At 38.7% G+C, this 576,716-nt stretch overlaps 3 protein-coding genes and 1 long non-coding RNA gene across 5 annotated transcripts; 1 reads left to right on the top strand and 3 right to left on the bottom strand.

The window, feature by feature from the left end:
• Positions 1-51,513: 51,513 nt before the first annotated feature.
• LOC110678113 (phenylalanine--tRNA ligase alpha subunit-like) lies at positions 51,514-54,909 on the top strand. The gene is given in 3 exon segments (XM_021850718.1): positions 51,514-51,635; positions 53,596-54,102; positions 54,104-54,909. Coding segments are annotated over 3 exon segments (1,185 nt in total). The 3' UTR covers positions 54,660-54,909.
• Positions 54,910-57,326: 2,417 nt separating this feature from the next.
• Positions 57,327-69,063, bottom strand: LOC110679096. The gene is made up of 5 exons (XM_021853049.1): positions 68,888-69,063; positions 68,586-68,823; positions 68,394-68,528; positions 68,124-68,291; positions 57,327-59,119 (listed from the first exon to the last, which is right to left on the bottom strand). Exons 2-5 carry the CDS (start codon positions 68,821-68,823, stop codon positions 58,428-58,430), a joined length of 1,233 nt encoding a protein of 410 aa, XP_021708741.1. The 5' UTR covers positions 68,888-69,063; the 3' UTR covers positions 57,327-58,427.
• Positions 69,064-138,874: 69,811 nt separating this feature from the next.
• On the bottom strand, positions 138,875-514,615 carry LOC5569282 (dendritic arbor reduction protein 1). Of its 2 annotated transcripts, none has more exons than XM_021854296.1 (6): positions 514,012-514,615; positions 498,875-499,941; positions 490,937-491,305; positions 440,947-441,063; positions 152,065-152,706; positions 138,875-141,044 (listed from the first exon to the last, which is right to left on the bottom strand). In XM_021854296.1, the coding sequence occupies exons 2-6, from the start codon at positions 499,323-499,325 to the stop codon at positions 139,471-139,473; spliced, it is 3,153 nt and encodes a 1,050-aa protein (XP_021709988.1). In that variant the 5' UTR covers positions 499,326-499,941; positions 514,012-514,615; the 3' UTR covers positions 138,875-139,470. The 2 variants fall into 2 exon arrangements, with proteins under 2 accessions (XP_021709988.1, XP_021709989.1); XM_021854297.1 differs by having other exon boundaries at positions 514,088-514,615.
• LOC110679502 lies at positions 341,775-342,110 on the bottom strand. Its single transcript, XR_002502534.1, has 2 exons — positions 342,026-342,110; positions 341,775-341,968 (listed from the first exon to the last, which is right to left on the bottom strand). It is a non-coding gene; the product is annotated as an uncharacterized LOC110679502 (long non-coding RNA).
• Positions 514,616-576,716: the final 62,101 nt, after the last annotated feature.

The following is a 576,716-nucleotide window of genomic DNA, read 5'->3' as shown; positions in this document are numbered from 1 at the left end:
CATATTCGTAGAAAAAATGAAATTAAAGTTAAAAACCAATAATCAGTGATATGGCAATAATTATGCACATAGAAACTGATAAAAACATGAGTATTTCAGTGGCGCTGCAGCATAGATGATGCATCGAACCGCAGGTAGAAAATGCAGGTAAAAAACATCAAATTACTTCCAAAGTTGTGCTTTTATAGTACATGATCTAGCAAGTGCAAGTACTGTGTTCGCAAAAAAGTCAATTTCTATTAATTACAAAGTTTATTCAAATGAGTTTCATATACAAATACTCAATTCAATTGAATCTGTCCGGATTTTGATTCATAAGTGTCCGGCTTATCTATTCATGTGTCCGAGTTTAAGAACACGACATGCTTCATTATATCCACGATTTACCGTGATGCATCAATACCCGGACGCTTAAGCAGTGCCAAATGTTCTGATACTAATTTCAATCAATATTCTTTGAAATTTTTGAATGTACCACCATTTCACAAATCATTTCGACATTAATTTTCATGGAAATAGCAAGTATTCATGTTAAAATCAATAATTTAATACAAAAATAACGAAATCAGTTGCACTAGTCTTGTTTCTAAATCCGGACACATGAATCAAAAAGCCGGACACTTTTGAATCAAATTCCGGACACCCGTATTTAAGCTCGCTAAATTTATTTAGAGTTTAAAAAAAATGCATTCAAATGCGGCTATTTGACTTCAAATTCATTACATCGAAATACAAAATAATGCCTTTAAGTATGACCTGGTAACAATATTCATGTTTTGTTTACTTACTTTCTGTGGAGGTAGTTAGACTCAGGATTACCTGTAATAACCAAGATTGTTGGAGAAATGTTCAGAAATAATCTCATTTTTCAACCGTTCATACACTTTTTCCTATTCCTTATGTTTCCACCGCCTTTTTCTTCACGAATAGATATCTTATCCAGCAAAATATAACTTGAACGCGAGGCGTCCGGATTTTAAAACCTTGGTTAACAGAGCCGGACACTCACTAATCGCTCGAAAATCTATCCTTTTATACTATGTTCGTCACTAAGATATGTTTAAATTGTTCATTACTAAGTTTATTACACACCAATGTTCACAACAATTCACAAACAATGTATTTTTAACGAATTATCGTTCAATCAAATTGCACTTTGTTTGCAGGCAAGCTTGAACCACAAAAATTGCATTAGTGACAAACAGTGTCAGACTGGGGTTACAATTATATTTTTGTTTTTATTAATTTTCTGCCAATAATTACTAGATGATCAATCGTACTGAAGTAATAATTGATGTTACAAGACTCAGATGCGAATAATTAAAAATACATTATTATTCAAATTCATACCTTAATTAGTGAATTTTATTGGAGTGTCCGGCTATTGGTACCGTCCGGATTTTGATTCACCACGGTACATGCTCTTTTTGACATTTTTGTTAAAATTTTCATCGTTTTCATGAAGATTAGAGCCTAAACTAATTGTATGAAAACCACACTATAATTAGATGAGACAATGAAGTGTCGAAAATTAAGTTGCAATATTTGATGCCTCTTAAGCGTCCGGATATTGATGCAGCACGGTATTCAGTTCAATCTGCATAGACATATTCTTACAAAAATGTTTAGCGAAATAGCTAATAGAAAACTCACGGTGCATTGGAAAATCTTTGAAGTCGGACTAGAACATAAATACTTAGCGGAATTCGCGCCTCACATTCAACAGATACTGGCGTTGGTGACTTTTGTTCCGACTCCACCAGTATCTTTCTAGTCCACGGTATCCAAAGATATATTTTCCTACGCCAGTTAAAGTCCCATCCCTACTGTTGATTGTTTATTCAACATTTGCTTATGCTCAGCAAAATCAATAAGCCAAGGGAGCCTACCGTTTTCCAATATACTCTTCATTCAGTCGCATAGAAGATATATCGGCATCGGTAAGTAGGTATAGCGCATATAGCGACATTGATCTTCCAGTTTCAAGTGGTTGACGCACGATGGATGGAGCCTAGCTGTCTATCAGAGATGGTATACGATCTGAAGGTTCATGTTTATCAGCTCGGCCGAAGTTGTTCTTTTCGTGATTCATTGGAATTTCGAGGGGGGTTAGCGGTCGGGGCCAAATAATAGGCCAGCCGGCTTAAAAGATGAATCAATCTGGAAGTTGATAGGTATACATATTTGAATGATTGGCAAGGAAAGTGGATAAATGGTAGAGGAGAAAAAAAAAATCAAAGTAGGAAGTTATACCTACTTGTTGTGATTGTACAATTTTGATGAAAACAGTTTGTTGGTGGCACGGTTGGAGCGCAAAGTTTGTACAGAAGCCAGCTTTGTTAGTGCATGGGGAACCAGAGAGAAATTTCGAGTGTTTTCTGTACAAACATCACGAGCTTCCATTCTGGAGGTACAGGAACTGCTGATGGGTGGCAATAGCAGTTACCTTAGGGGGAAGTAAAAGATGTTCGTGGTTTACTATACCCAATGCTTATAGCAGAGTTATTTTAGAGCGAGTATCAATGCATTTCAAGATGCCTCCAACAATGCAATACCGCACACGAATTGCTACAAATAAAACTCATTTTATTATGGAGCATATGTATGCCGATCTCCAACAACAAAGTATTATTTTATCGTGGATGATTCAATTTAGATTTTTCAGACAACTGTTTAAAACTGAAAATTTAATCTAAATGAAAAAACAAAATAATCGATTGGTCACCAGCATGTGACAAATCGATCAAATTTACAGCGGCTGTCTGTCATCCAGTTTCGGACAGTTTGTTTTTTCTTGTGATATTTTTGTAATTTTTGCACCAGTGTCTCAGAATACATTCATTTTTCATAGATTTCGCCGATCATGGTATGAAAAATGCAATAAAAATAGGAAGAATAAAATTTCAGAACAATTACGATGTTGTGTTATTTTTCATTATATATGAAAAACGGTGTTGATGGACATCTTGAAAACTAAATATAAATCAAATTGTTCTTTTAAATATTGCAAACGCAAAAAATGGCTATGATATTCTATTCCTGGAGTAAAAAATTCAATGATGTACAAATTTACAGAAATCAAGCTCATTGTGTCCGGTATTGGGACCCACATTTTATGATTGATCAATATGGTACTAGAATACTTTATCAAAATGTAATGTATAAATTAAATATTTTCAAATCTACTTTCGTACACTACAAAAATGATAATATTTCTTATTAATGTGTAATAGGATCATCTAAAACCAATATTTTTTTAATTATCAATTTAGAGGCTTATGTGTCCGGTGCTGGGGGATCTCCCCCGACGCCAATGTAAGTTTTCCTAAAACTAGGATATCAAGCATAAGTGACGAAATCCTAAAACTCAAGTAGTGTATCATTAGGGTGGGGCTTATTTCCAAAAATCTTCCGTAGTCAAGATTTACAAAGTGGAAAATGATCAATGGTCTCAAAATAACATCCTGTGAAAAAATGAGAATTTTTGGTGAAGGTTTAGAGGTGGCGCAAAGGGCGTATGTGCAGTTTTCCCATTTTAGTGAACTTTGAAATATTATGGTATGCTTTTCAGCTTATTTTGGTGATTTTAGGACCCTTAAGGGCAAAAAATCACCTCAAAATTGCGATATCTCCACTCCTTTAGATGATATTTGACGAAATATATTTTATGCATGCGATTTTTGGCCCTTGAATAGGATACGCTGGCTGATTACTATGAACCCGAATAAGCATATGAATAGCTGGGGAGAATTCCTATGCTAGTAGAATGGAACAAAGAGCAAAGAAGAATGAGAGAAAGAACAAAGAACACAGAAGAATGTAAGGTGGGGTGGGTTAAACAGGTGGGAGGGTGAAACTAGTGATATCTTGAGTGTTACTGAGCAATCTTTAAAAATCTCGATTTTACGCAATGGAGAAAAGTTCCAGTAGAAAACGATGATTATATTGACTTCTATTTAATATTACCGTTTGTCGGTTTTTGTATGGCGATGAGGTTGAAATGTTTCGCTGATATATATCATCAAATTACCAGAAGATGGCAGTCAATTACAATTCAATTTATCCATCTTCCAATTTATGTTATATCTCGGGAGTAGTGATGATTCTCTAGTTCGAGACCAGTAAAAGAAGCTCATAAAAATGTATTTGCGAAATTATTCATTTGAATACGATTTATTCGTCCTGTTCGGAATATGAGACAGAATGAACACAGTGTTCGGCATTTGAATCAAAATGTTGTTCCATTCTTTTACGTAAAACGAATACTAAACAAATTTATATAAATATTTTTATCGGTACACCCAACAGCTAACAGTAAGACATTGAGAAGAAACAAAAAAAAATAATTAATATCAGCTAATTTGTGCCCACCAGGTGCATTTGAATTCACTGTTGGCCTTAAGTGTTCAGAATATGAGTCAAAACGGTATCTAGTTCAGAAATATTTTGAACAATTTTTCAAGTAGAGGAAGAACACCAATTTTTGAACCATCTTTAGTTTGCGACCCATGCATACGATTTTAGATTACTATTTATGGAAAAATTGCAGTAACGGCTAAAATGTCCTCAACTCCATGCGAAGTTTCGTCATTATTCTCCTGGTAGATATAGATCAATGCATGTCCACTTTACTGTTTTAGTTCAATAATCGTTTGGTTGTGTTTTTTTCCTGAATGATGATGGCAATTGAACCCGAAAGGTAACGTTGCAAAATATACATCCTGGAAATTCAGCTTCACGCAGTATCTATTGAGTTCATAATTAATTTTTATAATTATTTATAAATACATAGGACATCCTGTGAAAATTCCTTCATGTAGCTCTGTCGCAATTCCTAAAAAAAATATGTTTTAGAACTGCGAAAACTTAATTTTGTTTTTATTCGAGAGGTTTGCAACTTGAAGTGCTTTATCTCTTGCACCCTATAGAAGTTCGTGCACTAATTTGAATTTTGACTACCGATTTTTTTCCTTCTGCTGTTGTATATATACATCGATTTCAAATACAGATGCAGAACGATGTATTGAACTTCAACTGCATTTTCGTTCGTCCGAAGTTGTGTTGAAGGTGTTGTGGCGAAAGTGAAGTATTGGAAGCCCAAACGCAATTAATTGCTGAAATGGCATCCTAATCCAGATATTCCTGTGGAAATTCTAAGAGGAAGTGTTATTGCTAGAAAGCAGAAATCGTTTATGGATTTACCTAATAAGGATATACTGCGCGGGATCAAATTCCGAACACCTAAGAAATGAATCTAAACTCTTCCACTTCATAAAAAACTACTTCTATTTGTATAAAGTGTACGGATTTTAAGCCTGTATGGACTACGGCCCCCCTCTGTTATTTCTTTCAGATTATAAAAGCAATTGCTGGAGTTATATCAAACGGACATTCTAAAATACTAAATTATTGTTAAACTTGCATATAATCACATCTCATACATCCAACCAAGATATTTTCACGGTTCCGTAGTTGATTTTAATATAATATCATCAGTTACACTCTTCCACCTGTTTAACCCAGCCCACCTTACATTCTTCTGTGTTCTTTGTTCCATTCTACTAGCATAGGAATTCTCCCCAGCTATTCATGTGCTTATTCGGGTTCATAGTAATCAGTCAGCGTATCCTATTTAAGGGCCAAAAATCGCAAGCATAAAATATATTTCGTCAAATATCATCTAAAGGAGTGGAGATATCGCAATTTTGAGGTGATTTTTTGCCCTTAAGGGTCCTAAAATCACCAAAATAAGCTGAAAAGCATACCATAATTTTTCAGAGTTCACTAAAATGGGAAAACTGCACATACGCCCTTTGCGCCACCTCTAAACCTTCACCAAAAATTCTCATTTTTTCACAGGATGTTATTTTGGGACCGATGATCATTTTCCACTTTGTAAATCTTGACTACGGAAGATTTTTGGAAATAAGCCCCACCCTAGTGTATCATTCAAGTAGTGATTGTAGATTAGATTGTTTGTATGCGTTTCTAAAATGATAAAATACGCAGTCGTTCTTGCCACATGATGTACACATGCATAAATCTGGACAAACATTTGAAAAGGGCCCAAGAGGTCTTGAGCCTTTTTTCTGAAACGTTGCTGTTGAGCCCTTTTTAGCCCGCCCACGCAAACTAACACCACTATCAGAAAGATTAGTGTTAGCTCTTCCTGATAGTGGTATTGGTGAGCGTGATCGAGTTGAATTGGGCTCAACAGCGGCTTGCAAAGCCAATGTTTACCAATGTCGATGTGCCCTTTTGAAATGTTTGTCCAGAAATGGTCATTTGGCAAAGGAAGACCCAAGTTAATAACTATGGAAGCGGCCAAGAAAACACTAAGCTGAGAAGTAGGCTCTATTTCAGTTGAGACGTTATTCCAAAAAGAAAAAGAAGATAACACGGTTTATACCAAAATCATTCATAAAACATACTCATTGATGGATCTCGGAATCCATTTGTAAACGGAAAGACGGCTCACGATCTGGAGATTATTTGCTTCGTCACACGCGCAGAAAGCACCCAGTCCAAAAGCTTCACTCTTTATTCCTCACTAAGCTCGGCTCGGCACTAAATGTGACATTTCCTGTCCGCCGAAAGACGGTGTCAATTAATTACAAACGCTCTCAGGTAGATTGATTTCATTTTTCGATAAGCTCGTTTGTCCACCTTTCTTCTACAATTCATTCAGGGCAATGAAAAACAGGTTGAGAATCGGATATTTGTCATCAGTATAATGGTTATATTCGGTTGAAATTGATATACGCTAGCTTCTTACAGGATTGGTGACCTGCCAACTGAGCAGTTTTGTCCAACAGACGAAACAATTAAGATTGACCGAACTAAACGTTGGACTTCGCGAAACAGTATTGAATTTCAATTCCTGTTTAAATTCCAATGCGATGGTTTTCCAAGTTGGTCGCGCTCCTGAAGCGCCTCGCCGTAGCTAAGGGCATCTCTATCTTGGCTTTAATTAACCATATGCGCAACGGTGAGATAACGAAAACAGCCATACAATTTAATAACCGGCGAGCGCGATCGTGAAGCAACAGTCCCCGGGGCCCAAAGCACCGATGCCTTTACCCCATTACAGAATTAAATAGATTTTCCCCGTAGAAGGGAACGGCTTATTAACAATCACATTTATCTTGCGCTTGTCTTCTCCTCGGGATGTGTGATGATGGTAGCGCACTGAAAACAAACTCCAGCCGGCCGGCGTTGGTCTTTAGCCGGGCCAGTTGTGAGAGTAAATAGGAAAGAGAACATTTTCACGATAATAAACAATTCAATTTCCAGTCAAGTCCGGATCGCTTTTGGCAACATTTCTCGGTAAGTCCGATTTAACCTAGGGCGATACGGGAATGTGCGAGCTGGAGCAACGGTGTTACGTTCAGTAGATTTAATTAGAAAACTGAATCTAGTTGTAGAAACTGGTTTTGTATGTTGCGGTATGTCATTATTTTGCTTTGATTTTTGCTTTGATTTTTTCTTTACTTTTTTCTCTACTTCTCACTATGATTTTTGCTTTTCTCTTCTTTATGCTTTGCTTGGTTCTGTATGCTACGACATTTATTGGACCTAGTTTGCTTCGCTTTTTCTTGCTGTTTATTTTGCTTTTACTTTGATACTTGTTTTGTCTTTGCTATTTGTTTTGATATTTCCTACGATTGTTGCTTTGTTTTTCGCCTCAATTTTTGATGTGCTGTTTGCTTTGCCAACTAGCTTGTACCTTGTTAACTACAAAGTAGGGTCACGCCATTGCCGAGCGTATTGTAGAGCTCCACCTTTGTCGTCTTAGGTGATACTTTTCCAGTTGCCCCGAACGTTTACAGTTGCCAGGTCCTCTTACACTGCGTACAGCCAGCGTATTCGTGGTCTTCCACGAAGTCGCCTTCCTTTACCTGTTTTCTTTCTGAATTCTCAATTATTTCTTCCGACATTTACACTAAGTTCATTTTCTAGTTTTCCATCAGCAGCCTTGCAGTTCTTCAGCTCGCTGACAACTTTTTTAACCTGTCCTATCGGTGGGCCCACAACCCAACCCTCATCATCAATGATCAAAGATTGCTGAAAGTGCTTCTTCCACATGGCAGTCATGCCGTCTTATCGGTCAGTAAAATCCCATCTCGATCATTGTACATAGCGTGTACGGTACTATGCCACGCGCCATTTACCGATTGTATAAAATCTCCGAATATGGTTCCGGTTCATGCTATCTTAAGCTTCAGCTACCACACTTTCTTTGTACTGCCTTTTTGTTTCTGCGATGGATTCGATTTTCTTCGGATTTCTCTGCCCTGTATCGCTCTTTGTTCTGTCGAGTACCGACTACAAGCTTACGGCTTCTGGTGACATTCTTCCCATCTGTCACTCTCTGACGCTCTTCATCGAACCAATCGTATCGTCTTCGTCGTTGACCAGTGTCAATCACTTCCCGCGCCATTGTAGTCACAGCTTTGTGAATAGCTTCGTTCTATTGATATCACTTTAACCTGATTGCCGGAGGTAGGTCATTCGTGACTGCACTATTTGGGTAACACACCGACATTAGATAGACGATTAAGGCGCGGTGATCTGGCCGATGACGAGATATACCGACGCCCCCACCCATCATCTCCTCTTTACTTCTTGTACCATTTAAACCTCTTGTACCTTTTTAATCCTCTTGATCCTTTTAATACTCTATTTCTATACCTTATGCATGGACTGGAAATTTGATATTAAATAAATGATATCAATAATCACCATTTGAAAAATAGGACCTTTTCAATAATTACGCTCTCGGCTGCGTTCGGTTGGGCATCACTTTAGATAAAGGCTTCAGTGGGAGAGTCGTTTAAATCTGTGTAGACATTGGGATGGAAGAAGCCGTCTCTCTCACTCGGTGAAGAACAGAACGAGAGAGTGTTGCGCGAGAAATACAGAGCCGATCGAAAGCCTGACTATACAACGATCACCGGAAAAAAATGGAGTCAGTCAATCGGCTATAGTTAAGAGAACGACGTCCGGTAGAGGATGCTTAACATCCTCTACAGGATACGACAGACCTCTTCATTGGAGCACCATCTCCAAATAGCTATTGCCGTGTAACTACTTTGTCGAGTATGGCATCTCGCGTGCCATAACATTGCCCTCGTTATTGGACCACCACCTCCACAATTAAGTATTGAATCTCACAATACTTAATCGAGCACAAAATCTAATCGTACCGCTAGAGCTAATCTCCAAGCAAGCTGCTACCACCTAACACATCATGTGGAGTACGGCATCTCGCGTGCCGTAGCATCGATCCTCTTCAACGAACCGCCCTTAAACAGCGTCGTAGTATCCCATAGCTCTGACGAGCTTAAGAACACGCCGCATTCTGCGCTCAATTGAGACCGGGCCGAGCACAGTCCTCTCGGTTGTTAAACCACTCGCCGCTTCGAGACATTTGGTTTACCTAGCGGGTAACGTCACAGTATGGCACGGTAGGTACCTCCTGTTGAGCAAGACGACCTTGCTCAGTTTATCAGCAGTCTCATTGCCTGGGATACCCGCGTGGACCGGTACCCAGACGAAGGTTATGTTCGTGAACCGTTGTACATCTATCAACCACGAATGACCAATCCGCTCATGCTTAATGGCGGAGAGACAGCTTGAGGAATCAGAGGCGACGTCGAACTGAATCCCGTTAGCGAGCGTAAGAGTCTGCAACATGGCGTAGGCCTAAGCTGAGAATATAAAAACATTGGCCGGTAGCCAGCGCAATGGATTACGGCACCTCCAGACATATCATAAACGACCTCGTCGAAAACCAACGAGCCATCAGTGAAGAAGAAGGGTCTTCCGCTAAATAGCTATAGTATATACTGAGCTGCAACTTCACCACATGCAGCCATGCCTACATTAGGATTGGCTTTGGCACCGCTCAAGCTCCAGTCGACCTTCTGTGCCGACTTATGCCGTGGCCTTGTGCACAAAGTGGGTAAGCCAGTATCCGTTAGCCTGTGCCACCAGGAAGAGGCCCTTTGAACTGAGGGCCCTCCGTCAGGAGAGTTACCGCTCTCGAGGGGACCCGTAAGGTCTTGGCCGCCAGGTCCTCAGTCACCACGTAGAACAACGACAACTTGCCGCACTCCACCAACACTGAAACCACCGGCGAAGATTTAAACGCGCCTGAGCAAATCCTGTACGCCTCACTGTACTGAGGGTTTAGGATTTTGGGAACTGACGAGTCCCCTCTGCTCTAGAGTTCCGAACCCTATAGCATGCTTGGGAAAATCAATGCCTTAGCAACCTTAGTCAAAGTACAGCGGGAGGCCGCGGATAAAAAACCACTAAGAGTCCGGAGAATGTTCAACTTGGCGTTGACAGACTCCTCAACTAACTCGCTTAGCGTATTTACCAAACACGACCAGGGTAATATCATCGGCGTACACAATGATGTACACTTTGGATATGCGTTCAAAGACGCTGTCCATTGCAATAAGGAACAGCGTCACCGAGATGATAGATGCTTGCGGGATGCCATCCTCTTGCATCTTCGTAGATGAAGTCGCGCCTCCGAAAGTTTTCCACGTAGTTGAACATACGCCCCTAGAAGTTCCATTTCTTAAGTGTATATAAGATCGGAAGCCTCCATGTCATATCGTAGGTGACAAATCGAGGGAGACTACATCTACATGCAAACCGTCCGACGAGGCCTTGTCCAATAAACGATTGAACTCTGAGAAGAACGTCTCAGACCCGTAACCGCACTGAAATTGATGTGGGTCGATCTGTTCATGCCTCTCTAACTCAGTTGACAAGCGTCGATTAACCATACGTTCGAGTGTCTTACCCATGCAACTATGCAACGTGATTGGTCTATATTCCTTTGTTAGCGTCTTATGCTTCCCTGTTTGAGGATAGGAATAACTAACCCTTCCTTCCACTCCACAAGAGTGACACTGGAGTGCCATACCTGGTTCATAGTATCGGAAAGAGTCAACCGACCGATAATAAGTATCTACCTTCCTCAGGATAGGATAACCTATATCCTCATGACCCGCAGCCTTTCTGGTGCCGCGACTGAGGGCTTATTTGAGCCCGTTAAAATCGGAATCTCTGTTACAGTCCAATTCAAGACTTTCATCAGAGTAGCTAAACTTCGCTTCGGCTATCGATATAGCCCGCAGGAAGGTATCACTGAAATTGCTGTTCGCTGACACCTTGGCGAATTGGTCAACAGAGGCCTCAGCACACTTATCCGCATTGTTGGTGAAGCTTCCCTCTACCCTGATCACTTTTTGCATATGCCTACTCTTACCACTAATGGCTTTCACCTTTTTCCAAAGCTCGCTAAAGCTAGTAGTCTCGGATATATCTGCCGTAAATTCGGTCCATGTGTCCTTTTGTGCATCTTTGATTACACTGCGGAACACGTTTTTGTCTCCAGCATCAAAATACCTCTATTTACTTAATTAAGGGTTGCTGAATCCATTGCCGTTTACAAAATTATCATAGCACGTCTAGTTTTTGAGATATTGGTTGTTGAAAATGCAAAAATTGACTATTTCAGCCAACTTGCATGCAAGTTTGCCAGCTTGTAAGGCAATTTATTTGCTTAATTTGCCACAGAATTCAAACTTTATGTGTAACAATACTTATCATCAAAGTTTATAATACTTTTCATGCGGAAAAGTTATTTTTTGATGGTTTAGAAAAGTATTGTATTTTGCCATATAAGAGAAACGAAGAATTTTGTATGGAGACTGCAAGCATGTTAAAAAAATAGGTTTAATATAAATTTAATCGTGAAATTCCAACGAATACATATCTAAAACGAAAGTTTAAGTCCTTTTTTGCATGCTTGGTGGATAAGATTACAAAAAAGTTTGATAAAATATACTTCAAATTTTAGGTAAACATCAATAAAAACAATGTTTTATACAACTTTGGCGACCTGTAGCTGGAAATTGTGCTGGAAAATTTCTGAAAGCGGCATCAGATTAAGCAACCCCAAATCTACTAGAGACACATCATTTGATTCTTGAGACACGCAAAAATGTAATTTTTGTTGCGCTGTGTTACCTTTCTGGACTTGGCACGAGCACGCTGAAACTCTTCGCTCACTAACCTTCCAGAGTCAGTCTACGTATCCCTCTTAGCGACTTACGTCGACTTTTGATAACATTGTAGACATCGGTACTCTACCAAGGAACGCCTGTCTTTGGGATGTTACGATGTGCGGCCTCACGTATCAGTGCGCATCATCCGATGGGGGTAAGCACCTTGTGATCGTCAGGGTGTTGGCCACAGATATTTTTTGCAGAAGCCGTCCCAGTTTGCCTTCTCAATACTCAACCTAAGCCTCGTCGCAGTAGTCAAGGGGCCTACGGCCTGCGACATTAAGATAGGAAAGTGGTCACTACCGTGTAAATCATCGTCTACCTTTCAGATAAACTAATTAGTGGCATCCCGCAAGGCTATAAAAGGATTGACCACTGATTTAACTCCAATGGTGGAGGATCGATCCTAGTTGGTCTTCTATCATTGAGTACCAATCACCCTAGTATGTCGAGTAACTGAATAGGCTGTTGATATCTCCAGAAACGTTAATATTCTTCCTAATTGCTCGTCTAGCTGCTGGCGAATGTTGAAACTAAGCGTTCTGTTACCTCTGGAACTCGTGATGCTGGATAACCATACCCGAATTTTAGGAACAACGAGTTAATTATCCGGTTCCATATTAGGGCCTTGGAAGGTCTTGACATCTATGACAACTGGAAAATGTCACCCATAAATTAGCACGTGGTCTACTTGAGTGCAGGCATCGCCACTCAGGGTTAACTTTTTGCCTTGTTATTTGTTTTGCAATAGGTTTTTTTTTGCTATTTGCATTGAGTTGTTCTCTTTTTCACTATTTGTTTTGCTTTTTGTTGTGCTTTTTGCCTTACTTTTATTTCAGCGTTTTTAAATGTTTATTTTGCCTTACAACTATTTGTTTTGGTTTTTGTTTTGCTATTTGTTATACTTATTTGCTATTTGTTATACTATTTTTGCTCTGTATTTTGTGTTGTTATAAGCTTTGCTTTTTAATTAGATTTTTGCTTTGCTTTCTGTTTTGCCATAAGCTATGCTTATTGCTTTGTTTTTTTTTTGCTTTTCGCTTTGCTGTTTTTTAGTTTTTGGTCTGATTTTTGCAAATTGCAAATGACACATTGCTTTGCTCTGCTTTTCCATTGTTTATGTCCATTGGTTACAGCAATGAAAATTTACATTACACTGAACAAATACGATGCATTTTTATCATGAAAAGTTTTACTTCAAACACAACGTGCAGAAATTCCGAAACGGTTGAGGACACCACTTAGATAGGGTGCGTGTGCCCAACACTGAACCAGAGCTAATCTATACTGAAGTTACCCTCTGCAGGGGGAACTATGTATCTCCATCGTAAACCAGGGTAGGACGTTCCCGTTGAGTCCAAAATCCAACTCCACTTTTGCACCGAGGTAAAGTAAAGCCATTTCAACGCGCGTGCATGCAGATGTAATGTAAATAAAACATGAATTTAATCGTTTACCACTGCTGTGACCTGACAGGGGTCTCCAGTCAACCAGAAGGAGCGGAAGAATCAACTGTGTTCTTGCTTTTCTCGGGGAAGGCCCTACTCCCCCACCCGGCATTGTGGAGTTCGTCTAGATCTTTGGAACCGGTTCTAACTGCTCTACTTGAGTCAAAAACTTTCGATGATAACATTCACTGACTCATGCCTCGGTGGTACCGTTGCCTGGACGATAACCACACTACCTTGTTGGTTGGCCGTGGTGGTTCGGATCCCGGTCCAATCCCGCAGGAGAGAAGGCTAGATTGTTGTTAAGCATATTTCATGTATATTATCACAGTTAGGCATGCAATTACTTTAAGCGCTTTGTGCATGCGGCTACGTTTGGACCTTTTGCCGACAACGATTGATGCACCAAACGCATATCAGAAGTAAGCGCAGTGCTAGCGCCACACAGTGGTACCACCCATAGGCAAAACAAAACGAAAAATAACTTATCTTGGTTTTTATTCCCTTACTTTTTCATGGATTAATTGCTGAAGAGTTCAATGGAATCCGATGGATGGGATAAGAGATATTTATGAATTTGTTTGCTGTTAATTAGCTCCATCTGGGATTATAGTCCTGCAAAAGTCATAAACAAAATTAGCTTAGAAACGATTTGACTCTTCAGTAACTTTCTTTTTCAAAATTTGAAGAATGAGTTTTCACTATGGGATGATAATGTTGTACTTATATTGAAGTATTAACGCATTTAAAAAAAAAAATCTCCATAGTCCAGGGCCACCTTTGAATAACTACCCTAAAAGCTAAAAATTTCGCCTTATACTATTTTCCATCATAAAGGTGGTAAGAGATGAGAGCATGAATTTTCAAACATTTTTTTTTCTTTTTTTCTATCTTTATTAACGAGATTTTTAGCCCTGGGCTAGTTCATCTCGGGTAATTTTTTTTTTGAAACGCCTTAGTCTACATGTTTACCACATCTACACTACATGAAGTATGTTTTGAATATGTTTTAATCAAATATGATCAAACGTCAGCCACCAATATACCACTTTCGAGTAAATGAATTATTTATTTGCATATAAGTATACGTCGTGACTTCAAAGTTGTTTGTTTTAAAGAGGCTGTGATAAAACAAATCATTGAAATGAATGCATACTAATATTATGCAACTCTTTAGAATAAATGTTCAAAGTAATGATGTCTTCATTAGAAATTTTTCAATTAAATTTAATTACACTTGCAACATTGTATATTATTTCAACAAATATTTTTAGTAAGAGTACGACAACAAAATAAAAAAAATAAAAAATAATAATTTTTTTATAAATATGACACAATTTTCCAATGTGTAGCTGGATTCTACATTCTATAATGACTTCATATCAGCATATTTCAAGTCATATCCATGACAATTACCTCGAGGGTGGTTTTTAAAGATACATGATTTAGAAATTACATTTAGTATTTTACATCAGATACTCTGTATGATGATTTATACCCGCTTAGCAGAACGAATGGAACCACTGTGCGCCGGGCTTACGAATCCCCCCAGCTGCGACTGGTGGCGCGTTGCCTGGACAAGCGACCCGGAAAGTAAATTATGCGCTCCCAAAGCCAAAGCCTTGTTCGGGCATCTTCGCTTGCCTTTCTCAATCCTTTTTACTGGATGCCGATATCGGTTATGTTTATTAATTTTAATATCTTCTTATCATGCTGACCTTGCCCTGGAACTGGTGGAGCCGAACGGAGATCGTATATTTCCGATGCAATGTGATATTTATCTGCGGTAAGGAATCATTGATTTAAAAAATAAAATGTTACCCTAGACGTTATGAACTCAAAACCCTAAATTTAAATCATGAAGAATTTGAAGGTAAATTTTGACATAATACGAAACATTGAGTGCCACAAATCCTATATGAAAAGATCAAATGAAAAACAACAAATTTTCTGTAATAGCAGCTATTCAGTGTTGTTTGGAAGGGTGGATTTTAATCCTGTCGTATATCCAGCAACAATGATGACAAGATGGGGGTCCAGATCCATTACCGGATGGATATTACCGGATGGATATTACCGGATGGAGAATCAAATTCGACAAGCAAGACGGCAAGACAAGTTTATTGCTAAGTATTGCAAATAATGTATGAAATTTAATTATAAAATGAAATGTAGTTTTTTTTTTATTCTGACAGGAATGCACCTGTTTGCTGTAGTGTCCTTAATAAAACAAACAAACACACAAACAATCATGTTGGCCAAACAATTTCAGGATGGAATTTTTCTCGACTTTCCAGGGAATATGATAATTTTGTGCTGCAGGTGCTGACGACGGATTCCAGTGAAATCTGAGATAACATAGAAGACAAAAGAAATCCGGAGAATTTCCAATACAGCCCAATTTTTAGGGATATCGAGCAGGTTCTTGGGGATACCTAACGGAATTTTTGAAATTACTGGACGGTTCCTTAAATTATCAAATGGGTCCTTGAAAAATAAGGCGCAACCTGTGAAATCTCGCAACATTAGCTGTTGAAACCTTGAGAATTTGTAACAAAATCTGAGAATTTTCGATCACTTTAAATAAGAACAGATTAAACCATTGTTTTTTTATTTACAAAATAATAGGAAATTGCTGTTTCAAATTAACAACATTGATTCGTGTCAAATCACTTAAGACTATAACTTTCAATAGCTATGCATACTAACTTTTCTTGATAAATAAATAAATGAAATTTATTAACTTATATTATTTTTCAACATAATTTCGGCCCATGGAACAATTTCGTGAAATACACATGGAACAATTTCGTGAAATACACACTTTAACAGTATAAATGCAAATGTGTATTTCACGAAATTGTTCCATGGGCCGAAATTATAGTTGTTGAGAGCCGCTTAAGGTCCATGGACCGTAGAAACTGTGTCTTATTGAACTTTACATTAGCTTGACCAAAAAACCATTTGGAAATATATGTAGATAACGATGATTTTTTGGAATGTTGTTATCGAGAAAAATATTTGTACAAACAAAGACTAAGGAAAACAATATCTAAGCACCATCGTTGGGGGTGAGATTGGGCCAAAAATGCGTAAGTCTGGATTTATTTTTAAACAATTTTTGCAATGTGACTTGAAATGTTTTCCTAATATGAGAATATGTTCATGGGTATTTACAACTGCTGAACAAATAATTGAAATTCGTTCGAAGCCTGTCAAAATTGGCCCAATCTCACCCCTTTGAGGGAGTGACAGTGGGTAAAACAAACTTGAATTGATACGCAATAAAAACAAACCGAGAGAATCGTCTTCCGTCAAAGTTTTCTAGAGTTTTTCAATTACAATTTCATGATGGACATGATCCACCTTAAAGTGAGATTTTGTATGAAACTTTGAAGTGACAGATTAAAAAGGCATAATTTTCGAGCTTTTTCAAAGCTACAGGAATGTTTTTCATCTTCTTCTTCTTTCTGGCGTTACGTCCCCACTGGGACAGAGCCTGCTTCTCAGATTAGTGTTCTTATGAGCACTTCCACAGTTATTAACTGAGAGCTTTCTTTGCCGATTGACCATTTTTGCATGTGTATATCGTGTGGCAGGTACGAAGATACTCTATGCCCTGGGAATCGAGAAAATTTCCTTTACGAAAAGATCCTCGACCAGCGGGATTCGAACCCACGACCCTCAGCATGGTCTTGCTGAATAGCTGTGCGTTTACCGCTACGGCTATCTGGGCCCCAATGTTTTTCATGGTAGCTGTAAATAACTGCCTGGAATAATTTTATATTAATATTCCCAATACTTCCTGAGATATTTCAGATTATTCTTTGGCCTAATGTCACTCCCGACGACGGTATTTCAAATGAAGATCTTGACACAAGTATAGTTTAATTGTTTTCACTTCAACTTCAAACTTCTTCTTTTTTGCTTGGCATTACGTTCTCACTGAGGGGTCCAGATAGCCGTAGCGGTAAACGCGCAGCAAGACCAAGCTGAGGGTCGTGGGTTCAAATCTTACCGGTCGAGAATCTTTTCGGATTGGAAATTTTCTCGACTTCCCAGGGCATAGCGTATCTTCGTACCTGCCACACGATATACGCATGCAAAAAAATGGTCATTGGCATAGTAAGCTCTCAGTTAATAACTGTGGAAGTGCTCATAAGAACACTAATCTGAGAAGCAGGCTCTGTTCCAGTGGGGACGTAAGGCCAGAAAGAGAAGAAAACGTCCTCACTGGGGCAAAGACTGTGCTTCTCAGATTAGTGTTCTTATGAGCACTTCCACAGTTATTAACTTAGAGTGTGACAGGTACGATGATAGATCTTGGACCGATCGGGATTCGAACCCAGCCACCTTCAGCATGACTTTGTTTTGTAGCCGTGGACTCTAACCACTCGACTAAGGAAGACACCCCAACTTCAATCTTATTTTGTTGAATTTTTAATAAAAAATAAACTTTTCTTGGTACCACATCCCAACCGGGACAATCCTTGGCCTTGCTTCTCAGTTTTGTGTTCTAGAAGTATATAAATAGTCATTAACGTAGAACCATAGTTTTCAATTAAAAAACATCAACTGTTTATGTGAACATAACATTCAAAATAACATAAAAATAATTTATTGAAGTTCATGAAGAAGTATACATTATTGTGATGTATTCAAACTCATGACAGTGTCATGAAATGGGTGAAATATGACATAGCTAACTTATACACATGCGAAAATTGTCCGTTGGCAATTGAAGCTTTAAGTTAACAATTGTGAAGTGCTCATGGAACATAAATTTGAAAAGCCGAGAAGAAGAAGCAATGGGACCTTCCTTAGCCGAGTGGTTAGAGTTCGCGGCTTCAAAGCAAAGCCATGCTGAAAGTCGGTCCAGGATCTTTTCGTAAAGGAAATTTTGAGATTTGAGATAGAGTATCATAGAGTATCATCGTACCTGCCACATGATATACGAATGCGAAAATGGCAACTTTGGCAAAGAAAGCTCTCAGTTAATAACTGTGGAAGTGCTCATAAGAACACTAAGCAGAGAAGCAGGTTTTGTGAGGACGTAATGCCAAGAAGAAGTAGAAGCAGAGAATAAAAAGAGAGAAGAGAAGAAGAAGGCGAAGCCTAGTTTGATCTGGTTATGGAAATATATTCCTTATAGTATGTATCACAATTGACTTTCAAAAAAAAAAAAAGAAAAAAAATACAGCATATAATCACAAGTTATGAATGGTAGTACTTGTTTTGAAAATGTAAAACTTGCAATATTTGCACTTTCAAATGAAATATTTAAGAAATATCCAAAAAACTTATCAATGTTACCCCGGATTACGATAATTTTAAATAAAGCTTATACCGTAGTTTCTCGATTTTATCACTGCTCGTTTTAATATCGCTTCAACATATTACTCTCGATTTTAGCACGGTTTTCTGTTCAATTTTATCGCATTTGTATAATGTGAGGCAGGTACGATTATACTCTATGCCCAGGGATGTCAAGGAAATTTACATTTCGAAAAGATTCTAGACCGATCGGGAATCGAACCCAGATACCTTCAGCATGGCCGCGGACTCTAACCACTTGGCTAAGGAAGGCCTCTTTCTGTCCTATACACTACTAAAAACTAATATTATAATGACCTAAATTTCATTTTAAGCAAAATACCCGATGTATAAAATAAAATAAAGCAAATTTGATATGGGGTACCAGGATCGAAAATCTTTTCGTAGAGGAATTTTTGTCGACTTTCCTGTGCATACTTATCACACGATAACACATGCAATATTGGTCGATTGACAAAGGAAACTGCCAGTTAATAACTGTGGAAGTGCTCATGAGAAGCTTAGAAGCAGGCTTCTGTAACATCAGACAGAAGAAGAAGAAGAAGAAATTTGATGGTAATTATTTGCACTCAAAATTGCGTCATTCTTGTTAATTGTGGTGATCCGAATAATATAAAGTTCATTGTGATGGAATTGAGTTCATTTTGATGGTAATCAATTCAATGTGATGGAATCGCGTCATTTTGAACTTGAGTTTACATAATTTTACTTGCTCCAATTTGTCGGGCACATATGATGTAAATTTACATGAATTTTTAGATATGTTGCTTACGAAGACTGAATTTTTTGACATTTCCATTCAAATTCTTGGAATAACATGAATGATTCCAGTTATTGAAAATTGTTCAGCTCCATGTTACCAACTTTTACAAAAACATCGTTTAAGTATCGTTTTAAGGAGGACTGTGTGATTTCAAATGTGATAGTCTATGTGTTGAATACAGGTAAAGTAAGTGAATGAGGTTGGAGGGGGTCTTCAAAAAAAAAATGTTGTGGAAACAGAAAGGACAAGATCCAAATTCAATGAATTTATTCGCTGGGGGGGATAAATTATAAAATTCCTAAAAATATAGCTTCACAAATATCTAGTTACTAACGTGTATAGAATTAGTCTTACTTTTATTGATCTTTCCTCGCCTTAAGCTTCTCGCAATGGTGTTTCGTCTCGAATGGTTGTGCAACCCCTGTACACGATAGTTGATGTAATAAATCCTATGTACCATCTATTGTTATATTAGCAACTGCGGATTTTACCTTATGAGCGTACCACTCCTTATGCAGCCATTCCATGAAAAACCGGTCTAGTGGGTCTCCGAATCCCGTGCAAATTTGCTATTTTGTTCCTTATCCGAAATAAGGATACACGTAATTTTGGCTTTTTTGATTAGGGTGACCATTTCCGAAATAGGGTGACCAAAAAAATCGCGATTTTGCAAAATTATTATTTTTAAAAAAATTATAACTTTTGAACCGTTTGACCGATTTTTAATCTTTTTGGACGAAATGAAGGCTAAATATTTTGACTTTTCGGGAAAAATATAAAATTTCATAAAAATTGTGTTTTTTACATGTGTTTTGAAGGCCTTGAGACCAGAGGGGCTATTGCTGCTCTCATTTTTTCTTAAAAGTTCAGAAAATTTTACGTAAACTGTCAAATTTTCAGCGATGTATATTTTTTAGTTTTTGAGATATATTTTTTTAAAAATAAAAAATCAGTCATTTTTCATCGGCACACACTGTAGATCTCAGCGCATTAGATTTGAAATGTTTAAAAAAAATCATAACTTTTAAACAGCTCAACCGATTTCCAATCTTTTTTTTATGGAATAAATGCTTAAGGTCTCAACTTTACAGAATAAAAAATACAAAACTACGAAAAAAAAATTTTTTTATCACGTTTAAACATATTTTTATCAGATTTTTCAATTTTGTCTGAACAGTTGAAATTTTAAGCTTTCATTCCATACAAAAAGATTGGAAATCGGTTAAGCTGTTCAAAAGTTATAATTTTTTTAAACATTACAAATCTAATGCGCTGAGACCTACAGTATGTGCCGATAAAAAATAGCTAATTTTTTATTTTCAAAAATATATATCTCAAAAACTAAAAAACATACATCGCTGAAAATTTGACAGTATACGTAAAATTTTCTGAACTTTCAAGAAAAAATTAGAACAGCGATAGCCCCTTTGGTCCCGAGGCCTTCAAAACACGAAAAAACGAAACTAAAACTAAAAAAAAATCCAAAAATACGTGTATCCTTATTTCGGATAAGGAACAAAATAGCAAATTTTCACGGAATTCGGAGACCCACTAGATCGGTTTTTCATGGAATGGCTGTATGTCTAGATATGATGAGCTGCTCAATGTAACCGGTTGAATTCTACACCGTCTATCGCCTAATTACAAATTAGAGTTATGTTGTAGCATATGCTTATATACTGCATTCCACGCTTACCAAATTTGCAATTATGTAGCACTGTTCTTAATATCGGCAAGTATTATATACCGGCAAGTGTATATATGGGAATGGTAATTCAATAATTAAACTATAAACTATAATGTTCTAATTCAGCATTTTTTTCCGTAATATTACTTGTTACTATGGCGGTTTTGTTGATATACGGCATTATCTCTCTTCTTTACGTATCTGCTTTGCTCACGATGCCAGAGTCAGCATTGGTTGCTGCAAGCAGTGACGTAGAGTTAAGTAGGGCCCCTTCGCCTGAGTAATCGACGGGGCGTAGTCAACAAAAATTAACTTAATTTTTCGAGTCTAGTACACGTCTTTGATTACGGCCTTTTAGTGAAGGCCAAATTACTCGTATCTGTCAGAGGATACAAACTCTAGTGGAATTAAATGGTACAGTACTTAACAACTTGAAGGTTTATTATTAATTTTCAATTTTGATTTTTATCCTATAAATTTAAAAAAAAAAATCCCATACAATTTTTGGGGATATAAAACGCGGAGGGTTTGAGGATTCTTCTCATATATGACCCGATGACTATTCTACCAATTTGAAGTAAAACATACCAACGCTCATTATTTTAATGTTTAGCTAAGTTTCAAGCTAATATTTAAGCTCAAGAATTATTGAAACTATTTTAACGAATCTTCTTGAATAGCTGAAAAATTCAAAGTCTTAATCTCTGGTTTTAAAATTTGTTGGGTGTTCTTGTATTATTTTTTTATTTATTTGTCATCAACCAAACTTAGACCAACTACAGATACAATGTGTACTTTACCTTATCTTAAATGTTTGGACCTTTCTCACTAATATATATTGTGAAGCTTGTGTGTTGAAGCTAGATTTTAAGCACTGTCGATTTAGGTTTTAATAACGATTTCAGTTGTTCTACACGTATTCTGACTTCAAAAGATCAGTTTGAGATTTATTATAAAAAACGTTCGTGTTAGGATCACAAAAAAAATGTTTATCATGCCTTCCTTCAATATTTGATAAATAAAACGGACTCGATTATCCGGAGTATCGATTTTTATTTCACTCCGGATAATTGAATCCTCCGGATAATCGAATCACTAAGAAAAAAATTGAAATCTTCGATAAAAGAACTAAAATATTAACTTTTTTTTGCTGTTTTATTTATATGATGCAGTGGCGTAGCCGGAAATTATTTCTAGGAACAGTAGGGGACTTTACAAGAAAAAAAAATATTTTGACCAGCATACACAAAAAAACACTTTTTCAAACCCCCTTTTTCTTAAATACGTTCAAAACTGCAAAACCATTGATATTGTATATTGCAATACCAAATTATCTCAAATTTATGCATAAAACTTGAAAAAATAGAACATCAAAAAACAAATTCCGGATAATCGAGTCTAAAATTCCGGATAATTGAATCCCGGATAATCGAGTCACCGGATAATCGAGTCTGTAACAGTAATTGCCGATAAACTAAATTTTTAAGCACAATGTCATTGAATCATAGGCTTGGATTGCAATTGGAAATTGCTACCAACTCCTGGGAATGATTTACGCATAATCCTAAACACTATTATAAGAAATCAGACAGGGTTTTCACAAATCTTTGAGAACTCTCGAAATAGTTTCATGGGCAAGATTGTTATAGAATTTCCAACAAGTTTTCATAGAGTTCTAGGATTTTTATTGAATTCTGTACGTCATTTTGTCAAATTCTATGCAAGATTACTATATAACCCTAGGTAAGATGTTGGCAGAATCTTAAGAAAGTTGGCACCATTCTTGAAGATTCATACACAAATATTGGGTAAATTTCTGAAGGCATCCTAGGTACAATTCTTGAAACCTTGAACAGAATTTTATCTGAATTCTGAGCAAGATTGATCAGGGTTTTGACACAATCCGACTCATGATTATTACAAAATCCTATGCAAGATTTTGACAGAATTCCGAGTATGATTCTTATAAAATCCTTGGCATTAATCTCACAGTGGTAAAAAGTCCATAATAGATTCTTCAAAATATCCTGCAAAAGATTATTGCACGATGTCGTTATTGTGTTATTGTGTTTCGATTTCAAAAATCCTTTATTTACTGACGCTTGCTAGGCTTGGCCAGCGGTTCAAAAAGGCTGGGCAGACCTGATTAACAAACATAGCAAAACCAAGACGGTTTGATTCAGACAATTAGGGTAACGGTCGTATTTTGTACCCCCTAAGGAAGTGATTTTAGTTTTTTGTTCCAATTAATTAATTGCACAGCGTAACCAAGTCAAAAACATGCCAAAATGTAGAGAAAAACTTCCTCTACAAGATAAAAATGCCCATACGGTTATGTAGGATCCATAAACCGTCGAAAATGATTGAATTGTGAAGCACTGTTTTTCATTATTTTGGACACACCAATACCAGAGTCTATGAATGGAGAGTTGCGCGAAGAGGCTTCTTTGAATGGTTGTTCTTCTTCGTCTTCGAAAATAGCCCCTATCTGTTTTGCTGGTCTGCTCGGTAGGTAGACGGTTTGACAGTTCGATAGGTAGATTTGGTTTCACTCTTCGCGCAACTCTCCATTCATAGACTCTGACCAATACATTTTGGACCCTCAAAGTATACAGTGCTGTTCTGAATAATAGCAGCGCATGTCGATTTTCATACAAAATGCTCAACTTTGACATGCTGTAGTTTTGTTCCCTTTCAAGCAATCGAGTTGAAATTTTCTCCACAGAACTACAAATATGCCCAATTTTGTAAACACAAAATTTCAAAATTTTCTAAGCCCCTGCCGGAAAGTGAGATACTAGGTGAAATTGTTCGAAAAAATAGCAGTTTTAAAAATTTGAATTTCGGCTTGACATTATAGTTTTAAATTGTATATCACTTACCATTGGAACAATCTCCTTCTACTTATCAAACCTTCACCTAAACCGAAAATGTTTAAAATATTTGTAGAAGAAAAATTTTTAAATGTAAAACTGCTATTTTTTCGAAAAATTTCACCTAGTGTCTCACTTTTCGGCAGGGACTCAGAAAAAACTGAAATTTTGTAGTTACAAAATTGATCATATTTGTAGTTCTGTGGAGAAAATTTCAGCTCGATTGCTTGAAAGGGAACAAAACTACAGCATGTCAAAGTTGAGCATTTTGTATGAAAATCGACATGCGCTGCTATTATTCAGAACAGCTCTGTATATTTTGGACCCCCGGTATTTTTTATCGTTTGGCAACAAAGTCCACGACACTGTTTGTATAATATGCTTGCCCATAGTCTAATCAATCGATTGACAATGGTAAATCGAAGAAATTCTACGCTTTTAGTTCAGAAATTTGAAAACCGTTTTTGTTTACATTTGAAAAATTTCTGACGGCTTCAATTTCTGGATGAAACGTGTTGTAACGGTTGCATAGATGAACTGATTAAATTAAATTAATTTCAGATAAAATAAACACATTTTCTATGTACAAACGGTTGATGCAATTGCGGAGTAGTCCTATTTTTCCAAATGTCATGCAAATTGAGTTGGTCTTTCGATTTAAACTGGGAAATTTGCAGGAAAATGGCTCAGGGGGTCCAAAATATATAGGGGTCCAATATATATTGGTTACCTTAGTTTTCAAGTTATTCACACATGTATGCTTGCCCATTTTTTATATGACGTAGACAAGTTCTTGAATTATCGCGTTAAACGTCATCGTCACCTAATTCTTTGAATCTCAGAGAGGATTTGTCTCTCGTACATTGTTTCCGTCCATATCCAGCTTTTCAAAAGCGCTAATGGCTGCAGCAAACGGCCTCGCTTTCTGGTAGGGATAAGTCGATTTGAAATTTGGCTTGGGTCGTTTTATATTGAACGGATCCAAGCCAAACGTCATATCGACTGATCCCTACCAGAAAGCGAACCTATTTGCGGCAGCCATTAGCGCTCGTAAAAAGCTGGATATGGTCGGCGTTAAGTCAGAGGGGACCAAGTACAAAACCTGCGAAAATTGGATTATTCTCTCATTAGATGCGAAATTATCTTACTTCCGTTTCACTTTGATCAGATTTGATGAATGCTGTAAACTGCGAGAGATTTGTAATAAATTTATTTTGGATGATCAATCAAAATCGATAAAAGTATGCAGTCAGAGTGGACCAAGTGCTTATTACCATAACAGCTAAAAAGATCAGCGCGCTGAGGAATGCAACGAAATGAAAAACATTTAAAGAGATTTGTCAGATTTTTCAACATCGAATGATGTTTCTACTTATCCATCAATAGAAAGTTATAAATACCGTCAGACGGGGCTACTTTGAACACTCGCGTTCTGGATTTATTTGCAGCATAAATATTAACCTGAGCCATTTTGTGTCTTCAGTACTTTTATTAACCAATATATTCTCTACAACCAGGCATGAACATTTTTTGGAACAACATCAACAATAACAGGATAAACAAGAAAATATGTGAAAAAAGTCCGCACAAAATTTCGCAAGGTACAAAACATTTGCTATGTAAACTTTGTTGTAATTTTTCGCATATCGTGCAAAGTTGTTGGGAGCATCACAAAACTATCAAATGTTCATGTTTCAAAGATAATTTCGATAATTTAATGTTAAAAATTGTTGGTTTATAAAAATAATCGACCAAAGGTCTTAATTTTACGACCTTCATTTTAGTTTATAGTATTGGTTTGTATATTTAACAACTCAAATCAAATTAGGCAAAGGATTCAGAAAAGTGAATAACCATAAATCATATACGTTTAAATACTTAAAACAGTAAACTTACAACTTTTTCATGCAAATCAGTCATATTTAACATGAATCCTCAGTACAAAGCAATAGCATACTTCATCTGCTACAAATGAACTACTCTTATGTTATCTCAACACTATCGAGAACCAAAATGATTGTTAGATAAGCAAAATGTTTATTGTTTACGATCCTGCAAAACATTATTCTCATACTTAATGGATTGCACTTTAAATAAAAATTATTTCGTAATTACAGGAATTGATGAGATCATTCTACATATATTTATATAACAATAAAAATCAGAATGCTTTGTACAAAACTTATTAATCGTTGCAGTAATTGGTAGTTACATCATTCGTGTATATGAACTTCAAAAGTCAAGAATTTGTAACTGACACTTCCATTTAAAAGAAGGTGTGTTTGAAGTTACAATCTAAAAATTGAAAGGAGCATGTTTCGCAAAAAAAGTGTTATATATGTGTAATTTATAAGAGCTTTATAATTTTCTAAATTAAGTATATCGATGAAAAAACGTTCAAAAACATCATAATGGACGATAATCTATAGAATCAGTTCAAAATTTATGAGAACAAATCATATTATTACCAAATTGTATTGATTTCTAAAAATGTCCAAAGTAGCCCCTTTTTTGTTTTGAATGACACATTTTTTTCGCTATTCAAGCAATATTTTTATTTCTTGATAGATTTGTCTCATATTTTGCACATTTGTTACGCACATATACTACTTAGATATATGCAACAATTATCGAAATCTATCCATAATTCTAAGAGCCACAAATCCTCAAAGTCGAAGAGTGTGGAAATTATGTCAAAAGAAGCCCCGTTTGACGGTATTACTTGATTCGATGCTTTTGATTTTTATTTTGGACCATTTACCATATTTGCATGGGTGGTCAGAAATTGCAACAATTTCTGTGCTGACAAAGCGGACCAAGTGTTGAAAAGTAATAAACTGATTCATTATTGCATTTTTTGGATCAATTTCAGAGTCCGATAGAAGTTTATGGTAGTTCTATAGTGTATGTATGGAATCTCCTAGAACCCGCTTATAGGACCAGTTTATTTTGGTCGCTATTCAAGATTTTCACTTGATCCACTCTGACTCTGCATATTTGAATATTTCTGGTTTTCAATGCCCTGACCCTGCAATATCTTAATTTTCATGCTATCGTTATGCCACTGACTTCGGTATTGATGATATGGATTATTGAAGAATTTACGATACTGGTATCGAAGGGTTTTGATAATCTGTTTATCTTGAAAATTTGCACCCAGTTTGACCATGCAAGCATTAAATGATTGTTATTATCCTAGAAATTGTTCAGTCAGAGCGAACCAACTCATTAAACGGTGGTCTTTAGTTCAGTCAGAGTGAACCAAGTACACATATTCAAAAAATCGTTCTATCAGAAGTTTGGATTATGATTTTTCATGATTGTCATTTCACATTATATTGTTTGAAAGTAACTCAAGGATGTGTAGAAATATTGTACCAAAATTTAAACGAGTTCAAAAATTGCAGAGCGTTAGACTTTAAACCCATTTTTCTCAAAATATGAAAAATGTCACTTGGTCCACTCTGACTTAACGCCGACCATATGGTCGCTGTTCAGACAGACCGGACTACCTGATATTTTGGCCTTGTAAAGATCATGTGAGAACTCCAATGCAATTGTATTAATTTTTCCAATGCAATTTAGATGCAGATGTTTCTTCAAATATATAAGTTCCAACATTACAGCAAATAACGCAAACATTTTGTCATTCGGAATGCTTGGAGTATTTTCCGAAGTTAATAAAAAGCACTTGGTGCAGTCTGACTAAACACCGACCATATAAACAAAAAATCATTTAAATTAAAGTATATTATATTATAACTGCTTTGGGATCTGAATTTGATCCTTAAAAGTTCATGGATTGATAGAATAGCCAAAATAAAGAAAGTTTTGTTCTACGAGATGATGAAGCCTGGTAAGCTCAATCCAGAATAGCATAAATAAAATCAGAGTGAGCTATAGAAAGTGTGATAGGACGTATAAAACGAGATGATTTTTAGGATTTAATTTAACATTTTCTGATTTTGCTGCTTAAGGGATACTTTGAGCCTGGTTAGCTTAATCCAGAATAGCATAAATAAAATCAGAGTGCGCTATAGAAAGTGTAATAGGACATGTAAAATGAGATGATTTTTAGGATGTATTTGAACATTTTCTGATTTTGCTGCTTAAGGGATACTTCGAGCCTGGTAAGCTCAATCCACAATAGCATAAATAAAATCAGAGTGAGCTATAGAAAGTGTGATAGGACGTATAAAACGAGATGATTTTTAGGATTCAATTTAACATTTTCTGATTTTGGTGCTTAAGGGATACTTCGAGCCTGGTTAGCTCAATCCAGAATAGCATAAATAAAATCAGAGTGAGCTATAGAAAGTGTGATAGGACATTTAAAATGAGATGATTTTAGGATATTGTTGAAAATGTTTTAATTTTGCTGCTAAAGGGATACTTCGAGCCTGGTAAGCTCAATCCAGAATAGCATAAATAAAATCAGAGTGAGCTATAGAAAGTGTGATAGGACATGTAAAACGAGATGATTTTTAGGATTTATTTTAACATTTTCTGATTTTGCTGCTTAAGGAATACTTCGAGCCTGGTTAGCTCAATCCAGAATAGCATGAATAAAATCAGAGTGAGCTATAGAAAGTTTGATAGGACATGTAAAATGAGATGATTTATAGGATATATTTGAACATTTTCTGATTTTGCTGCGTAAGGGATACTTCGAGCCTGGTAAGCTCAATCCAGAGTAGCATAAATAAAATCAGAGTGAGCAATAGAAAGTGTGATAGGACATGTAAAATGAGATGATTTTTAGGATATATTTGAACAGTTTCTGATTTTGCTGCTTAAGGAATACTTCGAGCCTGGTAAGCTCAATCCACAATAGCATAAATAAAATCAGAGTGAGCTATAGAAAGTGTGATAGGACGTATAAAACGAGATGATTTTTAGGATTTAATTTAACATTTTCTGATTTTGCTGCTTAAGGGATACTTCGAGCCTGGTTAGCTCAATCCAGAATAGCATAAATAAAATCAGAGTGAGCTATAGAAAGTGTGATAGGACATTTAAAATGAGATGATTTTAGGATTTTGTTGAAAATGTTTTGATTTTGCTGCTAAAGGGATACTTCGAGCCTGGTAAGCTCAATCCAGAATAGCATGAATAAAATCAGAGTGAGCTATAGAAAGTGTGATAGGACATGTAAAACGAGATGATTTTTAGGATTTATTTGAACATTTTCTGATTTTGCTGCGTAAGGGATACTTCGAGCCTGGTAAGCTCAATCCAGAATAGCATAAATAAAATCAGAGTGAGCTATAGAAAGTGTGATAGGACATGTAAAATGAGATGATTTTTAGGATATATTTGAACATTTTCTGATTTTGCTGCTTAAGGGATACTTCGAGCCTGGTAAGCTCAATCCAGAATAGCATAAATAAAATCAGAGTGAGCAATAGAAAGTGTGATAGGACATGTAAAATGAGATGATTTTTAGGATATATTTGAATATATTTTGATGTTGCTGCTTGAGGGATACTTCGAGCCTGGTAAGCTCAATCCAGAATAGCATAAATAAAATCAGAGTGAGCTATAGAAAGTGTGATAGGACATGTAAAATGAGATGATTTTTAGGATATATTTGAACATTTTCTGATTTTGCTGCTAAAGGGATACTTCGAGCCTGGTAAGCTCAATCCAGAATAGCATAAATAAAATCAGAGTGAGCTATAGAAAGTGTGATAGGACGTATAAAACGAGATGATTTTTAGGATTTAATTTAACATTTTCTGATTTTGCTGCTTAAGGGATACTTCGAGCCTGGTTAGCTCAATCCAGAATAGCATAAATAAAATCAGAGTGAGCTATAGAAAGTGTGATAGGACATGTAAAATGAGATGATTTTTAGGATATATTTGAACATTTTCTGATTTTGCTGCTTAAGGGATACTTCGAGCCTGGTAAGCTCAATCCAGAATAGCATAAACAAAATCAGAGTGAGCTGTTTGTAGTGTGATAGAATATGTAAAATGTGATGATTTTAGGATATTGCTGAAATTTTTTTGATTTTGCTGCTAATGGGATACTTCGAGCCTGGTAAGCTCAATCCAGAATAGCATGAATAAAATCAGAGTGAGCTATACGAAGTGTGATAGAACATGTAAAATGAGATGATTTTAGGATATTGTTGATTTTTTTTATTTTGCTGCTAAAGAGATACTTCGAGCCTGGTAAGCTCAATCCAGAATAGCATGAATAAAATCAGAGTGAGCTATAGAAAGTGTGATAGGACATGTAAAATGAGATGATTTTCAGGATATATTTGAACATTTTCTGATTTTGCTGCTTAAGGGATACTTCGAGCCTGGTAAGCTCAATCCAGAATAGCATAAACAAAATCAGAGTGAGCTGTTTGTAGTGTGATGGAATATGTAAAATGAGATGATTTTAGGATATTGCTGAAATTTTTTTGATTTTGCTGCTAATGGGATACTTCGAGCCTGGTAAGCTCAATCCAGAATAGCATAAATAAAATCAGAGTGAGCTGTTTGTAGTGTGATAGAACATGTAAAATGAGATGATTTTAGGATATTGTTGATTTTTTTTTATTTTGCTGCTCAAGAGATACTTCGAGCCTGGTAAGCTCAATCCAGAATAGCATAAATAAAATCAGAGTGAGCTATAGAAAGTGTGATAGGACATGTAAAATTAGATGATTTTTAGGATATATTACTAAAGGGATACTTCCTGCCTGGTAAGCTCAATCCAGAATAACATAACTAAAATCAGAGTGAGCTATAGGAAGTGTGTTAGAACACGTAAAATGAGATGATTGTTGAACATTTTATGATTTTGCTGCTAACGGGATACTTCGAGCCGGGTAAGCTCAATAGCAGAATAGCATGAATAAAATCAGAGTGAGCTATAGAAAGTGTGATAGGACATGTATAATGAGATGATTTTTAGGATATATTTGAACATTTTCTGATTTTGCTGCTAAAGGGATACTTCGAGCCTGGTAAGCTCCATCCAGAATAGCATAAATAAAATCAGAGTGAGCTCTAGAAAGTGTGATAGGACATGTAAAATGAGATGAGTTTAGGATATTATTCAAAATGTTCTTATTTTGAAACTAAAGGGATATTTTGAGTCTGGTAAGCTCAACCCAGATTGACATAACTAAATCAGAGATGTTTGTAGAGTGTTATCAATCATATTGTCAATGAGAGTAGAGGAGAAGGTGAATGTAGGGAATAGATGTAATAGTATACAAAAATAAGATTGTTTCTATTTGAATGAAAAGAAAAAAAAAGTAAATTGTGAAGTGTAAAAAAGTAACTTATTTCAAATATTGGGTGTTTGTAAACCAGAGTGTAGAAAAAGGACTTTTGGGATCGCAAGGGTTTAAATGCGCGCAAGGCCCGTAGAGGGTTGGAATGCGAACGAATTTCGTAAATAATTCAGTTTTGAAACGGATTTATGCGACATCGGACGTGAAATTACGACATTTATGAGGCGAATTTTGAATTAATAACTCAAACATGGTCCGTCACGAAAGGCATAGTAATTAAACGATGTTCAGAAAACCGATTACGATTTCATTAAAATTGAAAATATATAATTAAAACGAAGCATTCGCTTTATGATATGAAAAGTACACATTTATTACGAAAAGATCTTAGACCGTCCGGGAATTGAACCCAGACACCTGCTGCATGACTTTGCTTTGTAACCGTGGACATTACACGCTCAAAACTAACAACGAGCGACTTGCTCACATGTTCTTTCATCGGAGAATCAGAACAAAACATATGTAAAAAGAACGTAATCGCTAGATGAGTGAAGTTTGTTCGCAGCCGTTCTTTTCCCGTTCATTATCTTTTTTGTAAATATCTGGGTATATCAAGAAAATTGATCGGTAGGTAGTATTAACACAAAAAATAAACAATTCCGGTAGCATTTTTTTGTAACGCATGAACAGATTTCCACCACTGGTTGAGGGGTTTGTCATGTCAACAGTGTGGCGTTTCGGATAACTCGAATAAACCATCTATTGTTGACTGTTGCGGGAACAGAGAGGCACTTCGGGACTGAAATCATCTGAGCAGCTCGCAAACTCGAGCGTGTTGATGCGAATCAGTTTGATTCATATTCCAATAGTAGTTTTTACCTCAATGTTCATATAATGTAAGTTTTACAATTGTGATAATCTGTGATACGTTTAGATTTAGTTCACGTAGATTTCATTTTGTTCGATATTGTTAGGTTAGATTAATTCAACACTCAGTTAGTTATTTCACTCGTTAGTATAACCTGATAACGAACTAGCCGAGTCATTTTTCTTGTCTTCCTATGGATGACATTTTTCAACCTTTTTCTGGACACTGTCATCCTAGACATTCCTGGACATCTCACTTTGAAATCAGAGTCGAAAAAACTTACTTGGCCGTCGGTCAATGCCGGCGAATCTTTGGTAAAACTTAGGAACAAAGCTCAAGTATATCGAAAATGGCAAATCCAATCAAATTTGGGTTATCTTCAAAGGCGATATTAAGAGCGTTTTCTACTACTTCGTCGGCATGAACTCTCAGACCTACTAAGGGCTTCAAAAGAAACTATGATCAAAAAAGATTTACATGCACCGAATGTACTAATGAAAAACTCTCATCTTCTTTTTCTTCTTTATGTCGCTACGTCCCAACTTTAATGATATTTTTTTAACAATTTCCACAGATATTAACTAAGGCTTCCGTTGCAAATTGACCATTTTTGCATGTGACAAACACAAAGACACTCTATGTCCTAGGAAGTATTTATAGGATTAGTTATAGGATTTCGTAGCAAAAGACTCAATTATCTAAACCCTTTTTGAGCAATAATGTAACTAGGCTTGGATTTCTTTACTTTGTAATGCAACCTACTATATTTTTATGTCATTGAATATTTTTATGACATATGAATTGTATTTTAGTGCATCATTCGTATTAAAACATATAGCATTCATAATACTGATAACTTTGATACTGATTCTAGAACAACTAATTACTTACAAGAAATAACAACTTATTCATGATAGCTACCCAAACGTTTCACACCACATTAATGCGAATTCCAATCATATTAGACAAACCATTATCGAACCTAATGACACAATTTTAGGCAAATGTCAAAACCCTAATGGTCCAAATCAATCCCCCGTCGATTCGGATTTACACTAATTCGACATGAGAAAATCGAAAACACAATAAGAAATGGAGAAAAATTCGGCATAAAATAAGCCAATAAAATTGATCGGCCCGCGCGGGAAGCGACTCGGACTTGACCCGCGAAACGAACATGCAACATAGGCTTGCCCAGCCAGTATTATTCGGTCGTTTAATGTAGAACGCGATGATGCGATGATGCTTTGGAGGAAAGAAGCAAGATTGAAGGCTCAGTCAAACTGGCGCGATGCGACGAGATGGGCGAGTCCATATCGAGAGTTCCAAGTTTGAAAGTTAATGGCCGGCCACGCCCAATACGGTCATCGGGAAAGGGAAGGAATGTTAGTTAGACAAGCGTTGTTACTAGAGACCGAATATACCTCTGCGTCTCCACAGTTGTCATGGAAAGGATATTGGGTTAGTGGGATAAGGTGGTGATGATGGTGATGCGATCCATGATATAATCGCGCCTTTCCGGATTCCCGATATTACTCAAATACGCATTGCATGCCAAACGAAGTGTATGGCTGTAAATATAGGGTAATTCTTCTAGAATTCTAGAATTCTAGATCTGTAAAAAAAAAATCGTCAACAGTTGCGTCACTTCGCGGCAGTTTGACGAAACCCTTCAATCGAAAAGATCAATGGGCGAGAAAGAATTCGTTTCCCACCTTATGGTGATTGCGAACGATGGAGAGAGGGTGGAATAAGAGCGAATCGAAAAAAAAAAAATCCACATCTATCCACAACCGTGTCAGTTTAGCATGATCGAGCTCGACCCTGCATCTCTTCACCGGATCCAACCAATCCGTGTCTTTCTGGCCAATGGCCGGGGAGGCTGCAGCAGAATCGGACACCCGGCGTCCGAGGCTTGTTTTCACATACTTTATATCGATGTTAATTAATTGAGTGTCGTATGGTTTTCCAGCGCGAGGCGTCTCCGAAGTTTGCTCTTCTCCGGTTGATTTGATTTGCATTTTACATTATTTTGTTAATGAAATTGAAAATTAACAAGACATTTTATATCGTATCGAAAACTGTTTTACGACCGGGCGTCGCGTCCAGCGAGCTTTTCTTGTCAGCGCGTTGCACCACAGATCGTTATTATGAGAAAAAATGATCTTCAAATATGTGCTGGCCACTCGCTATATGTTTAGACATTTTTTTTTTAAATCGTAGGGTCCGTTTTGAAGTTAGCTCCTTTTGATGTTATAAATCCATAATTTCAGGAGAGTATTATGCTCACGTGTTCATTTCAAATTATATCTTTTCCGTTTACCGAAACAAGTCCCTTAAACAACTCCCTCCCGTATCAAAACTACCAGTGTTTTCTTATAGAAGTGCAGAGAACTTCTCGGCCTTCAAAAAGAAAGCAACACATCAATATTTTCCTTCCATCCCAAAATGACCTGCATTCGGCGCCGTTGTTGTTTGTTATGATAATGAGAGCGCCAGTACTTACACATTGATGATGCTACTAATCCTGAGTTGCGTCTGTCTTTTCCTTGTGTCAATACAGTTGTTCTTGCAACATCGTTGTGCATAATTTCGAAAGAAATCAGAGATAACGTTTTTTTTTTTAAATTACTAAGATTTCAAATTAAAGTATCAAGCTCTGCAAGTGTTATGATTTTGAATTCAACTAAACTAAATAACGAAGGATATTATTCATTTTTCATTCTTTCATGTATTTATGTATTATTTTCATCAAATTTTCGAATTTAAACGCCTTACACTGAATTAAAATGATTTCATTTGTACTGTTTATCAGAGTTAGTTACACTCGAACAATAGTAGGCAAAACTTTTGTACGTATGCTTTGAAGAAAAGGAGAATTAAGAACATTTTCAATTTGTCTAGTTGTATAGATTATTCTGCTATCAAAATGGTGTTATGGATAATAATATAAAATTGGGTCCATAATACCATACAGCGCTGGAGCCTTTAAAATAATGAGTTAACTTTGAACAACTTTTGCGGCGCGTAATTTGTCATCAAAAGGGCGTAACTTCAAAACTGGCGTAAATTTTCTGACAATAACGATCTGTAGAGCACCTTGCGTCATGCTTCCTTCCTCTTGGGGCGTTTCTTTGTTGTTGGCTGTTTGTACGACCTAGAGGCTGCTTGTTTGTCCAATCGATTTGCGCAATGGCTCTGGCGCCCTTCAGAGGTTTGTCTTGGTTGGGTTTCCCTGGAGGCTGTTGTAGCCATCAACACTCGTCTCGATGGAGTCCTGGTTTGCATTAATGAGCTTCGGGATGAAATGTTGCCTTCTAGAGTGGTAATTATAAGGTAATGTTTTGCTTTTCAAAATTTAATGCCGTACTAATACCGGTATATGGACATTTGATAGGTTTCAGATGCAAATGTTTGCGAAATATTATCGTTTACGGAAATAATTCACTAATGAAGCATTGTGAAATTCTTAGTGTTATTTATTATTGTTTACACCAAATAATGCAACACGTTTGATAGTAAATTAACATACCTATATGCTTAAACTAAAAACACCGGGGCTTAGGTTTGGTGTGTTGTTTAGCTTAGGTTGGTGTGAATAAATTCAATGTATTGCTGCAGCATTGCCCATTGCACGATCACATCATCGAAAAATAACTCACATGCTCTCTTTTGGAAATATTGGCCGCATATTTCCTCGGTTCTGCCGGTTCTTCTTGTACCAACCGGATTTGGAGCGAGCACCATCATTGCAGGGTTGTTGTCCGGCATTCTTGCAACATGCCCTGTCCATCATATCCTTCCAGCTTTGGAAATTTTCTTGATACTGGGTTCGCCGTAGAGTTGGGCGAGCTCGTGGTTCATCCTTCGCCGCCACACACCGTTTTCCTGCACACCGCCGAAGATCGTCCTAAGGACCCGGCGTTCGAAGACTCCAAGTGCTTGCAAGCCCTACTCGAGAATTGCCCATGTTTAATGCCCGTAGAAGACTACCGATCTTACAAGTGTTTTGTACATACTTAGTGCATTTGGTGCAGGTGTGAATCTTTTTTGACAGCAGCTTCTTGTGGAGGCCATAGTAGGCCAGACTTCCACTGATGAAGGCAGACGAACTCGTCCCCCCTCGGCTCCATCTACTAGCATGTTCTTTGACTTCGACGCATTAACCACCAGTCCAACTTTTACTGCCTTACGTTTCAGGCAATGTCCATATCATTCGCAAAGCAAACATATTGACTGGATCTCGTGAAAATCACCGGCTGTTAAGCCCGGCTCTCCGCCTAACATCTTCTGGGGAGATATTGAACAACATCTCTCGAATAACGCGCTTAACGCTCAAATGCAAACATTTTTCTAGTTATAGGGTAGGTGTACCAGTTATGGACATGGTGGTTCCCTATTTCGCCATACGTGATAACTTTATTGTCTTCAAATTTTGGAAATGTTTGTGTATTGTAGTAGATAGATTTAAGATCTATCTTGATGGTAAAACATCCAAAAAGCTTTAAAATGTGAAACTTGTCAAAATTTCACATATGGCCAAATAGGGAACCACTATAGCTGTAACTGGTACACTTACCCTACATCTCACAAAAATAGTATATTTTTACAAAATGCGTTTGGGCTCTTTATATTAAACATATTTTTAGAAACTAATGGTTGTTGAAAACACTAACACTCCCAGAAGTTGGATTGATATTGGTACTCTATTTGAAAATAAAAAATTTGGGGTGGGTAATGTTTATTACATTACCGCGGGGTTGACGTAGAACTACGATGATTAATAATTTGATATGTCATGTGTATGAATTTGTAAGTGTACTAGTTTTGTGTTGTTATTGATCGGATAAAGTTTTCAGTAGTTAACTCTTTTTGGACTCATTTTGGTAGTCCTGAAAAGAACCATTTGTCGTTTTGTGGTTCCGAGAACCAGTGTTTGGTGTTCCAGGAATAATGCCAGATGATTGAATTTGTTTGTTTGGTCGTTGCTTTCTTGTGTTGCTTAGTTGGGTGATCGGTTTCTCGCTCCAGCTGTAGTTTGCCAAATTCCTCCAGTAGATTAGATGTTTGATAGCTCGGGTGCTTCGATCGTGAGAATCGATAGAATCGGTCCAGTGCTTTGGTCTGTAGCAATATCCATTGCATGAGCATTTAGGCTCTGTACATTGATACTCATCAATATGCAGGCTTGGCCGCTATGATCCAGTATTTCACGCAGTTCGTCTCAAAGCGTCACTAATCGATGATTGCCTAAGCGCTGCAGCTCATTCCTCAAGTCAACCCTCTTGGGAGAATTGCTGCCTTTGGCGTGATGGAACTTAAAAAAATTGGAAGAGTTTGTCAAAAATAGTCCTTGCAGTGAAGTAACCCGCGACAAACCAACATATACCAATTGCTGATCCTGGCTTTTGTCATAGTCGTACACGACCTCGGGGAAAGTTCCACCTTGCGACTTATGAACAGTAAAAGCACAGGCACTAACCATCGGGAACTGAATGCGTTTGCATTTGATTATGCCGCACAGTGTGAAAGTAAAATAAAAATTCTCTATACAGGAGTGAAATTGGAATTTCAAAACCAAGAGCCTTACGTTGACATGAAATATATTAAACTCTTATAACTGTTTGCTGGTTTAACGAAATTCCTTGAATGGCACCTCAATTGAAAGACAAGACATCAGAGGGTCATGTCGTTTACTTACTGAATCCCACATACCTGTCCAAATAGTTACATAACTGTTTTAAAAGAGAACGTTGATTTCAAGCAAATTTATAAATAGGGGTGCTAGAGAAAATTTGACGTCATTTGCTTTCCATTCTCCGCTTGGATCGCATCTCAGCAGGCGACATATCGTCTTGCTCTGACCGGGCGTGCTTCTCAGGCACAGACATCGATAGCGAAGGATCTCCCCGTTTGTCTTGCTTCGCTCAAATCAAACTGTCGAGCAAGCGAGAGAAGATGCCGTCCGAAGCCAAAGTCATCACCACTGCCGCCGCCAAGAAGAAGAAGAAGAAGAAGAGGAAGCAGTCCACAGGAAAATTTGCGGTCGGACTGTGAACACGGTCGGGCAAGTCATTCTCGCTTTGTGTTTCACCGCTTGTTTGCGTTCACCTAGCCAACGTCATCGCCGCCATCATCAGATTTCGACTTAAGCCCACTACCTGTTACTGTTGTGCACCATCCACGCCACGAAACTTTCGGTTCGTCGTATAAGCAAATAACTTGCTCAAATTTATACATTTGAGTTGAGGATTCCCCGTTTGACCATGGCAATCAACCGATAACATCCCGCAGTGTTATTTATCTGCAAGAGCATCAAAGCTAACAAAGCCATCGGCCCTTTTCAGGGCCATCAAATTAGTGGAAAAGAGTTAAAAGAGAAATATTTCCGACTTTATATATGACTTCTTATATTCCTAAATCAATTCCACAGCTACATACAAAATTTCATTTGTCATGAATAATTTATGACTAAACATTTTGAGACTGTAATCGCGAACGCTGCTGCAGTGCCGTCGGGGTGAGTGCTCAACATTCCACAACAATTGTTAAATAGAGTGGCATTTCCAACAGCGTCTTTGATGTTCCATATTTTATGGGAACACTTTGATTAGCAAAATTATCACATGTAACAAAATTGCGACATATTAAGAATGCTTTTGAAAAGACATTCTTATTGAACAATTGTTATAATTTTGGCACCCATGAATCAGAAATTTACCGTCATAATAAAGAAAACTATTGATTATCAATAGCTCGTATTGAATATTTAGTTAATGTCAACCCTTCCAGCAATTCATGTTCGACCAATTTCTCACGCATTAGCATTCTCCGCAATTTTCAAGTAATTCTAAGCCCAACACATTATTGGCACATACCCATTTCCCAGATTGGTCGATCAGAAAGCGAAGAGCACAAAAGGGAGGAGCATCATCTGCTTTTCTGAGGTTATAAAACATACTTCCTTCGTCGGATTCAGTTTCATTCCAATTCCACTTTCGAGCTGGTAAGAGCTCCTCCGAACTTGCTCAGCGAGAAGTACCTCGCTGCTAGAAATCTGCTGAGCTGTTAATCTTCAAGCTGCCAATCCAGCATCTGGTTTGTGAAATCGCTCAAGATTTCTAGGTTGACCGATCCGCGCTTCTAGATTTCGACTCGTGGTCACAGCATCCAAGTTCAATCGGCCCTTTTCAGGGCCAACATACGTCCATAAAACGGTTTATTGGATGGTATTTACTGATTTATCTATAATGATCTAAATATCGCGGTATACTATAATTTGGTTCACATAATTACATGAATTTGAGAATTTACTAATGCAGCGCCGTCGGACTTTAATAACATCATACTACTCAGCGTTGTATGGTATTTCTAACAGCATCGTTGATTTATCATATAATGGGGTAACACTTCCTAAATTCTCGAGTCCATACTGGAAAATTTTTTAAAATTGCGACAGATTTTAAATACTATCTAATAAATTGTTTCCTGACCAATTGTAATGAGAAACTATTGGTCTGAAATTTTTCTACATGTAAGTCTATTGCAAATGTCATAGTATATAAATCAGAATGCATTGAACATTGATCAGAAATATTTAAAATTTGCACGAAAGCAAAACATGCGTGATTTTAATTTATTGTAAGCTAAAATAATGTTGATATTTTTACTGTCCATACGAACGCGCATGTGAATTTTCTAAGATATGTAAATCCCTAACCAAGACATCAACTTCATGTGCCTTATCCTAGATTGGTCAATCAGAAGAAGGCGAAGAATACGAAAGGGAGGAGCATCGTCTGCAATTCAAATTATGAAATTATGTAAAACATACTATCTTCGACAGATTCGGTTCATTTAAGGGACAAAATTTGACCTTCAGATCAAAATCCCTCTGTAACAACAACAGGATTCGGTTCATTTCATTTACACTTTCGAGCTAGTAAGAACTTCTCGTGATAAACACAGTATAGCTTAATGTGCTTGCCACATACTTGCTATAATAATTTAATTCATCTCGTAGCATCATACAATATCTGATTTATCACGAATAATCGACAATACGACAATTTGAGGATGTTCCGAGAACGCTGTTGCAGTGCCGTCGGGATGCAATAACAGCATAATACTCATCTTGTACATCCCTTGCCAAGACCTCAATTTCATATAGCCTATTTCTCAGATTAACGCAATAGACAACATGTAGAAAAATCAATTCAGATCAATAGTTGCTCATTACAATTGGTCAAGAAACAGTTTATTACATTTTCCAATTTCCGTACTCGAGAATTTTGGAAGCGGGGGCCATGATGCTCAAGATGGATTGTCCTCCATGACTGGTCCTGGCTGGAAATATTCGTGGGGAGAAACTCGACCCTTTGCTGCAGGAATTTCATTAACAACTCTTTGGTAAAGCAGAAATTTTCCGAGGAAAATTCTGCTAAATGTGAACTTTTTCAAAACAACTCTTATTGATTGGAATATTTATCAACAACTCTTTGTTATGTAAAATCATCCTAAACAACTCTTTGCTCCATCGCCAAGCCAAACCATTTCATTGAATTCATCTAGTACAAGAATATGAATGGTAAGGAGAGGCAGATGGTGTATATTTCACTGGCGTTAGTTTCCAACAGGTCGCCGGTTGGCGCTGACTACTAATCCGTCCACTGAATGATTTTCAGTTGTTGCTTTCGCTTCGTTGATCTCTGGTTCCGTTCGCTACTCGCACACTGCTGTGGCTTTCACGCGCTCTTCTTTGCTGCTCCGCCGCTTGATCCGTTCGTTGTGCCGTTCGATTTGTGAATGAGCTGGGAGCAGAACAACTAGTACCTAGTTTTATTTGCTCGAGCTCCGTTCACCGATGGCGAGTGGTGGGGTTCTCGCTTGGTTGTTTCGTCACTCCGTTCGCTACTCGCACGCGATTGGTTATTGCTTTCGCGCTATTTTCGTTGATGGTGTGATTCTTCGCTGAGAAAAAAAACTGCAACTCTTTTGATTTTTCATGCAAAATGACCAACTTTGATAAACTATATCTCAGTTATTTATGGATCGATTTGAATGAAATTTTCACAGAATATCAGACATAACTTTAATTTTAACATATATTTTTGAGTGACTTTTCCAATCACACGTTGAAAAGCAGTAACGGTTTGACTGAAGTGAATTTTTTGACGATATTTTATAATTGACATAACTAAACATATTGAAGGAATAGCTTCATGGTATCTTCAGCAAAGTTGTAGATTTTGACGAGATGAATAAGTTTGCTGAAGACAGTTTTTATGTAAGGCTATCAGATTTTAAGATAAAACGTTTTGATTTTTTCGTCGAAAATTACAGTTAAGTCAAACCGTTATTACTTATAAACTTGTGATTGGAAAAATTATTCAAAAATATATGTTAAAATCCAAATAACATCTGATGTTCTGTGAAAGTTTCATTCGAAAATATTTCCATAAATAACTGAGATCTAACATACCAAAGTTGGTCATTTTGTATGGAAAATCGAAAAAGTTGCAAATGCATGCAAATAAGTTGGGGCCTTCCTTAGCCGAGTGGTTAGAGTCCGCGGCTACAAAGCAAAGCCATGCTGAAGGTGTCTGGGTTCGATTCCCGGTCGGTCCAGGATCTTTTCGTAATGGAAATTTTCTTGACTTCCCTGGACATAGAGTATAATCGTACCTGGCACACGATATACGAATGCAAAAATAGAAACTTTGGCAAAGAAAGCTCTCAGTTAATAACTGTGGAAGTGTCATAAGAACACTAAGCTGAGAAGCAGGCTCTGTCCCAGTGAGGACGTTAATGCCAAGAAGAAGAATAAGAAGAATCGAATAAGTTCTTTGTTTATTCGACAAACCAGCTGAATATTTCATGGGTGCACAACAGCAACAGGGTAGCGGATCACAGGGATTTAGTTGAAATCTGGAAACGTAGCTCAATCTTGAAATCTTGAGCGATTTCACAAACCAGATTCTGGATTAACAGCTCAGCAGGCTTCTAGCAGCGAGGTAGGGGAACTTACGTATTCTCGGCAGTCTAAGCCGATGTTACGCTTCTTTTTAAATTTTCTCGGACATCAGCAGACAGATTCCGTGTTTGCCTGTTTACATTTATGCGTTGCTCGATTCTCTATCGATTCACACCGACTGACTTGTCAAAATGCTTTTGGAAACGTTTTTACAACGCTGCGAACATTCTTTGTCAGTGTGACTATTGTCGGCAGCCTCATTCTGTTCGGCAACTTTCCCATAAGAACTGCTGGTGAACCTCTTCGGCAGCTCCAAATCAATCGCATTTTGAGGCGTGTTCATTTGAATTGATGACATCTCTAGCGATATTGTTTGTTCAGTCTCGAAAATCTCGCCAGCGGGAAGCGGGCAGGACAAAGAATCATCTGAATATTTTCATTGATGTGTTTTGATAGAAAAATTATGTGTATTTGGCGTTTGAAATTTGGTTGCCGATAATAGTCGAATGGTGCCGAAGCCGTAAGTCTCCCTACTTCTCGCTAAGCAAGTTCGGAGGAGCTCTTACCAGCTCGAAAGCGGAAATGGAATGAAAGTGAATCCGACAAAGGCAGCATGTTTTATTATCTTAGAATAGCAGATGATGCTCCTCCCTTTTGTGCTCTTCGCTTTCTGATCGACCAATCTGGGAAATGGGTATGTGCCAATAATGTGTTGGGCTTGGAATTACTTGAAAATTTCGGAGAATATTAATACGTGAGAAATTGGTCGAACATGAATTGTTGGAATGATTGGCATTCCCTAAATATTCAATACGAGCTATTGATAATCAATAGTTTTCTTTATTATGACAATTGTTATGAATTATTACAATTGTTCAATGAGAATATCTTTTCAAAAGCTTTCTAAATATGTCGCAATTTTGTTACATGGGATATTCCCATAAAATATGGAACATAAAAGGCGCTGTTGGAAAAGCCACTCTATTTTACAATCGTTGTAAAATGTTGAGCACTCACCCCGACGGCACTGCAGCAGCGTCCGCGATTACAATCTCAAATGGTTGAGTCATAAATTCTTCATGACAAATTAAATATTGTATGAAGCCGTGAAATTGATTTAGGAATATTAGAAGTTATAAATAAAGTCGGAAATATTTCTCTTTTAACTCTTTTCCACAAATTTGATGGCTCTGAAAAGAACCGATGGCTTTGTTAGCTTCGATGTTGTTACGGATAAATAACACTGCTCGGACCAGCAAAACTCAGGGGGCTTCTGGTATTTGTTCTAAACGGGATTTCTTCTTGACCACCACGGAATGCTGATTTCATCACGAGTCGAAATTTTGAAGCGCGGGTCAACAGCTCCTCGGCCAACGCAAACAAGCGGTGAACCACAAAGCGAAAATGACTCGCCCGACCGTGTTCACAGTTAGACCGCAAATTCACCTGTGGACTGCTTCCTCTTCTTCTTCTAGGCGGCGGCAGCGGTGATGGCTTTAGCTTCGGACGGCATCTTCTCTCGCTCGCTCGACAGTTTGATTTGAGCGAAGCAAGACAAACGGGGGTGTCCTTCGCTATCGATGTCTGTGCCTGAGAAGCACGCCCGGTCAGAGCAAGCCGATCTGTCGCCTGCTGAGATGCGAGCCAATCGGAGAGTGAAAAGCAAATGACGTCAAATTTTCTCTAGCCACCCCTATTTATAGGTTTGCTTGAAATCAACGTTCTCTTTTAAAACAGTTATTAAACTATTTGGGCAGGTATGTGGGATTCAGTAAGTAAACGAAATGAAGCTTTGATGTCTTATCTTTCGATTGAGGTGCTAATCAAGAAATTTCGTTAAGCCAGAGAAAAGTTATAAACGTTTAAAATATTTCATGCCAACGTAACGCTCTTGGTTTTGAAATTCCAATTTCACTCCTGTATAGAGAAGAAAGACGTACTTCTACGTCAAAAAAATAGTTGCATATGGAGAGGGTGTACAATGGGGTGCCAAATTAATTTACTCGATTTCACGGTACTAAACTTTGGAGAAATTTAAAAGACTGGCCGTTATCTGTGAAGTTGTTCACTTGAATATGATATGAATAAGACTCAAAAAACTTGGTTATGAAATGCGCCTGTCCTATAGGGTGTCCCTGAATATGCATGACTTTCAAAACAAGAATCACAATATTATTTGAAACAAATAAATATGTTATATTTTTGAATTTTTCCTTGGGGCATTTTCAATGTTTTGAGTGTTTGATAATATAACCTTTTACATTGAATTTTTTGAATTTGGGAAATCAATTCTTATCTAACCAGCACAGACAGTACTTTTGTGTGATGTTGCAACTTGACTGGAGATGATTGTTTTTATCAAAATCCTTCGATGTGGTGGGTTCAAGTACATTGTGTCTAAGATGCTTCACAAGAATTTTTGTTTAAAAATTGGTTTGGCTTTGCTAGAAAACATTTGACAAAAGGGTAGGATTCTGATCTGAATGATGTATTGTTTTTTCTCCAAATACGATAACTTCACGAAATCATAGCTTTTCAGGTATTTTAATTATAAATAAAAAAATTTCATTTCAAATCTACTTATATTAAACATTCATACTTTCTGATAGGCAACAACAATTTCAGATTTTTATGTGTTTCAACGTATATATAAGGACTTGGTTTTGACACTTTTAAAAATTGACCACAACTGGAATCGGATTTTTCGTTTCTTTTTGAATTTCATATACTTAAGTTTATAATTTTCATTTAAATACATGATAGTCTGATCATTTATCGTATTAATAATGATATTTTTTCCACATTTTTTTTGTATGCGCTTTATGAGCATAAATTTTGTACAACAAAGTTAGATATAACGCGATTTGTGCAAAACTGATAAGAGGTACTTCTAGAAATGAAACCCCATCAACAAACAGGTTGCGAAAAAAATGAAAATCAGATTTCTGTACTAATATCAAAACGGCAGTATGGTAAAATCATGCCCATACTATCTGGGACACCCTATAAGCAGAGCTTGAATGATTTGTGTTTGAAATTGTGATCAATTCGCTAAAACGAAGTTAGATCTTTTTACATGGGGTTTATCGTTAATCATCATATATTCGGTGGTAGATCATTTGGCATAAAGTCGTTTGGCATAATAGTCGTTTGATATAATTAGTCTGAAACCAAGAATTTCTCGTTTTCGCGTTGAATCTTTCTAATGAATCTTTCTGATGACATAAGGTTTGTTTTGGAGTCAATATACACAAAATGACACTTTATACAACAGTCATATGCTCTTGAATAAACTAAATCATATTAGGAAAGTTATAGTATTTTATAAGTTATCCAGATATTACCCTTCTTTCAAATATTAATTCTTCTTTTGAGTTTCACTATTGGAATAAATTTTTGCACTGAAGATTTTGATATGTTTAGCACAAATTTACCTTCTTTCAAACGTTCTATGTTTATTTTCGAAATTTGATGTAACCATGATTATAGGTATAAAAACTGGTTTTAATTTAAATAAATTTCACCTTCTTTTATACATAGGCTGATCTTTGGAGCTATATTTTTAAAATATTTTATTGTTTCTAACTGACAAAGGGTGGCATTGACCTGGGAGGGAGGCACAGATACACCACACGAAATATACAACAACGTTTGTTTGAACTGCAAGATAACTCCAGCTTGCCAACAACAATCAAGGCAGGCTTGGAGAAAATCACTAGTTTTCTTTTGTTGTGTACTTTCAATCCTTCCTAACAAACATGGAAAAAGGGCCACAGTTTTCTATGCACTAAATATTCATTTTCATTGGAAAAAGTAAAACGATGCGTTTTTCAATGCTTTATATTCAATCAGATTTAAATGTGCTCACGTGACATTACTTGCATTATGTGCATCACTCGACTTTTGTCACTTTTGATGAAATGCGAAAATGTGTTTTAATCATTTACGCGCTTTCTCCATGTTAGTCCAATGTTCGAGATCTGGGCTCACAGTGACAGTTCGTGACAGCGGAATCTCGGCTCACTATGACGTACAGAAGTTTTGTATTGGTTTCTCCCTCACAGGCATTGACCTGCTCAAGTGATCAGCGAAAAAAGAAATCGATTACTGCAGTTACTTCGATGGGTTGTGCTACTTTTCCCCGAATGCCAGTTCCCCTAATATCCCGTTTCCTCGAAGAGCCCATTTCTTCGAAAAGTTTTTAGCACTCACAATTTTCGTAACATTATTTATTTTAGGGTGGTGAACGAACTGGCCATCTAATATGCACCCTTTTTTATTAAATTTGCGGTTCATTCGAGTTTTACCGTCCTCAGCATTTTTGCTAACATGTGTATAGCCGAGAATGACAGAATACCGCCTTCTTTTAACTGCTTATCGTTCGTTATCGTTCACTATCCAGCCACTGAAGACTATTATATCACCTATTTAAACTACACCATATTTTGGGGAATCCGGAATCATTCGGGGAAATGGCATTCGGGGAAAAAGGTCATTTGAGGAACTGCCATTCGGGGAACCAACATTCGGAGGAACGACATTCGGGGAAATGTAGCACAATCACTTCAATGATTCTGAACGCAATTGTTAAGGTGAAGATGAATCGAAGCCAAACCTCAAACTTTCAAAAGCACGAAGTTGAAGCACCAAGCATCCATTTGAGCTGAAAACCTTATCGATTGGTTACTCGCTGGTGGTGACTAATCGATTAAGTTTTCAACTTAATTGGATGCTCGGTTCTCCAGATTTGTGCTCTTGAAAATTTGAGATTTGGCTTCGATGCATCTTCACCTTAATGCCTTTTCGTTATAATTTAATTGGCAACATATTATAAGTATTGAAGGAAATGTCGACACCGAAGTAGCCAAATTTTTCAATTATTCAACAAATAATATATAAAACTGTGCAAACAAGAAGAAGAAGACGTATACAAAATAACAAAATACCGGTGTGGTTTAGCCCCCAACTGAAAATCCTGAAGAGCAAGAAACAGAAAGCGCATAAATTATACAAAAAAGAAAATACTGTCACAAACCTACAAAGTTATCATGACATAAGTAACCAACTCTAGAAAGATTCGCGAATCAGGCGAAACTGACAAAATGTACACAATTTAAGAAAATATAGCGTTGAAATTGTAGCTCGATTGTCTATTCACTGCACTTGAACTTTTCCCCTATCGATAATTTAACTATTCAAAAAACGCAAATTTGTAGAAGACGAAACTTCACCTCATGCCAAACCACACACTTTATTGATTACGCCTGTGTTTTTGTTTAACAAAGTGATGGGCGCATCTGAAATCGAAATCAAAACACGGCGAGAGTAAACGGCGACACTGCAAACAAAAAATAAACAAGGCGTACATGGTGGGCTTACTTGGAACCAGAAGGTAAACACGGCGCAAAAGTAATGGGCGACACTGAAAATAATATCGATTACAGGCTCATAACATTGGGCGATACTGGAATTCTCGAGTACGTTTTAGGCGAAACCTTTAAAGATATTTTGAGTACGAAATAGCTAGGGGAATTGTAGGAGATGTGTGTGGTATTAATGAGGATTTTAAAACTAGGTTTATGAAATGTGTATTAAAGTGAAAAGGTTAAAGTTTGAGTATATTTTATCCAATTGGGATTTGAAATTGCACATGAGAATTTCATTGATCATTTTCTCATTGTTATTGATTTGTCAGATAGGCCCTTATCGCGAATCCCTCTCGAACTCAACTCAGCCATTACCTCCGCACATGAAGAATATAATCGTAAGGTCGAATCCGAAGTCAAATCATGTCCTAAAAACTTTTTTAATTATGTAAACAGGAGGTTTTAGAGGAGAAGAATGCAGCGCGGACTGCAATGCTGCAGCATGGTACGAGACAAAACGTGGAACGATACAGACTGAAGCGGAAACAGCATACCCGCCTATTCCGGGACAAAAAGCGCCGCCTGGAAGAGGTGGAATGCCAAGAGATGGAGTTTATTTGTTTATTTGTTTATTTGTATATCCAACTGACTATCTCAAGTCTTATTGAATATCTTAACCTATTTAAAACAATTCATTAAATAACCAACACATACAAACTTCAATAACATTATTAAAAAATTCCATATCTATCTACACAACAAAACAATAACTTTACATAATAAGACAGGAAAAATCAAGAACAGCAACATATTTAACATTATTGAATCACATATCTTTACATTAAAGCAGCGAATAAAGCTCATATCGGTTTCCATGTATTGTTATTCTTCTTGACGAACTCTCTAAATCTAACATTATTTGGCCATATAGAGGAATCCAGTGCACGAGATTTCCACTTTTTGACTAACATCACCTTAAATGACACATAATCCAACGCTCTATGAGTGTTCCAATTCGATCCTAATTTAATTACATCAATGCGCTCGGGTTCAGGAGCACCAAGAGAACGGACAACTAATGCATGAACGTCTCGCTCTGTGACACTCACGTCGATGTTAGATAAAAACAATGAGAAGTCATCATCCGTAGTACACATCTGTTGTCGAAGATTCCCGCCGCTGCTCACATTTGTTGCATTCATAACATTTGCGCTCGTACCGTTTGAGAGTGGATGTGGAGAGATCGGAGTAGAGTGATGCGGTGTTCGGCAATTCAAAGCGGGATCAGGTACCATTTGAGATAAAGTTTGTAGAATATCTGCCACAGTACTTTTCAGTTCCATTACTTCAGCTTCGATCGGTTTTGTTCCAATTATTTCTTCATGACTGGTCGATCTGGTATTGTCCCTTATTATTTGAAATTTGCGTATACACGCATCGCACATCCAAAGCACATTCCCCGATAAGATTTGCAATACATCTTCGCTTATGTTCACACAGTTTGCATGAAAAAAACAGGCGCACTCTCCTTCGCACACAGTGAAGAGATCAGTATAAACATCGATTCCTCGAGAGCATTTCTTGCAGATTTGCTGTACCGTTCTCAAGAAACGCGGAAGTTCTATCAGAAGCTCAACACATCCCGCAAAGGCTTCGTGCCGCGAGCTGAAATGTGCCGGGATAAGGATGGGAGCATCTTGACGGACGGACGCGATGTGATCGAAAGGTGGAAGCAGCACAACGATGGACATCTGAATGGCGCAGAGAACACAGGCACAGAAGGTCAGGACAGCGAAGGCGATGGCTTCGTCAGCACAGTGGACAGTGGAAACCAACCAGCTCCCACGATGGGGGAAGTTAAGGATGCCATTCAACAGCTCAAGAATAACAAGGCCGCTGGCAAGGATGGTATCGGACCGCTTGTCTGCATCGGCTGATAGTCAGAATCTGGGAAATGGAACAGCTACCGGAGGAGTGGAAGCAAGGCGTTATATGCCCTATCTACAAAAAGGGCGATAAACTGGAGTGTGAAAATTATCGTGCAATCACCATCCTAAACGCCGCCTACAAAGTGCTATCCCAGATTCTCTTCCGTCATCTATTACCTATAGCAAACGAGTTCGTGGGAAGTTATTAAGCAGGTTTCATCGACGGCCGCTCGACAAAGGACCAGATATTTTCCGTGCGGCAAATCCTCCAGAAATGCCGTGAGTACCAGGTCCCTACGCACCATTTGTTCATCGATTTCAAGGTGGCATACGATAGTATCGACCGCGTGGAGCTATAGAAAATCATGGACGAGAACAGCTTTCCCGGGTAGCTCACAAGATTGATAAGAGCAACGATGGACGGTGTGCAAAACTGCGTGTAGATCTCGAGCGAACACTCCAGTTTGTTCGAGTCTCGGCGGGGACTACGACAGGACGACGGACTTTCGTGCCTGTTGTTCAATATTGCGCTTGATGGTGTCATGCGGAGAGCCGGACTTAACAGTCGAGGCACGTTTTTCATCCGGACAATTTGTTTGCTTCGCGGACGACATGGAAATTATTGGGAGAAAATTTGAAACGGTAGCAGATTTGTTCACCCGCCTAAAACGCGAAGCAACAAGAGTCGGGTTAATGGTGAATGCGTCGAAAACAAAGCATGTACTTTGTTGGTTGGCGGACCTGAGCGCGACAGGACCCGCAGGAAGCAGTGTTACGATGGACGGGGATATCTTCGAGGTGACGGCTGACAACAATGTTAGTCGGGAAATACGAAGGCGCATCATCAGTGGAAGTCGTGCCTACTATGGGCTTCAGAAGAAACTGCGGTCAAGAAAGATTCACCCCCGCACCTAATGAACGATGTACAAAACGCTCATAAGTCCGGTAGTCCTCTATGGGCATGAGACGTGGACTATGCTCCAAGAGGACTTGCAAGCTCTTGGGGTTTTCAAACGCCGAGTGCTAAGGACGATCTTCGGCGGCGTGCAGGAGAACGGCGTGTGGCGGCAAAGGATGAACCACGAGTTCGCTCAACTCTACGGCGAACTAAAACTGGAAGGATACGCTGGGCATGTTGCAAGAATGCCGGACAACAACCCTGTAAAGATGGTGTTCGCTACGAATCCGGTCGGAATAAGAAGGCGTGGGGCGCAGCGAGCTAGGTGGATTGACCAGGTGCATCAGGACCCGGAGAGCGTGGGTCACAGTTGAGGATGGAGAGAAGCGGCCATGAACCGAGTGAATTGGCGAAATATTGTTGGCGAGGCTTTATCAAGATAATTGATGTAAAGCCAAATAAGTAAGTGAGTGAGTAAGTAAGAATAATAATCGAAAACTTAAAATAATAACTAAAAAAATGTTCAATTTGCGACTGTACGGGAAAATTCTGCTGAACCACACTGGGCAAAATAACTATCTATCTAGACCCTTGAAGGACTCCCAAACGAACCGATACTTTTGGCGTTGTGTAAACTAACGAGCTAACGTATTATCTAACGGTGTATTAAACAACTTTCATCAAAACCGATGCAAATGCAAATTATGCATTTTTACACGCAATAAACCCAAACGACAAATAGCCTCGACCCTGCACGCTCGTCATGTCTCCACAATCAGCTTGACGAGCCTTGTTGTGCCTGATTGATACAAACCGTAGGGAGCCCACTAATTCCGCCAGTAAAACATCCGTCCAATTGTATAATGGCACCCATTACTGTGTGCCACATAGTGTGCTATCGATTTTTAATTAATCTTCCCTCAAAACTGGCGACGGGTTCGATCAGCCCGACAGCAAGCAAAAAAAAAACTCTTCCCTGCATCGATCCGTCGTAAACATGATCACGATCGCTCTGATTACTTATCACCGCCAAAGATCTATGAAAAATGGAAATCAACCCGTCGCTCTCCGAATGCTTCGGTGTCACCGTTGAGTCGATTCGATCGCCGTCGGAACAGGTTGAACCAAGCTTGCACAATCAGCCCGAAAAGCATCGACCGATGTCACAGTGGCTGGACGTCTAACAAAATTTCAAAAATTAATATCAAAATCAGAGTTGCTCAATATCAGTCATATCAGCTGATGGTTTATGTACTAAAACTATCCATATCACTTGCGAGCTATCAATATCACTTTGATAAGACAATCGACAACAATGATGCGACATCGCACTTTAGATCATAATCACTGCAGAATGAGTTATCACGTGGTAATGATCCAAGCTATTAATGTTTTTCAGTTACCAACACATAACATAGTTAAATTTTGTCGTTTGACGTTCCCAATTTCATTCAAGAATCTAGTTGTTAACTATTGTGCTCTGCAAGATAAATCCACGTAATGCGATTATCTGAAAATGTCGATATACCGTCGCAGTGATAATGAAAATCACCAAATGTTTCGAATTTAGCAAATTTGAAACATTTGCGTCCTTGAAGAACGAAAAAATCCAAGCCTACTTGAATTTTGACGTTGCGTTTGAATTGCGCGCATATCTTCTGCGCGTTACCGCCGCCGCTGGATGTGGATTTAATATAAGCGCCGCAATATACGGTGTTATTACATTTACCAATATAAAGTCAAATCAACTATATTTGTATCTCCGGAACAACCTTTAAATATTGTTGATTTGAACGAAAAATAAACAATTACATGGAGTAAAAGTTCGTTTTAGATAATCAAATGGATAAATATTTTGACATGATTGAATTTTGACAAATATGCTTGTTCTGCAAAATTTTAACCAAAATGTTGAAAGTCCTCTGTGTTTTACTTTTTCTTTTCAACTGGTGTAGTTTTTTTTTTGAAAGTATTGTTTACTTCACTAAGGTTGAAATTTCGAAGCCCCACCTTACTTTATGACTAACAATACGCTCGACTTATTAAATTTAACGCCAAAAATAGAATCAGCATACCAAAACTAGCTAAAAATGTTAAAAATTGCATATATTTTGGTCCATTCTAGAGATTTTGACCGATTTTTGTATGAAATCTCGCCACTGTGAGATGGTCTGACCGCGTGGCCGCCACTGCCATTCGGTTCGCCTAAAGTGTTGGAGTGATGAGAGCTCCCGCCAATCAAAAATGCGCGCACCCAACGGCAAGAGGGTTTCCGAAACGACCTCAAAATTCATTAAACACTCCAGGGGCCCCGATGTCCCGAAGCAAGAGCGAACTTGCGCGATCCGAAGATATTTCCTCACTGATAAGCGGATTAAATTTGTCCGCAAGAGAAGTGTCAAGTTGGCTACCAGTTTTCTGGCTGCCGGGTTGTGTTTCCTGCTTTTCACAACATCGGGATCGTTTAATCCACTTTTGGGCCTCAAGTCGAGTGCTCGCACTACCCAAGGCAGTTGGGCTAGAATCGGGGAAGGAGGCCCCAAGAAACCCCTCCCAAATGCCTCAGCATGACAATCAATTAAAGAAATGCCCGAAAAAAGGTGTAAAGATAAAGAGTGGATCATTTTTTGTCTCTCCTGTCTGTTCTTTGTTTCTTTTTTTTTTTTTTTATTTTGATTAATTTTAGCGATAAACACATAAACTTCAGAAAGAGTGGCGGGTGAATAAGGGGAACCAGTTTTCAAGTTAGGTAGCTTTGCGGCAAGATAAAGATTTGATGAAATGACGTTACTTCGATGCGTGTAACATTGCATAAAAGTTTTAAGTATGTGATGTGTCTGACATCATATAAAATATATTAGATTATAACGTAGCATCCATAAATGACGGAGAACTTTTAGACCATTTTTAGCGTGACGAAATAATGGCCACACATTTATAGGCACACTCGGATCATTTTGATGAAAATTTGAGCTTGACAGCAGACTGGCTGCTTGTTGATATCCAATTCGCAGCCTCCAGGTACTAACCCTAGCCCAGCAGGGCAAACTGGCACAAGGCGGGTCCACTGTATACTCAGGTGACATGCTCACTTTATGCGAAAAACCAGAGCGGGTGTGGTGAGGAAGGGCTGGCCGTTTTGTTTACAAACATTGGTGCCGTGTTGGCTCAGCTGTCAATTTGTTGTGCTTCGCGAAAGTTAGTAAATTTAATTACGCAAATTCGACTAGTTTGATGAAGCTGGAAACCGATTTAACGGTGGAGATGTTGGCCAGCGGTATCTGGAAGGATCTCATGTTCAAGCCGTACAATTTCGATGCCCTGGGCGTGCCTCCGGAGCGTGGACAACTGCATCCCCTGATGAAGGTTCGTTCCGAATTCCGATCGATTTTCCTGGAGATGGGATTCTCCGAAATGCCAACGAACAACTTTGTGGAGTCGAGCTTCTGGAACTTTGATGCCTTGTATGTGCCTCAACAACATCCGGCCCGCGATCAACAGGCTACTTTCCTCGTTTCGCATCCCAAACTGAGCAATAAGTTCCCAATGCAACTGCTGGACGAAGTTAGAGATTCACACGAAATCGGAACGGATGGTTCCATTGGATATCGGTACAACTGGAAACTTGAGGAGGCGGAAAAACGTTCTCCGAACGCATACGACCCGAGTCAGTGCTCGCATGCTGTACAAAGTGGTCCGTCAGGAGGGTGGTTTCAAACCAGTCAAATACTTCAGCATCGATAAGGTTTTCCGAAACAAAACTTTGGATGCAACGCATTTGGCGGAGTTCTATCAGGTGGAAGGTGTAGTTGCGGATTACGGACTGACGCTGGGCGATCTTATCGGAACGTTCAATGCTTTCTTCAACAAGCTTGGCATCACGGAGCTGGAGTATAAACCGACGATCAATCGGTGTACGGAACCGTCGATGGAAATTTTCTGCTTTCATCCGGGTCTGCAGCGGTGGATCGAGGTAGGAAACTCCGGTGTCTTCCATCCGGAAATGTTACGTCCGCTGGGCGTCCCGGAGGGCGTCAACGTCATCGCCTGGGGTCTATCGCTGGAGCGGCCAACGATGATCAAGTATGTCATCAACAACATTCGGGATTTGATTGGAGCCAAGGTCGACCTGAAGATGGTGCAGGATGGACCGATCTGCCGGATGAACCGCAGAAAGGTGAGATGTTTTTGATTTTATTCTATCCGTAATCTATTACCGTTTGAAACGTAAATAATATCAAATTCTTAGCGACACCCTGGATTCGCGGGCACCGTTCAAACAGAAATAAAAATTTTATTATTTAATAATGATAAAATACAAATTTTACATCTATTTCAAGAGTTTAATGCAAATGGTGAGGGTATATCTGTTGAATAAAAATAAGCCTATGTACCGTGAAGGCCCCATACTCAGCGCACTTAAGGCTTTTCAAATTTCAAACAGCTGTAATTAATTGAAAACAAAACACAAAACTCTGAAATTTTTGGAGGAAATACTTATTGATCTTATGTATAAGGAAAAAATATAAAAGCTTCACTAATTAATGATTTTTATTGCAAATTTTTAATTTTTCTCAAGGGTGTCCGTTAGACTGATGCAAATTTTGAAGTTTTTGCTCCCCTATGCTTAAACGATGTCAATTATAATAAAAATCATTCTCCCAAAATTTGAAGTGATTCGGAAGAAATTTTTTTTGTGCACACGCCATTTGAAGTTTATATGGAAATTACTAGGGGAACTGGGGGTAAAATGAACACCTTAAGCAATTTTCATGTTTTCTTGCTTATGAAGCTTTCAGATTCTTTTTCAATTTCTTAGAATTAGAGAAGGATGTTTATGCAATGTAACAAGTTGAAAAATTGTGATGGAATTAGAATTTTATCAACATTATTATAATTTTGAAAATTTCTTTCCACAGAGTCAATGTTCCAAACATGTGGGTAAAATGAACATGTAACGGGGGTAATATGAACATATAATGGGGGTAATATGAACATATACTGGGGGTAAAATGAACATGTAGTGGGGGTAAAATGAACACCTTTGAAATTGAACGAGGTGCGGCAAGATGCTTGGCATTTGGTGCATGTTCAATGCATATCTCACGGACAATCGAATCGATGGAACGTTTAGCCGCGACCATTTGGATGGCTGTCCATGTATGTCTTTGTATTTCCAGTACAAAATCCAGTAGTATTCACCCTGCAATGGTGTTCATATTACCCCCATCTCGAGTGGTTCATTTTACCCCCAAAGAATCAACATCTTCAAATCATTTGTTCTACGAAATTAGGACATAATAATACTTTCAATTTCCGTCTACTTATCATAAATACTTTAAAGATATGATGTGCTACGTAGTCAAATAGATTTTTGATGGTTTTTACATAAAAAATTTTACATAAAAACTTTAAATTCCAGGAGTGAAAATTTACATCACATGAGAAAACGGAGAGGCGTACTCTGTTTTTGTTTACTTTTCCTGCTGGTGACAGTTCTAGATCGCGCTAGAGTTGTCGAAATAGTTCCTTAGTCTAAGGATTCAGGATGGTGCAATGTTTTGCATAGATATATAGCATAATTACCGTAAAACACAAACCTGTTCATTTTACCCCCCCTGTTCATTTTACCCACAGCTCCCTATGGGAAAGGCGAACCTTTTGTGTTCAGTCCTCTAACTGCTCGTCATAATAATCAATGGAAAAGTGAACATACTCTTCTCATGTGAAATCTTCCCAGCTACAACTTTGCCGAAGACCACATTTTGATTGGACGTAAGGATAATTTGTCATCATTGATAACAAATTCTAAATCATGCTGAGATGATCATTCACTTATTTTCAGAGCAACACTGCTTTTTTGCTGTAGAACATAGTAGCCTGGATTACTTTGATCAATTCTTCCCGCCAGGAACACCACTGTTGCCTGCCGAGCAGTTGGTTAAGCATGCAAAATACAAACCCACTTTATGATTATGAATAGCAATTTATCCTGACGTCCAATCAAAATGTGGTCTTCGGCAAAGTTGTAGCTGAAAGCATTTCACATGAGTAGAGTTTGTTCACTTTTCCATAAAATATTATGACGACGAGATAGAGGGTTGAACACAAAAGGTTGGCGTTTTCCATAGTAATCTCCATATAAACTTCAAATGGCGTGTGCACAAACAAATTTCTTCCGAATCACTTCAAACTTTGGGAGGATGCTTACCATAAGAGAAATCGTTTAAGCATAGGGGAACTAAAATTTCAAAATTTGCATCACTCTAGTGTCCGTGTTTCTAACTCTGCGCACTCATTTTTGCAATGATCCTTATTCTGCGCATTTAGGTTCCTAACTCTGTGCACTCGATAAATTATTTAAAACAGTTAAAGTATTTCACTAAAAGCTTTACTAGCAGTTAAACTCTGAATTAATCTTCATTTTCTTGCTTCATACGACTTTAAGTCCCTAGTGGAGCGTGAAATGTCTCTAACATAGAAGTTTACTAAGGCGGCATCCATTTATTACGTAACGCTAACATTTGAAATTTTTGACAAGGGTACATCCATTCTTAATGTATTGTTCATCACTCAATCGAGTGCATGCATGCATTAGATACTGTAAAAATCGCGAAAGGATTGAGGGCACGGAGTGTAGAAATCCTTAAAACATGATGGACCTCATTTTTTAATCTTCCCTTACTATGATGGTCTCCTCAAACAATTTTCCAAAGCATTTCTATTCCATATCACGATGGTCGATGGTTCCCTTCTATATCGACCTCTGGAGGGTTGATTGTACGTTGAAAATAACGTTTTATAACTGCTGCGCATAGTAAGGAACATAGTTGAAAAATGGTTCCTTACTATGCGCACTTAAGAAGAATAAGAAAATGAAGAAAACAAAAGTTGCACTTTACCAGTGATGATTGCTCGACAAATAAACTAGTACCTACGTACTAAAAATCTGAAATATATTCTTTTTAATTTGCTTCTAATGACTTAAGTGATGAGGTACTCCCTTAGCATTTTTGCTAACGGGCAGTAAATTTGGACGTTTTTCAATATTGTTAAAGCTATTTTATTTTTTATTAAAGTAATAAACGTTAATTTGTCAAGAGAATTCTTCGCGTACTTTTTATTACTATTGTAGCAATTTATGAAAAAAAAAATGGAAACAAAAATTCAAGTATTTTACCAGATTTTGGTGGATTTTGGTAAAAGTGCGCAGAGTTAGGGGCCTTCACGGTATCACGTACATTTGTGTGACATTTATGAAATTGTTTATATGTAAATTTATAAAGATAATTATGAAATAAACCATTACAAGATATAAACAATCGATATTTATTTTGATAATTTTTATTCGTTTGCGTCTTAAAATCTGAAAAGGTGACACATGCTGAAAAGAACCCTTAATAATTAATAAAAGAAGCAGGGCACTGTCAAATACGGCCACACAAATCGTAAAGCACCGTGAGATTGTTAATGGCAAAATAATCCCTAATGATTGCATGATGGCATGATCACTCTATTATGTAATCTTTTAAACGAGCACAGTGTTTTGGTTTAAAAAATAAAAAAATAAATATGACTTTCCAACCCGAACCAACCTAACTAAATACAACGTATTGTAAGGAAAATGAAACTGTTTTATTTAAAGTGTATTCTAAGAAAGGCGTTTGAAAATTTTTAGGTTTAGTTTTTCGTGGTTGGAACTTAAACAGACAATCAATTAGCGTACGCACAACCATAAGGCATGTCAACTATTGAACTATTCTAACTCTATTGAAATATATGTGCATTTGCATTAGTATTAGTTTCATTCCAGTTCCATCTGATTCAAATAAACACTTAACTTTAAATTATAGCAAATAAAGGAAGAAGGGTTAAGAATTGTCTTTCTGTGGGAAATACAAGATGAATAAACTAATTTTTTCTTAATTTTATTTAGAAATCTTTACCGTTCGGTAATAAATCATCGTGAACTCATTTTTTTTTGTTTTTTTGCATTTTTACTATGTTTGTCACTGTTTGATTTATAGCTGCGTTTTGTTGGCATATGTCTTCCATAAAGCGTCTTATTGTAAATGTCCACGTTGGCTTCCAGTTTGCCCTCCATGTATAGGTTTATATGTCGTACTCTTATAATAGTGCGGATCTTAAAGTATCGTTGAGCAACCGTAGCATCACAACCGGGAAATAGTCGTGAAGCTTCATCGACAGTTTTCTGTACTACATTTGTTTTGCTTTCAAATCCGGCTCTTCCGTTTGTGGAAATAAAAACCTGCTCCAGTTGGTATCCCATTTCGATGAACTCGTTAGTGGGCGAAGTTAATCCACCATAGGATAAGTTCGCTAGGTATAGTGGCAGATGCTGTGGATTACATTTACTCGTCGGTGAACCAAGCTCCGGGTGCGTTGTTTTCAACTTATGCGCTACCCATCCGAGGAGGTACACAAAACCATCGTATTCCTGGTCAGACAATAAAATATCAGTCGGCAGCGATTTTTGCGCAACTTGTACTGCATCTGCTTCACGAATCACATAGCCTTCAAATTGTTGCTCCAATTGCAAAATATCAGAGGGCTGGGCAGGTAAGTCTACACAAACCTGATTCACTACGTGATCATAAGGGTCATCGTTGATACCGCCGATCGATGCTGATTCTGATAAAATAAAGTAGAATAAACTTATTAGTGTTGAGAAACATTAATAGTAAAACTGTAAAATAATTCTACGTCATTAACATTTTTTGCGCTATTGATGAATACATGATCTAACGGTAATCGGACACGTGACATTCTGGCTAATGTCATAGAATCCTATTTTCTAGGGTAGAGGAGAATGGCAAATAAATAATAAAATTTACCATTAAAATAGAATGTTTGAATGTCAAATTTTTGTATTTGTTTGTTTGAAATAGGAGCTACAATAACAAAAATAATAACTAAATTTGTATGGCAAAAAACAAAACAATATCATATTTTGCGATTGTGATAACAAAATAATAACGAAAATGTAGGCAAAAGTAAACCACAAAATATGTTATTATTTAAATATAATAACTTAATAAGCTATTCGCGTGTAGATCAAAATAATGGCAAATTTAGTGTTTTACCTTTAGAGTAAGGTGGGGCAAAAGTTCGACCTTAGTGATATAATCAAAGTTTCCAGGAAAATAATAGCAGTTAAAACAAAACAAATACCATACAGCGAACCTTCAACATATTGGCTATGATTTTGCTGAACAAACTTGTGTCAAAATATTTACCCATTTTTAGTTATAACAGTTTCAAAATTGATTGTCTTATTCGAACTTTTGCCCCACCGGTGGGGCAAGAGTTCGAATCTAGTGTGGGGCAAAAGTTCGCTGGCTAAAACACAAAATATCGATCCTTTTATGATAGGCATGCCTTACACCAGCCGTAAACTTAAGTTAAACGAAAAATACACAGTAAATTTTCATCAAAAAATTGCCCAAAACCGAGTTAATTGTAATATACTCAAAAATAGGAGTTTTTCGCAAAACTAAGTGGAAATGTAAAATTTTAGTGGCAATTTTCACACGATTAGACAAATTTAACTAAATTTGAAGATAATATGTGGATTTTAGGCAATTTGCAAATTTTTCCGTGATTTTATACATGGGTCGAACTTTTGCCCCGCTGATTCGAACTTTTGCCCCACTATGGGCCAAAAATTGTTTTCAAGCATTTATGCAAAAACTAATACACCTCAAAGCAACCTTATGATAGGCCTAGAAACGCCCTTACATAAAATATTGAAAAAGATTTTATCTTCATTTGGTTCCATGCAACGAAAGTTTGACCAAAAATTACAATATTCACGTCGAAAAACAACAAATAGCCATAACTTTTCCAAATCTCAATCGATTTGTATGATATTTGGAGTGAAAGTCTCTTACTTGAATAGCATTCGAACCACCATGACATTTATAAGATTTGTTTTGAATTGAGCTAGAAATCTTAAAAAGAAACTCTTACCCCACTCGAACTTTTGCCCCACTTTACTCTAGTATTTAAATTTGAAAAATAAACTTTTTGCCTTCCTGCAAGAAAAATCTTTGCTTTTTAAATCTTTAATGAATATCATACGAATAGTAAAATGAGCTCGACCAAATCTAGCAAAAAATACTGATTTCAGCGAAAAAATGTTGGTGTGCAAATACCTTCTGTCGTATGTTGGGTGAGGCTCGCTGTAACCACATCATCATCGAGACATTCCGGAAGAGTTGGATCCACCTCAGCTGTCCTGAACATCTTTGTGGTTAAATACTCCTCATGCCCATCATAGTCGTCCGTGCAATTGGTATTTCGCTGTGTAATACTAGCAGTCTTACCCAGAATGATCATTCTTACACGGTAAATGACATCCATAGGCGTTGGTCTGTCATTTAATCCGCCATTTGTTCTTATTTGCGAAAAAAGGTTTTCTACAACATCTTGATTAAGCTGTAAAATTATATGATTGAGCATATAATAAATCATTCTTATTCTGCGAGTCCAATGAGGTGACAATTGTCGCATTTCTACTACTTACTTTATACGTTAAAATGTACCGAATCCCGTATTTCGATTCCATTGCCTTAAATAGCCCCTTCAGTGATGTTATTGATATGATGATTGACTGCTGAAACAATGCTAAATCGTTGAGCAAGCGTCCTCCTTTATTAATCCCTCTACACTCGAGCATTAGTCTGCACATATCATCCAGGGCGCCATTCTGTTGTTGTGAACCTCGATAGGCCCGCTTCTTGTCAGAGGAGGCTTGGGACGTGTAGGTATTGAAAACATCGTACCAACTATTGACAATACTGATAAAATTGCTCAACAGGTTTGCCTCTGATCGGTATTCCGTGTTTGAGAAACGCTGTTTTAAAGAAGTAGCTGTTGTATGCGAAAGAAGTTTTGCCGCCTTGCCGACATTTTGCTTTTCGAAAGAGTTGAGCTCAACATGTGATATGTTGAGCCCGAACAGAGGCGTCAATTCGCAAAATGATCTCTCTTCTATCAGCTTTCGGATGAGCTCAGCGTTGATTTTTTGGTCATTCAGCATGAACCCATTTGCAATCAACCAGTTGCGTATTAATTTCAAATTATGGGGTGCATCGCCGAAAACGAAGACGGGTTCTTCTGATATGGGATGAAGGAATGATGTTTTTGCCGTATTAATACCAAGGTTTTGTCTCAAAGTTACGTTTTCAGGGCCATTATCGGAATTAATTGCCACTACGTTGTAACCCGCTTCGTACAACGCAGTGATTGCGGAAAACAGTATTTCCGTCGTCATCGGTTGGTCAAATGCTAAGTAAATAATTTGCTTCCAAGCTGAAAATAATCCTCTAGCCATAATAACTTGTACATGGGTGTGAGGTCCAACTATTTCATCCGCTGGAACATCGTACTCAACCAATTTTCTTACACTCATTTCATCGAATGTCAAAACGCACGCTCGACCCATGTCGGTTTTATCTCCAGCTGTTGTCTTCATGCAGCGCAACACGTCTTGCAGCAAACCATTTTTCAGGTTTAAGCGGCTAGCGTAGGATGAAAGCGTAGATAATCCTGGTAGAGGATATCCCAGGTCCTTGCGCAAATAGCTGTAACAGCGTTTGCTGAGATATCTGATGGTAAAAGCTTTCGAAATTTCCTCCGATGTCCAGTGAGGCTTGCTCTTTCGTCCTATCATCACATTTAACTGATTTTCCGACAGGACTCCTTTCAACAATTTATGCGTGTAGTCTATCAGCTTTTCTTTAGGCACATGCTCAGCTTCACAAGAGCGTAGCTTTTTTTCTAGCTTGTAAATGTAACGTCTTAGCTTTTTCAACTCATCGTTATTTTGTTTGACCAGCCTTTCATTTGATGCTTTGAGTGTTGCAATTTGACGATTCTTCTGCTCCAATTCGGTGATGAGCTTCGCATTATCCGCAAGCGTTTTTTGAAAAAACTGTTTTAGATTAGCGAAGGACTCTGAGTTTTCCAATTTGAACGATGAACCATTGCCCAGGTCGGCCGAATCTTCAAAACTTGGTGATTTTAAATCTAAAATGAAGCAAATAATCAGAGTTGCTCTGAGGTAAAGAATAAAGGTAAGGGATCATGCACAAATTATGTAACGCTCCAAGGGGGGAGGGGGTCTTAAGATAGGTGACTAGTCTTACAAAATTATCAGAAGACCCATTTATAAATCAAGACAACGGAGGGGAGGGAGTCGAAAATGTGCAAATTTAGCGTGACATAATGTGTATATTAGACTGGCCCTTAAACAAACAAGTAGTAAATCTCAACAGGGCACCCCTTCGATATGTGCCTTCGGATACACACTCCGAAAAAATCATGTGATTTTACGTCTTTTGGATGCACATAAAAGAACACATTTTCACGTCATTTCATCACTTACATCATGTATCATTCAGTCATAATGTGAATTGCGTCCGCAGTGATTTTCATTATTTTTAACAGTGTAAGAAAAAAGTACTCTTAAAATTTCAGCTTGAGTGGTTACTCCACTAGCTGGCGCATTCAGTTCGAAGTTTGTACGGGATATTGAAAATTGACCGTATGTCACTGTTTCGTTCCAAACAGTAGATAAAGTGTTGATTCCCATATGTTAGAGCTGAAAATCCCATATTAATTTCAATTCAAATGTGCCAGCTCATAGAACGACCAACTGAGCTGAAATTTCCGGGAAATCTTTTTCTTCCATACTGAGCTGGGCCAGTCTAATGCATATCATGCCTAAGACCACGTAGGACAATCGTCATATTACATACCAATGGAACCAAGTTGGGATTGCACTTGATAATTCTTCATCAATTCGGCGTATGCCACGGACAAGGCATTGGAACGTGGGTGCTGTTGGATTTGGACAACGGAATTCTGTTGATTTTGATATTTGTTCGTAGCCGCCGTAACACATTCAGGTACGTCTTGCGGAAATAACACGGTGAATGCTGCTGCTGAGGTGGTAGGATTCTGAATGGAATCAGGAACTGAAGCAGTACAGGTGCTTTCATCGTCTATTCCGATAGCTGAATCGTTTCCTACATTTGTAGCGTCTTCAAAACCAGATCTATTGAGATCTAAAAAATAGCATAATTAGTACGTTAGTATTATACAGTATTTCTGCATATGAAAGTTTAATTATTAGATTAACAAACGGTGTGTAGGGAGGAGCTATTGTAAAAGCATATAGTATTTTTTGTATCTTAGCTGTTAATCTAGCAGGAAAAATATATCACCGTTGAAAACCGTAAAACCAATTTGCCCACCCAAAAGCTAAGGGTTCAAACGATCGCTTTAAATTAAATGTTTACTTTTCAATCAAAAAGAAACCTTAAAATGCATCTTGTATATTAGCTGTTAATCTAGCAGGAAAAAGATATCACCGTTGAAAACCGTAAAACCAATTTGCCCACCCAAAAGCTAAGGGTTCAAACGATCGCTTTAAATTAAATGTTTACTTTTCAATCAAAAAGAAACCTTAAAATGCATCTTGTATATTAGCTGTTAATCTAGCAGGAAAAAGATATCACCGTTGAAAACCGTAAAACCAATTTGCCCACCCAAAAGCTAAGGGTTCAAACGATCGCTTTAAATTAAATGTTTACTTTTCAATCAAAAAGAAACCTTAAAATGCATCTTGTATCTTAGCTGTTAATCTAGCAGGAAAAATATATCACCGTTGAAAACCGTAGAACCAATTTGCCCACCTAAAAGCTAAGGGTTCAAACGTTTAAATTAAATTTTTACTTTTCAATCAAAAAGAAACCTTCAAATGCATCTTGTATCTTAGCTGTTAATCTAGCAGGAAAAATATATCACCGTTGAAAACCGTAGAACCAATTTGCCCACCCAAAAGCTAAGGGTTCAAACGATCGCTTTAAATTAAATGTTTACTTTTCAATCAAAAAGAAACCTTAAAATGCATCTTGTATATTAGCTGTTAATCTAGCAGGAAAAAGATATCACCGTTGAAAACCGTAAAACCAATTTGCCCACCCAAAAGCTAAGGGTTCAAACGATCGCTTTAAATTAAATGTTTACTTTTCAATCAAAAAGAAACCTTAAAATGCATCTTGTATCTTAGCTGTTAATCTAGCAGGAAAAATATATCACCGTTGAAAACCGTAAAACCAATTTGCCCACCTAAAAGCTAAGGGTTCAAACGATCGCTTAAAATTAAATATTTATTTTTCAATCAAAAAGAAACCTCAAAATGCATCTTGTATCTTAGCTGTTAATCTAGCAGGAAAAATATATCACCGTTGAAAACCGTAGAACCAATTTGCTCACCAAAAAGCTAAGGGTTCAAACGATCACTTTAAATTAAATTTTTACTTTTCAATCAAAAAGAAACCTTAAAATGCATCTTGTATCTCAGCTGTTAATCTAGCAGGAAAAATATATCACCGTTGAAAACCGTAGAACCAATTTGCCCACCCAAAAGCTAAGGGTTCAAACGATCGCTTTAAATTAAATGTTTACTTTTCAATCAAAAAGAAACCTTAAAATGCATCTTGTATCTTAGCTGTTAATCTAGCAGGAAAAATATATCACCGTTGAAAACCGTAGAACCAATTTGCCCACCCAAAAGCTAAGGGTTCAAACGATCGCCTAAAATTAAACTTTTATTTTTCAATCAAAAAGAAACCTCAAAATGCATCTTTTATCTTAGCTGTTAATCTAGCAGGAAAAATATATCCACGTTGATAACCGTAGAACCAATTTGCCCACCCTAAAGCTAAGGGCTTAAACGATCGCTTTAAATTAAATGTTTACTTTTCAAAATCTTAGCTGTTAATCTAGCAGGAAAAATATATCACCGTTGAAAACCGTAGAACCAATTTGCCCACCCAAAAGCTAAGGGTTCAAACGATCGCCTAAAATTAAACTTTTATTTTTCAATCAAAAAGAAACCTCAAAATGCATCTTTTATCTTAGCTGTTAATCTAGCAGGAAAAATATATCCACGTTGATAACCGTAGAACCAATTTGCCCACCTAAAAGCTAAGGGTTCAAACGATCGCTTAAAATTAAATTTTTATTTTTCAATCAAAAAGAAACCTTAAAATGCATCTTGTATCTTAGCTGTTAATCTAGCAGGAAAAATATATCACCGTTGAAAACCGTAGAACCAATTTGCCCACCTAAAAGCTAAGGGTTCAAACGATCGCTTAAAATTAAATTTTTATTTTTCAATCAAAAAGAAACCTCAAAATGCATCTTGTATATTAGCTGTTAATCTAGCAGGAAAAATATATCACCGTTGAAAACCGTAAAACCAATTTGCCCACCCAAAAGCTAAGGGTTCAAACGATCGCTTTAAATTAAATGTTTACTTTTCAATCAAAAAGAAACCTTAAAATGCATCTTGTATATTAGCTGTTAATCTAGCAGGAAAAATATATCACCGTTGAAAACCGTAAAACCAATTTGCCCACCCAAAAGCTAAGGGTTCAAACGATCGCTTTAAATTAAATGTTTACTTTTCAATCAAAAAGAAACCTTAAAATGCATCTTGTATCTTAGCTGTTAATCTAGCAGGAAAAATATATCACCGTTGAAAACCGTAGAACCAATTTGCCCACCTAAAAGCTAAGGGTTCAAACGATCGCTTAAAATTAAATTTTTATTTTTCAATCAAAAAGAAACCTCAAAATGCATCTTGTATATTAGCTGTTAATCTAGCAGGAAAAATATATCACCGTTGAAAACCGTAAAACCAATTTGCCCACCCAAAAGCTAAGGGTTCAAACGATCGCTTTAAATTAAATGTTTACTTTTCAATCAAAAAGAAACCTTAAAATGCATCTTGTATCTTAGCTGTTAATCTAGCAGGAAAAATATATCACCGTTGAAAACCGTAGAACCAATTTGCCCACCTAAAAGCTAAGGGTTCAAACGATCGCTTAAAATTAAATTTTTATTTTTCAATCAAAAAGAAACCTCAAAATGCATCTTGTATATTAGCTGTTAATCTAGCAGGAAAAATATATCACCGTTGAAAACCGTAAAACCAATTTGCCCACCCAAAAGCTAAGGGTTCAAACGATCGCTTTAAATTAAATGTTTACTTTTCAATCAAAAAGAAACCTTAAAATGCATCTTGTATCTTAGCTGTTAATCTAGCAGGAAAAATATATCACCGTTGAAAACCGTAGAACCAATTTGCCCACCTAAAAGCTAAGGGTTCAAACGATCGCTTTAAATTAATTTTTTACTTTTCAATCAAAAAGAAACCTTCAAATGCATCTTGTATCTTAGCTGTTAATCTAGCAGGAAAAATATATCACCGTTGAAAACCGTAGAACCAATTTGCCCACCTAAAAGCTAAGGGTTCAAACGATCGCTTAAAATTAAATTTTTATTTTTCAATCAAAAAGAAACCTCAAAATGCATCTTGTATATTAGCTGTTAATCTAGCAGGAAAAATATATCACCGTTGAAAACCGTAAAACCAATTTGCCCACCTAAAAGCTAAGGGTTCAAACGATCGCTTAAAATTAAATATTTATTTTTCAATCAAAAAGAAACCTCAAAATGCATCTTGTATCTTAGCTGTTAATCTAGCAGGAAAAATATATCACCGTTGAAAACCGTAGAACCAATTTGCTCACCAAAAAGCTAAGGGTTCAAACGATCACTTTAAATTAAATTTTTACTTTTCAATCAAAAAGAAACCTTAAAATGCATCTTGTATCTCAGCTGTTAATCTAGCAGGAAAAATATATCACCGTTGAAAACCGTAGAACCAATTTGCCCACCCAAAAGCTAAGGGTTCAAACGATCGCTTTAAATTAAATGTTTAGTTTTCAATCAAAAAGAAACCTTAAAATGCATCTTGTATCTTAGCTGTTAATCTAGCAGGAAAAATATATCACCGTTGAAAACCGTAGAACCAATTTGCCCACCCAAAAGCTAAGGGTTCAAACGATCGCCTAAAATTAAACTTTTATTTTTCAATCAAAAAGAAACCTCAAAATGCATCTTTTATCTTAGCTGTTAATCTAGCAGGAAAAATATATCCACGTTGATAACCGTAGAACCAATTTGCCCACCCTAAAGCTAAGGGCTTAAACGATCGTTCAACGTTATTTTTTTGTTTAACAATAAAAAAAATCACAAATGCATCTTATATCTTAGCTGTTAAGCCAGAGGGAAGCGTATATCCACGTTGAAAATTGTAGAACAAATTTGTCCAGTCTAAAGCTAAGGATTTTAACGATCGCCTCAAATTAAATGTTTATTTTACAATAAAAAATTAATCAAAAAAATGCAATTCATATCTTAGCTGTTATGCCAGAAGGAAAAATATATACAAAACCAAAGGCGACTGTGTGTCATTTTCATATGAGGAATACAGCTAAAGCATTATTGTTTTTACAAGTAGAAAATGTGGAAAGTATAATTATCAGTGCGCAATTCTTGAATACATACATACTGCTTGCCTGACAACATTGTTTATGTCATCAAAAATGTATATTGCGTTCAAAAACGGCACTAGCCTGTTGCCCTGTGTTACCCTAACCTTTTCTATTTATCAAAAATAGATAAGAATTAAAAAAAAACTTTCAGGATCTGAAATTCTGAAACTTTTATACAATAAGCCACCACCAACAGAAATCCATATGGATCAAATACGTACCACAAACGGTCACCGATGAAGTGGGGTAATTGTGGTCGGATTCTACAGACGAATTCACTGGATCTGAGGCCACCGGATAACAAATAAGCGACGTCTCCAAGCTATTTTCGGAACCGAGAGCTGAGTCGTCGGCAACATTCGTTTCGTCCAAAAATCTAAGATTTTCATCTAAAATAGATAAATATGTTTGTAAATTTAAATATATTCTACTCGATTACTGGAGTGCCAGTTCTAATGCAAGTTTAGGAGAAATGTTTGTAAATTACATACCAAAAGAAGGAATTTCGCTCAGGATCTGGAAGTTATCCATAAACATGTGTCCTTTTGAAATCATATGCTGTGAAACTGAACTGTGCTGATGCTGTTGTTGACCGAGATCGGATCGTGGATTAAGCTCTGGAATCGCTGTATAAAGAATGCGTTACTTTAAAACTACAATTTTAGGCAACATGGAGTAAATACCGTTTGAAATGAGCTGCCGACGATGTTTCACGTTCGAATCGTAACTAGTTCCATGAAAGTGCCTGGAACAAATTCCTTGACTAGGTACAGGGGTCCACGTTTCCCCACGTCCGCAAAAACTCACCCATTTCGCTCTTCTTGCTTCATCCGCTGGAAATCTGTGGTATGTGATGCCAGGATTTTCCTTGGTCGATGATTTTTTATTTGTACATCCGCTGACCGCACAGTACCAACGCATCTGGAAAAGAATGTTTTAATAAAAACAACTAACTAATTGGTGATAATGTGTTTAAATAACTCACTATGTATTTGGATTTCTTCTCACTGCACTTTTACCTGGTTGCGGACGAAATTTATTTTGCTTTTTTCTGCTGCACGGTAATGTTTGTAAACAAAACGGCCAGCAAAAGAAAGATGGCTTCCAACCCACTCTCGCCAAGTCAGTACACCTTACTCTGGATACAGAGTAAAATACACACACCTTGAACTGGCACAACTCGCCAACGAGGCGCATTGTAAGAAACTCGAGATCCTAGGACTGAGCGAAATCCGTTGGTCAAACTTTCGAGAACACAGGATATTATCGGGATAGATTCTGCTACACGCAAACAAAACGTTCTTGAATATGGGAACATCCAGGCACGAAATCCAGAACAAGCAATTTTTTGCTTTACAAATATACACCATGAATAAAAATCACGGGATCTGGAACTATAGAGGTCCCCAAGCAAACTGCCACGAACACCAACGCACAATTAATCTTACACAAGTCGATTTCCTCAGAATGAAAACGTATCGATGTTTGTTTGACGTCATTGAGCTTTCGGTCAACGGCAGGCCAACAAGGAAGTGGTTGTTTTGCAGCAATTCTGTTTATATTTGGATTCTCACAGCAAACAAAAGCAATGTTGTGACAGTTCTCACAGCAAACAAAGAAAATTTCGTCAACATTGCACTACTACGCAGGCAACTGGATTGGTCTATATTCCACAAATTATTCGTAACGCCTGCGTAACGAAAGCGAGGCATGGATCCGTGATTTTTATTCTGGTTATCGTGAATACCGTTCATGGAAACTGGAATACTGTCCTGGTGGTGTTCTGGAAACTCTGAACCGCACTCACAAATGAAAAAAAATCTCTTAATATGACTTGCTTTCTGCAGATAATAGATAGATATTTCGTTTCAATTATACATAAACTGTAGCGATGAATCTCATAGCAGCTAACTGAACTGTATGTCCTCAAATTGCACAATCCGGAAATGGCAAGGGAGCTACACGCAACTGCGCTCTCGGGGGGATATTATGTATCCGGTAGAAATCAAGACCAACATTTATTTATAATTATTGTTTTCTCGGGCCCCGTGCGTCGCAGCTAATATGTGAATAGTGCGCTGTGTTCATAAAAATCGTAAGAATGCAGCGCCACACTACAAAACCGATTTCAAAATCGCGCGAGTTGAGGCGCGTCGCGAGTCTCACTGGCGCGATCCGGTTTGGTGGCGGTGCGACAATATTAAATTTTCAGCGCCAAATCATGCAGCTCCTAAGTGGCAGACAGAATTTTTGCAGTAACAGCAACAGAAATAACGAATGAATTTCTGATCCACGTAAAAAATATCTCACTTTCCAATTGATAAATCTCTAGAAAGCAAAAATTGAATTGCTGACTTCCATTCAGAACTGTTCTGTTGATTAACTATATATTTGTTTTTTATGCGCATGCGTTACTACTTTTGACAGCGCGCATAAACAGAGTTCTCGTTAACGGGAATCATACATGGAGGATAGATAAGAACTGTGTTCCTGGATCAGTGATTACTTTCATGAAAACGAGATGCAATGAAGCATGGTTTTCGGAACTGAATCACGAAATAGAACAAGTGATGCGTTCCGTTTTCCATGACTTTTTGTTCACGCAAAAGGGAACGGATTTTTTTGCGTGTATATTCTGGCCTGCGAGCCTCGGCACCGTGGAATTGGCTTTCTGCTCAGCGCATAAGCTTACGCCGCGCTTATGAAGTGGGAGCCTATTAATGAAAGCATAATCGTAGCCAGATTTAGAACAAGGGTTCGGAACCTTACCTTAGCCGAGTGGTTAGAATCTGTGGCTACAAATCAAAGCCATGCTGAAGGTGTCTGGGTTCGATTCCCGGTCGGTGACGGATCTTTTCATAATGGAAATTTCCTTGACCTCCCTGGGCATAGAGTATCATCGTACCTGCCACACGATATACGAATGCCAAAATGGCAACTTTGGCAAAAAAGCTCTCAGTTAATAACTGTGGAAGTGCTTATTGAACACTAAGCTGAGAAGCAGGTTTTGTCCTAAAGGGAGGTAATGCCAAGAAAAAAAGAAAAAAAAAACCTTACCATAGTCCAATGTAATGCGCCAACCAAAGCTGCTGAATTGCAGGACAAAGAGAACTTTTACAGTGAACTCAATACTGTCGTGGATAAGATTCCAAAGGGTGATATCTAAATCTAGATCTACATGGGCGACTTCAATGCGAGGATCGGATCCGACAACTCGAGCCATCAGCCCGTCATGGGACGCCATGGTCTCAGAGAAATGAGCGAAAACGGAGAGCTGTTGGTAGAGTTTTGTGGCAACAACGACATGGTGATCGAGGGACCGGTCTTCCCCCATCTTCCGGTTCACAAGGTCACGTGGGTGTCCCGTGACGGCTTCACTGAAAATCAAATCGACCACATCTGTATCAGCTGAAAGTGGAAACGGAGTCTTCTTGATGTATGGAATAAACCTAGCGCTGACATCACATCCGTTCATCACCTTCCCATCGGCAAGGTGCGCGGATTCGTCGACAGGAGGAAAGAGACGGACGCCGATTTAACACACGCCCGACTGGAAGATGGTACAGTGAAAACGTCCTTCAACGAAGAGATCTGGAGACTCGTGCTGCAAATATTTCAATAGGTGGCTATGTAGAAGAGCCATGGACCGCCATGAAGAATGCCTTCATCACTACCAGCGTAGATAATCTGGGTGAGCTACGCACTCGGAGATAACAGTGGATCACCGATGAAACCTGGATAGAGGAAGAAAGAGGAGCGGAGAGAAGCCAAAGCCGCGATAGAGCGGGCGAAAGCTAGAGGAGCCAAGGCACTTTCCCATCAACGATACTCGGCTCTAGAAATAGGGAAATTAAGCACTCTTGTAGGCGGAACAAACGAGCGTGGGTGGACTATCTTGCTGACGAAGGTGATAAAGCTGCAGCAACCGATGGCATTCGTCTCCTCTACGATATCTCACGATGCCTAAGCGGGGCAAAGATGAATACGATGATGCCCGTGAAAGCACAACTGGACAGCTGGTAAACGACCCCACTGACCAGCTAGAACGCTGGTTTGAGCACTTCGAACAACTTTTTCAAGTAACATCCTTGCCATCAACAACTCAGCAAGATCCGCCAAGGGTTCGATGTATTAGTCGGGTTAACACCGAAGGTCCATCACTGCAGAAGATGGAAACAGCCATTCAAAGTATGAAATCTAACAAAGCCCCTGGGGTCGATCGCATATCAGCCGAGATGCTCAAAGCAGACCCGCAATACCCGCTCAACTGTTGCATCAACTACATTTTCCCGCCGACTGGATGCAAGGCGTGTTAGTGATGGTACCCAAAAAGGGTAACCTCACTGTATGCGATAATTGGCGGGGTATCATGTTTCTATGTATTGTTCTCAAATTTCTATGCAAAGTGATCATCGGCCTCATCGAAGCGCAGAGTATTGCACATTGGGGTCTTGCCTGAACCCTATACTATCACTGCTACTGTTCCTGATCGTAATTGACGAGATCCTGGTACACGCTCAAAAAAGAGTTCTGGAAAACGTCAAAAATACACCGTGAACTACCATCATCGTTCTCGGAACTAGGCAACGCGTTCACATAAACATGATCTAGTTCACGGTATATTTTTGATTTTTGACGAGTTCACGTCTGCTGTTCGCGGATGCAAGAACGGATTTTTTTTTCTGTGTAAGCGTAATTCATCGTGAACAAAACCGTGGGCTGCTGTAGCAGCCTATTATTATGGAGCACTTAAAGGACCTCGCATTGGCTGATGATATTGCTATCCTAGCTCAACGGCGTTCTGATATACAGAGTAAGCTCGACGATCTTGCCGAACGCTCCTCAGCGGCAGGTCTCACCATCAACGTCAACAAGACCAAATCGTTGGATATAAACACGGCCAGCCTTCCAGCTTTACAGTTGACGGGCAAACAGTGGAGAACGACGAAAACTTCTAATATCTTGGTAGCCAATTAGCGGTACCAAGATCGACATAGGTGCACGTATCAAGAAGGCGAGGGCTGCTTTTGCGAGTTTAAGAAATATCTGGAAGAACAGTCAGATTAGTCAACCCATCAAAACTCGAATAATCAACTCCAATGTGAAATCTGTGCTGCTATACGCCTGTGAAACGTGGTGTGTATTGTGGAGATTTAGTATTTAACCGGAGAAGGAATTACCTTTCACGTGATGCTCACACAAATTACCCAGACAAGTGACAGAAAGAATATAGTTAATGCACCAGACCGCTTGCTGCGATCAATTATATTGCCACTTCCCAACACTGTGCAATATATGCCTCACATTCTCCCTCTGCTCCAAAGAAATTAAAGTTAGTTTTCAATTAATGATAAACAAACAAAAAAAAAAAATGTTTCAAACAATGACAATCTGCTTTTTAGAACTGGTTATCCCTAATCACTGTACACTATGTAAACTTGTCTAGCGTTGCACATTTTTGGCAAGCTGTAGCTCAATAACTCCCGTAACTCGTAAATGCCCTAATTTTTTTTTTCATAGGCAATTATGTTTAATTGTTATTTTGTTCTGCAATTTTCTTCTTAGATTTTTTTTATATATTTATTTATTTTTTAAACATCGAAATTTTACTTCACTAATGATGTGACACAATATTTTAAAATGATACATGCACTTATTGAAAGCTTTCCTCAGCCGTGTGGTTAGAGTCCTCGGCTGCAAAGCAAAGCCATGCTGAAGGTGTTTTGGGTTCGATTCCCGGTCGGTCCAGGATCTTTTTGTAATGGAAATTTCCTTGACTTACCTGGGCATAGAGTATCATCGTACGTGTCACACGATATACGAATGCGAAAATGGCAACTTAGGCAAAGAAAGCTCTCAGTTAATAACTGTAGAAGTGCTCATAAGAACACTTAGCTGAGAAGCAGGCTTTGTCCCAGTGAGGACGTAATGTCAAAAAGAAGAAGTGTATCTAACAGAACACCTAGACATAAGTAATGAATGTAACGATTCAAATGATATTAAGGATGGAATCAATAAATTAATTATAATTTGGTGCTTTAGTAAAAATGTCTTAAATATTAGTTCTTTCCCATCGTTTCCAATACCACTAGTGCATGACGGCTCACCATAGTAGCATGTCCGAAAGAACTTGAAACTATTGAGAACCAGAGCTACAGGTCCAAAGCCTTGATAAAGGTGGATGGTTGTGATGGCTATGACCGTGGTCATCATGTAAAGAACAAACGGACAATGCTGTATCGTTACAGCACCGAGGAGGCAGCCCCTCTAGCACGATATAGGTAGCGCAGCCCTGGTTAGGTGGCCTATCGAAGACACTTCACCAACCAGGAAAGGCAAAAGCAGAGCAAACGGATTGATTTTACGACAACAGATCCTGCAACGAATAAAGGACAACGATTGGAAAGTTTGATCTTGAAACGTGAGAACTTTGAAAGAACCCACGCGTGTTGGGCTCCTGGCTTGTGAACTGCGGAATGTCGGCGTGAACGTGGCTGCTATCCAGGGAATACGTTGGCCGAGAACCGGAGAATGCGAATTCCGAGCGGTGGATCCCATTGCCTACATTTCATTCAAGTACCACATCTACTAGGGTAGAAGTACCAATTATGGCTATAGTACCAATTATGGCAATAGTGGGAACAAAAAGAGATTTCTCTTATTGTTTCACTAGACTATAATGGCTTATATTCACAGGAATGATTAAACTATTTGTTTTTGATGGTAACTAAACCTTGAAAAGAACATTCGTGCAATAAACTTCGAAAAATGAACATTTGAAAATTTTGCCTCACATATATGTCACCTTCTTAGCAGTTGGCTAAGGGACTTCCGTTACGAAATGTATGTTTTCATCCTGATAAACTGTTTCACCCGATGAATGTATGTTGCCTAGTGAGAACAAATGAATAAATTTAGCTGGTATGCAATCAATTCTACTGTTTAAAGTTGGAAATCGTGTTATTTCCACTATGTCGATAACTGGTACAAAAAGTGTATGAGAGCCCAATTATGGCAATACTCTGGAGGCGGTTTGTTTACATTTTTTGATCAGTGAAATAAAAGAAGTAAAGCTATTTTACGGGTGACTTCCACGACGGGACGGTTCGGTAAGGCATTATCTTCATGTTTTGTACTCAATTACTAAGATTTTTCAATCACACGTTCGAAAACGTTCGCAAGCGAAAGATGCTAATTTCATGGTAGAGATTGGTTTTCAGCGACACTCAATTTTTGAATTTTCCCTCTTTATTCGTTAAAAATTGGCACTGGAAAGGTAATGTGAGATCATTAATGCTGTTTTGTATCATAATTTGCATTTACACTACATTTTAACTTCATTTTCGAAAATTAATTTTCTCCCATGAACCCATTGCAAAAAATTGATTTATCATCTATTTAACACAAAATTTTTGGAAAATTTTATGGACGATATCTTCATTACATATTAGTGTTACATTATCATTCGCTCTTCATGGCGTTTGAGTTCATTTCGTGCAAATATTCGATAGTCCATAATTGGTACACTTTTATGTCGAAAGCTAGGAACGCTATTGCCATAATTGGTACGCTTTTTAAAATCCATTTTTAGAAGCTTAAAGTCAATTTAGTACTAAAACTGTTTAATTCAACAGATTCGCAAGGCTTTAAACTAGTAATTGACACCAACAAGTCATGCTTGCGTTTTAGAAACGCGGTTACAACTTGATTTTTATCACTATTGTTGACATATTGCATCCATAATTGGTACACCTACCCTACATCGGTGGCGACATAACGTGGAGTTGGCTTCATAGTGATTAGGAAGCAGATGAAGCGAATTATTCGGCGGAAAGCGGTAAGCGACCGAATCTGTGTGTTGAGAATTAAGGGCAAGTTCTTCAACTACAGCCTTATCAGCATATATGCGCCAACGAACGATAAACCCGATGACATGAAGGATGAGTTCTATGAGAGCTTGGATAAGGCCTACGGAGAGTGCCCAAAACAAGACGTCAAGATAGTCATCGGCGACGCAAATGCGCAGATCGGGAAAGAAGATTTCTTCCGACCCGTCATTGGTACGGAAAGCCTTCATTCCGTTACCAATGAGAATGGCCTGCGGCTAGTAACCTGCGCTGCTGCTAGAGGGATGGCAATCAGCAGTACTTACTTCGCCTCACATGTATCAGCGGAAAACACTCAACGGCTACAGATGTTCATCGACAGAGGCATACGGTATATTATTCGGGCATGGTAGCCACACAACTGAATCTCTAATGCTGAGCTCCATCGTCGATGCCACCAGCAACTGATACAAACCGGAATTCAACAACGAAAGTGGTGGTGGGTCGGCCACACTTTACATCGGGGCGAAAACTAAATCTGCAAACAAACGCTGGATTAGAATCCAGCAGAGACAGACCCAGATATAAAAGAAGTCGACGACAATTTGATCTGGCCGCAGGTTAAGGCGATAGCTGGCAATTGCCTAGGATGGAAATCTTTCACGTCTGTCCTTTGTACCACCCAGACAACTAGAAGTCGCATAACAGTATACGAACAAAGTCGTTTATTTGTACAAACTGCATCACTCCCGCACTACATGGTGGATGAAATCGTTTGATCGATGAGTTTCCTCTCATGAAACGCTATTTTATGAGTTCATATGTACATTCCATTTCGTCCCGTATACTCCCGTACAAAGTAAGTCGGATCAATTCGTAGTAGCTGTCAAATAAACTTTGTTATCATAAATTAAGTCGCATAAGAGTACAGACTAATTCGCAAGAAAATCTACACACTCGCATTACATGTTACGTTTTATCATATAAAATATGCACGTATATCGCCTCCATTTTTGTACGTATAAGGCCTTTTCGCGACATCTTATACGTGAAACCTTGAACATATATGCATCGCACAACGCAAAAGGTGATTTGGTTATACGTACATTCTGGTTGTCTGGGCAGAATGGGTGCCCAGGACCTATAATTAAGTGAATAAGTAAGCATATAACTCCTTCCACCCCTCCGGTTGCTGTTCCCAGGTTCTACTGGTAGTCTCCCAGATCAGCCGATGCAGACAAGTGGCCAACCTGTCCAGGCTCGTCTTGATGAGTTCGACTACAATACCATCCTTGCCAGCGGCATTGCTGTTCTTGAGCTGTTGAATACCATCCTTAACCTGACGTAGCCATCAGCTTCGCTGTTCTGACTTTCTGAACCTGTTCAGGTGTTCATCGTAGTGCTTCTTCCACCTTTCGCATCCGTCCATCAAGGTTCTCCCATCCTTATCCCTGCAAATTTGAGTTCGCGGCATGAAGCCGTTGCGGGATGCATTGAGCTTTTGATAGAAAACTTCCGTGGTTTTTTGTGAGATCGGTACAGCAATTCCATCTCTTGGCATTCCACCTCCAGGAGGCGCTTTTTGTCCCTGACTAGGTGTACCCTGGGAGGGAGGTACCGATACTACACACGAAATATGACACAACACTTTTCCAAATTGCAAGATAACTCCCGCTCACCAACGACAATCAAGGCTGGCTTGGGGAAGCTCGCTAGTTTTCTTTTATTGTGTACCTTCAATCTTTCTGGACAAACTTGGAAAAAGAGCCATAGTTTTATGTGCATTCAATTTTAATGATGATTGGAAAACAGTAAAAAGATGCGTGTTTCATTACTTTATATTCGATCAAATTAAAAAGTACTATCGTGGCATTGCTTTTGGTTGTTGCAGGAATTGATTTTTAACCGACTGTTGTCAACTTTGTTGGAATGCAAAAATTTGTTTTGATAAATTACGTGCTTTTATCAAGTTTGTCCATTTTTCATGATCTGGGCTCACAGTGACAGTTCGTGACAGCAGAATCTCGGCTCACTATGACGTACATAAATTTTGTATCGGTTTCACCCTCCCAGGATGTACCATGCTGCAACATTACAGACAGCCAACATTCTTCTCCTTAAAAACCTCCGGTCACTCCTCGTCGAATCAATCGTTTCTTGAATAGGTTTGTGATTCTGTCTGCTGAGGCGATCTCCAGGTGTACCGATACGGGAGGCTGTGCTGGAAATAGGTTCTATGGATGGCCCATATTATTGGAGGTGGCAAAATCTATCAGTCGTAGGGCGTTCTCGTTCGTCAGCCGGTGGGCACTGAACTGTCCAATCGTTGGTCTGAACTCTCCCTCCTGGCCCATCTAAGCGTTGGCCGGAGGAGTGGGCTATGCACGTTGATTATGCTAAAGTTAGACAATCGACCTTTTTTCTCAACTTGCACCTTCACCCGATCATGCGCCTCTGCATATCGCCCATCACTATAAAAGCTGTTCCCAGCTCACATGTGTTGCCGCAGCTTTCGTAGATGGTATGGCTACCTCTGAACGTTCGCACCTTTGATCCTGTCCAGCACACCTCCTGCAGCGCTACAATTCCTATATTTCGGACTTTGAGTACATCGGAGAGTATCCGACGAAGTTGAGAGGTTTGCAGTTCTACGTACCGACTTTCCAATCGCAAGTCCATTTCCGTCGCTGTGATCTTTGCCGATTGTTCTTGTCCGTATTCTCTCGTTGACGTTTCTGTGCTGATGTATTCTTACGGTTGACTTGCAGGTCCTGGCACCAACCCCCTAGATTTCCGGAGGACAATTCCCGCTAAATGTTCGGAGAGCCATAGTGCACAGTTTAGCTTAGAGTCCTTCTATGGCACTTAGACGGTGATCAGCCACCCCTGACATGGGGAACAGACGCTGTTGTGAGCCGGAGGCGCACCTTCCCTATCAGCATATGACCAAAGTTCCCACCGGGGTTGGCTACCCGATCATCTCTAAGGTTGCTAAATGTTCGGAGAGCCATAGTGCACAGTTTAGCTTAGAGTCCTTCTATGGCACTTAGACGGTGATCAGCCACCCCTGACATGGGGAACAGACGCTGTTGTGAGCCGGAGGCGCACCTTCCCTATCAGCATATGACCAAAGTTCCCACCGGGGTTGGCTACCCGATCATCTCTAAGGTTGCTCGTGACAATCTTTCTCTTGCACTCCTCCTCAAAACTATCAAACAGCAAGACCAGTACCTAAAATAAAACAGTGTGTAGCATTGTTTTGGTTATTTTTTAGATTCAATCCTGTATGTTCTTAAATAAATTTAGTACGCAACAAAATGTCGAAGAAGCAATAATTTCAACTCAACCGTGATTAATGTACGAAGCAGGTATACCATAACGAACTGTGTGATCCGAAACGCTTCATTAGTATCCATATAGTATTTATTGCTACGAAGAAACTGAACCAACTATCTAATTGCAGCCGTGCCGCAAAACGCTATTGCAAATGGTTTTCAAATTAATATTCATCGTAAACGACAATTGAATAAGCCAAGGATTGTTCAGTCCTGATGAAGATGAAGATAAAGTTCCTACCAGTTGTGTTGCAGAAGCGGTACTAAACTACAGCTCTACTGGCCTGCCTAGGCTATGGCAAGGGATTTACGTTGTGCAACGCAGCGCAGTTTACGTTTTGCACACACAGTTCGAATAAGTGTTACTTCTAATGCAAATGTGGACACGCCAGAGCCTTTGACGGCGATTAACCGCAGATTAAGACGATTTGCGCGCAATTTCACGCGTGTCAGCGCCGGACATTGTGTCACGGAGGCCATCTTCAACGCCAGACCCGGTGGCGAGTTTCGGTTTTAATGGCGATAGCCACCGATAATCAGTCTGACTCGCATTGATCATGGTAGTCGCATTGTACAGTGGTCCAGGGCTCTGAAATGAAATTTTTGACAAAACTGTCGTCTAAAAATTTGTTTGTAAACGCTAGACCCTTCGTTAAGTGTTATTTAAAATTAGGGTGATCCATATTAAAAAAAGCAGTCCACTCTCTGTATGCATCAATGGGATTATTCAATGTTAAATCATTTCACCAAAAAAAAAAAAAATATATATATCTAGTTAGAGTTTTTTTCGTATGCTGACTAAGGGTGATCCATATGGAAAGCTGGTTGTCTGGCTCCAACGATTTCAACTCTAATATCTCATCAATTACACAACTTTATTAAAAAAATGGACTTAGAAAAAATTGTGATAAAACTATGCTTTCATTGTGTGTTTTTTACTACTTGCAATTTGTGCATGAAACTAATACTTTAGTTAAAAACTGTCCTCTATAAAATTGTTCCTGAAAATGTAGATTTTAATTTTGTATGTTTTATAACTCAATTTCTAATATTAAGGTGAGTATAAATTAAAGCCAAACCTGAAGTGCGCATCCGATTTTTACGACAGTCGTCGTAATTATCCACTTCGGCATGCCTAATAGTAATAGTAGTTTACGGATCAAGATGCAGAATGATGATTTTTACTGCACGGGTCTTACATTCAAATTTGTGTTAAGATTCATTACGCAACTCAAAACAGTTGCGTAATGCAGCCCACAGACACTCAGACGGTTTGACCAACATTGACACCGCCCCCAGGTTGATGCTCATGTTGACCGTGTGTGATGCTGTTTGACTAATCAATTTGACAGTTTGTGAAACTGATTTGACGATTGACGAATCGTTCGGCCAAAATGAAACGAGTTTGATTTTGCTCAAACCAAATGGGACGAACTGATCGTACTGTCTGTTTCACGAACATCGACGTCACCATGTCAAATTGAAACTTTGACGTCCCATGAATTGACGAAGCAGATGGGTGGCAAGTCAAAATGCGTGAATTTACGCAGCGTTGCGCTCTTGGATTGTATTATTCTGCTAGCGATGTCCCACAATCTTTAACCTATTTCTTTAGAAAATCCACCAGCAGTTCTGTCTGTGATTCCATCAAAAGTTCAATAAGGAATTTCACCAGGGATGGTACCAGGAATTCCTACAATGAATCTATCAGGAATTCCTCCAGGCAAAGCTGCAGAAATTTCTTTACGAATTCACCAAATTTCTTCTAGGGATTCCATTAGGAGTTCCTCCGATGATTCTGTCTCTTCCAGATATTCCACCTGGAATTCCTCCAAGGATTCAATTAGGAGTTCGTCCAGAGATTATATCAGGAATTCTTCGAGAAATTCCATCAGTATTTCTTCTACGGATATCCCCTAGGGATTCTATCAGGATTTCCATCAGGAATTTTATCAGGAATTCCTCTGGGGATTTAATCAGGAATTTATCTAGGGATTCCATTAGGAATTCTCAAAGGGATTTCATAATGAGTTGTGCCAATGATTTCATCTATAGTTCTTTCTAGTATTTCTTTAGGATTTTTTTACAAGGATTTCATCAGGAGTTCCTCGGGATTCCATCAGAAGTTTCTCTAAGGATTCTATCAGAAGTAGCTTCAGGGCTTCCATCAGAGTTCTCCTGGGGATTTCATCAGCAGTTTCTCCAATGATTCCATCAGGAGTTCCTTCAAGAATATCTTTAGGATTTCTTCCAAGGATTTCATCAGGAGTTCCTCCAGGGATTCCATCAAGAGTTCCTTCTGAGATTTGACCTGGAATTCCTCAAAGGATTCTATCAGAAGTTTCTCTAGAAATTCCATTTGGATTCTTTTTATGGATATCAAAAGGAATTCCACTAGGGATTCTATCAGGAATTCTTCCGACGATTTCATCAGAAGTTCCTATAGGGATTCCATCTGGAGTTCTTCAAGGGATTTCATGAGCAGTTCTCCCAATCATTTCATCTTCAAGAACGTATTAAGGGGTACATACAAGGATTCTATCAGGAGTTCCTCAAGATTCCATCAGAAGTTTCTAAAGAGCTTCTTTCAGGAGTACCTTTAGGACATCCATCAGAGTACTTCTGAAGATTTCATCAGGATTTCCTCCAATGTTTCCATCAGGAGTTCCTTCAAGAATATCTTTAGAAATTCCTCCAAGGATTCCATCCGGAGTTCCTCCAGGGATTCCATCAGGAGTACCTATAGGACTTTTATCAGAGTTCTTGTAGGGATTTCAGAAATTCCTCCAGAGATTCCATTAAGAGTTGCTTCTGAAATTTCACCCTGGAATTCCTCAAGGAATTCTATCACGAGTTCCTCTAGAAATATAAGGAGTTATTCAAAGAACTCCATCAGGTTTCTTCTAGGTACATCATAAGAAGTTTATGTAGGGGTTCTATCAGGAGTGTCATCAGAAATCTTATTCTTTCAGGGATTTCATCAGGAGTTCTTCCAATGATTCCATCAGGAGTTCCTTCAAGAATATCTTCAGGGGTTTCTCCAAAGATTCAATCAGGAGTTCCTCTAGGGATTCCATCAGGAGTTCTTATAGGGATTCAATCAGGAATTCTTTAAGACTTTCATTAGAGTTCTTCTGAGGATTTTGTCAGGAGTTCCTCCGGGGATTCCATCAAGAGTTCCTTCTAAAGATGTCACCTGGAATTCCCCAAGAGATTCTGTCAGGAGTTCCTCTAGAGATTATATCAGGAGTTCCACGAAGAATTCCATCAATATTTCTTCTAGGAACTCTAGGAATTCTATCAGAGTTCCATCAGGAATCTTATCAGAAATTCCTCCAGGGACTCATTAGGAGTTCATCTAGAAACTTCCAGTTCAGGAATAGCTTTAGGAATTCCTCCAAAGATTACATCAGAAATTCCTGAAGGGATTCCATCAGGAGTTCCTATAGGGATTCTATCAGGAGTACCTTGAGGGCTTCCAACAAAACTCTTCGGGGGATTTCCTCAAGAGCCAACCCGGCATTCTTCCAGAGATTCTATCAGGAGTTTCTCCAGAGATTATATTAAGAGATGCTCTAGGAATTCCATCCGGATTTCTTCTAGAGATATCATTAGGAGTTCCTCTAGAGATTCTATCAGGACTTCCATCAGGAATTTAATCAACAGTTCCTATAGGAATTCCATCAGGAGTTCCTCTAAAGCTTTCATCAGAAATTCTTCCTGGAATTCCTCCAAAGATGATATCATGGGTTCCTCTAGGAAATGTATCAGGGTTTCTTTTAGGGATTGCATAAAGAGTTCCTCCAGGGATCCCATCAGGAATTCCATCAGGAATCCAATCAGTATTTTCTTCAGAAATTTCAACAGTCGTTCCTATAGGGACTCCAACAGGAGTTCCTCTAAAGATTACATCAGAAGTGGAACTCCTCCAGGGATTACACTAGGAGTTCTTTTAGGAATTCTATTAGGAGTTCTTCTGGGGATCCCGTCCCGGAGTTCTTCTATAGGTTTTATGAGAAGTTCTCCAGGGTTTCCATTTGGAGTACTTTCTGAGGTTCTACCTGGAATCCCTACAGAAATTCTATCAAAGATTTTTGTAATGATTCCAACATGAGTTCCTCCAGGAATTATATCAGTGTTGTCTCCTTCCCGTCCGTTACCAAAGTCAGATATTTGGGACTTTATAAAAAAGAATTTATTAAAAATTCCATAGAAGAATACCTGGGGATGACCTGGGGGAACCTCTCAAAAAATTGCAAGCGGAATCTCAAAAGGAATTCTTGGTAATATCTCGTGTTAAAAGTTTTAATGAATTCTTTGGCAGTATTTCTCGGGGAATCCCTGAAGGCTTCCTGGTGGAATTCTTGGTGGAATCCCTGGATGAACTACTTGAGGGTTATCAGGAGAAATTCTGGGTAGAATCATTGTAAATCTCTGCATGTATTTCTGTAGGAATTTTTGAAGGAATTTCTAGCGAAAATCGGTGAAGGATTTTCTGGAAGAATTTCTAGGGAAATCGCTAGGAGGATCACTGGAAGATTTTTAATAGGAGCAATTCCTGGTCAAAATTCTTGGTGGAAGTTTTGATGGAATTCCTGTATTGATTTCTTGAAAAGAATTTCTTCAGCAATCCCTTTGAGAATATCTAGAGGAATTCCTGGTGGAATCGCAGGGAAAACCTGATAGAATTTAGAGAATCAGAGAAACAAAAAATGTAGATTAGAGTACCTTGTACCTTTTAATTCCGCCCTAATTGCTTATTTTTGACAGATACGCGTGTTTCGACTACAACTTGCAGTCTTCTTCAGTGTCAGTTACTCGTATCCACTTATACAATCTGTTTAGAAATTCCTGAAGTTTCGCTGGAGGAATTCTTGAAAACCAAATCTTTAGAGGATTTTTTGAAGATTGCATGAATCATTTGATTTCTTAAAGTTATTGTATAAATACCTGAAAGAATCTGTAGAAAAATTACTAGAAGAATCGCTGAACAGTTTTCTGGTGGAAGTTCTGAAACAACTCCTTATAGAATTTAAGGAGGAACCCTTGGTGGAAGCCCTAAAAAAAGTCCTGGTGAAATTTTTGGGGGAACTACTTATGATGAATATCTTGAGGAATCCCTTGAGAAGTATCTGAAAGAATTCGTGATGAGATTCCTGAGTAATGTATGATGAAATCCTTGGAATAATTGTCTAGAAGGAATCTTTGAAGAAATTTACCTAGCAATTTCTGGAGTAATTATTAGAGACAGCAGTGGAGGAAGCCCTGAAGCATTACTGAAGAAATAACTTGATTTTTTTGCATTGATCTTTGAAGGAATCAGTGAAGAAAATTCTGAATAATTTGTAGAGGAACCTTTGAAGAAATCTCTGGAAGAATGCTCTCTCAAGGTATGCCTGAAGGATATTTTCCCGGAGGAATTTATGGTTGAATCGGAAAAAAATCCCATAGCCATTCCCATACCAATGACTGCTCAGAATAATCCCCCGATAGAGAACATTCATAATTATAGAGTTCATGCGAATTATAACTGTAATTCCTCATTCATAACCATTTTTTCCGGTACTTAAATTTTAAAAGTTCTGCTCTTCCTTACTACAATCATTGTCCAAAAGTCGTAGATATTATTCCCTCAATCTCAGAATGCGAAAAAATGAAAATCACATATACACTATAAACTTGCCGAGATAATTTTAAACATGCGAGGAAAAAATAGTGTTGCTGCAACAAACTTTGACAGTCAGTCAAACGGTTGCAGCAACATAAATCGGTTTGACTAACTTGACTAATCCAACTGTCTGAGCGTCTGTAGGCTGCATAATAAAAAAACGTTGCATGCTGGTTATTACGCAACTCAATTCAGTTATGCAATGACTTTTACTACACTGCATAAATCAGTGCAGGAAAGTGGGCCGTTTCATGACAGATTGGCCTGATAAAAAACAGCCTATTACTACGATATGAAATTTTCTATTTCTAAATCTCTAAAAGTGGTACACTACTTTGATGAGATATTTGAAATAAAATAAGCTGCCAGAAATTAAGTTTACAAACAACTTTGTAGAGAACAGTTAGATCTGAAATTTCATTCCAAAGCAGGGACGAAAAAAATCATGTTCACTATACTCAATTCACTGAATTTATGCCACCATCAAAGTAACCGCACCACCACCAATATGATTGTACCAATGAAGATGGCACAAAAGTAGATGGGCAAAACAAACAACGATGCCCGTATGTCGTTGGTGTTTTTGATTCTCAGAAGCAGAAGATTATCAATTTTAGAAAATTGATTATCAATGAGGATCAAATTATTTAAAAAATATGCTGCTATACGGATAATGAAGGATCCGATGCACGGAATGGATTATATTGACGCGTCTTTAATGTGCCTCGTGCAAAAATTACAACTTCCCGAAGCGGAATGTAAAAAAGTCAAGCTGGTTAGAATGAATATCATTTTTTGTTTCTGATTATCAAAAAGCGGTTGAGTAGCAGCAGGTTAAAAGGAAACTGACAATCTTGCGCAAGCGCTTTGCCAATCTGTGTTGTGTTGTCAAGGTGAGGATAAAAACAAATAAAAATCAACGAAGATTCTATCCAGCAAGTATCAATGTAGGCGAGGGTAGATTGAGTATTTTCGTCCCTGTTCCAAAGCTCCTTATGCATCTTTCCGCGTAAATCTGCTATCTGGACCACTGTGCACTGCAAGTGCACGTTTCAAACCATTTTTATTGCGAAAACAGAAAAGCCTCCTCTTATCGTGCTGTAAGCATCATGTTCTCACACTTGAAAGCGTGAAACATTCAAAATTTAATTATCACATCCACGAGCGGTAGGAATGGGTAGTAAAGATTCACTTTAATTCCCTTTGCCAGTTAGTTGATCCCGTGGGGCACCATCACTGACTGCCGTCTCCGTTTTGGCTGATTGAAAGTCGCAATGTGCCACCAGATCGCGCAGGTCGCACGATAAAAAGATCGTTCCAGGGCACGATCAATCGATGCCAGATATGAACGCTACACAACTCTCTCGGCCTCGTCTGGCTGCGACTTGAGATTGAGGTGGGGCAATGCGATATTTCTTGCGCCTCAGTCTCCGGACGACGAATCGCAATGGTACACAGATTGGGAACAAAAAAAAAATTGGTAGAAATCTACCTCTCCATTGAGGGAGGATAAAAATGTAACGAGTGCACGAACATCGAAAAAAAGAGAGAAAACAATCAAGAGTGTCTTAATTGATAATCTTATGATATGTTATTTCCCGTATTTATGCTTTAATCGTGACATCTTAAAAAGAGTATCGTTTAATTTAATCCGCACATCGGCCCATATCGCCGAGAGGGAGTTTCTTCAACTCTGTCATGCTTCGAGGCAGGATTTGTTCGAGTGGTGTCGTTTTGAAGTGCCCGGATTATTGACTGCGCTCATCGTCTCAGGTTCAGTTTTAAGTGACGCTGAGGGTGAATAAAAGTAAAGAGTCTGCCTTGGACGAAAGATTGTGGAAGAGATGGGCTAGAAAGGAATGTTAGTAAAATTTTATAGTTTCAATTGTTTTATGTCTTTTAGAATAAGTTTAAATTATTTTTCTTTAGTCGGATCCTTGTGTTCGTTAGTTTTAGTTATAGTAGTAAGAAGCTCCAGGCAGAGTTTCCGTCAATGGTTTTCTTTTCATACTCTCCACAGTCGATACTATCGTATGTTACCTTGAGATCGATGAAAAAGTGATACTTTAGAACATGTGAACTTAAGTGATACTTAACGACATTTTTAAAGGATTTGCCGTTTAGTGAAGATTTGGTCTGTTGCCGAGCGATCGACTTAATAACTCATAACGAGCACGTCTACAAATCTCGCGGTACGATGCCAAAACGGAATGCTTTGAGTTTCTGGAAGACCTTCCGGGTTTCTTGGGATCGGCAAAGTTCCATCTGCGTTGCACATTGCCTCCTTCAGGAAGCGTTTTTCTCCCCTGTTTCCGTTTCCGTCTATAAAGTTCCACGTTATGACAGATCCCTTGCTGCAGCATGACCGCTCGCGCCGTATGCTTCTCCTCCAGAATATGTCTACACTTCTCGTCAAACGACTCCGCCTCAATGACTCCGCCAACGTATCCGACGTTACTCTCAGATGCATTACACAGCGTAACAAAAATGACATTTTTGCGTGTCTCAAGGATCAAATTATGTGTCTCTAGTAGATTTGGAGTTGCAGAATCTGATGCCATTCTCAGAAATGTTCCAGCACGTCACAATTTTTAGCTACAGGTCGCCAAAGTTGTATAAAACACTGGTTTAATTGATGTTTACATGAAATTTTAAGTACAATTTATCTAAGTTTTTTGTAATCTAATCCACCCAACATGCAAAACAGAACTTGAACTTTCATTTCAGATATAATTTGATTGGAATTGCACGATTAAATTTCAATCAAACCGATTTTTTCAACATGCTTGCAGTCTCCATAGAAAATTCTTCGTTTCTCTTATATGGCAATATACAATAATATTCTAAACCATCAAAAAATAACTTTTCCGCATCGAAAGTATAATAAGCTTTGATGAAAAGTATTGTTATACACATAAATTTTGAATTCTATGGCAAATTAAGCCAATAAATTTCCGTACAAGCTGGCAAACTTGCATGCAAGTTGGCTGAAATAGTCAATTTTTGCATTTTAAACAGTCAATATCTCAAAAACTAGACGTGCTATGATATTTCTGAAAACGGCAATGGATTCAGCAACCCTTAATTAAGTGAATAGCGGTATTTTGGTGCTGGAGACAAAAACGTGTTCCGCAGTGTTATTGATGACTGCTTTCGCTGTAATACATTAGTCCTTAAAAGGGTTTTCATCAAACTTCCTTTTCCGGTATCGCAGCTTTAAGGTGCTGTGCGTATGCAGGTCTGACATTCGGTTATTTTAGCCAGCTCTAGATCATGCCAAGAAGGGTGTCGGCACCGAACATTTATTATGACAGATAGATTTGGGTACAGTTTATCCATCACCAGATAGTGATCAGAGTCGCCACGATAACATCGGAAAAGTGGCACCCTTCAATCGATACAGAAGGCTGTGCTAGAGGTAGGTGTTGCGAATCACCATTTGTTGTAATCAATCAATGGCAAGCCTTTTTCGTTCGTCATCCAGTGGACTTTCTAATAGACGATCTTAACTCCTCCTTCTGGCCAACCTTAGCGTTTAGATCTCCTTCTTCTATGATGGTTTTGACATCGTGGCTATAGGGAAGTTCAGCGCTCACCAGCTTTTTGAACGACTCTTTGGCGGAGTATGTGAGAACAGCGTATGGAGAAGATGAACGAACCACGAGCTTGCGCAACTCTACGGTGATCCCAGGATCCAGAAAGTCGCCAAAGCTGGAAGGGTACGATGGGTGTGCCACGTTGTGAGAATGCCGGACAACAATCTCGAAAAAAAAAAGTGTTCACCTCGAATCCGGCCGGCACAAGGCGACAAGAAGCGCAACGGTGGTTTGACCTAGTGGAGCAGGATCATGGAAGTGTGCGGCGATCGAGGAACTGGAAACTAGCAGCCATAGACCGAGTTTATTGGCGTTACATCGTGGCGCAGGTCATGTCTTGAAGCAGTCTTCAAGGATCATCATTGCTGCACAGATTTTTTGAAAAGCATGCTTTGAAAATATCAATGCTTCGCGTAGGATTCGCGCCTTTTCAATTGAATTGCTCCTGTGCTCACTTGATCAAAAATAATGCATCATTGATTCAAATCATTTCAAAGCAAACTGCATACTCTAGACAGACCATAGCTAGCATAGAAAAAATTGTTGTGTAGAATAACGGTTTTCAGCTGAAGGTGGCTGGGTTCAAACATCCTGTCGATTTCCTTGACGTCCCTGGGCATAGAATATCTTCCATAGATTATTACCCTTATTCTTGTTTACGGCGTATTGAATCTTATTTGTTAGAATCCATGTCCCATCTGATTTTTCTGGTGTAAACGGGAATGCAAATCGATTTTCGATCAAAAGTATACCTGGGTGAAAACTAATAATTTCTTTGAGTACCAGAAATCGTTTAAATATATGCTATATCTACGAAAACAAAGTTTTGTTCAAAATGTTTTACATTCATATGTTAAAAACGTTAATGGTCAAACTTGACCATCCGGGCATAATGGAATTTGTTTGTCGGGTTAAATGGACTTAAAAAGGGGAACTTTTGATACGTTTTTTCAATTGAGTGTGAGAATAGAGGCGCGTATTATATGTAAAAACAATTTTTTCCATGATATTTTCATTTGGTAGATCTTTTTCAGGCATCCCAAGAACATTTTTATTGCCACAAAACATAGGATAAAATATTGTGAAGTAATGCATAACAGAGTGTTGAAGATCAGGGTCCATATAATATAGCCCTGTTCTGAACGGTGCAATAATAGTTGGGCTCCGTGAAATGATCCATGCCTCCCACAGCGCTACAGTGGTTGTGTTCCTGTTCGATCATGCACCAATGCCATAAGCATGCATATTTGATAAAATATCATGCCATTTTCGTAGGAAAAGACTAAGAAAACTGATTGTGGCTGTAATAAAAAGATTACAGTCATCTCTCCCTTACTCGATATTGAAGGGACCATCGAGTTAGGGAGGTATCGAGTTACAGAACACAAAAGCAGTGGAACTGCGTTCCAAGGGACCATCGAGTTAGCCATGAAAACCAACTTTTGCTATGGTTCTCTAACTCGATATCGAGATACGGAATATCGAGTAAGGGAGAGTTAACTGTACATTAACTTTTATATAGAATACATGAGCAAATTCAACTGATACTCAATAACAAGTATAGTAGTGCGTAGAGCAACAACCATAGATGACTTGAATTCTGAATAACTCTGTACACACATCATCGTGTACCATTTTGATAAATATTATCACTTGTTAACCATTGACGCGCACTTCGTGAATTCGCGATGAAAAGAAAACAATGTGCGTTGCTAGGCCTACCAGCAATGCTTGTTATCCCTCTGCAGCTTAGTCTACCTTGTTGAATGAGTCACAAATGATTCAGAAAAATGATGCAGTATTTTCACCGAAATAATAGGATCAAATCAAAGCCTTGTTGGATTGAAAAATAAGGATCGTGCATTCTCTTTCTCGTTGTTTTATGAATCAAATCAACGCAAAGCAAAGGCAAATTTGAAGACTGTCTTGAAGGACGTAGTGCCATTAAAAGCAAATTAAAAGTAACTAAACAAATTCTCGCATAATCTGAGATAACGCCCTAAAAGCCATTGGTAACTACGTGTGTAGCTCGTTGTTTCTGGACAAATGAATAAATAAGCAACCAAACCAACACCACTAGCAGATCGAGAATGATCCTTTCTTCAGTATAACGTTGTTAAATAATGTGAAAATCCATTCAAATGCTCGAAAACACCGAGCTACACACGTGGTTACCAATGGCTTTTAGGGCGAGATCATAAGTTATGCGAGAATTAAAGAAATAGCTTCATGTTGTCTTCAGCAAAGTTGTAGATTTTGACAAGATGATCAAATTTGCTGAGAACATTAATGTTGTGTAGAACATTTAGATTATAAGATACATAGTTTTGAAATTTTCGACGAAAATTTCACTTAAGTGGAATCGTTATTACTTTGAAACCCGTTAGGAAAAATCACTCAAAAATAAATGTTAAAATTCAAGTTATGTCTGATGTGCTATGAAAATTTCATTCAAAACGTTCCATAAATAACTGAGATCCAGTTTACCATAAAGATCATTTTGTATAAAATCTGTTTTTGAGATATTGTTCAATCACAAACTTCCGGGTTGACGCCATATTACAATCCTTGCTTAGAACTAGGAGCTTATGGAGTATGTTAATTCCACTTCGATCAAGGTTCTGAAATTGGACATTGTTTTCATAGAAATAAACATGCTTTAACACAAAAAAGATTATAACACATACTTCAACAATATTTAAGACAAACAACGTCCATTCACTACAGGTTACATTGATAAAAGAGCTCTATCCATAAGAAATAAAATGATCAATTTCACCTGGATTTACGAGACTTACACTTTGAACATAGCAGCAAATAGTTGATAAATTTTTTCAATCATTTAGTGTTGGGGTCATCAATTAATTATTCACTATTTTAGAGAAGTTTATTAAATGAAAAAAGTGGACTATGTTGTGAGAATTTCAAAATTGCCTCATGAAGCATTTATTTTAGGTGGTGACAAAACTTTTTAAAGAAAAATGGAAAGAAATTACAGAATTTTGCACTTCTTGTAATTTGTATGTGAACTTAAGAACGATCCAGTTTTCTATTACATATTATTTTCCGTTGGGTTGAAAAACAAACCAACGTTGGAAACTTTGAGATTGCTCAGTACACTCAACTCAAAATAAACGAAAATATCACTTGCACCCCTTAGCTTTTGAACCCATCATTTGTGTATACTCCTATATGATCTAGTACCTTGTATATGCTTCTTCCCATGTAACATTAGAAGGTGAACAACAGTTTGTTCAGCTGAAGTATGCTTAAGCGTGATTTGTTCAACTCTTATTCCACTAAAATATTTGTTGGGTTCTTCTTATGGCATTACGCCGCCACCGGAACAGATGCTTCTCAGCTTAGAGTATGAGCATTTCCACAGTTATCAACTGAGAGCTTCATATCTGGTAAACTTCAAACCCACTTCCTTCACTGACTTTTGATTTAAAAGTAATCGATGACCCAATTAGTGTAGAACAGGCCTGCCCAACCTTTTTGGCTTCTTTTTGACATAAATGGTTGATACGTTCTCAATAGTAATCCGATCTGAGAGATTTATACTTCAAATGAAAGCTTAGCATTATATCTGATAGATCCATGTATAAAAATTTGACTTTATATCAATTTCTCCGCTACAAATAAAGCTAAGTCGAAAAATTGGTGCGGCCCGCGGGCGATTGATTTTTGCCTTTGCATGCATCGCGCAGAGTTCAATGTAAATTTAATTTTTTGAACATTGGTTAATCAGATATAATGCCAAGCTTTCATTTAAGGTACAAATCTCTCAGATCGAACTACTATTGCGAACGCGACAACCATTTATGTCAAAAAAGAGCCAAAAAGGTTGTGCAGCCCTGGTGTAGCATAATGGAAAATATTTTACAAATGAATTGTTCAAAATGTTTCTGAAATCACCTCGATAGTCATTCAGCAATTTGATCAAACAGGACGACTACAGTAAAGAGTAAGCTTTCAACAGAATACGTGCTCTCGTTCCTAGAGATCGTGTGGTTCATGATCAACACGTTATATGTACGTGCAATGCTCAACTACGGCAGCAACAAACAAGACCATGTGAGAGCAAGTTTAAATGAACAAACTACATCTGCACGTTGCGCTCCATCAGAAGGTAGAACGATACCAACGGCCGTCTTTTGGGATCCTCACACTCTACCGACCGATCGCTGTTACTCTTAGCTTCTGTTGACGTACCCGGTGTGGCAGTCGGGGGAAGGCCTCAGCTCCCGAGAGTAAATAATGAATAAAGTTGTTGGGGGAAAATGTCGATACTTATCAGCTTCTGTATTCTCATTTTATAAATTATTCAAATTCAAATAAATAATGAGCCTTCCTCAATTGGGCTCCAACGGCTGAAGTGGACGACCGACCACTTGTCAAAGGCGAGAAGCTGAAGATACAGGAGTCGGTCGGAACGTGATGCATCCGGCGGGATACATATGGGGCCGTGATTGGAACGACTGGGTTGGAGTAAAAACAGTGGCAAGTGTTGCTATTTCTTTTATTTTTTTGTATGGTGAATAATTCAATTGTATTTTGTATTCTATTGAGAATAATAATATTCCGACTTTTATCAAGAATTCTATCAGATATCTTTTTCAATTTGATTTAAATGCTTCTTGAGAAATATCTCAAACTTTTCAACTATTATTTTAATTTTTAACGTTTTTTTTTACTTTTTTGACATTTCATTTGGATACTTCCTGCCATTCTTTCGACAAAACATTTGTAAACTCAAAATGATTGTAAGCCTAAAACTTAAATTTAAAAAATAAATAAATAACAGAAATTTCGACAAGAAGAAAACAAATTCAATCACTTCAAAATTCTCAGGAATTTGATGCATAGAATTAATAGCAGAAAATCATCAAGGTGTTCCACTCCGGGAGTACAAATTAAAGCTAAGATCTGGCGATGAACCTAGAAAGTCCTACCACTAATCCACCAGTTCAGAAATTTTAAAAAAAGGAGTTCATGGTTTAGCAAAACCATAAGCTTACTCTCCTTAAAGATTGGCACAAGAATTTATGGCGAAATTTTGGGAGAAAGTCTGGAAATAATGGGTGGCGCTGTTCTAAGAATAAAAACTAAAAGAGACAGTACCCGATAATTATTTTAAAAGAATTCCGTGTAAGATAAACGATAGTGGTATTTAAAAGCTTAAAAAGTTATCATTGTGTAATTTTATTGATTTTTTCGAAATAACTCATCCGAATCGCGTGATTTTTTTTAGAGGTGCATTGTCGGACCATAATTTTAGTTTTTAATAAATTGGCTACAAACAAAATGGTGGTCGAAGATATGATGTATGGGGATGGGGAATATCGGAAAATCGCCACAACTTTGTGGTGAACGATCAAAATCGACGCAAATTCTAAAAAAGAAGATTTGTGAAAAAAATATGCAAAATTATCGAAAACAAAAATTAATTGTATTTTTAATTTGTTTTAGTTGATGCGCCACAAAACTATGCTTGGGAAATCTTTTTTCAGAAATTCAATTACCGTATTTTTTTTTTGAAAAGAAGTTAGTAAATTGAGTTGTAATGTATTGAATTATTGAAGGAATTAAAATTAAAACAGATAAATTTTATGAGAAAATGTTCGCGGACAATTAAGGTTATCAGAGAATTTCTCGAAATAAAGATTTTAAATTTTCGAGCATAGTTTGATGACCCATGACGCCCATACCATTAAATACAATACTCTGTCCGCTCGTTTTTTTCCCTATTTATTTTTTTCAAATTTGTGCACTTAGGCACAGTTAGGCTCTGTGATTCTCACTCAACGGTCTATTACGGATGCACGTTTCGACTGTGGTACAGAGAAAAAGGCCGTTATTTGGCTTGGGCTACAAGTCCAATTCTCCCTGGAACTACTTCATGGTAAAGGGCGAACACGAAATTATTGCGACAACGAAAATGTCATGCCAATTTTCTCAATATGTTTAGAATCAAACCAAAATTTTGGGGTAGTTTTATACATATATTTACTTCAAAAATCAAAAGAGTGTAAAATTGAAGGCATTTTCGCTTGATGCCCTCCATCAAAGTCTTTACAGTGTCATCCGGTACCAGTTTTTCAGTTTTTTTTTCCATTTTCACAACATGTTCTTCTCGTCTTCGACTGTCTTCGTGCTCTTCCGAAGTTCCCGATTCATTATTGCCCAGCACTACTCCACCGGGCGCAGCTCCGGATAGTTTGGCGGATTCATGTCCTTTGGAACAAAATGGACAGAATTGGCTTCACACCACTCCAGGACACTTTTAGAATAGCGGCATGATGCCAAATCAGGCCAAAATAGCGGAGCTTCGTCGTGCTGCTGCAAGAACGGCAAAAGGCGCTTCTCGCCATTTACTGCGCTCTTTGTCACGAAAGGCTCACTCCTCAGTCCGCAAGAGGTATTGGAGGCGAACTTCGACATTTTCTTCTTCTTAAATTTGTCGTCCACATCGAACTTGCGCTTGCCGGTGAAAAACTTTAACGTCGGAATTTGCTTAAAATCGGCTTTTATATACGTTTCGTCGTCCATCACACAGCAGCCATATTTTGTCAGCATCTTCTCGTAGAGCTTCCGTGCCCGAGTTTTAGCCGTCGATTGTTGCTGCTCATCGCGGTTTGGGAAGTTCTGTACCTTGTATGTATGTAGTCCAGCACACTTCTTTGCATTTTAGACGTAGCTCTGCGACATGCCGATTTTTTAGCCAAATCACGGCTTGAGACGTTGGGATTTGCTTTAATCAACGTCAACCGCTCCTGGAACCGATCAGCATGGTTTCTTGACTGGCCGATCCACGGCTACTAACCTCTTATGCCTAACATCGTATATCACGAACAGCATGTCTGAACGTGCGCAAACAGACGTTATTTATACGGATTTGACAGCTGCTTTCGACAAATTAAATCACCGCATAGCCATTGCAAAGCTAGATAGGCTGGGAATCAACGGCAGCCTCTTACAATGGCTTCAATCGTACCTGACCGGTCGTCATCTGTTCGTCGATTTGGGAGACTGCCAGTCACCTACTTTTGCTGTCTCATCTGGAATCCCTCAGGGAAGTCACCTGGGGCCTCTGTTATTCCTGATTTACTTCAACGATGTCAACCTGGTGATCAAAGGACCACGGCTTTCTTACGCAGATGACTTGAAGCTCTTTCTTCGAATTCGCTCAACTGATGACTGCAGATTTCTTCAACTTCAGCTGAACGCTTTTGCTGACTGGTGCCATTTAAACCAGATGGATGTTAACCCTTTAAAATGCTCGGTGATATCGTTCTCACGCAAAAAAGAGACAATTGTCCATAAGTATGCCTTATTTGGTCAAGACATAGAGCGCGTTAACCAAATTAAGGACCTGGGAGTTATCTTGGATATCCAACTCTCCTTTAAGCAGCACATCTCGTTCGTCGTTGACAAAGCTTCCAAAATTCTAGGACTTATCTTTAGAATTTCTAAACATTTCTCGGATATCTACTGGCTTAAATCGCTCTATTGCTTCCTGTCTCGTTCCGTCTTAGAGTACTGCTCGGTAGTTTGGACGCCTCACTACAACAATGGAGTTGAGAGAGTTGAATCCGTTCAAAGGAGATTTTTGAGATTTGCACTACGAAGACTTCCGTGGTCTGATCCCTATCGGCTGCCGACCTATGAAAGCCGTTGCCAACTTATTCGTCTGCAACCCCTGTCCGTCCGCAGAGATACAGCTAGAGTTTTGTTTATTGCCGATATTCTGCAAGGACACATAGATTGCCCTGCCCTGTTGGAGAAAGTCAACATAAATGTGCAGCCCCGAGCCCTTCGGAATAACGTGACGCTGAGATTACCTGTTCAACGAACTAATTATAGCATGTTTGGCGCTATTTACGGTCTGCAAAGGCTTTTTAATAGAGTTGCGGCTCTCTTTGATTTCAACTTGTCTCGCCAACTACTTCGACGAAGATTCAGTTTGTTTTTTGATAGATCGTAAGAATGACAATTTTTAATATGTTTAGTTTTAAGATGACATCATTGGGGCTTTGAAGCCTGTTGGTGGTACTAATAAATAAATAAATAAATAAATAAACAGTAGAGTAACGCCATTTTGTAACCTCTGGCTCTTTTCGCTCTGGCTGCGATTTGTCTCTGCTCCGTCACTTACAATTTGTGGCCGGCCACACACCTGAGCCATGGGAGCCTTTTTACGGTAGATGCTCCTATGCTTGTACGTTCTCTGGATTTTTTTTTACCGAGGACGGTCTTGCGATTCCGGTTGAGGAAAAGTTCCGGTTTACTGGCGCCCCAACAAGTTGCTGGTGTAACTATGCGATCTATTCAGTTAGTCCCCGACAGTCCAGACCTCACAGGCACCCGACGACTATTTGCCGGTGCTGTTTCGTGATCTTCTCAGCTAGTCCTCGGCGGAGGATCTAGTCAACTCGGTATTGTGCCAAAGTCAGCCCTGCGATTCCAGTGGGAGAAGGCTTCCGGTTCGCAGGTGTCCCGACTACCCATCACCGATACTACGTGACGCTCGAACTACTCGGCCTAGTCCCCGACGAAGGATCCAGCCTACTCCGATGGCTGCCCGATGCCCTCTGGTCTTCTCGATATGATATTCGTTATCGCTCTGTTCATCGCGTGCCACGTTCTTACTTGTTGACACGATTTCTGCACGATGTTGTCGGTGTTTAAATTTCCGTCGTTGCTTCCGAGCATTTCGTTCCGCGTATCTTGGGCAGTCAAAAACTACATGTTGCGGTGTCTCCTCGATCCTTGGGATGTATACATGCCCGAAGCTATGGAGATTATTTCTGAGATATCCATGACCTAATAGAAACTGTGTCACATCTCCATGTTTCCTATTCATCCACGTCGACAGGTTTAGGATCAACCGGTCGGTCCATCTTCTGCTGCTACCTTGCCATAGATCCGACTACCTTGCCATCTTCCGTACGTTTCTGACGTATCTTTGTTGGTAGCACTCGATATCCTTCGCCAAAGTGATGCAGATGGGGATCACACTGACTATAACGCATACAGCATCTGACGATATCGTACTATACGAACTCGCGACTCGCACTGTCATCCGCCGAAACTCTGTTAGCTAGCCTGATGCCTCGTACTGCTGCATGGACCGCCTAAGCTTGGCATGATCGTCCATATTGCGGTCGTTGTTTTCTGGGACTTTTCCCATGCGTAATCTACGTGGCCGTTAAAATTCCGCCAATCGTCGATCATTTCTCCCAGGTGCTTCAACACGTGCTTCGGTGCAATCACATACCATCCGACGTTGACCTTCACAGCCAATTCAGATTACCGACCCCAGTAAAATTTTACTGGGTTTTGGAACTACGGTTTTTTCGGTAATTTTTACGATTACCGAAAAAACCCAGTAATCCAAAATCTGTTTTGATTGATGGAAATAACTGACTTAGTCAGTAAAATTGTTGAGCGTTTTTACTGGCTTTCCAGTTTCCCATGCTTCATGCTTTGCTTCTCCGGATACTGTTTTTTTCAGAAATCACCTACCTTGATACCTTGATGGCTACAGCGTAGCATCACGCCATTGCCGGGCGTATTGTAGAGCTCCATCTTCGTCGGTCTTGGGCGAAACTTCTCCAGTTGCCCCGAACGTTTAGGGTCGCCAGGTCCTCTTCCACTGCGTACAGCCAGCGTATTCGTGGTCTTTCCCGAAGCCGCCGACCTCTACCTGGTTCCCTGCTGAATATTATTTTCGCAATTCTTTCTTCCGACATTCGCACTAAGTGACCAGCCCACTGAAGTCTGCCGTATTTTACACGATTGATAATATTCGCATCTTTGTACACTTGATACAACTCGTGATTCATGCGTCTGCGCCACACACCATTTTCGAGTTTCCCACCGAGTATTGTCCGCAGCACTTTACGCTCGAAAACACCGAGAGCTTTCCGGTCTGACTCTTTTAACGTCCACGCTTCGTGCCCGTAGAGAGCCACCGGAAGAATCAATGTTTTATACAGGGCGAATTTTGTTTCGGTTTGCAAGCTGCGGGACCTAAGCTGGTTACGTAGTCCGTAAAAGGCCCTATTCGCAGCCGCAACACGTCTTTTCACTTCACGGGAAACGTCGTTGTCACATGTCACAAGTGTTCCAAGGTAAACAAATTCTTCAACAACTTCAAACACATCCTCATCAAACACTACTTCAGCACTTACACCACCATGCCTGACTCTATCTCTACCTGCAACCATGTACTTCGTCTTGGTAGAATTGATGGTCAGGCCTATCCTCGCTGTCTCCCTCTTCAGAGGCACGAAGGCCTCTTCCACTGACCTGCGATCGATTCCAATCAGGTCTATATCGTCCGCAAAGCCAAGGAGCATGTGCGACCTTGTGATAATAGTGCCATTTCTCTGCACGCCAGATCTCCTAATAGCACCCTCGAGTGCAATGTTGAACAGTAAATTCGAAAGTGCGTCTCCCTGCTTCAATCCGTCTAACGTCACGAACGAGGTTGACACCTCGTCTGCGATCCGAACACTTGATTTCGAACCATCCAGCGTAGCACGTATCAGCCTAATTAGTTTCGCCGGAAAACCATTTTCAGACATTATCTGCCAAAGCTCATTTCTTTTCACTGAGTCGTACGCCGCCTTGAAATCAATAAACAGATGGTGAGTCTGCAAGTTATACTCCCGGAATTTGTCTAGGATCATTCGCAAGCTAAACATCTGGTCCGTTGTCGAACGGCCCTCACGAAAACCAGCTTGGTATTCGCCGACGAAGGACTCCTCGAGCGGTCTCAGTCTGTTAAACAGGATGCGCGACAGAATTTTGTACGCCGAATTCAGCAGGATAATTCCTCTGTAATTGGCACACTCCAGTCTGTGCCCTTTCTTGTAGATAGGGCGGATGAGGCCATCCAACCAGTCGGTGGGCAATTCTTCGTCCTCCCATACCTTCAGAAGTACTCGGTGGATCGACTGGTAAAGCTGCTCGCTTCCGTGCTTGAGAAGCTCGACCGGGATCTCGTCCTTCCCAGCAGCCTTACAGTTCTTCAGCTCGCTGATAGCCTTTTTAACCTCTCCTATGGTCGGTGGGTCCACAGCTTGATCGTCATCATCTATGTTCATCCTGTTCCTCGCTACATTTCCATTCTCACCGTTCAACAATTGCTGAAAGTGCTCCTTCCACCTGGCAGCCACCGCCGTTTTATCGGTCAGCAAATTCCCTTCTCGGTGATTGCACATGGCGGGCACTGGTACGGTATTGTGCCGCGCACCATTGACCGTTGCATAAAATCTCCGCATATCATTCCGGTTCATGCTTTCTTGTGCGTCAGCTACCACACTTTCTTCGTGCTGCCTTTTCTTTCTGCGGTGGGGCAGGATCAAACATGTCGCGCGTCGGTCGAGTGAAAGTGAAAAAGTGGCGTGATCGTTTAGTTGTGTTTGATCCTTCAACCTTGACGCTTGCTCCTACGGGGGCCGGCGATGAGGGCAGGATCAAACATGTCGCGCGTCGGTCGAGTGAAAGTGAAAAAGTGGCGTGATCGTTTAGTTGTGTTTGATACTTCAACCTTGACGCTTGCTCCTACGGGGGCCGGCGATGAGGGCAGGATCAAACATGTCGCGCGTCGGTCGAGTGAAAGTGAAAAAGTGGCGTGATCGACCTTGATGCTTGCTCCTACGGGGGCCGGCGATGAGGGCAGGATCAAACATGTCGCGCGTCGGTCGAGTGAAAGTGAAAAAGTGGCGTGATCGACCTTGATGCTTGCTCCTACGGGGGCCGGCGATGAGGGCAGGAACAAACATGTCGCGCATCGGTCGAGTAAAGTGAAAAAGTGCCGCGTTCGATTAGTTCTTTTTGATCTTTCGACGTTGACGCTTGCTCCGGGGCAGTGCGTCAAGAAAGCCCGAGCAGTCGTCAGTTGTTTTCCCTCTCGGGTGGCGCGCCTATTTTCTCTGAGTGCTTTTATATAGCCGATCAAATGAGTGAAGCTGAAAGTGGATTGTTGCTGCTCAAGGATGACGGATCAATTGGTAAGCTCGTTTCATGCTACTATTTCTAATCTATAAAATATGTATGACTGCACCTTTAATCGTTACAACGGTGAGACGTAAATATAATTTTTCAACAAACTATGAAAGGTTCGTCACTGTGAGTGTCGACATAAACTCTGATTCATAAATTATTAATGTCTAATTTTTTTTTTTTCAAAACACCTTTTTCCTTTAACCTTTATTTTTGTAATTAAAAAAAAACTTTGAATGGTTCGACACTACGAGTGTAGACTTGCGAAGGGTTCACTTTATTTAACAAACTTTGAAAGGTTCGTCACGTCAAGTGTCGGCATAATTTTTCTCTACATAGATATTGTTCATATCAAATGAAAAAATAATATTTACATATAAGCATGTTTATATCTCACCAATAATTATTTATCATGGTCTAATCGCTTATCAAAGTGAATCCTGTGACCCAACGATCCTCCCCATTAACAAACATCCCTCCCAGTAACCTTTGTGGAGATGCAGAGGCAAACACGGTCTCCAAATAGCAAAGGTTACACACTAACATTCCTTCCCCCAATCCCACCTGACTGCAAGGACGTGGCCGGCGCCGTTATTGACCCTGTATAAATAGAGGCACTGAATTATGCACACTGAAGAAGATTATGGCCAATCCCAGCCGATCTTCTAGTTGATTCTTTGTGCATTTTCACTGACTCCGGTCAATCACGGAATAGCAACCATTGATATGTGTAGTCAGTCTAAGCTAAGCTAAGCTAAGCTAAGCTAAGCTAAGCTAAGCTAAGCTAAGCTAAGCTAAGCTAAGCTGCCTTTTCTTTCTGCGGTGGATTCGCTTTTCTTCGGCTCTCGCTGCCCTGTACCGCTCTCTGTTCTGTCGGGTATCGGCCACAAGCATACGGCTTCTGGCGACATTCTTCATGTCTGTCACCCTCTGGCACTCTTCATCGAACCAGTCGTTTCGTCTTCGTCGTTGACCAGTGCCGATCACTTCCCGCGCCGTTGTTGTCACAGCTTCGTGGATAGGGTTCCACAGGCTGTCGACGTCTCCAGCAACGTTGACTCTTCCCAACTGCTCGTCTAGTTGCTGACGGTACTGCGCAGCTACTCCATCAGTCGACAAGCGTTGTATATTGAAGCGTAGCGTTCTGTGTGTTGCGGAACTCGTGACGCTGGATAACCGCGCCCGAATTTTAGCTACAACGAGATAATGATCCGAGTCGATATTAGGGCCTCGGAAGGTCCTGACATCAATGACATCTGAGAAATGTCGCCCATCAACCAGCATGTGGCCTATTTGGGAGCAGGCATCGCCACTCGGGTGTCGCCAGGTGTGTTTGCGGATATTCTTTCGTGCGAAGTAGGTACTGCTGATTGCCATCCCTCTAGCAGCAGCGAAGGTTACTAGCCGCAGGCCATTATCATTGGTAACGGAATGAAGGCTTTCCGTTCCAATGACGGGTCGGAAGATATCTTCTTTCCCGATCTGCGCATTTGCGTCGCCGATAACTATCTTGACGTCTTGTTTTGGGCACTCTCCGTAGGCCTTATCCAGGCTTTCATAGAACTCATCCTTCATGTCTTTTCAGAAATCAATACAAATTAAAACCCAATCGACATGAACATGAACATTGACATGCATTTTTCGTACGAATAAACATCTACGGTATGCTTATATCTCAGTGGAAGTAATCGAAAAATGTGTGACAAAATCATTATTTTGTTGGTTTGCATACAAGAGGCAAACTCAATGATGTAGATAAATGTACCTCCTGTATGGAAACCAACTGAATTTTCCAACGTAAGCAGTTAAAATCGTGCTAAGCCTTTTGGCTGCTTAAAATGGTTGATTTTCTCACTAAATTTCGACTACTTACCGCGAGAAAGTGCAAAATAGGTGCAGGAAAAGTTTGGTTGTAATAGCCGTGTCTTCCGGCGCCGGTCGATTCTACAGCAGGAGATTCTCATTTGACACTTTCCCGCATGCGCGTCAGTTTGTTTTGATTTGATTTTGACGACAAGTCAGTAAAAAAACATCAACTACTGAATAGTCGTTAATTGTTTTTACTGACTTTTCGGCCTGTTCGGTAATGTTGCAAAATTGGGTCTGACAGCTACCGTAGTTCAGTAAAAAGTAAAAATTATTACTGCACCTCAGAAGTTTTCAGTCAAAAAGCTGAAAGTTCGGTATTTTTTATGATTTACAATTCGTACCCAGTATAAAAAATTACCGAACAAGCAAATCGTGATTGAGTGTGTAGTCCAGAAATCAGTTTTACGAGGAAAGATGCGTTTTGAACTTTAGAATGAAACATTAGACGAAAACGGTCTTCTACAAAGTTGCTACTTAAGCCCTTTATTTTGTGTTATTGAAAATTAGGGTGGTCCACATTTTCATAGAATTGATAAAACTAACTTTGTTATTTTAGAATTTTCTAGTATAAATGCTTCAGCAAAGTTGTAGACCATTTAATTTCAAGCAACTTTGCCAAAAACTGTTTGTTTGTATCTCTTAAATTGACCGATTTAGAGCGGTTTAGGGTGGTTCAAACGAAACTTGTTTTCTGGCTCTAAAGATTTCAATTCAAATAGGGTAGATGTACCAATAGTGGAGGTACTAAGCACGATTGAACTTCATTTAACCGCCTACATTCAAAAAGCGCCATTATTGTATATGTTAATGTTGTAACGGGAAGCAACGACCATTGACCTAATGGAAAAATGATTTTATCGCAGTAAACCACGGCATGTCAGTGAAAAATAATACCTCCACTATTAGTACACTGTTCCTTTAGTTGCGGTATATTTTTAATTTGTATTCCTATAGTTGTGGTATCCATTGTTTTCTTATGGGATCCTCCACTATAGGAACACTTTACCGCAACTATTGGTACAAGTAAGAAAAGTTTTAGCAGTTTTAGTGATATTTCATCAGTTTTAAAGCAATTTGAACACTCTACATCGACTGGCAGTGTCGGTTTTGTGGCTAATGTAATCAAATCAGTGAAAACGGCACTACCGCAACTATAGGAACACTCACAACTAAGGGAACACTTACCCTATCTCATTAAAGTAGTCTATGAAACACTTTTAGAGCTTTGAAAAATGCGTAATTTGGTGAGTGAAGAAACTCGCTATCTCCATCGGTACAAATCAATACTCCGTGTAATTATATGAATAGTTTACTATTGTTTAACCATAATTATTAGTCTTAGGGGCATGATCGAAGAGAACTCTGTGATGGATGTTATCTACCACATTTACGCTACGCATCATCAAAAAGTGTTTTATTAGTGTTATCGGCAACACTGAACAGAAGCTCAGCACGGGCTGTACTCCATGTCACCAGCTTCTGGATACCTTCCCATGTACCAGCGCACACACACGATACCCAACACCGTATGAGCGAGCTTCGAGACTTTGATTGGAACTCAAGATGATCCCCACCGTGGAGAAAATTAATTGTCCGCGATGCGATGCTGCGGGTGATAACAAGAAGCTCTCTTCTACTCTGTAGTGCAGAAGACCGGGACCACGGTCGGGAAACCTTCAGAACACGGTTGAGATGCAATTATGTTTCATTTCAGAGATTGATTTTGTTCGTTTTGCTGGACGTTCTCGTTTGTCTCAATCCGTTTGCTGCTGCCGTTGCCAACTAACTATGTATTCAAATTCACTTCTTTTCACTTATACAAAGTTATCCGGATTTATCTTAGGAAAGATCAACAACTGCGCGCCTCAAAGGAGACCGGAATTGCGTCCTCAAGTCGCTCAAAAATTGTAACACCGCGTGAGTAAAATGCAAACAGTGATATTATTTACCTAACGCCGCAGTTGATCATTCGCTGGATGGAAGGCTGTCAACAGTAGCTGGAAGTACCCAAAACAAGTAAGCCATACGTGAACCTTAAAAGGCAAGGCCGCCACGCCGCACAGTGGCAACAAAACCGGACAAAATCTGAAGAATTGAATTCAAGTTTTCTAATTTGAAATATCATGCATGTGTTTCGAATATTTCAACTAAGAAAAAGCCAAATTTTCAACTCAATTGAGTAGCCGGGAATTTTTTTTAATACTAAATTCGGTTTTTCATCTACTTACTAAAAATTTGTTGACCCCGAATGGAAAATTAAGCCTGTTTGAAACAAAAAAAAGGTTTGAGCTGATATATCCAATAACTGCTGGAAGTCTATTTTTTATCAATTTTTTGACCTCTTGGCGAGTTAGAGGCTCACTTACATATTTATGCCAACCAAACTATTTCTAATCTGTTGCAAGAACATTCAAATGATTGGTCATCAAAAATGGACTTTTGTTTGTCTTTAACGGCATGGTTTTCGATACATGTACTCATAAATAGGTGGAGTGTTCTACAACGACTCGAAAATAATCCTTGGGCATAAGAAGGCCGTTGAGGGCAGAAAATAGTTTGGCCATGATTGACCCAAAATGACTCCTGTGTGCGCCGGTGCGAAAGCAAATTGGGCAAATTTTCTGCGTGTCGTTCAAAGGGGCCAAGCGCTGCACATCGTTGTCGAGTGCTCATGATTGGCATGAATAAGTACCATCGCAGTTGCTCGACACCGGGCCGTTTGTTGGAGTGGAGTTTGGCTTTATGTGGGTCCATGCGCCTGGCGCTGAAATAAACACGGTGCGCATGCTGCCGTTATCGTGAACCGGTGATCTGCACGGAGATCGTGGCGCAATAACAAAGAGTCCCATCCATCATTACTGTGAGTAGAGCTGAGTTGAAAATCGGCTTCCGTTCGCTAAGTGAGAAATGTTTCCTCTGATTGACGAAATCAGTGATAAACATGAAGGCTTAGAAGCCTGGGAATCACATAGAAAATATTAAAGGGAATTAGGGAGAAGTGAGAACTATTATTTAAAAAATCAAAAAATGTGAAAGTCTCTGTCGTAGATGCGATGTTAACAAATGTTTTCAGTTGACATATTTTTCTGACAAATAGAAAAATGCCAAGGTTAAACCGAGCAAAAATTCTGCTGAAGCTTCTAGCTATCGTGCAACCAGCTTGCTTTCCTCCATCAGTAAACTTGTTGAAAAGGTCATTTTGAACTAAATGATGGTCCACATCAACGAAAATTCAATTTTTTGCCAATGAACAGTTCGGATTCCAACATCTATAAATTTACGTACTGTTTTGCCTAAAATTACGAACAGACTCATATTCCTAACACCCGGTTTTTGTATGGCGATTTGGTTGAAATTTTTCGCTGAAATATGTCACCAAATTATCAGTCTTCAAATCTATTTTATACCTCTGGAGTAGTGATGATTCTCTAGTTCAAAGTCAGAAAAACTGGCTCAATTGAATATATTTGCGAAATTATTCATTTGAATACGTTTTATTCATGCTGTTCGGAATTTGAATCAAGGTGTTCGGAATATGAGACAGAATCAACACAGTGTTCGGAATTTGGATCAAAATGTTGTTCCAAACTTTCATGTAAAAACAATACTAAACAAGTTTAAACAAACAATTTTAACGGCATAATCGACAGCTAACAATTAGACTTTGTGAAGAAATTAAAATTCACACGAATATCAGCTAATTTATGCCTATCAGATGCATTTGAAGTCACTGCTGGCTTTGTGTTCGAAATATGAGTTAAAACGGTACAACAAATTTGATTCGTTCCAACAAATCTGTTTGACTTGAAGGCTTGATTGTGAAATTAAAAACTCTAATTTTGCAACATCCATTGTTAGGGCTTTAGGACAGCCCCTCTAGCACGATGTAGGTAGCGCAACCCTGGTTAGGTGGCCTATCGAAGACTCTTCACCAACCAAGAAAGGCAAAAGTAGAGCAAACGGATTGATTTTACGGCAACAGATCCAGCAACGTATAAAGGGAGTAGTGTTTGATCCTTTGGTCGCGTCACTTGCTCCTGCGGGGGCGGGTGATGTGAGCAGGATCAATCGTGTTGCGTGTCGCTCGCGTGGCATGATTAATTAGTGGCGCGGATCACGAAGCAGGTTAGTAGTGTTTGATCCTTTGCTCGCGTCAAATTATTTATCATGGTCTAATCGCTTATCAAAGTGAATCCTGTGACCCAACGATCCTCCCAATTAAGAAACATTCCTCCCAGTAACCTTTGTGGAGATGCAGAGGCAAACACGGTCTCCAAATAGCAAAGGTTACACACTAACATTCCTTCCCCCAATCCCACCTGACTGCAAGGACGTGGTCGGCGCCGTTATTGATAATGTATAAATAGAGGCACTGAATTATGCACACTGAAGAAGATTATGGCCAATCCCAGCCGAACTTCGAGTTGATTCTTTGTGCATTTTCACTGACTTCGGTCAATCACGGAATAGCAAACATTGATATGTGTAGTCAGTCTAAGCTAAGCTAAGCTAACAGACCCAGCAACGTATAAAGGACAACGATTGGAAAGTTGGATCTTCGAACGTGAGAATTTTGAATGAACCCGCGCGTATTGGGTTCATGAACTACGGAATGTCGGCGTGAACGTAGCAGTTATGCAGGAAATACGCTGGCCGAGAACCGGATAACGTGAATTCCGAGCGGAGAACCCCATCGCCAACACTTCATTCAAGTATCACATCTACCACAGCGGTGGCGACAGAGCAGAATGTGGTGTTGGCTTCATAGTGATTGGGAAGCATATGAAGCGAATTATTCGGTGGAAACCGGTAAGCGACCGAATCTGTGTGTTGAGAATGAAGGGGAAGCTCTTCAACTACAGCCTGATCAGCATATATGCGCCAACGAACGATAAGCCCGATGACATGAAGGATGAGTTCTATGAGAGCCTGGATAAGGCCTACGGAGTGTGCCCAAAATAAGATGTCAAGATAGTCATCGGCGACGCAAATGCGCAGATCGGGAAAGAAGATTTCTTCCGACCGGTCATTGGAACGGAAAGCCTTCATTCCGTTACTAATGATAATGGCCTGCGACTAGTAACCTTCGCTGCTGCTAGAGGGATGGCAATCAGCAGTACCTACTTTGCAGAGTGACAGACATGAAGAATGTCGCCAGAAGCCGAAGAAAAGCGAATCCACCGCAGAAAGAAAACGCAGCACGAAGAAAGTGTGATAGCTGAAGCTCAAGAAAGCATGAACCGGAATGATATGCGGAGATTCTATGCCACGGTCAATGGTACGCGGCACAATACCGTACCAGTGCCCGCCAGGTGCAATGATCGAGAAGGGAATTTGCTAACCGATAAAACGACGGTGGCTGCCAGGTGGAAGGAGCACTTTCAGCAATTGTTGAACGGTGAAAATGGAAATGTAGCGAGGAACAGGATGAACATAGATGATGACGATCAAGCTGTGGACCCACCGACCATAGGAGAGGTTAAAAAGGCTATCAGCGAGCTGAAGAACTGTAAGGCTGCTGGGAAGGACGAGATCCCGGTCGAGCTTCTCAAGCATGGAAGTGAGCAGCTTTACCAGGTATGGTAGGACGAAGAATTGCCCACCGGCTGGTTGGATGGCCTCATCCGCCATATCTACAAGAAAGGGCACAGACTGGAGTGTGCTAATTACAGAGGAATTATCCTGCTGAATTCGACGTACAAAATTCTTTCGCGCATCCTGTTTAACAGACTGCGACCGCTCGAGGAGTCCTTCGTCGGCGAATACCAAGCTGGTTTTCGTGAGGGCCGCTCGACAACGGACCAGATGTTTAGCTTGCGAATGATCCTAGATAAATTACGGGAGTATAACTTGCAGACTCACCATCTGTTTATTGATTTCAAGGCGGCGTACGACTAAGTGAAAAGAAATAAGCTTCGGCAGATAATGTCTGAAAATGGTTTTCCGGCGAAACTAATTAGGCTGATACGCGCGGATCGCAGACGAGGTGTCAACCTCGTTCGTGATGTTAGACGGGTTGAAGCAGGGAGACGCACTTTCGAATTTACTGTTCAACATTGCACTTGAGGGTGCTATTAGGAGATCTGGCGTGCAGAGAAATGGCACTATTATCACAAGGTCGCACATGCTCCTTGGCTTTGCGGACGATATAGACCTAATTGGAATCGATCGCAGGTCAGTGGAAGAGGCCTTCGTGCCTCTGAAGAGGGAGACAGCGAGGATAGGCCTGACCATCAATTCTACCAAGACGAAGTACATGGTTGCAGGTAGAGATAGTATCAAGCTTGGTGGTATAGGTGCTGAGGTAGTGTTTGATGGGGGTGTGTTTGAAGTTGTTGAAGAATTTGTTTACCTAGGAACACTTGTGACATGTGACAACGACGTTTCCCGAGAAGTGAATAGACGTGTTGCGGCGGCGAATAGGGCCTTTTACGGACTACGTTACCAGCTTAGGTTCCGCAGCTTGCAAACGGAAACAAACTTCGCCCTGTATAAAACATTGATTCTTCCGATGGCACTCTACGGGCACGAAGCGTGGACGCTGAAAGAGTCAGACCGGAAAGCTCTCGGTGTTTTTGAGCGTAAAGTGTTGCGGACAATATTTGGTTGGTAACTCGAAAATGGTGTATGGCGCAGACGCATGAATCACGAGTTGTATCAAGTGTACTATCAAGCGTGTAAAATACGGCAGACTTCAGTGGGCTGGTCACTTAGTGCGAATGTCGGAAGAAAAAATTGCAAAAATAATATTCAGCAGGGGACCAGGTAGAGGTCGCCTGCTTCGGGGAAGACCATGAATACGCTGGCTGTACGCAGTGGACCCTAAACGTTCGGGGCAACTGGAGAAGTTTCGTTCAAGACCGACGAAGATGGAGCTCTACAATACGCCCGGCAATAGCGTGACGCTATGCTGTAGCCATCAAGGTAGGTACTTGTTGGGGATCGTCACCAGGACAGGTATAACGCCTTTTAGCAGCTTGTCTGTAGCGCAGCTAAATGCTGGAAGTTTATTGTTTTCGATTAGCAACATAGTATGATTATATAGTTAGGCATTTCTTACATTTCAGTACGCTTTCCTTGCTCGGTAGATTTTATGATGAAAATTCAAATCTATAATCATGTACATTATATGCAATAATTCAGGATGTTTTTCAATTCCCAACTTACGATTAATCTATAATTTCCTCAGATCCAGATAACCTAATCTTCGGCAACTCGGCAGTCGAAAGCGATCAACCCTGAATGAACAATACATCATTGAATTTAACAAATTTTACGCAATATATAGTATCAAACTTCGTCTAATGGTCATCAGTAGATTTTCAATAATGAATCTCCAAGTAATAGTTCAATGAAGTTTGTGAATCTATTTGCCATTCGACAGTTCGACTACACGTTGTTATAGCTTTATGCTCCTTTTTGACAAATGACTTTATCTTTCGTGGGATGGTGAACGTTGGACAAACCGATCTCGACACTCACACTATCGTTATCAGTTGTCACACAGTGGGTCGGCAACAATACTTTTCATTAAAAATCAATGGCGAATCTATCTACATGATATTTATTACCTTCGCTTTACAACGTTAATATATGTGCTATTGTCTATGTGGGAGAATTTATTCTTAAAAATGTTCTTATTTATTATCCATTTTTGAATTGGAAGACGGGACGTTTCATTTTACCCAAATTTGCAGAAGTTTATAAATAATTAGGTCTGTTCATTGTTCAACGTTGGGAACATAATTCAGTTGAAACTATTATTCTTTAAAAGTATCTTCATTCTTCGGAAAAATCTCTTCCTAAATATTTTCGTCGCTCAGTTATTGGAATATTGGAATATTGAATATTGTTGAATTTATTATTCTTTCAAAATATCCTCGTCCTTTATGTATATCTGTTGATCTCAATCCATTGACAGCTTCCAGTGAGAGTGCTCGCCACTTTTTTTACCTATCAAGTTTTACAGCGTGACCGTGGGTGAGAATTTGGAATGCGAGGCCCAGATCTGATTCAGTTGGCCATACAACAATTATGCTGACAGGCTTCTGCAAACCTGGAGCGTCAGTACTCCATGTAGGGAGCGGCTTACAACAGCGTCTGTTCCCCATGTCAGGGGTGGCTAATCATCGTCATAGTGCTAGAGAAGGACTTTAAGCTAAACTGCGCACATTTATGGTCCTCCGGAAATCTAGGGGGTTGATGTCAGGTCCTGCAAGCCAGCCGTAAACAAATCAAGCAACGAATAATGAACGAGAGAATACGAACCGGGACAATCGGCGAAGACCACAGCGATGTAAAGGGACTAGCGATTGTAAGCTCGGTACACGTAACTGTAAATCTCTCAACTTTATCGGGAGCACACGCATACTCGCCGACGTTCAGAAGGACCGCGGATTCGGCATCGTAGCGTTGCAGGAAGTGTGTTGGAAGGTATCAATGGCAATGTCATATAAAACAGGTCCGGCTCTTAGTATGTGTTTGATTGTATTAGTCACGAATAAGATGTAAACAGAACGATCAGCTGATGGTGACGCCAAGGCCGCGAAAAATTTTTTTCGCAGCTTCCTAAACGTGACGTCATCTTCGGCTACTTCGTGAACTTTCGGCTCGCCGAAGTTGGCATTGCACAACTACCACTTCAAAACTGATGTTATCACAAATACTAATTTATTGTTCGCCCGCACCTCTAAATACCCCACATCGGATCAATGGTGCGTACGTTTAGAGGTAACCATACCATCTACCAGAGCTGCGGAAACACACGTGAGCTGGGAACAGCTTTCATAGTTATGAGTGATACGCAAAGGCGCATGATCGGGTGGTGGCCGATCAATGAACGACTGTGCAAGTTAAGAATCAAAGGCCGATTCTTCAGCTTCAGCATCATAAAAGTGAAGTGCATAGCCCTCACTCCGGAAGCACTGATGATGACAAGGACGCATTTTACGCGCAACTCGAATGCGAGTACGACCGCTGCCCAAGCCACGACGTCAAGATCATCATAGGAGATCTAAGCGCTCAGGTTGGCCAGAAGTCTGAATTCCTCAGACCGACTATTGGAAAGTTCAGCGCCCGCCGGCTGATGAACGAAAACTGCTTACGACTAATTGGTTTCGCCGCCTTCAAGAATGTGGCCATTCGTAGCACCTACTTCCAGCACAGCCTTCCATACCGATACACCTGGAGATCACCACAGCAGACAGAATCACAAATTAACCACGTTCCACGTGAGGTGATCGAAAGGTGGAAGCAGCACTTCGACGGACACCTGAATGGCGCTGACAGTATAGGCATAACGAATAACGGAGGGAATGCCTGCGTCAGACTGCGGACGTTGGAAACCAACCAGCCCCCACTTCGAGGGAGGTTAAGGATGTCAGATGCCAGGAAGATCACGAATACGCTAGAAATAGTAATCTATGTACAATACGCCCGGCAATTACATGACGCTACGTTATAGCCATCAATGTAGGATACAAAATTGTTAGCATTTTTTTCACCTCAAAACTCTCAGATTCTATATGGAAGATGAATCTCAAGAAAATTAATAAATATTGGATTTCCTAAAATATAAAATATTGCACATCGGATATCAGCATGAAAAGAAAAAAAAACCATCTTGGATTTGTCCCCATCATTCTCGCGAAAAATATCGAAAAAATAAACTGGCTTTGTGTCGTACTATCTTCATTTTAATGATCACTTTTGGGACGAGGTGTAGATGAGGAGAACTAAAAATAAGGCAGCCAGAACAAACAATCGGATCCATGGGGATAGATGGAGACAAGGGGCAAAAGGCCGTCGACAACCAAACGGACAACACCGGAGATTGAATGGAAAAAAGTGGTACCTACCGACCAATGAAAAGTAACCGCTCTTAAGATGACGACGACGGCGCAGTGACGACGGTCAAGTAGGTATAAAGAGGTAGACGGGGCAAAATGAGCACTCCAAAGATGAGCTTGTTTTAAGTCTACTTATTCTTATTTTGGTAATTAATCACATATTTGACATCATAACTCTAATCTCCCTATGGCGCTCCAGCTTTCCCAATAAACGAGATAAGTAATAAAAGCAGTTACAGTACGCTAGTCAATTCAATAGAGCTTTATAATTTAACACCTTCTCTTAAATTTTAACAGAGTTGCCCTACTGGCGCCAACTTATTGATATACACAAAACAATGAAATATTTCTCAATGAAAATAAGGCTTCAAATTGTCTACAGAAGATTCTTCTAAAACTATACGGACAAAAAATAGCAACAAAAATATTACTTGAAAACGTAAAGGTATGGACTGCCATGTTCTTTTGATAACATTTACGTATTTACTAATGTTGATTTTCTATCATCATCGCCTAAAAGCCATTGGTAAACGAGTGTGGAGCTCGTTGTTTTTAAGCAAATGAATGGATAAAGATAAAAATTATCGCTAATTATAGGGCTAAGGCCAATAAATTAAGGCTGATTTGTTGAAAAACTTTGCTAAGAGCATCACAAACAAAGAGTGCTCACCTTGCCCTAGGTGACAATCTTGTCCCGCCTACCCCTACAGAGATACCTACTCTCGATCACGGGAGCAGCAGCCGCGGAACGAGATTGACATTGTCGTTTTGTTAAATATTTTCGCAGCAGTCACACATCAGCACATTTTATTCCCTTCATCTGGATGCATCAGCAAAAAGCATCCTAACCGAACACCTAGCAGCAGCAGAAGTCAGCCATCATTCTTGGGACTCTGGAAGGCAGTCGGTAGCACCGAACATCAGTCGTGGCGGTCTGGTTCGGTTCTTAGGGTGGTCTGGCAGGGTTTGCGAAAAGCTGCGAAGTTGTCGCTCTGAACCACTTGTCAAAAAGAGGGACACGCTGCTGATGGAGAGTGAATTAAAACATGGCCACTTGGTGCATTCGTAAGAAGATCGGATCCAGAAATCTCCCGGGACAGGTTTAAGTGCTTCTCGCCGAGATGTGACAAACCTGTGCTGCAGTGCATGGGCGTAGACAGGTTTTACTTTGTTGGGCAAGCGACCTTAAAAGTGCTTTCACGAACTTCATTCAAAAACACTCATTATACACAATCTAGAAACGTAAACTAATTGTGACATCTTAAAAAATTTTGAACTATATGCATACCCATACAGCCTCATGAAAATATATTCTGCCTAGTTTTGATTAAAACTATCAAAATCTTCGAACTGTTTAGTGGAATACCTATGAATCATCTGTTAGGTCGTCTTCAGTGTCGTGTATTATACTCGACTTGAAGAATTCCATCGTATGCTCACATTATATATTTAAACTAGTTATAGTCATAAACATATTTTTTTAATGTGAAAGATTTCATAGATTTATATGAAAATTTCTTCATGCCTTTCTTAAGAAAATCATTAAACACTGTTGGAAATAATTCGTCAATTATTTCAAGCATTATTTAAAAATAATCCGTCAGCATCTTATATAGATTTTTTTTTCCAATCGCGTTTCAAAAATTATTCTCAAAGTTTCTTTCAAAAATTACATTAAAAAATCCATGAAATCTTTCAGAAACATCCACAAGAGCTCTTGAAAATTTCCTGTGAAATTTTTAAAGGAACTTTTTGCGGAGTCATTAACCCCTCTGCCGGCAGCTTCATTTTTTACCACAGTAAAAATATTTAAACCATTTGTTTCTCGATATTTTTGCAACATTTTTTCACAAGGTATCAAAAAACTCTTCGAAACTTGTTATAACAATCAATGCTTTAAGGATGACCTATCCTATCTGGAATATCGCAGCTTTTTGATCCTTGGGGATCGTTTCGTCAGTTGTCAACCGTGCAAAGATTCCCAGGGCAACATAGCCGTCCACCTACTTGTATCAAAATCACGAGTTTCTCCACTAAAACGCATAAGTCTCCCTCGACTAGAATTGTGTGCAGCCGATCTCGCGAAGAAATCAGCGATGTTTCTGCTTCCTACTTTTGGTGTGACTCCACCGTGACACTCCAATGGATTCGAGCTCCGCCCAACACCTGGAAGACTTTTGTGGCCAATCGTGTTTCAGCTATTCAATCAGCTAGTTACGGAGCGTACTGGAACCACGTCCAGGATCTTTTCGTAAAGGAAATATCCTTGACTTCCCTGAGCATAGGGTATCATTGTACCTGCCACACGAAGAAAGCTCTCAGATAATAAATGTAGAGGTGCTCATAAGAACACTACGCTGAGAAGCAGGCTCTGTCTCAGTGAGGACGTAAATGCCAAGGAGAAGAAGAAGAATATGAATGCTGAAAACAACCTTTGAAAAATTCAAACAAAATATAATTCTTAGTAAATAACCATGTTTTTCTTTGTCTTCAAGGGGGACAACAGCCTTTGCTACGCCCATGCTGTAGTGCATGTGGTGGATCTGGTTCAAGAAGGGGAAGCGAGACGTCTTGAATCAAGCGATGGAAAATGCTACTACCACTTGTTCCAACAAGCTATCAATGTCACGGCGGAGCAAATTATAGCATATAAACAAATAATAAACGCGCCAAACGAGATCCAAGCGTGGAAGTGGAGCTGAATTCTGAAAACTGTGGAACTAGATGTAGCGATAGATCGTTGTCCTGAAGAAGATCCGTGCTGTGTAACGAATCCATCCGAAGGCTGCACGCAGTCGTAAATGGAAGGCAATAAATTTTCAAATTTAATTGAAGTGGGCTAGGACTTTATTGCGATACCTAATTAGATGCATCCATAAAGTATGGAAAGGTCTATCTCTCCTTTCTAGGATAGTGGAGGATCTAGACCGATAATGTGCGAGATGTTCTTTGCAGCATTTGATGTCGGTCGTCATGGGATTAAGTCTGACGATAATTCCGTTTTCGGTAATAAATTGCGAATTTTCATGGTGATCATCATAACAAATTAAATGATCATAACTTTTTACGACATTCGCCTGCGACTCCATCAAGGTGTTCTGCACTCTACCAGATGAGAAAAATAATCGATCGTTTATCAAATGATTCGTGATTTTGCTGATCTGAACAGTAATTAACTAATGCAATTAGCATGCAATTAAAAAATAGTCAAGTATAAATCAGCTTCCAACGAATTGCAACAATCTAGATAAATACCACTCAAACATCGAACCGAGCTCATAAACATGAATGAAAACGAAACCTTGTGAGAACATCTTACTCAAACCCTAAAAAAATGTTCATCAGCATAAAAGAATGAGGCATACACCTATAATTTATGGTTATTAGCGTTTTTATTTCGCTACTTCCTGTTCACACCTCTACAACTCAATCTACACTGTCAAGCCAGGAGGTTCTCTTGTTTCTTTCTCCACAAATCAAAGTTTTTCTGCCTCGGCCCTCGAATCTTCTAAATTGCTTTCACACGACATTATGCGCATTCCATGGCAGTTGTTATCTTCAAATCAGCGTAATTCGACACTCCCGCGATTTTGAAAGAAGCCTGCCATGTCCAACCATGGGACAGAATAAAGGAAAACCAATTTTGGGTCGAACATAGAGACTCTCATGTTGCACCATCAGATCGCACCTGTTCTGATGGGACGGTGGATGATCTCGGACGTCATTTCAATATCGTTTGTATTTAGATAGTTCAAAGGAATAGGAAGGTTTCGTGTTCATATTGGAAATGTTTTGTGACATTGCAAACCTATATGGTTACAGCGTGATACTGCCGTTAACCTCTACAACAGGCAGGGATGAATCTTAACTAGGAACTGAATTTTGAATAAGCAAGCAAACCTAATCATAAGAAAAAAAAAAACACTTACAAAGACCGCACTTTTCATTGAACTAATGTCAAATCCATCGGTTTTTGATGGATTACATGAATTTCTTACTTTTTCCATTGTGCCTGTTTATTGTCAAGTTTTTAAGATAGGATGGTTTTTGAAGCGAGTAAATTATTATTTGTGGATGGGGAGACTTCAGAATGTACATTTAACAAATTTCAATAGGATAGAAGCACCGGTTTTGATCAGCCTAAGAGATAAAATTTTTCATCAAACATATTGGAAAATATATGCACTGCAAAAACATCGAATGATAGCTTTCAATTGTGTATAAAAAAATCATAACAGATAAAACATCTCTTTACGCAATTATAATCACGTTGGTCAATATAGGCTGGGCCGGATGTACAATTGTGGGGGCTCCACATTTTTGTGGAGAACATGAACTAAAACACATTTTTGATGCTAGGTACAAAATGAACTTAATAGTAATTTACTTTACTTTTTTTAAGGTAATGTTCTGAGTAAGGTTACTCAAAAACACTCACTTAGTCAAATTATCTGCGAAAGTGAAAATTGACGAAGAGAAATCGAATTCTTCCAAGAGTTCCTTCAGGAATTCCTCCAGGAGTTCCTTCAGGGATTCCATTAAAAATTTCTTCGGGTATTTGTTTACGAATTACTTCAAGAATTCTTCCGGAAAATCCTGGAGGAATCCATGAAGAAACTCTCGTAAGAATTCTTAAAGGATTCCTTCCAGAAACTCAAACAGGTATAGATCAAGACATTCAGCTATTACACAGGGAACTCCCCTAGGAATTCCTCCAATTAGTTTTTCGGGAAATCTTCCAGATAACTCCTTCGATACTCCTGTATAATATCCTAGAGGATTCTCTGATGGTATGTGTGAAGAAAATCCTGAAGGAATCCCTGAAGAACAATCTGAGGAATCTCTGAAGAAATTAGGGGAAAAATTCCCAGACAAATTACTGAGAAACCTATAAAGGAATGGTTGGAGAATATCATGAAAGAATCCTTAAAAGAATTCATCAAAACATGCCTAGAAGAAATTAAAAAAATCCTGAAAACATTTTTGGGAAAATCTAGGAAGGAATTCGTAGATGAATGCTTTGAGGAATCCCTTTGGCAATCCTGGAGTATCCTGGAGGAATCTCTGGATAAGAAAACTCTGGAAAATATGCCGTACGAGTTCCACTAGGTATTCGATCGTAACCTCTTAAAGATTCCTTTCAAGGATTCTTCTGGAAAACCTGGAGGAATCCCAAATGAAACTTTCGTAGCAATCTTTGTAGCTTTGGAAGAATCCTTCCCACGACACAGAGAGGCATACCGCAGGTTATTTATCCAAGTAATTCTACGAAAAATCCTCCAGATATTTCTTTAGTAATTTCTTCAAGGTATCCTGGAGTATTTCCTGACGTAATCCTAGGAAGAAATCCCTTTAGGACTCCCTTAACAAAACCTTGTATTCTTTGAAGAAAATCAGGAGGAATTCCTTGAGAAATTTCCGATAAAATTCCTGGAGAAACAATTGGAGGAATCCCTGAAGGAATCAGGAATAATTCAATCAATTGGTTGCTGCTTCCACAAACAGAAAACCTATTAAGTATTGTTACGACGACGGTCACTCTTTACAGCAAACTCAATCACGGTGTGTTTCGTAGAGCAATTTCAAAACAAAAAATTCGGCATGTCTGAAATTTTGACACAATAAAGCCATGATTCTCCTCTTTCATATGCAACTAAAACGAAAATAATCGGTCGGGGGCCTAGAACAATTTTTTTTCAATTTTTTACGCTGTTTGGGATATAGCTTAACCTTAGTAAGGACCTTGGGTCGTTTTCGACCCATTTCAAAATTAAAATCATTGTAACTTTTGATTAAAATAACCTAGCAATTTGACGTTTTCTGACAATTGGGTATTTTATGTGGGAACATTTATTTTTGCGGAAACAAAAGTTTTGAATGGCCTCTTAGGGAGCTTCCATAAAATAAAAGTTACAAATTGTGACTTAGGGTCGTTTTCGACCCGAAAATTAAAACAGCTCGAAAAAATCAGTGTGTTGACCGAAATTAGTACTGGTGGGTTGAAATGAAAGGCACACATGTCGATTTTCGGAAACCCATCCGCAGATCCGGAATTGCGTCACTGTGGCCACCGGGAACCTGCTACATCTGAAAAAAGTCCCTTTAGAGACCCTTACTTCGACAACCTGTAGTTTCGCAACTAAACAAGTAGTTTGAAGCGTCCTCATATTGTTGAATAGATATTTACGTGGACTGTAAATAGAGATTCTCAAATCATTTTGTTATTTATACCCGGTTCCGGAAACCCGGAACATCCGAAAAGTAAGTTTCCATCGCAGTTTTGTGTATGTAATTCTCATTGGTACTATTCGGTTGATGGATATTTTGTCATAAAATTTATCAATAATAAGGAACCAATTACTGGTGCACATCCCTTGAAAAACTCGGTTCAGTATGGTCCATGCGGAATCGGTTCCTGGAGACCCGGAAGGTAGCCAATCTGGACAATTCGATGAAATTACTCGGATTGATGCTTAAAAACCAAATGAATTGTGTCCAACTCATAACGATTTACTATGTTTGAATGTATTTTGCCATAAGAATGAATTGATGGTTATTCTGGTTCTTTTGGAGCACCGAAATGACCACCGGAAAACCCGTAATATGGGACCACTAAGTTTTAGCACCAAAACTAGGCATGCGACGGCTAAAACTCCATGATTTTGACTTTTCTAATTCAATTATAGTGCCAACTCGAACGTCTTTTGATGGAAGATTAGCATCAAGTCGATCGAGCTGGCGCTTTTATAAGTTTTGAACACAACAAAGCTATACGAAACATAGTACTTGAGATCTGCTGCATATAAATAGCAAACAAGTCTGTATGCAATAAACCCGAGCAAAGTCTAATAACAACCGCATAATATAGTGATAACAAGATAAACATCATGAATTCATTTTGTTATATTTTGTTACCAATACACAATGGTCGGAAAAAACGAAGTTTGGCCAAAACTAGTTTTATCGCTTTAATCGATGAAATATGTAATCTGAATATGTTATTTGGCGTTTTTATTGTTTTAGAAGGGGTTATTCACATATTACGTAACTTTTTTTAAAAGCTATTTTTTATTAGAAATGCAATCAAATTCGGCTGAAAGCACAAATTTTGTTTGTATTTCAACGAGTTTGATCAAAATATGTATGAAGATTGGTAAAATATATTTTATATCAACTTTGAATGAAAAATATCGTCAAAATGTATGAAAATATTGAATTATTCAAAAAGCTCTAACTTGCAAATCAGCAAATTTCTGCAAAAAATTTAAACGTTTTTTGTAAGATCTAAGGATGCATTTTAAACTGCAATATTCGAAATGGCGGCGACATAACACGACAAGAGTTGTTTTTCATGTTCAAAATCATCAAAATTACCAAAGTGTAATATTGAACGGTATAAAAACTTCAACCAAATATTTTTTTCCATTCTCATGCTCGATAAAAGTGTTGAACCATAAGCTTTCAGATAGTGTGTAACTTTGGGAAAATATTGCATTCCTTAAATATGAACTTTGTACTTAATTTTATTGTAACATTTTTCGATTTTTTGACTTCAGTCAGTTTGACGTCATAAAAGTCAAAGAAATTTTAATTTTAGTTCAATTTTAATTAAAAATCATAATAATATAATACATGAGGTATATTTTAAAATGATAAAAATCATAAAAATCTCAAAAAAGTGTTTTGGTAGTTTTGGCCGCTCCTTTATATGGAGCCCGACCATTGTGCAATAGGAAGACTCTTGTTATCAACGAATTTCGAGCTGTCAGAACAACTAATTGATAACAAAATGAGTTATCAATGAGGGAAATTGGCCGTATAACAAAACTTGTTATCAATCTGGTTCAAATGATAACACAATTAGATATTTATATGATACTTTTAGTATAAACTTTTGTTATCACGTTTGTTATGTTGCCTGCTTATTCAACCAAAACGAAAACAAACTAAGTTATCAAGTGCTTGTTATCGGACAACTCAAGTTGTTGTCGTTTTGTTACCCAACTTTGCTCGGGAAGATCGCCGTTTTTGGCTCCTATTTTGGTGTAATCGGAGAATTTTATGATTCACTTGATATTTTTGTTAAAGCTTCGTATGATTCCGTTGTTAAGCTATAAAAATCGTAAAGTTACTGAGTAACATTTTTAAGCTGATTAAATGTATTTGTTTTATGAATTAGTATAGAATTCCGTACAACTCTAATAAAACTATGGTAAAACTGAACATTCCAGCACTTATTGAGATCGCTGAGCTAAATGTTACGATCACACGATCAATCTCTCACAGGTAGATTTGTAATGAATGAAACCTTTCGATGTTTGTATGGATTAATTTTCACTTTTTCTATTATCAGTTTAAAAAGAAAGTGTATATTCGTCAGCATCATTGTTAATATTCTTATCTTCATTTACGAGATTTTCAGCCCTAGACCGGCTGCTAATCTCAGAATATTTTTCAGCAATTCTGTTTGTTTTACCATCGCAAACAAAAGCAATGTACTGTCAATCCTCACAACAAAAACATGAACAGTAGTGTCAACATTGCATTGCTATTGCAATTGGGTTGGAATATTGGATTTATGAAATGTTATATTGCATCTATCATTGGCACAAATGTGAACTTGTCAATTTCCTAGAATCTACGACATAAGGTCGAAAGGGCAAAAGATCGAATAAAGAGCGGATAAAAGGTCAAAAATCTTCTTTCAAAAATGATTTAATTTCCCATGATGCAAATCACTTTCATTCTTTGGTCCTTTTGACCTTTTGCATTTTCGACCATTTGTCTTGACTTCCTTTTGTCTTTCGACTTATTGTCCTTTCGACCTTTTGTCTTTCGATCGTTTGTTCCTAAACCAAGTCAGAAAGATGAATATTGCTCTTGAGTAACAAATAAAAATTGAAAAGAGGTGGTTTGACATACTAAGTTTTAAAAGCAATGCAAATTTCAACAGCAAAAGAGAGGCAACTCGAAAATTTCAATTTCTGCCTCGGCCTGTAAATTTTTAGGATGTCTAGAATATAATCTACAGATATTGAGACTAGATTTTTGCAACATTTTCATCTAAATCCGTTTGAACAGTTCACCTCACCAAAATTTATTAATTTACGGTGCATTTTAAATTATATTACGAACAACAAAATTTCAAAAAAAAAAAATTGCACTAGACCCCCCGATGGATTTTTTTCATTTTAGCAGCACATGAAAGAGGAAGGTCTTGTCTTTCATTGGTTGAGACATGCCGATTTTTTTGTTATAAAGTTACATGAAAAAGACACCGTGCAATGTGTTAGTTGAGTAGGCTTTAAGCTGCAATTTAGTTTAATTTAGTTTCATGTCGCATGTTTTAATTTATGTTACTTACATTTGTTGTCTTCTTCGTTAACTGTCCGTCTACTTGTAACAAATGTGTAGTTGTTCTGTATGTCCCTTTATGAGTTAAGTTTTACAATTAGGATCAGATTCATTTTAATAGATAAAGCTATACTTACTAATTACTTTAGGAACAAATTCTAGATTAACAACTTTAGAATAACAAATTTTAGGATAACAAATCAGGATATTTAATTAAGGTGAGATGAATCGAAGCCAAATCTCAAATTTTCAAGAGCACAAATCTGGAGAACCAAAAATCCATTTGAGCTGAAAACTTAATCGATTGGTCACCACCAGCTAGCGACAAATCGATTAAGTTTTCAGCTTAAACGGATGTTTGGTTTCTCTAGATTTGTGCTCTTGAAAATTTGAGATTTGGCTTCGATTCATCCTCACCTTAAGCTCAAAGAGTCTGCGTGTAGATGTCTGTTATTCGTTTTTAACAATAGATGATCTCAATTTTCCCCAATCGTTCCCCATTACGTTTCGTGCTGCAGTTGTCAGTTGATTGTCGGATCGGTTGAATTTATATCGGTAGCCGATAACGAGGGGTCTTGTACCGTTGCGCACATACCCCGCTCCGTATTGCTTGAAGTTCTGCCTTCAGCCATACTAGGTTGATCGAGGGCGGTCTTGGAAGTGCTTGGACGAGTTTGGTTACCGGCCGAAGAAGCACACCTCCTTTGGTCCTATCATCTGCGTTGCGGATACGGCAATCCTTACCAGGATGAACTTCAAGGATAACGCCACGCTCTCAACTATTTCGTCTTGCCTCGTCCACCACAATAACCAAATCTTCAACTCGTACTGGTTTACCTGCCGAGTGATGACCGGTAGGTATTCTATTACCCATCTGGTCCACAAACGGTCCAACGCCACTTGCACGTGACACCAGTTTGCAAGAAGTGCCGACTTGGCATTTACAGGACTTACTGCTGGCTGGCACACACCATTCGAGCTAAGAAGCAAACAATGGTTTGGCGTGAGTGCTTTGCTCTCAGCTGAGTCCAGTGGTAGGTAGGTGAGTGGACGTGTATTCACGATGGATTCAGCTTCTGTCAATGCGGTTGAGAAGGTCTCTTTGTCTGGGTTTCTGTAGGTCTCCATGGCGGCCAATGCATTTTTGACAGACCGCACTAATCTTTCCCATACATCGACCATATGGGAGGCATACGGTGGATTCAGCTTCCATTCTGTCGCTGCGTTTGTGAAGGTAGCTCCTTCCGCGCCCCTTGGAAGTTAAGCTCTTGATCGGAGTATATCTCCAGAGGCGCACCACGACGGGCGATGAATCGTCGCACAGCTAGTTTGAACGACTCCGTAGTCAGAGTAGAGGCCACCTCTAGGTGCACCACCCTAGAAGTGAGGCACGTGAATAATGCCGCCCAGCGTTTCACATTTTTGCGCCCAATCCGCACATTTACGGGTCTGAAGTAGTCTGGACCGGTGAACGTGAATGCCCTGATGTATAGAGTCAAGCGCGCTTCAGGAAGTGGACCCATACGAGGTGGTTGAGGAGTCGCTCTACGCACCTTACAGTAGCCGCAGTTTCCCGCTACTTTCCTTACAGCAACTTTCAGCTTCGGTATGTGAAACCGTTATCTGAGCTCATTCCCAATCGTCCCGTTGTTGGCGTGCGCAAATCTCCGATGGTATTCATTGATGATCAGTCCGGTGACGTAGTGCTCCTTCGGGAGTATCACTGGAAACTTTGCATCTTCCGAAACGGTAACAGCTGCACCAATTCGGCTATCTTTGCGAATCAGTTCATCGTCTTTTATGCAGGGATTCATCTTGTAGATTCGGCTGGTTTTCTCAACTTGTCTCCGCGGATGTGAAGGCCCTCCTTTTTTTTTCTTTTTTTTTTCCTTCTTAGCAATGGGGGGATAATCTGCTCAACAGACTCCGGACCGAGGTCCGGGAGTGTGGGGTTGGGGACCATTTACTACATACAAGCAGTAAACAGGACTACACCCCCGACCCACTAAACCATTTCCATTGCCGCATAACCCTTCGTCTCTCCGGGACCACCAAGAAGGCATTGCTTCGGAGAGGGGCTATTGCACATCGCATCCTCCAGGTTAGCTGCGTAGCCATGCAGCAACGAACAACGATGACATGCTTAGGGGGGTCCACCAAGGTAGCATGCTGGCGTATTGCCAGCTTCCCGGGTGGTCCTCACCTCCCGTTGTCCGCTGAAAGCGGGCAGGGTCGACCACTAAGCCCGCGCCCAGCTGCACCGCAGGTATGAAGAACTGATACTGCGGGCTTCGCAATTGGACCTACTGAAGGCTCAGGCCCTATCAGCTAGCACCAGCTGGGATTGCTGACGAAGGGGCCTCCACCTGCCCCGAACAACCAGAGGCTCGTATCCACCCAGTAGGCCGGCGCCACGACAGCAGCGCTACCAGGATGTTCTTTCTCCCCGCGGCCACTTAATCGCTGTAAGGGTCGATTTCGACCGTAGGGCACCGGTATGACCTACGTAGCCGACTGCGAACTCTTGGACCACCTGTTGATTAGCGTCTGCACTAGTCACTCCTTGAGTCCACACGCCACCTCCTTTGGAGTTCCGAGACGATGTGGGTGATAGCCGATGAAACGGCATTCCAGCCAAACTCGTCTGCACACATCCTCTGGACCAAATTGTCCGGAGTCGTGTCCCGACCGCATGTGGCAAACATGCGGTCACGCATTGTGCGGAAACGCGAGCACACGAATAAAACGTGTTCCGCCGTTTCCTCTAAACCTGCACAAACTGGACATTCGGGAGAACCCGCATGACCGAAACGGTGTAGATACTGTCTAAAGCATCCATGGCCCGAAAGGACCTGTGTTAGGTGGAATGTTAGTTCCCCATGGCGCCTATTGACCCAGATATCTAACCTCGGAATCAACCTGTGAGTCCACACTCCCTTGGTGGAACTGTCCCACGCGCGCTGCCATTTGACCATGGAGGCCAGTCTGGCAGTCCTGCGTATGCCTCTTGTGCCGCGCCTTTCGAAGCACTCTATGTCTTCCATGATAAGGATACCAATAGGCATCATACCGGTGATGACACAGAGTGCATCGTGTTACACGGTACGGTACGCGCTCGCAACCCTCAGGCACATTAGCCTATAAGTACTCTCTAGCTTGCTACGGTAGCTATCGGTACTCAAAGCCGTGCCCCAAGCCGGGCCACCATACCTCAGTATGGACGAGGCGACACTGGCCAGAAGCTTACGCTTGCTCGCGTACACCGCAGAGCTATTGGACATCATCCGGGACAGTGCCACAATAGCTGTGGAGGCTCACTTGCAGGCATAATCGACATGGCTACCGAAGGTAAGCTTGTCGTCGATCATCACCCCCAAGTGTTTGACGGAGCGCTTCGAAGTGATTGTGCAGTCGCCTACACTGATCACCGCTTGCTGCACCGACTTTCGGTTGTTGACAACAACCGCCTCAGTTTTGTGGTGAGCCAATTCCAGTTTCCTGGAGCTTATCCACTCCTCCACAATTGCGATCGAGTGGGCTGCAGTCAATTCCACTTCTTCGATCGATTCACCGTAGACCCCCAGCGTAATATCGTCGGCAAAGCCAACGATGACCACACCCGCCGGGAATTTTAATCTCAACACCTCGTCGTACATGACATTCCATAACACCGGACGCAGGATGGAACCTTGCGGGACTCCTGAGGTTATGTGAAAGCACTTCCGACCCACCTCTGTGTCAAAGACTAATACCCGATTCTGGAAGTAACTTCCGAGAAGTACAGCTTGTACAGGTACTCGGGTATCCCCAGACGCAGGAGCGCATCAGCAATAGCCGCCCAACTGGCACTATTAAATGCGTTCCTTACATCCAGAGTCACTACTGCGCAGTAGCGAATACCCCTCCTCTTACGCTGGAGTGCTATCTCAGCGGTGTTCTTAACCGTCATAATAGCGTCTACGGTGGACCTCCCTTTCCGGAAGCCGAACTGGTTGCTTGAGAGACCATTTACACCTTCGGTGTACCTCGACAGTCTGTTGAGGATGATTTTCTCGAGCACTTTCCCCACCGTGTCAATCAAGCATATTGGTCTATACGCCGACGGGTCACCGGGTGGTTTCCCGCCTTTGGCAATAGTACCAGGCTCTGCCTCTTCCACGCATCTGGAAAGACTCCCTCGTCCAGGCATATCTGCATAGCAGATCTGAACATACCGGGAGCCTCCAAGATTGCGACTTTGAGGGCCAGGTTTGGAACTCCGTCCGGACCTGGTGCCTTCCCCATGCTTAGGGATTTTGCAATCCCTACAAGTTCCTCATCGGTTACTCTATCCTCATCGCCAGCCCCAATCCCCGGCTGTCCTACAAAAGGAGGCCATGGGCTAGGGTTGTGGCGCGGAAAGAGCCCCTTGATGATCTCCTCCAGCATCTGTGAAGCATCTGCACCTCTTGTCTTCGCCATAACGATCCTGTAAGCATCACCCCACGGGTTCGCGTTGGCACTCTGACAGAGTCTCTCGAAGCAAGCCTTTTTGCTTGCCCTTATCTCGGACTTCAGCGCGACTTTGGCAGCGGTGAACACCGCCCGTCATTCTTCACGCTCCTGCTCGGTACGTGCTCGTTGCATCCGTCTCCTGGCCCGTAGGCAGGCACGGCGCAGGTTCGCAATAGCTTGAGTCCACCAGTACGTCGGTGGTCTCCCATTCCTAGGGTGGACTTTCCTAGGCATGGTCGCATCGCATGCACGCGTAAGCACCGCCAGTTTGTCCCCGCTTAGGCCGAGTAGGTTACGCTCACGGCGGAGCGCCTCCCTAAGTACTTCATCATTGAAGTACGATGTCTTCCACCTACGAGGGCTTGGCCTTGACCTAGCCGCTTCCTCAACCCGCTGCCTGCTGTTGTTGTAGTCGATACTGTAGCGAACCGCCAGGTGGTCGCTGTGAGTGTAGGCATTGTCTACCTTCCAGTTCAAACTACTCGTTAGGCCAGGACTACAAAAAGTAACGTCGATAATCGACTCCACTCCGTTACGGCTGAAGGTACTTTTGGTACCAACATTAGCCAGATCGACATCTAGCACGGCCAGTGCCTCTAGCAGGATTTGACCTCGCTGGTTCGTGTTACGGCTTCCCCATTCCACGGCCCAGGCATTGAAGTCACCCGCTATTACTACTGGCCTTCGCCCTGTCAGCGCGGTCGTCATACAGTCCAGCATCTGCGTGAACCGCTCGGTCGACCAACTCGGAGGCGCATAGCAGCTACAGAAGAGGACCCCGTTTACCTTGGCGATCACGAAGCCCTCGTAGGTAGTAGACACCAACTGCTGGACAGGGTATTTACCCGTTGTCCATATCGCCGCCATTTTTCCGGATCCATCCATGACCTAGTTGCCGTTGCCGCCGGGTACTCGGTATGGGTCCGATATGATGGCGATGTCCGTCCCCCACTCAGCAACTGACTGATACAGCATTTGCTGAGCTGCGTCACAGTGGTTCAGGTTCAGCTGCGTTACCTGCACTGTGACTTTTCGAATATGGCTCGTTTGAAGGTCGGGCACCTTGAGCCTCCCGTTGGATGATTGTTGTTCACGGACTTGCCGGAACAAATCAAGCATTTGGGAGGGTTCTTGCAGCCTAGTGCCTTATGACCTTCCTCACCACAACGCCTGCACAACTTGGTCCTATCAGGGCCTTTACAGCCCCAGGACTTGTGTCCAGGTTCCCTACACCTAAAGCAGATCACCGGTTGCTCATGTATGTTCAGTGAGCATACTGACCAACCAACCTTGATCTTACCTACCTTAGCGGACTTATTTGCGTCCGCCACAGGTAGGTGTACTAAGGCCACCTGAGTACCTGCCGGACCTTTCCGTAGCTGAACGGCGGCGGTGGGCACCTGAACTTCGCACTGTTGGCTCTCCTTGCGTCGACTTCAACGTAGCGTACTCTTGAGGGAATGCTTCAAGCTGACCCAGCTTCAACACCGTTTGTTCTGCCAACTGCAACTCCTTGCTGGTGAGATGTACTGTTTCCGGATACGGCAAGGTAGTTACTCTGGAACTGCCACACATATCCGACGGCTAGCACAAGTCGCTCCCATCTTGAAAATCGCTCAAACTGTACAATCCTACTGACGTTGATACGATGAACGGCTACTGCGACCCGCGTCTCTTCATTAGTACTGCATTCTTCTACCTGCGTTGGCCATTCAGATTCATCTTGGTAGAGAAATTCGTCCTCCTTCGGCAACCATATCATCCCTAGCACACGTTCAGCACCGCTGAACATCAGTATTATTGGACAACCAGTGCCGTAGTTCAAACCCAGCGCGTTCGTGCAGTGTCTTCACCTCCGTTGCAAGTTCTACCGCTTCATCGACTGTGTCAACGCTATCCAGTAGTCGTCGACGTAGTGGTTTTCCAGAACTGCGGTTGAAGCCTTCGGAAACTCCCGGAAAAATTCCTGGGCGTTCCGATTTTTCGCAAACTGCGCAGAACTCGGTGAACATGTGGATCCAAATATGGCTACACCCATCACGAACACTTCCACCGGTAGCGATGGATTGTTCCGCCTCAGAAATCGCTGAGCCTGGCGATTTTCCGGTCTAATGAGAACTTGGTGGAACATATCATTGATGTATGCGTTAATTATCACATTCATATAATCAGCAAACGTTCGTAAAGCTGCCACTGCTACGGACTGTTTGTGCATAACCCATCCCAGTTTCACGTTGGCCTGAAGCTTATCCACCAGCTCATGAAGAAGAATCGGGTTGGCCAAATGCATCTCTTTGAATGCGAACACTAGATGTGCACAAAGGTTGCGTACCACCAATCCAAGGTTCACCATGGTTTCCAATTTTTCCGGTTTGGGTGTGGGACTGTTTCTGACATCGTTTAGCAAGGTGTTGATGATGGCCTCCGGACGCCCATACAGCGTGCGTAAGGTGTACATAATGTCGTCTACGTTTGACGGATGCATCAGGAAACTATTCACCGCGTTTCTAGCTTCGCCCTTCAAGTAGCGTTGCAGCCGAAAATTTTCAGCTTCCGTATAACCACAAGTAATGTGGCTACTCCAGAATAATGGCCACTCCGAAGGATTCCCATCAAAAATTGAAAGCTCTCTTGGTACCACATGACGAGCTGCAGAGTGTTTGGTGCGTAATCCAATGGAGCCGAAGGAAATCCTCTGATATTCGGCTCGGGTAACGTAGGAACAATTGACCCCACACCGTGAACTGAAGCCATTTGGGGACCCCCGGGAACAGGTTGAGACGAAGGGACTGGGTTTTGATTTAATACTATACCCTGATAGCCTGACTGACTTGTGCTCTCCCCCAAATGTAATGCTGACCTAGCTACTCTTGATACATTTTCTTGCTATGGCAATATTTTCAATGGAGCATTGTTTGCTACCGTGAACCAATAATTTGATAAATAATTTTGGTACGAGCTTTGCATGCCATGTAACCCATATGTATTACTTACCACTGCCGTAGGTAGTGCATACTGACCTACAGAGCTAGCATCCTCACCAAGACCAGGATGCATACTGATTCGACTGACCGGGACTGATGCCGAGTTGTGCTGATCTCCCTGAGAACGAACTGGCTGTGTGTTGTACAGATATTGCGACAACGGACCAAAACTTTATGTTGCGCCAGATCCTCCAAAACTTTCGCGAATATCAAGTTCTTATGCATCACCTATTCATCGATTTCAAAGCGGCCTAAGCTGTGTGAAGATATTGGGGGCGTTATCGGACCCGGTTGGAACACGAAAAGGATCCTCAATTAATCCAGCTACTTCATCTGTTTCGCTGACGACTTGGACATTGTAGGAAGAACGTACCAGGTCGTTGCTGAACAGAATAGCAGGCTGATACGTGAAGCAAAGCGGGTTCGATTGAAGGTAAATACGTCGAAAACGAAATAACTGCTCTGACTGGACGAACCGAGCGCGATAGAGTTCGCATTGGCAGACGCGTGATGATCGATGGTGATGAGTTTGAGGTGGTGGACGAATTTGTCTACCTCGGTTCATTGGTAACGTCGGATAACAACTGCAGCAAAGAAATTCGAAGACGTATCATTTCCGGAAATCGTGCTGTTTTGATTCATATTACGGACACTTAAGGCCTCAGTGAACTATAATCTACAAAAAAGCATGTAAAATAAATCACTCTGTATAATTTCTCCGCGTTATCGAACCTTCAAACCCCTTAACTTTCGAATGGTGAGTAAAGATTTCGATTTTGAAACACGAATAATTTTAAATGAATAGAAATGTGTGGACTTTATATGATTCTTATTCCGGACGCTTCCTTACTTTTGCCTCATATTCCGGACACTTCGATTCGAATTCCGGACAGGTCAAACAAATAATAAATAGAAAAGTCAAATCATAAAATGAAATCGTTAAACCACTAGAGAGACGCCTAAGGAAGTTGAGCATTGTAAAATTTCATAGATATCTATAGACAATGCTTATTAAAATGAGCCTTGAAAGTGAGAACTTTTGAACGGCAAAAATTGAAACATTTCGTGTGAAATGTTTCCCCTACAAAGTAGAGTGTCCGGAATTTGAAGCTGTCCGTAATATGAATCAAAACGGTACTACGGACTCCACAAGACCTTGCGGTGTGGTAAACTTCACCTCCATACAAAATATACCGGTTACACGACGCTGATAAGATTGGTAGTCATGCCCGTAGACATGAGACGTCCACAATGCTCGAAGAGGACCTGGAAGTGCTAGGAGCTTTTGAACGGCTTATGGTTGAGAAGAATGAATCACGAGCTTGCGCAAATCTATGGTGAACCCTGTATCCAGAAAGTTGCCAAAGCTTGAAGCGTGCGATGGGCGTGGCCCGTTGTGAGATTACCAGACAACCATCCCGCAAAAATGGTGTTCACCTCGAATCCGGTCGATACAAGACGGAGAGGAGCGCAACGAGCTCGGTGGTTTGACCAAGTGGAGCAGGATCTTGATAGTGTGGGGCGGTCGAGAAACTGGAGGCCAGCCATGGACCGAGTGACATCTAGGACAACTCCTCAGTATAAAATAAAAACAAATCAGTTTTCTTTTTCATTTTTTCCAACAATATTTTTATTTGCATGTCACAGTATAGTCAGGGGATCCACTACAAAGATGATTTCGTGTCCCCCCGCACAGGAAAACAATCAAAAGACGAACACAACTCATAAACGATCATCGAGTTATTTTTGTTGGACTTCTATCAGTTTTGCAGTAGCGTTTCGTGTACTTATTTTTTCTAGGTAAGAGGGGGATAGTGTTTTACAACCAGATGTTTGCAATCGTTCGCTTAATACTAATGATTAGAATGGTTGACCGCGGGATGAGTCGTCCACTACGCAAGATGCGATTTTCGGTTTTACTCAACGGGATTGCACATTAATGAATTTCTATGCTTGTATTTCATTGACAGTCAGTAGTGTTGATTTCGTGTTTTACGAAAACTGATGATAGCTCACATTCAATGGATACATCTAATTGTTTTTGCTCAACGATTGATAATATCAAAATTACAAACAATTTACAAAAATAAATGACATTCTTTCTAATGTAGCTCAAAAGTGGAATATCCTTTTTCTAAGTTGTGCTAAATGCGGCCTGGTTGGAAAATGTTCTGCAATTTTTTTAACGCTTGTTTTTTTGTACTGCTTTTGTTTTTCGTGATGATCGTGAATGGGTTTACGCTTTGTTAGTCATGCTGTTACATTGAAAAATAATTACACTTATGCATAAAAATGTGATTGAAAATATCGTCTAATCTCGCAATCAGTTACAGATTCGTAACAAACATCTAAGAATGTATGTAATAGATCGGCTTGTGACTCATTTTTCGCCGATCCGCCTCTCGCTTTCTAATTAGTTTGGTATAATTTATTGTTTCCGAATTTTCGTCACCAATTGAATGAATCGTAAATTGAATCTATCTAGTACAATGAATAGTACATCTCTTAGTATAACAGTACATAAGTATTTAAAATATATTTATGTATCTTGTAGTCTATGCTCTGGCTTACGCTCTAAGGAATAGTTACGCCAGTATCTCTAGATTGACCTTCGAGAAATTTCGGTTTTATAGCATTTGAGTAACATCCAAAAAATGATTTAGCTGTCCACAAATCAGTAATTAGGGTGAGGTGGTACTCACCTTTCTCAATGCGTGAGCATTTGATGCATAAGGTCTATCGTTTCGAAATTTTGTGTGTGTTTTGATCAACGGTAATGGTAAATTGACACGATTCTTCGCTGTTCGTTGGCTGTGCCAATAGGTAGCGCTTACCGTGTTCCTTTATGCATGAAGCACTCACCTGTCGCTTGTCACTATTAAATATATATACTCATCTTTGAAATCCTACAAACAACTTTGATTTGTATTTCTAAGAAGTGATTTTTGTATACCTTGATCTTCATATAACTTCAGCTTTTTTTTCTGTATTTTTATGGTTTTTCTATAGGCCGATTTTAAGAGCAATATTTCTGTTGGGAGCTCTGGCCATCGCTCAAGAGCTCAGAGCCACTTATGCTTGTTATTTGTGTGTTAGTTTTTTTTTTTGGCAGATGATTCTCACCTAGTGTCGCTGATAATGTTAGACGTTTAAGGCCATTTAAACCTGTAAATTTACCTCTTCGCTACACTCACTTGTTCTCACACTTCGAACACACAATTCGTCCTAAATATGTCCTAGCTAGTAAAGTTGCAACCGCCACGCCTCAAAAACTGATCACCCGTCGAAAATACAATAGTGATTCTCGGGGTTTCTGCACTCTTATTCTCGCTTTTCACGTTGAAATCCTTGCGTTTCTCACTACATACTTACTACAAAAAAGAAAATGTCAGGTCCTGGTTTACTGGTTTCGTATGATGAATGCACCGTTTGGTTTCTACTTTGTAGCATATATCTTTGCACCTTGGATTTCCGGATGAGCCAAACTGGCAACACGGTCTGCGCGTTGTATTTAGTTTTGAATAATGTCACATAGTGTAAAACGAGTTTCATGTTTTGTTTCTGTCATCTGTTTGCTGTCACCAATCCAATGTTTGACTTGGTGAAACTCTGGATTGGTGACATAACGTGTTCTGAAAGGTGCATTGAGTGAACAAAAAATAATAATTACCAGACACAAAAAAATCAAAAGGAAAATAAAAGAAAACAACTCAAAAATTTTTGTGGAATGTATGCTTTATTCTCTTTTTATTGAAAAATCGTTCCTTATAGGTATGAAGTTATGCACTACTATTAAGAGTTAAAAAATAAATACAGCATCGAAAAAAATCTGAAAATTTGGAAGAGCTCAGGGCGAGAGAGGATAAAACAATTCGGAACAAAAAGATATTCAATAAAAAATAACAAAAAATTTCGTGTTATTTGGTAAAACCATAAATTTTTAATAACTCTTTTCATTTCTGTCGAAACTTTCAACATTTGCTTAACAACTATTGTTAATTAATTAAAGCCTTTTCGTTCCTTAATGTGTTATTATTTTTTCGAAAATTAGTTGTGAAAAGTTCGTTTCCTAAAATAAAATTTCCTTTTCTCGCTTGTAGTGACTTTCTGCTTCGTAATTGTGGGCTATTGTGGCTCTGTTGTTTCCAAAAGTGTGGCTATCGTAGCGATTCTGACCGATGATGGATGACTTATAACCTAAAAGCACTCGGACTAGCACAGAATCTTAATGTTTGCACCCCCTAAACCTGAGAGAGGAGGGGGCTCGCGTCCTAACGAATCGGTGGAATCTCATTTCTGTAATATATGGCAAGCTAATCAAATAAAAAATAACTTTAAAATTTACTCGTACAAATAATACAATCCTTTCAATTGCGGGAGAATTTGCTAATGGCACTGGCAGAACTTGGGGGAGCTCTATCCTCGTTTGTGAAATGTACATGTTCGCGTTACTATGCTTCATTTAAATAAAATTAATAATGCACCCGGTCGGCAAACGAAATGCTTCCCGTTGTTTACAATTGCGGCTAGCAAACGAATCGTTATTCGAATATCTTAGTATGGCAGCGCATTCATGTGTGTATATGTGTGTGTGGGCGCAATTTGCTCAGCTCAGTTTTTTGTACACGACGAAAATAAAATACTTAAAACAAAAGCTTCTAGGAAACTGGCGAAACGAATCGAGGCCAAAAGGACAACCATTTTGTATGTGTTTTTCTTCTCTCTGTCGATTGTCACCTTTGTATTGCGCGATTTCTCGCGTTTGTATGTGTGTTTATGCTCAATGTTATGGGTGTCAGTAAAATATTTGAAATATTTTTATTTGTTTTAGAAAAATCCACTAACTACTTCATTATCGTTCTATAATATTCCGTTTTAGTACAGTTTTAGTACAATTTGTTTTCTTTATAAGAAGTTTCCTACTTTCTCTTCTCTGTCCTTTTTTCTGTGTGAGTGATACGTAGCAGCAACTTTTTTGTTTGCGGTTACACTTGTGAATTTTACAGGGAGAGAAATCACAAAATCATTTTCACTTAATTTAAGTTCAATTTTCTTGTATTTTTGTCACTTGTCATCGCAATTAGTACGGACAGTTTGTTTTTTGCGCTTCTTGCGTTATTTTTACTGTGTCGAAAAGCCGCTGTGGCTTCACCTCGCTCGATTATAAATAGAAGTTTTTCGTGCGCTTTCCTTCTAACCGTTTTAAATTCATCGTTTTTTGTCTCATTTTTACAGTACTAATAATTTCCCTTATTAAAAGTCTATTTTTCGTTCTCTTTTACATATAAATTGAGATCACAGTGTTTAGAGATAAAATTGTAGTAAAGAACAATTTTTATTTTATTTTTTTTATGAAAATCGTTTTGTTTTGACTCTCGAGAGATGTGCGGGGGATTGATTGTGCCCGTACGGAAATACATCGACGGATGTTTGTAGGTGTGTGCGTTTCGGAGGTGCTAGTGAAGCTAAATCAAAGGACTACACATACAATGGCCAATCGGAAATTGGTGCATTTTGGAACATGGAACACCTAAAGGTTCGGGTTGGTTTGCGTCAAGGCATCGTAGGACAGATATTGTGAATGCATTAATAAGTTTTTGTAATTTAAAGGACATTCAACATTCAAATATGTTCGATTGAATTGATATCTTTATGTTTAATCTTATTGAAGAATGATTGATGCATAGTAGAAAATCTGCAAACCCATAACTGATTTGCAGCGCAGCACATTATTTGGAAATTTTCTGCTTTTTTCATGGCAAACACACGACTGTTGTTTAGGAATGATTTTTTTTTAAAGAATCCAATAAATTATTTATATAACACTCATTTATAATTTCTGAATAAAAATTGTATAATTCAATAAAACACGAAGTTGAAACAATTAATGCTGGGGAAATCAAGCATGAAGTCAACTTATACTACAATCTCTCAGCAATTAGAAAAAAAGTATCCATATATACAGTCGACTCTCCACATCTCGATGTTCTACATCTCGATATCTCTCCCTATGTCGATGATTTCATAAGTCCCTTCAGTCTGCATACATTTTCACTCTCCATATCTCGATATCCTCCTTATCTCGATATCTCCATGTCTCGATGTGTTTCTGTTGATTTTTCGTTCTCGATTTTCTCTCCATATGTCGATATGATCAATATCGAAGGTTACTAGACCAAAATTTTGGGATTCTAAACAAATCGGGAGCGCAAAATGACGTTTGTTTGTGTATTACTTTCTTGGTAACAGAGTGTTTTTCAATCAAGTATTCATCAAAAATTTGTTCTTTGTCTCGATCTCTCCCTATCTCGATGGTCCCTTCGATATCGAGATGTGGAGAGGCGACTGTAGTAGTTTTTGACCATAACAGATAAGAATTCTTGACAGAGATCGCAGCAAGCCGCGCGTGCTAGTGGACGTGTCACGCGCGCGCAAGTGCACCTGTCACGATTTTTATGGCTAGTGGAAGTGGATATCGAAATTTGCATTCCGAATCAAAGTTCTAGAAAAAAGCGGTGAAAAGTTCCTTTTATTGTTGAAAACAACAAAACATAATTGCCGTTCAAAAGGCATATGGCAATGGTAAGTGATAAAAAGAAAGTCACCATTGTATTCGTTGGATAGCCAGATCGATTTGAGGAATTTGGTGAGTTCCGATAAACTCTTCGAATTTGTGTTTTTTTTTTCAATCAAGACCAGAAGTCGATTGATTTTCTATTATTCAACTTCATCTCTTTCCAGAGAGCGAGGGAAGGCGCTTTAGCCAAGGCTTTTGAACCAGGGCACATGGAAGAAATACCTGTATCCCAGCAGAAGCAATTCATGGAGTGCGCATTAACGATCTTAGCAAAGCAACTCCCAACGATTTTATCTCCCTAAAATGAAAGGGTATGTAGGATTGGCCCCGTTTCTACCATTAAATATTAAAATATTTGCGTTTATCATATTATTCACACGTAGATAAACTGATCGCCGTACTTTTTTTTGAATTATCTTCAAACCAAGGTCTGCACAGTGGGCCTAGCCATTTTAATATTTGTGAGATATAACCGTTTAATTTAAATGCTGACAAGAAAATACTGCAAGAAATTCCGATATTTCTAGGATCCTTTTCAATATTGTTTCAATACCGTTTGTACGAATTTGAGCTCAATGTATTGGCAACAATTTTTTGAATGATTGAATGTAGCAATAATGTGTTTTATGCAATGTTGCTGAACAACGATCGGAAACGCGAGGCACGATGAATTTTCGTAGGCATCAAAACAGAATCTGCGAATATACACAAACAACCGTTCGGGCGCTTCATTCGTTCGTGTTTCATTTTCGGATCGCTGTTTCTCCCGACGCTATCATCGGGTGATTTTCCATCGCTTGGTAATGTGAACGGTACGATCCACGCCGCCTGCTCTTCGCGAAGAACAAAAAAATATTCATTTCGATCATCTTCATGTGGGCTTGCAACAATCACGCTAAACTTGCTCCGCTCAAAAATGAGTGCCGAGCGCACAAAATTGGCCTCTTTTCGTGCAGCACAGATTCTGTGCAAAGGGGCTGTACACAGTTTTGTGCAAACGGTGGTAAACAAATCTGAATGAGTGAATTGCGCACAGAGGAGGAACGCTTGGAATGCGGAATTCGTTTCCATTTTTGTTTTGCTTCTTAAAACATTAAAAAAAAAACTTTCCAATTTTGAAGATTTTCAGAGATTTTTTCATTTGAATAGCCGAAGCGGAAGCAAATGGGGAAAAAACTTTCGCATTTGCGACCACCTTCCGGCTTTTCGCTAGAAAACATCTCAGAAAACTCCCCATCTTACCAACGGCCAACTGTTTGCTGCCACGCGGGATATCATTGACAGTTCCCTTTTCATCGATCTCGGACAGCCGAAGGCGAAAAGTCGGCAACTCACAGAATTAGTGCGACCTACTCAGAATTTTCACTCAGTCAGCCAGTTCTGCATTGGTTGCTTCATTCTGTGTAGTTTTAACACATGCGCTGCGTGGAGCTGGCTTAGCGTAGAGTGTTTGCTTGACTTTACGAGAAGAAGCAACCTTGCAATAAATCACGAGAATGAACAGCACGTGGATAAATGAATCCTATGAGGGGAGAGGCTTCGCGAACCACTTATCGGTGTGTTCATTTTGCTTCTTCGACGTTGCATCCGTTCGCTTTTTGCGATGCTCTTCGTGACGCAAAAATGAAAAATGAATTTTGGCGAATGTTGGATCGCGAAGATGCGTCGATCATTGTTCACGAAGAAGATCCATCACAACCCTGGTTTTATGTACTCAGAATTTTGTGTAAAGATAACACCAACATAATTTGTCTTCTAACGTCAATTGAGTTTCAAATTTTTGTCCAATTTGCGATATAGTGTGTTGAACTTCATAGTTAAAAATGACAATATGCATGCCTAAAAATGGAACTAAAATCGACAATTGGGTCCTGAAATTTGAAATGAATGCTTGTTTTTGTTTGATAATACGAAAGAGCATGTTCTTGCAACTACTTTAGCAATTTTTCCATCTCAAATAACGGCAATAACATATTTAAACTTTAATTTTAAAAATGGTTCCAAATATGAACCTTGACACTTTTGATCATGTTTGACGTTCGCTTAGTCGAGAAAAACACCACAGGGGTTTTAGTTTTAGCACTGGGGTTGTTCCTATCTGACATTTCGGAACGGACACGGAAAACAAAATACACCCAAAACATGAGTTTAAGCCAAGGGGTGTGACGAAATCTAAAAAAACATAAAAAAAGTTTTTTGGACTAAAGCAATCCAAAAATTGAGTAAAAATATGTGTTTTTTTTCCAAAACTTCAACGTTTGGCACTAAAATTGGGACAGGGCTTTAGGATCCAATTCACATTCCTAATTGTTGTAAATGATTGTAAAACTGATATGAATAAAAGTTGTTGTAAATTCTGTAAAAGATTACATAAGAATACTTCTGAGAATTATTCTCAAAAATTGTGCTCAGAAGTTTGTCAGAATCTTCTTAAAATTGTGTCCTGAACTGAATGTTCAGAGTTTTATAAGAACCTTGCTCATAAATTATAGAATTCAGCCAGAATTCACCTAGTTTCATTAGAGCTATAGAAAACCTTGTCCAGAATTCTCTGTATATCATTACTTAGATTCTGTTCAAGTCTCTCCTATAATTTCATTAGAATACTGCCCAAGATTTGATGGAAATTCATGCAAGATTGAGAAAATGTGCCTGAGATTCCATCATAGTCCCGCCCGAGTTCTTAAATCCTGCCATTAAACTTGTGAAAATTAGGTCCAGGATTTTGAAAAACTTTAATATTCCATCAAAAATCTGCCGGCGGTTCCATTAGAATATCACATAGGATGTGGAAATCCATTCCAGTATTTTATGATACTTGTATCCGGGATTTAATGAAGACGCTGTTTGGAATTGGATGGAATCTTATTAGGCATCCTGAAACACTCCTGCTCATCTTTACCATGAAAATCATGTCCACTTGATGATAAACTTGGTTAAGATTTTTGAGAAGTTTGTTTTTTATAATCTTTACAATGATTAATACATTCGAGATGATCTAGGGGCCTTCCTTAGCCGAGTAGATAGAGTCAGCGGCTACAAAGCAAGGCCATGCTGAAGGTGCAGAAGGCGCTAGCGTGAAACTTCAAACGCGAAGGAAAACGATGCGCGCGCCTCTGGTTGTGAGCTGTGGAACATATAAAATTGGAGATGACCGTTTAAAACGTGATCGGTGGTTCAAGTATTTTATCTCATTACAGCATACTCAAACAGTTCTTCAGTTTTTTCGCTCAGAAAAGTAGTCCACTCATTGAGCTCAAATTTTATAAGAAAGTCATGAGGCATAAACTCAACGAAACTATTTGTCAACCTTGAATATCAATGAAAACCCAGAAAAGTTCCGATCACCAGAAACAAGTTCGTGTGTTTGCCTGCCTTTTTGTTGATGTTGTATGTATGCTTGCCTTGATTTCGGTTTCACTATTGGCACTACACTCTCGTCGAGTGACATTTTGCGCATTGATTAATGATGATTACTGCTTGCACGTGCCTTCTGACGATCTGTGACCGTTTTCTGTGCGGGTGTGTGTGTTCGGTTTACATTGATCGGTACTGACGTTACTGGGAACTATTTTGGCACCTTTTGTGGAGGGCGGTGGACGCGGAAATAGTACTAAACGATAAAGTTATACCGACTACACCCGTCCCTACTTACTCGACCAAGAGAACAATCACTATCGACTGATCGGCGGCTGCTGCGGCTGTGGTGGTGGTGGTGGATGTGGTGCTAGTCGCGGTGGCGCCATCTGATGCGGGCACCGGTGCATGTCGACTGCATTCGTCGCCAACGTCGACGTCTTCGTCGACATCGTCGTCCTCTGCGGGGGGAGTGTCGTCGCCGTCGGCAATCGAATCCAGGGGAGCACGACGGCGTATGGAGGTCGCCGTGCCGGCGTCAGTCTGCGCCGGAGTCGACTCGATGTAACCCATGAATGGATCGTCGTGAACTAGCTCTATCTGGGGATCATTCAAACGCATAACGTCTATCGACGAAAGTTCGGTCTACAAGCTGGTCGCACTGGAGGAGGACACGATGGGAATACCGTTGATGTCTTCGTGCAGAAGATGGTGCGGGTGAAGACTGGCCGGGTGATGGTGGTGGTGGTGTTGCTGCTGAACAGCCGACAGGTGATGATGCTGCTGCTGCTGTTGCTGCTGTTGATGCTGATGATGACTACTGCTACTGCTATTGTTATTTGCACTACTGCTACTGCTGCTGCCGTGGCTGTTCTTCTCCTTCTTTATCCGCTGCTTCAGGTGAACCTTGGCGTGACGTTTCTTCTCGTCTGACCGGGCAAACTTGCGGCCGCAGATGTCGCAGGAGAAGGGTTTCTCGCCGGTATGTGTCCGGATGTGCGTTGTTAGGTGATCCGATCGGCTGAAGGAACGCATACAGATGCGGCACTGGAACGGTTTCTGGCCGGTGTGTATTCTGATATGTCTGGTGAGTTCGTCCGACCGAGAGAACCGTCGATCACAGTTTTCCACCGGGCAGGCGTATGGACGCTCGTGAACGGGGGTTTTGCTGGGGCGGTTGGGGTATTTTCGGGGTTTTACGGGGACTAGCTTCAATGGCATGGGACACTGCTGGTACACTTGGTTGAGAATTTCGTGACCTTTGCTGGTGGACGGGTTGTACTCGGCCAGTTGCACTGCGTACTGAGCTTGCTGTTGAGGCGTTAGTTGACTGAGCTGACTTACGTCCGGCAGCTGGGATGAGCTGAATGGTTCCTGCTTGGGGATAATGCCGGTTGAGGAAGACGATGAAGGCCCGGGGATGACTACGTTGTGTTGGGGACTGCCGTATTCTACGGGCGAGTCTAGCCATTGGTATTTGGGTGTTTGTCCCATACCGAGTGCTTGGCTGCGGGAGTACTGATGCATCTCTTGGGCTTGCTGCTGTTGCTGTTGCATATCCAGTGAAGAAACGCAACTGGCATAGCTGGGTGGTTGCTTAAGAATGATACTGGGACAGTCCATATTGAGGCCTAGGAGCTCTACCGATTGGTGACTTCGTTCGTCTGTGCTGTAGTGATGGGAGGGATGTTGATGATGTCCGGCTGGGGATGGAGTTTGAGCAGCGGATTGTTGCGCTACGGCAAAGTGAGCTTGAGCTGAGCTTTGTGGGCCAGGTCCTAGAAGACCGAACATGGGTGGCTGAAAGAGGCTCTTGTCTGGACTTGGGAGGCCCCATCCGCTCAGGCCAGATGTTGGAGACATTTGACCGGACATGATGGAGAGTTGCGATCCAGTTGCCGTTTGAAGTCCCATGCCGGGGCCAGCCGTCGTTGTGAAGATGCCCCGATAGGAGATCTTGCTGTCTTCGTGCTCGGTTGATTGATCGTGATGCATCTCTTGGCTGGCGCTGTTGCTGTGATGTGACGAGGACTGGGTCACCGCGGGGTGATGTGACGCAGACGAGGGATACATTGCGTTACTGCTGGTGTTGCTAGCCTCTTCTTCGATGACCACAGATTGCGGTGTGCTGCGTTCCTGCTTTGTGGGGCTGCACAAGCTTGCACACGGGCTGGACACGGTTTGCGGTTCCAGCGAGAGATCGTCCGACTCGATCGATCCTGTGCGGAAGAAAAAGAAAACGAAAGTTTGAATCATACGGGTTGCATACATCGGGGTTCTAACCTCCAAGCGTATTTAAATTTATAATTAAGACAAAGTGCCACCTATAAATTCCAATCGTAGCGATGCAAAAGCTCCCTCGGAAGAGAGGGAATGGGGAGAGCGGGGGTCATTTTTAATTTGACAGCATTCGAATTTCTGTTTCCGTTTTGGTGCATAAAATTAAAATAAATTTGAATCTCACTCGGTGCATGATTTTTACGCCTTGTCTTTGGTTGGTTTTATTGATTTGGTTCGATTTTTTCGCTTCGTGATCCTGCTCGACGACTCGCTGAATCTGTTCTGGCGACGTTGCGCGCTCTTGTTAGCATAACAGGGCCATAAAATCACTTCAACGCAGTCGTGGATTTCTAGATAGCAGCACAAGACAATCTGCCAACAGGCGCGTAAATGACGGTGCAACTCTTCAATTAGTCGCATGTTAAGAATTAATTGATTGTGTACTTTGTACTTTTCGGTGGCGAAAGTATGTTGTAGAAACCGAGTGGATGGCCGTCCGCTCGCTAAACAGTCACTTCCTTCGTTTCAATTTAGAGAACTTAGGCGAGCTCAAACAAGCCAAAAGTGCTTATTCACACTTCATGATAAGAGACCGTTTGACGGAGGGGACCGAAGACTGGAAGCAAGTTATGAACGATGCTCTTCAAGACGAGAGTTTTGCCTCTGTTTTTATCATCATCAGCATCATCATCGTTGTGTACGAGCTTCTGTAGAGGGTAGTCGGTCTACGGGCAGTAGCAGCGTCGTCAAACAGCTGGGAGTCAAAGCGATACGCGATCTTGGTGTCGATGCTTCTGGCTGCCTCGCTTCACAAGTGTAAAAAATAAAACGGGATGAGTGTTGTAGCAGAAATTCTACAAAGAAAACGACGACGATGATGATGATCATGGGGAGGCGGCAGAAAATTGCTGCTACCGGGCTGAGCCTGTGCGGGCAATAATAAGAATAAATCAGTCGAAGCGGTAATTAAAAAACGCAGGGTTCTAATTAGGGCCCATCCAGTGGCTGAAGAGAGGGACTGAGGTGCAGTGATTTTCATCGTTCGAGAAAGAAAACCGTTGAAGTTTGATGGGAACTTCAATGGGATGATGATCGTGTTTTCGGTTCCTAATAGGGTGCTTTTGAGGCATGATGAGATGTGCAGGAGGTCGTTGTTTTTGAGGAGAGAAATGACAAATTAGCCATACAACAACCAAACGAAGTCGTAGAAGTATCTCTGGTGTTCAAGAAGCTTTCTCAGGAAATTCGTACAGTAAGAATTGTAAGACTGTTCTCCAATATTTCACAGAATTCCTCTGGAAAATCGTGAATTATGAGGGTTATTAATAATGTTTGTTCTCTTGAACATATGGTAAAATACATGAGGCTGAAAATATCATGTTTTCCTAGTTTGAAGCTGTCTTGATTAGGGTTCCTAATCTCGTAACGCAATTCTAAAAGATGTCCAACGCGCGTCAAGGGTCAACTATAATTATTACTAGGGAGGTAGTTTTGAAGATCTTCACAAACTTTTCACAAAGTTAGATAGGGTAGGTGTACCAGTTATGGACATAGTGAGTCCCTATTTCGCCATACGTGATTACTTTAATGTCTTCAAATTTTGAAAATGTTTATGTGTTGTAGTAGTTAGATTTAACATATATCTTGATGTAAAAACATTCAAAAAGATTTAAAATGTGATAGTTATTAAAATTTTACATATGGCCATAGCTGGTACACTTTCCCTAATTAAAAACTAAAACAATCTGAAACAGAACTTTCAAACTAAATCCATTCAAATACTTCGCCAAAGTTCCACATTTATTGCTAACGATCGTGTCACGTCGTCGCCGATCGTCTCCACTCGCGATAGTGTACGTTTGCGAGTCGATCCCTCGCACATACACTCAAAAACGCCCGAAGAGCCCCATTCGCCGCCTCTTGGGGCTTTTAATTTATGCTGATAGTGTAATTTATGTTTTCGATATTTCCCCGCACAAACCCGTGCATCCTCGCAAAGCTGGGAGTGCCGTCTTTCTCCGCGCCACGATCCCTTTTCCTGTGCGGGCAATGTTTTGATGATGATGTCGATTTAAATCGAAACCTCGCGCGCGATTATTGGATTCGCCTAGGGGTCTTTTGATGGGGACGCCTCGATCCGACCGGAAATGCCCATCAGCATCGGGAGGACCGCGAGCTCGTGCTCGATCTCGAGGAGGGATCGACACCTCACACACAGACGTATTTATTTGGGGGCAAATTGGAAATCTGACGGCTTGATGGTTGTCCATCATCCAGTGGTCTCGGGTCGAAAACTTGCTTTGCTTTGGAGAGGGGGTGTTGGGAATTAGTGTCATAATTATGTCGGGTAAAGACTAATTTAAAATCTGTCCATCACCGGGCGGGACTGGATTTTGGAAGCTTACCTGCTGGTGGTGGATCTCGCACTAGGGTGGGTCAAATAATGAAAAGTATGAGAATACCACCTCCCTTATCATTCTTATACTTTTTATGGTAAAAACGAAGTTCTGTCAAATTTTCAACCATTTTTATGAATATTTAAAGGTGATACAAATGCGTTGAAACAATGTACAAGACAAAAAATTAAAATTACGTTTGCAACACCGGTTAAACTATTACACAGCGTACCAAAAGTTACAGATCTGCGTGTCTCAAGGATCAAATTATGTGTCTCTAGTAGATTTGGGATTGCTGTATCTGATTCTTCTTCTTCTTTCTGGCGTTACGTCCCAACTGAAACAAAGCCTGCTTCTCAGATTGTGTTCTTATGAGCACTTCCACAGTTATTAACTGAGATCTTTCTTTGCCGATTGACCATTTTTGCATGTGTATATCGTGTGGCAGGTACAAAGATATTCTATGCCCAGGGAATCGAGAAAATTTCCATTACGAAAAGATCCTCGACCAGCGGGATTCAAACCCAAGACCCTCAGCATGGTCATGCTGAATAGCTGCGCGTTTACCGCTACGGCTATCTGGGCCCCTAATCTGATGTCATTCTCAAAAAAGTTCCAGCACGTCAAAATTTTTAGCTATAGGTCACCAAAGTTGTATAAAACATAGTTATCATTGATGTTTACGTGAAATTTAAGGTACGATTCGTCAAACCTGTTTGTAGTCTAATCAACCAAACATTCAGAATAGGACTTTAACTTTATTTCGGATATAATTTGTTTGAAATTGCACGATTAAATCATTTTTTAACGTGCTCACAGTCTTCATACAAATTCTTCGTTTCTCTTATATGGCAAAGAAAAATATTTTTCAAAACCATCAAAAAATAACTTTTGAGCTTGGAAATTTCTATGAACTTTGTTCGTAAGTATTGTTAAACGCATGAAGTTTGTATTCTGTGGCAAATTAGGTAAATAAATTGCCATACAAGCTGGCAAACTTGCATGCAAGTTGACTGATATAGTCAAATATAACTGTCCGATATTATCTGATATAGTCGAATGTATTTATCCGTTTATTTTATCATACATTACCAAGCAGTGTTATTGAACAACTACCAAAATACTAAATATTACGTACTTTGCAATTGAAAGTTGCGAAAAAGTTTCACATCTTTTTGGTGAAAATCGAACTCACGAGTCCCAACTCACTAGATAGGGCGCGTTACCGCTACGCCACGAGAGGACCCTTGAAAGCAGAAGATAAACCGAATCCGATTCATGGCTTAGTGGTAACGCGCCTTATCTAACGAATTGGGAGTCGTGAGTTTGATTCTCATAGAGAAGATGTGTTATTGGAAAGTTGTCATATTTTTTAATTCGTGCTATGGCGTGTTCAATGATAATCTATGCTCATAGAAGTTTTGTTACGGAAAGGTCCTGAATAAACCAAGAATCGAGCCCAGACACCTACAGCATCTTTGTTTTGTTATCGCTGATGTTTCTACAACAATAAGGAAGGCAATACAAAAACTTCCACTAAATTGTATAATAAATTAAACAGCTTCATTATTTTCAATATATTGAACGCTTATGATGTAGCTTGAAATTTTTTTTTGACTATTCGCTGTTAAAGCTGATTTAGAGGTCTACAAGCAAAGTAACATGAATACCAACGTACGATCAATCTTACACAAGTTAATTTCCTCAAAATAAAAACGTATTGATGTTTGTTTGACGACATTTGAGTTTTAGGTCAACGTCAGATCAATAAGGAAGCGAATGCTCGGCAGCAATTCTGTTTATGGTTAACTTTATCACAGCAAATACAATCAATGTTGTTACAGTTATCACAGCAAACAAAAATAAAATATCAACATTGCACTACTACGTAGTTTAGGTAAAACTTATTGGAAAACATGATAAAATGTTATATTTATCAGCATACCGAAAGATAACTGATTGATTTTTCAAAGTCGAAAAAAATGTTTCAAAATATTTCAGCTTCCTTCTTCTTCTTTCTGGCATTACGGCCTCACTAGGACAGAGCCTGCTTCTCAGCTTAGTGTTCTTATGAGCACTTCCACAGTTATTAACTGAGAGCTTACTGTGCCAATGACCATTTTTGCATGCGTATATCGTGTGGCAGGTACGAAGACACTCTATGCCCTGGGAAGTCGAGAAAATTTCCAACCCGAAAAGATCCTCGACTGGTGGGATTCGAACCCACGACCCTCAGCTTGCTGAATAGCTGCGCGTTTACCGCTACGGCTATCTGGGCCCCAAAAAATTTCAGCTTACTCATGCTTATTTTATATATTTGAAGTCGTTGTAAGTCTTAAGTATTCGTAATATGTATTAAAACGGTACTTTCTATTTAAACTAGACCTTTCAACATGAAATTGACAACCATTCGGATTTGGAACATTTGCAAGCACTTAAATTTTGTCAGATGGTCATATTTTTTTGAGAAGGAGAACCGTTTTGTCTCAAATTCCGGAAAGACTTATATTCTGAACATTCGGTTTTTGTATGGCGATTTGGTTGAAATGTCTCGCTGAAATATGTCATCAAATTACCTGAAAATGGCAGTCGATTGCAATTCAATTTTACGTTTTCCATTTTATTTTGTACCGTAATTCGAGGTATCTTTGATCAGCGGGGTAACATTGATCGGAATGACTCATCTCGTAAAAAAATCGTATCATCATTTATTGATCAAACATTTCCAAATCACGAATGGTGCTTATCTTTCGTGTATTCATGAGCTAAAAAAGTGAAGATTTATGCGTTTACCTCATGCGTAAATTTGTCTTTTCAAAACAATGATTTCAATGGTTAAGGATGACACTACCGAAGATTCATGTCTTACATAAATTCTGCAAACGACATGAGCAAGGAAATGCGATTCTTACTAAAAATGGCATCGCCGAAGACGATTCCGTTGTCAAAACTTTTATAAGTATGCTCAATTAGGCAACATCAACGAATTACTGTTAAGCATGCAGAATTCCCTTAGGAAATTGCCTACCTTTAGGCGTATTGCATGATTCGAGGTGTTTTTAATTTTAAAATAACTCAAAAAATAAGCGACTTGCAAGAGTTTGGTGTTCATATTCGGCTTGAGAGACCACGATTTAAGTAAGTAAAAACATTTTCAGTATTGCCGAACGTTGTTTACATAGGTGATCAATGTTACCCCATTTCAACTAAATCAAAAAATCGCTTAAATCATTTTTGAAAATATGGTTAAATCTTTCAAAAAACAAAATACAGTATATAGTTACGAGCTATGGGTGGCAGTACTTGTTTTAAAAATACCAAATTTGCTACATTTGCATTTTTAAACGAAATATTCAAGAAAAAATTAAAAAAATATCAATGTTACCCCGGATTACGGTACCTCGGAAGTAGTGTAGATTCTCTTATACGAAGTCAGTAAAACTAGCTCAGAAAAATTTGTTGCGAAATTATTCATTTGCATACGATTTGTTCGTCGTGTTCGGAATTTGAATCAAGGTATTCGGAATATCAGACAAAATGAACACAGTGCTCGGCATTTAAGTCAAAATGGTGTTCCATACTTTTACGTAAAAAAATAAGGAAAAAGTTGAATTTAACAATTATATCTGCAGGCTCAACAACTAACAATTAGACTTTACGAATAAAATAAACTTTTCACATATATAAGCTAATTTATGACTATTAGATGCGTTTTAATTCACAGTTAGCCTTAAGTTTTCAAATATGAGTCAAAACGGTATATGTTGTCTTCGTACCACCTTAAAAACTTCCCCAAAAACGGCTGAAATTTACTTTTAACTTGAAGTTTGTGAAAAAGATAACAAGATAGATTTTCAAACTTTTTTTGTAGTTTGAATTGCTCTAATCTCAGACCACAACCCTTTGGTCGAAAGACGTTTGTTTTGAACCGATAATCGGTGATCTAGGAGTCTTATTTTTTGGAAGGCCGAGATGTTCTGTGCGAGGTCGTCCCGTTCCAATTATCGCGCGGTCCCGAGGGCTTGTTGTAGGATAGGAAGGAATGTCCACGCCGCGTGCGGATTGTGACATTTCTTCGTTGTTTTGTTCGGATGTCGAGCTACAGAGAGAGCGGGTTTGAAAAATGGATTGAAGTCGGAAAGGTGTGGGGATTCCGAGATGAGTTATGGTTATGAAACGAAAGTCTATTAATAGGTCTCCCTGTAGGTGCGGATGGTGGGGCGGGTCGAGAGTGCGTGCGTGTGTGACAGAGAATTATGTGCCAAAGCGGGGCCCTCTTGCGATGCGATGCTGCGCGCTCGGAACTGGAGTGTGTCTAGAGAATTAATTCATAAATTATGCTGATGAACGAGGTAAGATTCGGACCGGGAATGGTTGGCTGACTGGTTAAGTGTGTGTGTATATTTGGACCGGGCATGCCAGGGATCATTCTCTTCAAGCGACGATGACTAGCGCGACACGTTTGGCTGCTGAGCTGCGGCTGTGGCGAAGGTGCGACAGCCAAGTCTCTTCTTAGTTCTTACGCTCTTTATCGCCGAGCATTCTTTTGTAGCTCTTAAGAGGTTCTTCTTTCCTCCCGGGGTGGTGTATTTTTAATATTTTGTTCCCTTTTTCTTGTTCTTGTTCCCCGATGGGGTTTGCACCATGTCGAGCGGGGCGCGCGAGCTCTGCAGATGATGGCTCTGTAGGGTGTGGAACGAAGTCTTGGCCTTCGCTGGTTCTGCTCTTGGGTGATACGGCAAACAGGTTTTTCGGTGGGCTTTTGCCTGATTGTTCGTAGCAGAGATTGAGGAAGGACGGCCGGGGGAGAATCACTTATTGTGTCTGGACTCCTCGACGAGATCTCTATGAACTTGAAGGAGGAGGAAGATCATCACGACTCGGAACGCACCTCTTCCGCTGTTGTGAGTAGAAGTCGAATAATGAAAAGTGCATTCGCATAATCATCGTCATCATCTACTCCCGGAACGGTGATACCGGTGCTGACAACACCGGGATGGATCGTCATGGTTGTACACTCGGGTTCATCGCTTGAGTCTGATGCCTTCACAGCAAACGCTAATCACAAACCGCGCTCAAATTTCGCACCCCACTGTACGGGGATTCTAATTTATTCCGCTTTTAATATGCTGTCACTTTAAGAACGTATTCAATCATTTCTGATGACCGCGAAAAGGGGAGGAAGGGAGCGCACAACAAGCATCTCAATCGCGATGAACCTTTGCGGGCCGCACCAGAGCACTGATAGATGGCTGATGAGTCAGGATTTGACATTGTGTCACACGCGGGGAGCAGTCAGTCGCGCAATCACCATCAGTCAGTCAGTCAGTCTCAGGAGCGACCCGCGCAGGTAGGTAACCTCGGTGTGACCGATCGACCACACCCGGGTTACACGCGGATGACTGACGGACGACAACAGCGACGATGTTTTGATTGGCGGTGAGGTCACTCCACTTGTAGTATTCGCGATCCACAGAATCCACTGATGTCAAAATGTATCAACAATTTCTACATCCCATTAGGTATAAGTAAATTTAGTGGGATTAGTTGGATTATTTCATTGATGTTGGTTCGTGTTTGGCATATTCTTGACTAGAATATTGATGGATTACTGATTACATCATTGACGGATTCTCTTCAGGAACATTAGCGGATTTCAAACCAAATTTGTTAATTCGGCTTATCATTAATTCCGACTGATTATTTAATTCTGAGGTTCTTGGTGGTCTATTAAGAGAAATATTACAATCATCCTTGATGATGCATTTGGTATGCATAACTTCTAAAATTTTCTGCGGATTACTTCCAAAGTCCATGCTAAATTCCCATGGAGTCTTTGACAGAAGGATTCCAAATGATACGTCCTAAGAGATGGTGTGCAATCAGTGCATGTTCAAAAGTTATATTCTAAAACATCACAATTTAATACTGTAGAATTTCGAAATTACAGATGTTAGATAAGGAAATGTAAGCGTATATCGTTAATTTGTACATTTACAATGATACTAAATGAAGAATAGTCCTCAATCACGTCTGCTCACTGCGCATGAAACATCTGCACCAGAAAAACCGGCCAACCACCCTCACCATAAGGGACCGTTCGTTGCCCGATGTCCCGGTTCAAAGAACGCATCTTTCTCTCCGGTCGTGTCGCCCTGGCCAACAACTATTTCAGTTTTTGATCACGAGCCGCGTTCGAGCGCAAATTTGGCATTTACTCAAAGCTTGGGAATGCGTTCCCATTTGCGGCGCACCATACTGGCAATTTTCAGATCTGACACGGACTTTATTGCCCTGGTGTCCATTAACTAAAACTACGAGTTACAGTCATGTACAGTATCGGACATGTGAATTGCATCAAAGCTGTTTTTACATTACAAAAGGATCAACTTCGGAGAGCTATATCTGCGCCGTCTCAACTCATTATCATCATTTTTCTGTAACAAACCTTGAATTAGCACATTTTTTGATAAGTATTTAATAAAAGTTCGATGTAGCAGAAAACTGTGCGTCAAATCATCTTGGTGTGTTCAGAGAATTTGTTCATTAAGAGGTAATGAATAAATGTAACATTCGATGCATAGTTTTTCTGCTACATCATATTCTTTTGCCTTAGTGTATGTTTTTTTTTTCAATGTTGTTTTGAATCAATAGTTTACATTGAACTTTTTCAGTAGTTATCGAAAGTTGAGTCAATTTAAATTTCGTCTCAGAAAAATAAAAAGAGCTGTAGATCTCTGAAGTTGACCATTTTGAATGGGAAATCGACTTCGATGAATTTTATATGTCCGCTACTATACATAGTGATTATAGTTGGTAGCCCAAGCGTGCTCTGGAATCTCGCACTTTTCCGACCAATTTACAGTTGCGCCAGCTCGGCGGCTCCGAATGGGTGCGGCGAGGTTGAGGACGACGACGACGAACAACGTCGGTGGCGAGGGTGCGGAATTTATTCGCCGCGGCGACTTTCTTTTTCGGTTTGTTGTCTTCAAACAAGTCATATTTAATAAATAAACCAGTTGCTCCGAGACTCGTAGGGCAACGGACGGTCGCAACTAATTTGGTAAATTTATTGGCACGCAAGGATCCTAGTAGTCGGGAGGGAGGCATATGTACTTACTCATCTTTACAGTTACAATGTTGGCGCCGCTTTTCAGGACATATTCCAGATTTATGTGCTGGAAGCGAAGAGGAGTGATTTGGGTCAATTATGGCTATAATGATTTGCTGTTCTTAATGGTCTTTTTATGCCCTAATATTGACTTACACAGCGTAGCTAAAATGGCATTTTGTTGTGTCTCAAGATACAAACTATGTATCTATAGTAGTTTTTGAGTTGCTGAATTTGATGCCGTTCTCAGAAATGTTCCAGCACGTCACACTTTCAAGCTATAGGTCGCCAAAATTGTATAAAGCACTGGTTTAAATAAAAAGAATGAAGTATGATTTATCAAACTTGTTGGTGATCTAATCCATCAAGCACGCAAAATGGGAATTTAACTTCAATTTTAGATATAATCTGGTTGAAATTGCACGATACAATTCAGATTTCGTCGATTTTTTTTAAATTATTCGTTTTTCTTATGTGGCAAAATACAATACTTTTCTCAACAATCAAAAAATAAATTTTGAGCATCGAAAGCATTATGAACTTTGATGATAAGCATTGTTATTCACATGAAGTTTGAATTCTGTGACGAGTTAAGGAAATAAATTGCCATACAAGCTAGCAAACTTTCATGCAAGCTGGCTCAATTTTTTCATATCTTAACTGTTCAAATCTAAAATTGAGGGGGTTATAAACAATGGGTGTAAGTGACAAAATTCTGCTTTCGAGAACTACGTGTTTGTATTTCTTTTTTTTAAACAATTTTTCATACCATACAAATAGTATAGGATCCAAGTAATAAGTCAATCTTCTACGAATTGTGTTTTTTTCTCTTTCGATGGAAAAATACCGTTGAAAAGCTAAGAAACAGTAGAAATTTTCAGCACACCTAACTGACAACTGACCAAAATGTCACTAACACTCCTTTGCGTTTGGGCTCCTCAATTATTACCACGGATTTATCCTAGTTACTCCCCAGTGCCTCATTTCTTTGCGGTAGCTCAAGACGCCAGGGCATTTATTATTTATTAGCTTTTGGCATTATCTCGGAATGCTCCCGCGTGTTTGCGTTCACGCGCGCGCTCAGTTCACTCCTCGACCTGGAGGAGGAGATCAGTCACGAATCCGCGACCCATCGCATCGGGAAGAAGCGACGCAGCTCTGAAGTAGCAGCGAGCGTGATTGTCGGATTAGCGCCTCTATCGCGGGCGAGCACTCAATGGTTCTGTGCTACTCACTATCCACCGTTGCACACACGCATCCATTGCATACACCAGAAGGGTGCAGACAGGACCCGGTAGCCGCCGTAGCTGGGGCTTATGTTGATTAATCTTTCCCGGGGAGGTGGACTCCGTTAATTGATAGGGGGTGGCACTTTGTCATTAATCGGACGCGCGTAAAGATAATGGCGTGCGCACGGTGCGGAGAAATGGGCCCGAGTGGGGCCGCACTTACCTGTGATGGGTGGTGGTTCGACGACGGTCGAAGGTCCGAAAAAGGACGGGATGTCGCCGGAGGTTGTGACGGGGGTGTTGAGATCGCCGGTTTGGGTGTCACCTTGCGATTGAGACTGGTCCTCCGAGGACTGGTGCAGGGTCGAGTCCGATGAGTGGTGACCGGTGGTGGAGGTGGTACTCAGGAGGCTCAGATGTGGGTGATGGGAATTGCTGGGATTTGTGATTGACGAGGTGGAGGTGGTATGGGTGGTGATTGAGGACGAGGAGGAGGAAGTTGAGGAGGATGCTGTCGAAGTCGCGCTGGAGGCGGTGGACGTTTGAGCCGATGATGAGTGGTGGAGGCTGTGATGATGAGTGGCCGTCTGTGAGTGATGAGTGGCGGCCGTGTGAGTCTGGTGATGATATGGGTGGTACAGATGGTGGTGATTGTTGTTGGGCGTCGTCGAATTGTTGTTGTTGAGGCCCAACGAGGTCGTCGTGGCCGCTGTCTTGAACAGCCCACAGGTGTCGAAGCTGAGCACGTTGAAGTGCGCCGCAGCCGCTGATTCGGTCAGGAGGAATGTGTGATGCGGTGGCGCAACCAAGGTTTCAAGCCCTTCCATGATCATGGCAGCTGCTGGTGGTCCAGGGGCAACGCCACCTGTTGGAGAGAACAGAAACAGAACGAAGAGAAAATCTCCATGAGAAACGATTATCGAAGCTCGGCTCGGAACTGTACGGGGAAATTAATTAATTAAATGTTATTAAACAATTGACACTTGACATGGCAGTAATTTAGAGCAATTCCCGGCCGGAGAGCCGTGAAAGTGAACGACTAGCGTCGCGTCTGTCTAATATGGTCACTGTGTCAGCGTGTTACGGCCGGGCGGTTTGTAAACATTGCTTAGATAGACGTGTGTACGTTGAGAAGAGTGTTCGATGTGGCCTTAAATAGTGCGCTATTTGTTTTCATTAGATGGTGAGGGAGAAAGACTGAAACTGAGAGTGTCAGAGGTAATTGCCGGGTTTTTTTCTTCCATTTTCGGAAGTATTGTTTGCGCCATTGTCGCGGCTCGTTACCTATTCTGTGATGTGGAATTGACGTTTATCGCTTGTTCTTATATGAAAGTAGTAATGAGGTCAACAATTATTAGCTGTAAAGACGTTACGATCAACTGGTGAAATATACATTCTGTACTTGCTCCATAAGGATCATTTACTAGGACATGATTAGATATCCCGCTGACATGTGAATGTCATTCAAAAAATTCGATCACCACGCTCCAGACAATCCAGAGCATAAGGCACACGAATCGCATCCATTGCCATTATGGTCGCGGCCGATTGTCCGCCCGATCGATCGATCGATTAACCAGATTCCGATCTAATCTTTCCTTGGGGACAACGCGCCCCGCGAAGAACAGAGAACAGAGAACTCCTCGTATGTAACTGTCACTGCCTGGAGCAAAGCAATCGTTAAGCGAAGATATTCAGATTGGCCTCTTGTCGCGGGGTTCCTTTCACAAGAGGAAGAGGTGAAGCGGATGGAAAGTGATCAACAATAAAATTTATAGAAGATAAAGAAAATGTTTATATAATAAAAATAAAATATCGACATAGAAGGAGGGCGACACTGTGTGTGTCGAGAAGTGGCGAGGCGCGGAACGACAAGCGGAGCGCGTGAAAAAGAGAAGCGATGGCAGTTCGCTTCAGCTCGGGCCACTCTTGACACCAGAATAAAAGTGTCAAAATAAACGTATTAAATTTATAGATTTTATTCTGCGTGCGTTCATCAATGTGTGTGTGTGAATATGTGAGCACACGACGATGTCCACCGGCGGGTTGTCCCTTAACAATAATTTCCGACATGTCATCTGGGCTCTGGAATGAGGCGAGTGCTTGTTAGATGACTCGAGTTTGGCGGCGGCGACAGAGGCGACAGGCCACCGAAGACCTATTCTGTCTTTCTCCAGTGCCAAATGAAATCATCAGAAGGTGCCGGAGTTTACGTGTGCCCGCGCGACTTTTTTTTGTCCATTCTTTGATACGACGCGATCATGTTAGCTGTCTCTCCTGACTCAGAGGGAGATTTCGGGAAGAGCAGCAGCTAGGGGTATGCGGTACAAAGCTAAACGATAGACGGCATTTCTCGCATAACTTATGATCTCGCCCTAAAAGCCATTGCTAACCGAGTGTGTAGCTCGATATTTTTATGCAAATGAATGGACCAGGATAGAATCTGTTAGCACTGGGAGATAGAGGAGGATCTTCTCTTCATCGTAGCTTTGCCAAAAAAACGTGTAAGTAAATTCAGTTGCTCAATAACTACAAGCTACACACTTGGTTACCAATGGCTTTTAGGGCGAGATCATAAATTATGCGAGATTTGTAGATTTCAAAGTTAACAGAGGTTTTCAAATGGTTTCCAAAGCGGACCCAACAAGGTTTCAGAGCTTTCCCTAAGGGTATCTAAATAGTTTTTGGGGCTTCAAAAGGATTACCATTGATGCACTGTTCTTAAGAACTCCAAAAGGATTACAGGGATTTCCAAGGTTACCCAATAGGATATTAGCTGTTCTCAGGAAAGCCTGAGGGCTTCTGACGCGCCTCCTACAAAACCTCTGGAATCAAATGAAAAATAACTCCTTCCGAGAGGAAAACTCTCCGTAATCTTATTGATATCACTAGGATTTTTGGAAACTTCGCTAGAAGCCTCTACTACACCCTGAAACCCTTTTAAGAATTCTTTAAAACCTATTGCAATCCACTGAAAACCTTCAGAAACCTCTATCGAATCACTGACGAACCTCCTGGAAATGCTCTGGGAAGCCACAAGGAACTCTGAGAAGTTCTCCTGGGAATTTCTAAATCGTGGGAAACTAAATAGACATTTTTATGATTTTTAGGAGTGCCTTCGAGAGAACCTTGAGAACCTCTGGAAGGTAAATCACGTAGAGCTGTCTGGAAATGCTCCTCCCAGAACTGATAAATGGGAAAAAATGCTCTCTCTCGAACAGAGAAAGGGCAAAAAACCATCTCTTTCTCTTTGGAGCACTGAGGTTGTCAAAACAAACTCTTCACAACTGTGGGAATGAAAATAAGCAAACGCAAACGTGTAAAATCTTCATCCCGCAGAGTACGGACGCTCAGTTTGTGTGGGTGGGTAAATCGCTTCTCTTTTGTAGTTGATCATTGAAACGGGGAGAAAGAGGTAAATCATGAGCAGCCTGGTTTTAGATTAAGGACCTCTGATGTTACAAACTAGACATGTTATTTACCAATATATAACAATTTGAAGAAAAAAGAACAAGAAAATGACAGCAGTAGGTGACAAAAGGAGGGGTAATATCCATGAAAAAATAAAAAAGGTGGGGAAAAACAGAGTGACGGTCCAAAAAAAGAGGGGGGAAACCCAGTTAACGGTCCACTCGATATTGAAGAGACCATCAATCTAGAGAAATATCAAGCACAGAATTGAATACAGAATCAATGCAACCGCAGTTCAGGGGACCATGGAGCCATGAAAACCAAGTTTTATCATGGCTCTGTAACTCGTTACCGAGATATGAGATATCGAGTTATGGAGGTTTACTGTTACAGTAGTTTCTGGATTTTATCACAGCTCAGTTTTATCGTGCTTCATTTTGTCACGCTCGATTTAAGCACGGTTTTCTTTTCGATTATATCACGCTATGATAATCATATATGCAAAGGTTTAGTCAGATTTTAGTGAAAATTATACGACAAAAAACACTGTTTTATTATACAGTGAGGACCCGATTTTGTCAGTCCCTCAATGAATTTTGGGCTGACAAAATGGGGAACCTGACAAAATCGGGTCATTTCATAACCTAGAACATATCTCGTTTAATATAAGCCGAGATTCAGCATACTAAACTAGGTTTTTATGGAAGAATTCTAAGAAGTATCCCCAAAAACACTTTAAATTTGTTTTCTGGAATTAGATGTACTCCCAGGAACGATTTATGGAATAATTGGAGAAACACGTTTAAAAAATATTTAGAGGAATATAAATGAAATCCCGAGAGGAATTCCTGACGAAAAACAAGGAGCTTTTTCTAATTACTTTAAGGTGAAGATAAATCGAAGCCAAACCTCAACTTTTCAAGAACACAAATCTGGAGAACCAGACAGCGGTTTGAGCTGAAAACCTAATCGATTGGTCACACGCTGGAATTTCGAATACCAAGCTCCTTCAGCACTCGAATTTACAACTTGAAAAAAATCATAACTCACGTGAATCTAAAGCAATTTTTTTGGAATTTTAGGACTACACCAGGAGTTTACACCAAATGATATTTATGTGAAATCTATCAATTTTTTGGATACGCCAGGAAATGGCGATCGATTACATCTCAATTTTAATGCCTTTAAAACAATTCTAGACACTGATAGTCGCAATGGTTCATTAGTTCGAGGTCAGTTAAACCAGGTTAGTCATATTTGTTTGCGAAATTATTCATTTGAATGCAATTATTGAGTTTGCAGTGGGAGTTGAAAAGCACGGGCAAGCATGAGTTTTTTCGTTGCGTCGCCGGATTTTTTTTTTCGGTTTCACGTTTGCCGGGCAGAGCGAGTTTAAGAGCACGGGCAAGCATGAGTTTTTTTTTTCGTTGCGTCGCTGGTTTTTGGTTCTTTTTTTCGGTTTTCACGTTTGCCGGGCAGTGCGAGTTGAAGAGCACGGGCAAGCATGATTTTTTTTTCGTTGCGTCGCTGGTTTTGGTTCTTTTTTTCGGTTTTCACGTTTGCCGGGTAGTGCAAGTTGAAGAGCCCGGGCAAGCATGAGTTTTTTTCGTTGCGTCGCAGGGTTTTTGGTTCTTTTTTTTCGGTTTTCATGTTTGCCGGGCAGTGCGAGTTGAAGAGCACGGGAAAGTATGAGTTTTTTCGTTGCGTCGCCGGAATTTTGTTCTTCTTTCGGTTTTCAAGGTTCTAGGTGTGAGGCATAGTCGAATGGTTTGAATATCTGTGTATTAACTCAATTTCTCAATTGGACCCCGGCTTTTAATCCTTTTGTAAATTATCTAAAATTTTGAAAAAAAAACTCAGGAGCCAATACCGGCATTTAAAGAGGAACACTAATTATTACTAACATACTGCGAATAACGCATAATTTTAATTAAGGACTTACTAGTCCAATAGAAAAAATAGTTACTCAGGACTTCAAAATTATTCTAAATCAAAAGAACGTTTTCGAAAATTCCTGGGAGATTGATTTGGAAGAAGTGAGAACTATTATTAACAATATCAAAAATATGGAAGCCCCTGGCAATGATGGAAGTTTCTATATCCTTATCAAGAAAATTCCAGAAAGTAGCTTGTCATTCTTGATATATTGATTCGTTGATGTATTTAACAAATGTTTTCATTTGGCATATTTTCCTGACTAATGGGAAAATGCCAAGGTTGTACTAATATAAAAACCAGACAAAAATCCTACAGAAGCTTCTAGCTATCATCCAATCAGCTTGCTTCCAACGAAAATTCAATTTTTGCCAATGAACAGTTCGGATTCCGCCGTGGACATTCGACCACTCAAAAACTTTTACGTGTAACACATTTTATTCTTTCCAACCAATCTGAAGGCTATTCTACTGGTCTTGCTCTTCTAGACAAAGAAAAGTGTTTGGCATGAAGGTTTGATTGTAAATTTAAAAAAAACTTCAATTTTCCAACTTACATTGTTAGAATAATCGAAACTTATTCGTCAAGTCGTACACTGCAGGTTAATTATCAGAATTATCAATTATCAAGTCTGATAGACTTCCTGTAAGAGCTGGTGTTTTTCAAGGCAGCATTTTGGGGCCAATATTGTACAATATTTTCGCAACTGACTTACCTGAGTTACCTCAGCGATGTCAAAAATCTGTGTTTGCCATCCGCCTCTCCACCAAACTTTTTCTTCATTTTCTTCTTTCCTGCTTGCAAGAATGGAAAATTTCTCCTTCATTTGAAACCCTCAGGTAGACATGTTGTCACAATGAGAGGGGTTCCAATAAATTGGTCAGATGACGTTAAGTATCTAGGGCTCATGCTAGATAAAAATTTAACTTTCGAAAATCACATTAAATAAATAATATTGAAGTTATCATTAGAAGTATCGCATACCCTTAGTCAGCACCCAAGAATCCGGGAGAACGGGGAGAACCCGAAAGTACCGATGGACGCGAGCCTTAATCTACGAGCAAGGTTACATATGAGAATGTTGCCATCAGATTAAGATAAGATTTAAGAACGTAGGTAATTGACAGTTCTTGGATGTTGTGCGTCGTCGTGTCTTTTCACACCGTCGTCACGTTGTTGTCGTCAACCGTCTACTGCTGGATCAGTACCTACTCCGGATTGAGGAGGTGCGAAGAAGAGATTGAATCTGAAGCCCGAAGATTCGGCGATCCCCGATAGGGATCTTGAGTGAAAAGGAATGTCACTGTCAGCGCTGGAGGGTTTTTCGTCGGAATACACTCTAGTCAACTCTTGTCAACTTGGTGAGAGTCGCGAGATGCTTTGTGTGACATCCCTGAATAGAAAGCCATCACAACAGACGGACGGCCGTGGCTAATTGAAGTCACGGTAGCAATTGACGGGAGAGAAGAACTTCACAAATTCGGCGTTCGGCTCTGAAGCCTCAATTAGTTGAATAAACACTCACTGTGGTCAGTAGACTGCGCACGCAGAAAACTGGCTGAAGTACGTTATGGGAACTATTCAAACACCTATTAGCGCCTTTGGAACTATTGTTAATGATCATTAGCGCCCTAATTAGCACTTTGGGCTGTGGCCGAAATTGAGTGGCTCAGCCCCAAAACAAAGACTACGGTAATGAACTTCGCAGCAAACGATGATCATCCGTCGAATATGCTCCGCGACCTTCTGGTTATGGGTAACAAATAACAGTTATTTAGAGTTACTCTATTTTCCAATCGCAAACGACGACGACGACGTCTGCAAAAGCGATCAATTTCGGTTTTGGGAAACCACTTGTTGCGCCCGCCGCGGATCGAAAACGATCCTGCGACTTAGATTAGAATAACACACATTCTGGGAGGGGTAGAGTTTTGCGGCGAAGACAGAAAGACGGCTGAGGAAGCGTCATGTTGTAAAAATAAATATTCCGACAGTGCTCCCCATCGCGGCGGCTTAGCTTCTGCGATCGTTTTCTATAGGACTCATATTCTGCCTATAAAAGCATAACTGTCCCATATGGAAAAGTAGTCATTGAAAAAATAGCGCCCAAAGTTTGAAGTTTGTCTTCTCATACATATGTTAATATATTTAAACGTGAATGTCTCATTGAGAAGAGGTGTTGGCTTGAAAATCCATATGAGACAATTGTGCTTTTATAGGCAGTATACCTATGACGAGTGACTGAATCAGGCATCTTCTTCGCCGTCGTCATCTTAGTCAAAAGATTGTTTATTTTGGAGGAAAACTCGCCCATTTTCAGCCGTGCTTCACAAACACACTTGTTACCCGCGTTGGAAGCGGTGTTATTTATGACGAATTGCGTGTTCGTTTCGCTGCGGTAAGCAAACAGTTGGTTTGCGTTCCAAGCGAAATGATCGTTCTGTGTGTTATGGAAAATATGGGTTGATTTGAGTTGATTTTTTCCCGTGATTTTGAAGAATTGCAAGGCGTTGCCGTGAAATCATAAACTATTGGACCAGTATTAAGAAGGTTGACATGAATTGAACCCAAATTGTCGCGTGGTTTAGAACCGTCGGATCGACCACGCTGATGGTGTACTAGCTTGATTTTTCCAACAGTGTTGTACAAAGAACATTGTCGCGATTACTGAAGTGTTAATACCGATTCTACTCAGAATCCTGCCTATTGTGCCTAACTTGAACTTTAAGTTGAATTTAAACACAGTTTGAAAAGAAAACAGCTAATATTGTCAACCAATCTAGAAAGAACTGGTTTTTGTTAAAAGTTATTTATAGATGGTTTTACTCAAGCGTTGTTCAAGGCTTCAGCATAGGGTAATATTTATATTAAAACCAAAAAATCCGTACTCATTACCGTGATAAAACCTAAACTGTTACTGAGGAAGTAGTTTAGCCTAATGTACTTTAATAGGAAAGGCATCTTCTGTCCTTAGTTATCTCAGCACCTGTTTGAACTATACCACTTTTTTGTTATATGAAATAAAAAGATTTTGTATTTTGGCTCCAACAGTCTAAGTTGGTAGCAAATGGATGTTTCGCTTTAAAATATCTCCATGTTACAGGGTTGGTAGCTGATCACTTTTTTTACCTTAAATGTCACTTTTTGCAACAAAAAGTCACCGAAGTAAAGTTTTTCCAGAAAAAGGTCAGTAAAGTCACTATTTTCATGAGCTGTTGATTATGAAATTTAAGGCTGGATCAGCATTTCAAACACAAACAGCAAGCATTAGAAGTTTGTTATTATGAAAATAAATATAGTGTGATTTGGAAATCAAAGTGTGAAAAATATGAATCCCAATATTTTTCACACTTTGATTTCCAAATCTGAAAACCTTCTGAAAAAAATCAGGTCAATTTTCCGCAGACATTTCCAACGAAAAATGTGGAAAAATGTCTGGCGAAGGTTTTGGAAGAGATTATAGCAAAACTTTAGGTAGCGACTTTGGTTTGAATTTTCTGGCCGAAATATTTGAATGAGTTTTGGCGGCAACCAGGACAAATATCTGACAGATTGGTGAATAAATTACGAATAGACTTTATGTCTGGACTTTAGAAGGATCACCTGCGTTCTGAAAAACCCTCACCAAAACTCCTCCGGAAGATAAACCAGAGATGGTTAGCAATGGCAACAAAACAGATTCAAAGTGTTTGCCGAGATTCGTTTGGGACTTCAAAAGCGAGTTTTTTTTCTAGAAATCATTCCAGAAATTACATTAGAGATTCCTATAAATAAGTTATAATGGAAAAATATTGAATAACCCCTAATGGGGTGGCCCATTTCGTATAACGTTTCGCATAAGGACGTTTCGCATAAAGCGATTTTATCCAGGAACAGGTAGCATTTTAAAGAAGGCATATAATTCTCATTATGCCAAACGTCCTTATGCGAAGCATCGTAATGCAAAACGTCGTTATGCGAAATGTCTCACCCCCAACCCTTGATACTGTTGTTTTCCCATGACTTTGGTCAACTATCTCTATGCAAACAATCTATGATAAAGGATTGAACACTGTTGGACAATAATAATTAATCACTAGTGATATCAGTTTCGGTTCCCCAACATCAAATCCACCTGTGCATGAATTTCAGCAATAAATAAGCATCTAATAAATAAAGATTTTTTTTTCAAAAAAAAAAAACGATTTATATCAACTACTGTTGGCTTTATAATAAAAAAAAAAATGCAAAATTATTCATTTTCATAGTCGCAGAACATATAAAATTGGAATTTTGAGCAGTAGGTACATTCCTTTTAAACAGTGATTTCGCTAAAAATTCGATCACGAGTTTGTTTTCCGGAGTTTATGTTTTTAATAAACTACGAGTTTTCTTACAACTGAAATTAGAAACTTAAAATAGTAAACTATACCAAGATAATATCAGACACATAAAACAAATGAAAAGCGAAAGCGCCTATTTTAAAAACATTTATGGCAATCAAATGATAACCCGGACAGCAAAACTGTTAAGTCATATTTAAAATTACTGCAATTCTTTACATTCTAAATTTTCGTATTGTGTGGGTTGCTTAATATCCACATCTACTTCATTTTTTGTCATTTTCATTACTAATATTTGTAGTTTTGAAGTCACTTCAAGGTCATTTTTGGAATTGGACAGTCTTGAGGTGGGCCACTATATTTAAGAATTAGATTAATGTTCTGAGAACAACCTGGATTAGGATAAGACCTATGCAAAATGGATAAGTTTACATTCTGTTGACAGATATTTAATGAATAAATCGCATTGCCTTACTTAGCACTAACATGTGACATTGATGAAGAAGACATTATAATACAAATATATGCTAAAAAAAATTCTGATAACATTTCGACGTATTCCCAAAATGTAGACCCTGAACCATAATTATATATGTGGGGACTCGGGGCCATTGTCTTGATGGCTTCCCCTGAAAAGCATTTGGATACTTTAGAATAATTCTTTGTAAGGTTTTCATTATCCGAAGTCAAACTATTTTTGAACGTTCAAAATGGTTTAAATCCCTTATAAACGTGAACCAATTTTAAATTTTAGTTATTGTAACTAATGTTTCCTTTAATGTTTTATATATCTTGTTCTTTTTGGGGATTATTCGACAACAACCAAATTTAATTGATAATTGCCTTCTAATTGGTACCGAAATTCAAACCACGCTTATTCTGTTCATGTTTTAATTTCAAGTTGTTTAATTTACTGAATTGTTTTGATTTGAAGAAATTGGTGTTGGGCTTGTAACAGGTCCTTTTCTAAAGACATCGTCTCTATTTTAATGCATGACTTCAAAAAGCTTCTTGTTTTAATGAAAGATCTCTAATGACTCTATTTTAATTGATGTGACCTCTAAAGTCTCTTTTTTTCCTTATTCTGATTGCAGTGAGTCCTGTATACTACAGGCTCCAGAGAAAAAAAAATCAAAGACCATAACGCGTCTCACATGTCTAGAGGAAAAATTTAGGAAATTTTCTATTAATTCTAGTCCAAAGTTTTCGTCTGGATTCTCTACCAATTCTCTAAGAAATTCTTCCAGCGATGTTTCAAAGGATGCTTAGAGGAGTTTCTCCAGAAAATCCATCAGCACTCCAACAATACCAGCTCTAGTAATTTCCTCAGGGATTATCCCGATTATTTTCCAATGATTATATTAGGAGCTACTCCGAATATTTTTTCACTAATCCTTTAACCGAATTTTCCTGTCGTTACTCTAGGAGATCTTGCAAAACTTTTTTGAGGATGTTCTAAACGTAAATTTTGAAGAGTAAAATCCTGGAGAGCTTTAGACTTCTTTGAAAAATATCTAAAAGATTATTTGAAGAAAATCCTGATGGAATTTCTTATTGCATTAATGAATGTTTGTCCTTAACTGGCATACACCAGATTTGATGGTATGTCTGAAACATACTTTTGGGAACTTGTCATCAGAAGACACAGTGTGTTTGTTTGATAAATTGAGACATAAATTTGCGAAAAATACGCATTCTAGTGGGACTTTAACTCACGACTCCGTGTACGCTAGACCGGCGCTTTAACCAACTAAGCTACAGAACACCTTTTGATTCTGCGGAATAGCTTCATTGCTTTTAGTCGACAGTGGCACAAGTTGTGTCCTCATAGCTGATTATTTTTATCTAGAACTAGTGGTCCCGGCAAACTTCGTCTTGCCATCAAGTAGGCTGTTAAAAAACGTGATGAATCGTCCCATACAAAATGACAGTTCCTTTCATGCTCGTTTTTCCGACTTTCCCGGTGAATATCCTGGGATTTTTACACTCACAAACACGTCGGAACACTTGACGAACAAAACGGAAATATAATCATTTAAATCCGTTGACCCGTTCGGAAGCCATTTCGTGACATACAAACACCATTCCATTTTTATTTATAAAGATTTCATCTCCTGATGGCCCCTTATACTGAATCGACCCCTTTGAAATTTACAACTTGATGTCTGGGGTCGGAAAGCAAAATATATGCACAAACATGTGTAAGCACAAATTAATCAAGTCCTGAGTTTGCCTTCATTCGGGCTACTTGCCCGCCACATACCATGTGCTTTCTTGGAGTATTTAGTTTTTATGCAGGTAAGGTAAGGTTCTAGTCATTTGGCGAAGGGACTTTTACACATTATTTACTGAATTAAGAGGAAAATGACCATCATCGTTTTGAAAATTTCAAAACCAATTTTTTTGCTCGAAATCGAAGCAATATTCATGAAAATCTATCATTGAATTGCACTTGCAATCTCTATTGCGGTGATAGATTTTCATGAAGATGTCTTTAAATTTGAAAGAAAAATCTGTTTTTAAATTATTGATGATTGCTGATGATTGAATGATGATTTCTTGAGTCGCAATTGAACAAACATATAACAATTAACATTTTTTGAAACAAAAAAAAAACTGTAACAATGTCTTGGCTGATTCCATGATTGGTTCTAATCATTCATAAATGTTTAACTATAAATATGTTCGTCGAGATTTGTGGGGGCCTCTAAAATGTGGGGGTTCTAGGGCCATGGTTCCCTCGGCCCCTCCGTAAATGCGGCCCTGTAATCCCAAACACGATAGAAATAGAATGATTTGAAAGACATGAAGGTAATTTCAAGGGCTGTTCATATCGTATTTCATTTTGAAATGAGGTTGATTTAAAGCTTCTGTTTAGGAAACAAATTATGCGTTATACATCAATTAACAATCAATAAACAATCCTGAGAAGTAAGCTGGTAGTAAAAAATATAAATAAGAAAAATCTTTTTTTTTTGCGATAGAGTGAAATTTGTCAAAGACTAACAGTTAGTCAAACTTCGAATTACCCCGGAACAAAAGTTCTCGTTTTTGTAAATGTCTTGCAAATTTGAGGATGTTCAATATTCAAGTTCTCCATATGTTTACAAAATTGAGGCAAAACTTCAAGCTTTGTTCTTCAAGTCTGTTTTCTGCAAATTTTCTCTGAATTCTTAAGTAAAATTCTTACAAAATTATAAAAATGATTGGGGTTTAGAGCAAAATTTGAAATATATGGTTTTCTAGTGGCATGGAAATTTTCAATTTGAATTTACAATTCTGGACAGAATGATGCATTCACAATTTTTCAAGCAATATAGTAAATTTTTGAGCCCTAGATCCTAGTGTTATGATCGATCATATTTTGCCTATCACTAGTTTTTAACTTTTACCCAACCGATACCGATTGTTTAAGCTTATCAATTCTCGTACGATTTATGATAACATATTAAAACCCATTTCTTTCCGCTACACACTCGTTGTTTCGAAGGAAACAAATAAATAAATAATCCAATGGGATATACGGTAGATTGCAAATTATTGAACACCACCAAATTATTGCACACTTGCCAATATTCAGGGAATATTGCACTAATGACAATGAATTGAAACCCTTATATTAACGCTAAATACTAATGAATACTGCATTCCAGCTTTGGTTCTCATTAGAAAGTTCAAAATCATGCACTTGCAGCGCTATTCAAGTAGCAATGAAATAGCTGCTACCGAAGTCAAATCTAAAAGGATTTCAATTGTTTCTCAACGAAAATGGAGATTTATGTTATGGTTTCATAATGCGAGATGAACTCATTAGAACAACTTAGTTTTTCTTTGTAAATATTAAAGCGTTCAATAAATGGCGCACCGCCAGCAGCTGTAGCCTAACTTGGCTATGGAGTGCACGCCGCGACATACGCAATGCCCATTGTTACAAAATATAAACAAAACTGACAGAACAAAATGCAATTTTGCACTCCTACTGGCTTTGTCTTTGATAAAATCATTAGGGGTATTCACTTAAAGTTGCGTAAACTGAGATAACAGTAAAGAAATATTTCAAATGAAATATTCCTATTCTGTCTTTAGGGGATGAAAAGTAAGAAACAATAATCTAGTAACCTACCCAACAAAAATGTCACGCTACTCAAAAGTTATTCACAATGTTTTATACGATTTGTGACAGTCGGCACAGTGGCATTCAGTTTAGTAACGAGGACCAATGATTTCTTCACGGCTCCCGAAATCTTTTCCAGATCGTTACCAAAGAGCAACAATCTGGTCTTCTACCTTAGTTATATTAATTGGTTTGATCTGTCTGTCGTTTTGATTGCTTTGGACATTTTGATTGTTGAGACCGTGTCTGGATCTTGGTTCAGATAGTTTTCCACGATTATAAAAGTGATCCCAGTGTTTTGCAATGGAATAAAAAATCATATGGTCTTAAAAATTAAATAGTCAAATCAAATGCCTCTACTGCCTGAAGCCTAATTTGATGACAAATGATAAGAATCGATGCGCGTTGCGTTTAAATTGGCTTAAACACACTACATTATGCTATCAAATGGTAATTTCTTGTTGTAACAAAATCTTATTTGAATAGGACTTTTGACTCGTTCTACCACCTTCATCAGTCGCGTAAATAACATCCCTCCAATCGTTTTCTTCAAAGCTATCTCAAATCAACGGTCAATCGTTTTCCTGTTGTGTCTGAGCACTGGACTTTCATGCAAAATCAGTACCTATTTGTTTTCGAATCGATTTTATTCGCAAGTATTTCGTTCAACTCGTTTCGAAAATTAATGTTATGTTTGTTTATAAATAATAAATTTGATGATCGTTGTTATAGCGACCGACGCATTCTTGGATTGATCGACTGTGGAATCTCCACACATTGAAATATTTCTTACACAGTTTATACAAATTTGTGAAATATTTAAGATACACAGTTTATCACCATATACGCGAAAATTTACGCCAATAAGTGAATACCCCTATTATTTCATCGAATTATCATGCAAACTCGACGTAATTTGTTAAATGTATTGTTTGGAATGTTACATCACGCCGTCTTCAATTACACTAGCAAGTCAACTTTACGCAAAAATAAAAATAAAAGTTGTTTGCAATAATTGGGCTCAAAGTGTGCAATAATGCGGACGGATATTCACAAATTTCATAACGCTGAAGGGGATGGGTAGGTGTCTTCATGACGTTATAGTTCATATGAAATTAGTAGAATATTCTTACAAAAAGCGTTACGAAGGGGTGGGTGGGTGTCAAAAATTTTTAATTTAAGCGTTATGAAATTTGTGAACAAACCCTTTTAGTAGTGTTCAATAATTGGGTTTTGGCAAGGGTTCATGAATGTGGAAAAATGTCAATCAAATCAATTGAAAAGCATAAAAATCGATAGAAAATCTGATAGCCGAATATATTTGCTGGTTTTGAACAAAATTCAGTTCAAGTTTAAGGGATTCTGATATATTTAACAGCCAAATTACTGACTCTGCTTCCTTAACCGTGAAATAATTGGCAATTTACCCTAGTGTATGATCTTCTTTTCATCTTAATGTAATTCTATTCAAATGTTGAATTAAAATTGAAATTGGTTTTCGGAGCGTTATCATTAATTATGCGAGAATTGTAATAGGTAATCGATGGAACAGCAACGTTATATTTATTTAAATAAATCTATCCCATACTATAAATGTCATTATCAAAATTTAATATTTGTGGAAAACAATCAGTATCAATTTGCACTAAAAAAAAACCACGACCCAGTACACGATGGTCCGCTGAGGAACCTGTTGGATGACGCGCGTCTACCGATAAACCAACCATCCCACCCCAACTCCCAAAAGCGTGCTACCAGTCATTTGTTTGGAATCTATTTTTAGGGCTAATTTTTTGCATAAACATAGAGTTCCAACCACACGTTTTTGCGCCGGGAATAAAACCGTTCCGTAAGTATAGTTGCGTGTTGTTCTATTTTTGCGACCATTTTGCGCCACCACGCGAGAAAGAGAAGCAAGTGAAAAACACACATTTCCGCACGGTGGAATCACATTTGCCCTCCGTCGGCACATTAGATTCTTCTATGGTGGCGCGACGCTGGCTGGCTGGTGGCGGAGCACCAATGCAAGGGGGTTGCGAAGCTCACCTCACTCCCAGCAGTGACGTCAGAGGACGCTGCTTCGGGAGTCGTGCGAAAAAATATGCTTGCTTTTATGAATGAAACCACTTGCCATCGATCGGTTGTTGCGCCACCGAAGATTTGGAAACTTTGCGCTTCTTTGAACGGGCGCGTTGCTTTGAGGAAAAATCGATAGAGGCTGTTATCGCGTGCGCGCACTCATACACCGAAAAATCTTTTATCGGTAGAGCCGTTACAGTGCTCGAATGTGTCCACATAATGTACACAGAGATCCTTATGTGCTATATCGCACACGACGAGCAGTACAGTGATTGCGCGCAGAACAGTGACCTTGGAAACCCGGGTAAGGCCGAGGAGTTCGGGCTGCCGCCGCCGCCGGCCGATCGTCATCGTTCGGGGTTTTTCATTCATGAGCAGAAATTCCATTCATAAAATCGGCACCGCGATGCGAAATAGCGTTGCCATGGACTTGACTTCCAGCCGATCAGCCTGCCACCTACGACCACCGCATGAAGCGACGGCTGAGGGCCTGGTCAGCGTGGGTGGGCACCGTCACATAAAACCCCTTTACAAAATCGATAAATTTTCATTCGCAAAACTTCACATCCACACCAAGTTAGGTCACCTAAACTTGAAATCTTTCCAATTACCTGGAAACTTTGCGACGTGTAGGAAATCCGAAACGGCCTCTTCCGGCACCGGAGATTGGGGCTTGACTTTTCTCAAAACTGTTCAGGCTTAAATCACTAACACGCCCCAAAAAGTACTACTGGTTGCATCATAAGTTTTGCAAATCGCTTTTTTTTCTTCGCTAATGAGGGGTTGACCCGTGGGGGTTAATCGTTATTGGTATATTTCACAACCTTCTTCAGGTTGGGAGCACTTCACTTCTTTAACCAAACGGGGGGCTCACATCTGCACGGTTGATTTCTCGAACGCCTACTCGCCCACTGTATTGTTGTGATGTCAATTTTTATTTGGCTGACACTTTTTCTTGCTGCTTTCCATTCATCACACACTTCTTTGTCAATGATTTTTGCACTTTTTGTTTGCAGATTTGCGCTTTTCGCTTTGCTTGCTTCACACTGCGGTGTGGCTACTGTTGAGTAACACCGCCCACTTTTTGATTTCCTTCTTTCATTCAACTGCAAATAGTGTCACTGAACAAACTTGTTTATCTTCCGCTGTTTCCAATCGTTTAATTTTCCGATTTAACGCGAAAAACTGTTTTTCCACTTTTCCTATAGTTTAATTTCACGAGGGAGGCAATTTTCCTTGAGATTTCCCTTTCTCTCACTCAATAAGACACCGTCGTCGCTGACCGCTGCGAAGTGGCATGTGAACGTCAAGAATAACCGAATACTACTGAAACGCGCCGCGATGCTACATTCAGTTTTATGAATGAAATGAATGAAATGGAAGCAAGAGTCACGATCTTGTGACGCTTTCCCATTAATGGCAAACCGAACGCAAGTGGAGCTCTTCTGCTGCTCCAAGCTCCAACGGCTCTCTCTCGCGCGTCGCGTGTTTCGTCACGTACGCCATACTCTCTCTTCGTTTCGCCCATTCCTCATTTTCTCTCCCTATCGCCCCCCCATACGCTCTTCCACTGCTAAACCAATCTCGTTCGACCAATCAGCGAGCAGCATTTCTCCACTTCTATCCGTCAAGCCAATGGGAGGCTACCAAGGGGTTGCACTGAATGAATGAACTCGTATCCCCACCACCCGAATTCAAGCTCAAATACCAACGCACGGTTCCGCTCTGTGCTCACTTGTTCCCTTTTTCTCTCATTCGCTCCCTCTCGCGTGAACCTTCTGCTGCTCGCGCTCGCGAAAACACCTACGCAAGAAGCAACCACCGAGCGACGCGACGACGGACGACGCGACGTTCGACTGCTCGGTGTGCCGTTAGAGGCAAGCGACGGCGAGCGGAGGAACCGCGCCTCTCCACTCTAGTGGCAACGATCTCCTTGGCTGTAGCTGGTCTCTGTGGTCTTCTACTCCGCTCTTCCACAGCACAGCACCATCGGGTTCGGAGCATCATAGTCAAGAAGTAATGACGTTTGGCACGCGTCTCTTTTGGTTTAAATTTTTCGCTTTTTCCGCCTGCTTCCACGGCTTGCACCGGTGGTTGCTCGCGTGGATTCTCTTACCCATCAGGGCATTGGGTACCGCGACGGAACGGTCGATGATGATGGCGATACGGATGGGTTTGCCTTTTGTTTAGGTCTCCTACTTGTTTGGCTGTTGGTTTGGTGCGAGCTGTTTCGATTTGGATGTGATTTTTTTTTATCTACGGGAATTGTTTCATGCGAGCTTTAGATATTAGTCAAGGAATATCACCATAACTTTGATCAGAGATGATTTAAGGATCTGTTTCTACTGATATTTCTCTAAAGGTTTCTCTTGAATTTGTATCGGGATTCTTCCAAAAATTTCAACAGAAATTTATTTTTATAAAAACGAATCTACCAGAGATTTCTCATGGAATACACCTAGGGATATCTCAAAGAAATTCTTTTTGGTATTCCTAGAAGGATTGCTACAGAAGTTCCTCCAATATTTTTTTGCAAAAAATTATAACCTCAGAATTGTTAACAATCGACTGGGGATTGGTCCCAAAATTTCAATTAGTATCCGTCCTGAATATTTTCTAAGAAATTTCTTCAGGAATTCCTCTTTAATTATCAAAAGGATGCACATTTTCCATGAATTTCTTACAGATATTTTATGTATTCATCCGAGCAATCATTCCAGATTACTTTTCAAGGAATTTCGCTTAGGTTTTACCTAGGGCTTTGCTATTAATATTCCTACTAAGACTCTTTCAGTTTTCCTGCACTCCAGAAATTATTTTTTTGGAATTTCTCAGAACGTTCTTCCAACAATTTACCAAATTTCTTTTTTCCTGATTCCTCAAGAGACGCAAGACATAATTTTCATACATTCCTTCAGAGAATTCGGCAGGAAATTTTGTTTAAAATTTTTCTGAAGACATTTCATCAATTATCTTGCAAGTATTCTTATAGAGGTTACTTCCATAAATTCCTTGAAGAGCAGGCCTGGATTTGGGAGGGGGCCAAGGGGGCAAATGCCCTGGGCACCCGATCAAGAGGGCCCATGAAGATTGGAAAAAATAAATAAAAATAATTTAATTAATTATATTGTTACATATCCAATTCCGATACGATTCTCAATTGAGATATAATACCAGGAGAATAATAATGCATAATTTGTATTTAGTAGTAATTCAAATTTGATTGTAAGTTGAATCTTTCAGTTTTAATCAAAATCCTGCAGTACATTAACGATTGATTAAATAAAAAAAAATAAAACTCTTTCCGTTTTACTATATAGCAAACTGTTAAAGTTTTCTGGGAAGATGCTGCCAAATTAGAGTGCTCTGTGATTACATCTATACACTATACACTATGAGCAATTCTCGTTAGAATTCTAATGTTTTGTCATTGATCGCTTGTTGTTGATAAAACATAAGGGTGGTCCTTTCGGTTTTCTCAAATTGCTGGACACCTCGTACGCCAGCTGGCTCATATTTCCCTTGGAACACATAGCAAACTTAGTGGCATCGTGTAGAAAACCGATATAGCTTTCATTTGAATACAAAAAAAAAATAGATATAGCTTTCATTTGAAGTTAAAACAATTTTGGCGACCATTTTAAATTTGGCCGCCATCTTGAATTTTGTAAGAAAAATCCATTTTTCACCATTAGCGCACCGCTCGTTTTGAATTCTGAGATCACCATCAGAAAGCTGAGGAAAATTTGCGCAAGACAGGCTACACAAACTAGATGAACAATGGTATTTACCGTATGAAATGAACGATTTTCTAAATCATGTTCAACGATTTTGAGTATTTTGACGTATATGGCTAGTGCAATCAATGCAAACATTTTTTTTGTACAACAAAGAAACAAGTTTAGTTTTCGATTCAGATGAAGAATGGGAGTATTATTTTGAGGGAAAAAATCTGGCGGCCGTCTTGGATTTTGACGCCATCTTGGTTTTAAGTTGTTGAATGAGTTTTCACCTTGTGTTTGGCGTTAGTAAAAACAATACTATGTGGCTCAGAAAATCAAGAATTTTTTTTTCTCAAAGACTTAAGATTTACATTCTGAATCAGTGCACTTTTGGCAATGTTTTACGTTAAAACCACAGATATTACCACAAGACTTATTAATGCCCTAACACGCAATTTATAAACTTCATTCAATGAAAAATAATGCATATTGTAAAAAAGTTCGTTTATTTCAATCAATGTTTATGAAAGGTTTTCATATATTGAATTTGTTTAATCATTATTCCTGAATTTAGAGATATGTCGATGAATTATTCTGTTATCAAAAATTGCATTATAAAGGAAAGTTCCTTTTTTATAACTTATATTTATAACTAATAAAGCTGAGTATCAGACTTGATTCCGGTAGGGACGTTACGTTAGGAAAATGAAGAATAATAAGAAGACGAGTATACGTAACCTTGTTTTTCATGGTAGCCTCTAATTTCGACATGTTGAGTGCTATCGAGGTGAAAAGTTCATTCTTCTACTTAAAATCAAGATGACGTCAAAATCTCCAAGATGGCCGCCAGATTTTAACACTCAAAATAATACTCTTATTCTTCACTCGACTCGAGTAAAACAACAACGATTGAAAACTTGTTTCTTTGTCGTACAAAAAAAATGTTTGCATTGATTGCATTCACCATATACGTCAACAAAATTGTAGAACATGATTTAGAAAATCGTTCATTTTATAGGGTAAATAACATTGCTCACCTGGTTTTTGTAGCCTATCTCACGCAATTTTTCCTCAGCTTTCTTAAGGTGATCTCAGAATTCAAAACGAACGGTGAATGGTTAGTGGTGGAAAATCAATTTTTCTAACAAAATTCAAAATGGCCGCCAAATTTTTTTTAACTTCTAATGAAAGCTATATCTTTTCTCTATACGATGCCACTATGTTTTCTGTGTGTTCCAAGGGAAATATGAGACATATTACGTGAAGAAATGTCCAAGATTTATAAAAAATAGGCTTTTTCGCATACTGTTTAGCTAGCTGGCGTACGAGGTGTCCAGCAATTTGAGAAAACCGAAAGGACCACCCTTAAATTTTATCGACAACTAGCGATCAATGACAAAAAAATTGTAATTCTAACGATGGGTGGAATTCTAACGATGGACCCCCACCAATTTGAGAAAACCCAAAGGATCACACTTAAATTTTATCGAAAACTAGCGACCAATGACATAAAATTGGAATTATAACGATGGGTTGCCGATGGCGGCATGGTTTCAGCGAGAATTGCTCCTATAATTTATACGCTCTTGAAAGAAAAAAAAACGGTGAAATTTGACGAAGGTCGGATTTTTATAATTTAATATTGATAGTTTTATGGTTTAGCAACACGAAAACTGGGTTCTATCCCGTTAGGCTGAATGCCGTTAGGCCGAATGCCGTTAGGCTGAAAGGGTCATTAGGCCGAAAATGGCCGAATGTTCTAATGAACCGTATGGTCGAATGGGTAACTAACAGGGATAGGTCAGGACAATTTGCATTATCTAGAAGCCGTGAAATGAATTTTCAGGTTGAATGGATGACAATCCTGTCATTGTTAGATCAGGATAACTTGCATTACTTAGAAGCCCACAATATACTCTGTGATATATAAATAGTAGGGACAATGGAAATTCGCGGCAAAATTCTTGAAATTTCGTGAGTGACTCAGGCGATAAATTAAAAATTTCGCGGCTTTGTCGCGGCCCCGTATTTTTGACCATACTTTACACAAAAATACACATTTTCAGTAAAAGAAAAAGCCTTTGTATGTGTTAATTTCATGGAATTTCAATCAATTGTTTTTCTTTTACAAATTTATACGGTTTTAGGTTCTTTCGGCCTTTGCAGTCTTAGACGGCAGAAAAACGGTTTTGCCTTAATGTCCGACGGTTTCGGTTTATATTAAACCTTCTTTAGGGACCGTCGGACATTAAGGCAAAACCGTTTTTCTGCCGTCTAAGACTGCAAAGGCCGAAAGAACCTAAAACCGTATGACCATACGTTTTCAGTCGATAGGTAACGTCAATTTACAAATTTAGATTATATGTTTGAAATAAGGGTGGTTTTCGCAAAATTTAAAACGAAAATAACTAGCAGAACAACGTCGAAGTTAAAACTAAACAGTTATAATTTTTTTTATGGAACTTCGACTCCAAGATGAATAAACCATTTTCAGAAGCAATAAACTGGAATTTACCTTGATTATCATACAAATTCTTCAAATTTAACTATTTTCGCGGCATTTTGTGGGATTTCCTGAATTTCTCGGCGAAGCCCAAACAGTCCTTAATTAAAAGAAGGAAAAAACACTAATAAATGTGTTAGCCCTTTGAAGTAGCAAATAATCAAATGCTATTTTGGTCTAACGATCCTTTCGGCCTGACAGCATTTGGCCTGACGACCAGCACCCGTGCAATGATTGTCACCAATTTCAACAATTCGATCAAAATCAAGGTTGTAGGTACACAGTTTTGCGATTTTAACTGAAAACTTAGAATTCATCATAATTATGACTCGAACCACAGAGACTTTAGCATCATTTGCAAGTTGTCTAAACGTGCATTGTTATTCCGAACAATTGTCAATATCTTCTACATAAAAATGATAAAGCAAGAGACTGAAATATGAGCATTGGGATAAGCCCATGAAGCTATTTCTGGAACTTGTCAGTTGACCGAAGGTGAAGCTCGTGTGTTTCTCTGACAACAAATTATTCAATATTATAGGTAGTTAAATGTTGTGCAGGTTTTTTACAATATTTCTATGAAAGCTGAATCGAAATAGTTCTGAATATCTAATAAAGTGAATAGAATCTTGTTTATTGTTGCTTAAGAGCGCAGTGAATCATCTAGTCATTTGTCATTCTAGTCATTATATGGTGCATTTTCCCTTTAAGATTTTATTGAGAAAGATTAAGCTCAAACTCAAATTCATAAACTATTATGTGAGTCTATTCAAGTATGTGATACAGATAATTCATTTGCGCAATATTCACAACGTGATCTTTCGGGTAATGTCTATTTCAATTTACTGAATTTTTGAGAGATGCTATTTTAACAAAACTGAATATTCCTATGCTTGGCGTTTTCGGCTCATTTTGTACTTAGGGTTCCCTTCAAGAGATCTGACACGGGCCCCCGAGGCCCAGATCTGCCACTGTTATCAGGTACACACTTACATTTTTAAATCGTCCTCAGCAAAACGGATTGTCAAACATCCAGCAGCTGAGAACTTGAATTCAAATAGCTGTTATGAAATAGGAGTACCCGTTTTGCCTCACGAGTTGATTAAAGTTTAAGTCCTTCAATACACTGTTTAAGGATAAATTCAACTTTTTTTTCGCATGGAATACAAACTTTGGAAGTGCACAAGGTGATTCTCGGTGATAGTTACAAAAGTTTTGTTGTTTATCGACCTGAAAAATGAGCTAGAAAATAACACAAAATTACAACGAAAACAGCGAAAAACGTTTTTTCGAGTTTTCACGATTTTTTGCCAGGAAAACGCTAAAAAAATATAAATAGAGACGCATTTCAGTAAATTTTCTATTATCTCGGAAGAAAAAGAAAGTTTGAAAAGGAGGTGTTTGTTGAGGCGCTCTCAGCAGGGAAGTCAGGCTCAGCAAGAAAGCCTGTCTGGAGGAACTCTGTCACAACGCCAATTCAAACCCGTAGGGTGACGCCTACAGAGTTGCAATGGTGAAGTTAAGAGGCCCAGTTGTACCACCCGATAGGTGTCCGGAGAAAAAAAACCATCATTGAAGCGCTAGTCCCGCGACACGACCCGACGAGCTGGCCGTCCACACCTTACGGAGCTCAGGATGAGCATGAAGAAGAAGCCCAGGTAACAAACGATGAGCTGATCGCGGTGGCGAAGGCCTTAAAAAGGAAGGCCCGTGGACCAGACGGTTTCCCCCAACGTAGCTCTGAAAGCAGCATTCCAATAAAACCCGGATATGATCAGGATCGTGCTGCAAATATGTATGGAAGGAGTAACTTCCCTGACATTTGGAAGCGACAAAAGTTGGTGCTACTGCCGAAACCAGGTCTGCTTCCTGGAGATCCTTCTGTATATTGACCGATATGTCTGCTGGACAGTAGTTAGACTTTCGAAAAGGTAGATCCACCGTTGATGCCATCCAAACGGTCGTGGAAGCTATGGAGACGGTGCGGAAGCAAAAAAGGAGAGATAATCGGTGCGGAGTTGTCACTCTGGACGTAAAAAATGCCTTCAACAGTGCCAGTTAAGCTACGATCGCCGAGTTCGCCGCACAGATTGGAGATCTCCGAGTATCTTTGTAAGATTTTGAGGAGCTACTTCCAAAATCGTACACTGATCTACAAAATGGACGGTTGGAAAATGTGCACAACAATCATAGCGGGCGTCCAGCAGGGTTCTATTCTTGGCCGGACTCTTTGGAACGCGATGTATGACGGAGTGTTGAAACTGAGCTTCCCCCGGGGTGTGAAGATCGTCGGCTTCGCGGATGACGTGGTGCTCGTTGTCATCGGCGAATCACTAGAGGAAATAGAGATACTTGCAGTAGACGCAGTGGAAGAATGAATGCGAGGGAAGAAGCTTGTGTTAGCTTATCACAAAACCGAAGCAGTGATGATAACCAACCGAATGGGAGTGCAGCAGGCGAGAATCGCGGTTGGACAGTGTACCATCGACTCAAAGCGGGAAGTCAGACTGGGAGTGAGTGATCGACTGAGCTTCAACAGCCATGTCGATTATGCATGTGAACGGCGCACGAAGGTGATATCAGCTCTATCCTGGATCATGCCCATCAATTCAGCAGCAGCAAGAAGCGACTGGCGGGCGTGTCTATATCGATACTTAGATACGCTGGCCCCGTGTGAGTGACAGCATTGCAGACGAAGATAAACCGCTCCCGGCTGAACAGTAAGTTCAGACTGATGGCCATGCGTGTGTCGAGTGCGTATCGTACGATATCATTGGAGGCAGTCTATGTGATTGCAGGATTGATCCCTATAAGCCTTCAACTCGAAAAGGACAGCGAGTGCTGCAGGGACCGAGGTACGCGAGGAATTCGGAAAAGAGCCAGAGATGAAACCATGAAGAAATGGCAACAGAAGTGGGATAGCGCTGAGAACGGTAGATGGACCCACCTACTAATTCCGTGCCTGTCGATGGGGGTGAGCAGAAAACACGGAGAAGTGAATTTCCCCTTGACGTAGTTTTTGTCTGGGCATGGCTGCTTCAAGAAATACCTGAATAGATTTGGACACGTAAGCTCGCCGTTATGCACCAGGTATGGCAATATTGAGGAAACCGCTGATCACGTGGTCTTCGAATGTTCGCGCTTCGAGCATGAGCGAGCTGAGATGAGATCCGTCGTCGACAATGACGTTAATGTGCACAATATTGTCCAAAAAATGTGTGCTGATGAAGGGAAAAGGGAGGCGGTAAGCAGGACAATCGTCCAGCTGATGTCTCTGTTACAATGAAGATGGCGAGAGGAGCAGCGACACTTAACGCAGTGGACAGCAGTGTCTGCATATTTCAATATACAGTCAACAACGCCGATCCTCATTAGGCACTGTCATCGTTGAAATCTTCTTTGTGTGAATGTTTGTTTGACAATACATGCACGAATCTGGTAGAACATGCATTCAGTTTTTCAATTACTTTTGCTACACTAATTCTCATCCACTACTGACATTCAAATTCAATTTCACTAGTGAAAAAAATCATTTACGTCAGAATACCCCACAAAACATCCGCAAATTGCAAAAGTTGTATTTTTTATTAAAAGACAATCATGATTCATCAACTGGAGGCATCACATTGCCGTTTTCTTACACCAGTAATATAAAATTCATTTGTAATTTTTTATATTCAATTTTCAATTTCAGTGCCTCTAGGTGAAACTGAATTTTGAAATGACACCAACAGTGGGTGAAACTGAATGTGTGCGTGTGTTGCACCCACTCTCTTTCTCGTCGCATTCGCACTCGAAGTCAGATTGGCTTCTTGCTAGCGGAGTTTGTTTTTGTTCGTTTTCGCACTGATCGGGTATCATTCGGCTGAATTTTTACGACACTGGTGGACAGCACATGGCTCTGAGTCTTTGGGGCAGCTGGAATCTTCGAACCGACCTTGGCACTCGACAAGTCAGTCTGTTGAAGCGAGCACATAAAGGAGACCAACGGACGCAACCGGAGTAGGCTAGATCCTCCGCCAGGGACTAGACAGAGTAGAGCGGGCGTAGGTAATAATTCATCGATGCGCCTGCAAACCGGAAGTCATCCTCCAACCGGAATCGCTGGATCGGCTTGGGCACTTCAGCAGCAGTAAAACGGGGTTACGTTAACGATTTCGAAAGGTGTTCCTACGTCGGGAATCCTCCGCTGAAGTAGGCTGGCTCACCGTCGGGGCTTATGCCGAGTAGCATCGATCGTGACAAACCACCAGTTTTGGGTCGACGGGGCGCGGAATCATCCCTCCAACCGGAATCGCTGGACCGACCTCGGCATCCAACTAGTCAAACCTAGAGAGCTCGGGAATCAGTGGATTAGCAGCAGGCGCAGAAGTTGCGTAGGGCTCTAGCGAGATGCCAGCCCAAAACGCGGCGCAGCAGAGCAACGAAGTGCAGCAATGACAGAAGCGACTGTAGAGACATGGGCTTGGCGTGACGCCAGCCTCAAATACAGTATGAAAAGAGCAAGGGAAGTACAGGAGCATAAGATGCACGTGAGACACACGCAGAAAGTGAAGCAAGAAGCAGTATTGGTTAGCACAATATCCTCCCCCATGAAGTAATGCCAAGAGGTAGTTCCGGGGGGAATGGCTCGTGGGCGAAGGTAGATTTAGTCGGTAGTGGAAGTTCTGAGACCAACACTCGGCGCACAATGGACGAATTCGATATGACTAGCCTACATATCGAACGTGATCGCTGGGTTAGTTCGTAAATAACAATTAACGTATGCCATCTCACAGAATTATTGAAATTCGATCATCCCAACACAATACCCATACATCATACATACACATATTCACAGCTATTCGCCCATATACACAGAAATATGCAAACAATAGTTATTTATGCAACAAGTTGTATATTTTTCCAACAAGTGCTCAAAAAATCGAGTTTTGCCACGAGTTGAATACAATAATGAAAATTCTGTTTTAGCACGATTTTTTTAAAGCACGAACAAATATGGGCATACATCCATGTGTAGTATCCATTCAGTATTTGGCAACCGCAAATTGCAATTACTTCACGAAAGTTTTGTATCAGTTTTCTAACTATAAACTTTTAACGGCCTTTACATTTCGCCTTGAACCGGAAACCCAATCCGGCTCGTAAGATTTATGACCGCATTCTGTTGCCCAAATAAAATCCACACGACTGCGATAGTCCCTAAAGTGGAAACAACTATGTTAGGCCACAATCCATTCGTCGCCGAAGGCGTGTGAGATATGCCATTTTCCAAAATCTGTATCTCTCTCTCCCCAAATTAACTTTTCTGGGTTAATTTACACACGAAAATATAGAAACCACTTTACGACCCTTCAGCTGCACACTTTGCACCATATCGCGAAGCGTGACACCGTCATAAAGATCTCTCCGGACGCTGCTGTCTTCAAACTGAGAAGTTCAGTCACCAATCCTAGACCAAAGCTAATCTTGAGCCAGGCCAAGCCGGTAGTCTCCGAAATCCAGCTTCAATAAGTCTGAGTTCAGGATTTAAATCGGTGCCATTCATAGCGTTCGCTTTTCGGATGGTTCGTAATTAAATGTAACCCTATACATTTGATATATTGGAAAATGATGACCATAAACGCGATAAATAAAAAAGAATGCAACGGTCACGCAGTGACGTGATGACGCGTTTTTTTTTTTTTAAACCGATGTAAGGACTAGAGTGTGGCGGAATCTCAAAGACTGTATGTTGACAGGGTGGATCTTCTTATATGGGTAACACGAATTGCACCAAGAGCTTTGCTTTCCTAAAAAGTGGTTTGTCTGAATCAAATTCGGATGCTTGAAAAATTATATTAAAACTAGCGTAGGATACCCTTAAATGAAATTCATGCTGTCTGAAAGTAATTGTCTAGATTGAAACCTATATTTACCCAACTCATATTCACGTAATATTGCGTAGCTACGAGAACTACGCGGCTGTTCGTAACTTACGAGACTACCCAGCATTCGATTGGCACATGTTTATGAATGTTTGTAAGTTTGGAATATTTAAGCTTGTAGTAAATTAAGAGGATAACTTGATGGTAACTATATCCTTCGTGATGATCTAAGACATGTCCTCTATTTGCCTTTATTAGGATCTCCAAAAATTTCACTTTATCAAAAAACTTGGTAGCTCAACCTCCAATTGGTAGCTAGGAATATTACGATCAAACTTTTGTATGGGGACTCTGAGAAATGACGTTTAAAGGTAGCCCCATCGAAATTTTTGAAAAGTCCGATTTTGTGAGTAATATCAAACTAATTGTGAGTAATAATCAAACAAAAGTGGAATTCAAACTTGACACTTACATTATTTTACAGAAAGATGGGAGATTTTGTGAGGAAAAACTTTGTTGAATACATTATACCTCAAATTTCAGCTATTCGGAAGAATTCGAGATTTATTGCAGGCAGAAGTGCGATTGTTTGTATTTTTGCAGAATATCATATAAATATGATCCAATTTACAATATGGCAACATATGTTTGCCATGAACCGAAGGAAATTTAGTGGCGCACAATATTTCACATACAATTTTGTACGATATGGAATTCGAGGTAATGGCATTCGGGGTAATGGGGTAGAATCCTACCTACAAATATAAATTGAAATAAACATAAAAACATCGCTTGTAAATCATCGATCAAACGTTACATCACAACACAATTGTACAAAGTATGAATGCACATGAAACATACAAAGTAGGACCCCGTTTAGCAAATATGATTGAACCCACAGGGCGCCGTTATCTTTGGTTATCGTCCGGTACAATTTACATGTTCGGTTCAACGGCTCTTCCCGTAGATATGGGGCTCAAGGGTGGAGCTTTCCACATTTGAAACACATATGAACGGGTTTTTAAGGTTCCCGGTCCTGTTGAATCCAAGCGGCAAAAAGGTTTCAACCGTACAAAGCGGAAATATTTCAATATCGTTCGCTGGTGCCGCTCCCGGCTTCCTCTTCTCCAGGTTGGGGCATTATTTTTCCTTAATTTCATTTCATCCACTGCTCCCAAGCCGCAACAACGGTGCATCTCAACAACTGCATATCGCTCTTTGCTGAACAGCACGAGCCTTATCCCCGGCAGCAAACTGCACATCTCTTCCTCCTCCCGCCGTCAGTGCTCAGCCGTTCATTCATTTGGCACAGTCAGTCACCACAGCACTATGGGCCGGAATTTGAAATTTCGCGACCAAAATTCCAAGTAAACAAAATTAACCCGTATAGGCCTGGATGAAAGCAAAAAATGTAAATCCCTCACCGCTCAGCGGATTCGTAATGGATTCAAATGATTTTTGTCAGTATACTGGCACACATATCTAGTTTCTATAGGTGGACAGAGGAACGCGGAAATATTTTTGTGGTCGGAGTTATTCCGATGGATCACTGGGTCAGGTCGGGTGAGAAAGGTACTGTGAGCAGTGCTGGGAATGGTAATAGTAGTAGGGCTGAATTTTCGCGAAAATCACGTGGCTCTCCCAGTACAGTAGTTCAAAAACGCGAATCTCATCATGTAGCCTATGTTGGGTGCACGAATTTTCTAAATCATGAGTGTCATTGAAGGCTCTAAATGCGGGAAATAGAACATTTTTCTACAGTAATTTTGGGTTGCCCTTAGCAACGGGTGTTTTGTAATTTTCAAGGCATTTTGCCTACAGCAGCGATGGGTGTGAGTTTCACTGGCTTCGCTGACTGTGACTGGCTTTGTTTGGCTACTGTAGAGTGAGTTTCAGATTTTTTTCCAACCCTGACTGTGAGTTTGTGCCCCTGGATGTAGGCAAATTTCAAGACACAGAATTTTAATTTCCAGAATCGGTTATAATGTGGCCACTACACGACGGAATTTTAAGAATATTGCATCAGTGTAAACTTTTTGAGAAACGATTGAATTGAATAACTAAGAGTTTTGCATTTGATCAATTCTACAAATTACCATTTTTGGGTCCCGGGACGCCTCATACTTACGATAAAGTGGCCAATTTGTATCTGAACATCTGTGCTAAGCTTATGGGAACGCATTTTAGTGCACAATTACGTTTGATTTCTACTTTTCGAGCATTGAAACGGTTTAGTATCCAACAAATCTATAGCCAGTTCTTTCGAGTATTACGTCCGAATGGCCACATCCGCTGTATTTTAAACAGTGCAAAACTCTTCATTTATAATGTTGAATATCAGATCTTAATGTTTTATGTAAATAAAAATGATTGTCATTACAAATAGATAAATGTTGCTTGACATGTCCCAAAAAATAGTCCTTTTTTACCCGATTTGACCCAGCGACCCAGCGACCCAGCGACCCATCGTAATAACTCCGGGCACATAAATATTTCCGAGTTCCTCTGGCCACTTTTAGAAACTAGATATGTGGGCCAGTGAACTGACAAAAAACATTTGAATCAGTTAAGAATTCTATGAGCGGTGAGGGTTTCAGTATTTTTGCTTTCACTCAGGTTAATCACTTCATATACGACACTTGTCTGTGTTTGGGTTCAACATGACCCCAGAGCACTTTGACAGGGTTGTAGCTTTTTTTGTTAGTGAACCGATATGGGAAATTTTTTCACACGTTTGTGAGTTTCTGCGAGTTTTTTTTTATATGCGAAAAGATTTTTTTCAAATTATCGTGAAAAAAAAAAATTAAGAGTATTTTTTGTGAAAATAGTACGTTGTCTGTGCTTTTGACCCCAAATTAAAATCGCTGTAACTTCGAGATATACAAATGGATATTCGATTTTTTTTAAGTTTTAGAAAGTGAATTTAATTGAATTTTACTGAAAAATATGAGACCATTCAAAAGGGTTCATTAGAAAGATTTTTTGTGTTGTAATTGAAGATATATCTTTATGTATAAACATTCAAAATGATTTAAAATGTGAAAGTTATCGAAATTTCCCGTATGGCCAAAAAGGGAACCACTATGGCCATAACCGGATCACTTTCCCCATATAAAATTCACTTTTTTCGGAGCAGATTTATGCCAGGGAGAGGACCAACATAGTATACATTGATTAGTATGGAATTTTGCCGTTTGATGGCGCTAGCTTGTAAAATGTTACATTGTTCAACATGCCCTGCTCAACGTATCCTTCCAGCTTTGGCCACTTTCTGGATACTGGGTGCGCCGTAGAGTTGTGGTTCATCTTTGGCCGCCACACACCGTTTTCCAGCACACCACCACCCAAGCAACACAGTTTGTTTCAACTCAAGAATAAACATATCTCATGAAACTAATCTGAGTTGAAAATCGTTGAAAATATGACATACAATTGCACTGAATAGCAACGCAAAAAGCGCAAGAGGCGGAGCCTGTTTGCAACATATTTATGTTATAGAGAAAATGCATATTTGTTGCAAAATACTAAAGAGGAAAAAAATGAAAACAAAAATACAAACGAGAATCGAATTCTCGACTTCTAGATCATTAATCTTCTCCGCTACTCACTACTCCACCAGCTCATCGAAAAACTGCCTCACCAATGCACTACATAAGCGACCACATTGCTTTGTTGCTTAAAACTTTACTGCACCCTTCGGAATACAAGTTCGTTACTGGCAAAATATGAACACACACCACAGAGCTAAAGTTTTTGCAAAAAACTTTCGCGCAACATATGAGAAACACTATGAAAACAAACAAACTGTCGCTAGAACATGTTTTCTTTGTTACATGATACGTAAGGTGCAACTCAACTATACTGCAACTTGATTGAAACAAACAAATTTTTAGCTGTCAAACACGTAGTCTACTGCAACTTTCACGCAACTGGGATGAATCTTCTTAACTTGTGGGTATCCAAACGAAGCTTGCATGCAATAAAGTTATGTTGCGGATGCTCTGAATGAAAGTATATAACATTAAAACTGGCATTTTTGGAGAAGTTGCAAGAGTTTATTTTAAAAGTTACAGAACACATCTGGATAAACTAGGCTTCATTGATGCTTGCAGAGGACATTTGCCACAAATCTCGCCGTTTCAATAATGTTAGACGTCAAACACGAGGTGATGTTCAAGTTCATTGGAACGGCAATGCAATCTTATGAGCTTTTGATCAATATGCAACGGAACTAGAACTAGGTAAGTTACAGATACTTTTATTGATGCATCTTTGAAACCATTTTTGGGAAGCATTTCTTCGAAAGATGTTTCGCGTGCTACTTGGGCAAAGATCTCCTAAGCACCCTACATTCGAAGACTCAAAGTGCTTGCAAGTCCTCCTCGAGCATCGCCCACGTATCATGCCCGTAGAGGACTACCGGCCTTATGAGCGTTTTGTACATGGTACATTTGGTGCGGGTGTGAATCTTTTTTGACCGCAGCTTCTTATGGAGGCCATAGTAGGCCCGACTTCCACTGATGATGCACCACCGTATTTCACGGCTAACGTTATTGTCAGCCGTCAGCAAGGATTCAAGGTAGACGAACTCGTCGACCACCTCGAACGTATCCCCGTCTATCGTAACACTGCTACCTAGGCGAGCCCTGTCGCGGTCGGCCCCACCAACTAGCATGTATTTTGTCTTGGTCGCATTCACCACCAGTCCAACTTTTGCAGCTTCGCACTACAGGCGGGTGTACAGATCTGCCACCTTTTCAAATGTTCGGCCGATGATGTCCATATCATCCGCGAAGCAAACAAATTGACTGGATCTCGTAAAAATCGTACCCCGGCTGTTAAGCCCGGCTCTCCGCATAACACCTGCTAGCGCCATATTGAACAACAGGCACGAAAGCCCATCACCTTGTCGTAGTCCCCGGTGGAATCCAAACGAACTGCAGTGTTCGCCTGAAACCTTCACACAATTTTGCACACCTTCCATAGTCGCTCTTATCAGTCTCGTGAGCTTCCCGGGAAAGCTGTTATCGTCCATAATTTTTCATAGCTCTACGCGGTCGATACTGTCGTACGCCGCCTTGAAATCGATGAAAAGGTGATGCGTTGGGACCTGGTATTCACGACATTTTTGGAGGATTTGCCGTACAGTAAAGATCTGGTCCGTTGTCGAAGATGATCTGGGATAATACTTTGTAGGACGCATTTAGAATGGTGATCGCTCGAAGGTTCTTACAATCTAACTTGTCGCCTTTCTTGTAGATGGGGCATATTACCCCTTCCTTCCACTCCTCCGGTAGCTGTTCTGTTTCCTAGTTTGTGCCTATCATCCGGTGCAGACAAATGGCCAGCCTCTCCGAAACCATCTTTATGAGTTCAGCTCCGATACCATCCTTACCAGCAGCTTTATTGTTCTTGAGCTGAAAGTGAATGGCATCCTTAACCTCCCTCAAAGTGGGGGCTGGTTGGTTTCCATCCTCCGCAGTACTGACGAAGGCATTTCCTCTGTTGTCCTGACCTTTATTGCCTATGCTCTCAGCGCCATTCAGGTGCTCGTCGAAGTGTTGCTTCCACCTTTCGATCATCTCACGCTCGTCCGTCAAAATGTTCCCATTTTTATCCCTGCACATCTCGGCTCACGGCATGAAGCCGTTGTGGGATGCGTTGAACTTCTGATAGAACTTATGCGTTTCTCGAGACCGGCACAGCTGTTCCATCTCCTCGCACTCCGTCTCCTCCAGGCGGCGTTTTTTCTCCCGAAAGAGGCGGGTCTGCTGTTGCCATTTCCGTCTATAGCGTTCCACGTTCTGCCGGGTCCCTTGCTGCAGCATGACCGCCCGCGCTGCATTTTTCTCCTCCAAAACCTCCTGGCACTCCTCGTCGAACCAATCGTTCCGTCGACTCCGTCCCATGTACCCGACATTGCTCTCAGCTGCATCGTTGATGGCTGCTTTCACTGTTCTCCAGCAGTCCTCAAGAGGGGCTTCATCCAGTTCACCCTCTTCCGGTAATGCAGCCTCGAGGTGCTGCGCGTATGCCGATGTGACATCCGGTTGCTCTAGGTCATACCGGGGCGGCCGTCGGTACCGTACTTTATTAACGACAGAGAGGTGTGGGCGCAGTTTGACCATCACCAGATAGTGGTCAGAGTCGATGTTAGCGCCACGATAGGTCCTGACGTCGTTATTGTCGGAGAAGTGACGTCCATCAATCAGAACGTGGTGGATTTGCGATTCTTTCTGCTGTGGTGATCTCCAGGTGTATCAGTATGGAAGGCTGTGCTGGAAGTAGGTGCTACCAATGGCCATATTCTTGGAGGCGGCGAAATCAATTAGTCGTAGGCGTTTTCGTTCGTCAGCCAGTGGGCGCTTAACTTTCCAATCGTCGGTCTGAATTCCTCCTCCTGGCCACCTGAGCGTTTAGATCTCCTATGATGATTTTGACGTCGTGGCTTGGGCAACTGTCGTACTCGCGTTCGAGCTGTGCGTCTTTATCATCATCAGTGCTTCCGGAGTGAGGGCTGTGTACGTTTATTATGCTGAAGTTGAAGAACCGGCCTTTGAGACTCAAATTGCACATTCTCTCATTGATCGGCCACCACCCGGTCACGCGCCTCTGCATATCACCAATCACTATAAAAGCTGTTTCCAGCTCATGTGTGTTGTCGCAGCTCTTGTTGATGGTATAGTTACCTCTAAACGTTCGCACAATTGATCCTTTCCAACACACTTCCTGCAACGCTACGATGCCGAATCCGCGGTCCTTCAGCACGTCGGCGAGTATGTGTGTGCTCTCGATGAAGTGAGAGATTTACAGTTCCACGTACCGAGCTTCCAATCGCTAGTCCCTTTACGTCGCTGTGGTCTTCGCCGATTGTCCCGGTTCATATTCTCCCGTTGATTATTCGTTGCTTGATTTTTTTATGGCTGGCTTGCAGGGCCTGACATCAACCCCCTAGATTTTCGGAGGACCATTCTCCCTAAACGTTCGGAGGACCATAGTGCACAGTTTAGCTTAGAGTACTTCTCTGGCACTCGGACGATTATCAGCCGCCCCTGACATGGGGAACAGACGCTGTTGCGAGCCGCTCCTAACATGGAGTACAGACGCTCAAGGTTACCCAATCTTCCCTAAAGTTTCTCGTACCCCGGCCAGTACCGCGAGGAGGTTGGAATAGGAGTTGCTGGGCAAGAGGCTAAGGACCGCACAGAGGGGTCTATTTTATTCCTTCAGGTACATGAGGTACCAATGGTTCGCCATGCCCAGCCATTTACCAGCTGGCAAGATGTAAATGATTTAAATTTTCTAAGCTCGCTAGCACCACTACCTTGTTGGATTCAGGTCTATGTGACAGAATATCGTTATGAAAAAATGGTTCTGAATCTAACAAACAATATTGCTGAAAACATTGGCTTAATAGCCATTTTGCATCATGAGATATGTGTTGAATATGTATGATGTTCACGACATTTCCCAGAATGATGTTCCCCAGAACGACATTCCTCAGAACGCCATTCCCCAGAATGGGCATTCCCCAAAAAACCAATCCCCAGAATGGGACATTCCCCAGAAAACCATATCCCAGAATGAGACATTCCCCAGAAAAAAAAATAACAAGAAATTTTTGGGTTGTTTAAATCCAGTTAAATGGTAAATAGTGAACGCATTTGACTGGAAAATCCAAGGAAGACTAAATTCATAATTTTCATAGGTAAAACATTTCGTATTGTTTTTTTTTTTTTAAAGAATGGACATTCGGTTTGTTGCAGTCATTTATTGACTGGAGAATCTTTAAATCAAAAATTCTAGAAACTTATCAAATACAGGTCGTAGGTTTTATATATATTGACGATTTTCTCCTTACAAACTTCAAGCTCGTGTTAAATGGTGTTAAAATCCAGTTAAATGGTATATAGTACATAGTAAACGCATTTAACTGCAAAATTCGAGGAAAATCAAATTATAGTTTTCATCGGTAAAACATTTTCGTATTTTTTTAACGAAATTTTTTTTGCAGTCTTTCATTTTTTGACTGGAGAATCTTTAAATCCAAAATTTTAGAAATTTATCAAATACAGCGCCATCTATGGTCAGAAATGTAATTCGAACCTTTCGGACATTTTTTATATATTTTTGACAATTTTCTCCTTACAATCTTCAAGCACGTTTGGTCCCTCCTTAGAGTTGATGAACTCTGTTCAAATTTTTACAGTATTTTATTGTAGTCTGATGAATATGGGCCACCCTAGTGCACAAGGACCACGATCTTTTGTAGCTTTAGTTTTGCTATGAAAGGAAGTTACCAAAGACAAGAGAAACTTTGTAGTGTAATTGTATTCCATTAATCTACATAATTACGAAGACAATAAACCTAGGAAGAACAGCATATGTTCAAAAGAAGGGAGAATATTCTATGAAACCAGAAAACATATTCCATCAATTTATTTTGTATACAAATTACCCTTTGAAAGAACAACCAATTTTAAAAGAAGGAAGAATAACTATGAAAACAAGCAAATCCAATAGCTTGGGTCATGCTTGATCATGAACATAGTATGACATATGTAAGAGCAGCTTATCTTAAACGGTTGTACTACTTTTCCTCCAATGTCGGATCCACAAATGTCGTTTCCCCGAACGCCAGTTCCCAGAATGCCATTGCCCCGAACAACCCGTTTCCCCGAATAGCTTCTTCTTCTTCTTTCTGGCGTTACGTCCCCACTGGGACAAAGCCTGCTTCTCAGCTTAGTGTTCTAATGAGCACTTCCACAGTTATTAACTGAGAGCTTACTATGCCAATGACCATTTTTGCATGTGTATATCGTGTGGCAGGTACGAAGATACTCTATGCCCTGGGAAGTCGAGAAAACTTCCAACCCGAAAAGATCCTCGACCGGTGGGATTCGAACCCACGACCCTCAGCTTGGTCTTTTTTTTTCCTCATCTGTAGAGCCTTTTCACCACTGCTTCCATTATTTAGGAATATTGTGGTATGACCCATATTTTATTTGGTGCTCATCAAATATCCTTTCACAATTGAGATGTGATAGACATTGGTTGATGTGTCACACTGTCCCAACTGGGCACAACTCGTTTTATAAAGTCTATTACCCTATTAGGACTACCTTGCCAAATTTCCAAGGGCTCTAATAACTCTTTTCCAAATGTTAACATTCTTTGATTAAGCAATGCTCCGCAGTTGCAGAGTAAATGCTCAGCAGTTTCGTTTTCAGCTTGACAAAAACGAGACTCAGAGGATTGTATTTTTCCTATATTTTTAAGATGATACCTACTTGGGCAGTGACCGGTCATCAGGCCAGTTATTACCCTAAGATTTTCTTTATTAAGATTTAGTATAGCCCGGGCTTTAGCTAGACTGGGTTTTATGAATCTTTTCGCTTGCTTGGATGTATCCGTGGCGTTCCAATTGGATTCTACCATGGACATTTCCCAATTTTTCAGTTTCATCCTTAGAGTGCACTCAGGAACACCACAAAACGGTTCAGGGCCGACAAAGCTCGAAGCTGCACCCTGTCTTGCTAGATTGTCGGCGATTTCATTCCCCTCAATTCCGCAATGGCCGGGCACCCAGTACAATGTAACTTCGTTCCTACTGGCCAATTGCTTCAGAGAAAGAATGCATTCCCACACTAACTTTGATCTACATGTGAATGCCTTTAGAGCATTCAAAGCTGCTTGACTGTCGGAGAAAATACAGATCTTTGCAAACCTATAGTTTCTTTTGAGACAAACATTTGTACAGTCAATGATGGCTTGTATTTCAGCTTGGAACACAGTGGGACTGCGCCCCATAGCGATTACCTTGCTGATATCAGGGCCGAAAACTCCAGCTCCGGTATTGTCGCCCATCTTTGACCCGTCGGTATAAAATACAATAGAACCTGCACGTAAACTTGGTCCACCAGAATCCCAAGTATAGCGGCTTGGTTTAACCACTTTGAAGGGAACATCATAGTTGGTCTTCGTTATCATCCAATCTTCTATTGTTTTGTTATCTGAATTCAAATTGAATTCCCTGATGATCTTCATGTGACCAATCAAATCACCATCTAGTATTTTATCATAACGAATAAACTGCAAGGCATTTTTTGCAGCTTGCAGTTAAATGAATTGATGCAAAGGCAGTATATTAGGAAGGGCATCCAAAGCAACCGATGGTGTACTTTTCATTGCCCCTGTCATTGATATACAAGCAAGTCTCTGCAACTTAGCTAGCTTCTTCTGAGCGGTTACCTCATTTGTCTTGGGCCACCATACCAGTGAAGCATAACTAATTTTTGGTCGGACTATTGCTGAATAAATCCAGTTTACCATTATTGCAGACCCATAGGGTATTAGTACCCTTACTTATGACCTTGCTCAGATGAGAGTTCCAGTTCAATTTCTTATCCAAAGTAACCCCAAGGTGTTTAACTTCTTCCGAAAATTGAATTTGAACTCCATTCAAAGAAGGCTGTATAAGCTTTACCTTTTTCCTTCTGGTAAAAGGCGTGATAATAGTTTTTGAAGGGTTTACGTTTAACCCCTCTTTCCTACACCATTGTAACATTGTAATGTTTAACGCAGTTTGCAACCGATCGGAAATCGTGTTATCAAACTTTCCACGAACCAAGATGGCCACATCGTCGGCACATCCAATTACCTCAAAACCTTGATCTATTAAATTTCTAAGGAGTTCGTCTACTACAAGAGACCACAGTAAGGGCGATAACACTCCTCCTTGAGGACATCCCTTCGTAGATGTTATAGATATTTGTGCACCTCCTAGATCAGCAGAAATTGTGCGATCCTTGAGCATAGTCATAACCCATTCGATAACACTTTTATCCAAGCCCCTTGCTTCCATGGCTGAACTCATAGAGCTATAGGATGCATTATCGAATGCTCCTACAATATCGAGAAAAGCAACCACGGCTATTTCTTTGGCTTCAAGAGATTTCTCGATTTTATTTACCAGCGACTGCAGCGCCGTAATGGTAGATTTACCTGATTGATACGCAAATTGGTATTTACAAAGAGGCATTTCTATTAAACTTGTTGACTTGATGAAGTCATCAATTATTTTTTCCATTGTCTTTAAAAGAACAAAGGAAAGGCTTATAGGTCTGATTTCTTACGCGCCATACAAATTATTTTTAGTTTTCATACAAAAAATCTTACTATGGGGGGAGGGGGGTTTAAAAACCTCCAAAATTGTCTTACATAATTAATGGACAGCCCCTTAACCGAAAATAACAGCCTTCCATCGAAATTATATAGACCAATATTACAAGTTTAAAATTTCATTGCTCACTAGTGCCTCCTTGTTATAAGATTCCGAACTAATCAAGCATGCAGCACATTGTTCTAAACCTAACGAACAACTTTGCCGAAAATGCCGACTTTCTAGCTTTTCTACATCGTAAGATATGTGAGTTTGAAATATTTGTAGCTCACTAGCACCTCCTAGTCTTAGAATGTTGAAATAATCAAACATGTTGAAATAACCACACATGTAGTAAACATGAGCAACTTTGACATCAATATTTCAAATCAACAGAATTTAGAAGCATCGTAAGATTTAGTTACAGAACTCCAAAGTCGCTCAGGGGAATCAGAAAACCATGTTTTTTTAAGCTAGTGCAATCATGTGGCGAAATTCCCAACTAACCAAGGCGTAATATAGCAGCCCTTTCCTTATTGCAAAACTTCACTGAAGAAAAAAAAATGTATAGAACTCCTACTGAGATATAAGCGTCCAAAATTTGAAATAATCGCTGTTATTAGGCCTTTCTTCACAATAACCCCTCCCCATAATGAACATCCCCCTTTTGAATTTTGTTATATTTTTTTTTAGTAAAACTCAATTCAATTCGCTTTCTAAAACCGCAAAAAAAGTTTCATGCTCACTAGCGCCTGTTGGCAAAATTTTGAATCAACTTGCTCGAACAATGATAGCCTAGTTACTGAGCAACTTAGTCGTAAACGCCATCTTTCTAAATGGACAGGCTCATGATATTTCTGCAAAACAAAAGTAAAAGTTTCAAACACACTGTGGCATTAGTCAGCTAGCGGTCAAATTCCAAATTAAATGAGGTACCATCAAATAGCGCTCCAACTCCAGAACAAATTTATTGAAGATCATTGCTTTATACTTACAATACATGTTCTCAATAATGAGACATCCGTCTCATATGAAAATTGTGTCGCCAAATTTTGATTTCCGGCCCATAGTGCACAGCCAGTGTGCAGTTGAAACGCCAAGAGCCAATCTACATAACAGCACCATTTTTCTTGTTTGTAAATCCACTAACGGCGTGCGAGACCAGCCAGCAGTCAGCAGCGGAAAACCAGCGCAGCACTCGAGATCGAGGTTTCTTACATGACGAAACTGAAATAAAGTAGTTTTGTGAGGCTCTGTATCTGCGCCCATGATGTGTGGCGGCGCTTGCCGGTCAATTTTGGGGTCCTTTTTCCCAGATCGGCCCGCGAGATATCGCCACCCAAGTGGGTCACAGGAACCATTTACTTCCTCCCGTGTTCGATGGATTGATTCGGGGTCACTTGCGAACCACGGAAGCCCACCAAATTGGGCTTTCTTTGCGCACATGTTGAGTGCTCCTGCGGTGACCGGCGACATTACGCTTCCAGACCGGCTTTCTGCGTACGCTCTCTATCTCTCGTTCGTTTCGCTGTATCGGCTGCACCCGAGCTCTCCAGTAGTGATCGAGATATTGCTGGGGAATATTTGTGATGATTACGCTATCTTAGACGCTTCTAATTTGTAGCGGTAATATTTCAGTGCTTGAGATGGATTTTTGAGCTATTGTTTTGTTTTTTTTTTTTTTAAATAATTTTCAGATAGTTTAAAATTAGTACGTAATGGGTTGAAAGTGTGTAATATTTCACGTAAATGGAATATTTACGGAAATAGTAGTTAACGCAACAAGTTGCAGAAAGATGATTTTTACAGCATGAGTCGTATATTTATTCAACGAGGCTTGCCGAGTGTGATAATTACGACGAGTGCTGTAAAAATCGAGTTCTGCAACGAGTTGAGTACAATTTTTTTTTTTGCAATTTCTCAAAATAACACCTGAGGATGTCAGAAATCGTATCGGATTGCCTTCCTCATCATTTTGCATTTTTGAAAATTTTTGTGTTATGTTTCATTATGTAACTGAAAAACTGAAATCGATTGCGCAATGACTCTTACGTCGCTACATAATTCTGTGCAAGAAAGTAGGCCGTTTCATGACAGATTGGCGTGACGATTGGCCTATTACGATTAGAAATTCCAAAAATGGAATTTGCTTGCTTGAAATTGATTTTAAAATTTAGTTTGAATGCTAAAATTTGTCGATTTACATCAAAAAGGCTATCAATGAGACTGGTGGGGGCTAGGATTGGGCTCACACACGGACAGAGTTGGACATTACCGGGGTGGTTACTGTTGGCGGAACTGGACACCACAAGAATCACCACTCAAACAACTTGTGTAAATTATGACTAAAACACAGATCATCAGACATTTGTGCAGTCTCAGTTTTCATCCGAATGAGTTAAAGTTTTTGAAGGGCACTCAGAATACAACCTTAAATAGAATGATCAGTGTAAAGTATACTCCACTCTGTATTTAGACGCTTCTTTTTAATTATTGTGGCGTTTCTAGTTATTCAGTTATTCCAGTTATTCAGCAAGTTATTCCAAGCTCACTGTCTGATCATTATCAATAAAATCAGTTTCTTGCAATTGAGCGATCCATCTCCCACTTATTAGAAATGCCTGAAAGTCATCCATCAACTTTTCCGTCGATGCCACCGTCTTCGTGTGTCCTAGTTGCGTTAAAAAAACCGGCAAAATATAATCAATTGCGTCACGTACTCGGGAGGAGGGTCATCTTCCAAACCAACGCAAAGCAAAAGTAAACATTTTCAAGCTATTTTCGAAATCCGTTGCCATCATTCATAAACAAGTCAATCATATGGGATCTGAAAATAAATTATGACAACTCTTCTTTTTAATTCTACGTGCGGGAAGCCGTTTTTCCGAGTCCCGTTCATCATTGGGCATCATCGTTACGACGCGGGCCTGAGTTATACTGCGGGACTCTTCTAAATCAAGTAGTAGCTCAGCTGACGACATCGAAACATCAAACGAAGGTGTCATATCGATTTCCATCGTTTTGTGTCATTTGGATCTTCATTGCATGCCTCCGGCAGATGTTGTTATGGGCAATCGATGCTAAATGGAGCATCTGGGACTTCATATCAGATTTTCGAGAGTGAAGCGACATTGAACTGCCTCTTCTGTCACGTTGCTGTTTGTTCTCTTAAGAACCACGTGATTGAGATTGTTCAAGCGCGCAAGATCATGAGTAACTCAAGTGTTGAGATAATTACTTAGAAATAGATATACACTCCCGGGCTAATGTATTAAGCCCCTGGAAAACATACAAAAATGTTTTTGTAATTTATTATCGTAATACGCAGTTTTTCATCACGTCGATTTGCGTCGATTTGCTGCATTGAATCATGCAGTGTCGTAACAGTCATTAAACAACTGATTTCAGTTGCATAATGACTGATAGCAGCGTCTTTTTATTACACAATTGTTTTGTGTTGCGTAATGAATCATCCATCACACAACACATTTTCGAATTTTTCTTCTCCATACCCTCAAGTGGCCTTTTACGACATTGCAAGAAATGTTGTACGCAATTCGTTGCAGAACTCGATTTTTACTACAAGGTAACGAGGTTTCCCATAGTGTAAATAAGTGCCCAGTGAATTGAGTAACGTAACTCATACTTTTGCACGAGAATGTAAAGTAGCGTAAATATGTCCCAAGTTCATTGTTCATTGGCGGACGCCATGCCCAAAATAAGCTCACGATTCGATTACGGCATGCTCAATGACGAGTCGAGCAAATCCATCACATTACGCCATCCCCGCGAATCCAAGATAGTAATTGAGCACGTCACATAAGGCATGGTGCTTGGTGGCCGATTTTGTTTACTCACAGGCGCTTCCCACCCATTCCTGACCACTCCAAAATAAACGAGATGCAAAACCGGGAACCGAAATAGATCTCAGTGGTTATGACGTCCAGCTTGATGCTACTTCTGGTAAATCGGTATGTTTACATTAAGTAACGTAGCCGTTTTGCTCCCTATGCTGCCAAATGGGGAAATATTTGCCAAAACGAACACGCAAACGCCGCTTTCGCCGGCCGGTCGACCAGATGGAGATGATAAATCTTGCACCTATAAATAAATCTACATGTACGTGGCAAATTGCTTTTCCTGTGTACACCTAAAAACCACCGCATACAGCGGATTATGGTTCGCGTGTAAGTAACTCCAGCTTGTTAGAACCAAAAATATACCCGCAATTGAAAAAAATTTGCATAAATTGTTTTTTTTTATTAGTATCATTCCAAACATTACATTCATTATTTCTTATAACATTGTTTGAACATACTTAACCTAACTTAACTTAAACATATAACGCATTAATCGTGGCAATAGAAGATTGTAACGATTTTTGCCTGAAATTATTAATTATTTTATTTGACATTTGTTCCAATGTTTCAACATTGGATATTCTATGTAACTCATTGGTACTATACCAGGGAGGAAGCCTCAGAATCATTTTCAAAATTTCATTTTGAATTCTCTGCAGAGCTTTCTTCCTGGTATTACAACAGATAGTCCATATTGGTACAGCATACAACATTGCTGGCCTGAAAATTTGTTTGAATATCAAAAGCTTGTTTTTAAGACATTGTTTTGATTTTCTATTAATAAGGGGATAGAGACATTTTACGTATTTGTTACTTTTGGCTGGAATGCCCTCAATGTGATTTTTGAAAGTTAAATTCTTATCTAGCATGAGCCCTAGATACTTAACTTCATCTGACCAATTTATTAGAACCCCTCTCATCGTTACAACATGTCTACTTGAAGGCTTCAAATAAAGAGCTTTTGGTTTATGTAGGAATATTATTAGTTGAGTTTTGGAAGCATTAGGAGAAATATTCCAGTTCTGCAAGTATGAAGAAAAATATCCAAACTTTTTTGCAATCGACTACAGATGACACGCAGACTTCGTCTTTTGGCGGAGAGGTCTGTGTCATCCGAAAACAAAGATTTTTGACATCCCTGAGGTAACTCAGGTAAGTAAGATGTAAAAATATTGTATAATATTGGTCCCAAAATGCTGCCTTGAGGAACACCAGCTCTTACATGAAGTCTTTCAGACTTGGAGTTCTGATGATTAACCTGAAATGTACGATTTGACAGATAACTTTGAATTTTTCTAACAATATAGGGGGAGATCCCCCAGTACCGGACACTTAAGCCATTAAATTCATAATTCGAAAAATATTGTTTTTATGGGCTCGTGTTACCCATTTATGATAAATATTATCATTTTTGTAGTGTACAAAAATAAATTTGAAAATAGAAATATGAATTTTGACATTGCGTTTTGATGATGTATTTTAGTACCAAATTGATCGATCTTGAAAGGTGGCACCCAATACCGGACACGATCTGGAAATGCCTCGAATTCTATAAATTTGAACATCATTGAATGTGTACACTATAGGAATAGTTTATAATTACCAATTCAATGCATTTGCATCATTTACAAGAATAATGTGAGTTTTTCTTAGTTTGCAAGATGCCTATCAAAAACCTCTTTCATATATGATGAAAAATAGCACATTTTACGATGTTGCTCTGAATGTTCATTCTTCTTAATTTTATTGCATGTTTGATACCATGATCGACGGAACCCATGAAAAATGAAAGTATTTTGAGACACTGATGCAATAATTACAAAGATTTCATATAACAAATCAAGCTGTCCGAAACTGAGGGACAGGAAGTACTTAACCAAAATTGTAATTTGTCCATATTTACTTCAATTATGCTACAAAATACATTCATACTATCAAATTAGGATTATGTTCGATCATGCTTGCGGGATCCAAAGTATTTTTTCATATTCAAAATAATTACTAAATAGGCTCAAAATTAAGAAAAAACGTCAATTTTTTTTAAGATTTTCAAACTTTTCTACTTTTTTTAAAAAGGCATGCATATTTCAAGGATGTGTTATTCTACGCAAACATTAGTCTACATAAGAGCTTTCTTTTCTACTAATACACCATCTTGATTGGACCATGATTTCTCATTGTTTCGACTTTGTCCGGTATTGGGTGCTGTCCGGCACTGGGGGATCTCCCCCTATGTTGAAAAATTAAAGTTTTTTTTAATTTTACGATCAAACCTTCATGCCAAACACTGTTGAATGATTTTTCTATATCTAGAAGAGCAAGATCAGTAGAATAGCCTTCAGATTTGTGGGAATGAATCAAATTTGTTACACGTATAAGTTTGTGAGTTGTCGAATGTCCATGGCGGAGTCCGAACTATTCATTGGCAAATATTGATTTTTTAATGATGTGGACCATCATTCTGTTCAAAATAACCTTTTCAAAAAATTTACTGATGGAGGAAAGCAAGCTGATTGGACGATAGCTAGAAGCTTCTGCAGGATTTTTGTTTGGTTTCAAAATTGGAACAACCTTAGCATTTTTCCATTTGTCAGGAAAATATGCTAATTAAAAACATTTGTTGAATATATCAATTTAAAATGATAAGCTACTTTCTGGAAGTTAGTTGATGAGGATGTAGAAAATTCCATCATCGCCAGGAGCTTTCATATTTTTGAATTTTTTAATAATAGTTCTCACTTCTTCCGAATCAGTCTAACAGGCATTTTCGAAAACGCTCTCTTGATTGAGAATGCTTTCGATGTTCTGAATAGCTTAATTTTCAATTAGACCAGTATTAAGTCCTAAATTAAAATTATGCTTGCTTTCAAAGTGCATAGCAAGTTTTTGAGCTTTTTCACAATTAGTTAGTAATAATTTGTTTTCCTCTTCCAATGCCGATATTGGCTTCTTAGGTTTTTTTCAAAATTTTAGATAATTTCCAAAAGGGCTTAGAACCAGGGTCCAATAGAGAAATTTTATTTTAAAACTTTTTTGTTTCTTTATTGTGAAAAACATTTCTTGATTTCTTTCTGCAAATCCTGCCATATAATTTTCATAGCAGGATCGCGAGTGCGTTGAAATTGCCGTCTCCTCACGTTTTTGAGACGGATCAAAAGTTTTAAATCATCTCTATAATTACGAATTTAAATTTTACTCCACATTTTGGAATTGCAATGCTCCTGGCTTCAACAATGGAATTTGTTAAAGTTTCAAAAGCATTGGTAATATCAAGTTTTATTTGTAAAGAAATGTTAACATCCAGATTAGAGTTAATATATGTTTCATATATATTCCTGTCGGCTCGTAAATAATTGAAAGTGGAGCTGAGAGGATTGAGAATCGCTTCATGGGATATTTGAAATGTAACAGGAATATGATCAGAATCAAAATCAGCATGAGTAACTAATTGGCTACAGAGACCACTAGAGTCGGTTAAGACCAAGTCAATCGTAGATGGATTTCTAGAAGAGGAAAAAACCTGTAGGGCTATCGGGGTATTGAATTGAGAAATATCCTGAAGAGCACTCATCAAATAAAAGTCTGCCATTGGAATTACTTTGAGAATTATTCCATGACCGATGTTTGGCATTAAAGTCACCAATGACAAAATTTTTTGACTTATTGCGAGTCAGTTTTTGCAAGTAAGTTTGGAGTAAACTATTTTGCTGTCCAGAGCATTGGAAAGGTAAATAGGCAGCTATGAAAATATATTTACCAAGTTGTGTTTCAACAGAAACACCTAAAGTTTTGAAAACTTTAGTTTCAAATGACGAAAACAGTTGATGATTTATACGCCTTTGAATGATGATTGCAACTCCCCCACATGCCCCATCAAGTCGATCATTATGATAAACAAAAAAGTTAGGATATTTTTTTAGGTTTGGATCCAGGTTTTAAATAGGTTTCAGTAATAACTACTATATGCACGTTATTAGCTGTAAGAAAATTAAACAGCTCGTCCTCTTTACCGTTCAAAGAAAGAGCATTCCAATTTAAAATATTTAAAGTATTATTTATTTGATTCATTTGAAAAACGTAATCCAATAACAATTTGATTTGTAAATTTTACACCATTTGTTCTAGTATACGTGTGGAAATATGTGAAATTTCGAGAACATTCACATTTTGAATCTTTTTGAATGTTTAACATCAAGATATATCTATATATATATAAATCAATACACACAATCTTTCAAAATGTAAAGACATTTAAGTAATCATGTATGGCAATCATTCAAAATGTGAAGACATTTAAGTAACATGTACGGAGAAATAGGGAACCACTATGTCCATAACTGGTACACCTACCCTAAATCATTTATAAACGAAACAAAATTTTGAAGTAGTGATTGAAAGGCAGTGGTCAAACGAGGAACTTATTATATTTAGGTCTTTACAGGACGAATGTTAGATTGGGAATGAACATAAATTTTACATGTTATTCTGTCTAAACAATTGGGTAACTAGGGAGATGTGTTGATCGGTAACTAGATTACTCTCAAAAACTTAACAATCTTAAACAAAGAAGCATTACCACCGCTAGCTTTCGCTAACGTTACGACTAAAAATCGTAGGCACTGGTCCAAACAAAGATCAATAGGTAGAATAAAAGTAGCTCTGAAAAGTACTGTTTTTGTAGTACTGAGAATGGTTCGTCACTATGAGTGTCGACATATACTATTATTCATAAATTATTTATGTTCTACATATTTTTCTCAATAAGGGGTGTTTTCCTTTCATCTTTGTTATTGTAATTGAAGAAATGCTTTGAATGATTCGACGCAATGAGTGTAGATTTGCAAAAGTTTTACTTTATTCAACAGCTTTGAATGGTTTGTCTTTTCAAGTGTTGACATTATTTTTTCTACTTGGACCCAAGCTGCACAGTTTGTTTCAACTTAAGAATAAATCAGAGTATCGGAGTAAATCAGAGTTGTCAATTGTTGAAAATATGACGTAAAATTACACTGAATGGCAACGCAAAAAGCACAAGAGGCAGAGTCTGTTTGCAACATATTTACATTATATCGAAATTGATAATTTGTTGCAGAACACTTAAAAGCAAAAAAAAATGAAAACAAAAATGTAAACGAGAATCGAACTTCCGACATCAACATCAGTAATTTTCTTTTCGACTTACTATTTCCAAAAGCTACCACATTGCCAAATCAAAGCTTGCTGCTTACAACTTTACTGCACCCTTCGGAATACAAGTTCATTACTGGCGAAATAAGGCCACGCCTGAAATAATCTAAGGTGTTCACAAAAACGGGTACTTAAATGGATCATTAAAATAATCAAAACGGCCGCCATGGAAAGAATAGATAGCGTCACCGTAGCTTTGAAGCCTTGTGTGTTTAACAGAACAGCAATGCTGTAACAATGTTAAATCCCATATACAGCTAGAGAAACGTGGAGAGGATTTTGACTTTGTTTATAAACAATATTTCCAATGACTATCAATAATTGAGGTAATTCAAATATCAAGCGTGTGTTAGAATAAGGGCGTAAGTCGCATGATCGATTTCTCTTCATCGATCCTCTCTTCTGTGAATAAAGGTGACAAAACGCAAGTTTGTCAGCATTTTTTCACCTCAGGACGCAAGATTGCTTCGTTGCCTAGCGGTTTGAAGTGAAAAAAGGCTAACTAACTTGCATCTTGTCACTTTTATTCACAGAAGAGAGGATCGATGAAGAGAAATCGACCATGCGACTTACGCCCTTATTCAAGCACACGCTTGATATTATTTTAGTGTGCAAAGCGTTGTGTTTGCATGAGCATCTAATTCTTTCAAAAGAGGTGCACTTTGCGAAAAAGGACCACGTGATTATTGAGCTGAAATCAGGTTAACTTCTGCGTCCATGAGTCCTCTCATGGCGTAGTGGTAACGCGCCCTAACTAGAGATCAGGGAGTCGTAAGTTCGATTCTCACTGAGAAGACGTGTTACTTTTTCGCAAAACTTCACATCAATTTGCCCATTTAATCCAATTGCAAAGTTTATGTAATGTTTAGCTTTTCGGTAGTTGTTAAACTTCCACTCGGATGGTTAGCCATAAAACCACGATTCATGATTAAAAACAAGTATTGACTTTATTGCTATTTGCTAAGCACATCTGCAGTAAATCTTGTCGTTTCAGAAACGTTGAACGTCAAACACGGAGTGAAATGCATATTTTTTGGAACGGCAATGAAACTTTATGAGCTTTGATATTAATATGCAATCGAACTAGAACTTGGTAAGTTACAGATGCTTCTATTGATACATGCTTGAATCCATTTTTGGAAAGCATTTCTTTGGAAGATGTTTCACGTGCTACTTGGACATTTTTTATATCATTTGAAAATATTATATTTATTAGTATGTTTATATCTCACAAATAGTTGTTTTTCATGGTCTAATCGCTTATCATAATAAGCAAATTCTGTGACCCAACGATCCTTGCCACTAACAAACATCCCTCCCAGTAACGTTTGTGGAGATGCAGAGGCAAACACGGTCTCCAAATAGCAATGGTATACTTACATTCCTTCCCTCAATCCCACCTGACTGCAAGGACGCGGTCGGCGTTGTTATTGACCCTGTATAAATAGAAGCACTGAATTATGCACACTGAAGAAGATTATGGCCAATCCCAGCCGAACTTCTACTTGATTCTTTGTGCATCTTCACTGACTTCGGTCAATCACAGAAAAGCAACCATCGATATGCGTAGTCAGTCTAAGCTGAACTAAGCTAAGCTAAGTTTAGCTGGAAAACAATAGACGAATGGGAATCACAATCCCTTTGCGATCCCAAAAAAGTAAGGTACCGTGGGGTAAGTGGATACAGAAAAATCAATAGTTAACTTCATTGTTATGTACAGCTAACGTGAATAGTTTAACTCAAACTTTTTTCTGTTGATAACAAATAAGGGACTATTATACTTCAAATCGTCATTTATTTTGATTTTTTCTGATTGATATGTATTGAGAATGAGAGACTTAAAAATTTGCGCCAAATGATCCACTTGCCGCACCATGGTGGGATCCAAGGTAGACGAACTCGTCGACCACCTCGAACGTATCCCCGTCTATCGTAACACTGCTACCTAGGCGAGCCCTGTCGCGCTCGGCCCCACCAGCTAGCATGTACTTTGTCTTGGCCGCATTCACCACCAGTCCAACTTTTGCTGCCTCGCGTTTCAGGCGGGTGTACAGGTCTGCCACCTTTTCAAATGTTCGGCCGACGATGTCCATATCATCCGCGAAGCAAACAAATTGACTGGATCTCGTAAAAATCGTACCCCGGCTGTTAAGCCCGGCTCTCCGCATAACACCTTCTAGCGCAATATTGAACAACAGGTACGAAAGTCCATCACCTTGTCGTAGTCCCCGGTGGGATCCAAACGAACTGGAGTGTTCGCCTGAAACCTTCACACAATTTTGCACACCTTCCATCGTCGCTCTTATCAGTCTCGTGAGCTTCCCGGGAAAGCTGTTCTCGTCCATGATTTTCCATAGCTCTACGCGGTCGATACTGTCGTATGCCGCCTTGAAATCGATGAAAAGGTGATGCGTTGGGACCTGGTATTCACGAAATTTTTGGAGGATTTGCCGTACAGTAAAGATCTGGTCCGTTGTCGATCGGCCGTCAACGAAGCCGGCTTGATAACTTCCCACGAACTCGTTTACTACGGGTGACAAACGACGGAAGATGATCTGGGATAATACTTTGTAGGCCGCATTTAGAATGGTGATCGCACGAAAGTTCTCACAGTCTAACTTGTCGCCTTTCTTGTAGATGGGGCAGATTACCCCTTCCTTCCACTCCTCCGGTAGCTGTTCTGTTTCCCAGATTGTGCCTATCAGCCGGTGCAGACAAATGGCCAGCCTTTCCGGACCCATCTTTATGAGTTCAGCTCCGATACCATCCTTACCAGCAGCTTTATTGTTCTTGAGCTGGTGAATGGCATCCTTAACCTCCCTCAAAGTGGGGGCTGGTTGGTTTCCATCTTCCGCAGTACTGACGAAGGCATTTCCTCCGTTGTCCCGTCCTTCATTGCCTGTGCTCTCAGCACCATTCAGGTGCTCGTCGAAGTGCTGCTTCCACCTTTCGATCACCTCACGCTCGTCCGTCAGAATGCTCCCATCCTTATCCCTGCACATCTCGGCTCGCGGCACGAAGCCATTGCGGGATGCGTTGAGCTTCTGATAGAACCTACGCGTTTCCTGAGACCGGCACAGCTGTTCCATCTCCTCGCACTCCGTCTCCTCCAGGCGGCGTTTTTTCTCCCGAAAGAGACGGGTCTGCTGTTGCCGTTTCCGTTTATAGCGTTCCACGTTCTGCCGGGTCCCTTGCTACAGCATGACCGCCCGCGCTGCATTCTTCCCCTTCAAAACCTCCTGGCACTCCTCGTCGAACCAATCGTTCCGTCGACTCCATCCCACGTACCCGACGTTGCTCTCAGCTGCATCGTTGATGGCTGCTTTTACTGTTCTCCAGCAGTCCTCAAGAGGGGCTTCGTCCAGCTCACCCTCTTCCGGTAATGCAGCCTCGAGTTGCTGCGCGTATGCCGCTGCGACATCCGGTTGCTTGAGCCGCTCTAGGTCATACCGGGGCGGCCGTCGGTACCGTACGTTGTTAACGACGGAGAGTTTTGGGCGCAGTTGACCACCAGATAGTGGTCAGAGTCGATGTTAGCGCCACGATAGGTCCTGACGTCGATAATGTCGGAGAAGTGCCGACCATCAATCAGAACGTGGTCGATTTGCGATTCTGTCTGCTGTGGTGATCTCCAGGTGTATCGGTACGGAAGGCTGTGCTGGAAGTAGGTGCTACGAATGGCCATATTCTTGGAGGCGGCAAAGTCAATTAGTCGTAGGCGTTTTCGTTCGTCAGCCGGTGGGCGCTGAACTTTCCAATCGTCGGTCTAAATTCCTCCTCCTGGCCAACCTGAGCGTTTAGATCTCCTATGATGATTTTGACGTCGTGGCTTGGGCAGCTGTCGTACTCGCGTTCGAGCTGCGCGTAAAAAGCGTCTTTATCATCATCAGTGCTTCCGGAGTGAGGGCTGTGCACGTTTATTATGCTGAAGTTGAAGAACCGGCCTTTGATCCTCAACTTGCACATTCTCTCATTGATCGGCCACCACCCGATCACGCGCCTCTGCATATCACCCATCACTATAAAAGCTGTTCCCAGCTCATGTGTATTGCCGCAGCTCTGGTAGATGGTATGGTTACCTCTAAACGTTCGCACCATTGATCCCTTCCAACACACTTCCTGCAACGCTACGATGCCGAATCCACGGTCCTTCAGCACGTCGGCGAGTATGCGTGTGCTCCCGATGAAGTTGAGAGATTTACAGTTCCACGTACCGAGCTTCCAATCGCTAGTCCCTTTACGTCGCTGTGGTCTTCGCCGATTGTCCCGGTTCGTATTCTCTCGTTGATTATTCGTTGCTTCATTTTTTTACGGCTGGCTTGCAGGGCCTGACACCAACCCCCTAGATTTCCGGAGGACCATTCCCCCTAAATGCTCGGAGGACCATAGTGCGCAGTTTAGCTTAGAGTCCTTCTCTGGCACTCGGACGATGATCAGCCGTCCCTGACATGGGGAACAGACGCTGTTGTGAGCCGCTCCTAACATGGAGTACAGACGCTCAAGGTTTGCAGAAGCAAAAGCAAAAGCAAACCCCCCCTTCCCTGTCAGCATACGACCAAAGTTCCCACCGGGGGTTGGTTACCCGATCTTCCCTAAGGTTACTCGTACCCCGGCCAGTACCGCGAGGAGGTAGGGATAGGAGTTGCTGGGCAAGAGGCTAAGGACCGCACAAAGGGGTCTATTTTATTCCTTCAGGTACGCGAGGTACCAATGGTACGCCATGCCCAGCCATTTACCAACCTAGTTCATACTAATGAGAACAAAAAAAAAACATTGTAACTAGAAAAATTTGGAGAAAATTCATCCATTTATACGCATAAGTTATACAGAAGTATTGTAGGATTATTCCTAACGATATTTTCGAAAAGCACTCTTGGTTTAAAAATATTAGTTACATTTACTTTTGAATAACAAACTGAAATCCTTCTGTTTTATTTATGAATATATGTGTATCATCTGTCTAGAACAATTTATATGGTCAAATAATATACGAGACTTATATGCTTTCGATTGGAAAATTAGTATATTTTGCTCTTTTACAACTCAGCTTAGATAAACCACGAAAAGTTTCGTGTGAAGTTTGAAATTATTATTCTTTTTTATATTTTTTCATACCAGAAAGGTTAAAAAAATTTTTAGGTGGATTAATTCAAATTTTCTATAGTCAATTTAATAAATTCAAGCTGGGAATGGAACAAAATAAAGGAAAACAACATTTTCGGGTATTAAAGCTTATTAAAATTCTTCTAGGCAGTCTGCAAATAAATGATAATTATTCTTGATCCACTTACCCCACCCCACTAAAAAGTAGGGGTAAGTGTACCATGTCCAATATATTTGTATTTATTCATAAAAGTCTCATATTTTTCATTGTGATTCATTCAATTAGAACTGAAATGCTCACCATGTGTCGAAAAAATAATATAATTTGATTTTAGACAGAGATACAATGGATTTTTGATTGATGGAAAACAATTTTCAAATTAATTACTTTTTGCAGCTAACAAGTTTGCTTGTGTTAGTGTACGTGTAGTACCAGTTTTGCAATAGTATCAGTGTGGGCGTAAGAATATAACCTAAAACGAAGCAATGGTGTGAAAACATTCAACATATCCAAGTATTTAGGCTTTATATTGACAAATGACCCACTTACCCCACTGATACACTTCCCCCACTGTACCTTATACATTTTTTTCTTCTCCTTGCCACGCTTAGCTGACAGTCGTCGTTTGTTCGTTCCGTCCAGTGATGGAAAGTGGCGAACATTTCTGATGAACTGGATCACAAACAAAACCAAACGCTCCCGTGCGTCAGAGAGCTGGTCTACTCGCATATGTCTTGCTCCCGAGTAACCGAAGTTAAATGTGATTCGTGAACGTGTTCGGAGCTGTTCAGAGTCATATTGTGCTTCTGGGAAAAAAGCTACTTCCTCTCCGAGATTTATGGTTTCCAAGGGTTTTTAACTACAAACTAGTCGTTTACTGTCGATTAGATGGTTATACAATTAATTTGTCAGACAAAACCATAATAAATCACACATTGCTCGGTTACTCGCGAGTAAACGTTCCCGAGTTTGTAGATACTTATTTTGACATGTTCTCCCGAGCAGACAGGTGCGGACTTACTCACACCTGGCCAGTTCGCGAGTCTGTGATGTTTGTTATGCGTTGGTTTACACTCGTGAGCTGCTTCGTGATGCAAACTTTTCCATCAATGTTCGTCGAAGCTCTCACATGGGGATGATGAACTGTCGTCATTGCCACTGCCATCGTCATCATTATCGGCGTAGTTGTTCGGTGTTTGTTGAGTCAAGCGTAGGTAGTGCTACTGATATGGTTGAATCGGCTTCGTCTCCAGCCAGTGATCGTTTTGCTCCAGCTAAAATTTCGCCAAAGGTATCGCGAGAAGATAATGTTGATGCATTGGTGAGAATTCCCAGTTATCTTATAAATAATTGGTAGTAGAACTGAAAGGTTTGAGAATCGCTTCATGGGAAATGTGGCAGAGGCATGATCCGAATCAATATCAGTTGGCTGACTAGAGTAAATATTGTTTGCCATGAAGGTCAGGATCTTTTTATCTAAGTACCATTGATTCACAGCTCTATGTTTCTCAAAAAAGAACGAAATGAACATATTTTTGAATAAAATTTAAGGTGAAGATGCATCGAAGCCAAACCTTAAATTTTCAAGAGCACAAATCTAGAAAATTAAACAGCCGTTTGAGCTGAATACTCAATCGATTGGTCACCACCAGCTACTGACCAATCGATTAAGTTTTCAGCTCGAACCACTGTCTGGTTCTCCAGATTTAAACTCTTCAAAATTTGAAGTTTGTCTTCGATGCATCTTCACGTTAAGCTTTCTTGCACTATGGTAGCACTACTAAAAGAGAAACTATTTTGTGGCTCAAGCGATATTAAGTACAGACATATGATTTTTTGTAATTCCTAAAATTTTGCCACAAAACCAAGATAGAAAGCGTTTAGATGACGTTAAAATAGAGATAGTTTCAAAACTTCTATAAAGCTATCACCAGAAAACAAATGGTGTACATTCAGCACGAGAGTACAATGAACTTTTTTTTATATATGTATTAAATCAGCATGAGCATATATAACTTTTCTTTTAAAAATGCACAAACAAATTACTCAGCCAGCTATCGAGTCGCTCAAACGATGTATGTAAACAATCGCCTATTTTTACAAGATGATGATGAAGATGGACCTACTGTCGTTTTTGTGGGGGAAGTGGTACATGATGCCATGTTTAAGCGTATATTGCATGCTCTGCCATGTTCGTCTTAAATGTAGATCACTGCCTACTGCTTGATATCGGATAAATTTCCTCGAATATGCTCTTTCATACCATGGATGGCGAAAAATGTTTTGCCTGTAAGAAAATGTCCAAATTTTGTTGTAACATTAGGAATAGCTTTACTACACCTTAAAAAATGATAAAACAGCAGAAAGGCGTATTGTCCCAAGGGAACATCAGCGGAACATCTTCCCACCACTGACTATACCGATTAGACAGTGTCGGCATAACCGTTCCGGCTGGCCCGTGAAATGAAACGGAAACCACCGAGGATTACTATTACAGGCACACGTTGAATTGCACACGTTTTTTTTGCGCCGATAGACTATTTTTGACCATCGTCCATATTTAGCATCATTGCCGGATCGATTTGTTTCTGTTTACAAACGTCACGCCTTAGGGAGCGACCGACTGTTTGACCGCCCGGCGTGGACGCTATTCTTATTGCCGGCAGGCAGCAGATGTGTATTGGGAAATATATTTTCATGTCGTAGGAAAAGAATAACCATTACGGGTTGTAACCATCCGAAAAGATCCAATTTTCGTAATAAAATGTAAATTACCAAGAAAATAACATTGAGGAATATTGCAAAATATCCAAAGAAAATAGAAAAAAATAGCACATTAATCTTATAAATAGCAATAAGTTTTCACCATTTTTATTGGAAACTTTTCTAGGAGCTTATTTTTACTTTGGTGGTTCGAATTTTGAATTGCTCGGTTTCAGTTTTTTATTGAAAATTTGTTGGTTTTGTAGTGCTTATTATTTTTTTGTAATGTTTTGATTTTTTTATTGATTTGTATTGCTAGTTTCTAATTAATCATGGCTTATTCAATTCACCAGTAAAAACAATTTTTTGGTGTTTGTTTTTTATTTTCATTAATTTAAACATTTGCAATCTTACTTAATTGGCTACTGTTGGTAAAACACAGAGTGTTTTCCCTTCTTTAAATGCTTTCTAATTTGGCTGCCGATGTGTATTTGGCTGACGGGGGCGCGTGGTGGTTCATCAGTCGTTATCAGGAATCTACTAAACAGGACCATGGAACAGTGGAATGTGGTGATGAGTAGCAAGGAGGCAGGTGTAAATACGTGCGTAATATTTCAAGATAAACAGCTACGGTCATCAAATGGCACGTGAAGCTTAGGAAGGTTTCGCATTGTTTATGCTGGATGTTTTTCGGTATGCTGTGCCGAGCAAAATATTATCGTGTGAGCAATTATTTTATTTTTGGTCGATTTCTCATGTACATATTTTGGGAAAATGAGTTAGTTTTGGGATAAATATACATGGATGGAAATTTGGACGTGATGTATCACGTAGTAATGCTCCTCTGAGTGTCATGACCATTTAGGGAAATATAAATATAAACGTTTTACGTGGCACATTCTAGTTTCTGAAATAAATGTTCCTCGTATACTAATTTGAGACAAATATAAAGATGATTATCACCTTGCTTTCATTTATTCATAAGCGTATAAAACATCAACTTTTTACGTCATTTGAAATTCAAGTTTTAGAAGCTTTGGGTGTTTCTGGTGACACACAGCTTGGTAATTATACTTTCATAACTGCCTATTTGCCATTTCAATGCACTGGACAGCTAATTAATTAGCTTTGAATTGACGTCCAAAAATTGAGTGCTCTTCAGGATATTTCTCAATTCAATTCTCTGATATCTCTACTTGTTGTTCCTCTTCTAGAAACCATTCTACGATTGATTTTGTCGTATTCAACTCTAGTCACCTTTGTAGTCAACTGGTTACTTTTTGATTCTGTTACATTTCAAATATCCCACGAAGCGATTTTCAATCTTGTCAATCCTTCACTTTCAATTATCTAAGAGAAAAACTGGAATTACATAAACAGAATTTTACGTAAATAAAAGTCTTCTCAATAAAGGTATAAGTTTCCCAGCTATTGATGAACATCTCCTTTCAAGAAGTTGACATTTTTCAAGCCCTGCTTTCAGTGCAACGCCATACATTACGTGAGGTTGTGCGTTCCTGAAGTCACCGTTTGTTCGTTGATGGAAATCGGTGAAATATGCTGTTGTTTACTTTCGCATCTTTCCTCATTGAGTCCATTCCGATGTTCTCGGATGGTGTGTCTTATGGATGTGTACATCTGAGTTAACAGAGTCGCCATATACCGTACAGTGAGTGTATCACACACGCTCTAAATTATTAATGTGGTGGATGAAGATTTTAATGTTTCACGTAATTGCAGCGAATTTGCGTGCACTCTACCTCTCTCTCTCTCTTTCGAGGACATGGCAGCTTGTCACCGGGGCTTGACACTTGAGCGGACAGTCAGTCAGTGTGTGAAAAAATGAACCGAAATGTATCTTGTCGGTTCGGTCGTAGCCGTCTTCATAAGGTTGCTGCCGGGAGTCGGCTTTTAAAGTCACGGGATTTAAGTAGAGCATCTTTATGGCACTTGGACAGAGTTACTTTGTTCGTGTCAATAAAATAACTCAAGTGGAATAATTAGCGTTTATAAAAGCGTCTCGCGAGTGTCTTGCACGCTGCCGCTGCTGAGATTCGTATGATCTTTTGAAATACGTTGCGTGTAACATGGTCGAGTTTTCTAAACTTAGGGTAATGGAACTTTGTGAACACACTCATTACAGTAACTCATCACGTTGGTATGCATCTCAACAGTTACATTATGGGCAATTTAACATTTTTTTTCAACCCATTGGCTTGGAATTATTCATTTCTTTTCGAATAAAATGAGACGCTAGAAAGGACAAGCAACTAACAAAATGCTATTATCATTTGCTTAAATTGATTAATGGTTTTATGGAAGGACTATAACCGTTGAAAATCAAAATGTGGAAATTGTGAGTTAACGCATAGTTCTTGTGAAATTGAATTCGAGATAATAAATAATTCCCTAGGGTGGATGTACTAAGCACGATCGAACCTCATTTAACCGCCTAAATTCAAGAAGTGCAATGATTGTACATGTTAATGTTAATGTAACGGGAAGTTACGACCTGGGAGGGAGAAACCGATACGAAATTTCTGTACGTCATAGTGAGCCGAGATTCTGCTGTCACGAACTGTCACTTTGAGCCCGGATCTCAAACAATGGACAAACTTGGAAAAAGTGCGTAATTGATAAAACATTTTTTGGCATTTCATCAAATGTGACAAAAAATCTATTGATAAGCTATTCATGACTATTCAAAAGTAATGTCACGATAGCTCCTTTTATTCTGATTGAATATAAAGTACTTAAATATGCATCATTTTACTTTTTCTAATAAAAACGAAAATGAAATGCATAGAAAACTTTGGCCCTTTTTCAATGTTTGTCCGAAAAGGTGGAAGGTACACAACAAAAGAAAACTAGCGATTTTCATCAAGTCTGCCTTGATTGTCGTTGGCAAGCTGGAGTTTTCTTGCAGTTTGAAAAAAAATCATGTCATATTTCGTGTGTAGCATCGGTGCCTCCCTCCCAGGTAATGACCATTGACTTATTGAGAAAAATGATTTCATCGCCGTAATCCACGCACATCAGTGAAAAATAATACCTCCACTATTGGTACTCTGTTCCTTTAGTTGCAGTATATTTCTAATTTGTGTTCCATTAGTTGCGGTATCCGTTGTTTTCTTATGGGATCCTCCACTATAGGAACACTTTACCGCAACTATTGGTACAAGTATGAAAAGTTTTAGCAATTTAGTGGTATTTCATCAGTTTTAAGGCAATTTGAACGCTCTTTTCAACAGTTCCGTGTATCAACAAGCCAATACGCCGATTGGCAGTGTCGGTTCTGTGGCTAATGTGATAAAATCAGTGAAAACGACACTACCGCAACTATAGGAATACCCACAACTAAGGGAACACTTACCCAAGTTATGAGCCAAACGTTAGTCATAACATATTTAATCGAACACGATGTGAAAAAAGAAAACAATTTTAAATCGCTGTTGAGAATAGATATAGAAAACTAAAGAGGAAGAATGTCGCTACTGCTCTTTTTGTTCTTGCTCAGAAACATGTCGGGTACAGAACTGTCAAACTGCATACACGCTCAAAAAAACGTTCTGGAAAACGTGAACTGTCAAAAATACACCGTGAACTACCATGAAGGTTCTCGTATACATGATCTAGTTCACGGTGTATTTTTGTTTGTTGACGAGTTCACGCCTGCTGTTCACGGATACGAGAACGGATTTTTTTCTGTGTACTTTTTCGCGTTGACACTTATAGCCCCGCCTATCTCCGCCAGCAAAAGATGTTCCGACAGCGACGCCAGCGACATTCTTCCTCTATAGTTTATAATCTCTGTTCTGTAGAGAATTGACTGCCTTCAACATTTTGTCCATATCGACGTTTTGTCTCTTTCGACATTTTGGGAATCAACGATTTGACAATATGGAATGTTAAGGTGAAACAGTTTGGAATCAAACTGCTAAGATTTAATTGAATCGTCAAATGCACTAATCTCGCGAAGAAAAGAACCAACAACAGTGCACTTTTTATTTTGGATTTGTGCACAAGTAGTAAGCTTAGATTAAAAATATCAGAATGTGCCAACTATTTCTCCAGTTTAATGGTTCTGAAAACTTGAGTTAGATAGAAAAGTACTACATTCGATTTTTCATTAACTTAACGCAATATTATTTTTAAAGCACTAAAAAGGGAGCTTGTTCTTATTATATTCTTAAATCAGATGACAAGCCACCGTTGCCAAACCTGTCATCTTTGACCATCGATATATTCTGCGGGATAGTTTCATTGAGTGGAAAATTCCGCTGGTTTATTTTTTGCTCAATTCCTCGAACGAATATGCTCCAGCAGAAACAAACATTTCATTGAAAAGCACCCCAGCACATTTCCCGCAGTGACTTTGAAAGATGCAGGGATAATGGAATAAGCCGCTCACTACATTCGTGCACAACCCCATTAGGATGGATGAAAAGTATCAAGTAGCTTTCACTACTCTTCCTTGCCGTGTCGTACACTAAAACTCTCCCTTTTCAATTATCCTCGCAGCGTCTTCCCAAAGTCAATCCGGGAAACGTGTGATGCTTCCCGGCGAAATGTTTGTTTCTACTGGAGCATGTTCTTTCGTAGAACGGGAACAAAACAACAACGGAATTTTCCATTCTATAACCCATGGAAGCAGGATTATCCTGGGCATAATACGTGGCTTTTGGTCAAAGTGCACATATTGATCCGAAATGGAATGCTTACCCTGTAGGGTTTCCCAAAATTTCAATTTGTTTCAAATTTGTTACACGTAAAAGTTGATAAGTGGTCGAATGTTCATGTCGGATTCCGAACTGTTTATTGGCAAAAATTTAATTTTCGATGATGTGACCATCATTCTGTCCAGAATGGAATTACAAAAAGTTTACTGATAGAGGAAAGCAAACTTATTGGAAGATAGCTGGATGCTTCTGCATCATTAGAAATAGGTTGCAAACCTAATATTAGCTTCATATTTTTAATTTTGGGACACCCTACTCCCCAGTAGTTTGTCTATCGCACAGGGTTGATTCTAATTAAATTCTGGTAGTCAGGCTGAGGAACGAGCGGCACGCCTCGCATCGAAGCACCAACAACGATTTAAGGTGTGTATGCATTCAAGTAGAAGAAATGGCACTCATTCCGGGACACTACTGACTACTGCTAATGTTGCTGGCTTGCGTGCGTGAAATTCAAACAACAGCTGATTGGTTTCATGATTAATTTCTCGCTGACACTCTAACATGATGCCGCTGTCAGCGAGTGAGGTACCGTCAAACGGGGCTTCTTTTGACATTATTTCCACATTCTTCAACTTTGAGGATTTGTAACTCTTAGAATTATGGATAGATGTTGATAATTTTTGCCTATATTTAAGTTGTACATGTACGTTACAAATGTGCAAAATATGAGGCAAATCCATCAAGAAATAACAAAAATGCTTGAATAGCGAAAAAAGTGTGTCCTTCAAGAAAAAAAGGGGCTACTTTGGACATTTTCACAATTTGCTAATGAAATGATTTTTCCTTATAACTTTCAAACTGAATGAATAGATTGTCGTTCACTGTGATGTTATTAAACGTTTTTCATTGATAAACTTAATGTAGAAAATTGCAAAGCTAGAATCAATTACACATATATAACAAATTTCAACGAAACATGCCATTCACTATTATCAGATTGCAGTATGAAACTTAAATTTTCAACTTCCTCTTAAATGGAACTATCAGTTACGAATGTTCGATTTTCAAGTTGACATAAACGAACGACGTAACTATTAGGTACTGCGATGAGTTATGTACAAAAACTTTTTTTTTCTATTCTTACTGTTATATGAACGATATGTTGAAGGATCATATTAATACCGGTAACTAATTTAATACCAGTAAGTAATTTTTATTAAAAACGCAAACTATGAAGTAAAGTTTAGCAAGATCGTAAAGAAGTAAGTTTGCTTTTGTAATATGCTTTTAGCTTCTTAGCAGTTAAGAGCTGGCCTTAGAGTAGTTTTATTTAAGCATTTGAAGGATGCAACTGTTCTGTACTACAAATTCATGTAAAATATGACGAATGATAGTTTTTTAGAGATTATGTTGTAAATTTGGCATTGGTACGTATTGAAATATGTGTTTTGTATGTCTATTCACTTTTACGAACATAAATTTTATTTTTTTATGTTGTAAAATACACAAACCAAAACATTATATTAAAATAAAAGTCGCAAAAATAAGACCTTTGATCAATAATTTTAATAAAACGACAATTTTGAGCAAAACAAATCACAAGATTTTCATGAAACATGACGATTCGATAGTTTTGTGATGCTCCCACTAAGTTTCCACGACATGGGTAAAATTCAAACAATGTTTGTATAGCCAATGTTTTATACCTTGTGAATATTTATTCTGGCTTTTTTGAAATGTTTTCTTGTTTATCCTGTTATTGTTGATGTTGTTCCAAGAAAAAATCATGCCTAGTGGTAGAGCATATATTGGTTAATAAAAGTGCTGAAGACACAAAATTGCTCAGATTAATATTTACGCTGCTAATAAATACAAAAGGTGAGTGTCCAAAGTAGCCCCTGGAATCAAAAGTAGCCCCGTCCGACGGTAGTGCAATTTGGCATCGGCGTCACAGGGTTTAATACCTACAAACTGGTTTGAAGTGTTGAAAACATGATAAATTCCTATGGTTTGGTATGACGAGCTACAAGGATTACAAATGGTGAAAAATGTTCTCTTCTTCATTCTGAAAGAAAGCTTTGGTTTGATTCAGATACCCTGATGTTACTTTAAAATGATTCTGATTATTTCTGACAACGCTCACTCAAGACTGGTCTTCCTACTTTTTTAAATTTATTAAAAAATAAGGATTCACTTTGTAAAACTTTCTAGGACCATCCATAAATGAAGTAGCCTATTTTCATTGATTTTTAAACACTATCCCTATCCCCTCGTAGGATTTGGTTAATTCGTGGCTCATTTATTGTATGACGATATCATGAAGGTGCATCTTGACAATAATATATCTTGGCAAAAAAAAAACTTTATTTTTTCAATTTACTACTAGTCCAATTGAAAATCCAATAATTAAAGATTTTGAAAGCATTTTCAATCAAGAGAACGTTTTCGACTGTAATGGAAATTTTAACATCCTCATCAAGATGCTTTCACAAACTAGCTTATCGTTCTTAGTTGATATATTCAGCAAATGTTTTCAGTTGGCATATTTTGCTAACTCATAGAAAGTTGAAAATGCCAAAGTTGCACCAATTTTAACACCAGAGAAAAATCTTGCTGAAGTTTTTAGTTAATGTCCAATCACTTGTTTTCTCTATCAGTAAACTTTTTGAAACAGTTATTTTGAACAGAATAATGGTTTTCATTAACGAAAATTTAATTTTCCAACAAATTTGAAACTAATTCTACTGGTCTTGCTCTTTCAAACATATAAAAAAAATCGACAAGCTCGTAAGTAGTGGAATGTAAGTCCAAACTTTTCATTCCATAATTAAAACTTATTCTTCGAACCATAATGAAGAAAATTGCTGGAGAGATCAGTTGAATCCGACGGACGTGAGAAGAGATATTCATGAATTTGTTTGCTATTTTTTGCATGCAACATTTGTTTGGAAAATTTTTCTTAATTTATATGTAGTAATTTCGATATAAACTTACATTGTCTTTGGGCCACCTTCAAATAACCACTGAAAAAGCTGAAAATGTCAAAAAACAGGAACAGAAATGTTTATATATGATATTAGAAAATATACTAACAACTGAACTGAAAAAATGGAGGTCATGGTTGTTCATATTTCATAGTACCGTAATCCGGGGTAACATTGATCAGCGGGGTAACATTGATCGGTATGACCCTTCTCTTTAAAAATTCGAATCATGTTTAAAGTATGAATGGAACCTTTCTTTCGTACATTCATAAACTAATAAAAATTCAGGTTTTTGCAAAAATTGCGTTTCGTTTACGTGTAAATTTGACAACTTTTTGAATCAATGATTTTTATCATTATCAGGCTTCCGAATTCTCACTCACTCTCACGATAATAGATTTATCCCTCACAGCAATTTTCAGCGATTAGCTGTCCTGCGATTTTATCCGTCCACAAAACAAAGCGAAAATAGATAATTGCACATATCCGCAGCTGTGAAAAGTTTGTTTTCTCTTTCTCCGATCCATGGAGAACTTTTCCTGTATCCATCGCCACGAGCAGCAGTTGCTTTTATGCACCAAATTAACCATTCCTTTCGTCAAGTTGTTGTGGTAGTGTGTGTGGTAGTTAGCGTGCACGCATCGCGGTTGTTTTTAGCAATGTTCTAGGTTCGAATCCCGTCGCCGGCACTAGTTTTTGTTCATCCACATAGTGATAATTCTCGGGAGCAGTTGGTGAGCGAAAATATGATGGAGTGAAAAATATATTATCCCCAGAGTGGAGTGATTTTCGGTTATCCACCATCGTAGCTCCAGGGAAAACTAGTGTGAGCGATAAAAGATGTTCATGTGAGGAAGCGAAAAAAGCATTCTCCTTACGTGCGAAAAATCGTAGATTTCGCATCATTGATACGAAAATTCAGAACCCTGATCATTATGGATGACACTACCGAAGATTCATGTCTCACACGTGCTCTGCAAATATTATGAGCAAGGAAAATGCGGTTGTTACTAAAAATGGTATCGTCAAAAACGATTCCGTTGTCAAATCTTTCATAAGTTTATTCTCTTAAGCAACATTAACGAACTACTGTTAAGAATGCAGAATTTACTATTGCCTACCTTTAGGCGTGTTCCGTGGTTCGAAGTGTTTTTATTTTTGAAATAACTCAAAAAGTAAATGACTTGTAAGAGTTTGGTCTTCATATTCGGCTTCAATGGTCATGATTTGAGTAAGCAACGACATTTTCAATATTACCGAACGATGTTTACATGGGTGATCAATGTTACCCCATATCAGCTAAACAAAAAAAATCACTTTAAATATTTATTTGAACATACGTAAATCTTTTGAAGACCGAAATACAGTATGTGGTTACGAGTGGTGGGTGCTAGTACTTATTTTAAAAATATAAAATTTAGGACATTTGCGTTTACAAATAAAACATTTAAGAAATACCTCAAAAACTGATCAATGTTACCCCGGACTACGGTACAAATTTATGCCTTTTTGATACCAAAACAAATCATCTTTGCAAAGACGTTCAAGTAGAAACATTTAATCCAAGCAAATTGAATCATGGGTTCTCGCGTACATTGAACACCAAATCAGGGTCCATCGTTTCCCGGTTCTCCATAAACAAGTACTTCTCAGTAGGCACTAGTTGCTCGAGACCTGCGTCTATTTTAAGAAGTCAATTTAAACACTTTGGCTACACTGCCACCGTGTCGAACTAAATATAGCTCCCGAGAGGAATGCCGCTCTACTGGAAGCCCAGCAGCTGATGCTCTGTCGTTCGTTTACTGTGCGAAGGAACTAGGTGTAAAACGCGCTATCGAGGTTAAATGCATCAGTGCAATATCTCCAAAATAGGGTTTTTAATCAAATTCCATCATTTCATACGACATCTCTAACAATTTCAACGCCGATCACAAAAAAAAATCCTGATGGACATTGGGAATCATTGTTTTAGTGAAAAGCGTAAGAGATATCGTATGAAATCATCGAAGCTACTACCTGTTTTTGAAATTTCAAGCATATTTATGCGGTGGTAGGTCATTTGGCAGAATGGTCATTTGGCATAAAGTCGTTTGGCATAATGGTCGTTTGGCATAATAGTCGTTTGGCATAATAAGTCTGAAACCAAGAATTTCTCAATTTTTCGTTTTTACGTTTCTATTGAATCTTTCTGATGACATCAGACTAGTTTTGGAGTCAATTGATACAAAATGATACTTTATTCAACAATCATTCGCTCTTGAATAAATTCAAGCATATTAGCAAAGTTATTGCCATTAGTATTTTATTATTTATTCAGAAATTACCCTGCTTTCAAATATTAATTCTTCTATTGAGTTTCGCTATTGGAATAAATTTTTGCACTGAAGATTTTCATATATATTTAGCACCAATTAACCCTTCTTTTAATCGTTCTATTTTTTTTTCTAAATATGATGTAACCATAAATATAGGTACGATTTTTTTTATTTAAATTTCAATAAATCTCTTTTTTTTATGCATAGGCTGTTCTTTGGAGCTATATTTTTTAAGTATTTTTGTTTCCAACTGACAAAAGGGCGATAATCGATAACATTGATTTGCTCAAATTATCAGTGAAAAGAGAAATGAATTACTGCAGTTACTTCGATGGTTTGTGCTACTTTTCTCTGAATGTCGTTCCCCGAACGCCAGTTCTCCGAATGTCAGTTCCTCGAATATCCCGTTTACCCGACTAGCCCACTTCCCCGAAAAGTTTTTAGCACTCATAATTGTCGTAACTTTATACATTTCAGGGTGCTGAACGAACTGACCATCAAATATGCACCCTTCTTTATTTAATTGGCGGTTCTTTCGAGTTTTACCGTCCTCAGAATTTTTGCCTATACATGTGTATAGCCGAGAATGACAGAATACTTCCTTTTTTGACTGTTTATCGTTCTTTCTCGTCACCGCTTTTCGGGGAAACCAGTCATTCGGGAAAATGGAAATCGGGGAAAAGTAGCACAATCACTTCGATGATTCTGAACGCACTTTTTATGTCTTTTCGTTTTATTATGCCGAAATAATTTTTGGCGTCCATACTTCTATTGGTTTAAATATAAGTTTAAAAATTGGCTGTTCTTTATATTTATACTGTTTTAAATTTTATTATTTACAAAAGCTAAATGTTAGCCATTTTTATATTTTGCTGTGTTATCATTTCTTGCTAGATGTGTTGTTAGAATAATAATTACTTTAGAACCTGCAAATATCCAATATGTACTTTTTTTTGGGGGAAAAGCGTGATCTCCTTGCGAGATGTGCTGAAAAAAATATTATTTCAATCACAAATTTTCCCTTCTCTCGATAATAGACGATGTTTTTGACGTACACTTCCAAAAATAGAATTTGTATTGAACCGTTGAAAAGTTTTGCCACAAATATTTTCTTTGTGTTGTTCATTTAAACTGTGCTGTGAAAAGATTTTTTTTAGCGTTAGAGCCTTAAATATTCTAAACCAAAAATATGTTTGCATTAAGTCGCATTGATAGACCTTTGGATTTGAGCTTTTGATATTTTGCAAAAAAAAAAACATTCTTTTATCAAGTAATTTTCATCGAGTGTTACGTCCAAACTGGGACCGAGCTTGATCTGCTGCGAAATATTCTATGAGCGTTCCCTTGATGAATAACTGCGAACTTTCTTTGCCAATTTACTGTTTTCAAATATGTATATCGCAACAAGCTCAAAGATACTCTATATTCTGAGATGTAGAGACCCGTCACGAGTTTTATTTAGTAATGCTCCCTAATGTCACAACAATTTTTGAAATTCTTGGCTTGGAAAATCTCTGAACGAACAACACGCTTGTTTAGAACCTACCAAAACATTTTGCTATGGGCTCGGTGGTGTTCATCTCGGTAAAAGCCGATATTTATTTTGAGTCAATCATTATGCCAAACGACCTTATGCCAAACGGGGTACAATCTATTTATGCGTCATGAAGCTTAGTTTTTTCTTCTTCTTCTTCTTATTGACATTAACGTTCCAACTGGGATGAAGCCTGCTTCTCAACTTAGTGTTCCTATGAGCACTTCCCCAGTTATTAACTGAGAGCTTACTTTGCCAAAGTACAGTCGACTCTCCACATCTCGATGTTCTGCATCTCGATATCTCTCCCTATGTCGATGAGTTCATAAGTCCCTTCAATCTGCATACATTTTCACTCTCCATATCTCGATATCCTCCCTATCTCGATATCTCCATATCTCGATGTGTTTCTGTTGATTTTCCGTTCTTAATTTTCTCTCCGTATGTCGATATGACCAATACCGAAGGTTACTAGACCAACATTTTGGGATTCAAAACAAATTAGGAGCGCAAAATGACGTCTGTTTGTGTATTACTTTCTTGGCAACGGAGTGTTTTTCAATCTAGTATTCATCGAAAATTTGTTCTCTGTCTCGATCTCTCCCTATCTCGATGGTCCCTTCGATATCGAGATGTGGAGAGGCGACTGTAATTATTTTCGCATTCGTATAGGGGAAGTGGTGGTAAAATGAACAGGGGTGGTAAAATGAACACCGTGCCTTTTACCAAGAAAAAACAAATATCAATGAATTTTGATCACGCACGGACGATTTAGAGCATAAATTTGAGTGTTCGGGTTGATACGTAGCTCAATTGAAGTGAAAATATCAACGAAAACTGAGATTTTAGAAAATCACGTTTGAAAATTAGAAATGACGTAACTTTTAGCAATGAAGACTTGAGATTTTTCAGTGAGGTGAATATCGTTATGATATGATGTCAAATCTGACACCTTTTCAATTCTTTTTGAATGGATTGCAATCATTAATGGATGTATTTTCGGTGGAGCAATGAAAATTTTCAGAAATATTTGTTTTGCTCACGTTTTTTGCGTGGTGTTCATTTTACCACCAACAGCTGTTCATTTTACCCACATAGTGCAGGTAAAATGAACATTTGCATCGCTTTTTTATAGCGATGAAAATATGTGAAAATTTAGCTATTTTAGTCAGAATCCATGTCGATGCTATAGGTTACATCCCTATTTTTGATGTTGTGCGATAGAGCTACACAAATTCCTCGTTTTTATATCAGAAACAAGATGATATCCTTAAGGTGTTCATTTTACCACCACTTTCGTGTGGCAGGTACGATGATACTCTATACCCAGGGAAGTTAAGGAAATTTCCATTACGAAAAAATCCTTGACCGACCGAGAATCGAATCCAGACACCTGCAGCATGACTTTGCTTAGTAGCCGCGGACTCTAACCACTCGGCTAAGGAAGGCCCCGAGTGTTTTTCTTAGGAGAGCGCATATTACTCCGTCGTCCCTTTACCTACTCAACAGCGGACACCAAGCTACAGAAATGCCAGCACCCGCATCCCGTAGGGTACCATGGTCTGGAATGTAAATAAAATCCATGATGCACCATACAGGGAAACAACGCCGGGAACGAAAATAGCGAGATATGGTCCCGAGTTCGTTGTGGTCCGTGGAAAATGTCCTCTGCGGAAAAGCAGTGGATGGGTTGTTGGAATGTGGGGAATGAAAAGTCGGGATAAAACGAGGGATAAAAGGACATTGATGGACATAGCAGGCAGTTTTCAGGCTAAAAGAATTCCTTGGTTGAGTGATTAATGCATATCGGTGTAGTTACTTGTTCAAGAATTTTTGATGTCAGTGATTGACAGTGATGGAAACTATGTGAAATATAAAATGCCCATCAGTGTTGCGAACATCTCACATTCTCATTTCTCATGCTTGAGTTTTTCCCGCTTGAGTTGAAGCCCACGCAACTCAATAGCCAAAAAAGCATGAATTTTTTTTCACACAAATCACTTATTTTTTTTGTTTTTCTGTCGTAATTTTAACAAACCCTACCAAAATAAACAATTGACAATTGACAGATTTCCGAAGAGTTTTATGATTGAACTATTTTTTTTGTAGATTTCACATCAAAATCTCATGCGTGAGTTTTGCGAAGCAGATCTCAAATGAGATTTTTCTCACGAGAAATTGAGAATTGTTCGTAGGAACATTTACTCTCAGGCAAATGGACTAGCGAAATACATAGGAATCACTTATGAATATTTGCCATAATAAATCGGGTTGAAATTGATAGCTTTGGCCTATGAAACCAAAATTTGAAAACAAAAAATGTTTTCGCGGCAACGTGAAATCGTACCAAGGACCTTGTGCGTACACCACGCCTTGATGTGAGGTGATGCTAAAACGATACATAAAGCGTTCGTATTGCAATATAATCGTTCCACCTTTCATAAGGCAAAATGTATGAGTTTCGAAAGTCTAGTTCACAGCGTGTAGGAGAGTAGAATTGGGCATCTAAGAGAGCCAAATGAGATGTAGAGTTGTAAAGGAGAATGTGGGACTTTGGATTCAGGTTGGCCGATGGCGCTGCAGAATCGTTACCCGTTCTGTGGCGTAGTTGGTTAACGTGCTCGGTCTAGCATATTGGGAGTCGTGGGATCGAAGCCCACCTGAATGATTTGTGTAAATGAACCTCAGGTTTATTTAAATCCTCATTCAAACTATCGAACAGAGCATGACGGCTTCACCATAGTAGCCTGTCCGAAAGAACTTGAAACTATTGAGTAGGGCTGTGCACAAGGACGATATATCGGTATCGGCGATATCCAATTGATTAAATATCGGTATCGACGATATATCGGATTTGACATTATCGGTATCGAACCGATACCCGATAATTTTTTATAAAGGGATTTTCAAGCAATATCGACTATTCTGGCTTCATTTGACACCAACTGTTTTATTATGAAGTCAAATATTTGAATTTCGTAATTATGGTACGTTACATTTAACGGATATATAAAATTCCGTTGAACTAGTTTTAACAAAATCATTGAGTGTTGTCCTTATTATCGGACGGACAATAGTTTTATCGATATCGGAAAATATCGGGTCGGCAAATATCGGATATCGTATCGATAAAACCGAGCCGATAATATCGATATTATCGATAATATCGATATTTGCACAGCCCTACTATTGAGTACCAGATTTACATCCAGAGTCATGATAAAGGTGGATGGTTGTACTGACTATGACCGTGGTCATCATGTAAAGAACAAGCGGACAATGCTGTCTGTATCGTGTCAGCATCGAGAAAGCAGCGCCTGTAGCACGATGAAAGAAGCATCACCCTGATTAGGTGGCCTTTCGAAGACTCTTCTCTTCACCAAACGAGAAAGGTAGAAGTAGAGCAAGCGGATTGATTTTACGGCAATGGACCCGGCAAGGAATAAAGGACAACGATTGGGAAGTTGGATCTTGGAACGTGAGAACTTTGAATGAACCCACGCGTAATGGGCTCCTGGTTCGTGAACTGCGGAATGTCGGCGTGAACGTGGCAGCTATCCAGGAAATACGCTGGCCGAGAACCGGAGAACGTGGATTCCAAGTGGTGAACTCCATCGCCAGCACTTCATTCAAGTACCACATCTACTACAGCTATGGCGACAGATAAACGATAAGCCCGATGATATGAAGGATGAGTTCTATGAGAGCCTGAATAAGGCCTACGGAGAGTGCTCAAAACAAGATGTCAAGATAGTCATCGGCGACGCAAATGCGCAGATCGGGAAAGAAGATTTCTTTCGACCCGTCATTGGAACGGAAAGCCTCCATTCCGTTACCAATAATAATGGCCTGCGGCTTGTAACCTTCGTAGCTGCTAGAGGGATGGCAATCAGCAGTACCTACTTCGCACGAAAGAATATACGCAAACACACCTAGCGACACCCAAGTGGCGATGTCTGCTCCCAAATAGACCACGTGCTGGTTGATGGGTGACATTTCTCAGATGTCATGGATGTCAGGACCTTCCGAGTCATTAACTTGTCTAGATAGCCGTAGCGGTAAACGCGCAGCTAGCCGAGTAGTTGGGAAGAATCAACGTTTCTTGAGATGTTGACAGCATGTGGGACCCTATCCATGAAGTTGTGACAACTACGGCGCGGAAAGTGATTGACACTGGTCAACGACGAAGACGAAACGACTGGTTCGATGAAGAGTGCCAGAGAGTGACAGACGTGAAAGTCGACAGAGGCCATATGCTTGTGGCCGGTACCCGAAAGGACAGAGAGCGGCACAGGGCAGTGAGAGCCGAAAAAAAGCGAATCCACCGCAGAAAGAAAAGGCAGCACGAAGAAAGTGTGGTAGCTGAAGGTCAAGAAAGCATGAACCGGAATGATATGCGGAGATTCTATGCAACGGTCAATGGTGCATGACACAATACCGTATCAGTACCCGCCATATGCAATGATCAAGAAGGGAATTTGCTGACCGATAAATCGGCGGTGGCTACCAGGTGGAAGGAGCACTTCCAGAAATGGTTGAGCGGTGAAAATGGAAGTGTAGCGAGAAACAGGATGAAAATTGATGATGGCGATCAAGCTGTGGACCCACCGACCATAGGAGAGGTTAAAAAGGCTATCAGCGAGCTGAAGAACTGTATGGCTGCTGGGAAGGACGAGATCCCGGTCGAGCTTCTCAAGCATGGAAGTAAGAAGCTTTACCAGTCGATCCACCGAGTACTTCTGAAGGTATGGTAGGACGAAGAATTGCCCACCGGCTGGTTGGATGGCCTCATCCGCCCTATCTACAAGAAAGGGCACAAACTGGAGTGTGCCAATTACAGTGGAATTACCCTGCTGAATTTGGAGTACAAAATTCTGTCGCGCATCCTGTTTAACAGACTAAGACCGCTCGAGAAGTCTTTCGTCGGCGAATACCAAGCTGGTTTTCGTGGGGGCCGTTCGACAACGGACCAGATGTTTAACTTGCAAATGATACTAGATAAATTCCGGGATAATAACTTGCGTACGACTCAGTAAAAAGCAATGAGCTTCGGCAGATAATGTATGAACATGGTTTTCTGGCGAAACTAACTAGGCTGATACGTGCCACGTTGGATGATTTCGAAATCAAGTGTTCGGAACGCAGACGAGATGTCAACCTCGTTCGTGACGTTAGACGGGTTGAAACAGGGAGACACAATTTCGAATTTGCTGTTCAACATTGCACTCGAGGGTGCTATTTGGAGAAATGCAGAGAAAAGTCACTATTATCACAAGGTCGCACATGATCCTTGGCTTTGCAGACGATATAGACCTAATTGGAATCGTTCGCAGGTCAGTGGAGGAGGCCTTTGTGCCTCTGAAGAGGGAGACAGCGAGGATAGGCCTGACCATTAATTCTACCAAAACGAAGTACATGGTTGCAGGTAGAGATAGAGTCAGGTATGGTGGTATAGGTGCTGAGGTAGTGTTTGGTGGGGATGTGTTTGAAGTTGCTGAAGAATTGGTGACAAGACAAGAGGTGGAATGCTTGTGACATGTAACAACGACGTTTCCCGCGAAGTGAAAACACGTGTTGCGGCTGCGAATAGGGCCTTTTACGGACTACGTAACCAGCTTAGGTCCCGCAGCTTGCAAACGGAAACAAAATTCGACTTGTATAAAACATTGATTGTTTCAGTGGCTCTCTACGGGCACGAAGCGTGGACGTTGAAAGAGTCAGACCAGAAAGCTCTCGGTGTTTTCGAGCGTAAAGTGCTGCGGACAATACTCGGTGGGAAACTCGAAAATGGTGTGTGGCACAGACGCGAGTTGTATCAAGTGTACAAAGATGCGAAATTATCAAGCGTGTAAAATACGGCAGACTTCAGTGGGCTGGTCACTTAGTGCGAATATCGGAAGAAAGAATTGCGAAAATAATATTCAGAAGGGAACCATGTTGAGGTCGGCGGCTTCAGGGAAGACCACAAATACGCTGGCTGTACGCAGTGGAAGAGAACCTGCCGACCCTAAACTTTCGGGGCAACTGGAGGAGTTTCGCCCAAGACCAACAAAGATGGAGTTCTAAAATACGCCCGGCAATGGCGTGATGCTACGCTGTAGCCACTCCCTGTTATTCAAATCTAATATAATTTGGTTCGTTGAATGTGGGTTCATATTTTTTTATCTGTTAGTTTTTAATCTGTTAAGTTCAACAAAAAAATATATAAAGAACTTTGTTCAGCTCAGAGACCATAAATATATGTTAAAATCCATAAAATGTTTCCACTCCTATTTGAGTGGTTAACTCATCTACTGCCAAAAGCCATCAACAACAACGCATAACAACGTCAAACCTCTTTTTACGCCCCTAACTAATTGTAGCGTAAAAAAAGGAAGCGTTATTTGAAATTCGGAGCGTAAAAAGAGGGAGTGTAAGTTTGAATTTTGAGCGTAAAAAGGAATTTGTCGTTTGTTCTCAAGGGATTTTGCGAAGAGGTGGGGTTCATGCGTGGTTCATCTCAAGGATATCAATAACGATGACAGAAATCTTACTTTAACGCCATTTTGAAATCCAAGATGGCGACTTCAGGTTTGAGGAAATCTCCCTTAAACAATGCAATATGAGTATTTATGGAATGGGACTAATGAGTAGATGCCGGAAATCGATGTTCAGTGCCATTTTGGAATCCAAGATGGCGAGTTCAGATTTGTGAAAATCACTTATATTGCATGGGTTTAAAGCGATTTTCACAAACCGGAAGTCGTTATATTGCATTTCAAATGGCGCCAAACATCGATTTCTGGCATCTACTCATCGGTCTCGTTCCAAAAATACCCATATTGCATAGGTTCTTCTGGGTCACCAGGCAGGAGCGTAAGTTGGAATTTAGAGCGTAAAAAAGAGGGGGCGTAAAAAGAGGAAGCGTGAAAAAGTGAGCGTAAAAAGAGGTTTGGCTCTATTAAGCTGCTTCTTTTATATTACAACATAAAGTAACATGGTTATATTTTGTTCGTTTTTTTTCCAAAAATATGCAATAAAACTATTTTTTAGTTGCTCTGAAGATTCTTTTCCGATAGTATTCAGATATTTCTTATGGTGTAAAAAAAAAAACAATTTCTATTTATGATGAGGAATCTCGGCTGATTTTAATCGAGATTTGCACAGCCGAGTATTTGGAAAACAAATTTCATGAGATCTCAGGAATTAAAAGTCAAGTATCAAATCGTAAACTTCGTAACAAAGCACCATTTTGTTAGCTGAATCTCGAATTTGAATAACAGAGATTTTCATAGCCGAGCTTATAACGTTTTCGGTCGGGTAATTTTTTAGTTGAAAACTCGTGGTTTACAAGTGGAAAAAAATGAAAGGATAATACTATCATTTTGATATTAACTATCAAATAGAGTTTTGTATAAGATGAATTAACAATATTCCTAACACTAAATACTTCGCCCCCTTTCTAGTGTTTTCGCCCTCATGGGCCTGAAAATCGCCCCCAGGGAGCGAATTTGCCCACTTTGGAAATCACTGTTCGAGTGTTATTGTCATGAAACTTCTTCATCATAGAGGCATTTCATAAGAAGGTATGCATCTCATATAAATCCTGCCTGTTGTAGTGAACAACAACATATTACAGAGGTTGATTAAGTATTCTTGGAATTGTTTGACATTTAAATATCATTTTCTCCACATGCCAGGGCGATCAACTGCATCCAACCTTATTTGCCTTACTTCCTATATAATGGATAGTATGGTTCGCCGTAATCAAACAGATGTGATATACACGGACCTAACTGCAGCCTTTGATATGGTGAACCATGACATAGCAATCGCCAAACTAGACAGGTTTGGAATCAATGGCAGGTTTTTGCAATGGTTTCGATCATATCTGACAGGTCGAGAATTGAAGGTCGTTATTGGTGATTGTCAGACTGCTTCGTTCATGTCTACGTCAGGAATCCCTCAAGGAAGCCACTTGGGGCCTTTAATTTTTCTGCTTTTCTTCAATGATGTACACCGTCAGATAAAGGTCCCCCGGTTGTCTTATGCAGACGATCTTAAGATTTTTCTTGAAATCCACTCTATCGAGGATTGCGACCTTCTCCAACAACAACTCTCTAGTTTTGCAGATTGGTGTACACTAAAGTCTTTTTTTACACGGTTTTTTTTTGCACGCTTTATTTTTACACGGCTTTTTTTACACGCCTTTCGGAATTAACACGGTACTTTTTTGCGCAAAATTCGGAAATAACACGGTTTTTTTACTTATTTACACGGATTTCGGAATTAACACGGCTTTTTTTCCTATTCACACGGATTTCAGAATTAACACGGTACTTTTTCCACGGATTCTAGAATTACCACGGTTTATTTTAACACAAATTCCAGAATTAGCACGGTTTTTTTTTGCACGGATTTTTTTTGCACGGCACGGGGGACCGTGTAAAAAAAAACCTTAGTGTACTATCAATCGCATGATTGTTAATCCCACGAAGTGCTCTGTGATCACTTTTTCCAGAAAGAGAAGTCCAATCCATTTCAGTTATCAGCTCATGGGTGCTGAAATCGAACGTGTCGACCAAGGTATTTAGAAGGGAGGTAGTTCGACGTGTCAAATAGAGCATTCCGCCATATTGGAGAAAAAGATGACAACTAGCTGGTTTGTTATACTCAAGTAGGTCAGCAAGCCATGAAACTTAAAGAAATTTCCCCTCAATTCATTTTAGTTTTCGAAAACGTCAGTTGTTTGAAATTTTCTGGAACGCTTCCAAAGCACACACTCAGCATCATGCCAATCTCGAATTACAAAATAACTGCGATTGACAATGGATTTTCGCCACGCAGGTGCTGTTCGGGAGAAGAAAGAGTTTAACAAAACACAAGAGCTCATTCACAAATCTCATAACGCTTAAGGGGGTTGGTGGGTGTCCTCAAGTTGTTACGGTTCTTACAAAAACAGTGAAAATATCATACAAAAAACAGTCACCCACCCCGGGTTGTTAAAAATGTCCATGTTCAGCGTTCTGAAATATGCGAACACAACGACAATCGAAGTGTTAATAAATAAACAACCGGAATGAAACAAAATATCAAACAACTTCATACATAATTTAATTGCTGAAATGTATTACAGGTCAAAGTTTTTTTAATTGATTCAAATTTCTGAAAAATAGAAACATATTCAAGATAAGGAAAGCATCCATGTATGACTGGCACCCGTTTTCAGAGAGAACTAGCGCATTTGACAGCTTAATCGGTGTTACATTGCAATCTACCTGTTACGATTAGTATTGTTTGCTAAAAATAAGAATAATGGTTAGTAAATACTTTCATCAATAATTTCAAAACTCTCCTCATCCGTTGATCAGCCGATGAAACGCCATAGCGTGAAATTTCGGTGAGCTTTCTCTTACTATCGTCGACCATCGCCATATACCTACGGGTTACAGCCTCCATTTAATCCTGGCCGCCCTCCTGCAAGATAGCAACTTTAAACTGGGTATTTTGCTCCGTAGAGTTCATTGGTAATCTGAAAACAGTAAAATTAAAATAATATTTAAGGTAATACATATTATCAAAGAAATTACTTGAAAATGCTTTGAGATTTTCTTCTCATTAACGAAGCACTAATATCAATAACAAACAATCCTATGGAAACGATAGCAACCCCAGGCAACCACTAGAGGGGAAAATCATATCAATGAACCCGCCAGCTGGCCGACTGGCCAGCTGTTATTTTCTACCCCTCACTGTTTACCACTCCCCGCATCCACTGACTGCTTAGATTGCTGTACCTTTCTTCAATATACCTTGGTGTCGACCACGTGAAGGATTTGGGAGTGGTCTTAGACACGACCTTAACTTTTAATCAACATGTGTCTTACGTGGTTGGTAAGGCGTCACGTGTTCTAGGATGCATTTTTAGGATAGCTAAAAACTTTACTGATGTGCATTGTCTTAAATCACTGTACTGTTCCTTGTCACGTTCTGTTCTAGAATACTGCTCGGAGGTTTGGAGTCCAAACTACTCCAATGGAGTCGAGCGTATCGAGTCTGTGCAACGGCGATTCTTACGCTTCGCCCTCCGTAGGCTACCGTGGAGAGACCCTTTCCGCCTCCCCAGCTACGAGAACCGTTGCCGATTGATCGATCTTGAACCCTTGCACGTTAGACGCAATACTGCCAGAGCTTTGTTTATCGCTGACTCTCTTCAAGGTCGACTTGATTGCCCCACTATTTTGGAGCAAATCAACATAAATGTTGCACCCCGTACACTGCGCAACAACCTCATGCTCCGCTTACCGTTGAGACGAACCAATTATAGTATGCACGGAGCTATTAATGGTCTGCAAAGAACATTTAATCGGATAGCCTCAGAATTTGACTTTGACACTCCCCGACGCACACTTCGCCGACGTTTTTCAAGTTTTTTTGCAAACGCCGCTGGTGATAGTTGAATGTTTTGTGTAGTATTGACTTGTGTTCACTTTAAGTTTAATTTGACCTTTTGTTAGTATTAAGACTAGAATTAAGTTGACATCATTGGGGCTGTTGATTGCCTGTTGATGTATTAAAGAATAAAGAATAAAGAATATGCCTTTCATTTCTTGGAAATCGTAATGGCAGAAAACATAAATGTGTAAATAGTTTCAACCGTACCAGAGTTCTTCGAATTGCCTACTCTCAGTACATCGCAAAACTCATTGAAGAAATTACTTTCTTCGTTAGAACATCATAAGTCGATTGCTCTGCCTCCTTAACGACACGCCAAGCAGCAAGTAGAATCAATTACGAAAAGTTAATCCCACCACCGAATCGTCCACCGTAGTATACCGATTCCAGCGAAAAACTTAACATCGTTTCCACATTTACGTCAGAATCCATTACAAACTTTGTGATAAGCCCTCTCGAAAGTGACGCGTTCCCGGCAATTGATTTACGCCGTGCAAGCTAATCATAAACCATTGACGTAAGCGGTCGACCGACGACGACCGTTCGTTGATTGGAACATTCCGGTCACTCATACTCCTCATTGCTTTCCATTACCGAACCGAACGGGTGGTGCAATTTATCCACCCCCCCCCCTTCTAGATCTGGGTTGGTAGCCTATGTAAAGAACCGATAAAAAAGGAAAAATCCGCATAGAAAATGAAAAACTGATCCTCCATGAAAGCTGTTATTCACCATTACAGCTTGTGTCATTTTCCATTAGAGTGATTCGAAATATCGTTTTTGCTCCACACCGCTCACCCGATTCTGAATTGAATTCTGAGCAGCCTATCAAAATTTGATCTCATTTGATTGAAAACTGAGATAGCCTTAGCGGTAAACGCGCAGCTATTCAGCAAAACCAAGCTTAGGATCGTGGGTTCGCATCCCATCTATCGATGATTTTTTTCGTAATGGAAATTTTCTCGACTTCCCTACTGGCATGAGACGTGGACAATGCTCGAAGAGGACCTGGAGGTTGTGAACGACTTGTGCTTAAGACGATCTTTGGCGGAGTATGTAAGAACGGCATATGCGCAACTCTACGGTGAACCCAGCATCCAGAAAGTCGCCAAAGCTGAACGGTTACGATGGGCGGGACTCGTTGTGAGAATGCCGGACAACAATCCCGCAAAAATGGTGTTCACCTCAAATCCGGCCGGTACAAGACGAAGTGGAGCGCAACAAGCTAGGTGGTTTGACCAAGTGGAGCAGGATCTTAGAAGTGTGAGGCGATCGATAAACTGGATCGAGTTAGTTGGCGCAACATTGTGGCGCAGGTCATGTCTTGAAGGACGTAGCGCCATCAAAAGTAAAGTAAGTAATAAATTGTAATTATAATTAGCTTTATTAATCATGGAGCAGTTCATGATTTTCTACGGAAAATTTCCATTTTCTTGCAGTCACAACAATCTTTCGCCCTTGGGGTTGGGCTTTCCCTCCGGTCACCCGTATTGATTCCGTCGTGTATGAAACACTGCCTGCAGGCACGCTGGTATGTGAGCCAACGCGCAAAAATCGATAAGTCCCAGTCCAAGGTCTTCTCCTGGTAGGTAGGTAAGAGAATTTCCCGTCAAGAGCAGGCGGCCGGCCGGCTAATAGCAGCTGACGACGTCCGGGATGTGCGGAGAGAGCCAAATTTGGAGCTAGAGCTGGGCCTCGAACGGATCCTAGGAACTGAGCGGAGACCGGAAAAGGCAAAAGCTGGGTGGTGCGACACGAGGAGTTTTATGAATGAAATTATCGATTTACAGGACAGTGTTTGGGGCTATTGGTAGCGATGGAGACCGGTCGGCTGAATGGGAATCCGGGGAACGAGTGATAGCAAAATCATGAATGAAACATCGGTTTGACGTCATTTCATTCATAAATTTTTACGCTTGGGAATCTGTCGTACGCCTCGGGAGGGATGAAGGACCTGTGCGGAGGAATGAGGCTCTTTGGGTGGTTGGTGGGCTTTTGGTGGTGCGCATGTTTGGAAAATGTGCCAGTGATGCCAGTCAGGGTGTGGCGTAGTACGAAATTCAGTCCTGATGTGGGGTGTGTTCGGGCGTAGGATGTGAGGAAGCGTGGAAGTTGTGCAATAATTTGTTTCAATCAGTATAATGATAAAATACTATTTTTATCAGTCTTACACCATTCGGAGATACCCAAGCAAATCAAATGAAGGGGTTAAATTTGATGCAAACAACAGCTTATCGAACAAAGGATATGGCAGCATATAATTGTGTGTGCGTTACAAATATTCTTAGAATATGTTTCGAATTATGCATTACATCAAAATAGCCGGACTGTAATAGATTCTTTTCTCAATGCGTAATGCGGAGGAATTATTGGCTAGCATGCAATCTAGCAGTGTATAATTAACCGTATATTATTTGAACCGATATGTTAGTTGGAGCCTTAGGTTTGTAGTGACGTTAGCAGCTATAAAAAAAACCATTCTGATCCTGTTTCTGATTTCGGAAGTTTTAAAAACTAACTAAAGCTTATTGCACTTTGCAGTGCTATCCTTTTCTACCGTTTGATCCCATTTCGATCCTTGTTTAGACCCGTGTCTTCGATTTTTCGTTGGAACCATTAGCGAAAGCTAGAGTTGGTAATCCTTCTTGGACTCCCTTTTGGGAGAAAAAACCTGTTAGAAGGTCTCTTCTTCTGTCGTTTATTCACTGAACATGGTTGCAAGCACGAGAATTTCGGAATTCACAACTTCCTTCCAAAAAATTGGTATTTGAAACTGTCACCAAACGTGGCAGAAATGGAAGAAATGTCGTTTCTCGGAAATGCGCGCTCTTTTCCGAGGGTGAAATGAATAATGTTTATATTTGCATTGTAATGAGCAATCAGTACGATGCTTTAGACAAATTTTCCGTACATCAAATCGAAGCAGCCCCTAGCAAGTGAAACGAAGAGTGCTGCCAATCGCGGTCAGTTGTTCCGAATTTGGAAGACTTAGGCAGAGCATCTTGAACTCCATTAGGAGAATCAAGGATGAACTGCAACGTTATCCGTAGCCGGAATTATTCAGGAAGAAACTCCAACAAGTCTCATTTTATAGTTGGCGATCGTTTGCTTAATAATCATACCCATCAGGTTAGTTATGATCATACCCATTCACATGCTTATTTTCTTCTCTTGGGTAACCGTTCGAATGGAAATACCCAAGAAATTATTGCAGCACCTTCTAATTTCCTTCCTACTGGTAAACGTTCAAAGTTTTTAAAAGAAATAAAATCATTTATATCTATATTGCTGCAACAGGTAACTTCTATTCCGTTGCTTCATTAACGGAAAATCCTAGCAAAAAGTCAACAGAAAAAACATCTAGTAGCATGTCTCCCATAGATATGGATTGTTTAACCCGTATAGGCCTGAGTGAAAGCAAAAATTCTAAAACCCTCACCGCTCAGCGAATTCTTAATAGATTCAAATGATTTTTTGTCAGTGTACTGGCACATATATCTAGTTTCTAGAAGTGGACAGAAGAACGCGGAAATATTCCTGTGGTCAAAGTTATTCCGGTGGATCACTGGGTCAGGTCGGGTGAGAAGGGTATTGTGCGTATATGCCCCTTGAGGTAGGCAAATTTCAAGTCACAGATTTTTTCCGGAATCCGCTATAATGTGGCCACTACATGACGGAATTTTAAGAAAATAGCATCAGTGTAAACCTTTTGAGAAACGATTGAATTGGATAACTATGAGTATTGCATTTGATTTATCCTACAAATGACCATTTTTGGGTCCTGAGACGCCTCAAACTTACGATAAAGTGGCCAATTTGTACCTGAACATCTGTGACAAGCTCATGGGAATGCAATTTAGTGCACAATTATGTTTTATTCCTTCTTTTCGAGAATTGAAACGAATTAGTATTCAACAAAACTATAGCCGGTTCTTCCAGGCATTACGTCCGAATGACCACATCCGGTATATTTTAAACGGTGCAAAACTCTTCATTTATAATGTTGAATGTCAATTCTTAATGATTTATGCAAATTAAAATGATTGTCATTGCAAATAAATAAAGGTAACTTTGCATGTCCCAAAAAATAGCCCTTTTTTCCCGACTTGACCCAGTGACCCACCGCAATAACTCCGGCCACGGGAATATTTCCGAGTTCCTCTGGCCACTTCTAGAAACTAGATATGTGGGCCAGTGAACTGACAAAAAATCATTTGAATCCGTTAAGAATTCTCTGAGCGGTGAGGGTTTCAGTATTTTTGCTTCCACTCAGGCCTATACGGGTTAATTGAACAATTGAATGAAATGATCCATACAATGTTTAAAAACAATAATGACATACATAGAGAGATTATACTGTTATTACTTTCTTGAAATCTGGATCCAAACTGAAAAGAGATCCATACTTTATTTATCGTAATAATCGACTGGACGGATCATGTGGGGGAATGGCTACTGTGACGAGTGAAACGAAGTGGTAAATTTCTAACTATTTATTGAAATAAGTCTATCTTGATTGAAGGCTCGTAACTGAATGGTCTTCATTTCCGCATTTTGCTGTCATCTTGGTTGCATACCCAAAGCATGTCATACTTGTTTGCACAACTGGTGGTAACATCTCCCCCTTTATTTCAGTACCGGATGTAGTCCTTCAATATTCTTGGAATTCTGGAGCATCTGGTTGGGTTAGGTGTATCTTCTTCATTAGGCTGAGCTACGGGTACTGGTATTGATGCAAATATAGTTGGTGTTGCCGTCCGCATGGTTTCATCCTGGGAGGAAGGCACCGATACTACACACGAAATATAGAACAACGTTTGTTTGAATTGCAAGATAACTCCAGCTTGCCAACAACAATCAAGGCAGGCTTGGAGAAAACCGCTAGTTTTCTTTTGTTGTGTATTTTCGATCTGTCCTGACAAACATAGAAAAAGGGCCACAGTTTTCTATGCACTAAATATTAATTTTCATTGGAAAATTAAAACGATGCGTTTTTCAATGCTTCATATTTAATCAGTTGAAAGGTGCTCACGTGACATTACTTGCATTATGCGCATGAATTGATTTTCATTCAATTTGTGTCACTTTTGATGAAATGCGAAATTGTGTTTCAATCAGTTACGCGCTTTTTCCATGTTAGTCCAATGTTTGAGATCTGGGCTCACAGTGACAGTTCATGACAGCGGAATCCCGGCTCACTATGACGTACAGAAATTTTGTATTTCTCCCTCCCAGGTTTCATCTATGCTGATCAATTATTTGTTTACTGGCACTACTTAACTGTGGTGCGATCTGGTAGTTGATTCTGAACTAGGTCCAGTAGTCTTCATCGGGCGGCCAAACATCACATCTTCTAGAGATTTTCATTTCAGAACTGTACTTAGCGTTGAACGGAATGTTTGTAGAGCTTCGGCTGATGGTATGTTCTCCCCGTCGGTGATTTTTCGCAGTGAACGTTTGTCCATTTGACTGTGAAGGATAGGGAGCGGTGCGAATGTGAATAATACCGGAATACTCACAAAACTGCTAGAATTCTCTACTACAAGATTGGCTTCCATTGTCCGAGACTACCGGAATTGTGGCGGTGATTTCACTGCACTGGCTTATATAGAATAACTGTGTGCAACTGATTTCATCCGACCACCACTAGGGAGACCGCGATATATTTGCTTCAAAATTCGAGCTCGTAATAGAGCTGGAATGACGATTCGGTCGCATTACACAATCCTTGATGATTGAAAGAGATTCCCGCCGGGAATGAAACATCTTGAGAACTGGATCAGAAATTTGCTAGATGGACGGCAAGCCTTCGTTGATGCACCTTACTATTTGCTGCAAAAGCTTGTCTTCCTTCATGGCTGTACGAGCAATCTCGAACGTGACTGGAAGGTTGCTAAACGTCTCGCACAGGTACAGGGTCCATTTAATATTCAATGCTAACTGCAGCAACTATGATTTATTCATCTGGATCCTCTGGATTGTAACTGGGAGAGGACGTCCGCGTGCTCAAACTGGTCAGTGGGAACGTATTCCACATCGAAATCAAATCCCAAAAGCGCTAGCGCCCATCTCTATTGGCGATTGGCGGTATGAAGTGAAATTCTTCTTGGATTCAAAAATTTTCAGAAGCGGTTGATGATCGGTCTGGAGCTTGAAATGGCGACCTAGTGAAATTTGGTTGCAGCAAATATCAGAGCGAGTGCTTCTTTCTCCACTTGACTGTAGTTTTGCACAGTTTGTGTAAGTGTTCTTAAAGCGTGAGCAACAGCTTTGACTTGTCCATCAGCAAAGTGAACTGATTCCAGTCTTTGAAGCGTCTCCAGCTATGATGATGTCCAAACTTGGATTGTATTGGGTTAGCAGCAGATCTTGATATTGATAAAAGCTGCTTGACACTTTTTTATTACTTATTACTTCTTATTATATTTATTACTTCTTAACTACGAGATTTTTATCCCTGGGCTAGTTCATCTCGGGACCATCGGCTTTACTTTTCTTCCGAAGGAAGTTGTCACTATGATCTTTTTGAATCATAAGTGACTATCTCGGGGATGGGATTCGATCCCAAGTTCTCGGCGTGAGAGGCGTGTGTTCTAACCACTACACCAGGTCCGTCCCACAATCAAATGTTGATCTTGACAATGTTGACCCCAAACGAATTGACTGTCTTTCTTCAACAAGTTGTCCAACGATCAGCGTAATTGATGCATTTCGCTAACGAACTTGCCGTAAAAATTAACAGCTCCGAGAAAAGATCTGACTTGACTGAAATCGATAGGACATGATATCTGAACAATTGCACTGATTTTGGCTGGATCTGGACGTATACCTTCTGAGCTGACTTTGTGGCCAAAAAACTTGATTGGCCGAATTTGCACTTCTCCAGTCGTAAGTTAAATCCGAACTGTTGAAGTTGAGTGGAAAGATCTTGCAAAGTTTCTTCGTGTTCAGCTTCTGTTTTTGTGTGCACGATAAAGTCGTCTAGAAAGGATTCTACTCCTTCAATTTCCGCAATCAAACTGCTCATCAGCTGCTGGAATGCACCCAGTGCTGATTTCACACCAGGAGCTTACCGGTTGAACTGGAACAGTCCACGATGGGTTTTGATTGTCAACAGCTTTTTTGATTCTGCATCAACCTCAACTTGCAGATACGCATCCGAGAGATCAATGACATTGAAGACCTTGCTAACTGCCAGCTTGCTGAAAATATCGTCGGGCGTCGGAAAAGGGTAGTGGTGTGGATTCAAAACAGTATTCAGTCCCGTAGAGTAATCAGCACATATGCGTACTTTTTCTCCTGGCTTCTTTACGATGACAATCGGTACTGCCCATTCGGAAAAATAAACTGGAGTGATGATATTCAGCTTCTGATCAAATTCCTCGTCAACTTTCTGTGTAGCATGAAACGGAACGGATCGCTTTGAACGGAAAACAGGCTTCACATGTGGTTTCAGGAACAACTTAACCTTCGTTCTCATGCAGTGACCTAGTGTGTCCTTGAATACTTCAGGGTAACGGGTGAAATTTGAAATTTGGTTGATTTAGCAAGTGATTTGTTCCAAAGATTGAATGCTTCGATGAATCTAGTCCCAGGTGGTTCAAGTTCTTTACTGTAGTCACAAAGCCAGTGCCTGTTCTGGATTCTTTGTTGATGGTCATCCGACATTGGAACTCTCCCTTCAGTAGTACCGTAAAACGGGATAACTTTGATAATGTGGGTAACTTTGATAGTGCTAGACCCACAACATATTAAACGAAATAACGAAGTTTCTGTCAATCAACTAAGAAAAATTAATGCAAAAGTGAAGAGTATTAGTATGACACTTCATGTCAAATCTATTTTCGTCGGAATCAAGTGCATTTGAGGATTTATACGCAAATATTAAAAATTTACAATATTTTAGCATTTTTGCAACGCTTACAAACAATCTGTTCTACGATCACTATTTGATAAAGTCATAATGAGTTCGTCACTTATGCATGACAGCCTAGTTAGCAGGAGTTTCTCTAGGGATGCCATAATGAGTACTTCTAGAGATTTCATCAGGAGTTCCACCGGGGTTTCCATTGCTTCAGGGATTCTACCTGGAATTCCTACAGGAATTCTGTCGAGAGTTTCCACCAGAAATTTCTTCCAGGGATTACAGCAGAAGTTCTTCCAAGGTTTCTATCAGGAGTTATTCTAGAGATTCCGTAAAGAGTTTTTCAATAGATTTCATTAGGAGTTTCTACTGGAATTCCATCAGAAGTTCTTACATTGATTCCTTCTGAAATACTTCTAATATTCCATTTTGAAATCCTCCTGGGATTCCACCCTGAATACCTACTGGGATTCCATCAGAAGTTCTGTCAGAAATTCTAACATGAATTCTTCTAAAGCTTCATTCAGGAATTTCACTAGATTTCCATCTAGATTTTCATCTGGATTCCTCCCGGAAATGGATTTACCAGAATTTTCCTCCAGAGATTTTTCTATGGAATTCTAGGGATTCCTCCAGGAATTCTCTAAAGGAGTCCTCCCGAAATTAATCAAGGGATATCGCTCAAAACTCCTCAAGGAATTAATTTTGGAAATCCTTGAAGAATTTTTCCGGGAATATCTCCAAGGATCCTCGAGGTTTATCAGGAACCAGGGATTTTACCAGAAATTTCTTTTAAGGGTTTTATCTTCGGAATTGCTTAAGGGATACCTTCAGATGTTTCTGACGGAAATTTTCACGGAATCTTTCAAGGGTTTTTTTTAGGAATACTTACAGTTATTTTACCATAAGTTTCTCATAAGGAATTCACAAGTAATTTTGGAATTCATCAGTATTGTCTTAAGTGGTTCTATCAGACGTTCCTCCTGGGATTCAGGGATTTCCCTTAGAATTCGTTCAGTAATTCCACCAGGAATTCCTTTGAAAGGATTTCTTAGGATTTCCTCTAAGAATCCAATCTAAAAACGAAAAATCAAATTTTTGACAATGAACAGTTCCGATTCCAACATTCGACCACTTATCAACTTTTACGTGTAACAAACTTGATTCGCTCCAACAAATCTGAAAGCTATTCTACTGGTCTTGCTCTAATAGACATAGAAAAAGTATTCGGCAATGGCAAGAGGGCTGGATTGTAAAATTAAAATAAAATAACATACATTGTTAGAATAATCCAAAGTTCTTTGTCAAATTGTACACTTCAGGTTAATTACCAGAACTTTAAGTCTGAAAGACTGCCTGTAAGAGCTGGTGTAGCATTTTGGGACCAATACTTTAAAATATTTTCACATCTGACTTACCTGAGTTACCTCAGGGATGTTAAAAATCCTTGTTTGTGGATGACACAGGCCTCTTCGCTGATGAAGCCTGCGTGTTATTTGTAGAATATTTTCCAAAAAAACGGTTTTTTTCTCACTCATAATTCCTACATTTACAAAACATGTTGAACAAGCAACACGAATCACATTCCATGCCAATTTATTAGGTTTATTGATCCGGTCCGGAGTCGCAATGACCTTGGGTGAAGTTTATCGACCACGCATCCTCCATTTCCACGCTGGCAACCTGGCCGGAGCCGTGTGAAATTTTCATTCATAACTTTTGCCCAGATCGGAGGCATTCTCCTCGAGCCGAAGGGGAAAATTTGTATCGTAGCGTGAAGGGGAAGCTCGTAGTAAGAATTCGCTCTTGAACCACTCTCCAATGTTTACTCATACATATTCATCGGTTGGCACACCCATACAACCGAAATGTTCTGGGGCAAAATTTAAACCGAGGAAAAAAGAATCTCAAAAGTTGAAAGGATTCGTCTGGCTGCGTGGGCGATTCCTAGTACTCCGGGTATCATGAAACTAGGAGTTTCGTCGAACTGGGCGGTGGGGACATTTGTTGAATTGGCTCGGTTGTCACGTGGGCGTTAGTGGGAATCGTACGCCAACAAAAAAGCACCCAACATGCATTTCATTTTGCATGAATGAAAGTTTTCCTCCGGCCGGTTCCATCAGCCTAGTAAATATGCAATATCCGGTTGGGTTCTTGATGTGGGTTTTCACGGTTTGACACCAACACACATGCTCAAGTTCGTATGGCCCATAAAGCCCCCCCCGCCAAAACCAATCGATATGAGAACCATGGATTGAATTAAAGTCCGGGACGGTTCTACGAACTGGACAAATACAAAGTCGAGGCTTGTTGATTTTGATGGAATTTTTATAACCCCTGACATTTGCTTTGGTGGAAAATGGAAACCGAGGATTACGTGGAAAACAGGTCTTTGTACGGTGGATAATTATTGCAGGCATACAATACGTGGAAAATCACTTCAGTGTGGGATGCGGACGGTGGTTTTCACGTTAAAAGGCACTACGCGGATAATAATTAATTTGAATTATGGTATTAATTGGAAATTTTCGCTCAATAATAACAGATTATCGCAGGAAAATATGTACTGGAATGAAAAACAGTGCCACTTTCCCATAATTTTAAGAGCAAAGGATGAATTGAAAGCATTAACTAGGATAATTTTTAGAGCAAATGATGAATTGAAAGCATTAATTAGGAGTTTTATAGGAAAGGATTTGTATTAGATTAAGAATTGGATTCAAATTCAGATTCAGATTCAGATTCATATGCAGATTCAGATTCAGTTTCAGTTTCAGATTCAGACTCAGATTTAGATTCAGATTCAGATTCAGTTTTAGACCCAGACTCAGACTCAGACTCAGGGTTGCAAAATGGTGAGTCGACAACCAGGAAGGAGCGTCCAACATAGCTCTGGTCCACACAAGCTCCTACCTCACACTTCCGCGAGTCTAACGATGACAAAGACCGCCAGCTAAGGGTTGCGTACTTAGCTGGTAGTGCAACCTGGGCACTGTTGTCCTTCTGACATCTGCTAGAGTGAGGGGGTGCCAGGTGGGAGCTTGGGATCCTTACCCTTTCCAAGCGGAACTCATACATACAGCCGTATGGAATACCACCTTTAGCATTTCCTTCGGGAGGTGGCCGAACGCCTGGTCCATCTGACAAGGGGCTCAAGCATGGTCTACCTAGGATGTGGCGGGGGTTCATCAGTGGGCTCTGGTGAATCTTTACAAAAAAAACACATATCTGCAAATAACCCTGAACAAGCGACCTGGTACCGCTTTCAAAGTACCTCAGCCCTCTGGAGTGCCAACCGACACATCAGGATGGATGCCAGTAAAATCCTGATTATGGTATACTGGTCACAGCGTAGAACAACGGACAGGACACGGATTACGGATTGGATACGTCGACTAACAGTCGTGGGCTGGCAGTGTACTCTACTGTTCCCTGAGTAAGGATGGGTGACACCAACTTGAAACGGCGAATAGGACAATGAGGAGACTGCCTCCGTCCTGATAAAACCTTGGCAGGCCTTCGTGTACGTTCGAAACTTGTCACCAACCTCGGCTCAGATGTAATATTCCTGACTTACGCCGAACCGGCTCTGACCACATCCCCCATGAAGGATTGTGTCAATCCTACTTAGCATGGCCTCCCTGCTTGCATAGACAACCATGGGATCACGAGAGGCGACTATATACAACGAGTAGAGATAGCGGCCGAAAGGGGGGACCCAATCGAATGGAGCAAATAATCGATTTGGTTGGAGAATTTAGTGGAGGAAACGAAAACGCGATAGCATTCGCAAGGATCGGAAAGATGCAGAGATCGCCAGTGATATAAAAGACGGTACCAGCCGTTTCACAGGAGACGCCTAGAAGCAATCCGACCACCCGCTCGGAAAAAAGAACGAGGGATACACCAGGAGAACAGGAAGATCCCAAAAAGCAGCGAAGTGACAATGAGTGCGTCAGAGAGCAAAACGGCAGTGAATGGCGCACCGTGAAAGGTCGAAAAAAGAAGAATACAGCACGTAAGGAGAGCAATAGGAAAAAAAGGAACCGAAGACGAAAGAAAAGCGGCGGTCATCTCGTGAGAGGTTCAGGGGCGATGCTCTTGTCATTGAGGCAAGTGACAAGACAATCTACGCGGCGATTCTCAAGAGAGTGAGGGAGGATCCAGAGCTGAAGGAGCTGGGTGAAAACGTGGTGAGAACCAGGCGCACCCAGAAAGGTGACATGCTCTTTGAGCTCAAAAAAGATCCGTCGATCAAGAGTTCGGCCTGCCAGGAGCTCGTCGAGAAGTCGCTGGGCAACGAGGCAAACGTGAGGGCTTTATCCCAGGAGGCAGTGATCGAATGTAGAGAACTGGCTGAGGAGCGCGTACTGGGTTATGCAAATAGCGACGATCCGATTACCAGTCGCAGCAGCTAAAAAACTCCTCGAGGCTGGTAAGGTCAAGGTGGGATGGTCGGTTTGCCCGTTGAAACTGATCCCTCGGGAGCAAATTCGGTGGAGAGATGCTTCAGATGCATGGATTTCGGCCACCGGGCAATAAACTGCAAAGGCCCGGACAGGTTCGAACACTGCAGGAAATGTGGTGAAAAAGGTCAGGGACTGCCTGAAGACACCTAGATGCATACAGTGTAAGGTGGAGGAAGGTAACGCCCATACGACGGGTGGCTTCAAATGCGTCGCTGATCACCAATATGAACTGGAGAATTTGCGAAGAATACACCCACAGTGACCATCAAGCGATGCACTACTGCGTTGGCCAGAGAAGTTGTGCAGTATGGCAGACGAGGAATGGAGAACAAAGGTGGAAGACGAAGCATTTTGACAAGGATCTTTTTGTCGAAGCACTCCGAGCAGTAAGCGACGCTCCAAACATGGATTCAGGAGACCTGACAGAAGCGTTGGCGAGAGCGTGTGACGCAACTATGCCGAGAAAATTGGAGCCAAGGAATCAACGGCGTCTGGTGGAACTTAGCATCCTTCGCGCAGCCTGCTTAAGAGCCAGAAGACGCGTGCAGAGAGCTAGATCCGAAGCCAGCACAGAAGAGCGTGAAGTGACCTACCGACTGGCCAGAGCCGCGTTCAAACGGAAAATAGCGACAAGTAAAACGAACTGCTACAAGGAGTTGTGCCGGAAAGCTGACGCCTATCGTGTGGTGTTGGCAAAGATCAAAGGCTCAGTTGCCCCAGCTGTAATGTGTCCCGACAAACTGAGGGCGATAGTAAACGTTCTTTTTTCTACGCATGCTCCAACCGCGTGGCCGCCCACCCTGTACGCTGACGTAGATGAAGAAAATGCCGGTATACAAGCAGGTCCTTCCTACTCGGGTTCAGATTGGGTACCACTTCTAGTACTGCATTTGGTTCCTCGGTAGTGCAAAAGGTACCCAAGTTTCACAGATCGCAGTACACTTTTCACGACATTCTAGATCACCTTATGAGCCATAAAATTTTGAGCAACTGCAAGGGACATGAAGGTCTTTAATTTGTCTTTGATACAAGTGTCTAACGCCGAGCTGATAACGGTTGCGAAAAGATTCCTTCTGCTTCCGAACCAGATCGTATCCCTAACGTAGGGCAGCAATCTTGGCGTTCCCAGACATATTCAGGACAGCGTTGCAGAAGTGTCTAGCGGAAGAATGCTTTCCAGACAGATGGATGGTGCAGAAGCTGGTGTTGCTGCCAAAACCGGGAAAACCGCCAGGAGATCCTGCTTCATATAGACCAATATGCTTGCTGGATACTCTTGGCAAACTTCTGGTGAAGGTCATCCTCGGCAGGCTTACGATCTACACGGAAGCCGAGAACGGATTGTCGAAAAGCCAGTCCGGATTCCGTAAAAAGACTTCGACGGTGGATGCTATTCGGGCAGTCATCGCGGAGAAAGTGTCCAAGCAGAAAAGGAGAGGCAATCGATACTGTGCAGTAGTAACAATAGGCGTCAAGAACGCGTTCAACAGTGCCAGTTGGGAGGCTATCGCCGCAACCGTACACAGAATGCGAGTTCCCGAATATCTGTATAAAGTTCTGCAATGTTACTTTTATAACCGGGTACTGATCTACGACACAAACCAGGGACGGATGTCAATTGAAGTCACGGCGGGTGTTCCACAGGGATCCATACTTGGTCCAACATTGTGGAACATGTTGTACGATGGAGTGCTAACCTTGTCACTGCCGAATGTAGTCGAGTGCGTCGGGTTCGCAGATGACGTCGTTCTTGCGATAACTGGCGAGACTGCGGAGGAGGTGGAGATGCTGACGGTGGAATTGCTAGACACAATTGAATCGTGGATGACTGGCTCATTATAAAATGGAGATGCAAGGCGGTTCAGCAGTTGGAGATCAACGTCGAAAGACACGCAATCCCATCGAAATGCTCTCTAAAGCACCTTGGAGTAATGGTCGACGACAGGCTAAACTTCAACAGCCACGTAGACTATGCCTGCGGAAAGGCAGCGAAAGCAGCTAACACCGTAGCTAGGATCATGCCCAACATTGGAGGACCAAGAAGCAGCACGAGGCATCTTCTGGCGACCGTATCATCGTCTACACTGAGGTACGGAGTCCCGGCTTGGGCTGCAGCGTAGGGAACCGAACGTAACCGAGATAAGCTGGCAGGTACGTTCCGGCTCATGGCTATACGGGTGGCGAGTGCCTACCGCACTATATCATCGGAGGCAGTGTGCGTTATCGCCGGAATGATCCTCATCTGCAACACTCTGGCTGAGGACATAGCATGCTACCAGCAAAGGGACACAAGGAATGTGAGAAATACCATTAGATTGAACACAATGGCCAGGTGGCAACAGGAGTGGAATAACTCGGAGAAAGGATGCCCACAGGCTTATTCCTGACGTGTCGGTGTGGACGACCTGTTTTCTGGAGAAGTTAACTCCTTCCTGACCCAGTTTCTGTCAGGCCATGGATGCTTCCGGAAATATCTGCACAGATTCTCATTACCGAATACCCCGTTCCCTCGAATGGCATTTCCCTGAATGACCCGATTCCCCGAAAAGTGTAGCAGTTCAAATAGGTGCTATAATGGTTTTCAGTGGCAGGATGGTGAATTATATGAATGGTAAGCAATCAAAAGAAGGAGGTATTTAGTCATTCTCGACTATACACATGTTGCCAAAAATGCTGAGGATGGAAAAACTCGTAAGAACCGCCAATCAAATAAAGAAGGGTGAATATCAGATGACCAGTACACTCACCCCTCTTGAAATGTATACAGTTATGTCAAATATGAAAGGCCAAAAACTCTTCGGAGAAGTGGGTTATTCGGGGAAATGGGATATTCGGGGAACTGACATTCGGGGAACTGGCGTTCGGGGTAACGACATTCGGGGAAAAGTAGCACAACCGCCAGAAACCGCAAGCGTCGTAAATCCGGACAACATTGTGCAGAACATGTGCCAGCATGAAAGCACCTGGAATGCGGTGAACTGGGGAATAACGGCGATTATGTCGTTGCTGCAAACGAGATGGCTCCGGGTCGCGATCGGAGTAGGCTAGATCCTCCGTCGGGGACTAGACCGAGTAGAGCGAGCGTGGCGTAGTATCGGTTAAAAGTCTTCGGAGTGCCTGCAAACCTGAAGCCATCCTCCAACTGGATTTGCAGAACCGACCCTGACACTTGGCCGACCAACGTCGAGTCGGAGTAGGCTGAGTCCACCGCCGGGGACTAGTTGAGTAGATCAACCGCCGGGGACTACTCTGAGCAGTACGTAGCGTATCACCGGCTTGAGTCGTCGGAGCGCCAGTGCGCCGGAAGCCATCCTCCAACCGGAATCGCTGGACCGACTTCGGCACTCCACCGGCCAGTATCGAAGCATGAAGAAGCGCGTAGCCGGAGTAGGCTAGCTCCACCGTCGGGGACTTGGCTGAGTAGCATCGATCGTCACAAACCAGTTTTGGGTCGTCGGAGTGCCAGTGAACCGGAAATCATTCTCTAACTGGAATCGCTGGACCGACCTCGGCATCAAACTGGTCAACCAGGAGAGCTCGAACAGCAGCAGCGGAAAACGAGTCATCGTAGAGCAATGAAGTGCACATGAGCGTCAAGTAGAAGTTCAACAGGGCTCTGATGGGAGGCCAGCCCAATGGAAGTATGCGTCGCCGCACAGAAAGTTGTCCAAAGCCACGGCGAGACCTTCAACCGCTAATTGAGCAAAACGAGTAGTCGCAGAGACACCGTAGAAATGTCGTAGCGAGCAGCGTTTATGATGAGATTAAGCTCCAACAGCGAACTAGCAGAACAGCTAGAGGCTGAGATTGACGAAGTGCATGAGCACAGCCCTCCCCCAATGAAGTTGCCTGATGTAGTTCTGGGGGGGAATCGAGACACAGAAGCAGTAGGGAAAGTTTTTAGCGGTTAAGCACGCCTCACGTGAGTCCCACACCGTGCCAACACACAACAGGCCAGGCTTTTGAAGCTTTTTTGTACCCTACTATAAAAAAATGTCTCAGACTCAGACTCAGACTCAGATTCAGATTCAGATTCGAATTCAGATTCAGATTGAGATTGAGGTAGATATTGAAATTGATATCGAGTTTGTGGATTCCAAACTTCTGACAAAATTAGGATTTTGTGTTGATGACAACGTTTAGACACTTGTTTCGCCAAACATTTCTTCCTTTGACACCGGTAATTCAATTTTATTATGCCCACAGCTATAAAAATCCACAAATTTCCAAATTATTTTGTGCTTCTCTTGGCCCCGGCGACACATCATTGTTGCGATCATAAATAACAGTAAGTTTATATTTCGCGCTTTGGAGAATGACAATGCCGCAACCGTTGAAGACGGACACGTCGTTTTCCTGGGGCGCATAGCAGATCGCACATAAATTTTTCCTCAGCTTCCATGCGTGTAATTTTCAAATCGAGAAGAATAAATAACAAAAAAATGCCTACCGACTTTTCACCAGACGAGAAAAATTTCTCCGCTATGCTCCGGAGGTGATGTTTTCGTTTCGATTCTTTAGCTGCTTGAAATATGTAACCGTTGATTCCGTTGAACTGCTGGCAGGTGCTTGGGACGGCTACGAGGAACGACGAGGAGATTGTTTTGTTTGGGGACTTCAACTTTTTAAATTTATTTGCGATTCTAGGCATCTATTCCAGCTCGACAGAGGGAGAACCTCGCACCTCCGAAGAGATGTTTTATTTTTCTCGAATGAAAACTTAGAATTGTTTGACAGAACGCACATGACACCGTGCGTTGCCTTATGGTCTACGACGATTATATTGGAGAGATCTTGGGATAGTGAAAGATTGTGTTGTTGGAAGGGGTAATATTTTTCTGACAAAATACTTCTTCAGTTTACGGGAAGATTACATTTGTTGAAATATATCCTTGTGCGATTAAATTATGAGCCAGTTAAACAAGTTTGATCCCACTATGCAGACATTAAAAATCTTTACATCGTTATAGGAGTAAAACTGTTCTCAGCATGAGCGTTGCTAGATTTCCATCAGAGGATGTTTTCAGGTTGCTATTGTTAATTGAAAAGTAATAGGTCTACTAAGGGCTTGGAAAACTTTTGAAAATTCAATTAAGGTACCGCGGGGCAAGTGGGACATAAAAAAACGATACTTCAAACAAATTGTTCAATATAATTTGAAAATGTCAATATTTTGCAAATCCAACAACACGGTCACATTTTGGCTACATATTTGCTGGTATGTGCATGAATTTGATCGAATAATTTCGAAATTGTGAAAACTTTAGAAGAAATATGAGTCATTAGACGCAGTTACCTCGCTAAACGGGGCAAGTGGGACACATCCAGTTTCATGCGTCAAACCACATCAGTAACTCAATCATTGCAATAATAGGATTGATGAATCATAGGTTTTCAATTTTGAGTACAGTTTTTGATGTACATAAGGGATCAACCATAAAATACGTAACGTTTTAGGAAGAAAGCGTAAATGTAAGATTATGTCACATCGCATTTAATTTTAACAAAAATTCCTCACTAAATGTGTGAAGAGGTATAAACCATTTTTCAAATATATCATTTATAAGTTATCAATCGAAATGCAGCTCGTAAGTTTTCAATAATTGACGAATTTTTAAATATTTTATTATTATTTATTATTACTGTTATGCATGGCGGAAAACCACTTAATGGGATGAAACTGTTTTCCGCTACTACTGAACTTGGTAGAAATATCAAATATAGTGCAGTAAAATAGTATAGTAGTCGTTCTCATGGTGTATTTTAAATTTTATCTTTGGTTAAAATCATATTTCAAAAATAAAAATAGAAAAAAATATTAAGAAAAATTAGTTATTTTTTCTCCCTATTCAACAATTACGTAATATAAGATTGATTTTTTTTTATAAAAATCACTCGTTTAAATGCTTTAGTGCTACTCTATAGAAAAATATTTGAAACGTGTAGGAAAAGTTTTGATTCTGGTGCTTGTTGCGATAGGTCCCACTTACCCCGAGTATAGAGATATTTTGGGGTAAGTTAGACTACAGAAATTTTTATATGAAATGAAAACAAAATACCTGTTTTGCGTAAGCAGCTTGTAACAATACTTGAAGTTGTAGTTTATCGATAGTAATTTGATTTATTGCACAATTATTTTTTGCGAGCCAATGCAGAACGTGAAACGTTTCACAATTTATCATGCAAATTGAAAATGGTGCTGAGCTGACAACTGTCAACTTTCTAGAAGAATACCACCTTGAAAATCTTTTCCTAAACGAGCTATGACGCAATGTCCCACTTACCCCGGATTCTCACTTGCCCCGGGGTATCTTAGTAGAGTTCCTATTGGTCATCATGCGAAGTTTGATGCGAAAGCAGCGAAACTTGCATGCAAGTTGACTGAGATCGATAAATTATGCATTTTCAATAATCAATATTTCAAAAAGCCCTAAGATTTTTTTTCAAATGACAATAGATTTAGCGACCTCAAATACAGTAAATAGTGGTATTTTGGTGTTTGAGACAAAAACTTGTTCTGCTTTGACATTTTATATACTACCTATACTGCCCATAACTGCATAACAGTCACATTAGACATTTTTGACAAATTGGATTTAATACCATGGAGAGTCATCAAAGGATAAATACTTTCGATCAACATACTGAAATCTGTGAGATTGTTCTAGAAAATTCGAAAAAAAATACCAAGTTGTTTTGTCACATTGGTAATTATAACCGCATAACAGTCACATTGAGATTATAAATAAGCCTCGTAATGTAATAGCAATCTAATTTATATAAAAAAAAATTCTGACTATCCACCTAGTATGCGATATGAGTTGTACAAAATATCAGCCTCAAATAAGCACTTATGAGTTCCTGGTAATTTTTAGAAATTCTAGTATCCTCCCATACTGCCATAAAATGCACACTTGGTGTTCCATTTACTCAATGCCTACTTTTGTCGAATGTTACAAATATGCAGTTATGGGCAGTATAGTTTTTCTAAAATATGACAGATTACATTCCTAAACTAACTGTTCTACATACTTCCTTGACGAAACCCAATACACGGGTAGAAATCAGAATCCAAAAACAAGATTATGACTCATGATATCATGATTCCAGCGTGTTTTCGTCTTATGAAAATACACCATGATTTGGACTCATGACATCATGAGTCAGATTGCCGTAACGCAACACACGCGTTAGGTTTTTGTACTTGATTGCTCGGAATCATGATTCAAATGCCAAAAATACTGAGTCGCGCATCCGTTTATGATCGACAAAATAAAAAAAAAGTTAAAAATAGCATTCATTGAGATTCGAGCCAAGAACCTTCCGATTGTAAGCCGCGTTCTCTACCACTCATCCACTTCGTCATCTTGAATCAAGTGTGATCGATACAAATGAGATGAAGCAAAGTACGCCGTTTAGTGTTTTCACACTGGATGTTACGCTTATGAGGAATCATGATTATGACTCCAGGATTTGTGATCCTGATATTATGACCTAACCAATTTATGAATTTCATGATTTGTAAATCATGGTGTGGGGATCAGATTTTTATCCGTGTAAGGAGCACCGCTCTCCTATCTACCCCCCCGGCCACGCCCATGGTCCACAGTGTATAAGTTATGTCTCGATGATTGTTCCCCATGGTCGTCGTTTTCGTGTGGAGCACTAATTATACACCCCGAGATGACATTACGGGCTTGAACTTTTCGCACCGTGTGTTCGTGGCGACGTCCATTTCCAACTGAAATATGAGCGGGAGCCAGGGATAGGAATTTCCCAAACATTCGATTCTTTCCTCAATGCGCACTACTGTGATGACGATTGCGTACCATAAATTTGAAACCGGTGTAAGCTGCTTAATCCATCATCGCCGGTGGACGATTTTCACCTCCGGGCCATTTCACCCGCCGAAATTGTCGATAATTTTCCTAATTTGAGGCCTCCCGAAACGTTTGGTCCGAGAGCGATATATCTGCGGATTTTAGTTTGGAGTGGTGAGCTGCACCGATGATAAATTTATGGCGTGTAAATGGACTCGATATTCAACATAATTACGAGATTATAGATTTATGGTTTGTTAACTTAGATTTCATGAAATGTGTGTTAAGGCGCAAGAGAAAATGGCACAAAAGTCAGAACTGAAAAAGCAGTTTTCTCCATCCAAAACAACAAATTGATGAAAATAATAACACACAGCCTGACCAAAAAAAGAGCTGTGTTTTTATTTTCTTAGATTTGTCTATTTTAAAAGGGAAAACTGTTTTTTCAGTTTTGAATTTGGCACCATTTTTACTTGGGCCTTAATGAGGGTTGTTCGAATAGAAAATTTGATAGTTAAAGGTGAAGATGAATCGAAGCCAATCTTTTAGTTTTCGAGAGCACCAACATTCATTTAAGCTGGAAACTTGATCAATTGGTCAGCACCAGCGAGTGACCAATACGTTAAGTTTTCACTTTGAAAGGATGATTAGTTCTCCAGATTTGATTGAAAATTTGTGGTTTGGCTCCGATTCATCTTCATCTTAAGCTAGAAAACACAGTTTTTATTAGTTGTTGTTTAGAAATAATAATGTTTTAAACATCTTTTTTTTTGCTAATGGCTGTAACTATTTGAATTTATATGGGATTTTGATTATAACTGACCTTGCTAATAATAAATTTCATAAAAGAGTGAAAATCAGTTATGTGCAGTGCTCTAATGAATTTTTTTTTTATCTAAAATATATTCAGGAACGTTTAGAGCAACGATATATTTTATTTCGCGATTAGAAGAATTTTGGTTTTTGATTTTTCTAATTTTTATTTTAGAGAATACCTTTTCAAACAGAATTGGCAGTTTCTTCTGCATCTTTGCAAATTGACAAACTGATTTATTTCTCTTGAATATCAGCATTCAACGAAGCTTTTTACCAAGATTTGTCTTATCGAGTTCATAGCAAAAAACTCTGACTAATCCTCAGCAAGCGCGGTATTCCTTCAGAGTACATGGCAATGACTACAAGTGCCCAACGCAGTTTAGATTGTGCGTACATTGTTATGTCATAACCTAACCAAACTAAAAAAAACGAATTTCCAGTACAGTCAATTAAAAAACATGAAATCCTGAGTAAAGTTTTTGATTAAATTATCATCAGTGTTCTTAAAGCAATATTGTAACATCGCATTATAACAGAGAAATATTTGATTGAAAGCAGGTTTATGTATGATGGAAATATTGACAAACAGGTTTAAATGATTATTAAAAATCTTACTTGAAAAAGCCATGCTTTTGATAAAAGTACCTGGCAATGGCAAACTTGGTAAATTAGGAAAAAAAATATATTTACACAACTAGGGTTGTCATGTCTATCACGGCTCAACTAGCCGACAGTGTTTTGAAAATACCTGAACGTCGTAGACACAAAAGACAATTTGTTCAAATTGACTTTTATATACACAGTTAAGCCAATCGTTATGTCAATCGACTTTATACCAAATGACCTATCACCGTGTTTTGATAAAAAAAACACTGTGTAATTGGCGTTTAAAAATGGGTAGCCGATAATAGTCAAATGGTGCCGAAGCCGTAAATTACCCTATATTATTTAACACGCGATTAACGCTGGCTTGAAATTATTTTAATACCACCAGGCTTCTATTTTCATTAACAGGTTGATTGTAGAAAAATATCAAATGTACATATTTCTGTATTACAAATGGCATTAGACCCAAGTCTTCGCAGCATATAAAATATTTCAATTTTTCAATCATTTTAAAATAATACAATAATGTTTCAAAAGTCATGTTATGGTTCAGGATTTTCATGGATTGGGCTGCTTGGGCACGTCAGTAGTTAATCATCAATATTAACCTCCTTTTCCCGAGCAGCCTAGATAGCCGCGTAGTGTCGGTAGCGGTTGTTTCAACTGGCTAAGAATTAACATTACGGACTGCCTGTTCCGGTGGTAAAAGTCCACCTCACAAGTGACCCCTAATTTATGGTGTGATGCGTACCGTGTGTCTAGGTATGAATGGTTAGGGGGGTCTAAATAAAACCTAACCGCTAACGGAGCCTGTGGGGTGCCAGGGCGCCCTCCACAGTACTGAGTCCTTCCTGTGCTACCCGGTGCAATGGTGCAGGTGACCTTGGGTTTCTCCGAGATAATCGGCTGCCCTTCTTCAGTCTCTATCCTGGGGCTAAATAAGGGTGGGATTATGAATATGTGGACATTTAATTTAAATTATCACCTATATGGATTCGCATTACACAGTGTATTCTGTGCTCTTTCGCCTTTGGTGACTTCAAATTGATACCGATCTGGTTTTTTCGTTGCTGGTCTTTTTCGTGCTGAGATTGCAGAAAGCTTAATCCTACCTAGTTTGGGTAGTGGCTACGGTTAGGTTAACTCAGATCAATCTTCAGCATAAAAGAACAGCAACGATCAATCTTTGCATACTCATGCAAAATGGTGCAGCCCAAGTGGCGCTAGTTCAAGAACACTACTTTCGTAGAGGGAACTTCTATCTAGGTAACCTTGTGGACCCAATTTTTGCTACTTTCAGCAAACTTGAAATGGCAAACTCGCGCTCCATGCCCCGCGCATGCGTGCTCGTTAATAAAGCAATCGTTGCTACACTCATTTCTGAGTTAACTACCAGAGATGTATGTGCTGTCACAATCGATGTTTCTGTTGGTGACCTCAACAGGAAATACGTCTTTTGTTCGGTATATTTACCACATGATGAACCATCCCCAACGGATGATTTCAAACGAGTTGTCGTACACTGCATAACAAAAGGCCTTCCGCTGATTGTGGGCAGTGATGCCAATGCTCATTACATCATCTGGGGCAGCTCAGATATCAATTTGAGAGGCTCCAGTCTGATGGAATACTTAAGTAGTACAGACCTTGGATTACTTAACATAGGCAATCGCTCAACCCATATGGTTTCAAATAGAGAAGAAGTGTTAGACATAACGCTCTGCTCGAATAGAATCAGTCACGAGTTAACGAATTGGCATGTATCAGATTAGGAATCATTATCTGATCATCGCTACATCTTCTTTGAACATTCAAATGTAACTGCGCAGACTTTGCGTCTTAGGAATCCCCGGTGAACAAACTGGGAACTCTATATTGAATTGGTTGCGACCAAATTTCATGGATATTCTCCGTCCATTGAAAATCCAAGTGATCTGGATGATGCCGTTGATACTACAACATCCTACATAATGGAAGCTTTTGAAGAAGCATGTCCTCTGCGGTCTGTAAAGAGTACAAGAGGGAACCCATGGTGGAATTCCGATCTGACTAGACTCAGGAAACAATGTAGAAGGAGTTGGAACAGACGCCGCTCAGCCGGATCAGAGTTGTTCAAGTCGGCTCGCAAGGCTTACAAGAAGGCTCTCCGTTCTGCTGAACGATCCGGCTGGAAAAACCTTTGTACAAATGTTTCCAGTTTGAGTGAAGTCAGTCGGCTGAACAAAATCCTTGCAAAATCTGAGGATTTCCAAGTGAACAAAATTCGCTTACCTAATGGTGACTTTACTTCTTCTGATGAAGAAGTTTTAGAATGTTTATCCAATACACACTTCCCCGGATGTGCGGACATAGCATCTACGGATGAACCAAATATCTTTTCATGTAGTTACGAGTCTCTGGCCTCGGCTCGCAGTATCGTAACTACTGAATCGATTCAATGGGCACTTAATAGTTTTGCTCCTTTCAAATCTCCAGGTGCGGATGGGATTTATCCTGTTCTGCTCCAAAAAGGATTTGAGTTTATCAAACATGTTTTGAAAAAACTACTTGTAAGCAGTTTTGCTACATTCCAAGATCCTGGCGTGATATTGCTGTAAAGTTTATCCCGAAAGGAGGACGTGCGTCGTATGAAGAAGCGAAGAGTTTTAGACCAATCAGTCTGACCTCTTTTCTTCTGAAATGTCTGGAACGCATTATCGATCATCACATCCGTGATGTTCATTTGGCAAACATGCCTCTTCATGTGAATCAACAAGCTTACCAATCTGGAAAGTCCACTGTGACTCTTTTACACAAAGTTGTAAACGATATCGAGAAAGCATTCGCTCAGAAGCAATCCTGCTTGGGTGTTTTCTTGGATATTGAGGGTGCCTTTGATAACGTGTCTTTCGATGCCATATTGGAAGCCGCACGAAACCATGGGCTACCTACAATGATTACCAATTGGATTCATCAAATGCTCAAAAACCGACATCTCTTCTCGACATTGCGTCAAGCAGCGATTGGAAAATGTAGTGTCTGCGGATGCCCCCAAGGGGGAGTCTTGTCACCACTTTTGTGGAATCTCGTAGCAGATACGCTATTGAGGCAACTCAATAATAGCGGTTTTCCAACTTATGGATTTGCCGACGACTATCTAGCTCTGATAGTTGGTATGTGCATAAGCACCTGATGCAAAGTGCTCTTCAGGTAGTCGAGAGTTGGTGTCGCCAATATGGCCTTTCGGTTAACCCGAATAAAACATCTATTTTTGTTTTTACGGAAAGACGAAACCGCGATGGAATTCGACCTTTACATCTTTTTGGCACTGATATTAATGTGACTGATCAAGTAAAGTATGTCGGAGTCATTCTAGATTCCAAACTTTCATGGACACCTCACATTGATTTCAGAGTCAAAAAAGCTTGCATGGCCTTCGGTCAATGCCGGCGAACCTTTGGTAAAATTTGGGGCCTCAAACCCAAATATATCAAATGAATTTACACAACAGTTGTTCGACCAATATTGGCATATGGATGTCTTGTGTGATGGCAAAAGGGCGAAGCGAGAACAATCCAATCAAAATTGGGCCATCTCCAAAGGATGTGCTTGATGGCGATGTCTGGTGCGTTCTCTCCAACTCCCACAGCAGCGCTTGAGGCCATTTTCGACGTTGCGCCACTACACATATATCTTAAACAAGAAGCTCTTTCTTGCTCTTACCGGATCTACTGGAGAAAAATCCAGTAAATCGTAGATCTACACACACTTCGTTGTTCCCACTTTTGGTGAATTGGGACAAAATTATCCTTGCTCCAAGTTATCTCACAATTGCTTGTCACTTTCCTTACAGGACATTTACCACACAATTCCCTTCACGGGAAGAGTGGACGTCTGGCTATTTGGAAAGAAGTATATCAAACAATATAGTATGTTACACTGATGGCTCCCTTCTTGAAGGTAGAGCTGATGCAGGAGTATATTCTCGTGAGCTAAGGCTGAATCAGTTTTACTCACTTGGTAGAAACTGCACCGTTTTTCAGGCGGAAATATTTGCTCTTATGTGTGGAGTGCAATCAGCACTTCAACAGCGCGTAATGGGTAAAGTCATATATTTCTATTCAGATAGTCAGGCTGCTATAAAAGCTCTTGCTTCCACCAACTCAAGGTCGAAGCTTGTTATCGCATGTCGAACTCAAATTGAGGAACTGAATTCAGTCAACTCTGTAAACCTTGTATGGGTACCTGGCCATTCTTCCATCGCTGGAAATTAATTGGCTGATGAGCTAGCTCGCGATGGAGCATCGCATGACTTCATTGGCCCTGAGCCAGCTATTCCAATTTCGAAATTCTCGGTGAAGCTTCAGATAAACTTTTGGGCGGCAACTCAGCACAAGCAATATTGGAATAGTTTGGAGTCATGTCGTCAAACAAAATTGTACCGTAATCCGGGGGCAAATTGATCACTATTTTATAAATTTTTGCTGTGTTGTTCTTCGGAATTCAAATATTGTCAAATAAATTTCGGCAAAACCAGTACTCCATTGATCTTTATCTGTTTATGTAATCGATTTTTCATGAAATAATATTTAACATATTATAAAAAAAGTTTTAATATCAAAAAATTAGAATGACGCACTGGGGCGAAATTGATCACCATATAAAAAAGCAGGTTTAAGAGTAAAAAATTCCCCTATCTACTAAATTTGGGTCTCCTGAATCTGAATATGATGTCAAAAATCTTATAACTCTAGTATTTGACCATTTTATTGCAAAATCAAACTTTGAAAATCTGCTGAATACGCCTAAATGTAGGCAATTTCCCATGAAATAAGCACATTATTTGAGAATAAACGATTTTATGAGCAAAACACTATACTTTCTATGCTGTATGATATCAAAAATGAGTTCAGCAGTTCATACTTAAGTTTACAAAACATTTTAAACACTCATAGTTGACATGTAGGCATGGCACCAGTGGATTGTTTAGCATCGTCATTTCCAACTGAATTGCTTACACCTTCAAAAAATGTGAATATTTCTATGCAAAACTGACACTTATTAAAATGAAATAGTTCCAAATCATCATTAGGCATCTATAAACTTGAAAGCATGGAATGTGTTTGGTGCCAACGAAACCTTCTGCATCCTTGGGAGGAAATGTTTTTCAGTACCGACCTGATCAAATTCGCCCCAGTGATCAATTTGCCCCCGGTTTACGGTACATTACTGAGCCATCTCCAAGGGTGGCGAAGTATTTAACAAATCTGTCAAAGCAGAATTGCAGTCTCTTGGTCAGAGCGTTGACAGGCCACTGCCGACTCAACTATCACATGACAAATATTCTGCGTGCTGACTCATTTGTGTGTGATAGTTGTGACTCCGATTATGGAACTTCGTATCACCTGATATGTAACTGTCTAGTTTTTTCGCAAATACGATTCTAATTACTTGGTAAACACTTATTAAGTAAGACTGAATTCAGAAGCCTGAATCTTCAGGACATTCTGTTATTCTTTACCCGCTGTGGTAATGAGCTATAGGCTCTCTTTACGCTCATGCGTTTTGCAGTGCCCTTTTTAGGGCGCTGTTCGAACCCATCTCAATTCACTTATGCGATTTTCCTTTTTCAAGGGACCCCACTCCTATTTCCTCCCATCTTTCCCTTCCCTTTCCTCTCCCATCGGGTAGATGATGAAATAGGCTCAAATATGGCGATGGCACAAATCTCCCAACTGGTGGGGAACATGCCTTTGGAGCCGGCCTTCTGATATGGTTCAGGATTTTAGCCAAAAATAAAATCGCTTTGATTTCTTATGCAAATATACACAAAACTCCAAAGAGTACCCCGTCTGAAGACGGGATAGGAATTAGAGGGTTAATTTACTTACATAATTTATGTTGTTTTCGCTTATCATTTGATCCTTCAAATTACCTGTAAATGTAAAGAAAAGTATATATACATTAGTTCAATATTAAATCACACCTATTTGTATCACTCTCATGCCAGAAAGATTATCAAGATGTAAAGAGCAAAGAGAAGAAAAACCCAAGTTGGTGTCCTTAACCCTTAAAAGCCCGAGAATGAGAAGAAGCCTAAGTTGAGGCATGTAGAAGGGAATGCCACTAAATCACTTTTGTGAAGGCAAGCGATTGCGACACACGTAAGCCAAGTTCATTAGAAGTTTGTAAAAAAATATCTAAGCCAGGCCAATTCTGTGCTTGGTGATCCTAATAGTTGAGGTTGCGCGATAAAATTGTGAATTTTGTAAGCCAGAAGAATGAAAAAGCATAGGTAAGACAAATTGTGATCCAAAACACCAAAGCATCTTGTAATTTCGTAATTTCTTTCCCTTCAAAACACGTAAAAACGGAAACTATTGAGTTTTTTCATATAAAAAACACAACTTTTGTAAAATTTTATATTTTTCCCGAAAAGTCAAAATCTTTAGCCTTCATTTCGTCCAAAAAGATTGAAAATCGGTCAAACGGTTCAAAAGTTATAATTTTTTTAAAAATAAAAATTTTGCAAAATCGCGATTTTTCTGGTCACCCTATTTCGGAAATGGTCACCCTAATCAAAAAATCCAAAAATACGTGTATCCTTATTTCGGATAAGGAACAAAATAGCAAATTTTCACGGAATTTTGAGACCCACTAGATCAGTTTTTCATGGAATGGCTGATATACAAAATCAATAGAAGTGAAGTTAGTGGGTACTTTTTCTTAAGCTGTTTTCGGGTTTGAGTGAGGTTCAGGGATTGAAGGAAGATGAATTAGAGAATATCTTTTGATTTTCTCATAACTCATATCAAAAACATACATGAGATGTCGTTAATCATCAACTGGTATGGCTATGGCCAGGATTGATAAAAGCTTCCTTAAAATGATTACAAATTTAGCCGCTCATACAACTTTTACAACTTGCATACCTTACCGAACATAGACAAATAAAGATGAGAGTTTTGCTTCGCTTGCTTTGATCGTGCTTTACGATCAACTGATAACAGATCCTGCAATCCCTGACCATGACATTTATGTTTTCAGGATCATGGTTTTTCAATGGATAAGATTTTTTTTTCTATAATGACCGAACTGCGAGAAGAGATAATGATACAAATTTTCCTTTTCACTAAAACAGAACCTATCTGAACTGCCATTTGAAGTGTCAAACATAATGATAACTCACACGAAACCTTCAACCCCAAGCTTCAAAAATTACGAATCCTGAGATGAGAGACGCTGCTAATAACAATCGTTTAACTGCGGCCATACTTCTATGAGTAAGTGAAATGGTACACGTCGCGCCGACCATATGATGGCAGCGCTTTATTTATAACCCTGAAAATTTGCAAACAAGATCAACGGGAGAAGAATGTTCCCCCCATTCGGGAAACGACAAAGATCACGACTCGCGAGGAAAGCTTGATGCGTTTATTTTCCTCGAGCAATGTATAGATTTACACCATGGTTTCGATGGTATTAATCAGGGTTTCCCAACCGGTAGTTAGTAGAACCCTGGGAATTCTGGTACAAAAATTTAGTGACATTCGTGTCAAAAAGCCTCCAAGCTAGATAAGCTAATCTCATCGGCATTGATTAAGTATTTTCGCATTTGTAATATTAAAAAATATTATTAGGACCACGTTCAAAGGTGAATATAAGCAGTGAAGTGGTAGATTTTGGTGAAGATTTTTAACAAATGTTCGACAAGATTTACTAAGAGTTTCTGTATTTTTTTAGGTTGATGATTGGTTTTTGACCAACCCATTTTGTCTGATTTTGAGCTCTATTGATTCTATTCGACTCAATGCTAATGATGTAGTTAATTGGGGGCTTTCTTAGCCGAGTGGTTAGAGTCCGCGACTACAAAGCAAAGCCATGCTGAAGGTGTTTGGGTTCAATTTCCGGTCGGCCTAAGATATTTTCGTAATAAATTTCCTTGACTTCCCTGGGCATAGAGTGTGATCGTACCTACCACACGATATACGAATGTGAAAATGGCAACTTTGGCAAAGAAAGCTCTCAGTTAATAACTGTGAAAGTACTCATCAGAACACTAAGCTGAGAAGCAGGCTCTGTCCCAATGAGGACGTAATGCCAAAAATACGAAGAAGAAGAAGTTAAGATTTCACAGAACTTCGTAGGGGGTCGTAACTACAAAATGTTTGAGAACCACTGATATAAATATTTACAGAGGAAAATTTCTGCACCCAACAAGCGGTTTGTTTATGGTAGCTCCCCGGACCGGAACGTTGGATCACTCGTCGAAGCGTAGAATGTATAGACAGGGGAATCCTGCCGTGGCAATTTAGCCGCTTGTATAAACATCGGAAGTCGTGAGTAGTGAGAGCAGCACGCCCAAAATATTCATCATCGATTAACTAGATTTGGCTACCTGCTGCATCCGAATGCGAATACATTTTTTGGCCATACTTTTTTTGCACAGGGTTTAATTTTAGTCCAGTGACGAACGGTCTAGCACAGCGGTGTTACCTGTCTGGATGAAAATAGATTTTACGGGTTCCGTTGAATCATCCGGGTTGTTTCTCCTGGTTTTGGAGGTGTGGACGTCAATCGCCATATATCGACTGTTGAATGTTTGGTTTAGCAAGAAAAAGTTGAAGCAATTGAGACGATATTTTTGGGTTGGTTTATGCCGCACTTGTTCAGCTTAAATTTGACAGGGTCGATGTACCAATTACTGCAAATCTAAGAACAAATATTCATATAACATCGAAAAACAAAGAGGGTTTTGTTCTTCTTCGTCGTAAGCGCTACTATTCGTCGTATCAAACTTTAAATGTTTCACTTCGGCGGATATTCAAACTTACCTGCAACATAGATTCATTATCCAAGTGTAATTTTGTGAAAGCTGTCATGGTTTGTACACTTGTACACCAAAAATGCAATAAAACTACTGTTTTTCGGTAAATAACTTCAGTTCAATTATCCACTTTGCACTTTTTCACCGAAATCGCATGGACGAACACGATTTGAGAGAAATACTTAGCGATCGACTGAGCCACACCACTTACCAACACAAGTTTCTTCCCGCCCCCGTGGGTGACTTACTTCGCCGGGTACTTACTTTCACTATGGAAAACCTTCGTACTTCTTCACTGAAGGATTTCATTCCAATCACACGCCGTAAAACTTCAATAAATCACCAAATTTTACGAAATTTCCTCAACCGCCGCGTATGATTGAGAATGTAAACAAAGTTCTATCCGTCATACTGAGAAAAAAAAGCTTGTGCGCATCAATGTGTGCGCGACGCTCGATGTAAAAATACGGTTTCTTTGATTGTGTTGTTTTCGCTGTACTGTGAGCAAATGCCATAAATGTACGGTCAAAAGGAATTGTGTTCATATGTTTGGGCTGAATTTTGATAACGAACAATGAATTTTAAAGGAAATTAGTATATTCCATCATGCTGAAGGAATGGAGGGAGATGCCAGTAGATCTATATATTCTAGTAAACATTTTATTATAGCGTTGATATGTTGTGTTTTAACCATTCAATACACACAGTGAGCCGTAAATTATGAGACGAATCTGGAAACTGATTGCGAAGGAGTTGAAAACTATACGACGGACTGAGTATACGGTAAGATGCATTTTCTTTGCATTATTTCCAAAAAGAGATCAAGATTTATCAAAATGTTATTGTACAATGCTAAAGCCGTTTTGAGAAAGAATTGTTTGGCATCGGTTTGTGTCAGCATCATTCACCGCAATACTGGGAAAATTGCAGTTCTCACTGATCAATGCTTAATACGATGGATACTAGCACATCACCCGATAACGTCATTATGTTTACTTGATCGGAATGCTTGTCTTGGTTTTAAAATAAAAAAGAATATGAAAACTACGAAAACTCATATTTTTGTTTTTATTGCACAGCGCAACAAAAATAACGTTATTGCTTGTTCCAAGGATCAAATAATATCAAATAATATGTCTCTAGTAGATCTGGGGTTGCTGAATCAGATGTCGTTTTCAGAAATGCTCCAGTACGGCACAATGTTTAGCAACAGGTCGTCAAAGTTGCATAAAAAACTGGTTTCATTGATGTTTACATGAAATTTAGAGTATGATGCATCGAACTTTTTTGTGATCTAATCTACCAAGCATGCAAAATAGGACTGAAACATTCAATCCAGAAACAATTTGGTTGGAATTGCACGATAAACTTTAGATTAAATTCATTTTTTCAACGTAGGCAAAAAACAAATCAAAACCGTATTTTTACAACTTTTTTATTTTCCATTAAAGTTTGGATCAAAAGCTTTTGATGTAGGTAAAAAAAGTTCTTATTTTATCAATTATTTAGCTTAATAAAAATAGTTTCTCTTAGTAGTACTACTATAAAAACTATAGGTTTACTATAGGTACAAAGGAGCTTAAACTTTAAGTAATATTTGTTTCGATCATTATTTGAACCAAAACGAGCTGTTTAAAAATGGTACTCAGATAAGTAGCTCCTGACCCCCATGTCATTAGTTTTTATTTATATTATTTCGTTGTTTATAAAACATAATTTCGCTTCATATTTTGGTATTCCTTAGCTCTTTTCTTCAACAGAGTAATTCGTAAAAGATTGGCGATATCAATTTTAGTTTGTAAAGGTAGGTATGTTAACGTCATGATTGCTATTGATGTATAGAGTAAGGTGGGGCAAAAGTTCGACCTTAGTGGTATAATCAAAATTTCCAGGAAAATAATAGCAGATGAAACAAAACAAATACCATACAGCGAACCTTCAACATATTGACTATAACTTTGCAGAACAAACTTGTGTCAAAATATTTACCCATTTTTAGTTATAACAGTTTCAAAATTGATTGTCTTAAACGAACTTTTACCCCACCGGAGGGGCAAAAGTTCGAATCTAGTGTGGGGCAACAGTTCGTTGGCTAATGCACAAAATATCAATACTTTTATGCCAGGCATACTTTATACCAGCCGTAAACTTATGTTTGCCGAAAAATGCACACTAAATTTTCATCAAAAAATGCCCAAAACAGGGTTAATTGTAATACACCCAAAAAAAAGGCAGTTTTTCGCAAAACTAAGTGAAAATGTATTTTTTTTGTGACATTTTTCGCACGATCAGGCAAATTTCACTAAATTTGAAGATAATATGTGGATTTTTGGCAATTCTAAAATTTTTCCGTGGGTTTATACATGGGTCGAACTTTTGCCCCGCTATGGGCCAAAAATTGATTCCAACTATTAATGGAAAAACTAATACACGTCAAAGCATCCTTATGATAGGTCTAGAAACACCCTTACATAAAATATTGAAAAATATTTTATCTTCATTTGGTTCCATACATCGAAAGTTTGACCATACACTACCCGTCATAAATACGGACTCACTAAAATAAGTATTGCAACACTCAGCTCAATATTGAATCACCCTGAAAAGTTTAGCATCACCTCAAAACAGGTTAATTCACATTGCTATATCTCGAGATCCTTACGACTTGCAAAGAAGCGATCTTCAGCAAAGTTGTTCAGGGGATCAAGGACAACCGGAAAGCGAACAGTTTAGTTCGCAATTTTGCCGCTAGGTGGCGCTAGTGATTATGCAAAATTGAGCATTTCAAACTAGTTCTAGCTTGTGATCCATAAGAGATAGAAAGTTCGGGTCTTCGGCAAAGTTGCTCAGGGGTTCAAGGACATCCGGAAAGCGATCAGTTTAGTTCGAGATTTTGCCGCTAGGTGGTTAGTGAGCATGTAAAGTTGCTCAGGGGATCAAGGACATCCAGAAAGTGAACAGTTTAGTTCGCAATTTTGCCGCTAGGTGGCGCTAGTGAGCATGCAAAATTGAGCATTTCAAACTAGTTTTAGCTTGTGATCCATAAGAGATAGAAAGCTTGGGTCTTCGGTAAGTATAGAACAGAAATAAAGTAAAGGACATCCAAACATCAAATTTTTTGGTTCCTAATTTTGCCACTAGGTTGCACTAGTACGCATATTCAATTAAACATATGAAACAAATTCTATCCTTCGAGCCAGATGAGATAGAAAGTTTGAGTCTTCGGCAAAGTTGTTCGGAAAGTCAAGGGCATCCAGGAAACAGTGTACTCTGGAGGGATGACTGTACCTAAACAATATGAATTTGATAAGATAGAATTTACAGAATGCTGTTCAAAAATTCTTTGACATTTGGAAGTTGAAGTGATTAGGGATGGAATCATATTGAATTAAAGTGATTCAGGTCTGATCAAATGTATATTCAAGTGCATCATATCTATTCAAAGGTATCAAATCATATCCGAAGACCCGAACTTTCTATCTCTTATGGATCACAAGCTAGAACTAGTTCAAAATGCTCAATTTTGCATGCTCACTAGCGCCACCTAGCGGCAAAATTGCGAACTAAACTGTTCACTTTCTGGATGTCCTTGATCCCCTGAGCAACTCTGCCGAAAACCCGAACTTTCTATCTCTTAGCTAGAACTAGTTTAACCCTCTAATACCCAAATTTTTATTTTTGATTTAAATATTATTTTTCGTTATCTAAAATCGTTCTAAACACGTTATGGGCAATTATTTATTTTTATTCGCAAATTTTTGAATTTCGGTTTTTGATTTTTATAATTTTTATTTTTGAACATCCCTAACTTTTTTCATTTTTTCTTGAAGCCTTTTGTGGTTGTTAATTTTTGGCAATAAAAAAATTTAAATTTTTGTGGTACTTTTAAAAATATTACATTTTTAATTTTTTTTCGGAGCGTATTTTATTTTCCGTGTAACTAACGGAAAAACAGGTTTGAAATTATTTTGATACCACCTGGCTCTTCTTTTGTGATAGGTCGATCGTATAAAAATATAAAAGATACGATTTTTTATATTACACGTTAAATTAACCCCGGGCATTTATAGGTTATATAAGAATACAATTTTTCAAACAATTTTCAAAAATACAAAAAAGTTTCAAAAGTCATAAAAAACTTTTCTTATATGCGTGTTATGAGTCAAGGTTTAAGCCAAAAATAAAATAATTTTGATTTCCAAGCTACGAAAAAATACACAAAATTCCAAAGTGTACCCCGTCTAAAGGCGGGGTTGGGTATTAGAGGGTTAAAATGCTCAATTTTACATACTCACTAGCGCCACCTAGCGGCAAAATCGCGAACTGAACTGTTCACTTTTCGGATGTCCTTGAACCCCTGAGCAACTTTGCCGAAGACCCGAACTTTCTATCTCTTATGGATCACAAGCTAGAACTAGTTCAAAATGCTCAATTTTACATGCTCACTAGCGCCACCTAGCGGCAAAATCGCGAACTAAACTGTTCGCTTTCCGGATGTCCTTGATCCCCTGAACAATTTTGCTGAAGATCGCTTCTTTGCAAGTCGTAAGGATCTCGAGATATAGCAATGTGAATTAACCTGTTTTGAGGTGATGCTAAACTTTTTGGGGGTGATTCATTATTCAGCTGGGTGTTGCAATACTTATTTCAGTGAGTCCGTATTTATGACGGGTAGTGTATATTACAATATTTACGTCGAAAAAATTGGGGTGGGTAATGTCTGTTACATTACCGCGGGGTTCACGTAGAACTACTATGGACACAACTTCGATCAATTATGGGTCAGGCTCTTACAACAGTGCGGTAGCTTTTTGCAGATGATAAATATAATGTTTTATGATAGATGATAGGTGCTGTGATTGTGAGTATTCAATTACGTTATGGTTTAAGGGGGATCTGTCATTTGGTTTGGAAGCTTTTTCAGAGTTTCGGATTTCAAAGTAAAATAATTTGAAAAGGATTTGAGTTGATTATGATGTTTGAATGAGAGTGAAGGATTATTAATAATTTGTCATGTGTATGAATTTGCAAGTGTACTAGTCTTGTATTTTTATTGATCGGATGAAATTTTTCAGTAATTGACTCTTTATGGACTCATTTTGGTGGTCCTGAAAAGGACCGTTTGTCGTTCATTTTGGTGATCCTGAAAAGGACCGTTTGTCGTTCTGTGGTTCCGAGAACCAGTGTTTGGTGTTCCATGAATGATCCAGTGATGTTCCAGATGATTGAGTTTGTTTGTTTCGTCGTCGCTTGCTTGCGTTGTTTGGTTGGATGATCGGTTCCGGTCCTGGCTCCAGCTGTAGTTCGTCAAACTTCTCCAGTAGATTAAATGTTAGATAGCTCGGGTGCTTCGATCGTTAGAATTGATAGGATCGGTCTATGGTAAGAAAAGTATGAACAATATCGACTGCACTCTACACTTATACTTTTAATAAACGTTAAATCAATACAAGAACCACCTAATGTGGTCGCTTCATTTAGACGGTTTGCCAACTTTAAATTGAAATGTTTTATCATGAAATCGACAAATTTAATGTTTTCTTGTTTGGAAACGTCAATATTAAAGTCACCGGTGACTACAATAGGAGTATCTTGTTTTACATAATTGAATAAATTACGGATCAGGAACATTTTCGTATCTTGCACAGTAGTACCTGGAGAAATGTACACTGTTATTAGAAGTACTTTAATGTCCATAACCATAATCGATGCCGCACAAATGTCTCCAACCTGATCTGCTACGCCAAGCATTGCATCATACTCCTCACTAATCTTTTGAATTGTGTGAGGAACAGCTACGTTGAAGGCCGTATCCTTCTGGTAAATCGCCACACCTCCAGCTCTCACGCCTGGGCGTTTGAACTGGTTGATGCAGCTGTAGCCAGCAATGTCGACGGATGAGTGATCATCTAGCCAAGTCTCACTAAGTGCAAGGAATTCTACACTGGTCAGAATTTGGTCTGTAGCAATATCCATTGCATGAGCATTTAGGCTCTGTACATTGATACTCATCAATGTGCAGGCAGGGCCGCTGTGATCCAGTATTTCACGCAGTTCGTCTCCAAGCGTCCGTAATCGATGATTGCCCAAGCGCTGCAGCTCGTTCCTCAAGTCAACCATCTTGGGAGAATTGCTGCCTTTGGCGTGATGGAACTTGAAAGAATTGGTAGAGTTTGTCAAAAATAGTCCTTGCAGTGAAGTAACCCGTGACAAACCAACATATACCAATTGCTGATCCTGGCTTTTGTCATAGTCGTACACGACCTCGGGGAAAGTGCCACCTTGCGACTTATGAATAGTCAAAGCACAGGCACTAACCACCGGAAACTGAATGCGTTTGCATTTGATTATGCCACTCAGTTTGATACTAGCCGATCGTTTTGAGATGGGTGTCCAATCGGTCTGCAGAATACCGGGTCTCGAGTAAACAGCTGGCCTCGATTTGATTCTCAATGCAGCACCAATCACCTCATTCTCAAATTTGAACCAGAGTTTCACGATGCAGTCGTCTTCATCCTTTTCAATGTACTTCAGCTCACCGATTGCACCATTCACTATGCCATCTTCAACATCAACGTTGGTAGTGATCATGTATGGCATACCAACGGACAGTCGTAGCAAATACGGTAATCCACCGGTTTCAACGACGCTCATCTTGTAGAGCTTGATGCGAGAACTTGCCAACTGGGCGGCATCCCAATATCCCGCAAATACGTCATCGGCGGTACACTCCAGTGTATCCTGATCAGTTAGCGCCTCGTTATTGTACTGTTCGACATCCATGTTCCGATGGTACAGTCTTATTGCTCCTGGCACATTCTGCTTGCACCATTCGACAGTACGGAATCGACTTTCGATCAATTTAGTTTCATCGGCAGTCATTTTCTGGCCGTTACCAATCTTGGTAAGTATACTGGAAAATTCAACATCAGACTGTCTCATAACTTTGACAAGTGGGAAGAAATTAAGCACTTGCCAAAAAACAGCACCATGGAAAGAGTTTCCAGTTGGCTTGTAAACGGCTCTTGCATTTACGGGTGGTAGTTGCCGTAAGTCACCGCAGAAAATGATGGTGATTCCACCGAACGGTTCGTCATAATTTCCGGTAATATCTTGCAGACGCGTATGTATAGTATTCAGCACATCCGCTCCGATCATGCTGACCTCGTCGATGATAACAGCTTTTATATTTGAAAAAGCATTCCGGTACATCTGAAGCATTTCAAAACTAAGCTTCGAGTTCTTTTGTCTTGACATTGTGATCCGGAAAGCAGAGTGCACTGTTGTTCCTCCAATAGCAACAGCTGCCTTTCCTGTGGAAGCACATGCAACATACGCGTTCTTTTGAGCGTTGTGAGCCTGACTGAAGCGGTTGATTGTCTCCATCAGGATGCGCAGCGTAAAAGTTTTGCCGCATCCTGCAGGACCTGTGAAGAAAGTTTGCAATGGCTTATTGATCTCGTTATAACTATGTAGTCCATCGATTACATGCAAGATCAAGTCACGCTGTTCCACATTGGTAGCCCGTACCATAGCGCAGTAATCCTCTTTTGACATGACGTTGGTGCGCTTCCTGATGACTGCGTTTAGCGCTCCTGTTGGCAAATATTCGATGTCATCATCGTTTGGAATCATGGAAATCGTTCGAACAAACTCGTCATGCTTCTTGGTGGCAGCATTCTCGTGCTCTCCATCTACTTCGTTCTCACAAGTACGAAGGTACTCCTCGACAGTCTGCTCCAAATTGAGATCGCGATCATATTCCTTCCGTTTCCTCAAGATGTCCGCTTCATTTATTTCATACAGCTGAAGAAACTTTGTACCATCCAGAATATCACAATGTTCATTTCTGAACGGTAGAAATAAGAGTACCGATTCACGCTTGTACTCTTCTAACTCGTTCATACTATAACCTCGCCACTTTAGTATTCGTGGTACGCTCCGGCGTTTGTAGCTATTGGCACCTCTGCATGGAGTATACCAAGCTACAAAATCAGCTAAACAAATATCATCCATATCTTCACGCTCTTCGTACTTCTGGATGATGTTCTTTGTCCATATGTCGGTCGAATCCTCATCAATTTCTTCTTCGTCCATCTGTTTGAACTGCTTCCGAGATCGAACGCGTTCTTGAGGCCACATGGTTGGCACAAATTCCACTTTCCTGCTGGCTTCCGACATTGGTAGTCGAAGAAGTACCCATGCAGCTTCTTGGGCACACATCTCTACAGAATTCAGCATCTTCAAGCTGACCTTCTTCAACAAAGCTGCATAGTCCTGGTCGGGGTATTGCTGCTGCAAATTGATGAGCTCACGATGTAATCCGCTGACGCCTCGGTTCGACTTGTTCACGTATCTAGCCAAATAACATGCACATGAGTACACGTCAAGAATGAACTGCAGATCCATGTTGGAACGAAGCTTCTCTGCGATCCACGGGTTGAAAGGATTCGTCCACATCTCATTCATCGATCGTTTTAAGAAGATCGTTGGTCGCTGGATCGAGGAACGAAGTACATCGAGATAGTACTCGTAAGTGCACCTACAATCGGCAAGAAACTCCTCTAGCGTGTCAAATGCCTTGGTTTCTAAAATGTTCCGCATTTCCGAGGCACGTTTCCTCAATCGATCACGTCGACTGTCGTCGGCGGAGAGAGGTACCAATGTTCGCTCCTCGTTCATTGGCCAGTATGGAATATTAAACCGACAACGCTTTTCATTCCGTTTATAGCAGGTGAATGTATGGCTATGAATCTGCTTATCGATCGTTTCCGATAAATGAATTGCGCTAATGGAGCAAACTTTCCTGATAAGCTCCATTGTAGCAGGCATATGCTCGGAAACCGTTTCATTAGGATCATTTGCCAACCAAAGCATAATGTGGGCATGTGGACTTCCACGGTGTTGAAACTCGATGCGCTTGAAGAAGTCAACAACATAGTGCTTTCCGAATGGACTGAATCTCGGCGAAGAAAGAATGCTCATCAGCACATCAACGAGTTTGTTGAAGTATAAGCAACACGTAACAGCATCGTCATTGACCAGCGTTGCACGTTGTTGGGCGTTCAACTCTTGCAACGGATCAGACAAATCGATGCCGTTATACTCACTGGAGAGCTTGTGTAGTTGCTTCAACAATAATGGCCATTGCGTTTCACTGGCACTTAACGTCAGGAACATTGTTGGCTTGCCCAGCTGCCGTATCATGGCGAAAAGGTCCTGCTTCCTTAGATACCAATACTGGACCGAGTTTGGGATTGACTTCATGAACGATAGGTTTCGTTCCATTAGTTCATCCACGAATCTTCGGTCGCTGATCTGGCCTCGTGTTATATCCACTGTTCCTATGTTCTTGAAGACGTTCTGCAATCCCTCCGCCACTCGAAGTCTTAGAATTTTCATAGCCATATACAACAAGTGGTTTGGCTTTGTTCCACGCCTGTCACTTCGTCGCAGTTCACTAGTGGCTTTCATGTACGGCGTCACACGAGTGCCAGCTCTGAAAGTCCTCGGATATCCAAGATAAATATCCGGAAAAGAAAGCTCCTCGGCGTTGTCATCGTAGACAATTGAGACTGGTTGCCGGTTTTGGGCTGGGGCAAGCTCCAGACACTTATCCTCATTCCACATAACCGTTTGTTGTTGACCAGCGAGCAATTCTGCATCATTGTTAACATCAATGAGCTCTAGCTGGATCATTTCCTCCCCTCCCGACGTGGCAGATTGAGGCCCATTGATGAAAGCTCTCAATCGCTCCTGATTGAAAATGATACCCTCCCGACGATACAATGGGGTAGTTATTAAATATTCAAGCCAAGCTTTAACAACAGACTTTTTGACGAATCCAGACAAGTAATTTGATTTATGTATTAAGTGCTTTTTGATGCACACATTAAACGCGTAATCATCTTCTAACTCACGAGGAAGCACCGTAACCATCTCATCTACATCTACTGGGACATTGATCACTTGACCGATGATCGTGTAACTGCCTAAAATTTCGGATAATGTTAAACAAACTCACAATATTACGATGTATTAACAGACCTTGCGCGCGGCGCAGGCGACGAATTTGCATGAAAGGCAAACGTGGTGAGATCAGCCTCTCAGTGATTGGGTCCAATGGTGGCAGACCCGGCGGAAAAGGTGGATACTTAAAGCCGTTCTATGTAGACAGATTCGGCACAGAATTCCGTTGCAAGCTACTTCGACACGTTTGGCATACTTTAAATCCCGTAACAGAATCAAAATGACCAGCATCCAGCAACACTTTACCTGCAGCTTCGGTGATTGGTTTCAGATCGTTCAGAAACCAAAGCCTATCGCAAACACTGCATGCAAACCCGAATTGATTATCGATGAATCGTTTGCAATATTCTCGATCAGCTCTTTCCAAACTAGGTTCATCTGATGTAGGGCTAGATGGACCAACCTCTGTCATATCGATCACTGTTCAAAATATAATATTGATAATTTTAGATTTACTGACTACTCACGCTGGCTAATAAGATCAGGAGTTTGAAAAGACTCATTCTCCATAGAATGAGGTGGAACAATTTCTGCAATGTTAAACAATAGTCAGTTAAAACGTGAATCCCTAAAATTTCCAAATGATTTAATTTTCAATAATCAACACAAGGGGCAAGAAAGTGAACAATCGAGAGTAACTCTGAGCAATCCTGCGTTAATGTTTTTGTTGGAATTCAATATTTTCATCCTTGTTTTCTATCAGACTTCGATGTTTTCACCTCTGAGACTACTTACATCAGGCAATTGTTTAAACTTTTTCGTTGGTATCAGGCAGCACTTTTGAGTAAATGTGAGTTAATCTTAGGAAATCTGAGCACATCTTCAATCAAACATTTGCTCAAATTGGAGCTGCATTCTCCCTTGAATGAACACCAACATATATTGTCAATTTATAAAAAAAATAATGTTGTGATTTCAATTTACATAATATAGAAATAATAGGGTACAAGCAAACTGCCACGACTACCAACACCAACGCACAATAAATCTTTCGCAAGTCGATTTCCAATCGATGACCAGCAGCTAAGAAAAATGCATGATCATCAAACTGCATATTCATAGCCCATTAAACCCACATTACCCACAAATGGAGCAAAACATTTCGTTTGTAAGGAAAGCAAAATTCTTGTCAACTCACCGTCACTCGATAGTGCAGCATCCTGAGCGATACCACCAACCGGAACCATCCGAAACCGTACTGGATCGGTGCTTCTGCCCGGCATAGGCTCCAAAACAAAACTCACCGCCGGTTCGTTGCTACCCCCCGCAACTGGATTGACGCTGGCGACCAGCTCGCTGACGACCCCGTGGGCCTCTTTTGCCTGCTTCTTCCTCAACCTGTACTGCTTCATGCGCTCAGCATTAGTTAGTAAAGGCCGGGGAGATTCTTCCGCTTCTTCCTCCTCCCTCTCCTCACGCTTCCGTTTGCGGAATTCCACAAGATGTTTCGCACGCATATACTGCGACATCTTTTCGACGAAAATCTGTTCAATCGACACTGACACTTTTCTCTTCTCACACTCACGCCAACAACTGGCACCGTAGATTTTTCAGAAGAACGCACAGAACTACTTTCCACCGCTTGGCAGATGAATCACAATTGTACAATGAATGAGGAAAAGTCCTCTCTTTTGTTCATGTCAAATAGTGTCTGAAGACCCTCCCCCTCTTGATTATCGACAATACACTATTGAAAATATGCGTCAATCGAACGTCAAAACGGACGGAACGTTCAGACAGCGACAAAACACGCAATCGAAAATAGCGCGAAAGCATCAACCAATCGCGTGCGAGTATCATACGGAACGACGAGGCAACAAAGCGAGAACCCCACCACTCGCCAGCGGTGAATGAAACTGGAGCAAATAAAACCAGTGGTTGTTCTGCTCCCAGCGCATTCATAAATCGAACGGCGTAACGAACGGATCTAGCAGCGGAGCAGCAAGGAAGAGCGCGTGAAAGCCACAGCAGTGTGCGAGTAGCAAACAATGCAAAGAGTTGTTAAGAATGATTTCACTTAACAAAGAGTTGTTGATAAATATTCCAATTAATAAGAGTTGTTTTGAAAAAGTTCACTTTTAGCCGAATTTTCTTCGGAAAATTTCTGTTTTACCAAAGAGTTGTTAATGAAATTCCTGCAGCAAAGGGTCGAGTTTCTCCCCACGAATATTTCCGGCCAGGACCAGTCATGGAGGACAATCCATCCCGAGCACTATGGCTCCCGCGGCCACTACCGGCGACAATCGGACATTTCGACATAATCTGCAGAGTACTTGTTCAGATATACACTTTCGTTGGTGATTCTCCGTATCATGGGAACCAACTGATAACATCCCGTAGTGATCATCTGTAACAGCATCCAAGCTCAATCGGCCCTTTTCAGCGCCAACATACGTTCATAAAAGAGTTTATTGAATAATATTTCCTGATTTATCTATAACGATCTAAATCTCCCGGTATAATACCAAACCTGAATTGGTTCACATAATTTACCCCACATAATCACATGAATTTACCCGTGTACGCTGCTACAGCGCATTCAGACCGTAATAACATCATAGTGCTTAGCATTGTATGGTATTTCCAATATCGTCGTTGATTTATCATAATGGAGGAACACTTCCTAAATTCTCAAGTACGGAAATTGGAAAATGTTTTAAAATTGCAGCAGATTTTAAATACTGTTCAATAAACTGTTTCTTGACCAATTGTAATGAGCAACTATTGATCTGAATTGATTTTTCTACATGTTGTCTATTGCATTGATCTGAAAAATAGGCTATATGAAATTGATGTCTTGGCAAGGGATGTACAAGATGAGCATTATGCTGTTATTGCATCCCGACGGCACTGCACCAGCGTTCTCGGAACATCCTCAAATTGTCGTATTGTAGATTATTCGTGATCAGATATTGTATGATGCTACGAAATGAGTTAAGAGATTTTAGCAATGTGGTAAGCACATTAGGAAATATTACTAGCTATACTGTGTTTATCACGAGAAGTTCTTACTAGCTCGAAAGTGTAAATGAAATGAACCGAATCCTGTTGTTGTTACGGAGGGATTTTAACCCGAAGGTCATTCGTCACTAAAATGAACCGAATCTGTCGAAGATAGTATGTTTTACATAATTTGAATTGCAGACGATGCTCCTCCCTTTCGTATTTTTAGCTTTCTTCTGATTGACCAATCTAGGATAAGGTACATGAAGTTGATGTCTTGGTTAGGGATTTACATATCTTGGAAAATTCACATGCGCGTTCGTATGGACAGTAAAAATATCAACATTATTTAATAGCTTACAATAAATTAAAATCACGCATGTTTTGCTTTCGTGCAAATTTTAAATATTTCTGATCAATGCTCAACGTGCATTGATTTATATACTATGCCATTTGCAATAGACTAACATGTAGAAAAATTTCAGATCCATAGTTGCTCATTACAATTGGTCAAGAAACAGTCTATTGAACAGTATTTAAAATCTGTCACAATTTTAATACATTTTCCAATTCCCGTACTCGAGAATTTAGGAAGTGTTCCTCCATTGTGATAAATCAACGACGCTGTTGGAAATACCATACAATGCTAAGCACTATGATGTTATTACGGTCTGACGGCGCTGCAGCGGTAAATTCTCAAATTCATGTAATTATGTGGGGTAAATTATGTGAACCAAATCAAGTTTTGTAGAATACCGCGATATTTAGATCATTATAGATAAATCAGTAAATATCATCCTATAAACCCTTTTATGAACGTATGTTGGCGCTGAAAAGGGCCGATTGAGCTTGGATGCTGTCACAGATGAATAGCACTACGGGATGTTATCAGTTGGTTGCCATGATAAAACGGAGAATCACCAACGAAAGAGTATATCTGAACTAGTACTCTGCTCATACGACAAACCAGCTGAATATTTCATGGGTGCACAACAGCAACAGGGTAGCGGATCACAGGGATTTGGTTGAAATCTGGAAACGTAGCTCAATCTTGAAATCTTGAGCGATTTCACAAGCCAGACGCTCGATAAGCAGCTCCTCGGATCAGCCACTCAGGGGGCTCTGGTATTGGTGCCTAGCGGGCTTGTTTCTTGACTGCACTACCGATGCTGAGTTTACCGCGAGTCGAAATCTAGAAGCGCGGATCGGTCAACCTAGAAATCTTGAGCGATTTCACAAACCAGATGCTGGATTGGCAGCTTGAAGATTAACAGCTCAGCAGGTTTCTAGCAGCGAAATACTTCTCGCTAAGCAAGTTCGGAGGAGCTCTTACCAGCTCGAAAGCGGAATTGGAATGAAACTGAATCCCACGAAGGAAGCATGTTTTATAACTTTAGAATAACAGAGGATGCTCCTCCCTTTTGTGCTGTTCGCTTTCTGATCGACCAATATGGGAAATGGGTATGTGCCAATAATGTGTTGGGCTTAGAATTACTTGAAAATTGCGGAGAATGCTAATGCGTGAGAAATTGGTCGAACATGAATTGCTGGAAGGGTTGACATTAACTAAATATTCAATACGAGCTATCGATAATCAATAGTTTTCTTTATTATGAAGGTAAATTTCTGATCCATGGGTGCCAAAATTATTACAATTGTTCAATGAGAATGTCTTTTCAAACGCATTCTTAATATGTCGCAATTTTATTAGGGAGACTTACGGCTTCGGCACCATTCGACTATTATCGGCAACCAAATTTCAAATGCCAAATACACAGTATTTTTCTATCAAAACACATCAGTGGAAACATTCAGTCTGCCCGCTTCCCACTGGCGAGATTTCCGAGACTAAACAAACGATATCGCCGGAGACGTCAAAAATTCAAATGAGCACGCCTCAAAATGCGACTGATTTGGAGCTGCCGAATAGATTCACCAGCAGTTGTTATGGGAAAGTTGCCGAAGAGAGTGGGGCTGCCGACAACAGTCACACTGACAAGGTATGTTCGCAGAGTTGTAAAAACGTTTCCAAATGCATTTTGACAAGTCTGTCGGTGGGAATCGATAGATGATTGAGCAACGCATAAATGTAAATAGACAAACACGGAATTTGTCTGCTGATGTCCGAGAAAATTCCAAAAGAAGCACGGCATCTGGTTAAGTTGCCGAGAATGTGATAATTTTGCTAATCAAAGTGTTCCCATAAAATATGGAACATCAAAAACGTTGTGAAATGTTGAGCACTCATCCCGACGGCACTGCAGCAGCGCCTGCGATTACAGTGTCAAATTGTTAAGTCATAAATTATTCATGACAAATGAAATTTTGTATGAAGCTGTGAAATTGATTTAGCAATATAAGAAGTCATAAATAAAGTTGGAAATATTTCTCTTTCAACTCTTTTCCACTAATTTGATGGCCCTGAAAAGGGCCGATGGCTTTGTTAGCTTTGATGCTTTTACAGATAAATAACACTGCGGGATGTTATCAGTTGATTGCCATGGTCAAACGGGGAATCCTCAACTCAAATGTATAAATTTGAGCAAGTTATTTGCTTATACGACGAACCGAAAGTTTCGTGGCGTGGATGGCGCCCAACAGTAACACCGGGCTTAAGTCGAAATCTGAAGATGGCGGCGATGATGATGGCTGGGTGAACGCAAACAAGCGGTGAACCACAAAGCGAGAATGATTCGCCCGACCGTGTTCACAGTTCGACCGCAAATTCTCCTGTGGACTGCTTCCTCTTCTTCTTCTTCTTGGCGGCGGCAGCGGTGATGACTTTGGCTTTGGACGGCATCTTCTCTCGCTCGCTCGACAGTTCGATTTGAGCGAAGCAAGACAAACGGGGAGGTCCTTCGCTATCGATGTCTGTGCCTGAGAAGCACGCCCGGTCAGAGCAAGCCGACCTGCTGCCTACTGAGATGCGACCCAAGCGAAGAGTGAAAAGCAAATGGCGTCATCTTTTCTCTAGCACCCCATATTTATAGATTTGGTTGAAATCAACGTTCTCTTTTAAAACAGTTATTAAACTATTTGAACATGTATGTGGGATTCAGTAAGTAAACGAAATGAACCTTTGATGTTTTGTCTTTCGATTGAGGTGCTTATCAAGGTATTTCGTTGATCCAGCAAAAAGTTATAAACGTTTAAAATACTTCATGCCAACGTAACGCTCTTGGTTTTTTTTTTATTTTTCATGCAAAATGACCAACTTTGATAAATTATATCTCAGTTGTTTATGGACCGATTTGAATGAAATTATCACAGAATGTCAGACATAACTTTAATTTTAACATATATTTTTGAGTGATTTTTCCAATCACACGTTGAAAAGCAGTAACGGTTTGGCAATAATAAATTTTTTGACTATTTTTTTTATAATTGACATAACTGAACATATTGAAGGAATAGCTTCATGGTATCTTCACCAAAGTTGTAGATTTTGACGAGATGAATAAGTTTGCTGAAGACAGTTTTTGTGTAGGGCTATCAGATTTTGGGATTTAAAGTTTTGAATTTTTCGTCGAAAATTACACTTTAGTCAAACCGTTATTACTTATAAACTCGTGATTGGAAAAATTATTCAAAAATATATGTTAAAATTCAAGATATATCTGATGCTCTGTAAAAGTTCAATTCGAATCGGTCCATAAATAACTGAGATCTAACTTACCAATGTTGGTCATTTTGTATGGAAAATCGAAAAAGTTGCAAATGCATGTGAATAAGTTGGGACCTTCCTTAGCCGAATGGTTAGAGTCCGCGGCTACAAAGCAAAGCCATGCTGAAGGTGTCTGGGTTTGATTCCCGGTCGGTCCAGGATCTTTTCGTAATGGAAATTTTCTTGACTTCCCTGGGCATAAATGGAATGCAAAAATGGAAACTTTGGCAAAGAAAGCTCTCAGTTAATAACTGTGGAAGTGCTCATAAGAACTCATAAGTTGAGAAGCAGGCTCTGTCCCAGTGAGGACGTTAATGCCAAGAAGAAGAAGAAGAAGAAGAAGAAGATGTGAATAAGTTCTCTGTTAATTCGACAATCCAGCTGAATATTTCATGGGTGCACAACAGCAACAGGGTAGCGGATCACAGGGATTTAGTTGAAATCTGGAAACGTAGCTTACTTTTGAAATCTTGAGCGATTTCACAAACCAGATTTTGGATTAACAGCTCAGCAGGATTCCAGAAGCGAGGTACTTCTCGCTAAGCAAGTTCGGAGGAGCTCTTACCAGCTCGAAAGCTGAAATGGAATGAATCTGAATTCGACGAAGGCAGCATGTTTTATAACCTTAGAATAGCAGATGATGCTCCTCCCTTTTGTGCTCTTCGCTTTCTGATCGACCAATCTGGGAAATGGGTATGTGCCAATAATGTGTTGGGCTTGGAATTACTTGAAAATTGCGGAGAATGCTAATACGTGAGAATTTGGTCGAACATTAATTGTTGGAATGATTTACATTCCCTAAATATTCAATACGAGCTATTGATAATCAATAGTTTTCTTTATTATGAAGGTAAATTTCTGATCCATGGGTGCCAAAATTATTACAATTGTTCAATGAGAATGTCTTTTCAAAAGCATTCTAAATATGTCGCAATTTTGTTACCTGTGATAATTTTCATAATCAAAGTGTTCCCATAAAATATGGAACATAAAAGGCGCTGTTGGAAAAGCCACTCTATTTTACAATCGTTATAAAATGTTGAGCACCCACCCCGACGGCACTGCAGCAGCGTTCGCGTATACAATCTCTAATGGTTGAGTCATAAATTATTCATGACAAATGAAATTTTGTATGAAGCCGTGGAATTGATTTAGGAATATTAGAAGTTATAAATAAAGACGGAAATATTTCTCTTTTAACTCTTTTCCACAAATTTGATGGCTCTGAAAAGAACCGATGGCTTTGTTAGCTTCGATGTTGTTACGGATAAATAACACTGCTGGGACCAGCCAAACTCAGGGGGCTTCTGGTATTTGCTGCTAATGGTGCTTCTTGACCACCAATGATGATTTCATCACGAGTCGAAATTTTGAAGCGCGGGTCAACAGCTCCTCGGCCGATGAAATTTGCGGCGGCGATGACGATGGCTGGGTGAACGCAAACAAGCGGTGAACCACAAAGCGAGAATGGCTCGCCCGACCGTGTTCACAGTTCGACCGCAAATTCTCCTGCGGAATGCTTCCTCTTCTTCTTCTTGGCGGTGGCAGCGGTGATGGCTTTAGCTTCGGACGGCATCTTCTCTCGCTCGCTCAACAGTTTGATTTGAACGAAGCAAGACAAACGGGGGCGTCCTTCGCTATCGATGTCTGTGCCTGAGAAGCACGCCCGGTCAGCCGATCTGTCGCTTGCTGAGATGCGAGCCAATCGGAGAGTGAAAAGCAAATGACGTCAAATTTTCTCTAGCCACCCCTATTTATAGATTTGCTTGAAATCAATGTTCTCTTTTAAAACAGTTATTAAACTATTTGAACAGGTATTTGGGATTCAGTAAGTAAACGACATGAAGCTTTGATGTCTTGTCTTTCGATTGAGGTGCTAATCAAGAAATTTCGTTAAGCCAGCGATAAGTTATAAACGTTTAAAATATTTCATGCCAACGTAACGCTCTTGGTTTTGAAATTCCAATTTCACTCCTGTATAGAGAAGAAAGACGTAGTTCTACGTCAAAACAACAAACAGCCATAACTTTTCCAAATCTCAATCGATTTTTATGATATTTGGAGTGAAAGTCTCTTACTTGAATAGCATTCGAACCACCATGACATTTCTAAGTTTTAATTTGATTTGAGCTAGAAATCTTAAAAAGAAACTCTTGCCCCACTCGAACTTTTGCCCCACTTTACTCTATTTTTTATGCACTCCAGGGTTTAGGGTTTGAACATTCAATCAATTATTTGTAACAGTTGTTTAAAATTAGAATAGAAAATTCTACCAGAAGTAAGTGCATTTCGGCGATTTTCCGCTGTTGAAGAGGCGGAATTGATGTGTTCCACAGAAAGTAGCAAAGGTAGCACCAATACACACTGGAGCAGATCGCTGTTTTCGACGGCCAAAACTTCTAGTAAGGTACCGTGGGGGAAGTGTAGCAATGGGGTAAGTGGATCATTTGTCCGTAGTAAGCATACAAACTTAATAGTTCGAATGTTTTCACATCTTTGCTTCATTTTAGCTTATATTCTCACATAAACACTCATATTACTGCAAAACTGATACTATTAGTGCACTAACACAATCAAACTTGTTGACTGCAAAAATCAATTGATTTTAATTAAATTAATTAATTGATTTAATTAAATCCATTTCTGTCGATAAAAAATCCATTGTATCTCTGCCTAAAATCGAATACTATTAGATTTTTCAACACATGGTGAACATTTCAGATCTAATTGTATGAATTCAAACGAAAGAACTGTAATTTTTGTAAATAAATACAGTTATATTGGTCAAGGTACACTTACCCGCACTTTTTAATGGGATGGGGTATGTGGATCAAGTATTGTTATCAAATATCAGACTACTTACGTGGATTTGAATAAGTTTAAGTGTCATCAAGTTAATCCACCTTAAAGTGTTGTACAGTCTTTCTTGTATAAAAAAAAACGAAAATTGAAAAATTCAAATAACATTTTTAGTGCTTTATCTAAGCTGAAATGCAAAAGAGCAAAATATACAAATTCTCGTACGTTTTTTGACCATATCAATTATTCTAGACAGAAGATAAAAATATTTCCATAAAAAGAATAAAAAGATTTCAGTATGTTAAACAAAAGTAAATGTAATTAATATTTTTAATCGTTAGGAATAATCCCCAATTATTTTGTGCAACTTAGGTGTATGAAACAGATGAATTTTCTCCAAAATATTCTAGTTACAGTGTTTGTGTAACTAATGTACAAATATTTTTTATAATATTTCGATAAAATAAGGAATTTTTAATTTTAAAGCTATCAAAATATATTGTATATCATTTAGGTTTATCACAAACCTGACCAATACGACACATGAATATGCTTTTCTCGGTTGCTTTTGTTTGAAAATGGGACTATTATGCGTACAACGGAAATACACTTTTCAAGCCATATGAAGCTTAATGGATAGGAATAAGCATTTTTCACGAAAATTAGGTGAGTATAGAATGTAGTAGATCTAATAGATCAAAAGGACCTGAACTCCAGGACGATTTGGATGACTTCCAATATCCAATACCTTGACAACATTTGTGGACACGTATGTTACGGCTTTATGAGTGCTGTAGATCACTAAACGTAGACACTCGCTTAAAATAGTTTATGAACCAATGTAGATTATTGTCAAAACTTCAGAATGTTCTTAGCATTATTCTAGGTTGATTATACATTTTTAAATCCCTATCGTATCGCATCGTCACTTATTAAAAATAACTGGTCAGTACACTTTTCGTATGAAAACATTTCTTTTCCAAATGATAAATGAGTTCTAAAAGGAAGTTTATGTGATTTTACCCTACCTGACCTGTCAAAAATTCTCTGAATGTCGGGCAAATAAGCACTACGTTTTACCATAATAAAGACCGCGTTGCCGGAAAATTAAGGGGAAAGAACAAATCTAATTGGAATTTTTTCCAATAGGTGGTGCTAGTAACCAATTTTCTACAATCTTCAATTCCTCGGATACCTGATGAGCTTATATTTTGGAGCCTTCGGCAAAGTTGATGAGCTTTAAATTCTCTTGGGGATTCATTTGCTAGGTAGCGCTAGTAACAAATTCTCTCCAATCGTATGTATCTCGAGATCCTGATAAGCTAGTCTTCGGCAAAGTTATTCAGCAGATCAAAAGTTAACAAGCAGATCCAGGGTGGTGCAAAATATTATGCTAGGTGGCTCCAGTTTGTCTTCGGGAAAGCAGTTCACAGTGTTGTTTAAGTCTTAAATTCTCATATCTCATGCTTGAGAGTTTTCACGCTTGAGCTGTACCTTACGCCCTTGATCTGCTGAAAAACTTTTCCAAAAACATGAACCTTCTAGCTCACCACGATTATGAGATTGGAAGATTGGAGACAATTTGTTACTAGCGCCACTTAGTGGATACATTCTCAATTAGTTTTGTGATTTCCAGATAGGACTCGATCTGTTTAAAAACTTTGCCCAAGACACCAACTATCTAGCTCATCAGGATCTCAAGATGTAGAAGATTGAAGAAAATATTTTACGTGGCGCTTGCGGAGAAGTGATCAATTGGGTTCCTTACTGCCAGATAGCTTTTGATCTGCTCAACAACTTTGTCTAAGACATCAACCTTCTAGCTTGTCAGGATCATCTTGAGATAAGAAATATTAAAAAAAAATATCACTAGTGCTACCTAGCGGATTTATTCTCAACTAGTGGTCCCGGCATCTTGCCATCAAGTAGGCTGCTGAAAAACGTCATGGACGTCCCATACAAAGCAGGCAGTTCCGTTCGCGCCAATTTTTTTAACTTTCCTGTGAACATCTTGAGTTTTTTATACACACAAACACGTCGGAACACTTCAGGATCATAGAGTAAGGTGGGGCAAAAGTTCGACCTTAGTGGTATAATCAAAATTTCCAGGAAAATATTAGCAGATGAAACAAAACAAATACCATACAGCGAACCTTCAACACATTGGCTATAATTTTGCTGAACAAACTTGTGTCGAAATATTTACCCATTTTTAGTTATAACAGTTTCAAAATTGATTGTCTTAATCGAACTTTTGCCCCACCGGTGGGGCAAAAGTTCGAATCTAGTGTGGGGCAAAAGTTCGTTAGCTAAAACACAAAATATCAATACTTTTATGTCAGGCATACTTTATACCAGCCGTAAACTTATGTTTGCCGAGAAATACACACTAAATTTTCATCAAAAATGCTCAAAACAGGGTTCATTGTAATACTCCCAAAAAATAGCAGTTTTTCGCAAAACTAAGTGAAAATGTAAAATTTTTGTGACATTTTTTGCACGATCAGGCAAATTTCGCTAAATTTGAAGATAATATGTAGATTTCAGGATATTTGAAAATTTTTCCGCGGATTTATACAGATTCGAACTTTTGCCCCGCTATGGGCCAAAAATTGATTCCAACTATTTATTAAATTACTAATACACGTCAAAGCATCCTTATGATAGGTCTAGATACGCCCTTACATAAAATATTGAAAAATATTTTATCTTCATTTTGTTCCATGCATCGAAAGTTTGACCAAATATTACAATATTTACGTCGAAAAACAACAAATAGCCATAACTTTTCCAAATCTCAATCGATTTTTATGATATTTAGAGTGAAAGTCTCTTACTTGAATAACATTCGAACCACCATGACATTTCTAAGTTTTGATTTGATTTGAGCTAGAAATCTTAAAAAGAAACTCTTGCCCCACTCGAACTTTTGCCCCACTTTACTCTATCTATATGATAAATTTCAAAATCCGATAGCCCGTTCTCAAGTCATTTCGGGATATACAAACACCACTCCATTTTAATTTATATAGATAGGCTAGGATGAATCTATGACATTTGGTCGAAAGACATTTGGTCGAATGACATTTAGTCGAATGACGTTTGGTCGAAAGTACATTTGGTCGAATGGACATTTCGTTGAATGGACATTTGGTCGAAAAGGTTTAGTTGCAACAGGAAGCATCCCGGTCAACCAGTCAGTGATTTTCGATAGCGATCGATTCGTTTTGAACCGTTAGCGATCGCCATCGTTGGTCAAAGATCTATAAAGAATTATAAAGACTGGTTGGTCGGGATATGATACTTGGTCTAACCAACATTTTGTGGAAAGGATAGTGGTCGAATCTTAATCGTATGGAAATAGAGTTTGTCGTTTAGTCTGACTATAGTGGACAGTAGTATTCTGTCGCTAATACAAGAGAGATTGAATAATTGAAAGAGTATCAGACATTTTACTAACAATCTCTGTACGATTAGCAAAATTTTGTTATTCAATTTGATGGACGCTCTCTCAACATATTGATCAACCTCTTGCGTTTTTAATGTTTCATGCTGCTGGGGTCATCCAAAAATGACGTCCATCATTTGGGGGAGAGGGGGGGGGGGTCTAGAAATCTCGAAAACGATGGACGTCATATTTGAATCTTCCCTTTTTCGTTCAGGTATATTCTGAAATTCGAGATAAGTTGATCTTAAATGGAAGCAAGCCATTTTTTGTCTCCTCAGTAAGCTCGTCTTCTTTTACCCGATACATAGAATCAGCACAATTTTCATTTTTAATAATTCAAAGCTTCTACTACAAACTATGTTGTTCATCCGAGGTCATCAAAGCCAAATATTTGCTTGAGGAATTTAATTAAGCTTGAAATAACAATAAGCCAATTGGCCATGAGCAGAGTTACCGACACCTAAAATTCACTTCGCCATAAATGTTTTCCTTAAAGCAATTGTTTGTGCCGTCTTAATTATGATTTCCGCATTTAAAAATCTTATCCACTTTCGTAAGCTGCAAGACCCGGAATTCAAAGAAAGATCCCAAGCACTCTCTCCGAATTCTTCCATCAGATGAAGATCAGCAGTTCATTACAAAGAACGATGACATTTCAAAAGAATAATAAATAATGCAAGCATCATGTTCATAGCATTGAGTAATAAAATAAAAACTTGAGTATTTTTTCAAAGAATGATGATATTTTCAAAGAATAATAAATTCACTAGAGCTAAATATTTCAGTCAATGTAGAAAACAACTATTTCCGAAAATTTCATTTAATCATAAGATGTATGGAATTTGAGAATAAGACTACATACAATGTCCCATTTTTTATTCAACAACAGGTAATTCAGATTACTTAAAATAATACATTATCTCACCAACTTTGCAAAACTTAGAAAACAATAGTTAATTTCACCGAGTGATAATAAACCATTTAAAAATAAGCTTTCAACCAAATTTCCGTTCAATTAAACGTCATTCCAGCATAAAAAAAGTTCCAAAGCAATTCGACCAAATGTCCATTCGACCAAATGTCCTTTCGACCAAATGTACTTTCGACCAAATGTCATTCGACCAAACGTCATTCGACCAAATGTCATTCGACGAAATGTCCTAAAGCCGGCTAGGATTGTTACTGATATAGAACCCTTGATTTGCTGAACAACCAAGACGCCGACCTTCTAGCTTTTCAGGATCTTGAGATAGAGAAGATTGAAGGAAATTTGACACTAGCACATACCTAGCGGATAAAATGCCATCTATGTCTGTTAATGTCAGAAAGCTCTAGAACTGATAAACAGTATTGCCGAAGATATCAACCTTCTAGCTCATCTGGGTCTTGAGATATCCGTTGAAATGATGATTTGGCCAATTTTGGTACTCCAAGACAATTCGGAATTTCATTCCGGAACCACGTGGATTATGATTCCCAAGTTTCCCGGTCCATAAACTAGATGAGTGCGAAATAATTTTTTATTTGTTCAATTCACTAGAAATTAAATCAGGAATATACAGAAATTATTGATATTATTTTCTGGCGAGTGAGTAATGTATTATGCTCCTTGTTTTTTTTTTATTAGATTTACATTCATTTTTTATATCTAGGTGTTCTGTGTTACTAGAAAACACTATCATCCTAATTGATGTATTTTGTTCAAACGCCATATTGCTCTTTTTCTAATGCTCAAGTGATGTGAATATATAGCAATATTCACCATCAATATGTGATACAATTTCGCTCTTGATCACAACAAGCACCTCCGCTGCACAGTATTCCGGTTGTTACAAAACACTAAAACAAGTCAAAAGATCAACAAGTGAATATTTCCTCGCGCTGTCAGACGTCACGGGGAAAATCTACTTCTGTGTATATTTTTCACTAATTATGCTCTTCCCTTCCCGAGAAAAACGACGACTAGCACGACGCCAACCAGCCGACAAAACGACTCGACCGACAGAAGAACGATATTCTACCCTACTAGTCGGCATCAATTCTCCAACAATTCTTCTTCTTCTTGCCATTACGTCCCCAATGGGACGGACCCTGCTTCTCAGCTTGGTGTTCTTACTAGCACTTCCTCAGTTATTAATGAGAGTTTTCTTTGCCAATTTGACCATTTTCGCATTCGTTAATCGTGTAGCATGTACGAATATAATCTTCGCCCAGTGAAACCAAGGAAATTTCCATTTAAGTTCCAGGAACGACCGCGAATCGAACCCAGACAACTCCAGAATAGCTTTGCTTTGTAGCCTCGGCCGTTACCACTAGACTACCCAAAACCTCACTTTTCACTAATATCGCTCAAAGCCTAAACCGAACCGGAGTGAGGACACCCGTCTAATTCGGGGAGCAGTGAGTCAAAGATCACATGAAAAATATCACCCATTTCTCCTGGGGCGGGTAACGTTCAAAACAAAACCTCAAAACATGTGGTCATATAGCACCTATGGAACCACCTCGCCGCCATGAGATGGGGGACTTCTCTCGATGGTGCGGATGGGTTGCGGGACGAACTAAAATTAGAAAATGTTTAATTTTAGACTCACATTACACGACCGGTCCGAAAATCGTGGGCCACCAGAGATCTCGCGCACGGTTTGTTTAGAATATGCAGGCAGCACAACGTTAGTCAGTCAGTCAGTCAGTGGTGGTGGCTGTTGTTGGCGTGAGTTGGGAATAAGCAAAAAACAGCGTGTGACGTTGTTGCTCGGGTACATAGAAGACGTCCCGGTCGAAATATGTTTATTGAGAAATAGGGTGGTTTACTGTTTTTTGAAATTTAACGGATGATTAAGAATTACAGCTCTGGATCATCAGAACTCCCTGTAGAATTGTTTTATATCAGTAAAGATTAAACTCCCAATGTCATACAATTTTTAATATCTACAAACTATGCGTCTAGAATAGGACAGCAGATCAGCTCAAACTAAAAAACCAAATACAAACCTCCATTCATTAAAACCTCAATTTATGAAAATTGGTAGCATTTAAGGCTACGCAGCATTTGTTCAGAACATTCTTATGAATGTTTTATAAACATTGAAGCATTTCCCGATTGACATTGTTGCTAGCCGTCAGCAAGGATCCGAGGTAAACGAATTCGTCCACCTCGAAGGTATCCCCGTCTATCGTGACACTGCTTACTAGGCGGGCTCTGTCGCGCTCAGTTCCGCCTACCAGCATGTTGCTTCGCGTTTCAATCGGGAGAACCCTAATAATATCCATGTCATCCGCGAAGCAAACAAATTGTCCGGATCTCGTGAAAATCGTGCCTCGACTGTTAAGTCCGGCTCTCCGCATGACACCTTCAAGCGCAATATTGAACAATAGGCACGAAAGTCCATCGCCCTGTCATAGTCCCCGCCGAGACTCAAAATACTGGAGTGATCGTCCAAGATCTTCACTCAGTTTTGCACACCGCCCATCGTTGCTCTAATCAATTTTGTAAGCTTCCCGGGAAAACGTTCAAAATCTAACCTCTATAATTCCAAAAACAAAAACCGCGAGCCACCCTAAACACTCGCCTCAAAGCGCGGAAAATTGCATGCTCATCAGCAGCTCCTTAGCACACTTATTGGACAACACCGGTCCCGACTGTGGCAAGGTTTATATTGCCACGCGTCCCTCTGACTTGCCGCGCGCGTGCGATGGAACATTCCAACAACAGCAGTCCGCCACGGGAAAGGAAAACAACACCGACCAATTTACGCATCGTTCCGACGCAATTAAGATAAAATTCCGGCCAGGCTGTAATCTCGAATTTCCTCACGTTTCAAGTGGATGTAACGAAAAGCAGGGAATTAATGCACTCGGGCGGGGAAAATGTTTGGACATCCCCAGTGGGAAAGTCAGACGATGCATTTGCGGGTGTAACTCAAGCTGTAGCTGTAGCGCAGCAAGAAAAGTAATTTTCCACGCTCCAAATGGAACGGCGAAAAATGCGACCAGCGCAAAAGTGTGGAAAAATGTTCAAAATTGCAAGTGGCACTTTAAGCTTTAAGGTTTTTTTTGATTTTACGTACAAAGGTATCGACCGTGGTAATTATATTTTGAATTTGTTTACCGGCATATCGGTCTACTTTGCTCGAAGTAAGAGGAGCATGGAGAAGAAAGCATTGAATACTAGATGGATAGGGGGAGGGACGATTCGCATAAGAACATTTCGCATAATTTTATGGGTGGAAGTTTCGCATAATGGACGTTTGGCATAAAGAGAATTATATGCCTTCTTTAAAATGCTACCTGTTCTTATATGAAATAGCTTTATGCGAAACGTACATTATGCCAAACGTCCGTATGCGAAACGCCTTTATGCGAAATGGGTCACCCCCATGAATAGGTACCGTAAGAGAACGGCGAGAGAAATTCGATTAGATGTTAAGGAGGGCATACCATATGAAACAGTTTTTTTTTTCAATTTCTTTATTAGTATCATGCCAAACATTACATTCATATCTTATATCTAGGTGTTCTGTGTTATTAGACAACACTAATTTGGTAAACCAAATCTAAGATTTTATTAACATATTACATTTCATTTGCCGTAGAAGTTCAGATTTTTTACAGGTGAGTTGATTTCACCTGCTTATGAGAGAAAAAAACGCTTTGAATATACTTAACCTAAACATATAACGCATTAATCGTGGCAATAGAAGATTGTAACGATTTTTGCCTAAAATTATTAATTATTTTATTTGACATTTGTTCCAATGTTTCAACATTGGATTTTCTATGTAACTCATTGGTACTATACCAGGGAGGAAGCTTCAGAATCATTTTCAAAATTTTATTTTGAATTCTCTGCAGAGCTTTCTCCCTGGTATTACAACAGCTAGTCCATATTGGTACAGCATACAACATGGCTGGTCTGAAAATTTGTTTGAATATCAAAAGCTTGTTCTTTTTTTTTTTTTTTTTTTTCCTCATTGTTTTATTGTCAGTTGAAGTTAAACTTTATCTTATAGTTAAGTATACAATCTCAAATAGGTTCTTAAATTTATCACATTAAGATTTTCTGGATTACTTTCTGTTACAAAAATGACAAATCTAATGAAGTATTTCAAAATTTTTCCAAGATTTGCTCTACGAATTCCTTGTAATTCAGGGTGCTGAAGCATAGAAAAACTAATGTTTCTCCGACCTCTCAAGATCGCTAACTCCGGTTGGATGAGCTGCCATAGTTGGGATATTTCCGCGCATTCTGAAAACTTATGAACAATCGTTTCTTCATCTCCACAAGCTTCACAGTTTGGATTTGGACGACGATTTTCCCTGAACAGCAGAGCATTGTGTACCACTTTGCCATTGCAGAGCAAGAAGTATACCGATTTCTCCTCTGATGATAAGTCTTTGTGCGTTATATTCTTCCAGACCCTTGTCCAGTTGCGATCAACGATGAGCTCTATTCTGTTTTCAGACAGGTCCTCCAGATAATTTGCATATACTTCACTGGCAGTCGCGTTTGTAAGAATTCTTAATGGCGTTTTGTAATATAATTTCATTATCACCTTCAGGTGATTTTGAGCGGTGGGAATTCGAACAATATCTCTTCTATGGATATTACGTATGTAATCTTGCTGGTACGGAAGTATATCTTTCGTTTTCAAAAACCGATTCAATAATAAAGCTTTACTTTTCTTCAAAGGACAGTGCAAACCTAGTCCTCCTTGAGATTTTTGCTTGATTATCTGCTCATACCGCACTCGATGTTGAACGCCATACCAAATGAAGGTACTCATTTGTTGTTTAATTCGTTTTCCCAAGGATTCGGGAAGAGGAAAGATTGATGATAGGTACCACAACTTTGAACAGATAAATGTGTTCAAAAGCCAGACACGTTGTTTAATGTCTATTGTCCTCGCTCGATTGATCCACAAGAGGGCGTTGATAACTCTCCACAGTTTTTCCCAGTTAAGCTGAATACTTTCTTGAAGTGAGTCTTTATATATCACTCCCAAGACTTTAATCTGATCACAGACTTGCAATTCTTCAGGTGTAACGAAATTGTCCCCTATCCGTAGCGCAACAGTTTTTCTGAGGTTCAGTTTAACACCAGATTCCATTCCGTACTCTCTAAATGCGTTGATGATTCTCTGAACTTTCGTTGGATTCTTCAGTATGATTGTAACATCATCTGCATATGCCGTTACTGTTTCTCCATTACCGTTGCTGATGGCTGACAAATAGTCAATGAGAGGTTGCAAGTACAGTACAAAGAGAACCATGCTCAAAGGATCTCCTTGTCTCACTGATCTGGTAATGTTGATTGACTCAGACTGCTTCCCATTGATGAGTAATCGAGACTTCGAAAGTCTCATAGTTAGCGCTAGGAACGTAATAAAATCTTCGTTGATTCCCATTTTCCTCAGAGTACTGAGAAGAAAGTCATAACTTACTCTGTCGAAAGCATTACTTAAGTCACAAGCTATTATCAAGCTGTTTTCACCGGCACGGCGTGTCTCTGCAATCTCATCTCTAATTGAACAGGTGGCTTCGAAAATATTTCGACTACCATTGCTGCATTTTTGGTGTGCAGATAGGAGATTTGGCGTTATCTTGGATAAACGATCTTTGAGAATGCGACTAAGGATTTTGTAATCTGCATTCAACAAAGAAATGGGTCTGTAAGAGTTTAAACTGTTGTCGGTTGCTTTCTTTTTAACCAAAACGATTATTCCTTCCAACTGTTCTTCTCTGATGGCACCGTTTTTCATCTCGTTGAGAATCTCGACGAATTCAGCTTTGATTATGCTCCATGCTCGCAGAAAGAATTCCCTGGTGAACCCGTCCTTTCCTGATGATTTATTCGCTGCAGCCGATTTTATTGCGTTGTATGCTTCTTCCTCCGTGATCACATCCATGAGTTGGTGGTTACATTCCATTTCTCTTGGGACCGTCCTTACAGGTTGAAAAGTTGCTTGTGCGTTGACATTTTCTGCTGAAAATAACGATCGATAATGATCATAGACATGGGATTCGATCGTTTGCTGGTTTATGATCTCATCTCCGTTGATTTCTATTTTAGTTATCCTAGATGAAGCTCTTCGTTTGCGTTGCTCGTCGAGTTGGTAAATTGACGTTCGTTCATTCCCTATGTGTTGCTGTTGGCATGATCTGAAACTTCCTCTGAATAATGTTTCTTTTCTCAACATTATCGCTTTTATTCGGTTTATTTCAGCAGTACAGTCGTTTTCTTGATGATTCACGTAGGCTCTTTGGAGACACGAGTAGTAGAACCCCATGGTATCGTTATATATTTGATATTTTTGATTTTTCTTCCACTTGAAAAACGACACTAATTTGCTTTTTGCAAAATCCACCCACCAGTCAACCGCAGATCGGAAATTTGGCCGAGATCGCTTCCAGTAAGCCCACTTCCCGGAGAGTTCTTGCAGTATTTCAGGTGTCAACAGGGTATTATTTAATTTCCACGAAGGCCGAGGGACCCGCTGAGAGTCCACAGGTAACACTAAACGCATAACGACTGCTTTGTGATCGCTAAAGCAGTTCGCTTGTATTCGGCAATAGCGTAATTTGTCCACTATCGGACGGTTGACATATATGGTATCAATTCTTGACATGGATTGACCCCGGACGAACGTATAGTCTATTTGAGCATTGAAAAGTCTCCAACAATCAGTGAGATCTTTGGTTTGGACCAGTCGTTTCAATTTTGGGCTTACATTCGAATTTCCCGTTGAGTCACATGCATTTACTACTGAGTTGAAATCCCCGGCTATAATGAGGAAGGGTGCATGCTGAAGCATGTGCGTAGGAAGAGCAGTGTTGAAGAAGGTCTCTCGAGAAGTTCGGTTGTTAGAGCCAGAAGGTGCATATACATTAACAACAGTTACTGCATTTTGCAAGGTAACGGCCAAAATTCTGGAGTCCAAGCTTTTTCGAAAGTCTGAAATGTTCATTCCAGTGCGTATCAAAATCGCCGTACCGCGGTTCCGTTCATCGATATTGAGAATTACTTCGTAGCCAGGTAACTCATAATGCACACATGCAAATTCTTGCATGCAAACAATGTCAAGGTCTAGCATTCGAATGAACGCTGAGAGAGAGTGAAGCTTAGTAGGATTTTGAATAGCGTTTACGTTGATAGTAGCGATTGTATACGATTGATCAATTGTATTGGTCATTTTTGTACTGTTTGCGAAAGTCGTGTTTTACTTGCCTCTCTGGAAGATGAGCGAGTCTTCGCTCCCTGCCTGCTCTGGTGGTTGTACATGTGTTGATCGTCATCAATAATGTTCGATCCGATGTCTGCGTTTTGTCCTGTGGTGATTCGTTCCGTCTTGTTATGGGATTCAACTAGTATACTGCCGCCAGTTGGAACTTTTTCTCTGCGATCAGAAGATACGTTTCGATGTTCGGTCGAGCTTTTTCCCTTTTTTCCGGAGTCGTTGTCGGCGTAATATGATGCGGGTCGTTTTATTTGTTGTTGTGTGGACGTAGATGATAAAGGAGGATGACTATTGCCGGACGCAGCCGATGGGCCAGCAGCGCCAATTTCTTCCGCAGATGTTCCGTGACTCGAGTGTTGATTTGATATAGATGCTCCAGATGCTATATCGGCATACGATACAATTTTACGTTGCTCTTCTGCCAACATGAGCCGATTGTCGGTACAGGTTCTGCCCCGATGCATGATATTTCCACAGTGCTTACACGTGGGTTCTTGATTGACGTGAGTGACGTATGTGCTATAACCTCGAATGCTGATGTAGGATGGAATGGCTTTTTTTAGCTGAAGACGGACGATTCTTACTCCACTGGATGCCTCAGGAAACCTGGAAGATTTGCATTTCTGGTCCATGATGCTGATGACCGCTCCGTAACGTTCCATGAATTCCGTAATCCACTCAGATGGCATTCTCGGTGGTAGATGATGGAGCTTTACGTCCGTTCCCCCATCCTCAACCGCCAGACGAATTTTGTGCACCTTGTTGTCACTGGTCAAGTCCAGCTTTCCGTCGTAGTTCCTGACCACCTCCAGGACTTTTTCCTGATTGTGGAGCTCCACGAAGACCTTGCCTTCTGTCAGATCGAACTGGATTGCTGCTACTTCGCTTGGCGTCAGATGTAGTTGATCCGCAATGAAGTCATACACAATTGCTTGCTTGATGTTCCGGATTCCTCGGATGTCCAGGAAGAAGGTATGTAACCTTAAAGAGTCCATGGTGAGCCAGGGGAGCTCTCTCGCAGAGGATAAAGCTTTTAGACCCCTTTGAAATTATTTAGTTTACTAGTATTGTATGCGAAAGAAAAAAATGAACGTCTGTACTGATTGACTTCTGTTCGATAACTGACATATTGGTACAGCATACAACATGGCTGGCCTGAAAATTTGTTTGAATATCAAAAGCTTGTTCTTAAGACAAAGTTTTGATTTTCCATTAATAAGGGGATAGAGACATTTTACATATTTATTACATTTGGCTTGAATGCCCTCAGTGTGTCAATGTGATTTTTGAAAGTTAAATTCTTATCTTGCATAAGCCCTAGATACTTAACTTCATGTGAGCAATTTATTGGAACCCCTTCCATCGTGACAACATGACTACTTGAAGGTTTCAAATAAAGAACTTTTGCTTTATGTGGGAATATTATTGCTGCTTGCATTTTAGGTGCAAACCTTAACTAAATGCGCTCCAAATGCGGTAAGATAAAACAATCAAAGGACACCTAGCAACGATTACTCAAGTCAAGGCCAACCTAGCAAAGAAAAGCTATCTTTGGCATCGGGTTACTTGTGGAAAATCTTATCGCGTTTGGTGTTCCCGCATTTGATATTTGCATTTCAAACGCACACAGCAATATCCAAACCTTTTTGCAATCGACTACAGATGACACGCAGGCTTCGTCCTTTGGCGAAGAGGCCTCAGGTAACTCAGGAAAGTGAGATGTGAAAATATTGTATAATATTGATCCCAAAATGCTGCCTTGGGGAACACCAGCTCTTACAGGAAGTCTTTCAGATCTGGAGTTCTGATAATTAACCTGAAGTGTACGATTTGACAGATAACTTTGAATTATTTTAACAATGTATGTTGGAAAATTAAAGTTTTTTAATTTTACAATCAAACCTTCATGCCAAACACTGTCGAATGTTTTTTCAATATCTAGAAGAGCAAGACCAGTAGAATAGCCTTCAGATTTGTTGGAACGGATCAAATTTGTTACACGTAAAAGTTGATGAGTGGTCGAATGCCCATGGTGGAATCCGAATTGTTCATTGGCAAAAATAAAATTTTCGTTGATGTGGGCCATCATTCTGTTCAAAATGACCTTTTCAAAAAGTTTACTGGTGAAGGAAAGCAAACTGATTGGACGATAGCTAGAAGCTTCTCGAGGGTTTTCGTCTGGTTTTAAAATTGGAACAACCTTAGCATTTTTCCATTTGTCAGGAAAACATTTGTTGAATATATCAACTAAAAATGATAAGCATTTTTCTGGAAGTTTCTTGATGAGGATGTAGAAAATTCCATCATCGCACACTGGTCCAGGAAGCTAATTTAGGCGGACATGAGGTTTTCGTCAAGATTTATTGATTTTAGAGCCATAGTTTCTTCTGAGAATATGTTCAGAATTTTCAGTACTACAAATTGTATGGATCCAACTTTTTTTTACGGTGATCACAAAAGTGACGTATACGCCAACTTTTTTTATTTTAACGAATCGTAAGTTAGTATGTTCAGCAAAGTTGTAGCAAATGATCATAGAAACAACTTTGCCGAACAAACTTTTTGTTGGTTTTGCTTAAAAGCCGAGATAATTAAGTATTTTTATTAAAAAATCGTTTTTTGCTCTTAAGTGTTTTATTTTTTAGTTTTATTGGCCTACTATGTTCTACAAAGTTTTCATATTTATCATTTTCTACAACTTTGCCGAACATACCAAAGTTGTATTTCTTATGGTTTTCATGTTATTTGAGTTTTTCATCTTAAAATTAGCTATTTTGTATGCCTTGTATCTCAACTATGAGCACCTCAAAAAATATGTCTTTCCACCAAATGATTTTGCAGTCTTTCGAGTACATGTGAGCAAAATTTGGAGAAGATGATATTTTTCTATCTCGCTTAAAATCGATTTTACTAATAGACGATATGAGATAAATCCATATTTCTTGTATATTCATACATGTTCAACTCACAAAAGTCATGGCTACCTAAGCACATCAAACCAAAGGTAACACGTGTATTTATGTAGAAAGATAAAGTACATCGTTTTTCAGTTGTTTTCGACTAACTTGGAAGCTTCTGCAAGAAATTTATCGTCTTTTCCTCTACCAGTATTTAATCTATTCCTAAGCAAGATCATCCGGTTGGAAGTCAACATAAGCCGTATAAAATACATATACAAAATTTACAGTCCGATTGAATCACTCCATGTGAAAGTAGTTTTTGCACCATTGGAGAGAGTACGTATCAATCGTGGAACTGGTGATACTAACACTACGTTTTTGACAAATACTGTTCAAATGCCTCCTCGTTAATCTCCCGATTAAAGTTGGCTACTTTTAGAATGGTTGTGATCCGAAAAATGAGGTGTTTGTCAAGTCCCATTGTTTCTGCTACTGTATAACGCATTTTTTTCACCAGTGGACTATTGCAGAAGTTTTTACAAGTGCGAAAACGCTAACAAAAGTGCGCAATTGGTAGGTGTCTTCGGGGGACTTATTCTTCGTAATTCGAAAAAAAAGTGTTCTGAAGACACCAACAGGAGTCAATGCAATCCCGCACTTTTATTCACACTTTCGCACTTATGAGGCCGCACTTCGCAATCCATTAGTGAAAGAATTACACAATATCTACTTCCCGTAAGAAGCGGCAATTTTGGATCCATACATTTTGTAGTACTGAAAATTCTGAACATATTCTCAGAAGAAACTATGGCTCTAAAATCAATAAATCTTGACGAAAACCTCATGTCCGCCTAAATTAGCTTCCTGGACCAGTGTGCATCGCCAGGAGCTTTCAAATTTTTGAATTTTTTAATTATAGTTCTCACTTCTTCCAAATCAGTCTCACAGGCATTTTCTAAAACGTTCTCTTGATTGAGAATATTTTCGAAGTCCTGAGTAACTTGATTTTCAATTGGACTAGTAAGTCCTAAATTAAAATTGTGCGCACTTTCAAACTGCATAGCAAGTTTTTGAGCTTTTTCGCAATTAGTTAGTAATAATTTGTTTTCCTCTTTCAATGCCGGTATTAGCTTCTGAGGTTTTTTCAAGATTTTAGATAATTTTCAAAACAGCTTAGAGCCAGGGTCCAATTGAGAAATCTTATTTTCAAAATTTTTGTTTCTTAATTGAGCAAAACGTTTCTTAATTTCATTCTGCAAATCCTGCCATATAATTTTCATAGCAGGATCGCGAGTGCGTTGATATTGCCTTACGTTTTTTAGGCGAATCAAGAGTTGAAGATCATTGTCTATAATCACGGATTCAAATTTTACTTCACATTTTGGAATTGCAATGCTCCTGGCTTCAACAATGGAATTTGTAAAAGTTTCAAGAGCATTGTCAATATCAAGTTTAGTTTTTAATGAAATGTTAACATCAAGATAAGTGTCAATATACGTTTCATATATATTCCAGTCGGCTCGAAAATAACTGAAAGTGGAGCTGATAGGATTGAGAATCGCTTGATGGGATATTTGAAATGTAACAGGGACATGATCAGAATCAAATCAGCATGAGTAATCAGTTGGCTACAAAGATGACTAGAGTCGGTTAAGACCAAGTCAATCATAGATGGATTTCTAGAAGAGGAAAAACATGTAGGGCTATCAGGGTATTGAATTGAGAAATATCCTGAAGAGCACTCATCGAATATAATTCAGCCCTTGGAATTACTTTGAGAATTATTCTCCTAATGGAGTTCAAGTTCTCCTGCCTAAATCCCCCAACTAACCACGATAGGCGGCACTCTTTGCTTCCTCACTTGAATCAAAGAGCCTGGGCTAGAGGCTGCTTCGATTTGGTGTTCGGAAAATTTGTCTAGAGCATCGAACTGATTGCTCATTTCGATACAATTATTCATTTCACCCTAGGAAGAAAGTTCGCATTCCGGGGAAACGTCCTTTCTTCCATTCTTGCCACGTTTAGTGACAGTTTTAAATCCCACTTTTTTGGAAAAAAGTTGTGAATTCAGAAATTCACCCTTCCTTTTGTTTGTTGTTGATACCATGTTTAGTTATTAAACGAAAGAAGGTTTTTTCCCAGAACGGTGACCAAGAAGGATTACCAACGGGTCCAACGGGTCCAACGAAAAATCGAAGGCACGGGTCCGAACAAGGATCGTAAAGGGACCAATAGTAGAAAAAATAGTACTGAAAAGTACTGTATTAGTAGCACTGAAAAGTATTGTTTTTAATTTTAGCACTTAAAAGTACTGTTTTATTGCTTTAGGTAGTTTTTAAGAAAACTTCCAAGAGCAGAGAGAATTCGTGTACGCACAGCATGAAGGTACGATGCGCACTCCATATGAAACAGTATTACTTGAAACGTCCTTCCTTGTGGCTAACGTCCGCTATGGGAACGTCTTGGCGTGTTTTTAGAATGACACTACCAAGACAGCTCAGGCAAACAGGTTCAAATAAAGATTATTTATTATTATCTTTTCAGTAAAATAAATTTTGAATGTAACCAAAAAACTCTATTTCGGCTAAAAAGATTTCACTGCAATTGTACAATAACTTTAATGTCGAAAAAACTATAGGTCATCGCTTTGGATTTCGTTTTATTGTTGAATCCATTTTCCAAAATGCTTGGAAGTGTATAATACTAAATAACCTTAGGTAGATGCGTTCATTGCGCGGCAATAAAAATAGACGATGATCTTGAATGATGCTTGGTTCCGTCGATGAAAGAATATTCGAAAATGCTTCGAAAACTACAGAGATATGCATTGTCAAAGTTGAAATTCCGAGTTTAAACGTGGTTGGATGTGCAAATATAAGGTATATTTGATAATGCTGTAGCGGCACCTGGTGAGTAAATTTTAAAATATATTAGAAATATAATGTGTACTGAGTGGAATATATGAGGTCAATGACCAAGTTCTCCAAAGATGATATCATTTTGTATCGTTTTCAAGCTGCGCAATTCACTTTCCTCAATTGAGGACGCAGGACGTTCGGCGCATCTGTCCTCAAAATAGGACGCTGGGCGATATCGGGTTAAGGAAAATACAGAATTTATGTTTCATGGTCATGCGACATGAGAACATTTCGGAAACCAGGTACTTATTTCTTGATCATTTCTTGATTGTGAAGGGGTGTTTCAAGAATTCATCCCGGAATTTCTACGAGAGTTCGTGTTCAGTTTTTACTGCTAACACTTCCAGATATTTTTTCAATGATCCACACTGGAGCTTTTCTAGAGGTTTTTTCTGGGAAATGGGGTTGGGACAATTTACAATAATACTTTTCACGTAAGGACCAAAGATGGAAGAAAATCGTCTCTAGCGACAAATAACACAGTATTCGAATGATCTAAGAGGGCTGTCGTTCTTGCAAAAGCATGATTGCAATACATCATTCTGCACGCGTTGAACCGATACCGTTTTGATTCATATTACGGCCTCAGGGAAGTATCACACAGCATAGATCATACAAATTAAATTATTCTGTATGATTCCTCAGCGTTATCGAGCTTCGGAAACGCTTAACTTTCGAATAGTGGGTAAAGAATACGTATCCGCAACTTGAATAATTTAAAATAGATCGAAATGTATGGCCTTTTAATGATTCTTATTCCGGACGCTTCCTAACTTTTGCCCCATATTCCGGACACTTTGATTCCGGACAGCTCATGAAAATCATTATTAGAAAAATCAAATCATCAATTGAAATCATTCAAACACTACAGAGACGCCTTGGGCAGTTGCTCATTATAAATTTGCATAGATTTTTGTGGAAAAGGTCATTGAAACGAGCCTCGAAAATGTGAACTTTTGAACAACAAAAATTGAACCATTTGGTGTGAAATGTTTTCCATACAAAGTAGAGTGTCCGGAATTTGAAGCTGTCCGTAATATGAATCAAAACGGTATATGGATCATCAGATGAACTGTTTGACGTAGGACAAACCGTTTGTCGGATGTTGTAACATGTTGTGATTAAGGGGACACGGGAGACCGTGTTATTTTCCCTATCTTTCGTCTCACTCTAACAATAATCATCAAAACTTTGTGGAAGCAAATCTCGAGTTTTAGTGAACCGATGAAGCTGAAAATTTATCGGGTTGTGCACTACATATACAGAATCATAGTGATACATTTTCGCATCGATATATGGAGTGGTTCTTGGGATTTGCTTCTTGAAATGGATAGGGTGATTATGATGACGTCCCGTGCGGCCTTAACGTGCATCAGAACGCATTTACGATGTTAATTTTCACTCAAACCATTCTCGATTGACTTTTGGATCAATAATGGTATGCTAGAAGTCATATCGCAGAGTGAAAGCGTGAAAATCCTCCAAAACTTATGAAATCGATTTACGAACAATTGATCGTTAGCTCATAGACCGAGCGATTCATTTTTCGCGGAGCGAAGTTTGTTACGATGGCTTGACGACTAAGGGTATATCGTTGTTGCTATGATCGCATAATATAGAACAACCACGATGCATCATTTGTTTTATCATGATCACTACACTAGATTTCCATCCTTGGTAAGGACGTTCGGTATACAGAGACAAAAATTATAAAATATTTTTGCATCTGCCTTAGACCTCAGAGATGTGAATCCTATATTAAAAGCTTTATTTGAAATGAAATCTTGAAGTAGACATGTTATCAAGATGAGAAAAATATCGATAAAATGAATACATGAAGTTAAGTATCTAAGACTTATGCTAGATTAAAATTAAAATTTTCTTATGCAGATTGTGGTCTAATGTTACAAATGTGTGTTCTCTGAACGAAAAACGCCATATTAAACGAACATAATAATTTGATAATAAATCTTCGAGCTGTTCCGTGGAATACCTATAAGTAAACGAAAACCGAATTTAGTACTATACCATTCAATTCCACTAGGGTTTGTATCCTTTGTCAGATACACGTATTTCGACCTCAGCTGTAAGGGGTCGTCCATAAATGACGTAGCTTTTTAGGGGGGAGGGGGGTCTTCACGAATTTGTGACGAAGTGTGACGAGGGGGAGGGAGGGGTCCTAGCTAGTGGACGTAGCATTTTGAATCAAGTCCGTAAAAAGAAAGGCGCTAAGAAAAATTGCATACAATTATTTTTTATGACACTTCTTTTTTTTTACTTATAAACTTGGGTAATAAAATTATGATTAAGCTTCAAAACATTCATATGACAAGATTGAAAAAATATTTATGAAACTTCAGATTTTCTTGATAAATGCTATCAAACATAAGTTTTGAAGCTTTAAATAATTATGTGAATATTATATTATATTCGTGTCCAAATTAATAAATTTATAAATAAACGAAATAAGTTTATTGAACTGATTAAAAATCAATGCTCTAACTACTTGGAGTACATTTTTTTTGCCATTTGTTAACATGACATAAAGTCAGCCGTTTTAGTTTTATCCATATTTTCTGTTGGGGCTTTATTTCTTCAAGAAAATAAAATCTGCTTTTCTTGGCAAATATTACATTTAAAGCAAGATATTTATTCCGTGAATTATGCCTTCAATGTTGCAGGAGATCTCCACCCAATCAACTCATCATTTGTTTTGATATATCAATGCTCTTGATGGAATAGCCTGAATATTAATGAGGATAATAGATTCGAATGTTAATAAAATTGCCCTATCATTAAATTTTGTTAATAACTCGGTAATTTGTAGGATCAATTCAGTATGGAAACGATAAGGAAAATCAACTGAAATATTAATAGAGATTATTGTATTTGTATAATAATCGCTAAAATTTTTTAAACATTCCAAATATTTCAAGTTTAATCTTTTATGTATCTGGCCACTGTTTGCTAAAATGATTTGAAATTGGATAATATTAACGATGATTCATTTCAAATTAATATATTTCTTGATCATCTTCATTGAAATCTATTTCCTAACAACGAATAATTAAAAAAAACAATCTTCTAATATAACGAAATTTTTGTTCAAAATATTATAAAATATATTAAACCCTAACTCGACAGTAACGAGCTTCATCAATCCAATAAAAAAAAATCACATTTTTTATAGTAAACTTGTTTTTTTATGGTAAGAACAGCAATAGTAATATAATTTAGTCTATAAGAAACTGGAAACCAAAACCAAGGAAAATGTTTATTTAAAATTTTTCCAAATTACTTTTGAGCGCTACTGTATATCAAACTATTAGAATAGATTATCCTTTCATTTCAGTCAGTAATCAATATCAAACTTTGTATTGAACTTCTCAATTCCAATATTTTGTTTCAACCCAGTCACTAAGGAAAACAAATAACAAAAATATAGGGGGGGGGGGGGGTGCTCGATATGCTACGTATTTTCCAGGGGGAGTACCAGCATTTGTGACGAAATGCTACGAGGGGGGAGGGGGGTTTAAAAAATCAGTGAAAAAATGCTACGTCATTTATGGACGGCCCCTAAGGCCGTCTTCAGTATCGTGTACAAGACTCGACTTAGTCGAAATACACGTATCTGGTAAAGGATACAAACTCTAGTAGAATTAAATGGTATAGTACTAAATTCTGTTTTTCATTTACTCATAATAATATGTTTTAAAAATTATGCAACAATGTTTCAAAATCACATAATCCTAGTCAACACCAGTAGCACTGGTATTTTCCACCGTCTACCTGATTTTTTAAAGAAACGAATGCCACAGTTTCTGCTTTTTTTAATTGCCGCAGAGACCAAGCGCACCCATCAAAATTCCACCATCTAATTGCGTTTATGAGAGGTTTTGTAATATATTGGTGCGCACATCTTCACTTGGGCCGCCAAATTCGGTGATGCTTTTTTCCTCGCTCCATTCACGAAACCTGTCATCCGTAAAAGTGCATCACGACGGGCTCAGTCAGTGCCGGCAATAAGATTTCGACGACGACAGCGCAGCGCAAGGTGACGATGACGACAAATTTTTGGTTGACTCTGATGGAAGTTGTTTTTCATTTGGGAATCGGTGTTGCTATATAAAACGAAATGAAGGAAAAAAAAGACGGTTCTTAAAACACTTTTCCCCTCTGGGATGATGGAACTTGATGGGCGGAATGCTCGTCGTAAGTGCTGATGGACATTTCAATTACCAGATTAAGAGATGCGTTTTTTTACCTCCATCAGTTGGGTGACCGGTAGGGTGCGGCTTGTTTTTCAATTTTTTTGAAAATTGCTCTTCTGAATTCATTTCCAACATGAGCAGGAATTGAATCCTGAAAATAAAACCCTTCTAAACAAGCTTCAAACCTGGGGTAAGTAAATCATTGCTATCTGATATTCGGGGATTGTTTATTATATCAGTAAAATGGAACGCTTGCCCACAATGGTAAACAAGCGAGAAAAACGGATTTTATCATCGCTCTCTCTTTGGGGCACTCATTCGCTGCTCTTAATTATCAAGCTTGTTACGATTTGCAAAACATTTCCGAATGCCTGAGAATGAACATGATTGACCGCCCGCAGTTGGTACTCCGTTATTGCAAGAATAGCTGGACTTACACAGGGAACCAACAGACGCTACTCAGGATCAGTAACATCTTCGATGTGTAAGTACTGGTGCCAGCTACATCCGAATGCAGGTCAATTTGGAGATCGGAAGGAAATTTTGCTGCGTTACTGGCTTTATGGAAGCCGAGGAGTCCTCTACACTCCCAAAAGAAAACACTGCGAGTTTGGATATGGGAAAGGATTCGTTTTGATAAACGATAAAGATATAATTTGAAATGAATACGTAAACATATAGGGCAAACAGGTATAATACGCCCCCCCTAACGAAAAATTGCTCTATTGCAGTGGAAAATGGATTACTTCTATTGTTATTGGTGTCAAAGTGTTGTTTACTTAGTTGGTCATGCTCTGCATGCAACTTTCTCTTGCCAGGTAACTTCTAAAAAGAGTACAAGACGTTTTCTGCAAACGGTCCAAATATTGGCGTTTCAAAACAAACCGGGCAATATGCCCCTCCCGTACAAAAAGTTCCGCAGCGCTGTAGAAATGTTTTCAAGGAGAATTCCACTACTTGCTAAGCTTAAAAGGGTCTATTAGCAGTCTTCTTCCGGTAAAAGTTTTTGTAATAAGTTCAATAGTAAAGGATGGGCTTCATTTACAACGAGGCTTCCCTATCGGACAAAAAATTTAACGCCAAAAAGCTGATTTTCGATATTTTCGGTATTTCTATTGATTGTTCATACTTCACAAAGATCTTATATGTGCAACATCAGTTTTTCGCGGATATTCAAGGTGTGTAATCATATTTACGTGTCAAATAAGCCTGAATTCCTAGAAAATGAAGTGGGGCGTATTGCCCGGTTGGGACGCATTATACCAATTTACCCTACACGGACGATCGATACTGATAGTGCGATTACTACGCAAACCGGACACCATTGATCCGGATTTCGTTGTTCGCCTACAAAGCAGCTTGCAAAATAGCCAATGTATCAAACATTACTCTGTGTAAATAAAATTCGGAAGAGCACACAAACTTTTGCCTTTGAGAACTTTTGAAAAGACAAGCCGCACCCTACCGCTAAAAGCAACGTACGAGCTGTGCAGTGATGTTCCTCACGTGCGCGATCATTTTCCGAATAAGTGGGGCACGTCGTCGAAAATAGCAGCGCATCCAAAGGTGCGATGTCAAAACATGGATCGCCCATTTCAATATTTCATTAAGCTCAGGTGTTGATCAAAGTGGAAAACGCGAAACGAAATGCACTCGCAACCAGGCGGACGATGATCCAAATGCGTTGAGTTGGGTGGCATTTTCCTTCGACGGGAAAGGTGATGAGTGAAAAATCAGTTCTGACATCGTTCAGATCATAAATGTCAATCACGATCCGTCGTCGCCGGCGATGTTTGGGGTTGACTCTGAGGCTAGAGAAACATTGTTAGCAGTCCGTTCTTGGAAAGTTTTTTTTTTTTTGTAAATGGGTCGTAAATTGTGGTCCTCTCAAACGGGTTACATCATCAGTCAATAGCTGGAAGGAACATCGTATGTTGGAGTGACTAATGCCTTAGGATATAACGTCATACTTGTTACGAGATTCAGCCGCTTTGAACTATGGTCAAATGTAAGCAAAAATTAATCATCCATCAAATCCTTGCCAAAACTGTAACCGTCGTTTTTCACTGGTCATGTCTGTTTTTCTACAAACGTCATTCTCACCTGAAGCGAGAAAATGTGCACGGTCGGAATAAATAAGAGCATGACTCAATGCAGCACATACTATCACCACCTGGTGGTAAATTGGATGGGAAAACGTTGGAAATGGGGTTCAGTATGAAAAGTATTTATTTGGTAAGCGTGAACTCGCATTGCATCATACCTATGGACGGTCTACAGTATGGTCCGAAAAATGCGAAAAGAGGAAGCGTTGTATATGGAGGCGAAGAGTTTTAGACCAATCAGTCTGACCTCTTTTCTTCTGAAATGTATAGAATGCATTATCGATCATAACATCAGGCAAACATGCCATTTCTTGTGGATTCATCAAATGCTCAAAAACTGACCGCTGAGGTAATGAGCTATAGGCTCCCTTTACGCTTATGCGTTTTGCAGTGCTCTTTTTAGGGCGGTGTTTGAACCCTACACGAGCTACATGCTCTCATTTCGCTTATGCGATCTTCTTTCTTCAAGGGACCCCACTCCTATTTCCTCCCATCTTTCCCTTCCATTTCCTCTCCCTGCGGGTAGATGATGAAATAGGCTAAAATATGGCGATGGCACAAATCTACCAACTGGTGGGGAATGTGCCTTTGGAGCCGGCCTTTCGATACCTGATACCTGTCTGAAGGGCCAAAAATGAATAGCGGATCCGTAAACAGAGACACTTACGCGAAACCCGCAAGGGGAAAAGAGTCTCCTTCCAGACGTAAGTTCACACAAACAGTCGTACAATCAAGCTCTTGCATGGCAGAAAGACCCCGCCCGTTTTCACGAAATGTTAGCAATAGGAAGTTGACAGTTTCACTTTTCATATCCATCTCGCTTCAAACAGGTGCTGTTGTTGAGCGATAAACGAATCTTGATGTTTGTGAATTTATTTCGTCGGGAGGTGTTAAATTACAAAATTCCTGTGGAGATTTCAAATAACTTATTAGTTAAAGTTATTAGAGGATAGTCATAACGATTCTTACTTTTGGTGATTTGTTTTCGCATCTGAGGATACACTGAAGTGTTTGATTGAACTTCAAATTTTGCGCTTAACACCTAGATTTAGAATAAAGTTCGATTGAGTTCAGTTTATGTTGAAACAGATTTCATATCCTCACCTTAAGATTAACAAGATTGAAAATAATGATGATCACATCAAAACTTAACAGCAATCTTCCAATTAAGCAACTAGACTAAGAAAAATGATATTGAGCTTCATTTATAAGTGAAATATGTCGCTTAAGCTCACCTTAGCAGTAGATAAATTAGATTAACAATCGATGATATTGTTGTTATAATGATATAGGTGATAATTCAATTTTGGCTGTTACGCCACTTTTAGATACTAATTGTAAATAAAGGATAAAATAAATTTAAGATAGAATATAAGCTCAATTCAAAGAATAATATTTCGCTCCACAGTACTTCTGATCAGTCTTGAATGTTTACAATCCTTGCCTTTTAGTCGACCTTCCTACTACTGGTTATGTCTAACAATCCCTCTTTCGGGTATATGGGTGTGGTAATGCTTGGCCACCGGGGCTTAAAGCAAAGGGATCGTAGGGCTAGACGGGTTTGTTGACGTGGCGGGAATAACACTCCCCCCCGGAATACGCCGATGGTCATCTTGAGGTGTATCCTTACGAACGCCTACGTCAAGCACGGCGAGTCTTACGGCTGGGCGCTCATAGATTCCGCTGCTAGTCTGCACTGTAGCCCACCTTACCTGGCCATCAGCTCCGGGTTTCGTGGCAATAACTCGACCTTTCGGCCAGCAGTTTCTTGGTGAACTCGGATCTACGATGATAACGATATCCTCTACTTCAATTGGTTTTGCTCGAGAGAACCACTTAGTACGGCGTATAATTGTTGGTAGATAGTCTCGCACCCATTGCTTCCAGAATTGGTTTGCCAACGTTTGCGAAAGTTGCCAGCAGTTTCTAAGCACCTTGGAATTATCATCGTAGGGTACCCATGGTCTTAATCCATTAGAGGATCCCAACAAAAAATGATTTGGCGTCAGAACTGGAGATTCATCGTCGTCTAATGGAATACTTGTCAGTGGACGCGAGTTGATTACGTTCTCTACTTCGATCAGTACATTTTCCAAAACTTCGTAGGACGGTGTAACGGTAGGCAACAACTTGTTGAGATTTTGCTTGACCGTGCGTATCAGGCGCTCCCACGCACCCCCCATATGCGGAGAGGCGGGGGGATTGAAGCTCCACCTGGTATGGGGAGTGGTGAATTCAGTCATTAAGCGTTCCTTCTCTAGACTCTCCACCGCTACCTTCAGTTCCCGGTTAGCACCTCGGAAATTTGTGCCTTGGTCACTGTATATCATTGCTGGTGTACCTCTTCTAGCCATGACGTTGAGAAGCGCTATGATACAAGAATCGGTGCTGAGATTGTGAGCAATTTGCAAATGTACTGCACGGATTGTCAGGCAAGTAGCTATCAATACCCAGCGTTTCTCGGTTCGACGTCCGATCGATATCGTGATAGGTCCAAAGTAATCCACTCCCATGTGCGTGAATGGACGTGTGTAGGCAGCTAAACGAGCTGGAGGCAGATCACTCATGGCCGGTGGTTGCGGAGTTGCTCCATCATTCTTCTTCCTGTTTCTGTTCGGGATGAACCACTGCGACCAGTTTTCTTTGATCTTTTGTGGTATACCCGTGTCCTTTGTTTAGTGCATGTCGTTCTACTCCATTACTGTTGAGAAATAATGAAGTAGTCGTTTTTTATACAAATATCATTCTTTACCATTTTGCATAGAGCCTCTTTAGAAAAAGATACCGCTATTTATACCTTTTGGAGAAAACAGTTTGTCACCATTAAACTCTCAAAAGCGAGCCCCTTAATCAGGTTCGGCCACTAAGCTGGTTGAATGATACTGATTTTGACCATGCATCGGTACTCTACCGTATCAAATTATTGCTTCTACTTATAAGGTTCAAAGGTCGTTTTTTGAAACTGTGAACAGGTTTCATCGCATGAGACATTTAGATTCCTTGAAACAGAAAGCTTATTTTAGAAGTTAAGAGGTCTGCTACTCCACTGATTCGGAATCGTTTCCATCATTCTTACATTCTTGACAAAGTTTACGAACTTTGTAGTAAACTGATTTGAGGCGTGGAATTCTGTAACGCTGACGAATTTCATTTAGGACAGTGTTGTGATTTTGGTGATGATAGAGACGGTGATAATGAAGCACTATCAGGCTAGTAATGTGGTGATTTCTGGGAAGAATTATAGGGTTAGCCGCATCAAAGTCGATTAGCGTACAAGCACCAGTCCTGCCGCGTACTCTTAGCACATCGTTTTCATCAATAAAAGGACAGAGGTAGGCGATTGGGCTACTTTTCGGAATTCGCCTTTTCTCCGTCTGACCGGAGCGATTGCTGACAAGCACTGCCAGCTCTTCGACGTATTCAGAAATCTGAGCGGAGCGATAGAGGTAGTTCTCAGCTCTTGCCAACTCTTGCTGTGAAAGCGGACCATTTATTCGTTGCATCATTTTAATCATCTGTTTTGAGTTGCTAATGTAACGAAAAACGTATGCTCTACTACGTAACATCGTTTTCCATTTGGAGCAGTTTTCGGGTGTCACGATTGGTTCGGTTGTGCAAGTGTGAGTCAAAAGATGCGCACGAAGCTCAGTATCCGTCGATCCACACAGTTGCATAGAAGGCCATTGGTCCTTTGGATGTAGAAGGAAATCTGGTCCTTTGAACCAACGACTCGAAGCGCTGAAATCTGGTAAACGTGTCCATTTGGTTCCTTCGTCGGCCACATTTAATTTTGTTGGGACCCATCGCCACTCTTTCCTTTCAGTAGTCTCTAATATCTCACTAACGCGGAACGCTACAAACTGACTATATCGTCGATGGTCAGCGTTCAGCCAGCAGAGAACATCTCTGGAATCAGTCCAGAAGAAACGGTCCACCACGTTTACGGAAAGTGACTGGGCTACACTGTTTGCTAAACGAACGCCGAGTATACCAGCTTGTAGCTCCGAGCGAGGAATGGAGAGAAATTTCAGTGGAGCGACCCTCGTTTTTGCACTAACGAACGATGTTTCTACCACGTCATCTTGTTCGAACCTTAGATAAACCACCGCTGCAAATCCGTTCTCGCTGGCGTCGACGAAAGTATGCATTTGAATGTTGTAGCCGTATTCTAGCGAAACAAGTTTTCGGTAACAACGTGGAATTTGGATGTTTGCTACTTCGGGCAGGACCTTCAGCCATAATAACCACTTGTCAAACTGTGACTCTTCAAAGGGACTATCCCAGTCAATCGAGGACCTCCAAATTTCTTGGAGCAGGACCTTGACGTACATTAAAAAATGGGCGATAAAACCCAACGGATCGAACATCATCATAAGTGTTCTAAGCACTTCGCGTTTGGTAGGTCGACGGATTCCGTCCAATAAGTCCTGGTCGTATCGTGAGGATACTTTGAATATAAAACAATCTGTCGATGTATTCCACCAAAGACCTAACACTTTTTCCGTAATATCTTCTCCAATGCCAAGATTCTTCTCGTCGATTGTTACTTCCTTTAAGGACGCCGACACTTTTGATGAGTTGGATAACCAGTTTCGCATTTCGAAACCCCCTGCGGCATGGATTCGCTTCACTGCATGCGCTAGTTCCACTGCCTCTTCCTCCGTTTCCACACTGACAAGCATATCGTCAACGTAATGTTTTTTCTCAATGGCGTTGACTGCTTGTGGACATTCTTGCTCGAATCGTTTCGCGTTTATATTTTTGACATATTGAGCTGTTGTGGGTGAGCAACATGCCCCAAAGGTCATAACCTTCATGACATACACATTTGGTTCATGGTTCTCCATATGTTCCTTCCAATAGAATCGAAGGCAATGTTGATCATCTTCTTTCATCAGGACCTGATGGAACATTTCCCGTATGTCCCCACATATTGCAATTCGATACTCACGAAATTGAATCAGGATGGAGAGTAATGACGTGATCAGATCGGGCCCTTTAAGTAATACTGAGTTTAAAGAGATTCCTTGGGATGTTGCTGCTGCATCCCAAACTAATCTTAATTTTCCAGGTTTGTTGGGATTATAAACCGGAAATACTGGCAGGTACCATTCTCGCCCATGACGGACCTTGAGCTCATCCTCAGTCAGTTTTCGCACGTATCCTTTATCAATGTACTCGTTCATTTTCGCCTGCAGAGTTTCTGATAGTTTTTCGTCCTTCCTCATCCGCCTTTCCAAACATTCCCACCTTCTACGAGCCATCGCTTTACTGTCGGGGAGCCTTACATTATCGTACTTCCACAAGAGTCCTGACTCGAAGCGACCATCTTTAATACGAGTTACTGTTTCAAGAATATCCATGGCACGTTGGTCCTCCACTGAGAGTGACAGTTTGGATGGCTGACTTATACCAAGGCTGTCGATGGCAAAGTAACTTTTCATTGCTGCATGCAGATTGTCATCAGTAACTCCATTGCACTCACAGGCTTGCAGACCATGAAAGTTAACATGATACTTAGAGTGGCGATTTGGCGAACAGCTCCCGTAGATGATCCATCCTAAGCGGGTTTTCACGGCTATTGGCTCAAATGGTTTCCCTTCTCTGCTCTTGAACGCATAGCCCAGCTGCGCATTGTCCAGCCCGATTAGAATTTGTGGACTTGCGTTGATATACGATTCAACTGGAATTCCAGCTAGGTGCCGGTACCGGATCTGCAATTCAGAAGCTAGCAACGTTTGTGGTCGGAGCTTAAGATTCTGTACGGTGCGGACGTTAGTCAGCTTATATCGTTGAGAAATGTTTCCCGTCGAAGAAATATCCATTTCTACTTGTTGAGACTCGTTCTCCATCCTTCTAAAATCACCAGTCCATTTTAGGCATAGGGCTTTTTGGGATCCTCGCAATCCGAGCTCAGTCGCAAGGGAGTTTTCCATAAGGGTGAGTTCGGATCCTTCATCGATGAACGCGTATGTTTGAATTGTCTTCGATGGACCATGCAGCAATACTGGTACGATCCGAAATAGTACACCGTTAGTTTGCGCTTGGTGAATATTACAGCTTGTGTTTGTGGTAGCTTCTCTTTGGCGGGAAATATTTGCAGTCATCTCTTGTTTCTCAGCGTGAAGCAGAGGATGGTGCAAGTATGTGCAGCCATTGATTCCGCATTCTGTTTGTTGTCTGCATGATCCGTTATGCTTGCGCAGGCACTTGCGGCACATTTTGGCTTCACGGATTGCTGCCCACTTAGATTCATAACTCAACTCAATAAAGCGTTTACATTTAGCGAAATACGGACAAGGCCCCTTGCACACAAAGCACTCTTTGATCACGTCTCGGTTGCTTCTAGACTCTTGCGTTAGGGCAGGTAGCTCGTTTCGATCGTCGTCGGTTTCGGAGTGGACGTTCAGAACTGCATCCTTTTTGTTGCCTTTGACACGTGATGCATTGGTTGTTGTTTGCATAACCGCAGCTGCATCTTCTGCCAGGGAATACAGCCAGGAACTGAAATCTAACAGATTTGGAGCTTGATTGCCTCTGGAGTATTTGGCCCAGTCTAATTTCAAAGTCGACGGTAATCGATCTATCAACTCGTACTTTAGCGAGGCGTTGTACACAAAGTCTTGGACCCCACATGCTTCTATCGTAGACACCAGGTTTTCGACGGTTAATGCGAAATTAACTAGGCTCTCCAGTCGATCGATGTCCGGAGGAGGCAGTGACCGAATCTTCCTAATTGCAGCTTGCACAATTGCTTCCGGCCTGCCGTAAAGCATTTTCAAAGTGGCAAGCACTCCACTGACATTGGATGGGTGTAGCAATCTACACCTAACGGCTTCTAATGCTCTTCCTCTAAGGCATTTCCGGAGTCGCAACATATTCTCTTCATTTGAAAAGCCACACATCTGCGTTGATGAGGAATACATCGAGAAAAACAAAGGCCAGTCCTCGGGATTACCATCGAACTCGGGCAGATCCTTCGACACCGCTTGTCGTGCGGCTAGCTGGCTGCGGTTGAGACAAATCGTGTCTTCCGCTGGACTCAAACCGGGTTCTTGTGTCGGGCGTAGAGCTGAGGTCAACAAAGGTCGAGACGGATGCGGTACTCTAGACATGGTCGCCGAATGCTCCCTCGCATGTCCAAATGTGGGTCTCGACGGCTGAGGGGTTGAACGTTGTTCCGGGACAAAACTTGGTAATGTTTGACGATAGGCTTCAAACACACTCTGTTGTTGGTTTACCTCCGGATCATCGTGCGCTATTGATTGTGTAACGCGATCAGGAATTACCCTAGGCTCTTCGAGCAGATCCTCTGCTACGACGCCGGAATCTTCAACTGCCCCAACACGGTCTGTGCTTCTGATCCATTCCGAAATTTTGGACATCTTTTCTAGTTCAATTTCGCTGATATCCGTCGCGGTATCGCTATCCAGCTCCTCCAGGATTTTGTATTTTTCTTCCAGGAACCTTTGTTCTAGCTGCTTCTGTTCTTCCAGTTTCTGAAGCCTAAGCTCAATTTTTCGTTGCTCACTCCGTTTGCTACTTTTCTTACCACGGGACTTCATGGAATCGGAATCCTTAGTGGGCGTATTGCATTTTATACTCTCGATTGGTGTATTTCGTTGTTCCTTGGGCGGACAGAGAGGGCAGTTCCAGCTAACATCGGCTATTCCATCGGTGACTTCTACGCAGCAGAAATGAAACCATCTTTCACAGCTGTCACACTGCACCATTCTACTCGTATCCCTTTCGGCACACAACTCGCAGTGACTATACCGATCAGGACGCGCGTCACGTTTCGGATTACGTCTGACTACGACAGGTCCACGATTATGCGAAGAGACTGCTTTGAGATAATGTTTAGCGGCAGTAGCCGTTTGCTTAGAAACTGCGCCTTTATGGGAATTGGTCGTACGACTGGGAACGTTTGTGGCAGCGCAAGTTGCGCCTGCTACCTCTGCATCCATTGTGCCGCTTCTGACGGCCGCTGCATCAATCGCACTTGCTGCACTTGCAGTTACAATGGGGCTGTTAGCGGTAGCGACTACCACTGTTTCGGTTGTTGTAACGACAATTTCACTTTCAAATCTCTCAGCTGTCTTCGTCGCGCTCGCACTCGATACCTTTCGACCGGTGAGCAAAGATGCAGCAGAGTTCTTGCCTGATCCAGAGTTCGATCTTTTGCTAGACATTTTAAAGCGAGCAAAAGAATTTTGTAAGATGTTGTTGAGCGATAAACGAATCTTGATGTTTGTGAATTTATTTCGTCGGGAGGTGTTAAATTACAAAATTCCTGTGGAGATTTCAAATAACTTATTAGTTAAAGTTATTAGAGGATAGTCATAACGATTCTTACTTTTGGTGATTTGTTTTCGCATCTGAGGATACACTGAAGTGTTTGATTGAACTTCAAATTTTGCGCTTAACACCTAGATTTAGAATAAAGTTCGATTGAGTTCAGTTTATGTTGAAACAGATTTCATATCCTCACCTTAAGATTAACAAGATTGAAAATAATGATGATCACATCAAAACTTAACAGCAATCTTCCAATTAAGCAACTAGACTAAGAAAAATGATATTGAGCTTCATTTATAAGTGAAATATGTCGCTTAAGCTCGCCTTAGCAGTAGATAAATTAGATTAACAATCGATGATATTGTTGTTATAATGATATAGGTGATAATTCAATTTTGGCTGTTACGCCACTTTTAGATACTAATTGTAAATAAAGGATAAAATAAATTTAAGATAGAATATAAGCTCAATTCAAAGAATAATATTTCGCTCCACAGTACTTCTGATCAGTCTTGAATGTTTACAATCCTTGCCTTTTAGTCGACCTTCCTACTACTGGTTATGTCTAACAATCCCTCTTTCGGGTATATGGGTGTGGTAATGCTTGGCCACCGGGGCTTAAAGCAAAGGGATCGTAGGGCTAGACGGGTTTGTTGACGTGGCGGGAATAACAGGTGCCCTGACGGTCCCACCCAACCAAAAACCCATCTTATATTGGAAATATGATCAAATAATAATACAATCCACCATGAAAAGCTCTCACCGTTTTTTTTTATCCTTGTGTAGTATTTTGAAGCTGGTTGTCCAAACGATCGAACTATTCCGCCATCAACTATAAAGTTTCGTTTAAGCGAGTTGCTACGAAACAAATCCGTGCGACTTAAACAGATACTCATATGTGCACGCTGTGAACTAGCCTATCGAAATGCATACATTTTGCTCTATGAAAGGTGGAACGGTTATTGCAATACGAACGCTTCATGCGTCACATATTTTTTTGTTTCAAATATTGATTTAATAAGGCAAAGCTATGAATTTCAACCCAATTTATTGTTGGCGAATAAGTGGTTCCTATGTACAGTAAGGCCCATAAAAAATGCGAAAGTCGTCGTATCATGTTTTATAGCAGTATTATATGTAAAATGAAAACAAAACAAACATGTTATTCAATTTTTGTATTGTTGAATCTGTTTAGACCCTGTTTTCCGCTTTAGACATGATTTTTATCTGTTACTTTCACCCAGCCCTGTTGTCCTGCTTAGTCGCGCTTAGTCGACGACTAAGAAGCTTTTCTTAGATTTTTTTTACAATTTTCAACCAAATCAGTAAAAAATGTAAGTAATGTGATAGAGTTTTGCGAAATCAGATACAATTTAACGCTCTATAAGACATCAATCAAAAAAATAAATTTCCAAACCTATATCAACGCCCTGGAGTTATTTGTCAAATCAATGTAAAATATCAATATGAATTTATTTATTTATTTATTTATTTATTTTGCTATTATTTCAACTGACAAATGATTGTCTCATTGAAAATATGATATACAACATAAAACACAACATTTAACGTATCCGCAATACAAAATATAACGAGAATCACAAAGACACAAAAACAGAAACGGGCACAAAAATCATTTAAAATTATTAACGAGCAGGTCTCCATGTTGTGTTCGAAAATTCAACGAATTCCCGACATCTAATACCCTTTGGCCACCTCCAAGAATACAGCGCGCTTGAACGATGACAATCAGCAATTTCGACCTTGAAAGAAATGGAATCCATTGTAGAGACATCCTTCCATACTGGTTTCAGGCATTTGATACTGATGATCTCCTGTACTCCAATCGAATCAGCAATCATTTGAACAACTTCATCCTGAGTTACATCGTTAGCTATATTCGATAGATGCAATTTGACGGTTGAGTCATCCGTGCAAACAGGCGGTGAAAAAACAGTCCTTGTTGAGGTCAACGGAGGTGAATCTTAAATCGATGAGTGTTGCGGGACATCTGTTTTCGGACATTTAGAAGTAGTTGCGGTGCAAACGATACTCGATACAAATCCAGCCCTCTCTACTAAGCAATCTAAGGTTTCACTCATTTTCTGGACTTCAGCTTTCAAAATTGCAACCTCGTTTTTTACTGGGCAGTCTTTCGATCGAACTACATTTACGGTATCACGAAATCTGAAATCTTCTATTAGCGCACAGCAATCGTTGCACATCCATAATACGTTGCGATGTAAACAAGTAGCTCCCTCGTCATCAGTTAGACCAACACATCTCGCATGGAAACGATGAAAACCAACGCAAAAACCTTCGCAAACAACGGTAGTATCGCTTTCCAAACACTCGTTTTTGCATTTGCCACATTCTAGTTCCATATTCGAATAGATTTTTGTTTCCGTGTTGTGCGCAGTTGAGACGTTCAGAAACAGGTGTCGCGCGGGTGAATTTTAATGACAGTCAGTGGTAGCAATCAACAATGATGAATACAGACGACAGATGTTGTGTGATGGTTCGGTGAGAAAACTTCAGAATCACTTCATGAACAGATTTTGTCCGCGTTTATAGTTGTTGAAACTATCAATTTGCGCATAGTATGCACGCAAAATATCCCAAAGCAGATCGGCCAACAATTGAAGTTCATTCGATGAGCAGCTGCAGAGTTTTTCACACGATTGCAACAGATTTTCCGAAGAGCAAAAACAAACGACGTCCACGATAGTAACACACACGAACTAAAAATATATCAACGTCCTGGATCAATTTGACCTTATTTTTTTTTTAAATCAGGTGCATCTTAACGCCATGAATGACATCAATAGAAATTGTCAAGATTTATCATTGCCCTGGAGTAATTTTACCTTGTTTCATGTAGATCCGATAATCTTTACGCCCTTTATGACATCAATTTAAAATTCCAAGCTGTAGCAACATCCGGAAGAAAATTAACCCGATCTCATTAAGATTAAGTACATTTTGAGTAATGTGACTGAAAGCCCTGTATGACATCAATAGAAATTGCCATGATCTATCAGGTACCAGGAGTAATTTGACTATGTTTCACATTTGAAAATTTCAAACTCTATCAACGTCCTGAAGAAATTTTACCGTATCCCATTTGGATCAGGTGCATCTTAACACCCTTTTGAACATCAATTGAAAATTGTAGGCTGTATCAACGCCTTGAAGTCATTGATCTTATCTTATATAGATGAGGTGTATCTTACCGCCCAGTAGGACATCAATAGAAAATTTCCAGAGTAATTTCACCTTATCCTGTTGATATCAAGTGCATACTAACGCCTTTTACAACAGCAAAAGACATTTGATAACATGTATCAACGCTGTCGAGTAATTTGATTTATTTCATATAGATCCAGACATATTAACGTCCTTTCGGACATAAATTTTGAATTCCAATCTTTTTCAACGACCTGAAGAAATTTTACCTTATCTTATTTAAATAAGGTGCATCTGAATGTCTTGTATGACATCGAAAGAAATTGTCAAGCGGTATCAACACCCTGGAGTAATTTGACATTTTCTCATGTAGGTCAGATGTATATTAAAGCCCAATTTCAAACTGTATCAACGCCCTAAAACAATTTGATCTTATCTTTCGTATATTAGGTCGTCTCAACGTCCTTTAGCACATCAATTGAAAATTTCAACCTGTATTCACGCCCTTAAAAAATTTACTCTATCACATTTTTATTAGGTATATCAATATTCTGTAGGGAGTTGAAAGAAATAAGCAAGATGTATCAACGCCTTGGAGTAATTTGATGCTGATAAGTTAAAAAAATATCGTTGTCCTGCAAGGCGATTATGGTATGCACCTGTGGGTGAATTCCGGCGCGAATTTCCTTGAAAAAGCAAATTTTCTTCCTAGTGAGCAATAGAAGAACATTTCCTTTCATTGATGAACTTGTTAATATTCGTTATTAGGAGACGTCCATTTATTACGTAACGCTTTTTTGACCCCCTCACCCCCGTCCGTAACGCTTTTTGTACGAAAAATTTCAATTTTTTGTGTGAGCTGTAACGCTTGAAGCTACTCCCCCCCTTCCCCTAGGGCGTTACGTAATTTGTGGATGTCGCCTGATACAAGAATTTTCTTGTTAAATTATCTGGAGCAATCCGTAGATAGAAACACGTGGGCATTAAAGCGACCAAACACCACGGTTCATATATAATTAACAAGAAATGTGTGGATAGAAAATCACGCCTCTGAGGGATGGGTTGTAAAACCCAAACATCAAATCGTGTGGTTTAAGGATAACCCTTAATTGCTTTGTAGAAACTCAGGAGTTCTCGAAGATCCACCTGTAAATCAATACACGACTTGTTGAAAGAATATTGAAATTTTGAAGGCAATGAAAAACCTGCTAGTCCAAGGGCAATTTTTGGAGATTTTTTTGACAGTAGTGTTGTTTTCCAAAATTTTGCGTTAGAACGCAGAACGCAAACCTTTTTGGACTATCGCCCTCTTGATACAAAGAAATTCTGAAATCGCTCCCTGGCATATAAACCACCTTTTTGATATGAAAAGAAATTTAATGTTCAATTTTTTACATGTACTTTAGCGTGAATGAAAGAATATCAATCGAGTGATCTCAAGCAACTCATGAGATTTGATGAAATATGTGAATGTTCTAAGTGTAAAAAAATCTCCAACTCATACATTCTTGGGACAGTGAGTTTATTATATTATTCATTTTGAATCGAAATTTGCATGTGAAAGTGGTTTTTTTATCAACTTTTAAAGCAGCATTTGCGTTATTTCTGAATTTAATGAAACTAGTTTAAAAACTAGAAAAATTAGTTATGAATAATGTTCGATAGCGGAGATGAACTGAATAAGTCGTTTTGAGTTTTTATTAACTTTGGATGTATTCGCTTTGGTGGTTAGAATAACAATGACCTTTAGTTCAAATTAGAGCGGTATTTATTGCAAACTTGGATGTTAGTTTCGTTGTTTCTGGACTACTAGGACAGCTGGTTGCTACAACAAACATAGTCGGTTACTGCGATGCAATAAGCAGGCACAAATACAGTAATGTTTTCCACGATGTTTATTTTTGAGCGATTATTTTACAAAAACAAAGCGAAAAACCTGCGCCAGATTTTTTTTTCCACACATAACAATGTTCTACATTATGATTCGTATGGTCATGAAACTTTGAAAAACGTTAAAATTTGTTTACATCGTTTAATCGAATAACGCGGTTTTCTACGCGGTGCGTTAACTGATGTACTAAAACATTAGTGTATGCGGCAATTGTAAACACTTAGAACAAATCGCAGTATCTTGTGAAATAAATCACCGAATTTTAACTGTGAACATCAAAATTACATGTTTTCCTGTGAAGTCTATTATTTTACCGACAAAATTTACTAGTTTACCGTAAAAATGCCGTGAAACAAACAAATTTACTATAACCCTGTGAAATACTAACGAACAGTTCAGTAACAGTATTATTTATGCCTAACGAATTCTTTTTGTTTCAGTTTTTGCGCATTACTCATAAGCAGTGAAAGCTGGTTAAGTGGTAGCAAGCCTGCTTACTGATTGGTACGTCGGTAGTTCGGTTCCCGGTCGAGCCATTTTCCTAGTTTTTGAACTAAACAGTGTTGAAGCTTAGGTGATCTCTTCGATCCATATTTTAATTGGATTGGAACACAATCGTGGAAATGCATATTGGTTCTCGTGTATATGTTCCATATATTGAGGTATCTGTGAAAATTTTCTTATGAAACGCCCCATTAACGCTAGGGTGTAGAAGCGCCCTCTGGGTTAAAGTAACGCCTCTCTTAAAAAGGGACGACTAAGAAGCTCAAATTTTACGACGACAGGGCTGCTTTCACCTCACTAGAGAGGAATTGGAAGCATACCTCCAAATTTTAGAAAGCAGTCAGCGAGTTCAATATCTTTATGATGAAAGCTTTTAAAACATCAACGAAGGGGTGAGATTCCACACAAGATTTGTTAGAATGATAGAATAGTTTCATACCTGAGGCACTGGAGACTTAAACATATTTTAGAATAATCAGCTTAATTTGGAGAGCCGTGGTTGAACCTTCATGTAAGTATGGTAGGTGGCACTGTTTTTCTCATAACCTATGAGATAGTATTAATCTAAGTTATTACTAACCAAAGGAACAAACTTTTATAGACTTCTGTGTTTACTTTTTATAAAACTTAAACGAAAAATGAAGACACTTAAACCTATAAGACGCGAATGCTCCCAAATGATGACCCTGGCAAACTATTTTATTGTGATTATGAAAAACACGTTCTCTGAGACCTCTGATACCAGACAAACTAATATTTTCAACAATTAGGGAAAGTGTACCAGTTATGGCCATAGTGGTTTGCTATTTGGCCATACGGGAAATTTCGATAACTTTCACAATTTAAATATTTTTGAATGTTTGAACATAAAGATATATCTTAAATATTACTACTACAACACAAAAAATCTTTCAAAATGTGAAAACATTCAAGTTATCCCGTATGGCGAAATAGGGAACCACTATATCCATAACTGCTATACCTACCCTAAAGATAATTTGTGAAGGTGGATATTTCATCACCAGAGTATACGATGATAAACGCAGTGGCTGCTTGGGCACGTCAGGAGTTAATCATCAATATTAACCTCCTTTTCCCGAGCAGCCTAGATAGCCGCGTAGTGTCGGTAGCGGTTGTTTCAACTGGCTAAGAATTAACACTACGGATTGCCTGTTCCGGTGGTAAAAGTCCACCTCACAGGTGACCCCTAATTTATGGTGTGATGCGTACCGTGCCTAAGAATGAATGGTTAGGGGGGTCTAAATAAAACCTAACCGCAAACGGAGCCTGTGGGGTACCAGGGCGCCCTCCACAGTATTGAGTCCTTCCTGTGCTACCCGGAGCAATGGTGCAGGTGACCTTGTGTTTCTCCGAGATAATCGGCTGCCCTTCTTCAGTCTCTATCTTGAGGCTTAATAAGGGTGGGATTATGAATATGTTGACATTTAATTTAAATTATCACCTATATGGATTCGCATTATGCGTTTTACACAGTGTATTCTGTGCTCTTTCGCCTTTGGCGACTTTAAATAGATACCGATCTGGTTTTTTCGTTGCTGGTCTTTTTCGTGCTGAGATTGCAAAAAGCTTAATCCTGCCTAGTTTGGGTAGTGGCTACGGTTAGGTTAGCTCAGATCAATCTTCAGCATAAAAGAACAGCAACGATCAATCTTTGCAGACTCATGCAAAATGGTGCAGCCCAAGTGGCGCTAGTTCAAGAACCCTACTTTCGTAGAGGGAACTTCTATCTAGGTAACCTTGTGGACCCAGTTTTTGCTACTTTTAGCAAGCTTGAAATGGCAAACTCGCGCTCCATGCCCCGCGCATGCGTGCTCGTTAATAAAGCAATCGTTGCTACACTCATTTCTGAGTTAACTACCAGAGATGTATGTGCTGTCACAATGGATGTTTCTGTTGGTGACCTCAACAGGAAATACGTCTATTGTTCGGTATATTTACCACATGATGAACCATCCCCAACGGATGACTTCAAACGAGTTGTCGTACACTGCGTAACAAAAGGCCTTCCGCTGATTGTGGGCAGTGATGCCAATGCTCATCACATCATCTGGGGCAGCTCGGATATCAATTTGAGAGGCTCCAGTCTGATGGAATACTTAAGTAGTACAGACCTTGGATTACTTAACATAGGCAATCGCCCAACCTTCATGGTTTCTAATAGAGAAGAAGTGTTAGACATAACGCTCTGCTCGAATAGAATCAGTCACGAGTTGACGAATTGGCATGTATCAGATGAGGAATCATTATCTGATCATCGCTACATCTTCTTTGAACATTCAAATGTAACTGCGCAGACTTTGCGTTTTAGGAATCCCCGGTCAACAAACTGGGAACTCTACATTGAATTGGTTGCGACCAAATTTCATGGATATTCTCCGTCCATTGAAAATCCAAGTGATCTGGATGATGCCGTTGATACTACAACATCCTACATTATGGAAGCTTTTGAAGAAGCATGTCCTCTGCGGTCTGTAAAGACTATAAGAGGGACCCCATGGTGGAATTCCGATCTGACTAGACTCAGGAAACAATGTAGAAGGAGTTGGAACAGACGCCGTTCAGCTGGATCAGAGTCGTTCAAGTCAGCTCGCAAGGCTTACAAGAAGGCTCTTCGTTCTGCTGAACGATCCGGCTGGAAAAACCTTTGTACAAATGTTTCCAGTTTGAGTGAAGTCAGTCGGTTGAACAAAATTCTTGCAAAATCTAAGGATTTCCAAGTGAACGAAATTCGCTTACCTAATGGTGACTTTACTTCTTCCGATGAAGAAGTTTTAGAATGTTTATTCAATACACACTTCCCCGGATGTGTGGACATAGCATCTACGGATGAATCAAATGTCTTTTCATGTAGTTACGAGTCTCTGGCCTCGGCTCGCAGTATCGTAACTACTGAATCGATTCAATGGGCACTTAATAGTTTTGCTCCTTTCAAATCTCCAGGAGCGGATGGGATTTATCCTGTTCTGCTCCAAAAGGGATTTGAGTTTATCAAACATGTTTTGAAAAAGCTACTTGTAAGCAGTTTTGCTACCGGGTACATTCCCAAATCCTGGCGTGATATTACTGTAAAGTTTATCCCAAAAGGAGGACGTGCGTCGTATGAGGAAGCGAAGAGTTTTAGACCAATCAGTCTGACCTCTTTTCTTCTGAAATGTCTGGAACGGATTATCGATCATCACATCCGTGATGTTTATTTGGCAAACATGCCTCTTCATGTGAATCAACATGCTTACCAATCTGGAAAGTCCACTGTGACTCTTTTACACAAAGTTGTATACGATATCGAGAAAGCATTCGCTCAGAAGCAATCGTGCTTGGGTGTTTTCTTGGATATTGAGGGTGCCTTTGATAACGTGTCTTTCGATGCCATATTGGAAGCCGCACGAAACCATGGGCTACCTACAATGATTACCAATTGGATTCATCAAATGCTCAAAAACCGACATCTCTTCTCGACATTGCGTCAATCAGCGATTCGAAAATTGAGTGTTTGCGGATGCCCCCAAGGGGGAGTCTTGTCACCACTTTTGTGGAATCTCGTAGCAGATACGCTATTGAGGCAACTCAATAATTGCGGTTTTCCAACTTATGGATTTGCCGACGACTATCTAGCTCTGATAGTTGGTATGTGCATAAGCACCCTATTCGACCTGATGCAAAGTGCTCTTCAGGTAGTCGAGAGTTGGTGTCGCCAATATGGCCTTTCGGTTAACCCGAATAAAACATCTATTGTTCTTTTTACGGAAAGACGAAACCGCGATGGAATTCGACCTTTACGTCTTTTTGGCACTGAGATTAATGTGACTGATCAAGTAAAGTATGTCGGAGTCATTCTAGATTCCAAACTTTCATGGACACCTCACATTGATTTCAGAGTCAAAAAAGCTTGCATGGCCTTCGGTCAATGCCGGCGAACCTTTGGTAAAACTTGGGGCCTCAAACCCAAATATATCAAATGGATTTACACAACAGTTGTTCGACCAATATTGGCATATGGATGTCTTGTGTGGTGGCAAAAGGGCGAAGTGAGAACAATCCAATCAAAATTGGGCCATCTCCAAAGGATGTGCTTGATGGCGATGTCTGGTGCGTTCTCTACAACTCCCACAGCAGCGCTCGAGGCCCTTTTCGACGTTGCGCCACTACACATATATCTTAAACAAGAAGCACTTTCTTGCTCTTACCGTTTATGGGTACTGGATCTACTGGAGAAAAATCCAGTGAATCGTAGATCTACACACACTTCGTTGTTTCCACTTTTGGTGAATTGGGACAAAATTGTCCTTGCTCCAAGTGATCTCACAATTGCTTGTAACTTTCCTTACAGGACATTTACCACACAATTCCCTTCACGGGAAGAGTGGACGTCTGGCTATTTGGAAAGAAGTATATCAAACAATATAGTATGTTACACTGATGGCTCCCTTCTTGAAGGTAGAGCTGGTGCAGGAGTATATTCTCGTGAGCTAAGGCTGAATCAGTTTTACTCACTTGGTAGAAACTGCACCGTTTTTCAGGCGGAAATATTTGCTCTTATGTGTGGAGTGCAATCAGCACTTCAACAGCGCGTAATGGGTAAAGTCATATACTTCTGTTCAGATAGTCAGGCTGCTATAAAAGCTCTCGCTTCGGCCAACTCAAGGTCGAAGCTTGTTATCGCATGTCGAACTCAAATTGAGGAACTGAATTCAGTCAACTCTGTAAACCTTGTATGGGTACCTGGCCATTCTTCCATCGCTGGAAATGAATTGGCTGATGAGCTAGCTCGCGATGGAGCATCGCATGACTTCATTGGCCCTGAGCCGGCTATTCCAATTTCGAAGTGCTGGGTGAAGCTTCAGATAAACTCTTGGGCGGCAACTCAGCACAAGCAATATTGGAATAGTTTGGAGTCGTGTCGTCAAACAAAATTGTATATTACTGAGCCATCTCCAAAGGTGGCGAAGTATTTAACAAATCTGTCAAAGCAGAATTGCAGTCTCTTGGTCAGAGCGTTGACAGGCCACTGCCGACTCAACTATCACATGGCAAATATTCAGCGTGCTGACTCATTTGTGTGTGATAGTTGTGACTCCGATTATGGAACTTCGTATCACCTGATATGTAACTGTCCAGTTTTTGCGCAAATGCGATTCCAATTACTTGGTAAACACTTATTAAGTGAAACTGAATACAGAAGCCTGAATCTTCAGGACATCCTGTTATTCTTAACCCGCTGTGGTAATGAGCTATAGGCTCTCTTTACGCTCACGCGTTTTGCAGTGCCCTTTTTAGGGCGCTGTTCGAACCCATTGTGGTATGGAGCTACATGCTCTCATTTCGCTTATGCGATCTTCCCTCTTCAAGGGACCCACTCCTATTTCCTCCCATCTTTCCCTTCCCTTTCCTCTCCCATCGGGTAGATGATGAAATAGGCTCAAATATGGCGATGGCACAAATCTCCCAACTGGTGGGGAACGTGCCTTTGGAGCCGGCCTTCTGATACCTGATACCTGATATCTTAAATATTACTACTACAACACAAAAAATCTTTCAAAATGTGAAAACATTCAAGTTATCCCGTATGGCGAAATAGGGAACCACTATATCCATAACTGCTATACCTACCCTAAAGATAATTTGTGAAGGTGGATATTTCATCACCAGAGTATACGATGATAAAACGCTTTTTCTAACGTTTTGCGAACAAAAGCTACAAGCTTTCTTGCTTTAGTACATCATTTTGGTTAGTAAGAAAATATAAGAAAAAATCATTCTAGATAGCGAAGTTATATCAGAATATACAATAGTAATCAGAAATTACATTTATTAACGAAAGCAATGAAAATAATGCTTGTAAATGCTTAATTCACGTTCAAACAATTTTCGCATTTCTTTATGGGCCATACTGTATTTCAATCGTCTATTTGCCTGAGTGTGAGATTCAAGAACAAAAACACTCATCTCATTTTGAGCCACAAGTAAACAACCGAGAAAAATCACACCAAGGTATTTAAAGGTACAGGTACAGCAATCTAAGCAGTCACAGGATGCGGGGAGTGGTAAACCGAGAGGGGGGAATAGTGACAACTGGCGAGTCGGCGAGCTGGTCGATTTGTTTTTGTATAATCGTATCCATAGAGATGTTTATAATATTCAAGATCGTTGCAGCGTGTGCCATAGTGCAGGCAAGTTTCATTGTTTCATTGTCTCTAAGATGAAGTCACATTATTTTATTCTAAATACCATATTTTTTTTTTTTGCAGATAAAGATTGTGAGAATACGGTTGCCAACACCAAAAACCGTAATGTGGTTTTTATTTGATTCCCGAACAGTTGATAGTGGAGTGTAGTTATCGTCCTGTAACCAATACGATGGTCGGTCTTCACAGAACAAGCAAGCAATATGGAAATATAAATCGCATTCCTCAAAGCAGCAAGAGTCACAATTTAAGTTTATTACAATAAAGTTTTCTCAGTAGAATAAGGGATAGTTTCAATTTATTCGTTCAAAGCGTTGTTGCAGCTCATTTTTTATTAATTTGCCTGGACTGGAATTATACGCTTCTCGGCGAAACTTGCCAGCATTCTAATATATCTGGTTATCTCTGTCCCATCCAACTTCTTCTACAATTTAAGTAATCTCAAGCGTTAGTTAAACAAAACCAATTGAGGATGCCCTGAAAGATTCCGAATACGGATGATAAATATCTGCAGAAAGGGGTCATGCACAAATTACGTCACGCTCCAAAGGGGGGGAGGGGGTCGAGCCAAGCGTGACAAGCCTTACAAAATTTTCGTAGGACTCATACAAAAAGTGTGACAAAGGGGGGGGGGGGGTCGAAAAAGTTGAAATTTAGCGTGACATAATTTGTGTACCATCCCAAATACTTCAAATTATCATTCACCTTATTGCCAATGGGTCGTGCAGTATACTTTTGATTTTACGCTGTTACATATGAAAGAATCATCCTAAAAAGCTTCCAACTGATTTCTGAAACAAAACAAACTGTGAAGAGAAAAAAGCAGACTAGATTTCATGGCATGCTGGATTATTCCATGAAAACAAAGTGGCCAGCTGTCCTATGCTTTTCCAATATGGCGATTTCAGCTATTTGACATATCGTATTACCTCCCTTTTAGATACCTTGAATCACACCGTCTATGCGAAGACGATACCGTCTCGCTTGCTTCGATCAGCACGACCGATTCTGGTTCACGGAGACGCGAAAATGAACATGAACGCAGAAAATTTGCGAATGATAAAAGCACTGTTACATGTTTATCCAAACCAAAACAGCGACGAAAAATTGTTTGATTATGAACTGCTCGTCTGAAAGGCGGTTATTCGTTTTCATGTCAGCGTTTTGTAATGTGTTAATGGGCTCTAACTATTTTCCGATCAAAAACTTGTCAAATGGCATACGTTCACTATGCCTAACGTATTTTATGCCTAACGCCTTATGTTTGCATAAGTCTATTGTGCCTAACATTCTTGTGTGTATCGTCTTTATGCTTAATGGGATACAATCGGTTTGATTATTGTATACATGAAATTTAAAGTATGATTTAACAAACTTGTTGTTAGTAATCTAACCTTCTTCAACCTTCATTCAAGAAATAATTTAGTTTGAAAGGCGCGATTAAATTGAGATTAAAATTTTGAAAACAGCAATGGATTCAGGTACTCAAAATTGAGTAAATTGCGGAATTTTGGTGTTTGAGACAAAAGAGTGTTCGGCATTGTTATTGAGATAATTTTTGTGAAATATTTTGGCAAATACCACTCCAAAGATTGCCAGATTTTATTCTTTTCATCATGCTAGTAATTTAAACCAGAGCATTCAGTTATTAAGCATTTATCTCTCTCATTGTTTTACTTGAAATACGTTTCAAGACGAGCTTGGGGAAACATTCAATTTTAAAGTCGTTTGTGAAAAATGTATGCCCCTTTTTTCAAGATGTTTGAGAAGTAATTTATGATCTACTCGGCCTACTTCGCCTTAAGAGGAAAAAGGCATGATTTCCAGAGGCTGTTCGGAATTCGAATCAAAATGTCCGCAATATGAGGAAAAGGTATGGAAGCGTCCGGAATAAGAATCATGAAAAGTCCACACATTTCTATTTATTTCAAATGATTCATGTTGTGGAATCAAAATCTTCACCCACCATTCAAAAGTTGAGTGTTTTGAAGGCTCGATAATGTGGAAGAATCATAAAGAATGATTGGTTTTATATGCTGTTTGATCAGTTTTACTTCACTGAGGCCTTAATTGTCAGTAATATGAATCAAAACAGTACTCATGTTTCAAGCTGGATAATTGTTGAGTTCAAAAGCGTTCTTCTGCATCCAATAGTTTCCTCCATCATGATTTTCACACAGATTAAAAATTAAAAAAAAAAAACTTCAGCGGAATTTAGCAAACAAACTTGGACCTTCGTAGACTATCGCTGATTTTCACAGATCTTCAACGTAACTTATTATTATTTAGCTACCGCTAACATCACTAACAATATCGTTCCCAATTAAACCCTATAATCAGATTTCTTTCCCAATTGCAAATAATTCGGATTGGATGTGTATTCTACAATCATTTTTGGCTCATGCTCAGTGTGAATTTGACACTGTAAAATCATTGCGCTATGCCGTGAAAACGCTCTGGTCAGTTTAGCTAAATAGCATGTTTTGTCGGTTGAGATGTACTGTCGATCAGAAACAGAAAACATATATCGTAAACGTCTGAGGAAATGTTGCCCAAGCCTTGAAATCTTGATCACTTAGGTGCATTACTTGTTTTTTTTTTTATATATCTGAATATTTCTCTACTTGTTTATATTTTATGTATTTTGTCCCGTAAATTATTTTCCAACAGATTTCCCCGAAAACTCTCCTCCCACAGTTGTTCCACCTGAACACATCTCAAAATTAGATCTTACTGAACACCTTCACGGTCTGAGCATTTCCATCCATCCGTCGAGAACGACGACACTGATTTGCCGCTCGCTGAACGCTTGACGGTCGGTATAATGTCATATCGAGTGCTCATTACTGCAGCTCCGGTGATGTGAATACATAAATTTTATTGTTGTGATTTATCGGATCCAGTTTTTCGCAATGGGGATCTCCGTCTGCACCGTCGTCGAAAACTGGATACCTGCCTACCGGCATCCAAGCACACTGCACGGTTGTCACTTGGTTCAGTTTTTATTATGATTGTAAAATTCACTAGTCACGCTCGGGAATATATGGGTCATGAATATGATGCGGTTAATTACCCGAAGCTGAAAATGTGCATTGCCCCATATGATGATTTCAACGTGGAGCTATTTCCAAAAATAACACGAAATTTTGAATTGTTAACGATGATTACCGTTTCGATCATTCTGCATTAACAGCGTGAAAAAGGCTGACAGGAGAGCGAGAGACTTTTTAATACCGTGACAAATTACCACCACCGGGTGATGCGCGTAACGTTTTTGTTTTTCCAACACCATTCTTCGCTGGGACTGCATTTTTCTTTGAACAACAACATAACCCAAACAACAAGAGACAGGTATTCGGCAAAAGATTTTTGCGACTAGAAGAAAAACGAAATGCTTCATATAAAACCAAAACTGTTCTATGATAAATGAACCCAAGTGACAAATACAATGCTTTCTAGTCTTTGATATTAATTGTTGAGGTTTAATTTACTCACAGTTCCCCTAGGAATGTCCTTGGATATTTCAATTTGAATTTAAATGATTTGAATGGTTACCCGACGGAAGAAAGTGAGCATGATGATAATTTGCCTGATGAACCATATCCATTAAGCAAGTGATTGTTTAATCGATGTGAAATCAGAATTGTTATAGATTCTGGCTGGGAAATTCCGGCTACGAAAAATGTTGTCGTCTATCTGGTAAAATTTTCCACATCAAGTAATGGAATTCGTATTTTTACCGTTGCCACTGAAACAATCTTATCGATTTGTGTAACATGTTACAATTTTAAATGGTGAAGAACTGCTGTTCTTATGTTGCATTTTCTCTTTTTTATTGCTACACTAAATAGTCTGCCTTACGTATTCTGCTCCCGAATCACCACACGAACGCCGATTTGTCCACTTCATGGTCCCTGTCAACAAAAAGCCACGGACGATTGCTCACATGCTTGGTTGAGTGAAAAGTGGAAATTCCTAATCCACAGTGACAACCCGCAGGCAGAGACTACGTTTATACAGTTTTTTTTACTACTACGGTGGTTAATTTACTCGGGCAGCGAAGATGAAAAGCTTGAAGCAGTGAAATTAAATGACGGAAAACATGTGTGTCAACGACGATGGCTGGATTTCCAACCAGCCAAAGTCATACCGTGTAGTCACGGTTTTTGAAAATCCTGGTGACGAAGATGTTGTTGTCATCTCGGTGGAATGTGGCAAAATTTTGGAGCTATGGACATAAAAGTGGTTGAGTTTTGATGTTGAAATGGATAGTGCTGTGATATGATGGCGATATTTTAAGAAAATATGGTTCATAAAAAAAATATATTTTTTTTGAGGTGGAAAACAATATCCACATATCAGCTTGTTACAAATGTTGGTGAAAGAATGATTCATTTGAGAAAGGGTATTTTAAAACTAAGTTAAGTTCAAATTTCATAAATTGGTCATGATTTTCATCGAATTCTTGGGATGCACGTCTGACACCCTCAGTAGTTTTGCTCAGGGTACTAAAGTACTGTTCACAACATATCGTCATCATAATCATCGAACCCTTTATTTTTTCAAATTAAATTGATATTTAGGTTACCTGTCGAATTTGTAGGGACATTATATCGTAGTTATTATTACATATTTTGGTGTAGTTACCTGCAACGAAAAGAAAATAATTATCAGCCATGTGATAGCATAGGGTTTCTAATTTGTAAGTCCTTCAATATTCGGGATTGGAAAATTATTGCAAAATACCAAATGCAGTTATTCATCGAAATGCTGCTTCCACCTTTCGATTACCCCGCGTTCGTCAACCAAGCACCTCCCCACTATTTCTACACATCTTGCGTCGCAGTTTGTAAACCCATTCTCTATAAGCACGCCGCCAAAGTTTCCATTGAGGTTGGTTACCAATTTTACCTAAAGTTAAGTTGGGAATAGGAGTTGCTGAGCAAAAGTTTAAAACCCACTCTTCGGGGTCTACTTCATTACTTCAGATACATGAAGTACCAATGAACCAATTATACAGTATGTCTAGCATTTTCCAATCAATAATTAAACAGTTCGACAATTAAGTCGATCTGAATGCACAGAGGCAAGTCACCTTGGACTTGAACGTACTTAAAAAAAAAACAAGAAAAATGACGCGTTTTCAAAATAGTTTTGTCTGCCCAGAAAAATGGTTTTTGAACTTTGGGCATTTTTATTAAAATATTTTTTGTCGCTTGATTCCTTGCTTGAGTGATGACTATATCATCTTATATATGTATGACCAAGAATTATTCTCAAGCAAAGATGGTAAAGTAATCAAACAAGGCACATACAAACATACATTTACACACACTTAGCCGCAGAAGTCGCATTTAACTCTTTTATTGTATTCCAGGATCGTTAGTATCAAGTAGTTCCGGGGCACATACTTATAAAATTTCCACGAATATGGCAACATTTAATCGAAATAAAACCTCTGAGAGTTCAGTAGGAGTCCTAAGGCATTTCCATATTATTCCAACAGGACTCTTGGAGTTTTTCCACACTGGAAACTCAAACTCACCACTAGTATCCCAATAGCACACTAAAATCCTAGGATCCACACTTGTACCTCAGGAGTTAGTTTGAAAACCAATGACCTAGGATCTACACTAAAATAACAAGATCCACACTTGAATTACCAAATGTACACTGGAATCCCAAGATCCTCACTGAAAACTCAGATTTCAAACCAGTATTCCACGACCCACATTACAATCCCAGGATCCAAACTAAAACACCATGAATAATACTGACAGACTACGAACCATCCAATAGTCCCAGGATCCACATTGAACTACAACAAACCACACTGAAATCCCTAATGGATTCCCAGGAGTTATACTGAAATCCCAGGATCCCCAATGGAATCGAAAAATCCAACTGAATCCCAGAATCCAGACTGAAAATCCAGGATCCGCACTGAAATACAAGAGTTCGCATTGCAGCACCATTGCTATTTACAATATCCACATAGAAATCCTAGGATAGAAATCAGATTGAAATAACACCGGAAAGATTTATGGTTCGATCCTAGGATCTACACTGAAATCGTAAGATCAATACTGGAAATCGAAGATCCACATTGAAATCCCAAGGTCCATACTGGAGTCTCAAGATCCACACTGGAATTCTAAGATTCACACTGGAAACTCAGGATCTACACTGGAATTCCAGGATCTACACTGGAATTCCAGGATCTACACTTGAATATCCGTATCCACATTTAAATGTAAGGACCTCAACTCTCCGCATTCACACTGTCAGTTGTTTTCCCTCTCGGGTCGCGCGCTTATTTTCTTTGAGTGTTTTTATATAGCCGAGCAAACGAGTGAAGCTGAAAGTGGATTGTTGCTACTCAAGGATGACGGATCAATTGGTGAGCTCGTTCCATGCTACTATTTCTTATCTATAAAATATGTATGACTGCACCTTTAATCGTTAAAACGGTGAGACGTGAACTATGAATGGTTTGTTACTCTGATTCATAAATTATTTACGTTTTTTTTTTCAAAACACCTTCTTCTTTTTACCTTTATTTTTGTAATTAAAAAAACTTTGAATGGTTCGACACTACAAGTGTAGACTTGCGAAAGGTTCACTTTATTCAACAAACTTTGAAAGGTTCGTCACCTCAAGTGTCGGCATATTTTTTCTCTACATATATATTGTTCATATCAAATGAAAATATTATATTTACATATAAGCATGTTTATATCTCACAAATAATTATTTATCATGGTCTAATCGCTTATCAAAGTGAATCCTGTGACCCAACGATCCTCCCCATTAACAAACATCCCTCCCAGTAACCTTTGTGGAGATGCAGAGGCAAACACGGTCTCCAAATAGCAAAGGTTACACACTAACATTCCTTCCCCCAATCCCTCCTGACTGTAAGGACGTGGCCGGCGCCGTTATTGACCATGTAGAAATAGAGGCACTGAATTATGCACATTGAAGAAGATTATGGCCAATCCCAGCCGAACTTCTAGTTGATTCTTTGTGCATTTTCACTGACTTCGGTCAATCACGGAATAGCAACGATTGATATGTGTAGCCAGTCTAAGCTAAGCTGATTTGGAAACCACGCTTATTGTAACATAATACGAGCGTGGTGATGCCGACAAGAGCTACTGGCAATGCGGCTTAGAAAATTAAAATTTTTTATGTGTATAGCGCAACCTAATGGAAGTAATCTGAATTAAAAAAAAAACCTGTCATTAGATTGTTCTTGATCTCTTTCACAACTTAACTGAAGATGCCATCCTACCATTTTGGCTGAAATAATTTATTTATTTATTTGGTACACCGTCTTCAGTTAAACTGTACAGACTGTTTTAACTCGATAATTTTGCCTTAAAACTACCATGCCCACACAGTTACGGATCACCCACAGTGACGGATCACTTTGGCGTTCAACATCGGATAGCTCGCTCACAACATAAACGTTGACATAAAACACATTTTTCCAATGTTATACTATTTGTCTTTTATCATTTAAAACGTTAAGCACAACATTCAACCGCTTAATTACGGTGCATTTGACAAATGTTTAGTTGGTACCATAGCTGTGTGGTTTTCCATTATATGGTCGTTTTCTGTAAGAAATGCCGTCAGCATTCATAAGCTCCCACAGGTGGTAAAATTCAAATGTAATAGCGTGAAACATGCTCGTTCGCTTCGGTTAAGTATAAATTCATCCTTGGAAAACATTTCTCTTGATTGTTTATTCTAAATACCGAATATTAGCACTTTCAACTAGTGATCCATAATATGGACTAGGAAATGATTGATTACCACGGTTATGGATCACTTCCGAAAATTGTAGAATTCTGCCATTTTAAGCATTGGATTCGACATTTTCAGACAATAGCACTAAGGATAAAACTAATAAAGCATCAAGATTTGTCAGTTTCGATTTTTAGCAGACAAAAATTTGTGGAAAACTTGGTGTGAGGCGAAAACAGTTCATGTCTCAGTTACTACAATGCAGTATCAAATAAAAATGGGCATTTTACCCTTGTTTCCAGCTCTAACACTGCTATTTTTTGCAGTAATATGTGACACATTGTTAACTTTCGCCACATCATGCAATACAGATGCATTGAGTTGAAAATCTCTTGATTTTGTGCACTGATCCGTAATATGTCACAATTTGATCCATAATATGAAAAATGATCCATAATATGGTTTTCAGAAACCGATACAATTTTTAATTTTTATGCAATCCTATGTAAATATTATACTCAAAATAGTTTACTAACCGAAATTACAATTTGAAACGATTCGATTCGTGCTTTTAAATTACCATTTTACGTTTTCGATGTCGTTTTATTGAATTTTATAGGTTGGACTCCACACTATTTGATACATAACTGTGGGGTCATGGTATATCGTAAAACATAAATCATAAACATGGTACAAAAACTTTCAACTTATAACATGTGTTCAATCACATTCATATTGGCACCGAGAAATTATAACCAAACTGAACAATAACTACGTAAACAAGCTCACAAAAATCTTTACGCATAACACATCATCACATTTTGTTCATACATAAATAATGATTACAAAAACCAAATATTCCTAATTACTACTACATTGTCATGTTTCTTGTCGGTGAAGGTTTCCACGGATTTTTATTTCTATAAACGAATTCTCGAAATGTTACTCCGTGCGGCCAAGTGGTACCAGTCATGGCTTACAGCTTCCATCGTTTGAGCAGCACTATTCTAAAGGAGATGTAGTCCAGATCCTCGCAGTTTTTCCAGTTAGGTACTAGTTTGGTTACATCCATACACTCGGGTTCTGGAGCACAAAGCGATTGGGATACCAAACAGGCAATTTCTTTCTCTGTTACGTGTCGGTCGATATTCGTTAAGAGCAGCGAAAACGTATCCTCACGGTTCTCTATAGACGAGCGCGAACATTCGGATGTACACACATTTGATCTGCTCAACGAGTCAATTGGTGTTGAACGCCGTTGTTGTTGTAGTGAAGCAGGAGCCGATGATGAAGCGATGGCTTTGGAAAGTTCCGTGATCGAATCATTTATGGCATTGAGTTGCGATTTCAGTGCTTCTTGATCAACTGTAATTGGATCTTTATCGGCCGGTTGAGCGTTGCTTGATTCTGGAATATGATCTCTTGCCTTGCAGAACTCGATCATGCAGTCATCACAAATCCAAACGATATTTTTAGAGAGCGCACATAAATCGTTTTCGGTTACTCCAACACACGCAGCGTGAAACTTTCTGGCGCATTTACCTTCACAAACAGTATACAGGCATTTCATAATGTCTATGTCTGTGGAACATTTCTTGCACTTAAGGCTTCTGCTGTGGCACTATCAGTTTTTCGATAATTTGCAAACTCCCAGTTACTGAAACACTAATCTTCCGAGCACAGTGGTTACAAACAGCAATAACAAGCAACAGGAACGTATTCAAACGATTTATAGACAATGTTTTGCGTACTAAACATAATCGATATACGGAGCAATAAAAAATCGTCACGGTTTATTGTAAACACACATACACATAATTGTATTCATACAAGCAACTGAGCTTAAAATCACTGAGCGTTCGAGGCATCTGATCTCAAAATTTAAATTCAAGTTAAAACATAATTTAACACATGAATTCTGCTATCCTGAAAATAAAATAATGTGTCAGGAAATTGATTGAATTTATATTGGATATTTTAATTATAAATGGATTAAACAATATTCATTTTTCGTACTTTCAAGACCGTGGTGACTCGTCTCTGTGCATTCAGATCGACTTTTCTTCGTTGAACTGTGAAATTACAACTTATCAACCCAATAATAACGTCCAAGGCTATAGCTGTTCAAACAACAAGCTGTGAGTTGGATGCTCGAATCCTACCAGTAGAGGATCTTGCACATTTTGTTGATCGCCAGCACTGGCTCAAATGCGAAAATTACCATTTGCTAAAATAGGCTCTCAGTAATAATTGTGATAGCGCTCATAATAACACTAAGCTGAGAAGTAGGCTCTGTCCTAGGGGAAAAGCACTAATTTTCGACCTACAAGAATTATGTGCCAATTTTCGGATTTTCATACAAAGTAGGCGAAAATCGTACGAATGGGTCGAAAATTAGTGCTGGGTCGAAAATTGGTACTTTTCCCCTAGTTGTATCGTTACAAAAAGAAGAAAACATAACACTTTAAGATAATACCATACTGTAGGTGTTTATATTCAATATTCAAATGATTCAGGACTATTTCATGATGAAAATTTTCTTGTTTTCCACGACATCGATAGCATGCATTGCACGCTATGTTTGGACTAGACGATTTTAAAAATCGAAAGTACATTCTAGTGTCAGAGTTTGCTTTCATCTGCTGTCGCGAACGGGTGCAGCAGAACGTGTCTCTTGGTTGCTGTTGAAAATCCATAAGCGTTCTTGAAGATGGTTGAAATTAAGAACACGGTGAGGTTTGCTTTTCCTCCGGAATCTGCACGGCCCTCTTATGAAGAAATTGCCAAATTTGCCAAAGCATTGGATATCAGTACCATCGAAATGGATACGCTGTACAGACGAGCGGAAACCCACAGTGTTTACTTGAAATTCAAGACCCAAAAAGCGTTCAAGCAAGCAATGGAGAACAATGCACATCCACTTCGTTTTGAATATGCGAATGGGACGACAGTGGTGGTGCAAGCATCAGATGCGGAAGGCAATTTTCAATACGTGCGGGTGTGTGAACTACCACCGGAGCTGCCCGATAAAGAAATATCGTTGGTCCTAGGCAAGTACGGAGAAGTTAAACGAGTAATACGGGAAAAGTTTCCTGCTGGTCTTGGATTGGACATATACAACGGCGTTCGTGGGGTGTATATGAACGTCAAATCAGAAATTCCGCCAGTGCTTTATTTCCTTAACTGGAGAGGTAACATTTTTTACTTCGGAAACAAGGAAAAGTGTTTTATTTGTGCTGAAAAGGGACACCAGATGAGCGCCTGTCCCAAGAAAAAGGTTCAACGTCCAAATGCTGACAAGGAAATGGGAGAACCATGCACCTATGCTGGTGTAGTGAAGGAAAAAACATCAATGGAAATTGAAAAAGTAACGGAATTGGAGATAGAGGTTTTAGAGGAGGAAAACATTGCGTCGGAAGAAATATGCGAGGAAACTCAGGAAAAAGAGGATATACCGAAAGCCAAGGCCAAACCAGTGCCAATAAGATTTTGGAGGGCCAACGGAAAGACATATACGCAGTATGCAGGGGTTGCACAGATTAGTGTGGAAGACGAAACGGAGCCGCAGAAGAAACGTGACTTGGAGGCCAAGGCGTCTAGGAGTATTTTGCCACCTAAGGAGAAAAAGCAGCGAAGCTCATCCCGACTGTCGTCTATCGGTTCGAAGTCCGATATATCGGATTAGTCCGCATGTTAGTTTTTATTATAGTTTGAATGAAATTGTACAACAACAATACAATTTAAATGACCATTGGCTCCGTAAAGTGTTAAACACGATTGAGCCCAATAAATAAACAATTAGAAAAAAAAAAAAAAAATACATTCTAGTGGTGTTTTTTCCCGTTCATTTTGTATGGGTAAAAATGCTTAGAAAAACGTGGTTTTCAAGGGTTTCTAAATGAAGAATAGTTAGAAAGATGAAGTAATCAAAATTTCACGGATGGAATATTTTAAAACCTTTCGATTATAAAAATATGACCCAATACTATACTTTAGCGAGAAAAAAAAACTTATGTACATTCGATTTTTATAATCTGCTGGTTCAGACATCCCGTGGCATAATCAGTACTCTATACAGAAATTTTGTTGCAATCGCCTGAAGCTTTGTTTTTGTAATTAAACCTATTTCATCTAACACTTTCGGATAGATACAGCATAAGAAGAAAACACATCCCAGTAACTCTCAACCAGATTGCCTGTGCTGATGCCGCTATAATGGGGTTGTCGTTGATGAGGCTTAGTAAAATAAGCTTACACCACCATCTGATGCTTCTACATTGAGGACCCGTCATCGCCACAATGACCCCGCACACGCACCGGTCCAAGTCCAGGTCCAGTGTACAATGCAGCTGTCCGCATCTCGTAATTCCCTCCGGGAGATAGGTTTAATTCAAAACCTCACTCGGGATGCATATTTAAATGAAATCCAGCTCATTTGCAATCGATTAGCGATCGCCACGTGATGGTCGTTGGGGGGCCTTCTTACCTACCAGTTGACCGCATGAAAGTGGAACTCTCTGTCACTTGATTGCGCGGTCAGGACTTGTTTTCCATCGCTACGAGACAGCCGATTATAAGACCTGCAGGTGAGTGCGGCGATGGGATCTTCCTTAGCCTAGTGGTAACGTCCGTGGTTACAAAGCTAAGTCATGCTGAAGGATGCTGAAGGAGTCTGGGTTCGATTCCCGGTCGGTCCAGGATCTTTTCGTAATGGATATTGTTTTGACTTCCCTGGGCATAGAGTATCATCGTACTTGCCACACGATATGCCAATAAAAAGTGACAACCCTCAGTTTATAACTGTGGAAAAGCTCATGAGAACATTAAGACGAGAAGCAGGCTCTGTCCCAGAGGGAACGTGATGCCAAGAAGAAGTGAGTGCGGCGATGACGCCAAGTTGAATGTGCTGTCTTTGCGCGCCACCACCACCGCTGACTGGCTGCTGGCCATATGCCGAGATCTGATGAATCATTTGTAAGAAGCTTAAAATCATTAATAGCGTGAATCTGTCATTGAAAGATGAGATTAGAAGAAGTTTTCGTTTTCTTTCGTGGAACAGCTGTCATTAATCTTATTCGTTTGCCGTGCTCCAGTACCATCAGAGCGGGATTGCAAAATTAAATGTCATTTACTAGATCGTTGCTAGGGATCCACTATAACGACAGTCATACCTCGATAAAACGTAACTTTTTAGTTTAGTTGAGTTTTTTTTAAGGTTTTGTATCTTACTTAGTTTTTTCTCAGCTTTCTGATGGTGACCTCAGAATTCAAAACGAGCGATGCGTTAATGGTAAAAAAAAACGGTTTTTCTATCGAAATTCAAAATGGCGGACAAATTTATAATGGCCGCCAAACTTTTTTAAATATCAAATGAAAGCTACATCCTTCCTCTATACGATGGAAATATGACACATATCACATGATGAAATACCAATGATTTAGCAAATAAATGAGTTTTTCTCAAAGCTAGCTGGCGTACGAGGGGTCCACCGATTTGAAAAAACCAAAAAGACCACCCTTTAGTTTTAGCATATGCTTGCGATCAGTGTCATAAAATTGGAATTCTAACGATGTGTGCCGATGGCGGCCTGGTTTCAGCGAGAATTGCTCCTTATAAAATAAAAATTTGAAAAAAAAAAATGGGTTCATTCTGCAATTGAACCGAGAACCTTGCGATCGATAGGCCCGTGATACACCACGTATCTGTCGACATCTTGATTGGTGGTGATGCTGTAACCATACATAAGGCCTTCGTATTTCAATAATCGTTCAATCTTTCGTTAAATTTCGATAGTCCAGTTCCCAACGCATACGATATATCGAGGTATCACTGTAGTTCCACACACCCACCCGCGCAATGTCTAAATAGTACCTAGTATGAAGCCCGAGTTATTACCCTGCTGATTGCTTGGCGCCACAAGGCAAAAATTACCGAATTCATCATCGGAAACCGCACCGAGATCGCCGTCTTCGCTCATAAACCTGGGAGCCTATAAATCTTCCTACGCATTGACCAGTACCAGGCAGGCCTCATCCTCATCAGCCTCAGCTCGGCGTGCGTCGTCATAATCACCACCATCATCAGCTCGAAAAAACAAACGCCCATCTCAGGCGAATCCACCCACTCGTCATTGGTTTCGGAAACACAACCAGCTCCTTGTACGGAACCGCTTAAAAACTTGCTTCGCGGAATGGAAGCCTCTTCGCGCCTCTTCAGCGCTGGGTCCGTTTCCGAAAATTCGAGAACCTTGACACCATAGGTGCGATTATGGAGAGAACAGTTCTAAACCGTATCCCGAGACAACCGCCATGCTGATTAATTAATTTTAATTGCAACCTATGAGCACACCCCGGAGGCTGTGTCGTCGTTTTCGTCAAACGGTGAAAATGGCGGGCACTTAGCTTTAAAGTGCAGCTGGTCTCTCGAGATGTGGCATCGTTGTTACCTAACGCGATGAATCACTTGACAGGTTTCGATTTGAAATGGTAATTCAGTGATTGAAGGTTCGTGACTGTACCTACTTCCGGTGGCTTATACATTTCATTAGTCACTTTAGAAGAATATATTGCGGCGTATTTGATTTATCGATTGCCATTTTCGAAATATATTATTATAATTTGGAAAGGTTCCAAAAGTTATTTCATGGAATACTATTTGAAAGAATCGTGCAATACTTTCTAAGCAATTCTTGTATTTGAATCCTGTAGGACATAGGATAGGCAAATAGACTATCGAAATACTTATGAACCCCTCATGAAAATTCACCACAAGGAATCGGTGAAATCAAAAAAAATGATTGCAAGTAGTAATAGACAAGAGAAACATATAAAAAAAGTATGACAACACTTACTGACGAGAAAGAGGATTTGAAAAAAGTAGCGGTGAATTTTAATAGCAAGATAACTAAGCCTTTGGCTAAAAAATTTCGAAAGTATGGAGTAGTTTCAATTTTTAGCAGTAGGAGTTGTCAGCTAAAATCTAGATCAGGATCAACAAAGGATAGAACTAATAAACCTATGAGAGCAGGAGAATATAAAATTTCATGCCCCCATTGTAATAAAATCTATATAGGACAAACAAAACGAACCCTAGAAATGAGATTTGAAGAACATTGGCTGAGGTTAAAAAAGCGGGCAAGGAATTAGAAAAGGGACTAGCGTATGGCTTTAAATCAAAAGTGGCCGAACATGTTTTCCAGGATGAACATCAAATGACAAGCGATGGAATAGACATCGTATGAAGCGTATCTTTATCTTGGAAACAAGACGTCGCTGAAAGTTTAGAAATTTATAAACAAAAGCAATCACTACTTTTTGATAGGGAGCAAGGAAACTGACGTTCAACTATTATTCTACAATGTTATGAAAATATAAAAACTTACAAAATGCTTTTGGTTGGAGAACTAAATAGTTTTTGCAATAACTCCCAAGAAAAACTATACGTCAAAGTTAAGCATTATTTTTCGCATGAAAATTTTATGAACAAAATGTATGTTGGTATTCTTTACTGTTCTACTAAAGGCAGAGCTTTAAAAACATCAATAATATTCCACCAGTCTCTGACACTAGGTCATTTACGTGATTTATTCCTTATGTTCAAATTTGCTGATATACCATCCTTTTACTCAAAGCCAGTGTTGTAAGCAATCACGGTAGTCGACACGTTTTCGCTGATATTCGGCAGCGCTTCCCTTATACATGCACAACACGAGCGATCAAACGAATGTCGAGAAGAAAAATTTCAATTGAATGCTACTGACCGCTTCGGTTTTGTTTGTTTCTTTTCTGCTTTCACTTTATGTGTGTCACATTCGACATAATAGACAAGATCAAACTATTCATGTTGTTTATGATCCGATGTCTAAATTCTATGCAAAACTTATGATTTATGTAAATGTCATCGTGTAAGACGACATTCAGTTGATACTTTTTTGTGTTTGTCGACGTTCATTCTATAGCTCGTGCTGCACAGTGGTTCCATTTGTTCTACGAAGCGGTCATAAATCATTTTACTCAATATCCGGTGGCAAATACCATGAGAAATCGCCAAATTAATTATTCTTGACTATTAAAGCTCCGTAGAGGTTAATGTCGTAATTCATATCACTTCAAAAATTCTGAATAGGATGCGGAGATCATAATGCGAAGGCTCTGTTATATGAATCAGTCTTCGAAAAATCCCTTGCCAAGAGCTGCTGAGATTTAAAATCACCAGAGCAAGTTTTGACTCGCGCGCATTTTTGGTTCAAATCCAGGCATGCAATGAATCATGCCACGTGTATGGGAGGATTGAATCCCAGGATTCAATCCTTGATCAATTGTTTGATGGTAAAATAAATCGAGTCAGCATTGATATTTCTGGCAACTCTGTCTGAAAATTCCTGTCTGACAGGACGTTTGGGATGAGTCTATTGTAAATTTATGACAGCCTTCGAAACTACTGTGCTGTAATGAGTTTCCATTAAGACGGGCTTCCTCCCGGATAAAAACGTATCATTCAGTGAATGGAATAAACCATTAATGTACAATATAACGTATTGGATACAATACAGCGTATTGTAATTGAATGTCGAAGCAATATTATTCATGTTTGGATATACAATTCAAAAACAATATAATATATTGTAACAGAACATTGTATTGTTTTTAATTGGTTTTATACCTTACAATTTTGGTCAAATTCCTATTTTTGCGTGAAACAACTGTTGCTTTTTTCTATGTTGCTTTGCTGAAAGAAATAAACAAAACAAGTTCAAAAAGCAAAAAATGATGGGTGGAAAATATTCAAAAAGTAAAAATAAGTAGTTTTTTAGAAGTCACTTGACATTAGCTGTAACGACGAATGCAATCATGATACAGTTTGTTGAATTGTTTTTGTATTGTACAACAACACACGAATTGCTTATCAAGACAATACATGAACAATATATCGTATTGTATTTTCAAAATGTTTGTATGAGAAAAAATCTATATTTGTATTGTTACGATACTTAACCACCCATACATTATATTGCAAAAATCTCATATACCATACAGTGAACTGTTCAAAACAATATGTTGTACTGTAATTGTATTGTCATTTTACAATATACTGTATTGTATTTCCAATATATTGAATGGTACTGTTTCAATACGTTATATTGTTTTTGTATTGTATTTTTTATTCGGGCTTGCTTTCAATCAGAGAATATTAATAATAGGCTACCAGAATTTTAGAACTGACTTCCGCAAGAGCCTTATGAATTTACCGAACATAGTGCTGTGACGGGCAAATGTTTTACTTCATACACTTTACCAAGGCTGGTAATGACCGCCAGTAGGGCCAACCAGTAGGGTGGTTTGATACAACTCTAGGCCATTCCTGACGTCCGATATAATTTTATTGCTTTCCTTACTACTGCGCCTCCTGTTCCATAGGTTTGGTTCATCCAAATCCTCATTGAAACGTCGAATATTTATATTGGACACGAGGAACATTTAGTATTATTTCATTCAGGGAGCATGTTGTATTCTTGTATTCAATTGATCTCCTGTGAGCTCAATAAGACTATCCATGAGGACTTCTCGTGATAGGAATGACAACTAAAAGTGTGAATGCAACCGAAATGAAAGAGTAAACAAATCATGCGAGTGTTATCAGAGCTTTACATTTTCCTTTGTAATCGAAAGTCACTCCGATCGCGAAACGTCAAAAGCACATGGTAAACAAAAAAAAACCAGCTGATCGCAGCTGTCTCAAGGCAATCCATGAGACAGCTGCGATCAGCTGGTTTTTTTTTGTTTACCATGTGCTTTTGACGTTTCGCGATCGGAGTGACTTTCCTGAGCAGGCATTACAATATCATCTGATCACTTAGATCATCTTCGGATGGTAAAAAGATATAATCAGCTATCCAAGAGCGCTCTGATATAATTCAATCTCTCTATCTGATGATGATCTTCCCACTTGTTTGGTGACAGGGATCTGATGTTAGTAAATCTTACATGGTAAGCATTTTCGTTCTTTCCACTGCTATGGATATGTTGAATAAGTTGGACCCTTTGATGAATCACGGAGTTTGAAAATAAAAACGATAAGAAATAGTGTTGAATCCTGTTGACCATAATCGGCTATTTAACTTCTCAATATGTAATACGCAGTTTAATTTATTTTATTGGAAATAGTTCCAATGAGCACTGGTATTTTACAATTCGGGATTGTTTCTACCCACACTAAATCGTTGGGACAAAATAGTACTACAGAAAAAATAGTTACTCCGAAATTCCCACCATATGAAAGCTTAGATTCTCTCCGATTATTTGGTTGTGAAGTACAGGTTCATATTGTTTGAGCCAGAAGGTTGTTGTGTGATTCCGACAAAATAAATCCCTCTTCAACACGAAAAGCGTATACAAATTCTTGGGAAACATTTCACTAGGACTGTTACGAAATTATATTCAGGAATTTATGAATTGTGGCGTGATTAATGGAAAAACTATACCTCTTACGAGAGCTAAAGAAATGGAAGAATTATTTTATTTTATAAAATCAAAATGAAAAAATATATTTAATTTTATATGAATATTATCATTTATTTTACAGGAAAAAAAAATCATCCAAGTTCATTCTATTCTATGTATTTTCTTCATCCTTCATGATGCTTGATATATTCGTCTAAAGCACTCCATTATCCTTTTGCTTGAGAGTTACGTGTGTAAAATCACAAATATATCATGGACATAGCCGCAATAAAATGCTTCCAACCTACAAATATAAGTAAAAATAAATTGAATTTCCTTAAGGTACCAATCATCTACTTACTTCCGTTGATTGACAACTAACAGATTTTTGTTCAACTCAGAGAACACCCGAACGTGACGACCAGACTGTTTCTGTTTTTGCTAGCTAAAGGCCGGTTTGCTACTGACAAGAAAAGGAATCGCCTATCTCGATGCGTGGAAAATTTCTCCCAAGAAATGGTCAAGAAAATCACTTTTTTCTGATCGCAGTACGCAGTTGAGAAGAAATGTCACTTCAAAGGGGGCTCTCTGTAGGAAATTTCTTGACCCTTTCAGTCAAGGAATTTCTTTACTTTTCTTGAGCGAAACAGCATACTTAGCTTAATGCACAGATTGCTCAGATGAGAAGATTTTATCTTGAATCAAGTGAGTCAAAGATGTAGTTCAAAAATCGATCAAAGAGCTCTAAGATAATATCTTATTATCCGATCCGTATCTTGCTCAAAAGATCGAATGATGTGATAAAATGCAATGCCTGATCCTGAGATTGAATCCTGGCACCAATCCCGCACGCTGAGATTGAAATCAGGATTCAAAACGATCCCGCTTATTGAGATGGATTCAAAGCATGCTTGTTTAAATCTTGGAGCAGAAGGATGATCTTAGAAGACTGATATGAATGATTATATGTGCGTTAAACTGACTTTGCAATTATATCTCCTTCCATGTCCAAAATTAACTAAAGTATTTAATATCTTGAAAAGGACCATGAAATCTCTACATTGAAAACAATATATCAGGATTATTCTTTTTTTTCCAACTTGAGAAGATTCCCTGCTCAGAGTTGCTTCACAAGCTCAAAAGCCTAGTTTTTAGTATATGGATATGAAAAGCTATTGAACACTTTTCCAAGTGCCGGAGATGTATATACCAAATAAATACTTGAAATATTTATTAATTGATAAAGCCAATTTCATATCAAATCTCTACCAAAATCGAATGACGAACATGTCACCTAATGTAATTAATCCTATGTTTAAAATACTTAAAACTAAGAAATAATTAATGAATTATTTGTTAATATATTGTTGGTTCTTAATATATTTTTTAATCTAAGTTTTATTTTTTTAGTGCTGGATCTATAGATACTGGTATTTTGTTGAAGATCTTGTTTTGTTGTACAAAATAAATAACATTTTCATTTTGTTCCTCCCACACTTTGGGAAGTCATGTCAAATATATTAGAATGGCTGTTGTTCCATTACTAATATATAATGATTTTATTGTCTCAGCGCTCACTAAAACTACTCATTAAATCAAAGTACAATGTTGCAAGTGTATTCATAGTGAATTGAAGTATTAGTAGTGAAAATTTTATTATTTTGTCCATTCATTCCAGTTAGCTACAATTATACTGGTATGTTATTAATTCTTTGAATATTTTTATCATTGTCATTATTGGAAAAACTAACAACTTTGAAGGCACGCTGCTAACTTATTTGCAAATATTTGCAGCTAGAACCTTCACAGGTCCATTTTCCTGCTCAAACATGATCATGTGAGGGCAGAAGTTTTATTAAATGTGATTAAGAACATATTCAAAAACGTACCTTAAAAAAAAGTGATGTTGTTACCAAGTGAGTATATTTCTATCCTCATTACTCACATCAATACTGACTCCTAGATGTCACATAACACTCTAAAATGTATTGGAAGTGATAAATATACATCTGTACTAAAGTTCTGTAATCTATACTGATTGAAAAATCAATTGATTTTGGTTTGCGAAGACAATGAACAAAGTGCTAAAATCGCTCAATTTTCAACGTATTTTTAACACATGAAAAATACACTCCATCATTCATAGCCCTACTATGAATATTATAGAGGAACGCCATCAATATTTATGTTTTTACAATCTTGAGATCATAAATGATCCATGAAAAGGTAAAGGAGTGACAAACAAGACATTTTGTTTTTTTGATTTATGACCTATGGGCGGTACCACTGTGTGCTGTGGCTGCTGACCATGACAACGAAACGAACGTCGTGTAAAGTGTCGAATGTTTACAGCACTGCTCCCAGCAAAAAAGTAAAGTAATAAGCGTGTTCAAAACTGATTTAGATTACTATTGAAACTATATTTGTATAAGAGAGATCAAAATGTTGAGTTTTAATCGCATTCTCAGGTACAAAATTTACTCTTTATGGCTGTTTTATTCAAAATCCCATGCTTTTAAAATCATTAACTCATGTTTATCGATCTAGAGCAAATTGTAAGCGTTTTTCTCCAAATATAATGATAGGTAATCTCAGAATAACACATTCTGAAAATAAAACATGGAAAATAAAATCGATTTAATTAAAGCAGAGTTCTCAATTTTGATGCTTGTCATTATGCTTTGGAAGGTCTTCTGAAAATAAAGCATTTATTTTTATATTGTGCTTAAAATATGAAGTGGGAATTAAATAAGCAATTCAATGAAGGCGTAGGTTATTTTTATAATAATACTATATTATTACTTCCGTCTGAAAGAAAAATATTTTAAATTTAAATGGGACTGATATGAGTAGAACTTTAAGGTTTCAATTAAAGTTCTACTCATATCAGTTCCATTTAAATTTAAAATATGTTTCTTTGAAAAAATCAATAAAAAATGATTTTATGATATTTGAAAAATTCTCAATTGTCAAATTGTGATAATAAAATTGAGTATATTTGTAGTTCTCAGGCAAAATTTCATACCGATTGCTCATAGGGAAACAAAGTTACAGCATGCCAAAGTTGAGCATTTTGTATGAAAATCGGCTTTCACTACTATTATTCTGAACACAACTGTATAAACTGGCTTGTTCAATAGATGTTTTTTTTATTCAATAACATCCTGGAATATATATCATGAACAATTTTTTGCTGGAAAGCCTACATTCATTGGAGTTTTCTCGGTATAGTAAAGCACAATATTCTGTTTTTTTTTTCTGTTTTCTATGAATAGAATTAAAAATCAGTATACTTATACGAAGGGTTGAAATAATATGTTTCGAACTTTGACATATCATTCAATAAACAACTACTCAGATCTCAAGGTAGGTTTTCATTATTAATTTGGTTCTACATCAATCAACTTGACAAAACCTCGCCAACAATATTTCGCCAATTCACTCGGTTCATGGCCGCTTCTCTCCATACTCTACTGCGACCCACGCTCTCCAGGTGCACCTGGTCAACCCACCTAGCTCGCTGCGCCCCACGCTTTCTTGTTCCGACCGGATTCATAGCGAACACCATCTTTACAGGGTTGTTGTCCGGCATCCATGCAACATACCCTGCCCAGCGTATCCTTCCAGCTTTAGCTACCTTCACGATACTTGGTTCGCCGTAGAGTTTAGCGAGCTCGTGGTTCATCCTTCGCCGCCACACACCGTTCTCCTGGACGCGTTCGAAAACCCCAAGAGCTTGCAAGTCCTCCTCGTGCGTAGTCCACGTCTCATGCCCGCAGAGGACTACCGGTCTTATGATCGTTTTGTACATCGTGCATTTGGTGCGGGGGTGAATCTTTCATGACCGCAGTTTCTTCTGGAGCCCATAGTAGCACGACTTTCGGGGCGATCGTAGTGTGCTGTGCTCAACAAAGGACGTGAAAAAATTTCCGTCCGTCAAATTCAAGATTTTTTTATGTTTTTGTAATGTTTAATATTTGATTATTTGCTACATTTATTACGTTGTCAAGTCCAATTTTGAAGTGTGTACATCAAGCAGATTTATCAAGCGCTGCTGTTTTTCCTGCTGCCGAACTTCCTACAATGTGCGAGCCGATTCAGTTGGAGGAAGTTGCGTTGGCTTTGTGGATCAACAAGAAGCAAACTTAAGTATGAATCTTAGCGTCCGAGTACATACGTAGCAGACGAAAAATGCACCAATAGACCAATGCTCCTAGAAGTGAAAAATGCTGTTTTTGCTGACCACTACAAAGCTACTGTTGAGTGCCGCAATACAGAGTCATTGGTGGTAACAGCGGGATCCACAATCCAGGAGTACAAACACACCAGACCACTGAAATTTGGTGAGATCGTTTTTAATACTCAGTGTTACAATTTATGATCAAATTGCACACATATTTGATAAAATGAATCAAGTATTCATATCGTAATCTATTTTTGAACTAATATTCTTGGTATCATGTTTATTATTTTGCACAAATGTTTTTATGATTTTTGGGAAACAGTTTTGCTTCCTTTATTGCGGGAAAGGGTCAATAAGTTTCCATCTCGTTTCAGAGAGCGAGCAAAGGCGCTTAAACCAAGGCTCTTGAGCCAGGACATGAGGAAGAAATACCTATGTCCCAACCCAGGAGAACAACAATGGAGTGTGCATTAACTTTCTTAGCAACGCCACTCCCAACGATATTACCTATAACCCTGAATCGAAACGGTTGGTACGGTTGTCCCCGTTTCTTCTTTCCTCGAATTGAAATTTTTTGTCTATTAGTTTATTCATGCGTGAATAACCTAATCGTCATGAGTTTTTCAATTGTCTTGAACCCCAAAGTCTGCACAGTGGGCCTGGCCATTTTAATATTTGTATCATATTGCTGATATTCTGCAAATATTAATACTGACAAGAAAATATCTGAAAAAATAGGTATTTCCAGGATGCTTTTCAATATTGGCTGTGCAAGCGCTAAGAATAGAATAGAATAGAATAGAATAGCCCATAGTAGCACGACTTTCACTGATGATGCGCCTTCGTATTTCCCGACTAACGTTGTTGTCAGCCGTCAACAAGAATCCGAGGTAGACGAACTTGTCCACCACCTCGAAGGTATCCGCGTCTATCGTGACACTGCTTCCTATGCGGGCCCTGTCGCGCTCAGTTCCGCCTACCAGCATGTACTTTATTTTCGACGCATTCACCATTAGTCCGAATATTGTTGCTTCGCGTTTCAGGCGGGTGAACAAATCTGCCACCGATTCAAATTTTCTCCCAATAATATCCATGTCGTCCGCGAAGCAAACAAACTGGCCGGATCTCGTGAAAATCGTGCCTCGAATGTTAAGTCCGGCTCTCCGCATGGCACACCGTCCATCGTTGATCTAATCAAACTTGTGAGCTTCCCGGGAATGCTGTTCTCGTCCACAATCTTCCATAGCTCTACACGGTCAATACTGTCGTATGTCGCCTTGAAATCGATGAACAGATGGTGCGTAGGGACCTGGTACTCACGGCATTTCTGGAGGATTTGCCGCACGGAAAAGATCTGGTCTGTTGTCGAGCGGCCGTCAATGAAACCTGCTTGACAACTTTCCACGAACTCGTTTGCTATAGGTGATAAACAACGAAAAAGAATGCGTGATAGCACTTTGTAGGCGACGTTAAGGATAGTGATTGCACGATAATTTTCACACTCCAGTTTGTCGCCTTTTTTGTATATAGGACATATAACGCCTTGCTTGCTTTGCTCCGGTAGATGCTTCGTTTTCCCAAATTTTACTATCAGTCGATGCAGACAAGCAGCCAACCTGTCCGGTTCCATCTTGATGAGTTTGGTACCGATACCATCCTTCCCAGCGGCCTTGTTGTTTTTTAGCTGTTAAATGGCATCCTTAACTTTTCCCATCGCGGAAGCTAGTTCGTTTCCACTGTCCGCTGTGCTGACGTAGCCGTTGCCTTCGCTGTCCTGACTTTCTCTGCCTGTGTTCTCTGCGCCATTCAGGAGTTCATCGTAGTGCTGCTTCCACCTTTCGATTAGCTCGCGTCCGTCCGTCAAGATGCTCCAATCCTTATCCCGGCACATTTTAGCTCGCGGCACGAATCCTTTGCGGGATGGGATGAGCTTCTGATAGAACTACTCCGCGTTTCTTAAGAACGGTGCAGCAACTCCATCTCTTGGCATTCCACCTCTTCCAGGCGGCGCTTTTTGTCCCGGAATAGACGGGTTTGCTGTTTCCACTTTCTGTATCGTTCCACGTGCTGCAGCATTGTAGCCCGCGTTGCATTCTTCTCCTCTAAAACCTTCTGGTACCTATCGTTTCTTAAGCTCCATTCCACATATTCGACAATGCTTTCGGCAACGTCGTTAATGGCTGCCTTGACTGTCCTCCAGCAGTCCTCAAGAGGGGCCCTATCGAGCGCACTCTCATCCGGCAACGCTGCCTCAAGATGCTGCGCGTACGCATTGGCGACATCCGGTTGTTTCAGTCGCGCTAGATTGTACCGAGGCGGGCGTCGGTATCATACATGGTTGATGACGGATAGTTTTGGGTGCAGTTTCACCATCACCAGGTAGTGGCTGGAGTCGATGTGTCTGCGCCACGATAGGTTCTAACGTCGGTTATGTCGGAGAAGCGCCGTCCATCGATCAAAACGTGGTCGATTTGCGATCCTGTCTGCTGAGGTGATCTTCAGGTTTACCGATACGGGAGGCTGTGCTGCAAATAGGTGCGACGAATGACCATATTCTTAGAGGCGTTAGGCCGTTCTCGTTTGTCAGTCGGTGGGCGCTGATTTTCCAATAGTCGGTCTAAATTCCTCCTCTTGGCCAAATCTCCCAAGCATTAAAATCTCCTTCTATATTGTATTTTATGAAAAACTATGATTATGAGACTAAGGATCTTATGCCATACCGGATTAAGGACATAGTTGCTTGAGTATCAAAATGACTTCCGATATGGCAACCTACTTCCCCTTCACTTTCCGCTCACCTCTCCCACACTTCTCACAGTACTTTCTAGAGTGGTCACAAAAAATGATTATTTTAATTTACTAACCTTATCGTAGAGGGGTGGTTTCTTAACTGAAAGCATTCCATAATGTGTTTTTCACAATTTAATAGTTTTTGAACGCGAACACGTAGTTATTGCTGTGATTTGTGTTGTAAAATACTGTTCTGTATTGCATCGACGCACCCCTTGTTTATAACACATTTCATACTACCTTTGTATAACACTACCAACACATACACATACACATCTTGCCCTAGTGCCATAACAGTTTTAGAGCTAGCGTGGTACACATCGCTAAGTACAGTTTGTTAATAAACGTTGAAAATATAAAATCCGTGTTTAATAGCGACTGGCGTGTGCTTCTGAATGTTTCGCGGAATTTTGGAACGAAGAGATCCGGTTCGTATTGATCGTACGTCGCATAGCAGTTCGTAGAATGATGAAACGAGAATTGGAATCTCTTGAACGTGATGGAATCATCGTCAAAGAGGCCCAGCATACGGAATGGGTGAGTAATCTGGTGATTTAACAACGTGGTGGGCCAGAATCAGGAGTTTGTATTTGCCTTGATCCAGTACCATTGAATAAAGCATTGAAGCAAACCAAACTTGCAATTCGTGATGCTGTATGAAATCCTCCCAGAATTGGGTAAAGCTAAGGTATTCTTTTCTGCCGATGCTACGAAGGGTTTCTGGCAGGTGGTCCTCGACGAGTCCAGCAGCAAGTCAACCACTTTTTGGACCCCCTTCGGTTGATATCGTTGGACTCGCCTTCCATTCGGTATTGCGCCAGCTCCAAGAAGTTATCCAAGGGCTAAAAGGGATCAAATGCATTGCCAATGATCGGGGGTTCTCGATGTAACTGTTTGGAGTTCAAAAAGATCAAATCGATGGTGGCTGATATTAACGATCAACGCTCCGTCATCGGAATCATCGTCATCATGGAAACTTAAAAAGCAGTTTTTCTATTCAAAACTAAAAATTATTCTATTAAAATGTGTTCACTGTTTTACGGTTGGAGAACAGAATACAGTGAACACATTTTCCTGTAAATTTTCTTGATTCTGAACAAAAAAACTGCTTTTGAAAATTCCGAAATCAATGACGGATCCTGCCCCCTTAACACTCTTCGTTATTATGACGGCAAAGAGCCGGTGTTGATTGAATGTGATGCTAGCAGCACCGGCCTAGGAGTAGCAATATCCCAACAGGAGAGAAATAATGCTAAAATCGAGAAAGGACTTCTGGCCATTCTCTTCGCCTGCATGAGTTTTGACCAGCTGATTGTAGGGAATCCCAAGGCAACTATTAGGATGGATCATAAAGAAAGATATTTCCCGAACAACTAGGTCTACAACAGTTGCCCGATGTCGACATTTATATCAGAAGTGTAATTCGTAAACAAATTGGTCACTTCTATAAAACAAGATGGACGATAAACGATGGCTCAAAATCTCGTAATATGCGAAGGGATTGATCATAGCAAAAATATTGTAATATTGTGAAATTTAATGGGCACATCAGTTCCATTGCTAAATTGGTGAGCAATTAGTTATACTTCTTCTTCTTGGCATTTACGTCCTCGCTGGGACAAAGCCTGCTCTGAAATTTCCATTACGAAAAGATCCTGGACCGACTAGGAATCTAGATACCTTCAGCATGGCTTTGCTTTGTAGCCGCGGACTCTAACCACTCGGCTAAGGTAGGCCCCCGGAATCATGAGTTGTACCAAGTATTGCTGTTTGTGTTTGACGTACAAATCCAGTCTAACTGAGCTCCAAATGCGGTAACACAAAGTAACCAAAGGACACTTAGCAACCATGATGCATATCACCGCCAACCTAGCAAAGAAAATCAAATTTTGACTTCGCCTTCCTTGTTGAAAATCTTACCGCATTTGATATTTGCATTTCAAACGCACACAGCAATATATAAAGAAGTGGAATTTTTCAAGCTTATAAAACACGGCATGCTACATTGGGCTGGTCACGTGGTACGAATGTCAGGAGAACGACAAGCAAAAAAAAAAAATCAGTAGAGATCCCGGACAAGGCCGAGCCCAGTGGAGAAGAATTATCCATTCGGCGTAGATTCAACGTAGCGGATTGTAGCCCATCAAGTACCATGTAATTACTTCTAGAATTTGTGGAATTTGAAACTTTTGTTAACTCACGTAATAAATACAGTTGGCAGATTTTTTTTTATTTTTGCTTAAGGGATTCAGTAAGACATCAATTATGAAAAAAAAAAACAAATTTGTTTTGTGTTGTTTGTCACCGAGAATATTTTGATTTGAAAAGTGTTTGACGATCCTTACAACTTCTATGTTTGCAAAAACAAACTTGAAGTCTGTCAAATCAATCTTTCCTTTTGCATACCCCAAGTTATTTCAAGACCATAATTCAAAATTAAATCGTCAATATAATAAAAACTAAGCTCAGTTTACAATAAGTCTCACATCGAGTCTGGTGGATATCCTGCTGGAGAAGTCGGCAATAGACATAGATCGTAAAATCAAACATCTCCCTCCGTCAACCGTCATCGAATATTGGTACCATCAGCATTCCAGTAGTAGCTTAGCTTTCGTGTCTAGGAAACCTGTTCCAGAAATAAATGAACACTACAATTTAATTACCCGCAAACTTTCCCACTTCCCAAGGCGGTGCAGTGCGTTCTCCTCCGACGACAACCGTCTGGCTAGCTGCTGTCCGACGTTCGTCTATGAATCCTACGAACTTTAACGAAGAACCATCTGCGGAGAGTTCCCTTATCTAGACAACCCAACCGTGAGGCAGAAACGTAATCCCTCGCAATTAATTCATTTATACGATCACTTAATTTAATGCGATATATGAATAGCAATTGCATGTTGAGACAGCGATATTCCCTGGTTCGCAGACCAGAGAGCTGCTACACCCATCGGAATTGAAATAGCACCATCCTGATTCACTGCTATGTGCAAACTATTAAACTTATAATTCTGAAGTTTACTTTAGAATTAGCATGCACTTTTTTCAGATATCCTATTGATGACCTATGCACCTTAAAAACTTTTCATGGGTTCTGCGGAGCTTTTGGAAAATGTACCGTTTTTGTTTATTGATGAATAAATATGATTAATCTTTTCTAACCTAATTTGGAAACGCAGCAATATTTTTGAAAAAAAAAAAATGGTCTGCGAGGTTCTTTCGGGCTTTCAGTATAAACTTTGGGGGATGCTTGAGCAAAAATTTCAAGTCTTGTGAAATTTTTCAAGTGTATATCTCGAAACATATGTTTTAATTTTCAAACAATTCAACTGTTGTTACTTATGAACACTCTAACTTAAAATCTCGCTAGCAATCCAATAAAGATATATATTTTCTGGAGGAACAAATATCTTTATTGGATTGCTAGCGAGATTTTATGTTCCCAAGTAACAACAGTTGCATAAAAACAGCAAAAAAAGGGTGGTGCCTTTTTTACTTCGCTGGGTGTAGATGGGCATCGGAAAATAGTTCACCCAACGCAGTAATGCACTTATTGATCTCTTGAACGGCGGCATTCCTTGGCACTTGGCGGCGGGGACCCCCTGGTGTAGGCTTCCTAACGAGATTGGCGACCTGGTTGATACTGTTGTTGCTACAAAATGTGAACTTAATCCGGATTGGTGCTTTGATTTCGATTGGAGAGTTGCTCTGCTCCCCAGCTGCTGGCTAGGGGTGTCGTTGTAAGTGCCATAAACATATGTTCGGACAAGATTGTGAACTGTAACTGACGGAACTTTATTGGTCGGGGCCTTTTGGCTGGGAAAGAGAGCGAAGCCACATCGAGACACCAATCGGTTTGGAATCGAGGGCGTTTAAGGCGGGAAGGGAATTAATTGAATTTAAATTACTACATGCATACGGAACGAACATTGAAATTCAATATCGATTTTGTGGTGCGCAGGTATTTAAGGGAATGGTTGCGATAAATCAAATGCAAATGTGGCAATAATGCAGGAATTTCGTCGATTCTTGGGCGCGAATGCTGCGAAACCCACGAGCAGTCGCAATTTTATTCTCATAATTCTTGTTGTGGGCACGAAAATTTATTACAATGGAGTTATTCCCGTTGAAATCAGGCCGCCATCGGCACATATTGTTCCAATTTTTGTCACTGTTTGCAAAAAAATGCTAAAACTAGATGAGAATGGTTTTGGTAAAATCAAATTAGTGGATCCCTTGTTAGCCAGATTGCAGATAACAAAAATCTTTTTGACGAGTTATGTCTCATATTTTCCTTGGAACACAGACTGAATGGTAGGATGGCGCTTTCGTTTGGAGTGAAAACATTTTGTAGCCAATTTGAATTTGAATACCCGGTTTCATCCTTAGTGCACCACTGATTTTTTTTTCCGAGGCCACCATTAGAAAGCTGAAATCAATTTGAGTAAGGGCTGCTCCAAGAGTTCGATTGCTTATTCAGTGAGATGAACGATTGTCTCAAGCATGCATTGAGATTTTGATGTACCGTTTTGATTCATATTACGGACACTTAAGGCCTTAGTGAAGTATAACTCAGCATAGACTATACAAAATAAATAATTCTGTATTATGACTCAGCGTTATCGAGCGTCGGATACCCTTCACTTTCGAATGGTGGGAAAAGAATACGCTTCTGCAACTTGAATAATTTTAAATAAATCGAAATGTGTAACCTTTTAATGATTCTTATTCCGGACGCTTCCTCACTTTTGCCTCATATTCCGGACACTTTGATTCGAATTCCGGACAGCTCATGGAAATCATGAATAGAAAAGTCAAACCATCAGTTGAAGTCGTCAATCATTACAGAGACGTCTAAGGCAGGTGGACATTATAAGTTTGCATAGATTTCTATGGAACAAGTTTATTAAAACGAGCCTTGAAAGTGAGAACTTTTGATCAGCAAAAATTGAAACATTTCGTGTGAAATGTTTCCCATACAAAGTAGAGTGTCCGGAATTTGAAGCTGTCCGTAATATGATTCAAAACGGTATATGGCGAGTGCAATCATCGTGAACATAGTTTTTTTTCTTATGCTTTTCTGTGGCTATATGGTTGTCACTGTAAAGCGACTCAAAAAAAAACTAGTTAAATTTGCATACTTATGAAAAAGCTTGTGAAGAAAAGTTTTATGAAATAAAATTGAAAAAAGTTTTTAAAATATTATCAATTTCTAATTTTTAAAACATAAAGTAAACCATATCACAAAGCTTTCTAAATCCACAAACTTAAAATTATTACAGCATGCTGTAATTTTTACCGAACTTTCAGGATTTTTTATGCTTCCGTTCCGCGATCTGCTTTCTTGTATGCCATTTTCAATCCAAAAGTAAATCGGCATAGTTTGGGTAAAATATTATGCCGTGAACGCGTTTTGAATTCTGATCCATGTTTATCGCGACTTGTTACAATATCCGACAAATTGTTTGTCCCGCGACAAACAGTGCTTTGGATGTTCCATACCACGGCATAAAAACTAACAAGGCATCATTTTTTCGCAAATTTGTTTGAGGTAGATAGGAATGACGTCGTCAAGTAGCTGTCAGTTTCCGGAGTATATCACCTTCTTAATATAGTACATCGTTTGTCCTTACTATGCGCGCGTAGTGAGGTGTTGAAATCTTGCTTCTGCATGACCGAATTTTTTTCATCCTTGCCAATCTCACATAAACAACACGGCTTTGTTCGAACGTCAACGAGGTATCTAGCAACAAGAGTAAAAATAGGTATTCATGGCTACCTCGATGGTCTCTTGGAGCGCACTAGAAGAGGTTTTATTGCGGGGAAATTTAAAAATTTGGCTAGGCTCGCGGTAATAACGCGCATCGGGTTATCTCCGCACAGAACAAAATTCACAAAGTGTGCTTTGCGTGCTGTTTGATAGAAGCATCATCAAATTAGTCATTAGCTGAGGGTCCTCTCCTGTCACATCGCAGATTTCCAATAAATATTGCTTAAGAAAAATTGCCGTCGGAACGTTTCAAAGATTTGCCATGCTGCTGATACAGATGTTCCTCGATAAGGGACGTTGTTTAATATCGCATAATTCGCGTAAATGGCAACCCGTACCTAATTTTGAGTAATTCACTCCAGTTTAGGAAAATAACCATCATCGTTTTACAAATTTTCAAAACCAGTTTTTTTGCGCAAATTCGAAGCAAAATTCATGATAATCTATCATTGCATTACACTTGCTGTGTATAATGCAATGATAGATTTTCATGAGGATTTCTTCAAATTTGAACGAAAAAACTGGTTTTTCATTTTTGATTATTGCTGATGACTGAATGATGGATTCTTGAGCCTTAAGAAGAACAACCGAATCGCATCGTGCTGTATTTCTATAAACGCGGTTCTGAATGAGTGGATGGTACTTATTCCAAACCTTTCCAGAGCTTACTAAGCAGAATTAGTGCGCTCCATAGCAGCTGCAGTTGGGTCAACATGCCATTTTTATGCGAGACATAGTAATGTTTCAGTTCCCATAGCATGCAATACACAGTCGTAACGATCATCCTCAAGATTTCTCAATGTCATCAATCAAAACAAACAATTAACAACCTAGTAGCGAGCATAGCTGTCTTTGATTTTTCGCCTGGAAAATTCCATGCTCGATGTAGGTGAATTTTCCAGGAATTTTTCTTGCAACGCGTAATATTGTTCTAAAACTCAGAGTTACTCGATGGACTCTTCAATATCGGGTTGTGGAGAGTTGACTGTGTATGTATGAGCCATTTTAGGAAGTTGGTCAAATAACAGGAAACCTGGAATTAAAATTTATTTTTTAATTAACGTTGCCAGTTTTCGTGATGACGATGGTTGATGACAGGGCTGCAACATTCACAGAATTATGTGTAAAACACAGCCTTTTTTTTATCATGACACAGATGCAATTTGTATGGAAAAAAGAGTTTTTTTTTGTGTAAACACAAATTTTCTATCAAATCATCTGGCAGCTCTGGTTGATGACTGTTGTGTGCATTTTTAGCGTAGCTTTTTAAACAGTCAAAAACTTTAACCCTCTAATACCCAAATTTTTGTTTTCGATCTAAATCATTCTAAACACGGTTTGGGCAATGATTTATATTTCTTCGCAAATTTATGAATTTTGGTTTTTGATTTTTATTTTTTTTTTTGAACATCCCTATCCTTTTCAATTTTTTCTTGAAGACTCTTCTGGTTACTGATTTTTGACAATAATAAAAAATTGAGTTTTCACTATACTTTTAAAAATATGATTTTTTAATTTTTTTTCTGGAACATTTTTTATTTTCCGTGTAACTAACGGAAAAACAGATTTGAAATCATTTCAATACCATCAGGCTATTCTTCTGTGATAGGTTGATCGTAGAATAGTAGTTTACGGAACAAGTTGCAGAATGATGATTTTTACAGCACGAGTCGTAAATTTATCCTACGAGGCTTGCCGAGTAGGATAATTACGACGAGTGCTGTAAAATCGAGTTCTGCAACGAGTTACGTACAACATTTTTTGCAATTTCGTAGAAGACCACTTGAGGGTTTCAGAAATTATATCGGAATGCATACTCTATCATTTTACAATTTATGAAAAATTGTTGTGTAATGATTCATTACGTAACTCAAAACAGTTGCGTAATAAGAAAGCGTTGCGTAATGAATCATTACAGCACTGGTTTCAGTTGCGTAATGACTATTCCCGCACTGCATACTTCAGTGCAGGAAAGTAGGCCGTTTCATGACAGATTGGCGTGATGAAAAACAGCCTATTACGATGAGAAATTGCAAAAAAATATAAAAGGTACGATTTTTTATAATACACGTTAAATGAATCCCAGGCATTTGTAGGTTATATAAGAATGCAATTTTTCAAACAATTTTCAATAATACAAAAAACTTTTCTTATATGCGTGTTATGAGTCAAGGTTTAAGCCAAAAATAAAATCATTTTTATTTCCGAGCTACGAAAAAATACACAAAATTCCAAAGTGTACCCCGTCTAAAGGCGGGGTTGGGTATTAGAGGGTTTATTGAGAATTATTATTAAAATACTTCTATAGGCAAATATAATGCGCCACCATCATAGAGGTCGCTGGGGAAGAATGAAAGAAATGTCACTGAAAATGTTTGTTTACGTCCAAAATTCAGTTTTCAACCCAAAAATTGGTCAATAATCAATCGATTATTGAACTATTTTCCATTGACATAATCATTTGGAACCATTATTCTTACAATACGCGTGATTTCACAACAAATTAAACCACTAACAAAGAATCTGGAAGTTTATAACCTATGTTGCCAAGCACCAATTTTCCAATTTTATCTCACTAATCGTACATGAGCACTGACCGGAGCTGTACATTTTCGTTGAAAAACAATTTTGTTATGTTTATCAATGCTCTCTGATCGTCTACAAAATAACTATTCCGAGAAAAAGTGTAAATTGTGTGTTCCTTCCTATGCTGCACGCGGTGCGTTCTCAACCCAACCTCTTTTTTGAAGGTTCTTCTACTAGCCACCAGATGTCGGAGTGATCGTTTAGCTTTGGAAATATTTGCCTATTCACATAAGTACCTTCTTACCAGAGAAATGAGTAACAAAGAGATAGCTTATATTATAACTAGGTGTAATTTTTGCAATGACGAACATTTTGGATTTTGGATCTTTTGTCATTTTCTCCATGTCCCCGTTCGGTAAGATGAGGCGTTGTTAAAAATCACGCTTTATTTTTTCGAAACGAAATTCCAGGTCTCCTGTCAATTGACGCTGTTGTGATCAGCTATTACGAATCGTTTCGTAAAAAGGCTTATAACGGTCTTTTAAAGTCTATGTCTTTTGACTACAGTGCCCGTTCGAGTTTTGCACGGTTTGATTTTGGAACGGTTCGATTTCGGCAATACATATTGGTTTGTCACTTAATTTTTTTCCATTTAAATGAATCTACAGGCATATTATGGCAAGTTTAATTTGTTATTCATTGCTCAACACAACTCAATTATCTTTTGGGACTACGGAAATATATAAACAATAAAATAGATCATTGGTCAGTCATCAATCCATTTAACCTCAATGAATCTGAGGGGCCTTTTAAAGGCTGATCATTTCAGCAGAGTACTGCTAATATGATAGGTTTTGATCAATGGGAAATTCGGTAAAAAAATTTGAGTGTTCTTGGATACACAGTCTTCTGGTTATAAGAGTTCTATCCGGAACATGTACCAGGACAATTACAAGGGACATTATCTTTAGTTCATTATTTAGATGAAAAATTCCTCCACAAGGATGTGACCTCTGGGACAAACATATATTTATCCCAACTGTGACAGAGCCTGCTTCTCAGCTTAGTGTTTCTATGAGCACTTTCACAGATATTATCAGCAAAGTTTTCTTTCCTGATAGACCTTTTTTGCATCCCAAGCAGCACAGTTTGTTACAACTCAAAAATAAAATCATCTCTTGAAACTAATCAGAATTGTCAATTGTTGAAAATATGACTTACAATTACACTGAATAGCAACGCAAAAAGTGCAACATATTTAAGTTATATCGAAATTGCTGATTTGTTGCGAAATACTTAAAAGAAAAAATGAAAATAAAAAAGTAAACGAGGATTGAACTTCCGACATCAAGATCAGTAATCTTCTCCTCTACTTACTACTCCATCAGCTCTTCGAACAATTGCTTCGCCTATGCACTAAAAAAGCTACTACAGCTTTAGCTTGATTGGCCGCCCGTGGTTGCTACTCCAGTATCGCCAGATCAGCTGCACATACACAAGGAACCAACCAGATGTCTGCTTGGGACTAACAGACACCTTCAGTGTATAAGTGCTGGTGATCTTCTATTGCAGATCAATAAGGGGAAGAGGAGGAATTGATGATGCATCATACTGGCTCCCACGGTAGACCGGATATACCACTGCGTCTACGCCAGTTCATGCGGTGAAGGGGTAGTAATTTTTATGGCAGAGATGCTTGCTGTTTGGTTAGCAGACTGCCTATGTATCAGGTGTAAGGAGAGGCGTGCTATAATGATTGAAGAATGAACGTGTAGGGAAACGGTTGTTTTGTCCGTCTCAGGTTCTAGCACATGCTGTGAACTTTGATAGATCAACTGTGATATATTAAGAGTGGAAGACAGAAGCAAGCGAAACAAACAGCTACAAAGTAGGAAAGGGACGGGCCATGACCTTATGCTTATGAAGTAGAAACGGTAGCCGTTGGACCACCAACCCCGGCAATCCCTTCTTGTTGCGCCACTGTGATGAGTATTAACTGTTGAAATATGAGTTTAATTACTAGGTAATTACTCGCGCGGGTCTCTGCGATCACAACAATAAGAGTTCCATCAAAATCCACAAATTCAAAGACGTTTCAATTGACAAATGTCATACTAATGTCAAGTGTGTTCCCCACTTGCAGAACTTGCATTATCACAATAGTTCAAGCTAATTGGACGCAGTGATTCAACACCCGACAAAAAAGAACTTGCATACAATATTGTACACCAAGAAGGAGGAATAGTACAAATGTCAGTATAAATCTACACTGGAGTGTATTGGTAGGAGTAATGCCAGGATAACCGGAATATTAAGGTTATTATTATGCATGATTCGTTTTGCATCCCAAATCGAATACAACAAAATGCAATGGCTTGACGATGGAAACCAATAAAATATAATTCTGAAAACTGTAGAAAACATATTTTGAATTCTCCACCAGATAGTTTTTTTTTTCAGTTCAAATGATAGCCCTGTTCTTTACTAGATTCGTCGAGGAAAGTACCATCGATTGAGAACTTTTAACTTTGCTGTACAAAAATTGTTGTTCGTATAGATTGCACTCGACATGTTCGTCAAAATCGTGGAGCATGTTTTAGAAAATCATACATTTCTTTGAGTAATTTCTATTACTCACCCAGTTTTTGGAGCTGCTCTCACTCATTTTTTTTTTTCGACTTTCTGATGATCGCCGCAGATTTTGAAAACAGCGAATCGCTTATGATAAAAAAAAAAACTTGTTTCATAAAATTCAAAATGGTGCCCAATTTAAGAAGGTCGTTATTTTTTTTTTGCAAAAAATGAAATCATCCTTGCTCTATATAGTATGGCCCATAGAAGAATGCAAACAATATTTGAACGTAGGTACATTTAGCATACACAAGCGTTTTTTGTATTGTTATCGTGAGTGAATGTCATTTCTGATTACTGTAGTATATTCAGATATAACTTCGCTATATAGGACAATTTATGTCATATTTGTTTTATTACCTAAATAATCTACTAGAGCAAACAAGTTTGAAGGGTTTGTTTGCTTAAATTCAGAAAAAAAAGCGTTTGATCGTCGCATACCTTGGTGAAAAACTTTTAACCATATAAAGTCACACTTAATAGTAGTTTGTTTGGTATCAGAGGATGGAGGAAGTTTTAAAGAACGTGTTTGTAATGATCACAATAAAATATTTTGCCAGGGTAGTAATTAAGGGAGGATTTGTATCTGAAAGGTTTGATGTGCGTTTATTTTTTGTAAAAGTTTAATAAAATATATATTTAGAGGTCTGTAAAAGTTTTTTTTTTCGAGGAAAAAAATGTTCCTTTGCTAAGGGACAACACATATCACGGTGTGCTGAAACACACATATTATCGAACTTGCATGAACCTCCGATCTTTTTTCACTAAAAGTTAGCCTTGGTAGTCAAAAAAAGCTTGCGGCATATTAAAAAATCTTTCATCGGCAAAAATTTGAAAAAAGTCGATTTTTGTATTCTTGCCTCTTCTCCATATAAGGGTTCATAGGAGAATATTAGATTTACACTAATTTTTATGAAATTTAACGGTTAACGACCAATTTGACGTATATTGAACACGAATGAATTATCAGATGTTTTAAATTGAGCATCATTTCCTACTCATACTCATACAATATGACCAGCCCATGGTAGTATGCCGTTTTATAACGACTTCACTTATTGACATAACCTTTTATAAATTTAAAATAAACACACTACAACTCATCAATCTAATCCAGGCCGGCCTAACCTTTTTTGGTTTATTTTAACATAAATGGTTGATCCGTTTGCAATAATAATCCGACCAGAGAAATTATTACCTTTAATGAAAATACTAAAAATCTAGTAAGACGTGCAACTACCTTCAAACTCTAATATGTTAAGTAGATGAAAAAACCGAATTTAGTACTATACCATTTAATTCCACTAGAGTTTGTATCCTTTGACAGATACGCGTATTTCGACCTCAACTGTAAGGCCGTCTTCAGTGTCGTGTACTAGAGTCGAGTCTAGTACACGACACTGAAGACGGCCTTACAGTTGAGGTCGAAATACGCGTATCTGTCAAAGGATACAAACTCTAGTGGAATTAAATGGTATAGTACTAAATTCGGTTTTTTCATCTACTTATAGGTATTCTACTAAACAGCTCGAAGATTTATTATCTAATATGTTGCTTATCTTGACAGATAGGCTTATTTCGTCTGCGACTTACAGACTTCTTCAATGTCGAGTGCTCGACTTTGGGCAGGCCTGATTTAATTCTTGTTCCCAATTCTACTGCATAATTGGAATCATTGGAAAATGTTAGTAAACATGAAGCTTTCTTAAGATACTTGCAAGCCAATAAAATTAAACAATTACATACAGCCATAAACATAAACAGATGTACAAATACATAGGGCACTGCTCTGTTTCGATTTTATACGGCATTTTTTACTCCTTCTTGCATTTTTGTTCACAATTATTTTGAAAGAGTGAAAGATAGAGGAAGATTTTTACGCAGAGCTCTATACGTTATGTCTACATTAAAAACTAGAGCTTATACAAATATTGAAAAATATCTTTACATATACAGTATATATAAGGGTTTTATGCAGACAAATTAGAATTTCAAAACAAAAAATCTCTAAATATCTTACATTTCATGTAAGTGTAACAATATAATGCGATATTTATAAAGTTTTTATTCAGAATTGTATTGAAATCTTGTAGCCGCTCGTTGTAAAGGTTTATAGAGCCTCACACCATTAACGTGTGCTTAGTTCCATTCATCTATCTAAAACAAAATACTAAAATTTATGTCTTCATGTTACACTCAATTCTCCAACCTCGATATTAAGAGAGTCATCCATTAAGGGAGGTACCGAGTTACAGAACACAAAACCAGTACATATACAATCGAAAGGACCATCGGGTTAGCCATAAAATCTAAATTTCACTATGGTTCTCAAACTCAAGATACGAAATATAAAGTAAGAGAGAGTTGATTATAATAGTTAATGAAATTGTTGAGTCTGTTTTTCAAAATGTGCCGTCTATGAGTGTGAGGTCGTAAACCAAAGTGCGGGATTACGTTGGATCGATTTGCTGTCAACGCCGTATTATTCTTCATTTTATGACAAACAATCATAAAGCTATTCACTGTAAAGCATGTTAAATTGAACCATCTTTCAAAGCTTTTTGCGTGTAGGGTAGAAGCGCCGATTTTGGTCATACGCCAGTTGTAGCCGTTTTACACAGCCAATCAGCATGTAACCTTTTGTGTTCAGTAGATCACATTGACATGATAGAGATACATTCATTTATTCGTCAGAATTGATTCAAAACATACTAAACACAATTCATTTCCCTTATTTGAACTCCCATACACCTAATTTGGCCAGGGTACTCCTAATTTGGCCACTCTCATAAGAAATCAATGAGTTTGGCCAATTTAGAAACCAAAACTAATTCTCTGAACAAAACTGGTTCGGGTGGCCTATATTTACCAACGAGATTTTCAAAGCGAAAAAAGTGGTTTTAACTCATGTCGAATATTATACATACATTATATGAATTGGAAGCCTGCATTTGACATATTTGTAGTAGAAATAGGGCTTCCAATATAATTTGTATTGACATTTTCTCTTAGGCTGGCCAAAACCGGTGCTTTAACCATACATGAATATGTAGCCTATGTGTATCTATTTCAGAGATTTCCTATTCTGATTGGAAAACTCTGCCGCATACGTCAATCAACAAGTACTGATTTGATTCAGCATTATGATCAACTCCTTAAATATGGAAACAATACAGACACCTGATGGAAAAAACATGCATAAGCTCACAGTCTATGTCCAAGTTGGAACGTTTTTCCAGAATGAAGAATACAAAGTGTTCGTATGAATAGCTAGCTATCCAGAATAGAATAGTGATTTTATTATTAGATAAAATGCGGTATACCATCATGGGCTGGTCATATTGTATGAGTGTCCGTAGGAAATGATGCTCAATTTAAAACATCTGATAATTCATGAGTGTTCAATATACGTCAAATTGGTCGTTAACCGTTAAAAAATCATAAAAATTAGTGTAACTCTAATATTCTCCCATGAACCGTTATATGGAGAAAGGGCAAGAATACAAAAATCGACTTTTTTCAAATTTTTGCCGATGAAAGATTTTTCAATATGCCGCAAACTTTTTTTGACTAGCAAGACTAACTTTTAGTGAAAAAAGATCGGAGGTTCATGCAAGTTCGATAATATGTGTGTTTCAGCACACCGTGCATATCTCATCTCAATCTAGGTTTTCAAGCAAAACAGAGCCACTTGGAATACATGAATCTATGACATTTGGTCGAATGACATTTCGTCGAATGAACATTTGGTCGATAAGGTTTAGTTGCAACAGAAAACATATGATATTTGGTCAAACCAACATTTGGTGGAAACGATAGTGGTTGAATGTAAATAGTATGGATACAAGTTTTAACTTTAGTCTGACTTTCATCGAGAGTAGCATTTTGTAGCTAATACAAGAGTGATTGAATAATTGATAAAGTATCAGCCATTTTACCAGCAATCTCTATGCGATTAGCAAAATTTTTCCAACATATTGATCAACCTTTTTCGTTTTTGACGTTTAATGCTGCTTATTCGATCAGGCATGTACTGCGATTCGAAATAAGCTGATCTTTAATGGAAGCAAGCCAATTTTTGTCACCTCAGTCAACTCATCTTAGCACAAGCCATATGTTTGCTTCTTCTTCTTCTTCTTTCTGGCGTTACGTCCCAACTGGGACAAAGCCTGCTTCTCAGATTAGTGTTCTTATGAGCACTTCCACAGTTATTAACTGAAAGCTTTCTTTGCCGATTGACCATTTTTGCATGTGTATATCGTGTGGCAGGTACGAAGATACTCTTATGCCCTGGGAATCGAGAAAATTTCCTTTACGAAAAGATCCTCGACCAGTGGGATTCGAACCCACGACCCTCAGCATGGTCATGCTGAATAGCTGCGCGTTTACCGCTACGGCTATCTGGGCCCCGATATGTTTGCTTAAGGAATGTTATAAACTGGAATTCACAATAAACCTATTGGCCATAAGTAGAGTAACCGACACCTAACATTCACTTCGCCATGAAGGTTTTCCTTAAAGCAAATTTTTCCTGCCGTTTTAATTCTGATTTGCGCATTCAAAAATCTTACCCGCGTCCGTACACTGCAAGACCCGGAAGTAAAAGAATGATCCCGAACACTCTCTCTGACACGGTGTGCTGAAACACACATATTATCGAACTTGCATGAACCTCCGATCTTTTTTCACTAAAAGTTAGTCTTGCTAGTCAAAAAAAGTTTGCGGCATATTGAAAAATCTTTCATCGGCAAAAATTTGAAAAAAGTCGATTTTTGTATTCTTGCCCTTTCTCCATATAACGGTTCATGGGAGAATATTAGAGTTACACTAATTTTTATGATTTTTTAACGGTTAACGACCAATTTGACGTATATTGAACACTCATGAATTATCAGATGTTTTAAATTGAGCATCATTTCCTACGGACACTCATACAATATGACCAGCCCATGATGGTATACCGCATTTTATCTAATAATAAAATCACTATTCTATTCTGGATAGCTAGCTATTCATACGAACACTTTGTATTCTTCATTCTGGAAAAACGTTCCAACTTGGACATAGACTGTGAGCTTATGCATGTTTTTCCATCAGGTGTCTGTATTGTTTCCATATTTAAGGAGTTGATCATAATGCTGAATCAAATCAGTACTTGTTGATTGACGTATGCGGCAGAGTTTTCCAATCAGAATAGGAAATCTCTGAAATAGATACACATAGGCTACATATTCATGTATGGTTAAAGCACCGGTTTTGGCCAGCCTAAGAGAAAATGTCAATACAAATTATATTGGAAGCCCTATTTCTACTACAAATATGTCAAATGCAGGCTTCCAATTCATATAATGTATGTATAATATTCGACATGAGTTAAAACCACTTTTTTCGCTTTGAAAATCTCGTTGGTAAATATAGGCCACCCGAACCAGTTTTGTTCAGAGAATTAGTTTTGGTTTCTAAATTGGCCAAACTCATTGATTTCTTATGAGAGTGGCCAAATTAGGAGTACCCTGGCCAAATTAGGTGTATGGGAGTTCAAATAAGGGAAATGAATTGTGTTTAGTATGTTTTGAATCAATTCTGACGAATAAATGAATGTATCTCTATCATGTCAATGTGATCTACTGAACACAAAAGGTTACATGCTGATTGGCTGTGTAAAACGGCTACAACTGGCGTATGACCAAAATCGGCGCTTCTACCCTACACGCAAAAAGCTTTGAAAGATGGTTCAATTTAACATGCTTTACAGTGAATAGCTTTATGATCGTTTGTCATAAAATGAAGAATAATACGGCGTTGATAGCAAATCGATCCAACGTAATCCCGCACTTTGGTTTACGACCTCACACTCATAGACGGCACATTTTGAAAAACAGACTCAACAATTTCATTAACTATTATAATCAACTCTCTCTTACTTTATATTTCGTATCTTGAGTTTGAGAACCATAGTGAAATTTAGATTTTATGGCTAACCCGATGGTCCTTTCGATTGTATATGTACTGGTTTTGTTTTCTGTAACTCGGTACCTCCCTTAATGGATGACTCTCTTAATATCGAGGTTGGAGAATTGAGTGTAACATGAAGACATAAATTTTAGTATTTTGTTTTAGATAGATGAATGGAACTAAGCACACGTTAATGGTGTGAGGCTCTATAAACCTTTACAACGAGCGGCTACAAGATTTCAATACAATTCTGAATAAAAACTTTATAAATATCGCATTATATTGTTACACTTACATGAAATGTAAGATATTTAGAGATTTTTTGTTTTGAAATTCTAATTTGTCTGCATAAAACCCTTATATATACTGTATATGTAAAGATATTTTTCAATATTTGTATAAGCTCTAGTTTTTAATGTAGACATAACGTATAGAGCTCTGCGTAAAAATCTTCCTCTATCTTTCACTCTTTCAAAATAATTGTGAACAAAAATGCAAGAAGGAGTAAAAAATGCCGTATAAAATCGAAACAGAGCAGTGCCCTATGTATTTGTACATCTGTTTATGTTTATGGCTGTATGTAATTGTTTAATTTTATTGGCTTGCAAGTATCTTAAGAAAGCTTCATGTTTACTAACATTTTCCAATGATTCCAATTATGCAGTAGAATTGGGAACAAGAATTAAATCAGGCCTGCCCAAAGTCGAGCACTCGACATTGAAGAAGTCTGTAAGTCGCAGACGAAATAAGCCTATCTGTCAAGATAAGCAACATATTAGAGTTTGAAGGTAGTTGCACGTCTTACTAGATTTTTAGTATTTTCATTAAAGGTAATAATTTCTCTGGTCGGATTATTATTGCAAATGGATCAACCATTTATGTTAAAATAAACCAAAAAAGGTTAGGCCGGCCTGGATTAGATTGATGAGTTGTAGTGTGTTTATTTTAAATTTATAAAAGGTTATGTCAATAAGTGAAGTCGTTATAAAACGGCATACTACCATGGGCTGGTCATATTGTATGAGTATGAGTAGGAAATGATGCTCAATTTAAAACATCTGATAATTCATTCGTGTTCAATATACGTCAAATTGGTCGTTAACCGTTAAATTTCATAAAAATTAGTGTAAATCTAATATTCTCCTATGAACCCTTATATGGAGAAGAGGCAAGAATACAAAAATCGACTTTTTTCAAATTTTTGCCGATGAAAGATTTTTTAATATGCCGCAAGCTTTTTTTGACTACCAAGGCTAACTTTTAGTGAAAAAAGATCGGAGGTTCATGCAAGTTCGATAATATGTGTGTTTCAGCACACCGTGCTGAATGCTTCCATCAGATGAAAATCAGCAGTTCATAATTAAAAAAGATGACGTTTCAAAAGAATAATAAATAATAAAAACATTATGTTCACATCGTTGAATGATAAAATTACTTGTTAAGCAGTTTTCCAAGAAAGATTATATTTTCAAATAATAATGAATTCACTAGAGCTAAATATTTCAGCCAATGTACAAAAAAACTATTTCTTAAAAGTTTATTTGAATAATCATCTAAATCCTAGTGGCATAACGTCAAATCTATATAAATAAAAATGGAGTGGTGTTTGTATGTCACGAAATGGCTTGAGAACGGATCAACGGATTGACGTAAGTTTTTCACTGTTGCACTCGACGAGAGTTGCGACGTGTTCTTGCGAGGAAAAAGTTATGGAAAGTCTCTGGAATAATCGGGAAATCTAGAGAATACTAATGTGTCATTTTGTTTGAGGGATAACATGACGTTTAACAACAGCCTACTTGATGGCAAGACGAAGTTTGCCGGGTCCACTAGTTACAAATAAAAAGATGTATATTTTTATTCAACAACAGTTAATGATTCAGATTATTCAAAAGAATACGTTATCCTACCAATTTTGCAAAACTTAGAAAACAATACCTAGTCAATTTTACAAAATGATCCTTGAATAAACCGTTTGAAAATAGGCTCACAACCAAATTTCCGTTCAACTAAACGTCATTCGACCAAAATAGGTGTTCCTAAGTAATTCGACCAGATGTCATTCGACGGAATGTCCTACACACTTAAACGCTTTCGCCGAGAACCCAACAGCTGATATCTGGGTAATACTTTGACGATTCTCGGTAAAACTTTTACCGAGATCTTGGTAAACGTTTACCGAATCTCGGTAACGTTCGCCGAGATCTCGGCAAAAAATTCGGATTGCCGAAATCTCGGTAAAATAAGTACCGAGATTCGGCGTTAAAAATTACCGAATTCTCAGCTGTTGGGTTCTTGGCGAAAAATTTTACTGAGTTCGGTGAAATAATTTAAGTGTGTAAAGCCGGAATACTTATATGAATGTTCAACCGAAGAATGATTCAATATGAGTGATACAATATATTCAAGTATCCAGCATTTTAGCTCCAGGTATAAATTCTATCATTTGACATGGGCGAATGTTCGAGACAAGGCCTGGGGAGAATCTCACCTCGTCGTTGACGTTGAGCTTTCTTCACTAAGATCTAGAACTCAATGGCTGCTTGATAAAAATTGAAGGTATGTTATATAAATGAAAAACCGAATTTAGTACTGTACCATTTAATTCTACTAGAGTTTGTGTCCTTTGACAGATACGCATTTTTTGACCTCAACTGTTAGGCCGTCTTCAGTGCCATGTACTAGACTCGACTTAAGGTAGGTTTACAATTTCTCTCAAGTAAGGAGAAAGCTACAGATAAAATCATATCCAAATCATAAAACAGATTCTAAAGATTTTAAGGGGATAAAACAATAAAAACAATAATATTAATAATATGTTTTGTTTCGTTGTCATTTTACAATTTAAACTACCTTATAACATGATGTGACGATTTATGCTTTTTTATGGCTATATTATACGATGCTCCTAAGAATAAGAGGGAAATGTAAATCAATCGTAAATTTGTGAATAAATAACTATGATTAGTACAAAATACTTTTTTGCAACTTGTTTACCTTGCTGGCGTACGAGTGGTCCATTAGTTTGAGTTAACCAAAACGTTTCTTATGAGTTTAAACATATTATTGTGAACATTAAAACAAAAAATATTCTAGATATACGTGCCAATGGTGGCCTGGTTTGAGCTAGTATTGCCCAATGAATCTACATTCTGAGCTAGTCACAAAGCCTCAAAATGATAACTTTGTATCCGAGTGCGATTTCCATTTCCTTTCAATCACGGGCAACAAATCGTTGACAGCGGAGATTTTAATTGGACGTGCCACAGCTGTCCCGATCCGGGCAACATCATCAACCATAAAACTGGTAGCGATTTGTCACTGCCGCTTATCACTGTCCATCGATCTGACGTAGTCGTCTGCTGAACAACCGCTAGAATTCGTTCACCGATTTCTACCAAGCCACCAGCCGCCAGTTGGGCTGAAAAAGTGCCACAATGTTAAATTGCCGATAAAAAAGACTGTAACGTAATCCTGGACAGGTTGCACTCATTACGCGTATGGTCAGCCGGTGTTCATGCGTGCATACATAATTAAACCTGATCGCGATGAATTTGCCAACACCTCGTGACATGGACGAAGCACGTCCTGATCGGCGGCCTTTTTTGGGTTGTGCTACATTTCTCCGAATGTCGTTTCTCCGAATGCCAGTTCCCTGAAAGCAAATTTCCCGAAGATTCCGTTTTCTTAAGTATTTGAATTTCTCCGTGAATTTTTGTCATTCATATTTGTCATACCATTGAAAATTTCAAGTTGAAGAACCACCGTCATCTGCATTTCCGGCAACATGTGTTATGTAAAAAACGACCAAATATATTTTTCTCTTAATTGCTCATCGTTACTTCTACTTGTCACTGATTCTTGCATCTTTTTGTACTGCATGATTTTTTGGCGTTCCGAGAATTGACATTCGGGAAAAGTAACACAATTGCATTTCTGCTCCTTCTGCCGTACGTTAGACGCGAAGAACTGGATCGTAATCGGATAGGGTAGTAAAGTGTAAGCGAAAGCGAAAGCTCATCGACTCAACGACTCAACGACACACACATTATTGGGATGAAGATCACTTCGGAATTATCTCACTTTTGCTGTTCGAGATTATGTTACGACCAGACACGTTCAGCAATTTGGTTCTGCATGCAATCATAACACTTGATACCTGCTTCGGGGTCTATTAGCATCGAAAGCAGCGAGGAACGATCTTATCGGCCAGGTTTATGTGGGTATCTTGTTACGAAGAGGGATGATTATAGCACCGTTGATGACATTCTTTGCGCTGGGTTGTTGTTGACGCGGATTTGCATGTAAAATGGGTTGCTATCAGATAATCTGAATGCATTATGTTGCAGGTCACATTTTAGCAAATTATCAGGGGCTATCACTGATCTAATAAGAAAAATTAGGTTGTAAGTAAGAGCTTCTATATTCGTACTTTTTGATCATAGAGATTTGGTTTTTAGTTGCCGTCCAGACAATGAAATGGTGCGTAACGGGAAATAACAAGCCTAACACTCTACAGATGAAATGGTTGTCCGACATTACGCGGTAAACCATTTCGCGGTGTAATATTCCGGTTTGTATCATTTGGTGGATTACCGTTATGCGGTTTGAAACATTTCTTTTTTTCCTTAATCTTTATTTGTTCAAGCTCTATCGTCCACATGGTCACAAGCTGACAATCTATTGACACATGTTCTAAGCTTTTTATAACACATAGTCACAGTTAATCATTACTCAACAATGTTTTCTCGTTTTATTTTGTATGGGGAAAGGCATTTAACTTCAAATTTCTCGTTAATGAAAGCTTAAATCGAAAAAATATTTGGTAGGCGAAATAGTCATTATCATTACGTACAACCGGTACCAACATATTTTTTCGAAAATAATTCCAAATTTTTAGAAATAATTCGATAAATGCATTTCGCCATACAAATACTTTTCGCGTTACCTTTTACCGATTTTTCGTGCATAGTCACCTACGCATGTGCGTTAGTATGTGATGAGTAGCGAATTAGGCCATGCATGTATCCCATTATCATATCTATGTTTATTGCATGTACTGATCGATCCAACTCTGCTTTACCGATGTTAAAGAGACATCGCCCGCCGCTGGTGTTACGCTGTTTTCGTTGTTCTATCGATTCCAACAAGAGAAATCCATGTTTGTTTGCTTTAATCCAAGTGTGGTGGTGGATAACTGCAATCCGAGAAAGACAAAGTCAGTCGCTGTCCGATCACCGTGGTAGACGGATGCTCCCTGCCATAGCAACGCCTTACGTGGTATGACCTTCTGCTTATGAAACGAAAGTGTCACTCCCTCAATATATACCTACTATTTTACAATTTTTACTCATAATTGTTGATAATAATAGCTTGATACACGGAAAAAACCTGTTCCTGGAATCATGAATAAATGATGTTCTATATCATGGTCCGATTTTGTATGGAAAAGAGTGCCATGAATATAGGAATAGACCTGTGCGCCGCCACGCCACGCTGCCGCTGATCCGTTTTACGTCACGTCGACCCCGAACAAGTTATCGGCGGCACGCCATTCGCCGATCAGCACAACGCCGCCAATTTTGTATTTTCCACGTTGATAAATATTTCGACTCGTAAAGTTTGATACTTTTATAAAAAAAAAATACTCTACAAAATAATTAAATGTTGCTTAAGGGATTTCTATTGAGATTCCTACAATAATTGATCAAGGAAATTATCCAAGACTTACTCTATGTATTTCTCTACGGACTTCAAGAATTTCTCTATCAACTCCATCTTGATACCTTCCAGAGATTTTTCAGAGATTTCTGCTTGAACTCTCTTAGTTTTTTCTGTACGAATTCCTTCAGATACTACTTCAGAATGCCTGCAAAACCAGCAATTACTCTTATAATGTTTACTCTTCGGATCTCAAAAGATTCCTGGATAGAAATCGACAACAAAGCAAACAAACATGCACTACCAAGGAATCTTTATAAGTGTTCCATCCAGAGCCGTAGCGTGGTCTCATGGCGCCCTTGGCGAACCGGCATTTCAGCGCCCCTTGTTTGAAGCTAAAGTTATTTTTTTTATTTCAATATATTAAGATAATGCATTCTTCTCTTAACTATAATACTCCAAATGAATTCTAGCGCGACTTTTGTAAAAATGGTTCATCGAAACCCTCATGATAATGCTATTTATTAAAACTTACTACAGACATTGAATTTTTGGATCAAATTCTGTAAGAAGTCATATAAAATATATCTGTTATTTGGCTAGACATAAATTTGCACAAACCACTGGGATCTATCAGTATAGTGTATATTCCCAAAGAAATGCTTGTAGACAATTACTGACCCATGCATTTTTGCTTAGTTTTCTTAAATTATTGTCCAGGGTATTGAATAAATTCCATCAGTACAATTTATAAGCCATATTTTGCTGACCACTGCAGAAATTTTTAAGGACATTCTCAGAATTATAAAAAGCCCACTTGAAAGTAAATTTTGCTAAGATATCTCCTTAAATCTCTACAAAAATGACAGCATGGAATTGATTGGTAAATTTTAGTATGCAATTATGCAATAAAAGCTTTATTGAAATGTTATTGAAAGTTCGTTTTCGTTTTTTTAGTTTAGTCAAACTGAGAACAGTGAGTGAGAACATTTTTTCGAAATGTTGAAAGTATTGCTCATGTTACGAGTAAAACTTAGTATTATGGCTTTCTATTCTGTTTTCATTTCAATGTCAAAAAATTCTCTAGTAACCTGGTTCGGAATGTGAGAATTGTTTTGAAGATTCTATCAGATTGGATAAGATTCTATGAACATACGACCCAGAATCACTTGAGGACACCTTCCAGAACTGACAAGGAATCCTACTAAAAATTTTGTCAAAAAATCCCATGTGGAAAATAAAATCGAGATTTTATAATGGCCATTGTGTTCTGGTTTGTGTGAGAATATAAGTAATGATTATGTGGAATCCTATTGTTTTAAGGCTCAAGAATCCATCATTCAATCATCAGCAATCATCAACAATGAAAAACCAGTATTTTTGTTCAAATTTAGAGATAATGTCATGAAAATCTATCATTGCATTACAGATAGTAAGTGCATTGCAATGATAGATTTTCATAAACATTGCTTCAGATTTGAGCAAAAAAACTGGGTTTGAAAAATGGTAATACGATGATGGTTATTTTCTTCTTAAAGTAAATCAGATCAGAAACCAAATATGGCCGAAATCTACCCCAATTACCGTTTAAAGACACTTAACTGAAGAAACACTAGATCAACTGACCAAATTTCAAGCTTTCTGTTTGTGCACAATAGTTAAATTAAAATTTCACTATTTTCGTGACTCCCTTCGAAAGATTTGTGCCTTGAAAGTTTTGGTACAACATTTAATAAGTCTTTTCAACTGTTTCACCATAACTTTGAATTATTAAGCCCTAATCTAAACAATCGGTTGGTTGATATTTTATAGATACCGTAATCCGGGGTAACATTGATCGATTTTTTGGATATTTCTTAAATATTTCATTTGAAAATGCAAATGTTGCAAGTTTTATACTTTTAAAACAAGTACTGACACCTACTGCTCGGGACTATATACTGTATTTTGTTTTTTGAAAGATTTAAGCATGTTTGAAAAAATGTTCCAGGTTATTAAAATATTAATATATAAAAATGCAGTTACTTACCGAAACCATGGCCCCTGATGCCGAATATGAAGACCAAACTCTAATTTACTTAATGAATTATTTAAAAATTAAATATACTTTGACCCTCGGATTACACCTAAAGGTAGGCAATTTCCAAAGGAAATCCTACTTTCCTCTTAATATTTCATTAATGTTGCCTAATTTAACATATTTATAAAAGTTTTGACAACAGAATCGTTTTTGGCAATGCCATTTTTAGTAACCACCATATATTCCTTGCTTATATCGTTTGCAGAACTCATGTGAGACATGAATCTTTGGTACGATCATCAATAATGATAAATTATTGTTCCGAAAAGTTGACAAATTTACGCATGAACCAAACGAAATTTTAGCAAAAACCTTATTTTTTATTTGCTTATGAATATAAGAATGAGAAGCATCATTCATGCATAGAAAATGTTCCATCAATAAATGTTAAATTGCATTTTTTACGAGATGACTCAATTCGATCAATGTTACCCCGCTGATCAATGTTACATACAATGTTGATATTTTGTGTCCTCAAATCATTGCTTGAATTAGAAAGTTTCTAATTAATTTATATTGATAAGTCTGAGATTTGCCACAGGAGTCTCTTGAAATATTTTTTCAACATTTTTTAATATACTTCAAAAATATTTTATTAAAAGCTATATAGTAACTTTATTTCAAATTTTCATTTTTCACCTTTTTTTTCTGATGTTAGGACTGGGACAGAACCTGCTTTTCAGCTAAATGGTGGATGTATGGTGACTTTTTCTTTGTGAGAGAAGTCTACACTCTAGTATGAATATACTCTATGACCAGGAGAATCAAGGTTTTGAACTAACAATCCTCATTATAGCTGTGCATTTTTGACTATGACTATCTATGTCCCATAATTGTTATGTTTAGGTTTTTTGTTTGTTTTAAAACTGTTTTTGCGAGAAGGCTTCATTTATGTTCATGCATTTTGGCGCCCCCTGAAGGCTGGCGCCCTTGGCGGGTGCCAACCTGGCCAATAGCACGCTACGGCACTGGTTCCATCATATATTCCTCAAAGAGTTGCAGCAAGTGTATGCCCAGAAAATATTACCAAAGAAGTTTTTTCAAAATTTTCTCTCAAATGTAATAGTTTTGGGGTCAAATGTAATAGTATAGTTTCACACTTTTCATTTATTTAGTTAACATCTAAACAGATAACACTAAATCAAAAATTTCACGCCACAATACTCGGTTCGTGGCCGTATCTTTCCATCCTCGGTTCTGCCCCACGCTCGCCAAATCGATACGCACTTGATCCGCCCACCTAGCTCGCTGCGCTCCACGCCTTCTTGTACCAACCGGATCCGAAGCGAACACCATCTTTGAAGGGTTGCTGTTCGGAGTTCTTGCAACAAGCCCTGCCCATCGTATCCTTCCCGCTTCTGGATACTGGGTTCGCCGTACAGTAAGGCGAGCTCGTGGTTCATCCTTCGCCGCCACACACTGTTTTGCTGCACACCGTCAAAGATCGTCCTAAGCACACGACGTTCGAAGACTCCAAATGCTTGCATGTCCTCCTCGAGCATGATGCGCCTCCGTATTTCACGGCTAACGTTATTGTCAGCCGTCAGCAAGGATCCAAGTAGAGAACTCGTCGACCACCTCAAATGTATCCCCGTCTATCGTAACACTGCTACCTAGGCGAGCCCTGTCGCGTTCGGCCCCATCAGCTAACATGTACTTTGTCTTGGCCGCATTCACCCCCAGTCCAACCTTTGCTGCCTCTCGTTTCAGGCGGGTGTACAGGTCTGCCACCTTTTCAAATGTTCGGCCGACAATGTTCATATTATCCGCGTATCTGTCAAATATAAGCATTTAGGAGCGGAGTTAAAATGTACACGGTACTCCATCTACTTTTAAAATGGGTAAATATTTTGACACAAGTTTGTTCAGCAAAATTATAGCCCATGTGTTGAAGGTTCAATGTATGGTATTTGTTTTGTTTCAACTGCTATTGTTTTCCTGGAAACTTTGATTATACCCCCAAGGTCGAACTATTGCCCCACCTTACTCTAAGTTTGCATAGATTTTTATGAAAAAAAAAAACTAATTAAAACGATCTTTGAAAGTGATAATTTTTGAACAGCAAAAATTGAAACATTTCGTGTAAAATGTTTTCCATACAAATTGGAGTGCCCGGAATTTGAAGCTGTCCGTAATATGTTTCAAAACGGTATCTTAAATTAAAGTTGAAGTGCATACTTGGTGAATCAGATCACTAAATAATTTTATAAATCATACTTTAAATTTCATGTAAACATAAATTAAACCAGTGTTTTATACAACTTCGGTGACGTGCTGGATTATTTCTGAGAACAGAATGATTCTGATTCTGTTCTCCGAAATGTGCAACCACAAATCAATCACATTTTTGGCACATTGGCATATAATTTATAATGGGGAAATCATTGAAATACTAGTGACAATTTGAGTGATTTTTTTGTATTGTTGTTGCAAATTGAATTTTACCAGCAACGTGATGTCCCACAATCATGGTGCGATGTTCTATCCCATGTCGTAAGGCTGAATGTCGTTAGGCCGAAAGTGTCATTAGACCGAAAATGGCCGATAATTCTTATGAATCGCAAGGCCGAATGGATAATTAAGAGGGATAGGTCAGGATTATTTGCATCACCTAGAAGCCGCCGGATAAACTTTCAGGTCGAATGGATTGTTAGTTGTTAGGTCAAGTAATTTGCATTACCTAGACGCCCACAATAACTGCTGTGAAATATGACTAGAAAGAACAGCCTTTGATTAAAAAAAGGAAAAACACTGATAAATGTGTTAGTCATTTGAAAAATTAGTAAGTGATCAAATGTTATTTCGGCCTAACGGCATTCGGCCTAACGACCTGCACCCATGGTACAATAATTGTAAAGCATATTTTAAAACTTCAATAACATTCATAAGGTGGAAATAAGGCTAATGAAAAAGATACAAAACTTTGAATTTTACAAGTTTTTAACGAAATAAACTTATTTTTCAGCTATCGCATATTGAAGGATACTCCATACTAGTTTATAAAATATAGATTAATTTCTAATGTGATATGATCTGATCTTACTATAATCATTTTTTTAATTGAAACAACTAAACAAACACTAGATTTTAAGCGCGGCTCAAATATCAAAAATGTTTAAAAATATATAATTCTAACAATATTTATGGTAAAATTTGACAGAACACTTACTTTAACTTTTATGGTGGTGATTTAAAGGTGGCTTAAAGTTGATATTGATTCGCTTCATTTGGAATTTACTGCGAAGATTTTTTGTACATGTTCTTTGCACGGCAGTTCCTTTATGCAAGTAGACATTTATTACATGTAAGTCAAAACTTATTTTTCGAATCATAACCATGAAAAGAGCAGTTAAATCCAAAGAACAAGAGAAGAGATGCCTTTCAATTTGTGATCTACTTTTTAGCTTCTTGTGGGAGTATATTGTAGCAAACTGCTATTAAAACCCCAAACAATATTTTATAATTAATTTGAATGTTTAGCAACTTGAGTTATGAATGATTTGGTAATAATGTTCAATTATTTTTATGAATATCTTATAATATGATAGCGCTGTCGGTTGTGGAAGTCCATTAGTTTCCTTGTACAAACTCTAAAAAACTTTGAACCAGCTTCTAATTCTCACCAAAATTGTTGAAAATTTCACAGAGCTCTGTTCTTTTCATAAAGATTATAAGAAAGATGCGGAAAAGGGTACCGTTTTGTCTCAAATGTCAAACAGGCTTATATTCCGAACACTCGGCTTTTGTATGGCAGTTTGATTGAAATGTTTCGCTGAAATATGTCATCATATTACCAGATGGCAGTCAGTTGCAATTCAATTTAAACGTCTTCTAGTTCATTTTATACTTCTACAGCAGCGATGATTGTCTAGTTTGAGGTCAGTACAGCTAGTTCAGATAAATTTATTTGCAAAATCATGCATTTGAATATGATTTATTCGGAATTTGAATCAAGGTGTTCGGAATATAAAACAGAATTAGGAATGCAGTGTTTGACATTTATATCAAAATGTTGTTCGATACTTCACATAAAACAATACTAAGCAAACATATGTTTTGAGTACACCCAACAGCTTACAGCTAGACAGCTTACAGCGAACAAATTGGAATTTTCTCAGCTAATTTATGCCTATCAGATGCATTTGAAGTCACTATTGGCCTTAAGTGTTCGGAATATGAGTCAAAACGATGTTTTCGATCTTTTTGAAGTGTTGAACTTCTTTAATGTGGGTTTCCATCAGTTTAAATTTTTAAAATGTTGTCTTGAGATGCAATTTAATGCGAAAAACTTTTGACCTATTTTCGTTATTATACTATTTAGAAAACCTCGCTTCCGGAATTGATCGCAAGTTCATAAAAAAAAAGATACTTCTTCCTATAATTTAGAAAAATGGATGTCTGCTAAACGAATGTCTACCACCGTAGTACATTGTCATTCGCACTTTCGTTGCTAGCACCTATTGCCCACCTAACCCAATTAGTTCAACTTTCATCACGATCTACAGAGTTGCATTGTCCACAATCAAGCTGTCTTCTAGTGTGGTTGCACCATATTGCACTATCCAACTAAGAAATGCACTTCGTTTTGAGTCCTAAACTTCACAAGAAAAGCCGTCTCTCATCAGCATGCATCACCAGCGCCATCAACATCGAAGTGCAGCTGAGAGAAGAGTAGAGCTCTGACATCGTTGGTTGATTTATTGGTAACTCCACGGCTTTTTTCTTCACTTCACCCCGTGCCTGACTTTGAAACCCTTCCCTTCTGTTTCCACCCGAATCCTATCATTGATGGTTTTATGAATGAAACTGCTGGCTGGCTGGTTTTGCTGGTGCCGTGCTGCTATATTGCACAACGGCATCAGGAGAGAAAAAAAATCACTATTAACAGCCGCACACTACTCTGCATCGCACACCCCACGCGTATTTTGTCCTCGTCAAGGCGCTTCGAAATCTATGAATGAAAGTAAGTCCGCTCTGGCACACAGCGATCCGTAGCTATATTGCAAGCCATCACGTCACAGCCTCGCGCATACACACGTCGACTCGATGCGAGGATTGCCTCATTCGAAACTTGTGAATGAAATTTCATACGCTACCAACGTGGAAGTTTTCGGTATGGTTGTTCTTTTGGGCTCAAGCTCGCTGTTGAGCCTGAGATGGTGATTTTATCGAGGGATGTTGAAGGGAGACGAGGAGTAATGTCAACGGGGATCAACGTGGCTTGAGGCCACCCTCTCCGTAAAAGTCGAACACAGCAGTTCTCAAACGCTTGCGTTGAATCTTGTTGCTCTTGTAAAGTACACCGAGGTAAATTCAATGCAGTTTTGAAAGTTTTGAACATAATAGCGATAAATTTTAGTAGATTTTTTATACAGGAGAACGTTTCATTTGTTAATTTAATTCGTACGAAATAAAAAAAAATGAATGCTGTATCATGGAATTATCTTCTTGTTTTAATACATCCTTTATGGGATAGAGCCCTTCTCAGCTTAACGTTACAAGAGCACTTTAACAGTTAATAACTGAGAGCATTTTGCTTTAGAGAAAGAATACTCCACTGACAAATGTCAGTGATTTGCGTTCGAATATTTGCGCACTCCTGCCGCCAAATGATGTGCGCTGCGACCCGAAAGTTACATAGGCTAACCAACATCCAGTCCCCCAGTGCTCTCCAATGCAAGCTCACTAGCGAGTGAGCGAGGTGACAAGCGATTTGCCTTCAAATGTTTTGCCCATTAAAATCCGCATGTAGGTGTTATAATTTGATAGATGACTGCGACAACGAGGAGGCTTTTCCTCACTCCTCGCCACAGAAAATGCATTGACCATAGGTATGTTACATGCTCAATTCTGGTGGGGTCTGTTCAGAACACTTGGCGTGGCACGCCGCTGAAGCGCAATCTCAGTCGAGACTACGACCAGCTTTGGAAAGGTGCGGAACTTGGACGGATCAGCAGCAGCGAGGTCCATAAAGCTAAACAAGCAGAAAAAAAATCGTTTGCGCGGAGGTGTTGTAGGGCACAAACTCCCTTCCTTTTTGCTCGTTCCATCAAATGCTAGGCGGTTTAATTTATGAAACAACTTCGTCTCTTGCGGAACCCTTTTCGGTCGCTTCCACCGCGCCGTGAAGCCCTTGGCCACGCGACTTGAGCTCCGTTTTTGTCGTCGTCGTCGTCGCCTCGTCGCCTAAGCGAGGTGAGCCTGATTTCATTCATAAAACCGACTCCATTCACAAGTTTCGAAACCAATAGTAAAATCGATATCCTCTCTAGCGGATGTTGGGGTCGTGGGTAAGGAGGGCCCTGAGGAGGTGCCACCGCAGCGGGGTATGATTATTATGAATGAAATATTCAAATTTCAAACAGCGAACACTACTGGACGCTTGGTTGGTTGGTTAGGTTGTTTGCATTCGGTTTGGTTTGCAGTTTAGTAGATGAATATACGAACCAGTCAGTTGATCAAGCTGAGTCGCGCCAAATGATGAAGTTTTTTCTCGGCAACTATATTCGGTTTATTTATTTGTTTGTTTAAATCTTATGCGAGCGATTTTATCGGTCACGGAAACACCTCCGCATTTGCTGGGACTGGTTGCTTCTGAGGTGTTTAGCTTCTTTATATTGACGAAAGTGGTAAATATTCCAAAATATGAGGTTATTCGAAGCTATCGTGATTCATGGACGATCTTTGATGTTTCCGTATTGGGGGCATGATGCTATTGCAACCATAAAGTTAATATAATTAGGTTAATCTGCTCTATATATGAAATTCTGCAAAAGTTTAGGACAGAAGTAACACGTCATTGAATGGCATGTAATCAGGCCCAAATATCGGGGATGGTAATTGTCCTGGACCCACGATCAGAAGATACCATAATTTGCATATCTATTTGGAACAAATTTTTCGGTGCTCTCGGATGAACTTATTGCCAAAAATCTCTTCAGCAGTTACGTTATTTTATGTTGTACAAATATAGTGAGAAAACCACGCTTGTCTTACACAGCATCAGCGTGGCGGTTCTGACTTCGGTGAATCGCGCGACAACCGAAAGCTTAACCGTCCGGCCGTCGATTGAATGGTTATTTGTTAGAACTAGCTTCTTGTTGTATGCGATGAGCGCAATGTTTCGACATCTCCGTTGCAAAAAATATCGTGGCACAAAAAAAGTGTGAATATTCTGGAAATTGGATTCGTTTTTTTTTAAATAATTTTCAGCATAAGGCAGCATATTCACTGCATTCTAATTTTTCGTGTTTTTGGGTGATACCCTGCAGAATCTAAACATTTTAATGTATATGTTATAACTTCAACTCGTATTCGAAAAGAATAGACAAAATTACTAAAGGTTTTTCGTCGAAAAATAAGGCCTGATTTTCAAAATATTTCGGCATGGTCAAAGCAAATGAATGACAGAATTTTAACCTGGTGTGAAATAATGTAACAAAATCGACCATAATGTTTTCGCTTGAATAGATGTATTGCCTAAACTACATTTTACCAAGAAAACTTATTGTTTCATAAATTATTTGAATAATTTCCTATATATTTGTAGCAACATTTTTCTTAAAACTTTTCGATATTATTTATAAGATTTTAATATAATGAAATTTTTCAAGAAATATTTAAGGGTTGCTTCAGAACTTTTGAACATCCCTTGAAAATTAATCGAGTAAAATTGTGGGACTTGTTTACACTCTCAAAGCAAATTCCTACTGATGGACATCGATTCTTTCTACGTCTTCTTTTTTTTTAGAAAATTGATTCCGGAATATGTTTCCGGATTTACTTAAAAAATAATACTTAATCATTCAAAAGTTCAGTTTTCAAACGCAATACAAAAAAATAATTGATTCTGTCAAATCTTATACTGAGATATGCAAAACCTTCAGATTTATAGCCAAGTTGAGCATGAAGTCAAGAAAATTTCCATTACGAAAAGATCCTGGACCGACCGGGAATCGAACCCAGACACCTTCAGCTTGGCTTTGCTTTGCAGCCGCGGACTCTAACCACTCGGCTAAGGAAGGCCCATTTTTGGAATGTTTCTTGCCTTCGAATCTTCGGATCTTGTAATTTGTTGGGTAACCCCAGGAAAACTTTTGCATCCAAAATAAGCATAGCGGTAAAGGAATATGTAGTGAAACATGTAGGAAAATAACAAAGAAGGGAGAAAGGATTTGTTAAGATATTCATAGAGAAATTTGTATTGATATTCCTTGAAGAATACATTTTATGCAATACGAGGGCGGGATTTTTAGAGGCTTTTTGGCAGAATTCCAGAAAACCAGATGTCAAGAAAGGATAGATTTCCAGGACAACTTCTAAAGAAGATTCTGATGGAACTTCTTGAGAAATTTGCTTAACTGTAATTTCATGAGAGAGGATTCAACTATCCTGTAATTTACCTCTGGAGAAAACGTTAAATATTTCTCCTTCCATCGCATGACGGTTTGAGGAACTTCGTACAAAAATCTTTCCATACTCAAAAAGCAACATTTCAAAGAATCTTTTAAAAGGTAAATTAAAATAGTTTTGAAAAATGCAGAATTCTTATACATATGTGACATGTAAGATTTAGAATAATTAAAATCTTATATTATGAATTTTACCTTCCGTAATGGTCGTGAAAAATACCGGCAATATTTTAGCGTTAAACTTCTACAGTAGTAAAAAATAATCGACAATAGACCCTTCAAAAAAGTTTGTTTAGATTTTCTAAAGGTAGGAAAATGGGTTCTACATAAATATGTTCACCACAGTATCATGAAACTATTAAGGTCATACAAAATATTATCTTAGAAGTTTGTTACAAATACTTTCAGTAAAAAATCCCTGCATTTTAACAAATGTACCACTTACGATTTTCTCTGAGGTACATGAACTCTACGAAATGATTCTTGAATTTTACGACAGGAATTTAGTATTTTTTTCCTTATTATATTAAAGCTGAAATTATTTAAAAAAATACCAAAAAAGTTTTGTTCAATTTTTGATATGTTTTTTTTTTTTATATAGTGATTTGTAGAGGAGTTTGTAGAGCAATTTCTTTAAAATATTAAGATTTTCCTGAATTGGTTTTTGAACCAAAAAATGGAGAGTGGATAAATTTTTAAATGTTATTCATGGAAGAATCCTGAGATTACCATTCGGAAAAATAGGAGTTATTTCTAGAGCCCGAAGGAAAACTAGATGGAACTGTAACTCTGATGAAAATTTCTTCAGAAAATTCCCCATCGTTAATAAAAATGTATGGAAATCAATCTCTGGAAAATACTAAGATGAATCTGCGGTATTTGTTTTGGAAGAATCTCAGGGAAACAATAATTTAATTATCTAAGAAATCCCTGAACAAATTACTCGGAAATCTTTGAGTGTTTTCGAGGAAGAGTTGAACGTATTTCGCTACGAACTTCATAGGAATGTTAAAGATCTTCAAACATTTCTTAGTTGGGAGTTTAAAAAATATATATTTTTAAGAGGGTTTAGAAAAATTCGTGAAATGAATTCTTTGCTAAGTAATCTTGAAAAAATTTTTGGTGAGACGCATCGAATTTGTTGCACTATTGTTTAGAGAAATCCCCAGTTATTTCTGAAAATCCCAAATACACTTTTAATGAACTACTGGAGGATTCTTTAAACTTACAATTGGAATGTGTTTGTAATTAGTACGTAGAGGACCTTCCAGAAAAAGTCATCAGAAGAATTTCTAATGCATTTTCTTGCGGAATTCTTCAAGAGATTTTTTAGACAATTGGATTCCTTGAGAAATTTTCTGGTGAGATAAGAAAGTCAGGAAATGCTTTCCCGTGGGAATCCCAGGATGAACTCAGCGAAAACTGGTAAATGAGCTATAGAATAAAGCACTGAAAACTACGAAAATAATTCATGAAAAAATGCCCGTAGGAATTCTCAGAGGAATCTCTTCAAAGCACATGTTGGAATACCTGAGAAGTTCGTGGAGGAATCACAAAGGACATTCCTTAAGTATTTTTTCTGGAATTCTTGAAGGATTTTTGACTGGATTACAAAAAGAATGAAACTTTTCCGAAGTGAAAATTGATGTTTTCAAATATCACTGATGGCCGCGAAATGAAACAAAATAACAAATAAATATAACCGATACCTACAAATCTGTTGAAATTACGAAATTTGTGAAAATCGTGATTATTGCTATACACATTACTTTTGTTTTAACTCTAGAAAAAAATCCTAGCTACTCCAATCGAAACGACCCATGTTCTCTTGCTACCAGGACTGTTAAATGTCATGAATATTTGACAATTGAATATTGCTAATCATTCTTCGTGGAAAAACTTGTTTCTCCCGGTGACCTTTTACAGATTACTATTGGTTGACAACATTTGCTGATGCTATATTTCACATAGAAAATTATATTTGTTTCCAAAATATTGACATTATCAGCACTGTTTACTACTTCCCATGTCGGGGTCATACACAAATCACGCTCTCCATGACGCCCTCCCCATTCAGATCGCGACAAGCCTTACATAATCTTAGAAAATTTATAGCCAAATTTAGCGTGACATAATTTGTTCATCACCTCTTATTAGAACGTTATGATGGTTTGGCCTTCCTTAGCCGAGTGGTTAGAGTCCGCGGCTACAGAGCAAAGCCATGCCGAAGGTGTCTGGGTTCAATTCCCGGTCGGTCCAGGATCTTTTCGTAAAGGAAATTTTCTTGACTTCTCAGGGCATAGAATATCATCGTACGAAATTGGCAACTTTGGCAAAGAAAGCTCTCAGTTAATGGCCGTGGAAGTGCTAATAAGAACACTAAGCTGAGAAGCAGGCTCTGTCCCAAAGAGGATGTTAATTCGAAGAAGAATTATCAAAGGTCAATATGAATATAAATATGAAATTTTCCGGCGCACTCAGACTTAGTGAACCGATCCTATGGTCTTGCTACTTTTGTCTGCTACAATTTATTTGAAGGTATAAAGTATCAGGTATCAGAAGGCCGGCTCCAGAGGCGTGTCCTCCACCAATTGAGAGATATGTGCCAATTTGGAACTTTGCTATGCCCCTAATGAAAGCTCTCCTCAATCTAAGCAACTTTCTCGAAGACAGGAGTTTGGTTTTTTTTTTGGTGAAATTGACATTAAACGTAGCATTTACCGAAAGTTTCGACCTACTTATTGATTCGGTCATCTTCAGCGGATCCTTGAATATTTATTTCATTAGAAAATTATATGATAATAATTTTCACCAATCTATTAACCTATAAACCCGTCTATTCAAGGATAAAAGGCGCAGCCTGGATGAAGCGGTATGTGAAGAAACGGAGTAGCTGCATCGTTCACAAGAAACGCGAAAGTTCTACAAGAAGGTTAATGTATCTCGAAAAGGCTTCGTGCCGCGAGCCGAAATGAGTAGGGATAATGATGGAAGCATCTTGGAGGACGGACGTGAAGTGATTGAAAGGTGGAGGCAGCACTACGACGAACACTTGAATGGTACGGAGAACACATGCGTAGAGGGTCACCACAGCGGAGGAAGTGACTACGTCAGCACGGCGGATGAAGGAAACCAACCTGTTCCCAAATTGACGGAAGCTAAGGATGCCATCAATCAGCTCAAGAACAACACGGCAGCTAGTATTGATGGTATTGGAGCTGAACTCATCAAAATAGGCCTGGAGAGGTTGGCCGCCTATCTGCATCGGATGATAGTCAGAATCTGAGAAACGGGACAGCTGCCGGAGGAGTGGAAGCAAGGGGTCATATGCCTCTTCTACAAGAAGGGCGACAAATTGGAATGTGGATGTGGACATCGACAGGGTGATAGACTTTCGTGTCTGCTGTTCAACATCGCACAAGAAGGTGTAATGCAGAGAGCCGGGTTCAAAAACCGAGGTACGATTTTTACGAGATCCAGCCAATTTGTATGTTTCGTGGATGATATGGACATTGTTGGAAAAACATTTGGAAAGGCAGATCTGTACATCCGCCTGAAACGTGAAGCGACAAAAGTGGGTTTGGTGGTTAATGCGTCAAGAACAAAGTACATGCTAAAAGGCGGAAACGAGCGCGACCGAGTCCGCCTAGGAAGTAGTGTTACGATAGACGGGGATACTTTTGAGGTGGTTGATGAGTTCTTCTACTTCGGATCCTTGTTAACGGATAATAACGTCGGTCGTGAAATACGAAGACGCATCATCAGCGGAAGTCGCGTCTACTATGGGCTTCATAAGAAGCTGTGATCGAGAAAGGTTCACTCCCGCATCAAATATACCATGTATAAAACGGTAATAAGACCGGTGGTCCTCTATGGACATGAAGCATGCACCATGCTGGAAGAGGACCTGCAAGCACTTGAAGTATTCGAACGACGAGTGCTTATGACCATCTTTGGTGGTGTGCAGGCGAACAGTGCGTTGACTCTACGGCGAACCCTGTATCCCGAAGGAGGCGAAAGCCGGAAGGGTGCGTTGGGTAGCGCCTGTTGCAAGACTACCGGACAACAACCCTGCAAAGATGGTGTTCGCGTCGAATCAGGTTGGCTCAAGAAAACGTGGAGCTCAGCGAGCGAGGTGGCTTGATCGGGTGTTACAAGATTTGGAGAGCGCGGTCCAAAATCGAAGTTGAAGGGACACAGCCATGAACCGATTAAATTGGCGTAACATCGTTAATGCAGTTTTATTAAAATAATTGACCACGTAAATAAATAAATCAGGCCGTTGTACGTGAACCTGAACTTGATGGAGTCTCTTTGTAAGTTTACAGTGTTCCCTTCTCCTTTAATTTTAATGTAGAATGAGAATCAATTTAAAAGGAGAAGGGAATACTCTAAACTTTCAGATTGGCCATGAGGAGGTATTTAGACCGATTATAGGGATGTTCAGCGCTCATCAGCTTGCGTACGAAAACGGTCCTAGACTCATTGATTTCGCCACATCCAAAATATGGCCATACGTAGTACTATTGAGGACTGCTGGAGTAGTGCCATTATACCCAATATACAAAAACTGTGACATATTAGAATGTGAAACTTATCGTGCGATCACCATTCTAAACGCCGTCTGTCATCGCAAGCAAACGGATTTGTAGGAATTTATCAAGCTGGTTTCGTGGACGGGAGATCGACAACGGATCAAATCTTTATGTTGCGGTAGATTCTATAAATCAGATCGTGAATATCAAATTCATACGCACCACTAGATCGATTTCAAAGCGATGGTTTTTCATGCATCCTATTCAATATTGTGCTAGAAGGTGTTATTAAACGGGCGGACTTCAACTTGCGAGGCACAATCTACAATAAATCCAGCCAGTTCATATGTTTCGCTCACGACGTGGATATTGTCAGAGGAACGTTCCAGGTGGTTGCTGAACAGTATACAAGGCTGAAACGTGTAGCAGAACGAGTTGGATTGAAGGTAAATACGTCGATGAAGAAATACCTGCTGACTGGAGGAACCGAGCGTGATAGAGCTCGCATTAGCAGAAGTTTCATGATCGACGGAGATGAGTTCGAGGTGATGGATGCATTTGTCTACCTCGGACTCGGACCATTGGAAATGTCGGATAACAACAGCAGCAGACCAATTCGAAGACGTATCATTGCCGGATGCCGTGCTTACTACGGACTTCACAAGACCTTGCGGTCTGATAAACTTCACCTCCGTAATATGTAAACCATGTACAAGACGCTGATAAGACCAGTCGTCCTCTACGGGCATGAGACGTGGACAATGCTCAAAGAGGACCTGCAAGCGCCAGGAGTTTTTAAAAGACGTGTGCTTAGGACAATATTTGGCAGAGTATGTGAGGAGAATGAACCACGAGCTATAGCAACTGGTGTACCCAGTATCCATTAAGTCGCCAAAGCTGGAAGGGTACAATGGGTGGGGCACGTAGTGAGAATGCCGGACAACAGTCCCGCAAAAATGGTGTTCACCTCCAATCCGGTCAGTACAAAACAAAGAAAGGCGCAACTAGGTGGTTTGACCAAGTGGAACAGGATCTTGGAAGTGTTGGATGATCGAGAAACTGAAGGCTAGAGCCATGGACCGAGTTTGTCGGCGTGACATTGTGGTGCAGGTCATGTCTTGAAGGACGCAGCGTCATCGAAAGTATAGAGGAAGTCTTTGCTGTAAGAAACAAAAAAAATCTAGAAAAACTTGCTGGTTTACCCAGAGTGAAGCCGACAACTCCTAAAAAAAAAGTCATTTTCAAATTTTACATGCAAATTTTGATTTTCACAGTAACTTAAGGTGTTTGCATTTGGATGTCTATAAGTCGCTCTGGTCCACGGTTTGAAAACGGTTGTTTTGCCACTATACCGTAGCTAGAATTGTCAGTTGTCACTTATTCTTTACCAGTAAATCAATTGTCGCACTAGTGGCACCGTTCAATACTCATAAATAAGAAAAAAGTTCACGTTAGTACAGTTTCTTGTGCATTCATAAAACGCAACAGCCAGATTTCCAATCACAGCTTCATGAAGGATCAACCGGTAATCATAACTTCGATCCACTCCAGCGTAGTCCACTGCACCACATGTGCTCAATTTGCATATAGACGATGACTGTGACGACGACGACGACGACGACTAGTCGGCGCTCGATTGGCCTCATGCGGGGTTACATAAATATGCAACGTGCGATTGTGGCAGCCAGCCGGGGAAAATGGCTTCTGAATTGATAATTACTGTGAAAAATAGCCACGCCACGAAGAGATTGAGGCCGAGTGCAATGAATTGAAGGATTTACTCGAAAAACGAGAAATGTTGGCCGTGATTTAGGTCCGTGTTCACTTAGTCGACGTAAGCACCAACTCCTTAAAATAATGTTACATAATATCTAGTTCATCTGGAACAACATACCACATCAAAAATTTAACTTTTGAACTGCAATTAAGCAACTTATTTGACTGAAATTGTCAACAGATGTTAAAATGCAGCTGGGAATGCAGAAATGCATGTTTTCATTAATGTTAGTGTTGATGGTTACGTCGACTAAGCGAAAATGGGTAGAATATACATGGGTACTTTCGGGTTACATCATAGTGAGACATTTCATAACACCAGATCCTAAATCATTCAATCGTCGAACAGTTCTGATCATCTGGAACAAAGAACTAGCACCTCATTGGCAGATTTCCATAGGAAACCCATTAGACAACGATCGCCCCAGCTCGTAGCAATCGCAATTATCGACATCCTATTTCTCACCCGTTCATATATGGCAATAGATGGGATCACTGGATAGATTCTTGAAGCTGGTGGGAATCATAAATACACACCAGCCGTTTGTTTTTAGATTGCGTGGTCGTGCGCTGTCGTTACCATCTTTGGCAAATCGGTTAGACCAAGTTCCTAGTGGCCGGAACGGGCTTGCCAATCGGTTGTCCCAGGTGAGCCGCGCGTTGAAAATCCCAGGGTGCACCATAAATCTGACGCTTCCAATCTTTAGGAAACACGAGAATCCACAACCACTCTCTAGTGTTTTAATTATCAATCTGAATATGCAAATGTCTAATGTTTTCATAAAGCAAAGCAGATTGAAGCAACATTAACCTCGCTGGTTGACTATCGCACTATCGTTTCGCGCTTCGTCGCAGTCCTCTTTTCGTCGCCAATCGTCGCCATCATCGCACTATGAGCCATAAATTACAAATTCGGAACAATAGTCCAACAAACTTTTTTTTATTTAACGAATTATTTGAAATGAATTTTTCATTATTGAGATCATCAGAGATTGAATGCCAAAGATTTTATTCGATTAGTTATAGAATTTTATTGCACTTTATGGAGTTGAACTTTTTTGAAACCTAGATCCTTAATTTTGATAATATTTAAAAAATATATATAGTATATAATTACGGAACAGTAAGAATACATATGATGTTTGTAGATTTTAGGATAGATAAATCAAAATATTTGATACAAATGATATAATAATAATGCAACATTTGAAGTTCTCCAATAGTTTTACAAAGTGCCCATAATTTTCCATACTAATACTCTACTAGTTCGCCTTCCAAGTTAAGGTATTCCTCCGGCTTGCAGATATTTTGTCGCAAAATTTCGATTCCTGGCCCACAGTGCATCGCCGAGGAGGGGTTGTTTTGCTGGTCCACCTACGCAGCCCCGTATGGAATAAGGTACCCTGATGACGGTTTGACCATGTCGCTTCTCGATTACAATGTTTGTCTCCACTCACATGCGAACGGAGCCATGGATGGAGTAGGAGTATTCATTCATGAAATCTACGCCGTGTGGAGACGTTTGAGGAGGGAAGAAGGACGCGAATCAGTGCCGTACAGTATAGAAACCATATAGTATTCTACACGGTAGCTCAGAAAAAAAGATTGAAACCGAACCACACGGCTTCATGAGATATGGAAGGTGCAGCAGGCAGAGTCAAGGGGGACTTAATTATCAAGATCGGTCATGTTACGAAATGGCTTAAATGTCAACTTGGGGGAAATAAAAACAACTACTGGGAACTATTTATCATGGAATGGAAGAAGAATCATCCGTTACAGCAACAATGCAATGATGGTAGCGATGTGGAGTCAGAAAGTCAGATCGGACCGGCAGAAGCACTCTTACACACAGGTTGTCAGTGGCCATGATTTATGGTATGTGATAGAGGCCAAATGGCTTGTCGAAATTGATGGCTAAATTGGTGATAAAAATTATGGCCGTTTTTATGCATATTCGACTGCCGGAACGTGTGGTTTTGTAACCTGTTACAGTTAAATGCAGGGCATTTTGTCATTATTGTGTTTTTTTTTCTCGAATACCTACTTTACTAGGGTGAGTAACCATTTAATTTTGCCCATCAAAGTTTGTCAAGCATGTGCATAATGCATCAGACACCTGTGGTATTGAAAATGTTCACTGTGGACCTGCCCAATATCTAAGTTTTACGGTGATCGGAAGTTAAGCCAATTACGGAGAGATCCTCCAGTGCCGGACACTTAAGATACTAAATTTATAATTGAAAATAGTAGTTTATGTGATCCTGATACCCAATTACTGTTATTGAAAATTCGATTTTGCGCGATTATATCATGGATCGCATCACCAACCATTGGTGACTTCCAGATATGTATTTACCTTATCCCACTAACCCAATATCCTTTCCATGACAACTGTGGAGATGCAGAGTAGACTGGCCCAGCTCTGTATGGGAGCAACATAAAGTTGTATAATTCCACGGGGCACCCCCCCCCCCTCGGATTATTTTTTAGGGTTAGAGAAAGAATTCCTGAAAATTTCAGGTCATTTGGCTGTTCCATGAGCTGGCGCATTTGTATTGAAGTTAATATGGGATTTCCAGCTCAAACACATGGAAAACAGCACATCATCTACTGTTTGGCTCAGGAAAATTGTTGATCGCGTTCAGAATGTCAAAAACACTACTTGACACCATAACGAACAATATTGTAGAAGGTTGGATCATGATTTGAATTAAAAAAGTTGGTGTTTTAACTATCTGAAGTAGATCTGCAATACTGCTCTGTATTTCTTCAAAATAGCATGATGGATATCACCAGGCACATCATAGCCACCTATGACGCTGGGCGAGCTGCTGCGCAAGGCTCTTGCACATATGTGTTTGAACGAGAGTGTTGATCTAAGCCTAACTTTCAACAACTGAAATGTTAATGAAAATGAGCTTAAATCCAGATACAACCTTCTGCAATTATGTTCATTAGGGTATCAACTAGTGTTTTCGTCATTCTGGGCTCAATCGAACACGATCAACTAGTATACAGAGCGAAACAGTGACAAAGAGTCAATTTTCAATATATTTGAAACGAATATCCCATACAAACCTCAAATTGAATGCGCCAGATGGTGGAGCAACCAATCGAGTTGAAATTTGGAGAGAGCTTTTTTCTCATCCTAAGGCTCATATCTAGGGGGTGCCCCGTTGAGTTTTACAACTTTTTTGTTTAAGGGCCAGTCTAATGCAGAGGTATACTTGGTCTCTAGTAACAACGGTTGTCTAATTAACATTCCTTCACTTCTCCGATGACCGTAAGGACGTGGCCGGCGCCGTTATTGACTATTAAATTTTGAGCGACTGTTATGAGTTGCGTAATGAATCATTACATAATTTGGTTCAAAAACGGCAAAATAATGATGAATGCATTTCGATATGATTTCTGATATCCTTAAGTGGTCTCCTACAAAATTGCAAAAAAAGTTGTACGTAACTCGTAGCAGAACTTGATTTTTATAGCACAAAACTTCTAAAGCAGTTTTTCTCTCCAAAACCAAAAATTTATCGATGAAAATGTGTACACTGTGTTTCGGTTGGGGAATGGAATACAATGAACACATTTTCCTGTATTTTTTTTAGATTTTGAAAGAAAAAACTGCTTTTGAAAATTTCCGAAATCAATGACGGATTCTGCCACCTTAAGGAAATGCTCTAACACTGAATTTCATGGCTACTATGATGGCTTATCAAAACAGTTTCCTTAAAGTTTTTGTTTCATGACTCGTTATTTCTAAAAGTCGATAATCTCTTCAGATCGAACCATAGAAATTTAACCCGTATAGGCCTGAGTGAAAGCAAAAATATTGAAACCCTCACCGCTCAGAGAATTCTTAACGGATTCAAATGATTTTTTGTCAGTTCACTAGCCCACATTTCTCGTTTCTAGAAGTGGCCAGAGGAACTCGGAAATAGTCCTGTGGCCGGAGTTATTCCGGTGGGTCACTGGGTCAATTCGGGTAAAAACGGGTTATTTTTTGGGACATTCATTGCAATGATAATCATTTGCATAAATCTTTGAGATCTGATGTTCAACATTATAAATGAAGGGTTTTGCACCGTTTAAAATATACCGGATGTGGCCATTCGGAGGTAATGCCCAGACGAACCTGCCATTGATTTGTTGGATACTACACCGTTTCAATGCTCGAAAAGTAGAAATCAAACGTAATTGTGCACTAAAATGCTTTCCCATAAGCTTGGCACAGATGTTTAGAAACAAATTGGCCATGATTTTCTGTTTCCCGGGATTCCCGTATTTCCCGGGAAGCTATTTTCAAACAAAAATCGTCGCACCATTTACTTATCATATAATTCTAACCAATGAACTCACTACATCACTTGTAATAAAATAGTTGTTCATAAAATAGATATCGGTTTTGACGATATCTGTTTAATGAGTTTTGCTATATAAAATAGAGGAATTTTCAAGGGATCTTTTTTATGAATTCAGTAGGCTTATAAAGTTCTCGTGGATGTAACAGTCACAATTTTTAATATAAAGACTCTAGTTGAATCAAGAATAAACTCCACCAGGACTTTTACTTAATGCTATAAACTTTGTTGTTCTGAAGCCTAGCATTTAAAATGAAGCTAGGTATCATTTCTTTAGAGAAACATGAATAAATTACTCACAAAGAAGAGAAATAACCAACAAATATACTGGTATAAAATACATATAGGATCGATGAAGCCGCATGACTTAGAACAAATATTCGAATAAAAGCGAAAAATAAAGCTAGGCATTGTTTTTACGTCTGAAAGCTTTTTATCACGGTTTTGTAAAATAAAACACAAAAAATACGAAAATATTTTTTTTTGTTTATTGTCGCTTGTGCTCCTATAGCCTATAATACAAAGCAAACTACAAATCAAAACCGTGTTTTTGATTTTTGCTTTAAAAAGTGGATCAAAAGATTTTGATTGATTCAAAAAAGTTCTAATTTAATTATTATTTCGTTTAATGAAAAATAGTTTTTCTTAGTAGTGCTACTATAGGAACAATAGGTTTCCTATAGATGCAAGAAAGCTCAAATTATAAGCATATAGTTTTCGATTATTTTTTTTTTAACAAAATCGAGTTGTGTATCAATGGTACTTAGGTAAATGGTTCCTGAGCTTCATGCAAAACGGCCGTAAAAAGCTACTTGTGCGACTATATGGGACTGTCTACTAAGGGAACACCGACCCTACACGAAATACGAATAACTTAAAAAATAAAATTCCACCAATTTTGCTTTATTTTCACGTTTTTCAGAATTTCCCGGGATCGCGGGATTTCCCGGGAAATGGTTATTTTATTTCCCGTTTTCCGGGAAATCAAATCCCGGGAAATTTGAAAACTCTATAACTATCCAATTAAATCGTTTCTCAAAAGGGGGACGGACCTGGTGTAGTGGTTAGAACACACGCCTCTCACGCCGAGGACCTGGAATCGAATCCCATCCCGAGATAGTCACTAAAAATTTCAGTGACGACTTCCTTCGGAAGGGAAGTAAAGCCGTTGGTCCCAAGATGAACTAGCCCAGGGCTAAAATCTCGTTAATAAAGATAGAAAAAAAAGTTTCTCAAAAGATTAACACTGAGGCAATTTTCTTAAAATTCCATCATGTAGTGGCCACATTATAACCGATTCCGGATATTATCTGTGACTTGAAATTTGCCTACCTTCAAGGGCACAAACGTACAGTACCCTTTTCACCCGACCTGACCCAGTGATCCACCGAAATAACTCCGACCACAGGAATATTTCCGCGTTCCTCTGTCCACTTCTAGAAACTAGATATGTGTGCCGGTATACTGACAAAAAATCAGATGGAATCCATGAAGAATTCGCTGACATCCGTTTCATCTAGTATTATTCTTTGATGCCTGATAATTTGAGCTTGCGATTTGTTGTGCTTTCGGAGATATTGTGGTTCAAAAATTGCTCTTTTTTCTAATTTTTCATTATTTCTTAATTTTTGAGGGACCTCTAATAATTTTTTTTTACCGGAGTTTGTTTTAGTTTTGTTTTTATCAGCTAAAAATATTATATGACATGGTTCTTTAGAAAAAAATAAAACTCGGTGAAAATAAATACGTTTTTCATTAATGTGGCCTTTTTTTGCCAATAACTCAAAAACAGTAGTCTGTGAAATTTTGACGTCTTCGAGAGAGTTGTTTATTTAATCAACTTTGCCGAACATGCCAAGCCACCTATGCGGATAATTTTCAAGCTATCCCTTTATGTCAGTAGATGGCCCTCGTTGTTAAAAAAAACTTTGCCGAAGACACCAAACGCCGGAAATGCTTCGTTACCGAGTTATTAATTTTGTCCCACCAGATTACCAGAAAAGGAAATATACATCGTACAGAATAGTGCACATCGATCAACGCACAACACAGAGTGGTAATTGAAAGGAGTGTCAGCTTTATAATAGGTGAATTCCGTAGATTTCTGGATCAACCTTACTTTGATGGAAAATACCGTTTTAATTCTTAGACTTGCTCTTTCTAAGAATTATATTGAAAAAAATAATCTAGTAAAGAGTTTTCTGTACAAAGACCGATAAATTTTAACCATGTTGAGCTTAAACAAAACTTTTCTTCGTGAATATCGATTGGATGACAGCCAACTTAAAGTGGCACACCCACTTTCGCACATTCAAGCTCGTGTAGATTTCAATTAAACCTTGTTCCCTTTAAGTGAATTAACAACTACACCATTTCACTTGCCAGTCCAACCCCAAACACCCGATCAGGTGCACGAATCTTCCGTTCAATCGAGCTCCCTCAGCGCACCAACGCGTCGCTAATTGATGGCAATCAAATTTTTTGGCCACAAAATTTACGACCTTCGAAAGGAAACAAATGATCTTCCACTTAAACAGGTCCAAATCCCACTGCTTCGGCAATGTACGCCTCGAGCGAAGGCGTAATCTCGAGTTGATCTTGTCAACTCGAAGCGGAGCAGGCCCGACATCAGCAGCAACTGGCAGTGCACAATGGTTCAGAACCAGAGAAACGTGCGTATTATTTTAGTTTTCAATGCCTAAACGTGATTTGAGAAGGGTGGTCTTTTCTGAACAGTTGGAGGATATTCCATCAGTTTTTTCTCCAACCCTTTAAAAGACACCATCATGTTTACCCGACCAGTCGGAAGAAACAAGATTATAACAAAATGCGTTCCCCTGATATGATTTTATCATATCACCAGTTGTTATAAAACATGCACCGTTAGTAGTTAAAATAACATGAATTCTAACAAAATTTGCACCAAAATCTACTAAAATATAACAAACCCTGTTACAATTTTATAAAAATTATTACAGAATGGCAACTTTGACAAAGAAAGCTCTCAGTTAATAACTGTGGAAGTGCTCATAAGAACACTAAGTTGAGAAGCAGGCTCTGTCCCAGTGAGGACGTTAATGCCAAGAAGAAGAAGAAGGAGGCACCGAAAACTAAAAAAAACGCATATTCTCCGAGTTCTGAACCAGTGTGCTGCGGCACACTCATCGCCGGGGACAGTGATCGATACCAATCGATCGGTTCCGAAAAGGTTGTTTGCTACTGCTCTTGCCTGCGCCGCCGCTTCGCTAACAAACAACAACCGAACCTAACCGCAGATCAATGGACTTGGCGTCTCCGCCAACGCACTTCGCCGTTGACGATGGGCACACGCGGCCGATCGTAAAAGGGTTGATGCTTCAAAGACGACGACGACGACGCTCGTTTGGCTGTTAGCGGATTATGCAGTGTCTCGTGCTGTGGAGACGGTACTGACGCCCACATCGTCGTGTGGAACCGCCGAAAACGATTCCCATATTATTATTTAGGTTGACTGGCATGGTGATTGACCAAACCAAATGAAAAAAAAAAGCAGTGGGTGCACTCCGGCGCACAGTGGAAAGCTTCCATAATTAGGCATTTGGGTTGCTGATTTCTCTAAAATACTCGACCAAATCATGTCCCAGAGGTGTTTTATGGGTGCATAAATTTGTTCCCGAAAATTGTCCCGATAAGGCACAAATTATTTCTGGTGATTAGCTTAATTGAGGGGTTCGGACGATTGGCAATCAACAGCTCAGGTAAATACGTTAAAATTTCTGGAGAAGTAGCTGGAAGGTTTATTTATTTGTCTTCATGGTTTTTAATTTAGGGTTTTTGGTTCATCTTAAGGCAATGATGAAATTATTCACTACATAAACAACTGATCATAAGGTACAACAATACGTGATAATGTCTAAGGTTCTTCTGCATGCTGAACAAATTCTTGTGACAAGTTCACATCTCCCTATTTGTAGTGCAATGTTCTATAATAATCTGTTGAAGATTACTCTAGATAAAATATTGATTAATTGATATCGAATCAACCATTGTAGAGCCAGTTATAAAGAGGTACACGATCAGTGTTGGGCAGTTTTTGGTACTCTTCTTGCGGCAATGCAACGCAATAATTGCCTCATTCAGGGTCGCTTTAACATATACTTTCCCTCAATCTTTAATTCTGCCAATGAGTTACAACAACACCACATAAAGACTATAATTTATAAAGGTAAAACATCGTCTGCCTCGAAAGGGATTCATGGGCAAATTCAAGAACTGGTGTTGTCCGAACAGACGGTTTGATTAGAATGGTTCTCGGCCTTTCCTACATTCTACGGATGTGTCGTGATGGTACGATTCCGAACGTGAATAACGTGTACTCACTTTTCAATTTATCCATCACTATAATTGTTTCAAATGTACTTATATTTCAATATTAAAATATTAGTTCTGATTGCTTTCGAACATGTTAAGCTCGGAATGGTCAATTCGGAATAGAGTAATGAGAAGAGTATTAATAATTTCTTCTAAGGCTTCTGGCAGATAAAACTAAGGAAACAGTCACAGACATTGATTTTATTTATTTATTTATTTATTCCGTCTTCAAATGAATCGAACAGACTACAAAAAATACTTACAATCTAGAATACTATAAAATTTCACACTGTGTGATTTTTAAAATGACCTTGTGGCTAATTTTAAAACAATTGGTATGAAACTTGTTTTGAATTGTATTCTGAAAAAAAAAAGAAAACTATCTAATAACATAAACTTGAAAAAAATTGGAAAAGTGTTGTTGTGAATATTTGTAGAAGCTTGTTTTTATTAAAACAAAAATTTTGGAGGACTTCCTTGTCTGTAATCCTAAAAAGATTGTTTTCAATGCTGGAACAAATGAAGAGAAGATTCAGGACAAATATTGAATACTATTTATAAAAAAAATCTGTATAGAAAATACAGAAGTAATAATTGGAACGTAAACCATAGGAATTCTTGAAGGATAAGGTGAAATGCTGAAAAAATATTATGGAAAACGATCCACCATAACTCACTGATATGTTCCTGGAAAAACTTCTGGAGTAATTTCTTTAGTATTTCTTGGAGGAAGACAAAAAGGTTTTCTTGGACTTATTCCTGTAGGAATTATAAAAGGATTCTTTGAAGTAACAATTTGAAAAGTTTTTCGAAGAAAGGAAGGAATTCGTAGAAGATACCCGGTAGTCAGTCGATTGTGAAAAACGGGCAAAAGTTGTTCTTAGAAAAACCTTTTATTAAAAGTTTCTCCATCATGAAACTTTGCCCCAAACATCTGCTTACTATGAAGATTCTATGATGAAAATTTAAAAAATATTTGAAATAAGTTTTTTGTGTCATTTAAAAATCAAGTTTAGTTATTATTATAAAAAAAAATAATATTTTTTCAGTGTATATTTATTTCTTATTGTCAAACGGTTAACTACACCTTCTTCAAAGAGCATATTTCTCAAAAATCAACAGTTTCGGAGTAAGAATTTTTCAAATAAGTTGCATGCAAAAATTTATAGGCCATTTTCACAAGTTATTCTTGAGTCAAAATGATCGATTTTTCTATGGAAAACACTTTTTCTACCATATCAAAAACATGTGCAAAATTTAATCCAAATCGAAAACTATCGAGCACGATTTTTATTTTTTTCGACACATTCTGGATGGAATTCGTCATACCAGAACAAAAATTGAATTTTTGAAAAAAAATATATATAGGGTAAGTGTACCAGTTATGGACATAGTGGTTCCCTATTTCGCCATACGCGATTACTTTAATGTCTTCAAATTTTGAAAATGTGTGTGTGTTGTATTAGTTAGATTTAAGATATAACCTGATGTTAAACCATTCAAAAAGATTTAAAATGTGAAAGTTATCAAAATTTCACATATGGCCAAATAGGGAACCACTATGACCATAACTGGTACACTTTCCCTATATATAAAGAGAATGTTTCTGCAAAACTGATAACTGATATATTTGTTCTAGAAACAACATAAATCCTTCGAAAATAGTTTCAAGGAAGCACAAAAATGTGTTTTTTTTTTTCATAAAAAAATCATAGTGGCAAACTCATGTATGGCGAAAAGCCACTTCAATAAAAACAATAGTTCTTTATTTTATTGGATACAAGTTGAAAGTACACAGAGAAATGCAACAATTTTGTATCTGTGTATTTTCTGTGTAAAATATGTTTAGATAATGATCATAAGTTTTGTGGAATAAATGGAATTCTTTTCCTTTCGAGCGTTTAGGTTTATTTGTTAAATTCTAAAGTTTTTGAAAAGATCAAGAGGGTTGGAGGTGCGGTAGGTGCAGTCCCGGGTTCTTAAGTGCCCCAAAGTCATGATGAAAAGTTTTCATAGCATTAAAAATTGACTTTTTAAAAAACTAAAATGTATGCCGGTAAGGCAAACCAGGTTTGGAAGGGACCTGGATTGGTAATAGGAAGAGGCCCCCATATCATCCAATATATTGATAAAGGTTAACGCTATAAAAATACTTTTAAACACACCTTCGTGATTTTTTATTAAAAAAAAAAACAATGTGTTTGTTAGCCATCCAATATCCGAGGGCCCTCTATAACTTGATCCTGAGGAAGCCAGAAAATGGTTTGGGAACAGTTTAGTATGAGCCATATCTTGAACAAAGCCCTACTAAAATTAATATTTGAACATTTTATTCCTTCTCAAGAAATAGGTACCTAAGCATATATCGATTTTTGAAATTCCAGAGAATACTACGCGATTATTCCATAAGTTCATAGATCTTCATCTTCAGGAACTCTTTCAGAGATTCATTTAGATCTTTCTTCAGGAATAGGTACGAAAATTTCTCCAGGGAAATTGTTATAAAGATTCTATTCTCCCATGAATTTCTTGAAATTCCTTGAATGACTTATCAAGATATTCTTAGTAGAATTCCTCCATAATTCGATCCAGAAACATTCCAATGATAGAATCAATGGAAGCTCTCTATACAGATTTCAGTAAAGCTTTCGATCGCATTGACATACCAATGTTGCTTTTTAAGTTAGAAAAAATAGGATTTCAACCGGACCTTCTTAAATGGGTAGAGTTTTATCTTACTAATCGTCAACAAATAGTTAGATACAAAGGAGTAAAATCTATTCCAATTAAAGTTACATCGGGAGTTCCTCAAGGGTCTCATTTAGGGCCATTATTCTTTATTTTATACGTGAACGACATTTCCTTCATTCTGAAAAAAGTGAAAGCTCTCATATATGCTGATGACATGAAACTGTTTCTAGAAATAGCAAACGATGAAGATATACATACTTTTCAAAATGAAATTGATATGTTTTACAAATGGTGCAATAAAAGCCTTCTTCAATTGAACGTGAAAAAATGTAATTCTATATCCTTTACCAGAAAGCGTAGTATACCTAACACAACAGTCTACCTAGGGAATCAACTAGTAGAAAAATGCGTAAGAATAAGAGATTTAGGAGTGATTTTAGATTCCAAAGTTACTTTTATAGATCACTATAATACAATTATCAACAACGCAAACAAGATGTTAGCATTTATAAAACGATTTAGCTATAATTTTCACGATCCATACACTATAAAAACATTATACATAACCTATGTGCGTTCAATTTTAGAATACTGTAGCATAGTTTGGTCACCTTTTTCATCAACCCATGAAAATCGTATAGAATCAGTTCAAAAACAATTTCTGTTGTTCGCACTTCGAAAATTAGGTTGGACAAGGTTACCTCTACCATCTTATGAAGCACGATGCATGCTCATTAATATTCAAACATTGAAGAAACGTCGCGAATTTGCAATGGTCTCGTTCGTGAACGATATAGTTTCGCATCGTATCGACTCGATGACACTTTTATCAAAATTAAATTTTTATGCTCCTTCAAGACAACTGCGAAGTCGTAGTATTTTTCATACAAACCATCACCGCACAAATTATGCCAAATTTGAGCCTTTAAATCAAATAATGTCTGTTTACAATAAACATTGCGAAACCATTGACTTTACTATGACGAAATCGGAACTAAAACAAAAATTTATGTCATATCAAAATTCGAACTAGATTAAGAAAATAACGTTTTCAAATTATATAATATTAAGTGTAAAATTGTAACAAAATGGTCTACTTCTGATTGACGACATGAAATAAATAAATAGATACTACACGTGCACTAACACAAGCAAACTTGTCGACTGCAAAAATCAATGCATTTTAAAGTTGTTTTCTGTCGATAAAAAATCCATTGTATCTCTGCCTAAAATCGAATACTTTTAGTTTTTTCAACACATGGTGAACATTTTAGTTCTAATTGTATGAATCACAATGAAAAAAAAAATGTATTTTTTGTAAATAAATACAGATATATTGGTCATGGTACACTTACCCGCATTTTTTAATGGGATGGGGTAAGTTGATCAACTTCTTCTTCTTTTCTGGCGTTATGTCTCCACTGGGACAGAGCCTGCTTCTCAGCTTAGTGAGCACTTCCACAGTTTTTAACTGAGAGCTTACTATGCCAATGACCATTTTTGCATGCGTATATCGTGTGGCAGGTACGAAGATACTCTATGCCCTGGGAAGTCGAGAAAATTTCCAACCCGAAAAGATCCTCGACCGGTGGGATTCGAACCCACGACCCTCAGCTTGGTCTTGCTGAATAGCTGCGCGTTTACTGCTACGGCTATTTGGGCCCCTACTATTGTTCAACTATTGTTATCAAATATTGGCAGACTACTTACGTTCAAGTGTTGTTTTCCTTTTGCATTTTTCATTCCTAGCTTGAATTTGCCAAATTGACCTGAGGAAATTTTAATTAATCCACCTAAAAGTGTTGTACAGTCTTTCTAGTACAAAAATATGAAAATTGAAAAATTCAAACAAAATTTTTCTTGGTTTTTCTAAGCTGAAATGCGAAAGAGCAAAACATACAAATTCTCCACCTGAAAGCATATTATCGTACGTTTTTTAACCATATCGATTGTTCTTGACAGATGATATAAATTTTTCCATAAATAGAATAAAAAGATTTCAGTATTTTAAACAAAAGTAAATGTAAATAATATTTTTAAATTACGAGTGTCTTTCGAAAACATTGTTAGGAATAATCATCAATTCTTTTGTATAACTCAGGTGTATAAAATAGATGAATTTTCTCCAAAATATTCTAGTTACAGTGTTTGTTTTTGTTCGAATAAGTGTAAACTAATGTACACATATTTTTCATAATATTTTGATAAAATAAATATTTTTTTTATTTTAAAGCTATCAAAATATATAACATAGCACTTATAACAAGAATGACAGTAATATTATTCATACTATACATGATAACATCACATTTGTTTTGAGAATAGTTTTTTTATAGGTGATCCACTTACCCCACCATGGTGGGGCAAGTGGATCATTTGGCGCAAATTTTCAAGTCCCTCATGCTCAATAGATAACAATCAGAAAAATCAAAATAATTGACGATTTGAAGTAAAATAGTCCCTCATTTGTCATGCACAGGAAAAAGTTTGAATTACATTATTAACGTTAGCTGTACATAACAATGAAGTTGACTATTGATTTTTCTGTATCCACTTACCCCACGGTACCTTACTGCATAATATTTTTACAAATACAAACACTGCGAAGTTCTTATCCATTGCATTATGGCCCACACAATATCCGCATTTTCCTTATTTGTAACGATTTTATACATATTATTTTTATTGTGTCTTGTTTTGGGTGTAGCACTTAAGACATTCGTGTGCAAATGATTTAGAGATATCATATAGGAATTGTCAGCTCTTATGTCAATTTTTGAGCAATACTTTCAGTTGTTTTCAGAACCAATTTATCAAAAAATATTCCACAGATTATCCCTGGAATTGCTTCAAAAAATCTTCCAGGCATTATTCCACAAAAACTATTAGAATCTTTTTCAGTGATTTCCTCTAGAAAATTTCGGTTTGGTAAATTTTTTATAACTATCTTATTAGTTTTTTTTCCGGAAACTCACCCAATACATTCTCAAGAATCCACAAGAGATTTGAAGTTTTTTGAAAGACTTCTCTGTTGTAGGAATTTATCATGTATTTCATCAGGACTTGGTTTAGAAATATCTACTGGATTTTTCTTTCTGGAATTCCTTCCAATAGTTTCTGCAAGATTCCTTTACCATATTTGGACAAATTTCGAAAAATAAATCGTGTAAGAATTCTTTGAGGAATTTTGTGGGATATTTGTTCTCATTAGTAAGAAAATCTGGAAACCCTAGTTTCGTCACTTCGAGGGTTTGAACCTCTGTGGAAAACATAATCATATAAAATCAACTAATTTTTTCTCTTTCTTAAAAATGTTAAAAAAATTAATGGATCCATGTTATTCATTTACTTATATAATTCTTAAGATTTTTTAAAGAATGTCACGAATTCATGTTTCGAATCAACCAAAAAATTGGGGTGGGTAATGTCTGTTACATTACCGCGGGGTTCACGTAGAACTACTATGGACACAACTTCGATCAATTATGGGTCAGGCTCTTACAACAGTGCGGTAGCTTTTTGCAGATGATAAATATAATGTTTTATGATAGATGATAGGTGCTGTGATTGTGAGTATTCAATTACGTTATGGTTTAAGGGGGATCTGTCATTTGGTTTGGAAGCTTTTTCAGAGTTTCGGATTTCAAAGTAAAATAATTTGAAAAGGATTTGAGTTGATTATGATGTTTGAATGAGAGTGAAGGATTATTAATAATTTGTCATGTGTATGAATTTGCAAGTATACTAGTCTTGTATTTTTATTGATCGGATGAAATTTTTCAGTAATTGACTCTTTATGGACTCATTTTGGTGGTCCTGAAAAGGACCGTTTGTCGTTCATTTTGGTGATCCTGAAAAGGACCGTTTGTCGTTCTGTGGTTCCGAGAACCAGTGTTTGGTGTTCCATGAATGATCCAGTGATGTTCCAGATGATTGAGTTTGTTTGTTTCGTCGTCGCTTGCTTGCGTTGTTTGGTTGGATGATCGGTTCCGGTCCTGGCTCCAGCTGTAGTTCGTCAAACTTCTCCAGTAGATTAAATGTTAGATAGCTCGGGTGCTTCGATCGTTAGAATTGATAGGATCGGTCTATGGTAAGAAAAGTATGAACAATATCGACTGCACTCTACACTTATACTTTTAATAAACGTTAAATCAATACAAGAACCACCTAATGTGGTCGCTTCATTTAGACGGTTTGCCAACTTTAAATTGAAATGTTTTATCATGAAATCGACAAATTTAATGTTTTCTTGTTTGGAAACGTCAATATTAAAGTCACCGGTGACTACAATAGGAGTATCTTGTTTTACATAATTGAATAAATTACGGATCAGGAACATTTTCGTATCTTGCACAGTAGTACCTGGAGAAATGTACACTGTTATTAGAAGTACTTTAATGTCCATAACCATAATCGATGCCGCACAAATGTCTCCAACCTGATCTGCTACGCCAAGCATTGCATCATACTCCTCACTAATCTTTTGAATTGTGTGAGGAACAGCTACGTTGAAGGCCGTATCCTTCTGGTAAATCGCCACACCTCCAGCTCTCACGCCTGGGCGTTTGAACTGGTTGATGCAGCTGTAGCCAGCAATGTCGACGGATGAGTGATCATCTAGCCAAGTCTCACTAAGTGCAAGGAATTCTACACTGGTCAGAATTTGGTCTGTAGCAATATCCATTGCATGAGCATTTAGGCTCTGTACATTGATACTCATCAATGTGCAGGCAGGGCCGCTGTGATCCAGTATTTCACGCAGTTCGTCTCCAAGCGTCCGTAATCGATGATTGCCCAAGCGCTGCAGCTCGTTCCTCAAGTCAACCATCTTGGGAGAATTGCTGCCTTTGGCGTGATGGAACTTGAAAGAATTGGTAGAGTTTGTCAAAAATAGTCCTTGCAGTGAAGTAACCCGTGACAAACCAACATATACCAATTGCTGATCCTGGCTTTTGTCATAGTCGTACACGACCTCGGGGAAAGTGCCACCTTGCGACTTATGAATAGTCAAAGCACAGGCACTAACCACCGGAAACTGAATGCGTTTGCATTTGATTATGCCACTCAGTTTGATACTAGCCGATCGTTTTGAGATGGGTGTCCAATCGGTCTGCAGAATACCGGGTCTCGAGTAAACAGCTGGCCTCGATTTGATTCTCAATGCAGCACCAATCACCTCATTCTCAAATTTGAACCAGAGTTTCACGATGCAGTCGTCTTCATCCTTTTCAATGTACTTCAGCTCACCGATTGCACCATTCACTATGCCATCTTCAACATCAACGTTGGTAGTGATCATGTATGGCATACCAACGGACAGTCGTAGCAAATACGGTAATCCACCGGTTTCAACGACGCTCATCTTGTAGAGCTTGATGCGAGAACTTGCCAACTGGGCGGCATCCCAATATCCCGCAAATACGTCATCGGCGGTACACTCCAGTGTATCCTGATCAGTTAGCGCCTCGTTATTGTACTGTTCGACATCCATGTTCCGATGGTACAGTCTTATTGCTCCTGGCATGCTGACCTCGTCGATGATAACAGCTTTTATATTTGAAAAAGCATTCCGGTACATCTGAAGCATTTCAAAACTAAGCTTCGAGTTCTTTTGTCTTGACATTGTGATCCGGAAAGCAGAGTGCACTGTTGTTCCTCCAATAGCAACAGCTGCCTTTCCTGTGGAAGCACATGCAACATACGCGTTCTTTTGAGCGTTGTGAGCCTGACTGAAGCGGTTGATTGTCTCCATCAGGATGCGCAGCGTAAAAGTTTTGCCGCATCCTGCAGGACCTGTGAAGAAAGTTTGCAATGGCTTATTGATCTCGTTATAACTATGTAGTCCATCGATTACATGCAAGATCAAGTCACGCTGTTCCACATTGGTAGCCCGTACCATAGCGCAGTAATCCTCTTTTGACATGACGTTGGTGCGCTTCCTGATGACTGCGTTTAGCGCTCCTGTTGGCAAATATTCGATGTCATCATCGTTTGGAATCATGGAAATCGTTCGAACAAACTCGTCATGCTTCTTGGTGGCAGCATTCTCGTGCTCTCCATCTACTTCGTTCTCACAAGTACGAAGGTACTCCTCGACAGTCTGCTCCAAATTGAGATCGCGATCATATTCCTTCCGTTTCCTCAAGATGTCCGCTTCATTTATTTCATACAGCTGAAGAAACTTTGTACCATCCAGAATATCACAATGTTCATTTCTGAACGGTAGAAATAAGAGTACCGATTCACGCTTGTACTCTTCTAACTCGTTCATACTATAACCTCGCCACTTTAGTATTCGTGGTACGCTCCGGCGTTTGTAGCTATTGGCACCTCTGCATGGAGTATACCAAGCTACAAAATCAGCTAAACAAATATCATCCATATCTTCACGCTCTTCGTACTTCTGGATGATGTTCTTTGTCCATATGTCGGTCGAATCCTCATCAATTTCTTCTTCGTCCATCTGTTTGAACTGCTTCCGAGATCGAACGCGTTCTTGAGGCCACATGGTTGGCACAAATTCCACTTTCCTGCTGGCTTCCGACATTGGTAGTCGAAGAAGTACCCATGCAGCTTCTTGGGCACACATCTCTACAGAATTCAGCATCTTCAAGCTGACCTTCTTCAACAAAGCTGCATAGTCCTGGTCGGGGTATTGCTGCTGCAAATTGATGAGCTCACGATGTAATCCGCTGACGCCTCGGTTCGACTTGTTCACGTATCTAGCCAAATAACATGCACATGAGTACACGTCAAGAATGAACTGCAGATCCATGTTGGAACGAAGCTTCTCTGCGATCCACGGGTTGAAAGGATTCGTCCACATCTCATTCATCGATCGTTTTAAGAAGATCGTTGGTCGCTGGATCGAGGAACGAAGTACATCGAGATAGTACTCGTAAGTGCACCTACAATCGGCAAGAAACTCCTCTAGCGTGTCAAATGCCTTGGTTTCTAAAATGTTCCGCATTTCCGAGGCACGTTTCCTCAATCGATCACGTCGACTGTCGTCGGCGGAGAGAGGTACCAATGTTCGCTCCTCGTTCATTGGCCAGTATGGAATATTAAACCGACAACGCTTTTCATTCCGTTTATAGCAGGTGAATGTATGGCTATGAATCTGCTTATCGATCGTTTCCGATAAATGAATTGCGCTAATGGAGCAAACTTTCCTGATAAGCTCCATTGTAGCAGGCATATGCTCGGAAACCGTTTCATTAGGATCATTTGCCAACCAAAGCATAATGTGGGCATGTGGACTTCCACGGTGTTGAAACTCGATGCGCTTGAAGAAGTCAACAACATAGTGCTTTCCGAATGGACTGAATCTCGGCGAAGAAAGAATGCTCATCAGCACATCAACGAGTTTGTTGAAGTATAAGCAACACGTAACAGCATCGTCATTGACCAGCGTTGCACGTTGTTGGGCGTTCAACTCTTGCAACGGATCAGACAAATCGATGCCGTTATACTCACTGGAGAGCTTGTGTAGTTGCTTCAACAATAATGGCCATTGCGTTTCACTGGCACTTAACGTCAGGAACATTGTTGGCTTGCCCAGCTGCCGTATCATGGCGAAAAGGTCCTGCTTCCTTAGATACCAATACTGGACCGAGTTTGGGATTGACTTCATGAACGATAGGTTTCGTTCCATTAGTTCATCCACGAATCTTCGGTCGCTGATCTGGCCTCGTGTTATATCCACTGTTCCTATGTTCTTGAAGACGTTCTGCAATCCCTCCGCCACTCGAAGTCTTAGAATTTTCATAGCCATATACAACAAGTGGTTTGGCTTTGTTCCACGCCTGTCACTTCGTCGCAGTTCACTAGTGGCTTTCATGTACGGCGTCACACGAGTGCCAGCTCTGAAAGTCCTCGGATATCCAAGATAAATATCCGGAAAAGAAAGCTCCTCGGCGTTGTCATCGTAGACAATTGAGACTGGTTGCCGGTTTTGGGCTGGGGCAAGCTCCAGACACTTATCCTCATTCCACATAACCGTTTGTTGTTGACCAGCGAGCAATTCTGCATCATTGTTAACATCAATGAGCTCTAGCTGGATCATTTCCTCCCCTCCCGACGTGGCAGATTGAGGCCCATTGATGAAAGCTCTCAATCGCTCCTGATTGAAAATGATACCCTCCCGACGATACAATGGGGTAGTTATTAAATATTCAAGCCAAGCTTTAACAACAGACTTTTTGACGAATCCAGACAAGTAATTTGATTTATGTATTAAGTGCTTTTTGATGCACACATTAAACGCGTAATCATCTTCTAACTCACGAGGAAGCACCGTAACCATCTCATCTACATCTACTGGGACATTGATCACTTGACCGATGATCGTGTAACTGCCTAAAATTTCGGATAATGTTAAACAAACTCACAATATTACGATGTATTAACAGACCTTGCGCGCGGCGCAGGCGACGAATTTGCATGAAAGGCAAACGTGGTGAGATCAGCCTCTCAGTGATTGGGTCCAATGGTGGCAGACCCGGCGGAAAAGGTGGATACTTAAAGCCGTTCTATGTAGACAGATTCGGCACAGAATTCCGTTGCAAGCTACTTCGACACGTTTGGCATACTTTAAATCCCGTAACAGAATCAAAATGACCAGCATCCAGCAACACTTTACCTGCAGCTTCGGTGATTGGTTTCAGATCGTTCAGAAACCAAAGCCTATCGCAAACACTTAGAGTGTCCATCCCGGGACATCCCGGGACAAAAAATCCCGGGATTTTACAAATTTCGGGATTTCCCGTTTCCCGGGATTTTTTTTTCTGACATCCCGGGAATCCCGGGATTCCCGAAATGTACGTAGAATTTGATGAAAACCACTAAATTTCAATGAAAAACAATGACATTTTTCCTCACTATCAACCTTATTTGATAAAGTAGAAATGCATAATGACAAAGAGAATAAACAAGTAATCGTTTTCATGAAAAGATCAATTTACCAAGTAAGAAACACACACTTTTATTTGGCTAGTTGCAAAGTTTTAATGCTTTTCTTCTCAGCATTAGCTGTTTATTAAGCTGAGACAACAAATTTGAAAGTACACAAGTCAGTACCATCTGTAAAAAGTAGGTATTGAGAAAATTGACTGAGAAGTTTTCAATCACGTTTTCCATACAAATATAAAAAAATCCAGCAAGTTGGAACATGTTTCGATCTTTATGAAACTTTCATAATTTGTCTTTCACTCTGTTACCTTTCTAAAAAAATATAAAGATAACCTAATCATGATTCATTTTTGTGTGACACGATGCGAAAATAGGGGGGTCCGTAGCCTTGAGGTTACGCTTTCGCTTCATAAGCGGAAGGTCATGGATTCAATTCCCAGCCCCTCCAAAAAAAAATAACCCGTCCAGCCACCAGAAGACGCCGCACGGAGGACCGTGCTTAGGGGAACACATCCATCCTCCGTCAGTATCAGATGGTGACTGAGACAAACTGACCCACTTCGCAGGCAGCTAGCCTCAAACGACTCAGGAACACGGCAAAACGAACCGCAAGAGCAATGGACTATGGCTTATGGAAATCGATTGGACCAACAGCAGAGCACTCTCCTACCTGCTCGGAGTGAGAGCAAAAGAGCAGAAGAGAGTGAAAGCAGATGTAAATATAGATTAGCTAAAAATAGAACTGTATCGGTAAGGAAGATACAGATAAACTGATTCCGGCACAGTAGTGGCCACGAGCACGGAGTGCCTTAAAAAAAAAAAAAAAAAAAAATTCGACTTGGTGTTTTCCCTAATTTCACAAAAACAAAAAAGATTTCTCGTTAGTGCAACTGAATGATCATTAGAAGATATAATAAAAACTGATATCAACTCAATTTTGACCGAAATGCAGATGGGACTGACTTGCGATTCACGGCTATAAACTTCACTCAATAATTTTCAGTAATTAACTTTCAGCATGATCTACTATATCTTCAATGATCTTTAATCGTTTCTTTTGTTCTAAAGTTTTTATGATTTTTCTAATGTTTGAAGCAAATTACTTTAAAATTATTCATTTTTCCATTCATAAGTGTTATAGAGAATTTGATAAGATCCATAACAAACCCGTAATTAGTCAAGCTAAGTTTTGATTTTTGTTAGGCTACTTCATCAGAATAAGAAAGTGTTATCTCTAATATGATTTGCTATAATTACCATATTATTTTGAAAAGTTACATTATCTGTTTATTTCATTGAAAAAAAAAATTGTATTGTTAAATTTGTGCTTCCATTTCAACCAAAATGCTAGTTTTACTGAAAATTTTATATATCCCGGGATCCCGGGATTTCCCGGGATAAGCATAGATTTTTGTCCCGAATCCCGGGACGAGCAAAATGGCCGGGAAATGGACACTCTACAAACACTGCATGCAAACCCGAATTGATTATCGATGAATCGTTTGCAATATTCTCGATCAGCTCTTTCCAAACTAGGTTCATCTGATGTAGGGCTAGATGGACCAACCTCTGTCATATCGATCACTGTTCAAAATATAATATTGATAATTTTAGATTTACTGACTACTCACGCTGGCTAATAAGATCAGGAGTTTGAAAAGACTCATTCTCCATAGAATGAGGTGGAACAATTTCTGCAATGTTAAACAATAGTCAGTTAAAACGTGAATCCCTAAAATTTCCAAATGATTTAATTTTCAATAATCAACACAAGGGGCAAGAAAGTGAACAATCGAGAGTAACTCTGAGCAATCCTGCGTTAATGTTTTTGTTGGAATTCAATATTTTCATCCTTGTTTTCTATCAGACTTCGATGTTTTCACCTCTGAGACTACTTACATCAGGCAATTGTTTAAACTTTTTCGTTGGTATCAGGCAGCACTTTTGAGTAAATGTGAGTTAATCTTAGGAAATCTGAGCACATCTTCAATCAAACATTTGCTCAAATTGGAGCTGCATTCTCCCTTGAATGAACACCAACATATATTGTCAATTTATAAAAAAAATAATGTTGTGATTTCAATTTACATAATATAGAAATAATAGGGTACAAGCAAACTGCCACGACTACCAACACCAACGCACAATAAATCTTTCGCAAGTCGATTTCCAATCGATGACCAGCAGCTAAGAAAAATGCATGATCATCAAACTGCATATTCATAGCCCATTAAACCCACATTACCCACAAATGGAGCAAAACATTTCGTTTGTAAGGAAAGCAAAATTCTTGTCAACTCACCGTCACTCGATAGTGCAGCATCCTGAGCGATACCACCAACCGGAACCATCCGAAACCGTACTGGATCGGTGCTTCTGCCCGGCATAGGCTCCAAAACAAAACTCACCGCCGGTTCGTTGCTACCCCCCGCAACTGGATTGACGCTGGCGACCAGCTCGCTGACGACCCCGTGGGCCTCTTTTGCCTGCTTCTTCCTCAACCTGTACTGCTTCATGCGCTCAGCATTAGTTAGTAAAGGCCGGGGAGATTCTTCCGCTTCTTCCTCCTCCCTCTCCTCACGCTTCCGTTTGCGGAATTCCACAAGATGTTTCGCACGCATATACTGCGACATCTTTTCGACGAAAATCTGTTCAATCGACACTGACACTTTTCTCTTCTCACACTCACGCCAACAACTGGCACCGTAGATTTTTCAGAAGAACGCACAGAACTACTTTCCACCGCTTGGCAGATGAATCACAATTGTACAATGAATGAGGAAAAGTCCTCTCTTTTGTTCATGTCAAATAGTGTCTGAAGACCCTCCCCCTCTTGATTATCGACAATACACTATTGAAAATATGCGTCAATCGAACGTCAAAACGGACGGAACGTTCAGACAGCGACAAAACACGCAATCGAAAATAGCGCGAAAGCATCAACCAATCGCGTGCGAGTATCATACGGAACGACGAGGCAACAAAGCGAGAACCCCACCACTCGCCAGCGGTGAATGAAACTGGAGCAAATAAAACCAGTGGTTGTTCTGCTCCCAGCGCATTCATAAATCGAACGGCGTAACGAACGGATCTAGCAGCGGAGCAGCAAGGAAGAGCGCGTGAAAGCCACAGCAGTGTGCGAGTAGCAAACAATGCAAAGAGTTGTTAAGAATGATTTCACTTAACAAAGAGTTGTTGATAAATATTCCAATTAATAAGAGTTGTTTTGAAAAAGTTCACTTTTAGCAGAATTTTCTTCGGAAAATTTCTGTTTTACCAAAGAGTTGTTAATGAAATTCCTGCAGCAAAGGGTCGAGTTTCTCCCCACGAATATTTCCGGCCAGGACCAGTCATGGAGGACAATCCATCCCGAGCACTATGGCTCCCGCGGCCACTACCGGCGACAATCGGACATTTCGACATAATCTGCAGAGTACTTGTTCAGATATACACTTTCGTTGGTGATTCTCCGTATCATGGGAACCAACTGATAACATCCCGTAGTGATCATCTGTAACAGCATCCAAGCTCAATCGGCCCTTTTCAGCGCCAACATACGTTCATAAAAGAGTTTATTGAATAATATTTCCTGATTTATCTATAACGATCTAAATCTCCCGGTATAATACCAAACCTGAATTGGTTCACATAATTTACCCCACATAATCACATGAATTTACCCGTGTACGCTGCTACAGCGCATTCAGACCGTAATAACATCATAGTGCTTAGCATTGTATGGTATTTCCAATATCGTCGTTGATTTATCATAATGGAGGAACACTTCCTAAATTCTCAAGTACGGAAATTGGAAAATGTTTTAAAATTGCAGCAGATTTTAAATACTGTTCAATAAACTGTTTCTTGACCAATTGTAATGAGCAACTATTGATCTGAATTGATTTTTCTACATGTTGTCTATTGCATTGATCTGAAAAATAGGCTATATGAAATTGATGTCTTGGCAAGGGATGTACAAGATGAGCATTATGCTGTTATTGCATCCCGACGGCACTGCACCAGCGTTCTCGGAACATCCTCAAATTGTCGTATTGTAGATTATTCGTGATCAGATATTGTATGATGCTACGAAATGAGTTAAGAGATTTTAGCAATGTGGTAAGCACATTAGGAAATATTACTAGCTATACTGTGTTTATCACGAGAAGTTCTTACTAGCTCGAAAGTGTAAATGAAATGAACCGAATCCTGTTGTTGTTACGGAGGGATTTTAACCCGAAGGTCATTCGTCACTAAAATGAACCGAATCTGTCGAAGATAGTATGTTTTACATAATTTGAATTGCAGACGATGCTCCTCCCTTTCGTATTTTTAGCTTTCTTCTGATTGACCAATCTAGGATAAGGTACATGAAGTTGATGTCTTGGTTAGGGATTTACATATCTTGGAAAATTCACATGCGCGTTCGTATGGACAGTAAAAATATCAACATTATTTAATAGCTTACAATAAATTAAAATCACGCATGTTTTGCTTTCGTGCAAATTTTAAATATTTCTGATCAATGCTCAACGTGCATTGATTTATATACTATGCCATTTGCAATAGACTAACATGTAGAAAAATTTCAGATCCATAGTTGCTCATTACAATTGGTCAAGAAACAGTCTATTGAACAGTATTTAAAATCTGTCACAATTTTAATACATTTTCCAATTCCCGTACTCGAGAATTTAGGAAGTGTTCCTCCATTGTGATAAATCAACGACGCTGTTGGAAATACCATACAATGCTAAGCACTATGATGTTATTACGGTCTGACGGCGCTGCAGCGGTAAATTCTCAAATTCATGTAATTATGTGGGGTAAATTATGTGAACCAAATCAAGTTTTGTAGAATACCGCGATATTTAGATCATTATAGATAAATCAGTAAATATCATCCTATAAACCCTTTTATGAACGTATGTTGGCGCTGAAAAGGGCCGATTGAGCTTGGATGCTGTCACAGATGAATAGCACTACGGGATGTTATCAGTTGGTTGCCATGATAAAACGGAGAATCACCAACGAAAGAGTATATCTGAACTAGTACTCTGCTCATACGACAAACCAGCTGAATATTTCATGGGTGCACAACAGCAACAGGGTAGCGGATCACAGGGATTTGGTTGAAATCTGGAAACGTAGCTCAATCTTGAAATCTTGAGCGATTTCACAAGCCAGACGCTCGATAAGCAGCTCCTCGGATCAGCCACTCAGGGGGCTCTGGTATTGGTGCCTAGCGGGCTTGTTTCTTGACTGCACTACCGATGCTGAGTTTACCGCGAGTCGAAATCTAGAAGCGCGGATCGGTCAACCTAGAAATCTTGAGCGATTTCACAAACCAGATGCTGGATTGGCAGCTTGAAGATTAACAGCTCAGCAGGTTTCTAGCAGCGAAATACTTCTCGCTAAGCAAGTTCGGAGGAGCTCTTACCAGCTCGAAAGCGGAATTGGAATGAAACTGAATCCCACGAAGGAAGCATGTTTTATAACTTTAGAATAACAGAGGATGCTCCTCCCTTTTGTGCTGTTCGCTTTCTGATCGACCAATATGGGAAATGGGTATGTGCCAATAATGTGTTGGGCTTAGAATTACTTGAAAATTGCGGAGAATGCTAATGCGTGAGAAATTGGTCGAACATGAATTGCTGGAAGGGTTGACATTAACTAAATATTCAATACGAGCTATCGATAATCAATAGTTTTCTTTATTATGAAGGTAAATTTCTGATCCATGGGTGCCAAAATTATTACAATTGTTCAATGAGAATGTCTTTTCAAACGCATTCTTAATATGTCGCAATTTTATTAGGGAGACTTACGGCTTCGGCACCATTCGACTATTATCGGCAACCAAATTTCAAATGCCAAATACACAGTATTTTTCTATCAAAACACATCAGTGGAAACATTCAGTCTGCCCGCTTCCCACTGGCGAGATTTCCGAGACTAAACAAACGATATCGCCGGAGATGTCAAAAATTCAAATGAGCACGCCTCAAAATGCGACTGATTTGGAGCTGCCGAATAGATTCACCAGCAGTTGTTATGGGAAAGTTGCCGAAGAGAGTGGGGCTGCCGACAACAGTCACACTGACAAGGTATGTTCGCAGAGTTGTAAAAACGTTTCCAAATGCATTTTGACAAGTCTGTCGGTGGGAATCGATAGATGATTGAGCAACGCATAAATGTAAATAGACAAACACGGAATTTGTCTGCTGATGTCCGAGAAAATTCCAAAAGAAGCACGGCATCTGGTTAAGTTGCCGAGAATGTGATAATTTTGCTAATCAAAGTGTTCCCATAAAATATGGAACATCAAAAACGTTGTGAAATGTTGAGCACTCATCCCGACGGCACTGCAGCAGCGCCTGCGATTACAGTGTCAAATTGTTAAGTCATAAATTATTCATGACAAATGAAATTTTGTATGAAGCTGTGAAATTGATTTAGCAATATAAGAAGTCATAAATAAAGTTGGAAATATTTCTCTTTCAACTCTTTTCCACTAATTTGATGGCCCTGAAAAGGGCCGATGGCTTTGTTAGCTTTGATGCTTTTACAGATAAATAACACTGCGGGATGTTATCAGTTGATTGCCATGGTCAAACGGGGAATCCTCAACTCAAATGTATAAATTTGAGCAAGTTATTTGCTTATACGACGAACCGAAAGTTTCGTGGCGTGGATGGCGCCCAACAGTAACACCGGGCTTAAGTCGAAATCTGAAGATGGCGGCGATGATGATGGCTGGGTGAACGCAAACAAGCGGTGAACCACAAAGCGAGAATGATTCGCCCGACCGTGTTCACAGTTCGACCGCAAATTCTCCTATGGACTGCTTCCTCTTCTTCTTCTTCTTGGCGGCGGCAGCGGTGATGACTTTGGCTTTGGACGGCATCTTCTCTCGCTCGCTCGACAGTTCGATTTGAGCGAAGCAAGACAAACGGGGAGGTCCTTCGCTATCGATGTCTGTGCCTGAGAAGCACGCCCGGTCAGAGCAAGCCGACCTGCTGCCTACTGAGATGCGACCCAAGCGAAGAGTGAAAAGCAAATGGCGTCATCTTTTCTCTAGCACCCCATATTTATAGATTTGGTTGAAATCAACGTTCTCTTTTAAAACAGTTATTAAACTATTTGAACATGTATGTGGGATTCAGTAAGTAAACGAAATGAACCTTTGATGTTTTGTCTTTCGATTGAGGTGCTTATCAAGGTATTTCGTTGATCCAGCAAAAAGTTATAAACGTTTAAAATACTTCATGCCAACGTAACGCTCTTGGTTTTTTTTTTATTTTTCATGCAAAATGACCAACTTTGATAAATTATATCTCAGTTGTTTATGGACCGATTTGAATGAAATTATCACAGAATGTCAGACATAACTTTAATTTTAACATATATTTTTGAGTGATTTTTCCAATCACACGTTGAAAAGCAGTAACGGTTTGGCAATAATAAATTTTTTGACTATTTTTTTTATAATTGACATAACTGAACATATTGAAGGAATAGCTTCATGGTATCTTCACCAAAGTTGTAGATTTTGACGAGATGAATAAGTTTGCTGAAGACAGTTTTTGTGTAGGGCTATCAGATTTTGGGATTTAAAGTTTTGAATTTTTCGTCGAAAATTACACTTTAGTCAAACCGTTATTACTTATAAACTCGTGATTGGAAAAATTATTCAAAAATATATGTTAAAATTCAAGATATATCTGATGCTCTGTAAAAGTTCAATTCGAATCGGTCCATAAATAACTGAGATCTAACTTACCAATGTTGGTCATTTTGTATGGAAAATCGAAAAAGTTGCAAATGCATGTGAATAAGTTGGGACCTTCCTTAGCCGAATGGTTAGAGTCCGCGGCTACAAAGCAAAGCCATGCTGAAGGTGTCTGGGTTTGATTCCCGGTCGGTCCAGGATCTTTTCGTAATGGAAATTTTCTTGACTTCCCTGGGCATAAATGGAATGCAAAAATGGAAACTTTGGCAAAGAAAGCTCTCAGTTAATAACTGTGGAAGTGCTCATAAGAACTCATAAGTTGAGAAGCAGGATCTGTCCCAGTGAGGACGTTAATGCCAAGAAGAAGAAGAAGAAGAAGAAGAAGATGTGAATAAGTTCTCTGTTAATTCGACAATCCAGCTGAATATTTCATGGGTGCACAACAGCAACAGGGTAGCGGATCACAGGGATTTAGTTGAAATCTGGAAACGTAGCTTACTTTTGAAATCTTGAGCGATTTCACAAACCAGATTTTGGATTAACAGCTCAGCAGGATTCCAGAAGCGAGGTACTTCTCGCTAAGCAAGTTCGGAGGAGCTCTTACCAGCTCGAAAGCTGAAATGGAATGAATCTGAATTCGACGAAGGCAGCATGTTTTATAACCTTAGAATAGCAGATTATGCTCCTCCCTTTTGTGCTCTTCGCTTTCTGATCGACCAATCTGGGAAATGGGTATGTGCCAATAATGTGTTGGGCTTGGAATTACTTGAAAATTGCGGAGAATGCTAATACGTGAGAATTTGGTCGAACATTAATTGTTGGAATGATTTACATTCCCTAAATATTCAATACGAGCTATTGATAATCAATAGTTTTCTTTATTATGAAGGTAAATTTCTGATCCATGGGTGCCAAAATTATTACAATTGTTCAATGAGAATGTCTTTTCAAAAGCATTCTAAATATGTCGCAATTTTGTTACCTGTGATAATTTTCATAATCAAAGTGTTCCCATAAAATATGGAACATAAAAGGCGCTGTTGGAAAAGCCACTCTATTTTACAATCGTTATAAAATGTTGAGCACCCACCCCGACGGCACTGCAGCAGCGTTCGCGTATACAATCTCTAATGGTTGAGTCATAAATTATTCATGACAAATGAAATTTTGTATGAAGCCGTGGAATTGATTTAGGAATATTAGAAGTTATAAATAAAGACGGAAATATTTCTCTTTTAACTCTTTTCCACAAATTTGATGGCTCTGAAAAGAACCGATGGCTTTGTTAGCTTCGATGTTGTTACGGATAAATAACACTGCTGGGACCAGCCAAACTCAGGGGGCTTCTGGTATTTGCTGCTAATGGTGCTTCTTGACCACCAATGATGATTTCATCACGAGTCGAAATTTTGAAGCGCGGGTCAACAGCTCCTCGGCCGATGAAATTTGCGGCGGCGATGACGATGGCTGGGTGAACGCAAACAAGCGGTGAACCACAAAGCGAGAATGGCTCGCCCGACCGTGTTCACAGTTCGACCGCAAATTCTCCTGCGGAATGCTTCCTCTTCTTCTTCTTGGCGGTGGCAGCGGTGATGGCTTTAGCTTCGGACGGCATCTTCTCTCGCTCGCTCAACAGTTTGATTTGAACGAAGCAAGACAAACGGGGGCGTCCTTCGCTATCGATGTCTGTGCCTGAGAAGCACGCCCGGTCAGCCGATCTGTCGCTTGCTGAGATGCGAGCCAATCGGAGAGTGAAAAGCAAATGACGTCAAATTTTCTCTAGCCACCCCTATTTATAGATTTGCTTGAAATCAATGTTCTCTTTTAAAACAGTTATTAAACTATTTGAACAGGTATTTGGGATTCAGTAAGTAAACGACATGAAGCTTTGATGTCTTGTCTTTCGATTGAGGTGCTAATCAAGAAATTTCGTTAAGCCAGCGATAAGTTATAAACGTTTAAAATATTTCATGCCAACGTAACGCTCTTGGTTTTGAAATTCCAATTTCACTCCTGTATAGAGAAGAAAGACGTAGTTCTACGTCAAAAGAGTTTTGATAGGACGTCTGATCGCAGATAAATTGGACAATATAATTCTATACGTTTTAAGAGGGCGACCCCAAACTTTTGTACCTTAGATTATATAAGAGTTGAAACCTTATAATGGGGATCTGCTCAAAAATCATTCATTAAATTCACTCTTCCATGAAATTAGTAATCAATAAGGCCAGTTAACGTCAAAACTCATACAAAATCAAACACAACCAAGTGATACATAGTGATAAATTCGCCGTTTTCAATATTTTAAGCGTAGAATAAGATTAGTAAAGGCACTAAGGAGAAGAATGACTTGACTACTCTGGTCACCTTTAGTAATCTACTATACTTAATTACTCCATTTTAATTAAGTGTGAGGGATAACTTACGGTTCAGAATATTTTCGTAATGGAAATTTCCTTGCCTGGGTATAAAGTATTATCGTACCTACCACACGATATACGAATGCAAAAATGGCAACTTTGGCAAAGAAAGCTCTCAGTTATTAACTGTGGAAGTGCTCATAAGCACTAAGCTGAGAAGCAGGCTCTGTCCGAGTGAGTGAGAACTAAAGTTACATAATTGCTACACAACCTTAGCTATCATCAAAAGATAAATGCTTTTGTTACTCTGATCTCATAGATTTTGTGCCATCGTAATATACCACAAAGTGATTTTCATAAATTCATTTGATTCGTGTGTATAACATTGAATTTCCTATTAAAAGCATATGGCCTTCTTAAAACAACTACTATTACAAACTATAAAACATTTTCAACTAACATTCACAGTTACAGAAAAAAATGTCATAAAATGTTTATCACCCGATTAAACCGATTTTCCTCCTCGGAGGGACCATTTGTTTTAACATTTCACACCTTTCCGGAGGCCATCGAAATCCCAAGTTGACAAGCAGTTACGGAAGATATGCGAACAGCGAATAACTGGGAATGGAATCTACTCCATTGCGCGCCGTCGGCCTTCTATCTGTCCGTCAGCTCGCGTATCGTTGGCATCGATTTTATCTTTCCACAGGCGGCCTCGCAGCCAATAAAGTTCCAAACAGATAACTCCTTGGCGCGCGGCGCACTATGGGATAGACAGCTACTTTGGTTGGTCAAAAATTTTAGTACCATTGGGATGCTTCCGAGAGGTTTAATGTTTCGGAAAATTATATTGGCCTAATAAGACGGCTTTGAAGTTGATCTAGATAAATTATACCTTGTCTAGATCTATTCTATTTTTTGGTAGAAGCGTACAATCCGTCAAAATAAATCTCTGAATAACCCAAGATAATTTGCCAAAACATCAAACCCCTAGAAAGTATTCCGAGGTAGCTATAGATTTTGGTCAACCAAAGTACGTTTTTTGCCCCATAGTGCTTCGGCTTCGGAATCTTCGAGCGCCTTCAACGATCTCTCATATTTCTTCGTCGCATGAGTAGCAACGGTATTCTCTCTTTCTCGCACTCTATTAATTTGAATAATTTTATTTCATTTCCTACTGCCAAAGGATTGAGCTGTTGTTCGGTGCGGGGGACCACATGTTGATTGTCGGTCAAGTTTTCCACGGCCTCCGGGATCTGGGTCATGTTCTGATGTGACCCAAGTGTTTGTTACAGAATGAGTGCTGTGGTGAGCGCATTATTTCGCTGATAATGGGCACAGAAGCCTATGAAACGGAGCATAATTCATCCAGCAGATGCCACACTTGCCCGGGTTGACGTCTTTGTTTGAGAAACACACATTGGCAGGGATAAATTTATGTTCGATTTAATTTATAGTTTTTGTCCGACTATTTCGCTTGTCGTGTTGCAATTGCTGAATCCAAAATCAGTTTGCCGTCCCGTTCGATGGTTGAGAGTGATAAAGAGTCGAAGAAATAGGGCAAGGTAACAGCAAGTATTCAAATCAACCTCGCCGAGGGATTTATGCTCGAGTCCAGGAATCAATTGCTCGTTTACCGAACGGCGAATCAGCTAACGCAAATTAACTCGAATTATAATAAAACTCTACACTTTATGAAAGGAAATGGGCCCGCTTCGTTGGTTGCGGCTATTGTCGCGAGAGCACTGACTGGTTGCTTTCAGGCTTCAACACAGATAAATGACTAAATTGTAATAAATATACCTCCGGGTCCACACGAAGGGGTCTGTGTCTGTCAGGCCCGAGGGAGGGACACTTACTTATGTTCCCCAAAGAGTACTCGACGATATCCCAGAGGTATGGTACCTACACTCCCGTGCAAAAGTTTGGAATCACCTTCTAAAAACACACAAGAGTGCTTTGTCCATAGCCCAGAAAATACAAGTTAAATTAAAATTTTCTATAGCTTTTTCGAAAAGCAATAGGTTTCTTTTACTTTATATACACTACCCGTAATAAATACGGACTCGCTTGGAAAAGTATTGCAATACTCAGCAGAATATTGAATCACTCTGAACAATTCAGCATCATTTCCAAACAGGAACATGCATGATACAATATCTCGAGATGCTGATGATGGTGTTGCGCTCATCAGCAATGTTGTTCATCAGAACAAGGGCATTTAGAAAGCAAATATTCTGGGTCACAATTCTGTCGTTAGGTGGCGCCAATGAGCATGTAAATTTTATCATTTTAAGCATGTTATATCTTGTGATCGACATGAGATAGGCAATTTGAGTCTTCAGCAATGTTGATCAGAAAGTCAAGGACATCCTTTTAAGATTTGGAGTTTGTAAGTTGAAAGAATTATACTATATTTATACAAATAGCATTTTTTAAGCGTGATTCTAAAAGGTCAATATAACACGTTATTACTCATGATTTTCTCAGCATGCATGAGTGACAGTTCCATGCAGGTTTGAAGTGCGCTTGTAAAACAAGGCTGGACAAACATTTCAAAAGGGCACATCGACATTGGTAAACATTGGCTTTGCAAGACGTTGTTGAGCCCAATTCAACTCGATCATGCTCACCAATACCACTATCAGGAAGAACTCTTAGAGTCAGTTGAGTGAATATTGTTGTGGAGTGTTGTGCGTGTAGCAGCGGTAGTATTGACGCACCGCCACCAAACCGGATTGCGCTAGTGAAACTCGCGTCACGCCTCAACTTGCCACATTTTGAAATCAGTTTTTTAGTGAGGCGCTGGATTCTCATGATATTTATGAACCCAGCGCGCTATTCACATATTAGTCGCGACGCTCGGAGCCCGAGAAAAAATGAATTTAAAAAAAGTGTTGGTCTTGATTTCCACCGGATCCATAATATTATTCGGCTGATGGCGGTATCAGCCGAATGTGATTCCAAGTTGCGAACACTACAATCCGGAAGACAGATAATTTGGTTCAAAGTTTTGCCGCTAGTTAGCACTAGTGAGCATATTAAAATCAACATCTATCTCATCATCCAGACAGTTCAGAACGTAGTTTAGAAGTTGCTCAGAAGGTTAAGCGTGGGCCACAATGGTCTGTCAACTTCAACTTCACTAAAAGTATTGACGAATGCGTGTGCCCACGATGGCCACAATGCTGCGTCGCCAGCCCTGTCGTCGTAAAATTTGAGCTTCTTAGTCATTTCCTTTTGAGGGGGGCGTTGCTATAGCCCAGAGGGCGGTTGTACTCCCAGGCGTTAATGAGGGAGTCTCACTCGAAAATTGTATCAAATTAATATATATTCCAAACACATGAGAATTTATATGCATTTGCACGTGTTTAGTTTGTGTTCAATGCTCATTCCAATTCAAATGTGAAACGGAGAAACACCTATACATTTAAAAAAAATATATGAATTTTTTCGAGCCCTCTAGATATAATATCTTCAAAACCAGGGACAAATGATCAAAATTCACACAGTTTTTCAAAATGGAGAGTATTTGCTTCAACTCAATTTTTATTTCATTTCAACATGATGAGTATCATCATACTAAGTAACTCATACTTTTGCTTAAAATTAAGACGGCCGCCAGATGTTTTACCCAAAATTCAATCCCATTTTACAGTTTACTCGAGGAAAGAACCAGCGATTTAATACTTTTTACTTTGTTGTACGAAATATGTTGTTTCCATAAATTTAGAAAATCGTTCATACCATTGCTCACCTAGTTTTCGCAGCTGTTCTAACTCAGTTTTTTCTTAGGGAAGTTTCAAATATGACGTCCATCATTTTTCGGGATTTCTAGACCCCCCTACCCCCCTTCTATCATGCCTTTTAATACCTAATAAAAGCACTGTCACACTTTCGTAGACCATCGCCCTCCCTTAAATGATAAATGTCTTTTTGGGTGACCCCTTACCCGAGCAAAGGCGGATAACTGGATGATATCAAAATGATAGCAACCTTCATTATCACTGTTATCAATTTGATATTCTGTTATCAATGATAACCGAATGATAACAAAATTGGTTATAATTGTATCCGTAACAGACATTATTGATAACAGATTGATAACAAAATATGTTATCACACTTCTTTCCAATAACATTTTAACAAAGTGTGTGTTGATAAACAAAGTTGACTTTTCGCCATACACAATTTTGTACAATTATTTGAAGCATAAGTTTAATCCAAAACACTCACTTCCCAAAACTTGTCCGTGATTTATGACCATAAACTTCATAAAAATATGATACTGTAAATTTAGTTATTAACATAAACTCAAAGATAACATAAATTACTATTACTTTGTTATTTGACGAACAAATTTGAGTACTCAATTTTATTATGTTGGCTGCATATGAAAGCTACATACTTTCTCAGTTTGATTTGTGTTTTAGGATAGGGTAACGGTCGTATTTTGGACCTCCTAAGGAAGTAATTTCAGTTTTTTGTCCCAATTGATTAATTGCACAGCGTAACCAATTCAAAGAACATGCCAAAATGGAGAGAAAAACTTCCTTTACGAGATAAAAATGCCCATACGGTCATGTAGGATCCAAAAAACGTCGAAAATAATTGAATTGGGAAGCCCTGTTTTTCATTATTTTGGACACACCATTACATTTTGGTCCCTCAAAGTATATATTTTGGACCCCCGGCATTTTTTATCGTTTGGCGACAAAGTCCACGACACTGGTTGTATAATATGCTTGCCCATAGTCTAATCAATCGATTGACAATGGAGAATCGAAGAAATTCTACGCTTTTAGTTCAGAAATTTGAAAAAAATTTTTGTTTACATTTGGAAAATTTCTGACGGCTTCAATTTCTGTTACACACAGTGTTGTAACGGTTGCATGGATGAACCAATTAAATTAAATTAATTTCAGAGAAAATAAACACATTTTCTATGTACAAACGGTCGATGCAAGTGCGGATTAGTCCTATCTTTCCAAATGGCATGTGAATTGAGTTGGTCTTTCGATTTAAACTGGGAAATTCTCAGGAAAATGGCTCAGGGGGTCCAAAATATATAGGGGTCCAAAATATATTGGTTACCCTATATGAAAAGAAAAATACGTGAAGAAATAACTGAAATGTATCAAAAAATTAGCTTCTCTTCAAACTGCTAGCTAGCGTAAGAGGGATCCACTAATATGCTTGCTTCCCCCTGACGAGATTTCCGAACAAACAATTTCGCAAGAGATGTCATTGATTGAAATAAATACGCCTCAAAATGTGGCTTATGTGGAATTGCCAAACAGATTTACCTGTAGTTCTTATGGGAAAGGCTGCTAAAGAAAACGAGGATGCCGGCAATAGTCACAACTATATGAGGTATTTGAAGTATTGTTAAAACGTTTCAAAAAAGTTTTCAACAAGCCTGCCTGTGTGATCCAAGACAGGATTGAGCAGCACATAAACGTAACAAAAATTTGTCTGCGTATGTCCGAGAAAATTACAAATGAATCACGGCATTGGCTTAGAATGCTGAAAATGCGTAAATTCCCTTATATTATTTTATATAAAAATAGAATCGAAAAATTAAGTTCACAATCAAATGCTCAAGGTTTCTTAAAGCGGGACATCTAGAAAGTTTGAACCTTATTTTTGGATTAAACAAGAGGTTCGAACTTCTGCCAAATATATCGCTTAATTTTAAAATGAAATGTCGCTCTTGAAGTGATATTAAAGTACAAAAAATTTGACAATTGCCCTGGATTTCAAAATATTACGCGTTTATAATAGTAGTTTGGCGTTGGATCTATTAGAGGATTTTAGACATGTAAATTATTCATTACAGCTGGTTTTCAAACTCATTTCAGAAAATACCGTTTTTGATGCGTACTTAATTATGAATTTTCGTCACTATCACATGAAAACTATTGGCCCAAAATGAACAAGAATACGAACTGATTGTCTTTAGAACATATTAGGTACATTATTTTTTTCTGCTTAAAAATTTCATGTATCTCATCAAACTTCAAGAGTTACTTCAGATAATTCTGAGTTACTGAGACAATATCAAATTACTCCAGTGCGTTAATACAGCTCGGGTTCATTTAATTTCGATTGTTGTCATAGAGGGCGTTAAGATGCAGCTGATTTAAAATTTACTCCAAGGGATTTATACAGCTTGACAATTTTGATTCATACCATACAGAGCGTTGATATGCATATGATCTACATGGAATTAGGTCAATATACTTCAGAGCGTTGATAAAGTTTGAAATATTTAATTGATGCCCTACAGGGCGACGAGATGCAGCCGATCTACATATAATAAAGTCAAATTACTCCAGAACGTTGACAACGCTTTGAATTTTCAGCTTATGTCCTCAGGTCTGACCTAAATGAGACATGATCAAACTTCATGACTTTAATGAAGCTTAACAATTTTAATTGATGCCATAAAAGGCGTTAATATGCAGATGATCTATGTAGGGTAAGGTCACATAAATCCAGTGCCTTGATACAGCTTGAAATTTTCAAATGATACAGAGTGTTAAGATGCAAGTGATCTACATTAGATAATGTCAGATTACTCTAATGTGTTTTAGAAGCATGTATTTTACAATTGATATCCTTCAGGGCGTTAAGATGCACCTAATCTTCTTGAATTAAGGTCAAATTACTCCAGGGCGTCGATACTGCTTGGAATTTTTAATTTATTTAGGGCGTCATGGCCCACTTTATCTACATAGGATAAGGTCAAATTTGTCGAATGTACCGATTAGAATTTGCAATTGATCTTAATCAGGACGTTAAAATGCATTTGATTCACATAACACAAGATAAAAAAATTCAGTGCGTTGAAGCAGCATGAAAAATTTCGATTGATTTTCCAAAGGGGTTTTTAGATCATTCAGATCTTGCAAAGATATAGATGAGATAAAGTCAAATTACTCAAGGGCGTTGATATAGCTTACCAATTTTAATGGATGTTGGACTAATTTTAATTTGATACAGGACGTTCAAATACACCTGATTTATTTGGAATACTGTCAAATTTCTCTTGGGTGTTGATACATCCTGTAATTTACAATTGAAGTTCTACAGGGCGTTAAAATGCACTTAGTCGACAAAGGATAAGGACAAATTACTGCAGGGCGTTGATGCAGCAATGAATTTTTGATGATGCGTTTGGATACAGCTGATCTATTTGAGACAAAATCAAATTACTCCAGAGGGTTGATACAGCTTGACAATCTCGATTGATGTTATACAGGGCTATGAGGTGCGCATGATCTACATAGGATAAAGTCAAATAACCGTAGGGGTTAGATACAGCAAGAAAAATTCGATTGATTTGCAATAGGGCGCAAAGATGCTTCAGATCTCGCCAAGATCTTTGTGGACTCTTACTTCAGGGCGTTGATACAGCTTGGAATTATCAAATTAAACCCTAAAGGGCGGTTACATGCACCTGGTCTACATGGGAGTGTTTGGATTTATTTTCTACAGAGCGTTCAGATGCTATAGATCTCGCAAAGAGCTTGTAGAATAGAGCCAGGGCGTTGATAAAGATAGGAATTTACAATTGATGTCCTACAGAGCGTCAAGATGCACCAGATTTACATGGAATAAGGTCAAATTACTCCATGACGTTAATACAGCATGAAAATTTCGATTGATTTTCTACAGGGCGTTGAGATGTTCCAGATCTCGCAAAGATCTATGTGAAATAACGTCAAGCTACTCCAGGGCATCGACACAGATGGCTCGATTTATTTCATACAGGGAGTTAAGATGCATCTGATCTACGTGAAACAATATCAAATTACTGCACGGCGTTGATAAAACTTGGAATTTTCAATTGTTGTCCAACAGAGCGTTGAGTTGAACCTGATCTACATACAGCAAAGTCAAAATACTCCAGGGCGTTTATACAGCTCGGAAATTTAGATCGATTTTTTACAAGGCGTAAAGATGCTCCAGATCTCGCAAATTAGTCTAGGGCGTTGAAACAACTTGAAAATTTCGATTGATGTCCTACAGAGCGTCAAGATGGAACTGATATACATAATAAGGTCAAATAACTACAGGGCGTTGATACAGAGACATTTCAATTGATTTTCTTCAGGGCATAAAGATGCTCCCGATTTCGAAAAGATCTGTGTACAATAACGTCAAACTATTCCAGGGCGTTGATACAGCTTGATCGATTGATGTCATACAGGGCGTTGAGTTGCACTTGATCTACATAAAACAAAGTTAAAATACTCCAGGGCGTTGATACAACTAGGAATTGATGTTTTCAGACTGTTAAGATGCACCTGATCTACATGGTTCAAACTATTCCAGGGCGTTAATATAGCTTGTAATTATTTAACTAGGGCGTTAAATTCCACTGATCTAATTGAGACAAGGTCAAATTACTCCAGGGCGTTTAGTTGCACCTGATCTACATGCAACAAAGTTAAATTAATTCAGGTCGATACAGCTTGAATTTTCAACTGATGTCCCAAAGGGCGTTAATAAAAAGTCTGAGAAAAGCTTCTTAGTCGTCGACTAAGCGCGACTAAGCAGGACGACAGGGCTGTGCGTCGCTATCTGTTTTTCGTCATCACCACCATTGTGAGTTTGTTCATGAAAGCCAAAAATTCTTCGCTAGTCATTTAAGATGGGTTTTTGATAATAATGGAATGCATAAATTGCTGGAAATAAAACAGGTAGAATTCCTAAAGGAATTTCTAGATTTTCCAAGAATTTTTACGAAGGATCTCTGTATGAGATTTCTTCAAAACTCATTCAGTAATTTCTCCAGAGACTCATAAAAAAAATCCTTCGGAAATTAAATCCGAGCTTATCTTTCTGGCTTCTGGAGTTTATTTCTGGGATTTATCCTGAAATTGTACTCGTGGTTCCTCCAAAGACTTTTCAGAATTACCTCCCAAGGCTTCTTCCAGGGATTCTACTTGGACTTCCTCCAAAAATATCTCAAGGTTTACTTCAGAATTACTCCAGTAGCCCTTCCAAAAATGCCTTCAGAAATATTTTTAGGATCCCTTTTGAATTACATATTCACTCTAAGATTTCTCTAGGATTCATCCATCAACTACGTCACACTCTAAAACAGGACAGTGCACTGAAGGTGCTCATACAGCATGAATTAATGAAGAATTTCAAGAAAAACTTCCTAGAGGAATCTTATAAGGAAGTACAGTCGAAGCGCGTTATAACGACATCGCAAGGGACCGTCGCAATAAAGAAAAGTCGTTATAGAGAGTAGTTATAACATCGAAATGTTTTAAATGGGACCAAAAAACGTCGCTATAGAGAGCTTTTGACGCTATGAAAGTTGTCGTTATAACGAGCTTCGACTATAATTGAATAATCCCTGAAGAATTTTGTTAATGAACATTGGAGAAATTCCTGCTAGAATCTTGAAAGAATTCACGAAGAAACTATTAGATATGTTGGCGAAAAACATAAAATCATTTGTTCCACTTGGAAACAGTAAGGATTCCTTAGTTAATTTCCAACACCAATAAGTTTTTATAAAAAGTCAAAAATTCATGCATTTTTATTCGAAACATATCTTTGAAAAACCACTTATCAATTCCCAGCAACGATTTTGGAATGAATCAGTTGAGGTATTTTTAACACATTTAATGAAAAAAAATGCAAGGTGGAACATATCACTGAAAAAATTACCGGAGGAAACAAATCCCTGGAGCAATTACTAACATCTCTCTTGAATACCTCAAAGTTCAAATTTTTAGAGGAACCTTAGAGGTTACTTCTCCGGGGAATCTATAAGCAATTCCTGCAGGAATTCATCCATGGACGGAGACTCGCATTTTCTATCTTTTCTGGATCATAAGATAGATGCTCATTTTATATGCTCAGCGCCAAAATTTCGAACCAAATTATTTACCTTCCGGATGTCTTTGAATGTCTGAACAACTTTGCTGAAGACTCGTTATTTCATCTCGTGTGGATCACAAGATAGAACTAGTGTAGAACGCTCAATTTTACATGCTCACAAGTGCCTCTTAACGGCGAAATTTCGAATCAAACTATTTGCCTTTTGGATTTCCTTGATCCGCTGAACCACTTTGTTGTTTGTTGCACGTTTAATTGAAAATCATAGAATGAGTCATAGATTCATGACAACTAATCATACTTCGTAGGAATTTCTACAAAAAAAAACCGTTTATTTACTAGTTTTTCATTTTAAGTAGAGACATTCATTAAAAATTTACCTGAAAAAATATGTTTAAATTTCTCAGCATTGGATTGACCAAACGTTTTATATTAACCCTCCAATTCCCAACACCACCTTTAAACGAGGTTATAAAAGAATACAATTTTTCAATCATTTTTTGAAAACACAAAATGAGTGTATATTTGATATTTTTCTACAATCAACCTATCATACAAGAAGTCTGGACGAATTGAAATAATTTCAAACCGATTTTAATTTTTTTTTTCATTTTTAAATGACCCCGTATTCAAAACTCCGCTAAAATTTTGCAAGTGCATTTAATGAGCATAACACAACGTTTCTTATGCAACAATTGATGAGCTAATTGACTAGAAACATTTATACTTCTGATTCTTGCATGTATTATTCAAGTGTATGTTATTCTATATAAACAACATTTTGTTTTTCTTAATATACAGAGCATCTTCTTGGAGTTTTTTTTAACTCCTCCAGGAATTTGATGAACTGTTTCAAATTTCTACAAGTAGTTCATCCAGGAGGTCATTTAGAAATTAATAACTTTTTGCATGATACTATATGAACAAATTTGTAATCTGTTGAACAGTCAAAATGCTCAAAAAAACAAAAATAGAAACCATTGTGTTGTCTTCCATAACTGACGTATAACAAAAATTGTTATTTTCTTAACACGAAAAAACTGACCATTTATAGGGAATTATTCTCATATTCTTCGTCAAAAATTGTGCTACAATTGCGGATGTAACTAAAGACATCCAGAATGAGTCTATTTGGATTAAAATTTGCACATGTTTTTGGTATGGTAGAATAAGTGTTTTCCATAGAAAAATTGATCATTTTGACTCAAGTGTAACTTTTGAAAATGGCCTATAAATTTTTGCCTGCAACATATTTGAAAAATTCTAACTCCGAAACTGTTGATTTTAGAGAAATGTGTTCTATGAAGAAGTTGTAGTGAACCACTTGGACTATAAGAAAAAAATATACACTGAAAAAATATTTTATTTATTTTCATAAAAAAATCAAAAATAAAACTTAAATTTTAAATTACACAAAAACCCCATTTTTAATATTTTTTAAATTTTTACCATAGAATCTTGATAGTAAACAGATGTTTGGGACAAGGTTTCATGATGGAAAAATTTTAATAAAAAAGTTTTTCTAAAAACAACTCTTGGTCGACTTTCAAAATTTTGTTTTTTTGTCAAAATAAATATGTTCTGATGATACAGTAAGCATCTTGAGATGATTCTAAGCCATAATGATTATATGAATAATTTCTCTAGAAGTAGCCATATTCAAATTATATCATAAAAAATAGGCCATATTAAGACAAAGACAATTTACACCGTCTTCAGCCAGAGGCTGCACAGACTGAACATAACTAACATTAGACAACGGACACACAGAACGACCAGTGGACCAATGAAGAATTTTTCGTTTGACGAAAAGTTTTCTCCGACTGGGGCGGGAATCGAACCCACACTCCGTAGCACAATACGCCTAAGCGACTGACGCCGCTAACCGCACGGCTACGAAGCCCATAATTCATTAGTTATTCGCGATTCTCCATCAAGGAAAATAAGTAAGTGGAAAGAAATATGGTCTTTACTCTCGAAAACGTATTATTATTAATGGAAAAACGAGAATAACTTATAAAAACGGCCTATTTTAATATTTAAACAATATTTTTTGCATTAAACTTGATATAATTTGAAAATGGCTACTTCTAGAGAAATTATTCATATAATCATTATGGCTTAGAAACATTTTAAGATGCTTACTGTATCATCAGAACGTATTTATTCTGACAAAAAAACCAAATTTTGAAAATCGACCAAAAGTTGTTCTTAGAATAACTTTTTTATTAAAAATTTCTCCATCATTAAACTTTGTCCCAAACATCTGTTTACTATAAAGATTCTATGGTGAAAATTAAAAAAAAAATAATAAAAATTGGGTTTTTGTGTAATTTGAAATTTAAGTTTTATTTTTGAATTTTTTTTTTGAAAATAAATAAAATATTTTTTCAGTGTGTATTTTTTTCTTATAGTCCAAACAGTTCACTACATTTTCTCCATAGAACACTTTTCTCTAAAATCAACAGTTTTTGAGTTAGAATTTCTCAAATAAGTTGCATGAAAAAATTTATAGACCATTTTCAAAAGTTACACTTGAGTCAAAATGATCAATTTTTCTATGAAAAACACTTATTCTACCATACCAAAAACATGTGCACAATTTAATTCAAATCGAAGATGGTCGAGTTCTGTGATTGACCGATTTGACATGAAATCCGTCTAAAACAACTTTCGGACGAATTTCAAAATTTTAATTTTTTGTCAAAAAAATACGTTCTGATGATACAATCTTAAAATTATTCTGAACCATAATGAACATTTGGATAATTTCTGTAGAAGTTGCCTTTTTAGAATTGTATCGAGTTCAATGCAAAATATAATATTAAATATTCAAATAGACCTTTTTCATTAGTTATTCACGATTCTCCATTCCATAATTGTTAAACTATACTTAATTTAGTTCCTTAATTTTGCCAGAAATTATGCTGCGTCTCCCAAAAAAAAAAAACTTGCAGGATTTCACCAGAACATTATTTGTTTTTCTATACATACGATGGGAAAAATCCAAGAAATTTACGCTTTCAAGTATCCTACCGGGTATTTTTCTAGAAAGCTTCTGCTATCAATTCTTTCATGAATATCATCAAATGTACTCCAGAAATTTATTCAGGAACCCATCAAAAATATATCACTCCACAAAAAAACTCATTTTCCAGTGTAAAAATGTTGTTTGTTCAATACGTTTCGCTTAAAATATTAAATACAGTTTTGTGAGAAATTCATCTTTTGTTAAAGATGTACTATTTAGTCGAGAACAAAAGACTCGAAATGTCTGTTGAAAGTTGGTTAAGTTTTTGTCAACATGAATTAATAATCAACTACATTTTTTTTTTTATAAAATATCATAATATCTCTCGGGTTCCTTCGTACAAATTCATTATGAATTTGCCTAGAACCAGTTGAATATTTCAGATTAGAGAAAAAATAAATCCAAAATCACACTAGAGCCCAACTGGAACTGTTAATATTAAAATTCTTGCAGATATCTCATCCGACTTTCTGGAATTTCTGGAAAGTTTAGTATGTTCGAATAAATACTAGTTTCTGGTTGGTTTTTTAGATTATATTTTTCTATGAGATTCAGCACAATTTCTGAAGGAGATATTGGTGGAAATTTTGGAGGAACTTTTTGAGGAAGTCCTTATGAAATTATAACATAACACAGAAAGAACAATATTCTTCAGAAAAAAAAAATACTCGAGAGATCGTTGAAAATATATCAGTTTTAAGCTAAATGTATGTTCAAAAATACTATCGAAAATGCCTAAACATATTTCCTCAACACTACAGAAAGGAACCGCTCTAAGATTTCACCAAATAACTGACAGAGTTCAGTCACATGCACCCTTACAATTTCATTACCCTTCAGAAATTCCATCAAAACAAAAAAAACTCTTTCAGGTGGTCTTTCTTCTCAAATCATCAAAAAATCTACTTTAACAGTTAAAGGAAACTTCGGGAATCAAAAATGTTCCAAACTTAAACAATCCAATGTCTTAAAAACAAAATCAAAATTGTTTCAAATTGAACCATATTTGTACATCTGGCGTTCCTTTTCGATGATTAGTCCTGTGGAAATCTCTGAGGTATTTTCAAAAAAGCCAAAAGAGGGTATCTACGCTTTTCGGGCAGGCCAATTCCTGACTAACTCCTTAGAAGCTTAGAAAAAATCCCTATGTCTGAGTGAGTTTAGAAGTATTAATTTGAAGAAATCTTCAAAGACATTTTTTAAGGACATCCCAAAGAGGTTCTTGAAGAAATAAATGAAATAAAAAAAAGTAACATCCTTAACGGATTCCCACACAAAGATCATGGATCATCTAGTGAAATAATTCCGGAATTCACTCAAGAAATTTGCTGAAAGAATTTCGAATGGAAATTCGATATTGGAAAGATCTGTAATGCAATTTAAAAAAGATTCCTGGAACGAAAGCTCTGAAAGAATTTCCGGTTAAATGTTTGAATGAAAATCTAGCGGCATAGGTTCCAGCTTGTGGCGTAGCGTGGGGGTAATATTTTCCAAAAACGCACTATTTGATGTAGTTCATCCTAATATGGCATATTTATATGAAAAGTAGCACATTTACTCAGGACACTTGTAATTTGTTGAAGAGCTTCACCCCCTTGCCTCAACAGCGTCACAATTTGGCGCCTATGGCTAGAAGTAATCGGCGAGGGTTCTTTTTAATATTTCTGGAGCAATCAATGGATAAATCTCTGAAAGAATGAATAGATCGATCCCCCGAAATAGTTTTGGGGAATGCAATAGAAACATGTCTAACGGATTTCATAGCACAGTCTGAAAAAATCTGACAGACTTTCTGAAGAAAATGTTGAAGACGTATTAGACGGAACATCTAGATTGTTCCTGGAGGAATGCGAACTTCTTCAAAAATTATTTTGGGAATCATTGGAGGAATTTATTAAAAATAATTATGTGCTAAACATTTTGAAGCTTCTAAGATTCTTGACAAGTTAACAAAACTTAGCATTTGCTTTCCTGAAAACACATACAGGTGTTGCTGAAGATCATCCTGAAATCTTCAATGATAGAACTTATGAAAATTCCTGTACGATGTGAGACAAAACGATAGATCCACAAAAATCCCATAAACAATAAAAAAAATCTCTGGCCGATATCGCATCTCTGACGACAAAACAGCCTCATCCCCCTGGGCCCCCTTTAGAAAAAAAAATCCTGGCTACGTCAATGACTTTGAGTTTAGTAAACTTCAAATAAAAATGTTTTTGTACCAAAACTGTTGCTCCGCAGTGTACATTTACTTGCATGCGCTTGGCTAAGCTTCAGAAAACTCCGCACGAATGATGAACAACCGGAGAGGGCACGCGCGCGCTTGCAAGACAACTGGGATTGTATGAAGTTTTATGACGATCTGCCCACGCTTATTCAGCCGCGAAACGTATACCTACCGACAATGATTTGAGCCTTCGAACGCTGGTTTGGACTAAGGATGTGCCCTGTTAGCGATTGTTGTTTGTAAAAAAGGCAACGAAATGGGCCACGCTCATTGATGGCACACGACTTTGGTACCGAATGCAAGACAGTTACTTTTGATGCACTATGATATTGTATTTGTAGAGAAATGAATACCTTGTATATATGAAAATTCTCCTTCTTCTTTTTGGCATTAAGGTGAAGATGAATCGAAGCCAAACTTCAAATTTTCAAGAGCACGGATCTGGAGAACCAAACATCCGTTTAAGCTGAAAATTTAATCGATGGGTCACTAGCTGGTGGTGACCAATCGATTAGGTTTTCAACTCAAACGGATGTTTGGTTCTCCAGATCCATGCTCTTGAATATTTGAGCTTTGGCTTCGATTCACCTTCACCTTAACGTCGTCTCTGGGACATAGCCTGCTTCTCATCTTAGTGTTCTTATAAGCACTTTCACAGTTTTTAACCGAGAGCTTCCATTGCCAAAGTTGTCATTTTTGCATTCGTATATCGTGTGGCAGATGCGATTATACTCTATGCCCAGGGAAGTCAAGGAAATTACCATGACGAAAAGATCCTGGGCCGACCGGAAATCGAACCCAGACACCTACAGCATGGCTTTGCTTTGTAGCCTGGGACTCCAACCACTCGGCTAAGGAAGGCCCGACAACCAATCATTATTATTTCTTCTAGGAATGGTAAGTATTTTAGCCTCAGTGTAACTTTAGCAGATTTTTTTTTTCATTTGTATTATTTATGCAACAGTTGCCTTTCGAAATACTTTCTGGACAATAAAAATACACAATAGCTTTATGTGATACTAATTTTATCATGCGTCGTTTGTCACCAATTTTCACAAGTGGAAAATTTCTCAACCGGAGTAGCACGTATGAAATTTATAAACCTAACGTCGCAGAAGTATCCAGCATCTTGTTTACGTCGGTCATGATTAATTTTAATTAGTATCGGATAGCAACTCATCAACCGGAGGAGGAAAACTATCCCTCCAGTCTGGTTTGCGGAACCATTTTTCCGCGTGCATCGCAATTTATTAGCAAATTTCATTGCTCTCGGCAGACACCTGGCCATTCCATTCCATTCCGGCTCATATTCCCCGGGCTGGTGCCTTTCAAAACACGCTAATAAACAACGCAATTTAGTCTGCAGCGCAAAATAAACGACATTTCTTCTCCTGTTCATTGTCATTATTAGACAGACATTTTGCTGGCAAGGCACCCGGGAAATAGCGGGAAAAGTCCGTTCGCGCCAGATTTTCCACAACATAACATTCCTGCCGTGTGGAGCAGCAACTCGACTCCTGTTTATGTTTTGCACTAGTTACACACGATGAATGAAATATCACCCCCGTCTTGGCCGAAGCCATCCAAAGTACCGGGCGACAACGACAGCAGAGCGAGGCGGTGGAGTACACACATCGTACCGCGTTAGCCTACGTTGGCGGGTAGTAAAGCTGAGGGGTTCTCAACTGAATTCACAACTTTCGTCTAAAAAAGTGAGATTAAAAACTGTCACTAAACGTGGCAATGATGAAAAAAGGACGTTTTTCCGGAATGCGTGCTTTCTTTCAAGGGTGAAATGGTTAATGATGATAATTTCATCTAAATGAGCAATCCGTTCGATAATTTAGACACATTTTCCGAACACCAAATCGAAGCAGTCTCTAGCTCAGGCTCTTTGATTCAGGTGAGGAAACCGCCTATCGTGGTCAGTTGTTCCGAATTTGGAGGATTTAGGCAGAAGATCTTGATCTTCATTTGGGGCACCAAGGTTTCCTTCCAAATAGCAAAGAAAGAGATTGTCGCGTTTTGCCGGAAACTCTTGTGTATAGCGAACTTCCTCTCAAACATCTTGAAGAGAAGCACATTTTTTTACGTATGACGACAAAACTGAACGTTTGTCCAAGATCGTCTTGAAAGGTCTCTTAAGTGACTATAAGTCACCTGAAGTGATCAAAAATTTAAATAATGATTTTCTTGGATTTCCCAGTAATCATTATGAAAAAGAGAACCCAATCTGGCATTTTTCGGAAAGGGTTTTCTCAAAAATTTCTCAAAGTGATCTCAATAATATTAAAGCTTTAGAAAAAGTTGTGTCCGAGTAACATAGGAACATTTCCAGATTCACACTCAGTGTCGTCGGTGCCAAAATGACCCCATGGAACAAAATATTGCCGCATAGATGCTAAATGCATGATTTGCGGCGGTTCTTCTCACGCTAAGGACGTCTGTCCTGTGAAGGAAGATACCAAAAAGTTTGGATGCGCAAATTGTGGGGACAACCTCAATTCTAACTTTTGGGGTTGCCCTTCGCGTAGACGAATAGTCGAGGCTCATAACAAGCATACGAATGATAACGTTTTTCGTTCCCGGAATTTCACAGGCAGAAACTCCAACATTGCTCATTTTTCAGTTAACGATCGCTTGCCTAAGAATCATACCCATCAGGTCAATTATTATAATGCTAAATTCCAAACTGATTTCTAAGCTAATTGTCTTCCGTCGGATAGTGGTTCCAATCTTTGAATTTCAAATAGATGTAGCTAACGAAAATCGTATGCGGATATTGTAGCAAGCTGTTGAGAACGGCGCCGTATCCTCCCAATTATTTCCCTAGGAGAAAAATATTATAGTATACATATTATAGTGTGAGGCGAAGCAAGCAGCCGTCGTTCAATGTCAAGCATCGAAAAGGTTCAGCAGTGGTTGCAGGATAAACCTATCACGACTAACGGGTCCGGCATCGGGCGTAATCAAATCCCCGCCAGTGTATCGTCATGGACAGGAAAAATCCGCAAGCCCAGTTCATTAGTGCCAGTAACCATTGCTGCAGCTTCAACACCGAAGTCAGGGCAGCCTGCCGAGCTTACTTTTGGGCTCAATCCTGTTGGAGGAATAGTGTCCGACCCCTCACTGGATGCTGTTTTCATGTAGGTTGATGTCCGGCCCCTCTCATTCGCTGCTGTCACGTTTTTGGCGCCAAGGTTTGTTATTGTTGTGCGGTCGAGTGAACTAGATTAAAGTTGTTATAATTTTCTCGCGAGTAATAAAATAAGTTTGCACTATAGTTTTGTTCGAAACCATCAGAGTTTTATTTTTCTGAATCTTCTCAACACGCAAATGTCCCTGCTGTTGTTTTCTGCCGGAAAAGCTGCTTGAGATTGCTGTTTCCAACAAATCCGAGTCAACCAATTTGGCAAGATGCGTCGAGGATGCAGCATTTGAGTTCGATTGATGAGCGTAACGAAGGTAACGTACCACGAAGTCCAAAATCCGTTGGATTGGAGCCTTACTTGGGATCTTCCCGAGATATCTTAACCCCTACTAAAAGGACGGCTTGCGGTGGATCTACAGGAGATACAGCGGAGGTTTACTTATGTACAACTACTTTTAAAGCCGAATCATCCCCCGAGGTGTTCGTTAACAACGATTGAAGGAGTGCAGGTCGTTAGGCCGAATGCTGTTTGGCCGAATGTCGTTAGGCCGAATGTTGTTAGGCCGAATGTCGTTAGGCCGAATCGCGGTAGGCCGAAAGAGCCGTTAGGCCGAAAGGGTCGTTAGGCCGAAGTTTTACAGTTGATACATTTGATCATTTACTACTATTTTAGATGGGTAACACATTCATCAGTGTTTTACCTTTTTTTAGTCAAAGGCTGTTCTTTATACTTATATTTCACAGCGGTTATTGTGTGCTGCTAGGTAATACAAATCATCCTCACCTATTAACTAACAATCCATTCGACCTGAAAATTCACCCGGCGGCTTCCACGTGAACCTCACTTATCCCTGTTAACTCCTTTACCGGCAGCTTCATTTTTTACCGCAAAATACAAATTCAAATTGTTATAACTTTTTTGTTTTTCAACATTTTTGCACCATTTTTTCACAAGTTCTCAAAAAACTCTTCTAGTTTTAGGATCAGTGTCGATATTGATCATTGGTCATCTGATTTTGAATATATTCCAAAATTCCTTGGGGGACCGACCCGTAACTAGAATCCCCCATTAATTTCTCTGGCTACAGAATTTTAATCGTATTCGGATATTCACTCTTCGAAACAATACATTAATGAGAGTATATTGTGAAAAAATGAAGCAATTTGGTGCAGCCGTCTTTAAATAATGATCATTTAGGTTTCTGGAACCATGCTGGACAAATAATGATCTTAAAACCTTCAAAAAACATCATATCGTAATTTTCAGATATCTCCAAGAATACTTAACCGATTGAAATGATTTTTTCAGAGAAGCTCCTTATTACTTGGCATTATATAGCCTACATTTTATTTATTTTTTTGGTTATTTGATAAAAAACAAAATGGCTGCCAAAGACATTTTATATGTAAAATGTCGGTCCCCCAAGGAACATCGGAATATCTTTAAAACCAGATCACCAATAATTAATATTGACACGGATTCCTAAACTAGAAGAGTTGTTTGAAAACTTGTGAAAAAATTGTGCATAAATATTGAAAAACAAAAAAGTTATAACGATTTGAATATTTATTTTGCGGTAAAAAATGAAGCGGCCTGTAGAGGGGTTAGTTACCCATTGGACCCTACGGTTCATTAGAACTATCGGCCATTTTCGGCCTAATGACCCTTTCGGCTTAACGACCCTTTCGGCCTAACGGCATTCGGCCTAATGGCCTTCGGCCTAACGACATTCGGCCTAACAACATTCGGCCTAACGGCATTCGGCATAACGGGAAAGAACCCGATTGAAGCAATGCGAAAAAATAACGAAAAAAACACCGAAATTCCCGCAACAATGTCCGCCCATGGCCGCAGCTTCACCCAGGCTGCACTGGTTTAGTTGGCCGGCCTCGAAGCATCACAGTAAATATCAGCAGCTAGTTTTTCGGTGAGTCAATCGTGTTCCAATTATACTTCTACACAAATAAGACCGTTACAAAGCAATATGATATTCAATCTACCAAATCGTACGTCATTCATTCAACACACTCATTACCCATGGTTTGATAACCATGCAATCCCCCCATTCTTTTCAAAATGTGGCTGACTTTAAGGTGGCTTATAAACCAGTTGACAAAATTAAAGATGTACTATTTACAAAAACTAAAGACAAAATATCTAAAGACAAAAACATAAATGTTGTATATGAGATTCCTTGTGATGCATGTGAAAAATCGTACGTTGGTGAAATAAGTCAATTTTTGTGTAAACGTATAAATCAACATAAGTATAATGTAAAAACAAAAAACATATCTGGTACAGGATTGTCACAACACACTATAGAAGAAGGACATATTTTCGACTTTGACAAGACAAAAATACTTGACAAAGTTACAAATAGCTACACTAGATTAATAACAGAAACTTTTCACATTAAGATACGAGGCGATAATAATGTTGTAAACAAACAGAAAGACTCTGCCAATTTTAAGACGGCGTACAACTCTATTATAACTAAGCTTAAATCTATTACCAACACATGACCAGAAGATATTTGTATGTATGTTGTATGTAGAAATTTATGTATTATGATGTTTGTAAAAGTTATGGCCGTCCAACTGTAAACAAACGGTAGAAGATTGTAAGGTGTTAATTTTATGTTTTTGATGTGTTCTAAATGTTAAAAAATATATTTTAGAGTCCGCAGAAGATGGTCGTAGGCCAGAAAAACGACCGAAACGTCCGGACAATCTGGCAATTTATTTGTACGTTACTTCTCGCCGAAAACAAATCGATGATTCACTGACACATGTTAATAATGGAATATATTTGAATCTCAGTTACTAGCCAAGGGATTGAGAACCCCTGCCCAGAAGAGGAATATGCAGCATGTCACCTTCAGTAGAAAGCACGCGTGTGCCACACTAGCTATGGGTGATGAGAGGCGGGAAATGGCTTTATGCACGATGCAAGCCATTTCGGAACATTTTACGGTAGCAGCAGACGGGCGTTTGTTTTCATCCCGAACTGGACGACGAAAAAGAAGGCAACGAAGACACGGCAGCATTGCACCGATGATGTTGTTGATGATGGAGCGAGGATCATAATAAACATCGTTCGAGCGCGCCAACGGAAAATGTAACCTACGCAAACAAGCAGAATGCATACCACACCTCGCACTGGACACATGTGCATGTTGCGGAAAAGTTAACGGGCGCGGGAGAACTTGATCCTGGTTGAGTGGAAAGACAGGGAGCGTTCTCTGTAGCTCAGCATGACGAGGGCGTAAATTACAAATTGGATGAAAAAGTTTGGTATGACGATAGATGGTTCTTGGTTTGTCTTCTTTTTCTTCGCCTTGTCATAATGCTTTCACTGGGACTGAGCCTGCCTTACGATCTTACTTCTTCTCCTTCTTTTTTTTCTGAACAGAGCCTGCATACTCGACCAGTGGATTACAACTAAATTGCAAGATTTGTTACAAATAACAAATTTTGTTTCATTTTTGTTAGAAGCACTTTGAGTTGATGGAGGAAATTGTAACAAAATTAAAACAAAATCAGTATAATAAAAAAAGCTCTTTTAAGTTTGTTTTAATTTTAAACTTAATTATAACATAATTTGTAATAGAAAATTGAGAGCAATTGATTATATGATCTTAATTCTAAAGCATTCAATCATCATCTGCTATTCATCACTAAACTCAATCAGCGTTTTGCTCTGCAAAAATAGAGTAGCTGCCACATTCATGCCGACATTCTACAGTTTACGAACTAGAATGCCGATATAAAACAAATAAGTTCATAAATTTTCAAAATAAATCATATGATAGATTTTTTATTGTGATTGATTTTAGTGAAGCTTATTCAAAGCTCAACAGTCTTTGCTAGGTTTATTTCGCAACGCAATAGTGGAGTCAATATCTCCCAACTGATAATAATCGTAAACCGTTTAGCAAACAATACAACAATCATCATTTCGGAGCCATCAACCGGCATCGTAAAACGCCCATGAGCTGAAAAAGCTCAACCAAACTGAAATACCAGGTATACGGGGTGGTAACTATAGACCCGACCGATCACTTCCCCTCAACTCGATATCCAACCCAAGGCCCCCAAAGTTTTCCCCTCCCTTGGGGCAGGCGCCGATCGGTGATCGTAAAACCAAACAAAATGGCTTCTTGCTTGACAATAATGACGTCAACAGTGTGTGGATTGAAGGGGGTTTATCGTTTACACGAAACAGAGATAAATAATAATAACAAATAAAAAAAGAATCAGCATTTTGCACAACACACTAACCTGTTCCGTTACTTCCAAACCATAAAGCGACCAGATCGTCACTCGGCGACGGATGATAATTACCATACAAATATGGACTCGGATAATCGAAAAGCAGTCGCTTGGACGGTGATTCGCCTGGAATTGAGAGGAGGATAAGAAAAAAAACACACATTTCAGAAATCGGGAGGGTTAATGTTTGGCGTCGAGTACAGGGAGACTTGGTTTCTAACGACGATGACAAAAAGTATCATTTTTCTGGATGGCGGAAAAGTAAACGGTGCTGCTAAAATGTAGAAGAATTCAATAAAAATCTCAGTTCATTATCTATCTATTATTATTTTATCTATTCATCTAGATTAATCATAATCATTTGTTTACGACTGAAATTCAAATTGAACGTTAATTGACTTTGAGACAAGTATGCCACCCTCGCTTTCTGTCAAACCTACAAAATACATTTTCTCTTTCAGTTCAACAATATGTTGCCTAACAGTTTTCAATACTATGATCAAAATGTGATGAAAATTGCTCTATTTTTTCACGAATTTACATCAAATTTTCTATACATAATCATATTTCAGTGCATTTTCAAAAGATTTTATTTGTATTTAAATTACATGGTACAGGTATGTTCCATTTTTGTCGCGATCCGATTTAATCAACAAATTATTCCGTTTTTATCAACATGAAAAAATACAATGATATTTTTTTGAATGCTTGTAATATAAACCTAAGACTTGTTTTGAAGCAAGCCAAATGTTTATCAAATGTTTCAGGAATGAATGTTGCCATTATGTCAGTGTGGAGCACATGTATCGTAGGTCTCAAGTCCTATACCATACAATGAGGCCTTCTTCTCGAACGCTAGCCAATCTGAGTTTTCTAGGGGCTGCTGCTAGACAATATTGACACATCATCCAACAGTCACGAGTTGTCCTGGCCACGTCCAGGTGACAGCTGAAGGCTGTAATCAGTTAAAATAAGTACATATTCAAGTTGAATTAAACACACATAGAGCTACAAATTTCCTGACACATGGCATCATAGATTGTTCAATGTTAATGTGATAGAGATATACGTTTAAACACTCTTCAGTACATTGTTAGAAGGGATAAATCTGGATAAGAACTCAAGATTTTCTTTCATGGAAGTAGAAGTGGTAACCTTTAGACCAAAGACGAAACAAAGACGTGTATTGAAACTGGGGACTTTTTTAGTACTAAACTTCCCATAAAGCATAACTGTTCCATATGGAATAAGTAGGCATTGAGAAACTAGCTCTCAAAGTTTGAAGTTTGTCTTCTTATTTTTTGAGAACTTTTTTAATTTAGCAATTCCGCACGGATAACACATTCCACATCTATTGATCATCAAAAAATATAAACTTCAACATGATTTACGTTTCGCAGTTACTCTAAGGGATAAAAGTTCATATGGAGTGATGCCTTTATTTTTCAATATGGTACTGCATCAACTTCATATTTTTCCACAACCTTTCAAACAAAGTGTGTTTAATTGTATATGCACAGTGAAGTGCATATTGAAAAACGAATATTGCGATGAAAAGAGGAGTTGATTCGAAAAACCATGTGGGACATTTAAGCTTTTGTGGGCAGTAAATTCGTTACACAATTTTGGCACAATACAGTACACTTTTCTACTTTGCCTTTGTTTAAGAACCTCAAACGCCATAAATGTTTGAGTTACGCCGCATGGAAAAAGATCGAGTTTATTTCATATTTGAAAGGATTGTCAACCCTGTCATATATTGAAAAAAAAATCAATATCTTGTATCTCTTTTAAATCAAACATGATAGAATTTCACATACCGTTTTGTCTCTAATTCCGAACACTCGGTTTTTGTAAGGCGATTTGGTTGAAATGTTTCGCTGAAATATTTCATCAAATAAGCAGAAAATGGCAGTCAATTGCAATTCAATTTCAATTACTTATATATTTTTATTCAAGTATTGAATAATAACATTTTTTTTAAAGTGGGTTTCTACTTATCTACATCAAGATTTTAGTGCTGATGTAGTGTTATTTTATTCGAATGTGTCGTATTCCGTGTTCGTATGGAATGAAGACAAAAATAACAATTTCAGTTATCAGAATTAATTAGTGAAGTTCCGCATGTGATGAACTTTGTTATGGAGCATCCCCTTATGACGGTTAAATTAAAAATATGATTTGAAATTGTCAATTAGCCTCTGCTTTCTAAGTAATATAAATAGAAAAAAAGGGATTATCTTCATGTGTAGAACTACAGGCAATGTTTACTCGGTGGCCGTCATGCCCCATATGAGTTGCACATTTGCCCGATATTGCTGAAAAATACGCTATTTCGGATGATATTTCCAAAACTATTACTTTATGATATTTTTGTTTTTCCAATGGCACAATGTTTATGGAAAGATGAGATACTAACATCATGAGGCTAAATTTGTAGGTTTGATAAGCTTTGGGCAAAATTAGAGAACAATTTGATTCAGGTGGCACACTTACTCCAAATTACGCAATTCATATATAATCAATATCATCACGAAATATTGAATAAGACTCTCAGGATGTAGAGAAGTTTGAAGACATTCTGAAGCTGTCATAACTGATACATATTCCTATCGTTTGATGGCAACCATGTTTCACAAGTTTTGAAAAATTCTCAATAAATTGGAACCTCAAATCCAGTACTTTTTACCCTGTTCGGTAAAAAGTACTGGATTTAAATAAAGCATTTTGAAGATTGACAATTGGCACCACTGCTATTAGACGTTAATTTATTTTCAGGCTTCTCTTCGATAATACTAAAATTGGAAACTGGCAACACTGGACTACATACAAAGTTTAAGGTGGAGTTATCTATTTGTCTGTTTGACCGTACAGCAATACATCGATATAAGGTAATTCGATTTTTATTTTCGTAACGTTATATCGAGGTTGCGTCATATCAAAGCAAAACATGTGGCGAGTTATCGTATCAAATATCATTCGGATCACTAGATTTTTCACAAATTTTTCGAGGTGGATAGGAATGACGTCGTGAAGTAGCTGTCAGTTTTAGGAATATCTTGCCCTTCTTAATATTGTACACCGAGTTACATTTTTTTTCGATGTTTTTCCGTGTATTTTTGTAATTTTTCATTTCCTTTTTATTTTCATTTTTAATTTTTGCGTCTCCTTACATAAATCTTTGGAGGAATCCTTGAATACTCAGAAACTCTAGATGAAATTCATAAATCAAATGTTTCTGACACCTTAAAAAAAATAATGTTCATGAGTCCATGAACATTTCATGCAGGCAAATAAGAAACTTAAAAAAAAATGTTATGAGGAACTTGTGGTAAAATTCTTAAAACTAATCATTTTGTAATTTCTTGAGAGAATTTTAGAATAAATTTCCTAAGAATTCTTTTAAAAGTGTTCAAGAGATTCCATGAAGAAATCACTAGAAAACTCCATTAAAAACAATAACTATTCTTGAAAATGTCCATGGAAAAGTTTCTGAACTAATACGTGGTAGGATTATCGGCAGTATTCTAGGAGAATTTTTCGGAGGATCTGAGGAACTTGATCATATATAGAAGGAAATATTGTTGTGATAAAAAATATAAGTTTAAAAATCTCTAGACGAATACTTCTCGGAGAACCCACTGCCAAAATGATGCAATCAATGAAATATTTAGTTCCACATAGAATACTTGAAGAAAATGTGTACCACAGAATGGTTCTAGCATAAAAAATTGAAGAAATATCTGCAAAAACTCATAGTGAAACTGCTAGAGACATTTTAAGAAGATTGTTTTAATGTTTTTGGTTGCATACCTATACATAATAAAGTATCGTATGCGGAATGGTTTGAAGAATCCATAGTTGAATTCACTCTATATCTTGGAGAAATTACTTGCTGAAGTGCTTGATCAAAGGCATAGTAAATTTTATAGATATATTCCATGAAAAAGTCCTTGAACATATTCTGGAAAAAATACTGGAGGAATATTTGAGCAATTTCTTGCTAGAACTAGAAATTCCTCAAGGAATCTTTCAGACGGGAATCCGTTAAGTCAATACTGATCAAGTGTTCCTTAAATCTCTTAGAGGAATCTCTGAAATTACTTAAAAACATCTAGTGGAATCTCTAGAATCATTTCTGAAGAAAATCTCATAAGTCTTTATACATAAATATCAGGAGGAGTAACTAGTGGAATTTCTGGGAGTTCGATCTAACCAATGGTTATGAAAGTTTTCATAGAAAATTGAAGTGAGTAGCAGGCTTGGTTCCAGTGGGAACGTAATTGCAACAAAAATAAAGAAGATTTATGTACACAAATGAACAGCAATGGCAAAATGTTGGTTTTGACATTGAGTTTAATTTTACTCGATATCAATTTATGACTTATTCAATAATAGTATACGATTCCATTGCTCTGAATTATTGGTTGGTACCGTAAAACGGGGTAACTTTGATAGTTTTTTCGAAGAAAACTTGAATATTTTTGCATGCTGTTTCAAAGATTTACAATTTATATTTTTAAAACAAGTACTGGCATCCTAGCTATCGATTACAGTCAATAAATTGCCAAAAGATTTATTTTGAATGGATTTATAATTTTTTATATAATCGAAAGTTAGTTTTCCGTTTTGGGGTAACTTTGATAATGGAGTATGATTCGAACAAAATTGAATGAATAACGAACATTTGTAGGGCATTGCATACCTCTAGGCGTTTAACGTTATATGGAAATTTCTGACTTAGATTACAAAAATGGTCCCAGTTTGTGAATATGCTTTTCGCTAAGAGATTTGAGACCGTATTCAAGTTCTATGATAACTAGGCTATCAAAGATAAGTGGCCAACTATTCAAAACTACATCAAATAGTGATCGTAGAACAGATTGTTTGTAAACGTTTTGATAATGCTGAAATTGTGTAAATTTTTTAAATTCGTATATTAAGCCTAAAATGTTCTTGATTAAAATGAAAACCGCTCTTACATGAAGTGTCATACTAATATTCTTTAGTTTTGCATTCGTTTTGCTTAACTGATTAACAGAAATTATGATATTTCATTTAGTATGCGGTGGGTTACGCACTATCAAAGTTACCCGCATTATCAAAGTTTTTTTTTTTTTTTTTTTTTTTTTTTTTATCTTTATTAACGAGATTTTTAGCCCTGGGCTAGTTCATCTCGGGACCAACGGCTTTACTTCCCTTCCGAAGGAAGTCGTCACTAAATTTTTAGTGACTATCTCGGGGATGGGATTCGATCCCAGGTCCTCGGCGTGAGAGGCGTGTGTTCTAACCACTACACCAGGTCCGTCCCCGTTTTTTTTATCAAAGTTACCCCGTTTTACGGTATTTGAATATTGAAGAACGTTTAATGTAGTTGTTGCTGCCAGCACTGCCCCGCAGTGTCGACGCGACTGAACGATTGTGATGCGCTGAAATGCCATCCATGGAATGATATGAGGCATAGCAAGTCGAGACAAAGCGAAGAAAGTTGAGACGGTTCTTTGTTACTCTTCGAGGCAGCAATTCGATAAACGTAATGGAGTTAAAATTGAATTATCCTAGATTCTAAAATTTGTCCCTATATTTACAGTGAATTCTAATATTTGTTAAATCTACCTTAAAACTAGCGCTATCACAGTTAGTTTATCACAGATCGCTATCACAGAAAGTAAGTCGTTGAATTACATTAAATTACTAAAACTAACCTAAATCTAAATCACAGGTTGGTAGTCAAACATACAATAGGCGAACACAGATCAATTTGTTAAAAGCTCAGACCGAACAATTGTAAGTTACCTACATATATACGTTACAAACTAAGCTAATTAAAATAAACATTGCAGCTTAAAGCTGATTTCGCACCAGAATCTAGAGTTTGCGAACTGCTTAAAAGAGTCGGAAAAGAGCTCCCGTTTGTTCTAGGAACAAACTTTAAGAATTGTTCGCCATGTCGACCCCGGTTCCATCAGCAACCAACATGTCCGACCCGAAAACACCGGACAATAAAGACCTAACTACTCACTGTATGTGTTGTGATCGTCCAGAGACGATCGATGATTGTGTCCAATGTGACCAATGCAACGGATGGTGGCATATGATGTGCGCTGAAGGGACGGCCTCGGTAGCCGACAGATCCTGGACTTGCGGGCATTGTTTGCCGCTTAGCGTTTCTTCTCGAACCACGACGTCTAGCGTTCGGGTAGCTCGTTTGGCCTTGAAAAAGAAGCAACTGGAAGAGCAGCATGCTATGGAACAACGTCACCTCGCCGAGAAGTATAAGTTAATGGAAGAGGAGCTGAATGAAATGGACGAGACGAGCAGTAACCGTAGTCGGATGAGCAAAAGGACGAGTTTGGAAAAAGTGAAGCTTTGGCAGCGAAAATACGCAGAACAATCCGGAGGCCTACATGATATTCCAGTGGACGGTCGTCAATCAGCTGGCGATGCCCTATGCGACCAGGGCTCAAGCAATCGAGGGAATTCAGCTAATCCGTCGAATGTCGAAGAACCTCTACCACCACCGGAGATCAAGAGTCCTCATCAGCGGGCAGAAGTAGATGTCACCAGGTTGGACTCGGTGCAACAAGCAAGACTAAATGCTGTCGTCATTAAAGCTCGCCAGGAGTCCACACTGTACAAACCACCTTTGAATTCAACAGTAAAGTCGTTTAGTATTCCGGAGCTAAACAATGCTAAGTGGCCACACAATACCGGCACGATTCCCAAGCAGCGGAAGGTAATCAACAGCTCAGGTAAAGCCGACCCTCAAATGCCTCCCGTAGCACAAGGTAAGCCAGTTTTCGATAATACCATTAGTATTTCCTTACCACCAAAATCAGAAAACTCCCTCCAACAAATCATAAAGCAATTTGGTAGCCTGGCACCATCTACCATGCTTTCCTCTAATCGAACGAATATGATTCCATTAGGAACAAACACTCTTCCAACGTCTGGAACGAGTACTGGCTTTGTGCCACCGGCAAATCTGGAGCAATCTTCCAGATCCGTTCCCCAGCCCGTGGAGCAGCCGAATTTTGACGATTTGCCACAAGCCAATTCGATTCCACACTCTGTATCAGTTCCCCCACTCGTGGGACTGAAGACTGTAGGCTCTTCTTCGCAAGTAAATCCGTTTTTTTCAGTCGGAACAGTTCCCCCACCGTCGGGACTTCCGATCGTTGAAAATTTCACTCCATCCCCCTCGCAGTTAGCCGCACGTCAAGTAATGTCACGTGAATTACCGGCGTTTTCCGGCGACCCTGCGGATTGGCCAATATTTATAAGCAGTTTCATGAACAGTACGCTCGCATGCGGATACAACTGTGCAGAAAATCTCGCGCGCCTACAACGCTGCTTGAAAGGGCACGCGTACGAATCTGTCAAGAGTCGATTGTTGCTTCCTGAATCAGTGCCATCAGTGATTGAAACCCTCCGTTTGTTGTATGGACGACCTGAATTGCTAATCAGTGCTCTTCTACAAAAAGTGCGTAGTGTTCCGGCACCAAAACCGGAGAAATTGGAATCCATTATTGACTTCGGTCTGGCTGTGCGCAGCCTTTGTGATCACCTCGAAGCCGCTGGACAACCGGAGCATCTCTCCAACCCGACGTTGCTAATGGAAATGGTGGAGAAACTTCCGGCGCACACTAAACTACAGTGGGCTGATTACATGCAGCAGCATCCAGTAGTCAACTTGAAGACATTCGGAGAATTCATGCTTCGAGTCGTCACAGCAGTCAGCAGAGTAACAATGTACGCCGGAGGGAATAGCAGCGATCAGCCTAAAACGAAGCAGAAAGGAGTAGTGTACGCTCATATTAGTGAGTCAGAAATGATGCATGAGCCAGTGTTTGAGCAGAATCGAGTGTGTTTCTGTTGTCAAAAACCAGGACATCGTGTTGCAGAGTGTGCCATATTCAACGCGTATTCAGTAGACGAACGGTGGAAGTTCGTTCAAAATAAGGGATTATGCCGCAGCTGTCTCAACTCACACGGAAGGCGAAGCTGCAAAAATGCAAAGCAATGCGTATTTGAAGGATGCCAATACCGCCATCATCCACTGCTACACACCGATCGATCCGATAGTGTCAGTCAGCGGTCTACTCAAGGATTGTCAACAGTACAAAACCACATGCATCGGCAATTCAAACAAGCTTTGTTATTCCGCATTATACCTGTTGTCATTTCCGGACCGAGAGCCACCATCGAAACCTACGCCTTCCTAGATGATGGCTCGGATCTATATCTCATAGAAAGTAGTCTGGTGGACCAGTTGGGCATTGATGGCTGGAAAAAACCCTTGTGTCTTAAGTGGACGGGGAACGTAACCAGGATAGAGTCAGAGTCAAAACGCGTTCGAGTCATGATCAGAGGAACGAACAGCCAGCAACAGTTCTCGCTCAATGATATCTGTACCGTTCAGGAACTTACACTCCCAGAACAAAGTCTGAACTTCGACGAACTCTCGCAACGTTACCGCTATCTACAAGGTTTACCGGTGGACAGCTACGATAAAGCGGTCCCTCGTTTGCTGATAGGCGTCAACAACGCGAATCTCACGATTCCACTCCAAGTGAGGGAAGGCAGAAAGGATGAGCCTATTGCAGTGAGAACCCGATTGGGATGGTGTATTTTCGGTGGACGCGGTAATGTAGCCGCTCAATCGCTAAACTACCATGCCTGCGAATGCTCAAAGGACCAAGATCTGCACAATACAGTGAAAGAGTATTTCGCGATGGAAGATGCAGGAGTTAAGTCACCAGTTGTACTAGAATCCGCAGATGACAATCGAGCTAGGAAAATAATGGAGCAAACTACTGTTCATAGAGGTGATCGGTTTGAAACGGGCCTAATATGGAAGTACGACGTAATAGAGTTTCCGGACAGCTATAATATGGCGGTCAAACGTTTGGAGTGTTTAGAGCGCAGAATGATTCGAGATCCTACGTTAGCAACGAACCTGAAAAATCAGATTATGGAGTATCAGCTCAAAGGTTATGCGCATCTAGCGACGAAGGAAGAACTTTTGCAAGCAGATCCGAAGCGAGTTTGGTATCTACCACTAGGAGCGGTAACAAATCCAAGAAAGCCAGGAAAGGTGCGAATTATTTGGGACGCAGCTGCCAAAGTAGATGGAATATCCTTAAACTCCATGCTGCTTAAAGGTCCCGATCAGTTGACATCTCTCCCTGCCGTTCTGTCACTATTCCGCCAATACCCGGTGGGCGTTTCGGCAGATATTAAAGAAATGTTTCACCAACTTTTAATTCGGCCGGCCGACCGCCACTCTCAGCGTTTCGTGTTTCGGAACAATCCAGCAGATCCGGTGGACATTTACTTAATGGATGTGGCGACCTTTGGATCCACGTGCTCGCCGGCCTCTGCACAGTTTGTAAAAAACCAGAATGCCGAAGCATTCGTCAATGTATTCCCACGAGCAGTCGAAGGAATTGTAGATAATCACTATGTAGACGATTATCTCGATAGCTTTGAAGATGAAGACGAGGCAGAACGAGTGTCACGAGAAGTTCGATCGATACACCAGAAAGGAGGATTTTTGCTCAGAAACTGGTTGTCCAATAGCACTAGAGTTCTACATGGACTTAATGAGGAGAAACCAAAAGAGACGAAGTATCTCTATTCGAGTGGACTGGAGAACAGCGATCGTGTTCTAGGAATGTTATGGAAAACGACTGAAGACGAACTTTGGTTTCCAATGATCATGAAGGACGAAGTACAAAAGGTGATAGAAAGCGATGAGCGGCCCACCAAACGTCAAATGTTAAAATGTTTGATGGGAATTTTCGATCCGCTGGGCCTTCTTAGCGTATTCCTCGTTCATGGCAAAATTCTGCTCCAGGATGTATGGCGCACCGGTTTGCAGTGGGACGAAATGGTATCAGAAGGAGTTTTCGAGCGTTGGATGAGGTGGATCAGCTTATTTCCTGAAATCGGAAACCTACGTATTCCCCGATGCTATTTCAAGGGTGCCAACGCGCAAATGTACGAACGACTTCAACTCCACATCTTCGTCGATGCTAGTGAAGCTGCGTTCTCCGCTGTAGCATACTTCAGAGTGGTCAATGCGGAAGGAAAACCGGAGTGCTCAATAGTCGCCGCAAAAACAAAGGTCGCACCTTTCAAGCCTCTTTCGATTCCTCGACTGGAGCTGCAAGCCGCAGTTTTGGGTAGCCGACTGATGTCATTCGTGCAGGAAAGTCACCGTATTGAGGTCAAGCAGCGTTTTATGTGGAGTGATTCCGCCACGGTGTTGGCATGGTTGCGGTCTGATCACCGCCGTTACAAACAGTATGTCGCGTGTCGCATAGGGGAACTGTTGTCAGCCACAGACGTGGAAGAATGGCGATGGGTTCCTAGTAAGCTGAATCCAGCAGACGCCGCAACTAAATGGGGAAAGAACGCGTACCCGAAGGTTAACGACGAGTGGTTTAAAGGTCCGAAATTTCTTAGTTGTTCCGAAGAGGAGTGGCCGAGACAAACGTCATTCCCAATTCAATCTGAGGAAGAACTACGGCCGTGCTTCATGGTACAAGAGGTCATAATTCCCGAGAGTGTTGTAGACTTCAGTCGGTTTTCAAAATGGCGAAAACTACTAGGAGCAATAGCGTATATGCATCGTTTTGTGGACAATTGCAGGCGCCAACATCGAGAAGGAAAGCAGAGTTCAATATACTTGAACCAGGAAGAACTGAGAAGAGCGAAGAATACCGTGTTGCGGAGTGTGCAATGGCAGGAATTTCGGGATGAAATGATTACGCTTTCGCGGGGCCCAGGCGGATTACCTAAAACAAGCAGCTTGTACCAGTTGACGCCAACGATTGACGAATGTGGAGTGCTGCGCGTCGATGGTAGAATTGGTGCCGCACCGAATACCGCATTTGACTCCAAATTCCCGGTTATTCTCCCTAGAAACCATTTGGTGACAAAACTAGTAACGGATGATTTCCATCGAGCCTTCCATCATGGGAATTCCGAGACAGTAGTCAACGAAATTAGACAATTCTACCACATATATCGACTAAGAACGGTGGTTAAGCAAGTTGCAAAAGCGTGTCAATGGTGCAAAGTGAAAAAAGCAACTCCGAAGATCCCGCGAATGGCGCCGCTGCCTGCAGCTCGTTTGTCCTCGTACGCACGACCATTTACGTACACTGGCATCGACTTCTTCGGACCACTATTGGTTAAAGTAGGTAGGAGTGCCGCGAAACGCTGGATCTGTATCTTCACTTGTCTCACCATACGTGCCGTTCACGTTGAGGTGGCCCACAGTCTTTCCACGTCTTCGTGCATGAGGTGTATCAGAAGATTCGTTCGTCGTCGAGGAGCACCAGCGGAAATCTACACGGATAATGGTACCAATTTCCAGGGTGCTGAACGCCTCTTAAAAGAACAACTTCTGAAGATAAACGACGAATTAGCTGCTACGTACACTAATACAGATACGAAATGGGTGTTCATTCCACCTGGCGCACCCCATACGGGCGGAGCGTGGGAAAGAATGGTGCGGTCGATAAAGTCGGCCATGGAAGCGGCGTACAACAGTGATCGAAAGCTAGACGATGAAGGACTAGAGACGCTAGTCGTTGAAGCCGATGGCATAGTCAACAGCCGACCGCTTACTTATCTGCCTTTAGACGCTGCTGAAGGAGAATCACTCACTCCAAATCATTTCCTTCTTGGAAGCTCTAGGGGTGTTCGACAGCCAGCAACACCATTCAATGATCCAGCCGTAGCTGTAAAGAATTCCTGGAACCTAATACAACATCAACTTGACGTCTTTTGGAAGCGTTGGATTCGGGAGTATCTCCCGATGTTGACCAAGCGAATGAAGTGGTTCGGTGAAGCAACGCCGATAGCTGAAGGAGATCTGGTTCTGATAGTGGATGATGGTCGAAGGAACGGTTGGATTCGTGGAAGAGTTAAGGAAGTTCTCGTTGCAGCAGACGGCAGAATTTACTGCAAATCGAATATGATCGAGTTCTGTGACTGACCGAGTTGACATGGAATTCGTCCCCTTGCTTCAGCAATGGAATTGGTTGAAGTTTCGAGAGCATTTTAAAGATCAAGTTTAGTTTGCAAAGAAATGCTAACATCAATATTACTAACGATGATTCATATGTATTCCAGTCGACTCTTTAATTATTGGAGCTAATTGAGATTCGCTACATGGGATTTTTAAAATGTGACAGGGACAACAGCAGCGTGAGTTACCAGTTGGCTACAAAGGTGACTAGGGTTAGTTAAGACGAAATCAATCTTAGATGAGTTTGTATAAAAGGAAAAACATGTAGGGTTATCAGGGCATTGAATTGAGAAATATCCTGAAGAGTACTCATCAAATAAAATCCTGCCGTTGGAAATACTTAGCAAATTATTCAATGAGCGATGATTGGCATTTATGCCACCAATGACAACACATTTTGACTTATTGCTAGTCGATTTCCGCAAGTCAGTTTAAAGCAAATTAACTTGTTGCCCAGTACATTGAAAAGGCAAATGGGCAAATGCTTTCAAATGATGAACAAAGTTGCTGTTTTATTATCCTATGAATGATGATAGCAACTCCACCACATGTTCCATTCAGTCGATCATTGCGATAAATAAAAAGTTAGGATCTCTTTCGAGTTTGCATCCAGGTTTCAAATAAGTTTCAGTTATAACTGCTATATTTATGTAATTAGCTGTTGGCAAATTAAACAACTCCTGCTTATAACCATTCATACAGAACTGATATTTTTTGCTCTTTCAAGTGCACGTTCATCCAGCTGCCCTTGTTTTATTCGTCCAGTCCGAACCTGACGGTTTTCGCCTCTTGGAAAGGTGACGTGTGGTTCTATTCTTGGCGTCCGCACGGTCAGTCATGGTCAATAACTACATTATTATGGAGTAAGTTGAGACTTCCGCTGGACGATTTGCAAAGTGTCCAATGGAGGCCGTCACCGCGTCGTGGAACCAAATCGAGATGAAAGAAGTTTGGGGGAACTAGGTGTAAAATGCACCGTCGAGGAAAAATGCGATATTGAAATATCTCCAAGATATAAGGTACTTTACTCAAGTCCGACAAAAAGCGCCATGTGCTCAGAAACCATCGGTAAAATCCCAAATTCAAACAAAACATAGAAATGCGTAATATCTGCTGCACACATTAGAATTGTAGGGTAACTAGATTTAATGATCCTATAACACTTCCCCGAATACCATTACCCCGAAAACCATCACCCCGAAAGTCAATACCCCGAATGGTCAAGTACCCCGAAAACCAATACCCCGAAATCCATTACCCCGAATAGTCCGTTACCCCGAATACCATTTCCCCGAATGGACCATAACCCCGAATTTTCTTGCCCCGAAAAATTGAAAATGAAGATTCGACAAATCAACACCATACATTTTTTTAATAATTAGTTGAGGTTAAGCACGTCTTCTCTTTTTCTTTGGAGGTCATTGTCTATCAAATTGTCGCTAATGTATATGGCAAAAAGAATCTAAAGATTCGGTAGTAGAAAACTCCTCCTCTATATGACGAAGTGTTCCCTACTTCAAAATATACTTTACTCAATGATATTAGATAACGGTACTAGCCTGGAAGCCGCTAATGAAATACAATTAACTACTTGATTTTTATTTGAATTCGTGTTCTTGTTATCAAAGATTTATTAATTTAATTTTGTGAGGATGGCTGTGTTCACAGATTCATTGTTACATTTTTCGAACTGCTGATAATGCTGGTACTGAATTTGTTTTCACATGTTAATGTCAGAGACCTCTACCGCCCTCTTTCAAAAGCGTTATATCAATTGATGATCAATTTATTCTGGAATGGCACTAGACTATTATACTGACAACTATTTATAGATGCATCGCTAAAGAACAGCCGATGATAAAAGAAGAAAAAATCATTGATGAAAACGTTAAAAATTATGATGCCGATAGTCACTATACAAGTGCAACTTTTGAATGAATAGTCGATAATTAAAAGAAGGACAATTCTCTTGTTGGAAGTTGTAATACCTACAAGATGTAATACTGACAAGTAATGCAGGAGCTTATTTTCAAGGTCGCCCGTCTGAAGTTACTGTCATCTTTGAATTTCGCTCAAGACAATTGTGCCAGTCGATTTTTTGGCGGCTATCGCTCAAAATTTAACTAAAACAGTACAACTCGGCTGTTCTTTAACTCAAAGAAAGGAAAATCATTGGTTAAAACGTACACTCTGGCATTATACAACCTCGAAAGAACAGCCGATGATTGAAAAAATAAAAAATTACAGATAGAAATGTTAGTAGTTATTACGCCGACAATTATTTTAACACTGGCAGGAAAACCTCGCTTGTCGTACATAGAACGAGAGAGATGGAATTTTAGGCTCAAATTCGCGAGCGTCTTTGAAGAATTTCTTGATGTGCATAACTGACTTTCGGGGAAGTGTCGCATTCGGGGAACTGGTTTTCGGGGTAATGGTTTTCGGGGTGATGTGTCATTCGGGGTAACGTTGCATTCGGGGTAATGGTTATCGGGGTACTGGTTTTCGGGGAGATGGTTTTCGGGGTAATGGTATTCGGGGAAGTGTTATAGGACCGATTTAATACGCCCCAACGGGGCCATACGCTTCTTTTCATTTTCACGGGATTGAGGCTTCTTTTACACGTAAATATGATCACATACCTTTGAATATTTGCGAAAAAATGATGTTGTGCATATATGTTCTTTTAGAAGTATAAACAATCAATAGAAATTCTAAAAACATAGAAAATCAGGTTTTTGGCGTAAAATTATGCGTCCGATAAGCAAGCCTCACCGTAAATGAAGCCAATCTTCTACTTTTGTACTTATTACAACAACTTTTACCGGAAGAAGACTGCTAATGGACCCCTTTAAGCTTAGCAAATAGTGGAATTCTCTTTGGAAACATTTCTACAACGCTGTGGACCTTTTTTATGGGAGGGGCATATTTCCCGGGTTGTTTTGAAACGTAAACATTGGGGCCGTTTACAAAAAAAAACATCTTAAACAATTTTGCAACCTGGAAAGAGAAAGTTGCGTGCAGATCAGGACCAACTAAATAAGGAACACCTTGACATAAAAAACTTTAGAAGTGATGCATTTGCTACTGCGATAGAGCAGCATTTCCTTAAAAGGGGCGTATTACACCTTTTTACCTTATACCCAATTAGAAAAACGTTTTCTTCGAAATTCATAGTTCGTGAATTTTTCCTCAGGGGACACATATTACCACACCTTCCCTTATTTTGAAGGATTTGTGAGAAATTGGACAAGTTTTCGGAGAAGGGGAAGCCGATTGACCCCATCAGCAGCAGCAGAGATGGCGTCGAATGTCTTTGGAGGAAAGCAGCTGCTGCTCGGAGAGGCCGGCTGCTTTTTCCTAAATAAGAAACAAGATGGCGTGGGGGTTCTTTATAATGATTCCAGCTTTTTTTTTTCGAGAATCCATTTGGTTCGCTATTTAAGGTAGTGGATGGAACAACGTGCTACTAATTTTATGTGACCGTCGTCGCCGGTCATCGCCTTTTCCGTTGGAACCATGATTGTTGTTTCTTCGACTGAAACAGATTTGATTTGGCTGTAAAGCTTTATTTTCCGGCGTAAAAGCATCCGGGAACGATGATTGATAGCTTGTTTATTTGGAAGGATTTCTCGTTTGGGATTTTGGCGAGGTCATTTCAAACAAGGGAATCTTTTTGAACTGATTTAGGAGTGGACGCTGTGGAATTTTGTAGATGTGAATTCAGTTTAAAAAAAATACTGGGATTTGTCTTAGAATTATAAGCCCAGAAAATAAAATATGAGCTGATCATAACCTGAACAAAATATTGGAAAAATTAGGTTCTTTATAGAATGGAAATAGATTTCCATTTGTATTGAAATTCTTCCCAATTTCGTAAAGTAACTCAATGTGACTTACAACTTAAGGAGACAACGTAAAAAGACTAGAGGTCAAAATGGTAATACATTGAATATGAATTGATTAAAATATCCACGGTGGGAATACTTGGCGAGAAATTACCCATTTGCAACTTACAGACATTCATAGTTAGTTCATTTTTTGGAATGAACATATAGTCGTCGGTACACCTTGGTCTAGCTGTACGTGAAAGGCTAAAACGTTTGACTTGTTCTATCCACAAATAAATGCATCGCACAGAACTCCAAGCATAACATTTCAGTCTAATGCACTTCTGAAACCTGTCGCGCGTTACGTGCCAATTTCACGCGATGGCTAATTTGTCCACCAGTGCCCTCTAAGATCACATACTGCCAAAGTGCGGCCGTCGACAGCTGCTGTCCAGATGCAACTAGTAAAAGACGCTTCACGGAGACGCCGGCGATATGCTCCACCAAATAAATGGACGGCCTGCCTGTTCTGCCCGTTGAGTTGACCGACAGTCGACTGGAGGTGTCCCATTAGACAACAATTTTTCACCGAGAAGGTGGCTGGCTGACTGGCAATACTTATGTAGACTTGCAGAGAGTGCTCTGCGTTCTGTCATCTAAAGTGGCCACCACTTGGCATCACGTGCCGCGTCCGTCATGAGCCGAGGGTTGCCTCGTGTCGCAACTAATGCACTTTTTGCCAACCGCCAAAAACTGATTCGATGATTCAACCGTGTGCAATTTTTTTTTGCGTGCGGCCAGTTTGTCTCCTCGCCATTGATCGATGAGTTCCGTGGGGTGCTGTCCTGCTGGTTTTTCCAATATATATCTAGCCTTTAATCATGCATCGAAGCTGGCAGTTGGCTGCGTCTCCCCGGCACCTGAAGTTGCATTATCGCGGCCCACGGTTTTGTCTATATAATTTAATGTAATTTCAATGTTTTCAATCTTGCACTTTTCTGATGGAGTTCGTGGTGCTTTTAGGATTTTTTTCCTGCTGCAATTATGCTCCGACTGGAGCTACTCGTCAACCCCAATATCGGCTAGGTAGACTGTTGTCGTCTTGGTTGCTGCTTTATCGATGAGGACGACGGCGACAGCACACAGAGTTTTATTTTGTCGATTTCGTGCGCTTTCTGAGCACTGCAGGATTACTTTGAGACACTACTTTTACTGCAAATGGATGCCAGAATATAGGAAACAATGTGGCAAACTTCAAAAATACGTTATATCTAGTACAGTCGCCTCTCCACATCTCGATATTGAAGGGACCATCGAGATAGGGAGAGATCGAGTCATAGAACACATTTTTGATGAATACTAGATTGAAAACCACTCCGTTACCAAGAAAATAATAAACAAGCGGACGTCACTTCGTGCTCCCGAACTGTTTTGAATCAGTGCAATCGGGTCTAGTAACCTTTGATAATAGGAATATCGACATACGGAGAGAAAAACTGGAACGAAAATCAACCAAGTGCACATCGAGATAGGGAGATATCGAGATATGGAGGATATCGAGATACGGAGAGTGAAAATGTATGCAGAATGAAGGGACCGAAGAAATCATCGACATATGGAGAAATATCAAGATATAGAACATCGAGATGTGGAGAGTCGACTGTAACTTGATGATCAAACAATGGTTTTCTGATGGTTAACAGCAGGGTACACGAGTTACACTTATTTTACAGTAAAGCCGTATCAACTGATATGAATATGACCAGATCTGATCGTAATGTATATAATTCGCCTCAATTATAAAATGTATGCTAATTGAATATTTGAAATAATTTGAACAGTCCGTTACGCGTATATAATTCGGACAATTCCATTTTGCCGTAAATGTCCGTAAATGTTCCAAAATCGCGGAACTAGTGAATCATGACGCTTTTAAAAAGAGTCGTGATTCGTTCACTCATTTTGGAGAATCGACTCTTGAGTCGAAGCAGTTAGCGAAATCGCCGATGATTGACGACGACGGAGTGCTAAAGATGAATTGTCGCATATCTGCGGCGCCAATAGTTTCCACCAATCTCACATATACCCCACTTTATTACCAAAAGATCGTCGAATAACTATCCTGCTCGTTAGAAGCTACATATCCGCTTTCTTCATGAGACGATATTAAACGAAGTAAGACAATGCTTCCAAATTACGCAAGACCATTCGGTCATTGCAAAGGTGGCCACATTGCCGGGTGCAGAAAGCAGTTCCCCAAGCTCCAATGATGGCACCAATTCCTGAAATCCAACTAACACTGGACATTCGGTCGTTCACCCACACCGGACTGGATCATTTCGGGCCCATTCTTGTCAAGCAAGGGCAGAGCAAAGTCAAACGACGGATCACCCTGTTTACGTGCCTGTCCATAAGGTCCAGGTTCTATGCACCTGGAAGTCGTTCAATCATGTGTTATGGCCATTAGCCTGGGACACGGTTATATGAAAAATTTAGATTCTCGCCCCAGTCCACTTTTAAGATTGCGTTTAGGTCCCATAACAACTGTGCAAAATTTCAGCTCAATCGGAGATACTATATTTTGGCGCCAGCCGTTCAAAGTTTGTATGGGATATACTATGGGAAAACTTACTTTTGCAAAGAAAAATCGCCTGAAGTCGCCTATTGTCCTCTATAAAAATTCTGAACACAGATCTTGATAGGTATTTCTACGATGAACAACATTGCCGAAGACCGCAAAGCAATCCGATACTTGTGAAAAAAGTTATTAAGCATAGACTATTCGGAAATTTTGCCCAATTTTGTTATTATTATATTGTTATTCCTTTACGTGTTAATCAACGTCGCCTTGCCAATAGGTTTTCATTAAATAACTTTTTTCACAAGTGTCGGATTGTTTTGCAGTCTTCGGCAATATTATTCATCGTAATAATACCTATCGAGGTCGGTGTTCAGAATTATAGAGGTCAATGGGCTGTGAGTAACGATTACGCCCTTTTGCTTGAACGATTCGTTGGCGGCTATGTCAACCGTCATCTGAAGTTTTGAACGTTTTGTCTCGTATTACTGCTTAACGATCCTTCTGAAACTATCCCATATGAGTAGTCTAAAGTTATTCCTAAATATACGAATTTGTTACTTAAATTATTTGAATTATATCACAGATAAGTTCTTAAAGTAATTTATAACTAGTATTGCTGAAATTTTCTATTATTAAGTAAAACTATGTACAAAGGTTGACATAACAGGGAAACACAGTGAGGACAAAATTATAACATGCAACGTAAAAAAAAACACCAGCATGAACAATGTGAATTAAACTTAATCTAACAAGCAATCAATAAAGTTTAAAACTTTACAGCTGTGTTAGAGGACATGCTAACAAAGAATATTTGATCATTGTCCGAACTGATTTTTTTACCAACACTGATGTACGGTCAAATTACTGTTTTTTCAAGCTCATTGAAAAAAAAGCTCACTTGGCCGTAGGGTTAATGTTGTCAGGCAGTTGAGTGTAAAGTGTGGGTTCGATTCCCGCTACGGCCATCGAAACGTTTTGCCCGGATCGTTTCTTGGCTGTACCATTGAAGCAAGCTTATCTGTTGTGATATTTTGTCTTTTTCATAGTCTTCATTTTATTCCTTAGCTTTATGTTATCTTCCGCAACATCGTAAACAGGCAAAATTCTGCTTTAGTAAAAAGATTGTTGGTACTCCATAGTTTTGAGAAGGCACTCCATTGTCATTCTGGTTTATTTTTAGCAGCAAACTGTTGTGTATTGCAGATGTAAAATATTTCTGATAAATTAGGAGATTTAATGTTGATACGCATTGAAGTGTATTCTTTTAGTAATTATTTACTTAATTGAAAACTTTTTGAATCGTATCGAGTTGGGAATCATCGAGTTTGAGAGATATCAACTTAAAAAAGAATCAAATTATGCTAGATTTTGATGGTAGAAGTAGTAGTTATTTTTGAAAATACAAAAAAATCCTTTTAACTAAAAACTACTGGGTTTTCATGTTTTAAACATATTTTCCTATTGATCGAAATGTATCACGCACAGTGCCCCAGATTTTTAAAAATCATGACAGAAATTACAAATATTCAATATTGAACAATTTTGGGAAGTACATGCGTTTGATTGATTAGGTGGATATCGTTCCATGATTCCAGAGATATAAATAAGAATCATATCAGATAATGAACTCAAAATTGTCAAGTTTACGATTGCGTCACTAGCCGTAGCGACGGAAAAATAAAAAAGAATTAATTAACTCATTACGCGTGGTAAAGATGGACAAATTATGGGTGATTATAATTAATTTAATAACCATGCGGATTGGATTACCGAACAGCTCAATATAAGTGTCAGTTTATAAAAAAGAATTTGAAAAAAATCACTGTCATTGTCTCGTCGTCCAATAACAGTGAGAGAAGCATCTATGTTAAATTCGCACGACACCTCCTAGTTACATTGACGCTCTCCAGCACTGGTCAGAGTAGAAATGGATTTTTTAATACATTTTATTTTTTTTTTACTCAAAAGTAAATATGTTTGTTTGAGCAGAAATTAAGGTATAAGGTTACACTCAAAAAGAGGCCTTCCTTGGCCGAGTGGTTAGAGTCCGCGGCTACAAAGCAAAGCCATACTTTGTGTGGGTTCGATTCCCGTTCGGTCCAGAATCTTTTCGTTATAGGAAATTTCTTGACTTCCCTGGCCATAGAGTATACGAATATACGAATGCAAAAATGGCAACATTGGCAATGAAAGCTCTCAGTCAAGTTTCCGAATTCTCACTCACTCTCACGATAATGGATTTATCCCTCACAGCAATTTTCAGCGATAAGCTTCCTTGCGATTTTATCCGTCCACAAAACAAAGCGAAAATAGATAATTGCACATTTCCGCAGCTGTGAGAAGTTTGTTTTTTTTTTCCAATCCATGGAGAACTTTTCCTGTATCCATCGTCACCAGCAGCAGTTGCTTTTAGGCACCAAATTAACCACTCCTTTCGCACGGTGTGCTGCAACACACATATTATCGAACTTGTATGAACCTCCGATCTTTTTTCACTAAAAGTTAGCCTTGGTAGTCAAAAAGAGCTTGCGGCATATTAAAAAATCTTTCATCGGCAAAAATTTGAAAAAAGTCGATTTTTGTATTCTTGCCCTTTCTCCATGGTTCATGGGAGAATATTAGAGTTACACTAATTTTTATGAATTTTTAACGGTTAACGACCAATTTGACGTATATTGAACACGAATGAATTATCAGATGTTTTTAATTGAGCATCATTGAGTGTGCGTAGGAAACAATATGACCAGCCCATGATAGTATGCCGTTTTATAACGACTTCACTTATTGACATAACCTTTTATAAATTACAACTCATCAATCTAATCCAGGCCGGCCTAACCTTTTTGGTTTATTTTAACATAAATGGTTGATCCGTTTGCAATATTAATCTGATCAGAGAAATTATTACCTTTAATGAAAATATTAAAAATCACTAGCTTTAAACTCTATATGTTGCTTATCTAGACAGATAGGCTTATTTCGTCTGCGACTTACAGACTTCTTCAATGTCGAGAGCGCGACTTTGGGCAGGCCTGATTTAATCCATGTTCCCAATTCTACTGCATAATTGGAATCATTGGAAAATATTAATAAACATGAAGCTTTCTTAAGATAGTTGCAAGCCAATAATATTAAACAATTACACACAGCCATAAACATAAACAGATATACAAATATATAGGGCACTGCTCTGTTACGATTTTATACAGCATTTTTACTCCTTCTTGCATTGTTGTTCACAATCATTTTGAAAAAGTGAAAGATAGAGGAAGATTTTTACGCAGAGCTCTATACGGTATGTCTACATTAAAAACTAGAGCTTATACCGTCGTGCGGGGTGACATTGGTCCATAAGGGTGACTTTGGGCCAAGATTTTTACAGCATACTAAAACTATAATAATGAAAACAATGTGGCAAGCTTCAAGAATACGTTTCAAATAGCCACTGTATGGTCATGGATTAGTTTGTTGACTCCCGTATTAGCCATGGGATGCACCGAAAAGGGCGGTCAAAGTCACCCCCTAGGCCCAATGTCACCCCACACGGCGGTACAAATAATGTAAAATATCTTTACGTATACAGAACATTAAATTAAAATAAGAATTTTAATTTTATGTTCTGTGTATGTAAAAATATTTTACATTATTTGTATAGGCTCTAGTTTTTTAAGTCAAAACAAAGAATCTCTAAAAGCCTAACATTTCATGTAAGTGTAACAATATAATGCGATATTTATAAAGTTTTTATTCAGAATTGTATTGAAATCTTGTAGCCGCTCGTTGCAAAGGTTTATAGCACCCCAGACAACCAGAAATCGCATGAAAGTTATTCATACTAATTACATCAAACCCGCAAAACACCGTGGATAAACTCGGCAGATTGATGAGTTTCCTCGCATAAAACACTTCTTTTCTGAGTTCATTTGTACATTTTGTTTCGTCCCGTACACTCGTACAAAGTAAGTCGAATCAATCCGTAGCAGCTGTCAAATCAACATTTGTTATCATAAGTTAAGTCGCATAAGATCGCAGGTTAGTTCGGTAGAATATTTATTCACTCGCATTGTATGTTAATATTCATCACATAATATATGCACGCATATTGCCTCCACCTTTGTACGTAGAAGGCTTTTTCGCGACATCTTATGAGTGCAATAAGGCACATACAAAGCCTCCAGGTGATTTCGTTATACGTACATTTTGGTTGTCTGGGACCTCACACCATTACGTATCCTTAGTTCCATTCACCTATCTAAAACTAAATACTTAAATTTATGTCTTCATGTTACACTCAATTCTCCAACCCCGATATTAAGAGAGTCATCCATTAAGGGAGGTACCGAGTTACAGAACACAAAACCAATACATATACAATCGTAAGGACCATCGGGGTAGCCATAAAATCTAAATTTCACTATGGTTCTCAAACTCGAGATACGAAATATAAAGTAAGGGAGAGTTGACTATAACAGTTAATGAAATTGTTGTGTCTGTTTTTCAAATTGTGCCGTCCATGAATGTGAGGTCGTAAATCAAAGTGCGGGATTACGTTGGATCGATTACGATCCAACGTGATCACGCTGTACTGTGCGCAATGCGAAATCTAAGAGCAGATTATTGAACGCGCAAAATTTCATGATGGACTTGAAACCATATTAAAACTGTGTAGGCTATTCACTGTAAATCATGTTAAATTGAACCAAGACTTCAAGACTTTTGCGTGTAGGGAAGAAGCGTCGATTTTGGTCAAACGCCAGTTGTAGCCATAATGGATTATACACCGTTTTACACAGCCAATCAGCATGTAACCTTTTGTGTTCAGTAGACCACATTTACATGATACAGATTCATCTATTCGTCAGAATTGATTCAAAACATAAGAAACACAATTCATTTCCCTTATAATTTGAACTCCCATACACCTAATTTGGCCAGGGTTGTCCTAATTTGGCCGCTCTCATAAGAAATCAATGAATTTGGCCAATTTAGAAACCAAAACTAAATCTCTGAACGAAACTGGTTCGGGTGGCCTATATTTACCAACGAGATTTTCAAAGCGAAAAAATTGTTTTAACTCATGTCGAATATTATACATACATTATATGAATTGGAAGCCTGCATTTGACATATTTGTAGTAGAAATAGGGCTTCCAATATAATTTGTATTGACATTTTCTCTTAGGCTGGCCAGAACCGGTGCTTTTACCGTACATGAATATGTAGCCTATGTGTATCCATTTCAGGGATTTCCTATTCTGATAGGAAAACTCTGCCGCATACGTCAATTAACAAGTACTGATTTGATTCAGCTATTATGATCAACTCCTTAGGTATGGAAACAATGTACACACCTGATGGAAAAAACTTGCATAAGCTCACGGTCTATGTCCAAGTTGGAACGTTTTTCCAGAATTAAGAATACAAAGTGTTCGTATGAATAGCTAGCTATCCAGAAAAGAATAGTGATTTTTCATTATATAAAATGCGGCATACCACCATGGGCTGATCATATTGTATGAGTGTGCGTAGGAAATGATGCTCAATTTAAAACATCTGATAATTCATTCGTGTTCAATATACGTCAAATTGGTCGTTAACCGTTAAAAATTCATAAAAAATAGTGTAACTCTAATATTCTCCTATGAACCCTTATATGGAGAAAGGGCAAGAATACAAAAATCGGCTTTTTTCAAATTTTTGCCGATGAAAGATTTTTTAATATGCCGCAAGTTTTTTTTTGACTACCAAAGCTAACTTTTAGTGAAAAAAGATCGGAGGTTCATGCAAGTTCGATAATATTTGTGTTTCAGCACACCGTGTTTCGTTAAGTTGGTGTGGTAGCATGGTTACCCAGTAAACACACGATCGTATATGGTAGGATATAAGAGGACAAATGTGGAGGCGATATACGTAGATTTTGCATGCAGTCTAATGGCGCATGTACGTATATCGCCTCCACAATTGTACTCTTATGCGCTATCGTATACGAGTTTGTGTTTACTGGGTAGCGTGCACGCATCGCGGATGTTTTAAGCAATGTTCTAGGTTCGAATCCCGTCGCCAGCACTAGTTTTTGTTTATCCACACATAGTGATAATTTTCGGGAGCAGTTGTTGAGCGAAAACATGATGGAGTGAAAAATTAATTATCCCCAGAGAGGAGTGATTTTCGGTTATCCTCCATCGTAACTCCAGGGAAAATTAGTGTTAGCAATAAAAGATGTTCACGTGAGGAAGCGAAATAAGCATTCTCCGTGCGAAAAATCGTAGATTTCGCATCATTGATACCAAAATTCAGAACCCTGCTCCCATTTGATAACTGTGGAATTGCTCATAAGAACACTAAGCTGGGAAGCAGGCTATGTCCCAGTGAGGACGTAATGCCAAGAAGAATAAGAAGTTACACTCAAAAAGGTCAAAATGAAAGGCGAGTCGAGATGAATCAGCCTCTGCCTGAAGGTACTGTAAATAAAGATTATAATGTAGAAAGAGGTTTTTTATCGGAAAAAAATCTGAGTTAATCAAAAACTTCGATTACTGCCCAAATATATTTACAAGATTTCTATAATCGAAACTATGTCGAAAAAAACTAGATATAATAGCATTGAATGTTTATTCATAAGTTGTAATTTTCAATTGAAAGAATGTCGTAAAACTACAGATCATAATGTCAAGAGTAGTGATTGATCCCGATTGCGAGGGATGTCCCTGCATGAGCGAGTGATGAATAATATCGCGAATCTGATTAGGTGATATAATATCATGGATAGGTGATAGATCTTTACCCTATCCTACTAACCTTATACCCTTTTCATGATGAACTGTGGTTATACAGAGGTGAACTTTTTCTCTAGCAGTTTCAAACATTCAACATTTTTTGCGACGTTTGTTTCGCTTCCATGGTCAGCAGTCAAACGATTGCTGCGCTACCGTCAACTCTCCCACACAACAATAGAATGAATATTGAGAAACATAAAAACTGTAGAATGAATGGCATCTGACACAATGACATTTTCATGAATCTTGAATTTTGCATAGATTTCAGAAATTTCCGATCATAAACATGTATTGGTTATTGCTTGTTATGCCGAATGTGACAAACATACAATGCAAGCAGTTTTTATTAACTTGTTTTTTGGTGGCGCCATCGTGGTCAGCTGTATTCAATTGACATTTTTCATCCGTACGTTAACAAGACTGGTCTCTACCAAGACAACCAGAAGTCGTATAACAATTTACGTATAAAGTACGTAAGAGTACGGGTACAAAAAGCCACATTGACCTGTGTGCGTCATCATAGAAGTCTATTTTTTTGTAATTATGAATTTTATATCAAAAAGCTTTGTTCAAAAGATTTTTTTTGTTTAAAACGCGTTATCAGTTTGGCCAGAACTACATAGTTTGGTAAATGTTGACGACAAAAAAGAGGTAATTTTTTGCAGATTTGACAAAGTGACCGGAACATCTGTCGACCGATGGACATTTCCCAAGGTCCTTGTAAATCTAGACAACTTTAGGAATTCATTGAAGTTAGAACAAAGACAATTTGTTCAAAATTTAACAAATTGTCTAAACGGCGATATTTTGAATTTCTGACTTTTTGCTGCGTAGATACGGGTGCTGTCATTTTAATAGCATACACAAAATTAGTACTAGCCCTAACTAAAATAATATTTGATACTATGTACATCTTTATAACAGTGCACTCTGACATAATATTAACAACTAAAAGAAAATAACTTCTATGCTGACTATTAACGCGCGCTGGGTAATTTGTTATTATTTGTTGGCTTGTTGGCTTTTTGTACTCACGAATCGTGCACTAGAGCAGCGAGCTTGATTTGCGCACGGGGATCATCTACATCTGATACCTTCAAAGCTGTTAGGGGGCCACTTGGCGTTCACGTACGGACTTCAAATTTTTACCTGATTTTTTTCTTACCAAAACGAGCACTTTACAATGACGAACTTATATCATTTTGCATTTTCGAAAAATAAGGGACGGCCTACAGTGCATTTTAGATTGTTCTGGTCAACCACGGACTAGCAGCTACGAATTGTACGGTCATCTTTGCTCATTAGGGTATCCCATTTCTCCCCGACCATCTCAGATTTCGCCTCTCCCTGAATCAATTGTTTGCATTTGATATTCAAAGACTTTCTGTAAAATTTCAGCTCAATTCATCTAAAACTCAAGCATCGCAAGGTGTTTTTCGAAATTATGCAAATTGATTTCATCCTCTTGTTCAATTCCTACGTTTTGTTTAGGAGATGCGCTTCGCTAGTGCTAGTTTTACTGTCATTTTTTTTGCGAATGGAACAATTTGACATGGTGTAATATTCTACAATGCATGAAATAATAGAACTGCTTTACTGTCCATAACTGCATATTTGTAACATTCGACAAAAGTAGGCGCTGAGCAAATGGAATACCAAGTGTGCATTTCATTGCAGTAAGGGAAGAAACTAAAATTTCACAAAATTACCAGGATCAAAAGTGCTTTTTTGAAGCTGATATTTTGTACAATTCATATCATATACTAGGTGAATAGTCAGAAAATAATTCTGATAGAAATTTCGTTGTCATTACATTACGAGGCACATTTATGATCTCAATGTGACTGTTATGCGGTTATAATTACCAATGTGACAAAACAACTTGGTATTTTTTCTAGAACAATATCATAGATTTTATTAAGTTGATCGATAGTTTTTATCATTTGATGACTCTCCATGGTATTAACTCCAATTGACTGTTATGCAGTTATGGGCAGATTTAGCTATGAGTGTTATCCTTAATAGTGTATTTTAGTCGAATTCGCATAGCTTGAACTTTGAGTGTTGTAAGAACCCAATAAAACTGGGTTTCCTGAAGTCCAATGTACGCAGTGCAATTGATACAAATGATACCAAACACTTCAATTCCCTTGCATCATACAGAATTTCAAGCGCACTTTAGTTGCTATACTATTTTCAACATAAGTAGAAGGGCCCAACATAAGTGAAACGGGCCCAACTAATAAGAACAAAGATAAAACTTACTGACTGAAGTCGTAACATATTTTTCTGGCTAAAGCTTAAAAAATAAATATTTAAACCAATCCTGTTTTTTAGTTCAGTAGGATACCTAGAGCACAGAAACAAACTGCGTGAAACTGCTATCTGAAAGACAAAAACGAACAACATGCTGTAGTGTGAATAATCCGGCATATCACGCTACAAAGATCCTGATTCAGCTCATTATATTTCAAATACTTGGTAAATCCTAGTAACCAGCTATCATTTCGGTTCTCTGCATTTGCAAGAAACCTGAAAAATATGTTTAAGTTCATTAACCATTCAGTGCCTCATACCACAATTAGACTTGCATGCATGTTAGTCGCATATATCCTTCATGGCGAAATAAAGAATATAAATAATTTCAAAAAACTCTTTGCTATGCTTGAAATTTAGATGAATTGAGCTGAAATGTTGCAGAAAGTCTTTGAACATCAAACGAAAACTGTCAATTTAGGGGGAGGCGAAATCTGTGATGGTCGAGGAAAAATGGGACACCCTAATGTTCATGATCTGGAACTCACATGTCATCGGCTTGAATTGAATTTTCAGTGTAATCATAAATACATATTTTTGCTCAACAAGTTCCCTGTATTTCTACAACCAAATTCATATAAAAAAGGTGAATATCATTAATTTTATGTTTTGCACGAACAAAATATTCAATATTTCTGTCTTGCGAAAAATATCAAAATGTTTCAATGAAAAGTAAGCTATTTTGGTAAGTAAAGCTTGCGTAGAATAACACATCCTTGAAATCTGCATGCCTGTAGAAAAAACAATGTTTTAAAATCTTCAAAAAGTTGACGTATCGCTTGGTTTGGGCCTAATTAGTATTAAAATGTTTTTTGTTCTATATTTAAACTAAACGTGAACAAACTACAATTTTGGCGAAGCAAATCCTGTCTCCCAGTTTCGAACTGCTTGATTTGTTATATGATATGTTTCTAATTTTTGCACCAGTGTATGAAAATACCTTTATTTTTCATGGATTCCGTCGATCATAGCATCAAACATGCAATAAAAATACGAAAAAAAAAGTGAGTGCTCGACACTGAAGAAGTCTGTAAGTCGCAGACGAAATAGGCCTATCTGTCAAGATTGTTTAAAGGTATTTGCTCGCCTTAGCAGTGATTATAGTATTTTATTTTTTTTTGCAAAAAGTGAAGTGTTAAAGTTCAAATTTGTAGTTTTAAACATACTCTAATAATCCCTCCCCTAAATCTATATAAATAAAAATGGAGTGGTGTTTGTATGTCACGAAATGGCTTGAGAACGGGACAACCGATTCACACAATTCTTTCACTGTTGTTTTCTTGAAGGGTTCCGACGTGTTCGTGCGACGAAAAAGTTTAGAGAAGTTTTCGGAAAATTTGGTAAAACGGGAGAGTACTAATATGCCATTTTGTATGAGAGGTATCATTGGCATCTTCCAACAGCCTACTTGATGGCAAGACGAAATTTGCCGGGACCACTAGTTTAATATAAAAAGTGTATTGTAAAATGTGTTATTTTTCATAATATATGAAAAAAGTGTTAGGTGGACATCTTGCAAACTAAGTAAATTTCAAATTGTTCTTGTAAATGTTGCTAATGCATAAATAGGTTATTAAGTAATGGAGTAAAAACATTTGAAAAATTTGTACCTCATTTAAAAAAACGGAGCCATGTCCGGTATTGGGAACCACCTTTTATAGTTGGCCACTTTGTTACTAGAATATATCATCAAAATGTAATGTTAAAATTCATATTTATATTTTCAAATTTATTTTTGTACGCTTTTAAAATGCTAATATTTATCAGGTAGCAGGTAACAGGATCACATAAAAGAATAATCATTTTTGAATTTTGAATTTAGTGGTTTATGTGACTGGTACTGGGGGATCTTCCCCTATGCGTGAAAAAACTTCAAAATTCGTTCAAGCCATTGTTGAGGTATAACCGATAACCATTTTAAATGTTTTTGATCCCAGGGCTCCAAGTGCTAACATATGAGGGAATTAGAAGCAAAGGCGAAATCTGTTTTCAGGAAAAACGAGTTAACAGCTTTCACAGCAAATTTTATTTCATACAAAATGTATGTGAATGAAAAAATACGCCCATATTCTATGAATTATGATATTTTTTCTGTTGTTCTTGAAAATATTGTTAGGAAGCTTGAAAACTGTAGAATTTGTCCGTAAAATTTACTCAAAAACGATCAAAATGTCAGCTACACCCCTTTGCGTCTGGGCTTAACATATCAACAAACTTCTCCGAACAAAGAATATTCCCTAAAATCGACGATTTAGACTATAAAAATTGCACGAAATCCTTAAAATAAAACACTGTGCGACGGTGCCAACAAATTGCGTTGGCAAGTGCGCAAATTCGATTGCATGCCAGACAGACGCGCGCGAGCTCAAGAAAGATCTCATGCAATCAAACACTTGGTCACTTTGGCCAGTTCGGTAAATATGCATGTGGGTTCTCTTCTGTCTGAAACGGGTGGCGGCCCGGTAGTGGTACTAGTTGTCCTCCAGATCAGTGGAGCAAAAATTGAACCAAGAATTAAAAAAAAACGGTTCGCGTGTGTTTTAACAGTCCGGCGGGGTATGTTACTGGAAAATGCAATTAGATAAAATTTGTCTACTAATGAAAACGACAAGTGCACTCAAGGAGTTGACAAATCGCGGTTAGCAATTAGGGCAAGCAAGTGAAGTATCTGGCGTGGCAAACTGATAGAGGAACAACTGTGTTTGAGGGGAGATTAGAAGGGGTTATTACTACCCTAGTATACTATATTTAGTGTCTTTCGTATAGGTAACAAAACTCAAAAATCGCGCACCAAATAATATTCCCACATAAACCAAAAGCTCTTTATATGATACCTTCAAGTAGATATGTTGTCACGCTTAGAGGGGTTCCAATAAATTGGTCAGATGAAGTTAAGTATCTAGGGCTCATGCTAGATAAGAATTAAACTTTCAAAAATCACATTGAGGGCATTCAAGCCAAATGTAATAAATATGTAAAATGTCTGTATCCACTTATTTACAGAAAATCAAAACATTGTCTTAAAAACAAGTAGATGATTCAAAATAAAATTTTGCAAATGATCCTGGAGCTCCCTCCCTGGTATAATACTAATGAGTTACATAGTATATCCAATGTTGAAACATTAGAACAAATGTCAAATAATTTATTTTAGACAAAAACCATTACAATCTTCTACTATAACGATGATTGCGTTATATATTTAGGTCAAGTTAGGTTGAGTAAATTGAAAGCGTTTTTTCTCTTATAAGCAGGTGAAATCAACTCACCTGTAAAAAAACTAAACTGCTACGGCAAATGAAATGTAATATGTTGTATAAAAAAAGGAAACAAATGCCTAATTAAGTTTTACCAAATTAGGATGATAGTGTTGGCTAACACAAAACAACTGTGCAAATTATGGGACAAGCAACAATAATATTAGAAGCACAAAAAACAATGTCATGCATTTAAAAAACAATGGAAATATTTTTAAAACAACTCCTCACAGACTGAATAGTGTATGTTGTACATTCTTTAATTACGTACATATTGCACTTCTCAAGAAAACCAATTCCTCAAAACTCGCAATTCCCGCAAGTAAAGGGACGAAACGATAACACTAAAAAGGCAAATAAATTAAAACACACTTAAGCAATCAGCAGAGAATGATTATCCTAATTAATACACTTGTTAAAGAGAATTAATTTATAAGTGTCATCGCTCCGGCTGACACATGTTTTATGTGGCGCTTTTTGTACGATTGCAGCAAAGTGCGAACAACGAATAAAAAAAAACTTCTTCTGATAAGCTCAAAACCATTCAAGATACTGAAGGCGCCTCAACCCCGTCGGCGGCGCTAAAATTTGGCGAACCTGTGCAAGTTATGTTTGCACCATTCTGCGGTGAGATTCCAACCGAATGCCGACCAACCGTCTTATCAGCGTAGTGCACTTTTATTCGAATTTTTAAGGTATCGTTTCAATTTACACTCCTTACATTCACGGGGGGAGACGTACTTTTACAGAATTGGTGAATTTGTGCAGTGGAAATATGAAACGTAGCGGAGTTTGGGGCAAGTAGGCAACTCCAGCTTGACACAACAACAAATAATTTTTTTTTTCCTTTTGGCGGCATTCACAAATTACGTAACGCTCTAGGGGGAGGGGGGAGTAGGCTTAAGCGTTACGACTCATACAAAAATTTGAAATTTTCCATACAAAAATCGTTACGAGGGGGGGAGAGGTGGTCAAAAATTTCCAATTTTAGCGTTACGTAATGCATGGACGCTGCCTTTGAGTGTAACTCTTTTTCGAAGAAATTCTTAATAGTAGGGAGACTTACGGCTTCGGCACCATTCGACTATTATCGGCAACCAAATTTCAAACGCCAAATACACAGTATTTTTCTGTCAAAACACACCAATGAAAATATTCAGATGATTCTTTGCTCTGCCTGCTTCCCGCTGACGAGATTTGCGAGATGGAACAAACAATTTTGCCAGAGATGTCATCAATTCAAATGAACACGCCTGAAAATGCGACTGATTTGGAGCTGCCGAACAGATTCACCTGCAGCGCTTATGGGAAAGTTGCCGAAGAGATTGAGGCTGCCGACAATAGTCACACTGACAAGAGATGTTCACAGCGTTGTAAAAACGTTTCCAGAAAAATTTTAACAAGTCTGTCGGTGTGAATCAATAGAGGATAGAGCAACGCATGAATGTAAACACACAAACACGTAATTTGGCTGCTAATGTCCGAGAAAATTACAAAAGAAGCGCGACATCGGCTTAGACTGCCGAGAATACGTAAGTTCCCCTACTTAATCTTTTGTGTGAGTCATAATTTGATAGAAATTGCATGGTTTAATATCGATTTCTATGAACAAGCTTCTGGGCTAAATAAATACGTTGTTTATTATATTACAAACTTCTTTTAGCACCTTAAACAGATGTATGTGGTAAATTAAGCTAACTAACCAGCATACAAGCTGTTAAAGTTGTGTGCGGGTTGACAAAAATTGATAAATAATGCATCTTCATCAGCCATTTTATAAAAATCCAGACGATTTCAAATCAAGTAAAACAATATTTTGGTACTTGAGATAGAAACTTGTTTCGCTGTGTAAGCTTTGGGCGAACTTAGAAAACAAATGTATTAAGTTGGTGTAATTTCCCCAAATTCCCCTACAAGCAGATATCGACGACGGCGACGGGCAACACGCCAAAGTCAAAAGCGATTATTTCTGTATTAATAATGAAGGGAAAAATAGTCTGCTCCAGAGTGTCGCTGTGCCATGGAAATCGAAGCACCGGATGGCGACGAGTGGGTGGAAAGGGAACGCGCGACGTTATTTGTATTTAAAATTTATTAACATTTATTTGTCACTTTTCTTGTCGTCGCGCGAGTCAATGTTGTTGTCGTGTTGTCGCCAATAATTTAAAATCACGGCCTTAGGAGAGCGCGAAATCGAAAATACGTGGGGTGCTCTTCGGGGCAGCTGCAGAGCAGAACCAGCACCGGAGCTTCACCAGGAGTACTTACCGAGCAGGCAACGGCCAATTGAGAGTAGATTTTCTTACTTTTTCCAGCGTTCTCGGATATGGAGCACAGTTGTCCGGGCGTGACGTTTTATTTGAATAAAGCTTAAGATGTATCAGATGAACGCAATCTTATCTCTCAGACATTACTCAGAAATGAAGGATGCTGTAGACAAATTTTCCGAACATCAAATCGAAGCCCTCGCCCAGGCTCTTTGATTCAAGAGAGGAAACAAAGAGTGTCACCTATCGTGGTCAGTTGTTCTAAATTTGGGGGATTTAGGTGGTAGTTTTTGAACTTTATTAGAGGAATCCAAAGTGTGCTTCCAAATAGCAACGAAAGGAGACTGTCGCGTTTTGTCGGAATCACTTAAAGTTCGCGAATTCCTTCTCAAACAAGAGAAGAGAAGCACGCTTTGTTTACTTAGGACGACAAAAATGAACGTTTGTTCAAAGTCGTCTTGAAAGGTCTCTCAGGTGACCTGAAGTCACCTGAAGAGATCAAAAATGGAATATGTCATTTATTCGGATTTTCCACAGTCCGAATAATCATTACGAAAAAGAGAATCCAATCTGGCATTCGTCATAAAGGGATTTCAGAAGAATATTAACAAAAGTGACCTAAATAATATTAAAGCTTTAGAAAAAGCAAGATTTATGTTTGATGTCCCCGTAACATGGAATCATTTTCAGAAACCTGAAAAAAATCCAGAACTCCACTCACTGCCGTCGGTGCCCAAAAGGGAGACATGGTACCAAACATATCCAAATGGATGCCAGATGCATGATTTTCGGAGGTTCTTCTCACGCTGGAGATATCTGTCCTGTGATGGTAAGATACCAAAAAGTTTGTTGCGCAAATTGTGGGGGCAATCATAAGTCTAACTTTTGGAATTGCTTTTCGCGCAATGATTGAGGCTCATTACCAGGCAAACGAACGGCAACGTTTTTCAAATCATTTCTAATCGAATGGAAATATCCAAGGTAATACCTATACCAATGTTGCCGTGAGTAATTTCAATTAATCTTTTTCAAAATTTCTGCCTACGGGTAACCGTTCGAATTGTTCCAGTGGGTAATGGAAATATGCGTAGTCGCCACAGGCTATTTGAATTCCGTCTCTTAATAAATTAAAACTCCCAAAAGAAAATTAACAAAAAGTATACTTACTTCTAGTAACATGTCTCCCCTTGGTTTTGATTTTTTTTTTATTAAATATTTGTATCGAATTTTGTTTGAGACTAACACTATGGCTGAAGCAGTCTAAGTTGGTGTAATTAAATTGTTATTGGATTACGTTTCACTGATGGAATATATTTTTTTTTGAGTATTTTGAATTGGAATGCTAATTTATTTATTGATTTATTTATTATCTTTACCAACAGACGATTTATGTCCCAATGGTTATTAAACTGTCTTAAATTTAAGAAAATCCATGGTGCGTGCTACAAAAATAATATCGGCAATCGTCAAATCTTCTTGAAAAAATACAGAAAAGTTACAACGGATTGTAACACGGGAGAAATTAAAATCGAAATGAAAAGCAACTTTTAAGAAGACTCGTAGCACTCCATTCATGATGCTATGCTGGCCATATCTTGTGCGTAAAAATGGTAATCTCCGCAGTGATTTCCCAAGAAACATTAAATAGTTGTCATTTGTTCAACTCTATTTCAGCAAAAAATGTTTGTTAGGTTGTTACGTAGCGCTCCGGAACAAACGTTTAGATCAATCGATCTCAAAATAGTCCAACAGTCGGTCCGTTCATAGCTCTGGCGTTCTTACAGCCCACATGGATAGTTTTCATGTGAATAAACCGGAACCTGCTTTCGTAACTCGGTTACCAGAATGGGTTTTGCCATGGAAGTCGACTAAGAGCAAAATATACGGAACGCCGCTGAACGAATGGATTTGGTGCTACGGATTTCAAACGGCAGAGCAATACTCTAGTGTCGAACGATCGAGTGAACATTACAGCGAGGCAATCCAAATTGGCGAAGTCCTTGGCGATACGAAAAATAACTCCCAACATTTAGGAGGCCTTTTCAACTGTATAAGCCACATGTTGCTTGAAAGTTAGCTGGGGGGTCAACATGGTCTAAACGTTGAATTTCAATGCGTCGAATTTTACTCAAAAAGTTGCAAAAACTTATCAATGTTCCGAAATACGCTATATTTCATCTACCAAATGTCAAAGTTTGCCTGATGTATATTTTGATATATTTGAGATATCTGAATTCAAAATCATCCAACCCGAAAAAATGCACTCCTAAAGCGCTAGAGGTTTTGTCTGGCTAAATTCTGCTCCTGGCCCAGTGTGCATAGGGTGAACTACGAATGTAGATAACTGTAACAGCAATTTGGAATGTTTCTTAATACTCCGGGGTAGAACTTGATTGCCATAAATGGTCAACAAGTTGACACATTGGAGATTTCACTTCTCATTTTTTACGAGACGAATTTTAGCTTGGTATAGGTTAATTTTTTATATTCCTGATTTCAGTCGGAAGAAATGTTGTCGTTTATCAAATACATAAATTCCGAAAAACAAACTCGTGATAGGGTTTAAGTGAAATTCCTGTTTCTGAGGAACTCACTAGGCAAAATTTATTAAAGATTTTTAAGTAGTGCAAAACAAATTATTTGAAGCATTTTTTTTTATTTGTGGAATGAATTGAGAAAATATTTTTCGTTCTAAACAACATTGTGGCGGCTTCTTAAAAAATATAATTGTTGAATTTCAGAAAATCCTGAAATAAAATCTTGGCAGTATCCTAATTTTAAAAACAAGCAAAAAATAGAAGCTCATGCTGGAAATGTGGCAGAATTTCTTTAAGTTTAATTATTCCAGATTCTATGACAAAAGGTCGAAGGCAAAAGATCGAAAGGACAAAAAGTCGAAAGACAAAAGGATGAAATTTTTTATGAGAAAAAAAACTTCCAATGCGGGCTTCTTGGCCGTGCGGTTAGTGTCGTCAGGCAGTAATCGCATCGTGTCATGGGGTGCGGGTTCGATTCCCGCGTCAGCCATAGAAACTTTTCGTAAAGAATGTTTCTCGGCTGTGCCATTGGAACATGCTTGTCCGTTGTCTAGTGTTAAGTAACAGTTTGAGCAGCTAAATGGCTGAAGACGATGTCCATGTCTTTAAAAAAAAACCACCAAGCATATCATTTTCGACCTTTTGTCCTTTCAATATTTAGACTTTCGACCTTTTGTCCTTTAAATTCATACTGTTTCAATAATTATTGAAACTTAGCTGATAATATTTCATTCGAATTTTCCTTTCTTTTAATGGCAGTTTTTCAATTTGTTTCGCAATATTTCACAAACATACATTATTCGACCAAACGTTCTTATGCCATATGGCCATTATGTCAAACAATTATTCTTTCATAATACTTAGCCTGACACAAGGACTGCTTTTCTTCTAAATACTTTTAAAAAAGATTCACCATCTTGCTTCTTTATTAGTTATCTGACAATCAATATCAGTTTTCAAGATAAATATTTCTTCTATGTCTTCACTAGAAACAATTTCATCAAAAATGACCTAAAACTAACAGCCGAACACATCAAATAAAGTGAGCATTTTATAATGAACACCCTAAATGCTTATTATCAGTACTTAAATAAAAAAAAATGCCTATTCAATGAAAAATATTTATCAAATCATTAAAAATGTTGGATCAAAGCATAGCAATTTGTTATATTTGCATTTACAATAAAAATTTAAAGGAATAGCATATAATAACCAGAAAAAAATCTGGTAAAAGTTTCAGTAGGTCTCTTAATTTTAATTGGTATGACAGCCTTCTAATAAACATATTCCAACATATTTTTCAAAGCTGACCTTACAATAAAAACTGTCAAAGATGACCAATCCAAATATCTCTTCTGCCGTTTTTTTTCAAATCATCCAAAGAACGATCATTAATTTGAAGCGATTTTCTCTAACTTACTGAATTCAGTCTATAACGCTGATGGTTGAAAAATTGGAAAAACACAAAATATCGGAAAAAGATTTCGGGGAAACAGTACATTTGGTGAAAGAGTGCATTCGGGGAAATGGTTTTCGGGAGAAAAATCATTCGGGGAAACGTTGGACAATCTCCAACTAGAGATTTTTTTGAGTGTTTTTTTTTTATTCCTGTGGCGGGAGTTATTCCGGGGGTTCACTGGGTCAAGTAGGGTGAAAAAAGGCTATTTTTTGGGACATGCCAAGTTACCTTTATTTATTTGCAATGACAATCATTTAAATTTGTAGAAATCATTAAGATCAGATATTCAAAATTAAAAAATAAAGAGTTTTGCACCTTTTAAAATAAACCGGATGTGGCCATTCGGACGAAATGCCCTGAAGAACCGGTTATAGATTTGTTGGATACTAAACCATTCCAATTCTCGAAAAGTAGAAATCAAACATAATTGTGCACTAAAATGCGTTCCCATAAGCTTGGCACAGGTGGTCAGATACAAATTGGCCACTTCATCGTAAGTTTGAGGCGTTCCTGAACCCGAAATCGGACATTTAAAGAATTAATTAAATGCAAAACTCATAGTTATCCAATTCAATCGTTTCTCACAAGGTTTACACTGATGCAATTTTCTTAAAATTTCGTCACGTAGTGGCCACTTTATAACCGATTTTAAAAATTATCTGTGACTTGATATTTGCCAACCTCCAGGGGCACAAACGCACAGTACTGTTCTCACCCGACCTGACCCAGTGATCCACCGGAATTACTCCGGCCACAGGAATATTTCCGCGTTCTTCTGTCCACTTCAAGAAACTAGAAATGTGTGCCAGTATACTGACAAAAAATCATATGAACCCATTAACGTGTAATAATATGGTCCCTAACTTATGAATTATTAATTTTGGTAGTATCAGCGTTATTAGCTGAAATATTTCATAAATCATATTTTTCCGTTTTGACCCAATCTCACCCCCTAGACCCATTGTCACCCCCATCGACGGTACTCTTCTAAGAATATAAGATTACGATTCTAATGACATTTTGTTTTAAAATTTTGGTCGATCCATTGCTGTGGAAATTAGCTATGTTTTTTCAGTGTGTTTTTTGGAAAATGCCACAACTTTAAGTAGAAATTTAATATAAAAAATTCAAAAAAATGTTTCTGAAAAAAAAAACGTACGATTAAGGAATAACTCTTTGCCTTTCGAATGAGGCTAAGAGACTTTTAATTAGACGTGTAGTCACAAAGATATGGACTGAACACTTTTGTATGTTTTTTAGAGGGTGAACCCAAACCTATGCACGGATTCGTACATCGAACATAATCTTTATGATTAAAATAAAAAAAACTTTAGTTTTCCAACATACATTGTTAGAATAATCCTATGTTATCTGTCAAATCGTACAATTAAGGTTAATTATCAGAACTCCTAGTCTGAAAGGCCTTCTGTAAGAGTTGGTGTTCCCAAAGGCAGCATTTTGGGACCAATATTATACAATATTTTCACATCTGGCTTACCTGAGTTAACTCACTGATGTCAAAAAGCTTTGTTTGCGGTTGGCACAGGTATCACCACCAAAAGAAGATGCCTGCATGCCGTGTGTAGAAGATTTGGAAAAAGATTGGATATTTTCAAACTTGCAGAAATGGAAGACTTCTCTTAATGATCCAAAACTCAAGTTATAATATTCCAATACAAACCATTAGCTATTCATTTGGAACTTTTACGTAGACGTAGACCTTTACGTTCTTCAGACCTTCAACCATACTTTATAGCCGGCCATGTTGTATGCTGTACCAATATGAACTAGCTGTTGTAATAAGTAGAATAATGCTCCAAATAAAATTTACAATAAAATGTATATAGTATTGGTATACTATTAAAGGAGGGTTACATAGAGTATCCAATGTTAAAATATGTATTGTAGAATAAATTTATTAATAATTTTACAGCGGAATCGTTGCAGTTTTCTATTGCTATGATATATCATAGCATCAAACCATTTAATAATTATTATTATTTGGTAAATTTATAACATTTTGTACGGAAAATGAAAAGTGATATGTTGTTAACAACATGTCAATGATAGATAAATTTAGTTTAATTTAGACAGTTCTGTCGAACATAGTTTCCGTCCTGAGCCACTGTGCCTCACCACCGTGACATGATATGCTCCGTTTGTCTGGTCGCTGGTGCGGCCGCCAGCTTGCGCATAGGTTCTTTTCGACCACAAGCCGTCTGGCTTCTGGCTGATTTTCGTCCCCCGGATTTTTTGGTATTTATTTTATGCTCAATCAAATACCACCACATAACCGATGCTCCCCGAATGGGGCTGCGTGAGCACCTCGCCAATGGATCCCTACGAAGCGCAGGCAGTCGTCTTCAAATCCCTTCACCGGCACCGGCGGTTTTTATTTTCACCCAATTTAAATGGCGGCAGAGTATTTTTTCGGGATTTTCAATTTTCTGCATCATGCATCGGACCGAACTGTCAGCGTGCCGAGGTGTCCGGGGTGTGGACATGTCTCTCCGGTCGTGTGTTACATTCGTTTATATTTTATAGCCATTTAAACTGCCTCTGTTTTACGGCTAATTGACAAACAAGTGTGAACGAGATGTCCTGCAAGATGTCATAGAGCGCCAAAATTAAGCGGTTTTTTATGTTTTTCCACGATCTTCTTCGAAGGCTTTTTTGTGGGTTTCCGTCATTCTACTGACCGAACACTTGTTATTTCAACCTTTCAGTGTGGCGGGACAGGTACGTGTTACACAAAATAACGAAAATAATAGCCAGTGTGCATCGTACCTTCGTGCTGTGCGTACACGAATTCTCTCTGCTCTTGAAAGTTTTTTAAAAACTACCTAAAGCAATAAAACAGTACTTTTCACTGCTAAATAAAAAAAAAACGGTGCTTTTCAGTGCTACTAAAACAGTACTTTTTAGTACTATTTTTTTCAACTATTGATCCCTTTACGTTCTTTGTTTGGACCCGCACGCTATGTCTGAACCAGACGATTATAAAAATCGAATGTACATCGGATTTTTTCTTGCTAGAGTTTAGTATTTGGGTTATATTTTCATAATCGGAAAGTTTTAAAATATTCCTCCATCGGTGAAATTTTGATTTTTTTTTCCACTTTTTAACCATTTTTCATACTAAATCCCTTGAAAATCACGTTTTCGACGCATTTCCGCCCATACAAAATGTATGGAAAAAATTCACCGATAGAATATTTTAAAACCTTCCGATTATGATAACATAGACCAAAAACTGATCCCTTGCGAGAAAAAATCCGATGTACATTCGATTTTTATAATCGTCTGGTTCAGACATAGCGTGACCCGTGTCTTCGATTTTTCGTTGGAACCGTTGGCGAAAGCTAGCGGTGGTAATCCTTCGTGGACACCGTCTTGGAAAAAAATCTCTTAGGAGGTCTCGTCTTCTTTCGTTTATTCACTTAACATGGTTGCAAATACAAACAAAAGGAAGGGTGAATCACTGAATTCACAACTTCCTTCCCAAAAAAATAGGATTTAAAACTGTCCCCAAACGTGGCAAGAATAGAAGAAAGGACATTTCTCCGGAATGCGAACTTTCTTCCAAGGGTGAAATGAATTTTATAATTGCATCGAAATCAGCAATCGGTACGATGCTCTAGACAAATTTTCCGAACACCAAATCGAAGCATGAGTGCCGCCGGAAGCAAAGAGTGCCGCCTATCGTGGTCAGTTGTTCCGAATTTGGGGGATTTAGGCAGGAGATCTTGAACTCCATTAGGGGAACCAAGGTCTCCTTCCAAATCAAAAAGAAAGAAGACTGTCGCGTTTTGCCGGAAACTCTTAAAGATAGCGAACTTCTTTTCAAACATCTTATAGAGAAGAAGCACCATTTTTGCACTTATTTTACATATATACGACTAAACTGAACGTTTGTTAAAAGTGGTCTTGAAAGGTCTCTCAAGTGACTATATGTCACCTGAAGAGATTAAAAATGAAATAAATGATTTACTTGGATTTTCCCGGTCCAAGTAATCATTATGAACAAGAGAACCCAATCTGGCATTGTTCGGAAAGGTCTGTCTCAAGAATATTATTTAGTTCACTTCAACAAAAACGAACTAAATAATATCAAAGCTTTAGAAAAAGCAAAACTTTTGTTTGATGTCCGTGTGACATGGGAATATTTACAGAAACCTGGAGGAAATTTCCAGAACCCCACTCAGTGCCGTCGGTGCCAAAAGTGGGGTCATGGAAGAAAAAAATGCCGCATGTATGCTAAATGCATGATTCGCGGGGGTTCTTCTCACTCCAAGGACGTCTGTCCTGTGAAGGAAGATACCGATGAGTTCATATGCGCAAATTGCGGGGCCAATCATAAGTCAAACTTTTGGGCTTGCCCTTCGCGTAGGCGAGTCGTCGAGGTTCGTGCCGTGGTGGGTATAATTCTTAATCAAACGGTCGTTTGATTAAGAATTATACCCATCAGGAAGATTATAATCATGCTCAATAACAAACTAATTTTAATCCGTCGGGTAGCCGTTCAAATCTTTCAATTTCAAATGTATCTACCCAAAGAAAATTCTTTGCCGATATCGTAGCAGGTAATTTGAACTCCTCCCATTTTCATACTACGAGTACCCGTTCTAATTGTTTCAAATTAAATAAAAAAAAACCCTGCGTCACAGGAAACTTCTACTCCGCCTCTTCGTCTACGAAAATTCTAACGGAAAATCATCAGATAATGTTTAATTTTCTTCTTTAATTTTCTAACTGAACAATTGAATCTAATGATTGATGCAACGTTCAAAGCCACCACTATGACTAAAGTAGTCCAAGTTGGTGTAAAATTTACTAATCAAATTGTTATTGGATTGCGTTTTCCTAATGGATCCGATTGATAATTTAAATATTATAAATTGGAATCCTCGTTCTTTGATTGGTAAAGAGGACGAGCTGTTTAATTTTCTTACAGCTAATATCGTGCATATAGCAGTTATTACTGAAAACTTTTTGAAACCTGGATCCAAACTCAAAAGAGATCCCAATTTTTTCGTTTATCGTAATGATCGACAAGCCCCATTGTGGGGAGTTGCAATCATCATTCATAGGCGTATAAAACTTCAACTGTTTTCGACATTTGAAACTAAAGTTTTTGAATCTTTAAGTGTTTCTGTTGAAACACAGCTTGGTTAACACACTTTCATAGCTGCCTATTTGCCTTTTCAATTTTCTGGAAGCAAGTCAAATTGCTCCAAACTGATTGGCGAAAATTGACTCGCAATAAGTCAAAATTTTTTGTCATTGGTGACTTTAATGCCAAACATTGGTCATGAAATAATACACAAAGTAATTCCAACGGCAGAATTTTATTTAATGAGTGCTCTTCATGATATTTCTCAATTCATTACCCTGATAGCCCAACATGTTTTTCTTCTTCTAGAAACCCATTTACGATTGACTTGGTCTGAACCGACTCTAGTCATCTTTGTAGCCAATTGATTACTCATGCTGATTTTGATTCTGATCATGTCCCTGTTTCGTTTCAAATATCCCATGAAGCGATTCTCAATCCTATCAGTTTCACTTTCAATTATTTCCGAGCCGACTTTTTTTCAATTTCCCAGGCTCTAAGCCCTTTTGGAAATTATATAAAATTTTAAATAAAAAACCTCAAAAGCCAAAACCGGCATTGCAAGAGGAAAACAAATTATTACTAACTTATTGCGAAAAGCTCAAAATAACTGAAATTTTTTACATCCTCATCAAGAAACTTCCAGAAAGTAGCTTATCATTCTTAGTTGATATATTTAACAAATGTTTTCAATTAGCATATTTCCTGATACATGTAAAAATGCTAAGTTTGTTCCAATTTTAAAACCAGACGAAAATCCTGCAGAAGCTTCTAGCTATCGTCCAATCAGTTTGCTTTCCTCCATCAGTAAACTTTTTGAAAAGGTCATTTTGAACAGAATGATGGTACACATCAACGAAAATTCAATTTTTGCCAATAAATAGTTCGCATTCCGCCATGGAAATTCGACCGCTCATCAACTTTTACGTGTAACAAATTTGATCCGTTCCAACAAATCTGAAGACTATTCTACTGGTCTTGCTCTTCTAGACATAGAAAAAGCATTTGACAGTGTTTGGCATGAAGGTTTGATCGTAAAATTAAAAAAACTTTAATATTCCAACATACATTGTAAGAATAATTAAAAGTTATCTGTCAAATCGTACACTTCAGGTTAATTATCAGAACTCCAGATCTGAAAGACTTCCTGTAAGAGCTGGTATTCCCCAAGGCAGCATTTTGGAACCAATATCATATATATAAAATCCCAGAGTTGTCTGTCTGTCAGTAACGCTTTGAAATATTTCACCGAGCGCTACAACAGTAATTTTAGATCACTACAACAGTAAATTTATTGTAAGCACATTACAATTTCTAATTGTAGAGCACTACAAGTTATTTGACAGAATATTCTAGCGTTTTATGGAACACATTTCTTCCTCATCCGTAAAATGTTCTAGAATTTCTCATAGTTGTTGTTTTCATTTTTGGGAACTTCTTTTTAAAAAAAAGTTAAACAAAATCGAGCTCTTCTGGATTAATATACCGTCGGACGGGGCTACTTTTGATTCCAGGGGCTACTTTGGACACTCACTTTTGTATTTATTAGCAGCGTAAATATCAAACTGAGCAATTTTGTGTCTTCGACACTTTTATTAACCAATATATGCGCTACCACTAGGCATGATTTTTTCTTGGAACAACATCAACAATAACAGGATAAACAAGAAACCATTTCAAAAAAGCCCGAATAAATATTCACAAGGTATAATACATTGGCTATACAAACATTGTTTGAACTTTACCCATGTCTTGGAAACTTATTGGGAGCATCACTAAACTATCGTATCGTCATGTTTCATGAAAATCTTGGGATTTGTCTTGTCTTGTTTCTGGCGTTACGTCCCAACTGGGACAAAGCCTGCTTCTCAGCTTAGTGTTCTTATGAGCACTTCCACAGTTATTAACTGAGAGCTTTCTTTGCCGATTGACCATTTTTGCATGTGTATATCGTGTGGCAGGTACGAAGATACTCTATGCCCTGGGAATCGAGAAAATTTCCTTTACGAAAAGATCCTCGACCAGCGGGATTCGAACCCACGACCCTCAACATGGTCATGCTGAATAGCTGCGCGTTTACCGCTACGGCTATCTGGGCCCCTTGGGATTTGTTTAGCTTAAAATTGTTGTTTTATTAAAATAATTGATCAAAGGTCTTATTTTTGCGACTTTTATTTTATTATAATGTTTCGGTTTGTGTATTTTACAACATAAAAAAAATAAATGTTTGTTAAAGTGAATAGACATACAGTGACTCAATCTCATTTTCGTACGGGGCACTGTTTCCATATCAAGTTGGTATAAATCTATTAAATGGTGCATGGACTTCGATATACTTTATCAATAATGAAGGTTATAGGTGTCATCTATTGTTTGGCAATGACAAACTGTATTCATTTGCTTATATCTTTGGAATAATGGAAAAGTATTGAGATTGTGTCTATAATTGACCCAATTCCATATTCGTACACCTAACATAAAAGAAATATACAGCATTCAAAACTAATTTTTAATGGATTAGATGATTACTTAAGCTCTTCGTTGTGTTGTTCAGATGCAGTAGAATACATTTGAAAAATTTATAAGCGAACATATTTGAAACTTAAGTAAATTTAAGAAAAATACCAGTTTTCCCATGTTTTTTGCTAAAATATTCGGTAAGTCGAACAATAAATTGCATTTTTTTCAACATCACTTCATTAAGAATGATAACTGCGAATATTGCACAAATTTCAAAAAATTATAATCAGTTTTAGAGTAGCTAGGAGTGGATATCGACAACTTATACTTTTGAATCTTAGGTAGTATACCATTTATAACAACTCCAAAACCAAAAATTTCAGTCAATTTCTTTATATTTGGCTCCTAAATGTATATACATAATCCATAGTTAATGCTCCTATCAAAACATTGCGTAAATATCATTTTTAATTTACATTTTAATACCAAACATGATTATAGAGATTTAAATAATAAATATTATTGCCATAACCGCAACACAAACGTTTTTTAAAATGATGAAAACAACAGGATATATTCTATTAAATAGTATATCAATGCTCTCTGCTCATTCAAGTTATTTTGTATTTTTTTTATAAAATCAATAAATTGCAAAATAGGGTGCTATTTTGAATATAATTTGAATATTATTTCAAAGATAATTGAATATTACGATGACATCAATTATGTACAGGTATGTACAGCGAGGTTTAGGGTACTTTATTGTAAAACGAAGTTCGTAGTTCAAATTATTTTTACAGACAAATTCAAAATTAACATTTACCTGTTGTTTAGAATGAAAATTTGGTTTACATTGATTAAAAATATCATGTTAGAAGAGTTTTGAACTTATGGCACAACAATTTTCTGAACTCAAAAGGGATAAAAACTGTTTATGATTTCTGTAAACTATATATATTTCAACTAAATTTCTATCAGAGCTTACGAGTATAATCTATAGATTGGATCCAATGACAAAAATAAACGTTATTGTTCGAATTATAGGATTTAATAGCAAAAATCATTGGAAAACTGGCATTTCTCATAACTTTACCTAAATTTCATATATGTCCACTAATAAATTGTTCAAATGTATTTCACTACATCTGAACATCATAATAAAGCATTTCAGTAATCAAAAAGAGCTTCTAAATTTAGTTTTGAACGTTATGCGTATGAATTTTGGTAGGTGTACGAATATGGAATTGGGTGAATTTTAGACATCAATTCAATACTTTTCTATTAATCCAAAGATGAATGTAAATGGAAATATTTTGTGATTGGCAAACAATAGATGACAACTGTTACCTTCCATGTGGATAAAGTATTTGTAGCTCAATGCTTCATTTAATAGTTTTTTATCAACTTGATGTGGAAACAGTATCCTGTACGAATATGAAATTGAGCCACTGTAAAACACATATATTTCAATACGTACCAATGCGAAATTCACAACATAATCTCTAAAAAACTATTTTTCGTCATATTTTACATAAATTGGTAGTACAGAACAGTTGCATCCTTCAATTGCCTACATTGAACTACTCTTAAGCCAGCTCTAAACTACTAAGAAGCTAAAAGCATATTACAAAAGCAAACTTACTTCTTTACGATCTTGCTAAACTTTACTTCATAGATTGCGTTTTTAATGAAAATTACTTACTGGTATTAAATTAGTTACCGGTATTAATGTGATCCTTCAACATATCGTTCATATAACAGTAAGAATAGAAAAAAAAGAGTTTTTGTACATAACTCATTTATCATCGCAATACCTAGTAGTTACGTCGTTCGTTTATGTCAACTTGAAAATCGAGCACTCGTAACTGATAGTTCCATTTAAGAGGAAGTTTAAAATTTAAGTTTCATACTGCAAACTGAGAATAGTGAATGGCATTTTTCGTTGAAATTTGTTATATATGTGTAATTTATTCTAGCTTTGCAATTTTCTACATTAAGTTTATCAATGAAAAACGTTCCATAACATCACAGTGGACGACAATCTATTGAATCAGTTTGAAAGTTATAAAGAATAATCATTTCTTTAGCAAATTGTGAAAATGTCCAAAGTAGCCCCATTTTTGTCTTGAAGGACACACTTTTTTCGCTATTCAAGCATTTTTGTTATTTCTTGATGGATTTGCCTCATATTTTGCACATTTGTTACGTACATATACAACTTAAATATAGGCAAAAATTATCAACATCTATCCATAATTCTAAGAGTTACAAATCCTCAAAGTTAAAGAATGTGGAAATAATGTCAAAAGAAGCCCCGTTTGACGGTATCTATGTTTTATTTTCACTGATGTTGCAAAATCAATTATGTGCAGATATATGCTAATATTTACAAAATTTTCATGTTACATTGAAAAGCTTCATATTGCAAAGCGAAAAAAATCAACAAAAGAGCAGTTTTTCAGAATGTGTTGATATTACACACACGGTGTGTTGGTTGAAATGTTGCATGAATCGTTCTCATTTTTTTTGTGACTTCGATTAAACGTGTTGTTCGGTGATCAAATCGTAATTAAACCACTTTCAAGCAAATTGTAGTTCGGTCGAACTTGGATTGGGTTGGGGTTTCAACAGTTCCACCTATAAACAAGAGTTTGACATGTGGAAATGCAATATACACATGAATCAGATTATTATCCGCCAAGTCGAGTTTTTATTTTATTCACAGTGAAACTAAAAACATACTAAAAACAAAATTTCATGGTTACTATGACGGTCCCCCTAACAGCTTTCCCAAGAATTCCTGTTCTATGATCCAAAATTTCCATGCGTCATTAAAACTGTGATTTTGAAAGACAACTATAAATTATAGAACACTGCAACAGCTATTCAGTAGAATATTTGAGAATGTTCTCTCTAATTCATAGAATGTTCTGGAATTTTCGAAATGTTTCACAGCTGAAGAAACACTACAACAGCATTAGAGCTGTATTATTCCAAATTAGAACATTACAGCAGCATTAAGGCCACATGCTCAATAGAGTATGGTCAGAGCATAAATGAGGGCGATTTGGCGGTCATTACCCATTAGTATCATGCGTGTCAATGTCGGGTCATGTTAATAAAATAATAACCATTATCCTCTACTTCTAACGTTACAGCTACACTGGGACATAGTGTGTTGCTCAGTTTATTATTTTATGAGCACTTATTACTTTTATTTATTAGTCCATATTGTCATTTTGCAGTTACTCATAAACATTATCAAATTTTAGAGAGTATGCATAGCTCTCCGCTTGCAAATTTTGTTAGAGCGTGGGTAAGCTAGTTGTACAATATTTTCACATCTGACTTACCTGAGTTACCTCAGGGATGTCAAAAATCCTTGTTTGCGGATGACACAAGCCTCTTCGCCAAAGGACGTGTGACATCTGTAGTAGATTGCAAAAAAGTTTGGATATATTTTATTCATACTTGCAAAAATGGAAGATTACTCCTAATGCTTCCAAAACTCAACTAATAATATTCCCAGAGAAACCAAAAGCTCTTTAAACCTTCAAGTAGACATGTTGTCACGATGAGAGAGGTTCCAATAAATTGGTCAGATGAAGTTAAGTATCTAGGGCTCATGCTAGATAAGAATTTAACTTTTAAAAATCACATTGAGGGCATTCAAGCCAAATGTAACAAATATGTAAAATGTCTCTATCCCCTTATTAATAGAAAATCAAAACTTTGTCTTAAGAACAAGCTTTTGATATTCAAACAAATATTCGGGCCAGCCATGTTGTATCCTGTACCGCTGTAACACCAGGAAGAAAGCTCTGCAGAGGATTCGAAATAAAATTTTGAAGTTAGTTCTGAAGCATCCTCCCTGGTATAGTACCAAAGAGTTACATTGAATATCCAATGTTGAAACATTGGAACAAATGTCAAATAAAATAATTAATAATTTTAGATAGAAATCGTTGCAAACTTCTATTGCCACGATTAATGCGTTACATATTTAGGTTAAGTTAGGTTGAGTAAATTGAAAGCGTTTTTTTTTTTCTATTCAGTCAGCTCTACGTATGGAAGACGAAAGCATCTAGAAAACTGGCTGACATTTTGCAACTATAGAACTTTTGCTTCGTACATTATAATTCTAATTAGAATAGAAAAGTGTATACTAAAAATATACTGAACCAACCGAGAGTCGACCTTTTTGCAAAGGACGTTACCACAAGGCTAACGAAGCTCCTATAAGCTTGAAATCCACCCAAAATCAAATCAATTAGTTTGGAACATGGTTTGGAATCAATCGAAAATTTACATTAGGGTTGTGGCATTAGTAATCCTATACGCATTACTTTTGGTATTCGATTCAAGTAATTCAATTATGTTCCGTTGCCCATATCCGGATAAAGTGGACGATGCGACGCTGTAGAAAACGACCACTGACAGTGGTTGTAGAGAGACGCTCGCTCGTCGTCGAGTTCAATTAAACGATAACGCTAATGGACTTAATGATAAAAGTGTCTAGTTATATTAATAAATTTAACACAGCCCAGACTGAGAGCAACTGACCACGGCGATGCTGACGACGTGTCGTCGAAACGGTCCCTATGTCGCTCAAGATGTCTGTCGTAACGTAGGATAGGAATTGGTTCGGGTTTGAACTGGAGCACCACCAGACGCAGACAGAATTGCAACGGCGTGAAACCTGGCTCGGGTGATATGATGCAGTCGCGCGCACTATCAGTTGCGTAGGGATGGGTAGGGCAAAGTGGTCTAAAATGTCCGCATGTTTCAGTTTACATTTTAATGAAACAAATTATATTTACAGTAGTCACCGGATAGAAAATCACTTAATCTTCTTCTTTTTCTTCTTCTTGGCATTACTTTCTCATTGGGACAGAGCCAGATTCTCAGCTTTTGTTTAATGAGCACTTCCACAGTTATTAACCGAGAGCTTTCTTTGTCAAAGTTGCCATTTTCGCATTCGTATCTCGTGTGGCAGCTACGATTATACTCTATGCCCAGAGAAGTCAAGGGAATTTCCATTACGAAAAGATCCTGGACCGACCGGAAAACGAACCCAGACACCTTCAGTATGGCTTTGCTTTGTAGTCGCGGACTCTAACCACTCGTTTAAGGTAGGCCCCTAAGAAGGAAGGAATGCCTAAAGAAGGCCTCTATATGTTACATCTCTTAATCTTTGGTTGGTATTTTGAATTATCTTTCCCTACTATTGCTGCAGCATGGCTGCCACCACATATTCCACCAATTGTGAACCAGAATTCCCTTTATGACGATTGTCTGTCTGTTGTCTACGTCTAGGCAAACGGGTGGAGGGTAAGCATAGCAATCTCGGGAGGACGTACCTTGAAGCTGATTCGCTGCAGTTGCCGCTGAGTACTCGGAAGCCTTCTGCAGATTCACTTTGGGTCGGTTTTTGGACGATCCGTTGAAGAGGGAAGTGGATGACGAATGGGTGGTGGAAGTGGAACTGCCACCGATGATGGCCGAAATGGATGTGGATGGGGTGGTGGTAGTGGAACAGGAAGTGGAACCGGACGAGGAAGAGGAGGAGGAGAGGCCGGCGTGATTGTTGCCGCTAATGGTGGAAGGCGGGGTGCCGGCTGGGGCAGCCGATGTTGACGGATTGGATGAATTTTCCAGCAAAAGCTGCTGGACCTGCAGGATGTCGACGTACTCGTCGAGACTGGCACTGGCGATGGAGCGGTTGTTTACTGGAAATATGAAATTAAGATTGGTATTAAATACAAGATAAAAATAAACTCATGATGGATTGATTTAAATTTGGAATTGATATTTCACTGATTTTTTGAAAAATTCAATCTAATGTTTAAAGATATAGTAGTTTACGCAACAAGTTGCAGAATGATGATTTTTACAGCACGACTCGTGAATTAATCCTACGATGCTTGCCGAGTAGGATAATTACGACGAGTGCTGTAAAAATCGAGTTCTGCAATTTTAGCCATATTGGGTGATTCAACATTGTACAAAGATTTAATGAATGGGAGCTTGGGATTAGTTTTCCAATCTCAATGTGCACAAATCAAGAGCTCAAATTTTAAAAGTCAATAACGGCTCCGGTCATATTCGATTCCCAGCTCCTCCACAAAAAAAAACCCGTCCAGCCACCAGAAGACGCCGCACGGAGGGCCGTGCTTTGGGGAGCACATCCATCCTCCGTCAGTATCAGATGGTGACTGAGACTAACTGACCCTCTTCGATGGCGGCTAGCCTCAAACTACTCAGGAACACGGCAAAATGAACCTCCCCAAGAGCTATGGACTATGGATTATATGGAAATTGATTGGACCAACAGCAGAGCACTCTCCTACCTGCTCAGTGTGTGAGTAAAAGAGTAGAAGAGAGTGATGTAAATAAAGAATAGTTAAAAATAGAATCTGTATCGAGAAAGAAGAACTATGATTCCGGCACAGTGGCGGCCATGACCACAGAGTGCCTTTCAAATAAAACATAAGGAATAAAAAAAAACGGCACCGGTCACGACATAACGGTCATCGGGGAAGGGAAGGAATGTTAGTTAGACAACCGTTGTTACTAGAAACCGAGATCAACTCTGCATCTCCATGGCTGTCATAGAACAAATATTGGGTTAGTGGGATAAGGTATAGACCTGAGTCATCAATGCAGGCTTTGGAAAATTTAACGATCATTGACACACGAGCCATCATTTCAGCCCAGATATTCGCCTGCATTCATACAACACGCATGACATGTATCGTTCGTGGAAGATAACGAACCATGAACGAAAACAAGACAGACACACACCACCCACTGTTTGGCGCCGATCACTGTGTGTCAACACTTGTAACATTCGCTGACACACACTCATTCTGATCAAGAAACAGAGGCGAATATTTTTTTATTTTCTGTGCTATATTTGCAACCAAAGGAGTGTTCAATGGCCCAATAGATTATAATTAGGTTGTTAAAGGCAGTAATCAGTGAATATGAAAGTTATTACCAATTTTATGCAAAACATAAATCACCCGAACGACTCGATACTGTTGCAGTCTGTGAGAGTTGCTGCTCTCGAAAGCTCTCACGCTAAGTCTGTTCAACGCAGCGCAGGTGTTAAAACTACACAGTATGAGGCAACCAATGCAGGACTATCGGGCTGAGTGAAAATTCTGTTTAAGTCGCACTCATGCTATGTGTAACCGATGTGTTAGCCATTGGCTGTGCGATGGAAATGGAACTGTCAGTCATCTCCCGCGTGGCAGCAAACAGTTGGCCGTTGGTAAGATGGGGAGTTTTCAGGGATTTTTCCCAGCGAAAAGCCGGAAGATGGTCGCAAATGAGAAAGTTTTTTCCCCATTTGCTTCCGCTTCGGCTATTCTAAAGAAAAAATCTCTGAAAAACTTTAAAATCGGAATGTTTTTTTTAATGTTTTCAGAAGCAAAACAAACATGGAAGCGAATTCCGCATTCCAAGTGTTCCTCCTCTGTGCGCATTTTAGTCATTCGGTTTGTTTACCCCACCGTTTGCACAAAACTGTGTACAGCCCCCTTTGCACAGAATCTGTGCTGCATGAAGAGAGGCCGATTTTGTATACTCGGCATTCATTTTTGAGCGTGGCAAGTTTAGCGTGCTCGTGCCACGTACCAAACGAGAGAGGGCTCTCCGATTGCGATGTGCCACGAACTGTTATGGTTCGCGAACTGTGACACTCTCCGAATATGGTTCGATCGGCTTATTCTGATCAAAATCCAAACACTGTATCAATGTTTGGTGATGTGATCCATGATATAATCAGGCCTAACAGCATTCGCGATATAATTCGATAATCGCATTGTACGCCGAACAAGTGTTCATCGCCCGCTCCCGCAGGGGCAAGCGAAAATGTCGAACGATCAAACACTACTCAGATTTTTTTTTTTGGATGCAAAGTATTATTGAAATGTTTTTGTTCCACTGACAATTAGCTTCGATTTTGAACTTTAATTATGATTTATCGTCTTTGCGGCTAACCAGCTGAGTGGATGTTTTAACAGCTATTAAAAATCTATACATTGCATATACTTTGGAATTGGATAATATTAACAAATTGAAGTGAAGTTTGCGAAAATTTGCACGTATTCTCGATGAGAATTGAACTCATGATTCCCAATTAAATAGACAGGACGCGTTACCACAACACAGAACATGAACACAGAAGTTTACCAAAATTCGCAGAAGTTAACCTTTTTCGTAAAATGTCCCTTTAATTTGTCCATTTTATCCAATTGAAAAGTACAAGTTTGCCTCTAGCACTAGACTTTGAAGTGAAAAATCGATATTTTTGAATATCATGTCTCAGTGATGAAAGCTATTATTGACAGTAGAAAGTTATTGAGATTAATTCAACTCCTTCCAACAGATACAAAACTTTCACGAGAATTTAAGGTTTAAGGCGGAAACGTTCATCTTACCTTTTTTTTATTTCAAGTAAAAACATAAAACGTTAAATCCAAGTGAACTGACGAGCCTTGTATTAGCGTTAGAGCGCTGCCAAATTCTCACGTTTACATGGTCACATAAATAACACGGCACTGCTAAAACTAATGCATTGGTAAAAAACGCGTAGAAATTTTCAAAAATGGAACTTGTGAAATAAAATTTTGGGTTTAGTTCAAGTTTCCAGTAGGCAACTTCCGGCGAGTAATTTCTTCGAAGATATGGCATTCTTCCATTACTAACTAGAAAAAAAAAATCTTTCTTTGAAGAAAATTCGCGCCGGGATTAGCCTACAGGAGTGCGTGATTCACAAAAATTATATATTTATATATTATAGTTATATATTTTTATTTTCGATCTAAATATCATGTTTAGTTATCTAAAGTCGTTCTAAACACGTTCCGGGCAATTATTTATTTTTATTCGTAAATCTATGACTTTTGGTTTTTGAATTTTTATAATTTTAATGTTTGAACATGAACAATTTTGAACATTTGAACATGATTTTTGGCAATAATAAAAAAATGAAATTTTTACAATACTTTTAAAAATTATAAAATATATATTTTTCTGGAATTATTTTTATTTTCCGTGTAATTAACGGAAAAACAGATTTAAAATTATTTTAAGGCTAAGTAGCCCGTCATTCGTTTTGGCAACAATGATGACTTTTGAGCTTGCATTTCAAAGTGATAAAACTTAGTCTTGATAGGATTATACTGACTTGAAAATGTATCACTGTACGCGCTAACATGCATAAAGTAAGCTGATACTTTTTCAGCTATGTCAGTTCCAAACAAACTGATTTTCTTTGATTCGAAATCGTGGGACAAATTAGCACAAACGACACATACAAATTTCAATGACGGCCCACTTCGCCTTAATATCACTAAGCTCTCTTCGATTTCCGAGCTACGAAAGAATACACAAAATTCCAAAGCGTACCCCGTCTAAAGGCGGGGTTGGGTATTATAGAGTTAATGGTGAAGGCTGTACGTATCCCTGCTCCAGCCATTGTATTTATTCGTCAAAAACGTTTCTTGGATGTGTACCCCTGGAGTATGCTTGTCGAATGTCTAGTATTAAGTAACAGTCTGTGCAGCTCAATGGCTGAAGACGTGTCCGTGTGTATTTTAACTTCATGCAAATCTTGAGAGGGCAAAGCTGGGATCGAGATGGAGAATGCATCAAATTTCAAACCCATCAAAATCAACCCATGAAAGCCTGAATGATTAGTAATATAATTATTGTTACCAACCTAATTATTATTATAAAGTTTTTAAATAATTCTTTGAGGCTCTCACGTCCTAAGTTAGTCTAGGTTAAGTTCAATTTGTTTTTAAAAACCTAATAACTAATGATTTTCAGACGTCTTGTTCGACAAAAATCTCCGATGACGAACTACATTGCCAACAATCAGGGCCGCCCATATTTCCCTATTTTTATGTTTGAAAGTATTTACAACTAATTGTGGTTATCCATTTTTTTCTGACACAGGATCATCTCATCTGAAAAATGCAATTGAATTTGAATGCCAAATTTAAGAAAATAGTGATAAGGGAAAAAATGGGATAAACTGGGTCCTTTCAGCCAAAGATTCTGGATGAAATGTACGTCATATCACTTTCCAGTTGATTCGCCAAAAAAATACGTTGATGACTGTATTCTAATGCAACTTAAGAACCAGTTCGCGAGAACCGCAACCCCCTTTCAAAGGGGAGTTGTATTGATTTTCTCCGATCAGGCTGAAATTTCAGGGGTTGTTGGGGTGTAAATAAGCCCCTTGTAAAATTTGGACGTATGTCACATATGAAAAAGCAGTTATCTCCATTATAATCGATAAATCTAAAAATATAAAAAAAACACAGCCGTTTTATTTTCGGAATTAAAAACCTGCGTGTTTTATTTTTTTTCGATTTGTTGATGTTTATAAAGAAGTCTGCTTTTTCAGTTTTCACATTGATATAAGTAATATTGATATTCCAATAAAATTTGAAGTGGAATATTAATATTACTAATATAAATTAGATCCTGTGTGAGGAACAAGAATTTCAAAAATGACAATAGTTTCCTTATACGTTCGTACTGAGTAACCAACCCAGGCAGAAAACCGCATTTTATGTACTTGAAAATATCACTCTTCCTATAATTCATAAAAATGTTCTGTATTCTGCTTTTGGGTTTGATTAGGTTGAGTGGTATTATTCCATATCGTATAAGTGTCTTTCGATGTGACGATGTGATTTAGAAAAAAAAAAAAACAATGACAAGAATATCTGAAAGAATTTTGAATCCTTAGAGTTAGGCAAAAATATGAAACAAATATAGGTGTAATTAAGTTCAAACAGCTTGGATCCAACTGCCAATGTTATAAAGTCACCATCAGTGCAGAAGCTTGCTATGTTGGTTCCTCTCAACTGATATTAACCTTCGGGCTGTCATGCTGTTGTATTTTGTACAACAGCTGTGATTTATATGCTATTCTTTTACAACAAAGATATCTATCGACACAAAAACAAAATGTATTCCTCAAGAATCTTCTTAAAAATAATACTCAATAGTTTTTATTTACAGTAAGGCCCTTTATTATGCGGTAAAATCGACAAATGTATGTAGAAGTCACATAACAATGAATGCACGGTTCAGGTAGACTACAACTTGAAATCGATATATCTCAAAATCCAAATAGTTTCGAAACATGGGGTCTTCGGTAAAGTTGTTCTGGAAGTCGAGCACTATCTGATGGTACCTCATTTAATTTATTGATTTATTTATATATTAGATATCTTAGGAGTACGTTCATTTAGAAAGATGCCGTTTTCGACAAAGTTGTTCAGTTACTCAAGGGCTATCATTGTTAGAGAAAGGTGATTAAACATTTTGCCACCCGGCGGCTCTAGTGAGCATGAATCTTTTGTTTTGCAGATATCTCAGGAGCGTGGCCACTTAGAACGATGGCGTCTTTGGCAGGCTGCTAAGATATTTTCAAAACAAAACTTTTTCTCCATTTTTTGGGCTTGAATAATGATAGCCCTTGGCTTTTTAAACAACTATGTCAAAGACACTATCTTTCAAAGTAGTTCGGCTTCTGAGATATCTGAAAACAAATGTTTCGTGCTCACAAGCGCCGCCTTTTGGCAAAATTTTGAGTCAACTGCCTCAACAATGATAGTTCTTGAGATACTAAACAACTTTGCCGAAGACGCCATATTGTTATGTGGTCAGGTTCCTGAGATATCCACAAAAAAGTTTCATGTATACTAGCGCCGCCTGGTGACGAAATTTTGAATTTCTTGGCTCAATAGCCTTTGAGCCACTGAACAACTTTGCGGAAAGCGGCATCCTTCTAAGTTGTCGGGATCCTAAGATATCCGCAAAACAAAAGTTTCATGCTCACTAGCGCCATCTACTGGCGAAATTTAGAATTTAGATTGTCCTTGAGCTACTGAACAACTTTGCCTTAAAAGCCATCTTCCTAAGTGGTCAGGCTCCTGAGATATTTGCAAAACAAAACTTTCATGTACACTAGCGCTGCCTGGTGGTTGAATTCCGAAACTGAATAATCACCGCATGTCAGCCCTTGATCTCTTAAACAACTTTTTCGAAGACGGTTTTTCTATAATTAATGTAGATCGTGAAGTATTTTATTTTTAACATGAAAAACTAAGGGTGTTATACAAAGTACAACGCGCGACTACTCGCGTTACAAAAATTCGCACGGCGCCAAAGGGTTCAAATTTTAATCTGGTGGTGCGAGTTTTAGACTCTCGTCGCGGGTTGTTGGAGAAGATTCTGAAGATTCAGATTATACAAATAAGCTTTCTTTAAAAAGTGATTTTATCCATTACCGCGAATTCCATATCACCGAAAGATCCATTATCTCGAATGACATTACACCGAATTCCAATATAATGGGACAATGTCATTCAAGGTTATTGTACATTTGGGGTAATGGAGTAGAATTTAACAAAGTAGCCTACCTACGGACGAGGCTCAGGATTAAATCCATGACCTTCTGCATATTAAGTAGAAGCAAAATCAAAAAGACCATCAAGCCCTTCTATTTTGGAATCTATCCTCCAATATTGCACTATACCTTCAAAGGCACTTATCTCGCGAAGGAGGCATCCCAGAACAAAACAAAACAAGAGAAAATTAAATAAGAAGATCATAAACATTGGACTACACTGAAGTGTACTTCATTATGGAAACTACTGAAACTATAGTAAAAATAATGGTAGGTTTATTTTTTCCTCGGGCGCTTTTTTCTATAGAGCTTCCTGGTATACTTAATTACCCCGCAGAGTTTACAATTACAATTACAATTACATTACAATTTAGCAATTACAAACGACATTCTGGGAAAAGTATTAGAAACATATCCAGAAATCCAAATTATAATTAATTTAGTAAATAATCCTGAACAGTAAATAATTCTGTGTACTGGAAAAATATGCAGCTCTTTTAGAAACGTTTAACTATTTACTCAAAAATAATAATAAGTAAGCTGTCGAAACATCATAGTAGTCGAAACATAAGTGATAAATTATTGTCGTAGCAAAGGGCTAGTACAATTTTTATATCACTTTCAAAGTAATTTTAGGGAAAGGCCCAAAAAATCACAAATAAGTTCAAAATTTGATGAGGCAAGGGTACTTCAAGAGTGGGCAGTTAATTTTCAGAATAACATATTGATTCTAAATAACTTATGACCAATAAACTGCTTTCCATGGGCTTGTTTACATTCATAATCGCTAGGCACAAGGACAACAAGGTTACACTCTATATACAGAAAGATTATCGAGTAGTAGTTGAAATCGACTTACTTCCCGCACCGTAGCTGCCGTAACTTCCGTAGGCGGTTCCGGCGCCTAGGCCGTTAAACTGGTGCACAACACCAGGATGGTGCTGAAGGTGGTGTTGAGCTGTTTGATGGTGTTGTTGCGGTTGCTGGTGGTATTGATGGTGGTGATATGGTGTTGATAAACTACCACCATTAGTTCCGATAGAATTCACCGCGTTTGATTCACTATTGATGGCACTCGGAGCACTACTTATTGTTACACTGGCACTACTACTGGTGTTGATGGCTTGGTTCAAATGACCCGAAATGGCACTGTTGGTAGAATGGCCACCAGCACTTCCGACGGCGTGGGACGGAATCGAGTGTTGGCCGTAGCTACTACTACTATTACCACCACTACTATGGTGGAGATGATTGATCGCACTGGTACTGCCGTTGTAGATTTGATCACTTTCGCGACGCATAGCGAGCATTTTTCGGGCCGTCTACGAGAGCAGCGCTCTTGAAACGAAAATAAACAAAACTAAAAACCAAAAAATGACGACCACTAATTGACACGATCTCCATATCACGATTTTCCGATCTCCGAACTCTTCAATCCAAGGTTTCACGATTGTAAACTCTGAAGTAGGTTTTTACGTACAACACCCCCGTGCACAATAATTGCACCTGTTTGAGCTCTTCATATAACTAATTTCTAGGTTTCTCAAAACGAGATCACACTCTGGTTGTAAGACATCGATTTCACATTAAGGACACATACATTTTCGATATGAGGATCTTCACCGCAATTTTACTCTAGCCACTGAAATATCTTCTTTTTTGTTACACACTAGTTAGCACTAGAAATTCTTCGTTGTTCATTAATTGTGCATTTAAACATCAGATCAAAAAACCTTTCTTTCGAGATTGTACTGCGCGACAAATTTCACAATATATGTTCACATTTCCTGGATAAGGGCGTTGTAACTTCCAAATGATTGTCTCAAATCTCATCAATTTTTCCGCATAGCTATGGTAGATGATGTTGTATACATATGTAGTTTTCAGCCCCGGTTCTCCAAGTAAAATGTCACAGTCAGAGGTATACTGAAATGAAAAACGTAGAGAGGGAAAACAGGGATGATTGCCATCAATTAATTGGGATTGAGCACATAATGGAAAAAGATTTAATTGGAGGTGATATTGGTTTCGGTTGTTGGGACGTTGCGTTGCTTTTGGCTTGAGGGGCTTAAATGACTGCATGCAATTCACTTCGTCAGTGGAATATTTTTGGATATCCGGAATGAAACGAACAGTTTCAATTTAATCAAGGTACAAATGTATTCAAGCGAATGTTTTAAAATTTGTAAGATACAGCTACTCTTCAAAACGAAGTTACACAAAATCGGGCTCTTCTGGACCAACATACCATGTGTGTAATTTTAATATATCATGGAAATCGTTTTTGTGCCAATTTCACCTTCATTTTCTCAAGTTTTACGACACACAGAGATGGCAAGGATTGCTAAGCTTCTTTAGACGCTTGAATTAAGTTAGCTACATGAAATTAAGTACGATTCACACAAAATCGAGCCTTTGTGTTGTGTTATTTTGACAAATGCTGAAAAACCTGCTCCTGTGATCATGTCTTCTTTTTTGCAAAGTATTTGTATTTTATATTCAAAACCATGAGTTGGACAAATGTTGGCAAAAGCTATCCAACAGGGAACACCATTTTTTTAAACCCATGGATTCCTGGACCATAGTGACTCTTTTTTAGTTTAGATTATTGCCATAAAACTGGGAAAGCTTCAATATTATTTAAAATGATTCAAACTTTATAAGTCATAATTTATTTGGTCAAAATCCTAAGTAGTTGTTTTAAGTGGATTTACGCAAGCTGAAAAGTAATACAAAAAAAAATAAAATAATAATGCCAAAACGAATGACGGGCTACTTAGCCTTAAATTTATAAATACCCTATGTATCCCAGCAAATCCGATACCGTCAACGAATTCACACATTTTAGGAGGCAGATTAAATATTATATGACCAGCTTTGATCCAGTATCAGTTGATATGCATCAATTGTTACATTTGGGCTACTGAGGACATGAATGACGTATTCAAAATATATGTGATATTTAGTATCAGTGCAGCACTAATAGCAGTGATGCACTATGGGGTATCAGACGGTCATAAATCGAAATGTTTTGATTCCTAAATCATTTTTGGTTATTTTCTACTTAGTACTAACAATATTATTATGAAAAATTCAAAATTTGAAAATGCTACTTGCTTAAGTTCCTGAGATATAAAGTATCAAAGTCAAAAATAGATGCAAAATTTACAATTTTCGGCGACAACAACCTTTTTCTCTAAGATCATTAAACAATTACATTTTCATTATTGCTTTCTGCTGGACTATTGAAATAATGTCATATCACTAATAGAAAAAAAATTAAACATGAAATAATTTAAAAACTTTAGAAAAAAAAAATGCAAATTTGAATTTTGATAGTCAAAAGCTTTTTTTCTTCGCATTTCCCCACACTTTTGAAATCAAGCTTGAAACTTCTACAAACATTTCTCACAGAAAAATCTTGTAAAAAATTGCAACTTTGAAAGATATATCATTTTTATTTTTTTGTCATTTGATTTTTTAAAAATGCATGTTTTAAATAAGTTTTCTTCCACATTAACAATATTTACAGATTATCAGAATCTCGTTATTTTCAGTAGGCCTACAAGTTTTTGGTTTATTTCGAATCTATTTTATTTTATCCTTAGGGTATCCACCTTGGTATCCACCTCAAAAATAGGTGGAAACATGATTTGAGGATTTATGAAATTAAGCGATTTTTAATCTGTTGTTTTGTATCCATTTGTAGTAAGGGAAATGGACTATCGAAATACTTAGGAACTATGAAAATTCGCCACAAGAAATCAGGTTGAAATTGTTGGCCACCAAAATTTGAAAACAAAAAATATGTTTCCGTGGCAACCTGAAATCGAACAAGCACCTTGCGATCGATAGGCTCGTGCGTACACCTCGCGCCTATCGACGTCTCGATGTGGAAATGTTAAAACGATACATAAAGCGTTCGTATTGCAATAATTGTTCCATTGTTCATATAGCAAAATGTATAAATACACTGCGGAACACGTTTTTGTCTCAAGCACCAAAATACCGCTATTCACTCAATTAAGGGTTGTTGAATCTATTGCCGTTTCCAGAAATATCATAGCACGTCTAGTTTTTGAGATATTGGCTGTTGAAAATGCAAAAAATGACTATTTTAGCCAACTTGCATGCAAGTTTGCCAGCTTGTATGGCAATTTATTTGCTTAATTTGTCATAGAATTCAAACTTTATCTTTATAACATTACTTATCGGCAAACTTTATAATACTTTCGATGCGGAAAAATTATTTTTTGATGGTTTTAAAAAATATTGTATTTTCCCATATAAGAAAAACGACGAATTTTATATGGAGACAGAAAACATGTCGAAAAAATCGGTTTAATTTAAATTTAATCGCGTAATTTCAACCAAATTCATTCCAAAATGAAAGTTTAAGTGCAAAATAGCATGCTCAGTGGATTTGATCACAAAAATTTACGATAAATTATACTTTAAATTTCATATAAACATCAATAAAATCAATGTTTTATACAACTTTGGTGACTTATAGCTAAAAATTGTGACGTGCTGGAACATTTCTGAAAATGGCATCAGATTCAGCAATCTCAAATCTACTCGAGACACATATTTTGATCCTTGAGACACGCAAAAATGTCATTTTTGTTACGCAGTGATATCGATAGTCCAGTTCACTGCGTGCAGGAAACATCAATCGCTTCTTGAGCACACACAAAAATATGATTGTGTGATATCTTCAACAACAGTTAGTACTTAATACTGGCAATTGAATTTTACATATGAGTAGAGATTGGTGCTTCGTGAGGCCCAAGCAGGACGGTTCTGTTTTGCGTCGTCCGATAGATTTTGCTCACGGTTTCGCGCGTGTTTTCGTCACCGGAGATTTTTTTTTCCTGTTTTGGAGCATCTTGCTGGGTAGTGCTTCATGAAGCCTAAGCAGGACAGTTCGGTTTTGCGTCGTCCGATAGATTTTGCTCACGGTTTCGCGCGTGTTTTCGTCGCCGGAGAATTATTTCCCTGTTTTGGAGCGTTTTGCGGGGTATGTATTTGGGAAGGCCCAAGCAAGACGGTTTGTTTTCGGGACGCCAAGAAGTTTTGCTGTCAGTGTCAGTTTTGTGTTCAGTCGAGAATGGATTACCAACTGGTGAGTTCGTTTCATGCTTATGATAACACATTTTTTCTTGAAAGCGTAACTTTTATGTTATATTAAAGCAAACTTTGTATGGTTCGTCACTATAAGTGTCGGCATTATGCTTTTTTCTTATACAATTCCAATATACACATATTTTTCTCTCTTTGACATTATAAAAAATTATCTCTTGAATTGTTCGATATTGTGAATGTTGACGTATTTTGTAAAACTTCTACCATATCGAGACAAAATGCACAGTAATACTCATATCTAATTTTCAAACAAACTATGTATGGTTCGTCACTTCAAGTGTCGGCATTATTCCTGTTTCATATAATTTAAAATATATACGTGTAATTTTAAATTTTCGTCATTAAGAAAAACGTCTTTTGAATTGTTCGACGTTGACGTATTTTTTAAAGCTTCTACCAAAAACTTCTCGAGACAAAATTACAAAACTAGCTTTAAATATAAGTCGTATATTTCCCCCTTGTCCATGGATCGCATCACCGACCAGAGGTGACTCCCAGATCTTTTCCTCTCTCACTAATTAACACCCTTCCCGTGGTGATTGTGGAGATGCAGATGAGATTTTCGGTCTCTAGAAGCAACAATCATTACACCCTAACATTCCTTCCCCATCCCAACTGACTGTAAGGACTTGGCCGGCGCCGTTATTGATCAATAATATTAGATCTGCTAAAATTGCACTTCGAGAGTAAGCGGAAACTCCCATCCCTTATTCATTTGGATCGTAGTGCAATTCTTACCAGTTACGATCAATCACGGAGAAGCAACCATTGACATGTCCAGTCAGTCTACGCTATGCTATGCTATGCTATGCAATTGAATTTTACTGTCAGTGCTTCTAAAAATGATGCTATTGTTGAGAAACTAGAAAAATGTGAGCACCATCATCAACAGTGATAAGAGAAGCTCTTGATAATTGCGCTGTTATCTTTATTTTCGATGTAAAATTAAATCATATGGAAAATGTTGGAAATGCTTTCCATTTATGGAATCAGAAGATGATAACGATAACTTAAAAGATAAGTTATATAAATCATATTGAACATTTATTGTAAAGTTGCATAATATTCTGATACCAATCAACTGTAAAGAGCCAACAAACCCAGAAAAAATGGATGAGTATTGTAAAGCTACTTACAAAAAATACTTCAATTTGTATAGTTGGTATAAAATTCCTGCAACTGTCCATAAAGTTCTGGCTCATGCTGGTGAAATAATAATACACTCACCTGCACATTTAGGTTCACTGGAAGAAGTTACCAAATACCAGCATAAACTTTTGAAAATAGTTAGGACCCACCATGCAGGAAAACGATCCTTAGAGGCCAACTTGCATGACGTTTTTCCTCGCGCTTTGCATGAGCCAGATCCATTTTTAAGCTCCATTTGGGTAACGAAACGAAAACACAAAAAAAAAAGTTTCTGTTAGTTACCCTGAAGTCTTGCGTAACTTTATGATATTCGAGGATTCTAAAAACGATTTAGCTGGTGACACCTGATACCTGATGGTGTCCCTTGATACTTATAATTTACAAATTTAGATCATACATTGCCAAAAACAAATGAAAAAACGCTATAAAACTAAAAGAGATATGTTTGACTGTCTGGTTGTATGGGGATCCCCCATCCCCCATCAAAATGTGACCGCTCATCATTGTGATGATTGGCTTGTGAGCCTTCTTAGTGATTTGCTAAGAAGAGTGAGAATAGTTTCCAACATAACAATAGTCAAACTCGCACTTTTTCTGTTGATCATGATGACTTCTGATAGTGAGTATTTGTAATTCCGCAGGAGTAAATGCTATTTCTGAACAGTACAATAACTGTTTGGGAGGATTATTGTTTTTTGGGTTTTGATTCATAATTCCAAATTGAATCTTAATCCATACAGTGCAATACTTTAGCATATTTCATCACGGTTTTAGCCATCAAATATGGTTGTAAGAAGCTGAAACATAACGCTGATGATTTAAGAAAAAGCGTTGAAGCAGTGTACAATGGCCAATAATTCCCGAAAGCTGCAAAAGCTTTAGGTATTTTTAAAATCACTGTCAGAGATGCGGTAATACAGGGGATAGGCAAAATGATTAAGATAGGCCAAATTTTACTTTAACTCAAATGCTTATAACTTTATAAAAAATTGATGAAATTGAATGCATCCAGAATCAGTCGACGGAAAGTTTCAGAAACTTGCTTGGCCATGCAAATTGGCATTCGGATACCGGAGATGTTCCGAATATTCCGAGATCATGACCATTTCCGTAAGACTGAATCCGGAAAATATGGCCAGCATGTCTGGAACCATATCAATATGAGTGTTAAACTTCAAGATTTTTGAAAGTATAGCTCCCGAGAGCATTTTCAAAACCAGCGACTGCTAGACTGCTATATAGCAAGTTAAAAGTGCCCCGGTAGATGTGGTCATGTTCCGAATTGACCACTTCTCTAGGGGCCCTTGGAATAACCACTCAACATCTTGTGGTTCTTAAAATACTCCACATCCTCTGTTCCGTACGGAACGAGCCGTAAACATGCGCGACTTAAAGTGTTCCTGAATGTGGCCCCTTCTCGACCCACCCTGACTACGGCACTGAGTGCACGAGTATCAACTGAGAGCGTGAGTACCATGTGAGTGACCAATAGGAACCCAAGTGCCGTGAGTTCCCTATGAGTGACTATATCCACAACGAGAGTTCCGCCAGTGAGTGCTGTTCCAGAAGCTTCGAGAATGAGTACCTTCGAGAATGAGAACCGTCGAAACTTCTAGAACAGGAATGCACTGATATAAATACGCGACCGCTCCACCATGTGAGTTAGTCTTGATTCAACCGCCGCGAGTATACTATCGACCGAAAGTGACCAAAAGTGAAAGTACAGTGAACAGTAGTGTAAATAGTGAACAGTAGTGTAGTGTAGTGCAATAAAGTATACTGTGGACTAACAGAATCAGTGGTGTTGTTCCTTTCATTCCGAAAAATACAGTCCACCCCGACCCGACCGGAGTTGGCCACGGTTAACGCGCCAACATCCTCTAAGGCACATGGAACTTACTATCCATGGTAGACGGTGATACTAAAACTGCTTCCGGAAGCATGAACCTTATAAATATTGAGCTTTATTACCCAAATTGATATGATTTCGTACATGTGTGAAATTGTCCACTTTCATCGTGGTACCTCGAATCTACTATACAGTGGTCATAGCAGCTGGTGGTTCTGGAAGTGTTTTCACCTACGAAAAACTTAATATTTTATACTCATATTGAAGTAAACCGGACATGTTTTGAATTGACCACATCCACCGGAGCACCTGAAATCTACTATAGAGTGGTCATGGCAGTCGGTGGTTCTGGAAATGCTTCCGGAATTATCACTTTCAAAAATCTTGAAGATTTATGCGCATATTGATATGGTTCCAAATATGTTCCTAATTGGCCACTTCCCCCAGGGCACCTGGAACCTACTTTAAAGTGGTCAGTACGTCTAATGGTTCTGAATGTTCTGCTGGAAGCATCATTTTGAAGTTTGATGCTCACTTGGAATAAAAAAGACTAGGATAAAATTGACGCCTCTAGCATGAATTTTGAATTGTGGGCAGCTGTACGGATTACGATTCACGGGTGTGATTTTGATTGAATCTTATTAGAGTGTATGGATTTCGATTCAAGACAAATGATTTCAATTCCTATTTTTCAAGGTTTCTACTCAACTTCAGGCTCATGTTGGGATTAATTACGTCTTAAAAGATGTTAAAGTAATAGAAAAGGAGTGATCGATTGCCTTTTACAAATCCAAATATTTTTTTAGAGTTTTTTATTTGGCTTAGTGCTTAGGTGTACGGATTTCGGTCCCACACGGTACTATGTTGTTAGTCGCTAGAGGCGATTTTTTTTCATCTTTTCCCTAGTCTCATCCCGTTTCCTGATAATTCAAAAAAAAAAATACTGCGTTTTGTCCTTGTTGTTGGCAACTGTTTCTGAAATTTGATCTATTTGATCATGCAGATGGTTAGAGACATGGAATTTGTATGTAAGTCCCGATATAATGAACGAAGGCGGACAAAAATCATTAGTACTAACTCAACAAGGACTGGAAAATACTAATAATTCAAGGACTCACGTGAATGCTGATTACTAAACAAGATTTCCAACTTGATTCGGTTCTAATTCTAGTCCTCTTTTTATCTAGTTTTTTCCTCTGGGGCAAATTGATCGCTGGGGTGAATTTGATTAGCTCGGCATCAATTTGTATTTCCTTCCAAGGCTACTTAATGTTTTGTTGGTGTCACAGACATTCCATCTTTTCTTGTTCATATATGTTTAATGATAATTCTGAACAATTTAATTTTTAGCAAGGCTAGTTTTGCATATACATATTCAAAGCTTTTGAAGATGTTAGCAATACTTTTGGAAATGTCAGTACTAAGCAATCCACTGGTGCCAAGCGTACATGCAGGTTTTAATGTTCAAAATGTTATTTATGCTTAATATGAACTATTCAACTTATTTTTGAAACCATACAGCATAACAAGCATAGTTTGTGCTCATGAAATCGTTCATTCTCGAATAACGTGCTTAATTCATGTGAAATATCGTACATTTAGGTGAAGCGTGCTGATTTACAAATATTAGTACATATTTCAATAAAATTACCAAATACACGAGTTATAAGAATGTTGACAACATTTTTAGATTAAGGTGTCCTCAATCTAGTAGAAAATGATTTTTTTAGTTCTAAACCTGTTTTGTTGTATGAAGATCAATTTCGCCCCAGTGCGTCATTTTTAATTTTTGATATAAAAAAGAATATTATGAAATAATGAAAGTAATTTTAGAATAAATCGTATACAAAAACTAATAGATTGAGCTGAACAATCGAAGTTTGAATAGGAATTAATGAATGGGCTTGGGATTAGCTTACCATTCTTCAATGTGCACAAATCGAGAGCTCAAATTTTAAAAGTCAATAACGGCACCGGCCACATTCTTACGGTCATCGGAGAAGGGAAGGAATGTTAGTGTGACTCCCGTTGTTACTAGTGACCGAGATCACCTCTGCATCTCCACAGTAGTCATGGAAAGGATATTGGGTTAGTGGGATAAGGTAGAGATCTGGGAGTCACCAATGTTTGGTGATGCGATCCATGATATAATCACGCCTAATCAGATTCACGATATAATCGCATTGTACGCCGAACAAGTGTTCATCACTCGCTGCCGCAAGAGGTAGCGACGCGATCAATAGATCAAACACTACCCAAGTAACAATTCCACAGCAACTTGGCTTTCGTGGGGATTTATTAATGTTTTCTGGCAGTTATGTGATTGCTTAGAGGCGACATTAAACGGTGCCAAAAGGCGATATTTTGTAATTATTGGCTGTTTTCAAAACCTTTTAGAGCAAAACATTAAGTCAAAATTTTGTGGCTACAAAACCAGCTTTATTACAGCGTACAATAAATTTTTTCAACTGCTTGCCGTGGCTAAACGACTCTTATTTGTTACGGCTATGATAAAAGACTCATATAATACTGCTTGTTGTCATAAAAGCTGCTTCTAAGCTGCATGACTTCCACTTGGTTTCTGATGACTTACCTTATTTATACCTCCCAAATCACGTTGGGGCTCATAAGATTACTTACATACTTACCACACCAATATAACGTCACTAATATTGCACTAAGGAACACTTATTCTTAATGGGAAAATGCAAAACTGATATGCGTTTTTATTTTTTTGCGTATATTCTTCAAAAACAGTACGCCCCGAAAAAAAGCAGATTTATTTTCAATCAGCATTTATTAAGGCAATTTTAGATCCACAAATGCTGAATCATGACAGTGTGCCCTTATTTATGTATTTATGATAACAAAACAGCATTTGTCGATGGCAATCTATCAATTATGGTTCTGCCATATTAATTTCACTCTAGTTGCCACAACTTTCAGAGGGGGGACAGGCAAATTAACTTATTTCTCATCACATTTCACAGTAAAAATCACTCGGCACTAAAAATTCGAGCACTATATCCAAATGAATCACTTCAAATAAAAAGCACTAAGAAATAAATTATCACAGACGCGTTTTCAATCTTATTTTGTTATGTTTACGTTGGAATAAATCCAGCAAGATCGACGTTATGATAAAATCATTTTGAAGATGAAGCGACATTCATCCAAAACAATTGAAGATGAATACTGGTCCCAAGTACCATCTATTGATTCTCTGTGTAACTACAGCTGATCTCGCAATAACGGAGTAGCATCATGAGCGGTCAATCATGCTCATGAAGCGACATTCATCCAGAACATACAATACAATTTTGCTTTATTCGTGTGACATAATTATACACTTCATAGCCTCTTTCAGAGTGGGCCAACTAGTCACGTTCTAATCTACAAGAGGTTTTGGGGGATGCGATGAAAGCAACAGTGCCTTGACCGTGGTTTTATGGGCGTTTATTTATAGCACCCTGGAAGTAATTCGTAAAACTAAAATTGTTACTTGGGTAGAAACGATCCGCGGCGCTTTTCCATTTAACTACGCGAACGACGCGCGACATGTTCGACCCCACCCTCATCGCCCGCCCCCTCAGGAGCAATCGTCAAGGTCGAAGGATCAAACCCAACTCATTTGAATTCCAAAGGATAACATAACAAAAAGATGTTAAAGAGTAATCACGGTGAATACTACCGATTTGATAACTCAGAAATCAAATCGATTAGGATTCATAAGGGATCACCCTTTGCTGAGATGTAGACCTTTATGAAGGATGTAAATAGGATGTAATGAAAATGTAGTAACGCAACATGCACTGTACACTAAGAATATGGGTGGAAGACTGTAAATGTAAATAATTCAAAGTGTTTACAGCTGCTATCGACTTCAGTGTGTTTTGTGATGTGCAGTTTTATAGTATGGTTGTTTAAACTTTACCGTATTCAGAGCCAGTTTTTCAAAATGGATAAACAAGTTATAATGGCGAAAGTCCGGTTGTGTTCAAATACTTTCCAGACCAATTTATTTCGTTTAGTGGCATAAAAAAATACTGTAACTTTTTCTGAACGCGTTTATGTTATTGATATTCAAAGTTGAATTGAAATACCGGGTACCCCCGTTGGTTTGACCACATTTAATCTGAACACTTTTTAATTTGTACCCCGCTAATTTGCACATCATTCAGATTAAAAATGGTTCAAACGTCATTTAGCTCATGGAACGTAGTGAAGTAAAATGGAACGCTGTGCAGAACGGAGAGCAGAATCAAAACAAAACAGTGAAAAGGGTAACCAGAAACACAGTTCTAGGGTGACTTGATGTTCAAATTATAAATGAACCCCGATGGTTTGCATGAGGTATCGTTCAAATTAACGGGGGTACACTGTATTAGTAAAAATGGAATAAGGTACCGTGGGGCAAGTGGGTAATGGAAATCGTATAGTTGAGATTCTTCAAATTCTAAAGACTTTAAATTGAAATAAATGAGGTCGTCTTTATTTTTTAACTTGACTCCCACCAAATATAAACAGTATGCTAAAATTGATTTTAATGTAAAAATGAAAAAAAAAATACAGAAAAAGTTTTTGCAAAATGTCACTTCTCACTTGCTCCACAAGTTTTTGAACAATAAATTGAAATTTAGTTATATTCACGATTTCTATTAACTTCAACATTAGTTAAGGCGTCTTGTTCCTTAGGTAAGTAACATGTAAACAAAGAAAATTTTATTCTTGTCAATTCAATTTTCTTCTGTTCAGTTTCGGCTCTGTAGAATTTTCACCGGTCGTTATTTGTTTCTAAGAAAGTCGGATATGACATAAGATAACTCTTCGGGCAGAAATTATTTTTTGGAACGGAATCCTTCAATAGTATTCGGATTCTTTTTTGTGTGGATAGACCCATACCCCATTTTTATGTTTTCGACTAGCTTTACATTTACATTCCATGAGATTCCCGTGCGTTCTCTTATATTGCAACTTTTCAATCAACGTTTTCCTTTCATTCGGCTGTCCGAAGTAGACACATCAATATCGTCTGGCAATCTCTTTTAGAGAAGTTCCATGATCAGTAATAGCTTTTATCGCTTTGAGTATTGTGTTTCTTGAAATTGCGAACCTTGTTTACTAATAGCTACCTAAAAAGAAAACACAAATTCAATCTCTAATGAGAAACTTTTTACTTGCCCCACGTGATTAGAAAATGCTCTGAATGGTCTTAAAGGTTTACGCATGAGTTTGAAACGTGAATACATATATTCAGTAAAATATACAAATTATTTTCACTTACCCCATTTACCCACTTGCCGCGGGATACCTCACATAAATTTGGTTTGCGATTGGCATCTTGCCCATTTCATATGTAATTTCGCTTTTGAATATTTTCAGCAAACCTTATGTAATTTCCAAGTTTGTTCTAGAAAACTTGTATGCAACGTTGCCGAATAAAGATTTCTGATCAGAAAAATGTTCGGAATTTATTATATTTTGCTTGGTTTCTATATAGATACTGAATGATAAGTTTATCCTCATTAAACCATTATACGGGCCTCTGATTATTGTATGGTCATCACTGTTATGTGGTAATAGCAATTTTGCATAATTTTTCAATATAGAATTTTTAATAGCGCTGTTTAAGGAACAGACATTTAAAAATGTATCATTTTAAACGTTTAATCTAGTCCCATAATGAATAAAAAATAAATTAAAAATATTTTCTAATTTTTTTAACTTCTTCTGTTTGATTCTATCTAAGACATGTGGCACCTGACTTATTGTTAGATTTATGCTACTCTTTTATGATCTATGTGTTGTCAGAAAACCGGAAAAAAATGAAAATTGAAAAGCTGGTGCTGAAGTTGTCGCACAAAATATTGCTGGCAACGCTGTTTGGCAGACCAATCAGCGGCTTATTAGTTTTGGCACGAAACTCAAATACGTTTTGTCGAGTCTCTGTCTCAGGTTTTTATTATTGCAGTATTGCTGCATATCGTTAAGTAGAGAATAAAAAAATAGTCAATTGGCAAATAAATAAAGCTCATAGTTGATAAATGTGGAAATGCTCATATCATAAGTACATTAAGCTAAAAAGCAGAATCGGGCCCAGTAGAGGTGTAACGTCAGAAGAAAGGAACATTAACGATGCAACATGCGCAGCGAAACACCAAACATAAATTACAGCTTGCGTTAAAAATTCATATTATAATAACGTTTTGCGTGCATCAAATAGTTTTCAGAATAAAATTTTCATGTTATCATTTGAATAAGGTCACCCCAAGAATAGCCTTACTTATTACAGGTCGGACTCGATTATCCGGAGTATCGATTTTTATTTCACTCCGGATAATCGAATCCTCCGGATAATCGAATCACTAAGAAAAAAATTGAAATCTTCGACAAGAGAACTTAAATATTACCTTTTTTCGTTGTTTTATCTCTATGATGCGGTGGCGTAGCCAAAAAAATATTTCTAGGAACTGTAGAGGGTTTTATAAGAAAAAATAATGTTTGATCAACATGCACAAAAAACACTTTTTCAAACCCACCTTTCCTTAAATACGTTCAAAACTGCAAAATCATTCTTATTGTATATTGCAATACCAAATTATCTCAGATTTATGCATGAAAAATGAAAAACAAGAACATCAAAAAACAAATTCCGGATAATCGAGTCTAAAATTCCGGATAATCGAATCCCGGATAATCGAGTCCCCGGATAATCGAGTCTCCGGATAATCGAGTCCGACCTGTACTTATTATTTAATTGAGCCATTCGCAAGCTTTTAGAATATTTACAATATTTCAAGTGAGTAAAATTACTCACGAGTGAGTAAATGTTAGTCGAAAACTCACTCACGAGTATGAGCTGTACAACTGAAACTCACGACTGAGTATACTCACGCGAGAGTTCAAGCTGTACAACTCATACTCGCGAGTGAGTTTGCAGTTTTCAGTGAGTACTCACGAGTTTCCCAACACTGGTGTCACATACGAACAAAGAAAAAAATCAACACCTAATGATTGTTTTCAATTCTAAATAAGATTAATCCGCGTTTAAATTGTGATTACACTATTGAACCCCAAAAAAGACATTACATTTACTACGCAATTGAATTGAATGGATAAATTTAATAGAAATTTGCGAAAAAATAAACCGTCTGTTTTCTGAGAATCGAACTCACAATTCCCAATTCTCTTAACAAAGGCGTTATCAACTACACCATGAATACATGAACGCAGAAGGCAATCGAAATTTGATTTCAACTTTAAAGTTTTACAAAAATCAATTTTAATCGATGTCAACATGTCAACTGCAATAATGTTATGAACAAAACTTTTAGAAATATACCGATAGATGTTATCATTTTTTGAGTAGATCTTTATTCTTTCAAATCCGAATCGAAATAACTATTCTTATTTTTTTATAAATCTTTGAAACTATTGAAAATAACAATATTTCCAATGCTTACATGAATGTAGATGTTTATTTTATTTTTAATTCATCAATTTATCTTACATTGCATGTGCATTCTCATATCTTGATTCATCATGAATGCATATTGGGAGTCATGCACAAACTTCGTCACGCTCCAAGGGGGGGAGGGAGTGAAGCCAAGCGTGATAAGCCTTGCACATTTTTCGAAGGACTCATATAAAAAAACATGACAAAAGGGGGGGAATCGAAGAAGTCAATTCCTTGCTTAGCATACATTATAGATTTGCTTTCATTATTTTTTTAAAGTTTCTGCATTTAAAGTTTCACCAAAAACATTCTAATCTACCTTTAAAAAAAATGATTTGAACTGAAAACTGGTCAGCTTAGGAAAGCCGAAATACTAAAATGCCAAAAGAATTTTTACCGTAAATTCCAGCAGAAAACATTCACCCAATCGCATTTCACGGGGCATCCGTCGCGGCGTAGCCAAATTCACTCACCGTCGGTCGGCCACAACGACGACGGTAATAATCGAGCAGCTGCAACACGCTCGGCGTGACACACGTTTATTTATACCGTCTGACTTACAGGTCCTGAGCCGCACTATTCACAAAACTACTGCGCAATTTATCCACTCGAAAATTCACTTCCTTTGGTGGTACACTTCAGTTTGACTTGCTTCAAATGCACTTCGGTTCGCATCAATTTGCGAAGTTAATAAGCTTCGAGATAATCGCCTAAAATGTCGCCGTCGTCGTTTTTTTCGTCTTCGTTCAATTGTACGAGAGATACAAAGTCGTTACACTACAGAACACAAAGCCACACTTTTTACACTCGGAGGGACCGCGGACTCTTTTCGTTGGTTGTCGTTATCGGAGCAAAAAATTATGGATTCAATCACCGAGTCACCGGATATTGATTTTCCAAATCGTCGATCGCGCTCGCTAATTCGGCGCCAATCGTTCGGATCGCGTTGTCGAACTAAAACTTTTCATTCGACAATTGGCGGCGAAAATGGCATCGTAACCATCCGAACGGTCAAACCGACGAACGAACAAACGGCGAGCGGGAGAGCGACGAGCGAGAAGAAAATCTGCCAAAAAATTAGCCTCGCACACTCTCGGCGCGGTTTTTGTCACGGTCGCGCGGAAACACACACTCGATCTTCACCGGAAAGTAGCCACGTATGAAAACGATCACCTCAGTAGAATGTGGCAACGGCGACGACGATGACGACCACCACGTTAATACCTGTTGCTAATAAAGATCCCGTAGATACCTACGGGTGTGTTGCTTTGAAAAGCGAAAATTTTCGCGAATTTCCACCTCGCGTCGGCTGACGCAGTACCGATCCGATGCACAGTGGCCGCAGTTCACGCAAACCCTACAATACAAAAATACAAAAATACAATTTTTATTCAAATGTAACAAATCCTAATTCTTTGTCAAAATACGATTTCTGTAGGCAGTTTGGCTGTTAATTCATATAATGTAGATTCTATTGTACACTATAGGTTTTATAGCATTTGAATGGGTTCCACTACTAAATTAGTTGTTATTTTATATTCGACAAAAAATTCACGAAATTCGTTAAATTCAAAAGAATTCATTTTAACTGACATGTCTATACTTCACACGGTGTGAAAAATCGCATATCAGCCAATCGATCTTCTTTGGGCAATTGTTATTCAACACTAAAAATATCTGCTCAAAGTAATTCCAACGGCAGAATTTTATTTGATGAGTGCTCTTCAGGATATTTCTCAATTCAATACCCTGATAGCCCTACATGTTTTTCCTCTTCTAGAAATCCATCTACGATTGACTTGGTCTTAACCGACTCTAGTCATCTTTGTAGCCAATTAGTTACTCATGCTGATTTTGATTCTGATCATGTCCCTGTTACATTTCAAATATCGCATGAAGCGATTCTCAATCCTACCAGCTCCACTTTCAATTATTTACGAGCCGACTGGAATATATATGAAACGTATGTTGACTCTAATCTTGATGTTAACATTTCTTTAGAAACTAAAATTGATATTGACAATGCTCTTGAAATTTTAACAAATTCCATTGTTGAAGCCATGAACATTGCAATTCCAAAATGTGAAGTAAAATTTGAATCCGTGATTATAGACGATGATCTTAAACTCTTGATCCGTCTTAAAAACGTGAGGAGAAGGCAATTTCAGCGCACTCGTGATCCTGCTATGAAAATTATATGGCAGGATTTGCAGAAAGAAATCAGAAACGTTTTGCAGATTTAAGAAACAAAAAATTTGAAAATAAAATTTCTCAATTGGACACCGGCTCTAAGCCCTTTTGGAAATTATCTAAAATTTTGAAAAAACCTCAGAAGCCAATACCGGCATTGAAAGAGGAAAACAAATTATTACTAACTAATTGCGAAAAAGCTCAAAAACTTGCTATGCAGTTTGAAAGTGCGCACAATTTTAATTTAGGACTTACTAGTCCAATTGAAAATGAAGTTACTCAGGAGTTCGAAAATATTCTCAATCAAGAGAACGTTTTCGCCTGGGAGACTGATTTGGAAGAAGTGAGAACTATTATTAAAAAATCAAAAATATGAAAGCTCCTGGCGATGATGGAATTTTCTACATCCTCATCAAGAAACTTCCAGAAAGTAGCTTATCATTTTTAGTTGATATATTTAACAAATGTTTTCAATTAGCATATTTTCCTGACAAATGGAAAAATACTAAGGTTGTTCCAATTTTAAAACCAGACAAAAATCCTGCAGAAGCTTCTAGCTATCGTCCAATCAGTTTGCTTTCCTCCATCAGTAAACTTTTTGAAAAGGTTATTTTGAACAGAATGATGACCCACATCAACGAAAATTCAATTTTTGCCAATGAACAGTTCGGATTCCACCGTGGACATTCGACCACTCATAAACTTTTACGTGTAACAAATTTGATCCGTTCCAACAAATCTGAAGGCTTTTCTACTGGTCTTGCTCTTCTAGACATAGAAAAAGCATTCGACAGTGTTTGGCATGAAGGTTTGATTGTAAAATTGAAAAATTTTAATTTTCCAACATACATTGTTAGAATAATTCAAAGTTATCTGTCAAATCGTACACTTCAGGTTAATTATCAGAACTCCAGATCTGAAAGACTTCCTGTAAGAGCTGGTGTTCCCCAAGGCAGCATTTTGGGACCAATATTATACAATATTTTCACATCTGACTTACCTGAGTTACCTCAGGGATGTCAAAAATCTTTGTTTGCGGATGACACAGGCCTCTCCGCCAAAGGACGAAGTCTGCGTGTCATCTGTAGTCGATTGCAAAAAAGTTTGGATATTTTTTCTTCATACTTGCAAAAATGGAAGATTTCTCCTAATGCTTCCAAAACTCAACTAATAATATTCCCACATAAACCGAAAGCTCTTTATTTGAAACCTTCAAGTAGACATGTTGTCACGATGAGAGGGGTTCCAATAAATTGGTCAGATGAAGTTAAGTATCTAGGGCTCATGCTAGATCAGAATTTAACTTTCAAAAATCACATTGAGGGCATTCAAGCCAAATGTAACAAATTTGTTAAATGTCTCTATCCCCTTATTAATAGAAAATCAAAACTTTGTCTTAAGAACAAGCTTATGATATTCAAACAAATTTTCAGGCCAGCCATGTTGTATGCTGTACCAATATGGACTAGCTGTTGTAATACCAGGAAGAAAGCTCTACAGAGAATTCAAAATAAAATTTTGAAAATGATTCTGAGGCTTCCTCCCTGGTATAGTACCAATGAGTTACATAGAATATCCAATGTTGAAACATTGGAACAAATGTCAAAAAATATAATTAATAATTTTAGGCAAAAATCGTTACAATCTTCTATTGCCACGATTAATGCGTTATATGTTTAGGTTAGGTTAGGTTAAGTATATTAAAAACTTCTTTTTTTTTCTCTTATAAGCAGGTGAAATCAACTCACCTGTAAAAAATCTGAACTGCTACGGCAAATGAAATGTAATATGTTGTTAACAAAATGTTAATAAAATCTTAGATTTGTTTTACCAAATTAGGATGATAGTGTTGTCTAATAACACAGAACACCTAGATATAAGAAATAATGAATGTAATGTTTGAAATGATACTAATAAAGAAATAAAAAAAAAAAAACTGAAAATATCTGCAATGAAATTCATTTTTCTGACTTTTGGCTAGCTTTGGGCCACTGTTCGATGATGAGTCAAGTTCATTATTCAATTTTGCGGGCAGTGTGTATGAAGCGGATAACGTCCAAATCAGTATTCGAACAGAGTTCAAATGTTTATTTCGATTTGTTGGGGCTGGTGTTCAGTTGATCACCCTCTCTCAATGATCACATTCTCTACATTTTAACCCGGAATGATATAGGGAAAAGCGAACGCGGGGTTATCACATAGATAATCGTAAGAACATACTACGCTCGTATCAGGGGGTGTGTGTGACATGAAATGAGAATGAAAACTATGTTTGTAATTTTATCTACATCTACGTCGGTACAATGGTGCATGTATATATATCTTTGATTCGTAATACAGCAAATCTTGGGGCATGAATATCAACATTGATCATACAATTGTAATTGTGCCATCGAAGGATGGTATGCAATTTGTTATCTGTTTATTGAAAAACTCCATTTTTTTTATCTTTTGTAAGTAGGGCAGAGTTGGTAAATTCTAAGCATGCTGTCCCATTAGTACTTGTCATACACACCGGCTGCTTGGGCACGTCAGGAGTCAATCATCAATTTTAACCTCCTTTTCGGGAGCAGCCTAGATAGCCACGTAATGTCGGTAGTGGTTGTTTCAATTGGCTAAGAATTAACAATACGGACTGCCTGTTCCGGTGGTAAAAGTCCACCTCACAGGTGACCCCCAATTTATGGTGTCTGCTCGAATAAAATCAGTCACGAGTTGACGAATTGGCATGTATCAGATGAGGAATCATTATCTGATCATCGTTACATCTTCTTTGAGCATTCAAATGTAACTGCGCAGACTTTGCGTCTTAGGAATCCCCGGTCAACAAACTGGGAACTCTAGATTGAATTGATTTCGACCAAATTTCATGGATATTCTCCGTCCATTGAAAATCCAAGTGATCTGGATGATGCCGTTGATACTACAACATCCTACATTATGGAAGCTATGGAAGAAGCATGTCCTCAGTCTGTATAGACTACAAAAGGGATCCCATGGTAGAATTCCGATCTGACTTAACTCAGGAAACATATAGAAGGAGTTCGAAAAGACGCCGTTTAGCTGGATCAGAGTCGTTCAAGTTGGCTCGCAAGGCTTACAAGAAGGCTCTTCGTTCTGCTGAACGATCCGGCTGGAAAAACCTTTGTTTAAATGTTTCCATTTTGAGTGAAGTTAGTCGGTTGAATAAAATGCATGCAAAATCTAAGGACTTTCAAGTGAACGAAATTCGCTTACCTAATAGTGACTTTATTTGTTCTGATGGAAAAGTTTTATTCAATACACATGTTCCCGGATGTGTGGACAAAGCATCTATGGATGAACCAAATGTCTTTTCATGCAGTTATGAGTCTCTGACTTCGGCTCGCAGTATCGTAACTACTGAATCGATTTAATAGGCATTCAATAGTTTTGCTCCTTTCAAATCTTGAGCGAGTTTAGTTGAGTTTATCAAACATGTTTTGAAAAAGCTACTTGTAAGCAGTTTTGCTACCGGTTATATTCCCAGATCCTGGCGTGATACTATTGTAAAGTTTATCCCGAAAGGAAGACGTGCGTCGTATGAAGAAACGAAGAGTTTTAGACCAATCAATCTGACCTCTTTTCTTCTGAAATGTTTATTTGGCAAACATGCCTCTTCATGTTAATCAACATGCTTACCGATCTGGAAAGTCCACAGTGACACTTTTACACAAAGTTGTATACGATATCGAGAAAGCATTCGCTCAGTAGCAATCCTGCTTGGGTGTTTTCTTGGATATTGAGGGGGTCTTTAATAACGTGTCTTTCGATGCCATATTGGAAGCCGCACGAAACCATGGGCTATCTACAATAACTACCAATTGGATTCATCAAATGCTTAAAAACCGATATGTCTTCTCGACATTGCGTCAAGCAGCGATTCGAAAATTGACTGTTAGCGGATGCCTCCAAGGGGGAGTCTTGTCACCACTTTTGTGGAATTTCGTAGCAGATACACTATTGAGGCAACTCAATAATTGCGGTTTTCCAACTAATGGATTTGCCGACGACTATCTTGCTCTGATAGTTGGTATGTGCATAAGCACCCTATTTAACCTGATGCAAAGTGCTCTTCAGGTAGTTGAGAGTTGGTGTCGCCAATATAGCCTTTCGGTTAACCCGAATAAAACATCTATTGTTCTTTTTACGGAAAGACGAAACCGCGATGGAATTCGACCTTTACGTCTTTTTGGCACTGAGATTAATGTGACTGATCAAGTAAAGTATGTCGGAATCATTCTAGATTCCAAACTTTCATGGACACCTCACATTGATTTCAGAGTCAAAAAAGCTTGCATGGCCTTCGGTCAACGCCAGCGAACCTTTGGTAAAACTTGGGGCCTCAAACCCAAATATATCAAATGGATTTACACAACAGTTGTTCGACCAATATTGGCATATGGATGTCTTGTGTGGTGGCAAAAGGGCGAAGTGAGAACAATCCAATCAAAATTGGGGCATCTCCAAAGGATGTGCTTTTGGTGAATTGTGACAAAATTGTCCTTGCTCCAAGTGATCTCACAATTGCTTGTCATTTTCCTTACAGGTCATTTACCACAGAATTCTCTTCACGGGAAGAGTGAACGTCTGGCTATTTGGAAAAAAGTATATCACACAATATAGTATGTTACACTGATGGCTCCCTTCTTGAAGGTAGAGCTGGTGCAGGAGTATATTCTCGTGAGCTAGGGCTGAATCAGTTTTACTCACTTGGTAGAAACTGCACCGTTTTTCAGGCGGAAATGTTTGCTCTTATGTATGGAGTTCTCAGCACTTCAACAGCTCGTAATGGGTAAAGTCACATATTTCTGTTCAGATAGTCAGGCTGCTATAAAAGCTCTTGCTTCGGTCAACTCAATGTCGAAGCTTGTTATCGCATGTCGATCTCAAATTGAGCAACTGAATTCAGTCAAGTTGAAAAATTGTACATTACTGAGCCATCTCCAAGGGTGGCAAAGTATTTAACAAATCTATCAAAGCAGAATTGCAGTCTCTTGGTCAGAGCGTTGACAGGCCACTGCCGACTCAACTATCACATGTCAAATATTCAGCGTGCTGACTCATTTGTGTATGATAGTTGTGACGCCGATTATGGAACTTCGTATCACCTGATATGTAACTGTCCAGTTTTTGCGCAAATGCGAATCCAATTACTTGGTAAACATTTATTAAGTGAAACTGAATTCAGAAGCCTGAATCTTCAGGACATTCTGTTATTCTTAACCCTCTGTGGTAATGAGCTATAGTCTCTCTTGACGCTCAAGCGTTTTGCAGTGCCCTTTTTAGGGCGCTGTTCGAGCCCATTGTGGTATGGAGCTACATGCTCTCATTTCGCTTATGCGATCTTCCCCCTTCAAGGGACCTCACTCCTATTTCCTCCCATCCTTCCCTTCCCTTTCCTCTCCGAACGGGTGGATGATGAAATAGGCTCAAATATGGCGATGGCACCAAGTGGAGATCACCACAGCTAAAAGAATTCCAAATCGACCATGTTCTGATTGATGGACGGCACTTCTCCGACATTATCGACGTAAGGACCTATCGTGGCGCTAACATCGACTCTGACCACAATCTGGTGATGGTTAAACTGCGTCCAAAACCCTCCGTCATTAACAACGTACGGTACCGACGGCCACCCCGGTATGACCAAGAGCGGCTCAAGCAACTGGAGATCGCAGCGGCATACGTACAGCACCCCGAGGCTGCATTACCGAAAGAGGGTAATCTGAATGAAGCTCCTCTTGAGGACTGCTAGACAACAGTGAAGACAGCCATCAACAATGCAGCTGAGAGCAACGTCGGGTACGTTGGACCGAGTCGACGGAACGATTGGTTCGACGAGTAATGTAGGTAGATTCTGGAGGAGAAGAATGCAGCACCGTCAGTCATGCTGCAGCAAGAGACCCGGCAAAACATGGAGCGTTATAGACGAAAACGGCAACAGCAGACTCTTTCGGGAGAAAAAACGCCGCCTGGAGGAGACGGAGTGCGAGGAGATGGAACAGCTGTGCTGGTCTCAAGAAACACGTAAGTTCTATCAGAAGCTCAACGCATCCCATAACGGCTTCATGCCGCAAACCAAGATGTGCAGGGATAAGGATGGGAGCATTTTGACGGACGAGCGTGAGGTGATGGAATGGTGGAAGCAGCATTTCGACGAGCACTTAAATGGCGCTGAGAGCACAGGCAATGAAGGGGAGGAAATTCCTTCGTCAGTACTACGGAGGGTGGAAACCAACCAGCCCCCACTTTGAGGGAGGTTAAGGATGACATTCACCAGCTCAAGAACAATAAAGCTGCTGATAAGGATGGTATCGGAGCAGAACTCATAAAGGTGGGCCCGGAGAGGCTGGCCATTTGTCTGCATCGGCTGATAAGCACAATCTGGGATACAAAATAGCTACCAAAGGAGTGGAAGGAAGGGGTTATATGCTCCATCTACAAAAAGGCGACAAGTTAGATTGTGAGAACTTTCGAGCGATCACCATTCTAAATGTGGCCTACAAAGTATTATCCCAGATCATCTTCCGTCGTCTGTCACCTTCATTGACGGCCGATCGACAACGGTCCAGATCTTTACTGTACGGCAAACCATCCAAAAATGTCGTGAATACCAGGTCCCAACGCATCACCATTTCATCGATTCCTAGGCGGCATACGATAGTATCGACCGCGGAGAGCTATGGAAAATCATGGACGAGAACAGCTTTCCCGGGAAGCTTACGAAATCTCGAGCGACGATGGAAGGTGTGCAAAATTGTGTGGAGGTTTCAGGCGAACATTCCTGTTCGTTTGGATCCCGCCAAGTTCTACGACAAGGTGATGGACTTTCGTGCCTGTTATTCAATATTGCGCTCGAAGGTGTTATGCGGAGAGCCGTCCTCAACAGCCGAGGTAAGATTTTTACGGGATCCAGTCAATTTGTTTGCTTCGCGGATGATATGGACTTTGTCGGCCGAACATTCGAAAAGGTGGCAGACCTGTACACCCGCCTGAAACGCGAGGCAACAAGGTGGTGATTGCGACCAAGACAAAGTACATGCTAGCTGGTGGAGCCGAGCGCGACAGGGCTCGCCTAGCTAGCAGTGTTACGATAGACGGGGATACGTTCGAGGTGGTCGACGAGTTAGCCTGAAATACGGAGGCGCAGCATCAGTGGAAGTCGGGCCTACTATGGCCTCCACAAGAAGCTGCGGTCAAAAAAGATTCACGCCCGCACCAAATGTATCATGTACTAACGCTAATAAGGTCGATAGTCCTCTACGGGCATGAAACGTGGACGATGCTCGAGGCGGACTTGCAAGCTTTTGAAATCTTCGAACGTCTGGAGCTTAGGATGATATTTAGCGGTGTGCAGGAAAACGGTGTGTGGCGGCGAACGATGAACCACGAGCTCGCCCAACTCTACGGCGAACTCAGTATCCAGGAGGTGGCCAAACCTGGAAGGCTACGATGGGCAGGTCATGTTGCAAGAATGCCGGACATCAACCCTGCCATGATGGTTTCATGGCGAGCATGCGGCAGAACCGAGGATGGAGAAATGCAACCACGAACCGAGTATTGTCTCGTGAAATTGTTGATTCAGTGTTATCTGTTTAGATATTAACTAAATAAATGAAATGAAGGTGTACCAGTTATGGACATAGTGGTTCCCTATTTCACCTATTTAAAAGGTTCTGTTTCTTTTAGCAGTAAGATAAAGGATATATCTTGATGGTAAAACATTCAAACAGATTAAAAATGTAGAAATTATATAAATTTCACATATGGCCAAATAGGGAACCACTATGGCCATAACTGATACACTTTCCCTAGTGTGATCTGGGGGTACACAGCTAAAAATATGTTGTAAATTTAAGTTTATTTTCATGCACATATTTGGAGCATCAAAATAAACCTAAATTTCAACGACCAATCCATTATTTTTCAATGGAATTCACTTCAAATTTACACGATCGTGTAATATTCAATCATTTTAAGTTGAAAATTGAATGTATATTCATTTAATTTTACATGATGCTGTAACAACACACGAATTTGATTTAATTTTACAGTAGACTTCAGTTTACATCACATTGAAAATTAAATATTTTTTTCTGTGTAGATTAAAGGATAAATCTCCCATTCTAAATCACATATTGTAATGACTTTCTTCAATCCTTAAACTCATTTAGCTTAAAAGCCCCATAAGGCCCTAATTTTATTTTTTATGAAAGTGTAGTTATTATTCTTGACAAGTCGTAGACAAAAACTTAGCTGCTTGTATATGGAGTGAATAAGCCCTGAGCCCTTGAACATGAAGTGAATTTTACCTTTTTTAATATGGTGAGATTAAAACCTGAATTACTTGAATATTAAGTGAATCAAACCCAAACACATGAATATAAAGAAAATCAGACATTAATCACTTAGATATGAAGTGAATCAACAAAAATCACTTGAATATAAAGTCAATCAATCTTGAATCGCTTGGATATGAAGAGGTTCTGACTTGAATTATTTGAATATGATGTAGATCAGGCCTGAATTACTCGCACATGAAGTAAATCATACCAAAATCTTTAGAATATTAAAATATATTCTATATATTCAATATGATTCTGTCCCCAATCACTTCAAACTCCTAATGCCGAAGGCTTTCTGACAAGCATTCTGGACATTCTATCTTATCAAAATCATAAGATTTAGATATAGTCAACACTCCATAACTGGATGTTCCATATCACGATATTGAGTTGAAGAACCAGAGTAAAATTTGCTTTTCATGGCTAACTTGGACCGCCAGTAACACTGACTATGTGTTTTGTAATGGGATCATGCCTTTAATGTCAAGCTCAAGATGCTAAATTTCACATGCTCATAAGCGCTACCTCGCGGGAGAATAACGAATCTAATTGTTGGCTGTCCGAATTTCTTTGACTGTCTGATCAATTTTGCCGAATACTCGAACTTGAGGATTCTTCAGGAATACAATACAGAACTAGTGGCGGTCTTTTCGGATTTCCTTGTCCCTCTGAACAACTTTGCTAAAAATATGAACATTCTTTCTTATCAAATCATGAGATAAAACTAGTGTAAAGTATGCGTTTAAATATGATCAACAACGCCACCTGTTGGCAAAATTATTAATCAACCTTCTCTTGACTTTCCGAACAACTTTGCCGAAGGCTCATTTGATTTGATACGTGGTCTAGTGCGTGACTGCCGAATATCATATCATCTACACCATTCCTCGTAAGTTAGAAGAAAGTAGATTTGCGAGTATGACTTGAAATCAAAAGGTGTTAATGTTTTCGGATATTGGTAATTATCCAAGTTATCATTGTTATAAGTGTTGGTGAATAGCAAAGTGTGTATATGTTTTGACGTTAATTTAGTTTTGGAATAAGTTTATTTTACTTTGAAACAACTATTTGTTCGCGCGTTAAAGTAAATAACAAGATAGTAATCTCATCATAAAGAAATTCTTCTGCGTGTACCCGAGAAACATGGAAGTTCTATAAAAAAAACTCATTACACTTCAGCTAGGTGATTGAAAGGTGAAAGCAGTACTATGAAGAACATTTGAATGGTGCTGAGGGCACAGTCACCGAGATTCATGACGATGGGTGAAATGACTACGTCAGAATGTCGGACTATAGCAACCAACCAGCTCATTCTTTGGGGGAAGTTAAGGATGCCGTTCTACAGCTCAAGAATAACAAGACAGTAGTGAATGACGTAAGAGTAAGGTGGGACAAAAGTTCGACCCAAGTGGTATAATCAAAGTTTCCAGGAAAACAATAGCAGTTAAAACAAAACAAATACCATACAGTGAACCTTTAACTAATAAGCTATAATTTTGCTGAACAAACTTGTGTCAAAATATTTACCCATTTTTAGTTATAACAGTTTCAAAATTGATTGTCTTATTCCTCACCGGTGGGACAAGAGTTCAAATCTAGTGTGGGGCAAAAGTTCGCTGGCTAAAACCCAAAATATCGATCCTTTTATGACAGGCATACTTTACACCAGCCGTAAACTTCAGTTTTCTGAAAAATACACACTAAATTTTCATCAAAAAATTGCCTAAAACTGGGTTGATTGTAAAATACTCAAAAATAGCAGTTTTTCGCAAAACTAAGTGGAAATGTAAAATTTTGGTGACAGTTTTCACATGATCAGACAAATATAACTAAATTTGAAGATAATTTGTGGATTTTAGGCAATTTGCAATTTTTTCCGTGATTTTATACATGGGTCGAACTTTTGCCCCGCTGATTCGAACTTTTGCCCCATTATGGGCCAAAAATTGTTTTCAAGCATTTATGCAAAATCTAATACACTTCGAAGCAACCTTATTATAGGCCTAGAAACGCCTTTACATAAAATATTGAAAAAGATTTTATCTTCAATTGGTTCCATGCAACAACAGTTTGACCAAAAATTACAATATTCACGTCGAAAAACAACAAATAGCCATAACTTTTCCAAATCTCAATCGATTTTTATGATATTTGGATTGAAAGTCTCTTACTTGAATAGCATTCGAACCACAATGACATTTATGAGATTTGTTTTGAACTTAGCTAGAAATCTTGAAAAGAAACTTTTACCCCTCTCGAACTTTTGCCCCACTTTACTCTAAGGGAGTGGAATACAACCACATGGGCATCCACTTTTGGATCGCTTATTTGTATCGGCTGACCTTAAGAATCTGGGAGACATAACAGCTGCCGAAGTAGTGGAGCCAAGACGTTATATGCCGTATCTGTAGAAAAGGAGAGTGTCCATCTATTTTTTTATCTGTAATGCTTGTATGAAAAATTTAAAGGCTTGCAGCCATGTGACTCAAGACCGATTGGATTATGTAGGAGTTCATGCGACACTAAACAATCACATATACAAAATACATCGCGGGTGGGATTGGTAACAGCGATGTGCTAGACTAAACTGCCTTTGATTTGAATATTTTTTTTTTAATATCTTAAAGAAAAATTGCGCCATTGCCAGTACAAGTTGTGTACAAAAAAACAGTGAGTTTCGTAGCTATGTACTTCAAAAACCTATACTAGATAGTTATAGTTCGACAAAAGATAGGACAAAAAACGAAAACTATATTTACCCCCTGAGACAATACTCGTGCCGAAACGTCGGGCAAATAAGCACCTTGTTTTATCTCAATACACTACACGTTAAATGCTCCCAGTGGGCTATTTGCCCTTTTAAGGAAGCACCGCACTAGACAACGGACTAGCATGCAACGCCCAGTGGCACAGTCGGAAAACATTCCTGTCGAAAAGTTTTACGGCCTGAGGTGGGAATCGAACCCACACTCCTTAGCACGATGCGGCTAAATGCCTAGGTGACACTAACCGCATGGCTACGAAGCCAACAAATAATAAAGACTGCGTTGCTGGAAAATTAAGATTGATTTAATCTTTGTTGCTTTTTCTACAGGGTGTCCGCGAATCATTCAAACAGCAAACTATTGGAAAGATGATCTCGCATTGAAAACAATGAAAAATCAATGTCTATGTACCTTTTATAATACATCTATACGTTAACACAAAATACAACTACAAAAAATTTCGAAATGATTGCTTGTAACTGAGATAGGCAAGTTTAAATTTTTCAGAGACGTTTTTCCTGAGAGCCGCTAGTCATACTGAAGATGTGTTATCTCTTATTTGAAGTAACCTACAGCTTAGTTGCTTCAAGTTAGACTGGAAATAGAAAATTATACGGTTCAAATCCAGTGGGTTCTATGGACATTTTTCTTCCGTCATAAAGCTCGAAAAACATCTCCGTTTAAGAAACCTTCATACATTTGGCTTGGTTTTGCAAATATTTGAAATCGGAAATGTGTCAAACTTTCTTCTTAAGAGTATAATAAGCCAATGTTTAAAACCATGCAAGAATATTGAATTTATTATGCTTGATTGTATAGAGCCATGTCTTCAAAGTTTGTACGGATAATTTGCGGACACCCTGTATACAAAATAAATTTCATTGTACTTAAAGATCATTTTACAGAATAAAGCTTTTAACGTTTTATTCGATATAAATTAGATGACCCCAATCATGGATAATAAGGAATGAAGTTAAATAAATCAGTAGCTCATTTAATTTTAGCCTACAAAAATCAACATCCAAGTGAAATTGCTTAACTACTGGCTACGGAATTCTACAGCCCTAATTTGTTCCCTAAATTAGTTCTACAGAGTTGAACTCTTTACTGTAAATTGCTCCTTTCCATAGAACAACAAATTGCCACGCGTTCACATCGTTTTGCTTTGTGGCTATTTATACCACCACGTGGACTTCTAGGAAAGGGTGAAGTGTTGGAACGGTGCAGAGTTTTCTATCGAACGGACTTTGAGATGACCATAACATGGTTCTCAAAGTTCATAAACAATCTCTTTGGGTGATACAATATTATATGAATTGAAAAAAAATTGCTGCATTATCCTACAGTTATGGAAGGGCACTAAGTAAGGTTGTGCTGACGTTCGCGTTAATAATGAAAAACCGTGTTAAAATTGTCTGAGTTCGATTCAGGATCATTGGGTGATGTTCTTTTCTTCTTCTTCTTCTTCTTCTTCTTCTTCTTCTTCTTGATCTTGGAATTACGTCCCTTCTGGAACAGAGCTTGCTTCTCAGATTAGTGTTCTTGTGAGCACTTCCACAGTTATCAACTGAGAGCTTTCTTTGCAATGTAGCCATTTTTGCATTCGTATATCGTGTGACAGGTACGATGATACTCTATGCCCAGGAAAGTCAAGAAAATTTCCATTACAGAAAGATCCTGGACCGACTGGGAATCGAACCCAGACACCTCAGCATGGCTTTGTTTTGTAGCCACGGAGTCTAACTACTTGGTATCCCTATCACTTCCTCAAAGATGACCTCAATCAAGGGTCAGAAGGAATGAAGTTAATTAAATCAGTGGCTCAATTAATTTTGCTTAGCTTAGCTTAGCTTAGACTGACTACACATATCAATGGTTGCTATTCCGTGATTGACCGAAGTCAGTGAAAATGCACAAAGAATCAACTTGAACTTCGGCTGGGATTGGCCATAATCTTCTTCAGTGTGCATAATTCAGTGCCTCTATTTATACATGGTCAATAACGGCGCCGGCCACGTCCTTGCAGTCAGGTGGGATTGGGAATGTTAATGTGTAACCTTTGCTATTTGGAGACCGTGTTTGCCTCTGCATCTCCACAAAGGTTACTGGAAGGTATGTTTGTTAATGGGGAGGATCGTTGGGTCACAAGATTCACTTTGATAAGTGATTAGACCATGATAAATAATTATTTGTGAGATATAAACATGCTTATACGTAAATATAATATTAATAAAAAGACATTTTCATTTGATATGAACAATATTTATGTAGAGAAAAATTATGCCGACACTTGAGGTGACGAACCTTTTAAAGTTTGTTGAATAAAGTGAACCTTTCGCAAGTCTACACTTGTAGTGTCGAACCATTCAATTTTTTTTAATTACAAAATAAAGGTAAAAAGAAGAAGGTGTTTTGAAAAAAAAAAAAAAATTAGACGTAAATAATTTATGAATCAGAGTTTACGTCGACACTCACAGTGACGAACCATTCATAGTTTGTTGAAAAATCATATTTACGTCTCACCGTTGTAACGATTAAATGTGTAGTCATACATATTTTAAAGATTAGAAATAGTAGCATGAAACGAGCTCACCAATTGATCCGTCATCCTTAAGCAGCAACAATCCACTTTCAGCTTCACTCGTTTTCTCGGCTATATAAAAGCACTCAGAGAAAATAGGCGCGCGACCCGACAAGGAAAACAACTGAAGACTGCTCGGGCTTTCTTGACGCACTCTTAAATCAGTGGCTCAATAAATTTTGGACTACAAAAACCAACAATCAAGTGAAATTACCACAAACTTTTAAGCAGCTTACCATGTGACTAAGGATTACTACAGCACTAATTTATTTAGATCACGCAGTTGAGAAGCAGGATCTTTCCCAGTGGGAACGTAATTCCAAGAAGAAGAATCTAGCACAAATTTATTGAATTGTTTGATTTCTCTGTAATCAATTTATCAATGTTTCCAAACTAATAGCATTTAAAATCTATTACGATAATTTTTACTGTGTCATGTCACCAACACAAATAAACTGAACCAACACCTGTTCGAACAGCATGTACTAAACACTCTCACTGCATACCGCCCTGCAGTCTGACGAAGATCACCGAAGCTGGCGGCCATCAAAACGCGGGGGTGGTTTCGAGAGCGATCCGGCGTGCATCATCGCCGCTAACCACACCACAGCTTAGTCAACGAGTTAAACGAGCAAAATTCGAGACGGGAGAAATGAACACACAATTGCTAGATGATCGAGCTGCTAGGAGGGGTACCTACTTCTGCCTGAGTTGCCGTTGTGGCGATGATGCAAGTCTAAGGTGGGTATTCCTTTGCAGCTTCTTTCACATGGGCTGCAAAACATGCTTAGTCAATTTAGCACTTGAATGATCGTAGAATTTCACTCGAGAATCCAGTTTGTCACTATCACGAAAATCACTTAGCATCCTTATGTCTTTACCACCTTTCGTTACACTAAACACTACAGAATCCACACTTCCCGCGAAAGTTCTAGCGCCCGATGCGAAATGCAACAAGTGAGTGCTGCTACTCGCGGCCGGCTTTTCGCAACAACAAACGCGCGCAAAACTCGCGCGACAAGAACCCAACGACACAAGCGGCACGTCCCGCCGGGAGGAAAGCGATCGAACGTTTGATGAATGAAGTCCAAGTTTCATTCATGTGCCGGAGCGGTTTTTTTGTGTGCGAACCGAGAGCTGCACCGCACAAACTCTTCGTTGTTGGAAGAAAGGCGAAAAGCGGCTGGCTAGGAAAAACGTGCTGCGCGAACGATGATGCTCCGTCGCTGCGTCACTTGCAGTAGATATGGTTGGTAGGTTGCGTCGGGTCGGCTGCCGAAGACGACGTCGCGATGGGCGGAGGCGGAGTGGGTGGAAAACAAGGAGCGCAAGGATGACGACGAAGCCCATGTGGGCAGAAACATTGGGTGGGTGGCATAAAAGAAAAGGTGTACGCCAACGAGATGTACTGTGGCGGTTCAAGAAGTGCGGAATTATGGTCGAATAATGAATTGGACACTTGCTCTTTTGGAAATTATCAAGCTTTTCGAAAAAATCGTCCAAAGCCGATTCCGGCGTTGGAAAAGGAAAACAAAATATTATTAACTAATTGCAAAAAAGCTCAAGAACTTGCTATGCAGTTTAGAAGCGCGCAAAATTTCAATTTAGGACTCACTAATCCAATTGAAAATCAAGATACTCAGGATCTGGAAAGCATTATAAATCAAAAGAACGTGTTCGATATTTTTTGTGCGACTGATTTGGAAGAAGTGACAAAAATCGAACATAATCAAACCCTTGATGAGAAGGGATTTTTTATATTTAAGGTGCCGGTACAAATGGTTGCAACGTATCAGTAGATTGGACTATGCACATTTTTTTATAAACACGACCTGCGCTATTTTTGGTGCATAGATCACTTCTAGTTTAGTCGATTTGCCAAATTGCAACTTTTTATTTCATCATAAAGTTATATAAATAATAAAGCTTACTCAAAATATTTGCTCTCTTGCACCAGTAGTTGCCGTCGTATTCCAATAGTGGATCAACTGGTGGAAGCAGTTTTTAAAATAAATATAAAAAAGCTAAGAAATGTCGAAGAGATAATCTTTAAGCTTCATTCGAAAGATTTTAGTTGCTGCTCCGAGGGACAAATATTAAATCTATGTAAAAATCAACCATTGTTAAACAATTTCTTGTACCATTTCCAAACGTCCACTACTGGAGCATTAGCGCAACTACTAGAACACGCAGTGGCTCAAGCGATTTTATGCTCATAAAAAGATTTTATCATTCTTTTTATATTTTTCCCATTTAGTAGTTTGAATAGGTTGAAATCTTTCTGTTGACGCCAAAAGACCTCTGTTAAGACTTTTCGTTATTGTGTTATGATTTTTTATAGCTTAGGTAGTCCACTAATGGCACCGAAACCTTATATCAAGAAACATTTTGAAAATGGTGAACAAATGTTTTCAATTGGCATTATTTCCTGACAAATGGAAATGCCGAATTTGTATTAATTTTATAATCGGCAAAGCAGTCGACAGTGTTTGGCATGTAGGTTTTATTGTAAAATTCGTAAATTTCAATTTCCCAATGAATATTGGTATAAGGTAGCATTTAAATTTGTTTCAATTATTTTGCTGTGGGTTAATGTGATACACATTTAGAACAGAATAATTGCTTCCTTTTTGTAGATCTTTCAAACTTCTGACAAAAGCTAGACATTATCACGAACCTCGGCCTTCTGAGTGCTGATGGAACTTAGGCCCTATGATTTTTATCTAACGGTCTATTTTGAATGTAAGTTTTTAGTGTTATAACAGAGAAAAAAGAAGAAAAAACTCGGTGTCAAGCCGCTGAAGACGATCCTGTGATTCCGATTGCCAATAGTTCACGAAGATGAAGTTTGCATACTCCAATGGGGAGTTTTTCGACGAAATCGATGTAACGTTTGTTCTTACTTCGCTGTTGGTCGGTAGAGTGCTGACGTCGGTCCAGCGATTCCAAGAGGACGATGGCTCCAGATTCACTGACGCTGCGACGACTCAAATCGATAATACGGTATGTTCTACTCAGTATCGTTTCTGGCTGTGGATCTATCCTGCTCCGAGTAAGATTACCCCGGCTGTTGAATGTCTACCGATCCGATGATATCCAAGCAGATGTCGAAGTCGGTTCTATTATTCCGGTGGACGGAAACTTCCGTAGTCTCCGGTGGTGGACTTAGCCTACACTGAAATTGTCCGAGCAGGAGCCGATTTCTGCCTGCGAACCCGGTGTAGGACTATCGATTCGAAGTAACTTTGACTACCTATTACTAACTGTACGTGACGCTTGATCTACTCGGAGTCTAGCTTACTCCGGAGGTGTCTCGACACGCTCTAATATTCCCGTTATTACTGTTGCAATGACTGCATGATCACTACTCCGTTCACTAGTACCAAGTGCTGTCAGAATGACATATTTTCTGCAGGATTTTGCTTGCCCGAATCTATGGTGATGTGTTCTGAAACATTCATGATTCTAATTTCCTTTCTCCTTAATGTCCCACTCTTGCTGCAACCTCACCGTCACCGAATTGATTTCACATTTTAGGGCCACATGGAATACTGTTGAACCATTGGCGTAGCTAGTATTTTTTTCTGGAGGGGTCTTTGTTTTACAGAGGTAATGTCGGTCACAATAATCACGGTTTTCACAAATTTCGTTGTTTTAATAGTTTTGTATTGATTTTTTTTATTTGTTATTGTTATATTTGTATCAGTGATATTTGTAAATTTCAATTTTCGCTACGAAAAAGCTTCATTCTTTTAATAATCCAGTCAAAAATTCTAGCAAAAAAAAACTCACAGTATATGTCCTTTGTGATTCTTCCACGAACTTTTCTGGTATTCAACCAAGTGATTTGAAGAGATTCATCTGAGAATTCCTACGGGAATTTCTCAAAGAATTATTTTCGTACTTTTGCAGTACTTTTTCCAAGAAATCTCTTACCAGTTGCCACTGAGTTCGTCCTAGGATTCCCACAGAAAATCATTAGCAAACTTTTTGCTCTCACCAGAAAGTTTCTCGAAGAATCCCTACCGAATTGCTCTTGAAGAATTCCGCTAGAGAATGTATTAGAGATTATTATAATCATTTCTCCTGGAAGGTCTTCTACATACTTATTACATATAAATTGCAACTGTTAGTATAAAGTGATTTCTCCAAAATACAGTACATAAAATTCTAGGAGTCTCACAAAAATGTTTTCAGATCACTTAGAGAGTTTACCATCAGTTTTTTTTTTCTAACTTTGCTTTTGAAGTTCTTTCTAAAGTTTGTTTTCAAGAAATCACTGCCCAGACCTTCCTGCAAAAAAATTGATTGACTCTTCTTAGTGTTGCTGTAAGGATTACTTTAGAAAATCCAAACAAACTTTTTCGAATGGTCTTTTATTGATTATTTTTCAGTACTGTATAAGTTAACCGCAAAAATATTGCAGGTATTTTTTAAAAACATTACCGAAAATGCATTATGGTAAAATTATTAATGTAAGATTTAAATAAATTTAAATCGAAGGGAAAACTTTTGCATTACTTTGAAAATTTGATAAGGATCTCCTGATGGAGTTTAAGGAATTAGGAACCATTTGGATAAAAATGCTGCAATTTTTCAAACTTATGATTCAGCTTATTTAAGATTCTTTAAAATGTTGTGTTTTAGCGTATGGAAAAATTTTTGTACGCAGTTAATCAAAGCATCATGCGAAGGAAGTAGGAACAACAAAATGTTGAAGCAGGTAGAACAATAGATGGGCAATGGCATAATGAAATGTAATTTACATATTTTTTCAAGAGGTATGATACAGAATAGATAAAACCTTTCTAATGAATTTAGAAATAAAACAAATTTCTCAATATGGTCCATCAGAATCTTCTTTAGAAATTATCCTTGAAATCTATTCTTCCTTGACTTCTTGTTCTCTAGAATCCGTTCTCGTATCGCACAAAAAATCAAATAAAGAATAAAGATATGGATTCTGTCAATAATTGGTAAAATTATTTCTCAAGAAGTGTTTTAAAGAAGATCAAGACAATTTTTTTACGAATATCTTAATAAATCTTTTTCCCCTTCTCAGTAGTTTTGCTACATGTTTCTCTACAGATTCCTTCACCACTTTGCTAATTTCGGAAGCTTAACTTTTCCAGTGGGTTTCTAACAAATTTTCCTCCGAAGATTCGAAGGCAAGACACTACAACAATTTTATTTCCAATTCTTGGATAATCCGGGAATTGAAGCAAAACTTCTAAAAAAAAAAACATAGAAGAATTTTTGTCACAATTTGTGCAGTTTTTTTGGAAATGTTTCTGAAGGAGTTTTGATGAACTTCGCGAAAGAATTTGTAATACATTCTATAAAATATGAAGAAATTAACAGAAGAATTTCTAATAGAACTTTCAGCAAATTATCTCAGTATTAGATTTAACAGAATCAATGATTTTTTGGAGGAATTACGAGGTAAAACTGAACTTTTGGAAATAAATAACATTTTAGGTAAGATCCAGGGAAATTTTCCGGAATTAATTGCTAATAAAGAGTAGACATAGAAGGAATGGATGTCAACCAGGAGGAAATTGCGTTGAAGGTATGAACAACTCGTTTAATATTATTTGACTAACTTCCAAGAGATTTGCAAAAGGACTGTTGAATTTGATTATACTAAAATGCTGTGAAAATATCGATTCATTTTTTAAATGCTGCAACAAATATGTTGGAAATTAATCAAATTATTTATGAAATAATAAGTTGTCTTGGAAAAATATAGTTTAGGCAATTAATTTATTCATGCGAAAATACTTAATTATTTTAATCAAAATCAAAGAGAAAATTGATTGCTGGAAGAATGGTATGGTCGGTTTTGCTACATTTTTTCACATCAGAAATTTTTTTGCCGTTCATTTGAAGAAAACTTAAGCTTAAGCCTATTTTTTCGACAAAATTTCTCACTATGTATTGTCTGAGAAATTGTTTTTTTTTTTCGGACACTACGAGGTTTAGTCAATTTATGGATTTCTTTAGTGAATTCTCAGGGAAATCATCATTACCAGACAGTTCGAGAAAGGTTTCCTCCAAAAATTTGAAAAATCAGAATGCAGTGAACATACTGCTTTATGTTGAAACAGCATTATTTGGATGATTCAGTAAAAAACGAATTTCAGGAATCAAACTGTTTTTGTACCACGGTATTTTTTGCCTTTCGGTTGTCGTGCGATTCACCGAAGTCAGAACCGCCGACAAGCGACAAGACAAGCGAGGTTTTCTCACTACATACTTAATAAGTAGCATAATATAGCATGAAGTAACGTAACAACTGAAGAGTCATGTACATTAGACAGTTTCACAAAAATCGAAATGTCTGGGATTCAACCAGTCACCCCCTAGTCCTAGTTGCAATACTGAAACAAACTACCAGACAAATTTTCATCCAATTTGGAGAAGATTAGGAGGTGCCTCAAGTCGAATTTGTGTTTTTTGGCTATTTTTTACATTCAAAAAATTCTAACGAGAATTTGGAAAAACGAAAATCAAAATAAATACCACTAGTTGAACGTATTATTAGTACTCTACAACTTTTGAGAACATTGTATGTCGATTAGGGATGGTTTTGACCTCATAAAATTGATTTCTGTGCATTAAAGTACCTGTAAAATATACATTTCTCTACAGTTTTTGTTCTACAAGATTCTTAACCTCATGCCTAATCATAAAAGTTCAACCGTAGTATCATTCCTTTGTCATTTCTGAACATTATTGTAGTACATCATTTTTGAATCCAAATTACAGATAAATTGTAAACAATCGTCGGAAATACGACATTCCTCATTTCCCTGCATTTAGAGCTGCTGTTAAATGGCGCAATTGCTGACATGTTACAAAATTGAACATAGTAGCTTTGCTTTTTCAATGATGGATGATGATTGAAGAAAACAGCTATCAAATGTCATCAACGCAGTCGTGTTTCAAACAACATTCGCATTTGATGCCAAGTAATTACATATGTATATACATATTATTATATATTACATATGTATATACATACATATGTATATACATACATATGTATATACATTACATATGTATATACATACAATTACATATGTATATACATATCCGAGGTCAAGCTTCTCGACTACCGATCTTGAGGATCGGAGTTCAATAATGATTCATTTTTTCGAGTGAAACCAATGTATGGGTATGGGGCCCAGATAGCCGTAGCGGTAAACGCGCAGCTATTCAGCAAGACCAAGCTGAGGGTCGTGGGTTCGAATCCCACCAGTCGAGGATCTTTTCGGGTTGGAAATTTTCTCGACTTCCCAGGGCATAGAGTATCTTCGTACCTGCCTCACGATATACGCATGCAAAAATGGTCATTGGCATAGTAAGCTCTCAGTTAATAACTGTGGAAGTGCTCATAAGAACACTAAGCTGAGAATCAGGCTTTGTCCCAGTGGGGACGTAACGCCAGAAAGAAGAAGAAAGGTATCAGATTTGACATCATATCATAACGATATTCAGGTTTTTCAGTGAAAACCTCGAGTCTTCCGAGCTAAAAGTTACGTCAGTTTTAATTTTCAAACGTGGTTTTCTAAAATCTTAGTTTTTGTTGATATTTTCACTTCAATTGTCCTACGTATCAACTCGAACACGCAGATTTATGCTTTAAATCGTCCGTACGTGATAAAAGTTCATCGGAATTTGTTTTTTTCTCGGTAAAATGCACGGTGTTCATTTTACCACCCCTGTTCATTTTACCACCATTTCCCCTACTTGCTGCATACGTACCCGGACTTAATCTCGGAATACTATATTGTAACTTGGCGCAACAGAGCTTACAACCGCTACCCTAAAAAGAATGGATGACACCGCTCCGAAACGGTGAGTGGGTGGTGATACGGTTGCCTCCGTCCCGGTAAAACCTTGGCAGGACTTCACAGAGGCCAAAGTGCATGATATGCACCCCTGAAGATGGAAACGACCATCACACGGGTGGCTTCTAATGCCCTGCCTACAAGAGATCGATAAAAGGACAATATTAAGGGAGATTACCCAGATCAATCTGAACCACTGCGACACTGCCCAGCAGCTATTGTGGCAGTCAAAGACAGAAAATATGTGTGACGTGGCGATTATTGCAGAGCCACAACTGGGTGGCGGATATAACGGGAACGGGTGCGATGCATGTTATAGGCAGATTTCCTATCCAGGAAGTGGTGGACAATAAAGGTGAAGGCTTCGTCGTCACCTAGATCAACGATGTTGATGTATGCAGATGGTATGTACCTCCGATGTGGACAGTGAAGCAGTTCAGCCATATGGTGAATCAGCTAACGGACAAGTTGATCGGAAGGAAGCCGATACACATTGCAGTAACCAATAATTTATGGCACTTCTTCTTTCTTCTTTTTATGGCGTTACGTCCCCACTGGGACAGAGCCTGCTTCTCAGCTTAGTGTTCTTATGAGCACTTCCACAGTTATTAACTGAGAGCTTACTGTGCCAATGGCCATTTTTGCATGCGTATATCGTGTGGCAGGTACGAAGATACTCTATGCCCTGGGAAGTCGAGAAAATTTCCAACCCGAAAAGATCCTCGACCGGTGAGATTCGAACCCACGACCCTCAGCTTGGTCTTGCTGAATAGCTGCGCGTTTACCGCTACGGCTATCTGGGCCCCTATGGCACTCTACCAGTGGCAATTTATGGCACTCTACCAGTTAAAAAAGAAAAAAATAGATGCAACATGTCTGCAGATGTTAGAACGTTTCAATGATTTTGTGTTGATAAATAAAATAATCTCCATTCCATTTGTAGACCCTACAATCCGCACAATTCCGAACCGTACGCTATTCCAGCAGCAAAGGCGCAAAGCTTTCGTACGCCAACGGATTTTCCGACCTCCTCATCGTGGTCGTCGTCGTCGTCCCGAGATCGTTGCGAGCAGCCGACGGCAATTTGGCAGCATGCGTTCCTGTTGATGCGACGACGACGACGATGATATCTTCGGAAAAAGTATGCGATAGCTCGCATGATTGCATGCAATTCATACTATCATTATCAGACAAGTGAGTGGGTATGTGTGTGTTTATTTGTGGTTGTAGATAGCACTTTACTACGGAAGGTGATCGAACCGGAAATAGGACCAACTAAATGACGATTACCGGCTGTTGGTCAGGATTATACCGCCCATTGTCATGCACCGTAATCTGCTTTTGGTCGTGGGTTGTACTCTGCGGGATAAATTGAATGGTTTGATAGGTTTCGTCAAATAGCTTCTGCAGTACCGTTTTGATTCATATTACGGACACTTAAGGCCTCTTCGAAGTGTTAGCCATCTAAAAGCATATAAATTAAATCAATCTTTATGATATCTCAGCGTTATTATGCTATCAGGACACTTACCTCTCGAATGGTAGGTGAAGATTTGATTTCCACAACTCCAATAAATTTAAATAAATAGAAATGTGTGTCCTCTTCATGATCCTTATTCCGGACACTACCTCACTTTTGCTTCTTATTCCGGACGCTTTGATTCGAATTCCGGACAGCTCGTGAAAAGCAAACTTGGAAAAGTTGAATTGTTAAATAAACACTACCAGCCGTTAGAAAAACGTCAAAACTAGTTGCGCATTGTAAATTTTCATGGATTGCTATGTAAAAATCTCTTTAAAACAAGTCTCCAAATTGTGAGCTTTTGAACGGCAAATTTTGAAACATTTCAATTGAAACCTTTCTCATACGAAGTTGAGTGTCCGGAATTTGAAGCTGTCCGGAATTTGAATCAGAACGGTATAATAGGCTCACATGGTAGGCGCTATTTTATGCTACCATGGATGGCTGACGATAAGGATGATAAGTGACGACGATGGCGATGTGCTTTTATTTTCTGAGTGTCTGATGATTGGACCTTGTCGAGCAGAGCCAAACATTATTAATTCAAAAAGGGAAAATCGGGGGTTGTTGGAGGATTATTTGAAATTCCAAACCAATTATCGTGGGCTCTCGGTGGGCGTCGTTGATTAAGTGACTGTTGATGAAGTGATTTATTTTCTATTTTGGAGTACCTGTCGGTGAGATAACGAGCGTTGATGATCCAGAATTGAATGGCAAAATATTTGAAAAAAAAAGAACTTCAATCTTATGTGTCCTTGTTTGGACAGAGCTGATTTCCAAGCACAAAGAAGCACTCATAATCAGCCCCAAATTAACATTAGAAAAGCATCTAGGAATTATAATCAAACGAAAAATGCAGACACGCCTAACAACAGAGCTTCCACTGCATTGTATTCCCATTACTGCATCATTATTGCTTCTAAGCCTGATACATTGCATTGAATAAACACTACATTGGCTTTGAATTCGCAAATAAGGAATGTTTCAATGCTATCCAGTTATTTGACAGATTCACGTTACTGTCATAAAACATTATTAAATCCACCCAAAAGCCAAGTAGCTGTTGAATTGTTACTTGGGCAATTATTTCAAACGAGTTTTCTCTACACATTTTGCTAAAAGCTTTGTCACTCGTTGTTGCCAGGCGAAACCGTCACCGAAGTTCTTTCAGCAGATAATGTGGACAGTATTTATGTGTATCAGCTAAAGCTAATATATAATTTATTTTAATAGAATTTAAGACTACTTCATTGTACATATTCCTTACAATTCTTCAGTATAAATATCTTCGGCCTGGTAACAATCGTAAGGTGGCTTCGGTTTAAACCGGATCAAATATAAATCTCAATATTTAGACTTCACTTGGCTATTACATATCTAGGTAACAAAGCTATAGTTTACTTTGTCTCAACTATTCTATAGCTGTTCAGGGTATCGCCACTATTTTTCGTCATAACACTCGTTTTCTAGATTTTTAACATTTTTTATAATTTCTACAAAGTTGTTTAATATCTTAAATTACGTGTTTTTGCCGAATATCGCGACTTTTTTATATATTAAATTAAAGAAAATATCGATCGATTTCGGTTTTTATCATCTGCTGCAAGGGAGGGTATGGTACTCTCATTATACAATAGAGTTGACTGCGTCATTTTTCGCCGGAAGCAGGTATAACAACCTTAACAATCTCTTTGAAAAATCGAGTAACTGTGTTAAAGAGTTAGATAAAGAAAGCTTAATGACATGTTCATGCAACAACACGTGTTTTTATGTGATAAAAAACTTTGGATAAAACACAAAAAATGTTAAATTTATGGAAACATGTTTTGAAAAATAATATTATTTTAAGGGGTCAACGACATATATCTCAATAAGTATGAGCGATAGAAAAATCTGTCTTCGACAAAGTTGTTTCTAATTGCCATTCCTACAATGTTGCCTAAAACATCATAGGGGAAGTGGTGGTAAAATTAACACTTTGCTTTGGATGGATATACTTTCGGTAAGGCGATAAAAAATTTCAGAAATATTTGTTTTGCTCACTTTTTTTTACATGATGTTCATTTTACCATCAACAGCTGTTAATTTTACCAACATATTGCAGGTAAAATGAACATTTGCATCGCTTTTTGATAACTATGAAAATATGTGAAAATTCGACTATTTTAGTTTGAATTCGTGTTGCTGCTATTGATAACAACTATACAAATTCTTCGTTTTTATAGAGCGGTTCCTCGCGAAATCGTCCATAAAATGCTGAAATCTGACATGTACCATTCCGATTTGGATGAAACTGCGCAGATGTATTAAGTATATGAGACGAAAATTATCTCATATAATTGGGGATCGTTTAAAATCAAGAGTAACTTCTGATAAGGGCGTATGTATTTTGGCACCACCATTTAAAAAAAATTGTACCTCGGAAACCGTTTGTTATAGAGAAAAACTGTCTGAGGAGGGATGGTAGACAATCAAATAGGCTTTGTAAAAAAATATACACTGAAAAAAAATACCTTTATTTTCATGAAAAAATCGAAATTAAACCTTAAAACACAAATTGCAAAAAATAGGTGTCTTCGATATTTTTAAATTTTTTCTGTAAAATTCAATGTAAAACCAGATGTTTTAAGCAAAGTTTGAACATGGTGCAATCTAAAATAAAAAAGTTTTTCCTAGAGCAACTTTTGGTGCATTTCTGAAAATTCAATTTCTGGCCGTAGAAAAGACGTTTTGATGCTGTAATATGATTCTTCACCCAAAAACAATTCAAAATGCTAATAACAATGATCTTCCTAAAACTAGCCGTTTTCTAGATATTTAGGATTCAATTATATTAATATCATAAAACTTAAGAAAATACGCCCGTTTCATAAGTTACTCCAGATGCTCCATCAACAATGTTACGTTTATCTCTTTCCACATTAATATTCCATGTTTTAAGAGCAGTTTCAACATGGTGCAATTTAAAATAAAAATTTTTTTCTAAGGGCAACTTTTGGTATATTTCTGAAAATTCAATTTCTGGTTATAGAAAAGGCGTTTTGATGCTGCAATATGATTTTTTATCCAACAACAATTCAAAATTCTAATATCAATGATCTTCCTATAAGTTACCGCTTCAAGATATTTGGGATTGAATTATATTAATATCATTACACTTAAGAAAATACGCCCGTTTCTTGCATTATTCCAGATGCTCCATCAACAATGTTACGTTAATTTATTCCCACATTAATATCCTATCTACTTTTTCTTTGACATTTAGACGGTTGGATGAACTGTTCGAAAGATACAGGATGATTGTTGGAATATTGTTGAGAATTAATATAAGTATTACCACAGACAAACAGACGTAACACTGGATAAATTTCCATCGCCCACGAATTAAACGATCAGTTTAAAATACAACAGTAGTCAAGTTCACAACCAGAGGCGCACGCGTCGCTTTCCTTCGTGTTTGACATTTCACACTACCGCCACCCGTTGGACATGTGGCACAAAAAGTTATTTCGGTTTTTGTGGTCGAGAGAATTTTGTGAAAAATGTTCTAGGTGTTACTTCTGTTTGTCTGTGGTATTACGATGGAAGATGATAATATGAATGATGTTAAGGAGGGGAAGAAGGAAAAACGCCTTTAAACTTCTTAACCTTGTTTATTTATTCTCACGATCATTGTACATAATTTTAATATTTTTATTTGTTTATTGGTATAGAACAGATTTTAAATGTCAACTTATTTGATTATGTTTTTACTTTTCTATAAACATTATAATAGCTTACTGCCTCATCACTTGAATACAGTTTTGCTGCGATTTTGTTGATTAATATTCGACGTTGCAGGTTGGTCCTCACGATTGTTGACTTGCGGATTAAAACGATCCTGTGATGATAACGGTTGATTCGCACTCGACGTTGCAGGTTGGTCCTCACGATTGTTGATTTGCGGATTAAAACGATACGACGTATTAAGAGGAACTTCACATTGCATGGCAACTAGTTTTTGAATCATTTCTTCGGTTGAAAAACGTTTCGATGATGAACATTTTTTGTTACTCTTCGGGAACGGTCTACAGCACTTGTACACTTTTGTGAGATCCATTTTGCTCTAATATTGAACGTTAATTGTTTATCTGTTTAACTGTTAATCGCTTCTATATGCTATAACTAGGTCCTTAGTGTAGGGAATATTTGTAAATTTGTACGGTCATGATTTGCCAGCATGGCCAGGTATACGCTTGTACGGGTAAGCAAAATGGGAGGTACTTCGAGTAAGAGAAAATTGAGAGTGGGTAGATAGAAAAGTTCGATAGAATCCGCTATAAATGGCAGGGAACGATCAGGCTCTGGGCATTCTTGTGTAGATTGTGATCGAGATGTGACGTACGGTCACGACACCTAGATAGGAAACGCATATAAAAAATCTAGTTCAAGCACTAAGAGAACAAAGAATTCGTTGAAGTATGTATGTATCGCTATGTACACGCTAGTGTTTCGAGCGACAGAGAATGTGCCCCGAGCGCTTGATCAACTATTGTTTTCATTGCCTCCGTATTTGTCTTGGTTTGTTTGACGGATCATTTTGGAGGGATTGGTGGCGGCTAATAATATTGTTACATATTGTTATTGTTACTTCTCAACAATTCGTTTATTTGTGTAAGTGTCAAATATAAATTTGATGGGATATTATTGCGCATTTAATTCACCACTGGACTCCGCAGTTAGTTTTTATAAGTGAGGGAAGGAAAACAAAAGTGCGATTCTGCATCTAATCTTGTTGATGTCTTCAGCGCACTCATTCATTATAAATCGTAGAATAAGTGCGCTGAAGACACCAACAAGATTTGATGCAGGATCGCACTTTTACTTACATTCTCGCACTTATGAAAACTGACTGCGCAGTCCAGTGGTGAACGAAATACCCAATAATGTGGGAAGAGATAAACGTAACATTGTTGATGGAGCATCTGGAATAATGCAAGAAACGGGCGTATTTTCTTAAGTTTTATGATATTAATATAATTCAATCCCAAATATCTTGAAGCGGTTACTTATAGGAAGATCATTGATATTAGAATTTTGAATTGTTTTTGGATAAAAAATCATATTGCAGCATCAAAACGCCTTTTCTATAACCAGAAATTGAATTTTCAGAAATACACCAAAAGTTGCCCTTAGAAAAACTTTTTTATTTTAAATTGCACCATGTTGAAACTGCCCTTAAAACATGGGATATTAATGTGGAAAGAGATAAACGTAACATTGTTGGTGGAGCATCTGGAGTAACTTATGAAACGGGCGTATTTTCTTAAGTTTTATTACATTAATATAATTGAATCCTAAATATCTAGAAAACGGCTAGTTTTAGGAAGATCATTGTTATTAGCATTTTGAATTGTTTTTGGGTGAAGAATTATATTACAGCATCAAAACGTCTTTTCTACGGCCAGAAATTGAATTTTCAGAAATGCACCAAAAGTTGCTCTTAGAAAAACTTTTTTATTTTTGTTACGGGACGGACTATTGGATGTTTCGAAAACCTCTCCAGACAAACTCGTTGTTTAGCAGAGTAAGCTTAAAGCTACAACAAAACACTTTATTATTGCATGATTTTAATAGAATTTTAGGTTACTCACAGTTTTAATTTTCTTCGTGTACTGTCCGTCGTTTGTAACTGCTTATTTGTCAATGTTTTGTGTTGTGCTGTAGATTTTTAATTATTTTAGTTCACAATAGGTTTTAACAATTCATTTTACTTACGATTTTATAAGTTTAGGATACAAAATAGAAATTTTAGTGGGTTTTAACAATGGAAATAACTTTTCACGTGTTCGTCTTCTAACTTTCTGTCGTTTTGTCAAACATAGGTTTACGTATGCAAGGTACGAGGTGTCAGTTAGGTGTCAGCGAAGGTTCGCCACTAGATGATAGCGAATTTGTCGGGGCGGTACTGAACGCAGTGGGTTGCGTCGCGTACAATTTTAGATTGCACCATGTTGAAACTGTGCTTTTACATTGAAATTTTACAGAAAAAAATTGAAAAAAATCGAAGATACCTAGTTTTTGCAATTTGTGTTTTAAGGTTTAATTTCGATTTTTTCATGAAAATAAAGGTATTTTTTTTTCAGTGTATATTATTTTTACAAAGCCTATTTGATTGTCTACCTTCCCTCCTCAGACAGTTTTTCTCTATAACAAACGGTTTCTGAGGTACATTTCTTTTAAATGGTGATGCCAAAAATACTTACGCCCTTATCAGAAGTTACTCTTGATTTTAAATGGTCTCTCCACCAGAGGAAAAAACTTATTCTATTATATCGAAACTATGTGCAAAATTCCATTTGAATCCGAGGTAGTCGAGTTTCATCGTTTACCGATTTGGCGTGGAACCGCTCTATATCAGAAACAAGATGATTTCCTTAAGGTGTTTATCACCCCTTCCCCTATGTATATTTTAATGTTATGAAAACATAGTTTTTCTGTTACTGCTAGGTTGATTGATAACAAAAATGTTTGCATCAAAAGATGTGCTTAAATATACCAAGAAACTTCTCCGAACCAACTATATCGATAAAATCAACGGTTTGGGTGCAATTCAAAAACTGCACGAAATCGACTAAATATAACATAATATAACAGATCATTTTTGTCACACAAATTCCATGTGGTTTATAATTTTTCCGTCAGGTGCACGATTAAGAACAACGATTAGAAGTATTACAATAGTATAAGTGTAGAAAAAAATTGTTAGTTCAAACTTTGAAACAGCAGAGCGCTATTTCAAATAAGAAGTGTGGAAACAATATCAGATCGGTGGTACTCTAGTCTCTACAAAGGCTTCAAAGAAAATTCCATACAGTTTATAATAGAAGCCTCAATTCATAAATGTATCCACTGAAAACTCCACAGAATGGTCTACAGGAGTTTTACACAGGAGTTGTTCACAAGGTCTTTCACACTAATCTTAAAGAAGCTTCAAAGAGGTTTCTACAGCAGTCTTTGCAAAGGTCTTGACAGCCGCACAAGTTTTGACAGAAGACTTCGAAGAAGCCGTCAAACAAGATGCCACAAAAGTATACACAGAGGTGCCTAGAGAGATCTTACGATAAATCTTTAAAGAAGTTTACATAAAAGTTTGCACAGAAACCTCCAAAGTTGTTCTAAAAATGTCTGAGAAGGAGTATCTTTATAAATTTCCTCGAATAGATCCATACTAATCTCCACAAAAGTCTTTATACAGACTTCCAGAGTCTACAGAGGTCGTCACAGAAGTTTCACTGAAGTAATTTTAGGGATTCTTGCAGTGATTGCTGTAAAAGTTTGTATAGGAATTTCCATTCGTAATGCCAGAAAGAAGAAGAAGAAGGAATTTCCACTAAAGTATCCATAGAATTTGCAACAAAAATGTGTGTACAAATGTTCTCACAAAATGCAAAAAAAAAATGGAGCGTATCATGTTAAAGGCAGCGTAAGTTTGATTTTTTAGGGATTCTACCCTACTATCCCAAAACGCATTACCCTGAAACCCATTACCGCGGATGCCATGACCCCGAATTCAATCTCTCCGAATATACCATTACCCCAAATTCTGTAACCTTGAATACACAATTACCCGGCATGATATTTCCCCGTCTTATGTGATTCTGAGTACAGTCAATCTATTCACAGTCTGGCGGATAGAACTATCGGAGCCAACCGATCATGACAGGTAGAGAATGTTTGAATCGGTGGGCAGTATTGTGACCGTAGATATGGACATGGAAAATACTTATTTAAACAAGGATCTAAATGTAGTATTGTAGAGTAAATGAATAAATTAATAATTGCTGTTTTGTATATAGAAATAATCCAGTTCAATTTATTCATCGGTCAATATTATCTATTATTATCTAGTGTATTTCTATCAGTGTCATAATGAACATCGACACTGAGAAAAATCCACACGTCTAGGTCGTGTGTTTTATTTACAGATGTGCGCAGTAAGGATGACCACATGACTCGAGTGTGGTAACCATATGGATGTCGTCATTGACTTCACGATACAATTTCATGTGTTTCAACATAAGGTTGTCATGTGAAGCCAACATGAATGCCTAAAAGTTAGATCATGAAAACCGACTGATTTGCTTATTGAATTCGATATGTAGTAACTTTAGATAGCCATGTGTGATGGAATATGAATGTCATGATACTGAAAGAAGAATATTGGTAGAAGAACTCTTGTTTCCCAAAATATGGATCCGAGGCTCCTCTGCCTGTCGCAAGCCCACTTGTTTTTTTCTTTCTTTTCAAACAAGGAAGCGAGCAACAAGCACGGCGCCGCAAATCCATAGTTTGGGAAGCCAGGGATTAGCATATTCCATTTTATCCGAAACTGAAAGCCAGGAAAATCTGTAAGTGGAATCTGACATTTCGTCGAATGACATTTGGTCGAATGACATTTAATCGAAAGTACATTTGGTCGAATGGACATTTCGTCGATTGGACATTTGGTCAAAAAGAATTTAATTGCTTCAAGAAGTTTATGATATTTGGACCAGAGGACATTTAGTCGAAAATTTGATCGAATTTCTCAGATTTTTTTACAGATTGATATTTTGACATTAATACACAGATTGAGATTGAAAAAGCGGAAAGCATGTATTGTAGGAGCTATTACTGGAGATGCAAGAACAACATGATACAGTGCAACAAATCTACATTGGTTTACTGGTACTAATTAAATAAACTTCAAGCTTTTAATTATCGACGAGCAATATTTTGGGATTCCAGTTGATCATCTAGACTCCCCTCAAAATCGACATTGTTGACGTTACTTGATGTCATTTTAGGCTCATGCTGCGAGTCGGATGAATCACGACGAGCTGATCTCAAATAGGAGCAAGTGAACTTTAATCACCCAAGACGATTCTTCTACCTCACGCGATACATGGGATACACACAATTATCTTATTTGATTACTTTCGACATAACTAATAATCAACTAAATATCGATAGGAGTCATCAACTCCGCTATCAAACCCACATATTTGCCCAAGGAATGTGAATGTGATGGACTTCGTCAGAATCGTTCCCTGAAAGCCATGGCCACCAAAACTCATCCTCTTGTTCTACTATAAAAGTGCATTATAAATAGACAATCAAACGTGGCCATGTTCAACCGAGTCAGGTCTGGTCAACGAATTCCAAATTCATACTACAGTCATACGCTGTAAAACTTGATACGTAATAAAGCTTCCGAACATCTACACTCGAAGTTGTTTTAGAATAAAAATCAACAAATTTATATAAAGAACGAAGACATTTTTAAAGAATAGTAAATTCAACAATAGATAAAATTACAATAACTGTGCAACGAAGATATTAAGTCCCGTCTTCCGATTTAAAATTGGATGAAGAATGAGTACATGTACAAGAATAATCATTCCTATATAGACACCAATGAATGCATGCTAACCACGCTAAAAAGAGTAGGTATCCAATATAGATAGATTCGTCATTGGGTTCGGATGAAAAGTATGTTTGCCCAAAATAAACTTGTGATTATATATTGTGCAAAATATATTTGTTGAACCAATTTCGTACAAAATAATGTTCTAAGTTCATTCAACCAAACGCCCATTCGACCAAATGTCGCTTCGACCAAATGTACTTTCGACCAAATGTCATTCGACCAAACCTCATAAACAGACACCTTCTATTTTAGGAATCAATAGCGCCTGAAACGTCGGAATGTTGGCGAATAAGGGAAAGGAAGAGGAATTGATGATGCATTAAACTCCCACGGTAGACCGTATATACCACTGCGTCTACGTCAGTTCATGCAGGAAAGATGTAGGGGTGGGATAATGTTTATGGCAGAGAGCCTTGCTGGTTTGGTTAGCAGACTGCCTATGTATCAGGTGCAAGAAAAGGCGTGCTATAATGATGAAAGAAAGGAAGCGTAGGGAAAGGGTTTATTTCTGTCCATCTTGGGTTCTAGCAAATCCTATGAACTGTGATATATTAAGAATGGTAGATAGAAGCAAGTGAAAGATACAACTACAAAGTACGAGGAAAAAGACGGGCCTGGGATTTTTTTTCTCTAAACTTTAAGTTAAGATCTTTCATTTGAATGGTTGAAATAATATATTACAACTATATTGTTTTAAATTTCTCAATATATTCTAATTTGATTTCTAAGACTTGTTCAGTGTTCCTTTTTATTTCGTTTGAATCTTCGATTGGAAAACAAAAAACATGTGATTGGAATATCTTCTTTGTTAAGAAAAAATATTTTGAGCATCGGGTAGTATTATGAACATTGATGATAAGTATTGCTATACACATGAAGTTTGAGTTCTGAGGCAAATTAAGCAAATACATTGCCATACAAGCTGGAAAACATGCATGCAAGTTGGCTAAAATAGTCAAATGTAGCATTTCAAACAGCCATTATCTCAAAAACTAGACGTGCTATGATATTTCTATAAATGGCAATAGATTCAGCAACCCTTAATTAAGTTAATAGCGGTATGTTGGTGCTTGAGACAAAATCGTGTTCCGCAATGTTATTTAAGAGTTTTCTCTCTGTATAAATATACGATTTATGCACGTGTAGAAGTTCCTACATACTGACCCTAAACATTAAGGTGGTATTGTTTTTGCTTTTGTGTTGATTGCTGAAAATACACTTCTAAATAATCTTAAAATCCTGAACGACACACCAAAAAATCCTACTAACCATCAAACCGGTCAGTGAACCGATTTCCTCCAGAATGGGCTTCTCTGGAATTCAACTTCAAATTGCTGGATTGATGACGGACATGGGAGGTGAAAGCAAACTCCATGAATATCACTCTTCACGGAAATGTCGTTTCCTTGGAAGTCGACGATGCTCGTTTTACAATGGAAAAATATTTGACATTTCCGCTGATTGTAAAATTCGCCTCCATCCGCTGTTCCATTCCGTGTTCTGATACCGCGTTGCGTAGGCGTTGGAAAATGAAGCCCCTTGTCGACTTAGACCTGGCAACTAATCGAATTACACTTACCTACTGTCAATGGGAAAAATTGAAATCAAAACGATGGAATCATTCTCTCGAATTGAAAACGACGCGTGCCCTACGTGTGCAACGAGGACCTATGAATGGTAAAGCTCCGCTAACGAGCCAATTGTTGGGAAAGCGTTTACGAGCCAAATACTATTATGTCGTACCAATTGAGTGATTGTCGTCGTTCTAAAAAGGTCATTCATTCTTTGATTTTCGCCTTGTTGTGTACGCAAACAGAAGGGATTGCCGCATTTCTGGGAAATTGTAGTCAGATTCCAGAGAAAAAAAATCGCGCTCGCTTGAGTGAATCGCACGTGGGCAGGCATCGATACCAACTTTGGCGTAAATGCGAACAGTGCGTGCTTTAGTGGCACACATACAGGAGTAATTTGAGCCAACCATTGGCAAAATTGGTTGGTAAATGCTGGGCATGGCGTGCCAATGGTACTTCACGTACCTGAAGGAATAAAATAGACCCCTTCGTGTGATTCTTAGACGAAAAACAGCTTTCCTGGGAAGCTCACAAGAGTGATAAGAACAACGATGGAAAGTGTGCAAAATTATGCCCGACAAGCTGATGGACTTCCGTGCCCGATGGTCAATATTGCGCTAGAAGAGGTTATGCGGAGAGCCAGGCTTAACTGCTGGGGTAAGATTTTTACGAGATCCACTCAATTTGTTTGCTTCGCGGATGAAATGGACATTGTCGGCCGAACATTTGAAAAGGTGACAGACCTGTACAGCCGCCTGAAACGCGAGGCAGCAAAAGTTGGACTGGTGGTGCGACCAAGACAAAGCACATGCTAGCTGGTGGGACCGAGCACGACTGGGCTCGCCTAGATAGCAGTGTAAGGATAGACGGATACACGTTTGAGATGGTCGACGAGTTCGTCTACCTTGGATCCTTGCTGACGGCTGACAATAACGTTAGCCGTGAAATACGGAGGCGCATTATCAGTAGAAGTCGGGCCTACTATGGCCTCCACAAGAAGCTTTGGTCAAAAAAAGATTCACACCCGCACAAATGTACGATGTACAAAACGCTCATAAGGTCGGTAATCCTCTACGTGCATGGAACGTGGTCGATGCTGGAGTCGGACTTGCAAGCACTTAGAGTCTTCGAACTTCGGGTGCTTAGGACGATCTTTGACGATGTGCAGGAGAACGATGTTTGGTGGTGAAGAATGAACCAACAGCACACCCAACTCTACAGCAATCCCAGTATCCAGAAAATGACCAAAGCTGGAAGGATACGCTGAGCAGGGCATGTTGCAAGAATGCCGGACAGCAACCCTGCAAAGATGGTGTTTGCTTCGGATCCGGTCGGTACAAGAAGGCGTGGAGCGCCGCGAGTTAACTAGCACCAATTTTTGACTCATCCCTTACAACTTGCTAAATTCTATATGGAACATTTTAAAAATATAGCATTACATATCAAATATTTCAACTTTCAAATTAGCAATAGACCATTTCCGTCAGACCTTACCCCATATTTTTATATTTTTCTTCGAAAGATGGCCATTTTTAATGATTATTGGCGTTTCAATATCTAATTTATATGAAGTCCTTATTTTCTTACAATTTTTTGAAAACTTGGAAATTCACCACTTTTTGATGTCAAAACTGTCGTGCGGCACAGTTGTTTCAACCCTGTGGGTATACAAAGTGGAGATTTTTCCACAACTTTTAGTCATACCCCTGCGTTGCGTGTTTGTAGACATGATGAAATGTCAATGTCAAATCGGACAACCACGACAATCAACAGAAATGTAATAATCCATGTTCTGAATCTACTCAGGTGGAGAAGATCATCGATGCGTGCCCAGTGATGAGAAAAGTACTGGAGCAAACATTTACCGCCTCTACATTTACATCTTTCTACACGACCATCAAAATCCAAAGCAAACCATGACCGTTCAAAACCAAAAAATGTCACGGCTCTTCAAAACTGTAATCTTCTTCTTCCTAACGTTTTTCAACCCCGAATGCGAAATGACTCGAGCACAGTGGTGACACGATTTTTGCGGTTTTCGGGGTTTTGCATTTTTGCTCGATAAAGGTAGCATGAAATTGAACTTGTTTTTGTGTATCGCAACGGGATGATTGTGCTCTTTCTGTTGGAGATAATAGATTTCAATTAGTTGAAAACACTAGCGAAATATTAGCGATTGAATGATTTAACACTTTTTTCAATCATTCACCTTGGAATGGCTGCCCGAAAACGGTCATAGTGGAGAGACAAAAACAGTCAAGCAGTGTGTGAACCGTTGGCAGCGCAACGCCTGATAGTATTGATGCTGCTGCTGCTTTGTGTTTTGGTTGAATGGCAGAATCGATGAACTGTGGTGAATTGTGGTCACAGTTCCCAAGACTGTGCGTGCCATTGTTCCTCTCTCTTATTCATCCGCTGTGCTTATGCCGCGCAGATTGTGACGTCACTATTTGTTCTGAATAAGCACAGCGGAAGAATAAAAAAGAGAGCTAGTGGCTCGCATCAATTATATTTGCCACCTGAGTAAACCAGAACATTGCGGAGAAATCAGTCGCAAGCTCAGATGCATATTTGTTATCAAACTGCCACCGGAAGCCTTATGGTTCCGCTTCCTCATTTGTTTCCCGGAACCATGAGCGCTTCCCCGTTTAATTTACCCCTCTCATAGGTCTGCCTGAAAAAAAAATTAATTCTCGCAGTTCCTCCAATCTGATGGTTTCCCTTCACAACAAAAACCTTCACGACCACAACAAATACACAGCGCAACAAAAATGACATTTTTGCGTGTCTCAAGGATCAAATTATGTGTCTCTAGTAGATTTGGGGTTGCTGATTCTAATTCGTGATCAAACGTCAACATCCCACCGCAAAATCGCTAGTGTTTGGAGGTGATTTTAACCTCAAAATTGCGAAATCATCACCTCCAAGTTAGTTCTAACACCCTCCGTTACATGGATTATGGTGGCGCGTCGATCGTCGCAAGTTTCTCGTTAAACAGTCAAATGCCGTTCTCAGAAATGTTCCAGCACGTCAGGATTAATATGGATAGTTTGGTTGAAATCACACGATTATATTTTTAATAAATCGCTTTTTTCAACATACTAACAGTCTCCATACAAAACTCTTCGTTTCTTTTATATGGCAAAATACAATACTTTTCTAAATCATCAAAAAATAACTTTTGAGAATCAAAAATATTATGAACTTGGTTTTGTTATACACGTGAAGTATGAGTTCTGAGGCAAATTAAGCAAATAAATTACCTTACAAGCTGGTAAACTTGCTTGCAAGTTGGCTGAAATAGTCAAATTTAGTATTTTCAACATCCAATATCTCAAAAACTAGACGTGCTATGATGTTTCTGAAAACGACAATGTATTCAGCAACCATTAATTAAGTTAATACCGGTATTTTGGTGCTTGAGACAAACACGGGTACCGCAGTGATATTTTCCCCGTCCGCAGCCGCTGCGGTGCTCCACAATAGTTCCCAAAAACGGTTCTGCTCCCCACCGGCGGACGGCGGTAAACTGGAGGGAGCGAAGAAGATTTCTCCATGCGACAGCATTTTGTTCTGGCCACTTAATAACCATCCATGGAAGCTGGGGAAATCCATACTGAATGATGGATGTGCCAATCGAGGACATCTGGTATAGTATTCCGTATTTACAGTTTGGAAAAAAGGTTCAAAACATGGTGCTACGCTCATCGCCAGCCCCCGGTCGACCACAAAACCGGAAGAGAGAAAGATTCTTCGTATATCAAATTGGAGCATCACAGCAGCTCCATGCAAAGGAGATGGTATGATCGCAAAAGATTTCGTCGTGATCTTTCGCTTCCACCAAATTAGACACCACCAAACCAAAACAGCATCTAATAGGGCGCTTGCAGCAAACAAAAGTGTGCCCAACGGCCCCCTTTGATTTTGCTGGGTAACGGTTTGAAACGGAAAACACGTTACGAAACGTTTCCAAGCAAAATCAAAGGGGTCCGTTGGGCACACTAAACAAAGGCTGCAAGTGCCCTATATATAACCAAGGCGGGTCTAATTCTCTAAGGTGTCCCATTATGCTCACTTTGTGGAGCAAACCAGAAAGGGTAGGTGAGGAAGGGCTGGCCGTTTTGTTTACAAACATCTGAGACAGATAGTCGAAAGATTGACTCCTGATTGATTGGAGAAACAGTGTTGTCAAGAATTATTCTACTCTGATCACCCTTGCTCCTTGTGTACTCTACTCCTTTCTTTCTCTTTTTACAATTTTGTCCGCACTATTGGCAACACGGTTAGTCTCAGTTTCAGCATCATCCAGGCTAGGCAGTAATGTTTGTAAACAAAACGGCCAGCAAGTTAAAGATGGCCTCCTAGCCACTTTCGCCAAGTGATAACACCTTACCACAGACAAACAGACGTCACACTCTGATCATTGTGCATCGACCACCTTTTTAACGGTCGATTCAAAAAATGGTAGGTGGCCGATCCGCCATCTGCAGCGCTCGCGTCGTTTCTGTTCACGTTTGACGTTTACACACTACCGCCATCTGACCGATTTTAGCATTGGGCGTACATATTCTCGTGACTATGGTTTTGATCGAGATTTGTTCTAAGTGTTACGTCTGTTTGTCTGTGACCTTACTCTGGCTACAGAGTAAAATGCACACACCTTGTATATAACGTATTAAAGCATGAATAAAGCTATAGATGGTTGTACGCCTGACATAACCTCGAAACTCCAACATTTCCAGCAGTGAATGGCAACTCCTTATAAAAAAAACAATTTCAGCAAGAAAGTCAAAGAGCGGGACAGTCAATATAGGTTAATGGAAGATGAGGGACTAAGATGAAAAGTTTTCCGTGATGTCACCATGTACACTTTCTCTATCATGATTGATCCGAACCAGCTGATCAAATATTCACCACGACGTGGAGAAAAAACCATAGGGCAAAAAGGGGTCGCATAAAAATCGGAGAGAAATAAATAGTAAGGGACCGAGGGGTGAACTAACGTGCCGCAAGTTTTTCATTGTTTTCTAATAGTTAGAGGCTTCAAATCATATCGGTTCCTTTGGAAAGTCTGTTCAGTAAATTGACAGAAAGCATATAAGTCAATAAAAAATTTTCACGGAAATGGTCTATTATAATAATGAATTTGTTCTAGTTACTCCTCTGTACGGCGCAGGGCGATGCGTCGGTTGAACGGCTGAGTAGGCCCCACACATATCACAGCAGCGGCCAGTCTGCATGCGGATGAGAGGTGTTTTCGGTGTTGGCAGCCGCAACAGCTTGGGCTGCCCACTCTTCCGATTCGTTACATTATTCCACACGAAAATAATGCCACAGTATCACCTTCCCACCTGATTTACACCTACTCGGAATTGATGTCGCGCTTTTTTTTTTTGGGGGGAATTATTCTCGGACGCGGGCCTTACATCAGCGAGTATGTCCAGTTCCCTTCACTACGCTTTAGGTTTTCGGAGCAGGACTGAGGCTTGGCGCTTCAACGTGGCCATATAAATTTCAACAAATCAAACCCCCTCATTCTATGGTTGACCTTTAGATGGTCCATCCGGGTCCCATTTGGGAAGATCATTGTTTGTTGTGTAGGGATTTTCAAAATTTGTCTAAACAGGGGTTGAAATTACATTATTCGAAAATATATTTTGTTCTAAACAATGCGTTGCGATGTTAGAGCTGAATGCATTCTCTCGATACTCTTATTGCTATTGATAACATGGTTTATCATTACAATATTTACACTGCCGTGTAAAAGTTTGAGGTCACCCTTGAAAAAAAAATCAAATGTTCAAAAATGATTTGTCCTAATCTCTCTATAGATCATTCGAAGGGCAATGAGTCAATCTTTCTTCGTAGGTATTCTGTCAAAAAACAATTTTTAATTTTGATTACAAAATTTTTACTTGAAATTCTGATATTTTCCTAAATTTACACTGCAAAAACATAGCACATTCTCTCAACATTTGATCGACTGAATTTTCAAATCTATATGGCATTAGAATCGTTATCTCATAATCTCAAAAAAATATTTCGATGAAAATATCTGAAAACTATTTGATGTGATTCTACCCCATTACCCCGCATGCCATTTCCCGAATTCAATTACCCTGAATGTACCATTACCCCGAATTACATCACCCCGAATGCGATTTCCCCGAATTTACAATTAGCTTGCCATGCTGATATTGATGACATTTCCCCCTGATATTGGAATTGGAGGTAACGTCATTTGGGGTGATGGGTCTTTCGGGGTTTTGGAATTCGGGGTAATGGCGTTCGGATTAATGGCATTCGGCGTAATGGGATTCGGGGTAATGGGGTAGAATCGAGTTCGGTATCGTATACGCTCGTCACTTCTGTGTCGTTTCAAAACAGCAATCAGTCAGCGATATGATTGAAAGCACGGTAAAATTTCGTTTCCCTTTGTCGGCACCATGACCAACGTGGATCAAAATTGTCGAGTTCCTGAAGCGTTTGGAACCCAATGTTATGGAGATGGAGACCGTTTATAAGATGGGGGAGGATAGAAGTCTGTGCATAAAATTTAGGACAGCAAGTGCAATGGAACAAGTACTACGGCGCAATTTGGAAACTGTCGAATTCATCAACACTAATGGAAGAACCGTCGACAAACATATGTCTCGCGCTGGAACCAATGTTCGATACGTGCGGATTTTTGATATCCCACCGGAGGTATCCGACGAGGATTTGTCGGTGGTTCTAGGAGCGTATGGAAAAATTGAGAAAGTTATCTGTGACAAATTCCCACCGAACCTTGACCTGAACCGGTTTATGGACAAAAAGTCGAAAGACAAAAGCTCGAAAAAACAAAAGATCGCGGTGGATGTTCTTCAGTGGAAAGGAAAGGTCTTCTATGAAGAACTGAACAACAAGTGTTTTCTGTGCCAACTGGAGAGTCACCGGAGGAACGTTTGTCCGCAAAATATAGCACAGAACCGAAATTTTAATGGAAAGCGAGCTGGAAAACCACCCAACAGCCATGCTGCTGTTGTTATCCAGGGTAGTGATATATAGGTGGAACAGGAAGATATCGAAGTTGTGGATGAGGAAATCATAGAAAAAGTTCAATTGGAAGCTGTTCCAACTGGAACAGAAAGTTACGAAGGTTAGGAAATATCAAAAGGGACGGAACATGTTATTTATCAAAGTGAGCATGAAAGGACTTTTACTGAAAATTGAGCGAAGTATAAGGGCTCCCCCAAATCTACGCGACTTTTTTCGGCGACAGCGACAAAAAATCGTCGCGATTTCGTTGTTGTGTCGCTGCAAGCACTCTTCTTTGAAACCATCTTGACTGACACGACGTGAATCGCTGCGAAATCGCGTCGCTGTGGCTTAGATGCGCTTATCAAATAGTGCATGCAGCGAAACATTAGCGAAATCGCGACGATTTTTTGTCGCTGTTGCCATAAAAAGTTGCTTAGATCTGGGGGAGCCTTAAAGCGGAAAAGCGAAAACGGCAATGCCTTGGGGCGCTTGAGCGTCCTAAATAAACGAATAAGTAAAAAACTTTATGGGGCAGGATCCGTCATTGATTTTGGAATTTTCAAAAGCAGTTTTTTTCGTTCAAAGTCAAGAAAATTTACACGAAAATGTGTTCACTATATTCCATTCTCCAACCGAAACAAAGTGAACACATTTTCATCGAATTATTTTAAGTTTTGAACAAAAAAAAACTGCTTTTGAAATTTCGATGATTACGATGACGGTGCGTTGAACGTTAACAATAACACACCATCCACTTCTAAAATCTTTAAGGCATGACTCTAGAGAACAAAAAACCGTTCACCTTTTGATGTACTATATTTTCTCATCATCACATTTTTACCTTGTGATGTTTTTCATGGTGTATTTTACTTTAAAATACTTTCTTATTTGCCCAAACTAAAAAAAAAAGTTGAAAAGTTTTTATGCGACAATTTATACTGATAGAAAAAATCCATTTATTTAATGTTTTGTGAAAAACAAATAATTTTTCAGGGTGTCCACATAGATTCTAACTAATTAACCCGAATATAATTACTCCGGATGCTGTCAACCCGAAATCCACTTCTCCCCATGAACCATAACCCCGAATGCTGTACCAAGAATGTACAATTGCTTCAAATTACGAATATAAGAAAAACTTAGCAAAATGTATGAATGGTTTAAACGAACGCCTTTTTTACAGCTCTATTACAAAAAAGAAATCTCGCGCTTAGGCGTATCTGCAGTGATCGATTTCTCTTCATCGACTTTCTCTTTGGATTAGTACGGGGTGTTCGATCGATTTTCGGAATATTTTACGATGCAGTATGACGAAGGATGATGAGTACTATCTATTGAACCAATAATATTTGACGAGAACATTCTCACGGCCAAGTAAAGAGATAAAGAGAAAATCGATGAAGAGAAATCGATCACTGCAGTTACGCCCATATGATACTGAAAGCGAGAAATGTCATTCAAAACTACATTCTCCAGTCTATCTTGAACCAGAGATCCTTTAGACCACTTCAAATATTAACAGGGTATTTGGATTCATCTTTTCTAGATTATGGGGAGAAAACATCTCTGGAATAGCTAGCAAATAGGGTCCTCTAAGGACTGTTCATTTAAGAAAGTGGACACCTAAATATTAGCATTTTGGTGTAAAAATTCCATAAAAACAAATAAAATTTTGTTTCAGTGTGATCTCAAGTGTTTATTTTGACAGCAGACAAAAGTTGACATAAAAAAATTATAAATTTTAAACGATGGGTCGATTTCACATGGCGACTCTCAATTTTTTTCTGACCAAATGGTGTACAGAAAAACTGCCGTTCCGAGATTTGGCTTAAATCGCGAAGTGTCCAAATTGATTTTTTTCAACGCTGTGGCCAAAACAGATATTCCTGACGACGAAAGAAAAATTTGGGAAAAATGATTTGGTATGGCAAGCAATTTGCTCCTGCGGTCTGAAAGTACTACATATTTCACGACGGGTTCAATCAACGGCGAAAATTACAGAACTGAATGCATTAAAAAATGGCTTCTGTCCATCTACTGAAAGCATACCATGCCTCCATTGTTTTTGCCAGACCTAGCATCGGCTCACTATGCTTCAGCTTCTTTGGAGATGCTCAAGAAGGAATAAGTCGAATTTGTAGAAAAATGATCGAATCCATCAAATTGCTCAGAACTACGCCTCATTGAAACATATTGGGCAATAATCAAACGGCATCTTAAGAAGGATGGAAGAGAAGCAAGCTCCATCATTTTTTTCAAGAAAATGTGGTCAGCAGTTCAAAAAGCAGTTCGAAAAGTTCCGAAAAAAGTTGTGCAGAATTTAATGGGAGGTATCAAAAGAAAAGTAAGAGCAGTCTCCAGCAATGCTCAATAAATGTTTAAATTTATGTGAATTTGATCGAAATTACGTTGATTTCCATGTATTTTAGGTAAACTCATGAATTTGTTCGAAAATAAACAGTTTACTGTAAAAAACACGTGTCCACTTTCTTAAATGAACAGTCCTTAGCTGTGTGGGTCAGAAACCATTAGGCATATATGGATGATATTGTTAAATATGTTGTAGATGAATTCGACTGGGGTGTTTGATATTTGAACTACGTTTATTTGTATGTATGTTTATTTACCCGGCGTTTCGCTACAGTCGCCTCTCCTCATCTCGATATCGAAAAGACCATCGAGATAGGGAGAGATCGAGACGGAGTGAAAAACTAGCCATATGTGTTAAAATTCACGTTAATAAGGCAACAAAAAAAAAAGAGATCGAGACAAAGAATTTATTTTTAGTGAATACTATATTGAAAAACACTCCGTTACCAAGATAAAAATAAACAATCAGACCTCATTTGACGTTCCTAACTTGTTTTGGATTCCAAAAATTTGGTCTTCGATAATGGTCATATCGACATACGGAGAGAAAATTGGGAACAACAAATCAACAGGAATACATCGAGATACGGAGATATCGAGATATATAGAGAGAAATGGTATGCTTTTTACCAGCCTTGTTTTGGACCTAATTTTCTATCTCACTTTTCTGGCATATAATATGATATTTATTCCCATGAATGAATGTAGCACGTCGTACTAATATCAAACTTGAAAACTAGCCGGGAGTAATTTGAAAATAATTTCATTGTATGGTCTTAAAACAAGCATTTGTTTGATGCACGCTTAGCTCAAATCACCGACTTCGGTAATCTCATTACCGAAATCTCAACAGCTGTCAAAATTACCGAATATTCGGTAAACGTTCACCAATGATCTGTAGTTTCGGTGCACGGGATTTTTTTTTCTCCAAAATAACACATTTTCATAAGGAAAATAAGACAACGTAGACGTATACTTTACGAATACTTATTTTATTTTAGTACAATATTAAAAAATATTGAATTGAAGAGATCTAGCAGCATTAATCAATCCAATATGCGATGTTGCCGGTACCCGTAGTCAGCTGCCGGTGATGCAAGCGGTCGTTACATTCCTGTCGCAAATGGTAATTATGTTAATCCATGTATAAATCGTTTGTAAGCTTTATTTAACTCACCACTATCGTATGCATACCGAGTGAATGTTTAGGACACATTTTAAACCGAAATAACGAGCATGCACTCCACGACAACTACACTGATAGGCAAAATAAAGTGCCCACCTCACCAGTTTTCGAATTTCTCTCATTGATTTGGTTCAAATTAAAGTTAACACACCTAAATCTTTTGTGATATTTTATTTTTGATGTTCTTTTAAAGTTGCACTTACGAAATTTTGATAAAAAAAAGAATTTTACTCAAAGAAAAAGAAAATCAATTTGTATTAAAAAAAAAGTAGTGGCAAAAAAAAGTGCCCACTTCCTTCTTGGCCCCAGAAAATATGATTTAAGAAAAATAAAAAGCAATTTAATAGTTAATGTGTCCTCCTTTGGCCTTAAGGACTTGCGCGAGGCTCTTCGGCATGCTTTTCACCAGGTTTTGTAGGTGTTGTGGATCTAGTTCTTCCCATGCGCGCTCCAAGGCTTCAAAATAATTATTTTTGTTGGTAACACCAGTTTTTTCAACCCTGGCATCGAGAATCGCCCACAAATTCAATCGCCCACAAATTCTCAATGGGGTTCATGTCTGGCCTTTGTGGAGGCCATTCCAGCGGTTTAATCCGACAAGACCGGAAGAAAGACTTGGTCTTCTTTCCAGTATGCTTCGGGTCGTTGTTCTAGAGAAATATGAATTTCTCTTCAAGGCCCGTCTGGATCACCGAAACCTCCAGATTTTCCCGGAAGATGTTAATGTAGGAATCTGCTGTCATTATTCCGTCGATTTTGACGAGGCTATCTACTCCACTCCATGAAAAACACCCCCAGACCATCACATCACACCTCCATGCTTCACACTTCCTTGGATGTGGCACTCTGCACCACACACGAGCCCGCCGCTTTCGGTTAGACAGCTCGAGCTTCAGGAGCGCCACATCCAAGGAACGGTGACGCATGGAGGTGTGATGTGATGAAATGTGATGGTCTGGGGGTGTTTTTCATGGAGTGGAGTAGGAAGCCTCGTGAAAATCGACGGAATAATGACGACAGATTCCTACATTAACATCTTGCAGGAAAATTTGGAGGTTTCGCTAATCCAGACGGGCCTTGAAGAGAAATTCATATTTCTCTAGAACAACGACCCGAAGCATACTAGAAAGAAGACCAAGTCTTTTTTCCGGTCTTGTCGGATTAAACCGCTGGAATGGCCTCCACAAAGACCAGACATGAACCCCATTGAGAATTTGTGGGCGATTGAATTTGTGGGCGATTCTCGATGCCAGGGTTGAAAAAACTGGTGTTACCAACAAAAATAATTATTTTGAAGCCTTGGAGCGCGCTTGGGAAGAACTAGATCCACAACACCTACAAAACCTGGTGAAAAGCATGCCGAAGAGCCTCGCGCAAGTCCTTAAGGCCAAAGGAGGACACATTAACTATTAAATTGCTTTTTATTTTTCTTAAATCATATTTTCTGGGGCCAAGAAGGAAGTGGGCACTTTTTTTTGCCACTACTTTTTTTTCAATACAAATTGATTTTCTTTTTCTTTGAGTAAAATTCTTTTTTTTATCAAAATTTCGTAAGTGCAACTTTAAAAGAACATCAAAAATAAAATATCACAAAAGATTTAGGTGTGTTAACTATAATTTGAACCAAATCAATGAGAGAAATTCGAAAACTGGTGAGGTGGGCACTTTATTTTGCCTATCAGTGTATCCTGCGACGACGGAGAAAAAACATAAATAATTTGACGCCGTCACTTTGCCGAATTACTGATTTCGGTAATTTGACCCATAGTTTACCGAAACTTCAGTTAATTTATTTACCGCTTTCGGTAATATTGTAAATTCACAGAAGGTTCGGTGATTTTTTGACAGCTCAACGATACATCACCGAAGACCGGTAATTTTATTTCTAGTGGGCTGTCAAAAACTCATGCATTACCGAAACTTCGGTATTTCTGTGAACTACCGATATGTTTCGGTAAATTTATTTACCGACCTCTCACACTCTGTTTGTGTGTGTGTGTCCATAATGCCCCGAATTCCCCTATTACTCCTAAATCTCGAAGAGTAGTTCTGGTTATTGTGTAGGTATAGTCAATTGAGGTAAGGCTACGGCAAAACGATATAGCTTCATACCTTTTTTGTAACACCATTGTAGAAGAGAATGAATGTCGTCTTGTAGAGGAACACAGTCAAGTATGGAATTGATAACTTCTAATTAAAATTTTTGAAAATCATCAGCACTAGTGGGCTTCGTGGTCGTGAGATTAGTGTTACCAATTATTTATCCGTATCAAATCAAGGAGTGTGGGTCCGATTCCCACTTCAGTCCGGAAGACACTTCGTCAAGAACGTATTTCGACTGTGCCACTGGGCGTTGCATGTTAGTCCGTTGTCTAGTGTGGTCCTTCCTTCAATGGATATTTAAATTATTAAAACTGCTATTATTTTGAGCGATTTCACCTGGTGTTTAACTTTTTAGACGGTAGTGTGAAAATTTTCAAATTTTGTGATAATGAAATTGAGCATATTTGTAGTTCACTGCCAAAATTTCATGCCGATTGCTCATATAGAAACAAAGTTACAGCATGCCAAAGTTGAGCATTTTGTATGGAAATCGGATTTCACTACTATTATTCTGAACACAACTGTATAGTCGATATCGATATTAGGCACCAGTGTATTGAGGATCGCGACGAGATTTGGACAAACATCTGAAATTTAAAACGAGACAGACAATCGGGAACAGGTTGAATAGCATGTGGTAGGAATAAAGACAACGGTTGATGAAAAAAGGAAAATGATGAACTCTGAACGATCACAGAGTGGGTGGAATGCAGCCTTAGGGAGAAGGTAAATGCCGAACTGGTCGAACTGTCTGAAATTTTGCAATAAAAAAACTTCAATACGACGCATATTGTAGCAAAATTGCCGAAGTGAAAGGAAAGTGTCAAGCATACCATCCATCTCCCGTATTTCAAAACAAAAAACTTTTTGAAAAAATATAGAAATACAGATTACATACAAATTAATAAAACTGGGCAAAATTTGAGTTTTTTTTTTCAGAGATTTTAAAAATATCTCACTAATATCTCAAAAACTAGACTTGCTATGATAATTTTGAAAACGGCAATGAATTCAGCAGCCCTTATTTAAGTAAATAGCAGTATTTTGGTGCTTGAGACAAAAACGTGTTCCGCGGTGTTATTTATTTTCTGTAACGAACTACAAATTACCTCAATTTTTAGAACTATTTAAAAAGTTGTATGAAAATTTTTGATTTAAAAGCAACAGATTGGTTCAAATTTTTATAAAAAAAATTGCACCAAAACAAAATGATCTAGCAGAAATTTCAGGCAAAGAATTATCTACGTGTCTTTAACGCATTTGTTCATTACAACTTAATGAAAAAATGAGCTGAAGACACCAAGTTGATTCAACGTTCGTTTTTCATAGAGCACTTTTTGTTTTGGTGCATTTTTTTTATTAAAACTCAACTTACCTGGAACTTTCGAATCGATATCTTTAATACAACTTTCACAATAGTTATCAAAAATTGAGTTAATTTGAAGTTCGTCGCAGAAAAAAAAAAATAATCTGTTGAGAAACAGCGGAAATTTAGCTACAGATAGACCATTTTGTATGGGGAACCGGTTGTGGTTTATCCCACCAACTACATTTCATCAATCACAATTGCTTAACTGATTTATAGCCGATTTATTATGTATTTTTGTGGGCTACAAACTTATGTGATGGCTAAGCTTCATACAAAAATCAATAAGACTAATTAGATGAAAAAAAAACAAAAAACTGTGGTGATAGTAAAGTGGATGGTATCCATTAAGAGAGCTAACTGTAACTGAATTCGCTCAAGTACAAATTACTTCAGAAGAAATTTATCGTTAATCTTTATAAACAATATCATCAGCACAAAACAAAGCATTAAATGTGTATTGAGATGGTCATTTCAACCTATCATCCACTTAGTTGTCATAGCGAGAAACTTATCACAGCCTTTTGATCCGGAAGAATTACTTGTACAGTGCTTAAAATTTCATAAAGATTCATATATATTTGCAACATTTATCGAAGCTGTAACGCGAAAGATATGAGAGAACTTTGCACGAAAATGAGTCAGAATGAATTATCGCGAAAATTCTTCAATTTTCAAATTCCGTACCAATATTTTTTCCGAGCAGAACGTAAGGTAGACGTACCGAGTAAGTTCTTGCAGATACATTCATTTTCAAGTTGATGATTTGGAAAACTGCCTGCGGTTATGTAAGAAAATTGTCATCGTTGTTTACCACTGGAACAACAAAATGGACAAGTGTACAGAGAAAAGTGTTTTTATAACCGAATTTTCCCATTGATTCAATTTAGCAAAGGTCCCATGAAGTTCTGACTCGACATGGCCAGCTGACAGACCTGATGTCATAGAATGGTATGGCGTGTCTTGAAGCTTGAAAAATTATCCAAAACAGGTGCGCAAGAAAATATGATTTTATAAAAAAAAACTGCCCAAGAAATACCCTTCACACTTAAATTATTTTACGGATTCCTGTAAAATCTCAACAGCTGAACAGTTCGGTGAAGTAAATTAACGGAGTACGGTAATTTTTTACAGTATTCGGTGAAAAATCACCGGAATCGGTAAAATTTCGAATTACGATGTTTTATTTCACCGAACTGTTCAGCTGTTGAGATTACGGTGAAATTCCCCGTATGAGCTTAGTGTGTTCTTTACATCGTTCCAGCACACATAACTTTCATCTCTCACGACGAATATTTTTGGCCCCATATCAACTTTTTCTGGCCTAAATCTTTCAAATGATGTATTGGTCATCTGTGTACATTCCGGGACCAAACTCCATACAATTTAGTCCAATCTCCTTTACAGAATACATTTTGAGCGTGCCTTTTGATACCTGGTCTTCTTTCATACGTTGGAGGGGATTTTCTCTCTCAATTAATTCTATATGTATAATTACTTTCCATCTGTGTTTTCCTTAGTGAATTTTTTTTCCCAAATGGAAAAAAATATCTTACCTATTGTTTGCATTTTTCCAAGTACTACCATGATGTTGACATTATTTCACTTGAACTTTATTTGTAACTAAAAATCACTTTCAAGGCCAATCGCATTTGCTTTCCAATACGCACGATTTTTTTTCAAAACCATTCCTCGATCAAAATGCTCTCAAATTCTTCACAAAAGCTTATCACCAAAACACAAAAACTCCGCATCCAAATACAAACTCACATTCCTTACCAGGAAGTACCACTTGTGATTAGCACTAGATACCGTTGTTTGGCAGCGCACCAACAGGAGACTTCAATTTTCGATTTTCTTTTCGTTTCACAACAAACACGCCCCACACCGTGCAATTCCTATTGCAACGTAGTCCTCTGTTCGGCTCGAATCCACCTTCGGAACGCTCTTTGATTGGACGATTTCCACCGTCGGTGACCCCGCACGTGTCCCAGAGTTACGTTCCCGGGAGCAACAAAACCAAAGTGCAACCACCCGTATCCAAATAACAGAAAAAAAAACAACAGAATCACTACTCGAGTTCACCGACGAAGACGAAAACGACGACATTCAATGGACGAATTACTCCGCCTTACAAAGTTGCGCTCAAATGCGATAAGAAAAGAGTAAAAACTGTCGTCGGAACCGTATCACGTTGGCACGCGGACCGTATAGTAAATTGAACGTTACTCTCACTAAGAACCGACCGACTGCCGGCCGAGAAGTTCGTTTAGAAGAAAACCGAAAAAAAATTGGCCGGACGATGACAAGTTTCTTCCCGCGCGCGATCTGACTCGCAGAGAAATATGAGAAACTTACACCGCGACGTGGGAATCTGGTTCCTTTTTTATTTTTCATTCGAACCATGGTTGGCTAAGGGTATGTGATATTGCGAAATATTCCGTTTGAAATAATTATATTTAAAATATGCGCGATCTATGGCATTTGGCGATGTCATCGAAAATTCGTTAATAATGCAAGAAATCTACTGAAACATTCACGATTTCATTTTGAAATTCACGAGTTCTCTGTCAAGGATTTTACCAGCAGAGCAATTGTTCTAATCATTTATTTCAAAACAATATTTTTGGCCTTCAATCTACATGGAAACTTCCCATAGTGCAGTGCTTAAAACTCAAGTGTATCGTTTCGTTTCGAATTAACATAACAAAATTGCATATCACATATCTTCTTACTGGTTGCTGCCTTTCATCTCCAGTATGTCATTCACTCTCACTTGTGCCAATACGAGCGTTGCGTTGAGGCGCGCGCACTACTAGTGGCGTGCCTTCGCAAGTCTCGTTGCGGGGGCTTCCGGAGAACACCCCCACGGTTAAGACACAAGACACAACTTTGGCGCGCGCCATGCTGGAAACGACCGCGTGTTGGTGGGTTATCATTGCAGTGACCTACCTTCGGCGGGGTGATGTCCTCAGTTCGGGTTTTTACCTGTTGGATGTGGTGGAGGGGATCGGTGCAAGATGAGTTTACAAAGATTTCGATTTTTTGGATAAGATCCGCCTTTATGTTTACTGGACTAGCTACCCACATTAATAGCTCTCGGAATTCCTTGATTGGGTTATTGGAGGCGCATGTGCGTCTACAATTTGGCTTTGGATCTTCTGATAACGAAGATGGGGGTTTCGATTCCAGGTCCGGTCGAGGATTTTTTTTTGCATGGGAAAAATAAAATGTCGACCTTTTGACTAATGTATTTTATGGCATCTTGTCAATAGCAGGCTACATACATTGATAATGAGTTAATCACCAGTTACCAGTTATTCAGTCAGTTTTTGATCCAAACTTAATTCAATGATCAAATCTTTTCCAAATCATAATTGTACTTTAAATTGGTTATATTTAATTTTCGTAAATTTTCATTTTAGCAATGAACAAAATAGATTTAATGTGGTATTTATAAAACTTCCAAAGGTTGGTTTTAAAACACATTTGCGGTTCACACCTATATACTCGTTCATTGAAACTATCAGATTTGTAGTTTTTAGAAGGTTTTATTATTGCATTCAAGTGAGCTCAACACTTAAAAGTCAGTAACGGCACCGGCCACGTCATTAAGTTCGGCGGGGAAGGGAAGGAATGTTAGTTTGACAACCATTACTCTTAAAGACTGAACCTCTGATTTTCTACGGTTATCATGGAAAGGATATTGGGTTAGAGGGATATGATAAGGGTTTGAGAGTCACCTTTGATAAGTGATGCGATCCATCACTTTCCTGGTTTTATCCAATTTTCACTTAACGAACACGACTACGGTGCAAACGCGACGGACTTACTTTAATTACGGTGCGATAGCCATCCTGGTATTCACCAAGTGGGTCGCATTGGAGTCTTCAACGTAGTGGTCGATAGCCAAGATTGGATAACATCCAATTGGGTCGAGCTAAATCAAAAGAATCCTTTATTGTCTGAAAGTTCTAGGGTTTTTATACCCTGTCAAATACAATACATTGCATGTGTCTGAAAGAGTGGTATAGATATGTAAAGGAGACGACTGGAGTGACAAATAGCCAAAGTTGCCTATCCTTGCATTATCGATTCTTTTGGGTTATTTGCTTCAAGTGCCCATGGCTTTGTAATTTGAATCCTCCGCGCTGCGGGCTATCGGCCCTCGCGCCACACAAGTAGAGGTAGAGAGAGAGTCGATAGAACGGTGCGCCTTGGTGGTTAATGACTTCCAGATGTGTTGTTTACAATTGCATAACTATGCGTTTTTGCGCACGGTCGTTGCTTTGTTATTGGTGAGTAAATTTTATTACAGTTTGACTTTGCATATATGACATTTGTGTATTAGGGTATGCTACACCATCCCCCTTTGGGAGAATAATGTAATGTAATGAAATTATTCTAAAAGAAATGTCTCTCCAGTTGACTCTTACAAATGATTATATATATATATATATATATATATTTTTTTTACAATGTTGGTACTTAATTCTACTATAGTTCTAACCGAATTTTTCACTCCGTAGCTTTGAAGCTCGGAACATTCACCTACCTCATCTATTTACTTATTTTTTTTATTTTTACTATTTTTTGTTAGAGGTTAGGCTCGGTGGAACTCTTACTTAAAATTAAGCTCTTCTTAATTATGCTCTTATTAGTCTGTTTTTGTGTACTGTTAAAGATTTTCCAGAATTGACATGTTTTATTTCACAGTTTGGCTCGCTAATTGATATTACTTGATAAGGTCCAATATAAAACGAATCTAATTTTCTTCTATTTTCGTTTTTCAGATATACTGTATCATTGATTGAAATCGGTAGTGGATTAATATTGTTGTCAAATTGTTTTTTTCTTTGGTGTTTTTGTATAATTAATTTCTCCTTTGCTATTGCTTGTGATTTACGTAATTTATATGTTAATTCGTTCTTATATAAATCAAAATTGTATATTGGTTCATTACTGGTTTGTATAATATCCTGTGGAAGGTTTGCCTTTTTTCCGAAAATTAACTCAAACGGTGTGAAACCATGTTCGGTGTGGGGTGTTGTATTGTACGCGAATTCGTAAAATTTAATCCAGTCATCCCAATCAGTTTGATGTTCATTAGTAAACGATCGCAGGTATTCGTTCAAACACCTGTGATTCCTTTCTAATGATCCAATTGATTGAGGGTGATATGGGGTTGAGAATGTTTGCTTGATTTCAAGAATTTTGCTGATCTGTTCTATTACTTCGTTATTATACTCGGTACCTTGATCAGAACGCATTTCAGTAAAGTGTCCATATGTTAATATGAATTCTTGAACTATACCTCTTGCTATTGTATTTGCCTCCTTATTTTGAATTGGAATAATTTTGATATATTTTGTTAAGTCGCACTGTATAGTAATACAGTAACGATTGTTATTTGGTGTTCTAGGTAGTGGACCTACCGTATCGATGGAAATTACTTCGAATGCTTTGGACGGTGTTGTTGTTATCACCATTGGTTGTATAGTGTGCTTCAATATTTTATTTCTTTTGCACAATTCGCAGGCCTTGACGAATTGAACAATAGAATTTTTCATATTATGCCATTTGTATTTTCCACGGAGTCTGAGGTACAGACGATGCTGTCCTACGTGACCTCCAATAGGGGTATTATGATGATTAGTTAGAATATTCCTAATATCATCTATGTTATTTATGAAGATTGGTTCTTTAAAAATAATTATTTGTAAATCCTTTAATGTTTTATTTGCCATTAGTTTGAATAAATTGATTGGTACCATTTTAAATATGTAGTCATCTGCAGACATTGCTATTTTCCTCGTTTTGAATCCCTTTGTAATTTTTTCAATTTTTGGAAGAGCATGCACTAATGCGTGACTTCCATTTCTGACATCTTCGTGCACTTGTGCGTGAAGTGTTTTGTTATCTTTCTTCAATATTTTAAATTTGATTGCATTGTTTTCTATTTCTGTCGACAGTTTCATTAATTTTCTTGCTTCATAGGGATTTTCAATTTCATAGCACAAGAGGTGATCAATCTCTGTGTTTTCATTTATATTTTTCTTATTATTGCTAATGATATTTTTCTTTGTCATAGATCTAGTATTTACAACTAGTACATCTACTGCTTTTAACATATCTGATGTAGTAACTATACGTGATAATGCGTCAGCTGCTACATTTTCCTTACCCTTAATATATACAACATCAAAATCAAATTCTTCTAATTCAATTCTGATTCTTGTCAGCTTTGAGGTAGGATTTTTCATCCCAAAAAGGTAGACAAGTGGTCTATGATCGGTTCTGATGGTGAATCGTTTACCATACAGGTACGGTTTAAAATAATTTATCGCCCAATGTATGGCTAACAATTCTTTAAGTATGGTCGGTTTATTTTTCTCTGCTTGTGTAAAGGTTTTACTAGCGAAAGCTATTGGTTGGTCTCCTGCTTCTGTAGCCTGTGACAAGACAGCTCCGCAACCTATATCGGATGCGTCTGTCGTTAATGTAAATTCTTTAGAGAAATCGGGATACTGTAATATCCTAGGAGACATTAAATTATGACGTAAAAGATTAAATGCATGTTGGCATTCCGAAGTCCAATTAAATTTAGTATTCTTTTTAAGAAGTTGATTCAAAGGATATGCGATTTGTGAAAAATTTTCGACGAATTTGCGATAGTAGTTGCAGAAAGCAACGAATCTTCGCACATCGTCGGCATTTTTAGGAATAGGGTAATTCTTGATTGTTTCATATGTTGATTCATCAGGTATTATTCCTTTATCCGTTAACTTATGGCCCAAATATGTAACCTCCGTTCTGAAAAATTTACATTTCGAAATGTTTAATTTTAATTCGTATTTTCTCAATCGTTCGAAAACTGATCTTAAATTTTGCAAATGGTGATTCAAAGAACATCCAATTACCACAATATCATCTATATAGACAAATGCACGCTCTGGGGTTAACCCAGCCATAGCGATGGTCATCATTCTTTGAAAACTATTCGGGCTAATGTTTAATCCAAATGGTAGTCGTTTAAATTGATAATGACCAGAATTTGTCGAAAATGCTGTAAACTTTCTTGAATTTTCTTCTAAGGGGATTTGATGGAAACCAGACATCAAATCCAAAGTGCTGAAATATCTAGCTCTACCAAGCTGATCTAAAATGCTATCAATTCTTGGTAAAGGGAATTTATCTGGTAGAACTCTTTTGTTTAGTTGACGAAAGTCTACTACCAAACGCCATTTTTTATCATTGTTTTCTGATTTCTTCGGTACTAGTAGTATTGGCGAGTTATAAGATGACACAGAAGGTTCAATAATGTCCTCTTGTAGCATCTTTTGAACTTGCCTTTCCATTTCTTCTCCTTGCGAATAAATTGTTTTATAATTTGGAATGTACACAGGAACATTGTCGTTTAAGTTAATGTTCTGTTTGTAAAAATTGTTGAATGTTAAAATTTCATCGGGCAGACAAAAAGTGTCTTCATATTCAGTTATTAATTTTTCAAAATCATTTCTCGCGTAAGTGGGAATTTCATGCATATTGACTTCTGACAAGATTTTTGCTCGTCGTTCTGATTGAGTTTTGTTAGCCTTCTTGGGTTTACAGACATGAAAATTTTTAAGCGGTTGCATTTTTGGTTTGAAAGTTGCATATGCGATATAAGCTACGTCATTTGTAGTATTAATAAATTTGAATATGGGTTCTTTGGCTGATATTATTGTATTGCCACAAAATATTCCAGGTTGAATTTCTTGTGAATATACAACCATATCTTCTTGTAACTGCATTCCTGGTATATATCGAGTAACTTCATGACGAGATGGTAGAAACAACATTTTCTGAAAATTATCTTCTATTGGTATTGAAATCTGTACTTGGTCTATCGTAAAGGATAACAACCATGGTTCATAGTCAATTTTGCAATGATATTTAGTTAAAAAATCTCTTCCAATGATTCCATCTGTTGGAATTGGAAAATCATTTTCTACTATATGGAATTTCTGTTCTACTGATACGTTTTCAATAGATATTTTAGCAAAAGTGCTACCTAGTGACGAAATTCCGTTATGACCAATTCCTGAAATAATACATTTCTCGTTTGGATAGTAAATTTGAGTAGATTTCACCTTATTTGCCTTTATAATAGATATATCAGCACCAGTATCTATTATGAAGGTACATCGAGTGTCTGATAAATCTAAAGATAAATTTACGTAATTAGAGACGGCTGCATTTATAGTGCCTACCGTCCAAACGGTGTGCCTAAAAAATGTTGGTTTGGCATTTGTGTTTGATTATTTTGCAAATTTTGATTTGGCATAATTGATTGTTGAGTATTTTGTTGCATTTGTTGAGCTAGAGGTTGTTGCTGAACCGATTGGTTCATCATTTGTGGATTAGGTTGCATAAGGTAAATCGATGGTCGTCCTCTATGGTTCCATTGACCCCGATAGTTCCCTTGCCCTCTCGTATTTTGGAAACGCGGTTGGTAATGTTGTGGATGATTGAAATTATTATTTCGCCAATTGCCTCCATATCTTTTGTAAGAATTATAGTTTCCTCGTCCGTAGTTAAGATTACTACCTCGTCCACGGCCTCGGTATTGGTTCCTGTTAGCCATAAACATTTGTGCTTGAATACCGTTTGAAGATTTAGCTCTATCTTCCGAATGAGATCCCTGAACCTTTTGTGTTGCATCATTCTCATGTAATTTTTGAATCGCATCGTTTATTTTAGTAAACGTTCCTGCGCGTAATATTGTTTTTGTTTCCGAATTTTTCGTACCGGCAATTAGTGCGTCAACTCCACTTTTGGTGGCCATTTGGGTTGCCACATCTGCTGGAATTCTATTCCTAATGTAGATAGTCTTCAACTCTTGGGTGAGCTTTTCTACTTCTGTACAGAAAGCCTCTGCGGAAGTTGATTGCCTTGTACTTTTTAGCTTTGCTAAAACGTTATCAGCTGTGGTTTTCGGCGAACAGTTTGCCTTTAATGCGTCGATCAATTGATCGAGAGTCGCATTTTCTGGAATTGCTTGCCTAGCAGCTTCTGTTAGTCGGGTTTTTATAAATCGAAGTGCGGTGGCTTTAGCAGCATTTTTAACATCCTGTGATGCGGCTGCGTTATCGTTATCAACGAGGTCTGCGAAAAGTGCAACCGAATCCAGGAATGTATCTAAATTTGTTGGGTTACCATCATACACATGAATAAGTGTGGCACCAGTTTTAATATCTACTTTTGCCATCTTCGGACTAATTTTACTTTTTAATTTGTTGATAAAAAGAATTGCATAACCTAATGAGAATATGCTGATTTCATGTATTGCAGCGAATTCAAGCTTGGTTGATATTAAAATATGTATGTCACTGTAAACTTGTCGAGCTCCCTTAGTTAAAAATAATAATTCTGACTCCTCTATCACCGTTTCAATTTTAGCTAAGGCATCTGTAATTCGCCCGTAATTTAATTTTGCATGGTTTAATTTTTGCTTTAATGTAAACTGCCTATATTTTCTATTGGGCGCTTTATTTAAATTCCTCAGGATATTATTCAAACTTTTCATGCCCTCATCAATAATAAATCTATTTTCAGTTATGTTCATACCTTTGTATTATGTTACTTGATTGGTACATCTGGCAGCGACATGTTATTTAACTGCATCAGTCGTCGTATCAGTCGGCATGGAGCGGCACACAAAACTACTTCATCAGGGTTCGTCTCGTTGGTAATCCTCACGCACTGGCACTCAATTTCACTGCTTCGGGTAATTCGTGTTGTCTCGTGAATATTTGCACTTAACGCCCGGTGTGTAGAATAAAACAAACGTGGGCGGTCGCAATTATGGTCACAGCTTCTATCTAACACGATCACTGGTGGTCAGAAAGCCACTCCAATTATTTGACCTCCCATACGTTGGTGTAAAGCTTCGTGGTGGGACATAACTCCCATCCTTGTAAAAATGAGTAAATTACCCATCACAGTCGGCACCAGCTTTGCAGCTATTTGTAACAAGTTTGTTCTTCTTACTGTGATTAGTTGTGACAATGCACTAAAACTTGATGCCTCTTTGTTCACTTTCACTATGATTTGTTCGTTATCACAGATCACTAATTGTAACAGTCCTTGATCTGATAAGATTTGCAATAGTTTCTTAACGTTAGCATTCACTGCAAATTCAACTTCCATGCACCTTTCCCTGGCAATATCCAATTGCTCAAGCACTGATTTTAGCAAATTAAGAGTTGCCATTTTGTAAGTTTTAGTTCACACTTTTTCATTGCAGTTCTCCTTGCATGAATGGCACAGGTACACTGATCAGATTTGTTGTGTTTTTTCCACTGGCTGTTCTGTTTTTTAAATTTTCTATCACTCACGCTTCTGCCAAATTTCACACTTTTGGCCAATTTGAACGCTCGATTGCGCTCGCGTTTCTTCAGCATGAAGTACAGAGTCAATAGTAACTGAGTAGCCACTATGCCCAGGATCAAATAAATTAGTGTTTCGTGCTGCTGTAACATTTCAGCATGATATTCTTGGTTGTTGATTATTCGTACTTGTGGGTCCGCATTATGCACTACGTCTGACTTCGAACTTGTTTTACCCATCTTCAACTATTGGGTTTCACTATATGCACTTATCACTAAGTTTATTCATCAGGTTCGATCGGAACGGTCGCCATTTCCTGGTTTTATCCAATTTTCACTTAACGAACACGACTACGGTGCAAACGCGACGGACTTACTTTAATTACGGTGCGATAGCCATCCTGGTATTCACCAAGTGGGTCGCATTGGAGTCTTCAACGTAGTGGTCGATAGCCAAGATTGGATAACATCCAATTGGGTCGAGCTAAATCAAAAGAATCCTTTATTGTCTGAAAGTTCTAGGGTTTTTATACCCTGTCAAATACAATACATTGCATGTGTCTGAAAGAGTGGTATAGATATGTAAAGGAGACGACTGGAGTGACAAATAGCCAAAGTTGCCTATCCTTGCATTATCGATTCTTTTGGGTTATTTGCTTCAAGTGCCCATGGCTTTGTAATTTGAATCCTCCGCGCTGCGGACTATCGGCCCTCGCGCCACACAAGTAGAGGTAGAGAGAGAGTCGATAGAACGGTGCGCCTTGGTGGTTAATGACTTCCAGATGTGTTGTTTACAATTGCATAACTATGCGTTTTTGCGCACGGTCGTTGCTTTGTTATTGGTGAGTAAATTTTATTACAGTTTGACTTTGCATATATGACATTTGTGTATTAGGGTATGCTACATACCGTGTTGATTTGAGTTAAGACTTTGGCACGCTCTGTGACGGAATCGAAAACATGACTTTTTTTAATTCATCATCTGGTATAACTGTAACACATTTGAACTTCTTTGAGTTTAGCTCATCAGATCTACAAGCGGAACGAGTAACCTTCCAGAAGCTTGTAAACTAGGATAATATACATACAGACTCATATAGGGTAAATCGCCAAATGTTGAATGGTTAAGATAGACGTTTTTATGTTATTTGATTTTAATGGAAATTCTGATAGAAAGGTTGCTAAAGAAAAGCATTCAACACCGTAGGCAATTGTTAAGCATTATCCCTGTTACATTTTTTGCACTGTAATGTCCATTTTGAAATAAAAAAAAATATATATTTAGAAAGATAGTTCTATACCCAATTGTTTAAAGCTTACATAACCCATCTTATCCTAATGTTGAACGATTGTCGCCAAATGTTAACCGCTTTACTCCCGCATTCATTCAACTTGCAAGTTCGCGCTTCTCGTCGGTTGTGAGGACAGGGTAAGGTCCACGAAGTATTTTCCCTGACCACTCTGGGCTGAGACGGAAGTGAATCGTCCCCTTCGGCACTCCATAGACTTAAACGGCTTCTCCTAATGTACATTACCTTCGACATTACAGCATCAATCGCGAGATTGAGGTTAAACTCCGGATAAATAGGCAGCCGATGCGTAATTTCAATTATGATGTAAACAAACAAACGTTGATGGCATTGATGCCAAAGTGAAGATAGTGAAATTCTAAAAAGATTCAGGATATAGCCAGGGATGCAATTAATTATACTTTACTGAATTGCGTTTTTCATCATTGCAACAGACACCATTATAGGATATTTTAATAATAATTATTCAACAGATATTCAAAGCAATAAAGAACACTATATTGTGTAATGCAACATTCCATTTCAATATAGGTGTTTGCTACGAAAATAAAATATCTGGCAATACTGTTGATGAAACCAAGACTGTCATGTTATGCTAGTGGTCAAAAAATGGAAAATGTACGTGAAAAAGTGTTGTGTTGTGTCCGTGTGAGTCGGTCTGTTTGATGTACGTTCCGCGTAGCTGTTGAATTTCTAGTTGAAATTATATCGAAAAATCCTCAAAAGTGTTGTAAAGTAAGGTCTGTCGCTGTGAATCGGTATATTGATCACTAGAAATCTTATCCAACGCTGTTCGTCGAGAAATAACGGAATCAAGTTGCGGTAGTTTTACCATGAACTGCAGAAAATGCCTTCATCACGTCAAAACGGCAGATCAACCATTCATTTTTTGCAATGGACTGTGTACTGGAGTATACCACGCTGTGTATGTTGGACTGAACAATGAAAGCCTTGCTGCTGTATCGCCACCGAACAAGAACAGTTTTTGGTTGTGTGATGATTGTTTATCGAAGTTCGTTCAGTGGAGAGAGGGGGAAAAAGATTCAACCGATCGAGTTGGCTCTGTATTACATCGGGA

This window comes from Aedes aegypti, chromosome 3, assembly GCF_002204515.2.
Source record: "Aedes aegypti strain LVP_AGWG chromosome 3, AaegL5.0 Primary Assembly, whole genome shotgun sequence".
NCBI classification, from domain to species: domain Eukaryota; kingdom Metazoa; phylum Arthropoda; class Insecta; order Diptera; family Culicidae; genus Aedes; species Aedes aegypti.
The sequence above is the reverse complement of the archived record's forward strand: the minus strand, read 5'-3'. Positions and strand labels throughout refer to the sequence as shown.

Coding starts and splice junctions, on each gene's coding strand:
- LOC5569282 (XM_021854296.1), bottom strand. CDS start 499,325: ATGCTCGCTATGCGTCGCGAAAGTGATCAAATCTACAACGGCAGTACC. Junction 491,306..498,874: donor CGGCAGCTACGGTGCGGGAA/GTAAGTCGATTT, acceptor TCATATTTCCAG/TAAACAACCGCTCCATCGCC. Junction 441,064..490,936: donor TGCAGCGAATCAGCTTCAAG/GTACGTCCTCCC, acceptor TCTCAATTCCAG/GCGAATCACCGTCCAAGCGA.
- LOC110679096 (XM_021853049.1), bottom strand. CDS start 68,823: ATGCGTTGGTACTGTGCGGTCAGCGGATGTACAAATAAAAAATCATCG. Junction 68,529..68,585: donor TCGGCAGCTCATTTCAAACG/GTATTTACTCCA, acceptor TTCTTTATACAG/CGATTCCAGAGCTTAATCCA. Junction 68,292..68,393: donor GAGCGAAATTCCTTCTTTTG/GTATGTAATTTA, acceptor TATCTATTTTAG/ATGAAAATCTTAGATTTTTG.